This window comes from Erythranthe guttata, chromosome 8, assembly GCF_056151865.1.
Source record: "Erythranthe guttata isolate IM_541 chromosome 8, IM_541, whole genome shotgun sequence".
NCBI classification, from domain to species: domain Eukaryota; kingdom Viridiplantae; phylum Streptophyta; class Magnoliopsida; order Lamiales; family Phrymaceae; genus Erythranthe; species Erythranthe guttata.
This window is the reverse complement of record NC_142540.1, coordinates 19,799,542-20,300,000: the sequence shown is the minus strand read 5'-3', so window position 1 is coordinate 20,300,000 and position 500,459 is coordinate 19,799,542. Positions and strand designations below refer to the sequence as shown.

General features: G+C 34.2%; 61 protein-coding genes, 6 long non-coding RNA genes and 5 other non-coding genes across 102 annotated transcripts in view; 43 read left to right on the top strand and 29 right to left on the bottom strand.

Annotated features, from left to right (window-relative positions):
- Nucleotides 1–32,097, top strand: part of UBC36 (ubiquitin-conjugating enzyme 36) — a 67,945-nt gene extending 35,848 nt beyond the window's left edge. Inside the window, exons 1-9 of one of the 2 annotated variants that reach the window (XM_088822332.1) lie at nt 27,104–27,120; nt 28,815–28,935; nt 29,113–29,140; nt 29,596–29,682; nt 30,149–30,207; nt 31,352–31,393; nt 31,483–31,556; nt 31,644–31,741; nt 31,865–32,097. In XM_088822332.1, the coding sequence (XP_088678458.1) occupies nt 28,900–28,935; nt 29,113–29,140; nt 29,596–29,682; nt 30,149–30,207; nt 31,352–31,393; nt 31,483–31,556; nt 31,644–31,741; nt 31,865–31,902 (462 nt within the window). In that variant the 5' untranslated portion in view covers nt 27,104–27,120; nt 28,815–28,899 and the 3' untranslated portion in view covers nt 31,903–32,097. Of the gene's footprint in view, nt 1–27,103; nt 27,121–28,814; nt 28,936–29,112; nt 29,141–29,595; nt 29,683–30,148; nt 30,208–31,351; nt 31,394–31,482; nt 31,557–31,643; nt 31,742–31,864 lie in introns of those variants that run through there. The other variant, XM_088822331.1, reaches the window with a different exon arrangement.
- Nucleotides 11,137–17,414, top strand: LOC105970377 (phosphoenolpyruvate carboxylase). Of its 2 annotated transcripts, none has more exons than XM_012995185.2 (11): nt 11,137–11,510; nt 11,692–11,890; nt 12,522–12,912; nt 13,034–13,118; nt 13,700–13,922; nt 14,056–14,159; nt 14,273–14,360; nt 14,483–14,637; nt 14,772–15,770; nt 15,850–16,236; nt 16,831–17,414. In XM_012995185.2, the coding sequence occupies exons 3-11, from the start codon at nt 12,653–12,655 to the stop codon at nt 17,122–17,124; spliced, it is 2,595 nt and encodes an 864-aa protein (XP_012850639.2). In that variant the 5' UTR covers nt 11,137–11,510; nt 11,692–11,890; nt 12,522–12,652; the 3' UTR covers nt 17,125–17,414. The 2 variants fall into 2 exon arrangements, with proteins under 2 accessions (XP_012850639.2, XP_088678447.1); XM_088822321.1 differs by having other exon boundaries at nt 11,314–11,510; nt 15,850–16,311; nt 16,670–17,414.
- Nucleotides 20,342–24,354, top strand: EBS3 (Alg9-like mannosyltransferase family). Its single transcript, XM_012995256.2, has 10 exons — nt 20,342–20,763; nt 21,172–21,259; nt 21,362–21,521; nt 21,752–21,969; nt 22,090–22,385; nt 22,735–22,849; nt 22,968–23,106; nt 23,447–23,643; nt 23,760–23,849; nt 23,920–24,354. Exons 1-10 carry the CDS (start codon nt 20,366–20,368, stop codon nt 24,052–24,054), a joined length of 1,836 nt encoding a protein of 611 aa, XP_012850710.2. The 5' UTR covers nt 20,342–20,365; the 3' UTR covers nt 24,055–24,354.
- Nucleotides 26,302–27,174, top strand: LOC105970316 (anther-specific protein LAT52). The gene is made up of 2 exons (XM_012995125.2): nt 26,302–26,551; nt 26,642–27,174. The coding sequence occupies exons 1-2, from the start codon at nt 26,401–26,403 to the stop codon at nt 26,965–26,967; spliced, it is 477 nt and encodes a 158-aa protein (XP_012850579.2). The 5' UTR covers nt 26,302–26,400; the 3' UTR covers nt 26,968–27,174.
- A 1,333-nt stretch (nt 32,098–33,430) lies between the features above and the next one.
- Nucleotides 33,431–33,873, top strand: LOC105970300 (uncharacterized). Its single transcript, XM_012995109.2, has one exon. It carries the CDS (start codon nt 33,453–33,455, stop codon nt 33,861–33,863), a length of 411 nt encoding a protein of 136 aa, XP_012850563.1. The 5' UTR covers nt 33,431–33,452; the 3' UTR covers nt 33,864–33,873.
- A 3,731-nt stretch (nt 33,874–37,604) lies between these two features.
- Nucleotides 37,605–43,247, bottom strand: LOC105970414 (TPR repeat-containing thioredoxin TTL1). Its single transcript, XM_012995234.2, has 7 exons — nt 41,620–43,247; nt 40,859–41,054; nt 40,561–40,751; nt 39,573–39,906; nt 38,947–39,151; nt 38,735–38,841; nt 37,605–38,316 (listed from the first exon to the last, which is right to left on the bottom strand). Exons 1-7 carry the CDS (start codon nt 42,549–42,551, stop codon nt 38,164–38,166), a joined length of 2,118 nt encoding a protein of 705 aa, XP_012850688.2. The 5' UTR covers nt 42,552–43,247; the 3' UTR covers nt 37,605–38,163.
- Nucleotides 43,248–50,763: 7,516 nt separating this feature from the next.
- LOC105970450 (putative beta-1,3-galactosyltransferase 14) lies at nt 50,764–54,522 on the bottom strand. Its single transcript, XM_012995273.2, has 7 exons — nt 53,781–54,522; nt 52,881–53,033; nt 52,703–52,785; nt 52,497–52,596; nt 52,121–52,234; nt 51,261–51,403; nt 50,764–51,135 (listed from the first exon to the last, which is right to left on the bottom strand). The coding sequence occupies exons 1-7, from the start codon at nt 54,155–54,157 to the stop codon at nt 51,044–51,046; spliced, it is 1,062 nt and encodes a 353-aa protein (XP_012850727.2). The 5' UTR covers nt 54,158–54,522; the 3' UTR covers nt 50,764–51,043.
- A 769-nt stretch (nt 54,523–55,291) lies between these two features.
- Nucleotides 55,292–63,436, bottom strand: ROS4 (Acyl-CoA N-acyltransferase with RING/FYVE/PHD-type zinc finger protein). Of its 2 annotated transcripts, none has more exons than XR_016033256.1 (9): nt 63,004–63,367; nt 59,576–61,859; nt 58,266–58,389; nt 57,825–57,907; nt 57,472–57,716; nt 57,174–57,260; nt 56,229–56,328; nt 55,888–56,122; nt 55,292–55,768 (listed from the first exon to the last, which is right to left on the bottom strand). XR_016033256.1 is itself a non-coding variant. In XM_012995197.2 (9 exons), exons 2-9 carry the CDS (start codon nt 61,811–61,813, stop codon nt 55,365–55,367), a joined length of 3,486 nt encoding a protein of 1,161 aa, XP_012850651.2. In that variant the 5' UTR covers nt 61,814–61,859; nt 63,004–63,436; the 3' UTR covers nt 55,292–55,364. The 2 variants fall into 2 exon arrangements, 1 of the variants encoding a protein (XP_012850651.2); XM_012995197.2 differs by having other exon boundaries at nt 55,888–56,092; nt 63,004–63,436.
- Nucleotides 63,437–64,411: 975 nt separating this feature from the next.
- On the top strand, nt 64,412–69,138 carry DJ1B (Class I glutamine amidotransferase-like superfamily protein). The gene is made up of 8 exons (XM_012995248.2): nt 64,412–64,624; nt 64,735–64,935; nt 65,509–65,658; nt 65,781–65,963; nt 67,377–67,457; nt 67,810–68,010; nt 68,106–68,246; nt 68,708–69,138. The coding sequence occupies exons 1-8, from the start codon at nt 64,478–64,480 to the stop codon at nt 68,909–68,911; spliced, it is 1,308 nt and encodes a 435-aa protein (XP_012850702.2). The 5' UTR covers nt 64,412–64,477; the 3' UTR covers nt 68,912–69,138.
- A 2,413-nt stretch (nt 69,139–71,551) lies between these two features.
- Nucleotides 71,552–72,069, top strand: LOC148768770 (uncharacterized). The gene is made up of 2 exons (XM_088821340.1): nt 71,552–71,983; nt 72,034–72,069. The coding sequence occupies exons 1-2, from the start codon at nt 71,552–71,554 to the stop codon at nt 72,067–72,069; spliced, it is 468 nt and encodes a 155-aa protein (XP_088677466.1).
- A 2,022-nt stretch (nt 72,070–74,091) lies between these two features.
- LOC105970320 (cold-responsive protein kinase 1-like) lies at nt 74,092–78,393 on the top strand. 2 transcript variants are annotated; one of them, XM_088822318.1, is made up of 7 exons: nt 74,092–74,202; nt 75,252–75,388; nt 75,506–75,621; nt 75,714–75,924; nt 76,018–76,252; nt 76,810–76,960; nt 77,689–78,393. In XM_088822318.1, the coding sequence occupies exons 2-7, from the start codon at nt 75,316–75,318 to the stop codon at nt 78,028–78,030; spliced, it is 1,128 nt and encodes a 375-aa protein (XP_088678444.1). In that variant the 5' UTR covers nt 74,092–74,202; nt 75,252–75,315; the 3' UTR covers nt 78,031–78,393. The 2 variants fall into 2 exon arrangements, with proteins under 2 accessions (XP_088678444.1, XP_088678445.1); XM_088822319.1 differs by lacking the exon at nt 74,092–74,202 and adding an exon at nt 74,274–74,291.
- Nucleotides 78,394–79,498: 1,105 nt separating this feature from the next.
- LOC105970312 (uncharacterized) lies at nt 79,499–81,060 on the top strand. Its single transcript, XM_012995120.2, has 2 exons — nt 79,499–79,732; nt 80,084–81,060. The coding sequence occupies exon 2, from the start codon at nt 80,084–80,086 to the stop codon at nt 80,858–80,860; it is 777 nt and encodes a 258-aa protein (XP_012850574.2). The 5' UTR covers nt 79,499–79,732; the 3' UTR covers nt 80,861–81,060.
- Nucleotides 81,061–103,622: 22,562 nt separating this feature from the next.
- Nucleotides 103,623–107,284, top strand: LOC105970472 (signal recognition particle subunit SRP54 2). Its single transcript, XM_012995299.2, has 8 exons — nt 103,623–103,935; nt 104,354–104,453; nt 105,013–105,166; nt 105,307–105,457; nt 105,578–105,827; nt 106,311–106,471; nt 106,692–106,809; nt 106,908–107,284. The coding sequence occupies exons 1-8, from the start codon at nt 103,705–103,707 to the stop codon at nt 107,228–107,230; spliced, it is 1,488 nt and encodes a 495-aa protein (XP_012850753.2). The 5' UTR covers nt 103,623–103,704; the 3' UTR covers nt 107,231–107,284.
- Nucleotides 107,285–114,163: 6,879 nt separating this feature from the next.
- LOC105970375 (uncharacterized) lies at nt 114,164–116,708 on the top strand. The gene is made up of 4 exons (XM_012995182.2): nt 114,164–114,685; nt 115,175–115,272; nt 115,363–115,428; nt 115,788–116,708. Exons 1-4 carry the CDS (start codon nt 114,282–114,284, stop codon nt 116,501–116,503), a joined length of 1,284 nt encoding a protein of 427 aa, XP_012850636.2. The 5' UTR covers nt 114,164–114,281; the 3' UTR covers nt 116,504–116,708.
- Nucleotides 116,709–117,148: 440 nt separating this feature from the next.
- LOC105970376 (histone-lysine N-methyltransferase, H3 lysine-79 specific-like protein) lies at nt 117,149–120,147 on the bottom strand. Of its 2 annotated transcripts, none has more exons than XM_088822317.1 (6): nt 119,912–120,147; nt 118,988–119,605; nt 118,825–118,877; nt 118,535–118,572; nt 117,933–118,365; nt 117,149–117,522 (listed from the first exon to the last, which is right to left on the bottom strand). In XM_088822317.1, the coding sequence occupies exons 2-6, from the start codon at nt 119,226–119,228 to the stop codon at nt 117,358–117,360; spliced, it is 930 nt and encodes a 309-aa protein (XP_088678443.1). In that variant the 5' UTR covers nt 119,229–119,605; nt 119,912–120,147; the 3' UTR covers nt 117,149–117,357. The 2 variants fall into 2 exon arrangements, with proteins under 2 accessions (XP_088678443.1, XP_088678442.1); XM_088822316.1 differs by having other exon boundaries at nt 118,988–119,430; nt 119,969–120,126.
- A 1,915-nt stretch (nt 120,148–122,062) lies between these two features.
- Nucleotides 122,063–127,213, top strand: LOC105970426 (UBP1-associated protein 2C). 2 transcript variants are annotated; one of them, XM_012995249.2, is made up of 2 exons: nt 122,063–123,612; nt 125,783–126,109. In XM_012995249.2, the coding sequence occupies exon 1, from the start codon at nt 122,175–122,177 to the stop codon at nt 123,609–123,611; it is 1,437 nt and encodes a 478-aa protein (XP_012850703.2). In that variant the 5' UTR covers nt 122,063–122,174; the 3' UTR covers nt 123,612; nt 125,783–126,109. The 2 variants fall into 2 exon arrangements, with proteins under 2 accessions (XP_012850703.2, XP_088678440.1); XM_088822314.1 differs by lacking the exon at nt 125,783–126,109 and adding an exon at nt 127,092–127,213 and having other exon boundaries at nt 122,083–123,612.
- Nucleotides 127,214–127,729: 516 nt separating this feature from the next.
- Nucleotides 127,730–130,610, bottom strand: LOC105970303 (malate dehydrogenase, mitochondrial). The gene is made up of 7 exons (XM_088822315.1): nt 130,164–130,610; nt 129,370–129,543; nt 129,080–129,248; nt 128,920–128,981; nt 128,687–128,808; nt 128,268–128,385; nt 127,730–128,142 (listed from the first exon to the last, which is right to left on the bottom strand). The coding sequence occupies exons 1-7, from the start codon at nt 130,434–130,436 to the stop codon at nt 128,002–128,004; spliced, it is 1,059 nt and encodes a 352-aa protein (XP_088678441.1). The 5' UTR covers nt 130,437–130,610; the 3' UTR covers nt 127,730–128,001.
- Nucleotides 130,611–133,148: 2,538 nt separating this feature from the next.
- Nucleotides 133,149–136,576, top strand: LOC148768769 (malate dehydrogenase, mitochondrial-like). Its single transcript, XM_088822313.1, has 7 exons — nt 133,149–133,611; nt 134,229–134,402; nt 134,538–134,706; nt 134,960–135,021; nt 135,111–135,232; nt 135,841–135,958; nt 136,160–136,576. Exons 1-7 carry the CDS (start codon nt 133,339–133,341, stop codon nt 136,298–136,300), a joined length of 1,059 nt encoding a protein of 352 aa, XP_088678439.1. The 5' UTR covers nt 133,149–133,338; the 3' UTR covers nt 136,301–136,576.
- A 55-nt stretch (nt 136,577–136,631) lies between these two features.
- LOC148768768 (transcription factor GTE4-like) lies at nt 136,632–141,310 on the bottom strand. 3 transcript variants are annotated; one of them, XR_016033255.1, is made up of 6 exons: nt 138,546–141,208; nt 138,394–138,439; nt 138,209–138,310; nt 137,945–138,020; nt 136,743–136,915; nt 136,632–136,677 (listed from the first exon to the last, which is right to left on the bottom strand). XR_016033255.1 is itself a non-coding variant. In XM_088822311.1 (5 exons), exons 1-4 carry the CDS (start codon nt 140,655–140,657, stop codon nt 137,959–137,961), a joined length of 2,322 nt encoding a protein of 773 aa, XP_088678437.1. In that variant the 5' UTR covers nt 140,658–141,310; the 3' UTR covers nt 136,663–136,915; nt 137,945–137,958. The 3 variants fall into 3 exon arrangements, 2 of the variants coding, with proteins under 2 accessions (XP_088678437.1, XP_088678438.1); XM_088822311.1 differs by having other exon boundaries at nt 136,663–136,915; nt 138,546–141,310; XM_088822312.1 differs by lacking the exons at nt 136,632–136,677; nt 136,743–136,915 and adding an exon at nt 137,314–137,774.
- A 25,456-nt stretch (nt 141,311–166,766) lies between these two features.
- Nucleotides 166,767–169,366, top strand: TCP3 (TEOSINTE BRANCHED 1, cycloidea and PCF transcription factor 3). Its single transcript, XM_012995225.2, has 2 exons — nt 166,767–169,019; nt 169,109–169,366. The coding sequence occupies exon 1, from the start codon at nt 167,695–167,697 to the stop codon at nt 168,976–168,978; it is 1,284 nt and encodes a 427-aa protein (XP_012850679.2). The 5' UTR covers nt 166,767–167,694; the 3' UTR covers nt 168,979–169,019; nt 169,109–169,366.
- Nucleotides 169,367–171,122: 1,756 nt separating this feature from the next.
- On the bottom strand, nt 171,123–173,146 carry LOC105970328 (protein IQ-DOMAIN 10). 3 transcript variants are annotated; one of them, XM_088822308.1, is made up of 5 exons: nt 173,021–173,146; nt 172,767–172,877; nt 172,490–172,597; nt 171,803–172,147; nt 171,123–171,459 (listed from the first exon to the last, which is right to left on the bottom strand). In XM_088822308.1, the coding sequence occupies exons 2-5, from the start codon at nt 172,839–172,841 to the stop codon at nt 171,304–171,306; spliced, it is 684 nt and encodes a 227-aa protein (XP_088678434.1). In that variant the 5' UTR covers nt 172,842–172,877; nt 173,021–173,146; the 3' UTR covers nt 171,123–171,303. The 3 variants fall into 3 exon arrangements, with proteins under 3 accessions (XP_088678434.1, XP_088678435.1, XP_088678436.1); XM_088822309.1 differs by having other exon boundaries at nt 172,767–172,871; nt 173,021–173,144; XM_088822310.1 differs by having other exon boundaries at nt 172,767–172,892; nt 173,021–173,085.
- A 1,485-nt stretch (nt 173,147–174,631) lies between these two features.
- On the top strand, nt 174,632–174,705 carry TRNAI-UAU (transfer RNA isoleucine (anticodon UAU)). The gene has a single exon. It is a non-coding gene; the product is annotated as a tRNA-Ile (tRNA).
- An 83-nt stretch (nt 174,706–174,788) lies between these two features.
- On the bottom strand, nt 174,789–174,862 carry TRNAI-UAU (transfer RNA isoleucine (anticodon UAU)). Its single transcript has one exon. It is a non-coding gene; the product is annotated as a tRNA-Ile (tRNA).
- A 4,154-nt stretch (nt 174,863–179,016) lies between these two features.
- Nucleotides 179,017–181,359, top strand: LOC105970352 (uncharacterized). Its single transcript, XM_088822307.1, has 5 exons — nt 179,017–180,137; nt 180,246–180,353; nt 180,475–180,647; nt 180,743–180,896; nt 180,975–181,359. Exons 1-5 carry the CDS (start codon nt 179,514–179,516, stop codon nt 181,107–181,109), a joined length of 1,194 nt encoding a protein of 397 aa, XP_088678433.1. The 5' UTR covers nt 179,017–179,513; the 3' UTR covers nt 181,110–181,359.
- A 7,628-nt stretch (nt 181,360–188,987) lies between these two features.
- On the top strand, nt 188,988–189,869 carry LOC148768765 (uncharacterized). The gene is made up of 2 exons (XR_016032906.1): nt 188,988–189,094; nt 189,594–189,869. It is a non-coding gene; the product is annotated as an uncharacterized LOC148768765 (long non-coding RNA).
- A 7,643-nt stretch (nt 189,870–197,512) lies between these two features.
- On the bottom strand, nt 197,513–204,379 carry LOC105970304 (sodium/calcium exchanger family protein / calcium-binding EF hand family protein). The gene is made up of 9 exons (XM_012995112.2): nt 203,860–204,379; nt 201,652–201,858; nt 201,384–201,568; nt 201,057–201,202; nt 200,193–200,457; nt 199,332–199,477; nt 198,966–199,227; nt 198,134–198,421; nt 197,513–198,041 (listed from the first exon to the last, which is right to left on the bottom strand). Exons 1-9 carry the CDS (start codon nt 204,257–204,259, stop codon nt 197,781–197,783), a joined length of 2,160 nt encoding a protein of 719 aa, XP_012850566.2. The 5' UTR covers nt 204,260–204,379; the 3' UTR covers nt 197,513–197,780.
- Nucleotides 204,380–206,324: 1,945 nt separating this feature from the next.
- TRNAL-UAG (transfer RNA leucine (anticodon UAG)) lies at nt 206,325–206,404 on the top strand. Its single transcript has one exon. It is a non-coding gene; the product is annotated as a tRNA-Leu (tRNA).
- Nucleotides 206,405–206,771: 367 nt separating this feature from the next.
- On the bottom strand, nt 206,772–213,358 carry LOC105970427 (apoptosis inhibitor 5-like protein API5). The gene is made up of 16 exons (XM_012995250.2): nt 213,076–213,358; nt 212,793–212,954; nt 212,169–212,268; nt 212,013–212,078; nt 209,932–210,044; nt 209,770–209,844; nt 209,453–209,602; nt 209,008–209,073; nt 208,866–208,931; nt 208,548–208,658; nt 208,267–208,353; nt 208,083–208,189; nt 207,809–207,923; nt 207,579–207,644; nt 207,201–207,313; nt 206,772–207,097 (listed from the first exon to the last, which is right to left on the bottom strand). The coding sequence occupies exons 1-16, from the start codon at nt 213,160–213,162 to the stop codon at nt 206,914–206,916; spliced, it is 1,668 nt and encodes a 555-aa protein (XP_012850704.2). The 5' UTR covers nt 213,163–213,358; the 3' UTR covers nt 206,772–206,913.
- Nucleotides 213,359–213,891: 533 nt separating this feature from the next.
- Nucleotides 213,892–219,602, top strand: LOC105970447 (TAF RNA polymerase I subunit A). The gene is made up of 9 exons (XM_088822304.1): nt 213,892–214,419; nt 215,107–215,223; nt 215,562–215,644; nt 215,843–216,282; nt 216,542–216,717; nt 217,499–217,590; nt 217,686–217,819; nt 218,255–218,554; nt 219,384–219,602. Exons 1-9 carry the CDS (start codon nt 214,045–214,047, stop codon nt 219,566–219,568), a joined length of 1,902 nt encoding a protein of 633 aa, XP_088678430.1. The 5' UTR covers nt 213,892–214,044; the 3' UTR covers nt 219,569–219,602.
- A 1,829-nt stretch (nt 219,603–221,431) lies between these two features.
- Nucleotides 221,432–223,382, top strand: LOC105970429 (ras-related protein Rab11B-like). The gene is made up of 2 exons (XM_088822305.1): nt 221,432–221,912; nt 222,542–223,382. The coding sequence occupies exons 1-2, from the start codon at nt 221,689–221,691 to the stop codon at nt 222,960–222,962; spliced, it is 645 nt and encodes a 214-aa protein (XP_088678431.1). The 5' UTR covers nt 221,432–221,688; the 3' UTR covers nt 222,963–223,382.
- Nucleotides 223,383–225,863: 2,481 nt separating this feature from the next.
- Nucleotides 225,864–227,009, top strand: LOC148768763 (uncharacterized). Its single transcript, XR_016032905.1, has 2 exons — nt 225,864–226,126; nt 226,806–227,009. It is a non-coding gene; the product is annotated as an uncharacterized LOC148768763 (long non-coding RNA).
- Nucleotides 227,010–227,398: 389 nt separating this feature from the next.
- Nucleotides 227,399–230,957, bottom strand: LOC105970437 (hypothetical protein). 4 transcript variants are annotated; one of them, XM_088822303.1, is made up of 7 exons: nt 230,898–230,957; nt 230,400–230,463; nt 229,062–229,628; nt 228,648–228,958; nt 228,461–228,559; nt 228,191–228,358; nt 227,399–227,934 (listed from the first exon to the last, which is right to left on the bottom strand). In XM_088822303.1, the coding sequence occupies exons 3-7, from the start codon at nt 229,612–229,614 to the stop codon at nt 227,788–227,790; spliced, it is 1,278 nt and encodes a 425-aa protein (XP_088678429.1). In that variant the 5' UTR covers nt 229,615–229,628; nt 230,400–230,463; nt 230,898–230,957; the 3' UTR covers nt 227,399–227,787. The 4 variants fall into 4 exon arrangements, with proteins under 4 accessions (XP_088678429.1, XP_012850712.2, XP_012850713.2 ...); XM_012995258.2 differs by having other exon boundaries at nt 230,400–230,500; nt 230,775–230,948; XM_012995259.2 differs by having other exon boundaries at nt 230,400–230,500; nt 230,898–230,944.
- A 2,865-nt stretch (nt 230,958–233,822) lies between these two features.
- Nucleotides 233,823–235,673, top strand: LOC148768762 (transcription elongation factor-like protein). 2 transcript variants are annotated; one of them, XM_088822300.1, is made up of 4 exons: nt 233,823–233,969; nt 234,660–234,797; nt 235,188–235,280; nt 235,372–235,673. In XM_088822300.1, exons 2-4 carry the CDS (start codon nt 234,685–234,687, stop codon nt 235,427–235,429), a joined length of 264 nt encoding a protein of 87 aa, XP_088678426.1. In that variant the 5' UTR covers nt 233,823–233,969; nt 234,660–234,684; the 3' UTR covers nt 235,430–235,673. The 2 variants fall into 2 exon arrangements, with proteins under 2 accessions (XP_088678426.1, XP_088678427.1); XM_088822301.1 differs by having other exon boundaries at nt 233,833–233,964.
- A 219-nt stretch (nt 235,674–235,892) lies between these two features.
- Nucleotides 235,893–237,483, bottom strand: LOC148768761 (uncharacterized). Its single transcript, XM_088821339.1, has 2 exons — nt 237,172–237,483; nt 235,893–236,758 (listed from the first exon to the last, which is right to left on the bottom strand). Exons 1-2 carry the CDS (start codon nt 237,433–237,435, stop codon nt 236,069–236,071), a joined length of 954 nt encoding a protein of 317 aa, XP_088677465.1. The 5' UTR covers nt 237,436–237,483; the 3' UTR covers nt 235,893–236,068.
- A 2,015-nt stretch (nt 237,484–239,498) lies between these two features.
- On the top strand, nt 239,499–241,356 carry LOC105970318 (uncharacterized). The gene has a single exon (XM_012995126.2). It carries the CDS (start codon nt 239,590–239,592, stop codon nt 241,135–241,137), a length of 1,548 nt encoding a protein of 515 aa, XP_012850580.2. The 5' UTR covers nt 239,499–239,589; the 3' UTR covers nt 241,138–241,356.
- A 1,764-nt stretch (nt 241,357–243,120) lies between these two features.
- Nucleotides 243,121–245,263, top strand: LOC105963098 (uncharacterized). The gene is made up of 5 exons (XR_001173257.2): nt 243,121–243,370; nt 243,520–243,748; nt 244,358–244,426; nt 244,835–244,967; nt 245,058–245,263. It is a non-coding gene; the product is annotated as an uncharacterized LOC105963098 (long non-coding RNA).
- Nucleotides 245,264–249,323: 4,060 nt separating this feature from the next.
- On the bottom strand, nt 249,324–251,306 carry LOC105970461 (hypothetical protein). The gene is made up of 4 exons (XM_012995287.2): nt 250,844–251,306; nt 250,124–250,312; nt 249,917–249,942; nt 249,324–249,771 (listed from the first exon to the last, which is right to left on the bottom strand). Exons 1-4 carry the CDS (start codon nt 251,228–251,230, stop codon nt 249,546–249,548), a joined length of 828 nt encoding a protein of 275 aa, XP_012850741.2. The 5' UTR covers nt 251,231–251,306; the 3' UTR covers nt 249,324–249,545.
- A 2,023-nt stretch (nt 251,307–253,329) lies between these two features.
- LOC105970454 (hypothetical protein) lies at nt 253,330–254,648 on the bottom strand. Its single transcript, XM_012995277.2, has 2 exons — nt 253,949–254,648; nt 253,330–253,856 (listed from the first exon to the last, which is right to left on the bottom strand). Exons 1-2 carry the CDS (start codon nt 254,456–254,458, stop codon nt 253,446–253,448), a joined length of 921 nt encoding a protein of 306 aa, XP_012850731.2. The 5' UTR covers nt 254,459–254,648; the 3' UTR covers nt 253,330–253,445.
- A 4,859-nt stretch (nt 254,649–259,507) lies between these two features.
- Nucleotides 259,508–267,070, bottom strand: LOC105970380 (P-loop containing nucleoside triphosphate hydrolases superfamily protein). The gene is made up of 6 exons (XM_012995188.2): nt 265,311–267,070; nt 264,261–264,401; nt 262,316–264,053; nt 261,673–261,971; nt 260,712–261,526; nt 259,508–260,634 (listed from the first exon to the last, which is right to left on the bottom strand). Exons 1-6 carry the CDS (start codon nt 266,619–266,621, stop codon nt 259,710–259,712), a joined length of 5,229 nt encoding a protein of 1,742 aa, XP_012850642.2. The 5' UTR covers nt 266,622–267,070; the 3' UTR covers nt 259,508–259,709.
- Nucleotides 267,071–271,569: 4,499 nt separating this feature from the next.
- LOC105970465 (D-amino-acid transaminase, chloroplastic) lies at nt 271,570–273,775 on the bottom strand. The gene is made up of 5 exons (XM_012995292.2): nt 273,630–273,775; nt 273,435–273,499; nt 272,969–273,141; nt 271,858–272,531; nt 271,570–271,741 (listed from the first exon to the last, which is right to left on the bottom strand). Exons 1-5 carry the CDS (start codon nt 273,646–273,648, stop codon nt 271,644–271,646), a joined length of 1,029 nt encoding a protein of 342 aa, XP_012850746.2. The 5' UTR covers nt 273,649–273,775; the 3' UTR covers nt 271,570–271,643.
- Nucleotides 273,776–278,178: 4,403 nt separating this feature from the next.
- LOC148768760 (signal recognition particle RNA) lies at nt 278,179–278,484 on the top strand. Its single transcript, XR_016033334.1, has one exon.
- Nucleotides 278,485–282,972: 4,488 nt separating this feature from the next.
- CUC1 (NAC (No Apical Meristem) domain transcriptional regulator superfamily protein) lies at nt 282,973–285,231 on the top strand. Its single transcript, XM_088821145.1, has 3 exons — nt 282,973–283,356; nt 283,546–283,829; nt 284,645–285,231. Exons 1-3 carry the CDS (start codon nt 283,194–283,196, stop codon nt 285,185–285,187), a joined length of 990 nt encoding a protein of 329 aa, XP_088677271.1. The 5' UTR covers nt 282,973–283,193; the 3' UTR covers nt 285,188–285,231.
- A 10,810-nt stretch (nt 285,232–296,041) lies between these two features.
- On the top strand, nt 296,042–301,659 carry LOC105970305 (ARM repeat superfamily protein). The gene is made up of 17 exons (XM_088822299.1): nt 296,042–296,216; nt 296,316–296,379; nt 297,314–297,422; nt 297,902–297,964; nt 298,092–298,189; nt 298,595–298,661; nt 298,762–298,833; nt 299,071–299,232; nt 299,349–299,422; nt 299,492–299,589; nt 299,974–300,081; nt 300,177–300,274; nt 300,396–300,533; nt 300,658–300,705; nt 300,887–301,001; nt 301,102–301,202; nt 301,321–301,659. Exons 1-17 carry the CDS (start codon nt 296,147–296,149, stop codon nt 301,405–301,407), a joined length of 1,572 nt encoding a protein of 523 aa, XP_088678425.1. The 5' UTR covers nt 296,042–296,146; the 3' UTR covers nt 301,408–301,659.
- Nucleotides 301,660–302,874: 1,215 nt separating this feature from the next.
- PRPS20 (chloroplast 30S ribosomal protein S20) lies at nt 302,875–304,849 on the top strand. The gene is made up of 3 exons (XM_012995242.2): nt 302,875–303,125; nt 303,239–303,408; nt 304,418–304,849. The coding sequence occupies exons 1-3, from the start codon at nt 302,978–302,980 to the stop codon at nt 304,655–304,657; spliced, it is 558 nt and encodes a 185-aa protein (XP_012850696.2). The 5' UTR covers nt 302,875–302,977; the 3' UTR covers nt 304,658–304,849.
- A 218-nt stretch (nt 304,850–305,067) lies between these two features.
- Nucleotides 305,068–306,346, bottom strand: LOC105970420 (uncharacterized). Its single transcript, XM_088821338.1, has 3 exons — nt 306,139–306,346; nt 305,374–305,937; nt 305,068–305,283 (listed from the first exon to the last, which is right to left on the bottom strand). The coding sequence occupies exons 1-3, from the start codon at nt 306,301–306,303 to the stop codon at nt 305,068–305,070; spliced, it is 945 nt and encodes a 314-aa protein (XP_088677464.1). The 5' UTR covers nt 306,304–306,346.
- A 142-nt stretch (nt 306,347–306,488) lies between these two features.
- LOC105970306 (chaperone protein ClpB1-like) lies at nt 306,489–309,492 on the bottom strand. Its single transcript, XM_088821337.1, has 5 exons — nt 309,374–309,492; nt 308,809–309,242; nt 307,647–308,255; nt 307,358–307,552; nt 306,489–307,001 (listed from the first exon to the last, which is right to left on the bottom strand). Exons 2-5 carry the CDS (start codon nt 309,064–309,066, stop codon nt 306,489–306,491), a joined length of 1,575 nt encoding a protein of 524 aa, XP_088677463.1. The 5' UTR covers nt 309,067–309,242; nt 309,374–309,492.
- Nucleotides 309,493–317,270: 7,778 nt separating this feature from the next.
- LOC148768759 (chaperone protein ClpB1-like) lies at nt 317,271–338,898 on the top strand. Its single transcript, XM_088822298.1, has 9 exons — nt 317,271–317,776; nt 318,061–318,509; nt 318,630–318,973; nt 319,053–319,395; nt 319,481–319,675; nt 319,805–320,194; nt 320,298–320,828; nt 320,939–321,249; nt 338,847–338,898. The coding sequence occupies exons 1-8, from the start codon at nt 317,641–317,643 to the stop codon at nt 321,146–321,148; spliced, it is 2,598 nt and encodes an 865-aa protein (XP_088678424.1). The 5' UTR covers nt 317,271–317,640; the 3' UTR covers nt 321,149–321,249; nt 338,847–338,898.
- A 964-nt stretch (nt 338,899–339,862) lies between these two features.
- Nucleotides 339,863–343,700, top strand: LOC105970433 (chaperone protein ClpB1). The gene is made up of 8 exons (XM_012995255.2): nt 339,863–340,175; nt 340,441–340,889; nt 341,009–341,352; nt 341,454–341,796; nt 341,880–342,074; nt 342,205–342,594; nt 342,708–343,238; nt 343,351–343,700. The coding sequence occupies exons 1-8, from the start codon at nt 340,040–340,042 to the stop codon at nt 343,558–343,560; spliced, it is 2,598 nt and encodes an 865-aa protein (XP_012850709.2). The 5' UTR covers nt 339,863–340,039; the 3' UTR covers nt 343,561–343,700.
- Nucleotides 343,701–346,481: 2,781 nt separating this feature from the next.
- LOC148768758 (uncharacterized) lies at nt 346,482–348,172 on the top strand. The gene is made up of 2 exons (XR_016032903.1): nt 346,482–346,851; nt 347,850–348,172. It is a non-coding gene; the product is annotated as an uncharacterized LOC148768758 (long non-coding RNA).
- A 1,246-nt stretch (nt 348,173–349,418) lies between these two features.
- Nucleotides 349,419–359,087, bottom strand: LOC105970392 (Protein kinase superfamily protein). Of its 4 annotated transcripts, none has more exons than XM_088822294.1 (21): nt 358,772–359,087; nt 358,287–358,483; nt 357,301–357,357; nt 356,125–356,152; nt 355,921–356,043; nt 355,490–355,601; nt 355,230–355,267; nt 355,063–355,116; nt 354,639–354,707; nt 354,423–354,539; nt 354,258–354,326; nt 353,618–353,697; nt 353,236–353,355; nt 352,864–353,128; nt 352,039–352,125; nt 351,771–351,935; nt 350,946–351,073; nt 350,724–350,862; nt 350,209–350,333; nt 349,923–350,099; nt 349,419–349,657 (listed from the first exon to the last, which is right to left on the bottom strand). In XM_088822294.1, the coding sequence occupies exons 2-21, from the start codon at nt 358,379–358,381 to the stop codon at nt 349,621–349,623; spliced, it is 2,085 nt and encodes a 694-aa protein (XP_088678420.1). In that variant the 5' UTR covers nt 358,382–358,483; nt 358,772–359,087; the 3' UTR covers nt 349,419–349,620. The 4 variants fall into 4 exon arrangements, with proteins under 4 accessions (XP_088678420.1, XP_088678421.1, XP_088678422.1 ...); XM_088822295.1 differs by having other exon boundaries at nt 352,864–353,125; XM_088822296.1 differs by lacking the exons at nt 357,301–357,357; nt 358,287–358,483; nt 358,772–359,087 and adding an exon at nt 356,512–356,684.
- A 7,956-nt stretch (nt 359,088–367,043) lies between these two features.
- Nucleotides 367,044–367,425, bottom strand: LOC148768757 (uncharacterized). Its single transcript, XR_016032902.1, has 2 exons — nt 367,337–367,425; nt 367,044–367,231 (listed from the first exon to the last, which is right to left on the bottom strand). It is a non-coding gene; the product is annotated as an uncharacterized LOC148768757 (long non-coding RNA).
- Nucleotides 367,426–376,298: 8,873 nt separating this feature from the next.
- LOC105970435 (protein RICE SALT SENSITIVE 3) lies at nt 376,299–380,853 on the top strand. The gene is made up of 7 exons (XM_012995257.2): nt 376,299–376,997; nt 377,155–377,205; nt 377,444–377,590; nt 377,852–377,957; nt 379,295–379,336; nt 379,473–379,529; nt 379,945–380,853. Exons 1-7 carry the CDS (start codon nt 376,867–376,869, stop codon nt 380,710–380,712), a joined length of 1,302 nt encoding a protein of 433 aa, XP_012850711.2. The 5' UTR covers nt 376,299–376,866; the 3' UTR covers nt 380,713–380,853.
- A 940-nt stretch (nt 380,854–381,793) lies between these two features.
- Nucleotides 381,794–384,834, top strand: LOC105970324 (wall-associated receptor kinase galacturonan-binding protein). Its single transcript, XM_012995131.2, has 4 exons — nt 381,794–382,342; nt 382,879–383,198; nt 383,634–383,672; nt 384,569–384,834. The coding sequence occupies exons 1-4, from the start codon at nt 381,852–381,854 to the stop codon at nt 384,691–384,693; spliced, it is 975 nt and encodes a 324-aa protein (XP_012850585.2). The 5' UTR covers nt 381,794–381,851; the 3' UTR covers nt 384,694–384,834.
- Nucleotides 384,835–386,522: 1,688 nt separating this feature from the next.
- PSKR2 (phytosylfokine-alpha receptor 2) lies at nt 386,523–390,920 on the bottom strand. 8 transcript variants are annotated; one of them, XM_088822288.1, is made up of 3 exons: nt 390,496–390,920; nt 390,320–390,409; nt 386,523–390,227 (listed from the first exon to the last, which is right to left on the bottom strand). In XM_088822288.1, the coding sequence occupies exon 3, from the start codon at nt 389,835–389,837 to the stop codon at nt 386,697–386,699; it is 3,141 nt and encodes a 1,046-aa protein (XP_088678414.1). In that variant the 5' UTR covers nt 389,838–390,227; nt 390,320–390,409; nt 390,496–390,920; the 3' UTR covers nt 386,523–386,696. The 8 variants fall into 8 exon arrangements, with proteins under 8 accessions (XP_088678414.1, XP_088678415.1, XP_088678418.1 ...); XM_088822289.1 differs by having other exon boundaries at nt 390,678–390,912; XM_088822292.1 differs by having other exon boundaries at nt 386,523–390,037; nt 390,678–390,870.
- Nucleotides 390,921–395,301: 4,381 nt separating this feature from the next.
- Nucleotides 395,302–395,455, bottom strand: LOC148768756 (U4 spliceosomal RNA). The gene has a single exon (XR_016033335.1). It is a non-coding gene; the product is annotated as a U4 spliceosomal RNA (small nuclear RNA).
- Nucleotides 395,456–397,842: 2,387 nt separating this feature from the next.
- LOC105970381 (protein DETOXIFICATION 18) lies at nt 397,843–400,897 on the top strand. The gene is made up of 7 exons (XM_012995189.2): nt 397,843–398,188; nt 399,069–399,613; nt 399,712–399,798; nt 399,891–399,947; nt 400,046–400,284; nt 400,385–400,503; nt 400,585–400,897. Exons 1-7 carry the CDS (start codon nt 397,925–397,927, stop codon nt 400,723–400,725), a joined length of 1,452 nt encoding a protein of 483 aa, XP_012850643.2. The 5' UTR covers nt 397,843–397,924; the 3' UTR covers nt 400,726–400,897.
- Nucleotides 400,898–408,104: 7,207 nt separating this feature from the next.
- LOC105970307 (protein DETOXIFICATION 18) lies at nt 408,105–411,025 on the top strand. The gene is made up of 7 exons (XM_088822286.1): nt 408,105–408,436; nt 408,891–409,435; nt 409,607–409,693; nt 409,807–409,863; nt 409,963–410,201; nt 410,287–410,405; nt 410,701–411,025. The coding sequence occupies exons 1-7, from the start codon at nt 408,350–408,352 to the stop codon at nt 410,839–410,841; spliced, it is 1,275 nt and encodes a 424-aa protein (XP_088678412.1). The 5' UTR covers nt 408,105–408,349; the 3' UTR covers nt 410,842–411,025.
- Nucleotides 411,026–411,775: 750 nt separating this feature from the next.
- On the top strand, nt 411,776–412,870 carry LOC105970319 (early nodulin-like protein 14). Its single transcript, XM_012995127.2, has 2 exons — nt 411,776–412,161; nt 412,266–412,870. Exons 1-2 carry the CDS (start codon nt 411,978–411,980, stop codon nt 412,757–412,759), a joined length of 678 nt encoding a protein of 225 aa, XP_012850581.2. The 5' UTR covers nt 411,776–411,977; the 3' UTR covers nt 412,760–412,870.
- Nucleotides 412,871–414,830: 1,960 nt separating this feature from the next.
- LOC148768755 (protein RALF-like 19) lies at nt 414,831–415,473 on the top strand. Its single transcript, XM_088821144.1, has one exon. It carries the CDS (start codon nt 415,062–415,064, stop codon nt 415,437–415,439), a length of 378 nt encoding a protein of 125 aa, XP_088677270.1. The 5' UTR covers nt 414,831–415,061; the 3' UTR covers nt 415,440–415,473.
- Nucleotides 415,474–416,330: 857 nt separating this feature from the next.
- EMB2737 (embryo defective 2737) lies at nt 416,331–420,652 on the bottom strand. The gene is made up of 12 exons (XM_012995251.2): nt 420,316–420,652; nt 419,824–419,888; nt 419,546–419,644; nt 419,111–419,243; nt 418,758–418,817; nt 418,414–418,473; nt 418,050–418,172; nt 417,811–417,882; nt 417,587–417,724; nt 417,346–417,501; nt 417,134–417,241; nt 416,331–416,576 (listed from the first exon to the last, which is right to left on the bottom strand). Exons 1-12 carry the CDS (start codon nt 420,538–420,540, stop codon nt 416,541–416,543), a joined length of 1,275 nt encoding a protein of 424 aa, XP_012850705.1. The 5' UTR covers nt 420,541–420,652; the 3' UTR covers nt 416,331–416,540.
- A 601-nt stretch (nt 420,653–421,253) lies between these two features.
- On the bottom strand, nt 421,254–424,598 carry LOC105970460 (RNA-binding S4 domain-containing protein). The gene is made up of 10 exons (XM_012995285.2): nt 424,371–424,598; nt 423,377–423,489; nt 423,127–423,258; nt 422,945–423,018; nt 422,745–422,853; nt 422,400–422,468; nt 422,056–422,120; nt 421,873–421,971; nt 421,672–421,771; nt 421,254–421,501 (listed from the first exon to the last, which is right to left on the bottom strand). Exons 1-10 carry the CDS (start codon nt 424,531–424,533, stop codon nt 421,439–421,441), a joined length of 987 nt encoding a protein of 328 aa, XP_012850739.1. The 5' UTR covers nt 424,534–424,598; the 3' UTR covers nt 421,254–421,438.
- A 983-nt stretch (nt 424,599–425,581) lies between these two features.
- Nucleotides 425,582–428,555, bottom strand: LOC105970407 (proton pump-interactor 1). Its single transcript, XM_088822285.1, is given in 7 exon segments — nt 425,582–426,129; nt 426,132–426,716; nt 426,806–426,904; nt 427,014–427,208; nt 427,295–427,474; nt 427,566–427,754; nt 428,189–428,555. Coding segments are annotated over 7 exon segments (1,923 nt in total). The 5' UTR covers nt 428,546–428,555; the 3' UTR covers nt 425,582–425,811.
- Nucleotides 428,556–439,433: 10,878 nt separating this feature from the next.
- LOC105970442 (beta-glucuronosyltransferase GlcAT14A) lies at nt 439,434–442,279 on the top strand. The gene is made up of 5 exons (XM_012995263.2): nt 439,434–439,691; nt 440,380–441,102; nt 441,203–441,278; nt 441,367–441,482; nt 441,580–442,279. Exons 2-5 carry the CDS (start codon nt 440,523–440,525, stop codon nt 442,077–442,079), a joined length of 1,272 nt encoding a protein of 423 aa, XP_012850717.1. The 5' UTR covers nt 439,434–439,691; nt 440,380–440,522; the 3' UTR covers nt 442,080–442,279.
- A 1,475-nt stretch (nt 442,280–443,754) lies between these two features.
- On the bottom strand, nt 443,755–449,625 carry SPA4 (SPA1-related 4). The gene is made up of 7 exons (XM_012995193.2): nt 447,798–449,625; nt 447,553–447,710; nt 446,454–447,336; nt 445,720–445,866; nt 445,282–445,593; nt 444,668–444,727; nt 443,755–444,257 (listed from the first exon to the last, which is right to left on the bottom strand). The coding sequence occupies exons 1-7, from the start codon at nt 448,599–448,601 to the stop codon at nt 444,069–444,071; spliced, it is 2,553 nt and encodes an 850-aa protein (XP_012850647.2). The 5' UTR covers nt 448,602–449,625; the 3' UTR covers nt 443,755–444,068.
- A 1,272-nt stretch (nt 449,626–450,897) lies between these two features.
- On the bottom strand, nt 450,898–457,761 carry LOC105970382 (Protein kinase superfamily protein). Of its 2 annotated transcripts, none has more exons than XM_088822284.1 (9): nt 457,689–457,761; nt 456,613–457,375; nt 454,318–454,602; nt 453,927–454,244; nt 453,225–453,452; nt 452,772–452,872; nt 452,526–452,643; nt 451,525–452,004; nt 450,898–451,407 (listed from the first exon to the last, which is right to left on the bottom strand). In XM_088822284.1, exons 2-9 carry the CDS (start codon nt 457,030–457,032, stop codon nt 451,201–451,203), a joined length of 2,157 nt encoding a protein of 718 aa, XP_088678410.1. In that variant the 5' UTR covers nt 457,033–457,375; nt 457,689–457,761; the 3' UTR covers nt 450,898–451,200. The 2 variants fall into 2 exon arrangements, with proteins under 2 accessions (XP_088678410.1, XP_088678409.1); XM_088822283.1 differs by having other exon boundaries at nt 457,503–457,702.
- Nucleotides 457,762–464,479: 6,718 nt separating this feature from the next.
- Nucleotides 464,480–469,570, top strand: LOC105970423 (tRNA (met) cytidine acetyltransferase, putative (DUF616)). Of its 3 annotated transcripts, none has more exons than XM_012995245.2 (10): nt 464,480–464,705; nt 465,359–465,768; nt 466,385–466,663; nt 466,762–466,975; nt 467,069–467,178; nt 467,269–467,468; nt 468,276–468,379; nt 468,473–468,660; nt 468,746–468,945; nt 469,099–469,570. In XM_012995245.2, the coding sequence occupies exons 2-10, from the start codon at nt 465,513–465,515 to the stop codon at nt 469,294–469,296; spliced, it is 1,749 nt and encodes a 582-aa protein (XP_012850699.2). In that variant the 5' UTR covers nt 464,480–464,705; nt 465,359–465,512; the 3' UTR covers nt 469,297–469,570. The 3 variants fall into 3 exon arrangements, with proteins under 3 accessions (XP_012850699.2, XP_088678402.1, XP_012850700.2); XM_012995246.2 differs by lacking the exon at nt 464,480–464,705 and adding an exon at nt 464,766–464,965; XM_088822276.1 differs by lacking the exon at nt 469,099–469,570 and having other exon boundaries at nt 464,559–464,705; nt 468,746–468,954.
- A 1,843-nt stretch (nt 469,571–471,413) lies between these two features.
- LOC105970374 (uncharacterized) lies at nt 471,414–477,918 on the top strand. 4 transcript variants are annotated; one of them, XM_088822279.1, is made up of 3 exons: nt 474,237–474,319; nt 475,341–475,566; nt 477,806–477,918. In XM_088822279.1, exon 2 carries the CDS (start codon nt 475,356–475,358, stop codon nt 475,563–475,565), a length of 210 nt encoding a protein of 69 aa, XP_088678405.1. In that variant the 5' UTR covers nt 474,237–474,319; nt 475,341–475,355; the 3' UTR covers nt 475,566; nt 477,806–477,918. The 4 variants fall into 4 exon arrangements, with proteins under 4 accessions (XP_088678404.1, XP_088678405.1, XP_088678406.1 ...); XM_088822280.1 differs by lacking the exon at nt 477,806–477,918 and adding an exon at nt 477,788–477,805; XM_088822278.1 differs by lacking the exons at nt 474,237–474,319; nt 477,806–477,918 and adding an exon at nt 471,414–471,526 and having other exon boundaries at nt 475,341–475,744.
- LOC105970459 (hypothetical protein) lies at nt 472,246–472,942 on the top strand. The gene has a single exon (XM_012995284.2). The coding sequence runs from the start codon at nt 472,331–472,333 to the stop codon at nt 472,763–472,765; it is 435 nt and encodes a 144-aa protein (XP_012850738.1). The 5' UTR covers nt 472,246–472,330; the 3' UTR covers nt 472,766–472,942.
- LOC148768754 (metallothionein-like protein type 3) lies at nt 475,831–477,874 on the bottom strand. Its single transcript, XM_088822282.1, has 3 exons — nt 477,641–477,874; nt 476,201–476,242; nt 475,831–476,092 (listed from the first exon to the last, which is right to left on the bottom strand). The coding sequence occupies exons 1-3, from the start codon at nt 477,688–477,690 to the stop codon at nt 475,996–475,998; spliced, it is 189 nt and encodes a 62-aa protein (XP_088678408.1). The 5' UTR covers nt 477,691–477,874; the 3' UTR covers nt 475,831–475,995.
- A 1,670-nt stretch (nt 477,919–479,588) lies between the features above and the next one.
- Nucleotides 479,589–489,360, bottom strand: NSF (AAA-type ATPase family protein). The gene is made up of 21 exons (XM_012995180.2): nt 488,884–489,360; nt 487,990–488,085; nt 487,819–487,900; nt 487,535–487,585; nt 486,583–486,753; nt 486,299–486,453; nt 486,031–486,139; nt 485,053–485,152; nt 484,775–484,830; nt 484,098–484,163; nt 483,906–483,988; nt 483,600–483,733; nt 482,744–482,954; nt 481,975–482,106; nt 481,832–481,892; nt 481,668–481,727; nt 481,441–481,499; nt 481,267–481,354; nt 480,568–480,690; nt 480,163–480,228; nt 479,589–480,026 (listed from the first exon to the last, which is right to left on the bottom strand). Exons 1-21 carry the CDS (start codon nt 489,045–489,047, stop codon nt 479,883–479,885), a joined length of 2,211 nt encoding a protein of 736 aa, XP_012850634.1. The 5' UTR covers nt 489,048–489,360; the 3' UTR covers nt 479,589–479,882.
- Nucleotides 489,361–490,669: 1,309 nt separating this feature from the next.
- Nucleotides 490,670–494,827, top strand: LOC105970473 (vesicle-fusing ATPase). Its single transcript, XM_012995300.2, has 13 exons — nt 490,670–491,052; nt 491,132–491,216; nt 491,297–491,347; nt 491,668–491,838; nt 492,540–492,613; nt 492,750–492,881; nt 493,385–493,445; nt 493,560–493,619; nt 493,775–493,833; nt 493,911–493,998; nt 494,099–494,221; nt 494,330–494,395; nt 494,557–494,827. The coding sequence occupies exons 4-13, from the start codon at nt 491,671–491,673 to the stop codon at nt 494,671–494,673; spliced, it is 948 nt and encodes a 315-aa protein (XP_012850754.2). The 5' UTR covers nt 490,670–491,052; nt 491,132–491,216; nt 491,297–491,347; nt 491,668–491,670; the 3' UTR covers nt 494,674–494,827.
- A 2,119-nt stretch (nt 494,828–496,946) lies between these two features.
- LOC105970347 (uncharacterized) lies at nt 496,947–498,231 on the top strand. The gene is made up of 3 exons (XR_016032900.1): nt 496,947–497,825; nt 497,925–498,006; nt 498,118–498,231. It is a non-coding gene; the product is annotated as an uncharacterized LOC105970347 (long non-coding RNA).
- Nucleotides 498,232–500,459: the final 2,228 nt, after the last annotated feature.

Below are 500,459 nucleotides of genomic sequence, written 5' to 3'. Positions count from 1 at the left end.
AAAGAGACACTCCATTCCAAGTCCCAAGTTCTTAGGAAATGTAAAAGTCTTAACAAATTACAAGAAACTTTCTTGGACTTCTACAAGTCAAGTATTCATCTTTGAATGGTGTTCCAACTTCTTTATTGAAAATATGAATTACTATTTTCAACACCCCCTCTTAATTCATAATTTTCAGCTTCTTCTTGAACTTTTCAAACTTCTCGATTGTCACGGCTTTGGTAAGAAAATCAGCAGCTTGGTCATTGGTGTTAACAAATTTCATTGAGATTTCTTCTTCTTCAAAAAGATCACGTATGAAGTGATGTCGAAGCTCGATATGCTTGGACCTTGCATGAAAGACTGGATTTTTAGGCATTGCAATTGTAGACATGTTATCACAAAAGATAGTCGTAGCATGCACTTGCTTTTCTTGCAAATCCGAAAGAATTCTCCTAAGCCAAACGGCTTCACAAGCGGCATCCGCCGCGGCAATATACTCGGCTTCGCTTGAAGATAAAGCAACCGTCTTTTGCTTCTTAGAACTCCATGCAATCACCTTCGAACCAAGAGAGAAAACATAACCCGAAGTGTTTTTTCGATCATCCAAACAACCTGCCCAATCACTATCCGTGAAACCGATCAAGGCATTATTTTCTTCTTTTTCGTACTTCAGCCCTTGCTTCTTTGTTCCTTGAAGGTATCGAAGGATCCTCTTTGCCGCTGCAAAATGAAGCTTGCTTGGCTCACTCATATACCGCGAAACATAGCTAACGGAGTGCACTATGTCGGGTCTTGTGTTTGTGAGATAGATACGCGAACCAACAAGACTTCGATATATTTTTGAATCAATTTTTTCAGCGCCGTCGTCTTGTCGCAACTTTTCATTCACCGCCAAAGGTGTTGCCACGGGTTTGCAATTTTCCAACTTGAATTTTTTTAACAAATCATCAACGTATTTTTCTTGAGAGATAAAAATCTCTCCCTCGGATTGTTTTACTTGAATTCCAAGAAAATATTTCATGAGTCCCAAATCGGACATCTCAAATTCTTGCATCATATTTTTCTTGAATTCCTTCACCATTTTCACGTTAGTACCAAGATAAATAAGATCATCAACGTAAAGACAAATGATCAAAAAATCTTGATTACCTTCGTTTTTTACATAGAGTGAGGGCTCACTTGGACTTTTTTGAAATCCATTCTTGCAAAAATAGCCATCGATTTTGGTATTCCAAGCTCGTGGTGCTTGTTTTAATCCGTAGAGAGCTTTCTTCAAACGATAGACTTTTTCCTCCTTTTCGGCAACTTCAAAGCCTTGAGGTTGATGAACATAGACTTCTTCTTTAAGCTCTTCATTAAGGAATGCGGATTTGACATCCAATTGATAGACATTCAGCCCCAATTGAGCTCCGATTGCAAGAACACACCGAATTATCTCCATTCGTGCTACCGGTGCAAAAGTCTCATTGAAGTCTATCCCGGGCTGTTGCGAATAGCCTTTTGCAACTAATCTTGCCTTGTGTTTTTGGATATAACCATCTTCATTGAGTTTGGTTTTGAACACCCACTTTAAGCCGATTACATCTTTGCCTTGTGGCAAATCCACAAGCTCCCAAGTTTTATTTTTTTTAATTGTTTCAATATCGGCTTCCATGGCTTTTCTCCAAACTTCTTCTTTTGATGCTTCTTCAAAATTCTGAGGTTCAGAACCAAAGAAAGCAATATCGCAATGCTCATAAATATCTTTCAATGATCGTACCTTTCTTGGAGGAGATTCGGAATCCGAACTCGAAGAACTTGAGGAACTTCTTTGAGGTGTTCTTTGAGGTGTTCCTTGAGGACTCGTTAATGGAGTTTCATTTCCATTTTGCTGCTGCCCTTCCGGTACAAAAAGTGACTCCAAGGAATCATTTGACACCAAGTTTGGTGAAGAATTGTCCTCTTTATTCCATTTGGCCATTTCGTCAAAAATCACATCTCTTGACACGATGAGTTTTTTAGTTTCGGGGTTATAAAGACGATAACCCTTTGACTCATTGTTGTAGCCAACAAGAATTAATTTTTCACCTTTTTCATCGTATTTATCTCGGTTTGGAGTTGAGATATGAGAGTAGGCAATGCAGCCAAAAACTCTCAAGTGATCCACCGTTGGCTTCTTTTCATGCCAAGCTTCGTACGGTGTTTTATCTAGAACCGCCTTTGTCGGGGACCGGTTGAGTATGTAGATAGCCGTGTGAACAGCTTCAGCCCAAAATTGTTTTTGCAAGCTTTTTCCTTGAAGCATACTCCTCGCCATCTCGACAATGGTTCTATTCTTCCTTTCGGCTACACCGTTTTGTTGTGGACTTCTACGAACGGTGAGTTGTCTTTGAATCCCATTTTTCTCTCAATACTCCATGAATGGTGTGTAGAGAAACTCACCACCACGATCCGTCCGTAAACACTTGATTTTTAATCCACTTTGATTTTCAACAAGAGCTTTGAATTGTAGAAAAATGGAAAAAGCTTCCGATTTTTCACTCAAAAAATATATCCACATCATTCTTGAAAAATCATCGACAAAAAGAATGAAGTACCTTTTGTTACCGAGAGATGGAGTCCTCGTAGGACCACAAATGTCCGAATGTACCAGCTCGAGTGGAGATTTGGCTCTCCAAGAAGTTTTAGGAAAAGGTAGCCTATGCATTTTGCCGAAAATGCACCCTTCACAAACTTGCTCCTTTCTTTCAATTGATGGAAGGCCAACAACCTTACTCTTTTGCTTCAATAATTGCAGCCCCTTGTTGTGCAAATGACCATATCTCAAATGCCACAAATGGGATTTATCAACACTTTCAGCTTTGAAGGCCATTTCCCTTTCCAACGACATAACAAAGGGAAAAACTTTGTTTGATGTCATTTGGATTGTCATCACATGAGTTTTCGTTTTCTTATCAAATATGTTGCACTCGTTATCGTCAAAAAGTAACCGATAACCTTTTTGCATGAGTTGGCCGACGCTCAATAAATTTTGAGTGATGCTCGGAACGAAAAGAATATCTTTAATGAGCTTTTGATTGCCTCCATTTTTGTTAACATCAATTGCGCCTTTTCCTTTTGCTTCAAGAATGCTTCCGTCTCCAAGTTTTATTTTAGAGTAGTGATTAGTATCTATCTCCACAAAGATACTACGATCACCACACATGTGGTTGCTACATGCGCTATCGACATACCACACGTTCTCGAACTCTTTTTGCCCATTTATGCAAGAAAAGAGTTGGTCTTCTTCATGCTTGGAGAAGTTTGCTTCGTCTTTGTCGTCTTTATTTTTTCTTGGACATTTAGAATACGAGTGGTCCATATCCTTACAGCTCTTGCATCTGAAGAAACAATTTTTTGTTTCATGGTTCGATTTTTTACAAATACGACAACCCGAAAAAGAATTTTCAGATTGTTGTTCTTTTCCTCCTTTAAAGAATTTTCCTTGTCTTTTTCCTTTGTTGTTGAAGCCGCCTCTTCCACCTTGCCATCTTGAACTTTTCTTGTCCGAAATATGAAGTTTTGACTGAAAAGCTTGATCCACGGGCTGATTTGATGACCTATTCAACCTTTCCTCATGAACTTGAAGAGAACTCATCAATTCATTAAAGGTATAGGTCGAAAGATTTTTAGATTCTTCTATGGCCGCAACAACATGATCGAACTTCGCCGGAAGACTTCTTAGAATTTTTTGAACAATTTTACGTTCTTCAATAACGTCACCAAGGCTTCGAATTTGGTTGATGATTTCAGCAACTTTGGAAAGAAATGATTGCATTCCATCGCCTTCTTTCATTGCCATGTTATCGAAATCTCTCCAAAGAGATTGGAGTTTTAAAGAAGTGACTTTCTCATCTCCTTTAAAACTTTGTTGTAGAATATCCCAAGCTTCTTTTGACTTTTTTGCTCCAAATATTCTTGAAAAAATGGTTTTACTCATGCCTTGGTGAAGATATCTCAAGGCACTTGCATCTCTCCGAATATTCTCTTTGTAAAGTTTTTGTTGTGCTTCACTCCATGATTCACTCGTAGCTTATTTTAGTGGCTCGGCGTATGTATTTTCCACGATATCCCAAAGATCCAAAGAGATATACAAAGTTTGCATTTGACTAGTACTCCAATAGTCGTAGTGTTCGCCGTCGAAGATGGGTACTTGGTTGGGGGTAAGTGCAAACATGGTGAAAAATATATTTTGGAAATTGAAAGAGGTTTGGATCGTCGGATAAAGGGTGGAGAGACCAACCAAGAATGCTGGCTCTGATGCCAATTTTGTTGGGGTTTTTAATATGCGGAAGTGTGGTGTTAAGAAAGAACACCAAGAATTGGTGTAGAGATTTTTACTAAGTGAAGAAAAATAGATTTACTTAAGAACAAGAGAGGTTTTTAGTGCTGGAAATTTTTTGTTTTTAGTTGTTATTACTGCTTTCTTGCTTGCTTACAAATCTCATCTTGGGTACAATTTATAGGCTAGGAATGGATACAAAGAGACACTCCATTCCAAGTCCCAAGTTCTTAGGAAATGTAAAAGTCTTAACAAATTACAGGAAACCTTCTTGACTTCTACAAGTCAAGTCTTCATCTTTTAATGGTGTTCCAACTTCTTTATTGAAAATATGAATTACTATTTTCAATATGAGCCTGGCTGGCAGGTCATACCCAAAATCTCAATTGGTAAAAAAATTAGGTTATTTACAAGTGTCCTTAAGTGCAGGACAGAAATGGCGTTGTTCCGCCGCTCGATTTATCCCGCCGCAGCCAGATGTTGTTGTAATTGGCCGGTAAGCCCTGAAGCAGTTGTTGTCCGACGGCTTGAACAAAGACATGGTGTACAACTTTTACAGCCTGACGGACAAGCAAGTAACAAGTGTGGACAAAAAGAGAGGGAAACACGGTATGGTGGTGGGATCTTCGCACGGGTGGCTAGCACTGATGAAGTGGCGGCACGATTACTACAAGTGGCGGCGCGTGAAGGAGCAGTATTCGTTCGATATGTTCCTCTACAACCCACTCTCTCATCGCCTCATAAACCTGCCGCCACTCGAAACCCTACCTATCCCCAGAGATAAATTCATCTGAGGTTGGGGTTTACCGTCAAAGGTCATCCTCACATGCTCCCCCGATCCCGACAACCAACGAGAAGGCGACACCTATCGTGCGATCTTGTGCTTTGGCAAACAGTATAGGCTGGCCCACTGCTCCCCCGGACAAAGTAAGGAGTGGACCCCATGGGCCTTCACTACCCTGAGAATGAGCCGATCAATCATTACCTGATACGGAAAGGGTGGTCCTTGGCGCCTTCGGAGATTGGGTGTCGAGCCGATCAACCATTACCTGATACGGAAAGGGTGGTCCTTACCTTATCAAACAGTAGTGTTCATTGGATTCAGTCGGCCTACTTCAGAACGTGGAATATCGTACGAAGCTGTAAACGAAAAATACTATCAACAAGATAATATATATATAATAATAGCAAAAAATTCCTAAAATCAACACATAATCAGCAAATACGCACAATAATACACACATAAAGATACCTACATACCGATACATGAATACAAGAAGATACCTAAAAACCGATACATGAATACAAGAAGATATACACACACGTCACATAAAGATCGAGAGGTACGAAGATATACCTAATACCTAAATTGATACATGCATCGGCTCACACATTAACATCGGCTCAACGAAGATACCTAATACCTAAATTGATATACACACACACACATTAACGTCAACAACGTGTCACGGCACGATTTAGCCCAAATAGGGTTAGGCTCAAGTTGGCCCAAATGTATAGAGGAGTAGAGATTCTTGGAGGATTCTAGAAAATATTCTAGAACCCTCCCTTGTAGATATTTTGTAGGAATTCTTTGGAGTTTGTAGATATTTTGTAGGAATTCTTTGGAGTGTTCTAGTGAACCACTCCCAACCGTTAGATCAAATAGATCTCCACCGTCTATTAAAGAGGTGGTCTAGTATAAATAGACCATCCAACAAGAATCCAAGAAATCCAACAAGCACTTAAGCAATAAAAGTACTTTCCTACAAGCTCTCTTATCTTCTTACGTTCTTCTTTCGTTTTCCATCACTTAGCATTCGCAACACATTCGGGAGAGGCTGACTTAGCTATCGCGAGGGGCGAGAAGGAGCTAAGGCCGGACGGTTCGTTGTTAAGGGAACAAGTCCATGACAAACGGCTACCAAGATACGACACATGCATATCACATACACAAACAGAAACTGAACAATTACCAAAAATAATTATGAATTAACAATTTTAATTGCACATTCATTTCTTCCTTTATGTTTTTCCCGTATAATTATTTGAATAATGTGAAGAAAACAAAACTAATCAGAATTGAGTAAAATATGACTTACCTTCATCGTCGTCGTCGTCCAAAGTGAACCACGAGCGTTCATTGATGAATAAGGAAACCTTCACGTCCCAATCCCTCCGGGATATTGAATTCTTTGCCTGCACTGATTTGGGAGATTGGACCCTCTGCTCCTGGGGGAATCTCTGATGTACGTTGAATCTGTAGCTAAGGTTAAATTACGACAAAATCCCTCAAGTTTGGATAATTACTACTATCACCTCAACTATGAATCTTTTTACATATTCACCATTGTGGTGTCAAATTTAGTGGATTCGTCAAGATTACGTGGGATATTGTCTATTTTGTACCCATTTTACCCCATTCAAACTACACATTTTGTAACAAGATGGTCATAATTATAAGATATGTCTCTTGACTTATAAATACACCAGATTGTGATGCATCATAAACTGTATTTTTTGCACAAAACGAGTACATGAAACTCAATCCACATACTCCACTCCAAAGAAATCGTATCAACTTTGCAATCTAATCACATCAAGATATCAAAACAATTTACATTTAAACTTTAATAATGAACTTCAAATTACTTAAACAAACATATACCCTTATCAGTCCTACATCAATCGAGAGGTATCCTTAAATAGAACTATGTCCTCAAAATAGCGTCCTAGCAACTCATTTCTTTCATAATACTCTATTATAGAAAATCTGGCAGCCTTGATACTTCAACTTTAAAAATTCATATCTTTTAAACCGTACATACAACCCTTATGAAATTTTTACACAACGTTCACATATATTTGCTTTATATCATATTAAAATAGTGAAGTAAAATACCTACCCATGGGAGAGAAATAATTATTTTAGTATAGTACAACTAGCAGAATTTTTAGAACAGGGCATTCAACTTCGAAAATACAAAATAAATCATTCTTTCAGCCAAACACTATGAAATTTAGCTGATTATCAGTTTTATAAGTTTATAATCATATGCAATTAGGATCGCATGAATCGGAATAAGATAAAATCTAATTTAACACATAATTCATAGATGACTCAGAAATTATGCAGTTTCAGAAAAAGGTTCATAACTTGATCAATATAATTTCGATTTACGCATATTGCATATCAAAACGAAGCTAACAGAAATATCTACATGCACAATTAATTTCATAATTTTAGGAAAATAAACCATCAATGAAACATGCACTGGAATCTGAGGCTACGAATTTGGAAATTGAACTAGGTTTCATTGAAATCTATATTTCTTGACCTAAATCCCCAAATTCGATTCATAAGTATATTAATCAATTAAAACACATAAAAATCATCTTATTATTTGGGGAAAATTACAATCACCCCCTTATGGTATGGTCAAATTACAAAAAAAAAAACCCTCTTGTTTGGATAATTACAACCACCCCCTCAAGTATCAATCTTTTTACACGTCCACCCTTGCGGTTTCAAATTTAAAGGAATTTTCGAGATTATATGGATTATTATCACTTTTGTACCCGTTTTATCCTATTCGAACTCCACATTTTGAAGCAATATGTTCATAATATGTGTTTTTAAGCTTGTATATATCAGATTGTGGTGCATCAGAAACTGTATTTTTACGCAAAACAAATACAAACTAGAGCACATTTCACGAAATCTAGATGATTATGTTTAAATTCTCTATTTTAAGGAACTGTCGTAGGAAAATTGGGAAGGAAAAAGAGGAGAAATCTTCCTAGCTTAAACTAGGAAATTAGGAGGAAATTTACCTAAGGGCTATAATGTAACATTTAAAACAATATATGGTCCTAATAGCAATTAAAGAACACTTGGGGGAGTAAGTCATCCACATACACACAATGCCACACCAACTCACGTAGCATACATATACACACAACATTCATACATGTATCTACTTACAATTAAAGATACATTGCATTGATTAATTATCATATCATAATTTTCATAAGGCCATATAAATTATAATATAATTAAGCGTGTACATGAGAGACAAATCAATATAATCTAAATTTAATATCAATATCAGCATTGATTAATTATTTCATTGAAAGCACATAATTCATTTAATCACATAAATAGAATTACTTAATCATTCAATCAAATCAAGTTGATCGCATATTTAATCACATATTATGAATCACATAAATTGTTAGGATGCAATAAACATTTACTAGTTGATTCATGAAACGGAAATTATCAATTTACTCAATATAATTTTATATAATATGTTTATGAAATTGCGGGGCGTTACAAAATTTGTTCCCTGCCAGGGCAGATCGGCGAAACAAGTCGATGAATCGATTGAGCATATGGAAATTGTGGAGGTGATGGGGAAACGCGATATTGTTTTTTAACTTTTATAAAATTATTTAGGCGTTTGAACTTTTATTTAATTAGTATTTTATTGATTGTATTTATATATCAATTAACTTCAACATTTGAATGATGTATGTATGTGTATATGCATGCATGTGTGTATATATATGCTTGCTTAATAAACTAGAGTTCAAATTCGACTTTTGTTCCATATTTAAAAGTTAAAATCAGATTCAATTTTTTATATAATTATTTTAGTAAACTACTATAAATAACTAACCCTGTTCAATAATTTCCTTAGGCCTCGTTTGGTCAAAATAAAATTAATCAAGATAAAATTAAATAATTTAATGAAGCTAATTATAGTATTGGACTTTCGATAATCCAATAAAAAAACATGTCAGAAAGGCAAGATAAGACAGCATAAATATTTGCGGGTTGACCCAACAAGTTATTGGATATCCCAAAAATCAAACAAAGTCCTATTATTTAGTTAATCATGGCTAATCTCTCCAAACAAACGAGGCCTTAAAATATTATACTTTACGGGATACTTCTGAAGTGTACTATATTGCTCAATAACCACTGATTTTTTTTTTTAAATATGATAAATAATTTTATGTTAATATTTAATATAATTTCAACGCTTTTAATTATTTTATCCAATTTGACAATATATTTAAACATAATGTTGACAAGATGGATCATACTTTGCTACCCACTCATCCACTACAAACTCATAAGTACAAAAACAATGGCACTATCATGTCTAATTTATATATTGATGTAGTCGCTAATGATTCAGCAAGAATTTTTTATATTTAATTTAATAAGAATATTTCTCTTAAAACAAAAGATTATGAGAATCATTATTTATGATGCCACACATCATGTGCTTTACAAATTTTATTTATATTTTTTTGTGTGAACTACGAATCTTGAAAAAAGTATGCAATTTTTTAATAAGAGTAAATTACAACCACCTCCCTGATGTAAGGTCTATGTATGAAAAAACCCCTCATGTTTTAATAATTATATCTACTCCCCTATATTTCTTACATTAACACCCTTTTGTAGGGGTTAATGTATAAAAATTACAAACATCAGGGGCTATATGTATTTCTCAAACACAAGGGTTTTTTGTAATTGCACGTGACCTCAAGGAGGTTGTTTTAATTTACTTAACATATCTGATTTTTTTTTTTTTTAACAATCATATAACTATGTAGATTGCATTGTATTAATCAAAAACCCCACATAAATTACTATACTTTATGAATAGCTATAATCTTATCTTATCTTATATATAAAAGAAAGAAACGTATGGGCAATCCTAGAAAATCCTAATGGTATTTCTGTAATTATTTATATTTTAATATTTTTTTATGTACTAATTTCTAACTATAATTTATGACAATTATCAAAATTGAAACTAAACCGTGAAAAATCCTACCCTAGTGGTACTTTGATCAAATTTTCCTTCAAAATCATTCAATCGATTAGTCACATCATTTAGTTTATTTTTAATCTATTTATTTTTATAAATTAAATGTCAACTCATTCAACCAGCTATTGCATTAACTGTTATAGCAGGCCATATGACCAAAATTCTCAATTTTTTTTAACTTACAAGACTAAAATTATAATTTTGAAATATGGTGGACTAAGACTCTCAACTAATAAACTTATTGGACTAAAAACTCAATTTGGCAGATATGTATGTGTATTGAATGAGATGAAGGTGTGTTTGGGTACGTAGAAGTTTGTATTTGTAAAGAATTAGTCAAATTAGATTGGATTATTATTACTATTTATCTTGCCCCCGTTTGGTTGTCAAAACAAGATTAATCAAAATAAAATAAAATAATCTAATGAAACTCAATTGTGTTATTGGACATTGGAAGATTCAATAAAACAAGAAGTCGTTTCGTTTCTTTTTTATTTTTTAGCGCGACGTCTAATGATGTAAGTTCAATTCTTCTTGCCAGTAGTTTCTAGGTCGTGCTCGTTGTACATTCCTTGTTGAATCACATTTAAATCTCTTGTTTGATTTACGAGCTATCACATGAGATTGCTATTTGCCTTATGTTTGTAAAGAAATGAATATTTATTGTGAAATAAGTATTAGCAATGTACATATGAATCCTATGCATACATTGAAATGTATGTATAACTCCTTTATCTTTTTGTATGATGTTATAGAGCACGCTTGTATTATAACAATTCCAAAATTGAACTATTTAATAAAGTTTGTAATAGAGACATGACCAAAAACATGAACAATAATAGTAGAGCATCTTTATAGAATATTCTCTTGTTGGTTATTTGTGAAAGTGTGTACTCTGATTTTGTAGTGACATAATTCAAACAAAATAAACAGTAGAACATCGCTTAAATAAAAATTTATTACGGTACTAGTTCAATAAAAAATGTATTAAATTGTTAATTCGATAAATTAATAGTTTGCTAAAGTAATATAATTTTGTTAGTGTCCGTATTAATTTATAGAGGGCTGACTGTAATGGGAGACGACATTAGGTGTACAATTGTTCGATTATGGACCACAACATTAATTAATTATATTTTATGTCCCTTTAAGAAAACAAATTTGATTTTAGTATTTGTTTTTGTAACCGAAAAAAAATAGAAAACGATTTTCTCTCTTCTTTCTTTGTCTATATATAACTAATTCCGGGGAGTGTCTTCTGGATCACAACTCTCTCTCTCTCTCTCCGCTCTTTCTCTCACACACAGTAACACACACACACTTTCTCTCTCTTCAATTTCTGATCCCCTTCTCTGAGAACCCCACTTGTCCAGATTCAGGTAATACTATCATGATTAATGATCACTCGCACATAGTCGTTTTCGAAACGCAATCCATTTTTGCATGTGAATTTTAATTTTTGATTTTTTGATTTTTATTAATGGTTTGCATGAATTTAGTAAGCTGCAACTCCATGATCGTCGGATCGTGATTAAAAGTTTGCTTGTGATTTTTGTGCAGGATTGGGGGTTAGGGGAAAACCGACGGCTCGATGGCGACGAGGAATTTGGAGAAGATGGCATCAATTGATGCGCAGTTGAGGCTATTGGTACCTGGGAAAGTGTCCGAGGACGACAAGCTTATCGAGTACGATGCTTTGCTTTTGGATCGATTTCTCGATATTCTTCAGGATTTGCACGGAGAGGATCTCAGGGAAACGGTATGCATTCTCGATTTTTTTTTTTTGAATTTGGGGATTTTTTATATGTTTCTGGCTTCCTTTGAATCGAGTGTTTGATTTGATTGTGATGTTAAAAAAGTTTGATCGCGACATTTGAACGAACGATTTCGTTAGTTTTTTTTTTATTTTATCGAGATCATGCTGTGGCAAACCTTCCTGAATGGGACTGTTGTTGAAAAGATTGGATATTTGTGTTAGTTCTATAGAGGAAGTAGCGATTAGCCTTATAAACTTTTGGCTCCATCTCTTGTTCTGATTTGTAAATGTAGTGTTTCGACTTTCGAGATGGCTACGGTTAAAGAAAAGTAGAAGATCGGTACATTGTGTTGTTACATGTTGGTTGGTAGTAGCAGTCGTCACTGATTTAACTCCACCCTTTTTGGCTCGATTTCACTAACGTCGTGACTGGATCAATGATTTCGAAACGAGGAAAAAATGAAAATGCAGAGCAAAACGAGACTTATTCCCCAGTAAAACTGTTGTCTCGTAAAAAATTTGTGAACTGATTTACCTACCATTTTCGCTTTCTTACTCCATGTTTTCTTGATCCAATCACAGCCTAATCGATTTCGGCTGGAATTGATTCTTTTTTTCTGTACTAATGTTGTAGGTGCAAGAATGCTATGAGCTTTCTGCAGAGTACGAAAGCAAGCGCGATGCTAAAAAGTTGGAAGAGCTTGGAAATGTCCTGACAAGTTTGGACCCCGGGATTCGATTGTTGTTGCAAAAGCTTTCTCTCACATGCTTAACTTGGCCAACTTGGCCGAGGAGGTTCAGATTGCTACTCGCCGCCGAAACAAGAAGAAGAAAGGAGATATTACCGACGAGAGCAATGCGACTACTGAATCCGACATAGAAGAGACACTCAAGAGACTTGTGGTTGACTTGAAGAAGTCTCCTCAAGAAGTTTTTGATGCACTGAGGAATCAGACCGTAGATCTGGTTTTTACGGCTCATCCGACACAGTCTGTAAGAAGATCGTTGCTACAGAAGCATGGAAGGTTAGTTTTTGTATTGGATCGCATTTGGTTCATGTTTTATATCTGCAAGAAAATTTTAGCATGTTCTATCGGATTAGTCTTTAATTCTTTCGTCTTATCGCCCCGAATGTTTGTTTTTCAGGATTCGGAATAACTTGGCACAGTTATATGCTAAAGACATTACACCTGATGATAAACAGGAGCTTGACGAGGCTTTGCAGAGGGAGGTAAATTCTTGGTGCTTATTAGTTCATAACTTCATATGCATCAAGTAATTAGTTTCATATGTATTTTAAAACGGTGTTTCTTAAGTTTTGAGTAGCGCTAGAGTAATTTGTGAAATGATTCTATCTGGAGTTTAAATTTAATTCTTAAATATCTTGCATTTACCATACTAAAATACCTACGTTTCCTCTATAATTAAATTATATGATAAGTAAGAGAAATGAAACAAAGAAGGATAAATTAGTGGACTGCATTACTAAGCTCGATTTGATCATGTCAGACTATCCAATTTCTGTCCCGAATTTTTTAATCTGATATAATGGAGGATTTGCTGCATCCTCTAGTACCATCATGGCGAACTCATAACTCTTCTTCAGAGCTTTTAATATATGAGACGATTTTATCGTCTCTAAAAAAACTTTTATCTGTAATTTGGATTTTTGAGTTCTGATTTGTGTATGTGCATCACTGAACATTTTCTTTGCAAATAAATGTAGCGTTACAATGGTCTTTTTTGTCGATCTCAAGTTTGATATTCTGTATCTGTAAGTTTTTCTAAGATGAGATTTTTTTTTTCCTGTAGATTCAAGCTGCTTTTCGAACTGACGAAATCCGAAGGACTCAACCTGCACCCCAAGATGAAATGAGGGCAGGGATGAGTTACTTCCATGAAACAATCTGGAAAGGTGTGCCCAAGTTTCTTCGCCGTGTTGACACTGCACTCAAGAATATTGGGATTAATGAACGTATGCCGTATAATGCCCCTCTCATTCAATTCTCTTCTTGGATGGGTGGAGACCGTGACGGTATATTTCTTACTCTTTAAAACAAAAAGAAGAATACATTTCGGTTTATATAGTTTTTCTATATCCTATTTGATATAAATACGGATATCTCTATCAAGATAGATTAACATATTTATAACTTGAATGAATACAGGCAATCCAAGGGTAACTCCTGAGGTCACTAGGGATGTTTGCTTATTGGCCAGAATGATGGCTGCTAACTTGTACTATTCCCAAATTGAGGATCTCATGTTTGAGGTTATTCCCTAATTAGTTCAACAAATTCGCATTGTTAACTTTTTTACTCGTTTTTCGTTGAGCATTGCAATCAAATGGTTTTTTTTTCCTTTCTAATGGTTGACTTTGTCTAGTTGTCCATGTGGCGTTGCACCGATGAGTTTCGTGTTCGGTCTGATGAACTTCATAGGTCTTCAAGGAGGGATGCAAAGCATTTCATTGGTAACCTCCAAATCTCTGTCTCTCTCACACGCACACACAAACACACTCCCTCTCTCTCACACACCCATTCCATAGTTCTCTCTCTCTGTTGTCTGTCTCAATGATCCTTCCTTGTGATGCAGAATTTTGGAAAACAATTCCACCAAGTGAGCCTTACCGAGTAATTCTCGGCGATGTCAGAGACAAGCTGTACCAGACACGTGAGCGTGCTCGCCATCTGCTAGCTCAAGGAGTTTCCGACATCCCACAAGAAGCCACTTACACAAGCGTTGAACAGGTTCCCCTTTTTTTCGTTTCATTGCACTTCAATATATATATATATATATATATATATATATATATATATATATATATATATATATATATATATATATATATATGGTGCTGAACTATTTCAATTTCTTACAACAGTTCCTCGAACCACTCGAGCTCTGTTACCGCTCCCTCTGTGCTTGCGGCGATGGCCCGATCGCTGACGGCAGCCTCCTGGACTTCCTCCGGCAAGTCTCCACCTTCGGCCTCTCCCTCGTCCGCCTCGACATCCGCCAAGAATCCGACCGCCACACCGACGTACTCGACGCCATCACCAACCACCTTGACATCGGCTCCTACCGCGAATGGTCCGAAGAAAAGAGGCAAGAATGGCTCCTCTCCGAGCTCGGAGGCAAGCGCCCCCTCTTCGGCCCCGACCTCCCCAAAACCGAAGAAATCTCCGACGTCCTCGACACCTTCCATGTCATCGCCGAGCTCCCCTCCGACTGCTTCGGCGCTTACATCATCTCCATGGCCACCTCCCCCTCCGACGTCCTAGCTGTCGAGCTCCTCCAGCGCGAGTGCCACGTCAGCACACCTCTAAGGGTGGTCCCGCTCTTCGAGAAACTTGCCGATCTCGAGGCGGCCCCCGCTGCCGTCGCCCGCCTCTTCTCCATCGATTGGTACAAAAATCGAATCAACGGGAAACAAGAGGTCATGATCGGCTACTCCGACTCTGGCAAGGATGCCGGCCGTTTATCGGCGGCATGGCAGCTGTACAAGTCTCAAGAAGAGCTCATCCAGGTGGCGAAGGAGTATGGTGTGAAGCTTACGATGTTCCACGGTAGAGGTGGGACCGTGGGGCGAGGTGGTGGGCCGACCCATTTGGCTATTTTGTCTCAACCCCCCGACACTATACACGGGTCACTTAGAGTGACGGTTCAAGGGGAAGTCATTGAGCAGTCGTTTGGTGAGGAACACCTTTGCTTTAGGACACTCCAGCGTTTTACCGCTGCTACGCTGGAGCACGGTATGCACCCGCCCGTTTCACCAAAGCCTGAGTGGCGGGCCCTACTCGACGAGATTGCTGTTGTTGCTACCGAGGAGTACCGTTCAATTGTCTTCCAGGAGCCTCGTTTTGTCGAGTATTTCCGCCTCGTAAGTACCTATGATGTTTTTTTGTAGTGTCTCGTTCATTTTATTCGAATAAAATATAATTTTTGGGAAATTTTTGTAGGCCACGCCGGAGTTAGAGTACGGTAGAATGAATATTGGGAGTCGTCCATCGAAAAGGAAACCGAGTGGTGGGATTGAATCGCTGAGAGCGATCCCGTGGATCTTTGCATGGACACAGACGAGGTTCCATCTACCCGTTTGGCTAGGGTTTGGGGCGGCGTTCAAATACGCCATATCGAAGGATATTAGGAACCTTAAAATGCTGCAAGAGATGTACAACAAATGGCCATTCTTCAGAGTGACTATTGACTTGATTGAGATGGTGTTTGCCAAGGGAGATCCTGGTATTGCTGCTCTGTATGACAAGCTCCTCGTTTCTCAGGACTTGTGGCCGTTCGGTGAAAAGTTGAGGTCCAACTATGAAGAAACCAAATCTCTTCTGCTCCAGGTAATTTCTCATCGAAAATTAATGTTTGGTTACTTTTTACAAATTCCTTTTCCCCCTTGGCAATTGACAAATTGTGTTTTTCTAACGACATTTCGAAACCGTTTCGTTTTTACTTTCCAAAACTAAACTGAAACCTCATTCCAATTTAAGACATGATTTATGATTGATTGCCTCAAATTAATTTTGTCTTTAAAATCTTTCCTCAAACACCCTTCTGCCAGAAACAAGATGGAAAACATTCTATCATGGATAAGTTCAACAAAAGTATTATGGGTTTATTGCATTTAGCACCCCCTGTGTTTACTCCAATTGTCAAAAACTCCCCGTGTTATAAATATTAGCAAAATCCCCCTACGATTCAATTTTAGCAACAAAGCACCCCCTAAAATTGCAATACTTAGGGGGGTTGTGTGCCAAAAAATGAATTCTTGAGTTTTTTTTGCGATTATTTATAACCCGAGGAGTTTTGTCTTTTAGCATTTCGGTATAACACAACGGTACTAAATGCAATAAACTCAAAGTATTATATGCTCCCAATGAATGTTGTAGACTTGAGTTGAGACGAAATTAATCAATTACCGTTTTGAATAATAGATTGCAGGGCACGAGGATCTTCTAGAAGGCGACCCCTACTTGAAGCAACGTCTGAGACTTCGTGACTCGTACATTACAACATTGAACGTATGCCAGGCTTACACTCTGAAACATGCCCGTGACCCTAACTACAACGTAAAACTGAGGCCTCGTATTTCAAAGGAGTACATCGAATCGAAACCAGCTGCTGAGCTCGTTAAGTTGAACCCTACAAGCGAGTACGCCCCTGGATTGGAGGACACACTTATATTGACCATGAAGGGTATCGCCGCTGGAATGCAGAACACCGGTTAAATTACATCTTCTTTCCCGTTTCGGTTTTTTGTTTTTTATTTCCTTTTTTATCCCTTTTAAGTGAGTGAGAAACGACTTCTCCCCGTAGATTTGTTGTATTTAGGGGGGACAAAACGAAAGAAATTCGGGCTGCCCATAAATGTGTTTCGACTTTGCTCAACACATGCGCTTTTTTCTTGTAATCGAATGTTAATGGACTAGTGACATCTTGAACTCATGAAAACAATGGTTCAATGGTGAAATTGGTCCTTTTTTATGGTTCTTTCATGAAATAATACATCGTTTCTTTATTTCTGTTGATTTTTTTAATTTTTTTTTTAATTTCTTTACGACCACACGTGAGGTATGCTAAAATTACAAAAAAAATATGATGTTTGGGTAATTATAACCACCCATTTACTATGTATTGTCTTACACGTTTACCCTTACGGTGTCAAATTTACCTTCTGAGGGGTTTTTTCGTAAGATCATAAATAATTGAGTGGTGGTTGTAATTATCTTTAAAAAAAGGGTTTTTTTGTAATTTGGTTTACTTCAGGGGTGGCGTCTAAACCATAAAATGGTTTTTTCTGTGAAGAATATCAAGTTCTTAATAGTAGGAATTTGATATATGAGAATACCAAATGAAACTAGCATTGGCGTTCCAAAGTGAATTATTAGAACTATAGAGGATTAACTAATAAATAGTGAAACAATTAAACTTATACAAGAATTAAAAAGATTATAAAAACTATCAGTCAAATTTGACTTATTTATAGAAAATAGTAAAATTTGCAAATTATTAAAATCAATGCACTTTTGTTTATGTATGGCTTAATTTCACTTTGCATTCTTGAAATGTAGTATTTTGGAATTTTGCACCATCGAAAACAATTAATAGCACTTTTACACCCTCAAAATTAGGGCCGTGCGTTGGTTGGTTTGGTTAAAAACCAGCCATAAAACCAACCCAACCCATCCAACCAACTTTGGTAAATATTGGAAACCGTTATCGACCCAATTTACATGGGTTGGGTGATGGTTGAAAACCAATTTAATGGGTTGGTTGGTGGTTTGGTTGATGGGTCATCCATCTAAATATTTTTTAATTTTTTTTTGATATTTTATTACTTGTTACAACGCTATATCTTTTATAAATTAAATGCGACTAGTTCAATAATATTCAAATAAAAGATTCAAAAGATTACGGGCATATATATTGCAATTAAACATAAATAGTTCAACAAATAATAATCGTCCAAATATTTAGACTATATGTCTTAAAATTAAAATAGTTCAAATTAGATAATTAGGTTAGATTTATTGCTTTTAAGATTTTGGTCAATATTAAACGATTTAATAAATGTGATATAAAATAGAAATTTGAAATTAAAAATATTAAATATTTTAATTAAAATTAATAAATAATAAATTAATGAATAAAGTTGGTTGGCCGATATTAACCGACTAACCAACTTTTTAGCATATTAGAAACCATTATCGACCCAACTATACATGGGTTGGTTGACATTATCGACCCAACTTAAATGAGTCGGTTGATGGTTGATTAACCATCACAAATTGTGGGTTGAAAATGGGTTGGTTGGTGGTTAAAACCGATCCATGCACAGCCCTACTCAAAATACAATAAATCATTCACAATGCACTATGAATTGAACTTTTTTAAACTTAATGAGGGAATTTTTTTTAATTTGCTTTTTTTAGGGGTGCAAAATAAAATTTTAAATTTTTATTTTATACTACCCTCTAACCTATTTTCAAGAGTAAATTTTCTCACTAGATTATTCGATTAGTGGATCTTTTATTGTAATTGGTTAGAATATTTGAAAGAATATATAGCTTTCAATAATACATGAACTTTTTTTTATGTAAAATATATTTGTGATAAAAAAATATAATTTTTAAATATCTCGATGGGATGTATTATTATTCATTGCAAATTTTAGTTTTGAAAGCATTAACGAATATAAAAAAAATCATTTAATATTTTGACATCCTACAAAATACCACTACAAATATTAAATTACCTTCATTAGCTTAAAAAATATCCGATGTGGGGTGTATTGTGCATGATTTATTACGTTTTGAGGATGTAAAATGCTATTTTTTTTAAGGTGCAAAGTGCCAACAAATTATATTTGAAGCGTGGAAAGTGAAATTAAGCCTTTATGTATTAACTACTAGTGGTATCGGACTGGTCAGATCCAAAATATTTTTTCTTAAAAATGTTTTTTTTTTCTCGAAGTGGAAGAGTAACTCTAAATCTACTTCGAAAATTTCGAAAAACAAATCGCAAAATTGGAATGAAAAAGTTATTACAAAATCGAAAATCTTCAAACTAGGACTCGAAATTCAGAAATTCATTTTTTAGTCACCTATAATATAAACTATAAAATTATATTGATATTTAAAGCATTTTTTTAGAATTTTTTTTTTTAATTTCATTCAAATCCGATCATAATTCAAAATTTACTCCAATTTCATTCGGCAAAACAATCGGAAATCAGAACTTCCAAATTTTGAAATGAATAGTTGTTTCAAAATCGGAAATATTCAAATAAAAATTGACGGAACGCATAAATTTCGTTCCAATTTCCATCTTATTTAGGTGATTTTAGTAAAATAAATACAATCCTAATTGTACATATGATCTTTAATTTGTGGGGGTTTTTAATTTTGGTCCTCTATGACTCTATGTTGGTCTATTTAGGGGGGTAAATTTTGGTCCTCTGTGTTGGTCTATTTAGAAATTTAGTATCTAAGTTATCCTGTTTCAATTTCACATGCAATAATTTTGCAAATGTAGCATTTTTGGTCTTCTCTTAACCGCTTGAATTCAACCGTATGGCAAACGAATTTTACGGATTTTGCTTATACAAACTTTTAAAAATTATAATCTCGTCAGTAACTTATTTTTTTATAGAATTTTTATGGTGAGATGACACGTATATAAACCAAGCCAGAGGCCTTTTTATAATCTATAAATATTCATATACCTAAATTACGATGAGGTTGTTATCCACATAATTTATCAAGGAGTAGAACTAAAATTTCAAGCAAAATTGGACCAAAAAGGCTAACTTTGTAAAGTTATTGCATGTAAAATTGAAATAGGACAATCTAGAAGACTAAATTTCTAAACCGGCCAACAATAGAGGACTAAAATTATAATTTTCCCTTAATTTGGCTACTATTATGTATTGATCAATTCACATTCGGGTTCCTGAAAGGCTTGAAGCCAATGCACAATCTCCATTTTAGCCCGACCGACCCGACCCGACCCGACCCGACCCGCAGTCAAGGCATCAACGCACTGAAATTCTCGAGAAGAAGAAAAGCAACTTCTAATTTTCAAAACAGTGAAGAAAAAAAGCAAATGTCTCTGACGACGAGGCAACGCCGCCCGGCGGCGACGGATCTCCACACGACGTCGTCGGACCGCTACTCCAAGCTGGACAAGCCGGAAAGCTCCTCCGGCGACCGCGGCCTCCGGTGGCTCCTGCCGCTGTTGTCGCTGGGAGTGGTGCGGTACATGAGCGCCTCCTCCAACATAATCCACGACTGCGACGAGGTCTTCAATTACTGGGAGCCTCTCCATTTCATCCTCTACAAATCCGGCTTCCAAACCTGGGAATACAGGTTTCCGTTTAATTGACAATTTTATTTATTTAATTTTTTTATATGCAGATTGTATTTATTTTTTGCCCTAATTTGTTTTCTAGTGTTTTTTGAACAAGATCAATCTGTTTCAGTAGTGCCTATATTTGAATTTGCAGCTCAACAGTTATGTATTTGGAACTATGTACTCGTATATTCGTTGTTCGAAATAACTTCGTAATTGTGTATTGTCGTAAAATTGCAACTAATGATGGCATTGCTAAATTAGCTGGTGAAAAAAAAAATTATTTTCTAATTTAATTCTTGTCCAAAATTACGACCAGCATATTCATGTGTGTGGATGATATTATCAAATCTTATAGTTGCTGAAAGGCATAATAATGTTGATGTTGAAATTCATACTCGATATCGTTTGTTTGCATTCTGCAGCTCCGAGTTTGCGCTGCGGTCGTATTTATATATACTTTTCCACAACATAGTTGCCTGGCCTGCTTCTTGGTGGTTTGGTGAAGAAAAAGTAAGATGTTTCTTCGTATTCCTTTTCTTTCGTACTCCACTCGATTCAATTGAATTCTCGTTTTGCATTTCTGAATCGTCTGTGCTTTTATAAAAACTTCAGGTGAGAGTCTTTTACGCTGTCAGGATGTTTCTCGGCCTTCTATCCGTCGTTAGTGACGCTGCCCTTGTTATAGCCCTTTCGAGGAAGTACGGAAAACGTCTTGCTTCGTATGCACTGGCAATGCTGTGCTTGGCCAGTGGTTGTTATTTCGCTAGCACTAGTACGTACGACTTTCTCGATTAAGTCTCTCTAGTTTTCACTCTTTATCCTGCACGTATATTGAGTTATATGGTAAAAGAATATGAAAGATGGGAACACTGGTTTTTAGTTTTACGTAAGTAGTTAATATTTGATTATTCGATCCAAAAAAAGATACATTAGGGACTAGGGGTTGTGCATCAATTGCATCATGTTCTTCGTTAATGAATCATAACTTCTGTTCGCATGCAGGTCTCCTGCCAAGTTCGTTCTCTATGTATGCGATGTCTTTATCATCCGCACTTTTTCTTTTCGACAAGCATGCAGCTGCAGTTGCAGTCGCTGCCATTGGAGTAATTCTTGGATGGCCATTCTCACTCTTGGCATTTCTTCCTGTTACAATTTTCTCCTTACATAGAAGGTTCAAACGTGCGTTTCTGTCTGGTGTCGTAACTTCTGTTGCTCTTTTGGTGAGTTGAATTTACCAACAACTCTTAACATTTGTTGAAATTTTTCAATGCTTCTGCAATTTCTTGACTACACACCATGCTTTAATATTGTACTGTACATTTTCTTGAAATTTTTTTCAGGCAACGTCAGTTATCGTTGACTACTTCTACTACGGAAAGTGGACTTCATCTGTTCTAAATTTATTGATATATAATGTATTAGGTGGTGGGCAGAGTCATTTGTATGGCACCGAGGGAGCATTGTTTTACCTGAAGAATGGCTTCAATAACTTCAACTTTTGTTTTATCCTTGCTCTGCTTTTCGTTGTGATACTTCCCATTGCAAAGAAGAAGTACGTCCCAGAGTTGTTGGTCATCATCTCACCGATGTATATCTGGCTAGCTTTTATGTCTTTGCAGCTGCACAAGGAAGAGAGGTAAAGTTCATGCTGAACCTACAACTTTTCATTTATTTTCTTCGTAACAATTTTATAATTTCTAATAGTGTTCGTTAATTAAATGTACTAATGACTCTGTCTCAAGCAAGCTACAAAACAAAATTCTTAATTCTGCATACTGGCTTTCATAAATGGATTAAAGTTTGTCAATACACATCTTAGAAGAAGGGGTTCAAGGATTGGGGAATGTAATCGAGAAAATCACAATTTGGTTTAAATCCTTCAGATCACTTGATTTACTTAATAGAAAAACGAAAAGTCTCTAACTTGATTTTGTGAAGAAATGAAACCGGTTGGTAATTCTTGATGTGATTCAATTATTTTGCAGATTCCTGTATCCCATATATCCACTTATCTGTGTAGCTGCAGCAGCTGTAATCGAGAGCTTTCCTGATTTATTTCGGGATAAGTACAATCCAAACCATAATTCTGTTCTCGTCGTGGTAAAACTTCTATATTCATAATCCATTCTCTTATTAGCTCGATTGGTGCTGCTTAAAATCAACTCTTTGTTTGCATGTACGGATATATATATAACTTACTCTTGCTTTGCCTGTACAGATTGCAAAAGCTCTACGACCTCTTGCTCTTGGACTCATTTTATGCGCCTCGCATTCTAGGACTTTTTCCTTGATCAATGGCTATTCAGCTCCTTTAGAGATTTACAAGCATTTCGAACACCATGACGATGCAGGAGAAGGTAAGAAAATGTTTGAATAAAAAATGACACTTCTCTCCTAATTAGATACATAAACATCAAATTACATATAAGTGCCTCGAAAGTTAACTATAGTCACAAAGTTATTTTGTCGGTTTAAATTTTTAAAATTGAATGATTTTTTTATAAGTAGAATATATATAGTTAGTTTGTAAGGTGGTTTCTGTTGCAACATATGTTCAATTTATGTCCACTACTTTTGTGTATACATCTCATATGTTCTTTGCTCTCTGTCTCATATGTTTGCTTAGATGTTTGATGGTGGTTTGCTTACGTGGATTTCTTGATTTTGTATGGATTTATATGTATAATGTATATATAGGTTCTGTTCTGTGTGTTGGAAGTGAATGGCATCGATTCCCATCATCGTTTTTTGTTCCTGATTATGTGGGAGAGGTTAGATGGATAGATGACGGATTCACTGGTCTTCTCCCTTTCCCATTCAACTCCACATTGGGCGGAACTTCTGCTGCTCCGTTTTATTTCAACGACAAGAACCAGGCATCTGACCAACAATACGTAATTTCTTTCTAACTCCTTTTTTTTTCCTGTTATAAAATTCGCGAGAACCACCTTTGTCTTAATTTCGCCTTTAGCAAAAACTTACTCTTCTTCCCCATTGTTTAACGTAACAGCTGCAAGATCTAGATAAATGCACTTTCCTCGTAGAATTACAGCTTCAAAGGCCTTACCTTCCTCGAGGGAGTGACTTGAAAACATGGGAGGTAAATCTCTCTCTCTCTCTCACACACACACATACATATTTTTGGTTAATCTTATGGAATATGATCACAGGTGGTGGCAGCATTACATTATCTCGATCGGGAATTGTCACCCCCCATGCACCGCTCGTTCTTCATTCCGTACCTTTGGCAGCAGAAGAACGTATTCGGCTTGTACAAACTTCTCAAGCGAGTACCAAAATTGTAACCAAAATGTACGACCACAGAATCCCTTATGTTGTTCCAACAAATATATAGTAGTTCTGAGATGCACCCATCAACTACCCCAACCTTTAATTTACTACGACTTTATCACTCGTTTCATCTGTACACGTAAACTCAGAGAAATTTGATCGCTTGCTTTCGATTCTGACTAGGGCTGAGAGGTTACCTTGACTTTCTGTCATTTTTTTGTAAAACCTAGGAATTGTGATTGCTTACTTTTCCGGAACTAACTGTGGCTGTATGATTGTCGATTGATGAAGATGAATTACTGCACTTTTTCTCATGCTTCTCTTGGTTAGAGAGACTCCTTATGGTAATTTATTTAAATCAGTAAGGCCTTGTTTGGTTGTCAATATAAGATTACCCAAAATAAGGTTAAATAATTTAATGAAACTCAATTGTGTATTATTTAACCTTGGAATGTTCAATTAAAAAAATATGCCTAGAAGATAAGATAAACCATAATAATATAATATTTACGTGTTGACCAAAGTTATGGAGGATACCAAACATCAAATAAAATTCAATTATTTAATTAATAATGGTTAATCTCACCAACTAAACAATGCCTTAGTCAATTAAGTTACAAATGAATGAGCATATACGTTATAATATGTAAAATACGTATGAATTTATACATGTATCGTAAGATATAATCTAGTGGAATCCATGGATGTAGCACAAAATAAACCGTCTATATTTTTTTTAAGGGCAAATGGCAAATAGGCCCATGACAAGGGCACTTAATTAAAAGAGAGACATCCAACTTTTTTGTCTTTTAAATAAATCCAGCCCATTCAAACTTATTTGTAAATAAGGAAAATCTCATTATATATACCAAAATTACCCTCAATTCATTGAAACCCATTTCAATTCCAATTTCATGATTTACATCCCAATTTAGCCCAATTTCATCAATTAACCAATTTTAACCCTAATTTCAATTTTGACCCCAATTTTGACCTGCCACCACCGGAGACCGCCGGTCGCCGCCGTTGACTTTTTTTTTTTTTCTTAAAAATAATATTGTAATTAATATTACTGTCTTGGCTGCTAAATTACTGTCTCCGGCAGTTATTTAACTATCTGAGACAGTAATTTAACTGTTAATTGATTTTTTTTTCCTTCAAAAATATTTTAATTAATATTACTGTATTCGTTGCTAAATTACTGTCTCCAGCAGTTATTTAACTGTCGGAGACAGTAATTTAACTGTTAATTAACTTTTTAATTCTTAAAAAAAATATTTTTAATTAATATTACTGTATTCGTTGCTAAATTACTGTCTCGAGCAGTTATTTAACTGTCGGAGACAGTAATTTAACTGTTAATTAACTTTTTGTTTTTGAAATTCTTTTTCTTAAAAAAAATTATTTTAATTAATATTACTGCCTTGGCTGCTAAATTACTGTCTCCAACAGTAATTTAACTGTCTTAGACAATAATATTAATAATATTACTGTTCGGGAAAATAATATTCATAATATTACTGTCCCAAACAATAATATTACTGTCTGAGACAGTAATTTAGTAGCTAAGACAGTAATATTAATTAAAATATTTTTTTCTAAGAAAAAGAAAAAAAAAAAAAAAGTCAACGCCGGAGACCGGTGGTTGACCGGCCGGAAAAAAAATTCAGGAAAAAAAATAATAAAAAAAAAAACAAAAGTCAACGCTGGAGACCGGCGGTCTCCGGCGGTCAACGCCGGAATCTGGCCGGAAAAAAAAAATTTCAGAAAAAAAATTATTTTCTGAAAAAAAAAATATTTTGGGGGTTAATGTGATATATTTGTTTAAATCCAGGATCAATGTGTAATATTAAGGAAGTTAGAGCATAATGGGTGGAATTGATAAGAATTATATTATGGAGGGTATTTTGGACTAAAGACATGGGGATGGGCTTAATTGAGAGACTGTTTTTTTTGTGGACCAAAATGCATTTATGTCCCATGTGATGGGCCATTTTATCATTCGCCCTTTTTTTAATCAATACATTAAAAAAGAATAATAAATAAAGAAATATTCTTTTCATAATGAAAAAAGAAAACAAATTACGTCCGTACAATATTATGATGCATGGGAATGTGTGTATCAGCATTCTCTCCTCTCCAAGTGTGTGGAATGCCGTAAAACCAGTGCAAAATAATCGTTCCTTCCACCACCATTTTTTAGCTTCTCTCTCATGCTTTCTCTCACTATAAATACTGCCATGCAAACCACCATTTTCAAATCGTACACACAACAAGCAGAAGAGTGAGAACAACAGTTTTCAAGCCCCCCAAAAATAAATAATAAATTAAAAAGGATCAGAAAATAAATAAAAATAAAAATGGCTAAAACTGTTGCTCTCATCTCCGCCCTCTGCTTCCTCGCCGCCGTCGTCCACGGCCACCAGACGGAGCATTTCAACGTCGAGGGCGACGTCTACTGCGACCCTTGCCGCGTCCAGTTCGAAACCGTCCTCGCCCAACGCCTCATCGGTAAATCAATCAATTAATTAATTAATCTCCGATTTCAAAACCCTAATTTAATTTAAATTTTTTTTTTCAATTTTTTTTGGGGGTTTTCAGGCGCGACGGTGCGATTGGAATGCAGAGACCTAATAAAGAAGGCGGTGACTTACTCAGTGGAGGGGGTGACCGGATTCAACGGGCATTACAGTCTGCCGGTGGTCGGAGACCACCAGAACGAGATCTGCGAGGTCGCCGTCGTGAAAAGCCCGAGGCCCGATTGCGTCGAGCCGATGGGAGATTTCGCTAAATCGAGAATCAGCTGCACCACCAACGACGGTACTCACGCCGCCGTCAGATTTGCTAACCCCATCGGATTCATGACCGGAGCCGCCGTTCCACAGTGCACCCCTGTCCTCTTCGATTTGGGTGTTCTCGTTAACTAAAAAACTTATATAAATAAATAAAAAAGAAAAAGTTTTATTTATTAATATTAATTAATTATTTAATTAAATAAGTTGGCTTCTCTTGTTGTTCTGTGTATTCAATTGTTATCAATTTGGCCAATAAATACTGGTAAATGAAAAAAAAAGAAAAAAAAAAAAAGAAAAGAAAAAAAAGGGGGAATTTCCTATTTATTTTTTTTCTTTATTTTTTTATTATTATTTTATTTATTGGCTGTATGGTAATGAGGAGTCTGTTAATTTCCTGTTTTTTTTTTCGGTGACATTATTGTAATGTTCATATCTGAATAAAATAAAAAAAATGTTCTAATGTTTATTGTTCTTTTTATTTTTTATTTTTTATCTGTTAAGGATTTAATAATGTAATAATATCCATGCAGTTGATGCATTGATAGAAGCTAGAAACATAACTAAGATAAAATAAATGTAAATGGGGTTAAATAAGAAAAGATCGCATAAGAATTACTAATTTGGATTCTCGTTTCGCTTACGTTTTAGTTATCTACGGTGAAACTGGAACGAAATTTTTGAATTTCGTCGATTTCAATTCAAAATTTTCAATTTTAGAACAAAAAACTTTCATTTATGCTTCATGTTTGATTTTTTTTTTTTTTTTTTAATCGGAATTTGAACGCGTATGAGATTTCGATATTAATTCCCGAAAATTACACTTCTAATATTAATTTTATTATGTAGTTTACATTAGGCTAATAAAAAATAGAAATTTTAATTTCCGCTCCAATCCCATAAAAGAAAATGGAACTAGTTGTTTTCATTCCGATTCCGAAATTATGATATTTCCGAATATTTTTTGAAATATAATTGAAATTAGTTATTCAATTCCATTAATTTATTTTTAATTTTTATGTGATTCATTTGATTTATTACCTCTACATATAGCAAATGGTACGAATTAAAGTAATTTCTGGTTTTAATATAATTTGCATTTTTTATAAAAGAAAGAAAAAGAATATAACCATTAAATTGCCATTCAAGAACGTAATCGTGCTTGCATAGACTTTTTTTTATTAATAAATTATATATATATATATATATATATATATATATATATATATATATATATATATGAAATAAAATACCGTTTATTACATGTTACACGATGAAATACAAATTTCTGATATATTTTCTTTGAAATCATACAAAAGACTAAATTAACTATAGTTTCTAAACGGTAAAAACACAGAGGATTACAATATAATCGCTGTTTAATAAGTTATAAATGTTATGTCAGTTTTCATAATATGGTTTCGACTTTAAATATGAGTTTGACGATTTTTGAGCCTGAACATGGGAAAACTCTAAACACAAAATTTGTAGTTCTTTGATTTAGCTCTCGAGTCCAACTTGAATTACCAATATATAATTATATATGAATGGATTCATTAACAATGCTCATAATTATGACGTTTGACTTATCAAAATTTCAAAACTTAATTCATTCATGCATAACTTTATCACACGACGTTCAATCTAGTTGATCCAAGAAAATTAATTCAAAAGATTACAATTTCAGCGTTTCTAATTTTTGCCAAAATCAGGCTAAAAATATTTCAAAAGCACGTTCAAATTTAAAACGGCACTAGTAATATTGAACAATATCTAACATTTCAATTGTTATACATATCCAAATTCAATAGTCACAATAAACAACCCCCAAATTGCAAAAACAAAAAGAAATACCGACGACCACTGATTTATTATTATTACTATTATTTTTAATTATTTAATTATTAATATGAATTTACAAAATAAAGATGAAAGTTTCTCTGAACGGTAATCATTCCCCATTTTCTAGAGAGAGAAAAAAGGAAAAAAGAAAAACCCTTTTATTAGCGTAAACTCTCCGACGAAGAACAACACAGGAAACGGAAAAAGCTTCGCAAAATCAATTCAATGGCTAACAGCAATTTACCGCGTCGGATTATTAAGGTACAATCCCGATCTTTGTATTCTACTCACGATCCCTCTTTTATGTCAACTCTAAACCCTAGATTTTGTGTTTTTTTTTTTGAATTTGAATTGAATTGGTTGGTTTTTTTGTTTAATTTCGCTCTGATATTTTGTTGATTGACCGATTTGTGAATTTTTTCGTGTTTTGTTATATAGGAAACGCAGCGTCTTCTGAGCGAACCAGGTAAGCCTTTCAATTAAGTTATGATTCCGACGAATTAAATCTAATGAAAATCTCAATTGTATTTCTAATATGCAGTTTTCGTTAATTGTTCTTTCTGTTGTTTCTGTGTTCTTTCCGAATTTTTTCACTCCATTGACTTGAAAATGAAGCTTGCCGGTTCAGAATTTTATGCGTTTTATTTGCGGAAATTGATCTCTAGTGCATCGTGATAAAATATCGAATTTGTGAATTTTGTTCCTATTGAAGTTTTCAGTTTTAACTATTACTCTGGTTTTAAATATCGAGAAAGGTGTTACTGGTTTCTGATCATGATCATTTGATTTGATCAACTAGTTACTCTGATCATTTTGCCCGTTTCTTCTGATCAGAGTGTGAATTTACAGTTGAGTTATTTTAGGTTTTGGTGAATCATTATTAGAGTTTGACTGTGTGTTTGTTTGGATGTGTGGATACAGCACCAGGAATAAGTGCATCTCCGTCAGAAGAAAATATGCGGTATTTCAATGTTATGATTCTTGGTCCAACACAGTCCCCTTATGAAGGTAAAAAGAACTAGCAAGTTTCAATGTAATATATTCAGTATGTGCCGTTTCTTCTTTCTGTGCTGAGAGTAGTAATGATATTTTATGGAATTTCTCATTGTGCATGTAGTTTTTCTCATTGTTTCATATGACTTTCGTAACATAAGTATTTGATTTATGCTGGTTCACTAGTTGATTGACTGCAAGCCTGCAACTTCTAGGCAAATCAATTTTCGGCATATGACATATGCTGGCATGTGTCACATCCTTTTCAAATGGGTCATTATATATTATAAATCATGTAAACGTTTGAAAAATAGCAACCTCCCTAGCCCTTTCCTTTTTCATGTTTCTCTATGTGATTTGATCAGTGATGGATGATGTGTATAATAGAAACATCCGTGCCTTCTTTTTATAAGACCTCGTATTATGGATGATGATTCTATCTAATTTTATGTTGTTTCTTGTTGTTTTATTGGCATTATAGGCGGTGTTTTTAAGCTGGAGTTGTTTTTACCTGAGGAATACCCAATGGCTGCTCCAAAGGTATTCCATATCAATGTTATTGGTTGCATATTGTAAATAGTCTGCATATGCTCGCACATAATCTAACACAGCTTACAAGAATAGGAAATTATAAATTTATTTTACTTGATTTATCTTACCCCAGTGCTTTTATACCATCCTTTGGTTTTTGGTACATTCCTTTGCCTATTTTGGTTATTCCTGTATCATTTGTTGATACTAGTGAAATAAATGGATCATTTTATGTAGGATATTAGTTTTGCGTAGTAGTTATAGATAGAGGAACAACGAGCTACTTCCTGTTAAGCTATTTTTTTCTAACTACTTCTAACTGCTTAGTAAATTCCTAGGGTTAAATCCCCGACCTGATTGAGCAATAGTGCTAATGGTCCATTTTCTAATCTCGATCCCTAAAATATCCTAAGGTGCAAGAACCACATATTTTGAAAGAAATTTATTTTGAGAGTGCCATTCGGTCGTATATCTCCTTGAGTTGAAGTACCTTTTAAGTGCAATTTTAATTGATTTATCTAAAGCCAAAACACCCTGGATGAACGAAATTCTTCGGTTACCTGTATCATGGAGAGTAGTGGAGATGGTTGTGGCTGGGTAGTGTGGTGTAGTGGCTGAATATGTTATAAGGGATAAGAAAGCAGGAAAAAGTAAATGCAAAGAAGAGAACGTTGAGAGTGTATAAGCTCTCATTTAATTGTGATAAAATAAGATTCTTTTAATAGAAGTTACTTAACTTGGGTTATTTTTTGTATTCTCTTATAAATAATCTTGCAGTATTCGTATTTGACCATTTCACGTAATTACAGAAATATCCGCTTGATAAGATAATGATGTCACGGTTCAATTATGGATTGCTGCAGGTTTATTTGTTTGTTGAGCCCAGTTTTATGACCTAGAATTATGATTAGATAAACTCGAGTAGGTTCTTCAGGCATAGCTACTATTAGAGAGTTATTTATTAACCAACTTGGAGTAATTACGGTGCTGTGAAAAAGAATTTTATTTCAGATTTTGTTCGAAAATAAAATTAGGGTTGCTCGAAAACAGGACTCTGTTATTGAGAGTTGTCAAATATTTTGTGTGAAATGAAATTGACTTTTATGTGGATCAGAAGACACATGCCTGACTGTTTTACGCTGTAAACCGACAGGTTCGCTTCCTCACTAAAATCTACCACCCGAACATCGACAAGGTTTGTTGTCCTAATTTCGATTTTCTCGCTCTCGATGTTTTTTTTGTCCACTATGCTTTGCATCTTTGCCTGATGATATTTTAGTGCAGCTTGGAAGAATATGCCTAGATATTCTCAAGGACAAATGGAGTCCTGCTCTTCAAATTAGAACCGTACTTTTGAGGTAATGAAAGTTTTATAGTAAACTTAATTACGTAACATATGTTTGTTTATCTCTAATTTAAAAATCACTCGTTTTGGTTGTTTTTAGCATTCAAGCACTTCTTAGTGCTCCAAATCCCGACGACCCACTTTCTGAAAACATCGCCAAACATTGGAAATCAAACGAGGCTGAAGCTGTTGAAACAGGTTTCCTTAAAATTATAATTCTTTAATGCGTATTGCAGTAGTTAAATATCTTGTGAAAACATTATGTTCCTTAGTTTGATTATTATTATTATTTGATCAAAGTTTTGTTTATCAATCCTGCAGCTAAAGAGTGGACGCGTTTATACGCAAGTGGTGCGTGAAATTACGTGGAAATTCGGGGTTTCGTTCGGTAACTAAAAAAATTGTATTTGCATCTCGTTTAAATGAAATATTCGGAAGAATGATGGTCAAGACCATTGGAATTTACTGTACTACTAAGCATTACTACTTGTTTTCGTGTTTTGAACTGTCTTTGGAAAATGTGCATTAATATAAAGGCACTTACTGGTATAAAACTGTCGATTATTGCTAGCTTCTTTTTTTTTTTTTTCGATAAATGGTTCTTACTAGTTTAAATCCATAATTTAATTGCATATTGTGAATATTTCAAGAAGTCATGGCAAAATAGTTGATTTGAAAATATTGATACGAATTATCGTTTAATTTTCTCTTAATATAGGAGAACAATCGAACTCGTTTGGGTAAATATCGATGTCGAAGAATTGTTCAAAGCAAATGATTATACTAAATAAGTAACTTAAAACCTGAAAAATAAATAAGAGTGAGTAAGAAAAAAGATGAATTGGTTGATTAATTGATTAGGGTAAATTATGAAAAACACCTCCACCTTTATGTAATTATCAAAATCCCCCGACGTTTGTTTCCGCCTTACACCGACCTCGTTATGGTGTAATTTTGCATGGAATCTTTTTAATTCTAGTTAATATTTCATGAAAAATGTCAATTCGACCCCTGCAAAAGGGACATTTATTCACACTTTTTAAAGAGAAAAATCACCCTCAAGTTGGTAATGGTGTACTAAAAAATTGTGAAGGTGTTATTTATAAAGAAGTAAAGATTCCGTGTAAAGCCCCCTAGAGGGAAATTTTTGACATTAAAAAATAGCATAAAGAAATGCCAGGTCTGTAGAGATAGAATCGTCATTTTCAAGAAATATTATTTGGACTAAAAAAATCCATTAAAAATCACGCTATAAGAGGGTTGCTGTAAGATGAAAACAAATATCAGGGGTTTATAATAATTACAGATCGGTGAGGATGTGTTTTGCAATTTAACTTATATATATTCATGGGGTTTTCGTAATTTGCCCAATTGATGATTGTGGCTTGGTTAGTCTTGGACTCACGAGTATTGGAGGTGAAAAAAAAATCAAGAGGGAAGAATCAAAATATAAACACAATACTGAAAAACTAGAACCAAATATAACCATTAGCGGAGTCGGAATTTTAAGTTCGAGGGGTCGAATGCATTATTAAATAATTTATGAGATGGGCCGTTAATGTGCTAATTCTATATACAAAAAAAAAATATTTTTAAATAAATTAATAGTGATTTGAGAAATGTTGGAGGGGTCATGACCCCCAACCCTATACTGACTCCGCCACTGCATATAAAAACACTATAACTGAAGATAAAAAAATCTAGACAACAAATAAGAATATTAACAAATAAAAACTCCCGATTAAACCAATGCTATTAATAAATCAAACTAACTTCGATTAATCCACCCAACTTTTAGCTTAAAAACAAAAAATTAATGTAAGTACGCACCCCATATAAAGAAAAACCATAACATGCATGTATACAAGACAACAAGTAACTAATCTTGTCACAAACCCGAAAAAAAAAAATGGCGGAAAACGAAGGAGGGATAGTGAAAAAGGGCCACGAAGAAGGGCTGAAAATGGCGGTATCGCTGCTGGAGGAGTTCGGGCTGCCGGGCGGACTTCTGCCGCTAGCAAACGTGATAGAAGTAGGGTTTGTTCGGGCCACGGGGTACATGTGGATAGTGCAACAAAAGAAAGTGGAGCACGATTTCAAGATGGCGAATAAAGTCGTGAGTTACGGTAGCGATATAAACGCGTACATAGAGACGAAGAGGATAAAGAAGCTGAGGGGGGTGAAGGCGAGGGAAATGATGATGTGGCCCCCGGTGACTGAAATAAGAGAGGATGATCCGCCCACCGGAAAAATCCACTTCAAGAGCCTCGCCGGAATTACCAAGACTTTTCCGGTCCAGGCCTTTGCTTTCGGACAGTGATTCTTTTTTTTTTTTTACATATATACTAGCAATTCTCCTCACTTGCGATGCACGGGGATGCATAAAGGAAGAAAAGTTAAATATATGATAATTAAATTGTATTAACAAATAAACCACATCGATTTCTGTATCCGAACGTATTAGGATTTTGTTAAAGGATTTGCAAATCTGATTCACTATGAAAATTATTAGAAAAAAAGCTGGAAAATATGAAACAAATAAAAAGAAAATTATTTATTTTTCTTACAAATTAAATATGTTATTAGGGTTTCTTAGGTTGCTCTAGCGTTACGTTTCTTACTTTTATATTTAAGATATAACAATATGAATTTCTTATGAAATTTATTATGCTTTAATTAGTTGTGATCTTTTTTGTTTATTTATTTTATTAAAATAAAAACTGAATTATTAGCATCGACGTCATATATATATATATATATATATATATATATATATATATATATATATATATATATATATATATATATATATATATATATATATATATATATATATATATATATATATATATATATATATATATATATATATATATATATATATATATATATATATATATATATATATATATATATATATATATATATATATATATATATTTATGTAGGTTGTATTTGCAGAAATATTTCAACAAATAGAATTTAGTGATTGTGAGTAAAGTTAAAATAATTATTGATTTTGCTTAAGACTTAAGGCGGCGAGATTTCGAAGAAGAGAATGGCGTGCAACAACGATGATCTTCCTAGAGTGAAATTGTCGGGCACTTGAGGGTTGTCGTACAATTCGCTTACTCAAAAGAGATTATTCGAGTTATAAAAACACCCATTTCATTTTCTTATCAGAAACAAAAATTATTTGCTAAGAAATTCGAGTTTATATTAAAATGAAACCGAGTTTCATTTGGAGTTCTAGTGGAAGCTAGAGGTCGTTCGGGAAACGGGAGGTTTAGCACTCCTTTGGATATAAAGATGTAATTGTGTTACAAAGTTTCTCCAAGAATCAAATCGATGTAGATATGATATATCAATGAAAAAAAAATTAAAATATTTCGAATTTAATTTCGACCTGATCCTTTCGATTTTCACCCTTAGGTACAGTTGTTGTACGCATGTTGTTGCCCTTGAGCTCAGTGGAACATGTGAATAAGCGTTGGCGTTACAAATACTATATGGGGCCGAATTTGAACATATTAATATTAGATTTATGAAATTATAATGAATTATATATATAGAAGCATATAATTCAATAATTGACCCGGCCCGTCGCCCCAGCCCTAAAACCGGGCCGGATTTTTTGACTCATGCATGGCCACCTAGTCTTCGTCGTCATCTGGGAACTGTGTCTGTAACGGCTATATTTCTCTGCTGCACTATTATTAACTATGTTTTTTTTTTACGTATATTGTGCCCATCCTATTACCTATATATATATATATATATATATATATATATGGATAGATAGATACAAACAAAACTATTGTAGATTAGGTTACTGTTCTTGCAGAACTATTTTTTTTTTCTCATTTATAAAATTTTCAGTTACTTTTCTACTGTTTTTCTTTATCTTTAGGGTAAATTATGGTCAACCCCTTCAGTTACGGTCAAATTACAAAATATCCCTCTCACGTTTGGGTAATTACAACTATTCCATTAACTATGTATTTTTCCTACGAAAAGACCCCTCTTTGCAGTTGGTATGAACGTGTAAAATAATACATAGTTGAAGGGTATTGTAATTATACATACAAAAGATTTTTTTTTTCGTAATTTGATCTTATTTTTTAGACAGGCTATAATTTAATTTTTTTTATCAGGTTTCTTTTGGTTATGTCACTTCCCAATTCTTTTGATTAGCTCGTTTCGACACTAAAATAAAAATATCTGGAATTGTATTTACATAGTGAAAATTGATAGGTCACAACCAAAAAAAAAATCTCTAGATGTTGATTTTCGACTTATACGATAACAAATTTGAGATAAATTTATACTTTCACGATTCTTGAATTATGTACATCTCGAATTAAAAATAAATAAATAAATTATGCTTTTCGTGTTGTTCAACACGGATCGGAACCCAGTTTTAAGTTTATCTCTTCTTCTTTTAATTATGTGTTGTTTAACACGGAATCCGGAATCGCAAATAGGTATTACGTGCTGACCAACGCGGAGTAACCAATTTGCTGGAGAAATATTATTGAGGTATTTTAAATTACGAGATTCATTCGATCAATATATTGTTTGTTATTTGAACATTACCTTGTGCCCGTTTGAGAAGAAATCATCCCGAAAAGGTTCGTTCAAAACTGTCAGAAGTTTTACTTGCTTGTATAAAAGGAGTAATTTAAGGAGAGTTAGATGATACACCTAGTTATTACCACCAGATTGATTTAAACCGTAGATTTAATAAAATAATTATCCACTAAGCACACATACACATAGGTGTGTGTGTGATTATATGTAGATCTACAGTTCAAATCAACTCAATGTAAATAACCATATGTCGCATATAATTTCCTGTAATTTAACCTTTTGGACCAAAATTTCAACTATAGGACAAATAATGATATAAACATCTTTTATATATATATATATATATATATATATATATATATATATATATATATATATATATTATAGAGATTAAATTAAGCGGCAAAAGTGTAAGTCCTTGTTTGGCAGAAAATGGTTATATTCCAGTCTGATTGGAAGCTACTGTATTTTGATATTATTGAATCCAATAATAGTGAGTGGTCCAAAACAAATCAAAAGTCTGAAGCTGGAGACTCTCAGTTTTATTATTGTGCCAGCTGTCACCCCCCACCCCACATCCAAACGTTGTCGTTTTTGCCATGGTGACTGTTTGGCTGTTTGCTAATTAATATTTACTTTTGAATTGGCCTCCAAATAGTATTATTTATTTATTTATTTTTCCTTCAAACAAACTTATTTATTCTTGGACTAAATCTCCTTCAAAATTGGTTGACCTACATTATTCTTTATTTCTTTATTTTAAGGTAATAATAATAATTGTTCCATGTATTTCATAAGTGTAGCATCAAATAAACCGCATGCTTCAATGTTGATTAAATTTTTTTTTGGTGATTTTCGTGATTTAGTCGACAAAATTGCTCACTGGGAAATGTCGAGTAAAAGAAAAATTAATGTAAATGCAACCGATTTGTTTGTATAAAAATATACAAAATTAATCGGATGATTATTAACTGTTAATCTGCACATAGATCACACACACACACTCATATTTATATGTGCTCAATGAGAAGTTATTAAAAAACGGCCGGTGTATTTTATTAGGTGTAACATCTTAACGACAGATCGAAGCAGAACGAAATTTAGTAAAATTACTTAATCACTAATCAACTCAAGTTACTAGAAAACAAAATTGTTGTCCTAATGAGACAATTATATAATCCCATGCATTGTTTTATTTGTATTGGCCAAAGTTATCAATATCTAATATTTAAAAATGAATTATTATATAAAATATCGATAATTTTTTTTTATAATTTTGTATAATAAATTTATAATTAAACACCAATAATAATACTATTATTTAATTTAAAACCTCCCAATCAATGAAAATTGACAAGAGATGGTGAACAGCTAATGGAATGCAATAATTGTAATATTCAATGTATTGAGACATAATATTTTTTTTAAATAATAAATACCAAGAAAAATTAAAATAATAATGACAGCTATATATGAACACAATTTATATTCCAATAATCCAATGTAAGAAAAAGACATGTCTTGTACAAATACATGGAGGAACAAATGTCAACATATATCTCCAAAGAATCATTACATTTATAAATAAAATAAAATAACATGAATTACAAAAATAAATAATAAATGAGAAAAAATAATAATTATTGATCATCTTCCTTCAATTGGCTTCCAATGCTGTGTGTATATATCATCATACAACAATACATGCATGTACAAGTGCACCCCCACCCCCACCCCCACCCCCACCCCAAACCCCAAACCCTAATAGGTTTAAAATCGATTTAAAGTCGACGAAGGAAAAAAAATACAATGAGAGATGTGTTCGAATTCCACCATATGAATGAACGAATGAATAAAACGAGCAAAAGGGAATTAATTAAGCTAATATTGTTTCTTGAAATTCCATCGGCATTTTGGGGTGTGGTGTGTGTGTGTGTTTTTTTTCCTAACGAGATTATTATCCAATAAGAGATCGCCGTACTAATAATAATCCCTTGTTCGAATTCCGTTTTGCATTTGCATGATTTTTGTTAAATACTGTAATGCCTCACCGTGGACTCAAGAACCTCGTGACTCGGGCAAACGATTTCTTTCACTCGGATGCCCTTTCTGTATATCTTGAATGTCGGCACTATTCTAACGTTCTCCGCTTGAGCAATTGCCGGACTTTCTTCAATATCAACCTGCGGTTTACGATTGGAAAAATAAATAAATCAGACATGAAAATGTCGAAATTGACAAAATTCGTGGATTCTTATTAGGGGTGTAATTGGCCCTTTCGGAAAAAAATCCAATCTTTTGAGTGGAGAACTAGTTCTAATTCTGTTCCAAACAAAAATCAAACAAATTTGGATCAGAATTGGCGGAATTCGAAAAATCCACTTTTTTGTCACCTGTAATATACAATACATTGCATTGCAACTTCAGGAAAGTAAAAGAATTTTTTTGGAAAAATTGCCGAAAATTAAAATTGGATCGGAAATCGAAATCTAATATGTATTCAATTCTGTTCCAAAAAAAACATTCGGAAAAATCGGAATCAAAATAAATTTTGTTCCAATTTCTACCCATAATTCTGGTAGTTGAGAAGGTTGGTTTTACCTTGAGAAAACTAATGGATGGATATCGGGTGCATAATGTATCAAAAAACGGAGATATTTGTTTGCATTGTACATTGGAACACGATTCGAAATGGACAACAGTTGCACCTGCATTTTCCAATTACAAATACAAGTTCAACTTTTTTGTAGACCGCCAAAAAATCGAGCTGCAAAAAAAATAAGCACGAATAAAATCTTTTAAAAAAAAATTACCAGACGAAGAAATTGCAGATTTGAACTGGTCGATTCGAGAAATAGACTCCACTTCGCCACCGAATTTCATATTAGATACATCTTCTCCACGCGATTTTTTCAGCGCAACTTGCGCATGGAACAGTGACTCAGCGACTTCATTATCATTCGGTAGTTCCCTTCTCAAAACCTCGTAATCTCTCACAGCTTCGCTCCATCGCTCGAGCTATGTATAACGAGTAATTAATTCAAATTAATTGCAATCTAAATGAATTTAATTTTTACTTGGACTAACAAATACTCCTTACGTTTCAAAATACAGTAGAACCTCGATAAACAAAAAATACTCGATAAATTATTAATCTCGCTTAAATAATAATTTCTTTCGGTCCCAACTCGGTAAGAACATAATAAATTCTAGGTTCGATAATTTACTATTTCGCTAAATTAATAGAATTTTGCTAGTCCCGACTGTATTAATTTATAGAGGTTTAACTGTAAGTGTCCTTTTTTAATTTAAAAGTCCCAAATTGCCCTTTACGAACCTTGGCGAAAGATAAATTAGTTGTACAATTTAATGAGCTTGAACCATCAATGATAGAGGGCAAAATTGGCAAAAATATGGTAATATTAAAATAAGTTATTACCTTGGTGTTTGAAGAAGCCCTTCTAAGAAGGGCTTTGATGTAATTAGGCTGAAAACGGAGGGCTTGATTGCAATCATCGACCGAGCGGGCCCACTGGCCGAGCTTGAACCAACAAGCTGCTCTATTGCAATAAAGAACTGAGTTCGAAGGATAAAGCCGTAGGCCTTCGCCGTAAGCTGAGCAAGCCTCGGTGAATCTTTCCGATTTGAACAAGTCATTTCCACGAGCACGTGCTCGACACACTAATTTCACATTGTTTATTAGATTTGATATTTCGATGTTGTGGGGGTCTATTTGTCCGGCTTTTTCCACAGCTGTTAGAGCACCCTCGAATCTGGAAAAAAACAACAATAGGGATGAAAATCGGACGGATCGAAAATAGCACTTTTGGAAAGAAAAAAATCCAATTTATTTTCGGAAGTGAAAAATTAATTGAAATTCTATTCTACAAACAATTGAAAAAATCGGAAATATTTGGATCGGATTCCGCGGAATTCGAAAAAAATAGTTAGTCAGCTATAAGATAAAATACATAATAATATTGATATTAAAAGTGTGAGTTTCTGAAAAAAAAAAATCGAAATTTTCGGAAATAAAAATCAGATCGAAAATCGGAATTTAATAAGTATTCCAATTCCGTCACAAAAACAAAATTGGAAAAATCGGAAATCGGAACTTTTGAGTTTCAGAATTTTCATGTTTTTATTTACCTAAAATGCAAATACATAATAATAATATTGATATTATAAATGTAATTATTGTGGGAAAAAAGTCGGAATTCTCGGAAATATTTTCGGAAATTGAAATCAGATCGAAAATCAGAATCTAATATTGTATTCCAATTCCATTCCCAAAAAAAAAACAGAAAATAAGAAAATCAGAACTTTCGGAATTCGGAGTGAAAACTAGCATTCCAAAATCGGAAATTTTTCTTTACAATTTCCAACCCTTTAAAATAAAGAAAAAAAAACCTCAACGCGTAACTCACCTTCCTCTAGACAACTCAACCTGAGTTCTAACGAAAAACAAATACGCTTCACACAACATCCCAAAAATCTTTGCCGGCGGATTAGTGGAGCTTACTATAGATGCCTCGGATTTCGATACACGTGACATAGCCAACAAAGCATCGTCTAGTTGGTGTAGATTCAAATGAGCTTCTGCTCTACATGCAAATAGCTGCAATATGCAATATGCAATATTCAAATTCAAATTCAATGTGAAATATTTTTCTTCGACTTTTTTTTTCCATTTATAGAGAAATAATTAGGAAGTGTTGTTTGGACCTGAGGCGAAGCATCGGCACAAGAAGCAATGGCGGAATCGACTTCCCTTAACGTGCTTTTCCAATCACCGATTTTTCGGGAATCGGTGCAATTGTTTAGATGCTTTTCCAACGAATGCAATTTTTCCATCTCTACGGGATCCGGTTGATGCCCCGATAGAAAAACGTGCTTCCTCGCATTTTCAACCTGCCCTAAACTGCGGATACCCTTTGAGGAATTAGATTCGTTTCAACTTGAGGAATATCAAATTCAAGAAATACGAGACGGAATCTAAATATAACTTCAAAAAATGAAAGAATTTTCATGTCAAGAGATTTGTATAACGCTCTCAATTCCGATTAGTTTTAGACCTAAATAGTGGTCTTATAAACCAAGGAAAATCACGAAATCGAAGAACCAAAACCAAACGAACATCGACATTCACAAGCACCAAGATTTGTCTTTTTACCAATTTTGTGCGCATTTTCTATTTTCCTCGATTTTCAACATCGAGAAACAGTTATTTCACATTCCGCACACTAAACAACAACAGTTACGAAATGGATTTACACGATTTTGATTTAGAAACACAATAAATGAGCTTCGAATCAACTAATTTGCGGGCATGTAAATAAGTTGATTCCGAGCGCATTTGCAAAATATCGACTACCCTAGGCCCTTTTCGGATTTTGGCTTTATCAATTTGAAATTATTATGTCGGCAAAATTAGAAAATAAATCCCTACGAACACAAAACACAAATCAAGATTCGAAGAAACTCACCTAAGAAACAAAGATCCCAATCGATGGTGCGCCCTCACATAACCCGGATCTAACCTAATAGCCTCCTCGCATTCTCGCACCGCTTCAAACAGCCGCCGCAGCCCCATTAGTGCCGCCGCTCGATTGAAATGGTAGGCGGCATTGCTCGGCGAAATCGCGATGGCCTTCTCGTAAAGGATCAAAGCCTCCGCGAAGTGGCCGTTCTTGTAATTATCGTTCCCCATTCTCTTCAACTCTTCCGGATCACTGCTGCTGCACATTTCCATCTTCTTCTTCGGTTCAATTCTGGAGTAGTTTGCGGGCCCACTGTCGGAATTGGATTTGGGTAGAAGACCACCACCGCCGCCGCCGCGCATTATGCTGCCGTGGCCGTAGTTGCCGGAGCCGGAACCGAGAATGTCGGGCTTGGTTGACCGGGGAGTGATGCCGGCTTTAAGAATCCGGCCGGAGGGGCAGATGTTTCCGGTGGGGACAACGTTGGATGCGGGAGAGGTGACGGATCCGGAAGAACCGGAGAAAATGAGCTGGTGTGACCCGCACGAGCGAGACCGGGTGTGACCCGGTTTGAAGTTGCGGGGCGTGGTGGGGGAGCTCTTGACGTAGAGCTCCCCCGAGTGGTTCGGGCTGCCCGAATCGGACTTCCTCGGGATGTTCGGGCTGGGCCCGCCCGACGTACGGCCCGTCGCGGATCCCGATGAACTGGAACTGCTACTGGTGGTGGCGGCGGAGGCAGAGGCGGAGGCGGAGAGTCCGCCGCTGGTTCGTGGACGGAGCGGCGAGACGGGGGAGCCCAGATCGAGCTCCCTGAAGTCCGGCTTGTCGACGTTAGCTCCGCCGCCGTGTTCTCCGACGTGGGTTAACGTGCTCCGCAGCCGATCCGACAGCTCTTCCGCCCTTGCTTCCGCCATGATTTTCCCAGTATGCAACGACATTATATTTTCAACACAGACCTCTGTTTCTCTCTCTAGTTTCTCTCTCTAGTATAAAATATAAATGTGTCTATGTATATAACCAGTAGTATGTAAGCATTACAGTATAATGTAAACAATGAGAAGAAAAAAAAAATTAGGGGATACAAATCGACGGAGAAGGGGTTTGGAGGAAGAAGAAGAAATGAAGAGATAGAGAAGGGGAGATGGGGATCTCGTGATTTGAAAAGAAAAGGGTCGAACCAAACCAAAGAATGAATGAATGTGAATTGTTAGAGAGAGAAAAAAACACAGAAGAGAGAGTTACTAGTTACTACTACGAACTGGTTTTCTCTCTTTTCTAGAGAGAGAAAGTAATAATATGGTTAATGGAGGAGACGATAGTAATAAAAAGAAAAGCTAGAGCTTTTCATTTGCCATCCCTCCAATCAATCCTCTCTCTCTCTCTCTCTCTCTCTACTTTCTCTCTCTTGTTTCTCTCTGTATGTTACTTTCTCTCACCTCAACAGCTGCTTCACGAGACACACAAAAACAGGTAGTAGTAGTATTTCTATTCTCCTCTCTCTCTCTATCAAATCCATTAATTATTGTTTTCAACTCCTCTTCTATTGTTTCTCTCTCTTGTTTCTCTCTCTAGTTTCTCTCTCTAGACATTATTGTTGTTATTATTGATTTCTATTAAACTCATGTTTCATTTGTGATTTTTTTTTTTTTTTTTGAGAAAATATATATTATTGGGATACTGCACCACAACCCATTCTCATTTATTGCCTTTACTTTTATTTTATTTTATAGTTGTACTTTTTTTTTTTTTTTTTTGGTTTTTTACCTCTACTACAAATTAAACCTTTCATATGTGCAATATTTGTTGCTTTAGAAAATTCATGGTTTGAAAAATTTCAATAATTTATTAATTAATTTAATTTACTTTTTAAATGATGTCGCGGTGTCGCCGATCTCGTTTGGTTGGGAAGTAACCATGATTAATTAAATAATTACACTGTACTTGATATTTCGTATCCCTGATAATTTGCGGGACGTCATGCAAATATTAAGAGTTTGATAAAAAAAATTGGATTTTTATAGATTATTTAATTTTATCTTGATTAATTTTATTGGAACAACCAAACGAGACTTTATTCTACCAATCGGATCACATCTTGCCCTGCATGACAATTATTATTATATCATAGTAATAACAATCTATTCACTTTTATTTTGTTATTATTATTATATCAACTTATTTTGCTTGGATTGAAAAAGTAATGGAAAATGTACTTACTAAACCAAAAGGTATAAATAGAAATAGAATAGACATTTATTGAGAAAGTAATCTTTATTTCTATTATTTTTTTCTTATGCTAGTAATACTAAATGCATGTCAAGATTTTGTAAACCAAGACTCGTTTTCACTATCCACTTTTTTTCACTAAATACAAAATTCTTGTTAAAAAGTCAATAAATTCATAATTGTAGCTTTTATTACCCAAACACCCTTTTGACCTATGTATATTGTTTCACATATTTTTAGTATTTGATATCTCAAATATAATATTTCTTTCTTCTATTTAATTTATCTCTTTAGTAAAACAAAATCTTCATATTGTTTATTATTATTATTATAAGATTGCAATATATAATAATTTGGTTACTTAATTTTACTCTTTATAATTATTATTTTTTCACTGAATGAATATGCAGCCAACTATATATGAGTAATTGGTAAATTTACAATCTCGTATAATAGTTTGCAAACCATATGACAGATATAAATCACACTAAGCTAACTATATGCGACGAAATCGACCTAACAAGCGTTAATAAAGGGATTCGAACATGTGTCAATTAACACAAATTCACTTACTCCAACTGTTAGGTCATCCTTTGCTGGACAAACACAAAAATGTTAATAATTTTTTTATTAATCGAATGCAGTTGACGTATAGGCGTATAGCATGTCATAATATCAATTTAAGGACATATGATGACATAATTATTCAATATTGTGATTTATTGGCCAATTTAATTATTTTTTAGGTATTATGTATTTATTTATATTCAATGAAGACGCACGAGAAGATTAAATATTTATTTTATCATAGTTATGAATTTCAAAACTAATATGTGAAATTTCTACTTTATTAATGTTTGTTTATATATATATAAATATAAATATAAATAAATTGATAGAAATGTCAAAACCACAAAGGCCGTCAAATAGACCACCCGTGGGACCATTATATGGTCCAACATTTATTTAGTTATTAATAATCTATTGCCCAATTTTATGTGTCACTATTAATTTTAGGCATAAAGAAATTGATTTATTTCATACATACAAAATAAACACATTGGTTAGTGTAAATAAATGATATTTTTTCTGGGCAAATTACGAGAATATCCTTGAGATAAGGACTAATTATGGAAATCCTCTCCATTTTGTGTAATTACGAAAACACTCCTCTGACTTGAATTTAACCGTGTATTCTAATATGATATATGTACATTAAATTAGTACTTTCAAGAATATTAAGGTCTCGTCGTATTAGATTAAATTGGATTAATTTTCTACTATAATCAATTTATTATTTAGATAGTACCTTATTTGGTTAATTGTATTTGATAAATTATTAAAACTGTTAAAATCTAGAATTATATGCAACTTTTTATAACATCTCTATTCAACAATAATCATACCCTAATTTATTATTATTTATGGACAAAATTGTCTTTTTAATATTTAGTCATTACCTAAAAATAAAACGCATGGATAGGGCAACTACTAATTTGTTGGATAATAGCAATTAATTCGTGCTTCAATTTTTATAACAAACTTCATTTAGTTTGAATCTTGTCAACCAAACATATTACTACGAAAATTTATTATTTAATCAAGAGGACTTAATTTGTGATAACTAAAAAACAAGGCCTAATTATATTCGTTCGAGTATAGTACAAGTTCAAATTTCAAAGGGTAAAGATGACATTAACCAAATTCTAAATTTTAATACACCCGTTTCATATTAATATTTGAAATTTTATCGAATTTCTAATATTATTTTTGATCTTTTTTTTATTAATATTTGAATTTATTATTAAATAAATAAAGATCAAATAAATGTTAAGTAGTCCTTATCAGTGTGCTAAATTCTGCATTAATCCGTACACTAAAAGTACTTATCTGCTTTCCCACATTACTGTTACAAGTAAAAATTAAAAAAGACATTATTTAAAGCTGACGGCTTCACAAGGAAACGTTACTTCTATGCTACACCAGGTGAAGGTTACATCGGATGATTTTTTACCGTTGATCTACACACACCAATGTGGGTGTGTGGGTGTTTGTGTGTTGTATATTTCATTAGTAATTAGTATTTTTCAATTTTCCATTAATCCAAAGTTATTTTATTTATTTATTTTAATAATATTTAAATTTATGGAAGAAAATGAGATGGGCCTTTTGTTCAACCCATTAAACAAATTAGGCCCAATTTCCGACATTGAAACAATTTTTTTATTATTCGATTTCAATGTTTTCTTTAAAAAAATGATTTCTCTGTTTTTATTTTTATTAAATTGGAAGTATATATGTAAAAAATAATTGGAAATTCTCTTTCCGATTCCGATTTAACTTTCGAAAATATTCTGAAATTTTCGTATTGTTTTTCAGTAATATAAGTGTAATATCAAACGCTTTCTACCTTCTTCATTAAAAAAAAAAGGCTACTATTATGTATTTCTATTTTGTATTTTAAATTATAATAGATGTAAATAAATATACATAAGTTAAGTGGAAAATATTAAAGTTGTGTGATAATCAGAATTCTTTATAATTTATATTATTAAAATCCTATTTTGACTGATAAATGATATCTTTTACACAAGAAAAAATATTCTGATATTCTTTTTTGTTTTGCCAAATACTTCCCAATTTTCGTAATAAAAAATATGGAAGTAGTACGATTTTTCAAAACTTCAAAATTCAAAATCAATTTTCAATTTTTGAAAATAGAATTTGTTTAATTTTTTACTTTTTGAAAAATTGGAAGTAAAATAAATATTTAATTTTTCGAAAAAAAATCAGAAGTTTTGGAATTATTTTTCGAAATCAAATCGGATTGGAATCATAAATTACATTTATATATATATATATATATATATATATATATATATATATATATATATATATATATATATATATATATATATAATTCTAATCCAAAAACATCGAAAAATTTCGAAAATTGGAATGAAAAAAGTTATTCCAAAATAAGAATTTTTATGATCAAAACCGGCATAAATTAGAATTTCCATTCCAACCTTCATCCCTAATATCAATAGTAAGAGTTGAGGCATGCAAAAAGCCACTTGAAAACTGATTTTGTGTTTTTTTTTTTCTTTCTTTTTTTTTTTTTTTTTGATAGGAATTGAAAATTGAAAATTGAATATGGACATTAATAAATATTGTGAATATTTACTCTTTCAAATTCCAACATGCTTCTTGTCCTAATCACCAATTTAAAAAAATTGTGAGTTGTATTATTTTTATTTATTTATTTATTTATTGATAAGAAATTGTGAGTTGTACTGACGAATCAAAAATAATACCTGAATGAATTGTGGAATATTCCTAATAATGGAATGGCCTAATGTTAGTGGCTCTCCACCTATGCTAATATTTTAATTCCAACCAATTAAATGGCACTATTAGGGTGGATTTATTAGTATTTTAATTCCAACAAAATAAAATTCAAATTAGTTCTTTTGTGTTGGGGTGGGGGTTGGGTTGGGTTGGGTTGGGTTTGTTGTTCCAATTATTTTCCAGAAAAAGTGGAAGTTAAATAAAATTTTATAATCAAAATGGAAAAATTATTGAAACTATACATGACGATTTCTAGTTAATATAGGATATATTTTAATTTTATTTTTTATCTCTATTATATCCATTTATTATAAATTAGGGTTCATAATTCATTAAGTTAAGTTTCAAAAATATCATCTAAATTGAAAATTGAAATTTAGATTTGTGTTCGTAAAGTTATATTTGGATGAATTTGTTGCATCAAGAAATAAAATTATCAGAAAAATTTATGTCGTTGCGTCTTGCTAAAATGCGATGTCATTAACTTTGGGTGTGCTTCATTTCATATGTGAATCAGTGAATGTTCTCCCGAAATAATGTCGTTGATGACGTATAAAAAAAGAGGTTTTGAAAAATTAAGATGAGACAGACATTAGATTTTAAATTTTTAAATAAAGTGTTTACGCTTACTAAAATTCGTCATGTGATATTCTTTCAAAATAATGTCTTTGAAAACTTCTAATATTTGCCAAAATAAGATGGGATATATATTAGCTTTTGACTTTTTAAGAAAAATACCAACATTTACTAAAACTCGTTGTGCATTTATTACTGCCCATTTGCGAACACAGAAATTTAAAAGTTGAAATTGGTGAAATCCGAAACTTCTTTTTAACATGATATAAAATATAGATTAATATGATAGGAATATGTATTAATATTATGAAATGTATTTTTTATTTTATTTTTGACAAAGAAATCCATTTTATTTGGAATTTGATTGATATCCGAATTTAATATATAATTCCAATTCTGAGAAAAAGGAATTAGAAAACATATTTTTGGAAAATCAAAATCAAAAGACTATTCCTGAAGTAATAAACAAATACCCAATTATTTTATCTAAAAAGTGTTCCTCAACTTATAAGATAAATAATGTTCCTCACTTAAAAGATAAAATATTATCAAAAACAATCACATTTTAATCATGTACCACAAATTACATACCTAGTTATTTGTAGAAATATTATTTATATTTTTACAATAAAGATAATAATAATAATAATAATAATAATAATAGTAATAATAATAATAATAATAATAATAATAATAGTAATAATAATAATAATAATAATAATAATAATAATAATAATAATAATAATAATAATAATAATAATAATAATAATAATAATAATAATAATAATAATAATAATAATAATAATAATAATAATAATAATAATAATAATAATAATAATAATAATAATAATAATAATAATAATAATAATAATAATAATAATAATAATAATAATAATAATAATAATAATAATAATAATAATAATAATAATAATAATAATAATAATAATAATAATAATAATAATAATAATAATAATAATAATAATAATAATAATAATAATAATAATAATAATAATAATAAAAAACATTCTTGAATAGCCTCATGAGTTCATGAACAAAAATGGGTTCGATCTTGTGAGCTCGAGCTTGAACTTTAGTAGAACCAGCCAGCTCATCTGGTTCACGAGTCGACTCAACTTATTTACAGTCCTAATCCATGTTGTGTTTTTGTAGGTTTTGCATGTGGTGAAATATATCGAGTAACTTTTCGCATTTAATTTAACCACGATCACACGTAATACAAGTAGATTTGTAAATGTGTAAAATATATATATACCTTCACACGTGTATGGTAGGATATAGTCCAGGAAAAATCTTACAAGCTTCTTCCAAAACACTGAATTCAACACACCAACTAAATGCAACAAAAAAAAAATTGAAATTTAAACAACCTCAATGACCCGGGTTTTTGTCGTTTTCGAGTTTTAACGTCGAACCGAACCGGCCAAGCCACCAGTTAGACCGGTTGAACCGGCCGGTCCGGTCCGGTTTTAAGAACATTGTTGATAACAGGCTATAGTAATAACTAATATATGTAGGGTGCAAGTTGGCGCCGGTTCCGATTCGAAAAGTTCGGATTTTGGAACAATTTTTTTCATTCCGACTTCCGAAATTCCGTTTTCCGAATTTTTCCGATTTTTTCGGATTAAAATTGGAACTATATAAAATAAATTTGGAATTTCCGATCCGATTCAATTCCGAAATTAATTCCGAAAAATTCCGATTATTTTCCGAAAAATACACCTATAAATAATATATATTATATAATACTTATTTTCCGAAAAATACACGTATAATTTTTGTTTTAGGATTTTGACAGAATGAATTGTTGTTAGAAGTTTTATTTGATATTATGTTGTGTTTATTTTTATTTATTTATTTGAAATGAAATTTAGTAGTTATTTGTTTTACTTTTATCGATGTGGATTAGGGGTGAGCAAGTCGGACCTATCAACCCGCTACACCCGTCAAATCCGTGAAAAACCGCCCCGTTGGACCTGACCGATAGATCCATCCATAGGATTGGGTCCTAAAATGGTGAAGAACCGTGGGTTTGTGTCTAAGACGGGTTCAATTTTTTTTAATACCCGTGAAACCCGTCCCGCCCCGCCATATAAAACGACGTCGTTTTGTTTACATTATATAGTTTAATAAATTAATAATATTAATGAATAAATAAAGTATCTCTAGTATATCAAATACATAAATAAACTAAACTATAATTGTGGAAGTAATTCCTATAATTATTATGAAAAAATCTCTAAAAAATTAGGAAAAAAAACATATATATACAACCATCAACACACGGCAGAAAAAAAAGAGAGGAAGAGAATGGTGTTGAATGGATCTGAATAGCGTTGGTTATGCTTGAAAATGCTATATTTATTTTATTTAAAGTAGTAATTTGCGCTGCACGGTTAGTTTATTTCCAAGAAATATTATTCAATAATATTGTATATTGAATTAGTACTATTTAATACATTTATTCTTCTACCGCAAATGTGACCAATTAAAGTGATGCGGCACACAAAAGTCTTGAATTCCAAAGATGCATATATAAGATATATCCATAATCAGATGTAAAAATAACAATCAAATAAAATATCATAAAACAAATTATATGATGGAATCCAAATTATAAGCGTCTCCATTATTCATATTCTTTACTAAAACCAGAAATACACACACACACACAAAGCTAAAAACACACACGCAGCATGCTACACACACTATCACACAACTAACACACATAACACTACTCTAATCGCACAAATAAACCATATATGTTACAAAAGAAGGGAATGGGATATAAAAAAATAAAAAAAGAGACAGAGAGGGAAAAGGGGCAACAAAAAAAAATATCGAAATTTCCGGACCTTTTAGAATTAGAATGAATTTTTAGATTCCAAAAATTTTGGAATTGGAATTGATTTTGTACTTCCGAATTTTTTTGAAAATTTTCCGAAAAGACTAATTCCGATCCGGTCCGATCCATCCGACTTTCACCCCTAAATATATGTAATAAAAAAGAATGGAAATCTGTTACAACTTACAAGAATTGATAAATCCCTCACCACCTTCTATATTACTAAAACCTCAACAATCCACACTGTCAAGAATCCTATTCTTCTAAAATTAAGATGCACAAAGAAAACATCATCTGTATGTCAGTCCATCATAGGACTTGGGGTCCGGGCAAGAATTGTCCTGAAAAACTTTCCCCCCACTTTTTTCTTTTTTTTTTTTTTTTTAATTTGCAGTTAAAGGAGAAACTAGTAATCTAGTCCTCTTCTTCAGTTGGAAGAGTCGAGCTTTTCGAACAAATGTCTTTTTCGTGAAGTTCCAACATCCTCTTCTCGGGATTGCACAGTCCTACAATTTCGCAAAATATATATATAAATAAGCAAATTGCTAAGAAGGCAATGGAGTGAATTTTATTTAAGGATCGACTTTTATTTGAAGTATATATATATATATATATATATATATATATATACCTGAACACTTGGGAATATCCCACACAGCAATAGACGAGGGGGAGCACTCTGCTTCGCATAGATGCTTACTGTCCTCGTGATTGACATTCATTGCAAGCATCCATGAACCGATTGTAACATCCTCGTTGCTAAACATTCGGAAACTGTATATCGTGTACAGAAGATAATCAAATATATATATATATATATATATATATATATATATATATATATATATATATATATATATATATATATATATACACATATCACTAATGTAAATTATGAAGCTTATAAAGATTGCTGTTGTGTACAAAGAAACCACAAAGTAAAATTGATAACAAAAACTTTCGAGAAAAAAATAAAATGGGAATCAGATACGAAAAGCTGCTAATGAATAATTGACTCTCGTGATTCAACCTAAACATGCACATGAAGCAACAAGATACAGTTTTACCATATTAGTAGCTTATAGTTTCACAAAGCTCTGGTTAGAACTAATCGAAAATTCGATATAGAGTTCAACAATATTAGTTAACAGACACTTCTTTGCAATACTCGTTCCCCTATCCTTTCGGTTAATGGAAGAGCTATGCATGTATTCCTAATTTCGATTATCATATTTCATCATTTAACTTCTCGTTAAATGAAAAGGGTAATGGTATCTCGTTTACTTCACAAACTCCTTATGTCCAACGTTCATTCCAAATATAACTAAAGAAATATAACTCGAGGTCAATATTTTATTATTATTTTTTAATTGTCATATGCACAATGTTCCTCTTAATTATGCGCCATATCTCTTACTCGAGAAAAATAAGCATAATAAAGTATCAACTATAAGAAAGAGGTGAAGTAAAGAAGAACATAAGAGAACTAGCCTGTTATTTCTTAACGCAACCAAGCTTGCAACAACATCTGCAGAAAGGGCATAAATTGGACCATAAGCGTGAAGAAAGTACTCCTTCCCAAGCAAATTCGACAGAGGTTCGTACCTATACAAATCAAAGTGATCCAATCACACAACGTAATAGTGGAATATTATTAGTTCTTTATCTTCCCATCGTTTAAAACGATGTGAAAGAGAAAAAAAATGACAAAGGGAAAGAAAGGAAGAAGCTTCTGCCGGAACAAAATCATTTAAAGACAATTACTAGTATGAAATATAAGTACTTATAGCTTTCAAGAAATTCGATATATTTAGGTCAAATGACAACAAAAACAGATTAATAAAGATTGCACATAAATGTGGCTAACCATTTTAACTTTGGATCAGTAAACACGGGACCCTTTTTCAAGCACCCAAGATATGTCTGCGAATGCGGACGCTCTTTAGCGAGGAGTAAGGAAAGGCGATCTGCTCATGAACAAATAACAGCTAATGTAAGAAACTTGCGTAGAGCAAAAGTCAAAGATCAAAAGGAAAAAACTGAAACATGTGTAAAAACATTAAGTCGATATACCTGGTCGTAAATATATGTCATCGTCTGCTTTGACATAGAAATCAGACTCGTAAAGAGCATAAGCAGCTTTGAAGAAAGCTAAGCTACAAGAGGATAATTAAAAAAAAAAAAAAAGAGTCAGAGCAAATTGAAGTACACATACATGCTAAGTATCGATTAATAATAAGTCAGAACTAACGTTTTGTATGGGAGCTTACTGTACTCCTCTTCGATATCTAGTAGTAAAAAATCATCATACTCGGCCACCTCCTTTTTTAGGGCTGACATTTTCGATGCATCGTTGGTTCTACCAATTACGAATCTGAAGACCAAACCCGTGCTTTCTTCTAACCTACCATTCAATCCCATGTGAGTAATAAATCAAAAATTGCACTTCATACATAAAACAAAGATCTATAGCACCAATTTATTCGAGTTAATTGGTGAATCGAGTAAGACTATACATTTACTCAAAATATCCCCCTTTTTTCCAAATTTGTAATCCTTCTAACAACTATGAATAGATTTGATGACATAATGTAAAAGAGAATCGACTAAAGTTCTGCTCAGATCCAATCTTCACCCATAACACCAATAGAGAAACACAGATTGCATATTCATCGAATGTGCCAAATTAAACACAGTAACATGTCATTAAAGATCACATAAAAAAACCAATAGAATTGGGAAAAAAGAAAAGAAAAAAAAGGTGATACCATTAGTAACAACAAATAAATTTAATTAGATACTTATCGAAGAATCAACACATTAAGATATCCCCTTCTCCAAATTTGCAATCCTTGTAACAGCTATGAATGGCTTCAATGACATAATGAAAAAGAGAATCGACTAAAATTTTGCTCGGGTCCAATCTTCATCCATAACACCATAAGAGAAACATATAGTGCACATTCATGGCAAAAGACAAATTAAATTAACCACAGTAACATTTCATTAAAGAACATAAAAAACCAACAAGATTGAAATAAAACAAAGGAATAGTTATTCTATTAGTAACAACAATAATTTTTCCAATAATCAAACACCTTAAATGCAAGCACAGAACAAAAAAAAAGGGGTATCGAGAATGGAAGTATACCGTTGGAGCCCCTGGTGATCGGAGGGAAACCAAGTCTGCCGCAAAGACTTGCGGCGGCCGGCGGATCCAAACCCGGTTTGAATACCCACAAATCCCATCACTTTGTGACGCTTTTGCCCCTCATTCGTAAAGCCGCCGCCACTCCTCCTACTAATACCACCACCAACGCCACCGCTAACAATAGAGGACTTATCCCAGGTAACAGAAACCGATAGGGGCTTACCGAATTTGCAATTGCTCCCCAAACCCGGCCGTGAAATCGCGATAAACCCGAATATGAAACCCGAAAACCCGATCAGCAAACAGAAGATCAGGACCGCCGATCTGCGGCTGTAGGAAGAGGGGCGCGCGTAGAATAACTTGGGAGACGACGGCATGTTCCACTATGAATTTTTCTCAAACACAAAATTTTGAGCGGAGAAAATTGAAATTCTTCAATTGAGGTTTTGAACTTTCTGATTTTTTTTATTTTTTTTTCCCCGATCTGTCGAAGCAGCTATTTCATGCTATGTTCGTACGATAAAGAAAAATTGCAGTTTCGAAATCGAATTGTAGTGTAGCATTGCGTAGAAGAAAAACGTAGATATATAAGTAATTGTTGTGTGTATATATATATATACAATTCTCAGAGATTTAGAGAGAGAAAGAAGAGAGAGAGAGAGAATGAGGGAAAACGCAGCTGAAATTGGATACTGATTTCTGCAACTGAATATAGTAAGTACCAACTACACTTAAAAGCGCTTTTACAGCAGTGCAGATCTTATTAGCGACTTATTATATTATTATTTTTTTTTCTTTTTGCGGAAATGACGAAAACCCCCTGAACTTAGACTAAATTACGAAAAATACCTCCACCTATCCGTAGTTACCAAAACATCTGACGTTACGTTTGTTTCCATCTTACGCTGACCTACTTACTGTGCGATTTTTTCACGGAATCTTTTCTATTTGCCATTTGGGTGTATTTTTGTGAAATTTGCTAATTTTACCCATGCATATGTTACATTTCTTTATACTATTTTTTTAAGACAAAAATTACCATTTAAGGGATGATAGTAATACTAAAAAAAGTTGTGAATGTGTTATTTGAGAAAAATAAAGATTCCATGTAAATGACTCCCTAAAGTTGTCTTTTAAAAAGTACCATAAGAAATGTTATGTATGCAAGGATACAATTGACATTTTTTCGGGAATAATCCCTAGACTCAAAAAATATTCGGTGAAAAATCACACCATAGGAGGGTTGGTGTAAGACGAAACAAACATGGGGAGGATTTGATAATTACGGATAGATGGGTTTTTTTATTTTTTTTATTTAGCCTACTCACAACTCACAAGAACTACCCCTCTATTTTTTTCTATATATATTTATTAATTTTTAAAAAATCAATAAAATGGGTCAATTTTAAATTATTTTTTTAATTAACCCAATAATTTAACTTACATTGCTCTTCACCTTGTGGCATTTCCATTTTGCACAGAACTAACTGCTTGAACCTAAACCAGGAACCTGGATGAAATTTCACTTTCCATTATGTTAAAACACATCATTTTTTTTTACAAAAAGACAACATCGCTCGTCTTTCAATGTGCATTCGAATCGCAAACGACATCAGACGAAACTTTCGAAATTGGATTACACAAATCATCAGGCTGTTTCGTTAATTCATCATCAAGAAAAACGACTCTAGATTGTGCACTCTCCGACTCTTCTAATCTTGTCTTCGACTCTTCGAATCTTGTCCCTTTCACATTACCTGCTTCTTCAACACACGAGTTAAAATCTGCTACTTCTCGATATTCCTCTTGATCAAGTTTCAACGGTTGATTTGGCAAAACAGGAGGACACTCTCTCTCCTTATCTAATCCCACATTTTCCAATCCGCCATTGATGTTTCTTGTCCCAATATTGTTTTTTTCTTCTACGGAATGAGAAAGTAGCCCTTGTACCGTGTTTGGACGATCAAAAGTCGAATTATCACACGATCCTGATTGATTCACGTGAAAGGGAGTTTTTTAATAGCATGAATTTCTTGAGAGATCAAACGAAGCCTGAGATTGGTTGTAAATTATAATGCTCACTAAAATCAACATAGAAAAAGCTTACCGTTTATTTCAATTGTGGTGCGGTTTTCGTTATATAACGGCTTTTGCAGCCATACTGCTCCAGGAAAAACCATCAGGTTAGTTTTACTGAGATTTTGCCTCTCGTCCTCTTCCAACGGTTGGAAGCCGAACCCACCTGTCCATGTCTCCACTAAAGTGGGAATCGCAGATACAACGAGCTTTTGGACCTTCAAAGATTTTAGCATCTAAATCCACAATTGACTAAAGTTAGTCGCCTAGAGGAATACAAATGCTATTGTCATCATACTCTGTATTACGGAAAAAAATAAAAAATAACACAGTAATTTACTAAGAATATAACGTGAAGTAGAAATAAGTTACCTCTTCGATAGAATTGATAAGGCGGCGGCACATTCCCTGGCGACGAAATTTGCTGCAAGTGGCAATTAAAGGCAACTCTGCAACTGCCACCCCATGGATTCTACATCAAGGTCAAAGCTTGTATTATAATTGAAATTGTGTTCATAGTTTCAGCGAAATCTACTAGTCGGGAAATGACTAGGCAGGAAACAAAGAAGACAACTTCTAAATAAATATTAGAATAAAAGTAACACTGGTACGATGTTTAAAAAAAAAAAAAAAAGCTTATGTAATAGCCTGACAGTTATACAAGCAATTTTTTACTGTTAGAACTGCAAAAAGCTGTGTGCGTATCGTATCAATTTGAGCAAAACCCCTGAATCAGAATTTCACCAAGAATTGCATTTTGAGACTCTAGCGTTGTTTTCTCTACTGAAAGCCCTCGTCGGAGATTCAGGAAATTTAGAAATTATTACTCTTTGAAGTATCAGGTGCTTGAAATCTTTGACTTCAACTTGGCACCGTACGGTCTAGTAAGATAAGAGTTCATGGTGAAAAGGCAGCAAAATGCTGTTAGTATGTGATCTTCGTGTATAATAGTTAGGCAATGACGTAAGATTATCCAACCGTAGAAGCTGGTTGGTGATTTACGAAGTCAACACTGTTCTAATGTCAGATGAGCTTAAAAAGGTTATGGATCCAGCAGAACGAAAAAGAGACAACTAAGCAAAAAAAAAGATCTTCTAGGCCACATGAAATAACCATTTGACACAAACTTGACATCCTTAAAAAGTAAATGAAGTAGAAAGAACAACGTGTGTGTCAGACATGAGAATACAATGGCTCCCAGCTAAATATCAAAAACCCTGAAAAAAGATCGATTCTTTGAGGTCCTCCCTTTGTTGAATTGAAAGGAACAGATGATGGAAAAACGCAACAACCGAAGTATCTGGAGAGAGGTTTTACCTGATAGATGCTACAGACAGGACAACATCATCTTTTTCCAAAACCACGGTGTAAAAGCCGTTATAGTTCAAACGTGCAAATTGTGATCTGAAAGAAGCAAGAGGAAATAGTTTTTTTTTCAGTTCAAAAGTCCAATACTTTCCAGAATGTACAAAAAATTAAGTCTGATTGCTGCCTCGTAGATCCATGTCCAAGAAATACGAGTAGCCTACGCAGGTGCACTTATAGTGGAGAAAAAGGCAAATTCAAGGAATGTGCAATCGCAAAAGCCATGTGAATGCCCATCGATAGTACTTACCTCCAGTTATACATTACTTGAGGTATCATGTCTATGCCTGTTTTCATATCGACCATTGGAAGAAAGCATTCCTCCATAATTGTAATCGCAACAGCCAACTTTGAGTTGCATTCTGCCATCAAAGCAACGACGCGCTGTAAAGATTGAACCTTTTGGTCACCAGGAATGCACCGCAGAAGAGTCCAAGAGAAGCCATCAGAGAGAAGATTTCTCAACCCAATGCAAGACTGAAGACCTGTGTAGATCTGCATTGTGTAATACAAAAAGAGACCCATTCTCATTGAGTAACACAGAAAGGCACCAAATAGAAGCAAAATAATCATTACAATTCTCTTGCGACAAGGTTTGTTTACCTTGTGACAGCTATCTCCACAAAGCCAGGTGTCTGAGTCGAATGCAACTTTCATATCCTTCTCTTGCATGCAGGTTTCATGATCTGTTTGTCAGATAAAGCTATTAGGCTGTCTGAATTTAATAAAAAAAAATTAGACAAAAATTCAGTTCTTTTTACTTATATCCACGTGCACGAAAGAGACAGACAACACCCAAAAAAAGTGCTAAGCAATATATAAATACAATTTGGTTGAGCAAAAAAACAAAAATCCAAAAATTTAGTAAGTTCAAACAAATTTCTGTGATTACATTCACTGTTGATCAAGCTTCCAACATTTTCTTTGCAATTAAAAAACAGTCAGATATCAAATGGATTAGAAGGAATAGTCAAAAGTCAAACAGATTAAACTGACATAAGCTTCTCTAACAAAAAAATCCACAAAATATTAGGAGGAAATTACATTTATGCTCGCACTGAGAGCATTTCAGAGCCCCACGCAATTGTGGAGTTTCCTTATCATTGACTGCATCCTCACAAATTTGGCAACGGCATTGTGGACAATACCAGTTTCCTTCAGGAAGCTCCTGAAGAAAAGCAAAATAATCAGTTTACTCGGGTTCGAATCAATTTTCAAACTGCATTAGCATAACAAACTCTGCAATAAAATACCTAAATATTAAACATAGAGGCCAGCAGAAATTTTCAAGAAATATGTGCTGTTATAATGTGACTAACATATTAAACAGCAATTTCACGCCACAACCAGTGGGAAACACGTAAATGGATGAATCTTACTGCAATTAATGTGCATTAACCAACTTCATATTAATTTTACTAACAAGAACGTCAACATTATCCACAAATATTTAGAGAATGGATTTCATGATGTGAACATTCTACCAACCTCAAAAGCAAAATGGGTTAACTGATCTATATTAGGGCTAATACTGATAAAACAGCCCAATACCTTTATTCTGTAAACTACATTGAGTGGGTACACACTTGGCCATCATCTTTATCAAGAATCTTCCGAATCGTAACACCTTTTGGTATATAGAATCTCAAAATAAAGCGCTTGAAATTAAAGGATTAACAACTTTCATAATTGCGAAGATAAATATAGCAGCACTAGTCATCATTAACTAATAAGTTTAATATTTAGTTTTTCATCCTTTTTTTCCTGCAGATAATGGCAGGTTTTGGGTGTCAAGGGATAGAGGATTCTGATACATATTACACTCCTCATTCCTTTTTTATAGGAATGGTAAGATATAGATATAATTAACAAGTATCTAGGGAACTGCCACACATAGAAATGTATGAAATGTTCGAAATAATGCATTACGGGATTTAAACTTCAAACATGTAAAATACAAAAGGAAAATCAATAAAATCTCATGTTTGAATAAACAAAAGCAAATCAAACTATTAAGGGAACTAAAAAGCATTCCAGCCAAGCCACTTAGGAAAGGAACTGGGAATTAACAGACAATCCAATTATATTTTCCTGCCTCGTATCACCAAGCAATGTAACTAGAGCCAAATTCCAATGTCATGATGCTTTCTATCGACTATTTAGCACAAAGATTTGAAGTATATCCATCTGGGTGCGATGAAAAAATAATGATGACTTAGTACTCTCACTTCTATAACGGGTATTTGAATTTTTTTAACTTGAAGTCCCAAAAGACTTCAACATATAGAAACACATATGAGAAGAAATCAAGAAATAAGTTCTATATGAAGTCAGTGGTAAAAGTAAAGACAAACCTGTTCAAACAAGCATGCCTGATGAAATGCAGATGGACAGTTATCACAACATATCAATTCACCAACATCACCACAGCGCCCGCAACTGTCATCATTTTGATCCAGCTCATCAACTTGATCGGTTTGAGGAGCTTCTTTTCTGGTCTTGTACTCAGTTGACCATGCCTCCAGCTGGCATAAGGTAAATGGCTTACCAGACTCCATGAAAATATTAGTGCAAGGACCATTTAACCTGAAACCAGCATGACTCTTGAACTCCGAGATAGAAAGCACATTCCCGCAACACTTGCATAATATTCCATCCTTGGTAACTACACCATCTTTTATCACAGCATCATCTTTTTGATTTCGGTACTGGATTACTTCATTTAGAGAAATAACACCAGAGTGGATTAACCATGATAACACCGTTCTTGATCCAACGGCCGACCAGTTCCCTTCCGTCATATTAGCGCCCTTCTTAACGTTCCTTGGGAGCAACCTGCAGCTGCCTTTAGGAGTCTTGCGTTTCCTCAGAGGTTTGGACTTGCGGGTGGACCATTTTTTTGTGGTTCTACATGTTTTCGTTTTCATAATGGCGGAAATTAAGAGATCATCATCGTTAAGGCCGCATACCTTTGATTTCTTAGATCCATATCTAGCTTTACTTATTTTACTCATACTGCAATCGCCTCTTGTACCAAAATGACTTCCACTCAGCTTCATCTCAGATATTTTTCGTGATTTCTTATAAGCCTTTGTATTATGCCCAAAATCACATTCCGCCTCAATTTTGGCTTGGTCAAAACTTGGGGAACTTGTGCTGCTATTTTGATGGTGGAAAACAGCCTCGGGTCCTCCAAGCAATTGAGTTGCTCCTGCACTAATTGGAACATCAAATAGACCAACACCAATCTGATTAGTGTCATTGCATTCCCACTCTTGCCGGGGCCTTGAGTTCGCGGGGATTCTTTCTGATCTGGAGATTTTCTGGTATTTGGCAGCACACTCAACATCTGATGGAACCACCGGACTTCTCTTTGATTTTACTGGAGTTCCTTTTTTCAGCAAGCGAATTGTCTTGTCAATGAAAATTACATTTGCAAAAGGATCCAGAAGGTACCACAAATTAGCCATAGCAGAAGTGTTTTCTAGAAAATTTAATTTATCTTCAATCTCTGTAACTGTTTCAGATAAGTCGTTCCACAATTCAGTCATATCAGCCCACTGCATACAGTCACTTGTCTGCATAAAAGAAATGGAATCGGTCAACAGACTCTCACCGCACATACACCAAGCCCTATGAAATTCACGAATTGGTCTTCCTCCCGGAGACTTATAAACATATTCTCCAATCCCATTATATTTACTGTTCCTTCTACGCCTACCAATCACCCATCCGGCTGCCCTAAGCAAGCGATTGACGTGATACCTAAGAAGAGGTCGAGGGTCATTTTTTATGTCCCTTGGCATGGCGAATTCCTCTTCATCCAGTTTCACAAAGCAAGCATCCTTCCATTTAGGCTTAGTTGGTCGATGTATTTCCAAATTCTTTGCAACAGAGACGGGTGGATCAATCACTTGGAGCCTGCTCGCATAGCTCTCTTGAGAAATAGGTGAAGTAACAGCTATATTTGTAGCTTCCTTCTGGTCATTTTGATCTAAGCTAAATACTCTATTGTTAGGACTACCTCTACCACTAGTTTGACATCTTTTGTCCCCATAAAGAAGTGGCTTCAGTTGATAGCTACTAGATGTAATACCATGGGTAGATGATTCAACTACACGATAAATTAAACTGTTAAAAGCAGAACCATAATTTTCTTGGGAGATACCGGACATAACTCCTGAGGAGGACGCAAACAAGGTATCCTTCAAATCAGGTTTCACATCTGGCAGATCTCCAAATGATAACTTCACCTCATGGTTACTGATTATTGACGATGTAAAGTCCCCACAAGGATATCCTAATGAATGTTTACCGGCAAAATCCTCTTTTGCATAATCAGCTTGACTTGTTAATGACGACTTTCCACTGTTTGAGCAAAGATACGCGTCTGTTTGCTTAGTATAATTATGATCTACATCAGTAGTTTCGGAAACAAAACATCCTCTTTTACTACTACCATCACTTCCAAAGAAAACCTCACCAAAAATTTTCTGATCATCCACAGATCCCTCAAAATTATCATCATGCAAATCCTCAAAAACTCTGCTGAATATCATGGTTGAGGATTCACCACTTCTCGTCTCTCTCATTTTCACCTTTAATGATAAATGATTGGAACAAAGAACTGCTGCTTCACTGCAAAAGATTAAGTAACCTGTGCATTAATTAAACGTCAAAGATAATTGCTGCGAAAATTAAAAAATGAATCCACATACGCACTCGAGGATCAGTCGAATCACATCATCCTCAGAAAAGGAAATTCTATAACTAATTATAACCAAAAAGATGACGTGCCGACATACGTAACTAGACCCAACAACTTTTGCCTAAAACTTTTAGAGAAGCGTAAAAAGGGTGATTTCATCGTAGCAACAAATGATATCTTAAGTGTCCGTAACTAGAAAATATACATGTGAAGCAAAATCAGCATAGAAAAGTCAGGATCCGGCAAGTCAAGTGACTACCACTGCATGGAAAGTGCGGTCACATAATTCGCTAAAGTACAAGAATCTCTTAAATGCATATAATGAGAAGAATGTCGGTTGGTTCCTATCCACGTGGATGTACGGAAAGTTATCAGTACAGATACAATTCAATGCTTCATCCTTATTTAACTGAAACTATTTACGACGAGCACCAGTATATTGGGCCCACCGAGAATAATCATCGCTAAACAATTGGGACCATTAGAATTTCAAATGAAATCATCCTAAACTACGGAAGACTTCCATCTGTATTAGTAGATGCAAGGAAAAAAAAACAAAAATTCATGTATGACAAATTTGACAGTTTCTACATCAGGTTGAGGATTTATTTAGTATCTTCAAATGGTTCACAAAAACAAGTGGTAGAATTTATTGCCTTGCATGTTCTTCAGATATCCATATAATTTAATTCCTTGCATGCATAAGCAGAAAATGCATTTAATTCCTAGGCTAAATACGCTAAAACATAAAACAAACAGGTAGAAAAACAAAGTAATAAACTCATGGAATTAATTAACCAAAACCAAATTGCTTTTTAATCGAAAAAGATCGAATAAATTCCAACAAATTTTGCTGTTAAACAGAAAACTTGACACAATTGGATCCTTCCCCATTAACAAAATTCCAAAATTTCAGCAAATCCCACCTCATAATCCCCCACATTTCAAATTAAGCCCCCAAAATAGAACAAAACTACAAACAAGGAATCCAGCTCCACGAACCAGAATTCAAGGAAGAAACACCAAGAAGAAAAGCTCAAACAATTATACGAAACGGAGAAAGAGAAAATTCACCTCTACATTTGACAATCCGCCGCAGCAAAAATAAATAAAAAAATATTTAGGGTTTCCACCGAATCTCGAATTGGACGCTGTGGAATGTCGAGAAAATGGGATAAATCCACAGCAGCTTTGTAGGTCCGCCACGCTCTTTGTCACGCGCACGCAAACACGCAGAATGTGTGTGAGAGAGAAACACTCGCGAGAAGAAGGAGAGAAAAAAAAATGGCTTCGGTATGGCCGAATGGTGCTCCAAATCACTACAGTTGTCAAGCATGATGAACCCAAACCCGAGCGAGCTGCCCCCTCCTGCCCTCACTCTCTCTCTCCTCTCTCTCTCTCTCTAACCTCTTTTGTCGTTTTCTGTTTTATTAATAGTAAGTTTTTCTTTTGTGCAAATTATTTGTTTTAAAACTCCCTCCATTACGTATTTCCTTAGAAATTATCCAAATATTTTTGGTAATAAAAGTCACAACAAATATTTTCCCTTTTTATTTATTTATTTATTAATTATTATTATTATTATTATTGTTGTTGTTGTTGTTGTTGTCGTTGTTATTATTATTATTATTATCATTATCTTCTCACCACCTTGGCGGTTTGTTATTTTATCGAATTTGGAACATATATGAGATTTCGATGCTGGTACTATTGTAATTTCAAAATCTTCTTTTTTTTTTCTTTTTTGCGAAAAATACACTTATAAGCTATAATAACAATATAATTATGTATTTTATAATTTAGGTGAATAAAAAAATTGGAATTCGCCGATCCTAATATGATAAATTTCAATTTTAGAACGAGTTTTTCATGCCAATTTCTAAAATTTTGATTTTCTATTTTTCTTTTTCTTTTCTTTGAACAAAATTCGAATTAATTTTTCACCTCCTAAAAAAATTGTAATTTTCCAGAAACACTAATTCTAATAAGTTAGATTTTTCACCACAATAGTTCTACATATACTATCGTATAATAGCTTGCAAAACGTATGCGAACCGTAAACCACAATAGTCTAACTATGTGTGATAAGTTCAACATAACGACCGTGGACAAATGAATTCGAATTTGAGTCAATTGACACGTGCGACTCATTTGCTCCAATCGCTAGATCATCTATTGCGTTACTACATTCGACAAATATACATGTGATGTGTGACGTGATATTCATACAGCAGAACCTCAATAAATTACCTCACTTAAATAATAGTTTTTTATGATCTTGATTCGATAAAAATCTATTAAATCATTAATTCAATAATTTAATGCTCGTTAAATTAATAGAATTATGTTAGTCATGTTAATTTACAGAGATTTTTTTTTTATAAGAATTTTATAGAGGTTTAATTGTATGTAAAAATAGAATTTGCAGTTATTATTTATTTATAGTTTATTTTTATCTTTTGTAAGATGTGCAATTGACAATACACTTTAGTTTATATTCGATATAGATGATTATCTACACAAACTCCAACTGTGCGAAAATTTTGACATGGCGGCACTACATTTACGCCCCATCGCCCCCTATTTATCTTCTCTTCCAAAACGACCCCTCAACTTCTCATATTCACACTCGATCTCCATTTCTCGCAGAAACAGTCGCTTCTCAGCTTCAATCATGGCTTCCGCTGCTAAAAAGGTACCCTAACTCTCCGCCATTGCTCGAAATCGATAAACGCTTCGCTGAAATTCCGATTAAGCTTATTAATTGTTCTCTCTGGAAAATTTTGTCGTGTTGCGAACGTGTAGGTTTTGGTGCCGGTGGCGAATGGCACGGAGCCACTGGAGGCGGTGATAACCATAGATGTGCTTCGGAGAGCCGGCGCCGACGTGACGGTGGCGTCGGTTGAGAAGGAGCTCACCGTCGACGCCTGTCACGGCGTCAAAATCGTTGCCGATGCTCTTATCTCCGACTGCGCCGATGTTGCTTTTGATCTTATCTCTCTTCCTGTAAGATATTCTACCTCTCTCTCTCTATTTTTTATATTAGCTTGGGTGAAGATTTTTTTTGATTTTCAGGTGCTATGTTTGTATTTTATTGGATTTTTTTTATTCTGATGGATTGATTTCCTCTAGTATGATCTGACATTGTTAAATTAGTACACAAGTCTAATTCATTTCCGTATTTGACGTAATTCCTAGATGTAACAGAGCTAAATGGCATCTTTTTTCAGTGTTATATGTATCTTATTTTCATGATCATGAATGAACACTGGGTTTAGATGATGTTATTGTTTTCTCATTTAAGTGATGATAGCCCACCTGGAAGTGATGATAGTCCACCTGGTATAGTAAATTAAACAATGATCAGTACTCGAAAAATGTATTATGGAATTCCTTTTATTCTCGATGACGAAGAAGAATTAAGATATACCTTTTTTTTGGTTAAAAACGGCCAAATTTAATTAACCATGTCCCAACGTTATGAGATCAGATATACCTTTCTTATTTATTTGTGGATTGTGCATTGTTATGCACTTCAAACTGAACTCGATTGTTTATTGATATTGTATATGTGGTAAGGGAGGAATGCCAGGAGCAACAACTCTTAAGGATTGCAAAACATTGGAAAACATGGTGAAAAAGCAGGCTGCGGATAACAAGCCATATGCTGCCATATGTGCAGCTCCTGCTGTTGCACTTGGGTCATGGGGCCTGCTAAAGGGTTTGAAAGTAAGAAAAATGTATTAGCTCTAGTTATTTATGTGCAAATTGTAATTTATAGTTTATCAGCAATTACTTTTGGATTAACGATGGAGTACTGTGGAATGACACTGTTTTGATCTTTTTGACAGGCAACTTGCTACCCATCATTTATGGAGCAGTTATCTTCATCTGCATCTGCTGTTGAATCCAGGGTTCAGCAGGATGGCAAAGTAGTGACTAGTCGAGGACCAGGAACAACAATGGAGTATGCTGTTGCTTTAGTCGAGCTTCTGTATGGAAAAGAAAAGGCTGATGAAGTTTCTGGACCCCTGGTATATCTATTGTCCCTTATATCTTGTGCTATGTCATGTGTAACGACATATAAGACAGATGACCCCTTTGATTAGACTTTCACTAGTGAAGTTGGTAGGTTTTGACAGTATTATTTGTCGTAAAAAATATTATAGGCTTGTCGAATTGGCGTACGAACATCATTAATTTAATATAAAGTTTAAAACTTAATAAACATGGTAATGATGTAGGCTGGTTGAATAATTGATTGAATGGAATCAACGTCAACCCTTCCCAACTCTAGGCTACTAGGACCGAACAATTTAGGGTGCTATTCTTACTTAGAGTTAGGAGCTAGTTAAAGTGCACATAAATCGAAATTGACTGTTGACTAATTGCAAACCAAAGGCTTTCATTCACGAAACATGAAATAAAATACTATTCTTTCACTTTTAAGGGGATTGGACTGCAAGATGGGATGCACAACTATTAACTATGCCGTGGCTGAGTTGGAGTAAAGGTCTCTTAAATTTTGAATATTTTCTGTACGGAACTTCTGGAAATTGCAATTAGTTACCTAGGGGGTGGTAAAATGTAGTTTGAGCGCTTGTAAAAAGCCAGAGGGTAAATTGGACAAGTTGAGACCAGTTGATATAAATTGATTATGTAGGATCTGGGAAATGCTGTGACCATGTGGAGATAAGAGTAGTTACTGGAAAGAGAGGTCTTTTAATGTGCTCATGACAACACCAAATTGTTTCATGAAGAACAGTGTTGCAAAGTACTTTGGTAGCTTTACTTGGTTAAACTATATGACTTCTGTAACATTGCGATCAGAGGGAGAGAAAGTGAAACACCTTGACTATATATTTTTGCCTTAAAATGTTCGAGTCCAAAATTTTGTATCGATAGTGATACTTCAGTTTGTGCTGCTACTTGGTTTTTGTTGATGTTTTGGATACAAAAAACGCCAAGTGGACATTAAGACTGCACCAATACACTACTGTGACGATTCAAAAATTCGTTAGTTATGTCATTAATATTCCTCTCGGCGTTTTGCAAGTTCAAAATGTTCCTTTTCAACTATTTGTAGCGGTTTGTTAAATTGCTGCTTTTTTTGAGTTACTTAATCCAAGAATGAGTTGTTGCAAAATTATCCATCTGGAATTGAATGAGTCTTTACCTACTGAGCTTATTTGCCACCTCTTTTTCCCCGAGTGTGTGAAGAACTGGGATCCGGACTTGTCTGTTCTGGTTGCCTGAGTACTGTAAAGTCTGTAAGTTCAAGTCCAGGAGTTGTAATTTATATGTTGATTGCAGAATTCTATAAGTATTCGAGTACCATGTGACCGGTAGTTTATTACCTATTTCTGCTTTACAACTATTACCCACTTTTTCCAAATTCATCAATTTTTGTTTTTCGACAATTTCTTACATCTAATCTTCTTATCCAGGTGATGCCATTGAATCACGGTGAGGAGTACACTTTCACAGAGCTGAATCCAGTCAAGTGGACGTCTGGTAGTTCTCCTCAGGTAAATGAGACTGTAATTTTATATTGTCTAATCATGGAAACATGTGTTGTTTTCTTGGTTTTGATGTTTCTTTTCTTGAATATTTACCGACTCATTACTCAAATCACAATAGACATGTGCCAACAAGAGCACCTTTTGTATTCGAAGTCCAGCTTACACATGTTCAATTCAATTCGTTGTAAGCTCTCATGTCATGTTGTTAGACATGACCCCATGGTTTTCTTTGGTAGTGACTAAATGACATTATAGGCATTCCTGCTCTCGTCTAAATTATTTGGTTGAGATGCATGAACTAAATCTGTCAGGTGAACTATTTCCTACCATAATTTTTCCAGCTCTCCCTTCTCACCAGATTCTTGTACCCATTGCTAATGGAACCGAAGAGATGGAAGCTGTTATCATCATTGATGTACTCCGACGTGCAAAAGCGCAAGTGGTAGTGGCATCTGTTGAAGATAAACTCGAAATTTTGGCGTCTAGGCAAGTTAAGCTAGTTGCCGATGTTCTCCTAGATGAAGCCATCACTAGTCCGTACGACCTTATTGTTTTACCGGTAAGATGGGCACTCACGGAAAGTTCTCTCTCTTCTTTTTATTTTAATTATGTCGTAGCTGAGGGATAAGCTGTTGTTATGTCATATATGAGCAGGGTGGACTAGGTGGTGCTCAAGCCTTTGCAAACTCGGAGAAGCTGGTAAATTTGCTGAAGCAGCAGAGAGAATCAAATAAACTTTACGGAGCGATATGTGCATCCCCAGCTTTAGTCCTTGAGCCCAACGGCTTGCTTAAGGTATTATATTACGTGTTTTTGCTTTAAAACTTCAATTTCAAGAAAATTGCAAAGCAAACACAGGGTTTTTGAATTGACCATAACAGATAGCAATATGTTGCAGTCAGTTGCACCACGAATTGCATGTCAAGATCTATTGAACATTTTTTACACTATCTTGACTCGGGTGACATTTTTCATTCGGAACATCTTTTTCTTCGCAACTTCGTTTTTATATATATTTCCCTCCAGGCATTTCTAAAATAGGTTCCTGTCGGGCCTTGTTTGGGAATGTTGACGAGATTCATAAGATTGATTAAATTGGTTAGAATACATTGTCCATAATAATGTATTACGTGATTGAGATTTATGATTATATAATTCGTTATCTTAAACCCCAAACATTTGACGAATCTTTGATTACATTGTTCATCAATAATTCCCCAAACGAGGCTTTTATTGACATAATCTTGATCTGACAGGGCAAGAAAGCTACTGCTTTTCCTGCAATGTGCAATAAACTGTCGGACCAAAGCGAAGCAGAGAATCGGGTGGTTGTGGATGGGAATCTCATCACGAGCAGAGGGCCAGGGACTACAATGGAGTTTTCTTTGGTAATTATCGAAAAGTTTTTAGGACGAGAAAAAGCCCTCGAGCTTGCCAAGACCATGCTTTTCGTGCATTAATAGAGGTAATATAATATATGTAATAATAAAATGGTGGTTTTGTTATGGTTGTACTTTATTACATCTTACCAGAGGCTGCTGTGTTTTATATTGCTAAAATAATTTTGTTAAGAGCAATTTTTATGATGCATCATAAAATTGTGGATGGATTATAATTCATAGGGTAAATTAAAACCACCTCTCAGTTATAAGGTGTAATTATATATAAATCCCTTCTTTTTTAGAAATTACATCCAACTCCCCTGCAATTTGTAATTTCTTACATCCACCCTATACAAAAGGGTGTTAGTGTAAGAAATCTACAAATTTCAGGGTTGATGTAATTATGAAATGTTATATCTTTTTTCTAGGGTAAATTACACATACACCCATGAAGTATGTTAAAATAACTTTAAGGTCCTTGTCGTATCGGTAATTACAATTACCACCTGAAACATTGTCAGAAATTCTAACGGGATGATGCATTGGATACATTATTCCGGTAGAGTTCTAATTGACTATTAGCTTCAGTAAGTCGTGGAGACAACATAAAGCTAGAGGGTGGGATCCCCAATATTTCTTAAATCGCCCTCTATGTTGTTTCCGCGACTTCCTGAAACTCACAGTCCGTTAAAATTCTATCGGAATAACATATCCAATGAATTATCCCGTTAGAGTTTCTAACAATGTTTCAGGGGGTAATTGTAATTGTTGATATGACAGGGACATTATTAACATACCTTAGGGGTGTGGGTGCAATTTTTTTATTAATTTGGACGGACTTGATGGTTCTGTAGATGCTACATTCGGAATACATCAAATGATTCTGCATCATTTATCTATGCATAATATACCGGGATCACCCGATTGACATTATTATGTACTTTTTTTTACACCAATTGGGTCGAGAGGTGGAATAATAATTCACCAAAAATATCAAATATTCAATGCGTGACTTATTGTTCATGAATTCCCATCTTACTCTTATTAAGCCACTTCATGAGCAGTTTCTAGCTGGATTTATATATCATTTACATCAAGAATAATCTATAAATAAATAATAGGGCCAAGCAATTAAATCATGGACCAAGTCTTTGTGAACTGTATTCATATTCTACGCGTAGGGTAGTTGTTACTAACACAGTGCAAATAAATGAATTTCATCAAGAGTATCTATTATTTACAAAAAAGAAAAAAAGAAAAGAGAGAGAAAAAAGCATCTATTTTATTAATATATATATAAAACAACTTAAGCTTGAGTCTTTTATGGTATTCGAGCTTGAACTTATTAAACGATGGGGTAAATTACAATCACTTCCTAAGGTAAAGTCAAATTATAAAAAAATCTCTCCTGTTTGAGTAATTACAATCATTTCCTCACTTATGAATCTTCGTACACATCCACCTTTGTGGTGTCAAATTTAGTGGAATCTTCTAAATTATACAGAATGTACTCAAGTTTGTACTCGTTTTGTGCAAAAATGCAGTTTGTGATGCACCACAATCTGATATATACAAACCAAAAAACACATCTTATGGTCATCTTGCTTCAAAATGTAGAGCTCGAATGGGATAACACGGGTACAAACTTGGGAATATTCCATATAATCTAGAAGATTGCACTAAATTTTACACTGCATGGGTGGACGTGTAAGAATATTCATAGTTGAGAAGGGTGATTGTAATTTCCCAAACATGAGGAGTTTTTCCGTAATTTGACTTTACCACGAGCTCTAGATTCTATTTCGGCGGCATTGCTGTACAGGTTGAATTTTTTTGTTTAGTAAATACTATAGGAAGTTAGTTTGAGCTAATGTTCACAACACGTGGATTTTATTTAATTATAAATTAAATTAAATAATACCTAAAAAGGCTTAGACAGTAATTAAATTTACGCGGAAAAAAAAAAAAAGGGAATTGCTTTTCGCGGTTGTAAAATTGCTATTTGCTGTTATTATTAAAATATTCTATTTCTCTAGAAAAAGAAGCTTTTGAAGAGAATTTGCTTAAAAATCATTCTTGTTGGTGTGATATACGAACAAAAATGAGCTCATCGGATGAAGATCGTGATAGCGGATGTAACGAGGTAAAAATCCCGTCTTCTCGATCGAAAAAACTCGAAAAATAGTCCAAACGCCCAACTTGGGCTGGGCGTCCAAATAAGCTGTACACGCCCAAGTTGGGCGTGCAGTTGGCAGCTCCACGCCCAATGCGGGCGCCCGACAGCCAACTGCACGCCCAACTTGGGCGTGTACAGCCTATTTGGGCGCCCGAGTTGGGCGTCCGGTTTAAATCATTTTTTTTTAAATAACCTTTTAATGTTTTTTTCAAGATAATACGTCTAGAGTTGAAGTTGATCATACTGATTATTTTACAACAACTGAATTGTTTGACTCGGGGGACGAGTTAGTGGCTTGGGCTAGGTCCGTTGCAAGAGCTCTTTTCGTGAGATTAATTAAAAAAAGTGCCCCCAAAATAAAGAAAGTGTGTCTGACTTGTGACCTGTTCGGAGGGCCTCGAGAAAGTAACGTAGAGGCGTCCTCGAAAAGGTCTGGTAGCAAAAAAATAAAATGTGGTTTTCAAATCGTCGGAGAGCGGCGGTTGGACGATAGATGGGGGCTCAGAATAGTATATGGGAAGCATAATCATATTCCGATATACATGTCTGGGCATGGGCTTAGTGCATTGAATGAAGCGGAGTCGAAGATTATCAATGATCTTTCACAAAGTCATGTGCCGCCCAAGAAGATTTTGGCTAACTTGAGACAAAATGGCTTGGGTCTCGATGCTTATTCGAAACAAATATACAATGAAAAGGCGAAATTGAGAAGATTAGCTAGGGGTGACCGTACAGTGATGCAACATTTGATTGGGTTGCTTGAGGAGCATAACTATTACAAGTGGTTCCGTACAGATGAAACGACACATGCAGTTATCGATTTGATGTGGGCTCACCCTCTATCTGTCGAATTGTTAATTAAGTTTCCGTACGTTATACTACTTGACAGTACTTACAAAACCAATCAGTACAAATTGCCTTTGTTAGAGATTGTTGGTGTTACTCCTGTCGGAAATTTTTTTACTGTTGGAGTGGTATTTATGCGCCATGAAAATGAAGAACATTATACATGGGTGTTGCAAAGGTTGAAGAGACTTTTCCCCCCACATACTCTACCTAGTGCACTCGTGACTGATCGCGAGTTAGGGCTCTTAAAGGCGATAGAGAATGTATTTCCGACTGTGCCTCATTTATTATGTCTTTGGCACATTAACATGAATGTGGGGCCCATGCCCAATTGTCGATACAAATAGGCCAATGTAGCCGAACCCCAGGAATAGTCGGAAATCATATCGATATGCTCTAAAAGTGGGAAAAAATCTGCTTTCACCTTCGATCCACTCTTATCGACAAACAATAGCTTTCCAAGCAAGTACGCAATATATGCTCGTACCCGAAACTCGGATGCAAATGAAGAATCGTAGCCATACATCCTATCCAAATCATCTAACCGGGATCCGCCGCCATACCACTTCGCCATATCTCGGGGCTCGACACCGAACGCTCTCGCACCTGCATAAATCGCATCTGCCTTATCAATCCAAACGTTAGGGCGCTTTCCACTAACTCGCAAATGCATGATATAGTGCATATCGTGGAGAGTAATTGTCATCTCTCCAAACGGCATATGAAAGTTGTTGGTGTCTGGCTGCCACCTCTCGATAAAAGCCTCTATCAACGGGTTATTGTGCTGAGGGAGCGAACAATAACGCAAGTGATACAACCCGGTACTCTCCAGTAGTGAAACACTATAATAGTCGTCGGGCCCCGGCCAAGTAGACTTCGCATGAGACCGCAACTTCAGCATATGTCGGCCCTATTGAAGATATATTGATATTTAAGAATAGAAAAATCAACTATAAACATTTTAAACAAAATTTATTAAAATTAATAAGTATTACCTTTCCCTCCCAGATGTCGTAGGCAATATGGGCTCCAAAACTCGGAATCAAATGAGGGTATTTTGGTCCACCGAGTGTCTCACTAATCAACTTCCACGGTCGAGTAGGAAGAGTTTTTTTCGGACCGGGCCGGGACCTCGGGTTTGGGCAGGAGTAGAACCACCGGAATTACCAGCCACTGTATAAGCCGGAGGCGGAGGCGGAGTCAAACCGTCCTCGTCATCATCATCGGATGGTAAATCAGGCACCGGGAACTGATACTTCTGCTGCTGAAAACGTAGTCCTGGATCGTACTCGTCCTCGTGGTGATCCATATATGTATCCATCTCCTGCTCGGGCTCTGCCTCTGTCTCCTCCTCATCCTCCTCAATTGCCATATGTGGTTGTACAAAAGCACCAGTCCGTTCCCCACGACGTTTAGAACTGGTCACATTACGGTTGTGCGTTCTGCCCTCCCGTTCCCCAGTACTCTTCTCCACCGGATTTGTAGGAGGACGAATCAGGGGACCCTTTCCTTTTCCCATTCCCAATTTTTTCATCCAGTTAGACATCCTACAAATATAAAACATATTATAAATTAATTATATTAATATAATTGAATTAACAAAAAAAAAAAAAAATTAATTCGAACGCCCGGTTTGGGCGTGAACCGGGCGAGTGAACGCCTGGACCGGGCGTTCACTCGCCCGGTTCACGCCCAAACCGGGCGTTTGCTGCTCCATCCAACGCCCAAGTTGGGCGGCCAAGGAGTGTTCAAACGCCCGAATCGGGCGTTCGAACACCCTTTGGCCGCCCAACTTGGGCGTGCAGTTTGTAATTTTCGAAAATAAAAAAGCCCCTACAATTCGATTTGTAGGGGCTTTAAACATGAAATTGGTTGCGTAAACGACATGGGCAATGCATATTTTACGGAAATTAGTCGAAATTACCTCAAAAAATCGAAGCCTAATGGTTCTTTTTGCTTGAATTCGAGATTTCGATTTTTTTTTTTTTTTTTTTTTTTGCTATTTGCGGTTTTTGGGTTTTTGTAGGTTTAGAGAAAGAGAGTTTTTTTTATGAACCGCGAATAGCAAAAACGAATAGCATTTTCTAAAAACAAAAAGCAAAAAACAAAAAGCCGTTGACTATTTCAACCCGCTTCCCATAACTTCCCGTACACACATAAAAAAAAAAAAAAAAAAAAAACACAGACTTTCCACGCTTCTTTCCGATTTTCTATATGTATATATATTTTCAAAATTAATTATTCTTCCAAATCACAAAAAAAAAAAAACAAAAAAAAAGGATGAATAGAATTTTCTGCTGCACTTCCCTCCTTTAATTCTAGTCCTTACAGTCAACACCCCAAGAAGGTGAGTTTTTTTTCTTCTTCTTCTTCTCTAATGGCGGATTAAATATATATTTGGTGAAATTCTTTTGTTCTTTGAGTTTCCGATTTTGGGTAGCATCTGTTCGCTGAGTTGAATAATTGTTAAGTTTTGATTCTTTTGAGTAATGGGTGTTCTTCAAATACTGATCTTGATTTCTTCAGATTACTTGGGTTGTTGTTTATGTTTATGATGATTGCGAGTGTTAGGGCACCTCCAATTTCTGCAAATTATCTCTATTTTGAAGCATTGTTTCTGTAATTATTATTTTTTAGGATAAATTACGGCGACCCCCCCTGAACTTAGGCTAAATTACGAATACATCCCCACCTATCCGTGATTATCAAAAACCCTCCGAAGTTTGTTTCCTTCTTACACCTGACCTCCTTACGGTGTGATTTTCGGAATCTTTTTCATTCCGATGAATATTTTGCGAAAATTTCTAATTCTACGCGACGTTTCTAGATGCTACCTTTTTTAAGACAAAAGTTAACCTCATAGGGTAATGGTAATACTAAAAATGTAGTGTAAAGAAATGTCACGTTTGCGGGGGTATAATCGGCATTTTTCGGGAATAATCCCTCGTCTCAAAAATGTTCCGTGAAAAATCACACAATTAGGCGGTCGATGTAAGACGGAGACAAACATCGGGGGGATTTTGGTAATTACGGATAGGTGGGGGCGTTTCTTTGTAATTTAGCATAAGTGCAGGGTTGTTTTTGTGACTTACCCTATTTTTTAAGTAAATAATAATAAAAGAAACTTTGATTTTTTGTTGTTTCTCTTATACATTTTGTTCTCTTACTATTCAATATGTCTCGTCGTATTTTACCATTTTAGGTACGTCTATTGTAGTTTTAAAGTGCCTATAATTCTTCCGCGATTTTGCCGTGTGATCTATAATGTGGAATTCAGTTGCACCGAGCCGAAGCTTTATAAACGATCTTTTGTTCTTTGATTGCTTTATCTATGATCATAAAAAAAGAAATTGTGAAATATATTAACGCGTATTTCGCAATGTCTTTTATTTACAGGGGCAGGAACATATTTATATATATGTAAAATTGGAGTTTTGATAGACGTGTAGAGATTGGTGTGATGAATTGTTTCACTGTTTGTTTTCGGCACGAAACTTCTTCCGCAACTAACCCCACAGTAGATATAAACGAAGGTGTATATATATATATATATATATATATATATATATATATATATATATATATATATATATATATTGCCGAAATTTTACACTAGACTAAATGTTTGTGATTCGAAACCTATAATGCAGAAATTTCGGGTATTCCAAATACGAAATTGTACAGTTACAAAGAATTACAAAACGCAACCGAAAACTTTAATCCCTCAAATAAGATTGGCGAAGGAGGCTTTGGTTCTGTTTACAAGGTAATTTTGTTGCTCCGTCTTCACTCTTCGATTCTTGCTCGATTTTTGTAGCCGAATTTAAAATTAACTCGAAAAAGAAAAACAAAATGTAGGGAAGGCTAAACGATGGCCAATTAGCAGCGATTAAGGTTCTCTCTGCTGAGTCAGAGCAAGGCGTACGGGAATTTTTAAACGAGATAGTTGCTATATCGGGAATGGAACACGAAAACCTCGTCAAATTGTACGGTTGTTGCACAGAAAGAGACAATCGGATATTGGTTTACGGCTATCTTGAGAATAATAGCCTTGCTCAAACTCTTCTAAGTAAGATTATACGGGACTAGTATGGTTTTCGATACCCGTTTATTTTCTTGAATTTATTATTTTTATTTTATTAGTATTTTTTTTCGAGTGTAGGGCGAAGTAGTAATGTTCGGTTTAGCTGGAAAATGCGGACGAAAATCTGCATAGGGGTGGCTCAAGGGCTTGCTTTCCTCCACGACGAAGTGCAGCCGCATATTGTTCATCGAGATATTAAAGCGAGCAATATTCTTCTCGATAAAGATTTCACGCCGAAAATCTCCGATTTCGGTCTCGCGAAGCTGTTTCCTGCCACTATGACTCATGTTAGCACACGTGTTGCCGGAACTTTGTGAGTTGTTTTTTCGTTTCTTTTTTATTTTTCCTTGGCTTTTTATAGTGAACTGATATTTTAAAGATGAATATTTGTAATAAACATGAAATCGCCGTTTACGTGCAACTGTTATTTGAGTTAATTAGTGCTGCATTTGGATACGGCTTATAAATTAGGGTAAATTACACATACACCCCTGAGGTACGTTAAAATGTTAGGAGAGCCGCCATTTTACCGCCTAGTTTTATGTTGTCTCCAGCACTGTCTGAAACTAATAGTCCGTAACAACCCTAAAGAAATAACTTATCCAATGGATTATTCCATTAGGATTCATAACAATGTTTCAAGGGGGTGATTGTAATTACCGATACTACAGGGACCTTAGAATTATTTTAGCTTACCTCAAGGGTGTATGTGTAATTTACCCTATAAATTATGATAGTTTTGACTTACGGTATTTTTCGACGAGTTTGGCTCTCCTCGATTTTCCCACGCGAATATATATATATATATATATATATATATATATATATATATATATAATAACTAATATTAGTCTATTATTTCTTTTGCAGTGGTTATTTGGCTCCCGAATATGCGATTAGGGGAAAGTTAACACGAAAAGCTGATATATATAGTTTCGGTGTTCTCCTCCTTGAAATTGTAAGTGGAAGATGCAACACAAACAAGAAATTACTACCTGCAGAACAAAATCTTCTTGAAAAGGTAACACAGTTCTTGATTTGTAGTTTTCTTATGGTTAGAGTCGTAAGTTTCGTTTACATAAACTGTTTTAAAAAATGAAAAGAAAACTGTACTCACGTCGATCAGATAATCCGAAGTTATCAGGAGTTGGATCATCAATATAACTACAGTTAAACCTCTATAAATTAATACAGTTCGGGACTAACAAAATTCTACTCCCCCCGTTCCTAAATAATAGTCGTTTTTCACATTTGCACAAATATTAAGAAACTTAATAAATATGTGTTGATTTTAGGAAATTAAATATTGTTAAACCAAAATACCCTTATTTTATTTATTAATTAATGCAGAGGGGGTGTTGAAAAGTTAATAAGAGAATGATTGAAAAATATGTAATTAATGTAGTGTTGGAATTCTAAAGTGACAGATAATATGGAACAACAAAAATTCTTAAAAGTGACAGATATTGTGGAACGGAGGGAGTATTGATTTAGTGTAATATTAAACTATCGAAGTAATAATTTAGTGAGTTTTCACCGAGTGGGGACTGGGAGAAATTACTATTTAAGCGAGGTTATTAATTTATCGAGGTTCTTGTGTATCTGGGATTTTTTACACTTGTAGTGACTGGAGAAAATGATTAATAATAGTTAATAAAAATGCGTATTCATCATAATTCAATATTTCAATTTAAGAAATCCTCCTTTCATATTGAGAAAGATCATTATTACTCAATCATCTTTTTCCAGGCATGGATAATGTACGAGAAAGATAAGCTGGTTCAGTTGGTGGATACGTCACTTGAAGAAGGGGACTCGTGTACCGAAGAGGCGTGCAAATATATAAAGATTGGACTTTTATGCACGCAAGATATGCCGAAAAATCGACCCACGATGTCTATTATCGTAAATATGCTCAAAGGCGAGATAAATGTGGACGAAGTGAAGATTTCAAAGCCGGGATTGCTTAAGGAGCTAATGAATATGAAGGGCTCGAGTGATGCACAGTCGTCCGTGTGGGGTACACAAGATAAGTCTTCATCCTCAATTGGAACTATGACTTTCACTTCGATATATGATCGAAGTAATTGAATCTCGAATCTTCTGACATTTGGAAAAAAAAGAAACAATTTTTTTTTTTGTGTGTGTGTGTGACTGGTCCTGAATTGTGAATTGACTCCATTGGTTAAGATTAGTAGAAGATTGTTGTTGTTTTATTATTTTGTTTTGTGTAACTCGTCGAAGTCGAGGGAAAATATAGTTAATTTCAGTTGAATATTTGAAATCATACGGAAACTAGTAAATATTCAAAGGTTTTTAATGTAAGGATGCTGTAGGTATAATGTGTAGTAACTGTTTCAGTTATTCCGGTTAGCGTTTTTTTTTGGACGAAACTCCGGTTATAGTATAATATTTTGGTTAGTTGTTATTATGAATATTTTTTGTTTATTTGTTCATTTACCGTCCCTCATTTATCGTGCTCGCTACGTGCAATTTACTTCATTCGTGCCATTTTATTTGTTCAAATATATTGGTTGTTGTTTTCGGGGTGAAATCAATATCTATTTATTTATTTATACCGATTTTACCCTTACCATTGTGAAGAGAGGATAATAGTCGTGCATTTGTCGCGCGTTTTTTAATTTAGTTCGTTTTCGTTTGTTAATAGACATGCACACTATAAAGACAAGAAACAACATTAAATAGGAGGTGGTAAGTTGGTGCAAGAAACAACATTAAATACAAACCTTTTTTTGTAAGGCTCCGGCTCTATTCGAGTTACATGAAGACGAATTAGAGATGAACTCAGATGCACTCCCAATTCAATCGGACGAAATTCGAATACTTTATGTAAAAATTCCCAACCGTTCGAGATTTGTCATATAATGCACACGCCCTCTTTGAAAGGCTGTGATTTTATTCTATATTTGAGTTTATAAGAATATGAATTAGAGGAAGTTGTCCAACTTCACTCGGTGAAACTCGGGAAATTAGATGCTAGATCTTGTTATTTACATTGGGTGGATTTGAACTGCAGATCTACACATAATCACACAATCCACATGTGTATATGTGCTTAGTGGATAGGTGCTTAGTGGATAGGTATTTAATCAAATATACGGTTCTGATTCAAACAATGATAATAACTAGGTGTAGCATCTAACTCCCCGTGAAACTCAAATGCTAGGTGACTCTTTTATTTTTCCAATTCGAATGCGTTATCTGATTATCAAAAAGAGAACGATAAATTACAGCCACCTCCCTGAAGTAAGATCAAATTAAGAAAAACATCTTTCATATTTGGGTAACGGCAATCACTCCCTCAACTATGTATTGTTTGACACGTCCACCCTTACAGTGTCAAATTATCTATTGAAGGAGGATTTTTTTTAAGACAATACATGGTTGATGAATGGCTGTATTTACCAAACATGAGAGATTTTTTCGTAATTTGATCTTATATGAGGGAGGTAAACGTAATTTCCCAAAAAAGAAAGAAAAAAAAACATATTAGAGCAATATTCTAAATATATATTAAAGTCAATGAAAGACGAAGTTCAACAGAAATGGTAGGTAAAAAAGAAGGGAGAAAGGGTACTAAGTTGGGCCGAGCCGGGCCGATGACACCCAATTTCAAGCCCGAATTTACTGTCAAGGCCCATTTACATCTACCCTAGACCCCCAAATCAGCCCGACTCCGATTTCAAGCTCTCCCTCTGCTAGGGTTTTCAGTTCTCCGATCCATTTCTCTGCATTCCTCAATTCAATTCGATTTTTTGCTGCTTTCCGCAAGGTAACAACTCTCTCTCTCTCTCTCTCTCTCTCTCTCTCTCTCTCTCTCTCTCTCTCTCTCTCTCTAGTAGTGTTCGCTTTGTAGTATGTGAGTAATTCATAAAACTGTAGGCTTTCAACTGTAGAGAAGTTGTTGTTGAATTGAATTTGTTCTCTTCAAATTGCGAATTTGTATTTGTTTCTGTAGTTTTGTATTTGTCGCATTTTATACTGATTTGGGGGAAATGAATTTTTGCTTTTGCTGCTGAGAATTTTTATTTTTATGAAGCTGATGAAGTTCAATAAATCAGATATTAAATCTCATTTAATTAAAACATTAATTTTTTTTGTTGTTTAAATTTTGAATTTTTAGATGGAAGATCCGAATAACGAAACGGATTTGGAAATAAACTACAATTCGGAAGCGAGCATGGGGGACAAACGAAAACGAGACACGAAGCTAAGATCGAAAGTATGGCAGCACTTCACGAAGATCACGAGGGAAGACGGCCGGTGCGAAAAGTGCCAGTGCAACCACTGCCAGAAGCTCTTCACCTGCTCCAGCCGGAGCGGCACCACCCACCTCCTCCGCCACATCACCGACGGAATCTGCCCCGTTTTCAAGAAAGACAGCAAAACGCTAGCCCTCTCGAATTACGTCAGAGGAGGCGGGCCCTACGTCGTCGGTCAATCGTCGGGGGGCCCCCACTGCGCGGACGTCGATGTCGAATTCGACCGAATCGAAGATGAGTACCAAACACCGCTAATGCACGCTGTCGGGAGGCTTCCGGAAGCTTCCGCGTCGAGATCACCGCACTCGAAAGGTGAGGCGTGGATGAACGAGTTTCGAGGGTGCGTGGCGAAGTTGGTTGAGCTGGCGAATGGGAAAATTCCGGTGGGGTCCATTCAATTGGCCGGGGTGGGGACGGGGGCGGTGGCCCCCGATTACTCGATATCGGCGGCTTTAAAGTGTTTGAACGAAATGGAGGATATTCCTCAGTCGAGCGAGATGTATTTGGATGCGTTTGAGATTTTGCAGGATATTGGAGAGAGGGAGTGCTTTATTTGTTTGCCGCCCGAACCGAGAAGAAGGTGGCTTCAACGGGTGATGCATCGACGGCATCCATTGCGGTATGGTTCTAACATCTAGAAAAAATCGAGTTTTGTAAGAAAAAAACCAAACTTGGAGAAAGAACATGTGTGTAATAGTAGTAGGTGTGAGAGATGCATATAGCTTTCTTTCTTTGTTACTCATTATAGCTTTAATTTGGAGAAGTGTTGATTTTATGCACTAAATATAATTAGAAATGTAAAATGAGTGAGCCCTTAAATTAAAAATTGAAGAATTAATTTCAGCCTACAAGTATAAATATGAGGGAGCTCAAATATATATATATATATATATTGAATTTATATGTTGTTTAACAAATTCACAAGTATTAGCAATCTAACTTAATATTAAAATTAGTCTAATAAAATATATTTGCACAATCTCATCATAATCTCCATTAAAATCCACAATAAGAAATACTTTCACATAAAGCCAAGAAATTACTTTTTATTTTGTTTAATTTCAATCTCTCAAATTCCTACGTATTTCATTTTGTACCTTATTTCTTTACGAACTCGAAATTTGTACGTTTACAATGTCAACTTCCATAAACATAAAGAAAACTACTTAGACGAAGACATGATATCCTTGGAAGAACCGATTTGCTTCATCTCCTTGGAAGAACCGATTTGCTTCATCAAGCTTTTCAAGCCACCCGCGCCACCGATCTGATTTAGTATTTCCGGGGGAAGTGCCTTGCACATTTGTTCCGCGTTCATATTTCCCGATCCTTTCTTCGAAATCTTCTTTGAAATATTAAGTCCCTTCCCCTTGCTCGCCTTGCTCCACATCTTCGCATTCGCTTGTACGCTTCCATCATCTCCTTCACATCTTCGACTGGAGAGCCGGATCCTTTAGCTATGCGCGCGATTCGAGATTCATTCATCAACTCCGCATTTGGACTATCCAACTCTGCATTACATTGCATTAATTAATAGTAGTTAATATGTATTTGAGTTATAATTTGTGCGTTATTCTATAAAAAAAAATAATAGTAGGAACAAATAAACTTGCCTTTCTTAGTCATTGAGTCCATCATTATCAAATATCCTTTCAACTTGTAAGTCTGGCTTCCCTTTTCACTACCTTTGGGCATCAACTCTTGGTTAAATCCCGGAAACATCGAGAATACCTACAAAAAGGAAAAAACCTACTCCGTCGGTAAACTTGAAACCCGAAAACCCGAAATTCTAAAACCCGAAGGCAGTGACTGACACAGGCTTGATTCCGTTAGTTTTAACGGAAAATTGACGGAAATGACAACAAGTGTCGATTTTTGTAAAACATGGGGACCAAATGTTTTCTTTCTGAACATGAGAGACCAAATGTGAAATTGGAGCAAACATGAGGGATGAAAACCCGTATTTTCCCCAACAAAGTATTATATACTAACCTCACTAATAGGACCCATTTTAAGAGTAGTTTGCATTTCCCAACAAAATATGATATACTTCTCAGAGTAAAGTTTCCTTCAGAAAGTTTCTGGAGACGCTCAGGCTGTTGATCCATCGGCACAACTTCTTGAATTTTGTCGACGAACTAGGACCAGTCGCCACCCATACCTATAATTAATAATCTATATCTATACTCTATACTATATTTTGGGTGCTAAATACCAACACGCAAGTGTACGTATCGCAAACAAGTAGTAAAGTAGACTCGTGAGAGTCGGATGTCGATCCCACAGGGAATACGCAAATTATTTAATCCTAAGTACCAAATCCTAACAATTATGATTTTTATCTAGCCTACGCAGGGTTGTCAAATTAATTAACTAAATAAATTAAACTAATTAAGAAAGCAATTAAACACGAGAAAATATCAATATAAAACAGATCTAGGATTTTATCTTCCTCCTATGCAATAATTCTTCACCCAATTAATCTCCTATCATTCAAGTTACGATTCCCGATTATTAACCCAAGACACGAAATTACTCATAACCAGCTGTCGCTGTGTTATAAGCCTATTATTCATAAAAGATTCACTATATGTCTATGCAAACCTAGTATAAATAAAACATTAAATAACAAGTCTCGTAAACGGCTACCTAAGGTATTATCTGTATGTCTACGACAATACATGCAATTAACACACTCATCCGGTGAAAACTACTCGAAGGCTCTTCTATCCCTGTTCTAATTATTAAAACGATCTGTCAATCAATTCTAACAATAACTAATAGCAACATAAATTAGCTACGTTCATGCGCTAAATAAGATCAAGATAGAAGAAATAATCGAAGAATTAAACTTGCATAAAAGTAGAAAAATAGATTCGAATTACCACATAGGGTTCCAATAAAATCCTAGAATAAAAACTTAGCTACTCATGTTCTCTACGGAAAGCATAATAAAAATACGAAAGTTCATGAAAATCGAAAAATAAAAATAAAGGGAGAACTAAGAAGAAGATTCGTCAAGTCTTCGTCTTCGTTGCTCCGTTCCTAAATTGCGTGTAGAAAGATGAAAGATGAAAACTAAAGATTAAAAGATTCCAAAAGATGGCTCCTAATTGTGTGCTTTTGGCCTTTAAATAGGGTGCAAAAATATAATAGGACGGGTTTCCTTGTGTAATTAAACTTCCTTCACTGCGCCACTTCGTTCATCCGGACGGCCGTGCGATAATAAGCTCTAAAATCCGGATGGCCGTCCGGTCTTCAATTCTTCAGAATTATGCTTTTTTCACTTTTGGCCCATTTTTTCTCCAAATTTGCAGTTTTCACCCCATAAGTTGCCAATTCTTCAATTTGCACCTAAAATACAAATAATAGCCATTTTAAGCACCAATTATCGTTAAAACACACCAAAAGTTTCAATCAAAAGGTACAATTAAGCGTATAAATATACACTTAACACTATACTTACTTATAAATGAATAGTTAGGTGATTTCTTCCATTTTTTGTAGGTACAAAATTACCCTACAAAATAATCTTTAGACATAAGATTTCAAGGGCAATTATGTCAATTTATTTATATATACACTAATAAAAGAAAAGAAACTTTTTGGAGTCATTGTATAATTTAAGAAGAAAGAAACTGACACTATCACGCCATGATTTGAAAGTTACATGAATAGAGGAAATGCAAATTGAAGTAAACTTTTAATTGACATTCAATCCATTGTATACTAATATAATATTTACATATGTATGGTAGAGGTCACCCCATTTCCTGTTCTCCCACTTCCATGTCCAACAATCACCTTCTCTTGAAAAAAAAGTTACATTGGATACATGTGGTGGAGCAAAAAACGGATAAATCCGGATACTTTTCGATAAAATTTTATCAACGTCATATCATGATACGAGATCTTTGCTTGTTCAGTCATTGCCATATGACTACTTTCATACAAGGACTGTTCACAGGTTTAACGAACAACCACTAGCAACTTAAGCAACTTAGTCTTTTACTAAAGATTAAAGGTGATTAAAGGTAATTAAAAGTTAGTATAAGTAATTTTTTATATAGCAATAGCCAATATTTGCACCTCTATTTTTTGTCTGATGGTATATATGGAACATGATTCGTGGTATGACAAGAAATGATTCGTTGTATTTTTAGTGTTTTGGGGAGTCGTTGTATAATTAATTAATTATATGTGCCTTCATATAACTAGGTCAAATTGTGAAACATAGTCGAACAAGAACTTCATATAGCTAGGTCAAATTGTGAAACATAGACGAAAAAATTATCTCATTGTTTTAAAATCCTATAATTATTTGTACTCTTATAGTTTTATTGTTTATGATTCTCTATAGTTATTATAAATAAAATCAGTTTTTGAAAAAAAAATGAGATAATTGGTACATATAGAATAATTGTAGAGAGGTTGAATTGTAAACTATCTACTGGTATCTAACTATAATTTTGTTATGAAAAGTACCATGAATTAAGATTAGTGCATAGTGATCACAAATTAAAAGGCAGTATTGAACTTTTAAATGAAAATTTTGTCATGAATAAAGATTAAATTAAGTATATATATATATATATATATATATATATATATATATATATATATATATATATATATATATATATATATATATATATATATATATATATATATATATATATATATATATATATATTAAAATCATCAATATATATCTATATGTGCATGCATGCACATGTTTGATAAAGGTAAAATATATAGTTTGTCAATGTTTTACCATAATTGTTAAAATCCTATTAGGATTGGGCAAATAGGGACATCCAACTTTTTTGTCTTTCAAATATTTTCAGTATGCATGCACATGTTTGATAAAGGTAAAATATATAGTTTGTCAATGTTTTACCATAATTGTTAAAATCCTATTAGGATTGGCAAATAGGGACATCCAACTTTTTTGTCTTTCAAATATTTTCAGTTCATTCAAACTTATTTGCAAATAAGGAAAACCCTTTTATATATACCACAATTACCTCCAATTCCATATCAATATCATGATTTACACTCCGATTTTGTCCAATTTCACCAACTAACCAATTTTGACCCGCCATCACCAGAGACCGCCGGTCTCCGGCGATAACCTTTTTTTTTTTTTTTTTCTGAATTTTTTTCCAGTAGGTCAACCGCCGTTGACTTTTTTTTTTTTAATTTTTTTTTAAATTTTGTTTTTCTTACAAAAATATTTTAATTAATATTACTATCTTGGCTGCTAAATTACTATCTTCAGCAGTTATTTAACTGTCGGAGACAGTAATTTAACTACTGTTAATTGACTTTTTTTTTTGAAAGTTTGTTTTTTCTTAGGAAAAAATATTTTAATTAATATTAATGTCTTGGCTGCTAAGTTACTGTCTCCAACAGCAATTTAACTGTCTGAGACATTAATATTACTGTATTAATTAATTTTATCGTCTTGGCCTGCATTTTTGCTGTCTTCGACTGTAATATTACTGTCTCCAACCGTAATATTGATATCTCATGCAATAATATTACTGTTTGGGACAGTTCAGGAAAATAATATTCATAATATAGTTGTCCCAAACAGTAATATTACTGTCTGATACAGTAATTTTGCAGCCAATGCAGTAATATTAATTAAAATATTTTTTCCATAAAAAAAAATTCAAAAAAAAAAAAAACCAAAAAAACTCAACGCCAGAGACCGGCTGTTTACCGGCCGGGAAAAAAAATTCAGAAAAAAAAAATGTTTTCGAAAAAAAAAGTCAATGCTAGAATCTAGCCGGAAAAAAAATTTCAGAAAAAAATTACTTCTGAAACTCGTTGGTAGGACCTTGTCAACAAATTGTAAAGATTTCTAAGAGCTCTCTAAAATCTCTCAATTATACCTACCTTCTAGAATGTAACTAGAATATGAAATGGTTTTATAAAATCACAAAATGTAACTAAAATATGAAATTCTCTATAAAATCATTGTCAACCGTATCAATTATAGAGAGGTGGAGTACTGTATATATAGGAGTAAAATTTCACTTGTGAATCAACCAAACAAACTTATAAACAAAGTAATGTCTTTAGATTAGGTACATCAAAACAAAAGTGTGATAACATAGGATCGTTCTGCTAAATATGCTTATGACCGACCTCTAGAATCTTAGGATCGGCCATGTACAAACGTAATTTATTATGTTATAATAACACAAAGGCATCACGACAATTATTTTCATCACTCTTAACTTAGAAACATTAATTATGTATCCATTTTAGTCACGATAACATCTCCAACCGCAACGCTTGAGCTTGATAAGAGGAAGTCAATGGAAACTTGCCCAAATTTAGTCACGATAACATCTCCAACCGCAACGCTTGAGATTGATAAGAGGAAGTCAATGGAAACTTGGCCAAAATTGTTGTCCATGCCAAATATAACAAGATCCGATTTCTAGAGATTTGTCTAAAAGTTTAAAATTTTTTACAAAATAATAAGCCATATCATATTCCAAAATTCTCATGTTAGAAGTATCTCAATATCCGAAACAAGCTTTGGAATCTAATATGCAACATGACAACCGAGAGTCTGATCATAATTGATTATGCTCCTAACAAATTATCTCCCATATGATGTAATTTTAGGTTATAACCTATCATAAGGGTTTTAGTTGTTTTGTCTCTAAGACAATCGTATACATGTCTCTCTACAAGTCCAATTTTATGGAATATTTTTTCCTTATGCCGGTGATGATACACAACTACTCCCGACTCAACCGCTTATCTTACAGATAATTTTCAGTCTCCAACTGTAACCCCTTAAATCCTTTTATCTCTCTCTATCACATGCGGTTAATAAATCACATAACGTTACTAGGATTAACTTGATATGTCACTAATGAATATAAATGCAAGCCTATATAAAACTATAAGCTCTCTAACTCAATCTTAGATATAAATAAGTCTGAATTAGATACCAATCATGCCTCATTACTTAAGGACATAAATTAGAAGAGAGATCATATATGCCTTGTGATATCCCTAATTGGCCCAACCCAATGGGCCTACAAATTATTTACCTACTGGGCCACGAGCCCAATATCGAAGATCAATATCACCCGAGGCCCAATCACCTTCAAGTAAGGTTTGGGCCCGACAATCCCAACTAAGCTATAAATAAAGATTTGAACTCATTCCTTAAGGTACGTCCTATTAACTGAGCAATACTACAATATGTATTCTCTGAACTATTTCTACTATCAGCACGTCTGACTTGAGCGTCGGAGGGGTTTCCGCCGGATCAACCCCCGGCCTAATTCACGTGTTCTATGATCGCAGGTACATCAGGATCATCAAGTTGTCAAGCTACTGATCCGCTTTGCTCTCCCAGTTCGTTTTCTACACTACCCCCGGTGAGCTATATTTTAGCATCATCATTTTGGCGCAGTATGTGGGAACGATGCAAACCATATCATGTAGCCAGCAAGATCCTCCTGAGGCGTCTGCTCGGAGAGAAAATGACACAGCTAACGACCTCCCACCTCGTGGACGCTCTGGCTTGCCACCTCCTCCACGTCCCATGGATCCGCCTCGCGAGGTTCAGGTGATCCCCCTCGGGACCCACCACTCGCCGATCCACCACTCCATGTTCCTCGAATGGTTCAAATAACCGAGGATGCGCTTCAACGCATGATAGCAGAAGCTTCAACTCGCGCTGCCACAGAGGCCGTGACCCAATATATCGCCACGATGGGAGCAAATGCCCCCAACGCGATACCAACACCTGCTCCACATGTGGAGCCACCTATGGCACCACCGCCATCGGCTCACTGGGGGCTTACATCTGCCCCCAAAATATCTCGTTCGCCAAGGGTTATCGACTCCCAAGGGGTATACAGTGCCCCTAAAACATTTCGCTTGCCAAGGGTTATCGACTCCCTGAGGGCTTACCTCTGCCCCCAAAATATCTCGCTCGCCAAGGATTATTGACTCCCTGGGGGTATACAGTACCCCCAAAACATTTCGCTCGCCAAGGGTTATCGACTCCCTGGGGGCTTACATCTGTCCCAAAATATTTCGTTCGCCAAGGGTTATCGACTCCCTGGGGGTTTATAGTGCCCCCAAAATATTTTGTTCGCCATGGGTCATCGACTCTCTGGGGGCCTACTTCCGCCCCCCCTCGAACGGTTCAGATAACCGAAGAGGACCTTCAGCGTATGATCGCCGAAACTTCAACAATATCAACTTCTACTTGCTCCTCTAACGGTTCAGATAACCGATGAGGACCTTCAGCATACGACCGCAAAAGCTTCAACTCGTGTTGTCACTGAAGCAACGACACAACCGTGTGCATTCACCTCAGACCAAAGGTCTCGAGCGCCTCATCCTACAGTGGGTGGTTAACCCATCCCAAGGTTGGGCATCACCCTTACCTTTCAACCCCAAGTGGGTTCACATCACATCGCAAGAGACGAGTATAATCTTCCTACTCAAAAAATAGAACATCCCAAGGGGTGAACATCAACCACAAAAAAAAAAAAAAAAGGGTAAAATCGCGCACGTGAGACCCCTGAAGAAGATGAAGAAAAAATTAAAGAAGAAAAAAGAAGAAAAAGAAAAAAGAAGAAAATGATAAAATAGAAGAAAAAAGAAGAAGAAAAAAGAAGAAGATGATAAAATAGAAGAAAAAAGAAGAAGATGAAAAAATAGATGAAAAAAAAGAAGAAGATGAAAATATAGATGAAAGAAAAGAAGAAGATGAAAAAATAGAAGAAAAAAGAAGAAGATGAAAAAAAGAAGAAGATAAAAAAACAGAAGAAGAAAGAATAACAAAAAAAGAAGAAGATGAAAAAATAGGAGAAGATGAAGAAAAAAGAAGATGAAAAAAATACAAGAACAAGAAGAAGAAAAAAGAGAGTAAAAGAAGAATAATTAGAAGAAGATAGAAAGAAGAAAGAAGAAGAAGAAGAAGAAGAAAAAGGAAAAAAAAAAAAAAAAAAACGGGGGGGGGGGGGGGGGGGGGGGGGGGGGGGGGGGGGCAGCCAAGCCGCGCGGCTCAAGCCAAAAAAAAAACAAAAAAAAAAAAAGAAGTGCACCCGAGCCAGGGCAAGCCGTGCGCGCGCGAGCCGAGCCGAGCAAAGCAGCGCACGCGACTCCATCAAAAAAAAAAAAAGAAGGGAAGATGGGCAGCCAAGCCGCGCCAGAGCCGAGTCGCGCGCCCAAGCCAAGCCGCGCGCGGCTCCATTAAAAAAAAAAAAACTCGGGCGCGATACACGAGGCGCGCGCGGGCACGGATCCCGAGGCGCGCATCCGACACGCTTCCCGAGGCAAAAAAAACTCGGGCAAGATTCCCGAGGCGCGCGCGAGCACGAATCACGAGGCGCGCATCCGACACGCTTCCCGAGGCAAAAAAAAACGGGCACGATTCCCGAGGCAAAAAAACTCGGGCACAATTCCCGAGGCGCGCGCGAGACACGCTTCCCGAGGTGTGCACGAGCACTATTCCCGAGGCGTGCACGAGCACTATTCCCGAGGCGTGCACGACACGCTTCCCTAGGCGCGCGCGGGCACGAATCTCGAGACGCGCGCAGGCACGAATCCCGAGGCGCGCATCCTGCATGCTTCCCGAGCCAAAAAACGGGCACAATTCCCGAGGCGCGCGGGCACGATTCCCGAGGCGCTCGTCCGACACCCTCTTCGAGGCAAAAAAAACAAGCACGATTCCCGAGTCAAAAAATAAATGGGCACGATTCCCGAGACGTGCACGGGCACGACTTACGAGGCGTGCGCGACACGCTTCTCGAGGCGCGCATTCGGCACGCTTCCCGAGGCGTGCATCCGGCACGCTTTCCGAGACAAAAAAAAAAAGAGAAGAAAAAGTGAATAAAGCAACATGCTGCGTCACTCTCGAGGAAGTCCCTATCAGCTCCTCCTAAAATTCTTAACAGCTCCACTCTCTCTCTCTTCGTGCACTACATGCGCGCGTGCCCCCCCCCCCCCCCCCCCCCTATGTGGGCTACTGTGCGCATGGACCCAAAGTGCGCGCAAACTCAGGCACATCAGCGTCCTACAATGCGTGCCGCCTCTCCTACCTCGTAGCGCGCGCATACCTGATGTCGCGCGCAACTCTCAAAATTTTACCTCAAATCACGTGAAGATTTTGACGCACTTTACTAAATCGCGCGAGAATTTATGTGCGCTCTACCAAATCGCTTGATAGTTTCACATCGCTTAACCAAATTGCGCGAGCTCTTCAACACGCCTACCAAGTCGCGTTCGCTATCAAACGGATAAATAAAAAATAAAAATATTATTTCTCCACGCCATGCCAACGATTAACGCAAGACTACAGCACCGATATACTCTCGACACGATCCGGTACCCTTTTCGACTTGGCTCCCACATCGTCTCGAGAGTGGGGGGCTTGAGAGACAACTCCCACGAGGAGCCAACTCGCTGAATACTACAACCCACAGCGAGACAACTCTCACGAGGAGACAACTCGCTCGGTCCTACAACCCGCAGCGAGACAACTCCCACGAGGAGACAACTCGCTCGGTCCTACAACCCGCAACGAGCCAACTCCCTCGAGGAGCCAACTCGCTCGGCACTACAAATCCGTTGCAACGCAACTCCCACGTGCAACCACCTAGCTCGATAAAAAGATTCGCTGCGAGACAACTCCCACGAGGAGACAACTCGCTCTGAGCGACATCAATCCGCACGCTCCTTAGTCGTGCGTCATCCGATGCTCCTACAACTCCGTTGCGAAGCAACTCTTACAAGGAGCCAACTCGCTCGATACTACAACCCGCAGCGAGACAATTCTCACAAGGAGCCAACTCGCTCGGTATTACAACCCGCAGCGAGACAACTCCCACGAGGAGCCAACTCGCTCGGTATTACAACCCGCAGCGAGACAACTCCCACGAGGAGCTAACTTGTTCGCTACTACAACTCGCTCAGAGCAACTTCAATCCACACACTCCTCAGTCGCGCGTTATCCGACGCTCCAACAACTTCGCTGCAAGACAACTCCCACGAGGAGGAGACAACTCGCGCGAAATTCACTATATAATCGCAAGCTCAAGTTAGCACGATTACAACCCTAGAAACACTTAGAGATATTATGAGAATCAATATAGCTTGGCCAGCTTGATTACTCAAAATTTATCTACTTGTTTTGATGGGTCCTTCATTAAAACGTGGCCACGGTCCAAACATACTTACGACCCACGAGGTCTAACAAGGGGCACGATTCCCATAAAAAAAACTCTTCAGAGCCTGATCCTCTCCTCAAGTACATCACGCACAAGGCTATATGTAAACTCATACAAGCAAACATTGACTAATGTCGATAAATAACAACTCCCACGAGGAGAATACTCGCTCCGTGTTACTACATGATGGCACCGTGGCATTACGCAAAATGTGGATATTTTTACTCCAAAATTTGAATTTTTTTTAAGTGAATTAGGTGACGGGTATAAACCATCAACCGACCCATTCCGGAACCAAATATTCGGTTTACAACCATCAACCGACCCACAAAGGTTGGGTCGGCAACAGTTTTCAAATTTGAGCAAAAATGGTTTGACGGATGGGTCGGTTTTTAGGCTGGTAATCGACCGAACCAACCCAGTCCCAGCCCTAATGTAAACACATACAAGCAATGCGTCAAAACATTGACAATGTCAATAAATAACAACTCCCACAAGGAGAATACTAGCTTTGTGCTACTACATTATCACGAGACAACTCCCACGAGGAGATAACTCGATCAACTCTAGTACCCCACGACGAGACAACTGCCACGAGGAGATTACTTGATCCGTGCTACCACGTTATCGCGAGACAACTCCCACGAGGAGATAACTCGATCAACTCTATTACCCCGCGGCGAGACAACTCCCACGAGGAGATAATTCGCTACTACATCGTCGCGGGACAACACCGACGACTCAAGTAACTTACATCGCGACAACTTAGTCGCGCTACGCGCCAACGCGCATTCACGCCTCTCCGACACACGCTCCAACGCGTTTTCGCACACCATCGACTACTATAATTTTTACTCTCGACACGATTTGTCACCCATTTCAATATGACCCCAAATCGACTCGAGAGTGGGGGGCTTAATGATATGCCTTATTGGGCAACCCAATGGGCCTACAAATTATTTACCTACTGGGCCACGAGCCCAATATCGAAGATCAATATCACCGAGGCCCAATCACCTTCAAGTAAGGTTTGGGCCCGACAATCCCAACCAATCACCGGGTGGCGGTTCACGGTTTACCATTTCGTAGAATCGGGCCCGTCCCGGGTAGGACGGGCCGGTTCACGAGTCCCGTGCCGGTTCACCGGTCAACGGATTGGGCCGACGGGCCGGTTCACGAGTCCCGTGCCGGTTCACCGGTCAACGGATTGGGCCGACGGGCCGGTTCACGAGTCCCGTGCCGGTTCATATGTTGATGAATCTAGTAAGTCTATTTATTCTATAATGCAAAATAATATTATTATATAATATGCTGCATAGTAGTTTATGTAAGTTATGCAATGTGTGCTGATCTTGTTGTTTTTGAGTATTAATATGTGTTTTTCTCTATTTTTTTTTATTTTTTTAATAGCCAATGATGAGAAGATTCCTCGAAAACAAAGAATATTTAAGACTATGTTTGACGATCTCGTGTCTGAATCCGAGACTATTGATGAGGTGTGTTTGTCAATTGACTTGTTTGTTTTAACAACATGTTTTTTGACCTTATGTTTTTCATTTTTTTTTTGTTTCTCTTGTAGAAATCTGACAGAGGTATAAAACTCAAAAAGTTTATATGATGTTACAATCCATGACCAAAAAAGGTAATTTTGCTTTTTCTAAGTATTTTGTACGTAGGTGCATGCTTGCCGTGTTTTAAAATCGATATCTTAATTAATATTTATTGTAATTGTTTCGCACGATTGGAAGACAGCACACTTCTGAATGCCCGTGAATCCAGAATCGGGCGCATTACTCGTGGAGCGGGTCGTCGTCGAGCTGATTTCGATGAGATGGTTGAGGAATTTTTACACGAATGCTCGGTCGGTAAATGGGAAAATTTAAAACGCACTTCTGAAAAATATTATTAATGGTTCTTAATATTTACTGTTTAGTTTACTTATTTTTACATATATATAGTGGCAATTAAGATTTTTTTTTTATTTATTTCACCGATAATATATATCAATCGGTAACTAAAATTTACTTCTTGGTGATTGTTGGGCAAAATACCTAATACGCAAGTGCACGTATCGCAAACAAGTAGTAAAAGTGGACTCCTGAGAGTCGGATGTCGATCCCACAGGGAATACCCAGATTATCTAATCTTAAGTACCAAATTTTAACAATTATGATTTTTATCCAGCCTACGCAAGGTTGTCAAATTTAATCAATTAAACAATTAAACTAATTAAGAAAGCAAATTATCAAGGGGGGAAGTTAAAAAAAAAAAAAAAAAGCAAATAACGGCCGGTTCACCCGGGCCGGTTCACTAGCCGTTATTTGCTTTCTTTTTGAATTTTTTTGAATTTTTGTTTTTTTAAATCCGGGTGGCGGTTCACGGTTTACCATTTCGTAGAACCGGGCCTGTCTCGGGTAGGACGGGCTGGTTCACGGGTCCCGTGCCGGTTCACCGGTCAACGGGTTGGGCCGACGGGCCGGTTCGGGCCGGTTCCGAGCCCAAAACGGCCCATGGCCATGTCTATATAGGATTATAGTCTATTGAGAATTCTAGGTCAACTATGGGTCAAATACAGTTAAATTTCAATAAATTAATATAGTCGGGACCAACCAAATTCTATTAATTGAGCGAAATATTAATTTAACGAAATATTTTTTAACACGTTGCCTTTGAGTCGGGACCGAATACATATAATTTAAACGAGGTTTCTAATTTATCGAGTATTAATTTATTGATGTTTTAATGTAGAAGTATGGCTAATTATGAACACACATAAGGAGGGTTGTAACAAAAATAAAATAAAATACTTAAGGGGTTTGTTTAGTAATTTCAGCTTAGTTGATGACTGGATTCTATAGACTAGTTTAAACTCACCCCTAAACCGCCAAAAAAACACCCCCAAATCGAAACTGAAATTGAAACAATGAATCGAGGCACGTAGCCCTAACCCCCAATCCAATCCCTTCTGTCGAATTGCAAGAAAATAAAATGGGTAACGAGCAAATTGTTGACGAAGATAAAATGGCTATCGCGCAGACTGTGGATAAAGTGCTGAAATAGATGTATTTGTATCGTTCTTCGGAGAATCAAAAGCTTCTGGGATACAGGAGGGGAAGATTGTGTGTGTTACGTGTTTTTGGCTGACGAAGAACCTGAAGTATTTTATCAGATGAAATTGTACCGAAAGAACACGCTTTGTATTATTTGCAGAAGTGTGTTCCGGGAGGATATAATCGTCGTGTTCTTCGAGAAATGCCGCCATCTTCTTCACTTCAGGTGTTTTTCGCAGTGGCGGGATTCTCAAGAAGAGTTGAATCTCCCGGTTATGTGCCCATTGGACAAAGAGGTTTTGAAGGAGTGGGGTAGACACGGCCACGGGCCGGTTCATACCGGTTCACGGTTCACAGAAAGCTGCTATGTTGTTAAATGCTCTTAAGTCTTATGTCTTAATTTGTTGAAATTAATGCTCAATTTTGGAATATTTAAGAAATATTAGTCTTGTAAAATAATATCTAGAATAATCTATAGGACTCAAGCTAGCTAGACATAGAAGAATATTCAAGAAAAACTAGGATTGTAAAGAGAATTCTAGAGAAGGACTACTCTAGCAATTCTCTAGAATCATCCATGAAGCCTATAAATAGACTATGAGGCATTGTAAACAAGCATCAACTAAAACCAAAAACTAATAAAACCCTTCTCCTTCAACTAAGTCCTATTGTCCATTCTCTCCAAATAAATCAAATTATTCCCAAATTACTATCCACCACCTCTCACAAACTAACATAATTGTATGAGTAAATTACGGTCAACCCTTGAGATATGATTAAATTACGAAAAAATCACTATTGTTTGAGTAATTACAATCACCCATCTCTACTATGAGTCTAGATTGCGTGGAATGTTCTCTAGTTTGTATACGTGTCGTGCAATAATGCAGTTTCTCATGCACCACAATCTGATAATTACAAGTCAAGAGACACATCTTATGAATGATCTTCTTGTTTCAAAACGTAGAGCTCGAATGAGGTAACACGAGTACAAACTGGAGAATATTCCACCTAAACTGGTGAAATTTTACTGCAATATCTCTTGTTTTAAAATCTTGATTAAAAAATTCATTTCTCTGTAGCAATGAAGCTGCAAATTCCAGATTTATGTCGAGGGCAAAGATCATAGTTGAAAAGTTTCTGTCCAGTGCATATGTTGATGAATCTAGTAAGTCTATTTATTCTATAATGCAAAATAATATTATTATATAATATGCTGCATAGTAGTTTATGTAAGTTATGCAATGTGTGCTGATCTTGTTGTTTTTGAGTATTAATATGTGTTTTTCTCTATTTTTTTTTATTTTTTTAATAGCCAATGATGAGAAGATTCCTCGAAAACAAAGAATATTTAAGACTATGTTTGACGATCTCGTGTCTGAATCCGAGACTATTGATGAGGTGTGTTTGTCAATTGACTTGTTTGTTTTAACAACATTTTTTGACCTTATGTTTTTCATTTTTTTTTTGTTTCTCTTGTAGAAATCTGACAGAGGTATAAACCTCAAAAAGTTTATATGATGTTACAATCCATGACCAAAAAAGGTAATTTTGTTTTTTCTAAGTATTTTGTACGTAGGTGCATGTTTGTCGTGTTTTAAAATCGATATCTTAATTAATATTTATTGTAATTGTTTCGCATGATTGGAAGACAGCACACTTCTGAATGCCCGTGAATCCAGAATCGGGCACATTACTCGTGGAGCGGGTCGTCGTCGAGCTGATTTCGATGAGATGGTTGAGGAATTTTTACACGAATGGTCGGTCGGTAAATGGGAAAATTTTAAACGCACTTCTGAAAAATATTATTAATGTTTCTTAATATTTACTGTTTAGTTTACTTATTTTTACATATATATAGTGGTAATTAAGATATTTTATTTTTTATTTATTTCACCGATAATATATATCAATCGGTAACTAAAATTTACTTCTTGGTGATTGTTGGGCTAAATACCTAACACGCAAGTGCACGTATCGCAAACAATTAGTAAAAGTGGACTCGTGAGAGTCGGATGTCGATCCCACAAGGAATACTCAGATTATCTAATCTTAAGTACCAAATTTTAACAATTATGATTTTTATCCAGCCTACGCAAGGTTGTCAAATTTAATCAATTAAACAATTAAACTAATTAAGAAAGCAAATTATCACGAGAAAATATCAATATAAAAACGGATCTAGGATTTTATCTTCCCCCTATGCGATAATTCAATACCCAATTAACCTCTATCATGCAAGTTACGATTCCTGGTTATTAACCCGAGACACGAAATTACTCATAACCTGCTGTCGCGTGTATTATGAGTCTATTATTTATAATTGATTCACTATATGTCTATGCAAACCAATTATGAATAAAGCATTAACTAACAAGTCTCGCAAACGGCTACCTAAGGTGATATCTGTATGTCTACGACACTGCATGCAATTGACACACTCATCCGGTGAAAACTACTCGAAGGCTCTTCTATCCTTGTTCTAATTATTAAAACGACCAGTCAATCAATTCTAACAATAACACATAGCAACATAAATTAGCTACGTTCATGTGCTAAATAAGATCAAATAGAAGAAATAATCATGGAATTTTAACTTGCATAATATTAGAAAAATAGGTTCGAATCACCACATAGGGTTCCAATAAAATCCTAGATTAAAAGCTTAGCTACTCATGTTCTCTACGAAAAACATCATAAAAATATTAAAAAGAAATAGATTAAGAAAATATAGATGAAAGAAGAATTGTGATGAACATTTGTCAATTATCCGTCTTCGATTCTCCGTTCTCTCGCTCCTCTTCCTCCAAAATTGTGTAAAAAAGTCCACTAATTCGTGTTTGGATTGCCTTTAAATAGATGTCCCAACTTGGCAGAAAATTTTAGGTTTTCTTGTGGGATTAAAAGTTCAAAATTGTCTCCAGCGTGTTTTCACACGGCCGTGCGAGAATCAGTGCAATTCTCACACGGCCGCGCGAGAATCGCCGAAACATTCTGCCCAAATTCTGCATTTGGCGCGGCCTCGCAAAAAATATGCTTAATTTGGCACAGCCGCGCCGGGCCAATTTCCAGCATCCGATTGTGATGATGCTAATTACTTAGATCACCTGGAGTAGTGTAGAAAATGAACTGGGAGAGCAAAGCGGATCAGTAGCTTGACAACTTGATGATCCTGAGGTACCTGCGATCATAGAACACGTGAACTAGGCCGGGGGTTGATCCGGCGGAAACCCCTCCGACGCTCAAGTCAGACGTGCTGATCATAGAAAATAGTCCAGAGAATACAGTTGTAGTATTGCTCAGTTAATAGGACGTACCTTATGGAATGAGTTCAAATGTGTATTTATAGCTTAAATGAGATTGTTGGGCCCAAACCTTGCTTGAAGGTGATTGGGCCTCGGTGATAGTGGTCTTCGATATTGGGCTCGTGGCCCAGTAGGTAAATAATTTGTAGGCCCATTGGGTTGGGCCAATTAGGCATATCAGATTGTTTTCTTCCGTTCTCGCCTGTTTTTGACCTTTTTTGGCTCGTTTCATCCTTGGAACTCTCAAATCGTCAAGGTGTACCTAAAATACAATAAACCACTCATTAAGCATCATTAAATCAATAAAAGTATACAAAAATCCTCGTAAGAAAGTATACATTGAGTGCAAAATTGAGGTATCAGTATCGATATCGGTTTAATATGGAAAATGTCAATAGTTTATAATGTGGAGTTTGTGCTATCCCTGTTGGGCCAAACAGAGATCCAAACAACTAAATGGATTTGGAAATAGACGACCACTCCGAATCTTAGCATGGAAGACAAACGAAAACAAGAAACCAAGCTAAGATCCGGAGTATGGCGGTACTTGCTCGAGCCGGAGCGGCACGACCCATCTCCTCCCCCACATCACCGATGGATTTGCCCTTGTTTTCAAGAAAGACAACAAACATTAGCTCTCTCGAATTACCTCAAAGGAGGAGGCGGGGCGGGCGAGGCCCTCATTGGCCAATCAATGGGCCCACATTGCATGAATGTCGAGGTCGAATTATTACACGATAGAATCGAAGACGAATATCAAACACCGTTACTACGTGGCAGGAGTCAATGAAGAGGAATCTGAAAAGAACTCAAAGTCAGCATGGACGACAAAACGGTACTCTTTTTGACATTTTGTTACCGGGAGAAAAAGGAGCTAATAGCACAGACCCCCCTGTGTTATTTCTAATTGGTGAAAAACACCTCGTGTTAAAAATTTTAGCAAAAAACCCTCTATATTGTATTTTCCAAAGCACACCAGCCCCTATTTCAAAATTGAATGTTGACTTATATGAAATGACTGAACTATCCTTACAAAAGAAATATTAAAATAAAAAACGTAACATCTTCTTCTCCAACGAGCTCCCTCTTCTCCAACACTGTGAAAAATTAATGTCCATGCCTCACATCTCGCCATTATCAACTCTAAAGTACAGGTGGTTGACGCGGAAGATATAAAGTACGAGACCACCTCTTCTACTCTCCGGCGAGCGGTCCAACACTACCGTCGAGATAGATGGGCGGGGAGGGAATTTCGAGAATTTGGTGGTGGAGGGTTCAGGGAGTCTGTGGCCACAAGAGTGGAGGAGGCGGGTGGGTGGAAGGAAGGGGTAGCGGCGGCGGCGTGAATGATTGCCGGAGGTGGTGGGGATTTCAATGGGGAAGAAGATTTTTTTTAGAGAAGACATGTTGTTTCTCTGTGTTTGGAGGCGGCAGCCGGTGGTGGTGGTGGTGGGAGTTTGCTCGTGGTCGGCAATTTCAACAGGAAAGAAATAATTTTGGGGGAGATTCATTTTCTCGATCTTCTTTTCTTTTTCATTTTTTTTCCATAAATAATGTGTTATTTTTCTTTAATTTAATAATTTTTAAAAATTGCAATTTGATCCAAAGCTTTGGATTATTTACATTTAAATCAAATTGGAATTTTTCTTTCTTTTACAAAAAAATCAGAGGGTACTTTCGATTTTTCCAGTAAAAACACACACTCCTACTCGCACAATTCGCGCGTGTATTGTACGATGAGCTGTTAGGGTTTTTTTTGACTTTGACTTATTTTCATAGGGGGGTTTTTGCTAATTTTTTTAACACGATGGGGTTTTTAGCAATTAGAGATTACACAGGGGTAGATTTTGCAAAAAACCCGGGAGAAAAAAGACCAGCAGGCGAATTTAGAGTGTGTGTGGTGAAGTTGGTTGAGCTGGCGAATGACAAGATTCCGTTGGAGTCCATTCAGTCGGCGGGAGCTTGGGCCCCGATTACTCGATATTTGCAGCTCTAAAGTGTGTTTGGACGAAATGGAACATATTCTGCAATCGAGCGAGACGTATTTTGATTCGTTCGAGACTCCAGTTACGTTATTTGTTTGCCGCCCGAGCCAAGACGAAGATGGCTCCAACGAGTGATGCATCGAAGGCATCCATTGTTGTATATATGGTTCTAAAAGAGTACATGTGTAATTCTTTTACCAAAATCATTACAAACCCTAATGATTTTGGTTATATGTACGTGTGTGTGTATACACATGCAACAATGATATAAATAAAATAAAAAAATGAAAAATATCAATCTGTAACACAACAAAATAATGAAATATACCAAAAAAAAGAAAAATATCTTAATCATTAAACTCAAAACATAAACTCAATTTTAATCGCCAATAAAATAAGAAAAATAAACTTAGAATAAAGATTATTAGACACAAAGCTAACTAATTCTTCAATGTTTTATTTTGATTTTCCTTGTCGGTTGTTTTGCTTTCTTCCTTCTTATGTGTTTTCATACTTATGTTTTGGGCATTTTCAGTTTGGCTCTTTTAACAAAAGAAAAATGGAAAAAAAAACAAGTAAATAACTTTTTCTTTAACAAGAAAAATAAATAAATGCATATAAGTGAAACACCAAAAAAAAACGCATATAAAACACATAATTTTATCGAATGGGTCGAGTTTTCATGTTTCGAATAGTTTTTTAGCTTGTTTGGTTGGTACGAGTTTTTATAAATCGTGCCATGATACCACCTTGTAGAACCCTATTCATTTAAGCCGATAAATCGAATCGGTTCATCAGAAATTCATTTCGCGAAAGCATTTTATTAAATAAATTGTTTGAGGTCACTTGTTAGCTTACAACTTGAAAGGTGAACCCGTCAAATAAAACTTTTTAGATATTTACTTCTATATCATTCTAGAAGTAGGTTTGATTCGATAATACACTTGAAGTACATTAAATTAATTGTTTTGCTAATAACTTTCGACAAATCGTATAAGAAAAATCATGGATTTCGAAGGGGTGATTTCGAGTGCTACATTTTGATTTGAGAAAATAATACCTATGTATAATTTATTTGTAAATAAGGAAAATCCTTTTATATATACCAAAATTACCTCCAATTCATTTAAATTCAATCCAACTCCAATTTCATGATTTACACCCCAATTTAGCTTAATTTCATCAATTAACCTATTTTGACCATAATTTCAATTTTGACCCGCCACCACCGGAGACCGCCGGTCTTCGGCATTAATTTTTATTTTTTCTGAATTTTTTTCCGGTAGGTCAACCGTCGTTGACCGCCGGGTCTTCGGCGTTGACTTTTTTTTGTTTTTTTTAATTTTTTTAAATTTTGTTTTTTCTTAAAAAAATATTTTTATTAATATTACTGTTTTGGCTGCTAAATTACTGTCTCCAGCAGTTATTTAACTGTCGGCGACAATAATTTAACTGTTAATTGACTTTTTTTTCTTAAAATAAATATTTTAATTAATATTACTGTCTTCGCTGCTAAATTATTGTCTCCAACATTTATTTAACTGTCGGAGATAGTAATTTAACTGTTAATTGATTTTTTTTTTGAAATTTTTTTTTTTTGAAATTTTGTTTTTTCTTAAAAAAATTAATTTAATTAATATTACTGTCTTGACTGCTAAATTACTGTCTCTAACAGTAATTTAACTGTCTGAGACAGTAATATTACTGTATAAATTAATTTTGTCGTCTAGGCTTGCATTTTTGCTTTCTTCGACTGTAATATTACTGTCTCCGACCATAATATTATTGTCTTATGCAATAATATTGCTGTTTGGATAGTAATATTACTGTTCGAAAAAATAATAGTCCTAATATTACTGTCCAAAACAGTAATATTATTGTCAGATGCAGTAATTTAGCAGCTAAAACAGTAATATTAATTAAAATATTTTTTTTCTAAAAAAAAAACAAAATTAAAAAAATAAATAAATCGAAAAAAAGACAACGCCGGAGACCGGCCGGAAAAAAATTCAGAAAAAAAAAAGTTAAAAAAAAAAAAGTCAATCCCAGAAAAAAAAATTCTGAAAAAAAAAAATTATTTTCTGAAAGAAAAAAATATTTTTTCAAAAAATTATTAAAATGGGAGTTAGTGTGATATATTAAGGAAGTTAGAGCATAATGGATGGAATTGACCAAAAAATATATTATGGAGTATTTTTTACTAAAGACATGGAGATAGGTTCATTTGAAAGACTGTTTTTTTTGTGGCCCAATGTGCATTTAAATCTCTTGTCATGTCCCTTTTTGCCATTTGCCCTTAAATAAAATAACAAAAAACGAAAGTTTAAATTTATTAAATTATATATAAAAAAGAATTAGAGTTTGCGGATGGGAGTTTATGGAAAGATTTGTGAAGCCATTATAATCAATCACACGATTGTAGGGATCTTAAATTTCCAAAGTTCCGAATTTTGTGTGTGTCTACCAGAAGGCTATTTTCGGGATTTATTAAAATAGTGGGTATTTTACTAATATATAAAATATGGCTGGATCCCCCTTATTAAAAAGGGCATATTACAAATAACTCCATAAATGGGTACTTATTCATAAAGTGATCCAAACAAAAATCTCATTTACCAATAAGTCCACACATGGTCCAGATTTTTGCAAAGGACTAAAATAACCCCTCATACTTTAATATGCTCCAATTTCATCATTACCTTAATTTAACTTCAATTTGACCCCAAACTTCACAAATTATTCAATTTTGACCCAATTTTTTTTTTTTCAAAACTTTTTTTTCCCGCCGGATTCCAGCGTTGACCGGTGGTCAACGCCGATCTCCGGCGTTGACTTTTCAACTTTTTTTTTTGTTTTCTTTCTTCCGGATTTTTTCGCCGGTCTCCGGTTTAAATTTGCACCCATAAAAAAATATATCAAACAGAGAATAATTTGAATAATTGTTTTTGAAAAAAAAAATATTTGTTTAGGGTCAAAATTGAATAATTTGTGAAATTTGGGGTCAAATTGAGATTAAATTAAGTTAAGGATGAAATCGTAGCATATTAAGTTATGGTCCAAAAAAAGTCAAAATTGAATTTTTGTGGTCAAAATTGGATTTTTGTGGACAAAATTGATAAATTGGGGTTACAATTAAGAATTGTGTATAAATGGTTGAGGGTAATATTGGGATATACATGAATTTTTCCTTTAGTTATAATAAATATTAAAGGAATGGGCTTATTGGTGAAAGAGATATAGCCTCTAAACCTAGAATGATAAACATGTTTGGTTGGGGACTTATGCATAAAATGACCTTAATTTAAAACTACTTCCCCAATTTAATATCAATCAATAATCATATCGTAATCTACAAATCTAATATGATTACAAAAGTTTCGAAAATTTTGGAATGTCGAAGTCAAATAAACTCTACAATTTTCGAAAAGATTCAAATTTCATGAATGAGCCAAGAAACTAAGATTTTGTTTTTTTGGTAAATAGGAAATAGTAAAGATATTTTTTATAGACTTTTGACTCTGCAACATTTATTAAATAAAAATAATAATTAAATTTTTAATTGTTTTTTTGTTAAGTAAAATATGTACATATTGTTTATAGGTTTATTTTTGAAAAAAACAGAATTTCAAGGAATTAAAATCAGATCGGTAAAAGAACGTCCGATTATACTATATATATATATATATATATATATATATATATATATATATATATATATATATATATATATATATATATATATATATATATATATATATATACTAGAGGGATTATGGCTAAATGTCCCTATACGTTAAGACAATTTTTACCTATTTTAAAAGTTAACCTATTTTACCAGTTCCTTTATAAACAGCGGGGAAGAAAAAGATTTTATAATAATCAGTTAGTATTCGTAAACCAAAAACCCTAATCAATCAATAAAGATGGTGCTCGCAGAACTAGGGGGAAGAATTTCGGGTGCTATTCGGCAGATGAGCAATGAGATAATTATAGACGAGAAAGTTTTGAATGATTGTCTGAACGAGATTACGCGCGCTCTTATCCAATCCGACGTTCAGTTCTCCATCGTTTGCGACATGCAGAAAAATATCAAGAAAATCGTCAAGTTAAACGATGTCGCCGCAGGCCACGACAAACGCAAAATTATCAAACAGGTAACCTAGGGTTTGTTTTTTTACTAAATTCTGACCGGATCAGCCGACGATATTTAATATTAATCGGATTCCACTAATTTTTTGACATGTGCCACTTTTAAGTCTTAACTCTTAATAAATACCCTAGGGTTAGAGGTTTTTTTTTTTTTTTTCCAATTATTAGAATCATAATTATATTTTTATTTAAACTATCCACGTAGTCAATCATCCTATGGCATCCGATTTTTCTTTTAAAACAGACCATCCAGTCTAAATTATCAAACATGTGCATGCATATATATATATATATATATATATATATATATATATATATATATATATATATATATATATATATATATATATATATATATATATATATATATATATATATATATTGATGATTTTAATTTCGCTTTTTTTTTTTTTTTTGTGTAAGGCTATTTTCGGCGAGCTATGCAGGATACTGAATCCGGGGAAGGCTTCATTCACTCCAAGAAAAGGGAAAACTAGTGTTGTTATGTTTGTTGGTTTGCAAGGTATATAAATATATATATATACTTAATAATGGACTAAAAAGTATTATTGTACATGCATAGTGGTGGAAATTGAAACTGAATTTCCGATTTCCACCGATTTTGAATTTTTCAATTTGGAACAATATTTTTCATTCCAAATTTTGAGAATCCGATTCCAAATTTTTTTTTTTATTCGGAATTGGAATATATATGACGATCTTATCCGGTTACAACATCCGGCAAAATTACTATTGTAATATCAATGTTATTATACATTTTATATTTTAAGTTACTAAAAAAAATGAAATTTTCCGATTCCCCCGACTCCGACGAAAAATTCCGATTTTGGAACATTTTTTTTCATTACGAAACTTAGATTTTTTTTATTTTTCCGATTTGTTTTGGAACGGTACTGGAATGGATTTTTCACTTCCGAAGCAAATCGATTTTTTTCCGAAAATAGTTATTCCGATCCGATCTGTCCGATTTCCACTCCTTAACATGCATCAAATTAAAGCATGCGCATACTTTTCTTGAATGGTTTTTTTTTACATATAATTGATACTATTAACGAATATAGGGTCCGGGAAAACGACAACTTGTACGAAATATGCACACTTCCACCAGAAGAAGGGATGGAGACCTGCATTGGTTTGTACAGATACATTCAGAGCTGGTGCTTTTGATCAGTTGAAGCAAAATGCAGCTAAAGCTAAAATTCCTTTCTATGGCAGGTATCATCTCTCTCTCTCTCTCTCTCTCTCTCTCTCTCTCTCTCTCTCTCTCTCTCTCTCTCTCTCTCTCTCTCTCTCTCTCTCTCTCTCTCTCTCTCTCTCTCTCTCTCATATATATATATATATATATGCTTTTACAGCTACACGGAGTCGGATCCTGTGAGAATTGGCGTAGAAGGAGTTGAAAGGTTTAAGAAGGAAAATTGCGATCTCATAATCGTTGATACAAGCGGACGTCACAAGCAGGAAGCATCTCTTTTTGAAGAGATGCGTCAACTTTCCGAAGCAACGGTATTTTTTGTGTGCTTCGCTCGTTTCGTTTTTTCTGTAATTTCGGCTTAATAATTAGCTAGCTAGTTTTAATAATATAACAACACTCACATTTTATTAATCATTTTTGTAAAATTCCAGAAACCGGATCTCGTTATATTTATAATGGACAGCAGTATCGGTCAAGCTGCCTTTGACCAAGCTCGAGCGTTCAACCAAAGCGTTGCGGTTGGAGCTGTTATTGTCACTAAGTTGGATGGTCATGCTAAGGGAGGTGGCGCTCTTAGTGCAGTTGCAGCGACAAAAAGTCCGGTCGTATTTGTGGGTACCGGTGAACATATGGACGAGTTTCAAGTATTTGATGTCGAACCGTTTGTTAAACGTCTTCTAGGTTAGTTCGCATTCCCTAATCATCCTAGTTTCCAGGAAGATCACATTTTTCGACCCTCAAATTTGCACCGATTTCACATTTGGTCCCCATATTTACAAAACAAACACATTTAGTCCCTCGTGTTTTAATGTCATTTCCGTCAATTTACCGTTAGTCCGTCAGTTAAGGTTAAGGCAGTAGTAATGGGCACATGCGTGATTCTGTAAAGTACTAACGTAAAATTGACGAAAAGGACCAATGATTTTGAATTTTTAAAGGGCACATGCGTGATTCAGTAAAGTACTAACGGAAAATTGACGAAAAGGACCAATGGTTTTGAATTTTTAAAATGTGAGGGATCCTAGAGGACCAATTATGAATCAATCGAGATAAACTAACTTAAGGAACGAAAAAAAAGAGTGTATTTTTCCCGTTTTTTCTATTTCTAGTATTGTTTGAGTAATTAATAGTTATGTATTTCTAATTTTTTTTAATTATATATAGGTATGGGTGGCGATTGGTCTGGTCTCGTCGACAAAATTCAAGAAGCTATGCCGATGGATCAACAACCTGAGCTTCTCCAGAAGCTTTCTGAAGGCAACTTTACTTTGAGAACTATGTATGAGCAAATTCAAACTATACTTAAAATGGGTCCTATGAGCGAGGTTAGTATATCATCCCTCATGTTTACACCAATTTCACATTTGGTCTCTCATGTTCAGAAAGAAAACATTTGGTCCTCATGTTTTAAATAATCAACATTTTTAATAATTTCCGTCAATTTTCCGTGAAAACTAACAGAACATGTGTCGGTCACTGCCTTCGGGTTTTCGAGTTTTCGAGTTTCAGGTTTACTGACGGAGTAGGTTTTTTTCCTTTTTGTAGGTATTCTCGATGCTTCCAGGATTTAACCAAGAGTTGATGCCCAAAGGTAGTGAAAAGGGAAGCCAGACTTACAAGTTGAAAAGATATTTGATAATGATGGACTCAATGACTAAGAAAGGCAAGTTTATTTGTTCCTACTATTATTTTTTTTTATAGAATAACACAAAAATTATAACTCAAATACATATTAACTACTATTAATGTAATGTAATGCAGAGTTGGATAGTCCAAACGCGGAGTTGATGAACGAATCTCGAATCGCGCGCATAGCTAAAGGATCCGGCTCTCCTGTCGAGGATGTGAAGGAGATGATGGAAGCGTACAAGCGAATGGCGAAGATGTGGAGCAAGGCGAGCAAGGGGAAGGGGCTTAATATTTCAAAGAAGATTTCGAAGAAAGGATCGGGAAATATGAACGCGGAACAAATGTGCAAGGCACTTCCCCCGGAAATACTAAATCAGATCGGTGGCGCAGGTGGCTTGAAAAGCTTGATGAAGCAAATGGGTTCTTCCAAGGATATCATGTCTTCGTTTAAGTAGTCCTTTTTTTCTTCTTCTTTATGTTTGGGTTACAGTCTCTATTTAAAATCCCCTTATTGTTCTCCTACATGGGGTTCGGAATTTTTTAAAAATATTTATTGAGAAAGCAACACAAAAAAAGTAAATATTTATAGACATTAATTAGAAAAAAATATAATACACTGCATATTTAAAAAAATTGAAATGCTAAATCCCACACTATTTTTACCAAATCATGCACATAACTAAAAATATTTATCTCTCCAAAATCTTATCTTCTCCTTTCCCACCCTTCTTTTTTTTCCCTATTTTTTTTCACAAAATCACACACTAAAAACATCCCTAGCATTCCAAGTTCGAATTTGACAAAAATCTTCACATGTTCAAAACTAAAATAAAGTTGGAATTTGAGGAAAATATTCGAATTGATATGAATTTGAATATTCAAATAGGCTTAATGAAATTGAATAAATATTAAATAAAACGGAACTCATTTTTTATGATTATTCACGTAAAATATTAATGAATTTTGAGTGAGTTGGATAAAATCATTTTAGAGAGAAGTTAGAGAGAATTTGAGTAGAGAGAGAATTTTTTTTTTTTATTTATGTGGGATTTAGTAAATTTTAGTGTGGAATTTAGCATGACCCTTAAAAAAATGTGATCATTAGGTTTCCTTAAAATAAGAGATTCATAAGTAACTAGTTCTTCACCCGTGCGTTGCACGGATGTCAGTTTTAAAATGAGAAAAATAATAATATGTAAACGGCTATCTCTTTATAACAATAGCAATTCAAGTAAACAAAATGGAAGAAAATAAAAAAAAAACCATAAACTTTATCTCTTATTTCAGAATTTTAACATATGAGATTAAATTAAATATTCTAAAGAAGAAAACGTGAAGCGCGCAAACACGATATGAAGATTAAGTGAAATCATTTAAAATATATGGTATAACTCTAGTTCGAGGAATGCAACCTACTACACAATGTCAATATTTTGCAAAATAACTAAATTAACAACAAACATGGTAGGAGAGAAGTAACAAAATAGATATTCAAATAACCTGTAAGTTTATAACTAATGACGTTTAATTAGTGATGCAAATTGCTCAAACAACAATACAACTTATAAATATTGCAAAAGAGATAAGATGTATACGTCCTTATTGATACCAATGCTGATATCAATACCGATACCAATATGGATACCAATACTGATACCAATATTGATATTAATATTGATACTAATACTTATACTAATTAATATCAATACTAATACTGATACTAATCAATATCGATACACATACTAATACTAATACTAATACTAATAATAATATTAATACCAATACCAATACTGATACCAATACCAATACTAATACTAATACTAATATTAATACTAATACTAATACTAATATTAATCCTAATACTATTGCTATAACACTAATACTAATACTAACACTAATACTAATACTTATACTAATACTAATACTAATACTAATACTAATACTAATACTAATACTAATACTAATACTAATATTAACACTAATACTAATACTAATACGAATATCAATACTAATGCGAATACTAATACTAATACTAATACTAATATTAATACTGATACTAATATTAATACTAATACTAATACTAATACAAATACTAATACCAATACCAATACCAATACCAATACCAATACTAATACTAATACTAATACTAATACTAATACTAATACTAATACTAATACTAATACTAATACTAATACTAATACTAATACTAATATCGATAGTAATATCGATACTAATACTCATACTAATACAAATATTAATACTAATACTGATACTAATAATAGTTATATTGATACTAATACTAATACTGTTACTAATACTAATACTAATACTAATACTAATACTAATACTAATACTAATACTAATACTAATACTAATACTAATACTAATACTGATACTAATACTAATACTAATACTAATACTAATACTAATACTAATACTGATACTAATACTGATACTGATACTGATACTGATACTGATACTGATACTGATACTGATACTGATACTAATACTAATACTAATACTAATACTAATACTAATACTAATACTAATACTAATACTAATACTAATACTAATACTAATACTAATACTAATACTAATACTAATACTAATACTAATACTAATACTAATACTAATACTAATACTAACTAATACTAATACTAATACTAATACTAATACTAATACTAATACTAATACTAATACTAATACTAATACTTATACTAATACTAATACTAATACTTACTGATATTGATTCAAATACTGATATTGATAGTGATACTGATACTGACATTGATACTGATATTGATACTGATACTGATACTGATGTTGATAGTCATATTGATACTCATAGTAATATTAATATTAATACGAATATTATTACTAATTATGATACTCATACTAATACTGATACTAATATTGTTACTCATACTGATATTGATGCCGATAAAAATAGTAATACTAATACTAATATTATACTAATAATACTGATACTAATACTAATATTGATACTGATACTGATATTGATACTGATACTAAAATTGATACTAATATTGATTCTCATACTGATATTGATACTGAAACTGATATCGATACTGATACATATACTGGTACTGATACTGGTACTGATATTGATACTAATACTGATACGGATACTTATCTTGATATTAATACTAATATTAGTAATAATACTTACTATTACTAATACTAATATAAATGCTAAAACTAATTTTATTGCTAATGATCTAATGCTAATGATACATATACATATATTGATACTGATATCGATACCGATACCGATACCGATACCGATACTGATACAGATACTGATACTAATACTGATACTGATACTGATATTGATATTGATATTGATACTGATACTGATACCGATACTAATAATGATACTGATACTGGTACTGATAGATATTGTGGTACTGATACTGATACTGATACTTATACTGATACCAATAATAATATTGATACAAATACTTATGTTACTACTAATATTTGTACTAATACTAATACTAATACTAATACTAATACTAATACTAATACTAATACTAATACTAATACTAATACTAATACCAATACTAATACTATTACTAATACTAATATTACAACTAATACTATTATTAATACTATTACTAATACTAATATGTTAATATTGTTAATGTTAATGCTAATAGTAATTTTGATGCTAATGTAATCTAGATATGCTAATTATTATGCTAATGCTAATTATGATTGTAATTCTAATATTATCCAAATCCTTATCGTATTCCTAATTCTATTCATAACACTGATCATAGTTCTAATCCTAATCCTAATCATAATCCTATTCCTAACACTAATCATAAGCCTAATAATTTTAATACTAATGTTAATGCTAATGCTAGTGTTAATTCTAATTCTAATCTTAATTATAATTCTAATCCCAAACTTAATGCTAATCATAATCCTAATACTAATACATGTCACTAATTATCGTACTAAGCATAATCATAATCTTAATTATAATTCTAATCCTAATATTATATTAATCATAATTACAATTTGAATCCTATTTCTAGTATTAATACTAATACTAATTCAAAGAATTATAATTATAATTATAATTATAATCAAAAATTCTAATTTTGCAACAATTGTTTTTGCAATGATCTATTATTTAGTATAAAAAAAATAATTCTATTCAATCTCGAACATTTATATCAAATTTCTTATGTGTGGTAGTTGAACCATAAAAAAACACATATTAAATATATTAGAAATTAATATTTAATTATATTATCAAATTGACATTAAAATTATATAAAATATTATAAGGGTATAAGCAAACATTAAGACGTAAAAGAACAATAATCATTGTTAATAAGATAAATTATGAAAATCCTCCTGAACTTAGACTAAATTACAGAAAACACCCCCACTTATCGGTGATTACTAAAATTCCCCTTATGTTTGTCTATGTTTTACACAACCCCCTTATGGTGTGATTTTTGTACGGAATCTTTTTTATTCTATATAATATCCCAAAAAATATGGAGTCTACCCTTGCAGACGGGACATTTCTTTTATCATATTTTTTAAACTTAAAAATTACCCTCAGGGGTGGTCATGGTAATAATAAAAAATTGTGAAAGTGTTATTTAAGAAGAATAAATATTTCGTGTAAAGTTCACATGAGGGTAATTTTTGTATTTAAAAAGTACCATAAAGAAATGTCGTGTGTGCAGGGTATAATAAGCATTATTGGAATATTTCACGTAATAAAAAAATTCCTTCAAAAATCATACCATAAGCGGTTGATGTAAGAGGGAAACAAACATTAGGTAAATTATTAATATAAACTATATACGGCAAGAGCACTTCGAGTGAGATTATTAAATGAGCTATCAAAACATTTAACCACCATTTTTATTCTCCAAAATAGTAATTTTTAATTCCATTAGATTTATGAAATGAGGTATTTTGATATTTCATCTTTCAAATGTAAAAATACATTATGCAATCATGGTGAATAAAATATCAAACATGAGTTATGAATTCAACCACCTCAGTGTCCATTTAGAAAATAACATGTGGCAATTAGATATATTTAATTAACAACGATTTAATACATATGGTTGGAGCAAATACATTTATATAAATATCAAAATAAAATATTAAATAGCACATAAATATTTGCAAACTCATTTTGATACTTTTGGGTTAGTGTTGATCTAGATATTTCCATAATTATATTTATTAGAGTCATAATGAAATCCTTATTAGTGGAATACAATATATAGTATATACGATCATTATACATTTTAAACAAAACAATTGATATTATTAATGTTAGCCATTAAATAAAAATGAATTTAATACCAAAGATTTAGAATTATTATATTTTGAAATATATAAAATCAATTCATTTTTTTATCAATTGATTAAACTTAGCTTAGGTCATTCAATTTATTAGTATAATCATGATAAAATTCGTATTTTAATTAGTATATAATTTAAAAAGTTAAATCAATCGTAAAATTTATTGTCACTGGATTCTTCAGTGAAGAAAAAAATAATTATTTAAATAATAACATGAAATTCATGTAGTATAATTTTCAATATGATAAATAAGTGGGAGTATATTACTCTACACATGGCATAACAAATGGTGTCAATTTTCGCAAGATAGTAAATTCAAACACATATCTATCTTTTTTTATAGATAATATTAATATATAATAGTAAATTAGTAAAAAAAAATACATATTCTCTAGTCATGTTCATGTAAAATGTATAATATCAAATAATTTATTCTACAATATTTGTTTTAATATAAATCCAAGTTTATGAATTAAAATTAAAAAAATTCGTAACACCACCAATCATCCAATTATAATAAGAGAAGATTTTAAATCGAATTTAACTAAATTAAAATTAAATTATTTATAAAATTAAATTCAAAAATAAATTTATTTAGGGTTTTCAAAAAAGTTGATATATTTAGAGCATTTTATATATGGTAGGATATAAATATATTAATAAAATAATTAAACATATTTAACTATCTTTAATTTTGGAAAATGATGACATGTTTTTTGATGATTTATTTCGACCAACCAATTCGCCACTTGGGATGAAATTGAAGACATGTCATCAATTGAAATTGCCAAATGTCAATCAATTAGCTATGCAATTCAACTTTTATATATTATATAGATGTAAGTGGATTAGTTGAATGAGTAAAATTGTCTTAGAAAAAAATAAAAATCTCGAAATACATATGTGAAGGAGATGATGGAAGCATACAAGCGAATGGCGAAGATGTGGAGCAAGGCGAGGGGCTTAATATTTCAAAGAAGATTTCGAAGAAAGGATCGCGAAATATGAATGAAGATGTGGATATCATGTCTTTGTTTAAGTAGTCTTTTTTCTCTTTTTTTTTTTTCTTCTTCTTCTTTATGTTTATGGAAGTTGACATTGTAAACGTACAAATTTCGAGTTCGATTTTGTAACTCAATCTCGAATCGAATATACCTATGTAAAATTTGGGCAGAAATGATGCTTTGATCTCCTCCAATTGTGATTTTGTACTTCAATATGGTTAATTTGAGAATTTTGTGTGTTTGGTCTTGAATCAAACGTGTATTATTTGTAAAATGTAACGAACTCCTTTGAAATACCGGGTGAAATTAATACTGAATTATTGTTTGATCCCGCGAATGTATACTTTCGGACTTCAATATCGTTAATTATAGGGTTTTACACCATAACCCAGAATCAGTCGCTAAAATTTATATTGATGAACTTAGAGAATTTTTTTAATATCCTTGTGTTCCTTTGTAATATGTTTGAAGCCTCTACAAAACGATTTATATTTATGCTTGTAGGTGGAGACTTTTCCATAATCATTTCATGAGGCCGGTGACACCATTTAATTGTCCCCTCGTGATTAGATTAAACTGAAATTTTTAACACAATTTGTGTTATGAAAATAATTATGAACTTTTTTCGGTTCGGAATCATTTTTGAAGTGTTTGCAATACTAATTTATTCTTCAAATTATTAGGCTTAACTCCACTTTATACGCTTGAAATATATAAATATTTTTGGTACATTGCACTCACAAATTTTTTTAGTAACAGTTTGCACTCACGAAACTTCGGATTTCGGAACTCATATCTTTAGTATGATATGCTCTTTCATTTTCAAAAATTTGAAGGAAAGTACTAAATCTAATATATAATATTAATCGTTATATTATATAGAAATCTAAATTAATATATGGTAAAAAAAAAATTGTTAAATAAGAAAGGGCAGAAAATAAGAAAATAAATAGAAAAAGGGGCAGAAAATAGAAAAAATAAATAAAGTCAAAACCAAAAATAAATAAATATTTGCAAATTAATAAAACAGAGAAATTATCTATCCCTATATACAAAAGGCACAGCCCCTCAAACCCCAAAAACCCTCACCACTTCCAATCAGCGCAGTTTCCATCTAGGGTTTATCTTCTCTCTGAAAATGGCTCGCTTTCTCAGCCGAGCAATCTTCTCCACCGGCCGGCAATCTGTGTTCTCCGTCCTATCTCGCTCCAACGCCACCGCCGCCGCCTCCTCCTCCTCCGCCGCCATCCCAAACGCGTCGTCGTTCCTCTTCCGCGTCCGCCCCCTCGTCGCCGTCGCCTCCATCTACGGCCGCGCTGCTCCGGCGCTGTCGTCCACCAGGGGTTTCGCCACTCGACAGACGTCTTCTTCCCTGAACGATCCGAACCCTAACTGGTCGAACCGCCCCCCGAAGGAGACCATTCTTCTCGACGGCTGCGATTTCGAGCACTGGCTCGTGGTTCTGGAGAAGCCGGAGGGCGAGCCGATGAGGGACGAAATTATCCAAACCTACATCAAGACTTTGGCCACTGTCGTTGGCAGGTTTGAGCCCTTTTTTTTGTGTTTTGATAAAAAAAAAAAAATCTGTTTTGTTGTTTTACCTGGAACAAATCAACGAATTTTAAGCTTTGCTCTCTGAAAGATGGAAACTTGAAATGGAATTTTAGGGTTACAGTTTTGTATTTTAGAGAAAATGTTGAATTTTATCGGAGTATTTTAAGATAGACAAGTGCTTGTGAATTGATTGTCAAGAAGTATCAGTTATGTGTTATTAGCTACTTAAATGTTTTGACTACCGTGGGTGATCAAGCATGACGTATGATCTTCGTTTAGAAGTTTATGATTGGGTGAAAGCACGAAGATTGATGCTTTTTTTTTCTTCCTCTCTTTATGTTTGGGTGATGATACCGTGTTTATGAATTCATTTGAATGTTCTGTGTGTGTCATGCACTCGTGCTTATAAGTGTGAAGTAGATTACAACTGAATCTTTTGTCTATCCTGTTTATTTTGAGAACTTTTGGATTCTGCAGTGAGGAAGAAGCAAGGATGAAGATATATTCCGTGTCTACGAAGCATTACTTTGCCTTTGGAGCCCTTGTTTCGGAAGAAGTTTCTAACAAGATAAAAGGTAATTGAGTTGCTTCTTTATTGCTCGCCTACTATTTGCTTTTTAATATATTTTCTGATTTCTAACTGGATTTAACCACTTATGCTGCAGATCTGCCAGGAGTTCGGTGGGTGCTTCCCGATTCGTACTTGGATGTTAAGAATAAAGACTACGGAGGTATGTTGTCTCGTGGTATATGTAGTTGCGGTGGTATAATGTGTAATTTCTACTGAAATTTTTACAGTGGGAGCTATTTTATGCTTGGTTTTCTGAAGTTGCTAATTTCTAGCAGCCTATATTATTTTGTGATACAAAAAATTAGCTGGTATCATTTTCGTAAAGTATCTTCACTAGTATTTTTGCAAGCATGATTGTGTTCCAAATTAGTGACTAAAAAATTGGCCTTTGTTTCTAGAGATTTATATCAATCAGGAGAGAAAAATATCAAATAAATTCCCTATATAATGAATCCTTATAGATTCTTCGATCGTTTATCATTGATGTCTAATTTGTAAACACTAAATTCTCTATTTCAGGAGAGCCATTCATCAACGGGCAGGCCGTGCCGTACGATCCTAAATACCACGAGGAATGGGTGAGGAACAACTCCCGTGCAAACGAGAGGAACAGGAGGAACGACAGGCCCCGCAACTTTGACAGGTCTAGAAATTTCGAGAGAAGGAGAGAGCCACAGATGGGGCCCGGACCAAATGCTGGGGGGCCAGGCGGCAACATGGCGGGCCCAGGGGGCAACATGGCTGGCCCCGGGGGCAATATGGGGGTCCCACCCCCAAACAGGATTCCTCCACCACCCAATGCCCCCAACATGGGTGGAGGGCAGCAGAACTACCCTCCAAACAACCCTGGAAACTACCCTCCGAACAACCCTGGAAACTACCCACCAAGAGGACCCCCTACCAATGCACCACCAAACTACCAGTTCAGTAACGGACCAAACAATGGTGGCTATGCTCCTCCCCAAGGTGCTGGGGGTGGTTACCCCCCCTACCAAAACCAGAATGCTCCTCCGGCTAGAGATATGCCTCCGCCCCCAAATCCTGGTCAGAACAATTTTGCCCCGAATAGAGGATTCAATCCAGGTCAAAATCCGAGCGGTTTTGCTCCTAATACTGGATATGGTAATCAGAACAGCTATGCACCAAATATGGGGCAGAATCAGAACGGCTATCCTCCCAATATGGGCGGCGGAGATGCTTCCCAGAACCAGAATATTCCAGGAAGAGATTACTGAGAGAGTGTAATATATATTGAGGACGACTTGTCTCTGTAATCGTAGGATTTTTCTACTATGGCTTTAATTTTCATAAGATAAAACCTATGAATGCTATCTTGGGTGGTTATTTAGTTTGCTTATAACTTGCTTATGCATAGGGTTTTGTTCTTCTTTCTGTTAACTAATGCATTGCATTTGTTGCCGTTTTTCTGCACTTATCTCATTTAAGTGTGTGTTTCGGGCTTTTGTGGAGTACTTGGTTCTTGATGTTGATGATTTTCTTGAGGTGACATATCAGAGAGCTCATTGATATATAGTCACAAGTTTGTAATGGCTAGTGACAAATGATGGCAAATGTTACCGTAACGGACTGTAACTTCGTTGAATCTACGAAAGTTCGTTATCTGAATTTTCAGTGCCAACTACTTTTGTGGCTGTTTAATTATGCCATATGGTGTTGATTGTTGTTCGAGAATATGGTGTTGATTGTTGTTCGAGAATACTTTTTGCGTGATATGTTTCAAATTCTCTCACTTATATCGAACTCTAATCACTGTCTTGAAACTTTTACGAAAGTTTTTGTAGATACCACTTTAAAAGTTGAACAATCCGCGTGTATGAAAGATGGCATAACTACAGGCAAATAGGAAAAGCCATGTCAAATAGTGCCCGGAAAAGAAACAACCATGATTTCGATTATCCGTTTCTAATATACTGACATCCCACAAGAACATGAGAATTAGACAAACCAGCACAAAATGTAAGGAACAATTGGTACAAAATGCTGTTGTGCTACTACCGTTCAGACATAATAAATGTTAGCTCTAATCAAAGTTTGTGTATTAAATTAAAATGATGTCTCGAAGATTGTCTTAAGTTGTCTGTTCTGCTCTTTTGTTCTTAGCGAAACGAATCTGATCCGCCAGTGGAATTTCCTTCTGCAATTGTTCCCCTTTTGCAATATCCAAGTCGAATCTCTCCCAGGGCCGATCACTTTGATTGCTTACTTGATTAATTGCAAATTTCTTTTTACGAATCTGTTTAGAAAAAAAAAATAAAATAAGATAACAATGGAAAACCGTCAGCAGAACAAATCGATATTACAGTAATAAGGATGTAAGATACAGTCGTGGCTCTACAGTAATAGCAATGGCAATATTGGAATTATGAAGTATACACAACATAAACCATAGTGTATCTCCTGCAGTCGACCCTTGAATTATATAATTTAGTTTATGAATCATGCGTAGACCTTCTTCGTATTGTGCAATAGTTTTCTTTCGACTTTCTGTTTTCTTTACATAATTTTTGTGCTCAGGTCTCATGAAATCTAAACACAAGGCAAATAGAGGTCGAAGAACTACCGACATTAATTTTACTTATGATATAAAATATTCAAATGTAATTAAGATATACCATAATTCAAATGATAGAACGACGACTTTACCTTCATTAGTCTCTCCTTGAGTTTTTCTTCCTGAAATTCAGCCAACTTCTCCTTTTCTTCTTTCGACTTTCTGTTTCTCCGTGTAATCGGTTCTCCTCCATTTTTCGCCTTTTGTTCGCGCTCTCTTCTTTTCTCTGCAAGAATCGCCGTCTTTTCTGCTCTTTCTTGTGCTGCTCTCTCTGCTTGGGCACGTGCCATCTCTTTCGCCTTCGCCTTCTCTGCAACTTGACGAATCTGTTGAAGGGCTATTTCTCGTTTAAGTTTGTCATAGCTATCCCAGTCGAGTTTTTGCTGATCAGTCCCTCCTATCTTTGCAGCTTTTGCAATGCTTTCTTTCCATGATTGCATGAATTTCTCGCTCGTTCTTTTCAATCGTAGGCGTTTTCCCCACACCCTCGTGAGAGATGCACGTATTTTCGCTATGGTCTGATTACTGCAACAAGAGGTAACCGTAATTAAGCTTAAAGTATCACTTTACAGGTTACTGTTGAAGTGTTGATTATGTTGGACTAACTACAGAGGGAAAATGAGAATATCCTCTTCATCGAGTGACATTGTTTTTTTTTTGATAAAAAAATTGAAGTGGGAAAGTAACGAATAACCTGAGAGTACGAGGAGCTTCAGACATCTTCTTTCTAATCTGCACATATTTATTTACACACAAAGGCATCAGGAGAAAGCAGAATAAAAACTCAGAGGAATATAACGTACGAAAAAATTGGGGTTCAGAAACGGATAATCGTTTTTGAACTACTCTTACAGTTTTAGGACAAAGAAAAACAACCCACTGTACACTATTCGTAGAAAGAAACATTACATGTTCTAAACAAATTTTTTTCACAAAAGGAAAGATACATTTGAACCACATTGACCGATTCTTACATGACTTCACCTTGGGATCTTTCAAGGCTTCTTTCGTTCTGCGACTGATTCTCTCACGAGTCTCTGCACAAGTCAGTACATACGATTAGGCCTTGCAAAAAAATTATTAAAAAACAAAATAAATAAATAAAAATAACTTTTCACAAGAATGAACCCGGAGAAAATAATCACACCTTCACTGTGTTTTCGCCCAATATTCCACGGGATTTTCCCTTTGTTTCCCACACCAATTTTTTTCCGTCTCTGGATTTCCTTAGTGTCAACACCTTCAAGTATATGCTGAGAACTATCTGCTTGCGTATTTTCGGTAAAATTTGGCTCTTCAGACACATCAGATTTCACAAAATCCCCTCGGCAAGAAGATTCAACAATACGAGGCACCGGTTTTTCCCTTGGATAGAAACACTTGTGCATCGCTCTAGATGAGTATGGTCCCGTAAAGGAACTGACTAGTCTAGGGTGGCCAAGTCCAATGAAAGGACATATCTTCGTCACAAGAGATGCACCACCACAAGTTGAATGTGTTGCGTGTTCAATCGCATAAACGAAACCAAATTTGGGCAGAACGGTTCTTCTAGGCACGGAATTGATCGGAAATCGAGAAGCAGACAATTTCCTGGTTTAAAAAAAAAGCAAAACATTATCGACCATCAAATATTTTTGCCATTTGGGATAAGAGCCATTCATCTGTTAGGTTATCTAGCTTCCTAATTAGTTAATCGGCACCTATTTGATACGGCAAATAGTAACTCAACTCGCAACCATGAAAATCTCACAACACTAAACAAAACCTATTATCGAGAAGTCGTAGAGATAGATCCCGATTCACACACTTTTCCCCCTATATAAAGGGCACAAATCCCACAAAAGGGCAATATCATATAAAACAGCATTCAAACAGCAGCCGAATGTAAGTGTCGAAAGCACAATACAGAACAAGAAATTTCAGCCCTTACTAAACAAAAAACAAAAACCAACAGGAAACATTTTCAACTGATGTGTAACTTGAAATTCAAAACAAGATTCGAAGCTCCAAACTCCTCGGCCGATTTTCCTCTTTGTTTTTTCTTTTTTCTCTGAGGAATTTTATCGAACACTTGTAGGGTATCAACTACAACATTTTTGAGCTTACAAGAAAGAACAAATATACTTACAGTGGGCAGGAGAGCATTGCAGATTGAGGGTGTGGTGGGGAGCGGTCATTGAAGGGTGGCGGAGAAGCTGCTTAAGCAATTCCACTGTGTGTGCTCACGCGCGCAACCAAACACCGATACTGGTGGCTCTCTTTATTACCATATCCTCTTGCTGCGGTGTTTGATTAATATAAGAGATTAATTATTACCCAATTTGATTTCACTTTATAATTTCGGAACTTATATTAAAAAATGGCAAATTGCACGTCGCCCCCTATGAATTTTTATTTTTTTGCACTTTACCCCTCAAAATTTAAAACAGCGAATGCCCCCCTACAGAATGTTATATTTGTTGCACATTGCGCTGATAGCAAAATTCTGATGGATTATTAACCGTAATTGAATGTTTATTTTTTTGCACGTTGTGCTTTAAAAATTTATTTTTCTACACGTCCTCTTTTAAAATGTAATTTTTGTTACACAATGCCCACAAAAAAAATGATTATTGGGGTAAAGTGCAACCAAAATAATATTTTGGAGTTATCTTTTTTCTGATTTTTTAGGGGGGAAAATGCTAAATGAAAAATTAATAGGGGGCGATGTCCCTTTTGTCCTACTAAAAATAATTATAAATATAATTTAACTTGGGAGTTATAAGGGCAGATATGAGAAAAGCAAAAGTAACTAATGCAACATTGTAATTATTATAGAGTTGCAATAATTATTATTAACATAATTTTAAGAAAAAATAAAAATTTCCGAATCGGATCATATATTTATGTATATTTTAACTTCAGTCCAAATAAAATTGAAAATTTTGGGAAATACATTTTTTTGAAATACGAAATGAAAAATATTGTTCCATAAAATCTGCGAAAATTAGAAAATTCGATATGATTTCCACCCATACGCAAATAAAAAATATTCCGAATTTATTCAAATTCCATTTTATTTAGACAATTTAAATATTTTTCCACAACAGGGTAAAAATTAAAGGTTACTTGGTAGATACAAGTTACAAAAACTTAAAATTAGATACTAATGTTTGGTAACATTTCTATTTTGTTTTCATTGATTCCCCAAAACAAAATTATATTTATTACACTTCTCAAATAATTTTCCCAAAACAATCTCAAAAGTTTATCTCTCCTTCAGATATGATGTGACTGCTACAGTAAAATGATTTGACTGCTACAGTAAAAAATGTATTCACTAAAAAAGTAAATAAATATCACTTCATCTTTCAATTTTTTTCTTATAAAATACATTTTTCTAACACTTTTAAATATGATGTGACTGCTACAGTGTATCTTTGTCTCCTTCCAAAAAATAAACAAACATTACTTTCATTCTCAAATTCTTTTCCCAAAACACATTTCCTCAAAATGAAATCAAAATAAGTTCCAAAACGCTTCCAAACATTGCCGTTACATTCCTAATTTATAAAAACAAGCAATTATTTCAAAATTCACTTAGATGGTGTTTGCATAAGTATATTTAAAATTAGAAGTCAGTTATTATGAATTAAGTGTGCATTAAGTGATTATTTTTAAAAGTTGAAATATTTTTAAATATTATAGAAAATGACCTTAAATAGATAAAACAGATGTCTGGGTGTTTTAAAAAAAAAAATTAAAACAACTTATTTTAAAAGAAACAAAAGCAATAGTACAAACACTTAATAATAGATTATTTTTTTTGAGAGAACTTAATAACAGATTATGAGAAAGAAAAGAAAGCTCAAAATTTGTTTCTAAAAGTTTTTACACACACCGCCTATAGTTTGAACTTTTTGTATATGATCCCCTTGCACTTTCAATATAGCACATGACTCCCTTGTATTTTAATATGAACATTAACCCCCTCGTATTTTCAAGAAAAATCTCTTCATAATGAGCATGATTATTTATCAAGTGGATTATCATAGGGGTTGATATGCATCTATTAAAAGTACAAAGGAATCACGTGCACAAAGTTCAAACTACAAAAAGGGTTACGTGCTTATATTGAACATATAAGGGGTCATGCGCACAAAACTCAAAATACTGGGGTTTAAGTGTAATTTACTCTTTTGCTATTTTGTTTTGCTATATAATCCCAATTAGATTAGAGATTAATCAAATCCGTAGATTTTCTCCTCCTTCAAAATAACTGTACTAACTGTACTCTCCTGCAAATCCAGTTATCTCCTCCGATTTAGGGTTTTTAGGGTTCTCCGATCGCCCAAATGGACCCAATTAAGAAGCGTAAAATCGACGGCAACGGCGTCGTACAGGCGGCGGACCACGGCTCGTTCAATCCCCTCATGCTCTCCCCCGACGATGCCCGGAAGATTCTCGAGCCCTTAACCCACGAACATCTCCTGGAAATTGTCCAGAATGCCCTCCTGCGCCACCGCGATGTCCTGGAATCGGTCCGTTCCATTGCCGATCGCGACGCCGCGCAGCGGAAGCTCTTCGTTCGCGGCCTCGGCTGGGAAACCACCACGGAGAAGCTCCGCGGGCTTTTCTCGTCTTACGGTGAGCTGGACGAGGCTGTTGTTATACTCGATAAGGTCACCGGTAAGTCGAAAGGCTACGGCTTTGTCACTTTCAAACACATTGATGGTGCGATCGTGGCCTTGAAGGAACCGAGCAAGAAGATTGATGGTAGGATGACTGTTACCCAGCTTGCCGCTGCTGGAATTTCCAGTGGTGGCGGCGGCGGCGGCAAACCTGGAGTGGGTGGTGGCGGTGGCGGTGGTTCTGGTGGGGTGAATAATCCGGTTGATGTCTCGACGAGGAAGATTTACGTGTCGAATGTGCCGTACGAAATGCCCGGCGAGAGACTTCTTCAGCATTTTTCGATGTACGGAGAGATTGAGGAGGGTCCGTTGGGATTTGATAAGGCAACGGGAAAGTCTAAAGGGTTTGCGTTGTTTGTTTATAAAACAGCTGACGCTGCAAGGGCATCTTTGGTTGATCCAGTAAAGAATCTAGATGGGCATCAATTGAACTGTAAGTTGGCAAGCGACGGGAAAAGAGGGAAGCCTTCTGGCGGTGGGCCCACGGGTGTCCATGGAGGTAATCAGGGTAATGCTGATGCGAATCATTCAATTGGTGCCACTCTGCCAGGCGGACAGTATGGTGGGTCTGGTGGGGTGGGTGGGGATTATAGTGGAAATTCCGGCAGCTTAGGTGGCGGTGTTAGACCTCGTGTAGGTGGGCCAGGATCAACGCCGATTGGGAGTCAAGCGGTGCTTAATGGTAGCTTTGGTTCTGGGAGTGGTGGGCCTTATGCAGGTGGTTCTCATTTTGGTGGGCCTATTAGGACTGGTTATGGCGGATTGACCGGTGGTGGTGGTGGATTGGGTTCAGGAGCAGGGTTGGATGGTAATAGTGGTGGTGCATATGCAGGATTTGGTGGTGGCAGTGGAAAAGGTGGGCCTTCTGGTGGTGGATTAGGCGGTGCTGGCAGTGGAATGGGTGCTGCAGGTCGTGGATCATCTTTGTACGGTTTGCCGCCTAGCTCGGCTGGGATGGGTTCTGGAGAGTATGCTCAAAACACAAATTACAGCTTATCATATGGTGGGTATCCAGGGCAGCATAATCAACCAGCAGGGGCATTCTCAGCATCTAGACTTCCACCAGGAGGAGCCTACCAAGGGATGCCCCCTTACTATTGAGGTAATGTCCTTTACCTATAATTTTTTCAACTTTCATTACTCAAATTTATATAATTGGTTCTGTCTGCACATAATGCTACCCTTTTTGTTTCCTCTTGCCAATATCATTTGTTCTCGTGTCATGACTTTGCGTGCTTGTTCTGGAAGCTTACTATGTGCTTGTTGAGATTCTTAGTTGACGCTTTGCATTGTTTAATTGTCTCATCAATTTGGTGAGACATACTTTTTACTGATTTTGATTTCTATAAATCTTGGTTTACCTGCTACCTTTTTTCTGCTGGACAGTCGCAATTTCTGCGTTCTCTGAGGAAGTTTTAGTTAGATCATAGTTGAATGTCTCTGATTGTGTTCTTTGGGCTTCTGAAAACAGCAGACTATTTGTTGGGCTTGATGCAAAGAGTGATTTTTGTGTCATTGTGATATCATTGGTTATGATCTATTGTTTAATTTGTATAATCACCATTATGTAGAATAAATTTTAATGGTAGTTTTCTTGCGCTTTACATTCTCTGCAGTGAATTTATTAGCTCTTTTACTTCCTTTGATATTAACAATGTACTTGCTGGACTTATGGATGAGAAAAGTTGTGAAAACCTACTAACAACTGCAAGTTGCCTGCATAATCGGAACGAATTTGCTATTCTCTGAGAAGAATTCACTGTCTCTTTCTCGCAATTTCTAGTAGAAGCTTTACTTACATGATAATTTTGCTTTCCCTTTTAAATTGGGATCCCGTGTGCATATTCTTTAATGTAAGATTCAAAATTGGTACCTGGGATTATGAGCAAATTCAGTATTTGTCTAGGCCCAGGCTCCCTCTATTTCTTTACTGGTCTACGGGACGGGTTCTTGATCACTTCTTGATCACAGCATCCTCCTTCAGAGAGGACATGGGGAGCATCTATGATCTTTTCAATAGGCCAATGCTGCTGTGACAACCTGATAAAACTTGAAAATTAAATGACTTTTTGTGACCATTTATTTTGCTGTGTTTATTTGGCATTGGACAATTTGTTACTATGGAATCTTGATCATTGAAGTGAACTGGCAGTATACGGGTCCATGACCTTCAGTCTTTATAGCATAGTTCTTTATGAATTGCTTCATTTGTCTTGGGCATTCACACATAGATATGTGCAGCGTTTTCTATTTAAGTTGTACAGTAATTCTTGCTACTGTTATATCTTTCTAGATGTTGCCTCATACATCTATCCTTCTTTTATGAGTATTATTTGAGCTCTACAAGTTTTGGATGTGCATCCTCGTTATTTTTTTGAACTGCATTATTGATGTATAGGTGGTCCTCCAACATGTTCCTCTTGATTCTAATGATGTCGTGCTGTAAAGGTTTAAGATTAATGTACAAGTTATGTTTTTGTTCTGCGTGTATTTCTCCTCATTTTCATGATACATACATGTGTTGGCCTGTTTTATAAAGTGCCTAGAAAAAAGTGCCTTGGGTTTATATGTTTGTGACTTGATTTTCTTGCTTGAGTGAGCGACATGTTCTTAAAATGTATTATTTGAGCTGGTGTCATGTTCTTTGGAATGTTGTATAATAGAAGATTTTTGTATTACTGTCTTTGTGAAGTCTTTTCTTTGTTTGAATTGCGGGATCAATACTTTCTGGCGTTTTGCCTAACTGTTATTACTTATTAGTAGAAGATATGTGGCATATGCATGTCGATTACGTACTGTCTTCTACCATGAAAGCTAGCAATCGTGTCCATGTTCTATACAGATACACATTCATGCTCAAGAGAGCATTCATGTATATATAGTAGTAGATAATAGCTTGAATTACTGCATTCATAAGGTCATTTATGCACACCTTTGTATCCCTTTGTCATATGAAACCGAATTTTGTTTCTTAGCTTACTCACCAGCCAATCAACTCATCGAACACAGTATAGTAGTAATGTTGCTCTATAAAATCCTGACTTTTGCATCATACGACATTTTCTCTTGAATGGAATACTCGTTTCTTTTGATGCATTTCCTGAACCTGAGAAATTATGCAATGTCCAATTTTGTCTTGTCTTGTGCTGTTACTTTGCAGTGATCATTTAGCTGCTTGTTTCTTGTTGTATGTGTTCTCCTAATGTGAAATCAGTTTTTAATCGGTTGGGTGCGGAATGATTTATTGAGTTGTGAATGAATGTTTGATTCAGGTTTATGACCAGCTTGTTGGTGCAGTAGCCTTAGTGGTTCTGGTGATTTTGCAAGCAATGTGCTCTGGCTTGATGATTTTGATTTGCTCTGTGTTTCGCCTCTTCTTCACTTCATCTTCATCTTATGATGTGATCTCTAATTGCTCGTAGTTAAACCGAGTTAGACAATTTTGCTGGAAATGCCAAAAAAAAGGGGTGGGTGGGTGGGTCGGTGGGTGAAGAAGAGGACTAGTAGAGTAGTTTGTACCTTTATGAATCCCATATTGTCTTCTCGTGTAATAATTTTACGTCTGCTTATTTTCCTATTAGAATGCTTTGTTTATTTTGTTCTGGTTGTTGGTGCTTGTTATGTTTCTTGTCTGTGATATTTTTTCCCCTCGTTGGTTTGGCTGAGAAATGCTTTGTGACTTGTTTTAATTAATATTTAAAACTAGCAGTAATGTGTGTGGATCGAAAGGCCCTTGATTTTGTGTCCCGTCAACATTGTTGTCATCAGGGTTTTGCTGCATTTTAAATACTCCGATTTCGAAATTTATAAAATGTCTCGTTGTGCATTATTCGGTCATTTAGTAAATCTAAGTTTTATATATGTTTGTATTTCATGTCCCCTTGCTGCATTGCTTCATTAAACAACTAATGTAGTAGAATGGTTTGCAGCCTTTTGTGTCTGTGTGGATCTGATTGCTTTCTCGATTCCATGTATTTTGGCAGTGTTTACAGTTCCTTGCTTGTATTTTCGGTTCGATTGTTTATTTTATTTTTCGTTTCTTCTCATGGGTTTGTTCTGTTTACTGCATTCCTAAACACAGTTCTTTATTAGCTTCCACTGTTTCACCTTACCTCAAGGGGGTGGCCGTAATTTAACCAAATAAATAAAACCACGTCTATCTTTCCTCGACTTCAAAATGGATGCAAACACGCTTCGTGAGTTTTGAGAAAAATGATACAAGCCAACCCTGATATGTCATGAAAAATACGAGCGTGGGGCCGTTTACAAACTAGTCTTAGTATAGGCTAGAAGATGCTTTCTTACAACTCTTAACTACTATTCTTGTGATTAAGTTTATCTGTCGTCTTGTTTTGTGCCAATCGAGAAAAACTTTTGTTGCTCCCTGAATTCTCATATGTCATTAGAAATCTGTTAGTTGTAAAACAATCTGTTAAATGTAGACTCTTCTTGGTGTGCATCGTCTACTTGCTTTCGGTGCTTCTATATGTACGAATATTTGTTACGTGAAGACGAACATTTGCTCCCTTTTGAATTGGCAATTAGCAGAGGTTTTTGCTTCGTCTTTACCCGTTGATTTAGCATAGGAATTTGAACCGTGGGAAGTAATTACATGCCAAAACAATCTTTTCTGAAAGCTAATCTATATTATGCTCGAGATTGGATGATTTTTGAGGTAGCTGCAGATTTATTTGAAGTATCGGAGAAACTATGCAAACCTTGCTGATTCTCTGTAGTGGTTTCTTACAGACACATTCTTTAGTTGTGATTTGTGTTCCTATTGTGGAACTAAAGAGTTTCTTGGTGTGTAAACTTGTTTTTTTTAATTGGTTACTGATTTTTCTGAGTGTCTTGAGGATGCTGATTGTACGGAGAATCGAATACGAGAACAAATTCGAGATAAATAGATGGCTTTAATGTTACGCCTTCGTCGCTTTTCCACTATTTGATTCTCCTTTTACATGTTCTTGCGGATAAAGTTTGCCTTTATGAAATTTTAATTTCTTCATTGTTGTGTGAGATTGATTTAACTATGTACGGTCAAAACATAGTTGGTAAATATTTCGAGAAAAAAAAAATAAGATTGCAAAGCATCAACTGTCATCAACAGTTAACACCAAGAAAACCGCCAACCGACAGATCGAAAAAACGTGCACCGTATGCTGTTTTAAAGTATAATTCATGCCCTTAATATAATTATCACGGCTGATGTAGGCAAATTCAACAATCGGAACGGAACGTCATTCATAATAATCAAAATACCCGATATCAAACTGAGCACATAGTTTGCAGGTAAAGAATTGTCGATTTTTGTATTATTTATTACATGCATGCAAATGAAAGCCTAGTGTACATCACAAGGCAAACATGCCACCTCTTCCATAGCAAGAACATTAATCGGAAATAGTAGTACAACCTAGTTTAAACGATGCAAAAATGTGACGTTCAAGACATGGTAATAAAAATTTCAGCACGATGGACGAATTCCAATTCAGTTGTCGTGAACGAATGCGATTCCCTTTTCGATCGAACTTTTCAACTCAGGTTTGAGAGCTTCCAAGCCTTGTTGCTCAAAATCGGATAGAGTACCCAATCCCAAGACTTCCTCCACACCATTCTTCCCAAGTCTCACCTGTTATTACCATACGAAAAGAACTACTGTTATAAACAATTTATTCCAACATTATGAACGAAACAGCAAAACTGGTCTATTATGTGTCTCTCTATTTTCTCGCACAAAAGGAATTTTTAACGCACCTTTGATGCAAAGAAAGGTAGATCGGTCACGGTAGATTGCACGAACGAGCATTCCACTACATCTGGGACTCCATTAAGTCCCTTCAAGCAAGCATCGGCAAATATGGCACCTGCATAGCTGCACGATTACGAGTGTAAGTTAGATCAACTGCAGATTACAGAGAGTGTAAGTTAGATCAACTGCAGATTAAAGAGTATACGCCAGTATTCAGAAATACAATCCGCTACAAACCAGAGGTGGCATCTTTATATCGTACCACCAAACTTTCGAGCATATTTAAATGATAAGAGGAATTTTATATCGTAATAGCTACTCGTGGATTAGATTAAGCTAATAGACCAAGTAACCATTTATTAACTGCCATTCTGAAAAGATATTAGTTGATCGATTTGAAAGGAAGTAGAAGTCCATCACTTACGCCATAGAAAGTGTAGCTGAACCTTTTCCAGCCTTAGCTTCAACGACTTCTGTCCCACCCTCTTGTGTTCTCTTTGTAAGAGCCTTAATTTCTTCGTCTGACAGGTTTCCACTCGGTGTGGCCTGAGTCAAAAGAGTCAACATAAGCGCCATCTACACCACTGATGCAATATTTAATGCCGGCAAATAAAGAATACGCAATGTGAAACCATAAAATTAATTAATTCGCAGTACTTGTGAAAACAAAGGTAGAATAGTGACTCCAGCATGACCACCAATCACAGGTACATTGACACCTGCTCAACAGAAAGTCGAACCAATTTAGGCAAACGCAAAAATCTCAGATCTAAAAATTGTATCCGTAAGTTAACAAACACAAATTCTACAAGCGTACCAGCCACATTGACTTTCGCCTTGCCGGCATAGAATGTTTTGGCCCTAACCACATCAAGAGTGGTCACACCAAACAGTTTCTTCTCATCGTATACCCCTCTGAGCTTGAAGACTTCGGCAGCAATTGGTACAGTTGAGTTTACAGGGTTGCTAATCATGTTGACAATAGCCTATATTTTTCGAAAGATCGAAAAACAAACGATTATAATCTTACTTAGACTTTGAGATGCAGCCGAAATAATCACATTTAGAAAAGGAAAAAAAAAATGAAAAGAAAGTTAGGTATGTTACATGGGGGCAATACTTGGCAATGGCCTCACAAAGAGATTTGACAATGCCGGCGTTAATCTTGAAAAGATCATCACGCGTCATCCCGGGCTTTCTGGGCACGCCAGCTGGAATTATGACTATATCTGAACCCTCCAAAGCCTGCCCTAACTGCTCGTCCGATGCATACCCTTTCACCTGTTCATACAAATATCATCAGGAAACTGCAATATACATACACATATATTTATTTATTTTTAAATAGAGATGCATGAATATCAAATACTGCAGCCAGACATTTGAAATGCAATTAAAGAATAATAGTTCATCGATCGAAGATGTAGAATTCGACCCATACAATATAATGTTCAATTTTTATTTTTTATCACTTAATCACAGTTTGAAAAGCAACGAAAACATAATACACGAAACAATAATTTTAAGTGTAATTTCAATTTAGTATTTACATTGCTTCCACATAAATCGTGATAGAAAACCAGAAATGGTCCAATCTGATCCAGCAATGTGAACGTATATATTTAGTTGAGCACAAATATGAAGATATACAACTATAGTTGAAGGAACCCAATCAAATTCAAGGCGCGTGGATATTTAGTTGAAGGAACCCAATCAAAATCAAGGCGCGTGGATATTTAGTTGAAGGAACCCAATCAAATTCAAGGCGCGTGGATAACAAAAAATATGAAGTTAGAGCATAGAAAATTCACAATTGAAGATACGAAACCAAAAGATGCGAGGGAGAAAGCAAAGTCCAGATTTTTCAGGCAAAGAGAGAGAGATGAAAAAGGCAGATAAACCTCAGATCTGGTGTTAATGTGGCTGACGTCAGCAGCAACGCCGGGGGTTCCGGCGATATCGTAGAGAGAGAGGCTGGAGACGAGAGGATTCAACTTCATCAGAAGTGATAGCGGCTGGCCGATCCCTCCGGCGGCGCCCAATATGGTTACCTTCCGCTCCGGCGCCGACTCAGACGCGAAGCCGCGGCTGGAGAAATACGAAGACGCTGACGTGGCGGAGGATGAGGTGGTGGTGCTCCTCCGGAATACAGATCTCAGCATGGCGGCCTTCATTTTCGTTTTCCGAGGGAGTGGTAGTGTAGACTGAAGAGAGGGAGGAATATTCCGGCGGATTTGAGTTGAAAATGAAATGAATAGTGAGTGATAAAGAAAGAGATTTTTTGGGGCGGGGGTTTTAAGGGCAACGGGCGGTCGTGAAATTCGAGGTTCGCATTATTTTATTTATTTATTTATTTATTATTATTATTATTATTATTATTATTATTATTATTTTTTTTTTTTTTTTATCATTTTAAGTTATGATAAATTCAATTCTAAGAAACTAAATTTTTACTTGTTGCAGGCATTGTTATCAAAATCGTACGATTTACGATTTGAATCGTACGATTCGATTCTATTTGAATCCTTCTGGATTCAAATCGTTGAATAAATCGTACGATTTACATTCGATTTGTACGATTTACGGTTCGATTTGTACGATTTTCAGCAAAAAAATATATTTTTAGAATAAAATTAAAAATTGTGCTAAAATATTAGATTTTAAGTACAAATACAATAATATATGATAATTCCTCGTAATACCAACACTTTTACATCATATAATAACTATTTTTTCTTCTTTTAATATTGTTCATCTGGAATTGTATTTTTTTTAAATTAATAATATTTTTATTGTACTTTACAATTCTAATAACATTTTAAAGTAACAGGTATATTCAAGAGATTTTTATTGTTATTTTTTTCATTGTTGTATTTGATTTACTCGAACACACTTCAATTGCCATGCATTGACAAATACTACAAATTAAATTAAATTCTTTTGATATTAAACTTTTTGTTTTTATTGTGTTAAATTTTTGTATAGTCCATTTACTATTAAATTTTAAATATTAGATATTAATCATATAACCTTGTAGTTTAATTGTAGATTTCTATGCAACAATGTATATATATATGGGTAAATTACACTCACACCCATGAGGTATGCTTAAATAACTGTAAGGTCCCTGTGGTATCGATAATTACACTCACCCCCCTGAAAGGTAGTTAAAAACTCTAACGGGATAATGCATTGGATACATTATTTCGATAGGGTTCTAATGGACTATTACTTTTAGCTAGTTTTGGAGATAACATAGAGTTATGGGAAGTTATGGGGTGACATGGCTCCCCCAATATTTTTTAAATCACCCATAACTATTTGTTGTCTTCACCACTTCCTGAAACCAATAGTCCGTTAGAACTCTATCGTAATAACGTATCCAATGCATTATACCATTGGAGTTTATAACTACGTCTCACGGGGGTGAGTGTAATTATCGATACCACAGGGACCTTAAAGTTATTTAAGTATACCTCAGGGGTGTGGGTGTAATTTACCCTATATATATATATATATATATATATATATATATATATATATATATATATATATATATATATATATATATATATATATATGTTGTTAATATTATACAATGTCTCATAAATATGTGTACATCATTTAATATATTAATATATTAGTATTTTAATGAAATTTAATAAATTTCATGATTTACTATTCGCAATTTCGACAAAACGATTTTCGATTCGATTTACGATTTGATAACCATGGTTGCAGGCATGGATTGAAATTTCCCTTTATTTTTTGTAGGGTCTATATAGGGGTAATAAATGTTGAATCAACTCTTGAGCTCAATGAACTGGCTCGAAAAACTCGAATTCGAGTTTTTCATAGTTTGTCAGCTTTCTTTATATTTATATTTTTTATTTTTATATATTATTTTTATTTAGATAACAAATAACAATATAAAATATAATAATAATAATAATAATAATAATATAAAAAGCATATAAAGATTTAAAAATATATAATTACAGTTCATTGTTTATTTGTGATTTTTTATTATGATATAAATAATTTTAATAATAATAAAAAAAATGAAAAAAAATGAAGGTTCTCCAAAAGGTCAATTTAAAAGAAATGATTATTTGTTAATGCTCATAGTTGAGACTTTTATTTGAGTTTGAACATTCAATTTAAAAGGAAATTATATGTAATAAAGAGAGAACAATAAAAGGTTGCAAGTAGGGTTGGAAATCGGAATGCAATAGAGATGTTGCATCCCATATTATTTAGTTTGAATATTTTCTTGCAAATTAAAAAAAAAAAAAAAAATAGGAACTTTTTTTTGAATTTTCTTTCATTTTTCTGCAACATTTCAAAAATGATAAAAAAAAATATTGTTAAAAAATCTCATTACATCTGAATTTTGAACAATAGATTATAAACTAATGTAGTTTCCGAAATTTCCAAAATTCCACCGATTCTGAGACATTTGAAAATCAGTATGAATTTTTGCATTCCGATTTTTTTGGAACCGAAATTTGAATCCATTTTTTTACTTCTGTACAAAATTGAAAATTTTCCAAAAAAATGATTTTCGACCCATTCCGTTCGATTTCTACCCGACGTGCAAGCAAGCCTTTCAAAAAAGGAAAAGAAGGTTGGGTTATATGAATTGATGCAAAAGAATAGTTCTTGCATTGAATATTCCTATCTCTCTTTCTTCCTTTTTTTTATCTTCGTTCTTCGTTTTTAGATCTTTTATTCACAATAAGATAAAAAAAAATCTTTATTTCTATTTAATTAAAGAAATAACTAAAACAATAACATAAATTGTTTTTATTTATTAAAATTGACATTTTAGTTTAAAAAAACATAAACATGACTATTTCAAACAAACTCAGATATCAAATACTTCCAATGGTTGTTAAATTACATTAATTTTTACCAAAAAACAAAAAGAAAGAAAGAAAAACAAATTAGAATAAAAAAATATAAATTATATATATAATTGCATAACCACTCTCACTGTTCATTTACATCTCTCTCTATTTCTCTCTCTTCTTTCTCTCTCACACAGAAACACACACTCAGATCAAACAGAAAAAAATGAAGTCGGCGATACTGAGATCCGTTCTCCTGAGGAGCACTGCATCATCCGCATCCGCGAGGACGACGGCGTCGTATCTATCGAGCCGCGGATTCTCCGCCGAGTCGGCGCCGGAACGGAAAGTAACCATCTTGGGGGCCGCCGGAGGAATCGGCCAGCCCCTGTCTCTTCTGATGAAACTGAATCCCCTCGTCTCCAGTCTCTCTCTCTACGATATCGCCGGCACCCCCGGCGTTGCTGCTGACGTCAGCCACATCAACACCAGATCTCAGGTCCTATTGCTTTTTCCCCCCTCTCAATTTTTTAGTCAGAAATTCTGAATTGTTCCTCCGTTGTGTAATTGTTCATTGCAATTGAGTTAATTTTTGGAATATTTTATCTGGCTCGTTTTTATGTTTGGATCCCTAATTGTGATTGATCCTCTGTTTTCTTGCTATATATGTTTCCCTTTATTATTAATTTCTCAGGTTTTTTCAATTATTTAATTGAAACAATTTTAATTATTATTATTGTTCTTTAGTTTTTCTGATTTTTTTTGATTTTTTTAATTGTATTGCGGATATTGTCGAGCCAAAGTATATATTGAGGAGGCTGGTATTTGTTTCTAGTTTTTATCTTTGCGAGTAAAAGTTAACTGATTGCACTGAAATTTGTGTATTAATGTGTCTGGAATTCGTGTGTACACGTTTCGTTTTAACTTGTGTGTTGAAATGATGGAAATTATCTTACATGTAGTTTCTGCTGATTGAAGTTTTCGAACTTGGATTGTACGGGCTATTATGCTCGAAACCCGTTCCATCTCGACATTCTTGCTTCTTTATTTGATACTATATCTGTTGCATTATTTTGATGATATATCTGAAATTATGTATTCGGCTTGTATGAACAGGTGAAGGGGTATGCATCAGAAGAGCAGCTAAAGGAGGCTTTGGAGGGTTCAGATCTAGTCATCATTCCAGCCGGTGTGCCTAGAAAGCCCGGCATGACCCGTGATGATCTTTTCAAGATTAATGCAGGCATCGTCAAATCTCTCTCTGAGGCCATTGCCAAGTATTGCCCCCATGTAATACACCTATCTTTTTTTTTTCTTTCTACATGGTTATGCTTTCTCGAATTCTTATTTTGGCGGTTTCTTTTCATTGCTTTCCGATGTCTGATAAGAGTGAAATCGTTTGTATTTGACATCGACAAAAAATAGGCTATTGTGAACATGATTAGCAACCCTGTAAACTCAACTGTACCAATAGCGGCTGAGATCTTCAAGAGCAAGGGAGTGTATGACCCAAGGAAACTGTTTGGTGTGACCACTCTTGATGTGGTTAGGGCCAGAACTTTCTATGCTGGCAAGGCCAATGTCAATGTAGCTGGTATGTTATATTAATATATATATATATATATATATATATATATATATATATATATATATATATATATATTAATATATATATATATATATATATATATATATATATATATATTAATATATATATATATATATATATATATATATATATATATATATATAAACTTCTGAATAGTGCTCGTTAGCCTAAGGTTATGATTTTACATGTCTATGATTTTTGCATTACCTAAACTTGTCCCCTCAATTCTCTTTGACAGATGTCAATGTACCTGTAATTGGAGGTCATGCTGGAGTTACTATTCTCCCTTTGTTTTCACAAGTACAGAAATCACTTTTCGCCGTTGTATTTAGGAATTAATTTTTGCAATAATGTTGTGAATGACACTTAACTTTGGTTCTTTGCTATAGGCTACACCAAAAGCAAATCTGTCGGATGAATATATCAAAGCTCTCACACAAAGAACACAAGATGGTGGGACAGAAGTTGTTGAAGCTAAGGCTGGAAAGGGTTCGGCTACACTTTCAATGGCGTAAGTGACGGTCTTCTGCTTGCTTTGTGTTGATTTTTTTTTTGCCACTTCTCCTTAAGAGTTTTAGCAGAGTCACTTTGATGGATGGTATTATTTTTGAACAGCAAGTATATTTGCTCATGTCTTCTACATTTACTACTCATCTATCAGCAACTAGAAATAGTCAGCACCAGCCTTAGAGTTTCTAAATTGCTTTCTAAGGTCATCCTTTTCTCAGCATAAAAGATGTCAATGCACGCTATTCACTGCTGGGTATTATATTGTAGAATATTACATATAGATACTATACATCAAAATCTCTTCTAGTAGTGATTTTTAGTGCAAATTTAGCCAATCTGTATCAGCTTTTCCTCACCCCTCCCTACTCAGCCCCAAAAATAACTGCAAGTGGTAATTGTTATCGAAACCCGTAATTGTTGGTTGATCGGTTTTAACAAAGAATCCAATTAATTGTTTGCATAAATTTCATCAATCATTTATATCCCCTAATAAATTTAATGGTGTGACATGAGATGCTGCCCCTGATTAGTGGTGAATGTACTTCTGATTACTCTGTATCTGCTTGTCATGATAGGAAAGTCGATCTGACAACATCTTAAACTGTGCAGCTACGCAGGCGCCATATTCGCGGATGCTTGCTTAAAAGGACTTAACGGGGTCCCAGACGTCGTGGAATGTACATTCGTGCAGTCTACTGTGACTGAGCTACCTTTCTTTGCATCCAAGGTATGTTATTATTAAAATAGAATATCAAAATAGACGTGTCTATATTTCGTCTCGGACTCATTTATGTTCCCACTTGGGTATTTTGCATGTTGGAAGCACCTAATTTTGCTGTTGCAATACGAGTAAAGAATATGCTTAGCTATTTGCCTTTGCTGTTGAAGTGATGCTATATAACACCACTTTTTATGATTGCATTAACAGGTGAGACTTGGTAAGAATGGTGTGGAGGAAGTTCTTGGTTTGGGTCCTCTGTCTGACTTTGAGCAACAAGGATTAGAAGCTCTGAAACCTGAGTTGAAAAGCTCGATCGAAAAGGGAATCGCTTTTGCCCATGGCAAATGAAGTGTGATTTAGTTGAACAACATGCCAATTACAAAAGACAACCACAATTTTGCATTTATTTGCCCCATATATCTATTATGGTATTATTACGGTAGAGATCCATCTTGCCTACGTCGTGGTGTTACTAGGTTCAATACAGATGAGATGTAATAAAACGTGTAGCCTGACTACACAATTGAGTTGCTTGCAGGCAAATAATGTGGTTGGAGTTTCGGAATACTTGGGATTTTTTCCTGGTCGCGATTAATTTGATACATTATTGTGTAGTTTTATTGACATGTTTTTGCAACTGTTGTTCGCCTATTTCTCGATTCTTGGCACATGAATTTAAAAAAAAATAATAATAATTTAAATATATGTACAACAATAAAGAGGCTCTAATGGCCTCAAAAGCCATTCGTTGCTAGACAAAATGGTGGCAAGAAAAGATCCTAGTAGAGGCTTTTTCTTATAACAAGAAATTGGTAGAAATTTACATCTAATACATGTCATTTTAATAACCATATCCTAGCGAATCAAAATTACATATTCTTTTAACAAAAGAAACCCCAAATGTTAAATATTCGCGAGCCCAGGTCGAAGAAAATGCACCCGTTTTTCACGTGGCTGTTCAACCTGAAAGAAGCCATTTGCAAGCAGAGATTATCAGAATGTTCATCAAACAGTCGGTTCATTCATCATACATGTTATTTCCATTCAACACATTAAGACCTTATTTGGTTGCCTGGATAAAATTACTCAACATAAGATTAAATAATCTAATGAAAACCCAATTATTTAATCTAACGTCCAACAAAAAAGCTTCCTGAAAGGCAAGATCAAGCCACGATAACAAAATATTTGCGGGTTGACCCGGGGCAATTTGGTGGGAATACCAAACAAAGTCCAATTAATCAGTTAATAATGGCTAATCTCCGCAACCAAACGAGGCCTAAGTGAATAAAAAAAAAAAGGTTCCAAAACCACTAAAATGATTGCTCTAACATTAAGTAAATAAATCAACAGAAGAATAATTCAGAAACTCCAAAAGATTTTATCATTGAATTCAAGTTGCAATACTTGACAATGAAGCCCTGAGGAAAACATTTCCCTACATATAAACTGAACTCTTCGCCCGTCGTATAAACCTTTAATTAGGAAAGTTTTGAAAAACTCTCTCAAAGAATTACAGGTCACATACGACAGGTCAATATGGCAGTCCAAGCCATAGGCAAAGCTTATATAAAATGGAAGCTTCCAATTCTTGCAATCAAAACATGTCTAACTAGACTGGCTGGTTTGAAATCGGATGCCAAATTCCAATATCGCATCCTTCAAACTACAAAACAACTTTCTTCATTGCCCTTTAAATAGTACAAGTGCAGCATCGGCTAATAATAGGTGAGCCGTCCTTCAAAATTCAAGCAAACTTCACTTGACATCAAGTACAAATATTAGAGATGCTCAGATTCCAAACTCACAGCCACTCTACAGACTGAAAAAAATAGCTTATAACATCCATAACCAGCTCTCCATATATATCAATGAAAATGAAATTAGTCATGGAACTTATATGCAAAATGGTTCCAAAAGTCGTGATGGCTCGGAAATATGTTTTACACAGAAAAAAGGGACCAGTACAAAGTGAAGACATCTCTCCTATACCTTAATCATATCCTTCATGTCTTCGGTGAGTGCCCAGCATCCGAGTCATCACCAGATGAACTGTCGCTATCCGAATCTGCAAGTTCAGGAAAAAAAAAGAGTTAAAAACAATAAAGAATCTCATACAAACGAAAAAAGGACAGTGAACATCATGAACCAAACACCTCATTACATCATATGCAGGCCCGAAATAAAGAGGATCATAAGTGGAATCGAGAAATGTCCAAACAGTGAGAACATAGAAGGAAAAGAACTATCAATTACCGCTTGAAGTCGATCCAGATTCGGAGGTGGAACCGCTTGAACTGCTGGACTTGCTTCCATCAATACCCTGTTTTTCGCCTTCAGCATTACTCTTCTGGAAAGCTTTAGAAGGAAAAAAAAAATCCAAACTTCAGAACAATGATTTCACAATACAATCGAAGTCCGCATTAAGAACAATACAGTACCTGCCCCACTCGCAATCTGACCGTTCGCATCTGCCTGAGTTTTGCTCTGCAATATGGTTTAGATCAGAATCTCAATGCATTTCAATAAGATCCAACGGGAGGCAAATTTAAATTTTTTTGCAATAAAAGGAAAAAAAATCTCCCACTCTTACCGTGAATGCACCATTCTTATTAGCTACCATTCTCGCTTGAAGAGCGAGCTCAGCTTTCCTTTTGTTCTTGCTCAAGCTCTTTTTGTAGTTAGTCACAAACCTATCGAGCTCCCACAGAGTTTCTGTATCCACAACGTCAATATCCACCTCAATCTCATCACCTTGCTGAGAAACTGCCGTATTCCTCTTCTTAATGATCTGAACAATAACATCAAGTTTCTCAGCGGGCAAGCCCTGAAGATTGGTGCTAAGTCTCTGTTTCTCATCATAAGTCATATCTCTTTTATCGGGATCCTTTGCTTTAGGTTTTCTTGGAACAGAAGTCCTTACAGCATGAGGTCGTTGGATTATTGACTCTGGCCTATCGGTAATCATCATCTGTGCAGCTGCAGGAGCATACAAAGGAATAGGAGCAAGGGCATATGCAGGGGCCTGCACTACAGAAGGTGGCGCAAAATAGGATTGAGGAGGGGCCTTTCCAGAAGTAGGAGTAGGCAATCCTCCATCCTGATACATCGGATATCTCCAATGAGGATTGTACTCCGTCTCTATAATCCCCCATCTCTCTTCGAAAATCTGCAACAGCTGCTCAGCCATAATGTGTACGTCGTGCCCCTTTGGATTATAAGTCATGGCATTACTGAAAACAAGCCGTACATCCTCTGCAAACTCCCATGGAGACTTGTACAAGTTCTGCGACAGCCTTGTCTTAATTGTACCCAAATCCATAGGATGCTTGATTATATCATGGTAATCAACCAACCCCAGGGTCTTGACATTCACCGGCTCGTTAAACACCCAACCATGCTTGTGCTTCATCAACCGCTGAAGTAAGCTGCTACAGTTCTTGAAAACCTGATTTTTCCTCTTATCGAACGCAAAACCGAAGCCAAAGCCACGTTCTTGCCCTCTACTATGTTTCCTCCCACTATTTGTCTTCAACCTCTTATTACTTTCAGGAGGCAGCCTGTCCTTCCCCAAAAGGAACTCCGAATTTCTGTAATACTGATTCGCCTTTGGTGTCCGTTTCTCCTTCTCGACAAACTCGCCACCCTTGTGATTATTTTCCATCACTGCAACACTGAGCTGTCTACTGTACGTCCTCGGTTCAAGATTCCGTGGGGCCCCCATATCAGAGTTCATTCTTGATAATATCATAGGCCTCGTTTCTTGGTGGCCCACCTCCGAGTTTACTCTTACCGACAATCTCCTGTCGACGACATTGATTCGAGGTTGCTGAGGCTGAGGTTGAGGATGAATGTAAGCACCAATATTGGCACCCCCATTACTGATATGATTACTGTTATTACTAATAATACTGCTGCTAATCTGAGTACTGTACGAAGCAAGCTGAAGCTCCTTGGCCTCAAACTGTTTAACTAACCTACTAACGTGATCGAGCTCACATTCTAGCTTCTTCCTAAGCTCTTTAATCTCGATCAACGGGGTTTCTTTATATAATTTAAACCTAATCCTATCGTCAATACTAGTTATCACGAGCGGCTTCACAACTCCATTGGCATTTCCATCATTTTGTGCCCCGTTCTCAGCGGGCAGCGCCAGCACATCAACTTCTCTGCCGTTTGAAAGGCCGTTTTCATCGGAAAAAGGTGACGACTCTCTCGTGTTCTCTGCCCTGACCTCAACTGTCTGCAATGGCTCATCTGCCCTACAAACAGAGGATAGGTTTTTCAAATTCTCCGCAGACAAGGGTATATCTTGTGGTTGTTCTTGCAGAGATTTGTTCGGCGACCCACGTGAGAGACTCTGTTCAGTTACTACATCTGCAGGATATTCCGGGATAAGACGGGCCCCGTCTGTCCTGTCGGGAGGGGTCGACAAGGTGGAAATATCGGGAGCAGCGGAATTGGTCGCAAGGGTGGTGCAGGAAACCTCAGGGGGTATGGGCGTGGGTATCCCGGAGGTGCTAGGGGCGGCAGAGCGGTGGCTCTCCGCACCGGAGGTTGTGGTGGCGAGGGTATCTTTATCATTGCAGGTTTTCGAGGCTTTCAATCGATGCCGCCGCGTATAGACTTTCCTATTTTCCGGCCAACGAGACCCTCCTCTCGAATTCAAATCATCATGTGAATCCCCTATTGTCGCCGAAGCCATACATGTAAATCACCACCAATTAGTGTGTGTATATATAAACCCTAATTTTTCCCCCAAAATCAGCCCTGAAAAATCCCGAGATAAGCCGGATTAAAAAACTCTAGGGTTTCGAAAATTATAAAATTAGTCAAACAAACATCGAAACCAGGGGGGAATCAACGACCAGAATCAAGGAAAAAGAAAGAGAAAAACCCTAGCTCATCCGAATCAAAAAGACTGTGTATATATACAGGTATATATATATAATATATACGCAGATCTGGTTTTTACAACCACCAGAAAGTATTCAAAAAGAAGAAAAAGAAAATCAATAGATCTGAAATCGGATATGGATAAAAGGATATAATCAAGGAAACAAAAGGAATTAAAAAAAAAAAAAAAAAAGCAGAAAATTAATTTAGGGTTTGAGGGTACGAGAGAAGAAGAAGAAGAGGCGTGCGCTCTGTTCTTCGATCCGAATTCCGCACTCGCTTTCTCTCTCTAAATTTTTTTTTTTTTTGGGTTTCTCTCTCTAAACGGATCTGTGGATCGCTACTGTCGGGCGGCGCAGTGGCTTTAATCGCACGCGCTTGATCCAAAGGCGGTGGGAGACTGCCACGTCATTGACGCGTGAAAGAGCGTGGATGGAATACGAAGGGATCTCTTTGATTCGCTCGTGTGCGTCACACGTCACGCCGTTCCTTATTTAGTGTTTGTTCTTTCTTTAGGGACTTATTTGCAATACAACTTTGATTTTGGCAGTACATGAGTACAAACTACAAAGTCTAATAATATATTTTAGGGTAAATTCCACTTTACCCCCTCGTACTCTGCCCAAGAACCACTTTACCCCCTCGTACTCTTAATTTCGTCGATTTACCCCCTTGTACTTGTACAATTTCCCAATACAACCCTCTTCGTAAACTTTCTTCGATTTTGACTCTGACGCCATTTGGTCAATAGTCAAAATATTGACGTAGATATTGAATTTTTTTGATTTTGACTCTCGAGATTAGAAAAGAGAAAGTTTCACACATTCATATATTTTTTTCTTTGCACTGGGTGGAATCGATCAATTTTTGGGTCTTGATTTTTATTAAGTCAGGGGTTCAATTTGGGGATATCTTGGAAGGGGAAGTGGTGGGAGAAGAAGAAATGACAATATTAACGGAGGAGAAACGACGCGTTATAGGCAGTGGCAATTTTGTAATTAACAGAGTTGACCAAACGGCGTCAGAGTCAAAATTGACAAAAGTTGAAGGAAAGGGTTGTATTGGGAAATTGTACAAGTACAAGGGGGTAAATCGATGAAATTGAGAGTACGAGGGGGTAAAGTGTTTCTCAGGCAGAGTACGAGGGGGTAAAGTGGAATTTACCCTATATTTTATGCATATTATATTTCCAATTATATATATATATATATATATATATATATATATGGGCATGGCCCATTTGATATAAATGGAAAATATATAGGGATATAAGTCCACCTCTAAATTCTTTATTTGAGATAACCCCCTTGAGAGGCAAAAGTACTATTTTGCCCTTATTTGTAATTTTCACCCTACTGCATTCAGTATTTTGCCAACTGCATTCAGCATAATAGCCAACTGCAATTAGCATTTTTGGACCTGCATATATCGTTTTTTCAGATTTTTCAATAAAAAATTATAAATTTTTATTTTATTATTATTTTTTACAAATTATTTTTAATTATTTTTTTAATTTTTTTTTGTTTTTTTAATTTTTTAATTTTTTTTAATTTTTAAAAAAATATTTTTTTAATAAGTTACCTGCACAGAAATTGACTACAAATGACCCATAGTATAGTACATGTTCTATAGTCATGTATAGTTATATATAATCATGTACCGTCTTTTTACTCTAAAGACCAACTATGTAGACCGCTGATTATATACTAAAAAAACTCCATCCACACCAACAACAAAAATCACAATTTAAATCTTGATATTATAACCAACTTGTACAAATGTAAATCAAAATACACAATCACATGTATATGTTCTTCAACAAAGAACAAATCATCATCATCAAGTAATAGCGAATAAAAAATTGAAAAAACACAATCACCAACATCACTATACATCAGAGAAAACACCTGTAATTTATATATTACTATATATTACTACATGTTACTACACGTGACTGTATATGGGTATATGTATATGATCACATGTGACTATATATAGCTATATGTATATGACCACATGTGACTACATATATATGACCACATATGATTTATATATGACTACATGTATATGACCATATATGACTATATGAGTATAGTCATATATAGTGTAGTTTGTAGTCTGTAGCTTCAAATCCCACTTTTCAATATGACGACAACTCTGATTTAACAGTTGCAAAAAAAACTATTTTGAATTGACGAACACCATGTCCTCTTGACAAAAACTTAGTGCATAGAAGTTGTTCAAACATCGAGACCTGTTACAAAAAATCAACTTCAGTTAAAAAAATTATCAACAAATACATATCGAAATGCACACTCACATAATTTATTAGATAAATTAGCTTCTCTACTTTTAGACCCGGAATAAAAATTAAAATATGTTTCTTCTTTACCGAAAAAATCCGACAATTTTCAGATCTCAAAACCGCAATAATCAAGCTGAGTGTTCATAGAAAACCAGTTGAAGACACGGGCTACAAAAGACTATAGTATGGTAGAAGTTATATAGTCATATATAGTTACATGTAGTCATGACTATAGTTACCTATAGTTATATATAGTCATATATAGTTATATATACGACTAAATGTGAATCAACTCCCATTTCTCCACACCACAACGACTCTGATCTATCAGTTGCAAAGAAGTTGTTTTGAAGGACGAACACCATTTAAAAATCGGTTTCAGGAAAACATAATGGAAAACGAAATATACAGAGTAATCCTTATATTTATTAGATCAAAGCACACAATTTTTAATCTCGATTATATGTTTTATCGAAATAATTATTTTATTGTGACAGAAGAAACAGCAAGTTTACGAACAAATCTGCGAAAGAACTCATAAGAAGCCAACACAAAATCGAAAGCACAAAAAAAAAAAAAAAAAAAAAAAAAAAAACAGAATCAGTAATGAAACATAAATCAAACTATATACACTCACATATATATATATATATATATATATATATATATATATATATATATATATATATATATATATATATATATATATGGATCATGAATTTGTTTATTCAAAGGTTTCACTAGCCAAAAATTAATAAATAAATCAAATCCAGTGCTCTGTAATTTTATGTAATAATAATAATAAAAAAAAACCTATCAAACCAAGTGGAAATTCACCTCCGCTGTCATTTGGCCATCAAACTCACGTACAAACAATTATCAAAATGTCAGCAATAATAACTTACAATTTTAGCAACATGTTTCATATGTGACGGCAAGGTTAAGAAAAGTGACGAGCGACGCAGCTTCGTTGGCAGAGGCGGAGTCGCATCATAATATATTCACGGCGCCGGAATAGAGGTGAAATAGAAACTAGGTGCCAATGCTTCTCTCGAAACATCTTCCCTTCTTGTGGTCTCAGATCTCACGACGGCGGCGGAGGCAGAGACTCGCTAACAGCTCCTACCTATTATCTCCAAACTCCGACGATTTGATGGCGGTGATGGCTTCGGTGAGAGCGGCGGGGGAAGAGAGGGAAATAGAGCGGCGGTTTGCCTAGGCAGAGATCGGCCACTAATAATCGCGGCGGAATGGGAAATATCGCGGCGGAGGCAGAAGAGAGAAGGCATCGAGAGAGGAGAGACTGAGAGAGGGCTAGGGTTTGTGGAAGTGGAGAGAAAACGTTGAATGAATATGAATCGGGTACCAACGTGGCGTTCTAAAAATTGATCCTATAAGGGCAAAATAGGTACTTCAAGTGTGCTCAGGCGGGTCTATCAAATTAAGATCATAATTTGGATTTTTGACTAGAAGAGAAAAATCAATTGAACCTCCTCATATATATTTTTAAAACTAGGGGATTATCACTCATTTATCCATATATATATTATATATATTATATTTGCATACACCAAATATTTCTATAGTATAATAAAATTGAAATTGGATCACAATTTTATGTTGAATTTAAATACTATTTGCATAAAATTAAGGGGAATTAGGGAAAATCCCTAAGGCCACTAATTCTTGACAATAAGAATGCACAAATTATATGAACGGTTGTCAATTGAGCCAAGTTCAAACTTCCTTGCTAACGGTCGCTAGGTTAGTCTAATGTGTACATTGATCTTTTGTATAGTTTACAAACTATTATACGAGAGTATAGATTTACTCAGTGCACCTATGCAGTTGACTGCAGATTCCTTCATTACCTCCAAAAAAAGGCATGCACGAATTTTGATTTACATTATATTTCCAACAATACTTTTCGTAACTTTATTTGTTTAATTCAATCCACTTTCTTCAACTGTCGCCAAAGCCTTTATATTCACTAAAAAAATGCTAAAATTTTCCCCTTTTTTCATATAATCTCCAAATTTTCATCGAAAAATCCCATTTTTTCGTGATCATTTGCTTCAAATATGGCAAACTTAAATCAGTCCATCTTTAGTAGGTTTTCGTTGGTCTCTACCATAAAAAACATATGAAGCCTACAAAGAGATTTTGAATTTAGCCAATTCAATATACTCTAATCTTTTTGGAAAACTTTTCGTCCATGTAATTCGTTTATGTCAAAGTTTCGGTTTACTAGTTCATGGAGGTACGGTCTTCGATTTTTGTGCAAATATCGAAACATCTGATTGTTCTATCTTTGGAAACTATCAAAAAGAGCATGTTTCACCGTACGTGGACAACCCAGAAATATTACATTAACGACATTTTTGTAGCAAGCCTCAGTCTATTTCTACGGCCGTGTCATATTTCCAAAGTAACTTACGTCATAGTTGAATAGTTATTTTGCTTCGATTCCGTTTTTTAGATTTTATTTTTTGAAAGATTTAATTTCTATTTTGGCAAACAAATAAGTATTATGCTTTCCATTATTTTTTTGTTTATTAATTTCACTAAATGTGTGTTAAACTAATTGTTGAATTTTGGTTTATCATATGCAAAATATCAATTGAATTGTAACAATCTTGTATAAAAATCGCAATAGCTCGTAAAAAAGTCTACATTAAGTAATTCAAATCAAAATTTCCTTAAGATTCAAATCGGAAAACTGATAAAACCTCGAAACGAATCGATGAATCGAATCGTAAAACGTGAAAAGAAAATACAAAAAAGCAGACAACTGGAATTCTCAGCAATAAAAGAAAATTTTGAAATCATATATATATATATATATATATATATATATATATATATATTATATATATATATATATATATATATATATATATATATTCATGGCAACGTTGGTGATTTTGAGTGGTGTTGAGGATCCGGCCCGCCGGGCGCCGCCCTCATTATTGTTCCGGCAGCCTTAGGCATAAGGGCCCTCCTCCGATAGTATTCCAACTTATATTCATCGAACCCAAATTTACGCAGCACCGTCAAACGAGCCGCCCCATTTGCCGCCACTAATCCACCACGAAAACTCGCCGCTGAGCTGGTGGTACATATTATAGATGAAATGATTATACCAAGTAACAGAAACCTCGTACCCCAACAAGACATACTAAAAATTTGTAGCTTAGATGAAAATGGGAGATGTATGTATATATAAGTATATATGTATATCAATGCATGTAGGGTTAGAGAGAGAAGATCATGGCCCCCTTATATATATATATATAATTACAGAAATAAAGTAATTAAGTGTATATTGGAAAATGACCTTAGCAATAGTGTTGGCGCCGTATTCTTTTTGAGTGACCAACCGTCGGTAAGGCTACCGGTTTGTTAGTTAATTATCTAGTCACCGGGTTTTTTTCGATCAACCCAGTGACGAGTTCAGGAATGTGATACATGGTGGGCTTAAATTTTCTGGGTATGGGGTCAACCCCACCGAAAAAAAATTATAATTTTTTTTTTATAAAATCAGAAAATAGGAAAAAAAAAAACAAAGGGGTGGGCCGTGGGGGAGAGGGGGATTTTGCATTAATTAAAATTTTGGGTGGGCTAATTAATAATAGTTGGGGCTTTTTTTTTACATTAATTTGAATTTGGGTGGCTAATTAATAAAATTTGGGTGGACTTAATAAATATATAGGTATAATATATGGAAAATTTTGTATTTTTTTAAGGGTGGACTTGAGTCCACTCTAGCCCCTGGATCAACCACATACTATAATCTATATAGCACGGACATGGAAATGGTGATACAGTGATACGTGGAAACGACATATTCTGAAATGGGGATACGGGAGCTTGCGAGAAACGTGTTATAAGTTTTTTTTATTTATATATAAATTATTATTTATATATTTTCATACAAACATATTCAAAGTAAATTTTACTACTATCAACTATCAATTTCATTAAATGTGTAAATAATTAGGAATGCAACAAATAAATTTGAAAATTTATTATTCAAAGATGTTCCTAACTTTTTAGAAATTACAAAATGTCCCATAAGTTGTCGGGCAGGTATCCTCGAGTGTCCTACACGTAACGTATTAATAACGTTGAAACGATAAAAAGTTGAAGTTTTTGGTGCTACACTTTGAATTAATTGATAAAGCTCGTGAATGAAATAAAAAATTACAATTTGAACGATTGGCCTTGAACAATTTGAAATTAAATTTTGCAAATTTGTTATAATAATAAAAAAAAAAAAGAAGAAAACATTATTGAATATATAATAAGATTGACCACATAAAAGACAATGCATCTTTATAAGATTGCACTATATCCTTAATCATATTGACCTTTGGAAAAGCATATAACTTTTTTTTTTTTTTCATTACACTATTTTAATAAACGATGATGATGTGGATTATGATCTAAATTTCCCTTTTGGATCAAAGACAAGAAAGAATTGTAGATTATGCATCACAATTTTTGTCTCTTTCACATAGTTGGGAGTTGGGCGCCCCTTTATTCACCTTCAATAATACATACACCATCGGTTTTATCGATCTTCGGAGAAGTATTTTCAACTAACTATTGAGGAGAGATTATATTCTTGATGATATCTCTGGTTTTTATTTAAAATTTGAAATACTCTCGCCGCCGGTCCAATTGAAGTATCTAATTTGCCCATCCGAAATCAGTTTTAAAACAACACGTTGTTTGCTTGTCTTTCACGATCGCAATAATTCAGCTTTAGTAATGTAACACGCACGTTTTATCAGAAGAAATATTGGTGATCAATCTGAAATAAATTGCTATCTATATCGTCATCGCTTTAGTTTTTTACTTTATATTGATCTTTTACATGTCAAGTTTGGACGTCAAGCGACCTCTCTCGGGCGATCTACCATATGTCGGAAATAAAAGTATGTAAGTGGTTGCAAGGAGTTAGAAAGAAAGTTGATTCCAAAATGTCAGCATGGCAGAAAAACAGCGCTTTGGGAACCCCCAAAGAATGATTTGGTGAAAATAAATTTCAATGCAACAATTACTTGTGGATGGAGTTTGTGGAATAGGAGCCATAGGTAGATCGAGTTCGGGTGTATGTTTAAGATGGTTAACTCAATGCTACATCGGCGGAAACAAAATCGGCTCATTTGGACGTTTAATTATATTGACTCGCGAAAGGAATTGGTCGAAGATTATTATAGAAGACGATTTTTATGTGGTTACCTCAGCCATCAAGAGAAGTTCTGATTCTCGAGCGGAATGTGGAAATATCATAATTGATGATACTAAACGCATTGGCGAGGATTTTGAAGAATTTAGAGAATGAAAGTTTGAGTTTTATTTTTCAATATATATATATATATATATATATATATATATATATATATATATATATATATATATATATATATATATATATATATATATATATATATATATATATATATATATAAGTGACTATTTATTTGATAAAATTGCTTATTAAAGTTAAATATCGGAAGCCCAATAACTATATTTGAGTGGCCTTTATATATTTGGGCTTCGAAACATATGCTTTAAATTATGTTTTTTATTTATCTTTGTAGTCATTCATATTTTATATTACCAAGAGAGTCTCTTTAAGTGATGAGATTAAAATATAAAATAGTAATCATGGGCAAATTTCTAATTTATAATGAAATAAATCATTTTAATAATTACTTAATAAAAATGTAAAACTAAGCGAATCAAATCAAGTCGACCGTATGATTGTTTAAGATTAAGATTATATGTTTTTCTATCGAAACTTATAGTTATGTTTGAACTTAATTAGTTTATAATCAAGCTTTAATATTATCGAACACCGAAGACAAATTGAATTTTAGTTGTTTGATATTTATGTATAATTTTTTATTTTATTCCAATCGAGCTAATATTCAAATCTTACGTTAAATAAAAATACATGTTCAATATTTGTTAGGCTAACAACGCTAATATGGCTCGACAATCGGCAAAATATTGTTCTTGAAGGAGATTCGAGCGTTGCCATCACTGCAGTCGGAGATACAACGGGAAGGCAACAACAGTATTACCTAATAAAATTCATTCTATTATTTCTGCCGAATTGACTTTGTAAATGTAAACAACGCAAACTCAATCAGACTTTTAGCAATCGATTTTAAATCGAGCATCGAGTAATTCGAGTAAATTTTCAATACCAACCAAAATATAGTTTGAAAGCATTTTCTACTTTATATAGAAACCTAAAATATCTCAACCCTTTTTATCTTGATTCTTGACATGACTTGTGAGTCAATACTTCTAATATCTTATTGGTCAAGCACAAGATCTTTTATACTAATTGGAACAAAATTCAGTCATTGAATCTATTGTATAGCTTTTTTTTTTTTTTTTTTTTTTTTTTTTCTTTTTTTTTTTATATGTCATTATCGAATATTTCAATTACAAAAAGAAAAATCAAGTGATTGACGTAAAATATAAGGTTTGTTTGGGTAAGAACTGACCTCCTTAAATTTATTTATTTATTTTCCGCCGAGATATTTTCGATTCGCCTCTCATTTTGGCTTGATTCCACTTTGCACCCTTGAAACGTAGTTTCTTGGCACTTTGTACCCTCGAAAAGAGTTTATAGCACTTTACACCCTCGAACCACAATAAATCATTCTTAATACATCCTTAATGATTTTTTTAAAATTAATGAATGTAATTTAATATTTTCAGTGGTATTTTTAGATGCCAAATGTCAAATCATTTTTTAATCATATACTTTTGAAATTATAAAGTGTAAAAAAAAATATATGTATCTCGTCAACATATTAAATTAATTTTTTTTCTCAAAAAGAATATTTTACAACAAAACATAAATAACAAAAATATATACTTCAACTATTTAGGTATCAAGTTATTTGAAAATTATATTTTCTTTCAAAAAAAAATTACCAAGTATTTTCACTAGTTACAATAAAAATCCATAAATCGAATAATTTAGTGAGAAATTTTTAACTTTTTTGGTGATTAAACATAGTTTTTTCACTAATTCGTTGTTATTTTTTTTTTCCCCCGCTTTTTGTACGCTTGAAATTATGTTGGTGGTGTAAGAATTTAACAATTTAATTTATTATATACCCTGAAAATAAAAAATCAATAAAAAGAAATGAAATTACCCTCATTAAGTTTTAAGTATTCAATTCATGGTGCATTGAGAATAATTTATTGAGTTTCGATGGTACTAATTGTATTAATTTATTTTAAGAGTGCAAAATGCAAAAATATCTCATTTTATCATTTCCAAAGAATATGATTTATATTCCAATAATCGTGCAAGTTGAATGTTTATTGTTTACCAGCAGAAAATTAATAATAAATTTAATATAAAAACAAGTTGCACAATTTGTTTTTTCCTGTAATTATCAAACAAAGTTGAATAATTCATTCCTTTTAATATGTTTCTTTATTTTAATCAACATATAGTCAATTTGGTTTGTGCCATATTTCACAAACTAATTAATATCAATGGTGGGGTTGGATTTTAATTTTGTGTGTCCCTTAAATTTGGCATTCTCGATTCTGACATTTTATAACAAATAATTGATTTATAATATTTTATATATGTTAGGATTAGAGGGGCCCAACTTAAATTAAAACTTCAATTAATTTGGATTAGATATGATTCAAGGGTACTGGTAGACGCAGAAGAGCTTTTGATATGTTGCAGAGTAATTTTCAACGAAATTCGAAAAACTCTTGCAGTTTAACAAATTCTTATTTTTCAATCTCGTGAATTGTTACGTTTTATCGGATTTTAACAACTATGAAGCAACATTAAACAAAATGGGCGACGATTATCCCGATTTCCAGGTAATTTTTTTTCATTTTTTTCAAAAAAATATGAATTGGTTATTATGTGTTGGTCGACTACGTAAAATATCGTAAAAATGGTTATAACATGTTGGTCAATACTTAGTAACTACCTAAAAAATTAATCGGATGCAATAGAGAAATTACCAACTTTATTGCATAGTAGCATTTAAAAGTGTCAATCGAATATGATATAAACTCATATTATTTAGTTAATAGTACGAAAGTCGAACGGAGTCTTAATCAAATAATAGAGATTTGTATGCTAGTCGCCTCTTATCGGAATTGCAAAACGTTAACCGAAAAAACTAACGTACGAAGAGATGCACCCCTAATTTTAGGGCATACACATGTATAATCTCATAATATACTGTAAATTTTACACACATTCAGATGTAGTTGTGTGTAATTATATGTAGATCCATAGTATAGAACTATATAGAAGATCTTACCAACTTAATTAAATTAATCACTTTCTTCACGATGTCACAACTCACAACCAATCGGCATCTCTATCTCTCAAAATCGCACTATGGGGTAGTCAATTTTTGAATTTGTAAACGCATTTGAGATGTGATTATTTAGTGTTGTATTTTCAAAATCGAACATAGACATGAGCATGGATCACGAACCGACAATCAGGGGCGGACCTAAGATGATTTCACACGATTACGCGAGGGAACGAAAGTATGAAACACTATACTAAGGTTTACATGGGACCGTAGCGCCCTAGAAGTTTGTTTTAAAGGCAATTTTAAATAATAATAATAATAAAAAAAAATCAATCATATGACCATATGAAACTTCTTAAATTTAGTCTTAACTATGCTATTTTATATTGAAATGATGAATATGAATATTCGGATGAGTCCCAGGATTCGTATGAGATTCGGATTTAGTTGATATATTTTTAATTTTAATTAGCATGCTTCGATTAGTCTTACCAGTTTAACTTATTTGAGTATGTCGGATATAACATCCATTCGCTCAGAGTTTTTGACATAAACAAAATTCATAAGCTACTCAAGGGTTATTATCTCATATTTCGGAGATGGTAATTACTTTCGATAATTAATTTCCACTTATTATTTATTTCCGCGGGAGCTCATTTGACTCAATATAATAATCTCTATCATTATGAATCAAGTAGCGTTCACCAATCAAAATAGGTCCAATTTGAATTTTGATCGAATGGATCCAGTGTAAATCGGATCCAGATCCGGATCGAGTTCGATCGGCACCCCTAATTAGACGGGAATTAAAATTAAGAGAAACAAAGACATGGCATGTGGAGCAAAAGGGTAAAATGGAGTTTTACCCTATGGGGAATTATATATCATGCTTACCTTATTATGTATGAATGGGCAAATCAATGTCATTATCCCCACACACACACACACACACAGCGCACACATGACAACGACGAAGGGATTTAAGGGGCCAAACAAATTGTCATGAATGAGATGAGAGGAGAGGCTTCTCTCTCTCTCTCTCTCTCTCTCTCTCTCTCTCTCTCTCTCTCTCTCTCTCTCTCTCTCTCTCTCTCTCTCTCTCTCTCTCTCTCTCTCTCTCTCACACACACACACACACACAACGCATGCCCTTTAAAAACAAGCACTCATTAAAATTGAATAAAGCTAAAACTATTGCATGCGTGCTTTTAGACAACTTCTCTCACTTCCCACACATCACATTCACATTTTCAACCCTTCCTCTTAAACTTATACTTACTCTTTTGAGGGTTTTTAGTGGCTCTTACCTATGTATATATGTCGATCAAGGTCGTTTCCAAAGGGGAGTCGTCCGAATCGACTGTCGATTTTTTTATTAGGACATCTGAATTATTCTTTATACCCCTTACACGCCGATATAAATTTATAATATGTTGTTAATACGGGATCATATTTCTTAAATAACGTATCAATTTGTGTCAACTTAATATTATGAGAGTTAGTACATAACGTTTAATTTACTGAATATTAGGTACATAGCATTTCTTGAAGCTGTATATTATGATTTCTGGTGCATTAGTTGCTTATAGAATTGTCCAATCGAAACGTTCTCAATCAAACTAATGCATCGGAAATTATAAATAAATAAATGTAGTTAATTCAATCAAAATTATCTAATCAATTTTGAATTATTCAATCAAAATAGAACCTAAATAAATAAATAAATAAAAGGAGGGGAAAGCTTATTAAATGTGATGACATCAGCAAAAAAATGGAATAGGAAAATGGAATATGTGCTTATAACTTATGTGTATATTGAAATCCCATCACACAATTGTCGTTCTCTCAATCATAGAATACAAGTAGTACTTTCATAAATAAATAAATAAATAAAAATACAAGCAGTACAAGACAATAATTGAATTCACACTAAGGGATATTATATATTGATATGCCTAATTGGGCCAACCCAATGGGCCTACAAGTTATTTACCTACTGGGCCACGAGCCCAATATCGAAGACCAATATCACCGAGGCCCAAACACCTTCAAGTAAGGCTTGGGCCCAACAAAGCAAACCCAACCCAATAAACGACATATAAATAGAGGTTTTACTCATTTTATTAAGGTACGTCCTATTAACTGAGCAATACTACAATGTAGATTCTCTGGACTATTTCTATGATCAGCACGTCTGACTTGAGCGTCGGAGGGGTTTCCGCCGGATCAACCCCCGGCTTAGTTCATGTGTTCTATGATCGCAGGTACCTCAGGATCATCAAGTTGTCAAGCTACTGATCCGCTTTGCTCTCCCAGTTCATTTTCTACACCACCCTAGGTGAGCTATTAATTAGCATCATCATTTTGGGTTTCCGCCGGATCAACCCCCGGCTTAGTTCATGTGTTCTATGATCGCAGGTACCTCAGGATCATCAAGTTGTCAAGCTACTGATCCGCTTTGCTCTCCCAGTTCATTTTCTACACCACCCTAGGTGAGCTATTAATTAGCATCATCATTTTGGCGCCGTCTGTGGGAACGATGCAAACCAGATCACGTAGCCAACAAGATCCTCCTGAGGCGTCTGCTCGGAGAGAAAAGGACACAGCAAATGACCTCCCACCTCGTGGAGGCTCTGGCTTGCCACCTCCTCCACATCCCATGGATCCGCCTCGCGAGGTTCAGGTGATCCCGCTTGGGGACCAACCACTCGCCGATCCACCGCTCCCTGCTCCTCGAATGGTTCAAATAACCGAGGATGCGCTTCAACGCATGATAGCAGAAACTTCAACTCGCGCTGCCATAGAGGCCGTGACCCAATATATCGCCACGAGGGGAGCAAATGCTCCCAACGCGATACCAGCACATGCTCCACATGTGGAGCCACCTATGGCACCACCGCCATCGACTCCCTGGGGGCTTACATATGCCCCCAAAATATTTCACTCGCCAAGGGTTATCGACTCCCTAGGGGCTTACATCTGCCCCCAAAATATTTCGCTCGCCAAGGGTTATCGACTCCCTGGGGGCTTACATCGCCCCCAAAATATTTCGTTCGCCAAGGGTTATCGACTCCCTGGGGGCTTACATCTGCTCCCAAAATATTTCGTTCGCCAAGGGTTATCGACTCCCTGGGGGTCACATCGCCCCCAAAACATTTCATTCGTCATAACAGGAGCCAACGCTCCTCCTCGTGAGGCCCCACTGGGTCCTCAACATGATCAATTTCTACTTACTTCTCGAACGGTTCAGATAACCAAAGAAGACCTTCAGCGTATGATCACGGAAGATTCAACTCGTGCTGCCACTGAATCAGTGGCACCATATATCGCCAAGGTGGGGCATCTCACCCCAGTGGTTCGTGATCGCCTCATCCTAAATGGGGGGCTATCCCATCCTAAAGTTGGGCATCACATCTCAAGGGTGGTACATCCACTTACCTTTCAACCCCAAGGGGTTTCACATCCCATCAAGCGTTTCACGTCCCTACTTCAAAAACAGAAAAAATGGTATGACGCGCACGCGCGAACCAATGGCACAACCATGCGCATCCACCTCAGACCATAGGTCTCGAACGCCTCATCCTACAGTGGGCAGTTATCCCCATCCCAAGGTTGAGCATCACCCTTACCTTTCAACCCCAAGTGGGTTCACATCACATCTCAAGGAACGAGGATATCTCCCTACTCAAAAAATAGAACATCCCCAAGGGGGTACACATCCCATCTCAAGGAACGAGGATAATCTCCCTACTCAAAAAATAGAACATCCCCAAGGGGGTGCACATCCCATCTCAAGGAACGAGGACAATCTCCCTACTCAAAAAATAGAACATCCCCAAGGGGGTGCACATCCCATCTCAAGGAACGAGAATAATCTCCCTACTCAAAAAATAGAACATCCCCAAGGGGGTGAACATCAACCACGTAAAAAAAAAAAAAAGGGTAAAATCGCGCACGCGAGACCCCAGAAGAAGATGAAAAAAGAGAAGAAAAAAGAAGAAGATGAAAAAGAAGAAGAAGAAAAAAGAAGATGAAAAAATACAAGAACAAGAAAAAAAGAGAGTAAAAGAAGAAGAATTAGAAGAAGAAAGAAAGAAGAAAGAAGAAGAATTAGAAGAAAAAAGGAAAAACAACCAAAAAAAGAGAGGAAAGGAGGCGCGCGTGCGCGTCAGCAAAAGCGCAAAAGAGAAAAAAAAAAAAAAAAAAAAAAAAAAAAAAAAAAAAAAAAAAAAAAAAACCCGGTCGCGCGCCCCAACCTCCCGCAAGCGCGCGCCCCGCGCCCCAACCGCCAGCGGGCACGCGCCCCGCTCCCCTACAGCCATCGCGCGCGCTCCCCGCTCCCCAACAGCCCGCGAGCGCGCGCCCCGCGCCCTAGCACCCCGCAACCCGACCGCCCGGCCGCGCGCGCCCCAGCAGCCCCGCGCGCGCGCCGCGCCCCTGCTCCCCGACACATGCGCGCGCGCGCGCCCCTCTCCCCGACACATGCGCGCGCGCGCCCCTGCTCCCCGACACGCGCGCGCGCCCCGCTCCCCAACACGCGCGCCCGCGCCCCCCTTGCCGCGCACGCCCCGCCCTCCCACGCGCGCGCACGCCCGCGCCCCCGCTCCATGACACGCGCGCGCGCGCCCTACTCCCCGACACGCGCGCGCGCCCTACTCTCCAACACGCGCGCGCGCGACCCCCTTGCCGCGCGCGCCACGCCCTCCGACACGCGCACACGCTCGCGCCCCGCTCTCCCACGCGCGCCCCCCCTACGCTCTTGCCGGGTGCGCCCTCGCGCCCCGCTCCGCCCCTAGCGCCCCGCGCCCCGGTTGTCCAGCAAGCCTGTGCCCCGTTCCCCGCGCGCTCAGCTAGCCTGCGCCCCGCGCCCCATCATGCGCGCACTTTGAGCCGCAAAAAAAAAAAAAAAAAAAAAAAAAAAAAAAAAAAAAAAAAAAAGGCGCGATTCCCGAGGCAAAAAATACTTGGGCACGATTCCTTAGGCGCGCACGGGCATGAATCCCGAGACGCGCATTCGGCACACTTTCCGATGCAAAAAAACGGGCACGATTACCGAGGCAGAAAATACTCGGACACGGTTCCCGTGGCACGCGCGGGCACGAATCCCGAGGCGCGCATCCGACACGCTTCCCGAGGCAAAAAAACGATCGCGATTGAGGCGCGTGCGACTCGCTTCCCGAGGCGCGCATTCGGCACGCTTCCCGATGCGCGCATCCGGCACGCTTCTCGAGACAAAAAAAAAAACAAAAAAAAAAAAGAGAAGAAAAAATGAGTAAAGCAACATGTTGCGTCACTCTCGAGGAAGTCTCTATCAGCTCCTCATAAAATTCTTAACAGCTCCACACTCTCTCTCTCCGTGCACTACATGCGCGCGTGCACCCCCCCCCATGTGGGCTACTGCGAGCATGGACCCCAAGTGCACGCAAACTCAAGCACATCAGCGTCGTACAATGCGTGCCGCCTCTCCTACCTCGTAGCGCGCGCATACATGAGGTCGCGCGCAATTCTCAAAATTCTACATCAAATCACGTGAAGATTTTGACGCACTTTACTAAATCGCGCGAGAATTTTTGTGCGCTCCACCAAATCACTTGATAGTTTCACCTCGCTTAACCAAATTGCGCGAGCTATTCAACGCGCCTACCAAGTCGCGCTCGCTATCAAACGGAAAAAAAAAATATATTTCTCCACGCCATGCCAACGATTAACGCAAGACTACAGCACCGATCTACTCTCGACACGATCCGGTACCCTTTTCGACTTGGCTCCCACATCGTCTCGAGAGTGGGGGGCTTGCGAGACAACTCCCACGAGGAGACCACTCGCTCCGTCCTACAACCCGCAGCGAGACAACTCCCACGAGGAGTCAACTCCTTCGGGTCTACGGAACCACAACAAGATAACTCCCACGAGGAGACAATTCGCTGAGAGCGACCTCAATCCGCGCGCTCCTCAGTCGCGCGCCATCCGATGCTCCTACAACTCCGTTGCGAGGCAAACTCCCACGAGGAGACAACTCGCTCGATCCTACAAACCCGTTGCGAGACAACTCCCATGAGGAGCCAACTCCATCGGCATTACGAATCCGCAGCGAGAAAACTCCCACGAGGAGCCAACTCGCTCGGAACTACAACTCGTAGCGAGACAACTCCCACGAGGAGAGAACTCGCACGGTCATATAACCCGTTGCGAGGCAACTCCCACGAGGAGCCAACTCCCTCGGGTCTATGAAACCATAGCGAGATAACTCCCACGAGGAGACCACTCGCTCCTTCCTACAACCCGCAGCGAGACAACTCCCACGAGGAGCCAACTCCCTCGGGTATACGAAACCATAGCGAGATAACTCCCACGAGGAGATAACTCGCTCAGTCATATAACCCGTTGCGAGGCAACTCCCACGAGGAGTCAACTCCCTCGGGTCTACGAACCCACAGCGAGATAACTCCTACGAGGAGACCACTCGCTCCATCCTACGACCCGCAGCGAGGAAACTCCCACGATGAGCCAACTCGCTCGATACTACAAATCCGTTGCAAGGCAACTCCCACGTGCAACCACCTCGCTCGATAATAAGACTCGCTGCGAAACAACTCCCACGAGAAGACAACTCGCTCAGAGCAACCTCAATCCACACGCGCCTAAATCGCGCATCATCCAATGCTCCTACAACTTCGCTCAAGACAACTCTCTCGAAGAGCCAACTCGCTCGATACTACAACCCGCAGCGAGACAACTCCCACGAGGAGCCAACTCGCTCGACACTACAAATCCGTTGCAAGACAACTCTCACGTGCAACCACCTCGCTCGATAATATTACTCACCGCGAGACAACTCCCATGAGGAGACAACTCGCCCGAAATTCACCATATAATCGCAAGCTCAAGTTAGCACGATTACAACCCTAGAAGCACTTAGAGATATTACGAGAATCTATATAGCCTGGCCAGCTTGATTACTCAAAATTTATCTACTTGTTTTCGATGGGTCCTTCTTTAAAACGTGGCCACGGTCCAAACATACTTACGACCCACGAGGTCTAACAAGGGGCACGATCCCCATAAAAAAAAAAAAAAAAAAAAAAAAAAAAAAAAAAAAAAACTCTTGAGAGCCTGATCCCCTCCTCAAGTACATCACGCACAAAGCTATATGTAAACACATACAAGCAACGCGTCAAAACATTGACAATGTCGATAAATAACAACTCCCACGAGGAGAATACTAGCTCCGTGCTACTACATTATCACGAGACAACTCCCACGAGGAGATAACTCGATCAACTCTATTACCCCATGACGAGACAACTCCCACGAGGAGATTACTTGATCCGTGCTACCACATTATCGCGAAACAACTCCCACGAGGAGATAACTCGATCAACTATATTACCCCGCGACGAAACAACTCCCACGAGGAGACAATTCACTACTACATCGTCGCGGAACAACACCGACGACTCAAATAACTTACATAGTGACAACTTAGTCGCGCTACGCGCCAACGCGCATTCACGCCCCTCCGACACACGCTCCAATGCATTTTCGCACACCATCAGGCCATATGCCAAAGAACGAACACTACAATTTTCACTCTCGACACGATTGAGAACCATTTCGACATGGCCCCCACATCGACTCGAGAGTGGGGGGCTTAATGATATGCCTAATTGGGCCAACCCAATGGGCCTACAAGTTATTTACCTACTGGGCCACGAGCCCAATATCGAAGACCAATATCACCGAGGCCCAAACACCTTCAAGTAAGGCTTGGGCCCAACAAAGCAAACCCAACCCAATAAACGACATATAAATAGAGGTTTTACTCATTTTATTAAGGTACGTCCTATTAACTGAGCAATACTACAATGTAGATTCTCTGGACTATTTCTATGATCAGCACGTCTGACTTGAGCGTCGGAGGGGTTTCCGCCGGATCAACCCCCGGCTTAGTTCATGTGTTCTATGATCGCAGGTACCTCAGGATCATCAAGTTGTCAAGCTACTGATCCGCTTTGCTCTCCCAGTTCATTTTCTACACCACCCTAGGTGAGCTATTAATTAGCATCATCATATATATATATATATATATATATATATATATATATATATATATATATATATATATATATATATATATATATATATATATATATATATATATATATATATATATATATGAACTATCATAGTCCCCATTAGTACTAGATTTCAACTATGATAATTAGGGGTGGATTCGGTACGGTTCCAAACATTTAGCTCAATACCGTGTACCTATCGTACATTGCGGTATTGAAAAATTTCCATACCGTTACCGTACCAAAAAGTTCGGTATACCAATGTCCGGTATACCGTTATTTTCGGTACGGTACAATCGGTACATGGTATTTTCTACCGTACTTGGCGATGCATCAAAAATTAAAGAACAAATGACTTAAATCTATATTTCTATATATATATATATATATATATATATATATATATATATATATATATATATATATATATATATATATATATATATATATATATATATTTCTAGTTACTCTTGTATGAGTTATATCTTATTTTCTAAGAAGGTCTGGTGTATAATCAGAATAATTAACATAATTTTCTTCATTGAAACAAGAACATATACCATGATAATGTAAATGTTGTTTAATGGAACAACTAGGTATTTGTTAGGAACTTGATTGTACTTAATAATTATTACATACAATAAATACTTTACTAATGCTATACATACATGTAGGTAAAAGAATAAAATATTCATACATCATATATAACAAAAAATAGTTGGCTATAAGAAACATAAAAGACAATTTAGTAGAACATATATGTTGAATTACAAAATTCAACTTTGTAGAAAAAGAAAAAAAAAACAAATACACTACACTACCACTAACTTAAGGAAAACATAATTGATGACATTTATAAGCTTCAAAGTAAACAAAATAGAATTACAAAAAATAATATCGAAAAAAATATATTAATCGGATTAAAATATAAATTGCGGTACGGTACGGTATTACCGTGGTATTAGAAATACAATACCAATACCGTACCATATTGTAATGGTACGGTACTAGTACCGTACCGTAGACAATGGTAACCGTTGTTTCGGTAATTTTTCGGTAATCCTTGGTTGGTATACCATGGTATATGGTAATCGGTATTTTTTTTCCAGCCCTAATGATAATAGCTTTGCAATAATTGCAATTCTGTAATTGTTTGATAGCAAGGCCACGCACACTAAATTATTCTGGATGTCTCTTGTTGGGGGCTTGCAGGAAAAAAAAATAGTATAATTAGTGAATTATATATAAATTTTTTTTTTATAATAAATTGAATTGTATATATAATAGGTTAACTTTGTTTTATATTGGATAAAACAATTAGTTATTGTCACTAAGGGCAAACTCAACTTACTAAGCAAAAGTGCTTCTCGAAAGTTTATTTTATGTGTTAATTTAGAAATCATTTCATATTATAACTTAGATTATAGATTAGTTTTGTACGTTAAATTTCCAGTAATTATTTTACATTTGCATTATTTTATTTTTTTAATATATGCCCCCCACCTAGGAAAAAGAAATTGAAAATATTTTATTTTAATTTCTTATTTTCAACAACTAGAATAAATATTCAACCATAGAAATACAAAATTAATTTTCTTAATTTTATTTTTTATTAATTTACAGTGTGACAACTTTATAAAATATCGATACTCGTTTAGTTACAAGGACTCCATTAGAGATGTCCTAATGAGACAAACTTAAGTACAAAATTTGAGAAATTAAAATTTTGTATTAGTTATAACTTAATCATCATTATTATATTGTTAAAATTGAATTAGTAATGAATGTAAAGTTTGATAGTTACAGCAGCCGCCAAATTGTGGAAGTATTAAAAAAATATTAAGGCTTAAGCACATACTACATAGATCCATCGACAGTAATTAAAATTAAAAGTTTAAAAGTTGACAATAATTAATATAAAGTAGTATTATTTTAATTGTTCTAAGTACATACTTATACCATCATAATTGACTCATTTTTCGCGGGTTAACGACTTCCAATAATGCATTAATCTATATATCCACGTTTTTATAAGTTTTTGATCTCGTGTAGTAGCTTGCAAATTACAGGAGAACTGTCGATTACGTTAGCTGTGAATCATGTATGACAAATTACTCACAAATTGTTAGTAAGAGATTCAAATTGTTGGTAAGAGATTCGACGTCAAATTATAAACACCCTCTTGCTCGACCAATATTTCTAACTATTTATTGTTTTGAAGCATATTTGATAGGATATTTATTACTTTTATATATATAAAAAGAAATACAATACTTATTATTTTTATATATGAAATGCTATTTGCGGTCACAAAATTGCTATTTGCGGTTTATAACAAAACCCTCCAAAACTTTTAAAAATATCCAAAATCCCCCCAAAACTGCAAATAGCAAAAAAAAAAAGAAATTCGAAAATTCGAAATCAAGCTTGAAGAAGGGTTGGGCTTCGATTTTTTGATGTAATTTCGACTCTTTTATGTGTAATATGCATTAGGTAGGTCGATTACGGAACCAATTTCATGTTAAAAAGCCCTACAAATCGATTTGTAGAGCTTTTTTTTTTCGCAAAAAAATGTTCGAACGCCCAAGATGGGCGCCCAAGGCGTGTACGAACGCCCTCGTACACGCCTTGGGCGCCCATCTTGGGCGTTCAATTAATTATTTATTTATTTATTTTTTTTTATTTTTTTTGCACTGGACGCCCAACTCGGGCGCCAAAATGCAGCTTGCACGCCCAACTTGGGCGTGCACTGCATGTATGGGCGCTCAAGTTGGGCTTTTACGCGTTTTGGGGGCGTTTGGGGGGGGGGGGGGGGGGGGGGGGGGGGGGGGGGGGGATTTGGATTTTTTTGGGAAATTTTGGGGTTTTAGAGAGATAAAGTGTTTTGTTGAGGGGTTTTGTTATAAACCGCAAATAGCAATTTTCAAAATTACAATGAGGTCACTATTGATAGGGTTTGAGACATGGGCGACTCTTCCCATAAAGTGGATTTAAGTTAATATACAGTCGGGTCAGGGAAATTCTATAAATTTCGCGAGTTATTAAATTATTGAGTTAATAATTTAACACGTTTTCACCAAGTCGAGATCGGAAAAAATACTATTTAATCGATGTTATTAATATATCGAATATTAATTTATCGAGGTTCTACTGTATCTAAGTCATCTTATCCATCTTGTTTATATGACTCAGCCTATTGTATAATTAATTTTTATTGAAGCTCGCAAAAATAGTTCCTACAAAAATAAATTTAATACTGATATGGTACGATTCCACGTCATATCTTGCAATTCAATTTGATCCCGATGAAAATCTTCCAACACTCAAAGTCAACTCTATCCTTCAATTATTGAGGTTTTCAGGTGTTTATTTGGAAAAATATATTTTCATGAGCATGAAACTCTTACTCGGGGTTAACTGGGCCTTACTGTTTAGATTATGGTCAACTTTCACTTATATTACTAATCTGAGTAGACTTGAGTTTAATTTGTGTCCGTCAATGGATTTGTCGATATTGATCTTTGGGCTTGGGCCCATCAAATACACAATACACCAAAAAAAATTATTTAAGTTATTAATGTATTTAGTAATAATAATCTGAGTAGTCTTGCACTTGGTTTATGTCTCTCGATGGACTTAGCCCACATTGTAATAAAATTATAATTCCGTAAATACTACCTCATACTATTTCGTCAATAAAATTTAATAGTCGAAGACAAAATAAACAAGGAGAAACTCAACATTCCGATTATATAATTGATATCTCATACTATCTTGTCAATAAAATTTGATAGATTGGGAAGACAAAATAAATAAGGAGAAACTCAACATTCTTGATTATAATTTATTACTTGCTATAAGTAATATGACAATTTTCCAAGATTAGAAAGTGAACATAATTTGATCAAAGAAATAGACATTCCTAAGTTTAAAGACTACGACTAGTGTGCAAGACTGTTACCAATATCGTGGCATTGTCTTGCCTATAAATGCACACTATTCTTTTATTTTAGGGTAAATTACAACCACTCCTGATGTATGGTTAATTTACGAAAAAACCCCTCTTGTTTGGATAAATACATCTACTTCCTCAACTATGATTTTTTCTTACACCTCCACCCTTATGGTGTCAGATTCAACATAATCATCTAGATTTCGTGGAATGTGCTCTAATTTGGGTAAAAATACAGTTTCTGATGCACCACAATTTGATATATATGTACAAGCTAATAAACACATATTATGATCATCTTGCTTCAAAATGTGGAGTTTGAATGAGATAAAGCGGGTACAAAAGTGATAATATTCTATATAATCTCGAAGATTACACTAGATTTGAAACCGCAAGGGTGGACATGTAAGAAGATTTATAGTTGAGGGGGCTGATTGTAATTATCCAAACATGAGGGAATTTTTCGTAATTTAACCATACCTCTGGGGTGGTTGTAATTTACCCTTTATTTTATTTTTTCTTCATAAATTTTAATTTTCATTCTCGAGCAGTAGTTTACAAACCACACGAAAAAATAACGACATTAAACATAAATTATCAGTACTCCCTCCATTCCTGAATATATGTCGTTTTTCACATTGACGGAAGTTTTAAGAATCTCAATAAATATGTCTTGATTTTAGGAAAATAGATATTGATAGACCAAAATAACCTTATTTACTAATTAATGCATAAATATTGTTGGAGAATTAATAAATGTATAATTGAGAAAATTATGTAATTAATATAACATTGAAATTGTAAAATGACAAATAATATGGAACAAAAGAAATTATCAAGAAAGACATATATTGAGCAAACAGATGGAGTAACAAACTCGATCTAATAAATATTGACAATATAATTTGAATTCAAATCATTTGATTTCGTAATTTGTTATTCTATAAATTAACACGATTTCGTAGGGCTAGATTAGATTGTCTCTTCGGTTGAGATGCTATATCGGGTTATATATATATCAGGTGGTTTTTATCGAATAACCACCACTAAGCACATATAACCACATAAGTTTGTATAATTACGTGCAGATCAATAATTAATGACCTCCCTTTCATTTCATCGAGTGTAATATCAAATAAACATTGTCTCCTATTTTATGGACAAAAGGATAATAAATATTTTTTTATTAGAGAATGTTATGGATCCAACTTTAGTCCGAGTGCAAAGCTCAAAACATTAAACTCCTCAAAAATTTGAGATTCGATGACTGAAATTGTACGGAAAAACAATATTTAGGTGTCTTAATTTAATTTAATTTAATTTTTCTTGGTAACAATTTGTATTTCTCACATTCTCCAAACTTTTGACCACTCCTACGATGCTTTGACACGAGGTTGAGTCCAAGTGTGTGTGTGTATGTATACATATACATATATATTCTCCATCTTTTTATTTATAGTTTTAAATTTAAGCATATAAAAAAAATCATTAAATAGTTTTTAATTTGATAAATATATTAAAAATTACACCCCAATACAATATACAAATATTCTCAGCAATAATTAACATGATAACCTCTTTTTAATTTCAAACTTATTCATTTATCTTACGATTAATAGTAAAAGGTAAAATTGATAAAAAAAAATATATAATTAAGCATGAATTAGAATTCTACGATAACAAATAATATTAGAAAAAAAAAAGTCAATTTTTTTTTGGTGAAAAAAAAAACAGTGTCTATGTTTTTTAATTATGTATTGTACATCAGATTATCATAATTAATTTTCACAATTAAGATGTAGTTACATTATTAGGATTTGTAATAGGAGGTTAAATGCTTAATATTCTTTTTGCTGTCTCAAACGTTCAAACTAATTGGCCATATCATCTTGTTTATTTTTTAATATATTATTTTTATGAATATTAATGTTAATTCATTAAACTAATCATTGAATTATCTGTTATAGCATGTTATAATACCAAAATTCTCAATTTTTGTAATACACGGGGGATTGGATTTCTGATTTTAAAATGTGGTGGACTAAAATTCTCGATTAGTAAATTTACAGGACTAAAAAACTCATTTTGGGTGACGAGAATATAAATTAGAGAAAACAAAGATAAAAGTAGATTAATAAGAAATGGGTAAAATAATAAAAATAAAAAAAAGAAATAAAAATGTAAAGGTGGGTGAAAAGAAGTAGAATTAAATGAGACAAAATAAAGAGGGATGCTATTTACAGGAATCCAATTCACCAGAAAAAAAGGTAGCTTAGGAGAGAGAAAATTGAGGTAAAGGATTATGTTGTTCCTTTTAAGTGAAGTAAGAGAGAGATTGAGAGAGAGATTGAGAGAGATTCAGAGAGAGAGAGAGAGAGAGAGAGAGAGAAACCAGAAAAGCTGTAAGGGTCACTTTCAAGAATGGTGGTGGTGCCATTTTAGAGGATCTATCCTTCCACAGTCCACACACACACACACACACTAACACTACACCTCTGGCTACAAATTAGGGTTCTAAGCTATTATTATTATTATTCAATTTACCAAAATGAAAATAAAAATTGAATGGCACCTAATTGGACACAATTCGGAATTTAATTGGAACATAATTTTGGATTCTGTCAATTTCGGAACAATATTTTGTAGTCTGAACTTTGTTAACGAAATTGGAATACATGTTATGTTTAGTGGTGTAGCAAACGAGCCGAACTTGGCTGTTTGAATTTTAGTTAAAAAATAAATTAAAAAAACAAGGCTCGCGTGAAGAATGAGCTCGAGCTCAACTCGCCAGAATGCTCCACCTAGAAAAATTCGAGTTCAATTTCGAGCTTTTGTCGAGTCAGCTCACCGAGTTCACGAGCCGACTCAACTCATCTATACACCCTAATTATGTTGTAATTCCCAATCCTATTTTCGTTTAAAAAAATATTTTTTTATGTTATGATTTCGTAATTTATATTACAGATGACCGAAAAATGTAAATTTTGAATTCCACAGATTCCAATTCGGAAAAAAAAATGTAAAATTTCAATCTGATCCGTCCAAATATACGATAAAATCACACAAATTGATTCCAATTCGAAAAAAAACATGTAAAATTTCGATCTGATCCGTCCAAATTTACTATAAAATCACACAAATGGGAATGGAGAGAAATAAGTAGCCAAGTTAGTGATTAATGAATTGAATTAAAAAAAAAAGAAGTAAAATAAAAAAAAGAATAAAAAAATGTTGGAATAGTAGAGGGGGTGTACAAAAAACAGGAGCAGGGGTGGGGGTGGGGGTGAGGGGGGCAGGCAGTGTTGATATCACACAGATCTTTTAATCTCTTTTCTGACCCAAACACTGCCACCCCTCTTCACTGCCATCCACCCCCTCTTTTAGTACTACTCTCTTTCTCTTTCTCTTTCTAGAGAGAGATTATTAGTGATATAGAGAGAGAGAGAGAAAGAGAAACATTTTCTTGATTTTTTTTTTATTTTTCCAAATTAATATCCCAAATAAATAAAATTAATAAACAAATTCTCTCTCTCTCTTTTAATTTTTGTTGGAATAGATTGTAGTGTGGAAGATGGGTTAGGCTGAAGATGGGATTTTTTAATTTTAATTATTTAATTTGGTTTAATAAGGTAAATGGAATACAGAAAAGTTGAATGGGAGAAGCAAAAAGCAGAAGCAGAAGCAGAAGCAGATTATCAGATTTTTTTGGCAGCAAAGAGAGATGTACTGAAGAAACTACCCACAGATAAGTGAAAAATTTAAAAACAAAAAAAAAAAAGTACTTTTTTTTTTCTTTTTTTTTGTGTTTGTGAAAATCAAAAGCTGGAACAAGTCTGGATCCTCAGAGGAATCTTCATCTGTATCAAAATCAAAATCCAAATCAGATTACATCAACCTCAAATCATGTAGCGGAGGAGGGAGGCGGAGGCGGCGGCGGCGGAGGAGGAGATGAGGATGAACAAGATAACCACCGCCGCCACCACCACCAGGAGCCGCCGCCGGCGTCCCATTTGTCTTTTCAAGAACTTTTCCATCAGAATGAGCTTCTTTACGGTAGAAGATTAGAACCCCACCACCACCAGCCGCCGCCGCCGGAGCCGCCGAAGAAACGCTCCTACCTCCCTCACCCGTCCTCGTCGCTAGACCCCACCTCCGACGAGCATGCAAAGTTGCGAGAAAAGATGGGCGGCGGCGGCGACGGCAGCAGCAGCCACCACCAACACCACCACCAGCCAACGCCGTCGAGATTAGGTCTGAAGAGCGGCGGCGCCGCCGCCGTAGGCGAGATTGTGGAGGTGCAGGGCGGCCACATTGTGAGGTCCATCGGCAGAAAAGACCGCCACAGCAAAGTCTGCACCGCCAAAGGACCACGTGACCGGCGCGTGCGCCTCGCCGCCCACACCGCCATCCAATTCTACGACGTTCAAGACCGCCTCGGCTACGACCGCCCCAGCAAAGCCGTCGATTGGCTCATCAAGAAAGCCAAATCCGCCATTGATGAACTCGCCCAGCTCCCCGCCTGGCATCCCACCGCCACCTGTCCCCCGCCACCGCCGAACCCATCTTTCCGACCAGACGACGCCGCCCATCACAAGAACGAACACGAAGAGGAGGAAGAAGAAGATGAAAACCACCGCCAATCCGATTCCGGCAAAAGGGCAATGGTAATGCTGGAAGAGGAGGAGGAGGAAGAAGAACGAGACCGCCGCCGCCAACAAGCCCTCCACCACCCCAACAATTCCAACTCAAGCTTCCTTCCGCCGTCAATGGACTCTGACGTCATCGCCGACACCATCAAGTCGTTCTTCCCGATGGGCGCCTCCGGCGAATCGAACTCCTCCGGTATGCAGTTCCATCAGCCCGACAACAACCAAGATTTACGCCTCTCCCTCCAATCCTTCCAAGATCCAATCATGCTCCGCCACCACCACCAAACCCTCACCCACCACCACCACAACGAACAATCGCCGCCACGCGGCGGCCAAGTCCTCCTCAGCGGCATTCCTCTCGGCTTCGACGGAACCCCACCCTGGCCCGACCACCACCAGTTCCAGCGGCTCCCACCCTGGAACTCCGGGGCCGATGCCACCGCAGGAGGCGGCGGCGCCGTTGCCGCCTCCTCCGGCGGCTACATGTTCAATTCGCCGCCAGTGCCGCAGCAGCCGCTGCTGCAGCAGCTATTAGGGCACAACCACAACCAGTTCTTCCAACAAAGGGGACCCCTTCAGTCCAGTAACACACCTTCGATTCGTGCTTGGATCGACCCGTCTACAATGTCGGATCACAATTCGGGTTTTATCCCAATCTATCCGTCTTCCCTCTCCGGGATCGGATTCTCCGGTGGATTCCCCGGCGGATTCCCCGGCGGCGGGTTCCACATCCCGGCACGAATTCAAGGTGACGAAGAGGAGCACGATGGCTACTCCGACAAGCCTTCCTCTGCTTCCTCCGATTCTCGCCACTGATCTCCGACTCGCTCTATAAAAAGCCGATTCCCCATTAACAGGTGATTTCCCGATAATCCCACCATGTTTTAATTTCATTAACTCGATTAAAATAAACTTTTAACCGCTAAATTGAACTCACATTTTGCAGTATATCAAGAACTATAGCGCCCGGCTTGAGTGAGTTCTAACTCGGTGGCAGCTTATCGGGAGGCGGAGAATCTCTGGTTTTAGTATCAGGTTTTTTTCCCGATTCCGATTTGCTTAGCAATCTATTATCATTATGTTAGTCGATTTAATGTTTTCTAATCAAGAATTAGCCAATTTAATTTCGCTTTTTCGGTTTTTTTCGGTTGTTGTTAAAGACTCGTTATGTTTGTACTATTTTGCTTGCTTGTGTGTTTGTTCACTTTGTCTCTTCTAATCAAGAATTAGCCATTCTTGACATGAATATTTGTTACATACATCTCAATCTCAGGTGGGGTTTTTGTGAGAGTGATCATTTTTCGATTATTAGTGCCCGTTTGGCTAAGCTTATTTTAAACATACGATAAGCTCTTACATCTAGTAAGTTATTTTAAGAGCTGATAAGTCGTTACGTCTTATTCTTAGAATTAATTTTTAATGTGTTAGGATAATGAAAGATCTTAAATAAAAATCTTATTTGCTTTCCAACAACTCGTTTTTTGAATTTTTAAGATATTTTTATAATTTTTACCAAAGACTTTGAAAGAACTTATAAGCTCATTTTAACAGCTTATAAGCTAGGCCATACACCCTCTAAACAGTTGATATTTGAAATGCCGATTTCGAATCTATAATAATAAATCTCGCGAGTTTGTTTAGGTAATTAAATGATGCTACAAAATTGAATTCATCCTAATGTTATGTAATATTACTATTTAAAACCAAACTTTCTTGGCTATTAGTTCATATGGTGTATAAGTTTCAATTATTCTATGCATATTATTGCATAGCTTTTGAATTGTCACACTCTAAGAGAAATGCATTTTGCCCAAAAAGTTTATAGGAGAGGCTTAATCAAGAACCTACATTATGTAAATTTGAATTAAATGTCATAATAATAAATAAGAATAATAATAATAATTAATAAATTAAGACCCTCTAATTTATAGAAAAAGAAACAACCCTTTGAATAAAACCAAATTTGAGGGTACTTGGCCATTATCATCATAATCAATTCTTGGTCCCCTACACTGCAAAATGTCTGTGCTTCTTTAAAAATCTCTACATATCTAGCTGGAAATAAGTCTTCTTTTAAAAAAAGAATAAATAAATAAATTAGATTTAAATTAATTAATTAAAAATAAAAATAAAACATTTGGCTTATATTGAGATGGTGACAATTGCTTGACGGTTGTTGGTGCTTCTTTATTGTTGATTAGTACTGTTTTTAAAAGAAACAAAAAAAGCAGAATAGATAAATAGCTGGGATTTTTGGAAAAATCTGGAAGTGTAAGATTATATTTTCAAATATAGTATTGTTTGTATTAACTATTAAATAATCGGGAAAATTACTGCAACCCCATGAGGTAAGGTCTAATTATGAAAATCCTCTTGTTTGGGTAATTATAATCTTTCCCTCAACTATGAATTTTCTTACACGTCCATCCTCCTTGTGGTGTCAAATTCAACAGAATCTTCTAAATTCCGTGGAAATGTTCTCTAGTTGTACTTGTTTTGTGGAAAAATGCAGTTTCTGATGCACTGCAATGACGTTATCTGATATTTACAAGCCTAAAGACACATCTATGGTCATCTTGTTTCAAAATGTGAAGCTTGAAAGGGGTAAAACAGGTATAAACTGGAAAATATTCTACGTAATTTACACAATTCTACTAAATTTGACACCGAAATGGTGGATGTTTAAAAAGATTCATAGTTGAGGGGTGGTTGTAATTACCCAAACATGAGGGGTTTGTTCGTAATATGACATTATTTTAGGGGTTGACTGTAAATTATCCTAAATAATATATTGAAATTTAGGACAAATTTTCTTTTTTTTTTTTTGGTAGACACCAGATTGAGGAGGGAATGTCAGAATCTTTGTTTGTTAGATGTTGTATGGTAGGAAAATAAATAAATAAATTAAAAAATAAATGCATGAACAGTTTGGCAGGCAGAAATTAAATAAAACCAACAAATGACAGAAAGCAAAACAATCATCTTTAAAATAAAAAAAACATTAGGGACACAAATATAGTAACAAATGTAATAATCCAAACAACTTATTGCAAAAAGAAGCTTCCATCACCATCACAAGTTTAACAAACCACACTAAATATTTTATTTCGGCAAAAAAAAAAAAAAAAAACCCGGTTTTCGTTAAATTCGATTTTTCTTGAAATGGGAATGCCTCGTTTGGCACCGATTCTCCCACGGGCGAACGGCAACCCATCTTTCTTTCCAGCTCCATCCCCAGTTCTCTTTGCTCAAATCGTAGTAACATTGTCCAAAAGACTGACTCGAATTCGCTTTCCACTGAAAAAAAAAAAAATCGGAAAATATTTTATTCAAGAAAAAAATCGAAAAATTTGGTTAATTGGATGAGATATATTATAGGGCAAATTACGGACACCCCCTGAGTTATGGTCAAATTACAAAAACCCCCTCCTGTCTGGGTAATTACAACCACCCCTTGTCTGGGTAATTACAACCACCCCTTCAACTATATATTATCTTACGAAAATACCTCCAGAGGTTAATTTAGGGATGTTAAATCAGTGAAACCGAACCAAAATTTCGATATGCCAAAATAAAAGGGTGTTTTCGTAATTTGGCTATACCTCAAGGGTGGCCGTAATTTGCCCTCTAGTATATATACCTGGTGGGAGAAAGCGTAAGCCATCGTTCTTTCTCGTTTAGCGGCTGCTGTTTCTCTGCATTGTATTTTGTTAAGAATTTCCTCCATGTTTCCGGAGCCACCGTTCCATTCTACCTCTAGTTGATGGAGCTTAGCGTCAAGTTTGAACTGGTTATCGAGTTTTTTCTGAGTCGATCGGGATTCGATAACCATGGCTAGCCATCGAGCCCTAATCTCGGCTTGTATCTTACTCCACAAATGGATATGATTTAGAGCTGAGATTGTCTGTTTTTCGACACAATGACTATAATGCCCCTCTTCTCGAAATCTCACTATTCCCTTTAGACGCCTTAAAGCCTTTCTTGCCTGCATGCACAAACTCAAATCATTAATATTAGGGCAATTTTACAGCCACCCCTCAACTATGTATTATCTTATGAAAAGACCCTTCTAGAGGTAAATTTAGGGATGTTAATTCGGTAAAATCGAGCTGAAATTTCGGTTCACCAACATTTAATACCGTTTACTGAATTGAATGTACGATGTGGTTCAGTAAATAACCGAATTACATAAATTTTATGTAAAAATATTTAAAAGGAGGGGATGACTGTAATTATCCAAACAAGAGGGGTTTTTTCGTAATTTGGCCATGCCTCAGGGGTGGCTGTAATTTGCCCTAATAATAATAATAATAATTGTTGTTGTTACCTTGTATGCCCTATAAGCAGACTGGATTTTTGTAGCAGCAAAGTCTTGAGTTAATTTGGAATTCTTTAAGTACTTACACTTTGATCCATTTGACTTTTTCCCAGAATTCTGTATCAACAGTTCAACAGTTCAACATGAGAGAGAGAGAGAGAGAGAGAGAGAGAGAGAGAGAGAGAGAGAGAGAGAGAGAGAGAGAGAGAGAGAGAGAGAGAGAGAGAGAGAGAGAGAGAGAGAGAGAGAGAGAGAGAGAGAGAGAGAGAGAGAGAGAGAGAGAGACCTGAATTTGGTTATGTTTATTTCCCTTAAATAAGTTTAGGCATGCTATAGAGTTGAACCAAAACCCTGAACCCATATATATATCTGAGTTTCTGATGCTGAGTTACTGCACCTGCATACAAAATCACTACCATATAATTAACTAACTGGCTAAATATCTTGTAAATAATATGCAAAAAAGTTATAATATATAAGGCGCAAACACACACTGACACACACACATATATAGGAATACAAGTACTTAAAATTACTTACTTTAACTTATAATGAGGTTAATTATGAGCATAAGTGTGTGTGTGTGTGAAAAGGGGGGAAGGAAGAGAGAGATATATTAGTAGTATATATATATATATATACATAAATAAATAAAATAATTAAATTATGAGAGCAAAAATAGAATTTGCTGGTTTATAATTGACAAAGAAGCAGAAAAGAAGGTGGTGTGTGTTGGGATTTTGATATTTCATCTTCTTCTGAAAGCTCAACACCAATTTTACAGAAGATCTCTCTCTCTCTCTCTCTCTCTCTCTCTCTCTCTCTCTCTCTCTCTCTCTCTCTCTCTCTCTCTCTCTCTCTCTCTCTCTCTCTCTCTCTCTCTCTCTCTCTCTCTCTCTCTCTCTCTCTCTCTCTCTCTCTCTCTCTCTCTCTCTCTCTCTCTCTGCAACATAACTTTAGAGTGAAGAATTAATATTCAAAACAGTATTTTCACTAGAAAAACGCATTTTTATTTAAGAGCATCTTCAACCATTAATAAAAAAAATTCACAAAATTCTACACGGAACATGATTTGGTTTGATCTCCCACGGCATTTCACCAAATTATCATAAAATTATAAATTTAATGTTAATCATAATTTTAGTCTATTTTATTTCTAAGATATTGATAATAGATCTGATTTTAAGTAATAATTTTATTGACTATATAGTTTAAAATTTATGACAAATTTTAGAAAAAACTATTAATGAAGAGAAGAAAAGTTGTTGAGTAGTGCTACGTTTGTGTCTTGACTCGTGTTGAGTCGGATTTTCTTGAAAGTGTTTACTGTAGCCTCTGCCCATTCCGGAGAGACCTTAGCAATCGGTTTCGATGAAATTTGTGTCGGGATTTCCAAAAGTGAATAGTGACGCATCTATCTTCATTATCGTTGTCCGTTTCTCAAAGTATGAGATTTTCATTGCTGCACAAATGGCTTGTCCGACAAAAAGTGGCTGGAGTTATTCTTGAAGAATGTTTTGAACTATTTGGTATTTCGTAGGACATTATCAGTGATCGGGATATTCGGTGTACGGATCGTTTCTAGACAACATTGTTTAATATGTTGGGGACTGAGTTGAAATTGTCAACGACCAATCATCCCGATCAAACGGATGAATGACGAGTTAGAAGCTTATCTTCGGCATTATGTCAGCGCTATCCAGAAGGATTGGTTCGATTTACTTGATGCAACCCAAGTCTGCTACAGTCTTCATGAATCATGAGCTACGACTATGTCGCCGTTTGAGTTGGTGTATGGGAAAAAACTTCTCATGTTATTTTAACACAAATTAACCCCATTTTGATTTTTGTCCTTAACCACCGAATGAAAGAGAATGTTACGTTGTATATAAAAATAGCACGACGGCTTTCTTAGCAATTGAATAAACACAAGGTTCATATATATAGCTGGTTTTGAGGGTATTTGTAATGTATTCATATTAAGGCAATCCCTAAAGGAAAATTACTCATACACAAATAAAATTTCAAATTGTCTTGAATTATAAATTTTCTGATGGCTATAATGTAATACTTGTAACTTGTAAGAAATGTGTAGGAAAATATTCGTTTTATATAGGTTATATAGAAACATCCACAAATTAAAAATGTGCAAGTCCCGTAGCTCAGTTGGTTAGAGCGTTGGTCTTATGAGCCGAAGGTCGCGGGTTCGAGCCCCGCCGGGACTATTTCGTGTATTTATATATTTTTGACGTCACTTTTTAATTTTTTTACGCCAAAAAATTAGTTAAATTCAATATTAAAACGAGAATAGTCCCGGCGGGGCTCGAACCCGCGACCTTCGGCTCATAAGACCAACGCTCTAACCAACTGAGCTACGGGACTTTTTGTTATATTGATGCTGAAGACATTATTTGTATTAATACAATGGCCTTTTTGTTATATTAATGCAGAAGACGTTATGTGTATTTAATACAATGGCCAATAAATTTGTGTTACAACACTGTGATGGTGTCTTGTACTGTTACTCTTTTGTATGATTAGTAATTAACTTGGATTGAATTGTAAACACAATAATAAACAATTAATTTTAATAATATCAAATCATTATTTGGCTGTATCTCCCACCTCCTTTTAAAAATGACATGTTTTCTAACCTCAATGCAGATTTACGAGTGTTGGGTGTGTGCGATTATTTCCTAAAACTATTAATATTTGCATTTTTCGTTCCAATTTTATAAATTCCAAAAAAATACAAAGGCCCCTTTAGATTTTATTTTCCAGTCCATAATATTTTTTTTGTTAAATTACGGCCACCCTTGAGGTAAGGTGAAACTACGAAAATGCCATCTCATGTTTGGGTAATTACAATCACTTCCATCCTTATGGTGTCAAATTTTCTTACACGTCCATCCTTACAGTGTCAAATTACGAAAAAACCCTTCAACCATGAATCTTCTGACACATCCACCCTTATAGTGTCAAATTCAACATAATCTTCTACTTTTTGTTGAATTTTCTCTAGTTTGTATTTGTTTTATGCAAAAATTCAGTTTCTGATGCACTACAATTGATTTTTACAAGCCATCATACACACATTTTATAATCATCTTGTTTCAAAATGTGAAGCTCGAATGAGATAAAACAGGTACAAATTATAGAATAGTCCACATAATTTACAAAATTCCACTAAATTTGACACTGCAAGAGCGGACGTTTAAGAAGATTCACAATCGAAGGGTGATTACAATTACCCAAATAATATGATTTTTTTTTCGTAATTTAACTCTATCTGAGGGGGTGACCGTAATTTACCATATTCTTTTTACGGTCCACTATAAATTAATTACCCTACATTTATATGCTTCCAAATATCTTGTGAATAAATAAATGCGTATGTGGAATATGTGTGTGTGTTTTTTCCTCATATCCAACAAAATCTTTACAATTCAATCTCAAAAAAGAAAAAAAAAAAGAAAAACAAGAAAACTGGTGGCGTGTCACGGTGGCTCCACCGTCCTTGTGGTGGAGATGTGGTGGTTGCCGGTTGCCCCCTCTAAAAGACAAAAAAAAAACAAAGTTTTGTTTTTGCTAAGGCCAAAGTGGACCCAATCTTGAAAGCCAAATCCATTGGCATAACATTTGAAAGATTTGATTTTTAATTTTAATTGATCCCCACTTTCAATTCTTGGCTTGCCTTTCGGTTATGGTCTACGGTTTGTTTTGCATCAAGTCCTTCCTTTTTTGGCTTGTAAACGTTTTTAGTAACAAAATATTGATAGTAAATTTTTTGTGGTCCATGCAAATAATTCTAAAGATTGGGGAATTTAATTAATATTGTTGCAAGTGGACCCTTTTGCTAGCTAAGCTTAAACAATATTTGAACTTATGATAATATAATATTTAATTAATTAAATTACATTTTTGGTAGTTTAAATTACGAAAAAACCACCTTCTGTTTGGATAATTACAACCACCCCCTCAACTATTTATCGTCTTATGAAAAAAACCCTCATTCAGTAGGTAAATTTGAAACCGTAAGGGTGGACGTGCAAGACAATGCATAGTTGAAGGGGTGGTTGTAATTTGTCAGAACATGAAGGATTTTTTTGTAATTTGAGCATACTTCAGGGGGACACTGTAATTTGCCCTTCATTTTTTTTCTTCATTATTATAGATGTTACACATCGTGAAATATATCGGAACTCTCCCGTTTTGGCCTCGATTTTCATAAAAATATTTTTTGTAGTTTTGAGTCTTAGACTATCAATTTAGGAGATCTTTATAATATAAATGATCTTTGGTAATTAGTGAATGACCGTTGAAGATTTAAATAAGAGGTCTTTTGTTTGAAAATAAAATCCCAATCTTATAGGCAACAAGATCTTATTTTGATAGTAGTAAATGAAATAAGACAAAAAGATTATAATGAGTATGCAATAAACCATAATTGTTAGAAGAATATGTACATCATTGAGAAATTAATACTACATAATTGATAATATGAGATATAATTTATGGGATTAATTTTGTTTTGATGAAAACATCTAATTGGATTTCGCTGACATTCGATAAGAGGGTGTTTGGCTAAGCTTATAAGCTGTTAAAAAGAGTTTATAAGATGTTTAAGAGTTTATAAGCTCTTTCAAAGTGTTTGCTAATTTAAAAAAAAATTAAGATCTTAAATTTTTTAAAAATTAAGCTGCTAGAAAGTTTCTTAAAAGTACATCTACTCCACATTTTTATTTATGGTCTTATAATGAATAAAAATAACTTATAAGCTTATTTTTCAAACACTTTAAAAATTAATTTAAAATAAGATATAATAACTTATCAACTCTTAAAATAACTTATCGAGCGTAAAAACTAATCAAATATTTAGAATAAGTTTTGCCAAACGGGGCTCTAAATCTTCATACACTCACACTCATAAGTCATATCTATGGTACTATGAAATCGATGTCATGATATATATATAAAAGATTGAGTTAAATTGCAAGCAATTTTAATGGACCATCTAAAGATATATTTTTGTATATCCAACCAATAAAGTGAGCTACAAAGAAACATAAAAGTAAATTTCACATACTCAAAATAAGCTAATTCCTACTTTGTGGACCACTATAAGCTGGCACCTAAATTAATTGACTTTCTTTTTATCAATACTGATTTAATTTATTTTATAAGGTTTGATTTAATTACAAACAAAAGTATATTTTTTTGAGAATTTACAATTAAATCCCTCAAACTAATGATCCATAAAGGATCCCAAAGAAATTAGCAAAATGTATAAACCAACCACCCCTAAATTAAAAGGAGAGTAAAATACAATAATAATGTTACACCCCTTGAAAATAAATTAATAGCACTCTATACCCTAGAAACACAATAAATCATTCACAGTGCACCCTAAATATAAACATTTAAAGCCTAATAAGGGTAATTTAAGTTTTTATTGTTTTTTTATTCATTTTGGGTGAATTATTCATGATTTATAACGTTTCGAGGGTGCAAAGTGCTATTAATTCTTTTTGAGGGTGCAAAGTAGTACAAATCTTATTTCAAGGGTGTAAAGTGTAATTATGGAATTCTCAAATAATGGTTCCTAGAATTTCAAAGATTCTTCTGTCACTACTACTAAGTACCAACACATGAGAAAAATCTGTACAATGACTATGATGTAATTTCCCAAAATAAAAGGATCTTTTTGAAATTATATCAAACTTTAGGGTGGTAATTCTAATATTTTAAAATTAAGAAAACCCTGAAGAGGAAAGAGAGAGTGTGTGCATGCATGAAATTTAGGGACCCATGCATAAAACTTCCAAAAGTAAATGTCCTAAAATGCTACAAACATGCACAATCCAACCTTGCCTTACTCCACACACATTTTTCTCCTTTTAGAAATCCCATCTTGCATAAATCAAATTGCCTAATTATAGTAAATAATAATAATTATTATAATAATTATTATTATTATAAAAAGGACAAAATTCACTTTACCCCCTACAAATTTTTAATTTTTGCACTTTCGCCCCTAAAAATTCAAAAACTGGATGATCCCCCTTCAAAATATTATTTTGGTTGCACTTTGCCCCAGATGCCAATTTTTGGTGGGCATTGTGCAAAAAAAGGAACATATTAAAGGGGCAATGTGCAAAAAAATAATATTTTCTTAAGGTGTAACGTGCAACAAAAATAACATATAAAGGGGCAACGTGCAACAAAAATATTCAATTCCGATGAATAATCCATCGAAATTCTGCTATCCGGACAATGTGCAAAAAGAATTACATTTTGAAGGGGGACATACACTTTTTAAAATTTTGAGGGGGTAAAGTGCAAACACTAGAAATTTTTAGGGAGTGATGTGCAATTTTCCCTAAAAAAAAGAGAGGGAGAAAGAGGCGGTCTAAAGGATGGTGAAAAAGAAGAGTGGAGCGAGGATTTTGGCGATAAATTAGATTGGAAGAGAGTGGCAAAGCATTCATATAGCATGCATTAGATTTGCATTATATTGTTTTTTTTTTTAATTTCACAAATAAAAATAAATAAATAAAAAAGAAAAAATAAAAAACAAGAAAGAGTAATTTTCTCATCTCCTTTTTGTTTCCATATATAACTGAATCTGATCTCTCTCCTAAGACAACTCTTGACAACTGTGTTTTTTTTTTTCAAAGATCTCAGATTCTTTCTCTCTCTACCTTCTCTCGAGTGTGTGTAGTGTGTGTGTTTTTATGGGGGTTTGTTCTTGTTTCTATATATAATTTTTATTTTTTTGAAAAAAATTTAAAGAAAAAAGGGCAATCTTGACCCATGATCGTCAAGATTTTGCTCAATCTACAAAATGGAGATCTGGGTTGTTTAAATTCTTTCAGATTTTCCCATTTCGTTCAGATTTCGTGTTTTTTTTCTTTTTCCTCCTTTAATTTCATCGGATTTCGGAAATCTCGAAAAAATATGGACCATTCAAGATTCATCACTCCTATAAATCCCAAGATTTTTTCTTGATTTTGATGGGAGGAGGAGAAGAAGAATGCCTCGAGAAGAACACATTTTAGGGTCTAGTAGCTACAGCGGCGCCGGCGGTGGCGGCGCCGCCGCCGCCGGCGGTGGCGGAAGTGGTTGCAGTAGTAATAGTAGGTCGAAAAAGATCAAGCAGAAGAAAGTCCCACAGAGAGGATTGGGGGTTGCTCAGCTTGAGAAAATTAGGTTAGAGGAACAACAAAAGAAGCAGTCTGTACAAGCAGTTCAAGCAGCTAATATTTTAGCCAAAAATGCAATTTGTTCATCAACCAATAGTAACAATAATAATATTAATAACAATAATAATAATAATTCCCCTCCATTTTTAGCTGCTCAATGCTCAAATTTTAGGCCCCCATTTCACAATTCCGCCCCCCTCCCACCCCCACCCCCACCCCCACCTCAACCCCCATCATCACCACCAAGAACTAATCTCCCCTCGCCGAAAGCATTCTACAGTCGGCACGAGAATTCGGTTCGGATTTCGAAGAACGAAAAACAAGGGTTCGTTGATAGTCGCCGATTTTCGTTTGAGCCGCAAGTGAATTTACCGTACGACCCCTCTGTTTTGCCCCTTCCGATTAATAGCCGATCGCACCAAATTCACCGGTCTTGTTCCTCTTCTTCCTCAATGGTTAGTTTTTATATTAGTTTAGTTAGTTCTTTGTGTTTTTTTTTTTTTTTTTAATTATTATTATTATATTTTTTTTTCGATTCGTTGACGAATTAAATTAATTCGCAGGTGAATATGAATTCCTCTTCGGTCGAACTAAATTCTCCGATGGAGCCCCCTTCAAACCAAAGTTTCCGCAGTAACAATTACGTACCTTCGTGGACAGATGATGATAAGGTTTATACATTCTTGATTTTTTTTGTGTCGTAATTTTTTTTTACTCACATAGTTTCTTGATTTAATTATGGAATTATATATTATTATTATCTGATTTGATTTTTAATTAATGTTGTAATAGATAATCGGCATGAAGAGGTCGTACCCCTTCTCATTAGAAAGTCCGCCGTTGTCGCAATGCAATTTTCATCCGAAGAATTATTCTTCCGTATCTAAATCGGACGAATTATTAGCTTCGTCTAGCGATAATAGATATACAGCTAATATCGAGCCGAGAACCAAATGCATGATCAGGTTCAATAACTGTTTCTTGATTTGTTAATAAAATTATCGTTTTTCGTTATTCTTGAAAATCGACGGAATAACTTTTTTCTTCACAAAATTTGCAGAGAAGGCCCTTTGAACTCAAACTCACTGCCCGATCGTAACGTAAAAGACGTAAACCGAAAAAATGAGAGGCTAGATGGAGATTTTCTTACATTGGCTCCTCCGAATTTGAACTCGAAGCACGGATTATTCGAATATGAAAGTACTCCAATCGAGGTATTATTATATTCCGTTGAAAATTGCTCTCTTAACTAAACTCGAGTTAAAATTCTAATGCGTGTGTATGTATATTAGGAATATTCCAAAAGCTCGGACTCGTTTAGCTTCTTTCCAATTAAATTGCCGAACGATGAAACGACGAGACATTTGAGCATCGGGAGTAATAATGGCGAAAAGGGAGAGACGATTGATCTGAATTTAAAGCTGTAAAAAAGCTTTTGATATCAAAAGTGATTTTTTTTTACTGTGTTGTAAATCCCTTTTTTTTATAATTTATTTTTATATTAAAAACTTTGAGAGAGATGCTTTTGATGTTAATGGTGTGTAATTTTCTGCCTCTGTTGTTTGTCGAGTTAACTCAGTGAGTTCAATTCTTGAATTTTTAATTTGAGTTTGATGAATTGGATACTATGATATTGTCCTAACAAATATAGATATGCTTATGTTGGATTTCTTAAAACGACCAAATCTTGAATCTTGATCATGTGATTATATATTATATATATATATATATATATATATATATATATATATATATATATATTGGTGGTTGAAGCCACCAAACGTTTGGTAGTTTTGGAGGTTGTTTGCTTGGATTAAGGTTGTTGTTTGTCTATGTCTGGTTGACATAAGTATATATGCAGGTGTCTAGTGTTTTTCTATTTTTCTTTTCGTATTGCTCGGTATAACTCACGCGGTCGTGTACAAACCGGTTGAGAAGATGATCCAGAATTGGGCCAATCGCGTTTTACGTATTATCGTAACACCTATTGATGTACCTCGTGGTTGGGTTGTACCTTCCTTGGGTATCAAATGTGATCACTAGAAGAAAATGCAAAATAGGCAACGATTTCTTTATCGACAAAATTAATTTCGTTGCCAATAGTTATATTTTAAAAACAAAATATAGTATTTGTGGCTAATGATTAACGTTTTTGTAACAAGATATTTTTGTTGCCGTTGAATCGTAATTTTGATTAAATAACTATGTGTATATGTGTATGATTATGTGTGGTGAAGTTTTAGCAATCGTACTGAAATCTTGTTCCTTGATTCCCATATTTAATTCAAGTGACAGATAATACATTCCATATATAATTAATTAGCAGATTTTTATTTAATTATATATAACAACAAATTGTAATGAAATTTTAGCAATACATAATGAGTATATGTTTATTGGCATCTAATTTTTTAGGACCCAAACTCACCATATTAAATTCATTCTACTACTATTTGGTTAAAAAAAAATATACAATGGCTTCTTGCAATAACACTCGTTTTATTTTCTTCTGTATCACTCTTGTTGCCCTCTTCATTTCTAGTGAATGTAAGTTTCGATTTGATTTTTTTCTATTCTATATATTATTTCATTTTTAACGTAGGGCCGTTTTGGTTCATTTTAAAGTTCACGAAAGTTATTTTATACGTTGGGTACAGTTCACGTAGATTGATATCCAGTAAATAATCTTAATTTTATTTTAGCCATCGATTACATAATCAAATTAGATGTAAACACAATTTAGCCATCGAACAAATATTTCAATGGCTTGTTATAGTATTGCTCGTTTTATTTTCTTCTCTATGGTCATTGTCGCCCTCTTCATTCCTCATGAATGTAAGTTCCACTTTATAATAAATTCTAAGAGACGGACTTTTTTAATTATTAGCTTAACTTGTTTCATCTTGTGATACATCATGAAAAATCTTATTTCACACATTTCGTGTATCGGTATTTTGCACACACCCGTCGATTTTTTCTATGATGTGTTGCATATATATATATATATATATATATATATATATATATATATATATATATATATATATATATATTGAATATTTTTTTTTCAATTTAAATTCTACAGGTATTGATAATAGTAGCAGAAAAACGTTAGCAAAAGTTGCCGGACGAAAACGACAGTCATTTGAGTGTGCTCTTGGCTATTGTCCACCTGGCTCAACTCCTGGTGAATGTTGGTGTTGTTCGTTTACCACACGATGTTATACAAATTATCGGGAATGTGATGAAGATTGCTACTCGAAGAAACATTTCCGAAAAATTGTGTCTTGATTTCAATAACTAATTGTATCGCTCGAATTAAAATAAATAATGAAATAAGTGCAAATTTTTTTTGATACGAATTATTCGTTGGATAATCACTTTTCTACCATATCTCTCTCTCTCTCCAACCTCTACAATGCGCTGTACAAAATGATCTTTCTCTAGTCCCACAAGTGAGTTTGTGTCAATTGAATCGGGTTCAAATTTCTTTGTCAACGCTTAAGGTCATGCTTGCCACACATTATTACTTTATTAGCCTAGTGTGGTTTACGTCTCTCGTATGATCTGCAAGCTATAACTCTTATTTATATATTCATATTATCTATAAAATTCGAATTTCAAATATAACTTTATCCGTTCTCATATAAATCCATGAGGTATTCAAAGCGATACCACCCCATTTCTAAGGTTAATAAAATCTATATGTTAGGAGGTTCGAATTAAACATATCGAGCAAATAATTCGTAATTAAATTTTCGTAGTTGTAATGAAATCTTAATGGCTTAATTCCACTTTGCACCCTTGAAATATATTATTTTGGCTCTGTGCACCCTCGAAAAAAATTAATAGCACTTTGCACCCTCGAAATACAATAAATCATGCACCCCAAATGAATTTTTAAAGCTAATAAATCTAATTTAATATTTTTGTGGCATTGTTTAGGATGACTAATGTCAAATATTTTTTTTTAATTCATCAATTATTTTGAAACTATAAACCAAATTAATAAAAATACATCTCATCAACATATTTAAAAATTATACTTTTTATCCCAAAAAAATATTTTACGAAAAAAAATCCTTCGGCTATTTCGTTATCAAGTTATCTGAAAATCATATTTTCTTCCATATATTTTTACCTAATATTTCCACTAGTTACAATACAAAAAATACATCAATTGAATAATTAAGTGATAAAAGTTTATTTTATTTTATTTTGTAAGATAATCCGGTGTTTTTTTTTCTCACTATGTGCGCTCGAAATTAGGTTGGAGGTTGAAGAAAATAATATTTATTTATTTATTTTGCATCCCCGATAAAGAAAAACACCAATAAAAAATAAAATTGCCTTCGTTATTCAATTCATGGCGTATTGTGGATGATTTATTGTGTTTTGATGGTGCAAAGTGTTATTATTGTTTTTCAAGGGTGCAAAATGCCAAAAGGCTCCATTTCAAGGGTGCAAAGTGGAATTAAGCCAAATCTTAATCATGAAATCTTATTCCTTACTAACATGTAAGACTCCTTTTTAACCATGAATCATATCAGGCTTAACCTCTAGTACAAAATAATTCTCTCTAAGGGCAAATTACGACCAACCGTGAGCTATGGTTAATTTTTCCAATTTTACAATTCCTTGAAACATTGTGGTACTAAAAAAACCTAATACAAAACGAGATTTCGATATTTTTTATAAAATTCTTAGAGAAAGGCGAAAAACTTGTTATTTGTTGAGTTTATTTTAGGGTAAATCACAAAAAGGCCCATGACAAGGGCACTTAATTAAAAGAGGGACATCCAACTTTTTTATTTTTAAAATAAATCCAGCTCATTTAAACTTATTTGAAAATAAGGAAAATCATTTTATATATACCAAAATTACCCCCAATTCATTGAAACCCAATTCAACTCCAATTTCAGGATTTACACCCCAATTTAGCCCAATTTCTTCAATTAACCAATTTTAACCGTAATTTCAATTTTGACCCGCCAACATCGGAGACCGCCGGTCGCCGCCGTTGACCACCGTTGACCGCCGTTCTCTGGTGTTGACTATTTTTTTTTTAATAATTTTGTTTGTTCTTAAAAAAAAAAAAAATCAATATTACTGTCTTGGCTGCTAAATTACTGTCTCCGAAAGTTATTTAACTGTCGGAGACAGTAATTTAACTGTTAATTGACTTTTTTTTTCTTCAAAAATATTTTAATTAATATTACTGTATTTGTTGCTACATTACTGTCTCCATCAGTTATTTAACTGTCGGAGACAGTAATTTAACTCTTAATTGACTTTTTTATTCTTAAAAAAATATGTTTAATTAATATTACTGTATTTGTTGCTAAATTACTGTCTTCAGCAGTTATTTAACTGTCGGAGACAGTAATTTAACTACTTTTTTATTCTTAAAAAAATACTTTTAATTAATATTACTGTATTTGTTGCTAAATTACTGTCTCCAGCAGTTATTTAACTGTCGGAGATAGTAATTTAACTGTTAATTGACTTTCATTTTTATTTTTTATTTTTTTTTCTTAATAAAATTTATTTTTATTAATATTACTGCATTGGCTGCTAAGTTACTGTCTTCAACAGTAATTTAACTGTCTTAGACAATAATATTAATAATATTGTTGTTCGGGAAAATAATATTCATAATATTACTGTCACAAACAATAATATTAATTAAAATATTTGTTTTCTAAGAAAAAAAATTCAAATAAAAAAAAGTCAACACCGGTCTCCGACGGTCAACGCCGAAATCTGGCCGGAAAAAACAAATTCAGAAAAAAAATCATTTTCTGAAAAAAAAATTGGGGGTTAATGTGATATATTTGTTTAAATCCGAGTTCAATGTGTAATATTAAAGAAGTTAGAGCATAATGGATGGAATTGATAAGAATGATATTATGGAGGGTATTTTAGACTAAAGACATGGGAATGCGTTTAATTGAGAGACTGTTTTTTTTGTGGACCAAAATGCATTTAAGTCCCATGTGATGGGCCTTTTTGCCATTCGCCCTTTATTTTATGCTACTTCAGGCAAGGTCTTATCCAATGTTTTGAAAACCGGACCGGACCGGCCGGTCGGACCGGTTCAACCGCGAACCGCCGCCATGTCCGGTCCGGTTAAATGTGAAAAACCAAAAATCCCAAAAACCCGGGTCAAATGCCAAAATCCCGGTTCGACCGGTAAGAACCGGTTAACCCGGAACCCGGTCCAAAAACCGGTTTTTAGCTCAAAAAAAAAAATCATGGCCAGATCTAAGTCAATGGTGGTCGTGGGTGGTAAAATCTTGTCGAAAAAGGTTGTTGGTGAACGCATCTGCGTAGTATTGACCGAATACAAGTGGTGGCAGCCATAGATTTTCACCGAAGAAAAGAAAACGAAGGAGAAATTGAAAATGAAGGAAAAAATGAAACAATAAGTTGAGCAAATAGAGTATAAGTCTGGGTGGAAATTGGGATAATTAAAAATAAACAGAGATAGAAGAGAATAAAAGAAGAGAAGGGGATGGGCTTGTGGCTGTGAAAACGAGAGGAAGAAGAAAGGAGAGAGAGAGGGGAGGACGAAATCAGAGGAGAGAGGGGGGAGAGGAGAGGAGAGAGAGAGAGAGAGGAGTGAGGAGTGAGGAGGGGAGAAAATTAATAATTTTAAATTATATTTTTGTAAAAAAGGTGGAGTGAGTTGGGTAATAAAGTGATGAAAGTGAAAGGCAAATATAAAAATATAAAATTTATTATATTTGAGGTATTAAATTAATAAAAAATTATATATATATATAAAAAAGTAAAAAACCCGGTTGGACCTCGGTTGAACCGGTCCAACCGTGACCCAGTAGCTTGGCCGGGTCGATGTCCGGTCCGGTTTTCAAAACATTGGTCTTATCTTATGAATAATGCATTTATGCGGGGACTGTATTTATGAACAACGTGTATTAATTGTACTTCTCTCGCTAATCTATTTTCGCGGATTATCGTGGAGTTTTTCGACTGAGGTGACAATGGTTCTTGTTGTATCTGCGATTATGGGATTTCTTGCAAGCTATAGTACCGTGTTGCCCGTTTGGACGGCTTTCTTGGCTTATTTGTTGTATCCATTGTCGTTGGTTTTGGTCTACGTTCTTGGTGAAAATGACTGGCTATCGTTTAACCTTAGTTAGGTCATACTACACATTCAATTAAATTTGTAAAAAAAAAAAAAAAAAAAAAAAAAAAAAAACAAAAAGAATCGGAAGAAGATTCTTTTGGTTTTGAGTAAGATATGTGTATAGGTTTGCATATTCTTTGTCCGTTGGTTATTCTTTGAGCAATCGATACTTGCTGTTCGAATTAAGCTTATCGGTATAACTCACGTGTTCGTGGTGTACAAACCGGTCCAGAATTGGGCCAGACTGTGTCTTCCACCCGGTATTCTATGTTACATTTGATTATTTATAATGTGTGTATTTTTTTTTATTTTTTTTTTTGGTAATGAAGGAACCCGCAACCAACCGTATACTTAGACACGACCAAAGGCCGGGTCTGATCGGGACCCAACGGGGAAATCCGACGGCCCGGCCCGAGGACCTGTCGGGTCAACCCGGAGTTCCGGTTATTTTCGTCCAAAAATGATGTTACATCTGATTATTTATAATGGGTGTATTTAAAAAAAAAAAAATTTGTAATGAAGGAACTCGCAACCAACTGTACACTTAGACACGACCATAGGCCGGGTCTAACCGGGACCCAACGAGGGAACCTGAGGGCCCGGCCCGAGGACCCATCGGGTCAACCCGGATTTCCGGTTATTTTCGTCCAAAAATCGCGCCTGGGGGATTCGAATTCGGGTAATTGGCAGAATATGGCAACTCTAACCACTTGGACAACGAACATAGTTGTTAAAATATAGACAATAAATATATATAATATAAAACGCTAGTGTAAAATGATAAATATGTTAAATAAATTATTAACTTTCATATTAATTATTATTAAATAATTTTAATTAAATTATTAACAAATGCAATATAAAAAACTTTTAAAAAATATATAGAATCACGGTTCAATACTTCAAAACATCTATTATTAATTACTATATCAATATAATCTCCACTATTGAAAAGTATAAAGTATTGAATCAATTCAATATATAAACAAACGCGTTGACTTAATACAAACTCACTTATGTTATTGAAATCGATAGTGTGAAAAATTCGAATGAAAAATAAAATAAGATGTTTATTTAAAAAAATTGATTATAACTCATTTCAATATATTTAAATCGATTAACCTCAATTGTTGACAAGAACTTATTAAAATTATTGATTATTTTATTATAAGATAATTATTTAAAAATATAGATGATGTTTATTTTAACAAAAATAGATTATATCTCATTCTAATTAAATTCTTACTTTAAAAATAAAACTATATATGACGAGTATAATCAAAATATTATGATGTGATTTTCCTTTTAATAATTGGTTTAATTTGTAAAAATCGTAAGAATTAAATTCGTAGATCATTTGATTTATATTTTTTTTATATATATATTTTATTCAAATATTAGAATCGAACCGTAAGATTTAAATGAATTAAGCTCAAGTCCTTTCAATTTAGTTTATTATATTATATTTGTTAATAATTTAATTAAAATTTATTTAATAATAATGAAAATGATAATTAATAATCTATTTAACATTATTTATTATAATCATTTTACACCTTTTGTTTATATATATTCCTTGTTATAATAATCCTAACTATAAATATATAAATATAAATAACACTATAAAATAATTATAACAATTGTATAACTAATGTTTTATAAATTATTAATTGTCATTTGTACTATTATTAATATCAAAAATCTCGACTAATAAAAAATGCATATATATATATATCTAATTTTGAAAAATATAAAAAAAATACGATTTAATTTTGAATTTTGATTTTTTTTAAATTTTGAGATTTTGAAAATTTTCTCAATTATTATTTTCACTTATAATCAGGTGTAACATCTAGAATGATTACACAAAATCATATTCCTTACTTTCCATTCCATATATCTAATTAATGTGATAGATAGATAACACATCGGAAAACAATTATAGTGAAGTTTTAGCAATCGTACTGAAATCTTGTTCCTTAATTCCCATAATTAATATTCAAGTGACAGATAATACATTCCATATATAATTAATTAGCAGATTTTTATTTAATTATATATAGCAACTAATTGTAATGAAGATTTTCGCAATACGTAATGAATACATGTTTATTGGCAACTATAAATTAGGACCCAAACTCACCATATCAAATTCACTCTACAACTATTTGGTATAAGAAATAAATACAATGGCTTCTTGCAATAACGCTCGTTTTATTTTCTTATGCATGGCTCTTGTTGCCCTCTTCATCTCTAGTGAATGTAAGTTTCGATTTGATTTTTTTCGATTATATATATTGTTTCATTTTTAACGTAGGGGCCGTTTTGGTTCATTTTGAAGTTCAGGGAAGTTATTTTATATGTTTGGTATAGTTCAGTTAGATTAATATCCACCAAATAATCTTAATGAAATTTTAGCTATAGATTACATAATCAAATTAGTTGTAAATACAATTTAGCCATCGAACAAATATTTTAATGGCTTGTTACAATATTGCTCGTTTTATTTTCTTCTCTAAGGTCATTGTCGCCCTCTTCATTCCCCATGAATGTAAGTTCCATTTATATAAATTCTAAGAGACAATTTTTTTTATTATTAGCTTAACACGTTTCATCATACGATACATGATGAAAAAATCTTATTTCACACATTCCATGTATCGGTAACCATCCATATTTGCACACACCTGTCGATTTTTTTTTTCATGTGTAGCATATATGTAACCATTGAATTTTTTTTTTTTCAATTTAAATTCTACAGGTGCTGATAATAGCGGCAGCAGAAGAACGTTAGCGAACGTTGCCGGACGAAAACAAAAACCACCTGATTGTTATATTGGCGCATGTCCACCCGGTGCAACTGGTGAGTGTTGGTGTTGTCCGTATGACCAACGCTGTTTTTCCTCTTTTGGGGAATGTAATATAGTTTGCTACGGGTAGAAACATTCCCGAAAAATCGTGTCTTTATTTCAATAACTAATTGTATCGTTCGAATTCAAATAATTAATGAAATAAGTGCAAATTTTTTTGATACAAATTATTCATTTGATAATTTATTTTCTATATTTATTTTTCTCTCTCTCTACAAAACACTGTTCCAAATGATATTTTTCTAGTCCCGCAAATGAGTTTGTGTGAATTGACATGGGTTCAAATCTCCTTGTCAACGGTCGCTAGGTTGAGCTTGTCACACATGGGTAACTTAGTATAGTTTACGTCTCTCGTATGATCTGCAGGCTATAACTCTTATTTATAAATTCATATTATCTATAAAATTCAAATTTCAAATATAGCTTTATCCCTTCTCATATAAATCCATGAGGTAGTCAAAGCGATACCACCCCATTTCTAAGGTTAGTAAATTCTATATGTTAGCACGTTCGAATTAATCATATCGAGCAAATAATTCGTAATTAAATTTTCGCAGTCGTAATGAAATCTTATACCTTATTAACATATGTTAATCCGACATCTATAAATTGGTTAGAAACTCACGATATGAAATTCACTCTACGATTTATTTGGCAAATATCTCAATGGCTTTTTCCAATATCGCACCTTTTATTTTCTTCTAGATCACCATGTTGCCCTCTTCATTCCTTATGATCGTAAGTTCTAATTTGATTTTTTTTTCTATTACGTATATTGTTTCGCATTTCCCTCCCACGAATCGATCAAAGTAAAACGTAAAGCTCCTTTTTAATCATGAATTATATCATCAGGCTTAACCTCTAGTACAAAATAATTCTCTCTAATTATTTTTAATTTTTCCAATTTTACAATTCCTTGAAACATTGTAGTACTAGAAAAACCAAATACGAAACGATATTTCGATATTTTTTTATAAAATTCTAAGAGAAAGGCGAAAAATTTGGTATTTGTCGAGTTTATTTTATGCTACTTCAGGTAAGGTCTTATCTTACTCATGTATTGGTGACTATCCATTTCGCACACTCATATATATTGTAGTTTCTTACCAATTTATAGATGTCGGGCTAACATATGCTAGTAAGGAATAAGATTTCATGAATAAGAATTCATTACGATTGCTAAAATTTAATTACGAATTATTCACCGGATTAATTACAAATTATTCACTGGATTAATTACAAATTATTCACTGGAGACGATTAATTAATGGAGGTTAATTTAACCACCACCAACATTGGCTCTTCTCGAATACCTTTCCCGATCTGGATCACCGAAAATTTACTCCGTTCACCTAAAATCTCGGAGCTTGAGCTCCAGGGAGACCCTCCGACACTCAAGTTATATGGGGAAATAGTTTAAGAAAGAGTAAAATGATAAGAAAAACGAAATAGAGAAAATGTGAGATCTGTGATTTGATTATGTGATTTAGTGTGTGTAGGAGTGTGTACTGTGTGTAAATAAATCGTATATTTTACTGGTGGAAAATATGAGATATTTATTAATTATATTTATTCTTGAGGTTTGACCTAATTCAGAGTCTATTAAACACAATATTGTTGGAACACGAGCCAACAATGCACTCCAAGCCCAAATGTACATACGGGCCCAATAATTTGCCAAATTAAGCCTCATCAATTGAGTTTCTTACCAATTTATAGATGTCCGACTAATACATGTTAGTAACTAGTAAGGAATAAAATTTCATGAATAAGATTTCATTACGACTCCTAAAATTTAATTACGAATTATACACTGGAGACGATTAATTCAAATATGCTAACATATAGATTTATTTAGAAATGGGGTGGTATCTTTGGCAAAGGAATTCGAACCTGGGTCAACTGACACAGGCTCATTTCCTCTAACCACTAGGTCATCCGTTGCGTGACTAGAGAAAGATCATTTGGAACAGTGCTTTATAGAGAGAGAAAAATAGAAACGAGATTATTAAATAAATAATTCGTATAAAACACACTTGCACTTAGCTTATTGATTATTTGAATTCGAACGGTACAATTAGTTATTGAAATCAAGATACAATTTTTCGGGAATGTTTCTTCGAGTAGTAAGCTTCATCACATTCCTTAGCAGAGGAATAAACGCGTTGGTCAAAAGAACAACACCAACAATCACCAACTGGAGGACATGGGCAATAATAACACTCAAATGGTTGGTGTTCGGCCACTTTCGCTAACGTTTTTCTGCTACTGTTATTATCAACACCTGCAAAATTTGATTTTTTTTTTAAATTCAATAGTTATGCATATGCTACACATGATGAAACACATCACATAGTTTAACGCCGTATAAATTGAAATCACAGGTAAAAGTCGACATGTGTGTGCAAAATGGATGGTTACAACTACACGAAATGTGTGAAATAAGATTTTTCGTGATGTCGTAAGATAAGGATGTTAAGCTAATAATAAATTTTTCGTCTCTTAGAATTTATTATAAAATGGAACTTACATTCATGAGGAATGAAGAGGGCGACAATGATCAGAGAGAAGAAAATAAAACGAGCAATATTGTAAGAAGCCATTGAAATATTTGCTCGATGGGTAATTTGTGTTAACAGCTAATTTGATTATGTAATCGATAGCTAAAATTTCATTAAGATTATTTGCTGGATATCAATCTACCTGAATTGTACACAACGTATAAAATAACTTTCGTGAATTTTAAAATGAACCAAAACGGTCCCTACGTTAAAAATTAAATAATATATATAATAGAAAAAAAATCAAATCGAAACTTACATTCACTAGAAATGAAGAGGGCTACAAGAGCGATACAGAAGAAAATAAAACAAGCGTTATTGCAAGAAGCCATTGTATTTTTTTATTTTGTTTTACCAAATAGTTGTAGAATGAATTTAATATGGTGGGTTTGGGTCCTAATTTATAGATGCCAATTTATGGGGTGTAATTCAACTCTAATTTTATGATTTACACCCCAATTTAGTTCAATTTCACCAAATAACAAACTTTGACCCTTATTCCAATTTTGATCCCACATCGCCGGAGACTGTCGGTCAGCCGTTGTTGACTTTTTTTCTCTGGCAGGTTAACCGCCGGCCTCCGGCGTTGACTTTTTTTTCTTAAAAATTTTTTTTATTAATATTACTATCTCCAACAGTAATTTAACTGTCTCAGACAATAATTTTATTGTATTAATTAATTTTATTGTCTGAGCCTGCAATTTTGCTGTCTGCGACCGTAATATTACTGTTTATGATCGTAATATTCCTGTCTCTGATCGTAATATTACTGTCTTCGACAATAATATTACTGTTTGGGACAGTATTATTAGTAATATTACTGTTCGAGACAGTAGTATTAATAATATTACTGTTCGAAACAGTAATATTATTCTTTGGAACAGTAATATTACTGTTTGTGACAACAATATTGTTGTTTGGGGGATTAATATTAGTAATATTACTGTTTGGTATTCAATATTACTATCTCAGACAATAATTTTGTTGTTAACGCGGTAATTTAGAGAGGAAAAAAGAGTAAAAAAAAAATTAACGTCGAAAACTGGCGGTGGACCGGCCGAAAAAAAAATCAGGAAAAAAAAAATCAACGCGAGAATCTGGCGGGAGAAAAAAATTCATAGAAAAAATTGTTTTTTTATTTTTTTTTTGAAAATGGGGGTTAATGTGATATATTTGTTCAAATCTGGGTTAATGTGTAATATTGAGGAATTTTGAGTACAGTGAATGATATTGAGAAAATTATATTATGGAGAGTATTTTAGACAAAAGACATGAGTATTGAATATTTGCAAAGACTGTATTTTGTCTGGACATATGTGCATATAAGTCCCTTGTCATGATCGGGCCTATTTGCCGTTCGCCTTAAAAAATATGGGTTGTTTTAGTTCATTTTAAAGTTCAGGGGATGTATTATAAATGTGGGGCATAATAATAGGTAAAATGAACTTCACCCTCAATTTAATTCTGTTAATTGATGGATGCATTATTTTACTTGCATTGATTTGATGTTGTTAATACTTGAATGATTATGAAAAGCAATGAATAAGATTTTGTTAACAAATTTTGGTAGGTTAGGGCATTATTAGTATTGTTGATTTCCACATGAATTTATATATGAAAAGGAATAAGATTTCATTGAGTTTTTTGATGTAAAAATTTGTATTATATTTGCAAATCGGATTATATAGATTTATGAATACATAAATTGAAATTTTAAACGTCGTTTCGATTTTACTTATATCATTTCGATTTCGAATGTAATTAAACATTTTATAGTCTGATTTTTGCAAAACTCAATGAACTGAAGTTGTAGGACTTTGAATTAACTTTTCGATCCAACTTGAATTAGTTGGATTGGATGTTATGTGACAAAGTTATGAATGAAATGAGTTACATTTTAAATTCTAGACTGCTCAAAATATCAAAGTTGTAGGCAGTGTTTAATAATTCATGTATATATTTTTCACCCGACATGCAATCCTGATAATCTAGTTGGGTAAGAAAGCTAACCCTAGGAACTACAAATTTCTTGTAATTTGTAAATAATTAATTTACATGACTTGCTCAAATTATATTTTTTGGTTGCCATGTTCTATATATTTACGGTTTCTCAAATGTTGCTACACCTAGTGAAATTTACATCCCTTAATTTTATACTTTTGATTTACATATAATCGCAAACATAAACATGCGAAAAATTGTGTAAAATATATATAGATCTATACATGTATATCGTGTAAACAACCGACGAAGTTCACTCGAAGCCTTTTCTCCATCACTTTATCGTGTAAATAACCGACGAAGTTCACTCGAAGCCTTTTCTCCATCACTTCAATTGGCAGAGACTTTGGACCACATCTCCTGCTTAGCGACATTTTTCTCTCAAGGGGAAAACTATAGTTTTCACCCCTCAAGTTTGCACCGATTTCACATTTGGTCCCCCATGTTCACAAAAAAAAAAACATTTGATCCCTCAAATTTCAATAGTTTAATACTTTTGGTCATTTCTGTCAATTTATTGTTAGTCCGCCAGTGAAGCAATTTTTGGTACGTGCTTGATTCCGTATTACTAACGGAAAATTGACGGAAATGATGAACATTGTTGAATTCTTAAAACATGAGGGACCAAATGTGTCTTTTGTGAACATGGGGGACCAAATGTGAAATCGGCGCAAACATGAGGAATGAAATTTGTATTTTTCCCAATAGTTAAGTTACCAATTTCTGGATTTTTTTAATAAAATTATTGTTTTAACTGCTTTTCTTTTTTTTTTTTTTCTACACAAAATTTCAGAGAAGGCCCTTTGAGCTCAAAATCACTGCCCGGTCGTAACGTGAAAGAAGTAAACCGGAAAAACGAGAGGTTAAGTGGATATTTTCGTACATTGGCTCCTCCGAATACGAACTCGAAGAACGAATTATTTGACTATGAAAGTATTCCAGTTGAGGTATTATATTCCATTGAAAATTCTAATGTGTATGTATGTATGTATAATAGGAATATTCCAAAAGCTCGGACTCATTTAGCTTCTTTCCGATTAAATTGCCAAACGATGAGACGAGAAAAATTGGAACAGTGCTTTGTAGAGAGAAAAAAATATGGAAAAGAGATTATCGAATGAATAATTTGTATCAAAAAAAAATTTGCACTTATTTCATTAATTATTTGAATTCGAACGATAGAATTAGTTATTGGAATCAAGACACAGTTTTTCGGGAACGTTTCAATTCCCGTAGCAAACTCGATTACATTCCACATCAGAGGCATAACAACGTTGGTCAAACGAACAACACCAACAGTCACCACTTGCGCCAGGTGGACACGAGCCAAGATAACACTCAAATGGTTGTTCTTTTCGTCCGGCAACGTTCGCTAATGTTTTTCTGCTGCCGCTATTATCAACACCTGTTGAATTTAAATTGAAAATAAAATAAAATACAAAATCATTAATTATATATATGCTACACATGATAGAAAAAATCGACGAATGTGTGCAAATATGGATGGTTACGAATACACGAAATGTATGAAAGATTTTTTCATGATGTATCGTAAGATAAAACATGTTGAGTTAATACTAAAAAAAATCGTCTCTTAGAATTTATTATAAAATGGAACTTACATTCGTGAGGAATGAAGAGGAAAATAAAACGAGGAATATTGTAAGAAGCCATTGAAATATTTGCTCGATGATTGTAGAATGAATTCCATTTTACGAGCCTCTATCCCAATTTATAGTTATAATCAAGATGGGTAAATTGTGTTTACAACTAATTTGACTATGTTATCAATTGCTAAAATTTTATTAAGATTATTTACTGGATATTAATCTACCTGAACTATAACCAACGTAAAAATAATTTCCTTGAACTTCAAAATGAACCAAAGCGACCCCTACGTTAAAAATGAAACAATATATATAATCGAAAAAAAATTAAATCGAAATTTACATTCACTAGAAATGAAGAGGGCGACAAGAGCCATGCAGAAGAAAATAAAACGAGCATTATTGCAAGAAGCCATTGTATTTTTATTTTGTACTAAATAGTTGTAGAATGAATTTCATATGGTGAGTTTAGGTCCTAATTTATAGCCAATAAACATACATTCATTACGTATTGCTAAAATTTCATTACAATTAGTTGCAACTTGCAATATATAATTAAATTAAAAATCTGGTAATATATGGAATGTATTATCTTTCACTTGAATTAAATATGGAAATTAAGGAATAAGATTGCTAAAACTTCACTATAATGGTTTGCTATAGATAATTAGGGTAAATTACTCTTGCACCCTGAGGTATGCTATAATGACTTTAAGATCCCTGTGTATCGGTAATTATAATCACCCCTGAAACATTGTTAGAAACTCTAACGGGACAATGCATTGGATACGTTATTCTGATAGTATTCTAACGGACTATTAGTTTCAGAAAGTGGTGGAGACGATATAGAGCTTGGGGGTGACTATTACCGATACTACATGGACCTGAAAGTTATTTTGGCATACCTCAGGAGTGTAGGTGTAATTTACCTTATAATTAATTCGAAACTGCTGATATATGGATGTATTATCTATCACATGAATTAGATATATGGAAAGTTAAGGAATATGATTTTGTGTACTCATTCTAGATGCATACACGGCTTTTGAGATCCTACACCGGGTGAAATACACCGGGTAAATCTTTACCATTCATATACACACAAACACACACACACCCACATTGGTGTGTGTAGATCAACGGTTAAAAATCACCCGGTGTAACCTTCACCGGGTGAAGGATAGAAATAACCATGCATACACTTGATTAATGTGTATGCGTGCTTAGTGAGTAGTTATTTAATTAAATTTACGATTCAAATACACTCATTGTAAATAATCAGTGTAAATAACCAGATGTAGCATCTAACACCCGTTGGAAGGCACAGTCACTTTTCTTTTTTCTTTTTATTAGAAATATATATATTTTGCCAGAGTGGGCTAGCAGTCGGCCTATATTTCCGAACGCACGCATAAAGGCATGATTAGTTCTACAAATCTCACTACAGTGACAATAGTAAACTCCTTCTCGTTGTAACGCAATAGAGGTCTGATTTAAACGACCAGGTACCGCATCACATTTGACTCCTAAGGAAGCTACAACCCAACTACGAGGTACATATACTACGTATACGCGATTGGACCAATTCTGGATCATCTTCTCGACCGGTTTGTACACGAACGCGTGAGTTACACCGAGCAATACGGAAAAAAAAAATGTATAATAAAAGAAAAACATCCTTACGAAACAATTACAAAATTACACTTGGCTACATACTAATGATGTGAACCGGACATCGACAAAGAATAAATAAGCTTAATATGAACAGCAAGTATCGATTGCTGAAAGAATAACCAACGGACAAAGAATATGCAAACCTATACACATATCTCCCGCAAAACCAACATAATCTTCTTCCGATCCTTTTTTTTTTTTCTTTTTACAAATTTAATTGAATATGTAGTATGACCTAACTAAGGTTAAACGATAGCCAGTCATTTTCACCAAGAACGTAGACCAAAACCAACGACAATGGATACAGCAAATAAGCCAAGAAAGCTGTCCAAATGGGCAACACGGTACTGTAGCTTGCAAGAAATCCCATAATCGCAGATACAACAAGAACCATTGTCACCTCAGTCGAAAAACTCCACGATAATCCGCGAAAATAGATCAGTGAGAGAAGTACGATTAATCCCAACACGTTGTTCATAAATACAGTCCCGTATATCTGCATTGTTCAAATTAATAAGTTAATCTCAAGAAAGACAAAAAAAAAATAGCAATATTTTTTGTTTTTTTAAGGGACATAAGGGCACAAACCTCGGACAATGTAAGAGAATTGGTATGTAGTTTCTTCTTGCGGGCTTCACTTATAGCAGAGACTGCTAATCGAGCAGTTGTTGCCAAAGGGACAAAAACAAAGGCAACGTAGAACGAAGGCAAGTTTGCAGATTTAGAAAAATCACGAACACTTCGTATAAGAGGCTCGGCTAGAATACCGAGCATAACAATCCCGAGTATTAATAGGGCTAAAGCTTTCACCCATGCTAATGGAGATTTGTCGATGAACTTGTCCTCTATTAGCTTGTCCGTTTGTTCCCATGTTTTCTGCAATAAAAAATAAAAAATAAAATATATTAAATACATAATTAATTTTTTTAGTTTGAAAAAAATGACCACCCCTGAGGTATGGTCAAATTACGAAAAAATCCCTCTTGTTTGGATAATTATATCATCTACCCCTCAACTATGAATCTGCTTACACCTACACCATTATGGTGTCAAATTCAACATAATCATCTAGATTCCGTGGAATGTGCTCTAGTGTGTACTCGTTTTGTGTAAAAATACAGTTTTGATGCACCACAATCTGATATATACAAGCCAAAAAACACATTTTATGATCATCTTGCTTCAAAATGTGGAGCTCGAATGGGATAAAACGGGTGCAAAAGTGATAATATTCTATATAATCAAGAAGATTCCACTAAATTTGAAACCGCAAGGGTGGACGTGTAAGAAAATTTATAGTTGAGGGGTTTTGTTATAATTACCCAAACAGGAGGGGGGGGTTTCGTAATTTTACCATACATCAGGGGTGGTTGTAATTTACCCAATAAAATATAATAATCTTGACTAGAAGAAATCTTACTTGATAACTATCATCTTCTTCTTCATTCTCTTCCGAGTTATGATGGAGATTATAAATTGTGTTGAGCCATTTGGTCAAACCCGTAACAAACTCCTCCTCGCTAATCAAGTGGTCCCCACTTATATCGAGTTCTTCCATTATTTTGGATGCTACTGTATCTGCGTCGTATGGAATTATGCCGAACTTGATATTGTTTATGAGCTCCTTCAATTCAAAGTACGATAGGCAGTTGTCGTCGTCGAGATCAATTTTTTTGAATAACCTGCAGATTCATTTAAAAAATTCAGAAATGTAGTTGATTAACGAATACCTTCAGGTAATAATAAATCATATCGAAAAAGAAAAAATATATATACATATATATACCTTTTTATAGCAGGGATATCTGGAGTTTCGTCTTCCGTCAAAAGGCTCCCGTACATAGAGGTTTGGATATGTTCCAAAACATCGGGAATAAGATGTTTCATCATTTCGCGTTCTTCCTTTTTCTTTTGAATCCACGGTTTCAGAACCTGAAACAGATAACACGAAACGGGTTTTACGGGATGAATTTCGAACAATATTTTTCATTCCGAGTTCCGAGTTTTTCGGTTTTTTTTCTTTGAAAAAGAATTGGAATTCAATAAAATTCAATTTTTTTTCTGATTTTTTTTTTGGATCCCGCTGAGTCCGTAAATTTTTCGATTCCGGAACAAGTTTTTTCATCCAATTTCCGAAATTCCGATTTTCGATTATCGGAATATTTTTGGAACCAAATTGGAATTAGTTTTTCAATTGAAAAAAAAGGGTTTTTTTTTCCCGAAAGTACTAAGAGGGTGTTTGGCTAAGTTTATAAGATGTTAAAAAGAGCTTATAAGATGTTTTAGAACTTATAAGCTCTTCCAAAGTGTTTGGTAAACCTTTAAAAAATATCTTAATTGTTTTTAGAATAAGCTGATGGAGAGCAAATAAGATCTTTTAAAAAAAGTACATCTACCCCACCTTTTTATTTAAGATATTATAAGGAGTAAAAATAGGAAATAAGTTTGTCATCCAAAGATGTAACAGCTTATCAGCTATAAAAACATCTTATCAGACGTAAAAGCTTGTCAGCTGTTTAAAATAAGTTTAGCCAAACACCCTCTTAGTACTTCGAGGAAAAAAAACCCTTTTTTTTTCAAAAAGTTGAATTCTGATCCGATACGTCCGATTGAAGTGAAATAAAAAAGTTGAATTCACAAATATAACCTGGTACATGTCCTTGAGCGATTTAACCGAATGATATTTTTTACTCATTGCATCTTTCGTATCGTCGAGCCATTTCGTCATTCCATTGACAAATTCATCCATAGTTATTTTTGCGTCATTGTCCAAATCGAAATCTTTCATCATCTCTGCAGCCGTGTCATCGTCGCCCGACTGGATTTTCCTAAATTTAATTTCTTGTAGGAATTCTTTCAGCTCGTGGAAAGAGATAACCTTGTCCATGTCTTGATCTTTCTCTTCAAACAGTCTGCACAAAACTTAGCGCACGAATTAAGATAGTTATACTAAGTGGCAATAAGGTTTTTATTGTACATCGATTGAAATCCGTGCCTCACAAATTCATCAATTTAAAGACACTGAGAGAAATATTTAGGGGTGGAAACTGGAACGGAATTTCCGAATTCCGCCGATTTCGATCCAAATATTTTCCATTATCGAATGAACTTTTTTATTCCGAATTCCAGTTTTTCCGATTTTTTTTTTTGGATTAAGAAATGGAATACATATTAGATTCTGATTTCTGATCCAATTTTAATTTCCGAAAATATTTCCAAAAAATCCTTTTTTTTTTGGCCGAAAATTACACTTATAATATTAATATTATTATATTTTTTTTATACTATATGTGACTAAAAATTTGAATATTCCTAATTCCAGTCCGAAAATTACCGATTTTAGAGCAAGTTTTCCCATTACAATTTCTAGAGTTCTGATTTCCGATTTTTCCAATTTTTTGGGAGTCGAATGTGGAATTAGTTTTTCACTTCAGAAAGAAACCGAATTTTTCCGAAAGTGCTAATTCCGATTTCCGATCCGTTCGATTTACACCCTTAGAAATACACGTACCTTCTAATTGTCGAGACATTTGGCGCACCATTTTCACCGATGAGTTTTCCCTTTGTCTGATTTTGCACATGCTTTAGAATGTCTACGACTAAATGCTCGTGCTTTAAATACATTAACCGTCTCCTCTGAATCCACGGCTCAAAGAACTGCTCCCAAAAAAAAAAAAACAATTACAATTACAAATATATAATTAAACAAAAAAGTCGAAGATGGCACAAATATCCATACGCTCATACGATCTACACGAACGGCAATTTCTTTATAAATCGAAAAAAAAAAAAATCCCCAAAAACAACCCTAAAAATAATCGAGCTTTAAAATGCTAACCTGATAGAAGAAGTAAGAAAGCAGCAACACAATCGAAACCACGAGAATAATCGAGACGAAAACCCGTTCTCCAGCAGGGGAAAACCCGAAAACCTTGGGTACTTGCATCAATGCCAAAGGTACAACCGAGAGAAGCATGATCCTCGCTGTGTAATTGGTTTCCGTATCCGTCAATACACCATAACCTGCATAAAAAAATCAACAATTGAAATTGAAATCGGAATTGGCGGGAAAATTGGGATCGACGAATTGGCGGGAAAATCCGAACCTGGCCAGAGAGAGAAGAGGATTTTTTCGAGAGGGTTTTGATTTTTGGGATGATCGGAAGAAGTGTGGTGGGGGAAACGTTGGCCGCCGAGGATAACGCAGGTGCCCCAGAGTAAGGTGAGGATTAGGATTGTAGATCCGGCGAGTAATCCGACTCCGGTGACGACGAATTCTTCTGCACTTTCTTCGTTGCTCAGTAGCCCAGATGCTGTGTTGGGTTATAACAAGAAATTAGTTGGATTTTTTTTTTGAAATTGGGTATTATTTATAGGGCAAATTGCACATCACCCCCTTGTAAATTTCTAATTTTCGTACTTTACCCTCCTCAATTTTTTTAAAAAAGTGAATGTTCTCCTTTCAAATTGTTATTCTTGTTGCACATTGTTCCGATAGAAAAACTCTGATGGATTATTTATTGGAATTGAGTGTATTTGTTGCACGTTGCCCATTTCAATGTTATTTTTATTGCACCAAAAATTGGCTTCTGGGACAAAGTGCAACCAAAATTGTATTTCGAAGGGAGAATTTCCATTTTTTTGAATTTTTAGGTGGGAAAGTGCAAAAATAAAAAATTTATAGGGTTGAAGTGCATTTTATCCTTATTTATATCAATATTTTCGTTCTAAATAATTCAAAAACCTCAATTATTGAAAATTGAATTTACAAAAATAATAATAATAAAATAAACTTATTCTAAAATTGAATTTTCAGATCGAAATCGGAGGAATTAAAATCAATTTTTTTCTTTTCACGAAGATACATAATAAAATTTCATGAAATTAAAATTGGATTGAAAATTGAAAATATCATATCAATTTCAATTATAATTAAAAAGAAATCGGTAAAATCGAAAATACGAATTAAAAATATTGATGAGGTCGAAAATGAATTACATTCATTCCTAAGAAAATTTGGTTAGTGGGATAGGCTAATTAATTGGAGAGATTATTTGTACTTAATAATTTATAGTACAATAGATTTTAATTCTATTGTGAACTTATTATGGTTAAACCTTTATAAATCAATACAGTCGTATTAGTGACTATAAAATTCTATTAATTTATGAAATATTAAATTATTAAATTAATAATTTTATACATTTTTACCGAGTCTGGAACGGATGAAATTATTAACTAAGCAAAACTAATAATTTATCGAAATTTTGTTGTATTAGAGTAGACAACAACTTATTCCAAGAAATTGGACCCATTGAATATAATTAAAAATATTAAAAAAATATATATATATATATAATTAGCAGATGGCTGCTATTGACATTTCAATTCAAGTGTTCAAGTCAAAGTCAAAACCAAACCTACAAAAATAGTAGTACGTAACATGGATGGCTTTTTCTTATTTTTTAATAATATAAATTATATTCCTGCCTAACTTTTTAATTATCACTTTGGATAAATTGATATATTTTTTAATTTTATATCATATGTCACTTTAGAATCTTAACTAGAAGTTATTAATTAATTTCTCTTTTTTAATTGTATCTTTATAAATCATAAAATATCTCTCTCTTTTTTAAAACTCATAAAATATCACAAAAATTAATTCTTACAAACAAATGATGGACCACCTACTACTTGAAGCTTTTTAATTTAATATATAGTTAGAGCCAGAATTTAAATATTTAAATATATTAAATAAATAATTATTGTTTTACAATTTAGGAAGATAAGGGAAAACCGGAGGCGGCTGCTCCTGCCAGCTCAACAAATGCTGCAACTTGCAAGAAGCATAGGACTTTTATTATATTATATGATATATAATTGTTTTTTATTTAATTTATATTATATGATAAATTGATAATTACTTCGATATTATAATATTCATTAATAATTAATTACAATATATGGATGTACTATTTAGTATTTAGGCAAGTCCTTACGTTAACAACTTTCATTTTGCATGGACTTAATTTTATATTATAATAATAATAAATGAATTTTCAATGTCCCATAATAAAAATTTAACTACCTATGCATTTTTTATTTTTTATTATTTGTCGGAACAATATAAGCTTAGGGGAAATTTTTAAGTATAAATACATATATTAATTGAAATTATAAAGAAATTATAAAAAATACCGATATAATTATTCATAAAATAATAAATTTTATGCAAAAAAAATTAATTTTGCTTTTGAAAAAATTAAGTATATTAATTGATTAATTAAAAAAAAAAAAAAAAAACTACTTACCAAGAAGAATTAATGCCTCCGGCAAAGATCCGATAACTTGAAAAGCACTGGCGCCAAAAACACCCGGCCCGAGAATTTTGAAAATCCTTTCGCCGCCGGAAGCAACGTACGATTCTCCGCGAAACAGCAGAAATTCGTACACAACGATCAAGAAAAGATGCCCCGTCATACTTTTCGAACACGGTAAAAATCCGTACATTTGCTCGCAAATCATCAATTCCTCTTCTTCCCCATCAATCCCTTTAAACCTCAACATAGACGAAAAAGAAGAAGAAGAAGAATTATCGCCACTTCCCGGCGATCCATCGGAGAAGCTGTTTTGTAGCGGCCGGGCGGCGGCGCAGGCGGCGGCGGCTAGTACTAGAAGAATGAATATTAATGGAAGAAAGTGGATTTTCATTATGAATGAATGAATGAATGAATTGTTTTTTAGTAAATTAGTGGGAGTTGTTTGGTATTTATAATGAGATTGGGATTTTTTTTTCTGCAATTAATTGTTTATTTATTTGATTAATTAATTAATTAATTCGAAAGAAGACAGGATTTTTTATTATAGCAGCCATGGAAAATGGAAGTTTCGTTCGAGTATTATTATATTAAAGGGTAAATTACAAACACCCCTGAGGTATGGTCAATTTACAAAGAAATCTCTCTTGTTTGGATAATTACATTTACCCCATCAACTATGATTTTTTCTTACACATCCACCCTTATGGTGTCAAATTCAACATAATTATCTAAATTTCGTGAAATGTGCTCTAGTTTGTACTTGTTTTGTGTAAAAATACAGTTTCTGATGCACCACAATCTGACATATACAAGTCAAAAAATACATATTATGATCATCTTGCTTCAAAATGTAGAGTTCGAATGGGATAAAACGGGTACAAAATTGATAATATTATATATAATCTTGAAGATTCCACAATTTAAGGAGTTGAGGGGGTGGTTGTAATTATCCAAACAAGAGGGGAGTTTTCGTAATTTGCCTATACTTCAAGGGTGGTTGTAACTTACCCTATATTAAAATATGGTCGTTTGTTGTTGATTGACCAGTTTTAATTTCTGAAAGTCATATGAAAAAGAAAAAAAAAGCATTAAAATTTATTTCAACGTGTCTTTTTAGTTTTTACTGGTATAAAAAAAAATTCATAATAATAATAATTTTGACAAGTTTAACGTTGTACATAATTGATCAACTGTTGACAAGGGTTGCGTGCAAGTTTTTACCCTTTTTGCAAGCGAGAAATTGGAGGCCATACGCGAGCGTTAAGAATTTATAAAAACGGCTTCATATTTGTATTGTATAATGTACACATTAATTTATTTTAACGAGCACGACTGAAATAATAATTTATTATTTGTATTTTAGAATTTTGGTGAAAATATAACTAAATATATGTCAAATTTAAGCTAAATCAAAAGTTTACCGGGCTTGGGCAGAGCCGTTAAGTTTTTAGAAAATAGTCATAGAAATATTATTGAACAAGTAAATATATGGAACATACTAACATTTTTTTTTTAAATATAATAAAATAAAATATAGTATATTTCAACTTGCCGAAACTCTTTGTTGGAGATATGCATGTAGATTATTGCTGGAAAAAAAAAAGTTTAAAATCTTGAAATAACAAATACTTAAACTATGTAAAATAATATATATATATATATATATATATATATATATATATATATATATATATATATATATATATATGATAATTCATATTACACATGTATATAATTATTTAAAGATGATTATATTATAATGCTGGCTTCTTAGCAGCCATGTGACACATTAGGCCAGCTAGTATTATACCTTGAAATGAGGTGATGATTGTTGATAATAGCTTGTCTACTGCCATTGTAGACCATAAACCAAAGGATTCAAAATCCAAATATATATATATATAACATAATAAATCAATTTTCGTACGTTACTGGAGAGAGAGAGAGACTGCTAAATAGTAAATACAGTAAAATTAATTATGTCCACCTAATACACTTACGTATCATCTAAATTATTTTCAATCCCAACTTGAACTATTTCTATATGGATAACGTATATAATAAATATAATAATATATATTATATATATTGGACCAGATCTTAGTTGACGTGATGAAAGTTGTTAAAATTGGTTGCTCTACATAGTTTTTAGTTTATGACAACAACATGAAACATATATATATACACATTTTTGTTTAATTGGATGTAGAAAATGTACAATTATGTATTTTGCTTACAGTGCTGAAATAATTCCAGCAGCCTTTCTTGAAGTCCACGTGGTACAACTTTTGTTGGCCAGATTATTATTATTTTTTATATTTTCTTTGTTTTTTTTTTTCTTTTTTTTTTTTTCTTTTCTGCCCGAAAACTAAATTTATTGTATATATAGAAAAGTGGGGATTTGTTTATTTTATTAAGTTTGATGAATATAATATTTAACTTTTTAATAAATATCAGACAGTTTGGCCGAGTGGTCTAAGGCGCCAGATTTAGGCTCTGGTCCGAAAGGGCGTGGGTTCAAATCCCACAGCTGTCATTAATTGTTTTTACATTTTTAATATAAACCCTTTTTTAGTTTTTACCGTCTAAATTCAATTTTTATTTATTTTTTCAATAAAATGGTCACAACCTAACATTTTCTTAGTTTTATTACCATTTTTTTTTCTTTTGCATTTTAATTTTTAACCCTTTTTTCATATGAATTGCATTTCAATAATTTCTTGGCTCTTCAGCAACTTTGACATTTTGATCTGAGGTTATAAAAACCAAAAAATAAAATAAAAATAAAAATTTGATTAAATCAAATGTGACATACTAATTGTATTTCACCCGATTTAGCAAAGCATGAACCTAAATTCATCCACATATATAAGTAAATATCTATTGGAGATAAAGGGAGATCATTAGAAACAAATCGAACAAATCACGTTTATCATTAAAACTAAAATCAGCGAAAAATTAGTCACTACAATCGTCTACAAATTAGATAAAATATGTGTCTATGGTGTACAACAAAGTGAAAATAAAAAAGAGATTGTTTTTTTTTCAGAAACGACCTCGACCCCTTCCTCTACCTCGACCCCTCCAACCTCCTCTACCTCTCCTTCCAGTCGTCGCGCCACTTAAGCCTTCGAATGCTCTGTTAACAAGTTGGTTTTGTACTCCACCTCGACCCTTCTTTGTTGCATTTGCGCCAGATCCATTTGCCGGATTAGCAGCTCGTTTTTTACTTCAATATTTCAAAAAACAAAAAAGACAATTAAACCGAAAAAGTTGAAGCATAGAGGAAATAATGGTAAAAAAGAAAAGGATCTCTTTTTTTACTGCCATACCCAGTAGTAGCAGCAGTAGCAGAAGCAGATGGTACTGCAACTTTAGTTACTTCTTTCCAGGATAAGCTAATTTTCTGGTCTCCGATAAATGAAGGCGCTTTTGAATGCAAAGGCTGCATCGAAGACCATAGTTTACACAATAAACCAATTAAAAAGGAGTACTTGTCAAAATAAATAGAAAATAAAATTGGAGAGTAGGATAGAGAAATGTGGAAAGTTGTTCTTTCTTATCCACTACTATCGTTTCATGCAGGTGGATACTCAATAATTTTTTCAGCGAATTCGGAAATGAGATTTTTTTCATACTGCGATTATTGTTTGTTGCATTAAGTGTATATATAATCATTTAAAGGTGTTTGGGGGAAGCTATTCATTCACCTGGGCCATTGCAAGTATATTGTTGCAGGTTCGTTGGCCAGCTGTAGCATTCTGCTTCTGCTTCTTCTGCAGGAAATGACAAAAGAAAAATTGAAATTAATCCAACTAATGAACCCAAGATAATGCGCATGCAGGCTGCAGCATAGTCGTCAAAATAAATAAATAATAATAAATAAAGATTTAAAAATTAGTAATAATACGAGCAAAATGCACGCTAAGGGAAAACTCACAATTGCTTCTTTTTCCTCTTCGGTCTTTGCAGCTGTCATTGCTTTGTTGTGCTCCGCCATCCCCTGAGTCAATTTCTTATTCATCGCCTTAGCTAAATCCTCGATGATGCTCAATCTATTTCATAAATAAAAAACAAGTCAATAATCTTTGCATTTATCTCTCTCTAAGTACAAGCGTATTATAATTTTAAAGATAAAAGTATCACAGCACATATACGTAATTCGTTTCATCACAGTGAAACATTAAAGGAACATTTTTCAGTTTTTCAATTACCTCTCTGTAAAATCTTTATATTGTTCCGAAAAATCTTCCCCAAGCCTGTCTGATGGTTGCCCAGTGACAATCTTGTAGCCACAAAGGCTATTTGTGACATTCGGAGTCTACAATATTTAAGCATGTGAGGTATCCAATTTTGTAATTAAAATATGTAACTCAACATAGTCGCGATAATTCTTACCTTACTAGCTAAATGGTGAAGTGCATACAACAAGCACTCGATACAAGTGAAATTTATCTCTTCGATCTTTCTCCGAACCATGTATATCTGTGAGATGGAGAGGGAACAAAAAAGAAGGAATAATGAGAAACAGTTTGTTATTTCAGTGACATGGAAAGAGAACAGAAAGAAGTAATATTTAAAAAAGATTTACAGTAATGAACATGAGCAAAAGATGGGAGTAGAAAGTGCAAAACACACGACACACGAAACAGAAAATATGCACGCTTTTTATAAGTTACCTTTAAAAGTTGAACAACTGATGGAAGAAGCAGCCTTGAATCTTGTGGTTTAGCATATAATGAACATTCAGCAAGGTTTTTGAGCAAATCTAATTTTCGTTCTTCAGGAATCTGATGGAGAAAAGATAAAATTATATAAGATAAACCCAAAATAATTTCGTAACACTGCTGAGACTCTTTAGCTGATAACTATCAGTTGTCAAACAGAAGTTGTGTATACCCAAGAAAGTAACAAGCGAACAACTGATTAAGGGTTGCTGGCTAAAAACTTTATACAATCATCGGGACAACCATCCAGTTATTCAATTTGAGCATTACCTTGTCAAAAACAGGGATAATTTGCTTTGCCAAATAGCTGACGAACTTATTGCTCGAAGCACCTCTCTGAAATCACATGTATACATGAGGTCAACATATGCTGAGAGAATTTATAATTTTAAAAATGTAGAGTTCTGTATACCTTGAAAAAAGGGAGGGCCATCTCTAGACAGGATATGAATCGAAGAATGTGATCAACGTCTGAAACCTGTACACACAAAAAGATTAAATTAAAATGAATCCCAAAATAATTCTTATCCATAAATCTAACCAGCATTTGCATGGAAGAAGATATAATATATGATAGCTATGAAGGACAACAACAGTAGCAACTATCTCCTGTAAAGAATGCAGTAAGTAGCCTTTCGACTGACTTACAGATCCAATAATAGGATAATGCAACATAAAAGGAGACCGCGTTTGTTACGGAGATGAGAGAAAACATTACTCTAAAAAAAGACAAATGATTAGGGAATGTTTATTGTCATTAATAATGTATGCTGTAAATAGAAGACTTTAACAAAGTCAGAAACAAACAGTCAACTAATGGAAAGCAGATATATAGCCGTGTTGACAACAGAACATACATCAAATTGAGCATCCAAATCAGTCTGGCCCTCAATAATCTCAACAAGTTCTTGAACACGCTCCACAGGAGCATTCTGCCCAAATAAGCTCAAGCTTTTCAAGAAGTCCATGAACAATATAAATTCAGCTCCCGTCACGTCGTGCAAATTCTGGAACAGCAACATAGTCAGAGAAATGTTCAAATCGAGTAATTAAGGCTTCCAAAGAATGGCATTTCAGATACCGTGACTAATGAAGTCAAAACAAAGAAACGGGCCGAAACAGAATATGTAGATATTAAAGGACAAATTCAGTTAAAATTTCCAATGCTACACACCTGCTTCACCAAATTGGTTATATGCCTCTCCATTTCATCCTTCGGCTTCAACAGCTCTTCTTTAAGGGGAAACACCTGATAATAGACTCCTTTAGAACTTTGGGACTTCCAAAATTATTAGAAATCAAAATTCATTCTCCAAATCAGTGAACGCCGCCTTACCTTATCTCTAATAAAGTAGAGAACCTTATCACGAATGCTCTCCCAAGCAGAACCATCCTCTGAATTTCGATCCTCAGTGCTTCCTAGGTGCTTAAATAAAGCTGTTAATGAAGCTGCAACAAACAAAAAACAACTTCAAACAACGCACTTCTGTACACACACGGTATAGGTTCATTATATATTAGTCTAGACCACAGGTGTATAGCCAAAGGGCTGATGCAAATGATTATAGTTTTACTATTTATGAAAGGCACGACAGAGATAAAAAAAAAAAGAAGTAGATCAGGCATTACGGGGAGAACTCTTACAGAGTCTTAATATGACTTGGTAACAGTCAATTTATATTTGAATTAAAATTCACAGAATACAGTAGAGCATCAAACAGAATAAGATGGCTAACAGATTTTCTCCTTCCCACACAAAAAACACTTTATAGCTATGCATTCACATTCATTAGCAAATCCATTGTGACAACATATTCAAAGTTTGAAGGACTTCAAGAAAGCTTTCTAAGTTAAAAATCGCGGCCTACCACGGTAGAGGGGCATTATTATGTAAGCATATCTTCAAACTGTAGGTCCATAAAAGACATGTTCAGAAACATTCAGATCGCGAGTATAAACCAAGAACTGATCTGAAACTCCTCTTCGTTGACATTTGAATTTAAGGTCCTATGTATAATCCCAAGTGACCTAATGCATTTTGTGCAGATGAATCACATTATCAGCAAAGTAAAAAACAAAAGGGAATTCATTTCTCAACATCTAACAGTCCATGATCCACCCAGCAGCCACTCCGGAAGATCCTCCTACCCTAGCCACCCTGTAGCTAGTACGTCGCATGGAGTCCAGCTCAACTTCCTCTAATGCTTGTCAATTGAAAAGCACCATGTGAACAACAAACTAGATTAGATACCTGACTTTAACATGACAGCTCACAGTTCGATAGCAATGAACCCCTGCCGCAGCATTAGTCACCATTTCCGGCAAACTCAGATAACCATAGTGCAAAAGTAAGGCTCACTACGTGTAAACTAACCACAAAGTCCTCTATAACACTTCAGAAGTTCTGCTCCAACTCAGTTACTGCTAAACTGAAGACATATAAAAGCCAAAAGATGGGAAAATGTTTTAAATAAACTTTCTTGGAAAGGGAACAATAACGTCTTTAGAACCGTAATGCTTCTTGATGAAAATCTCCCTTCAGATTTCAAGAACTTATCCAACAGACCGTACGTTTAAGAGCAAAAGAACGATAGTTTGAAATGAACCAACTGTAACTGCTCCATGATACTCCTTAAGAATAATCCACGAGTTATAATTCTAGATCCCACCTAATGGAGAACCTAGTTTGCCAGAATTATATGCACGTCAGAACTTCTTTCTGACAGCACTACCCGCAAAAAAAGCATTAGCGCTTCTTCATCAAAATTTATCTCCGTCATGTTTCAACTAATTCCAAACTCTACTTGACGTTCTATAGACCATTAAGGCGAGATGCTGAATTCTCATGTATTGCCTATCAATGCCTTTACAGTTTACATTAACCTAAACTATAATATGTCCAAGACAATTATATTCGATCCAAAGGTAACAAACGCAAAATAATCAGTGTTCCAATGAATATTTCTAAGCAGTTCAAAGTTTTAAGAGATCATGGCTATTATAAGGCTCACAGATGGTATCAGCGAAAAATGAAAGGAATAAACGAGAAAAAATATATCATGTGATGTCATAATTCTTCCATGATGATTTATTTTAATCATCTTTCAACTACTTCCGAACATTACACCGAACATCCTAAAGACATTATCCACCAGTATAGCAATATGCCCAATTACCTGTCTATGCCTTCATATAAACCAAAACTCTAACATGTCAAATAATATTATATCCGGCCCAACAGTTGCAAACACAAAAATCATCAGCTTCCTAAAGAATACTTCTAAACAAACTATACTTGTGATATCTCAATGCTTGCTTGGTCAACGAAAAAGAAAGGAAGAACAAAGAAGAAAAAAACAAATCGATAATGCTTTTTGTAATAAACAATAAAAGTAAATTCTTAGATTTAGGACTTACTCTTGACATCCTGCCGCAACAGAGACATAAGGGCTTTATGGACAGCATCACGCTCTTTATTTTCTCCTAATCATAACCACCAAAGATACTCAAGGAATCTAAACAGTTGAAATAATCAATTTAAAATCTTACTACATGCATCGAAGACTAAATTACCAGCAATGAGGAGTTGAGCAAGTACGTCAACAATTTTTTCAAGATGTTCAGGTGTATCCTTGCAGAAAAGAGGAAGCCCGCGAATCGTTTGCACTCGCACCTTCATCAATAAACAAAAACAACCACCAAAAATCATTCAGATATATACGATGCCTTCAGGACAAGAAACTACCATCTGTTTAATTCTATTCAAAAAATATAATCTCCTTCCCTCCCCACGAGCTAAAGGGCAACAATTTAGCAACACTGGACTCAAATAACCCGATGTTTTACACATCCCTCTGAATGAAACACACAGAAGGTATAGAAGTTTTGGTATGGGATTGAGATTCTTCAAACATGGCAGAGGCAAGACACATCAATAAAATTAATGGCTTAATTACTTCCTCTTTCCCTTCCCATCAAACCCAATTTACCGAATGGATAGGCAAATTCTCGAATGGAGAAGGAAAAAAAATTAAAAAAAAATCCTGAGCAACTAAATCCAAGAAACTCCGACACATTTTCAATTGAGTTAGTGTCACAGGTTACTAAACTACAGTAACAATTTTCCTCCTTTCTAATATACAAATACCTAGCGAAAAAAAAAGGGGGGCTCCAAAATCCAAATAGTAAATCACTTACAGCAATATCCTCATCCACGCACAAATCCATTTGTCGGTCCAGAGCTCGATCGGAAAGCTCGGGGAAAAATTTGAAAAACTTTGGTATCATTTGTGCCGCCAGCTGCTTTGCCTTAACGCTGCCATTTGCAGCAGCAATTATCCCCTCGTAATCACTCTTATTCTGCTCCCAATTACCAAACACAAGACACAAAATGTAACATCTTATTTCAACTTTAAACAAATGCAATTAAAACATGAACATTTCAGGCAGAAAAAAGAAAACTGGAAAGAGGTAAACTAACCTGCGACTTGTCTTTGGCTTCATTGAGTCTCTCTCCGAACTCGTAGAGCTTCTCGATGTCACTAGAATCTTCCGCCGCTCCCGCCATTACTTGTTTAGATTACTGCTGAAGGTCTGTCTGGTGTGTGTGTGTGTGTGTGTGTGATTTTGGGGAAAGGGGTTAGGGTTTTGGGGAAGTGGATTGAATGAGGTTCAGAGAGAGAGAGAGAGGGAGAACCTTTATTTTGAAGGGGTTGGGAAAAGAAAAAAACCCGTTTGCAAGATTTGTAAAATTTCTCGGTTTTTTTTTTCTAATTTAATAATTAAAAATTAATAAGTAATAACAATAAATATTGTTTTTTTTTTTTAATTTGGCAAATTGCGGCCACCCCAGAGGTAAGGTTAAATTACGAAAACACCCATCTTATTTCATGCCACCCCTCAACTATGTATTATTTTACTTGTGCACCCTTATAGTGTCAAATTTACCTAAGGGATTTCATCCGGTTTATAAACCAAACAAACATGTCGATTACTGAACCGGTAATTCGGTGCGATTTTCTGTTTTCTATTCTTTTATATATATTATTATATATGTAATAGTAGTATTTAAACAAAAAGAAATTAACAAAATAAAAAAAAAATTAAAAAAAAAATTAAATATTGTTAATAAATTTTTGGTAATTCGGTTATTTACCGAACCGAATGTTAAACGGTACCGAAATTTTGGTACAATTTTTACCGAATGAACACCCTTAATTTTACCAACTAGAGGGGGTTAAAATAAAAACAATGAACTTGAAGAGGAGCGAATTGATATTTACGTATTTTGAAATCTGGGAGAGTATATATAATGAACCGCAACCTGAAACTCGGCGGCTAAATCTCAGGGTTCCCACGGCCAGAAGCGGCAGCTCCTCCCACCCCCCTTTATCTCCGTTCACCGCTTCCGCCGCTAGCTAAAAACCCTAAAAATCCGAAGCTATTTCACATGGACGAACAGGCTTTAACGGAGTCCAACCGCGAGATTGTACACGCCGTAACGCCCAAAAAAATCAACCGAATACCACTCAGGAAACTCAGCGAGTTCGAAGAGCGCGGCGGCGGAAAATTCTCGCCGGAGGCAAAAAAAATCAGACGAGCACTGCAGTCTGTGAACGCCCCTAGCTATTGCCTGAAGGAAGGCGTCGGGAGCTTGAAATGCGTGGACGAAACCCTTAGGCATCAGCACCGGAACAGGCTGACGTGGCTGCTCGACGAGCTTATCCGGCAGCATAACTGGGCGGAGGCATGTGGCGTGTTGAGTGTGTTGCTCCAAGGTACTGCGAGAGACAAGTCTTTGACGAGAAACCGCGCCAAGTATTCGGTATCGATTTATAAACCACAGAGCTTTTATTTAGTTAGGTTAATAATTTTGTTTTTGTGTTTTGTGCAATTTGTAGGCATACATTTTATGACTTAATTTTGTTGTTTGGATTAGAATTTGATGGTCTAATATGATGAAGCTTATTTATCATTTGATTTCGTGAAGTATTGAAAAACGCTAGAAATTGTTTACGATTTCTGAGTGATAATAGCATATGCTTGAATGCAGAACCATAGACTTGTTATCTAGCAAAAAAAAAAAAAAGAATGTGATTATTACGATTGAAGGCAACAGCGATAAAGTGATTTTTAAATAATCAAACTGATTTTTTATTTTAGTTTCCAACTGATTTTACATCTTACTTGCTCTGTAGACGATTGGATATAATAGATTTTATTTCATATTTAACAATTTTCCTGCTGAATTCATCCATGCCATGTAGTAGAAGCTTGAAAATTTAGTTATTTTTACGATCTTTCTTATTTATGCTCTAGCTTCACACGTTCCTCCCTCTGATTTTTTTGTTGGATTCCCAAACACTCGTAATTCTTTAATGTACTTTATCGTTATGTCATATTAGTCTACCCTTTTATATTTATAAGTCAACAAGTTATGTTATAAGTTGTTCCGAGTTACTTTCGTTGCGGTAAACAACTTTGTTAAATGTTCATATTCAAATTTCTGAAGGTTGCATTGGAGCTACTCAATAATATAAAAGGTGAAACTATGAGCCCAAAAGACATTCAGGATGTTTATGACCTGTGGATTGCAAAATTCGGATCTTTGAGGAATTGGTCAACAAAGGTATAATGCAGAAATATACATGATCGTCTGACAGAGATTTGCTACAATGATTTCCATCTTCAATCATGAAAAAAAGAGATACCGAACTGTATACCCTATTGAATTCTTCAATGTTTCCAAGTTGTTTTTATAGAAATAATAAACAAGTTTTTGTACCTTGATAAACTCGGCAATATCAATGTGCAAAACCCCTGGTAAATTTTGCACAGCTAGGAGAAGCTAGTCTCGACTTTCTTGATGTATTTATGCACATTCTAAAAACAAAATTGATGCATCTTTCATAAGTTCTTAAAATTCTGTAATTACTCTGATATACTACATTATAATTCTGATGACAGGATAGGTTTGCGGTGCGGTTGGAGATTATTCTTACTTTTCTACAAAACGGGATTTTGGACGAAGCAAGAAAAGCTGCTCATACGTAAGTAAGGTTTATTTGTTTTCATGTGCAACAGTTTGTACTAAATTCAAAACAATGGTGTACTTCTCATACGAATCTATAATCTGTGTAAATATACCTAGTCTCGTATAAGAAATAGCCGATCTCAAAATGCTCTCCGCCATCGTAAAGTTCCATTATTCTCTCTAGATATAAAACTATTGACACACTGTTGATCAGTCTCAAGCAGGTGCGCGATGTTGATAGTGATCCTGTTGCAAATTTGGTTTTCGGGTTGGGATTTTGTCAGCAGTGGTATTCCGGTCTTCGAGAAGAGTTTCGCTTGACAGAGCTGGACTTATCCGGCACCAATATGCCGTCAGTAGTTCCTGCGGATGGCATTCACCAGCCAGTTGATTATTCTAACGAAAACGATGCTAATTCCACCGTACGGTGTGACTCGAGCACCTCTGTAGCCAATGATAAAGTATTCGAAGATGATAGTAACCGGCAGATTGCATTAATGGAAATTGATAGCATTACGAAAAACGAAACTTCTCCTACCAGTTCTCGGCCGCCAGAAGTTGAAATGGAGTTAGCTGAGCCCGGTAGGAATAGCAATTGTTACTCCCCTGCTTATTGTGGCGACCTTCCTCGTCTCTCTATTTTCTACGCCCAAGGTAGATGTGAAACCCTCTTGTCTCTTCCTTTTATTTCCCACACTAGCAATTATCCCCGTGCGATAATAAATTGTATTAAATAAAAAGAGAAAAAATGCTGGAAATAGGAGATGAAAAAATACTAATAATTAATATTAAAAAAATTACAAATATGCCATTAGGGTTTCTTAGGTTGCCCTAGCGTTTCTTACTTTTATAAATAAGATATGTCCATGAAGATTTCTATGAACTAACTTCTTTGTATTTTGGTCAAACATAGGACTGCCCACATGGCTATTTCCTATGAAATTGCCCGCTTCTCATGAAAGATTGGAGGATGAAATGAAGGAGCACAGAAGGTTGCTTAACGATGACCATAAGAATGCGTTGCAGCATTTACGTGTTGCTATTAACTCAATACCGCCAGTAGTTGAGGCCATCCACCCTTTAATACAGGTATTAAGTGATAAATATTTGGTATGTGTCATTTCATTACAGCAATGAAAATAAGACCTTTTATCTCTCACATGGAAAAGTCATAATTTTAGATTTCAACCACCATTCCTGAATCCCGACAGTTTTGTGTTTATATTTGTCCTCTCTCGTTATCTGCGCTAGTAAAAAAGGCTATATATATTGAATTGTGTGGTGCTGGGTAATTATGGCAATACTAAATATGTAAGAGTAGCTCCCCGTTTAGCTGCTGTGATTTTCTTCTATATCGATGTCCATATTACTTGGGTTTGGAGAAGCTATATTTTTTTTTTGTTATTCTTAACTCAATTTTCTGATAGTAGGTGTAATATTGAGGAACACGAGCTTTGATAGTTTCCCTTCTTGATTTTCTTCTTCTGGTCAATTACTAACACCTCAGGTTGAGTTGATGATGCAAAAAAAAAAAAAAAAAAGCAAATCTGCGGATATTTATTCTATTTTTCGTCCTTTTTTATTCCATATAGTATTCTCTCTTAAGTCGTATCATCGTCTGTAGTTTTATTTGCTGCAGCAATATCATGTTGTTGCACTATCCTTCTTGTATGTTTTCCGCGGCATATTTGTTGTCAATTTCTCGTTACTGTATTTGAAGTACTTACGAAAAAAAATCTGATAAGGATAAAAGAAGAGATGTAAAAACGGAAAAGTGACTGCAAGTTATCATCAGTACCATACTTGCATGTATTTTCGAATTGGGCTTCTATATTTTCCCTATAATAAAGCATTTTTCCTTTGTTACTAGATGCTACTTCTTGGAGATCATGTCCACGAGGCCTTTGATGAAGTCGAAGCTTTACTTGATACTGATATCCCGGATAGGCTACTCACACTAAGGTAACGTTTCTTTCATCTCGGTTGCACAAAGTCTTCCCTGTAAAAGTTTATGTATGCATATGTGTGTTTACAAATAGTACGACTATCCATTGCAGACTGAAAGCAGGTCTCTTGGAGCATTTTGATAGTGGCAATTATATCAAGCTCTGTTTATGCTATGAAGAGATTCTGAAGAAGGATCCGACATGCAGCGACGCCTTGGCAAAACTTGTACTCATGCATCAGCTTGGTATGCTATCACTTTCAACTTATATTAAAAAATTTCGACTCTTTTTTTCCGTAGTAATATATTTCTTTTACTTGAACGGGGATAGTCAGCAAGTCCAGTAGAAACATATTCTTCAGTGTCAAGGTTTTCTGACGTATTATCAAAAAAAAATTAAAAAATTACTAGTGTTCGAATTTGTCGCAAAATTCAACGAGTATGTATGCATGATGCCACTTGGAGATATCTAACTATGTGAAAAATCTGCAAGTGCTTCAGAATTATTACATGTTATGTGCATATTATTTGAGGAATCGATAGTGGAAAAAAAAAAGGCCCTTTTATCTATATAGTTTCTTCGAAAACTTTAATGTGATCGCTTATAGGTAGACGAAAATTCAACTAGGGTTCTTTTTCAATTTGTTGAACGAGATTTTTTTGTTTTTACTGAAACGCCAGGAGAATATGACACTCAGGATATGGTGGAAATGGTAGCCTTACACTTGGACGCTTCGTATGCAACGTGCGACACCTGGCAGGAGTTAGCATCTTGCTTTTTGAAACTCTCTCAATGCGAAGGAGATAGAGAGTCCAATTGTGGTGACGCTGATCAATACAGCCAAGGGTATTTAGATCACGCAAACAAGATTCCAGAATTACTCGTCAATGGCGAATCTGGAAAAGCGTGGAAATTGCGTTCCAGGTGGTGGCTCAACCGCCACTTTCATAAAAGTATTCTAATGGCTGATGCTGCATCAGGTAATCAAATTTTCCGTTTTTTCCTTCCTTTTTTGTTCTTGTGTTTTTTTTTTTGTTTAGATTAGCTTCCATAAAAAGGCTTATTATCTAGATGGTTATATTTAGGGGTGGAACTGAAAAGGAGTTTTCGATTTCTGCCGAATTGGTCCAAATTTTCTGATTCTGGAACAATATTTTTTTATTCAGAATTCCGAATATTCCGATTCCAACTTTTTCCTAAATTTTTTGGATCGGGATTGGAATATATATATGAGGTTCCGATTTTCGATCCGATTTTAATTTCCGAAAACAAATTTGCTATTTTCCAGAAATTACACTTATAATATCAATATCACTATGCTTTTTATATTTTATGTTAAATAAAATGAGAAATTTCCAAATTCCATCAAATCCAATCCAAAAAATTTCCGATTTTGGAACAATTATTTTTTCATTCTAATTCCGAAATTCCGATTTCCGATTTTTTTTTTCTTTGAACGGAAATTAGTTTTTCACTTTCCGGAAAAAAAATCAGAATTTTTCCGAAAGTGCTAATTCCGATCCGATCCCTCCAATTTCCAGCCCTAGTTATATTACATTTACTGCTCTGTATTAGTAGGAGGTCTACAATATAAATTGAAAGATCATTCACATATAACCAAAATGCGAAAGGGTATTACACTACTTGGTATTGTTAATAAGTAGATTCAGCAGAGAACCTTACAATACACAGTTACGAGTTTTAGGATGTTTCTAGAATATATAATTTATCTGTGCTTTTGGTTCGATTTTATCTTAAATTTTTGCATGCACAGTTTCGAGTTTTAAATTCCCCCGATTGAATACACAGGTGATTTGAAGCTTTTAACGTACAAAGCAGCAGCAGCTTCACATATATACGGACGGCATTTTGATTACGTGGTGAAGGCCACCGAATGTATAGAGCAGAAAAACGATATGGAACTTTATTCTTTATTACAGACTCACATTCTCAATTCTGTTGGATTTTGTTCTGTAAAGAGGAATATTTGTTGATATACATATATATACATGGTGCAGTTTGTCTGAACTCTAACTGTAGATTTAAAAGGGCTAAAATGTGAAATACTAAAATTTGTGTGGTTCAAATGACAAAAGTTGAAAGAAGTTGGGTGGTATGAGAAATGAGTTGGTTCATATAAAATTGTTTGTATCATTAGATTTGATCATGATATACTCTCTTTGAATTAGGGTTGGGATACTATTAATTAATATTTTTCTAGATTAATGAACTTTTGTTAGTTCAAAGTGTATGAATATTAGTGAGGCATAAGGCTTCAATGCGTTAGCACTTCGAATGTCAAGTCAGTAGAAATGGTGAAAAAATAATGTACGCGAAGGAATATAGTTAGTACTCACTCCTTCCCTTATTAGTTGTCATATTTGTTAGTTGTGCACATATTAAGAAACTCAACAAATATGCGTGATAGTAACAAAAAGTGTAGAAAATCACTAAAATGTCATTGTCATCCATTGATTTTTAAGTAATTATCTTTTAATTAATTATGAGAGGTAAAGGACAAATGTAAACCAAAAATTGTAATATAATGATTCATTGGAATAGTATAAGGACAAATAAATTCAAACATAAAGAAATGGACAAGTGACAATTAATAAGGGAATGAGGGAGTAAGAATGAGTGTGTATTAGGACTTTTATACTTGCCGTAAGAATGGGGTTGTTTGTCCTTATACTCATCTGCGAGGCAGGTTTGGGCGTTAAGTGGAGTGGCATGGTCGATCCATTGGCCGAATAATTACTCACTTATGGATTGGTTCACGCAAATGAAGAAGAAGCTTGATAAAACTGAATTTGAATAGTGTTGTGGTCTGTTGGACTATTTGGCTTGCTAAAAACAAAAAAATATTTTGAGGAGGCCAGAAATTAGGCTCTTGGCATTATCTTGCTCGCAAAGAATTTTCTTATGGAGGTACGATGATCTGCTTCTGAAGTGCTTTATTCAAAACTTCCATTACATATGCAAAAACCGAGTATCAAGTGGGAGGTTCCATTAAGAGACGAGATGAAAATTAATGTCGATGCTTCTCTTGTTTCGGTGGAACATGGTTGCGGGCTAGGGGGTTTGGCACGCACATTCGATGGAAATTGCTTAACTTGATTTTCTACATATTGTCCTATTTTGATTGATCCTACTTCAGCCGAGGTTATGACGGCTCTCGAAGCTTTGGAATTTGCTCAAGAACCAGTGGAGTAGAGTAGTTCTGGAATGTGATTCTAGCACTGTAGTTGCTGCTATTGTTGGAGAGTTCGGTAGTCGCACAATCTATGTGAATGTAATTGACGACATTAAACGCTTAGCCAGTACATTTAAAGTGTTCAAGATTCGTCACGTTAAGAGAAAAGCAAAATGTGCAGCCCACAAAATTGCTAGGCTTTCATCCAGAGGCTTTTTTATGTTGAACGGGGTTGTGCGTCTCCCATTTTATCGTTAGACCACACGTGGGAGTGATATGATCACTGACGACCGTGATTGTCTGCTGAAGGCGAGCTCTCTCGTAATCGACAGTAATATGATTTAAGAAAATGATTTCAATCCTATGCTACACCAGATGAATGTGTTATATTGGGTGGATTTTTTCCGTTGATCTACACACACAAATGTTTGTGTATGTGTTTGTGTGTATATCAATGGTAAAGATCTACCTAGTGTATTTCACCCGGTGTAGCATAGTATAAACCTCAAACATATGTGGATTTAAAATCCTCGATAATTACTTTAAACCGCCAATCCGAATTAGTAGCTAAATATTTGAAAATTTACTATACAATAAATTCATTATTCAAGTAAATCAAAAGGCCATTTATTATTATTATTAATTTATTATTTTAATTAATTATCCCATATTCATCGCACAAACTTATATCCATTAGCAACTACTATTTAGCAGTAGAGCCAGTAGCAGCTGGCAAGCGTTACCACCAACAAAAACCCAACCCGATTTATTCCTTCCCCCTTTTGCTTTTTAGTAATCACTCTCTCTCTCTTCCACCGCCACCGCCGCCGCCACATCTATCGCCGCCGCCGCCGAATTTCCTCACAATGATGCAAAATCCATAAGGATCTCACTCCAGATCAGTATTTTCATTGAGCGGAAATGGCGGGAGGGTACAGGACGGACGACGACTACGATTACCTGTTCAAGGTGGTGGTGATCGGAGACTCCGGCGTGGGGAAATCAAATCTGCTGTCGAGATTCACTCGGAACGAGTTCAGCTTGGAGTCGAAGTCCACAATCGGCGTCGAGTTCGCAACTCGGAGTATTCAAGTCGACGATAAAATCATCAAGGCTCAGATTTGGGATACAGCTGGCCAGGAACGGTGATGATTACTTCTCTCTCCTCCTCCTCCCTTTTTTAATTAATTAAAAATTATTATCGCACAATTATTTCCTTTCATTTTCCGATTCGAACAAATTTGATTTTTTTAATTTTTTATTTTTATTTTTAAAAGTTGTCGATTGTGCATTACGCGCCTAGATTGTGTAAAAAATTGTTGTGTTACTGTGGCAATTATTCCTACATGTAAATTGATGTAGTGTAGCTATTGATTTACCGGTAAGTTGTTTGGCATTCTGTTCTTAAGTAGCTCAATTTGCAAATCTGCTTTTATATATACATACACAATCAAAGGGGTTTAATTTAGACTGTAACAACTGTTCTAATTGTAGTGTTAAATAACTGCATCTACAAAGTCGAACACCGTTTTCCTCGAAAATCGGCAAAAAATAAAAAATAAAAATAAAAACAAGCAGACTTTGTTATTTAAAACCCTTCGCGTGTGTGTTTTTTTTCGCAATCTTTTGTGATTCTATTTGGATACCGTATGATGTACATTCGTCTAGAATTCTACTGTTTGTCGAGCACCATCTTTCTTGAAAAAGACAGAAACACAAAGCAAAATTTATATTTTGAAGAAACTCAATTGATATTTCGATCCCTTCTTTCTAGGTACCGTGCAATCACAAGCGCCTACTATCGAGGTGCCGTTGGAGCGTTGCTCGTTTACGATGTCACTCGCCACGTCACGTTCGAGAACGCCGAGAGGTGGTTGAAAGAGCTTCGAGACCACACCGACCAGAATATAGTGATCATGCTCGTGGGCAACAAGGCCGATTTACGTCACTTACGAGCTGTGTCGACCGAGGGCGGAACGGCCTTTTCCGAGAGGGAGAAGACCTATTTCATCGAGACATCTGCACTCGAGTCTTTGAATGTGGAGAAAGCCTTTACGGAGGTGCTCAATGAGATATACCGTGTCGTTAGTCGGAAAGCGCTTGAGGTTGGAGAGAGTCCCGCGGAGTTGCCGAAAGGGGAGAATGTGAATGTCGGTTCGAAGGATGTGAAGAAGGGTGGTTGTTGCTCCGTGTGATCGTGCGCGTAATTCAGTGTAAGTTATTTGTGGGTTTATTGCATTCGACACCCTGTATTTTCTCTGGTTGTTAGAAAACTCCCCGGGTTATATTATTAGCACAAAAACCCCATGATTCGAAATTTAGTCTCTTTTTTGGGGATTGTGTGCTAAAAGAAACGCATTATAAGGGTTGTTTTTTTTGCTAATATTTGTAACATGGGGAGTTTTTTTTGCAATTTGATACAATACAGGGGTACTAAATGCAATAAACTCGAGTTCTTTAACTAGTGATATAGTTGGCTTTTCGCCACGTCGTGTTATTTTACTAAAATGACTCTTTTGCGGGTTTTTGTGCCGTGTTATGCTTAACGAAGATGGATATTACTATGCGTTATATATATAGATGGATATGTGGTGTGATTCTTGAAGTTAACCAAATTGATGTTTCTGTGTGGATATCTAGTTTTCGATTGTTAATATCTCGTAATGTTAAATTAAGAGTCAAGATTTTTGGAGTTTGATGAATTAGATTTTCGTTTATATTTAAATAAGTTTAATTCGATTCACGACTAAAGTTTCCGTTTGCACTGCGAGTACCTAAAAACACACTGAAAGACTAATCGATGGTAGCCCGAATGCATAACTTTTTTTGTTTTTCGGATGCATAGAATAGATATGGAATACTGTTGAGTACATCAATGATTGACGGAGAAGTTTTTGTAAGTTGAAGTTGATTAAATCGTATCTCCGACGACCATGAACCAAGAAGATTACATGAATTGTCTATGTTATCATCTACCGAAAAGAATGTAACAAAAATATTTTGATTTGACTAATTTGATTAGTAATTTTACTAATCAGAAGTAGGATCAAGATTGTAGTATTGAGTTGAGTTCGGCAATTTGTGAAGCCCTAATTATATTAAGGGTAAATTACACCCACACCCCTGAGGTATGCTTAAATAATTTTAAGGTCCATATGGTATTGATAATTACGCTCACCCCCTTGAAACGTAGTTAGAAACTATAACGGGATAATGCGTTGGATACATTATTCCGATAGGATTCTAATGGACTATTACTTTTAGCTAGTGGTGGAGATAACATAGAGTTATAGGGAGTGACATGTCTCCCCCAATATGTCTTAAATCACCCATAACTCTTTGTTGTCTCCACCACTTCCTGAAACCAATAGACCGTTAGAACTCTATCGTAATAACGTATCCAATGCATTATCCGATTAGAGTTTATAACCACGTTTCAAGGGGTGAGTGTAATTATCGATACCACAGGGACCTTAAAGTTATTTAAGCATACCTCATGGGTGTGGGTGTAATTTACCCTTATATTAATTATGGGTCTTCGGATATAGGTCGCTCGTGACAAAACGTAGTAGAACTAGATGACAAACTTTATTTTTTTTTTTTTTATTATGACAAACCTAACTAAAACTTTGATTCACATTTTTATTAAATTTATTTTAAAGTTGTCATCCGCACATCTTTTATTTATTATTTTTTATTCACCATTTAATATATTCAATTTTGCATTAATTTTTTTTTTAAGTAGAACACCTTTCTCTCTCTCTCTCTATTTTTTTTTCATTTTAGCATTTCTTTTACTATTACAAACACTTTTTTTTTTCTTTTTTTTTTCCCGCATAATACTGAAGATTATGAAAAGAACATGTTTTTGTTTTTTAAATCCAACCGTAGTCATGTGAAGACACTTGTAGGAAACCGTAGTAATCTATAGTCATTCGTAACCACTTCTATACCCATTGCAGCCATATCGCCACCCATTACCGCCGCCATAGCCGTCATAACTCATAACTACCCAACCATAACTGACGAGAGAGAGAGAGAGAGAGAGAGAGAGAGAGAGAGAGAGAGAGAGAGAGAGAGAGAGAGAGATTATATATAATTAGTTTGGACCAAATTTCGTATTAGAACTAGCCCGCAAGATCAAGGCGATAATAATCAATTAGTAGATTGAAGGTTTGTATCCTCTCAAAAAAGAAAAATTAAAGGTTTGTAGAGACTTCAAAAAAGTTGCATTATATTAGGAAATATTCGTAGAATATCATACATAATCACTTCTAAATTCTGATCGTATGATCAAATCGATCATCACCAATCATGAGAAGCTGGAAGTAATACAAATAGGTGATCTGCATAAGAAATATTTGAGATAATTATGTAGATCTAAATTGAATAATTCCGATTTATAGCACTCTCTAAATGTAGAAATGCTAAAATAGCTAGATTTTGAATATGCCAATAAATCCACCCTACAATAAACACCCAAGGAAAAAAACAAGTTATTACAATCAAAAAATAAATTCTATCGGATGGATCCTACATACAAAATTCTTAAAATTTAGAAATGCTTTCATAGGTCGATTTTGTTCCACTATTCACTAGTACAAAAGATATGGGTACACCATGCTACTATAGTGCCCCGGTCGGTCGGAGTAGCAGCAGTGACGACAGCAGACCCTTCAACAATGTCGGTATCATCCACGACGACACAAGTGAAAATGAAACTGCTGGACTTGGAGTGGTTGATAGTGGCGGCAGCGGTCGATGCAGATACTTATAGCATACTCTAAATTTAGAAATACTCTAATAGATAGATTTTGTTCCTCTTTAAAATAGTTGACTAAATATTAGTAAATTGTAACAAATACAAAATTAAAATCTTAAAAAATCAATGTAAAAAATTAACATTTTCTTATTTTGGCAAAAGAAGTTGTTTATTCCAATTAAAAAATGTATCGCCTCGTGCATTTCTCAAACATTACTTATTTCACTTAAGTAATTTATTTTAATTATACTTTAAGTAAATTTTCGGGACTAAATTAATATTTTAAGAAAATCTTGGGTATTAAGAAGTAAACAACAAAATAGGACAGATTTAATGAATTTGATCTAGCAGAAATTTACTCGATAGAAATTGAGAAATTGACACTGTATCAATTCATGCCGAAACATTTTTTTTTTTTTTGCTAGACACGTCACCTGTTTTCCTTCTCATCTATAAAAGAAATCTTCATAGTTGTATTTTTCTTCACCCTACTTCACGCACTAAGTTTACGGGAAAACGAAGATGGAGCTCAAGAACTAAAGAGGGAGAACGAATTTCTTAATCAGATCCAAATCTCACAAGCTCCACAAACACAAGGTGGGAAACTATGGTTTTGACCAATTTCTCGCTGAGCACAACATCTCCAAAATTATTTCTTGGGCTGGTTCAATTTCTTGAGTTTATTAAGCTTTTGAATTTCTTAATTACTCAGAGCTCATCTCCTTTTGATTTGTCCCCATAATTTAACTTATTGCAGCCATTTTTGTTGATATAATTATGGGATTCTATCATATTGATTGAAATTGATTTTAGAAAGAAATTTTGTTTAATCTTGAACTTTGTTCATGTCCCCACCCTTGAGGACGCTCTTGGGGGAGTTTGGGCCCGGGTCTTCCAGCAAGACGGTTGGGCAACATCGGGTTGTTGGTGTCTAGTCTACCAAACGAACCCAACTTGATTGTTTGGACTTTTGACGATTTGGAGGTAAATGTCTTGAAACCAAACCGGCACATTCCGGTTGTGCCTAATGCATGTTTCCACTCGAGCGGCCACTCGAGTCGGAATGGAGGGATAAGGGTTAGCATGATGTTTGGGTGATACAAGGTTGGAGATCCCGCCAAAAAAAATTGATCCTTTATACCTTTCTTTCTTTCACATTATGTCGATTAAATTTCCTATTTCATTTCTTAAAAACTACATACTTTCTCACTAAGTCGTTTGGATTTATTTGTTTCCTTTGGACTTATTTGTTTCCTTTCTTGGATATTATGCGCAGGTTAAGTATCAAGTGATCATATTATTTTGCTTAAGCTATATAACAATTTGAGTTGATTTCCGTGTAAGTCACTCAATTGGGCGTCTTTGTAATAGAACAAAGAGTCATCTATTTTAGACTTTATATTTCGTATGAGTTTCAAATTGTAATGCAATATTAATCCTTTTTCCATATCATAAATAAAAGTTTTGAAATTTTAAGTTTCGAATTTATTTTATAGAATTATAGAATTTTTGCCGATGAATTATTCGAGTAGTTGTCTCCAAATCGGGGCGCTGCAAAAAATATGTATTAAATACAATATTTTTAAAACTAATATTTTGCATAAGTAATTTTAGTTATATTTTTTATGCGAAGGAGACACAAAGAGCATCTAATACCTCTTGATCCTGAAATTAAGCAACCATTTACGCAAGTTAGTTGCCAACCATTACCCAACCCAATAAAATCGGTCAGAGAACCGGTTCTAAAGTTTGGTCAAAGTATATAACCATTCAACACATCTTTTTTCATAAAATTCTCAAGTATACAAATCTTGAAATAATCACACCAAAAACATAAAAAAATTAATAATAACCTATAAAAAGCACAAATTGTAGCAAAAAATTGCCCAATTTTCACTTCCTCCACAAAACAACACCAAATTCTAAACTTGGTTTTGTTTTTCTTCTTCTACAATTATACATAATATCACATCCAATATTTAACTATGTTCTTTATCTCTCTACAATCTATTACACCATTTGTTCATAACAGAACAAACAAATTAAACAAAGTCTGTACAGTTTCATAGACACAAGCAGAGAGAGATTGAGAGAGAGAGAGAAGGGCCAAACAAATGTCATATCTCTCTGCCGATATATATACACATATATATATAAATATAATACACCGAGAAAAAAAAAACCAGTCTTTTCTTTTCTTGTGGATTATAAAAATAAATTTTGATACGACGAGCAATAATTTGCTCCGATTTGTATCTCTACAAATTCACGGCCTTATTGCTTAAGGCAGTGGATTTGCAAACGGGGCAACTGTTCTTCACAATCAGCCACTTCTTTATGCACTCCTTGTGGTATTCGTGCCCGCAATCGATAGTTCCAATCTCCTCTTTTTCTTTATAATCCGTCTACATTAAAAATCTCGTCGTTAGTAATTATATCAAATCGAGTATTTATTCATAATATATCTAAACGGTCAATAAACAATGATTTCAACGAGGCTCGTATTTCAAATTCTTTCATCCTAGTCATCATCAATTTTTAAGAACACGAGAAAATCTCAAAACCGTTTTTTGTGTGTGTGTGTGTGTGTGTGTGTGTGTGTGTGTGCGTGTGTGTGTGTGTGTGTGTGTGTGTGTAAAATATGAATTGAAATAATAGTACCTGGCATACGACACATAAGTTGATTTGGTGATCCTCGCAAATTTCCTTTTCTAGATTGACGGAAGATGCTGACGAGGCAAAAGATCTTATTTTCAAATTCCGACGAATAAATTCATCGGACAATCCCGTTCGAACACTGCCGATCTGTTCTCCCAGTGCAAGAAGCTCCTGTCATATAAATTATAAAAAAATCAACTTTTTTATTACATCATATATATAACAACGGCATATAAAAACGGGGGGAAAAAATCGAACCGCCCAATTAATTACCTCATAAGACATGTGATCAATATCCAAACGCATATCTCTGTGCTGATCAATAGAACCTCCTGCTTCACGATATCCCGGAATCTCGAGTATCGCAACTTCCTACAATAAACAAATAAAAAAATAATGAAATTTAATAAAAGCAAGAAGGGTATTAATGGAATTTAAAAAAGAAGTAAACGAATATTACATCTTCTGGCAAAATTCTCAAGTGAGGAAGAGTGTGGTGCCTTATATTCGAACCGAGTACAATTTCCCTTTGCTGAGGTGGCTGATACAATCGAAAGCCCATAGATGGAATAGGGGCTACGAATGTCGGCCTAGTATCTACCATTTCTTGAAAAGGACTAATTGCCGGGGTTCGATTTCTGGATGACGTGGCGACTTGTGATTGAATGTTGGCGTTGTACCCTCCTCTCGCCCCCTGCATAGGTGGCGTCATCCAATGATGTGGATTGTGTTGTCCTTGTGGATGAGGACCATTCGGAAAACCGTCGACAACTACAAAAAAATAATTAAAAAGAAATGAGCGTACGTCCCGAAACGCGTCCAAACATTGCCGTCAATATAATTAATATTTAATAGGCCTACAAAAATTTTTTACCTTGCACATAGGGCAAAGGAGGGTGGGCCCACGCAAAATTACCGACATCGCCATTGCTCGAGGCGAAATGCATGTCCAACCAAGGATTATTATTACCGGGCAATTGATGAGGTGGGGCGACAAAACATCCTTGTACCATCATACGACTATTGTCCATCAAAGCAACATCGGACTCAACAGACGAACTGGGGCCCACCACCGAGGCATTGTTGTAATATGGGTAGATCCAAGGGTGTGCCGCCACGTCAGCATTTTTCCTCTTGAACGGAACACCAACCATACTGGAGGCCCCGTGATTGAGATGGACGGGCGGCGGTAGATACGGGTTGCTGAAATGGCTGGATGGGGCTGCGTTCATCTGCGGCAAGGCGTACAGTAACGGGTTGTCTTGATGGTGATCTGGCATGTGGTGGTGGAAATTGAAATTCGATTGGTTTATTGGAGCGGGGACCACCGAGTGGATATTGGGCTGAGGAAAGTTCGATGAAGTCCCGTAAAAGTTGTTGTGGCCTTGTTGCTGTTGATCAGTGAACTGAGTATTCCGATGCCCCATCTTGAACGAGATGCCTAATTCGAAAGCATAGTTACGCAAATCAGAAAAAGGATAAAAAAAAAAATCGAAGCTGTAAAATCAAGAATTGATACAAATAATAGAATAATCAAAAAATTTCACGTTTTCCAATAATAAATGAATGATCTTGAATGTTTGTCGGTAGCACTTATACAACAAACAAAAGCTAGCTCACATTTGGTTCACTAAACCAGTCACAAAATCGACTTCGGAAAAATGACAGTTGTTAATATATATATTAATAGTACCAATAAATGCCGCTTATTAATATCTCTACTCTCGTTTTTTTGCCCTTTTTAGCGAACCGCATGGGGGGTAGTAAAGACGTTTATGTTAATATAATGAAGAAACTAACTTGTCAAATACCCCTCGAATCGTTAGCCGACAAGATATTAATGAAGAAACTACATCTAACAACATTCTACATGTACGAAAACCGAAGATCGAGACGAATGTACTAAAATTTCAAACACAAAGAACCCATCAATTAAATGTCTCGAGATTAACGAAAAAAGATCTAACTACATTTCTATGCAGTTGGAAACATTTCAACAAGTCCAAACATACATAAAAACAACTACTTCGAACATCCCATAAATAGTTAATTCTTTTCGACTCAAGAACACCGGAATTCATATTCTTACACAGATAATATTTTATTTTATTCCACATTAAGATTAACAAAAAACCCATGTGCCCAAACCGATCAAATAGTTGAATCATAAAGCCCCAAACAAACAATTATTCAAAAAAAAAAAAGTTATTACCTTTTTAACATGAAAATCAAAAAAAAGAATTCTGAAATTCCGCAAGTTTCCACCTTTGGCTAATCTGCAGCAGTAAAATCCCAATAAATTACTTGCAGCTCCTGCAAAAATTTAAAAAAAAAAAATCAAGAAAACAAGACAAAAACCCTAATCTTGAGAAACAATAGAAAAGTGATCAATGATCATCAAAGCTACAATCCAACCAAGAACCCACCAAGATTGTGTCATTAAAACACAAATGTATGCATTGCATGTTTGAAATTTGTGCATAAAAAAGTCAAGCCCAAGAAACCATCAAAAATTCAGAAAAAAAAAATTAAATAAATAAATAAACAAATTAGAAATTAAAGAAATTAGATCATCTGAAAAACTAACCGAAAATTAAAGGTGAAGAGATCTGGGAAAGAATATAGAAGAGATGAATTTGGTCGCCTTTGAAATGTTTTAGAAATTTTTTAGAGAGAGAAAGACGGTTTTTTTAATAATAGGGAAAATCACCTGTTAATTGTTTTTTCTCCGGAGTCTGTCTATTCTTTGACCCTTGTAGTTGTACTAGTACTGCATTTTTCTTTTTATTTATTTTTTTTTAATTTTTTTTTATTTTTTTTTTATTACAGTAACTGCTACGTGGTCATTAATTATTTTCCTTTTCTTTTATTTTTTTTCCCTACACTATTATGTCTTGAATTTCCATAAAAGACCTTCGTTTTCTTACAGTGTAAAACTTTGATAAATTAATAACTTCGATTATATAATAGTTTCTTTCGGTTCTGACTCGGTGAAAATGTGTTAAAATTATTAAATCGATAATTTAATAATTCGCTAAATTAATAGAATTTCTCTGGTCCCCACTGTAAATTGCAAGGGTGTTTTAGTAATTGTTGAAATCGGACGAATCAATTTGTAATGGCACTTTGGAATATTTTTTTAGAAAAAATCGGAAGTGAAAAACTAATTCCAATTTTATTATTTAAAAAAAAATTGAAATTGGAATGAAAAGAATTTTGTTCTGAAATCAAAAAGTTTCGATTCGAGATGTTGGAATTCAATTTTTCTATTTTTTATAGTCGCTTGTAATTCAAAATACACAATAATATTGATATTTGAAGTGTGATTTTTAAGGGAAAAATCTAAAATTTTGAAATTGTTTTTGGAAAATTAAAATTGAATCGAAGATTGGAATATTTATGTATTTATATTCCATTCCAAAGAAAATCTAAAAAATGAAAATCGGATTTTATGGAATTCGAAATGAGAGATATTATTCCAAAATCAATCTATTCGAATCGGAATCGACAGAATTTAAATATTCTTTTTCCAATTTCACCCCTAAACAAGCTATGGTGATCAAAGTGTACTACTACTAATTTAATAAGGATATCAAAACTTGAATTACTATTTATTTGTTAATCTTCTTCTTATTTTTCTTTCATAAGTATTAGCTGTAAATGTGCAAGCTTAGGCTCTATTATTATTGTCACATGTTAAGATGCATAACAAGCCAAATATTAAATACTAATTATTTTTTTATTAAAATAATTAATTATTTGGTAGCGAAAACTAATTAATGAAGCTAATATAGGAGTAACTGTCGTCTAGACGAGTAGGTTAAATTGGTGAAATGAGAATAGGGTGACATTTAACGAGCTCGTCTACAAATTTAACGAATGGAGTTTACGCAGTTAATATTGGGCCGGCATCTAAAGGTTCAAAGCAGAAATCTGCTTATGGAGTGTTCGGAGTAGGGGTTGTAAATCGAATATGAATCAGCTCGATTTCATTTGGGAGTGAAAAATTAGTTGCAGAAGAAATTGGAAATAACAAGAATTGGAATTTCAGAAACTGAAAGGAAAAAACTTGTTCGAAAAAATCGGATAATTTCGGATCAGAATCGACAGAATTCGAAAGTTTAGTCCGGATATTCATCCCTAATTTGGAGATTAGGTTAATACATGTTTTGGTTGTCTTACTTTATTTGTTTATTGTTGAAAAAAAAACTATTTATTTAATAACCGCCAAAAGGGTTAAGGTGGGCCCCATTTTTTGTGGCTGACGGCTGCCCTTTCCCTTTAGCTCAGCCTTTTCTCTAAAAGAATATTCCTTTGCTGAACCACTAAATAAAAATTGCTTTATCCATTTAAAAAAAATTAATTTTTTTTGCCCAAATTTCTATTTTTGCATGATCCGCATATACCGAAGCAAAATTCTACTTTTAATTTGGTTTATTTTATTTAATTTTTCGAATAATACGATTCAGAATTTCAACCATCGTCCTTTGACTCTTGATCGGACTCTGTCCGACCGTCAATCGATATTAACTGGCAGTGGCAGAGTGTTGAAGTGCAACGACCGAGCGTCAAACAGTCATTTTTTTAATATACCTTCTTAATTTTACTACTGTTTTAATTTTACGGTTGGTTATTTTATTGTCGAGTTGTTACTGAATGCATTATATATTTTTTTATATTATTTAAAATTTATTAATAGAAGAAAAGAAAAGAAAAACGTGTGGTGACTTATACGAATTATTAGTGTTATCTGATTGGGTCAGGTCCTTTTACATTTGTAAAGGGCTAAAACCACAAGAATTGGGCCTCTGAAGAAAAACATTGTATTATAATTTATTAGGTATTTATAAATAGGTCCTTTCATTTTTATGTTTTTCTTCGGCATCCGAACTAAACTCTTTATTGACTTGTCACAAGTAGGCAAGTTTGCCTATTTTCGCAGGCTCGAGCTCGAGCTCGCATGAGTTTCAGTAAGCTCGACTCGAGCTTTGAATAGAAAAATAATAATATATTTATTGTAAAATAATAATAATAATAAGAGTAAGAAGTGAGCGAGCGAGCTGTCGAACAACCATAATTGGGCTCGAGCTTGTCCGAAGTTCGAGCTCGAAAAAACTGAACTCGAGTTCGAGCTTTTGTCTAGTTAGCTCATCGAGCGCAACTCAACTCATTTACCACCCCTAATCATAATTATTTAGTAAATACAAAAAGATTAAAAATATATAAACAATATAACCATTTATGTATAGAAATTTAGATGCATAAATAAATTGATTTTATGTTTTCTTAGAAAAAGAAGAAATTTATTTTCTTTTCTTCATATTTTTCGTTCTCTTTATATAAATTAATTTTTATACGAGGGTACATTATGTCTTTTGTAAAACGGGACCCAATCAAAAGGGTCGAAATCGACACAAACTCGGACTATAGAGAAATTAACTGCTTAAAAGTAATTTCAAAAACATTTGCAAATCACTCCATTTTTTTTATAAATAATTAATTATACTAAATTTTACTACAATCATCAACTCATATTATTTACTTATATTTTTTGAATTTATAATTACATTATTTCAAAGGTTTTTAAAAACATCACCTAATTAAAAAAGAAAAAAATCTGGCTCCTAAAAATTCAGAAAATAAGAAAGCTGCGCATTGGTACGCGCGTACACTTCACGCTCTAAATGCTCTATAAATACAGTCCCTCCATCATCGCTCGGGAGAATTATTGTGAGTTCGTAGCAAGAATCTATCCGAAGAGAGAACAAAGCAAAATTGTAAGGTAAGCTTCGTATTTATCCTATTGCATGTATTTATTTATTTATTTATTTTTTTCTTTTTTCAATTACGTTTTCCCAAAATTGCATATAGGGTTTCGGTTTTCGTTTTCTGTTTGACGATTGTTGATGGGTTAGTCTCCACGGCACAGATCGAGCAGCCGCTGTTCTAATTTCATTTTTTTTCTAGGGTTTATTCGATTTTGAAATCTGTAATTTAGGTTTTCTTTTTTTTTTTTTTTTAATGTTCGCACAGGATCATCAGTTAGTTTAATTGCGTTTTTTTCCCCCAAAAATCAAATCTTGAATTCGTTGAATTTTCCGTCTAGAATTTTTAATTTTTAATATTTGTTGCTAAATTACTGCTAATGAATCATAAAACAGTAGAAATAAGGATTGATTATCTGTTGAAGTTTTACTCGGTTAAATTCGCACCAAATCGTTGTTCGTTTTTACCCAAAAAGCAAATCTTGAAATATATAAAGCAGAGTTTGAATTTCGTTTCTTGGAAGATTCGTTCGACGAATGACCGTTAACGAATCACGTGTGATATGTATGTAAATATAATACACGTGTTTGTGTTTTTGTTGTCACGTTGCATCTATACTTGTTATGGTTTGTTCGAATTAAAATCTCGCGCGTACTTATACCGGTATACTATTTTTGCTCGATTAACGTTTCCGTCGTATTAACAGTTACAGTAATCCCTACTTGAACTAAATGGGTAAGAGAAAGTCGAGGGCGAAGCCGCCACCAAAGAAGCGTATGGACAAACTCGACACTGTTTTCAGCTGCCCCTTCTGTAACCATGGCACCAGCGTTGAATGCCGAATGTAAGTCCCTCCTCCCCGTTTTTTTTTTCATATTATATTATAGAAAAATATAATTTATGGGATTTTACGTAACAGTAGAACCTTGATAAGTTAATACTCGAAAAATTAATAACCTCGATTAAATAATAGTTTCTCCCGGTCCCGACTCGGTGAAAACACGTTAAATTATCAACTCGATAATTTAATAATTCTAACTCGATAATTTAATAAGACGCTAAGTTAATTTACAGAGGTTTAACTGTATTTGGCTTTTACGTCTTCAATTCATTGGTCTCATTAGTTCCGATTTTGTCCTTTTTCGTTTGTTTCGTTCTTCTTTATGTGTGTGTGTGTGTGTGTGGGTGTGGGTGTGTGTGTGTGTTGTTAAGTATTTTTTATTTGCTTTTACAGTGATATGAAGAACTTGATCGGTGAGGCATCTTGCCGTATTTGCCAAGAGAGCTTTAGCACCAACGTGACAGCTTTGACCGAGGCTATAGATATGTAAGTAGTAAATATATTATTTTTTCAAGAAATTCGTCGAATAGTAATCTTTCTTTGTTCGTTTACGCTAAACGATTATTTACGTACGCAGATATAGCGAATGGATTGACGAGTGTGAACTTGCCAATAACGGAGAAGAGGAGGAGTAGAGAGGCGAATCTCTGAAAGACGTATTCGAACAATGCTGAATTTTATTTTCGATGTTGGATTACAAATTTTGTGAATATGTGTTTGAAGAAGACGAAGAACCGCTATTAACTAGGTGTAGAATCTATATGAAATAACTGTGGTTGGTGTTTTAATTAAAACTATGTATGTTTACTATATGTGGATTGCGATAATAGCGATGCAAATTTTACGTATAAAATTGTTATCGATTGCGTTTGTCCCAAATTCGTTTAATAATGTTGATGAGAAGTGAATTGCAAATTATAACTCTGTTTATTTTTTGCTCTGTATTCAATGGTGGAGGCATGTATAGAGCAAGGGGGGCATGGCCCCCATTTTTATACATATAGCTTGATTTTAGGAAAAATACTTAAAAATACTAAAATAATCTTATCGTTTAAGGGCTCGTTCAGTTACTTATATCGGATGAGTTTAGATTAGATGAAACTGTATTATATTAATCTCTACTGACTAATTAATTGTTTAGTTAGTAAGACGTTCGGTTCGATCTTGTATTACATCGCTGAAATTCTGGTATTATATGTGAAGGATATATTTAATAAACTTAACAGGTAGTTTGAAAGATAAAATAGTCTTTATTGGGGATATGATCTCTTTATTCATGCACTTTCTTGCCTCGCAACCGAATTTCTAAATCTTCTAGAACGCCAAATTCCCGCGAGTCGAACCGTGCTCCCGACACCTAGTGTCCCCACCACACCACTCCACAGAGCCACTCCGATCCACAGAACAATGCTCGTAGATTTCCAGTGCCTTTCCGGAGTCACCACACCGATCGACATCCCATAAGTCACCGCAATCGACGTCACCGTCGACCACATAATCACCATGAGAACCCACATGAAAAGCTTCCGCTTGAAAGGAAGCCCACTGACGAGAAGCAAGATAATGCATAGCGATGAATCGAATGCTATTGTGTTGGCCCACACGAAGCTCTTGTATGCTCTAGGGTGACGGTATGCCATTACAGATTCCCCTGCTATGCGCGGGGGGGAGGAATCTTGCGTTGAATCTTCTTGCCAGACGCCGCTCGGGGGGCTCAGGCCGGCTTGAAAGACCATTGTTGCTATCAGGATTGCTACCACCATTGCGCTGTCTCGTTTCTCGGTAATCCATTTGCTAAAAGGTTGATTGTCGGTTGAGATGTGAATCCTTGGTCTAATGATTTCGATGATTGCCGAATTTGTGTCGTCTTGCGGGTTTTGCTCTAGAATGGACATTGGTGTTTGTCCGTTGGAGTTGCTTGCGTTCATATCTATGCTTGTATTTTCAACCAAATATTCGATAATCTGCAAAAAAAAAACCGTATTAGTGGCGAGTTCGGTACGGTTACCAAATATTGGATATTAAAATTTTGGCGTGGAATGAATCAAACTACGGTCACTAGACTGGATTCGGTACGGTTATCAAAATTTAAATAGACCGTCTATCCACCGTAATTTATGGTATTGTATGATTGTGAGGCAGTTGAGGCGCACTCTGAGCTGGTCTGAGGCGGTCAAACTTAAGTGGCAAAAATCAGTTTTTTTTTTTTTTTTTTTTTTTTTTTTGCTGCGGCAATACTGTGGTATTAAAAGTATTCGATCGTCCAACAACCGGAGAGTATTTGTACGGTACTAATACCGTACCGAACATCGTGGTTACCACTATTATATTCCAAGTTGGAACTGAAAAATATGCGAATAATTAGTGGCCGGCATACCTCTATTTCGACGTAGGCTCTAGCCGAGGCTATGTGCAGAGGCGACGATTGTTGGGAGTCTAATTCTTCGGCGAGATGAGGGTTCAGCTTCAAGATTTCTCGGACAAATGGCAGGTGGCCATTGGCTGTTGCCACGTGTAAGGGAGTCTTGCTTTGACACGTGTACGAAACTGTGTCGACGAGGAATTCATCTGTTTGGTGGAGTTCTTGCAAAGCTTTTTCGTCTCCCTTTGCTGATGCATAGTAAAGCCTATTTTCATCCATCTCTCTCTCTCTCTCTCTCTCTCTCTCTCTCTCTCTCTCTCTCTCTCTCTCTCTCTCTCTCTCTCTCTTGTGATTACTCTCTTTTATTTATTTTATTTACTTTATTTTAAGACACAAAAACAATGTTTATGTATTTTCAATATTTAGGTATCATTATCAAGCAAACTTACTTGGAAACCAACCACCTTAATTAGGTTTAGTCAAGTGAAATAACTTGGAAATAACACGAAAAGATTGTACGGTACATGTATTTTTGGATCATTCTTTTGCTTTTGAGTAACTAGAAATTGATTACGCGCGTTGAATGTGTTTAGTTAAGTTGTCATTTTGAGTCAATCAATGGCGAAACCAAAATTTAAGACTTTTGTTTTACAAAATAAAAAAATAGGAAAAGGGCAAATTACAACCACCAAGAGGTGTAATCAAATTAAAAAAACTCTCCTCTTGTTTGGATAATTACAACCACCTTCTCAACTATAATTTTTTTTACACGTCCACTTTTGCGGTTTGAAATTTAGTGGAATCTTCGAGATTATATGAATTGTCACTTTTGTGCCCGTTTTATATTACCATTCGAACTCCATATTTTGAAGCAAGATGATCATAAAAATGTGTTTTTTGGCTTGTATATATCAGATTGTGGTGCATCAGAAACTGTATTTTTACACAAAACGAGTACATTCCACGAAATCTAGATGATTATGTTGAATTTGATATCATAAAGGTGAAGATGTAAGAAAAAATCACAATTAAGAGGAGTAAATGTAATTATCCAAACAAGATGACTCTTTTTATATATTGACCGTACATCGAGGTGGTTGTAATTTACCCATAGGCAAAAGAAAAACGAGAGGAAAGAAAAAAAAAATTAAGACTTTTTTTCCCATTAGTTTCTTTCTTACCTTCATGTTTCTTTGACTCATTCACGAAATTTGAAACTTTACGAAAAAAATTAGAATTTATTTGACTCTCTATATCACAAATTTTCTGAAACTTTTGTGAACATAATAGATTTCTAGATTATGATATAATTGATATTAAATTGGGAAGTAGTTTTAATTTTTTTTTTAAAGGTACTGGAATTTTTTTAAAAAATTAATTTCGATCCGTTTCATCCGACTTTCGATAATAAATAAGAATAATATAAAAAAATAAAAATAAAAAAAATAAAATAAAAAAGAGTGAGGCAAGTCAATCAATAATGATGATCATTTTGTTTCATGAATGGTGGTACTACCTGGCGCTTGTCACGTGCATTCTTCTATTCTTTATGTTTCCATGTCATTTTCTTTTTTTTTCCCCCAACAATACCCCTACTTCTCCTACACTATTTCAGAAATGCCCCCTACATATAATTCATTACTTATTTTTTCAAATAATTATGGTCAATTCAAGATTCAGTTTATATAAAACTATTTCATAATTCTTCGTCAAAATCTTTAATACATACATATTTGATAAATAAATACAGTAAATTACAAAATTCCTCTGAATTTAGGTCAAATTACGAAAAACTCCCGCACCTATCTGTAATTACTAAAATTCCCCAATGTTTCTTTCCGTATTACATTGTGCCCTTTACAGTGTGGTTTTTCACAAAATCTCCAAGGAATATTTCCCGAAAAATGTCAATTATACCTCTACAAGGGTGAAATTTTCTTTTATGCTACTTTTTAAAGATAAAAATTACTCGCAACAAGATACCAGTAATACTAAAAAGTTGTGAATTAATTCATTACTCGCCCTCAGTGGGTAATTTTATATCTCAAAAGTAGAATAAAGAAATGTCACGGCTGCAAGGATATAATCGACATTTTTCAGGGAACATTCCCTGTAACAGAAAAGATTTCATGAAAATCAGATCGTAAGGGGATAGGGGGGATTTTTTCAATTACGAATTTTGAGGGTATTTTACGTAATTTAGCCTAAGTTTAGGGGCATTTTCGTAATTGAACAATAGCTTGATGTGGCCAACCGGTTAGCCACATTCTAGTGTTTTTTACTTTTACTGCAGAAAATGAAAAAAAAAAAAAATATCAATCAGATCAATCAAACGAACACAGATCGAACAAGCAAACTACAGCAGTGAAAAACAACAATTTGCATGATTCAAATAATAAAATAAATTTAATTTAATTGAAAATAAAAATAAAAATGGATTTAAATAACAGACCCCATTATTTCCGCAGAACAATCACTGATAAGCTGCAGCGCAACCACCGCTGCCACCACCACCACCACCACCACCACAGCTCACTTCATTCATCCATGAAACTCACTAAAGCAATCCTCAGACCACTCCGCGCCGCCGTCAGGGGCGGCGGCGTCTCTATCTCCTTGTTCAGCCGCCGCCCCCGCCTCACCGACGGCGGCCAAGGGACGTCGTCCTCCGGCGTTTTCGCCGCCGCCGGTGGGAAAAAGAGAGGCGGCGGGCGTTTCGAAAACCCAGAGCCGTCGTCGCCGAAAGTGACCTGCATTGGTCAAGTGAGGGTGAAGTCGAAGAGGAGAGCGAAGCAGTCTCTCCGGAGCCTCTCCGGCGGAAGGCCGATCGGAGAGGCGAGTTTCAGAAAGCCAGAGCAGATTATTACATCCCACGCCGATCGCCACAGATGGGTTCATCTGCCGATCTGCGTCTGCGACGCTCTGCGCGCCGCGGCGGAGTTCAGCTGCTGCTGCAGTAGTGGAAGAAGAAAATGCTGTCTCTCGAGCGGTGGAAATTGTGGGTGCTGGGCTGTTCTTGGGAGGTGGCTGGTGTCTGTGTTTTTTTGCGGCGGAGGAAGGAAGCGGAAGGAGATTATTGAGGTGGTGGTTGGCGGCGGAGATTCCGAGGTTATTCTTAAGGAAGATCAAAATCAAAATCAAGATCAAGAAGAAGAAGAAGAAGCCATTAATACAACAAACGAGAAAAATGAAGTTTTGCTGATGAGATGCAGATCTGATGAAATTAATGAAGAAGAAGATCAAAACGACGACGTACGAAATGCAGATTTCGATGGAGTACGAGGTTTCGGAGAAGTTAAGGAAAACGAAGAAGAAGAAGAAGATTCAGATGAGTCTAACATGTCTTCATTTGAAGCTCTTCTGGACCAAGAAAACACAGATCAATTACCACGTGATAAAATTGCTGATGATGACGTCATTTCAGACAAGGACACGTCATCACCATTTGTTGTTGAAGAAGTAGTAGAAGCTGCTGCCATGGTGGTATTGCCGGAATGTTTGCTCTTGATGATGTGCGAGCCCAAGCTCTCGATGGAGGTTTCCAAGGAGACGTGGGTCTGCAGCACGGACTTCGTCCGCCGGCCGGAGCAAAAGCAGAAGGCGGCGAACGCCGCCGCCAACGGCGGCGGGTGCTGCCACCACGGTGCCGCCGTCAAGAGGAGGCATTTGGTCGTTGAGTCCAAGCCGCCTACTACTGCTAAGCCGAATGTCCCGGCGCCGCCGTCTAAGAAGAACGACGGTCTCCAGCCGGCGCGGTCGTCGTGCTCTCTACCGGCGGCGGCGCCATCGATGGCGGCGGTGATTGAGCAGAAGCTGGGGGCGGCAGCGGGGTACGAGCCGTTTGCTCTGACGAGGTGCAAGTCGGAGCCGATGAGGACTGCGGCGGCTAAAGTCATGCCGGAGTCGTGTTTGTGGAAGAATGGTGTTGTGGAGCCGGAGCCGCTCGGCGCCGGTGCCGGCGCGGCTGGGGTCGGGTTCTGAGCTGAGCTGTCAAAAAAATAATGACAAATTGACATGTCATTTTGTACAGTACTTTTTTTTACCCTGAAAGTCATTTCTTTTTTCTTTTAACTTTTTCTGTAGTTTAAAATGTTACTCTTCTCTACTTGCTCTCTCTCTCTCTCTTTTTTTTCTTTTTTTTTTTTTTGTGGTAAATAAAATGAGCGTCTGAGATGAAATCTCAATAAGATCATATTTATATTTTTCTTTATCCTAGTTAGAAAGTAATTAAGATATATTTTCTTTATTCCTCAATAACTGTCTCTTTTTTTAAATATTTTTGTTTCATATTATTTGTCACTTTAGATTTCCAATATTGCATTAAATGTATTTTTTCCTGTTTTAACCTTATTAATTCAACTATAAATATTAATTCTCTCTTATCACATCATTAAATAATCAAGGTTATTTTAGTCTTTCTAATATATTTTATCTAAAATCAAGACACATTTATTGAGCTTCTTAATCCTTGTGCAAAGCCAAAAACGACACTTAATAGAGAACGGATGAAGTATTTAAGTTCTCAATATAAAAATAAAGATTAAGGTGTCACATTAAAGAGAACAACTTATTTATTTGCTCATAAAAAAATGTCCAGCTTCAAATTTTGAGTTTTGATCTTTAAATTTAATTCGAATTATGGGTAAATTACAACCACCCATGAGGTATGGTTAAATTACAAAAAATCTCCACTTGTTTGGATAATTACAACCACTCCTCAACTATAAATTTTCTTACATGTTAACCCTTGTGGTTTCAAATTTAGTGGAATCTTCGATATAATATGGAATATTTTCACTTTTGTATCTGTTTTATCTCATTCGAACTCCACATTTTGAAGCAAGATGATTAAATATGTATTTTTTGGCTTGTATATATCAGACTGTGGTGCATCAGAAACTGTATTTTTACACAAAACGAGTACAAACTAGAGCACATTCCACGAAATCTAGATGATTATGTTGAATTTGACACCATAAGGGTGCAGATGTAAGAAAAAAATCATAGTTGAAGAGTAGATATAATTATTCAAACAAGATGAGTTTTTTTGTATATTGCCCATACATCAGGGGTTGGTTGTAATTTACCCTTCAAATTATTGATGGTACAAGCTCAACAAAATTCAAACTAAAAGGATATTGGACCAATTCACTACAAGAAAAACTAGTTTCAGTGACCAAATTCTCAGCGACCATAGCTAAATGGTCACTGAATATTCACATTTAGTAACCAAAAGTAATTTGGTAGCAAAAGTCGGAAGGGTCAAATCCTTTTGCGACCGGCGAACATTTGGTAGCTATAAGTGGTCACTAATAGTTATACACCTTGTAGCAACTAAAGTTAAAGTTTGTAGCGACAATTTTTATGGTCACTATAACTTATTGTCAATAGTGACCAATTTAACATCAATTTTTTTTACGGTTGCTACAAGCCTTTAATTTAACTATTAACAACCATCTAATTGAGTTGTTAGTAACCACTTTAATTTGGTTAGTACGAAACTACTTATGGAAATCTAATCGATTTGATTAGTAATTGAATTTTTAAACAACTCAAGGAATGAAAAGAAAAGAAAGAAAGATGGAGGGCGAAAATGCAAATAATGGAAAAACATAACCAATTCTCATTGTTTCGTTACACGCATTTCTTTCATTCCAAATTATTTCTCTCTTTCAAAAAAATATAATTTATGTCAAAATACTACGGTAGAATACTATTCAAATTGTCATTAAAACAGTAATCTTAATTTTTGAACAATTCTTTATACCTTGAGATATAAAAATAGGGGGTGAAATTGTAAGCTATGAAATTATATGTTTACTTTAAGAGAAATAAAAAGCCATAAGTACTAGATTGCAAATTTTGGAAACTTAAAAAACCTTTGACTCAGATTTAGGTATCCATCAAACCACGACTAGGCCCCTCACCGTCTTCTTTTTTCCGTTTTTCTTCTTTTTTTTAATCAGATTTTTCTCTCCGAGTCACGGTGTGAAATCGATTTGGTTAGGGATTCCGGAACGGAGGGCACCGTTCCCGTTCCGTTCCGGCGAACCCTGGGACCCACCGTTGGAATAATTGTGAGTTTAGATGTACACCGGTGTTGGTGATTTCCGGCAGAGGTCGCCGATGGTGGCCGTAATCTGAAGTTCAGCTTTTGGCTCTTCAAAGAATTAAATGAACGGAGGTCTTAGCGGTGGATTATTGATGATAGAAGGTACCGTTACAAACCTCGAGAAATATGAAGACCTAAATATCATCATCTAATTGTTTTTCTTCCTGGTGTTATTTTTCAAATGTTAAGATTATTAATGGTAATAAGTAACAGAACTCGATTTTTTTCTTCTCCTTTTCCACCATAAAAAGAAAAATTAAGCAACGGAAAGATTCGAGTTGCAGAGTGATAAGCGGTTGTAAAGTTATAATTACAATGGCTTGACTCAATTTCGAGACGGAAATTCAGCCTGCTCGCCAGAACCCTAAGGGAAATAAAATCTGCTACCGCACCTGTTTTGGAGCCAAAATCGAAGGGTTTGGAGTGTGAATTTGGGAATAATTCCTTCTCAAAACTCGTAGAGGACCTCGAAAACTAAATGTAAGTGGTTAATTTTTTCCAATTCGAGCACGTGGTATAGCCTTTTAGGGGTCGGAATCAGACGACAGTGAATCTGTCAAAAAACAGGGCAGTTTTGCCTAATCATCTTACGGAGCTGTTTTTGTTATGTTGGAGTAATAATTTAGGCTATGTGTCTTCTGAAGTTTTGTATATTGAGTTGTCAGGTTTGATTTTGTATATTTTGTGGTCGATTTGGATAACTCTACAAATTGTTATGATTTTTCAAATAAGCTGTGACAGCAAACGACTTTGTCCAAAACAATTCTGGCAGTTTTTTCTGTATTCATCTCTTCGGGCTGTTATTGCTGTGTTATCTTAGTGATTTGGGTTGGTATCTTCGCGAAAATTGTAGATAAAGTTGTGACCTTTTATTTGGTATATTATTTTTCCAATTTGGATAAGCGTACGGCCTGCTACAATTTTGGGAAGAAAATGTGACAACAAATAACGTTGGATTTTAGTTTAATGTTCGTAGTCAGCATCAATCTGAGTCATCAGTTATTTGAAATTTGTCTTATGCACATTGAGCAACAATAAAGTAATGTGATCGAAAGTGAAGCTTAAGAAACTAATGGATTCTTATTTCAGGTGTGTTATTCGTTGTTGTTTACCTAAGAAAATTTTGGTCTATGGTGCTGCTGTTGGTGCTAACTCGAGGTGAGAAAACTTTGTTAGTTATTTCTTCAAGTTATTTACTTAATTCGTGTGGCACGTCTTATTTTGATCAAGTAATGCTATTGGAGAAAATTGATTTCAATGGGAAGAAACTTCTACACAAAAAGGTCGGTCCAATGTATTGAATTTTGTTCTTTGGTACCATATATTTAGGTTCAAGAGTGTTATTTATTTATTTTTATTTTTTTCTATGTAATATATTTATTGGTGTTTAATAGGAAAAAATATTATTTGCTATGATGTGCAGGAATTATACATAACATCATATGGGTATGTTAAGTAAATTCTTGGTTGGACGATATTGAGTCAGTATTTGGTAATGTATTGATCTCATCGTTACGATTTTTGCTAAATATTCTTAATTTTTGTTCTCTCTTTTATGAATGCAAGGACCATGTTTTTTTGACATGTATAAATTTGAACGAAACAACACTCTTACTTCATATGGAGCTGACATAGAAAGTAGTATTAGCTTACCGGGTGTTGCTCATGATTATACGAGATTTATTTGTCGTGGATCCAGGTATACCGTACGTTATATAAAAATGAACCATAAAGTTTGTCAAAATTCTACTTCTTATTTTCTAATTGATTTTTTTTTTCCATTTTTCAGATGAAGTGAAAGAACGTTATCATGGAAGTCATATTTGTTGTCGCTTAACAATTTATGAAGTGGAATTTATTATGAAATAATTATAGGAATCTTTCTTATTACTTGGAATGATTGATTTATTATTGTATTGAGTATGATAGATTGAAATTATAATATTCACATTTGATTGATAATATGTAAATTTAAAATCTTTAGTTTTATTTTAATTATTTTTTTACACCCACTGTTGCAAATAAACATTAATGATTAATGTAATCAATTAATTATTGGTCTGAATTGGTCAGTAAATTTAATAAATGTCGAAACCATGTAAAAACTACTGCAACCAATAATATGGTCACTATATGTATATATTTTAGCAACCAATAAATATATTATTTATCAACCAACATATATCGTCACTAGTCACTATATGTATATTGTCTAGCAACCAAAAAATGTGGTGGCCAAATATATATCCTATAGCAACAATAAAATATGGTCACTATAAGTATATATCATTTAGCGACCAAAATTATATGGCCACTATATATGTTGCTATAGCAACCATGTTAATATTATTGCCACCATAAAATTTACATTAGCGAGTCAAAAATTGGTCGTTAATAATTATATTGTTAGTGACCATCATTAGTTCGCCGCTAAATCTCATCTTTTAGCGTCCAATTAATTTTCTTGTCGCTGAGTACTTTTAGTAACTACCCTGTTGTGACCACCGGTGACCAAGCTTAATTTGGTCGCTAGAAGTTTTAGCTACCATTTTCTAACTTTTAGCGACCATACATAATCGTCACTAAAACCAATATTTCTTGTAGTGATTAAACTGAGTTCATATTATCTTGACACTTTAGAATTTTGGGGAAATTTCACTTTCTCTCTTGTACTTTGACTCGATATTGCTTGACCCCCTTCTACTCTCGATTGCATCGATTTGTTCGTCTGTACTTGAAAAATTGTCTCAATGTGGCCATCGCCGTTAATTTTCAGACATTTGACCTTAACACCGTTTGATCTAAGTCTGAAAATTACGAAAAAACCACCCCTCCCAGTTTAAATAATTATTAAAAAAAATGTGGCTGACGTCGTGGACTAAGTTTTCTCGTTGTCTTGAATTTTTATTTTTTTTTAATTTATTTTTATTATTTTTTAATAATTATTTAAACGGAAGAGTTGGTGTTTTTGTAATTTCAAATCTTAGATCAAGCGGTGCTAGGGTCAAATGTCTACAACTAGCAGGGAGGACCACATTGAGACAATTTTTCAAGTACATAGGGGGTAAATCGATGGAATCGGGAGTATAAGGAGGTAAAGTGATACCGAGCTAAAGTACAAGGGGAGAAAGTGGAATTTACCCTATAATTTTTATACTGTATTAATTACATAATTTTCAATTTTGTATTTATTAACTCTCCAATACTCTCTCTGCATGAATTAGTAAACAAGCTTATTTTTGTCTAATAATACGCATTCTCCTAAAATCGAGATGTATTTATTGAGTTTTTTAAGATTTGTGAAAAGATGAAAACGACACATATTTTAGGAACAAATAGAGTATTTAATACTCCTTCACTCCTAATTAACTGTAGTATTTAGGAACATATGTAGCATTAATACTCCTTCGTTCCTAATCAACTGTCATTTTGAAGTTTTGCACAGTTATAAGAATATTAATAATTGTATCTTGAGTTTAGAAAAAAAACTTATTAAAATGCCAAAAAAACAACATTAATCATTTAATGATGTGATAGGAGAGAGTTTATACTTAAAGTTGAAATAATAAAGTTAAAACATGAAAAATTACATTTAGTGCAGTATTGAAAATCTAAAATGACAAATAATATAGAATAAAAATATTTTTTTAAAAAGACAATTATTATTGAACAAATGAAGTATTTACTGAAGACTCAAAGAACTTTTAAGCTTTTAAGAACCAACTTTCAGCTTCCAACTCGATTATTTCTCGAGTTACATGTTTCGAGTTCCACTTGAAATTTTAATGTAAATACAACTCCATCATATTATTTATTTATTAATTATTATCATTTTATTATTATTATTATTATTATTATTATTATTATTATTATTATTATTATTATTATTATTATTATTATTATTATTATTATTATTATTATTATTATTATTATTATTTAGCAATAATTGGATATTGGATTCTCTTTGTAAGTAAAGACAGGCTTTATATATATATCTAGGTTTCAGAAAAAGAAGATTCAATAGAATATAAAAGTCATTTATTTGGGTGCACGTGAAATTAAAATTTCCCCACGAGATGGTGAACACAGTAGACAGCCTGTTTCTTTATTATGTCCATGTGTACCATATATTATATTATTTTATTTTATATATTGTCCATCTAAGTTATGGTTGTAATAACATGTGAATTTTTATTCCTTTATTTTCCTAAAATTAAATTAAATTAAATTAAATAAAACATTATATTGCACCCACACTTAGGGCTGTGCGTTGGTTGGTTTGGTTAAAACCAGGCATAAAACCAACTCAACCCATCCAACCAACTTTAGTAAATATTGGAAACCGTTATCGACCCAACTTATATGGGTTGGGTGATGGTTGAAAACCAATTTAATGGGTTGGTTGGTGATTTGGTTGATGGGTCATCCATCTAAATATTTTTTAATTTTTTTTAATATTTTATTACTTGTTACAATGCTATATCTTTTATAAATTAAATGCGACTAGTTCAATAATATTCAAATAAAAGATTCAAAACATTACGAGCATATATATTGCAATTAAACATAAATAGTTCAACAAATAATAATCGTCCAAATATTTAAACTGTATGTCTTAAAATTAAAATAGTTCAAATTAGATAATTAGGTTAGATTTATTGCTTTTAGGATTTTGGTCAATATTAAACAATTTAATAAATGTGATATAAAATAGAAATTTGATATTAAAAATAGGGTAAAATTCATTTTGCACCCCTGTACTATGATAAATATATCGTTTACCCCCCTGAAGTATTGAAAACATCAAATACCCCCCTGCCGTTAGTTTTTTTCTTCTAATTTCGTTAGTCAAACCCTTTGACCGACTATTGCAAAGAAATGTTGGCTTTTTTGTAACGAAAATACCCCAAAAAATTTCTATATATAGATTTCAGGGCTTTTAGTTTTCATTTTTTGTGGGTTTTGTGCCGTTAGTTTTCCTATATATAGAATTTTTTTGGGGTATTTTCATTAAAAAAAAGCCAACATTTCTTTGCAATAGTCGGTCAAAGTGTTTGACTAACGGAATTAGAAGAAAAAAACTAACGGCAGGGGGGTGTTTGATGTTTTCAATACTTCAGGGGGGTAAACGATACATTTATCATAGTACAGGGGTGCAAAATGAATTTTACCCTTAAAAATATTAAATATTTTAATTAAAATTAATAAATAATAAATTAATGAATAAAGTTGGTTGGCCGATATTAACCGACTAACCAACTTTTTAGCATATTAGAAACCATTATCGACCCAACTATACATGGGTTGGTTGACATTATCGACCCAACTTAAATGGGTCGGTTGATGTTGATTAACCATCACAAATTGTGGGTCGAAAATGGGTTGGTTGATGGTTAAAACCGATCCATGCACAACCCTACCCACACTAGTTGAGGTAATTTCCACTTCAAATGAGAATACAATAATTTTAATATATGTTTTATTTTTAATAGGTTAATAGTATTTTATAAGTTTCGATTGTATTAATTTATAATGGTTGAACTGTAGTTTATCGAAGAAGAAAAAATCTACCTTAACCCTAGTCACGTGATCTGCACATAATTTTCTTATTAACATTTTATTTTAATAAGAGAACGTAGTATATATGAATATTTGACGGTTTTACCACAATCAAGATCACGCGCTGGTTAATCACGTACCGAAGGACAAAATAGAACTCAAATATTTTAGATTACGGTGTCATAATCTTGAGTCGATTTAAGCTACAAATAACATTGATACTACAAGTGAAATTTTAGAGAAAAAAAATTGGAATTTTCAAAAATTAAAATCGGATCGAAAATAAGAATCACATCAAAATTCCAAATTGCGATCCACAAGAAAGGAAAAAAAATTCGAAATTTTGAAATTAAGAATTTGAATATTGTTTCGAAATTAGAAGCTTCCGAATCGTAATCAACGAAATTTGAAAACTATTATATATTGCTTAATCAATTGTGAACTTGTATTGTTAATTCTAGTTTAGCCTCATAATTAATTATTTAACCTTTAGTAATTACTTAACTATTTACTTATATTTCTAGTAATTATAGATTCTTTCAAGTCTAGTACATGCTGGTAAACACATAAATTTACATAGTGTTGTGATGTAGATTATATAATACAAGTTTTACTATATAGTAGTATTTAAGGAAGAAAAAAAAAATCGAAACTTTTCGACTATACAATATATTCAAGAAGAGAAAACCTACTCGATTTCGATTTTGATTTTTTTTCTTCATTTTTGTGTTTTATCTGAACTTTGTTCCTCATCGGCACTGGTTGTTCCGGAACTATCCGGATCACTCGATTTTGGATAAGACGAGTTTAACGGGGCATCACCTTCGCTTCTAGAAACTTCCGAAAATGAGTTAAGCGCTAGCTGCCCCGAATAAAGGAACAAACCTAGAGAGTTGAATCCAAACACAAACGTGGCAAGGTAACACATTCCGTTTATGATCGTCCTGCGTATATATATATATATATATATATATATATATATATATATATATATATATATATATATGAAATTAAATCGCTTCATATATAAGTTTAATATATGAAAACACGGAATTAAATAGTAGCCGATAATTAAATTACCCAAATTACCTTATCGTTATAGTTATTTGGCGAACCTGAAAAAAACGATGAAACGATATATATCATTGTGGTGTACGTATAGTAAGTATATACATTTTACGAGATATTTAGATTACATTTAATAAGACAACTTCTATATATCGAAAAATTCACACGATTCGGAATTAATGCATGTAATAATTTAATAAAAGCAACTAAATCGAAGAGGAAACGGACCGAGTAATTATTGGAAAGCGTTTGGTGATTGAGAGAGTATTCGATGGTGGTCGTGAATTTATAAAGAAGTATTCCACATGCAGCAGCTATTACAGCTCCAAGAAACGCCTGATCGGGTGAAGTTCGCGACTTTCCTTTTTTACGGAGTGAATTATTAGATGCCGTTTTCGTCCCCGACGACCTTAATCTCTGGTCCCACATATATAAATTACCAATGTTGAGATAATCTACATTTCAATTCTACAACATTAGATAAAATATCAAATTATTGAACTAATAATTTACTATGTTCATACCCAATTGGGACCAGAATAGACTATTATTTAAACGAGATTATTAATTTATCAAGGTTCTATATACACATTGTATATGTATATGTATAGACACATACATGCACAACAAGAGTCGAAACAACAATGTACAAACTTAGGGGTGGAAATCGAACGGATCATATTGGAATTAGCACCTTTGGAAAAAAACCGATTTTTTTTTTTTTTTTATCGGAAATCGGAATTTCGGAAATTGGAAAAGAAAAAAACTTGTTTCGAAATCGAAAAACGTTCGGATCGGAATCGCGGGCATAATTCGGAATTTCCATTTTTCTTAGTCCAACTATTATATAAAAATCGGAATTTTTTTCGAAAAATGAGTGTGTAACAAAATTCTGCCAAGTGTGTAGCAATCAACTTGTTAATCATCTTAATTAGTGAGAAAACGCACCGATTGTTTGGCGAGCTTGGCGCGGCGGCGGAGGGAGCGGAAGAGGAAGAGAGCGAAGGCGCCGGTGAGGAGGACGCTGGCGGCGGTTTGTAGAGATGAAGAGCCGTAAGCGGCTGAGATAATTGAGGGAATTGACGGAGAGAGTTCAATTGGTCCCTCATTCGGCGGTGGCGAGGAGGCGGAGCTTGCGGCGGCGGCGGCGGCAGCGGTGGCGAGTTCTTCTGATAATTGGGCAATCCATGCTTTGTGGGCAGAGCAGAGAGAATAGTGATTTGTGGGTCTAAAGGGAAATTTGAGATAGTGGGAAAATGGGACCGGAGAGGCTGGAGGGAGGAGGAAGTTGGCGGCGGAGAGACGGCGGCGGAGCACTGGTTGAGTGTGCATCATTTTGTGGACAGTAGTAAAATGTCTGATGCTCAGGCAGAGAATAATCTCAGGAGGTATTTCTAATTTTATTTTATTTTATTTAATTTTTTAAGGTAGATATTTCTTTGTTTTTTTATTGATTAAACTCTCAATTTAATTATATATCCCACACAAATACTTTTATTTATAGGTGAAAATATATTCCAATAAATTATTTCACTCGATGGAGAAAAATTAACCTCGATAAATTAATAATCTCGCTTAAATAATATTTTTTTCGGTCCCGACTCGGTGACAATGTAATATTTTGCCTTCCATAGCCGCAACCCTAATCTTCTTGAATCACCCGGTGGCTTTTAGGTTGGCTTCGAAACCGAGGATATGGAGGCGACGAGTGAGAATGAAGAGATGGTATGCGATTTGGGGTTTTGAAAGAAATCGTTTGTTTGTTGTTTATTGGGCAAGAAATCGTACGTGTGCATTGTTCCATTAACTTTTCGCTAGTAAAATTGTAGACTATCTTTGTAAACGAACGAACAACGAACTTGAATCGAAACCGAAAAATACGGTGCAGGTCCTTATTGCTAATGAGGTTATGTATACTAATACAACAACCAAGGTTGGAAATTTCAATAATAAACTTATGGCTCGCAGTGCTCATTGCACTATTCACATGAAGCGTACGCATTGTTTTCGGTAACTTTTTGCTAATATGTTTTTGTAAGTGAGCGAGCAAGGAAATTTGATGAGAATCGAAAAACTATGGTGTATGATATGGGCTTGATTGCCAAACAAAAGAAGCCCAAATGCGGTTTAGGCCCACTTTTTCCCGTCAACTACACTCGGCAAAGAATGATTGGTCGTTTCTGGTTACACCACAAGTCATGAGCTTCTTCTCAGTCCATGCTTTCCGCCTTTTGTCCTTTAACAGTTGGCCGAATGTAGTCACATCCATCGTCTATGAGTACTCTACGTGGACCATTTAACTAACCAGACTGCGAGTTACGAAAAAGTTCACCCTCAAGAGACAAGAACTGCTCGCAGTAGTCACATCACTCTCACGTGTAACCTGACCAGTAAAGTGATAAAGGTCCCACAACCCCATCCATGTGGCATGTATAAATGTAACTTTGAGGCACAAGGGAAAGGTGATATTTGTTATTACACCCATTGTATTATTTTCACTCCCAAATACATATATCATTTTACGTTATTATATACCCGATTGACTTTGTCGTCGCAGTACTAACACCGAAAAACCTTCTACAACACTTATTTTTGCAGGTCTCTCGGAACTTGTGGGCTTCCTTTGCATATGACTCATTTTTTTCCCTCTATTTGTGATAGGGCCATTTAGGCTTCATCAGTGTCCTATGGCTAATGAAGTTTTACGTATGGAGAACTTCTAGAAAATTCCTATTTTAAATTAGATAATTTCTGCCAAAGCATAAACAATTAAAATTAGAGCTCAAGGACTCAAAATTAAATCGTGGAGTATTTGGTAGAGTCACTTAGACAAGTTCAATTAATTTACAATTGTAAATTTGAAACTATTAGCTTTAAAAGTCAATACTCATGAAAATTGAGTCTTCTTCGTACAAAATTGTTAGGGCAAATTACGACCACTCCCTGAGGTATGATCAAACTAAAAAAAAAAACTCTCTTGTTGTCGTAATTATAGTCACCCCTCATTTTAAATATTTTTACATAAAATTAATGTAATTCAGTTATTTATATAACCAAATCGTATATTTAGTTCGGTAAACAGTATGAAATGTTGGCGTACCAAAATTTCGGTTCGGTTTTACCGAATTGACATCCCTAAAGTTACCTCTGGAGGCATTTTTTCGTAAGATAATACATAGTTGAGGGGGTGACTGTAATTACCCAAACAAGAGAGAAGTTTTCGTAATTCGATCGTAATTCTGGAGTGACCGTAATTTACCCTAGAAGTAATTGGGACATTTTTTATGATACAAATTGAAATTCCCCTAGAGAATCAATTCACAACCAATAGCTAGCTATAATTTTGAAATTCATTTCATATATATATATATATATATATATATATATATATATATATATATATAGATAGCATTGCATGTAGTGTTAGAGAGAACTTTTCTTGCAAAGGATATTCATTTTCCAACAATGGCGAATCTCAATTCACCAACTGTAACAAATCACGTTTTATTTCTGCAAAATAAATATTTAAAAAAAAAAAATGTCAAACTTTTCAGCACTCCTGGCGCACGTTAGACGCCACCGCCCTGGCCCAAAACTTAATCTGCGCCTTCATATCCTCGTTCGATCTCTTCGCCTTGGCGCCGCCGCCGCCGCCCCACTTGGGAAACGGCGGAGCGGAGCTCTGCTTCGGCGCCGCCGCCCACGCCTCCGATAGATACGGCCGCATCGCCCTACTGTGTTTCACAACTTCATCTTCTTCTTCATCGACCCTCTTCCTTTCCTGCAAACCTGGTGCGATGCTGATCGGATTAGGGCTCGAATCTCTTCCGCCGGAATCTAATCTCAAATCGTTAAACCCTCGTAATAATTCCTCCGATTCCAGATCGAATTTAATACCCTCGACCTCCGATTTCTTTCTCGTCGATCTGTACCTCGATACACTCGAGCTTGGTGTAAGCGCCTGCAAAAAAAATAAAATAAAAATTCAATCTTGAAATTAAAAAACAAAAAAACCCGAAAATTTATAATTTTCTTGGAATTAGAGCAGGGTACCTTGGCGGCGTGTTTCCTCGGCGGTAGCGTGTCGGAGTAGTTCATCGAAGCTTGTCGGATCAATTTCCCCATGGAGAACTCGTTCTCTTCTTCGTCAGTCTCCTGCAAACTGGTCGGCAGAGACGGCGCCCTGTTCAAGGCGTTCGCCGGTGCACGCCTCCTGTTCGACGATTTGCCTCTGAGAGAATCACTCCCCTTTTTCGCCGGTTTCTGATCCTTCCTCACCGAACTCGACGGATCCGACGGCGCCCTGATCAGACTCCGCCGCGGCGGCTCGTCTCCGGCCGACAGCTTCTTGATTGACTCGTAGGTTTCCTCGTATGATTTCTCCGGCGAAGCCTCTTCTTGGCCGCCGTACACTTTTGATGAAGAAGAAGAAGAAGAAGTGCAGGGATCAGATAAACTTCTCAGCATTCTTGATTTTCTCTGTAGTAAATTACCAAAAAACCAGATGTCTTCAAGTAATTCTCCAGGCTCAACCTTCTCAATATCTTCATTATTAACATCCATTTTAATAAATTAATTAAAGTTCTTGAATTTAACTTTTTTTCTTTTTTGGGATCACTTTTTGTTTTTTGTCACAAGAAAATGGAGTTTGGGAGAGTTCTTGAATTTATCTGATGATTATATATATGTGGTGGTTATCTTGATAAGATATGTGAATTTTGCCAAAAATAAATAAATTAATTAATTAATAAATAAATAAAAATAAAAGGTTTTATGGTTAAATATTGGAAAGCTGTCAAAAAAAATTGGATGATTGGAGAGGCCATGTGGGACTGGGGATGACATGTGCTCAAAGATTGATACAAACTTATTACATGGTGGACATAGGACTTTGTAAATTATAATGTTTTTTTTTATATTTATTTATTTATTTAATGTCATTATTATTATTATTATTATTTTATTTAACTTGTGGATGTGAGTATATGATGAGGTGTTTTTAATCATTATTACTTGAATGGCTATGGGAGAAAATTGAGAGAGAGACAAATAACGTGATACATGTACATGACTTGAAATTCATCAAATTAAATTATAAAATACATGTTATAAATTAATTTATTTATTTTTTATTGACCAAAGAAAAAAAATAGTCACTCGAATTTGTAATTGCGCTTTTGTTCAGTATTCCATCCGTCCCATTTTATATGTCGTTCTTTTGTTATTGTGTACATATTAAAAAAAATCAATAAGCATAGATTATAGAAAAAAATATAGGAAATCACTAAAATATTCATTTGATTAATTGGTTTTTAATTAATAAATTAAGAATGATAAAAGTTAAAAATGAAAATAGTGCAATTAATGTTTTACAATTTCAACCATAAAGAATTTTGAACAAAAATAACTCTTCAAATAGACAAATAATATGGAACATGCAAAATAGTTTGTGCCTTAGACTAATGATACGTTATGAACTCAATTTAAAAAAATTGATAAAAGGAACTCAAATTGTACATCAAATGATTATTAAATTACAGCGAAGGTGAAGAAGTGTAACCAAATAGTAATATGTATATATATATTTATATGGTATGTGATTATGTGTATGTGCATATCTGCAACTGTATGACAGAGTTTCGACGATATATAATAAATTGCCTCTAAAAAATATTGACAAAGGAACTCAAATTGTGCAACAAATAAATTTTTTTTTTTTTTTTTTGGTAATGCAGGAACCCGCATCCAACCATATATGTGCACTGGGTAAAGCTACACTCTCGTATTAATCAATGTATGATTGTGTGTATAAATAAAATATAAGTATCCAATTTGATGTAGCATATCAAGACTATGTATAGATTGTGCTGTCAGGAGGTGCTATAAGGCAATATTTTAAGAAGGCAGGCTACTAACCAATCATTTCACTCCACGTAGTCCTAAAAAAATGTAACTCTAATTATTCTTAATTGCAACTGGTAAAAATAAAATATTTGTTTATTACTCACTTGTATGTTACTACATTACAACTAAACTTACAACTTTGTCTTACAAAATTGGACTAAGTTACGGTCAATCCGTTACGGTCAAATTAGAAAAAAAAATCATTTTGTTTGAATAATTACATTTACCTTCTCAATTATATATTATCTTACAAAAAATACCCCTCCAGGGGTAAATTTAGAAATGTTAAATCGGTAAAACTGAACCGAAATTTTGGTGCGCCAACATTTCATACCGTTAACGAACTGAGCATACGATTTGGTTCGGTAAATAACCGACTTACATAAATTTTATGTAAAAATATTTAAAAGGAGGAGAGTGACTGTAATTACTCAAATAAGAGAGGTTTTTTTCGTAATTTGATCATACTTTGGAGGGCGTAATGTGCCCTAAAAAATTCCACTTGTTTAAAAATTAGGATAATGATTGGTTCTTCAACTCTTACATAGATGACTTAGAACTTGTGATTGCAAATTCAAGATGTTTACCGACAAAGTTATGTTATCTTGTCCTAATGAAATTTTGAGATCTTGGTTTTAAGTTTCTATTTGCAAGTAGTATTATATAAACATATTTAATAGATTTTGAAATATAAATTTAATTTTCTATGCATCAAATAAATACATTTGATATACTTTAAACATTCACCCACCGAGTTAAAGTTAAATTATAAAAAAACCCTTCTTATTTGAGTAATTACAGCCATCTCCCTCAACCATGAATCTTTTTACATACGTCCACCCTTGCGGTGTCAAATTTAGTGGAATATTCTCTATTTTGTACCCATTTTATCACATTCGAGCTCCACATTTCGAAACAAGATGATCGTAAGATGTGTTTATTGGCTTGTAATTATCAGCTTCCGATGCATCAAAAACTGCACTTTTGCACAAAACAAGTAGAAACCAGAGAGTATTCCACGGAATCTAGAAGACTGTGTTAAATACGACACCATAAAGTTGGACGCGTAAGAAGATTCATAGTCGAAGGGGTTGTTGTAATTACCCGAACAAGAGGGGTTTTTTCGTAATTTAACATTACCTCAGAGGATGTTCATAGTCCAATTCAAAGTATGGGATCGACTAGTATGGGATGGAGTAGAAGTCTCTCTTGTATCTTTCATTACATCAAACATTTATTACACACAAACTCACAAACTTATGTCAATAATGTAATAGAAAATATAATAAAATTTTATTTTTGTAAATATATTATATTATACATATATAAGTCTATATATATATATATATTGAGGGAGGAGATGGGGGAGTGCATTTAATTGGACAACTAAGGAAGAATCAAAATATGGGAAGAATTAAAACAGCTTTGAAATAAAATTTCATGCCAGCACTGCCATGTGCTTTTCCTTTATTTTTTATTTATTTATTTTAAAAACAGATTTCTGACTATTTTTTATGTTAGTAAATAATTTATTTATTTATTTGTTCCCATTATATAATGTGACAGCTACAAGATACGATGATGTTAATTTATTTGCTGTGAATTGTGATGGTCAACTAAACTGCCAATATCATGTTGTTTGAAGTAATCAAACTCTTTTTTTTTTTTTTTTTTTTTTTTTTTTTCCTAGTTTGAAAGATATAAAAAAAAATGAGAGGGATCTTTGCTTGTTCAGGTGGATTACTTCTTAATTAAGTTGTGCAGATTTTACAGGAAATTGCAGTAAACTTGGCTTTATCTCTGGATAAGAGACTATTCTATTTTAATTAATCTAATTATTTCTTGATGTGTATTGTGTTTTGTCTCTCACATCATTGATATATAGGACCGGCAATTGAGCCCGGTTTAATCGAAGTCCGATAGTTCGGTACGATTATATTTGAGGAGCCGAGCCTAATTTAAAGTGAGAATGGTTGAGTCTGGGTCATTTAATTAAACCCTATGTAGTACGGACACCGGAACACGCACACCGGGAAACAAGGAACCTTACACGGGAAAACTGGGAAATGGACATGGGGAAACTCCGTTTTTCAAAAAGTTGGCTACGGAAATGTGGCAGAAACGCACAAATAATAAAAATATAGGGAAGCATTCATACTAAAAAATATTATAATGTTTAATATCATTCCATCAATTACATTGGGACTTGCTTTTTACGGTTTGAAAATTGTTATTTACCGTTCAAGACAGCTGAATTGAACGCTTAAGGCAGGCGCCCACGGCGTACGAACGCCAAATTGATTTGTAGGGCTTTTCAACATGAAATTGGTTCCGTAATCGACCTACCCAATGCATATTACACATAAAGGGGTCGAAATTATCTCAAAAAATCGAAGCCCAACCCTTCTTCAAGCTTGATTTCGAATTTTCGATTTTTTATTTTTGTTGGTATTTGCAATTTGGGGGGTTTTGGGTTTTTTTTGGGAGATTTTGGGGTTTTAGAGAGATAAATGGTTTTTTGTTATGAACGGTAAATAGTAATTTTCAAACCGTAAAAAGCATTTCACGTTACATTTAGAGCATATAAATTTATAACATCTACGAAAATATTAAAACACCAAGAAGTGAAAAGGAGACATAATATTTAAGATATTTTTTGAGCGTATACAATTTGAAGTTTTTATTTAAAATAAAATTTGGATTTATTTTGTGTGGAAACGACGCGTTTTTTATTTTTCATTATTAAACGTCCCTGAAACTTTTAAATATTAATGGAAACGGCCTCGAAACATTTCAGACAGGTGTCATGGAGTTTCAGTTTTCAAAACGTTGAAACGCGTGTGGGTTGAAGTTTCCGTTCATCATAGATTAAATTCCATTAATTTATAAGGTGAGTTTGAGTTTCTCATAGTTCAATCTGAATTAAGTTAGATATAATATAAAACGTTTCATATATACAAGTTACATAATCTTCTTTTACTTCGCTCATTCCTATTTCCAGGTTTTTCTCGTGTCTTGTAGAAACTCATTTAGGGTTTCTTTAGATGGATTTCAATTGTCTAGATTATTTGATATAATTGAGTTGTTCGTCGAAATTCTTCATTTCTTTGCTGCAAATTTATCAAGTTTGTAATTTATATATTGCTCGATATTTTATCCGAAAAGAAATAAATGAATCGAGCTTAAGCCTATAACCCTGAATCTCAGTGGTATTTGAATATGATGATCCTATAGTTCCGAAGTTCGATGGTATTTGAGTTTGAGCGAACTCAGACTCAGCGCACATAGCCCGATTACCGGCATTATATATATTGTATGTTGGCAAATGATTTCTACTCTTCTACTACCTCAATCACGTGGCAGTAATAATCGAATATTCTATACTTACCTAACTCATTTCTTGAGCAGCATTATTTATATATTAAAGGTGATGATTTTTTTTTGTATTATATGAAATAATAAAATAATATTTAAAAGAAATATGTGACAAAATGCCAAAGAAGCCTACAAAATTCAAAACGGCGTCACATGTGAGTTTGTTTGGGGATTGATGTAACTCATAATAAGAGGTAGTACATCCTATTCCAATTTTTGTCTAGTTATCATATATTCTCACATGGCCCCTTATCTTTTTACTATTTCCTTTTGTGCCTCAATTATTTGCATATTCACATGAATTTTACACATATACCCCTGAAAAAACACTACTTTCTCAACGTAGGAAAACAAATAAAATAAATTTCAACTATACAGAATCACAGTTCACATCCCTTGAAACAAAATTTCAAAATGTTTTTACAATAGTGAATAAGTTCCATAAAATCTATATATATTCCCCCGCAAGTGCAACAAAATTTGCGGAATCGACGAACGTCGAAGCTATATATGATATCACAACATTTTCTTTTAATCAAAAGTCGGCCCCTTTTTTCCCGTCGCGCAGCCACTCTATAAGAAAACAAAGGCATAATTTCTTGAATTTACAATGATAATCGACACCGTCGATATCTGTATCTATAGTAGCCAGAACACCGTCCTTGAAATAAAACCTAGATTCTTCCTTTCTACTCATATTCTTGCCCGTTGCGTGACAATCACATTCCGTCGTTAGCCATTTGTCCGAATTTTCACATTCGCCAATTTTTACATTCTTGCCACGAGAATTTTCACCTGGGGGCAATTTGGGCAATTTACTTAGTGACAAGTGAAGATTGGCAGATAAAGAAGCGACAAAATCGTGAACATCCTCGACGGTAGAACACTCGCTTCCTTTAAGCTCCCATCGAGTATTTATAATTTTCAGAAGCAGCTTATTGAGATTCGCAAAGCACTCCAAACAACACTGGTAAAAGCACATAGTAGCTACAGTAGAAGCACCGGTAACACTGCTGCTAGGCTTTGACTCAGAGTTGACTTTATCGTTTTCGAACGAGTTTTCATCGGTGGATTTTGGCAAAATAGTATTATCAATCAACGATGACAGACCATCTGCTTGAAAACTGGAACTACTCTCTGTGAAACCGTTGCAAAGTTTGACCGATGAATGTTCCAATTCTGCGTTAGAGGACAAGTTATCTTCCTTCGATGCTATGGTCTGTTTAATATCGTCTGAGACAATCGTACGGGAAGGAGGCTCTTCTACTGTAACTCCATTTGCAATATCGGTTGGATTAGACTGTTCAGGATCAGCAGTAGTAACTACTTTCGGACTTTCTTCAAACACTTGCGATCCATGCAAGTCTACATTCGAAAAATTGTCCTTTAAGACATGATTGTCAGCCGTTTCCACACACGTATTGGCATTCGCCTCAGACAAACGAGTATCCATCTCTAAGCTGAAAAGAATTCTTGGTATTAGTGAAAAGCTGAAAAGAAATTTTCGACATATGTCAAAAAAAAAAGGAGCAAATACCTTTGCAATGTGTGGGCCCAATTGCTAAACATGTCTTCAAGATAAGCCACTTGTGAAAGAACTCGAATGAACTGGCTTCTGTCTTTCCCAGCTCGAATTTTCTCATCAATTCGTCCGACTAGAGTTTCCAGAACTTTCCGAACCTCGGAGCAAATCTCCCTCGTCGAAGAATATTCACCTCTATATGCTGATAAACCAACAGCAACTAGTCCTCTAACTAAACCAGATTTTTTGCTTTTGCTATTACCCGAAACAGAATCAGCAGCAGCAACTTCTTCCATTGAATCAATCGGACGAACAATACAAGAATTGAAAGGCCAACCTCTCCAGGGCCCATGGGAGTTGGCACAAGGACCTTCTTTCAACTTGGAAGTAACCCAACAAAGTTCGGCAAAATGAGGATAACAAAGAATCTGATAGCCAACGGTTGATATTGCCAACATTAAGCTCGATTTCCCCTTCAGACTTTTATTTGTAAGAACAACTGGACTGGGCTCGCTGACGTGGCATGGTTTACTACGCAAAACTTGATCGGCATCACCTTCAACTGTATCATGAGCTTTCTCCTCGAACGATATCTCGTGACCGTGACTTCCACTATGGAGTGACTGAACAAAGTGTTGCGCCAAATCGTTTGTCAACTTGGCGGCAAAAGAATTAATCATCTTATCATGATCGAATTTCCCGTCAAGCTGCACGGAGAATTGTGGCACCTTGTGATCCATTGGCTTCGAGAGGTTGCAACCCACTATCTCGTTCCCGAAAAATTGCCTTATTCTATCGGGAAGCAATGAAAACGCTAATTCTGATGTGGCCTGTTAAAAGAAGATTAAAAAAAATTAAGAGATACTCAGATAAAGGATGTCGTCCTAAAAAATAGGTTACACTACCAGACACTCCGATGTTCAATTTTGTTGATTGCATGATGATTATTAAATATTAAAAGAAGGAAGCACCATACCAGAATCATCAAGGATGTATTTACGCGCATAGACTCCACCTGCTGAATGAAAGTGGTCCATAGATACGATGCCTTCCTCGCAGCAGTTTCAGACTGTGTCGCCCCTACATCGGCACTCGGACCGATCCCATGTTCCATGTCAACTTCACAGTCTCCATCAGAAGACATCTTTTCAGAGGGTTCGGCTTCCATTGAAGATGATTCACACTCATGTTCAGAAGCTTTATCATATGTCTCAATAGCCCACAAATCAATTGCTGGCATATATAGCATGCAGACATTTGCAGTAGTGCATCTCACTGTCACAAAAGATATAGCAGCTATAAATATAGTAGAAGGTGACGACGCAGATAATAACACCGAGAACAATTAATTCGTCACACCCCACACCCTTGTTTAAGCAGAAGGATACCAATAGGACAAAATAACAGGACAATATACTCTCGGTTTTGATGAATTGAACTACCTCAATTCTCACAAGCTAAACTAGGTGTTCCAAACAATTTTGCATAAAATATGTTTTAAACTTTGCAGCCTATCAAAGCAAGCATGAATATAAAATTAGCACAAATCATACATTTGATGCTATCCTGATGAAATAGAAAGATTCGTTTCAATAAATCGAAATGGAACTGAGACATACTCAGTATACGTGCTAGGCCATGAACCATGTCTCCGTGTCCTTCGTGAGAGATACTAGCCAAATCCACTTTCCATACATCAATATCGCCAACAAAATTGTGGAGAAGACACGAGGCAAGATGCCTCTGGCCTGATCTTGGATCTCCACAAATCAACATTTGAAATCCCGACATATTCTGCAGCAACCCGGGGCGAGCACCCGTACATTGAGAGTTGGGAGGCATGATTTTTGAACCCTCGTCGGTGTTCTCCTCTATCACATTAAAACCACACTGATTAGTCTTTCCAGCCAGAATGTTAGCGAGAGTAAGATTCTGTTCGATCTCATTTGCTACATCTGCTTCTTGAAGTAACCCATCCACGTGCAACCACCAATTATCACTCTTCACTCTCCTTCTATCTAAAGCAGAAACAATGACATTTTTCACCGATGAGGAAGCCTTACTAAGATACGGTGGCAACCAGACACGCTCATCCACATACAAGCGAACCAGCAGTTTCGTCAGTGGCTGCAAAAGACAAGGAACGAGATGAACTTTAAGAGGTGAAGAAACAACATCATTTAATGCAATTCCACTCTCTCTTCGAGAACAAGGAGGTGGTGCACACGAGAGCGCCTTCAACCAATCTTTCTCCTCCACCGTGAAAGTGGGAATAGCAGGGCGTTTACTATCACTAGCTCTAGTTTCTGCTGCAGTGAGAACTTGTTGCAAGGGAAAACTCCTCCTCAGAGCAATTATAGCAGCTTGGGTACAAAGAGCCTGCAAATCAGCACCAGCATACCCCACAGTTTCTTTGGCTACCCAATCCAATAAGGACCCAGTTACAGGCTTCGGCCACTTCTGAGTGTGCAATGTGAGGATAGCTTCTCTGTCCGTAACAGAAGGCAGTGGGAAATAAATCTCCCTATCGAATCTCCCAGGCCTTCGTAGAGCTGGGTCAACTGCATCGGGGCGATTAGTTGCTCCAATTACAATGACTGAACCTCGAGATTTTAGGCCATCCATCAATGCAAGCAGAGTCGAGACAACTGAATTATGTGTTTGATCTTGCTGCTTAGTGCGGCAAGGGGCCAGACCATCTATCTCATCGAAGAAAATTATAGAAGGTTGAGATTTCTCGGCGACTTGGAACAGAAGCCTAAGTTGGCGCTCAGCATCACCGACGTATTTTCCAAGACAATCTGCACCTTTCCGTGCAAAATATGCTATCCTCCTATCTCCACGTGCACAAGAACCAACTAGTGCACGCACAACCAATGTCTTGCCAGTTCCAGGATATCCATGCAACAGAACTCCCCTTGGAGGTGTAAGTCCTAGATTACCGAAAAAGTCGGGGTACAAAAGTGGCAAAATAACAACCTCTTTCATGCATCGAATGACATCTTGCAGCCCAGCAACCGATTCCCAGCCCTGGTATTGTTTCTCGGGCTCGGAATTTGGACCTCCAATGTATGTGGGTGCTATTCTTAACAAATCCCGATGCAGCCTCTTGCTTTCACGTTTCAAAAATTCTTCATCCTCCCCACAATTCTCTAACCATTTTTCTTCCACTTCGATATCCTTACGGCATGCTTCATTAGCCACCTTTCGCAGTTCCAACTTCAACCTTTTCGCCTTGAGTTTCTTCAACCATTGGTCATTCTGTATTCCATGCGGTCGGAACAGATGTCGGTGATCGTTGCAAGCTATAAGAAATTTACGATGATCAAAGATGCAACTTCTGGATCGCGCACACGGCTACAAAAATAAACAAATTACAAAGTTAAAAACTAGAATTAACCTAGGGGATGTGAAAATTTGTGGAACACAGCATGCAGTAAAGAGAAATAAAACCAAAGCAAGAAAATGGAGATGAGCAGACAAAATGGAATAATTCAACAAAGCAGTGAAGTCTTAAAAGGGTGAAAAAGTCGCTAAGAAACAACATAAAGACAAACCACTCACCAGGTGGTAAGTTTTTGGACATCGATCAACACGACACCCTATGGTTGCTCCAGGTTTTCTACAGCGGCTGCATTTAAGCACCCTTCCCCGATAAAGTGCAGCCCGAACATTTTTCAAGCATCCCAATCCAGCAAAATAAACCTGGAAACAATTATTAGAATAGTTAAGAATATAGCACCAGCAAACAAGAATAGTAAAATACTGAAATTGGATACTTCAAACTGAAAAGAAAAAAATACGAGAAAATAGGCAGTCGTGATTGTTGCATATGCTGCATTAAAAATTTCTATAGTTAACCGACGATTGAGAAAGTACAGTGATGAGAATTGAGATGTGATAATTTTTTAAACAAACAATATCACAAAGAATACTGAAGATGAACCAACTCCAAGTGATACTAGTACTAGCTTACACGCAAAACCATAACACACAAATACAAATGAACAACAGAATTACAGCTGTAAACGATATAAGTCGACCAATATCCTTCACAGGGATAACAGTGTGCATTGAAACTTGAAAAGTAAGATCTGAAATACCAACCAATATGAAGCATGTTTTGCGATGAAAAAATAATTGACATCTAGAAAAACAGGTTCACTAAAAAGCCCTCAATCAAACGCCACAAACCAGAAAATATGTGATTCACAACAATTAACAGACTCGAAAATAAAATTAACAAAATCCTTTCCACGAGACTGAGAATCCTGACTATGATAACTGAACACCCAAAAAATATAACAAAAGAATAACAGGCCAATTAAAGAAAGGAAAAAAAATCCCATCCATTTATGGAACTTCCAAACTTTTCCCTCCCCATCTACCCATCCTAGTACAAAGAAGTAATTGTTTTTAAAGCCCAAATCAACTTTCTTAATTTTCGGGTTTGCCAAGTGTGAGAAAGAACGAAAGAAATCTATGGTTGACGTAAAACTAAAACAATAAAAACACATTTTACCTTCAGAGTAACTCTGTATACGTCCAAGAAGTCTATCTATAACGACACTACTGAAGTGTTATAAATAATACATTTAAGGATATAATACACACCTCAGGGCTCCATACAGCACATTGCTGATGAACCCAAATTCCTGCTATGCCGAAACGATCATTAATCGGACCCAAAAGCCGACCAAGCCATCCAGATTGATCACCAAAACCATCCCATACATCATAGTTCGGTTCTTCAGAAGCAGATGATCCACTATATGCCTCGTTATCGCTGCCCGCACCTTCCAGTAAAAGTACTTTCGGAGGCTTTCCATCAGTACCGCCACCACATAAACCACAGCGTCTTCCCAGTTTTACTCTCGGCTTTCTGTCTGCAGTAACGGCAGCACTATATCTAACTTTTGATTTTTTTAAGGTCTCGTCTTCAAGATCCTTGTCAGGATGCCCTTCGTCTTTAGTTTGGTCAGATGTAGCACAATCAACCTTATCAACATTTCCATCGACCGGTAGAAGATCACATGCTGATTTTTCCAGGTCACTGCACTCTTCCCTTATTTCGATATTGCCATTGATGTGGCATTCTTCTATTTCTGACTCCCGTTGAACAGCAATCTCCGCTTTGTCGGCAGTTTCCTCTTTCTCAACCAATTGTGAGGCCACAGGTTGATCTTCTACTCCAATTTCGCTTTTATATTCCAATTTTGTCTCCAAATTTAATTCATCTGCCTCATCCATCACTTCGATGATCTGATCCATGTTTTCTTCGTTACCATCTCCCACCCCATCCCCCACCCCACCTACCAGACTACTCTCTTGATTCTCATCGGCCGAAACATTGGAAGCCTTGATTCTTCCCGGCCTTTTCGATTTAACAACTGTTGACTTATCATTGACCGAACCCTCCTTTTTGTTGCCACGCTGAGGCTCCACGTCATCCCTATACCCATCAACGTCGTCGAAGAGCTTTCTTTTACCCTTCATGGAAGATTCCCCTTTCACCTTCCCAGAACGACCCGTACTTCTTCCGTTAGATCTTAACCTAGATTTCCAACCACCGTTCTCTTTCGAATCCCTCGAACTAGAGCACGGCGTTCCGCTATCCTCCACCGCGTCTTCTCTCTTGACTCTCTCAACACTCCCACCAATCTTCTGCCGCTTTTTCGGTGGCATAGGCGATGAATCGAGCAATACGGGAGCTTTACGAGCCCTATTGCTCCTGCGAAGCTCCAATTCATCATCCCCATTAATCAACCCACTCGGTTCGACATCTTCAACCTCTCTTTGGCTACTAGTATAAGATTTTTCACAAATTGAGTCTAACCTCTTGTGCTTTTTCTTACCCTTATGCTTATTCCTCAATTTCTTATCCTTCTTTCTCTCAGCAACAGATTCAGACCGCGATAATCGCATGTCAGAAAACCCTCCAAACGAAAAAAATATGAAAAGAGATACTAACTCTTACCTATAATATCCTTTCTCCTTCTTCTCCTCCACGCGTTAATTCACAAATCAATTCGATTTTTCGTTCAATAGGGATTTCAGCGTATCTGAAGATAAATCAAATTGGGGAAAATGAGGCTGATGGAACACTGACCTTGTTGTATGGATCATGCAGAAGAAATCACTCAACCGAAAATTGGTAACCCTACAAAATTTATCAGAAATTCAACCTGGAATTTTCAGAAAAAATCCCAAATATTTAGGGATTGAGAATCGGATTCTTCGATCATACAAAGAAATTATCAATTTTCGTTTTGCTAATTTTTTTTTTATTTTTTTTTTCACAGTCAAGTGTATTAGGGCTTTTCTCTGTTGAGGGGCGGAGGTACTGAGAGATGGGTTTTTCTGAATTCACACTCAAAAATTATATATTTGGTATTTTGAGGGTTTCCATCACTCGCGTTTTAGCGCGTGCAACGAACGACTCAATTAAATAGCGGGATGATGGGGCCCACCGTTCTAAATTTGTGAATTGAATTGGGATGATTATTTGCACGCGCCAATTGCTGCGATTTGGGTTGTGTGTGTTAATGTGATTTTTCTTAATTTTTGTTGATTTTTCCCACCAAACATTACCGCCAAAATTGGAGGATTTTAGTCACATTTGATATTTTCAATGTGTTATTGGTGTTTGGTGGTTCCTAGATGGATACATTTGGTAAATATATTATGCTATTTATACTTCGTAGAAGTTTACGCTTGTAACTAACGATCTTTTTTTCTAGTGATTAATTGATTTTCCAAGTTATTACATTCAATTCGTGTAGTAAGAAGCATGTTAACGTTTGAGATCGACGACATAAGTATATCATACATACCGACAAAGCATGCGCTTATGATGATGATGAATACAAGTGTCTAAATTCGAATGACATACCAATCAGTTTTCGCGCCAAAAATCGTATATATGTATCGACTTCTAAAAGGCGAACATGTTGCTTTTAGTGATTGAGCCATTGAATCTTATTTAATTGGATGTGTTACTTAACCCTCGAGTGACGTAACAATTACATCGCCATTCGAGAGAACATAAATATATCAATTCTTCTCAAATATGACGTGATTGATCCGATGAATCTTATTTGATTCGATATCACAGGCTTTTTCTTCTTTTGTCAAAAGGTAAATAAATGTATTTTTGTATTACAAGGAGCAAACATTGATCTTACAGAAAATACGGCAAAATTCCTGGACAAAATCTAATTCAAAAAAGTATGACACACATCTCTAAATTTAAATTGCCTACAAATCACTTTAACATTCGAGATTAAAAAGAATAGATATATCGGACCCTTTAAAACATGTGAATATCATGCATATTGATTGGTCGGCTAAATCTAGTCATTTGATTGGATACACGTGTATAATTTGAGCTGCATACCAATCACATTCACTTTTAAAATTGAGGGCAATACAGGTATTAACGTATTGGACCCACTATAAGGTGAGTATATATTACTTGTAGCGGTGTTCATTATATCTTATTTGAACGGATATGTTTGTCTAAATACGAGTGATATACCAATCACATCTAAGTTATATCATGTAAAAAGTGATCTAATTATCTATAGTGATCGATAAACGAAAATTTATTTGATCGAAAACATTTTACACATGTCTACACTTGAGTTATCTATCAATCACATTAACGTTCGAGATTGAGAAAGTAAATGTATTCAACCCCTATTAAAACACGCGTATGTTGTGTACAATGATTGATCCACTAAATCTAATCATTTGATTGGATACACGTGTCTAAATTTGAGCGGCACACTAATCACATTCACTTTCAAAATCGAGAATGTATGAGTAAATACGAGAATACTAAATCTTGTTTGATTGAAAATGTTGTCTAATGCCTTTTAATTTGAAATCCTTGGTGGTATTTTTGTAGGAGGCCAAATGTCAAATCGTTTTTTTTCTAATTATGTCAAATTGGGTCAAAATCTTGTAGTTATTTAAATTGGGGTCAATATGTACTATTGAGTAAATTATGTTCATGGATAAAATTGATGTACATTACATTCAAATGAATATTTTTGGCAAAGGGAAAAATTGTAGTTTTGGTCCTCTATGTTAACTTGTTTAAGAATTTAGTCCTCTAACTTGTCATGTTTCAGTTTTACATGCAATAGCTTTGCAAATATAGTATATTTAGTCATTTTTTCCATGATTTATAATTTTATGACACAACAAATAAACTTGACGCATTTTACTTATATGGACGCTTGGAAATCGATAAATTCGACATCTAATTTACCAGTGGTAGAACTTTAATTATGTGAGACGACACATCTACAAACCAAATTAGAGGAGCATTTATTATTTTTAAGTGTCCATATAAATAAATTTCTACGAGTTTATTAGGTACATCGTTAAACGACGGTTAAAATTCAAAGCTCGAGTGAAATATGACTAAAAATACTAATTTTGCATAATTATTGCATGTAAAATTGAAATAAGACAACTTATATGACTAAATCCTTAAAGATACCAACATATATGACCAAAATTACAATTTTACCTTTTGGCAAAAGACACGTGGGTGCATTTTTTTTTTCAATTTTGAATTGGTTTTAGTCTGTACATATATGCAATTAAATCAAGACTTATGGGCGTAGATGCAATTCACCCAATATATATTTAGGCTCAAAATTAAATAAGAAATTTATGATTGCTTATTTTCTTGTGTATATTTATTATTCGGGAATGCTATTTGCGGTCACAAAATTGCTATTCGGTTTATAACAAAACCCCCCAAAACTTTTAAAAATATCAAAAAAACCCCCAAAACTGCAAATAGCAAAAAAAAGAAAAAAAATCGAAAATTCAAAATCAAGCTTGAAGAAGGGTTGGGCTTCGATTTTTTGATGTAATTTCGACTCTTTCATGTGTAACATGCATTGGGTAGGTCGATTACGGAACCAATTTCATGTTAAAAAGCCCTACAAATCAATTTGTAGGGCTTTTTTTTTCGCAAAAAAATGTTCAACGCCTAAGATGGGCGCCCAAGGCGTGCACTGCATGAATGGGCGCCCAAGTTGGGCGTTTACACGTTTTGGGGAATGTTTTTGGATTTTTTTGGAACGTTTTGGGGTTTTAGTGAAATAAAGTGTTTTTTGGGGGGGTTTGTTAGAAACCGCAAATAGCAATTTTCAAACCGCAAAAAGCAATTCCCTTATTATTTAATAGTTAGGTGGTGTTTGCAAATGCTTTTTGAAAGTGATTATGCGGTTTTTTTTGCTCATAATCTGTTTTTAGGTGTTTGCAAAATCAACTTTTGCTTTTGCTTCTCTAAAAATAATCTGCTTTAAGCTATTTTTTTAAAAGCACCCCTAACCCTGCTTTTTCAATTTTAGTTCATTTTCCGAAATATTTGTAAACACCCCAAACTTTTAGAAATAAGCACTTAAAACTAACTTAAATCACAATCACTAACTTCTGCTTTTAAATAATCATTTGCAAACACCACCTTAATACTAGAAATCGATTAAGATAGTATCGATGCGGCAATGGAAACACAACTGCAAACTGCTTCTTCACTTTAATCATTTTACTGATAAATTCCTTTTATTAATCCTTAACCCAATTATTAGGGGTTTTTACAAGAATCACCCATGTGTAATATCTAATTACTAACAAAACCGTCGTATTAAAAATATTAGCAAAAACCCCTCTATAAATTTAGTCAAAGCCAATAAGACCCCTTACAAGCTGAATGTGTGTTGCACGTGCGGATTTCGCGACTTGGGGTATGTTTTATAACATGAAAAGACCAAAATACCCTTTAAAACATAATTTTAGAAAATTATAAATTCACCCCATCATTTTTGTAAGACCCAAAAATAAAAGTTTCCTGAATTTCTTTTATATTTAATATAATTAAAAAGAATCATTTTGTTTATTTAAATTGAAATATTTTTTAGAAATTATTAGGAGTGGCAAAAATCAATTATTAATATAATGAGTTGTGTGCTTTGTAAAATGTAACATATGGATTATGGGGGTTATTGCTAATAGTTTATTTTTAGGGAAACTTTCACTTTCTCCTTGTATTTTGGCTCGGTATCACTTTATTCCCTCCTACTCTCGATTGCATCGATTTGCCTCCTACACTTGAAAAATTATCTCAATGTGGCTCTCGCTGTTAGTTGTCAGACATTTGACCTTAACACCGTGTGATCTTAGCAATGAAAATTACCAAAACGCCGCCTCTTTCAATTTAAATAATTATTAAAAACCAAAATAAAATAAAAATAAAAATAATAAAATAAGAAAAAAATCAAGACAACGAGAAAACATAGTCAACGGCACCAACCACAATTTTTTTTATTTTTTATTTAATTTTTGATAATTATTTAAATTGTGAGGGGTGATTTTTTTGTAATTTTCAAACTTAGATCAAATGGTGTTAAGGTCAAAAGTTTGAAAACTAACGACGATGGCCTTATTGAGACAATTTTTTAAGTACAAGGGGCAAATCGATGCAAACGAGAGTAAAAATGGATAAAGTAATATCAAAACAAAGTACAAAGGGCAAATCGATGCAAACGAGAGTAAAAATGGATAAAGTAATATTAAGACAAAGTACTAGAGATTCCACGTGGGCTCTGTGCTGATAACTCACAATTATTAAGGAGAAATTCTATGCTACACCTGGTGAATATAACCAGGCACCCTAATTAATAAGATTCCCACTACGGGTTCAGTTATGGCCCAATGAATTTTTAGAAATATAATTATAAAATAAATAAAAAAGGACACGTGGCAAGAAAAGAGCCACCCGGTGAAAATCACCAGGTGTAGCATCGTATTCCCCATTATTAAGCAAATAAAGTGAAAATAAAGAACAAACCACACACACACATCAAGTTTTCTTCTAGAACAATCTTAGAACAAACTTCTTATTAAAACATCATAGAATAGAAGTTCCTAAACATAAGGAACAAGAAGCCTCTTTGTCTCCGGTCCAGCGACCATATCTTGCCACAGCAAATCCGACAATGCCATTGTCAATTCTCCCACCTCACCTAAATAATTAAAATTTAAAAAAAGAAAAAAAAAAGTTACCTATTGTTTCAAGAATGTGCTTCTTGCAAGTATATATATATATATATAGATCAAGAAAGAAAAAAGAAAAGGTTACCATCTCCGATAGGCACGCCATCCCACTCGACGATCGGCAATAAAGGAAGCGTGCTTCCGACGAACATCATTTCCTTCGCCTTCTTGGCTTCCTCCACGCTTATATTCGCGACTCTGACGCCCTTTAACGGGCCCTGCTCGACCAACTCCTCCGCCACCTCAAGAAGCCTCATCGCGGTGCAACCGCTCAAAATCTTGTCGAAAAGCGGCAGCACGAGCTCGTTGTCGCTCGTAACGAACGCCACGTTCACGTTCGGGCCCTCGGCCACAAAACCCTCGTCGTCGATCCAGATGGAGGCGTCGGCCCCCACATCCTCCGCCTCCATCTTCGTGAGTACATTCGGGAGGTAGTTCACGTTCTTCATAGTGGCGAAGAGCGGAGATTTCATCGGAATCGTGGAGGTGATCACTTTGACCCCTTCTTTGCATTGGGAGATGCTTTCGTCTATGACCACTGCGTAGAAGGCGGACGAGGAGCACCCGATGGGGGAGAGGAGGAAGTCTCCGGGGCCCGCGCTTAACCAGTATCGGAGTGTGCCTTGCTTGCAGTTTGAGACGGATGTGAGTTGAATGAGGATTGCTTTGAGGGTGGATTTGGGAAACGGAGAGTCGATTCTTGCTTTCGATGCCGATTTGAGGAAGCGGGTGAGGTGTGCGTCCAGCTCGTAGAGGTGTCTGTCGTGTAGCAACCGAAGAAATTAATATTTTGAAAATAGTTTTATCGAACGAAAATATTTTGTTCAAATTTTTTTTACTATGTTAATAAATCGAGCTCGAGTCGGGTATGAACACCCATTTTTAGAGTCTCAATTGAGGATGACTATACGAGAATAGAACAGGGGATTACTCGAGTTTCCGATTTCGTAATCGCATGTCTTTTAGAGGCCTATACCATGTGATTTGACTAAGTGTTCCTCTCGGCCCCAACTCGTTAAAAACATGTTAAATAATTAACTCGATAATTTAATATTCGCTAAATTAATAGATTTTCCCTAGTCCCGACTGTATTATTTCATAGAGGTTTAACTGTATCCCTATGCACAATATCTCAAACCAAAGTAAAAATCACAAATTACGAAGAAAAAAAGGCGATAGCGAATTTAGTAATTTACCCGCCGAGAATGATGGCGGTGTCGAAAACACCGTGGCCTCGATGAACCATGTGATCGTCCATCGGGATAACCATCATTGCTTGATCCAAAATAATCCCACCGAACACACTCGAGTACATCGCCGGGTACGTTTTCGGCTTCCCCTTCCACTTCTCTTGAAGCTTCGAAAGCAACTAAATAAATTCAAATAAAAATGTCATATAGAAATTAAAGTAATTATTTGCAAATATCATAGGAATTTTCATTTTATTATGCAACAATCAAATCCAAAGATTCCTAAACCTTCAGATCATCACACAATTCAATGATCAAGAAAATATTGATTTTTAAGAAGATCAAGAAAATATTGATTTTTAAGAAGATCAAGAAAATAGTTCATAAAAGCAAGAAATTTGCAGAATCTATTTATTTCAAATAATTTCAATTTAAAAAAATAAAAAAAATAAAGGGGCCTTAATTGATTCACCTCTTCTGATGATGAGAACACATCAACTTTAAATTCTTCACCATTTTCCACCTCAGATGCCATCACTGCATATCAGAAACAAAATAATGATAAATAAATTAATTAATTAATTAAAAAAAGGGTTAATTTTAATTCCATTTTAAGTACAGTATTTTCAAGAAAATTGGACTGTGAAAAAAATAAATAAAGATTTACCAGATTTTTCATTTGCCATTACACCGAAAGAAGATGAACACAAATTCAGCAGATAAAAAAAAGATGAGTGTGTAAAGATTCTCTGAGGAAAACACAAAGAAAAAACACACTGCACACTTTTTTTTATAGATGAAATAAAATAAATAAATAAAGGCGGCGACTATATGCAATCGCAAAATTACTTAGGGGAAGACCAAATCTAATTCTTCACCAAATGAATTACTAAAAGACTATTATACCCTTACTAAAATACAAAATCCACAATTACAAAATTCCACAACTTCCTTTGTGCAAGACCACACAAGCAAAACCCATTTCATCTTCCTCACAAACCCATTTCAAACAAATTCTTCACAAAAAAAGATTATTCATCTTCTCCAAAAATCCTCAATACTCAAAACCGACAAATCTTACTAAAACATACAAATGATAACGTTATGGAGTCACGAAACATCAATATGGAGAATTCTATAGAAAAAATAGAAAACAATCTATGAATTAATGTATTTTTATAGTTAGGTGATCGATTTTTAAGTTTTCAAAACGAGAATTCGCACAGTCAAAATTCGACATTGACATGACGAATTTTGTCACAAAATTCGACATTTAAATGTCGATTTTTTGGCAAAAAATCGACATCAACTCTAGATGTTGATTTTTTGGCAAAAATTCGACATCTACATGTCGATTTTTCGCCAAAAAATCAACATCTAGTAGATGTTGATTTTTTGGCAAAAATTCGACATCTAAATGTCGATTTTTCACCAAAAAATCGACATGTACAGGTCGAATTTTCTTCTTCTTCTTCTTCTTCTTCTTCTTCTTCTTCTTCTTCTTCTTCTTCTTCTTCTTCTTCTTCTTCTTCTTCTTCTTCTTCTTCTTCTTCTTCTTCTTCTTCTTCTTCTTCTTCTTCTGCTTCTTCTTCTTCTTCTTCTTCTTCTTCTTCTTCTTCTTCTGCTTCTTCTTCTGCTTCTTCTTCTTCTTCTTCTTCTTCTTCTTCTTCTTCTTCTTCTGCTTCTTCTTCTTCTTCTTCTTCTTCTTCTTCTTCTTCTTCTTCTTCTTCTTCTTCTTCTTCTTCTTCTTCTTCTTCTTCTTCTTCTTCTTCTTCTTCTTCTTCTTCTTCTTCTTCTTCTTCTTCTTCTTCTTCTTCTTCTTCTTCTTCTTCTTCTTCTTCTTCTTCTTCTTCTTCTTCTTCTTCTTCTTCTTCTTCTTCTTCTTCTTCTTCTTCTTCTTCTTCTTCTTCTTCTTCTTCTTCTTCTTCTTCTTCTTCTTCTTCTTCTTCTTCTTCTTCTTCTTCTTCTTCTTCTTCTTCTTCTTCTTCTTCTTCTTCTTCTTCTTCTTCTTCTTCTTCTTCTTCTTCTTCTTCTTCTTCTTCTTCTTCTTCTTCTTCTTCTTCTTCTTCTTCTTCTTCTTCTTCTTCTTCTTCTTCTTCTTCTTCTTCTTCTTCTTCTTCTTCTTCTTCTTCTTCTTCTTCTTCTTCTTCTTCTTCTTCTTCTTCTTCTTCTTCTTCTTCTTCTTCTTCTTCTTCTTCTTCTTCTTCTTCTTCTTCTTCTTCTTCTTCTTCTTCTTCTTCTTCTTCTTCTTCTTCTTCTTCTTCTTCTTCTTCTTCTTCTTCTTCTTCTTCTTCTTCTTCTTCTTCTTCTTCTTCTTCTTCTTCTTCTTCTTCTTCTTCTTCTTCTTCTTCTTCTTCTTCTTCTTCTTCTTCTTCTTCTTCTTCTTCTTCTTCTTCTTCTTCTTCTTCTTCTTCTTCTTCTTCTTCTTCTTCTTCTTCTTCTTCTTCTTCTTCTTCTTCTTCTTCTTCTTCTTCTTCTTCTTCTTCTTCTTCTTCTTCTTCTTCTTCTTCTTCTTCTTCTTCTTCTTCTTCTTCTTCTTCTTCTTCTTCTTCTTCTTCTTCTTCTTCTTCTTCTTCTTCTTCTTCTTCTTCTTCTTCTTCTTCTTCTTCTTCTTCTTCTTCTTCTTCTTCTTCTTCTTCTTCTTCTTCTTCTTCTTCTTCTTCTTCTTCTTCTTCTTCTTCTTCTTCTTCTTCTTCTTCTTCTTCTTCTTCTTCTCCTTCTTCTCCTCCTCCTCCTCCTCCTCCTCCTCCTCCTTCTCCTTCTTCTGCTTCTTCTTCTTCTCCTTCTTCTTCTCCTTCTTCTTCTTCTTCTTCTTCTTCTTCTTCTCCTCCTTCCTATTTTCTCCTTCCTCCATATTCTTCTTCTCTTCCTTTTCAAGCACCCGCGGTTTGGGCGGCGGCAATTCTTCGGCGGCGGATGGGCGGCGAAAATTATTCAGCAGCGGATGGGCGGCGTCAATTCTTCTCATCTTGTGTTCTTCTCTTCTTTCCCTACAACATCCCTCTCTCTCGTTTTTCAATTTCTCCTTTATTTTTATTTTTATTTTATTTTCTTTTTGGTCTTGCAATAGTAATTATGTCTAATTGAATGAATAGTATCAAAATCAATATTGGGGCTATATTTGTAATTTTCAGTCTTGCTCTTAGTAAATTTATTTATATTTTAGTCTTGCATCAAGTAAGGTCTTGCACTTAGTAATTTTAGTCTTGCATATATTCGTTCCCATAAATAAATGATCACATAATAAATAAATTGTTTTGTAATAACAGGCCTTCAGTTTTAGGTGACTAGGTATTTTTTGTCTTTGTATTTTTCTGGTCAGCAGTTTCTAAAAGACTAAATTGCAAAAAGACTAAATTGCAAAAAAGTACCCATATTAAATATCTAAATAGCAAAAAACCCCTATGTGAAAAATAAACTAGCAAAAACCTATATGAAATTATTTATATAGCACACTGGGTCCATTATATTCATTTGAGTGTTGACTTGATATAAAAAGACACAAATACCTCCGAGGTTTTGCAATTAATAAATTCTTATATTCTAATAAATATTTTTGTTATATCTTAAATAATAAAGTACAATGGGGTCTTTTACTTTTATTTTTATTTTTATTATCAGATAATTTCTATATATATTTTAAATTATCCCGACATCAAAAGAAAACTTAAATTCAATTATTATGTATTTATGTATTCTGTTTTAAAAAAAATTATACTTAATTTAATTACCAAATTTTTTAATAATTTTTCAATTTAATTGTTTACTGTTTTTTTAATAATATTTTAATTCCTAAACAATCAAATCAAAAAGAAAATTTATAAAATATAAATACATTTTGAGGGACAATTTCGTCGTAAAATCAGCTACCAGCCACACATCCAGCGAGGGAGTCATACGAAAGTCAACCAGGGGGTTTCTGCCTTTGACTAAAGTTCACAGGGTGGTTTTCCTAATTTAGTTATCACATGTGGGGTTTTGCTATTTAGAGATTATACAGGGGTACTTTTGCAGTTTATTCTACTATAAAATATATTTTTTGTAGTGCATATATGAACAAATTACCCCATATATAAATTTATAAAAATTATAAAAAAATAAATTAAAAAATAAATAAAATAGAAAGGGTTGCTAGTAGAATATAACGAACACGACAAAGCCAAACGGCGAGTTGGAAGTTTCTTGCTGAAGATGAACATCTTTTTGAACAGATCAGATTAAACAAATTAAGTTTATTTTAGTAAATATAGTGAAAGTTTGCTTCTTTAGACGTTTTCTTCAAGAAATAAAAATAAAAATAAAAGAAATGGTCTACAATTATAATTAAATAGTCTTTTAATTAAGTACAATAATATAAATAACAAGGAAAAAATGACAATAATTTTTTTTTACCATAAATGCGATTAATCAATTTTTAAAAGGAAAAAATATACCCAAAAAAAAAATATGAGAGACGTCTCTCTATTTTTTAGGTTGATTAATTTTGTGACAGCGGAACGAACATTTTCAGCCATGAATTTGAATAATTGAAAAACGTTGGGATTAACGTTATATAAGCGATAGATATATCTTACGAAGTCGAACATTATATTCACTCGGTTTGCTCGTACACTTCTTCTCGAGTACTTATTTGACGAGATTCGAGACCGATCAATATATATCTAACACGCATCGATCTCAATAAAAGCTTAAATATCGAAAGTAGAAATTAAATCTCCGTTGATTCGAGAAAATATTTACTAGTCTCGATGGATGGAAATATTATTGGGAAAAATACAATTTTCATCCCTCAAGTTTGCACCGATTTCACATTTGGTCCCCATGTTCACAAAAAATACATTTGGTCACTCATGTTTAAAATATTAAACATTTTTATTATATCTGTCAATTTTCCGTTAAGACTAACGGAATCAAATGTGTGCCTATCACTGCCGTAACTGACGGACTCACGGTGAATTGAAGGAAAAGTACCGAATGTATTTTTTATGAACACGGAGGACCAAATGTGAAATCATTGCAAACTTGCGTGATAAAAACCGTAAATCTCCCAAATATTATTCACTATAACTATCATCAATAGATTCAAACACACAATATAACTGTTTTATTCAATTCTAATGTCTATATATATAAATAACTTTTGTTTTTTTATCCCACATTGGAAGAAAACCAATAATGTAACACATATATAAATTTCTACTCAACACTGTTCGTACGCCGAGCCAATTAACGTCGGCTTGTAACCCAAGTGGGGGCATCAAAGTGGTTGGACATTGTTCTAGCTCAGCCAGCTGAGCCGAAGGTGGCTACTTACTGGCTTGCCCGTTCCAAGTGTGGAGCTGAGCCATGTGTCTTGAGCGAAGGCTCGAGTCATGTGGCTCCTAAATTGGAGGGCATTGCGTAAGGCTCTCTTCACAGAGCAACGAAAACCTTAAACTCCATACAGTGGAAGGATAACGAGCCGGTTGCCACCTTGGCCCACTAAAGCTTGATGGGCTAGCTCTAATTGAACATCCACTTTTTTTTTTTCGTTTGCAATTTGTTTTGAATTTATTCGAGTTTTTTTTTTATTACGAGCAAATTTATTGAATTATTAGATGGATTTAAACGTCCTTGCGGTGGAAGGATAACGAGCCAGTTGCTACCTTGTCCCACCGGGCTAGATCTAATTGAACATCCAATTTTTTTTTCATTTGCAATTGTTTTAAATTTATTCGAGTTTTTTTTTTTAATTACGAGCAAATTTATCGAATTATTAGATGCATCTACACGTTATTTCCACAATGAATTCGTTGATATTAGTGTACCCATAACTGAAGCACATGAGTTGATTATGCGCATGCAAAAATATTGTGCACTTCGCAAGATTTTTTTTTTTTTTTTAAATTGCTGCTTAAATTAGTAAAATATATATTTTTTGTTTTTTCGAGATTGAAGTTAAGAAATGTAATTCACTACAAGAAAAACTAGTTTTATGGACGATTTGTTATGGTCGCTAAAAGCAAGAAAACGGTACGAAATTGCTGCTTAATTTTTTTTTTGTTTTTTCGAGATTGAAGTTAAGAAATGTAATTCACTACAAAAAAAAACTAGTTTTAGGGACGATTTGTTATGGTCGCTAAAAGCAAGAAAACGGTACGAAATTGCTGCTTAAATTAGTAAAGTATATATTTTTTTTGTTTTTTCGAGATTGAAGTTAAGAATTGTAATTCACTACAAGAAAAACTGGTTTGAAGGACAATTTGTTATGGTCGCTAAAAGCAAGAAAACGATACGAAATTGCTGCTTAAATTAGTAATTTTTTTTTTTTTTTTGTTTTTCCGAGATTGAAGTTAAGAATTGTAATTCACTACAAGAAAAACTGGTTTCAGGCACAATTTGTTATCGTCGTTAAAAGCAAGAAAATGGCCGCTAGAACCTATAGCGACCAAATTAAGCTTAACTAGCTCGTGATCACAACCGGGTGGCTACTAAAAGTACTATTAGTGACGAGTAAATCAGTTGGACATATTCTACACACATTATATATATATATATATATATATATATAAATTTGATGCTTCTGAACCATAACTAATGTGGTGAATAATCATCAGATATTACATAGATCCTTTGGGTCTGAAAATAATAGATTGAAGAATTTGTGGGCAGCTTGTACAATTCATAAAGTCAGTCCAACCTTTTTAGTGTAAACTACTGAATTCATATATTTTGCAGTCAATATAATTATTCACACTGCATAGCAGTTATGGCACTCATAGTTTATTATCAACCTGCAACTTAAACATAAAATCTATTTCATATATATATATATATATATATATATATATATATATATATATATATATATATATATATATATATATATATATATATATATATCGGCAAATTACGGTTATCCCTGAATTATGGTCAAATTACAAAACCCCCATTTTGTTTGGGTAATTACAGTTATCCTCTCGACTATTTATTATCTTACGAAAAAACCCCTCCAGAGGTAAATTCAGGGATGTTAAATCGGTATAATGAACCAAAATTTCAGTACGCCCACATTTCATACCGTTTACCGAACTGAATATACGATTTGGTTCGGCCAATATATATTTGTTTTATGATTTTTCTAATAAAATATGTGCAATTAAAAAAAAACAAATCCAGCCCGGCCAATACACCCATTTTTGTTATATTTCTCTAAATACATTTATATTCTTTCTCGACGATTCCGACTCACTTGATCATCGGAATGCTAACGCCGCAAAATCGTTCCACGTCACTCCTTTTTGCAATTCTCTCGGAGCGCGTGGGCTTCTTCTTATTTGGGCTTTTCTCACTTCAATCCCAATTCAACATTAATTTTCAATTCGCTATCGAGTCATTTATGCTACAACAATTCATTTTTATAACTAAGAAAAGACAAACATATTATATAGGTCTAACTTTGCTGCTCAAATTTATTGTGTAAAAATGATCATAAAACAACAAAAAATGTACGTATAAATAGTGTTTCTAAAAAGGGTATTTTCGTAATTTAGATATATATCAGTAGGGTTTATGTGTAATGTGTTGAGTGTAGATTTTACACTCAAATTATATTTTCTTACGTGATGCTTTTGTTAGGTTTTATCGATTTTTGGTGCCTAAAGACTTGGTTTATGCGTTTTATGTGCAAATTGAAATATTGGACGTTAGAAGGGCAAAATGGTCAAAAATGGATACACAACGGGCAAGAACGAAAATATCGGCCAAAATACATCAAGAAAGTCTCCGATGGCCGTCCGAGGAAGTTTACATGGAAACCAAACGGCCGTCCGGAGGAGGAAAATTTGAACATAAAGTTACGCCGTTTGAGACGGCCGTTCGAGAATTTGCACCGCAATTCGGAATATTTTTTTGAATGGGAAAAACAAGAAAACAAAAATAATTTTTTTTTTTTAACCTTTGTCTCAATTCACACAATTTTCATTAAATTAATGTTGTACTGTACTGACAGATGAGATATGAAGCAGCTTTATCGATTGAAATTGATTATTTTTTCTTATTCCAAAGGGGCCCCTCTTTTCTTTTATTGTTCATTTTTATTCACTGTATAATGAATTAGTCACTACTGAATTGAATCGAATCGAAATTTCAATAAGATGAAATAACGAATCGGGATTTAGTTCAATATTCGGTAAAGAATTTTTCAAATTTCGGTATTTGCATATGGTATACTATTTGATGTCCGGTATATTGTACCGTACCGGTTACTAACTACAGGAATATTTAATATTTTTTCTCTTTATTTATTTTAAATTGTTCAAGGTTAATTATAACAAATTAGGGTAAATTACAACCACCCCTTGAGGTATGGTTAATTTATAAAAAACCTCCTATTGTTTGGATAATTACATCTACCCCTCAACGGACCCGGAAATGACGATATGGGTAAACAGCATGCTCCGGAAATGGAGATACGGGAAGTTGTGAGAAACGTGTAAATATTAAAAGTATATGTGTATATTTATAAATATACCATATATAAAAATAAATATATATAATTTTATCGTTATATATATATATATATATATATATATATATATATATATATATATATATATATATATATATATATATATATAAATCTATATTTTCATACAAACATATTCATAATAAATTTTACTGTACTGCCAATTTGCAATTGGTCACTAAATCATGAAAATAATTAGGAAAACAACAAAAATATCTGAAAATTATTATTCAAACATGTTTCTAACTTTTTAGAAATTGCAAAATGACTAATAAGGTTTTCCGGCAGGTGTCTTTGAGTTTCCGACACGAACGTGTCCGAAATGCGGAAACGTAAATAATTTAAGTTGAAGTTTTCGTGCTACGTACATAGGATAATCTCGAGCCATTTAGATTACATTAGTCAAAAAACAATGTCACTAGGATAATTTTTGTACGAATATGAGTTCATCGAACGAGTATTATTCGGAATCCACTCCAAGAGAATAAAACTCTCGACGTTTTCATCCGATTATTTTTCGAATGTGTACATACTCCAAGTTGGGAGCATGACTAAGTGGCGTAATATTCATTTTTTTTAAAATATTGTATATATTCTTATTATTTCAATCCAAAAAAGTTTTAAAAATATAGGGCAAATTACGGTCACTCTTGAGGTAAGGTTAAATTACGAAAAACACTCTATTGTTTGCGTAATTACAGCCACTCCTCTACTATATATTTTCTTACACGTTCACCCTTATATTATCAAATTTACATAGGGATGTTCATCCGGTCAATAAATCGAAAGAACCGAACCTAACGAAAATTTGGTGCATGCCGATTACCGAACCGACAATTCGGTTTGATATTCAGTTTTTTATTTTTATATATACATATTTTTTATATGACATATTATGTATTTAAACTAAAATTAATTAAAAATAAAAAAACAAAATTTTAATATTTTTAATAAAATTTCAATAATTCGGTTATTTACCAAACCATATGATAAACAGTATGAAAATTTGGCATAACGAAATTTCGGTACGATTTTACCGAATGAACACCTCTAAATTTACCAACTTAAAATGTTTTTTCATAATACAATACAGTTGAGGGGGTGACTGTAATTATGCAAACAAAATGATTTTTTTGTAATTCGACATTACCTCAGTTGATGACCGTAATTTGCGCAAAATTATAGTTAAAAATTGGAATTTGAAATAAAAAAAAATTATTAATTCAAAATTGAAAACTATCGAATCAGAATCGGTGGAATTCGATAATAACAGTTGCAATTTCCATTCGGAAATGTAACACAATTATTATATATTCACCAAATACCCCAAACAACATGATATATCATATTTCATTACAATCCAATTTGAATCCCCACACTCACACACACACACACACACACACACACACACACATATATATATATATATATATATATATATATATATATATATATATATATATATATATATATATATAGTAGTAGCATCATTATTACTAGGGTTGCCCCTATAGTTCTACTCCTCCATTGGATGATCAATTATCTTCTCTAGGCATGTTAACGTACGGAGGTAAATCTCAGACCTGATCACACAAAACGACACCGTACCATACCCCCCATTTTCTCTCTCTTCTTTCTCTCTCTACAGATAATAAAAGATCATATATCATCACTACTACTGATTGATCTTCAAATAATTTCTTCCTTCCATATATCTCTGCAACAATGGCGGCGGCTGCAAACAATTTGCCACCAGGCTTCAGATTCCACCCCACCGACGAAGAGCTCATAAAATACTACCTACTCAACAAACTTCTCCACTTCAACTTCTCTTGCTCCGCCATTGTTGAAGCTGATCTCAACAAATCCGAACCCTGGCATCTTCCCGGTAATACATACACATATACATGCACACATATATATATACATTTGAAGTTTTCGCGTATTTTTATTGTTTTTAATGTGCATACTATTAAAAAAAATCGGGGGCGCTGCCACCAAACCAATGTAAATTTACAGTCCGCCGTTTTTATTAAATAATTTTTTACTGTATATATATGTGTCAATGTGTGTGCAGGTAAGGCGAAGATGGGGGAGAAAGAGTGGTACTTTTACAGCCAGCGTGACCGGAAATACCCGACTGGAATAAGAACGAACCGGGCGACTGAATCGGGTTATTGGAAAGCAACCGGAAAAGACCGGGAAATAATATGCAGCTCGACAAAGAGTACGGTGGGGATGAAGAAAACCCTAGTTTTCTATATGGGTAGGGCGCCGAAGGGAGAGAAGAGTAACTGGGTTATGCATGAGTACCGCCTCGACGGCAAGCTTTCTTACCACTATTTATCCACTAACTCACAGGTTATACAGTAAAATCTCGATAAGTTAATAACTTTGTTTAAATAATAAAATTTTCTGGTCCCGATTTCATGAAACTAAAAATGTATTAAATTATTAGTTTGATAATTTAATATTTCGCTAAATCAATTGAATTTTACTAGTTTCAATTGTATTAATTTATAGAAATTTAACTGTATATACACGTATATACACTAATATATATATATATATATATATATATATATATATATATATATATATATATATATATATATATATATATATATATATATATATATATATTAGTGTGTGCAGATTATATTACTAGCTGGTAATGTGTTTTAGAGGGTGATGATATAGGAGTTTACATTGATTTGATTGCACACGATTGTGGTGAGGAGGTGATTGAATGATTGATGTTACATTCAAATATTGAGGATAAATTACGAAAAATCTCCTGATCTTAGGCTTAATAATGATAAACACCTTTATTTATCCGTAATAATCAAAATTATCATCTGATTAATTGTTGATCGAGTTTTTAATAGAAAATGTGTACAATATGTTATTATACCTTATGTTGAATAGCTGGGAAATAAAAGAACATATCTGGAATTGTATAAAGTCTATACCCTGTAATAAAAAAAAAAGTTCGTGCAAAATCAAAGTGTAAGGGGTTGATGTAAGACGGAAACAAATTTTATGGGGTTTTTGGTAATTACAAATGATGGAGGTGTTTTTGTAATTTAATCTAAGTTTAGGGGTTTTATAATTTACCCAAATATTAATTAGTAATTAATATTTTATTTTTTATGGCTTTTAATTTGCTCCGTTAGGATGAGTGGGTGATCTCCCGAGTGTTTCAAAAGAATATTACTGGATCTGCTGGCTGCTCCGGCGCCGCCGGCGGCGGCGGCAAGAAGAGGCCGTCCTCTTGCATGAACAACACCGCCGTGCAAGATCAAGTCGGCTCACGGGTTCCAGATTCCTTGCCGCGGCTCCTGGAGCCGCCGTCCGCCGCCAGGAAAGAGCACGTGCCCTGTTTCTCCACAGCTACAGCAGCGGCGCCACCCAGCTTCGACCATGGCGGCGGCGGCGGCGGCTCTCTCTTCGATCTCCCGCCGCCGCCGTACTCATCTTTGATGAGCGCGTTGATTAACGAACCGCCACCATTAATCCCGGCGAATCACCCACGTTTTCCGAGCCTGAGGTCGCTCCAGGAAAACCTGCATGTGCCTTTGTTTGATTTCTCGGCGGATGCTCCGCCGCCGTCGGCGGTGCACGGCGGCGATGATGAGATGTTCAGTTACAGCTGTCTGATGAGCCAGCTGGAAACTCAGAATGTATGCCCCACTGATCTCGATTGCATGTGGAGATGATATATGATTGTTAATAATTAATTAAGTTTAGGATTTATTTATTATTATTATTATTATTAATTAAGTAGGATTTATTTAATTCAGTAGTACTAAATACTGTTTCACTTTCAATCAATGAAACGGTTTCTATTTCTTTCAATCACCTCGAATCCGGCGTTAAGTACACATGATATACGGATTGATATGAAAAATTACCAAAAGGGCCTCATATATACAATTATTCACAACAATAATAATTATAAGGGCAAATTACGGTCATTCCCATGAGGTATGGTTAAATTACGACCACTCTCCTTTTAAATGTTTTTACATAAAATTTATGTAATTCGGTTATTTACCGAACCAAATCGTATATTCAGTTAGGTAACAGTATGAAATGTTGGCGTACCAAAATTTCGGTTCGGTTTTACCGATCTAACATCTCTTTTTACCTTTGGAGGGATTTTTTCGTAAGATAATACATAGTTGAGGTGGGTGACTGCCCAAACAAGAGGAGTTGACCATAATTTGCCTTAATCATAAATATGAAGAATTCCTCACTAAAAAAATTGCTACCCCTAGTTTTGGGGCGGAGCGAAGCATTTTGGCGGAGATGCTCGGCTTCCTAGCCGACCAATAAACACTCGACTTTGAAGATTTTTGCTTCCTTAACCGCTTCATTGATTTGGTTAGATAGCAAGACCGAAAGAGATAAAACCTCTTCGATCGTTGTTTGCTTCTGGGGTTGTAGCTTATGATGAATTGTATGCATTGTTATTGATTGGTTATAGTAGTTGATGAAGTTTTTGCCGCCATTATTATTTGGAAGAAATATATGCATGTTCTCAATTATATGGAAGAATACTCATAAATAAAATTCGCACCACTGTACTTTTCAAAGTAAACTATTTCCCCCCGACTAGTTGCAAAACTACGACTACAATTATGTAGTACGATTATATCGATTTAGTGCAAATTTCCCAATAATTTTGAAGAACGTAACGGAGACATGGTTTCCCCTCCTTGGACCTTGATAGAAAGTTTCAAAAAAACGAAATCGACTAAATAATGGTAAGGGTGATTTTGTCATTCCATAAGCTATCAATCCGAATCATGCAAACCAAACATCGCACTGCAATTGTCCTCCGTAGGTAAATCCTACAAACCAAACCTGGTTTTCTGGCTACTATATAATTATGAACAATGCTAAAAATTGACCAATACACTTGTACAGTAAGACCCTGTTTGGTTGCCTAGATAAACCATGATTAACTAAATAGTTGGACTTAATTTGATGTTTAGTATCCTCAATAAATTGTCGGGTCGACCCGCCAAAATTATATAATTATGGTTTATCCTGTCTTATAATGAGTTTTTTTTTTTGTTGGACGTTTCAATCTCCAATAAAATAGTTGGGTTTTATTAAATTATTTAATCTTATCTTGCCAACCAAATAGGGCCTAAAACTTTAGGCCGATAAAAATTATCATAAAATAAATTAATAAACCATATAGTAAAAGACAAAAGGGATATATGTAAACAAGTTAAAATGGGGAGTGATATAAGCATTGCACGCTGAGTACCAAAAAGGGTAATTTATGGTAATTTATGAAATTTTGTAATGATGAAAAATGAAGCAATAATCTTTGTACATGGGTAAAAATTGATTTTGCCTTTTCTACACAAAGAAACAAAAAGATAAAGAACACAGTACCAAAAGCTGGTATTTGGAAGTTGCATTCGAATAATTCTTGAAATATATAAATAATTACATTTATAAGATTAATATGTTGATTCTTGAAAATAATTTGATTTTAAAATGTAACCGGTGTTGGTCGAAAACCTACACGCAAGTGCACGTATCGTACAAGTAATATAGTGGACTAAAAGTCCGGATATCGAACCCACAGGGAATATTTAATTATCTAATCCTAGACGCTAAATTCTACCAATTGTTATCAAGCCCACCCTACACAGTCGAAAGATGATTAACTAAATTAAACTAAATTAAAAACAAGCAAAAACAAGAAAGCAAATTAAAACGATGATTTAATCAAGAGTAAACGAGCCTAGGATTATATTCTTCCCCCTATGTGATTATTACTCCCCTAATTCCTTCAATTATGCAAGTAATTAACCCGGATTATTAACCTGAGATGCTAAAATAATCATAACCCGCTTCCGCGTGTATTACGATTCTAATACTCTAGATTCAATTACTATATTCCTATGCAATTAATTCTAGAACACAGCATTAAGCACAAATCTCAATAATGGCTACCTAAGAGATTAACTATATTCCTATGTTAATACCACAAAGGCTCTTCTACCACAGTTCTAATTATTAACCCGATCTTCCGATTCATGCAATTAACAATAACATAAAAGCACATAAGTTGATCAAGTTCATGCACTTAATAAAACAAGTAGAAGAAATAATCCGGAATTAAAACTTGCATAAAATCATAGAATTGGGTTCATAAATCCCACATAGGGTTCCAAATAAAATCCTAGAAATAAGAAAATTAGCTACTCATGATTAAAGGAAAAACGCAAATAAAATAAATCATAGACGATAAATCTATGCTTGGAGTCTTCGAATTCTTCGTCTTCGTTATTGCTTTGTTGCTCTTGAAATTGCGTAAAAAGAAGTCTAATTGTGTGCTTGGCTTGGTCTTATATAGGGTGAAGAACTTGGGGAAGAAGGCAGTTTCCTTGTGCAATTAAAATCCCTTTACTGCGCTGTTTCGGGGTCTCGGACGGCCGTCCCATAATTTGAACTAAAACTCGGACGGCCGTCCGAGCTTTAAATCTCCAGATTTTGGTTTTTTCACTTTTGGCCCATATTTTCTCCAAAATTGCAGTTTTGACCCCATACTTTTCCAATTCTTCAATTTGTACCTAAAATACAATAAATCAACTTTTTAAGCACCAATTATCATTAAAACACACCAAAAGCTCAAATAAAAAGATACGATAAAGTGTAAAAATATACACTTAACACACCCCCAAACTTGAACTTTTGCTTGTCCTCAAGCAAAATCTACCAATAAGCAAATAACTCAACTATTACATCTCATCACATAGATCAATGATCAACTTCACGTTTTCAGAACTTGTAATTATAATGATAATTCTTAGGCATTCGCAAGCTCAAAATTCAACAACACTTAGTCACTCACCATTACCAAAAACCACAAATCATACAATTGCTTCAAGTATCCAATATTTGCAAGTTAAAAATAGAGAAAATTTATACTTACATGCATATGCTTGACTCCAAATACTCACCAAATTATTCTACTCTACTAATATCGAACATTAAGCTATTGGGATCATTGGGGCTTTGTGGTTTTCAATTGTTAGGCTCTTTGGTTCGAGGTAGGAAATATGGGTATGTGTGGCTATTCTTCTTGAATTTAGGTGATTACGCCAAAATTTGAAAGATAGGCGTTTGAAACAATGAATTCACCTCTACGGACTTTAATAAACTCGATTCTCAAAAGTTCAAAAGTCTCCACTTTTGCTTTTGAGACAATGGATCGAGTTTTCAAAAATAATTCAACAACTAGTCCTTATTTCTCCCTTCTAGTCTCTTCTTCTTCTCTTTTTCTTTCTTTTTTCTTTTTTCTATTTTTTTTTTCTACATATATATAGAAGCATATATATTTGTCTTCTTTTCGTCAATTTTTTTTTTTTTTCGAAGAAGAAGGACCTTATAAAAAAAAATTTCGATCGAACTCTAAGGGGTAATTTTCAAGAATCTCCACCTATTCTACCTTATACACATGGCTAAAAGAAAGAACACCTTTTCTCCGAGGCTCAAATCAAGGTTCTAAGGAATTTCGATAAAAATGTCGGCTTGAAAGGCTCAAACGGTTCAAAGAAGGCCCAAATCATATCCCAAATCACTTACTACTCAATACTTCGTATCATAAATTTCCTAAGGTGAGTCTTAAAACCGAACATAGCATGATCTAGCACAAATTAATTCCAAATTTAAAATACAAAACAGTCAACAAAAGCAATGCACAAAATGTGATTCCTAGCAATAATTCGCTTCTAAGTCCCGTTGAATCGAAAGCTAAACAAACATCAAATCCTTATCACATAAAACAAGCAATTTCATCATCAAACATTGATCATCTCTCATCATCATAAATCATAGATGCATTCGACTCAAGCAAAATTTTTTTTTTTTTTTTTTTTTTTTTTTTTTTATATTCCGGAAAAACGAGAAAAACAATAGAAACGAATAAAACCTAATGCATGCAAACTAAAACAAAAAATTAAAACACAAATAAAGCGCACATAAAAGAACACAAGTAGTTAACCACCCCCAAACTTAAAATTCACATTGCCCTCAATGTGATTCGCCCAAAGTTTAAGGATAGAAAACACCTGTTTAAGCGTCGGTTTTCTTGCCCTTCCCCTTGCCTTTAGAAGTGCTTTCGCCGTGTGAGGTGCCCTACCCGTCACGTCCTCGTTTCCCCATAATTTGAGAATGCTTGTGGAGGAGATTTGGAGTGAATTGGTGTGCAAAATTTCCCTCGAACTTGACTTGGGCAATTCGTCGAACACCTTGTGGGCGTGCTTGGTGGAATGGATTTTTGGAGAAATTTGTACCTTTCTTGAATCCTCCCTGCACAAATCAACAAGAATCCACCAAGATTAAATAGTATGTGTGTGTAGTTGGTGAATTTTCGGTGAAATTGGTCCAAGAAAATCGAAAATTTTGAAATGAGGGGGTTAGGGTTCGAAGTGGGAGAGAAAGAGGATTTTGAAATTATGGAAATTGTTTTTTTTTTTTTTTTTTTTCCGCACGGCCGTGCGAATTTTAGGTGAAAAATCCGCACGGCCGTGCCCTTTCTCAAAATTGGGCAGTAGCCCTTCTTAATTTCGGACGGCCGTGCAAAATTATGGCCTAAAATCCGCACGGCCGTGCCATTTGGTGAATTTGGGCAGTAGCTTCCCCGAAATCTCACACGGCCGTGTGAGATTTCTGCCTCTTTCTTGCACGGCCGTGTGAATAATTGCAATTGGGTCCCTGAAAAAATAAAAACTTCTAATTAGTGCCCAGAAACTTTTTTTTTTTTTTTTAAAAGCTGAGATAAAATAAGAACGAACACTAACAAGCTAAATAAATAAAAATAAAAAAAAATAAAAAAAATAAAATAAAAGAAAGAAAAACGAAAGCTCGGGTTGCCTCCCGAGAAGCGCTAAGTTTACAGTCTTCAGCCGGACTTTGTCTGCTTCTTTGTTCAAGCTACGTGACCGAAGTCACTTGGCAATTAAATTCCTCTCCCCGATGATGCTCGTTTGATTTTTTAGGTGGCCACATCCTCCTTGCACGTTCATCACCGTTAGCGCCCCAACTCTTTTGACTATCTCTCGGAGGAGTTGAACTTGAGTCCGCACAAAAAATGTGTTCCTTCCGATTCCCTTTTCCGCCGTCATCTCCTGCACTCAACGATGCTTTCCCATTGTCCAAGTTCAAAACATCAAATTTTTCATGAGTTGTAAAATCCATAAGTTCAATAGCAAAACAATCATTATTATCACATGGATTTTTATTAGCACTAAAAACATTGAATTTGATTGTTTGATCATGCACAGTCATTGTAAGATCACCACTAGCACAATCAATAAGTGTTTTCGACGTGGCTAAAAAAGGTCTCCCTACGATAAGAGGTATCTCCTTATCCTCATCTATATCAAGTATAACGAAATCGACAGGGAAGATAAATTTATTGACTTTCACTAGCACATTCTCTAAAATACCTTTTGGGTAAACTAAAGATCTATCGGCTAATTGAAGAGTTATAGCCGTCGGTTCAATTTCTCCTAACCCAAGATTTTTAAAAGTAGAGTACGGCATAAGATTAATGCTAGCGCCTAAATCAATGAGCGATCTAAAATTTTTACCTCCTATAGTACAAGGAATAGTAAACTTACCTGGATCGCCGAGTTTTTGTGGAAGAGGCCGAGTAAGAATTGCACTAATTTGCTCCGTGAGTTGGATCATCTCGTTCCCTTGCAATTTCTTACTTTTCTTCACGAGGTCCTTGAGGAACTTCACCCACTTTGGCATCTTTTGAAGTGCTTCAATGAAAGGAATATTTATGCGAATTTCCTTCAACTTGTCCAAAAATCGTTGATATTCGGCGTCGAGCTTCTTCTTTATAAATTTTTGAGGATAAGGAATTGGAGGGACTTGTGAAGGCACCGTTGATGGTGGCTCTTCATGATTTGATTCTTTTTCCTCATTCATTTTCGGCTTCTCGATTACCGTGTTTCTCTTCTCTTTTTGTGGGGCTTCCTTCAATTTCTTGCCGTTCTTCAAGGTGACTGCTTGATACGTCTCGACCTCGATCTTTTTCGTTAGCAATCTTTGTGGATATGGGATTGGTTCGACCCATTCGGCTACAGTGACTTGCGGCTTGACTTGAATTTCTTCCTTTTTCTCGATCTTGAAATCGATAGCTTGGCACGTCTCGAACTTTTGATTTCGAGGATCTTCCGTATTCGATGGCAATGCTCCCGGCGGGCGTTTCTCTTGATTCACAACGAATTGAGCGAATTGATTCTCCAAATTCCGCAGCGAGGCTTGGGTAGCGGTCATGAATTGGGCCAAAATCTCCTCCGTGCTTGATTTTAGGGCCGGTTGGTTGTTGCCTTGATAGTTTTGTTGAGGAGGGGCTTGATTTTGAAATTGACCTTGAGGTCTTTGATACCCTTGGCCTTGTTGATTTCCTCCATATTGCCCTTGTGATCTCCACCCTTGATTTTGGAATTGGCGAGGCGCATTGTTGACGTAGTTGAGCGACTCCACATCTTGTTGGCATTGGAGCGTGTAGTGATTTCCACCGCAAATTTCACAACATGGAGAATCAACTACTTGAACTTGTTGTGGTGGACTTGCTTTGATGTGCTGTAGAAGGAGTTGATTTTGTTGAGCAATTTGGGTCACTTGAGCTTGAAGGGCCGTAATTGCATCTAACTCCAACACTCCGGGAACTTTCTTGGATCCACTAACCGTCCTCTCGCTTGACTTGGCAAACCGATTTTGAGCAATTTGATCCAACATGATGAAAGCATCCGGTATCGATTGAATCATAAAATTTCCTCCGGTTGAGGCATCTAAAACGGTTCGTGCATTCTCGTTGATCCCTTGGTAGAAAATGTGGATTTGCCGCCATTGTTCGACTCCATGTGTTGGACACTGCCGCAAAAGAGTTTTAAATCTCTCCCATGCCTCGTATAATTGCTCGCCTTGCTCTTGGAAAAAGTTATGAATTTCTCGTCGAATTCTCTCGTCCTTCTCGGGTGAGCTGTAAACTTTCATGAAAAGGTTGAGGAGTTGAGACCACGACGAGATATAGTGGGGGGCTTGGGACATCAACCACTGGCGAGCTCTTCCTTGTAAGGAGTGCTTGAAGAGAATTAATTGAAGTGCCTCTTGGGAAACGCCGTTTTGACGGTGGGAATTACAAGTATCTAGAAAATTGACGATGTGAAGATGGGGATCTTCACCCGCCAATCCACTAAATAGCCCGTTATTTTGGAGCATCGTCAATAGGCCTTGCTTGATCTCAAAATTGTGCGCCTCAATAGGTGGATATTGGATGCTAGGGCGGAATCCGTCATGAGTCGGGATTATGTAATCTTGAAGCGCCCGTGGCCTAACTGCTGGTTGTACTGGAAGTTGAGGGGGTGGGTCTTGGACTTGGTTTCCGTTGGCCCCGAGTAAATTACCCGCTGCCCTGCGTTCTTCGTCCTCCATTATATTGTTCGCGCGTTGAAGTCTCCTAGCGGCTCGAAAAGTGCGTTCGATTTCGGGATCAAACGGTTCTCTAGCAAGATCGAGTCTCCTAGGCATACACCGTACCTAAAACAAAAATAAAATAAAACAAAAATTAAATGGGTGAATCGTGAAAATTGTTCAAATCTAGAGCTAGAATAAAATAAATAATTAAAATATTCCCCGGCAACGGCGCCAAAAACTTGTTGGTCGAAAACCTACACGCAAGTGCACGTATCGTACAAGTAATATAGTGGACTAAAAGTCCGGATATCGAATCCACAGGGAATATTTAATTATCTAATCCTAGACGCTAAATTCTACCAATTGTTATCAAGCCCACCCTACACAGTCGAAAGATGATTAACTAAATTAAACTAAATTAAAAACAAGCAAAAACAAGAAAGCAAATTAAAACGAAGATTTAATCAAGAGTAAACGAGCGTAGGATTATATTCTTCCCCCTATGTGATTATTACTCCCCTAATTCCTTCAATTATGCAAGTAATTAACCCGGATTATTAACCTGAGATGCTAAAATAATCATAACCCGCTTCCGCGTGTATTACGATTCTAATACTCTAGATTCAATTACTATATTCCTATGCAATTAATTCTAGAACACAGCATTAAGCACAAATCTCAATAATGGCTACCTAAGAGATTAACTATATTCCTATGTTAATACCACAAAGGCTCTTCTACCACAGTTCTAATTATTAACCCGATCTTCCGATTCATGCAATTAACAATAACATAAAAGCACATAAGTTGATCAAGTTCATGCACTTAATAAAACAAGTAGAAGAAATAATCCGGAATTAAAACTTGCATAAAATCATAGAATTGGGTTCATAAATCCCACATAGGGTTCCAAATAAAATCCTAGAAATAAGAAAATTAGCTACTCATGATTAAAGGAAAAACGCAAATAAAATAAATCATAGACGATAAATCTATGCTTGGAGTCTTTGAATTCTTCGTCTTCGTTATTGCTTTGTTGCTCTTGAAATTGCGTAAAAAGAAGTCTAATTGTGTGCTTGGCTTGGTCTTATATAGGGTGAAGAACTTGGGGAAGAAGGCAGTTTCCTTGTGCAATTAAAATCCCTTTACTGCGCTGTTTCGGGGTCTCGGACGGCCGTCCCATAATTTGAACTAAAACTCGGACGGCCGTCCGAGCTTTAAATCTCCAGATTTTGGTTTTTTCACTTTTGGCCCATATTTTCTCCAAAATTGCAGTTTTGACCCCATACTTTTCCAATTCTTCAATTTGTACCTAAAATACAATAAATCAACTTTTTAAGCACCAATTATCATTAAAACACACCAAAAGCTCAAATAAAAAGATACGATAAAGTGTAAAAATATACACTTAACAACCGGCACTAAAAAAAACAACTAAGAATGAGCTTGGACTCGACTGATCAGAAAGCTCGAGCTCAAAAAAATCGAGTTTGAGTTCAAGCTTTTATCGAACCGGTTCACTGGTTCATGAGCCGGCTCAGCTCATTTACACTCCTATATTGAACCCGTTTTTAGATTTAATTTCAAATTAAACTTAATTGTGTACTGATTCTCAAATTAAGAGTTAGGAGATGAATATTAAATGGTAATTGGAAACCTCAGTCTAATCGTTAATTAGTTTCCAATTAATTTACTTCATTTTTAGTTTTCTTGAAGAAGTTACGGAAAGCATACTAAAAAAAATTAAAAAAATTTAAACCAATCGATTTCATCATTTTTTCTTTGATTGGGTCAATTTGACATTCTATTGGGCTCGTATAACTATTATTGAATCTTATTGGTGGATCATGACCCATTTTTATCATACTTAATGGGCTCAAAATTGAATCAAAATATCAACTATATGTATGACTTAAACACAATACAAACATATTCTCCACCATAGGATGTACGCTTTATTTACACACAAAACACGCTCATCCACACACTAAAACACACGTTCTAACATCCAACATCAGATTGTCTTTCACAATTCAGTTTCTTAATTTTATACTCTTTCTTGAACTACTTTCCCAACTAACTTGAGCGTTGAAGTTTCACCCCAGGGCTCAAACCCCGAGATTTCAGTTGAACGGATCAGAATAGTTTTTCGGCGATCGAGATTCTAAAAAGTGTTCGAAAAGAGCCAGTTTTGATGGAGTTTAAATCGACCTCCATCATTCTTCATCTTATTTCACTAAACTTAACTCTTGCTAGTAGTATTTCAAAATACTACTAGACAAAGTCATGTAGTATTTCTTCGAGTGATGAGCCTATCAATATTATTGGTTCATTTGTGTTACCGATGAGGATCAAATATCAATGCTACCGCGGTTCGTTCGTGAGACATACCTTCGAGATCATGTTGTGATGTATGATTTGACAAGATAAGTAAACTGTAAAACACAACTTCGATAACTTATTTTTCGTTTTGAGATTAATATAATCATGATCATCCTAATAAGAGTTACGATTCCAGCTACGAGGAGAAAATAAATTTCTTTGCATATATGGTTGCTTAAATTTTCCTCGATAAAGTGCTCTAAGACGTTCATGAATTAGAATTTGGGAAGATCGATAAATGCCGAAACTTTATCGAATTGATTGCATATATACGAGAGAAATTTCAATTACAAAGGTGAGCCTGGAAATTGAAGGCGAAGCTTGTAGCCATCAAATTATTTGTTTTAAACTTTAAATTCATTACATGTATGATGTGTCGAAACTAATTTATTTTATCAAGATCCACCTTAAATAGAGTTTATTTTATTTAAATAATATAAAATAATTATTTAATAAGATATTTTGGAAAAACCTGAAATTATTGAAATTATTTTCGAATATCAAAATTGGATCCGCAATCGGAATTTCCAAAAGAATTATTAATAATTCCATTTTCAATCGAAAAAAAATCAAAAAATCAGAATTAGTTGAAAAATTTCGAATTGAAATCAACGGAATTTGAAATTCCATTCCGACTTGCATCCCTAATTTTGTAGTTCAATTTTAACTATTGACCTAGGGCCCAATTGCTGATATGCATATATATTGAAGGACTGAGCTGCAAATATATTTCTTAACGATTCACATACACCCGAGTTGTCAACACAGTACACACCGCTTGGCAATTTCAATTTCTACTTCAATTTGCTCTGTGTAAACTTCAGCAGCAAGCCATGGACGAAGAATTCTCCGTCGATCCCTCTCAGCTACTCGAAGCTGCTTCAGAGTTCTCCGATCAATCTGGTCTCTCTCTCTCTCTCTCTCTCTCTCTCTCTCTCGATTTATATATGTGTTATTTGTATGTATTTTCAATGAATTAACAGCCCGACGCCATGAATTCAGGTGCTCTCTCCGACACTTCAGCTCAGGAATTCCTCAGCCGCTTCCCCCTCCCTGCTATTATTAGGTATATATCGAAACCCTCATCAGTTTATACGTACACGCAATTTGTATGTATATATTCATGAACACGATTTAATCAACCCCTATTTTGGGATTATTTATTTATTTAACTGTTATGGTGGTGTTTGCAAAAAAAATAAAAAAAACAAAAAAAAAAAAGGAAAAGTTTTATTTTTGGTAAAGCTGGTATTTGTTAGAACAATGTAACAAGGGCACAATGCCTAACACAACCTTTCAATTATTACAAAAGTTTCATTAGATCAAAAAAGCTGCTATGTAGGTGTTTTTGAGATTATAATGTTAAAAAAACTTATTATAAGAGAAAACATAGAAATTACCTTCGCAAACATTTAAAAACACGAGCGAAAAGAGCTCATAAGCTATTTCCAAAAGATTTTGCAAACACCACCTATATATATATATATATCATTATTAGATGAGGTTATGATGTTTTTATATATTGAAATGCTAAATCCTACACTAATTTTACCAAATCCGGCACACAACTAAAAATATTTATCTCTCTAACTAAAATCTTATCTTCTCCACCCTCCTTTTTTCATAATTTTTTTTTTCACAAAATCACACACTAAAAACGTCCCTAGCATTTCAAGTTTGAATTTGAGAAAAATCTTCACATGTTCAAACTAAAATAATGTTGGAATTTGAGGAAAAAAATCGAATTGATATGAATTTGAATATTTAAGAAAACTTAATGAAATTGAATAAATATTAAATAAAACTAAACTCATTTTTTTATGTTATTCACGTCAAAAATTAATGAATATTGAGTGATTCGGATAAAATCATCATAGAGAGAAGTTAGAGAAAATATGAGTAGAGAAATATTTTTTTTTAATTTATGCGTGGGATTTAGTAAATTTTAGTGTGGGATTTAGCACGCCCCTTTTATATATTGACTTTGAAATTTCGAGAAGTGCTTTGCAAACGAATGCGGATTACCCCGGTCTGGAAAATGCTCTGGTCGATTGTTTGGAAAGGATATTCAGGACTAAATATGGAGCATCACTTATCCCACATTATATGGTATGTTTGTAATTTTCCGCGGTTGGATTATTTCGGCTGTTTTTTTTTTTTCGTATTTAGATTGGGCAGGTTGCGTGTATAACATTGAGCTGATTGGTCGAATTAATATTTTAGTACTATGCTTGATCTTGCATCTGAGTCACAACTCTTTAAAATTAAAAAAAATATATTTAATTTTGATGTAGCATGAAACCTCGTAAGTTACTCGATGTACTATTCGGTAAAATACTTCTGGTACTGATATTCTTGCTCCAGATTTAGTTTTCTAATTTTGTGTTCCATAAGAAAGACGAGCCTCTTTTCTTTCCGTTTCTACACATTGGTATTCATTTATTGAAAATTTGATAAATCTTGACAATGGTTTCTATGTACATTTCCGTGCTCGACTAGTGTTTCTTATTTAATTATCACTGCCGTGTGTTTTATCGGTATCTGTATACCCTTGGTAGCTTGAGTACTTTGTTTATTTTATGTATCAGCCTTTCGTTTTAGTTGGTCTCGTGGCAGATTCTCAAAAAGTGAGGCGCCTAGCCTGTATTGCTGTAAGTATTCGATCTGTTTTTTCTCAAGTTTATATATAAAAGCAATTCAGTTTTGAAGATACACGGTATGAATGATTGTATTGAAATATGATTTCAAAATCTAACATGATAATCGCCTTTTTTTCAGATATCAGGTATATTGGAGAATACAGATAAGACGATTGCTGTGCAGTTAGTTCTTCAGCACGGTGTTTACCCCCTTCTGCTTAGTTGCTGCATCGATGGGTAAACTCTCGAGCTTTCAGTATTTACTACATTAGAATTCAATCTCATGTCGTGCTAGTTGCTTCTCGATAAATTCTTCCGTCATTTACTAATTCAATTTCTAGATATAAAAACATTTTACGTATTACAAGACTCGAAACTACAAACCCTTATTTGCGAAAATAACTTCAACCTCGTTCATATAGCCTGCCACAGTTTAGGGTTTGCGTTCACCTATTTGTTCAAATGATGGACTGACTTCGGAGAAGTCGATAATCATGTTTACTGGTTCTGATAGTTTGTGGAAATTATTTATACTTACTTTTTCTGGACATCGATTCTGCTAAATTTACTTAGCCATATGTGTTCTTTGTTTTATGTGCGAATTATATTTGTGCTTAACTAGAAACTGTCTTTATTCTTTAGTGACGAACAAGTGGCTGCTGCATCGTCGGAGGCAATAAGAAATTTGGCTGGATATGAGGAAGGCCTGGTATGTACCTGATTGCTGCCTCTGGTCAATTATTGTCTCTAATTTCGCACTGAATAATTTGACGTTAGTCAACTGTTGACTATTCTGTAACTTTGTCCAGGGGATTGTCTTACCAGCAAGCACTTCTGAAGCTACTCACTTGGGAAACATAGCAGAAAAATGCTCATCACTGGTATATTTTTGATACACGTACCTTGAATTTCTGTCATACAGGCGAAATTATCCACGCAAAATACGGAGCATAAGTAGATATTCATCATAAAATTATTATTATTTTTTGTAATAATTTAACCTAGCTGTATGTTTTATTTTCCACTTTACTTCGATATTTTCCTGTAACATTTTCCCGTGTTCGAATCCTGATTTTCAAGATTCGCCTTTCCTGTTTTTTGTTTGTAAATTTTGAAAGGGAAGAGTGCGAGTTCTAGCCTTGATAGTGAGGCTCTTCTCCACTTCGAGATCGGTGGCATCAGAAGTCTCGAGATCAGGTCTTCTGAGTCTATTGGAGGCAGAAGTCAGAAATACAAATGATACTCTAGTTACTTTGAGCGTTTTGGAACTTATATACGAGGTGTTGGCTCGATCCGTGTATAATGCAGTATCCGTTTTTATGTCTAAACTTTGAATGTCTGTTGAAGTTCGAGAATCTTATATTTATTTGTTTCCAATCGTTACTTTATAATGAAGTTGGCGGAAGTCGAACACAGTGCGGAGTTTGTGTCGAAAACCAGCCTTCTTCAGCTGCTTAGTTCCGTAATCAGGTCAGTATTAGATATTATCTTATCTGCATTACTGTAGTTTATCAAATCCTTAATGTTTTTTCTCTTTAGCAACGACGCTGCAGATTCCATTTTAAGATCGAGGGCAATGATGATAGCCGGAAGGTTTCTCTCCAAGGAAAATGCATTTGCATTCATTGATGAATCGAGTAAGCTAATGTCTTAAGCAAACAGTATTTCTTCCGCAAATATGCAATGCTTGGCGTTTTATGAAATTATTGCAGTTAAGCGAATTCAGTCATCCAAAATGAAATTCGATTACATCAGTAACCTAGAACTGTAATATCAATTTTGAGTGATAGAAAACAATTTAATTTATTAATAATTTAATCCCTTTTCCAATATGATTTGACTTTCTGATTCAGTGTTTGTTTGAGGGTTTCTTAGCTTTATTCACAGATTAGACGGTGCATAATTTGGCTGAAATTCCTTAAGTTATTTTTGATTTGCCTTTGAACAGTTGCATTGAACTTCACAGATATCGATGCGAGAGTTATTAATTTCTTTGCTAATTGCCCTTTTCTTCACTTTAGGTTTTAGAAGTGTTCTTTCAGCTATTGATAGGAGGTTTGACTTCCTGGAAAGTCAAGAGGCAGATGAGTGCGAATGTGCACTCGAAGCGTTGGGTCAAATTGGATCATGTAAGTAATGTAGTGACGAGTTCTACCTTGATCCTCGATTCTTTTAAGTTTTTCGCGTAACTGATGTTATCGCATTCCACTTAACCATGTTTCAGCATTCCAAGGAGCAACGATAGTTCTGACAACTGCACCTCCTACCGCTAGACATGTCGTCAAAGCCGCTTTTGACCGACAACAGCATGGCAAACAGCTGGTGAGCACACCTCGCATTATTCCTTGTGTTTTTCAACTTACAAATGCTTCCAGTCGTTCGTTATTTGTGTATTATAAATTTATCGATATTTATCTAAATTTATCAATATAAATTTATTCAGGCTGCCTTGCATTCTCTTGGAAACATAGCTGGTGAAAATCGAACCGGAAATACCGTGCTGCTAAATAGTACCGCAGAAGATACCCTCAGAAGCCTAATTTACGACGAAGCATCCAAAACATCGAAGCTGACCCCATCAGTAAGTCGTTTTTTTCCGTCTTTTCTTTACTTTATTCTTGAGTTAGTACGTAAAAATTCATATAGGTTCGTTTGCGGGTATAAAAGCATCCTTTTACTTATTAAAAAGCCGATAATTTATACAGGGTCTCCTCCTATCGGTTCTTCAGCAGGACTCCGAAATTCGTATTGCGGTGAGAAATATATTCTAAAACTATTAGCCTCTCTTTCGAAAACTCTTTAACGTTCCGTTTTTTGACTCTGAATCATTTCGTCGTCTGTTGTGCTTTACGTGCATTTCGTCACGGGTTGAATAAATGTTTCAACGGGCTGAATCTCGATAATTTGTTTGTATGATATATAAATATAATGCAGGGATATAGAGTGATTAGTGGATTAGTGGCTCGACCATGGTGTCTGACGGAGATAATCTCGAAACCCGAGATAATCGCTCTAGTGACCAACACACACAGAGAAACCCATAAGATAGGTTCGTCTCTATTTCATTACATATCTATAATTCAGCGATTATCGTATCACACTAAATTGTTCTCGGCATATATAAATAAATAAATATAATGACTTGGCAGGAATGGAAAATAGACACAGGTGCTGCGAAGCAATCTACAAGGTCTTCGCATCGTCTAGTAAACTTATGGGAGATCCCGCCTTTGCTGACATGGCTTCAAAGGTAATGATCCTCGATTTCTGCCTATAATAATTTTCATTATTTTTAATCGGGACTCGATAAAATTGGAAGTTGACTATGTAATTAATTATTATTAATTTTTTTTCCCCGTTTTTTGCAGCTAGAGGAAGCAATTAGAAGGGGGCCTTACGGTGCGAGAAAGCACGCGGAAGCTCAGCCTATGGTTGTTACGGCTGACAGGTTTTGATGGAGGAGTAAGTCATGTTTGGGACTATTTAACCGAGTTCGTAATGTACCGGAAAAATACTCGAATTTTGAGTCTTGAATAGGTGAAGACTGTAAATACCTCTTAACTTATGGAGAGTATAAGCATTTTCGTGTGAAATGCTTTATGCAAGTGGCTTGATTTCGTACTTTTTGGTCGAATCGCATAACTGACGAGTGGGTGCACGAACTTTCTTATTATATATAACATAAAATTTCGTGAAAAAAAAATAAATATATAATTATTTTTTCTTCTAATTATTAAATTTGGTAATTCTTTTATTATAGGTCATGAGTTTTGTGGTATTTGAGAATTGATAAAAATATATATATTTTAGTGGTATTTATTTATGTGACATTGATTTTATTTTTTTGCTTTTGAACAAATAATTTTGTTATTTATTAGGTTTATAAAATAAAAAAAAATATATTTTTTAGGAGCTTATAAGCTTAGCGAAACAGGGTCTAGGTCTCTTTTGGGATTGATTCTTTCAAATACATGGCGGCTCAAATTTGTTGATTTTTTATCGAATTTTGAAGCTCCATTTGAGCTTAATTTGATAATTGAATAGAGTTCGAACGAGCTTTAGTTAAGCCGAACTCAAATTGAGCTCTAGTAGTTTAGTTTCTTGTTCCTATTTTTTTTTCATTCTTATCGAGCTCGTTTTGGAGCCAAACTTCATAGCTCATAGAACCAACATATATAAATTCAAATTTGATTCGTTGTTAAATAGATAGACAAACCATTAACAAACGATTCTGAATCGAGAATTGAGTAGATTGATTTTCAACTCTATTTGCAACGGGAGATATTAAACCTTATTAAATAATTTTTTAAGGGTAAATTACAACCACCCCGAGGTAAGTTAAATTACGAAAACCCCCGCTCATCTTTGAGTAATTCCAATCACCATCCTCAACTATGAATCTTCTTACACACGTCCATCATTATGGTGTCAAATTCAACATAATCTTTTACATTTCGTGGAATGTTCTCTAGTTTGTACTCGTTTTGTGCAAAAATGCAGTTTCTTATGCACCACAATCTGATATTTACAAGCCAAAAAACACATCTTATTACGAAAAAAAACATCTTGCTTCACAATGTGGAGCTCGAATGGGATAAAACATGTACAAAATTGATAATATTCCATATAATCTAGAAGATTCCACTAAATTTGACACCGCAAGAATTGACGTATAAGAAGATTCATAGTTGATGGATGGTTGTAATTACCCAAATATAAGAAAGTTTTTCGTAATTTGACCTTACCCCACGGGTGACCATAATTTAGCCAATTTTTAATTACTCTAATTTGAACTAATTTTCATGTTATATTAGCTTGATTCCGTTTCTTCCCTCACACCGTAAAAGCGTGCCGTGAAGTACAACGTTTTTTCCACCAATCCTCATTTTAATTAATTAATTAATTTATTATTATTATTTTTAGAAATTATATAATAAAATACAGAAATCCCAAGCTACCCCTTCAGATAAGGTTTTCTAAAGCAAAAGCCTTTCTCTCTCTCTAACAGAGCTCAACTGATAAGAAATGGCAGCATCAATGGCGCAGTGCGTCTCCAGTTTGTACCTTCCGGCGAAGCTGAAAAACCTCTCTCTCACCGGCACCGCTAATTCCGCCTCCTTCAAGCCTCTCAGTTTCTCCTCCAACGCTTCCTCCGCCAATCTTTTTTCTACAGGTGAGCAAATGAAACCTAATATTCAAATTCCTTCTTTTCCAATACTGATTTTTTTTGTTTTTAATTTTAATTTTAATTTTAATTTTAATTTGTATTTTCTCTTGAAATCCTAGGATTGGCTTCGGTGCGCCCCGTCCAATCGAACCCTAACCGGCGCTCGATTGTGTGCGAGGCGGTGACGACGAAGAAGCCGGATTCGGCTGCGAAGAGAGCTCGCCAATCGGAGAAGAGGCGCGTGTACAACAAGGCCAAAAAATCCGAAGTCCGGACCCGGATGAAAAAGGTTAGAGTTATATTTCATCTATCTTTTTTTTTTTAGTGTTCATTTTGGAGCAGTGTTTTTACTCTTACGAAATTACAGCTATAAAAAAAATTGAATTTTACGCCGCCTGTGATTCTACTTTAGAACAATCAAAGGCAATTGAATTGATCGAAACCGAGGGAATGGATTTGGTGTAAGTATATATATGTCTGAAAGAATCTAAGCCAGTTCGGTACTTTAAATGCGTATCATTGGATAAACCGATAAATTGAATAGTAGAATTAAAAGGGGCGATAATTCGAAGGGTTTTGATTGGTTGGAGTTATAAAATTCGGATTCTTGAATTGGTTTTGATGTGAATATTGTAGCGAAGGAAAACCATTGCAACTTAGGTTTATATGAACTGCATTAGTTCTTCTCGAATGTTTTTTTTTTACGGGGCTTTGTATGAATTAGATCGTTGGGATTGGTATTGGTATTGATTGGCTGGAGATATCTAATTGGATTCTTGAATTGGTTATCATGTGAATATTGTAGTAAAGGAATATTATTACAATTTAGGTGATATGAACTGCAGTAGTTCTTCTCGGTTGAATTTTCTATGGGGCTTTGTCTCGATATGAATTAGATTCTTGAAATGATTATCATGTGAATAATGTAGGAAAGGAAAAACCGTTGCAACTTAGGTTTATATGAACTGCAATAGTTCTTCTCGATTGAATTCTCTACGGGGCTTTGTCTTGATGGAGATATATAATTGGATTCTTGAATCGATTGAATTTTCTGCAGGGCTTTGTCTTCATATGAATCTTGATTATTGATGATATGTATAAAGAAAGCTTCTCGATTTTTTAAAGATTTTTAGACCTATTAAAAAAACGGTTTTGCTGATTTCGGTTTGATGGGGACTTACGAAATATCATTTCGTTCTGCATTCGTTGCTTTAGTTTAACTTATTGAGAGACGATTGAAGATTCTTTGATTCTTTACTATTATTACAAATACATAAACTCTTTTATCTCTTTTCTAGGTTCTGGAAGCCTTGGAAGTGCTAGTAAAGAAGTCCGACGCACAGCCCGAAGAAGTTTTACCGGTCGAGAAAATGATTGCGGAAGCATATTCGGTCATCGACAAGGCAATCAAAGTCGGAACACTTCACAGAAATACGGGGGCTAGGAGAAAATCGAGACTCGCTAGAAGAAAGAAGGCCGTTGAAATCCACCATGGCTGGTACACACCTTCACCTACAGATACAGCTCCAACGGTATAATAATAGCCGATACCTTGTTAAATGTTTTGTTGTATATTTCAATTGTCGAACAGTCTAGTAATTTTCTCTTTTTTCGTTTATTTATTTGCCATTGATTCGTAATATGGTTATCCCTATGTTGACTACGTGACAAAACATTTTTCTTGATCTATCACTTCGACGAAAAAAAAGGATGATGTTTTTGTTACTGAATCAGCATTACATTGGGCAAGTGCAGATAGTATTGAACATTTTCTTGAATTTTTGGCATTATCGACCGGCCTCGAGTTTCTTGAATTTGGGCATTATATCCTGAGCCATTTAGTCGATCTATGTCTTGCAACCTCAATCAAATTTAATAGAAGAATAGAAGCAAAATCTTTACGAGAAAAATTCCAACTACCAAATCTTTTAAGGAAAATAAACGGAAATTACCGGGGGGGGGGGGGGGGGGGGGGGGTTGTGTCTAGGTTTTTGCTTCGTACAATCGAAAAACAATCGAAGATAGCAAACGGGATCTCTTCATGTCTGCCACCTCGTACACACAAAAAGTGAATGTCTCCTTCCTCCGGTTCAAAAGGATCGAAAAATATCATTCCATCCAACCGATATAACAACTCGGTCCTAAATCTTTTCGTTTCCACATTCTGCCAATATATATAAATTGGCAACTAATTAGACAATATAATATAAAGTATACAATATGTATACACAAATAAAAGGTTTAAACTAATTACCTGATTCATGGGCTTGATAGAAACATCGTTTTTCCGATCTTTAAAAAACATAGAAGCAATTCTACGTTTATTGCCCAGCTCCGATGTGAGGATTATAATACTTCTCCAAAATTCCACACCGAGACCCTCGCAATCGTCTAAAATACCCTTATCGGAAATATCCAACAAACACTTGTAAAAAATATCGTCAGCAAATTCGATTCCATCGATCAACACAACCATGCATGGATTCTTCTTCACTTTACCGATGAGTGATTCCTTCTCTTTCTTACCACCTTTGTAGTTCTCGTCTAGTTTGATATACGTGAAGAACGAGTCACCCAGCGAGTCGCCCAGGCATCCAATCAGTTTCGTTTTAGCCTCGTGGTTCAAACCTTCAAACATGTAATTTCTCGGGGGCAGATTAGGCAATTCTAATGAACTATCGCTCATCTCGACTAGAGCATCTACTATAACCTTAACCGCTTTAGCAATACCAATTTTATTACTTTTTTGCAGTGATTTGCTAACGAATTTGAACTTCTCTTGCTCTTCGGCTGTAGGAAAATGACCGTTCGATGCTATCTATATGAATGCGTAACATAAAACCGGAAAAAAATTGAATCATTTCTCAAGGTGATAAGGGGAAAAAAAAGTAACAAAATATGAGCAGTAGAATAAATTCATAGGGAGATTTTTGGCACAAAATTACATAGAGTAGATTTTTTAGCAACTCGATATATACAGAGGGGTACTAATTGCAATAAAATCAAAATAAATTATTACCTCTTTGTCTACCTCTCTCGTTGGAGATATGTTGTAACGCACCGCTATCTCACTGCACGCTTTCGACACTAACTTTCTCTGTTCGGATTCCGGTAAGTCCGAGAATTGACACCGTAATTGCATTACCTTGTTCTTCGTTTCTATTAACATCATTATATTGGCCATAAATTCATCAATTGTGAAGTCGATAAGAAAAAAAAAAAGAGTAACAAAATACAGGGAAAATACAATTTTCGTCCCTCAAGTTTACACCAATTTCACATTTGGTTCCACATATTTCAAAAAATCAACAGTTGTAGTCATTTCCGTCAGTAATAACGGAATCAAGCATGTGCCCATCACTGCCTTAACTAACGAACTAACGATAAATTGACAGAAATGACCAAAAATATTAAATTATTGAAACATGGGGGACCAAATGTGAAATCGATGGAAAGTTGAGGAATGAAAACTGTAATTTTCTCAATAAATATATTACCTAGCTCTTTATATGCATGAAGAGATATTGCATGCACTAGTAGCCCATCGCATGCTTCTAAAAACAACCTATTCAACGGAGATAAATTTTGTCCGGATTCAGACAAGTCCGAGAATCGACGCCGTAAGTGAAATATCTTGGCCAATGCTTCCATAGTCGTTTTTATATCGGTGATAAATTCATCGAACGTTCCGTCTTTGAAGTTGAAATATTGACAGGCCACACTCTTCGGGTCGTGTGGCTCAACTCTAAACGATAATTTCGATGATCCAACGCATGTGTCGACACATACAAAAGTGTTATCGAGATCTTTTGCGATTAATGATAACGGAGAAATAATGTGCTTAATTAGTGCCTTTTTGATAGCATTTCCATCTTCTCCAATCTAGCAAAAGAAACATTATATTTATTAAGTTTGGAAAATTACACTTTTCACCCCTCAAGTTTACCTCGATTTCCAAATTTGGTCCCATTGTTCATAAAATAACAGATTTAGTCCCTCATAGTCATATTTAAACAACTGAACACTTTTGGTTCTTTCCGTCAATTTTCCGTTAGTATAACGGAATCTGCGTTCCCATCACTATTTTAACTGATCGACTAACGGTAAATTAACGAAAATGACTAAAAATGTTAAATTGTTGAACTTTGAGGAACTGAATCTGTTTTTTATGAACACGGGGACCGAATGTGATAGACTGAAAAGGACCAAAGCTTCAACATATATAATTAACTACTTACACATTCTTTTTGTGCCATGAGAAATACCACATCGAGTGCAGCATTAGACGCATGAACGACCGATATTTCTCCGTAAGCCTCGCTAACAATTTCCCTAAGCAACAATCTTGCAACAGCCTTCCGATCGTGCGAACACTCCACCGCGAGAACTTTATCGAGACAAAACAACAAATCACCACCGTTTATTTCCGTCCCCTACAAATTCCCATAAAAAACAAAAAAACAAATTCCCATCAACAAAAAAATGAAAAAAAATATTAACAATATGGAAACAAACTAAACTCGTTACCTCGACTTTCGTATCCTTTAAAGTGCAATCACGGGTCTTATCGAATTCTAGTGGATTACTACTCGAAGTCATGAAAATAATAGACTTAGAGAAGTCAACACTTTCATCATTCGAAATACGAAGGAGAACCTTCGTTAGAGTATCGAAGCATTCCTTGTCTACATTGTGTAGAAGAATAACCGAATAAGGCCGTTTCGCGACTACTTCGGAAAGTCGATTCCAAAGATTTTGCTGCTGTTTATAACTAATCTTCCTCTTCGACCCTATAAAGGGGAGGCAAAAGTTATTACAGCAGTACGAGAGATAATCATCCGCGTACTCGGACATATCTATCTCCACGAGCCTGCTTGCATCGCAATACCAATGAAGCGCGACGGACTTTGCGATCTCCCTTTTACCAACTCCAGTGGGGCCCACAAGGAGGAACGTCCCCCGAGGGCGATTCGTAATTATCGGCTTCTCCGAGGCTAAAATTTTGAAAATCTTTTTAACCACGTGCTTTTGATTCACCACCCTCTTGTTCGTCATTTTAATGGCTTTTTTCTTGTGGCTGTTGATATTGGATCGGATAATCTGCGTAAACGGGACATCGGTCAGCCTGCTTATTACCTGCACACATAACATAACAACATGCGATTAATTAAGAGACGACAAAATATAATCGAGAAAATTGTACTTTTGGTCGTGTAACTTGTCATGTTTCAGTTTTACATGCAGTAACTCTGCAAATATTGTATTTTTGGTCCTATTTTGCATGATTTTTGTTTTTTAAATTTTATGAGGGGGCAAATAAACTTGACGGATTTTATTTATATCGGACGCTCGAAACTTATAAATTCGACATCTAACTTTGCATTGATAGAACATTGATTATGTGAGAGAGGACGAAAGACTAAGTTAGAGGAGTATCAGTAATTTTTAAGCATCTACATAAATAAATTCCGGCGAGTTTGTTAGCTACACCATATTATGCTACGCCTAAAATTCAAAGTTCGAGTGAAATAGGATAAAAAATGCTAATTTTTTCATAGTTAAAATTGAAATAAAACAAGGACTAAATCCCTAATCAGACCAACATTACATGACCAAAATTAAGAATTTCCCGAATGTAATCACACGCACAAATCGACCAATTAATTAAGAGATAAAAAATAAATTATACCTCCGCCACATGACAATCCCGGACGGTCAAATTTCCCGGGAAATGACTGAATATGCTTCGTTGTATATCGACAAGAAACTGGTCGAAAATTGGGGTAAAGTTCGGGTCAAAATCAGAAGATGCAATAATACGATCCCTCAAAGATTGGATCTTTTCGGCATCTTCACAGAAAATAAAATCTTTTTCGAATCCCCATCTTACGAAGAAGCCATTGACGTGGAACGCTGCAGAATCGCGTTCCGATTTCAATCGGTCCATCCAAAATTGGGTTTCTTCGGAGCTGTTGTTATCCCTGTATAGTTCGGTTAGTTCGACTAGGGTTCGGCCCAGCTCGCGTGCCTTGTCGTTGAATTGATCGATTTCGTCGCCGCAACTTGCGAAATTTTCTTGCACTAGTTTGCATGCCTCGTCCAAGATTCTTCCCACACATTTTTCTGGGGTACGGTTGTGTGTAGTTGAACAATTAGTAGTATTAGCCCAAATAATTAGGTTTTTACGTGTGCATGCATGCATGCACGCACGCACTACTTTTTTAACGAAAAAAATAAATAAAAATTAAACTAACCCGGAAAAAGTTCGGGGCGAGATCGAAAGCGGCGTCGGAAATGCAAACGCTGTGTCTCTTCTCCAGCTCCGATTTCTCTTCCTTCAGCATTTTTCTCCCAATTTTTTTTATCGATGATTCTTCTCTCTTTGTGTGTGTGTGTATGTATATATGTATGTGTGTGTGTGTAAGTGAGGTTTTGTTTTGTCAGTTGCGTGTAGAGTGGGAAGGGCTATTTTACAGTAGTCATGATTCAGATTTCAGGGTTGATTGACTTGTTCTATACCCTACAAAAAGATCACTTAAATAAATAATTAACTAGTAATTGTACCCGTGCGATGCACGGGACAACAAATTGCATTGTTTTGTTGTTGTAAGAATATAAACAAACGTTTGATGTATCGTATGATCAAAATTCTATTATACTGGAACATCATTAAGTATACTACACACAAAAAAAAAAGAAATAACTTTACTGTTGAATAATTTTCCAAATGAATTGAATCAGCTAATACCAGTAGATTGAAAATTTGAACCAGGAATAAAATCATCAACTATGTCTTTCATGTTGAGCTTAAAAGTAATTAGATTTAATAACTTAGTTAACATAATCAAAACTAAACTATCGACAACATAAAAGGTCATCTATACATCTTGCATCGGAACTAACCCCTTCTCCACTGCCTCATTTTCAGGCTGTTTTTGCCACTGGAATTAACAATTGGAAAATTAAGAAACAAAAATAAATATAAACAATAAATTAAATATCGCATACAAACAATAAGTCTTGAAGGTCAACTTCCAATAGCTTGTGGCTCCGCCCATTTTTGGTTAATTCTCTCAAATCATCCATTTCAATAACATGTCCAATAACATATAAAATGAAATAATTGCTATACATAAAATTTGAAAACTTTGGTATAAATTAATGAAACACATAATTTAACAAAATGAAATTACCTATAAGCCATGATGGAAAAAGATGTAAACTAATTGCCACACAGTCAATAGGATGAAGAAGATAAAAAACAAAATCTAAAGTCGGGTTACCAAAAGAAGAAGCCTTAGGTAGGGAAGAAATAAAATTCAAATGTTGCAGACATTATGTAAAACGATGTCACAAAATTCGCTAGGGATGAAAATCAGATTTATTTACCCTTTTCTGTAAAAATCGAAAATCAGATTATTATTAGGAGATAAAAATTTGATAAAAAAATCAAAAAATAATATTTAGGAGATAAAAATCTGATAAAATTCGAAAATAAAATTTAAAATAATAGTTAGAAGATAAAAATTGGATAAAAATCGAAAATAATATTTCAAATAATGTTAATGAGATAAAAGTTGATAAAATACGAAAATAATAATTAGAATAATATTTAGGAGATAAAATATGATTAAAATCAAAATTATTATTTAAAATAATATTTAAGAGATAAAAATTTGATAAAAATCGAAAATAATGTTTGGGAGACAATAATCTGATAAAAAACAAAATTAATATTTAGGAGATAAAAAACTAATAAAAACATGATAAAACTCGAAAAAAATATTTAAAAAGATTATTTAGGAGATATAACTTTGATAAAATTCGAAAATAATATTTATGAGATAAAAATCTGCTAAAATTTGAAAATTATATTTAAAATTATAATATTTAGGGGATACAAATATGATAAAATTCGAAAATAATATTTAAAATAATATTAAGGAGATAAAAATTTGATAAAAATTGAAAAACAATTACAAATATGACATTAGGGTTTCTTAGGGTTGCCCTAGCGTTTCTTTCTTTTATATATAAGATTAATATAATTATTAAACTTTTTAAACTTTTTTTTACCAGTTATCTTATGATAATATAAGAGACGTGCTATTTCCACCATCAAAATATCTTATTTCAGCACCAAATTAAATATTTTTCCAATTTTACCCATTTCTTCTTATTTCACCTATATTTTTCAATATTTATAAACCATCTACCACTAAACTAATTAAAATATTTATAAATCAAATCCCACCCTTTTCACGGGAAATCTCACCCTATCCACCGTAAGTGAATAATACTTTTACGAGAGAAAAACATTTTCGAAGGTCAAAAATAGCAGGAATTCACTTTTTTTGAGAAATAAATTAAGATTGATTGCATAGAATCATGAACTTCTTCAAGAATTAGCCAATTTGGCTTAATATAATTTTATTTCCTAAAAAAAAATTACATAATCTGTTTGTCATCTGATATGAAAGTTTAAATATCTTGTAATAAATATTTCATTGTAAAAAATCGAAAACATAATAAAAAAAATTTAAATTAAAAAAATTAAAAAATTAATAAAATAAAAATAAGTTAGAACACATGAGAATTAAGTTAATATAAGGAAGGATGGTGAATTATAAATTTTAGGGGGTATTTATGACATTTTACAATCTTTGGTGGTGAACTGATATAATTTGGTGGTGGAAATAGCACGACTCTAATATAATTTCATTTCAATTAGAGTAGGCAAAAATTCATTTTTCCCCATCTGCAAAGATTTAGATGAAAATTAAATTACTTCATTTTTTTTATTATAATAATTATTTATTTATTTATTTATTTATTTATTTATTTATTATTATTATTATTATTATTATTATTATTATTATTATTATTATTATTATTATTATTATTATTATTATTATTATTATTATTATTATTATTATTATTATTATTATTATTATTATTATTATTATTATTATTATTATTATTATTATTATTATTTCTTCTAAGTTTTGCAATTTCTTTGTAAATCTCTCTTACACACTCGATGTGGATTTTTTTTATATATTTTAATTTTTTTCTTTGCCTTATTTAACTTTTTCTTATATTAAGATAATTTAAATTTCATAACTAATTATTTTAATATTGTGTAATTTATTTTTCTTAACACAATTTAATCATCATGTGTTTAAAATTTTCTTCCTTTTTGCAATGCTATCCGATGCATCGCACCGAAAGAATCGTTAGTTTTGACCGTTGAATTAAATGCAGGAAAAGAAAAAAAGAAAAAAAGAAAAAGAAAACCCTAGTTTCTCCTATGAGATGGCAGAGTCATTCGACTCAAAGCATGAAATATATATAAATACTTAAAACACACACACACACACCAAATTGCAGATCCATCCAGCAAACTACAGATTAAGCTGAGCAATTGATCTTACTCTCTGTGTGATTTGATTAAGAACAAACGACGAAAAAGAAAAATCGGAAAAGAAAAAAGAAATACGAAATCTAATATTCTCGAAACACTCGATACTTCATTCACTTCCACTTTCAGTTTCAGTTTCGGTTTCGGTTTCAGTACTTGCACTATCGTTGGATGTTTCCAAGTCGTATTGATTCTCCGGCAAGGCCGCCTCCTCGAGCTCCTTTGCCGCCTCCTCCTCGTCTTCCGGCGGAATGTAGAAAAACAACATTGCATGGTTGTACTCTCTCCGACACACGGGACAATTAAACTTGTCGGCCTCCACAGCATACTTGACTGTTTTATCGTGGCATATGGAATGCAACAGATGGTCGCAGTCACGGAAATGCGCGATTAGATAATCTCTCGTGAACTTGAATTCGATGCGGCAGACGGCACAAGTAGGGTTCATCCTGCATTTCTCGTACGGAGTACGCGGATTGTCGTTGTTCGCCATTTCGTTCTAACTTTTTTCGAGAGGGCTGTTAAGTAATTAATTAATTATATGGGGTTTGAAGTTTGAATTGTGTTTTGAGAGGGTTTAGTGGGGGGTTTTATAGGCAGGTCATGTAAAAACTAGTACACAAGAAAATTATATATCTCCACATTAATTAATTAATTAATTAAATAAAATCTTTTTTTGAAGTACTTTTGATTCTACTTTTTTCTATGAAATTCAACATTCATGTGTAACAAACTCCTGCAGCAATAAGTACTATTTGTTGGTATGTTGATTTAATTTTTGTCACTTTTTCAACGGATCAATTATTATAAGTACTTTCATATTCATGGAATGTGATAAATGTCGTTTCAATTTTAATAATAATCGACTTTAAACACGATTTTGACCATTTTCAAGTGTGAAATTGGCAAAAAGTTCAAAATGAGAAAATTGTAGTTCTTTGAGTTAGTTTTTTTAATCAAACTCATCAAGATTTAATGTCGGGTGATAAATATGAATGCATGTTTTGAGTAATTTAAAATTCAAAATGTTATTCACTCATGCATATATAATTTTGTCACCCGATATCCAATCTAGCTAATTCAAGTTGGATTAGAAAACTAACTCAATGATTACGTACAGTTTTTCGTATTTTGAATTTTGCCAAAATCAGACTGGTCAAAATCACATTTGAAATCAACACGGTATTAATAAAATCGAAACGATATTTAACATTTGAGTTCCTTAAACGACAATTATCCTCATTGTCGTAGAAACTTCTCTCATTATAAATCTCTATGTAATTTTATAATACGTTTGTGGAATACATATTAATCCCGATCGATTTTCAGTCAAATTTTAATTTCCAAACATTCTTTATATATATTTTTTAATGGGTGTCTAAATTTCTTGCTTCATACACTCGAAAAAGAATCGAAAACAGCAATCGGGATTTTTTCACGTCGCCACCACGTATACGCAAAAGGCGAATGTCTCATTCGTCCGGTTCAAAAGGATCGAAAAATATTATTCCATCCAACCGATATAACAATTCAGTCCTAAATAATCTTTTTCCTTCCACATCCTGCATATATACATATATATAAAAATATATAAATTGGCAACTGATTATGATATATAATAATAAAATCGACCAACATACATGACCAAAATGAAGAATTTCCCGAATACAATCACACAGATCGACTAATTAATTAAGAGATAAAAATTAAATTATACGTACCTCCGCCACATGACAAGCCCGGACGGTATAATTTCCCGGGAAACGGTCAATTATGCTACGTTGTATATCGACAAGAAACTGGTCGGTAATTAGGGTATTGTTCGGGTGAAGGTCGTCAGAAGATGCAATAATATGATCCCTCAAAGATCGGATCTTTTCGGCATCTTTTTCACCGAAAATAAATTCTTTTTGGAAGCCCCATCTTATGAAGAAATCGTTCATGTGGAATGATGCGGAATCGCGTTCCGATTTCAATCGATCCACCCAAAATTGGGTTTCTTCAGAGCTGTTATTATCCCTGTTCGACTAGGGTTCTTTTTTGATCTTGCACTATTTTGCATGCCTCGTCCAAGATTTTTCCCACACATTTTTCTGGGTGTGTGCGTTTGAACAATTAGAATTAGCCCAAATAATTAATTTTTACGTGTGCATGCGCATGCATGCATGCACTACGTACTTTTTTTAATGAAAATAAAAAAAATTAACTAACCAGTTAAAAATTCGGATTTATCATTAATTAATTCTTGTGTGTGTGTGTTTAGACTTTTAGTCACCTTGGTTTATTGACTTATTCTACCCTGCAAAAGCGCTTGTTTCATCATCTGCGACCAATGGCGGAGTCAGTATATAGAACCAATGGCGGAGCCGCCAGTATATAGCTGCGGCTATGACCCCCTCAACATTTCGCAAATCTCTATACAATTAAATGTACAAATATATAAAAGAAAAAATGTGTATAATAGGAATAATGGTTCCTCTTAGAATGTTTTTGATGTATTCGATCCCTCAAAACTTAAAATTCTGGCTCCCCTAATATTCAGAGTAAATAATTTTATATTTAACAATTATGAGTATCCAAACGCATATTTACATTTACAATTTTGTGGAAATGTTCCGTCAAAAAAAGAACTCAATGATTTAACCAAATATATGGTACAAAATATTACTTAAATAATTAAATAATTATTAAACCATCTAACGTTGATAATCATAATACATATTTTTGTCAAGATTCGCCTGAAAATACACCATAGGTGGTTAACTAAGTTAAATTAATAATGGGTTCGGATGTGATAGTACATTTGTTTTTCGTTAATTAAAGTGACAAAATACTAATAACCCTATTATATATAAGGTAAATAGTACTTCACCCCCTTAAAAAAATTATGTTTGGTACTAAACCCCCTATTTTGTGTTTTTGTGATGGTGGCTCGCCCATTTTTGATGTTTGTAATTTTTCGTTCTATTGAAGTTTCTCATTTTATCGATTAAAAAAAAAAAAAAAACAAAAACCCTATAAATATAAAAAAGAGAACAACCCCTCGAAAATGTAAACGTAGTTGCACCTTACCCCAATAACCAACTTTTGATAGAAATTATGTGTTTAGTAAGAGCAATTTTGTCATTTAAGATATAATTGTTAATTTTCATACTATATGCCATTTAAAGTGTTATTCTTATTACATATTCTCGGAAGAATTACAATTTGTGTCCCTAAACTTTACCACTAAAATGATTTATATTTTCAAACATTTTCATCCAAGAATTAATATGTCCTCAAACTTGTCACTTTTTAACGATTTATGTTATGCCGTCAACTTGACGGAAACATCACGTGCGGCGCACATGATGTGGATATGGGTATTAAAGGTGATGTGGAGTGACATATGGCAGTCAAACGTTGGCTTGACACACAAATCAGCCGACATTCAATCTCTAACTCACTCCGCCAATTCTCAATTCTCACTTTCCCTTTCATCCCATAAACCCTAGACATCCAATTACAAAATCTCTTTTAATTGCGTGAACACACTCCAAAAACTCCAACTCAATATGCATTCCTGGTCCAAACCATACCAAATTCGAAATCATAAATCCATTAAAAAAATTCAAAGTCTCACATTGCAAGAGTTGTTCAATCGAAGGTGTCGTGCTGCTTTGGGCGATTTCACGAGAAGAAAATGTTGAGAAGGAGTGACTCTTGATATTGTTGTTTCACGAGAAGAAAATGTCGAAAAGGAGTGACTCTTGATATTGTTATTGCACCTCAATTCAATGTTTCGTACGAGAAAATTGGGGTAGGGTTTCTGCATTGGTTCAATGAAATAAGGGGAATGAGAAATTGGAAATTTTAAATTTGAAATAGAGAAAGAGAACCCCATGTCACTCTACATCATTTTTTTCGGCCGCATCATCTCGGGATGTCACCCATATCGGCATTTAACAGCCATATTGACATCACGTGCGCTACATGTGACATTTCCATAAAGTTGATTGACAGAATTGACTAGGGCTGAAAGTCGGATGGATCGGATCGGAATTAGCCTTTTCAGAAAATTTCCAAAAAAAATCGGAAGTACAAAATCAATTCCAATTCCAATTCCAAAATTTTCGGAATCTAAAAATTCATTCCAATTCCAAAAGGCCCGGAAATTTCGGAATTTCGGAAAAAAATCGGAAATCACATAAGCTTTAAAATTTCAAAACTTAACCGAAATTTTCTAAAATGTTCATAATTTTTCGAAAATAAGAGCATCCACGTCGATAAAAGTAAAACTAATAACTACTAAATTTCAGTTCAAAAAATAAAATAAAAATAAACACAGCATAATGTCCAATAAAATTTCTAACAACAATTCATTATGTCAAAATCCTAAAACAAAACTTATAGATGTATTTTTCGGAAAATAAGTATTATATAATATATACTATTTATAGGTGTATTTTTCGGAAAAAAATCGGAATTTTTCGGAATTAATTTCGGAATTAAATCGGATCGGAAATCGGAAATTCCAAATTTATTTTATATAATTCCAATTTCAATCCAAAAAAATCGGAAAATTTCGGAAATCAGAATTTCGGAAGTCGGAATGAAAAAAGTTGTTCCAAAATCGGAACTTTTCGGATCGGAACCGGCGGAAATTGGAAAATCCATTCCAACTTGGACCCCTAGAATTGACAACAGAACATAAATTGTTGAAAAGTGACATCTTTGAAAACATATTATGTAGATGAAAAAGTTTAAGAACATAAATTATTTTAATGGTAAAGTTTAGGAGCATAAAACTAAAAAACTGTAATTTTCCACATATTGCCCGTATAGCAACAATTATCCGACCCGACCCAACCCAACCCAACGCATGTACAAATGACTTACTGTACACGAGAGCACACAATTTTCTAATGGTCCAAAACTATAGAATAACATTTTCATGATTCTCGGTCAAAGTCAAAGATTCTTTAATAAGTAGACAAAGAGAAACACAATCTTCGTGGATTCTTCTTCGAATAATAAGATCAAATTAGAGACTGTGAATTATTTGCCCAAATCACATGCGCTCGTGTACAAGGCGGAGTTAGGGTTCCGGCGGGACGACCGATGGAGGAGAATGCGGCGGTGATTCTGAACGGAGCGAAACCGGAGCTGCAGAAGAAGTACGGCGTTATTATTTCCGCCGCCGCTGTTGATCTCGCCGTTCGCGGCCTTAAACCCTTCGCTTCCGAACTATACCCCGGTTAGTTAATTATTTTCGCAAGTGCAAATCGTTTAGGGATTTTTATTTATTCAAACGCAATTACACAAATCGTTTAGGGATTTCTATCAAATCGATGATGATATAAAATTATTAAATTAAAAAAAAAATTAAAAAAATTAAATCTGCGCATTCAATTTTGCCGTTTATGAACTGAAGAAGCTATTTGTTGTGTAATTAATGTGATAATTCAATTTTGCCGTTTATGAACTGAAGAAGCTATTTGTTGTGTAATTAATGTGATAATTCAATATTTCTCCTCACAGAGGATGGACCACCACAAAAATGTGTCCGAATCTTGGAGGACGCATGCAAGTTGGTGCAAACGAAATTCGGAAATTTCGGTGATGAGATTGAGTTCAATGAGAAAGTATATGAGCTGGGGCGAAGCGTTGTCGAACTAATTGAATTATACAGGGATAACAGCTTCGATAGCCGATTTTGGGTGGATCGGTTGAGGTCGGAACGTGATTCCGCTTCGATTCACATGAATGACTTTATAACCAGATGGGACTTCATCAGAAGTCCTCTCTTCGGTGATACAAGTACTGAAAATTTTCGATCTTTAAGGGACCATGCCGCTTCTTTTAACTGGACAGAAACAAATCTTAACGAAGTGGTTGGAGCGGTCGATCAGTTTCTTGTCGATACACGACGAAGCCAAGTTCTTCGTTTCAAGTCTCTTTTGACAGTCGAGGCTTGTCATGTTGCCGTGGTTCTAATTTTTTATCCCTTAAAATTTGTTTTTTTTACCTTAGCTTGTGTGATTTGTCGTATCTCGTGTTTTTCATTCAAAATTACAGCTTCTATTATCCTGTGTTGTTGTTATGTGCAGGTAATAAACAGGCTCACTGATGTCCCGCTTACGCAGATTATCCCATCTAATATTAACAATCACAAGAAAAAAGCCATTGAAATGACGAACAAGAGGGTTGTGAATCAAGAACGCGTGGTTAATGAAATTTTTGAAATTTTAGCCTCGAAGAAGCCGATAGTTACGAAGCGCCCTAGGGGTTCGTTTCTCCTTGTGGGCCCCACTGGAGTTGGTAAAAGGGAGATTGCAAAGGCTATTGCACTTCATTGGTATTGTGATGCAACCAGTCTTGTAGAGATAGATATGTCGGAATACGCAGAGCCTCCAACGAAATCATCAGCAGCTTATGATTTATCTGAGTCGGGGTATATTCCATAGAATATTCCTTGAAGACTTTTGATCCCTATTATTTGATCCCTTTTGTATCTCTTTTCAACTTGATAGGTCAAAGAGCAAACATCAGCATCTGAGGAATCGTCTTAACGAAGTTGTGGCAAAGCGTCCTTATTCAGTTATTCTTCTAGACAAACTCGATAAGGCTTCCTTCGATACTGTAATGAGGGTTCTCCTTCCTATTTTGAGTGATGGTAGTGCAGAAAGTGTTGACTTCTCTAAGTGTATTATTTTCATGACTTCAAGTGTGGGATCCGATCAACTTGTATCATCTTGTGCATGCTATAATCGGGATGAAGTTCTTTGGAAACGATTTTGTAGTAATCCCCTAGAATTCTATAAGAACCATGATTGTACCTTCAAGGACAGCGATCGTGCAAGAGTTCTCATCGAGGTACAAGTTTCTCCATTTGTTAAGAATTTTGATGATTATTTTTTTTTTCTGCCTTAACAATTTTGTTTTGTAATGGAATTTGTAGGCGACAAAAATCATCGGTGCTGATTTGCTACTTTCACTTGATAAAATTCTTGTCGTGGGGATGTTCCACAATAAGAAGGCTGTTGCAAGGCTGTTGCTCCGGGAAATTATTAGAGAGAATTATGGAGAAAGTTTGGTCGTACATGCCTCTAATACTGCACTCGATTTGTTATTTCTCAGGGCACGGAAACAGCGTGTAAGTTGATAGAGTATATGAATTGAATCCATTAAAGTATAGGTTTCTTGATTCTGTTGTATCGTTATGTTTAGATCTCATTTCTTGTCTTTGAAGTTGTGTTTTTTTTCTTCTCATGTTTCTTGCCAGCTTGGAGTAGGTGGAAAGGCGATCAAACAAGCACTGATTAAGTACGTTATTTCACCGTTATCAGCCGCAAACCTTCTTAGTAATGTTTTTGTATGCGTCGACACATTTGTCGGGACATCGAAACTATCATTTAGAGCTCAACCACATGGACGCAGCGCGGCTGATTTGTACTTCAAGTTCAAAGCTGGAACATTTGACATATTTATTGCCGATTTAAAGATGAAGATGGAAGCAGTGAACAAGATATTTCACTTGCGGAGTGAATTCTTTGACTTATCAGAATCTGGTCAAAGTTTATCTCCGCTGAAGGAGTTAACATTAGAAACATGCGATCGGCTATTAAGTTGCTTCATGTCTCCTACGCCACAGCTAGTATGTGTAGATAAAGAGGTAATATTTATTTTTATTGCTCATATTTTGTTACTCGTTTTTTTTCTTTCCCTTGTCACCTTGAGAATTGAATATTTATCTTTTTATGTGTGTATGTGTATAGGTAGCGCCATACGATCTTCCTTCAGTTGAAGAGAAGCTCAAATTCAAATCTATTTACAGATCATTAAAAAGAAAAAAAACTAGTATTGCCAAAGCCACCAGTACTATAGTAGATGTTCTTGTGGAGATGAGTGACAGTTCATTTGATTTTTCGAATTCGCCACGTCGAAATTATATGTTTGAAGGTCTGAACCAAAAGGCTAAAACAAAGCTGATTGGATGCCTAAGCGAATCACTGGGCGACTCGTTTTTCACGTATATCAAATTAGACGAGAACTACCAAGGTGGTAAGGAAGGGAAGAAGTCTCTTATTGGTAAAGTGAAGGATAATCCATGCATGGTTGTGTTGATCGATGGAGTCGAATTTGCTGATGTCAGTTTTTATAAGGGTTTGCTGAAGATCTTCGATAAGGGTATTTTGGACAATGTTGATTTCCGGAGAAGTATTATCATACTCACATCGGAGATGGGCAATAAACGTAGAATTGCTGCTGCATTTTTTAAAGATAGAAGTATTTCTATTGTGAATCAGGTATTATTAATTAGTATTACTTTTTCTTTTTCGTGTATTTTGTTTCATATTATGTATTATTATTAGTATATTTCATAATCGTTTGTGAACTTGTATACATATATTGACAGGGTGTGAAAATAACAAGATTTAGGACTGAGTTGTTATACCGGTTGGATGGAATAATGTTTTTCGATCCGATTAAACCTGAAAACGGAGGCATTCATTGCGTGCACGGCAACAGTTACATGAAAAATTCTCATTTGCCGTTTTCTTCGTTTCTTTGTCGGTTGTTTGAAGCACGATTTTCCCGTAGCCCTTTACTTCCCTTTTATATTTAGAAAATTGGTATATTTATATGTATATTTTCTTTTAGATGCTACACTCGGTTATATTCATAGGGTATCTCCCCTACTGACATGTGACTTTTATTTAATTTGTAGTTCTAGTTTGGTTTTCTATCTTAATTAATGATTTGCTAAACTAGCATTAATTTAGACTTGATGCCTAGTCTAATTTATTTTATAATTATTTTATATTTAAACTAGCATTAATTTAGACTTGATGCCTGGGACTCTTAGTTATGCATGAATATATTTTCTCTGAGTTATACAATTCTGTAATTAGTTTCATACTTGGGAAGTTCAGTTCATGCCAGAATAGAATATGTTGATTACTGGTGTTATTCCTTATTGCTTAATATTTAGAAATTTATTAATTTCGATTGTGTGTTTGTTATTGCATTTATATATTGATGAATGGAAAGCATAGCATGATGAGTGCAACAATAGGTTAATCAAATAAAAACTAAATAAATAATTTATTAATCTACCATATAATAACAGACAATCTATAATATAATAGCAGACAAATATAGACAAATATATGAAATAAGAAGAAAAAAAAAAAACAAACAAACAAACAAACACACTTAATAGACAAATATACGAAATAAGAAAAAAAAAACATTCTTCATCATCTCTTCACTCCGAGTCCGAGTCTACCAAATATTCCCGTGCAACCTCCGCATTTTCAGCGTCATCACCGTCTATAAACACAGCATCAAACAAATCTATCAATTCCTCAGGAACCTCTCTCCTCAAATCTTGCACTAATGCGGCCACTTCTCTATTTCCTTCATTCTCGTCGTACTCTTCCTCATCCTCGGGTGCAATCTCTTCTTCCTCCTCCGGTGCATTCTCTTCCTCGTCTGGTGCATTCTTTTCCTCTCTCGGTGCATTCTCTTCCTCTCCCGGTGCATTCTCTTCCTCGTCTGGTGCATTCTCTTCCTCTCTCGGTGCATTCTCTTCATGTCCAGTAATGTACATAAAAGAACTCATGTAGTCAAGGGTCACTCTACAACTTGGACATGGATATTCTTCCAAGTCCATATTTTCAAGCATGCCATAGTAACATTTCTCATGGAGGAGATGGATGCATCTCTGAAAATGGGTAACACGAGACCGGCCCGTGAAATCCTCGTGGCAAATGCCGCAACAAGTGCACCGCTTGCATTTATCTTCCTCAATAGACATGCTGTCTTTAGTTGAATGGGATTTGGGATTTGGTTTGGTGGGTTTTAGGGTTTTGGAGGCCTGGTTTTATAGATTGTGAAGTTAGTTTCTAGATAATTACACAAATAATATAGAAACACCATTGTTTCCATTAGATAACTATGCATATATGCACACACACTATTGCTTCCATTAGTTATGTCTAGATAATTACAAACATTATACATATAAACTATCTAAAATGTTATATACTATGATTATATATATATATATATATATATATATATATATATATATATATATATATATATATATATATATATATATATATATATATATATATATATATATATATATATATATATATATATATATATATATATATATATATGTATAAAAACTATCTACAACGTTATAAAATGTTTTATGTTAATCTCGAATCTATTGTAAATCATTTTTGAAATGAATTAGAGATTGAGTTTGATAGCTTTTGAGAAAGTTCTCTACTTAATTTATTATCGAAATCATTTTAAACTTCAATTTTCATAATATCAAAAATCATTCATGGACCAATAATACAAATTCAAAATATTATTTTTTCCACAAATAAAAAAAATTTGATTAATACTTTATTGTCTTTTTACATGTGATATATATATATATATATATATATATATATATATATATATATATATATATATATATATATATATATATATATATAGAGAGAGAGAGAGAGAGAGAGAGAGAGAGAGAGAGAGAGAGAGAGAGAGAGAATCCACTATACTAGATTACCCAAGTTTCGTATTCGTCCAAAATAAGATCGAAACCCTAGTAACACCTTCCTGCACGTAGTTTTCATAAGGGTATGAAAAATGTTTATTCGGTTTTCAGGGATTAAACTGCAAACTCGGATTCCACTTCAAGAGGATTATATTTCTATAAATGTATGTCAATTTCAATAGACACCATATACAATTTAAGTTAAAGTACTTTATGTTTACCTAAAATATATCCAAATCCATAAGTATATAGAGAGAAATTAATATGATATATATTATTTCCAGTAATTGTTTATTTGTAAGATTTTTCAATCTATCATCTTAAAATATTTGGTCTAATTATACAATTCAAACAATTTGAGAGGAGGAGGAGGAGGAGGAGGAGGAGGAGAGGACGAAGATGAGAAGAAAGAAGACGAGGAGAGGACGAAGATGAGGAAGAAGAAGAAGAAGAAGAAGAAGAAGAAGAAGAGGAAGAAGAAGAAGAAGAGGAAGAAGAAGAAGAAGAGGAAGAGGAATGAGAATAAGAAGAGGAAGGAGAAGGGAGAAGAGGAAGGCGAAGGAGAAGAGGAAGAGGAAGGAGAAGAGGAAGAGGAAGGAGAAGAGGAAGAGGAGGACGAAGAGGAAGAGGAGGAGAAAGAAGAAGGAGGAGGAGAAGAAGAAGAAGGAGGAGGAGGAGAAGGAGGAGGAGGAGAAGAAGAAGAAGAAGAAGGAGGAGGAGGAGGAGGAGGAGAAGAAGAAGAAGAAGAAGAAGAAGAAGAAGAAGAAGAAGAAGAAGAAGAAGAAGAAGAAGAAGAAGAAGAAGAAGAAGAAGAAGAAGAAGAAGAAGAAGAAGAAGAAGAAGAGGAAGAAGAAGAAGAAGAAGAAGAGGAAGAAGAAGAAGAGGAAGAAGAGGAGGAAGAAGAAGAAGAAGAAGATGAGGAAGAAGAGGAGGAAGAAGAAGAAGAAGAAGAGAGGAGGAAGAAGAAGAAGAAGAAGAGGAGGAAGAGTAAGAAGAAGAAGAAGAGGAATAAGAAGAGGAAGAAGAAGAGGAATAAGAAGAGGAAGAGTAAGAAGAAGAAGAGGAAGAGTAAGAAGAAGAAGAGGAAGAGTAAGAAGAGGAAGAAGAGGAGGAAGATGAAGAAGAAGAAGAGGAAGAAGAGGAAGAGGAGGAGGAGGAGGAGGAGGAGGAGGCCGGGGACGAAGAGGAGGAGGAGGAGGAGGAGGAGGAGGAGGAGGAGGAGGAGGATGAGGAGGAGGAGGAAGAGGAGGAGGAGGAGGAGGAGGAGGAGGAGGAAACATGAATGAGAGGGAGGGTTTGTGAAAAAGAAAGAGAGAGGTGTGAGGGGTTTGTGTGTGTGGTATTAAATAAAGAAAAATGAGATTTTTTATGTTTGTGTGATATATATTTTCTTAAAGGTATAAATGTCATTACATATTTATTATTTAGGTGGCATTGACGGCATTGAAATGAGAAAAAAAATAGTATTTGAAATTGTCGTCCCCTTTGTTAAATTTGTATTATTTATTATGTAATATATATTTTGTACATTAACACTCGGTGTGTGTGTGTGTGCGTGCGCGTGTGTGTGCACTGATTGTATGATGAAAAATATATGCTACAATAATATAAACTAATGGTAGTGTAATTTGAATTTCACAGATATAATGTGGGATACCCTCATAGTTTTGAAAACATATAGGGATAGGTCCTATGGTTTTTCTTTCCTAGTCAAAAACCCAAATTCTAATATTAATTTGACAGACCCCCTGGACAAATTGAAATACCTATTTTGCCCTTTTAGTTACAATTTAAAACCCTAACCATCTTTATCTCTCAATTGTCGTTCTCTTCTCTCTCCCTCCTCCCACCGCCGTTTTCTCTTATTTCTCTCAATCTCGTTTTCTCTTATTTCTCTTAAAACTCTCGTTCTCTTCTCTCTCCCTCCTTCCATAGTCGTTTTCTCTTCTCTTTCTCAAAACCCTCGTTATCTTCTCTCTCTCACCTCCACCGCCGCTGCTCCGCCACCGCATTCGCCGCTACTCCGCCACCGCGCTACTCCGCTGCTCATATTTCGCGATTATTTGTTGGATTTGATGACCTTAAGTCGGATTTCGGATCTCTCGCTTCCCCTGATGTAAGTTAACACGTTTTTCTACTCTTTTTTTTTTAATAATTATTATTATAATCATTGGGATTTAGAAAACTGATTTTTTTTTACTTGCAAAATTATGATGTTTGAAGTAAACAATCGCATGTTTTTAGTTCATTTTTCGTAACAATTAGTGACGTGAGTTTGAATTTTGGTGGTTTTGTTTTGATTTTGGGGGAATGATTGGGAGGTCTGTGGCTTTTTTAAGAAATGATTGGGAGATCTATGACTACAATTTACACGGAATAAAAATGATTTTTAGAAAATACTAAATTTTAAATGTTTCCTATTTCCAATTTATAAAGGATTAGCAATATGAAATTTCTATTAAACTTAGATTTACTACGAATTTAACTATATAAAATTATATATGACTACAGATGACAACAGTCATATATAGTCACATTTAGTAACATATGGACATGTAGTACACTGTAGCCATTTGTACTCGACTTTAATTTCACTTTGATTCTTGGACTCAACTAATAATTTGTTTCAATTGGCTAGATTTTTTAATCAATTTCTTGTTTGATCGAGTTCTTTGATTGTTTGTGTATGTGTGCATTTTTTAGTTTATTACATCACATTCTAATTTAGAATTTTTTTCTCCCATTTGAATGACATGCATATCGTAATTAAATGAAATTTTGTATGCTTGGTGAATCTTTTAGGTCCATTTTTTTTATTTACCCCTTGAAAGTTATGATTTATGATTTTTACAATATAGTAACATGTAGTCATGGATGAGTTATGTGGGGAGTATATGCTGGTAATGTATATGTATATCAGTATGTGATAGTATGTGTGTGTGTGTGTGTGTGTGTGTGTGTGTGTGTGTGTGTGTGTGTGTGTGTGTGTGTGTGTGTGTGTGTGTGTGTGTGTGTGTGTGTGTTTGCAGAGTCAAATTTGAAGCAAAATTCGTTGTTTGTTGTTCAACTATTTTTCTTTTTCGTAGGTCTTGGTGTTTGAACTACTATGTAGTAAGTTTTTGTGGAGTGGACTTTGTGTTCGTCATTCAAAACAAGCCGTTCTCGTCTTGGAGCTGTAAACTACAAACTACATTATATATGACTATACTCGTATAGTCACATGTGGTCATATACATGTAGTCATATATAGTCACGTGTAGTAACATGTAGTCACATATATATAGTTATATATATAAAAGTCATGTGGTTTTTTTGATGCGTAGTCATGTTGATGACGATTGTGTTTTTCCAATTTTTTGTTCGGTACTGATTGATGATGATGATTTGTTCTTTGTTGATGAATATATGCATGTGATTGTGTATTTTGATCTATATTTGTTCAAGTTGATTTATAATATCAAGAATTAAATTTCATAGTCGGTCGACTATATATAATTATATAATTTTGGGGAGAAAAAAAAGGTACATGACTATATATAACTTTGCAGTAAAAAAAAGGTACATCTATACTATAGTCATCTGTAGTCAATTTATGTATAGGAAACTTTATAGAAAAAATATTTTTTTAAAATTAAAAAAGATTAAAAAAAATTAATCAATTAAAAAATTAAAAAATTAAAAAAATTAAAAACTTAAAATAATTAATATAAAAAAATAAAAAAAATAAAAAAATAAAAAATAAAAAAAAAACAAAAAATAAAAAATAAAAATATAAAATAAAAAATAATAATAAAATAAAAAATTATAATGTTTTATTAAAAAATCTGACAAAATGATAAATGCAGGTCCAAAAATGCTAAATGCAGTTGGCTATTATGCTGAAAATAGTTGGCAAAATGCTGAATGCAGTTGGCGAAAATTAAAAATAATGGCACAATAGTACTTTTGCCTCTTCAAGGGGTATCTCAAAGGTAATAATTTTAGGGATGGACCTATCCCTATATAATTTCCATTCTAGGAGTGTATATCAAATGGACCTTAAATATTATTTGATAGATTTTTTATTACAACTAGTACCTCACCCGTGCGATGCACGGGGATCAATTCTATGATCAAAATAATTCAAATCAACGAACTAAAGCATATCGATGATGTAAATCGAATACCTCTATAAATTTCTATATGAATTAAAAAGGATGTTAATGTTAACTGAAATGCTAAATCCCACACTATTTTTACCAAATCTTGCACATAACTAAAAGTATTTCTCTCTAAGATTTTATTTTCTCCTCTCCCACGTTTTTTCTTTTCCCCTAACTTTTTCACAAAATTACACACTAAAAACATCCCTACCATTCCAAGTTCGAATTTAACAAAAATCTTCACACGTTCAAACTAAAATAATGATGAAATTTGAGAAAAAAAATCGAATTTATATGAATTTGAATAAGTAAAAAGGTTTAATGAAATTGAATAAATATTAAATAAAACGGAACTCATTTTTTATGATTATTCATGTAAAAAATTAATGAATTTTGAGTGACTTGGATAAAATCATTTTAGAGAGAAGTTATAGAGAATTTGAGTAGAGAATTTTTTTTTATAATTTATGTGTGGGATTTAGTAAATTTTAGTGTGGAATTTAGGACGACCCTAATTTAATGTTAATGCTAATGCAAATACTAATATGCATATGCTAATGCTAAATATAATATTAAAGCTAATATTGATACTAATATGTTAATGATAATCCTAATACTGATGCTATTAATGATACTAATACTAATGTTAATTAATATTAATGTTAATATGCTTATACTAATACTAATACAATAATACTAATAATATTAATACTAATACTAATATTAATACTAATAATAATACTAATAATATTAATACCAAGACTAATACTAATACTAATAATATTACTAATACTAATACAAAGACTAATACTAATTCTAATACTAAGGGCTCGTTCGGTTACCTATATTGGATTAGATTGAATTAGATGAGATTGGATTAACTCCCTACTGACTAATTAATTATTTAGTTAGTAGCATGTTCGGTTTCTTGGATTAGATTTTCTATTAAATTTGTTAAAATCAGTTATTATATATGAATTGTCTATAAAACCACTGAGTTTACAATAATAAAATATAAATTTAAGGATAAAATTGTATTTTTTCTTTTTTGTCACCCCCTATTAAATTAATCTCAGGGGGAGGGGTGCTACTAATTTAATGAAATAGTAGCATTTAATAGCGGGTTTTGAATTTAGTGGCGGATTTGAAAAAGTGCGAATCCTACCAATCGGACATGTTATTAGTCTCTACTATTTAGTCAGTAGCACCTTATAGCGGTAACCAAACGAACCCTAATACTAATACTAATACTAATATCTTTATATATATAAGAAAGAAACGTTATGGCCGGCAACTTAAGAAATCAAAATGACATTTTTACAATTATTAATTTTTAATATTTTTCTTTAACTTTCGAACTATATTTTTCAATCATCATCAAAATTGAAACATAATTGGGTAGAATCCCTCCCACATCAATCTCCTATTTTTCATCCATGTATATATTGTAAATTTTAAGGGATAAATATACTACATTGCATTTATTTTTGGTACATCTCAACTTATTTGTTTGGAAAATAAATTTTACTACATAATACTACAAAAAGAACAAAAACAAATAGCTTTATAAAATATGAGTATTACATGAGTACATTTATTTGGAAGATGAAAGACTTATTTGTTATATTTGTTTGAAACTTAAAATATGAATATATGAAACAAAAATTATATATGAATATCGGTAATTATGTTTTGTTTTTATTAATTTTTGCTTTATTAATTGTTCATTTATATAACTACTAATTTCATATTATGACAATTATGTTCATATATTTTTTTGAGTGGTTTTCCATTATCAAATTTGTATAAATATTGATGTTTTCCTAAATTTTATGTATTAGTATAATATATTTCTTTATTTAATTGTTAATATCGTGTAATAAATAAATCATTTTTTTCACTTTTGAAATGCTATCCCGTGCATCGCAAGAGGGAAATGCTAGTTAATACGAATACTAATACTAATATTAATACTCGTGTTAATATATACTAATACTAATATATATACTAATACAAATACTATAATATACTTATAATACTAATGGTGATACTAATATACTAATTATAATCTTAATCATAATACTAATACTAATATTACTTGCATACCATATGATTGCCCTACATAATTCACATACGTAATTATTTAGTATCTAAAATCATGATTATAATACAATAACTAATTTAGTCGTAACATGCACATAGTTAATTTAGTTGTAATCGTGATGATAATACAACATATGATGTAATAATTGACAAATACCATAAAATAATATATTTTAATATCTAAATATATTCGAATTTATTACCATATTGTGTATTGACTATTTAGTATCCTTTTTGACAGTGTATCCAAAAAATAATAAGAAAATAATACACAAAATAACATTAATTAGTTTAATATAAAATAATTGTAATATGTGTAACCATCTATTTGTATCATATATGATTGTATTGATCAATTTTTTTGTAATGCTACTAAATATTACATGTCAAATACAAAGTGTACGTTTTATTTGATTCATAGTACAAATTTGAAAACATGCTTGGAACTCTTTGGAGACCATGTAATCCATCATAAGCATACAAAGTAGAATCAATTTTACATATGAGATACATATTTGTAATGGAGCACGATCATCATAGTCAAACTAACCTTCAATATCTATTGTATTGCCGATAAATGTCATACTCCTAATTCATAGATTGTTTTTCCTGAATGGAAATGGATATACTCCCTTCAGGATATATTGACATTTCCCTATTTTTTATAATTTTCTTTTCACTGACAATGTATTCAACATCGGTATAAATAAATTAAAATTAAATATACTTCAAAAAATAATATACTGAAATGAGAAGATATAAATCATATTATAGTTGTATGTCGTTACACATAAAAATGTATGATATCATATGTCTAATGCTATATATTAATAGCGATTACAACGAATATTAAATTACGCTAATATTTAAAGAAAATATTTACTCCACTTAATATGATTAAAATTTAATGTTGTAAATACTTATTTTTCGAAAATCTTTTCCAACGCTTTTATCAGGTAAGACAACAGTAGGCACTGGAACACAAATATAATATTAAATATATAAAAAATAGTATAACAAAAAATAACAATAATTAATATATAATAAAATATATATGAGATACCGACAACCAATGTCCATCAATTTATTGATCACGTCCTAGTTTATATATATATATATATATATATATATATATATATATATATATATATATATATATATATATATATATATATATATATATATATATATATATATATATATATATATATATATTCTCAAATATTATTGCATATGAAATAAAATTATTATTACCAAAATAAATAATGTGATATGCAAATACAATATATCATCCACTCCGAAGTAAGGAAGTTTTTCCTCTAGTGATCCATATAAAGATACATAATCCACATAGGATTCTTCTTTCTTGAAATGTAGTAAAATAATTATAGAAAAAACACTTCATATGAAACATGTGAATAAAAATAAATAAATTAAAATATTAAAATATCAGAAATCTTCGTGTAAAAAATATGTTAATGTAAAATATTAATACACAAATAATATATTCAAATTAATATTATATTTAAATATATTGAAGTTATAATTAAATTACGATTTTAAGTTGAAAAATATTTACAATGCATAATATATTCAAATTAATGATAGTATATTTAAGTAATTATTACATTACAATTTTATTTAATTTTTTTTCCATTTATACATTTATAGTGCGCTGAAAAATATTTTTATATTGAAGTGTTAAAATTAAAGATTTAATAAAAAATATAATGAATTATAGAAAATTTTAAATGTAAAATAAATTATTCAATAAAAAGAAAGTTGTATTTCATATCACGTAATTGTATTTAGTTAAAACTTTTAGTCGTTTGAAAATCAATGTCATATAGGAAACTCAAATTAGATCAAATGGAACAAAATTGAACAACGCATTTATTCATTTGAATTATCATATAATTTATTTTCAAATTACAAAATGTACATAACCGGAAAATTAATATATTGTTTACGATTATTCAAATAAAAAAAATAAACTAAATTTACATAATAAATTACACAATCAAAAAACAAACACGTTTATAGCAACATTTTGTATGTCACATTATTAATTTAAAACAATAGATTGGTAGGATATAGCGTTCACCATCTTGTCCAGTTCTTGAAAAATCTTTTTGCATATTATACAAATAATATTGGTGAGGTTCTGCAAAAAAAATAAAGAAAAAAAGAAAAAGAAAATATGAAACAAAATAAGAACAACAAAGATTAAAAGCAAGATTAACATTTAAAAATAATGAAATAAATAGTACATGAAGAACAAAAAAGAAAAACATAAAATAAAATAATAGTTAGTTATTATCAATGCAAATAGAAATGGATATTAAAAATTAAAAAACGACAATACATTAAAAAAAATTAGTACGACATAATGAAAAATAAAAGAAACCAAAAAATAAATGTATAAAACGTAAAAAATAATATGAACGAAGAAATAAAATGAAGAAAAACATAATAAAAACGAAATTCGATGTGTAAGAAATTATGAAGAACAACTAAAGATTCAACCGAAATAAGGAACGACGGAATAAGAAACGAAAACAATGTAATATGGAAAGGGTTGTGAAAAATGAATGAAAACAATGGAGTATTTATAGGGTTTAAGATGAGAAGATTTTTTTATAATTTGTTAAAATAGGAAATTATTTTATAAATTCCTTAATAAAGTCAAACAAATCAACATTTATTAAAAATGAAATCATGAAATTTAAATTTAATATATATATATATATATATATATATATATATATATATATTAGTTTATATATATATATTAAATTATAGATTCAAATGAAAAATTATGAAATATATTTTAATTTATTAATATTTTCATTTTATACAGATATCCCAATTTTTTTTATTGAATGGATATTCGAATATTCCAAACTATTGAAAATTAAAAAAAAAAAAAAAACCGTATTCCTTTATTTTAATATTAAAAAAAATGTTTTTTTCTGAAAATTATTTGAATATTCGTAAAAAAATTGAGTTTCATGATTTTTTTTCAATAAATATATTTTGAAATACTGAAAATATAAATAATTTTTTTTTTATTTCGAATTTATAAAATATTAACTTTGGAAATAATATATATACATGTGGTAATTATTTAATGATTGTGTAAATGTAAAATAGGAAAAAACTTAAAAACATGCATAAATAAAAATGCCACCTAATCAATTGAAGAATCCAGCTCATCAATTGAACTCCAACTAAGCAATTTTGACAAATGACATCATCATTTGCCACATGTCAATCATTGAGGGCATAGATCCTCTTTTTATATTATATATAGATTTGTACTATCTTCAAACAATTAATTTTTTTTCTTTCTTTTGTTGAATGCGAACCCGTGCAACGCAGCGTGCATGATAACTAGTTAAGGATTAAAGTCAACAAAGTAAACCCAACCATATATTTAGACCATATATTACCAATCAAAATTAAGTATATAATTTTATACTCTCACTAAAACAACATAAATTAAAAGATAACCAATCCTCCAATATTATTTGTGCATGAGAAATAGTTATACATTATAATTCAAGTTAAGAGTCCAAGCCCAAGTTCTAGAGGTATTTAACTATTTATATTTGAAAAATATATTTAATATTTTTGAAATTCTAAATCTAAATTCTAGAAATCTAAATTTATATTTGAAAAATATATTTAAAATTGTTAGAATAAAATATGTAGATACTTTAATTAATTAGTTCTAGTAAATGAACAATATTCATTCGATTAATAGCTACAATCAATTTTCTTTTAACTAAAAAAGAAAAGAAAAGAAAAAAACACTTACTCTAAAATCCTAGTATAATTAGGCAGCAAATTGAATAATTGTAAAACAAGTCAAGTGTAATACTTTTATAACTACATATATGGATTTTTGTATTTTTGTGTTCCATTAAGGGTGAAATAGTACTTTCACCCAAATTCATACAAGTGAACGTTAATTATTTTTTTCCAAATGAATTATTCCTTTCACTCTTCATAATAGTGGCTTTTGGCAAAAAAAAAGAAATTTGAATTAAATAAATAAGTAAAAGTAACATTTTATAATAACTATGGGTGAAAGTCGGATGGATCGGATCGGAATTAGCCTTTTCGGAAAATTTTCAAAAAGTTTCGGAAGTACAAAATCGATTCCAATTCCAATTCCAAAATTTTCGGAATCTAAAAATTCGTTCCAATTCCAAAAGGCCCGGAAATTTCGGAATTTCGGAAAAAAATCGGAAATCACATAAGTTTAAAAATTTCAAAACTTAGCGAAAATTTTCTAAAATATTCATAATTTTCCAAAAATAAGAACATCCACGTCGATAAAAGTAAAACTAATAACTACTAAATTTCAGTTCAAAAAATAAATAAAAATAAATACAACATAATATCTAATAAAACTTCTAACAACAATTCATTATGTCAAAATCCTAAAAAAAATTATAGGTATATTTTTCAGAAAAATAAATATTATATAATATTTATTATTTATAGGTGTATTTTCAGAAGAAAAAAAAATCGGAAATTTTCGTAACTAATTTCGGAAATCAAATCGGATCGGAAATCGGAAATTCCAAATTTATTTTATATAATTCCAATTCCAATCCAAAAAAATCGGAAAAAATCGGAAATCGGAATTTCGGAAGTCGGAATGAAAAAAGTTGTTCCAAAATCGGAACTTTTCGGATCGGAACCGGCGGAAATTGGAATTTCCGTTCCAACTTGCACCCCTAATAATAACTATATAAAAGTAGCTAAATGATGGAAGCTACAAATAACAGTTTCCTTAAATGTTATGTACATTCACTCACTCATTTAACTCAAGAAAAAAGGACAATATCACCCCAAAAAAGAATAACATAATTATGACGTCATTTTTCAAGAATTTAGATCCCTGGAAGCATGACCTTGCCATCTGCATTAATAGATAGATCACTGGTGAAAAAACTAAATAAACTAAATGACAACTTCAACTAAACATTTGCTTCCATTGTCGGAACATAGAAGGGGCTAGGGGGTTGTTGACCCCCCAAGATTAAAATAATTTTTTTAGGTATTATGGCACTGTATTTTTTGAATATTACTTTTAACCCCCCTAAAATTTTTGTAATTTTTTGTTTCTTCTCCATATATATATATATATATATATATATATATATATATATATATATATATATATATATATATATATATATATATATATATATATATATATATATATATATATACACGTATCATATTTTATATAAAAATATAAAATAAAATGGTGAAAACTTGTATAATTTGAAATAAAATTTATGAATATTTACATATTTTTGAATTTTTTTATCAATAAATCTAAAAATTAATATGAGACGATGCCATGAATCCCCAAAATATTAAGTACGATACATTATTAAAATAGTTTGAATTAAATTTTTTTTTCATGCTTAAAATACGATAAAATTATTATATATATGACATTTTAATTAAAACATATCAATACAAACTTATGTTTGCAATGTATTTTCAGGGCTATGCCATGAACCCCGAAATTTTAGCTAGCCCCCCTACATTTTCATCTTGGTTCTGCCCATGTTTGCTTCACATCCTTTATTAAATTCATTTCAAAAATGCTATTCCACTCATCTTTAATTTTTTTGTTTTTTACTTTATCATTTTTTACATTATTATAAACAACTTATGGTTTTCCTTATTTTTGATTTGAAAATTACGAAAAAAAATATTTTTCGTTTTTATTAAAAATATAGCAGATTTTAGAAACTACTATGGTGCACTATGGTATACTATGGTACTGTTGTATTATAGATTAAGTTATTATTAAATAAATCTTTTTTTCTACATAATATTGAAAATTACAAAAACAACGCGTTTTTCATTTTTTTTTAATTCAACCTACATTTTTTTTTAATTTAATTTATTTTTTTAAAAATATTGTAGTAGACTATGGTATACAACGGTATACTATGATTGTACTACAAAACCCTAGCAACCAACAACACCAATCTCGTCAATACCCTAGCCGTCAACGCGGCAGCTGTCAAACCCTAGCCGCCTACATTCGCAGCCGTCGCAACCGTAGTCAACTACGAACGTTGAGAAAACCTAAATTTACCATTTTTAACCAAATCAAACAAAATCTCTTAAAGATCAAGAAAATCAGATGCAATTAGTAAAAAATATACTTTCAATTAAATATCCACCATAACCACATCCCTCGCGCTGCCTCGACCTCTATAGCCTCGCCGCCGCCACGACCACCATAGCAGGACAACCCCCATCACCGCCTCAACCACCGTAGCGGGCAGGGGCGGTACTACATAGGGGGGGGGGGGGGGGGGGGGGCAGTTGACCCCCCAAGAAAAAAAAAATTTTTTTTGCTGTTTTGGCATAATATTTTTTTAATATTACTTTTGGCCCCCCCAAAGGTTTTGTAAATATGCATTTTAACCCTTAATTTTTTTGTTTATTCTCCACAATTTTATATAAATTATAGATATATATTATATTTAATATAAAAATATAAAATAAAATGGTTAAAACTTGTACTATTTTAAATAAAATTTATGAATATTTACTTATCGATCTTTAATTTTTTATATCAATGTCTCTAAAAAATAATACGAGACGTGCCATAAATCTCATTAAGTGCAATATATTATTAGAATAATTTAGATTTTTTTGTCATACTTGAAATATGATAAAATTATATATATATATATATATATATATATATATATATATATATATATATATATATATATATCATTTTAATTAAAAATTCGCAGTATAAACCTATTTTTTCATAATGTCTTGTGAACCTACTCGAAATTTTAGTCCGCCCCCCCTACTTTCTAATCCTAGTTCCGCCCCTGGTAGCGGGATAGCCCCCCAGCTCGTATCGACCATCACAACCCCTGTCGCCAGGGGCAGACCCAGGGGTTATTGTGTGGGGGGGGCTAAAAAAAAATTTTTGGACTAAAATGAAACTAAATTTGAAGTTTGGGGGGGCTAAATGATATAAATCAATAGATAAATAACATAAAATATTAAAAATTTAATAAAAAAAATAGGTAAAAAAAAATTTCCTGCAGGGGTGGAGGCCCCCCCAAGGTATACCTTGGGTCCGCCCCTGCCTGTCGCCACCTCCACCACCACAGCCCCCCGCTGCCGCCTTGTGCACTGTAGCCCCTTGCTTCGTGCTACTACTGAATTAAGAAGAAAGCAAGAGAGATATAGAGATGGAGAGGTGAGAGAGAAAAAAAAACGAGAGAGAATAGGGTAAAGTGTGAATGATATCAGAATTAAATCAATTAAATTGTCAAGACAATAGAGATAAATAATTTACTAACAAATGATATTTAACAAAAGGGTTGTCATAAAAACGAGGATTCAAGCAGAGGAGCAAAAGGGGTGGTCGAAAAGACGGAGAAAAAACAAGCTGTTAAATTTGTTAGTTATCAGTTGTTTGAAGCACGATTTTACCGTAGCCCTTTTACTTCCGTTTTATATTTAAAAATTGGTGTATTTATATGTATATTTTCTTTCGATGCTACACTTGGTAATATTCACCGGGTGTCTCCCCTAATTCTGAAATTAGTTACATACTTAGAATATGGGATTAATCTCAAAAAAGCCCATGACAAGAGCACTTAATTAAAAAAAAAAAAAATCCAATGTTTTTGTCATTCAAATATTTTCAGCTCATTCAAATGTATTTGCAAAGAAGGAATACCCTTTTATATATAACAAAATTACCATCAATTCATTGAATCTCAATTCAACTCCAATTTCATGATTTATACCTAATTTCATCAATTAACCAATTTTGACACTAATTTCAATTTTGACCTGCCACCACCGGAGACCGCCGGTCTCCTACGTTCACTTTTTTTTTTTTTCTTTTTAAAACTTTTTTTTATGAATTTTTTTTTCCGGTAGGTCAATCGCTGTTGACCGCCGGATCTCTGCCGTTGAACTTTTTTTTTTTTTTAATTTTGTTTTTCCTTACAAAAAATATTTTAATTAATATTATTGTCTTGGCTGCTAAATTATTGTCTCCAGCAGTTATTTAACTGTCGGAGACAGTAATTTAACTCTTAATTGACCATTTTTTTTCTTAAAAAAAATATTTTAATTAATACTACTGTTTTGGCTACTAAATTACTAGCTTCAGCAGTTATTTAACTGTCGGAGACAATAATTTAACAGTTAGTTGACTTTTTTTTTCTTAAAAAAATATTTTAATTAATATTACAGTCTTTGCTGCTAAATTACTGTCTCAGCGGTTATTTAACTGTCGGAGACAATAGTTTAACTGTTAATTGACTTTTTTTTTTTTAATTTTGTTTTTTCTTAAAAAAAGTTATTTTAATTAATATTATTGTCTTGGCTGCTGATCTCCAACAGTAATTTAACTGAGACAGTAATATTACTGTATTAATTAATTTTATCGTTTTGGCTCGCATTTTTATTGTCTCCGACTGTAATATTACCGTCTCATGCAATAATATTACTGTTTGGGATAGTAATATTAGTAATATTACTGTTCAGGAAAATAATATTCATAATATTATTGTCTGAGACAGTAATTTATCAGCCAAGACAAAAATATTAATTAAAATATTTTTTTTATTTGAATTTAAAAAAAAAATCCAAAAAAAAGAAGGTTAACGTCGGAGATCGGCCGGAAAATAATTTCAGAAAAAAAAAAGTCAATGTTGGAGAACCGCCCGGTCAACGCCGAAATTTGGCCGAAAAAATAAATTCAGAAAAAAAAATCAAAAAAATTATTAAAATGAGTGTTAATGTGATATATTCGTCTAAATCCGGTGTCAATGTGTAATATTATGGAAGTTAGAGTATAATGGATGGAATTGATAAAAAATATATTATGGAGGGTATTTTAGACTAAACATGAGATGGGTTTATTTGAAAGATTGTTTTTTTTTTTACCAATGTGTATTTAAGTCCCTTGTCATGTCTTTTTTTGGCATTTGCCCTATAATATGTTATTGATTACTGGTGTTATTCTAAATATTAATTAGAGTAAATTACAAACATCCCTTGAGGTATGGCCAATTTACGAAAAAAAACCCTATTGTTTGGATAATTACGTCTAGCCTCTTAACTATGATTTTTTCTTGCATCTCCACTCTTATGGTGTCAAATTCAACCTAACCATTTAGATTTCGTGGAATGTGCTTTAGTTTGTACTTGTTTTGTGTAAAAATACAGCTTCTGATGCAGTATAATCTGATATATACAAGCCAAAAAACACATATTATGATCATTATGCTTCAAAATTTGGAGTTCGAATGAGATAAAACGGATAGAAAATTGATAATATTCCATATCATCTCAAAGATTCCACTAAATTTGAAATCACAAGGGTGGACGTGTAAGAAGATTTATAGTTGAGAGGGTGGTTGTAATTATCCAAACAAGAGAGGGTTTTTGTAATTTAACCATACCTCTAGAGTAGTTGTAATTTACCCTATTAATTAATATTAATTAGAAATTGAGCTTATGCCTAATAAACCATTTCTTATTACCATCTCAATAATATTGTATTCTAGTAATAATATTTTGTTTACATTAAGAAGTTGATTCAGTTATTAATGATAACTCCTTAATTTATATCCTCGATGATTTCGACTGTGTGTGTTTATTATTGTGGCGAAAAAAATAATTACATAGTAATTACTAATTGAATTAGTTATAAAATAACCGAATAATTAGCATTTGTTTTCACTTATAATCCCTATATATATACATACAGATATATATACATACAGAGATGCATGAGATATTAATTAACTCGGTCGGATATTTAAGAATAATAAACAACAATCATTTTCCAATTACAGTTCAGGATTAGAAAAATTCTATTAATTTAGTAAATTATTAAATTATCGAATTTATAATTTAACACGTTTTTACTGAGTCGAGACCAAGAGAAGTTATTATGTAGTCTGAGGTTATTAATTATGAGTATTAATATATTGATGTTCTATTGTAGTTTTTCTACAGTATATTATTAACTTAAAATATGAAAATACCATAATGAACCCGAATAAAATATATTCCATTCACTTAAAATAAGTTGTGCAAGGACTTGTTCCAAACTTTTCTTAAATACAAGTTCGATTTTTTTAAGATAAATGTAAAAAAAAAGTATAAAACTTAATTTCAAAAATTACATTCTTCATTCCTTAAGTTTGCATCGATTTATATTTATTCTCCATTTTTACAAAAAAAATATAGTTGGTCTCTATTTTTTCAATAACTTAATAATTTTAGTCATTTTCAATTAAGATGGTGATAGCCACATGATTGATTCCGTTAGTACGAACGGAAAATTTACGAAAATGATTCACAATGGTGAGTTTTTGAAACATAAGGGATCAAATATATTTTTTTATAAACATAAATGACCAAATATGTAATTAGTGTAAATTTGAGGGGTGAAAAATAATTTTCCCAAACTGAACTGTAGAATAACATTTTCATGATTCTCGGTCAAAGTCAAAGATTCTTTCTAAGTAGAGAAGAAAAACACAATCTTCATGGATTCTTCGAATAATAAGATCAAATTAGAGACTGTGAATTATTTGCCCAAATCACATGTGCTCGTGTACAAGGCGGAGTTAGGGTTCCGGCGGGACGACCGATGGAGGAGAATGCGGCGGTGATTCTGAACGGAGCGAAACCGGAGCTGCAGAAGAAGTACGGCGTTATTATTTCCGCCGCCGCTGTTGATCTCGCCGTTCGCGGCCTTAAACCCTTCTTTTCCGAACTATACCCCGGTTAGTTAATTATTTTCACAAGCATTTGGTATTGTAACTGCAAATCGTTTGGGGATTTCTAATTATTCAAACACAATTACACAATCGATGATGATGATGATGATGATGATGATGATGATGATGATGATGATGATGATGATGATGATGATGATGATGAAACAAAAAAAATAAAAAAAAAAATCTGCGAATTCAATTTTGCCGTTTATGAACAGAAGAAGCTATTTGGTGTGTAATTAATGTGATAATATACTCTTTATTCTCACAGAGGATGGACCACCACAAAAATGTGTCCGAATCTTGGAGGACGCATGCAAGTTGGTGCAAACGAAATTCGGAAATTTCGGTGATGAGATTGAGTTCAATGAGAAAGTATATGAGCTGGGGCGAAGCGTTGTCGAACTAATTGAATTATACAGGGATAACAGCTTCGATAGCCGATTTTGGGTGGATCGGTTGAGGTCGGAACGTGATTCCGCTTCGATTCACATGAATGACTTTATAACCAGATGGGACTTCATCAGAAGTCCTCTCTTCGGTGATACAAGTACTGAAAATTTTCGATCTTTAAGGGACCATGCCGCTTCTTTTAACTGGACAGAAACAAATCTTAACGAAGTGGTTGGAGCGGTCGATCAGTTTCTTGTCGATACACGACGAAGCCAAGTTCTTCGTTTCAAGTCTCTTTTGACAGTCGAGGCTTGTCATGTTGCCGTGGTTCTAATTTTTTATCCCTTAAAATTTGTTTTTTTTACCTTAGCTTGTGTGATTTGTCGTATCTCGTGTTTTTCATTCAAAATGCAGCTTCTATTATCCTGTGTTGTTGTTATGTGCAGGTAATAAGCAGGCTCACTGACGTCCCGCTTACGCAGATTATCCCATCCAATATTAACAATCACAAGAAAAAAGCCATTGAAATGACGAACAAGAGGGTTGTCAATCAAGAACGCGTGGTTAATGAAATTTTTGAAATTTTAGCCTCGAAGAAGCCGATTGTTACGAAGCGCCCTAGGGGTTCGTTTCTCCTTGTGGGCCCCACTGGAGCTGGTAAAAGGGAGATTGCAAAGGCTGTTGCACTTCATTGGTATTGTGATGCAACTAGGCTTGTAGAGATAGATATGTCGGAATACGCAGAGCCTCCAATGAAATCTTCACCAACTGATGATTTATCTGAGTCGGGGTATATTCCATAGAATATTCCTTAAAGACTTTTGATCCCTATTGTTTGATCCTTTTTGTATCTCTCATGCTTGTTGCAACTCTGTTTTTTCAACTTGATAGGTCAAAGAGCAAACATCAGCATCTGAGGAATCGTCTTAACGAAGTTGTGGCAAATCGTCCTTATTCAGTTATTCTTCTAGACAAAATCGATAAGGTTTCCTTCGATACTGTAACAAGGGTTCTCCTTCCTATTTTGAGTGATGGTAGTGCAGAAAGTGTTGACTTCTCTAAGTGTATTATTTTCATGACTTCAAGTGTGGGATCCGATCAACTTGTATCATCTTGTACATGCTATAATCGGGACGAAGTTCTTTGGAAACGATTTGGTAGTAATCCCCTAGAATTCTATAAGAACCATGATTGTACCTTCAAGGACAGCGATCGTGCAAGAGTTCTCATCGAGGTACAAGTTTCTCCATTTGTTAAGAATTTTGATGATTATGTTTTTTCTGCCTTAACAATTTTGTTTTCTAATGAAATTTGTAGGCGACAAAAATCATCGGTGCTGATTTGCTACTTTCACTTGATAAAATTCTTGTCGTGGGGATGTTCCACAATAAGAAGGCTGTTGCAAGGCTGTTGCTCCGGGAAATTATTAGAGAGATTTATGGAGAAAGTTTGGTCGTACATGCCTCTAATACTGCACTCGATTTGTTATTTCTCAGGTCACGGAAACAGCGTGTAAGTTGATAGAGTATATGAATTGAATCCATTAAAGTATAGGTTTCTTGATTCTGTTGTATTGATATTTTTAGATCTCATTTCTTGTCTTTGAAGTTGTGTTTTTTTTTCTTCTCATGTTTCTTGCCAGCTTGGAGTAGGTGGAAAGGGTATCAAAGCAGCACTGATTAAGTACATTATTTCACCGTTATCAGCCGCAAAACTTCTTAGTACTGTTTTTGTATGCCTCGACACATTTGTCGGGACATCGAAACTATCATTGAGAGATCAACCACATGGACGCAGCGCGGCTGATTTGTACTTCAAGTTCAAAGTTGGAACATTTGACATATTTATTGCCGATTTAAAGATGAAGATGGAAGCAGTGAACAAGATATTTCACTTGCGGAGTGAATTCTTTGACTTATCAGAATCTGGTCAAAGTTTATCTCCGCTGAAGGAGTTAACGTTAGAAACATGCGATCGGCTATTAAGTTGCTTCATGTCTCCTACGCCACAGCTAGTATGTGTAGATAAAGAGGTAATATTTATTTTTATTGCTCATATTTTGTTACTCGTTTTTCTTTTATTTCCCTCATCACCTTGAGAATTGAATATTTATCTTTGAATGTATGTATGTATGTATGTATATAGGTAGCGCCATGCGATCTTCCTTCAGTTGAAGAGAAGGTCAAATTCAAATCGATTTACAGAGCATTAAAAAGAAAAAAAACTAGTATTGCTAAAGCCACCAGTACTATAGTAGATGTTCTTGTGGAGATGAGTGACAGTTCATTTGATTTTTCGAATTCGCCACGTAGAAACTATATGTTTGAAGGTCTGAACCAAAAGGCTAAAACAAAGCTGATTGGATGCCTAAGCGAATCACTGGGCGACTCGTTTTTCACGTATATCAAATTAGACGAGAACTACCAAGGTGGTAAGGAAGGGAAGAAGTCTCTTATCGGTAAAGTGAAGGATAATCCATGCATGGTTGTGTTGATCGATGGAGTCGAATTTGCTGATGTCATTTTTTATAAGGGTTTGCTGAAGATCTTCGATAAGGGTATTTTGGACAGTGTTGATTTCCGGAGAAGTATCATCGTACTCACATCGGAGATGGGCAATAAACGTAGAATTGCTGCTGCATTTTTTAAAGATAGAAGTATTTCTATTGTGAATCAGGTATTATTAATTACTATTACTTTTTCTTTTTCGTGTATTTTCTTCATATTATGTATTATTAATATTATTATATTTCATAATCGGTTGTGAACTTTTATACATATATTGGCAGGGTGTGAAAAGAACAAGATTTAGGACTGAGTTGTTGTACCGGTTGGATGGAATAATGTTCTTCGATCCGGTTAAACCTGAAAACGGAGTCATTCATTGCGTGCACGCCAATAGCTACATGAAAAATTCCCATTTGCCGTTATCTACGTTTCTTTGTCAGTTGTTTGAACCACGATTTTCCCGTAGCCCTTTACTTCCCTTTTATATTTAGAAATTGGTATATTTATATGTATATTTTTTTTCGAAGCTACACTCGGTTATATTCACCGGGTGTCTCCCCACCCGTCATGTGACTTTTATTTAATTTGTAATTCTAGTTTGATTTTCTATCCAAATTAATGATTTACTAAACTTAGGGATGCTTAGTCTAATTTATTTTATAATTATTTTATATTTAAACTAGCATTAATTTAGACTTGATGCCTGGGACTCTTAGTTATGCATGAATATATTATGTCTGAGTTATAGAATTCTGTAATTAGTTTCATACTTGGGAAGTTCAGTTCATGTCAGAATATGTTGATTACTGGTGTTATTCCTTATTATTTAATATTTAGAAATTTATTAATTTCGATTGTGTGTTTGTTATTGCATTTATATATTGATGAATGGAAAGCATAGCATGATGAGTGCAACAATAGGTTAATCAAATAAAAACTAAATAAATAATTTATTAATCTACCATATAATAACAGATAATATATTATATAATAGCAGACAAATATATGAAATAAGAAGAAAAAAAAACAAACAAACAAACACACTTAATAGACAAATATACGAAATAAGAAAAAAAAAACATTCTTCATCATCTCTTCACTCCGAGTCCGAGTCTACCAAATATTCCCGTGCAACCTCCGCATTTTCAGCGTCATCACCGTCTATAAACACAGCATCAAACAAATCTATCAATTCCTCAGGAACCTCTCTCCTCAAATCTTGCACTAATGCGGCCACTTCTCTATTTCCTTCATTCTCGTCGTACTCTTCCTCATCCTCGGGTGCATTCTCTTCTTCCTCCTCCGGTGCATTCTCTTCCTCGTCTGGTGCATTCTCTTCCTCTCTCGGTGCATTCTCTTCCTCTCCCGGTGCATTCTCTTCCTCGTCTGGTGCATTCTCTTCCTCTCTCGGTGCATTCTCTTCATGTCCAGTAATGTACATAAAAGAACTCATGTAGTCAAGGGTAACTCTACAACTTGGACAGGGATATTCTTCCAAGTCCATATTTTCAAGCATGCCATCGTAACATTTCTCATGGAGCAGATGGATGCATCTCCGAAAATGGGTAACACGAGACTCGCCCGTGAAATCCTCGTGGCAAATGCCGCAACAAGTGCACCGCTTGCATTTATCTTCCTCAATAGACATGCTGTCTTCAGTTGAATGGGATTTAGGATTTGGTTTGGTGGGTTTTAGGGTTTTGGAGGCTTGGTTTTATAGATTGTGATATTAGTTTCTAGATAATTACACAAATAATATAGAAACACCATTGTTTCCATTAGATAACTATGCATATACACACACACACACACTATTCCATTAGTTATGTCTAGATAATTACACAAACATTATACTTATAAACTATCTAAAATGTTATAAACTATGATTATATATGTATAAAAACTATCTACAATGTTATAAAATGTTTTATTTTAATCTCGATCTATGACTAATGTCTAGATAATTACACAAACATTATATATATATAAACTATCTACAATGTTATAAAATGTTTTATTTTAATCTCGAATCTATTGAAGATAATGTTTGAATGAATTAGAGATTGAGTTCGATAGCGTTTGAGAGAGTTCTCTACTTAGTTTATTATCTAAGTCATTTTAAACTTCAATTTTCTTAATTTAAAAAATCATTCATGGACTAATTATCATACAAATTGAAAATATTCTTTTTTCCACAAATAAACAAAATTCGATTAATACTTCATTGTCTTTTTACATGTCATATATATATATATATGTGAGTGCTATACTAGATTACCCAAGTTTCTTATTCGGCCAAAATAAGATCGAAACCCTAGTAACACCTTCCTGCACATAGTTTTCACAAGGGTATGAAAAATGTTTATTCGTTTTTCAGGGATTAAAATGCAAACTCGGATTCCACTTCAAGAGGATTATATTTCTATAAATGTATGTCAATTTCAATAGAGAGAAATATATAGAGAGAAATTAATATGATATCCAACTCCATAAGTACTTTATGTCAATTACAATTTAAGTTAAAGTACTTTATGTTTAACTAAAATATATCCAACTCCATAAGTATATAGAGAGAAATTAATATGATATATATTATTTCCAGTAATGTTTATTTGTAAGATTTTTCAATCTATCATCTTAAAATATTTGGTCTAATTATACAAGTCAAACTATTTGAGGAGAGGAGGAGGAGATGATGACGAAGAGGAGAAGGATGAAGAGGAAAAAGAAGACGAGGATGACGAAGATGAGGAAGAAAAAGAGGAGGAAGAGAAAGATGGTGAAGAGGAAGATGGAGAAGAAGAAGATGAGGAAGAAGAAGCAGGAAAAAAACATGAAGAGGAAGAAGAAGCAGGAAAAAAACATGAAGAAGAAGAAGAAGAAGAAGAAGGAAACATGAGTGGGAGGGAGGGTTTGTGAAGAAAAAAGTGAGGGGTGTGGTATTAAATAAAGAAAAATGAGATTTTTTATGTTTGTGTGATATTGATTTTCGTTAAAGGTATAAATATCATTACATATTTATTATTTAGGCGCGCATTGAAATGAGAAACAATTGGTATTTGAAATTGTCGTCCCCTTTGTTAAATTGGTATTATTTATCATGTAATATATATTTTATACATTAACACTCGGTGTGTGTGTGTGTGTGTGTGTGTGTGTGTGTGTGGGGGGGGGGGGGGGGGGGGGGGTGGGTGTGTGTATGCATACCACCGATTGTAGGATGAAAAATATATGCTACAATAATATAAAGTAATGGTAGTGTAATTTGAATTTCACAGTATAATTAAATATTAGGGGAAATGTGGGATACTCCTAGTTTTGAAAATATAAAGGTGTCCTATGGATTTTTCTTTCCTAGTCAAAAACTCAAATTATAATCTTAATTTGACAGACCCCTGGACAAATTGAAATACTTATTTTGCCATTTTAGTTACAATTTAAAACCCTAACCCTCTTTATCTCTCAATTGTCGTTCTCTTCTCTCTCTCCCTCCTCCCACCGCCGTTTTCTCTTCTTTCTCTCAATCTCGTTTTCTCTTCTTTCTCTTAAAACTCTCGTTCTCTTTTCTCTCCCTCCTCCCACCGTCGTTTTCTCTTCTCTCTCTCAAAACCCTCGTTATCTTCTATCTCTCACCTCCATCGCTGCTGCTTCGCTACTCCGCCACCGCGCTGCTCCACCACCGTCTTGGTCCACCACCGCGCTGCTCCGCTACTCATATTTCACGATTATTTGTTGGATTTGATGGCCTTGAGTCGGATTTCAGATCTCTCGCGTCCCTTGGTGTAAGTTAACACGTTTTTCTACTTTTTTTTTAATTATTATTATAATCATTGGGATTTAAAAAACTGAAAAAAAATTTACTTGCAAAATTATGATGTTTGAAGTAAACAATCGCATGTTTTTAGTTCGTTTTCGTAACAATTAGTGACAGTGAGTTTGAATTTTGGTGGTTTTGATTTGATTTTGGGGGAATGATTGGGAGATCTGTGGCTTTTTTGGGGGAATGATTGGGAAATCTATGACTACAATTATTTACAGGGGATAAAAAGGGTTTTTGAAAAATACTAAATTGGAAATGTTTTATATTTCCAATTTAGAAAGGATTAGCAATATGAAAATTTCTGTTAAAACTTAGTTTTGCTATGAATTTTACTATATAAAATTATATATGACTACAGATGACTGCAGTCATATGTAGTCATGTTTAGTAACATATGGACTTGTAGTACACTGTAGTCATTTGTACTCGACTTTAATTTCACTATGATTCTTCGACTCAATTGATAATTTGTTACAATCGGCTAGATTTTTTAATCAGTTTTATTTTTGATCGAATTTTTTGGTTGTTTGTGTATGTGTGCATTTTTTAGTTTATTACATCATATTCTAATTTAGAAAAAAATTCTGCCATTTGAATGACATGCATGTCGTAATTAAATGAAATTTTATATGCTTGGTGAATCTTTTAGGTCCATTTTTTTTATTTACCCCTTGAAAGTTATGATTTATGATTTTTACTATATAGTAACAAGTAGTCATGTATGAGTTATGTGGGGAGTATATGCTGGTGATGTATATGTATATCAGTAGGTGATAGTGTGTGTGTGTGTGTGTGTGTGTGTGTGTGTGTGTGTGTGTGTGTGTGTGTGTGTGTGTGTGTGTGTGTGTGTGTGTGTGTGTGTGTGTGTGTGTGTGTGTGTGTGTGTGTGTGTGTGTGTGTGTGCAGATTAAATTTGAAGCAAAATTCGTTGTTTGTTCAACTCTTTTTTTTTTTTTGCAGGTCTTGGTGTTTGAACTAGTATGTAGTAAGTTTTTGTGGAGTGAACTTTGTGTTAAGTCGTTCAAAACAAGCCGTTCTCGTCTTGGAGCTATAAACTACAAACTACATTATATATGACTATACTCGTATAGTCACATGTGATCATATACATGTTGTCATATATAGTCACGTGTAGTAACATGTAGTCATATATAGTCATGTTGATGATTGTGTTTTTTCAATTTTTTGTTCGGTATTAATTGATGATGATGATTTGTTCTTATTTCGATCTATATTTGTAAAAGTTGATTTATAATATCAATAATTAAATTGTGATTTTTGTAGTTGGTGCCGATGAAGTTCTTTTTTGTATATAATCAGTGGTCTACATAGTCGGTCGACTATATATAGCAATATAATTTTGGGGTAAAAAAAAGGTACATAACTATATATAACTTTGGAGTAAAAAGAAGGTACATGACTATATATACTATAGTCATCTGTAGTCAAATTCATGTACAGGAAACTTTATAGAAATTTTATTTTTTAAAAACTAAAAAAAAATTAAATAAGTTAAATAAATTAAAAAAAAAATTAAAAAAATAAAAAAAGTAAAAAATAAAAAAATAAAAAAAATAAAAAAAAATAAAAAATAAAAAATAAAAAATGAAAAATAATAATAAAATAAAAAATTATAATTTTTTATTAAAAAATCCGAAAAAATGATAAATGCAGGTCCAAAAAATGCTAAATGCAGTTGGGCGAAAATTACAAATAAGGGCACAATAGTACTTTTGCCTCTTCAAGGGTATCTCAAAGAAAGAATTTTAGGGGTGAACCTATCCCTATATATTTTCTATTCTAAGAATGTATATCAAATGGACCCTAAATATTATTTGATAGAATTTTTATTACAATTTGTATTATCTTCAAACAATTACTTTTTTTCCTTTTATTGAATGTGAACTCATGCAACGCACGTGCATGATGACTAGTTAAGGATTAAAGGCAACAAAGTAAACCAACCATATTTAGACCAATATATAACCAATCAAAATTAAGTATATAGTTTTATACTCTCACTAAAACAACATAAATTAAAAGATAACCTATTGGACTCAAGTTCTAGAGGTATTTATATTTGAAAAATATTTTTAATATTTTTCAAATTCTAAATCTAAATTCTAGAAATCTAAATTTATATTTGAAAATATTTTTAATATTGTTAGAATAAAATATGCAGATACTGTAATTAATTAGTTCTAGTAAATGAACAATATTCATTTGATTAATAGCTACAATCAATTTTCTTTTAACTAATAAAGAAAAGATTTTAAAAAAGAAAAAAAAAACACTTACTCTAAAATCCTAGTATAATTAGGCAGCAAATTGAATAATTGTAAAACACGTCAATTGTAATACTTTTATAACTACATATATGGATTTTTGTATCTTTGTGTTCCATTAAGGGTAAAATAGTACTTTCACCCAAATTCATACAAGTGAGCGTTAATTATTTTTTTCCAAATGAATTATTCCTTTCACTCTTTACAATACAAGTCACACTAGTAGAGACTTCATAATAGTGGCTTTTGGCAACCAAAAAAAAGAAATTTGAATTAAATAAATAAGTAAAAGTAACATTTTATAATAACTATATAAAAGTAGCTAAATGATGGAGGCTACAAATAACAGTTTCCTTAAATGTTATGTACATTCACTCACTCATTTAACTCAAGAAAAAAGGACAATATCACCCCAAAAAAGAATAACATAATTATGACGTCATTTTTCAAGAATTTAGATCCCTGGAAGCATGACCTTGCCATCTGCATTAATAGATAGATACAATGACATTAATAGATAGATACAGTTAAACAGAGTGTCATTAGTTAGAGCAATTAATTATGGTCAATTAGGCAAAATGTGAATGATAATCAGGATTAAGTCAATTAAATTGTTAAGACAATAGAGATTAATAATTTACTAAAATGATATTTAACAAAAGGGTCGTCGTGAAAACGAGGATTCAAGCAGAGGAGAAAAAAGGGTGGGAGAAAAGACGGGGAAAAAAAAATGAGCTTTTTGACTGACCTCGAGAGCAAGAACCTTGCAAGTGGGCTCATATTGGAATTCGAATGAACCTCCTTATTTGGTGGCTTCTTTCTGCTATCATCGGCTTCTGTATTTATAACTGTTGTCTCTATTTTGCCCTTGACGAACATTTGAGTTGCTAGCTCCTGCAGGTCTTTCAGAGAATCTTCCTTCGAACTACACATTTTTTTCACTCTAGTTGAGAAAAACATAACTACGAAGAACATGTCGCTTTTTTTTTTTTTTTGTTTTTTAACGTAAAATATGAAATGCAAGTAAAAAAAACCTTGATAGTTGCTGTAGTAACTTGGTGATAAATAGTTCGGAAGAGCCAGGCTTAACACGCTCCATATCCATTAAAGAGTTGGCCACTGTCTGAAAGACCGATCGGCCTGAATCCTCACCAATTGCCTGCATTGCAATACATCATAATACAGTTCTCAATTAAACTATCCCGACATCTTGCTTAAGAATAGTCAACCTCAAAGAAAAAACAAGTTTTCATGGTTTCCGAAACCCGAAACCCGAAAACCTCTAAAACCAAGAATATTAACAGACGACCATGGTGCACAAGTTTACTCCATATAGGGCTATCATGTCGATAATCGAAATTAAAAGATGCCATGCAAAAGACATTTCTACATAAAAACTATTTGCAGCTTACGAGACTATAAATTCTTAGGATATTATCGGACAGACAAAAATCTACTTCAAATGGCTCTCCTTCACAGAGATAATAATGCAGAGCTCGAACTAATATTAGTGAAAGATGGTTTTAAAAGGGAGAACATATATACTTACGTCTTTAAGTGAAGGGATTAGAAGTACAGACAAAGGGACAGACAAAGCTGCTGCAGAACTCCTTGCATTGTCCTCGTCATCACCCGTATGGTGTGATCTTGAAAATGCTTTTTGTGCGTCAAAATAGTCACGAGAATGTCTGGATTTGATGTTTCATGTTTTAAGACGGAATTAATAACATCGAACAATTTTAAGGTCAAATGCAATTTTAAGGTCAAATACCTTGCTGGGTCAGAACTTTTTGTTGGTTGCTCGGTTTTTTTGATCTCTTGCACGTCTCGATTGACCTTCCTCAGTTCCGACTTTTCCCTAATGTTGCCTTTTCTTCCTCCTTGAATTGCTGCTCTGGCCTGAATAAAATCGCAAAAATATGCTTCAAAAAATAAACCATATGACGAACGAAACAAACTCCTTCTAATCCTAGTTAATGCCAAGTTGACCCATGTAATAAATGTAGCATAGAATAAAAATGGGATGTGATAAATGTCGTTTTAGTTTTAACAATACCGTTTTGACTTCGAAGGTGATTTTGAACATTTTCGAAGCTGAATTTGGCAAAACTCAAAACATGGAATTTATAGTTCTTTGAGTTAGATTTCTAATCCAACTTGAATCACCAAGATTGGATGTCGGGTGAGAAAGATATACATGAATCAATGAACACTTCCCACAATTTTGAAATTTTGAGTTATCTAAAATTCAAAATGTAACTCATTGATGCATAATTTTGTTACCCGACATCGGATCTAGTTGATTCAAGTTGGGTTAGAAAGCTATCTCAAAGGACTACATATTCCGTGTTCTAAATTTTGCCAAAATCAGACTACAAAGGGGTCAACTTTTGAAGTCAAAAAGGTATTAGTAAAATCGAAATGACATTTAACATTTCAGAATAAAAATCCCTCATTAATCTGTCATAAAAAAAAAAAAGACCCAATATGGCTCGTGTTAGAAGTAAACGAAAACATGCAAGAAAAATCTCGAGCGAGAATCAGACATATAAACATGAAGATAGCAAAAAATCAGCTAAAGTACGAACAAACGAACCTCTGCGAGGTTTAATTCACTGTCTTCAAGAGCACTAAAGGCTTTCTCTTGAAGGCCAAGCCTCGACTTTGGAGTTTTAGGAGAATCAGAATCTTCGTGATGCCCTCTATAAACAACAGTGCCACTGTTGGAAGCATCTTCAGCAGAGGCATATGTGCTGCTTGACTGGAACATCGATAACAGAAGCCTTTTATTATTTATTTATTGTAACACAGCGAAAAAAATAAATGTTTTTTTTTATAAACCTCGATCGGATAATGTTTCGTACCATTGAACTTTGGCTGCTGAACTGAGAGGATGGCTTAGGTCCTCTTGGAGATCGTATAACGACGGTTCCTGTGCCACTCTCATGTTCCTGCAAGGTGAGAATATATATATATATGAGAAGATTCAAAAATTATGTGGCAATCAATTTTCAAATTCTCTTGATTTCAATATTTTAAAATATGGCACAAGCTTTATTTCATCCATCTCTTAACAAGATGAAACACTATCCACATCACAATGCGTGGAAAATTCGCAAGGGACTACGGGGCAAATAAATTGGCAAATACTGAATTTGATAAACTACTAAATTATATCCACTCGAATCAAAGTGCGTAAAACCAGCTAGGAAATAATATAAACTGCATCCAGATGATGTAAGTAAGGTCAACAGCTAGTTAACAATATCAGATGGTTTTGAAGGACCGATCAGAAAATGCCATTGTGAATATTAAAAAGCATGATGGAGAAATATTTGTTTTCCGGTATAGTGGTAAATATGAAGATTGATGCAAATGATAACAGTCTCACTGAAATCGAAGTGAAGGAAGCCAAACTGGATACAATTACCAAAAGCTTCACCCTAATAACAAAATAAAGTTCAATAGCCAAGTGTAAAGACTAAAGATTGGAGCGACTTTTGCAATTCCATATTTTGCTCGAATTTTATATTTAAAATAATTACCTACTCCAATACATTTAGATTTGGGTAAGTATCCAACCCTTCAATTCTTTAGTTATAACCAACACAAACAGAGTTCCCAAAATATGAAATAAACACATACACACACACAAAAAAAAAAAGTAGTAAGAGATAAGAATGACATACGTCTTCATAATTTTCTTGCTTTGATGAATGGTTAGCATCTTTCCCCGTTGATAGCTCTGATGAAGTGTGACGCATTGTTCCAGAAGCAGAAGACCGTTGATTACCAGAATCTAACATTTTCCTAGACGAAGATTGACTTAATGGGACCTCAGGTTTTCTTTCTCTCGCCTGAGGCGGTCTTACTAAACTACGAACAGTTCCGGTGCTATTTGGTCCACCAATACTGAAGTCCCATCCAGCATTTTTCACACCAGTCGCCTGGCTACTGTGTAATAACAAAATTAAAAATAATTAAAAATAAAATAAAATCAGAGTTAAAACTTAAATCTGAGAGCGTAAAATGGGACCTAGAAGCATTAACAGATGACTGACCTTGCTCGGACTGTGTCGTCAACTCCGACATCTCTAGCCACCTTTACAGTTCCGGAAGCTTCCGCATATGGTGTTGGACCATTTTCAGTCTCTTCGTCCATTTGAAACTTAGGGCGCTCTCTACAAAGTCAAATGATTGCAGACTATTACACGTTTCTACAAAACAACATGGTGAAAAGTTTTGGAGAGAAAAGAAAAGATCTTGAATCTGTCTCTAGTTTCCATGTACTGATAACACCTTACTTCTTGAGCACTTGGGATTAAATAGTTACATTAATCACCAATTTTGTATTTCAATTAACAAACAAAATGTTCAATTAAACAAGTATCTGACATAGTTTTTCATTGTAACGGAGTAGGATGAAGAGAAATGATTGCGTACCTGATTCGCTCTAAAAGCCTTGGACTCTTTCTAGCATTTCTGATAAAACGGTGCTTAAGAAGTTCCTTGGCACTTAGCCTCTACAATTCAAATATCAAAAGACGTAAAGCATAAGAGGCGGGAATAAACACAAAAGAGAGCGGAAGAAGAACAGGCAAGTATAGTAACATAAAAAATGAAAAGCAAGAAACTTATTTTATTATATTTCAATACATATTTTTTTATGCTAAGAAACCACAGAATGTCAATTATGCATAATAAAATATACAACACAAGAGAGGTCACATGATAATGAAAGCAATTGGATACCAAATATAGGCACCGAGTAGTTTATTGGATACTAAGAATCAGCAAAAGGTAGCATAAAAAAAGCAAGCTTTGATTGATACAAATTTCCATATGACATCTTACTCAAGTTGATTGGAATCTACCGTAGTATGCGTAAACAAAATGGAGCAAAAACCTTAGTTGAAACATGGTAGTAATAGTTTTATCATCAATGAGACAAATTTATTGTTTTTTTATCAGCTTATATCTATGTGGATTAGAAAGGAACGTGGTAATAACAGTTTCCAGCTTTGCGCCAACACTAACAACACACATATACACATGGAGATGAAAAGAAGTTGAAGGAATCTACCTCTGCTGGATTCTTCTTCAAACACAGAGCAACAAATTCTTTCAAAGGACGAGAGAAATGTTCGTCTAGCTGAATGGCAAAAAATTAACATAAATTTCACAAATTAAGAAAGACTAAGTATTGGGATAAGCTAAGAATTTACAATCATGTGAAAGATAGGTAAACCTGTGGCGGATTTTCTCGGGGAATGATGAAAAGCACTCTCATAGGATGGAGATCAGCAAGTGGAGGTTCTCCCTTTGCCATTTCAATTGCAGTTATTCCTAGAGACCATATATCTGCCTATTCAAACCAAAAACCTCAAAATTAAAAGGGGCAAGAGAATTACAAACTTACAATAAATCAAATAAACGAGAGGGGGATAGTTGACATAAGAAATACCTTTTCATTGTATCCTTCAGCATTTTGAATTACTTCTGGAGCCATCCAGAAAGGTGTTCCTACAAAAGTCTGTTAACTTTTAATTGCATTAGCTTGAGATTTCATGACTCCTTGGATAACTGCATCTCAGACTTAATAAGAGCAAGAACGAGATTGTAATGCAATACAACCTGTTTGTTTGTAGATAGAAAATAATACAAAAACAACTGTAGACATGACTAATAAATAGTGGTAAGTCGATAAAAATAGGTGGAAATGCAATCGGGGTAGCGATGATGTGATTGTAACAAGAAGCACAGTAGAGACCGTACACACATTTCAAAGAGGCACGTGAAAAAAAATCAAGACAAAAGAAAAGTAAAGGGAGAGAATCTTCAGATTGTCAAATGTGCATTTTCGAGCAAGGATAAAAAATTAAGGGTACCTTTCTTCTTGAAATTGTCCGGGTTAATTGAGCGGAAACACCAAAATCTGCTACCTGTATCAGATGAAAATAATTAAATTGAAGCTAGCAACACAATTTCATCCTGTTCAAATAATAAAAAAATAAAAAAAGAACTCCAAGAAAGTGTAACCAAAATAATTATATACCTTAACATCTCCATTCTCAGTCAACAAAATGTTTGCCGCTGCCAAAACATTGCACCAAAAATTATTTTTGACAAATTAAGTGGGCAAAACCATGACTAGAAGTTATATGCAATCACTAGATGAAAAAGGTTGTATTCTGCCTTCACATGAAGATTGAAGATTAAACTTCAGGGTTTCACAAAAAGGCATCATTAATTTCATTGTGTTTCAGAAATTAAAACATGTTCAAAAGGTAGAACGAATATTGTTTAATAATCTACCTTTGATATCTCGATGAATTTTTCCCTCATTGTGGAGATAATCAACCGCATGGAGCAGATCACGTAAAATGCAAGCTATGGAACCTTCATCCAGTGGCTGATTTGGCTGGATCTGCATAGGAATAAAACAGTACTTTTCTGTTAGTTCGCTAACTTTCATGGTCCTTTTTTTTGCTTCTATAAATTGAATTAAAAAAATTATTATTACAGAAAAAAAAGAGAGAGAGAGTTCACAAAAAATGTCATGCTTACCCGTAAGAAGAAAAGAAAAATAAGATCTCTAATTGAATACATGGACAACAAGGTGGCGACATTTGATTTCATCAATAAATGTCGCATTGAAGAAGAATAACAAATCTAGAGAGAATTTTTTTGAAGTAGTTTGAAATAAATAAAGATACAAATTGGATAAGGATCTATAAGCGACTTACTAGATCAGCAACAGAACCACCAGCCATGAATTCCATGATTATCCACAGCTTGGTTTGATTTAAATAAGAACAATAATATTCTGTGATGTATGGGGATCGACATTCTGAAAGAACGGCAATTTCCTGTCAACAAAGAAATTGAATAAAAAAAATGCGACTTTTTAATTCCAAAGGACAAAGAGTAACCATAAATATCAAATCTACCTTCTGGATGTCCTCTATTTCATCCTCCCTGTAAGAAAATTAAGCAAGTATAAGACGAAAGGGAGAAAAGGCTTAACTATGATATCAGAATAAGAGTTTATTTCTTAATACATCTTAGAGGCCTCAAATTAATTCATAACGATTTTGGTCTCATAAGAAACCATCATTTTAAAGTGTTTGGAATGACAATCAATGCTGATATGAAAAAAAAAATGCTATAACCGATGCAGCCGACCCCCAGTTTCTTCCGTATATGGGTATCACTGCAATTATTTCACAGCTATCTTGAACATTTTAGTCCCTTGAAAGATTTACATAACCCCAAATCACCCCTCACACTTTACAAATCATATCCTTTTGGGTTTTCCACTCTCCAAATTTAACTACCCAATTTTCACCCCAAAACGATTCTAAACATCCTCCAAATCCAGCGCCCCAAATCATGTTACAACACAATTATTAAAAACATTAAGCATATTTCCACCGTTATTCCCGAGAAATTTCTTTTTCATGTTCCAACGAGGAGAATTTCTAATTTGCCTTCTTCATGCTCCTACAATGACTACGGTTGGATAAAAGGTTCACCATTTTAAGGAAATATGAGTTGTTGCGAGGGTGTAAAGGCGAATATTCACAGCTCACAACAAAGAAAAAGACAATTAATTCACGTCAATCAGGCTTTTCACTAATAGTAATTTGGTTAGTTTAGAAAAAAGCTGACGTGGGAGATGCTTTTACGGCAAACATTTTCACTCAGTCCCATGCATGAGACTAATGTTATTTTACACGATGCTGACTAATGTTCCACGAAATTCAAACTTCCCTCGATGTTGAAAAGCACTATGACCTCTACTTGTCAAATAGCCAACATATTCAGATCGATCCTATTGAATTGGTTCCTTAGAACTACATATCGGCTTTGCTCCTATTTCTTTAACAAGAAACTCCGAATATTCCCAAAATTTTGTCATCCCTTCGCGGTAATTGAGGCACAAATAATAACTACACCAAACAATATCTTTCCTTTCTTATAATATGTAACTCTAAAATTATACGTAAGGAAATCTGGAAAAAAATATTTGTTTCCTATATATGAAAGCTTTTTTTTTCGGACCCACATATGAAATGTCGTTTAAAATAAGTTAATAACAGATATAACCAAGTTTATACACTCACGATTCTTCTAAATCAATGACCTTGATAGCAACATCCTTTTTTAATTCATTATCGTACCTGCGGAAACAAAAAATAGCAAAATAATAAAATTAATCGAGGAAAAAAAAGTTTACTTTACATAAAAAATACTATAATAATACAACTGGAAATATACTACTACTTTTGTCTTTTCACAAATCTTTAGATATTTAGCATAGAATCAATCTAGAATACAACGCGTAATAAAGACAAACCAAGCTGCTGACATGGCACAGAGGTACCAGAAAACTCTCTAAGGTTCATATACCGTGTAAGTTGTAAGTTGTAACGTTTTTAAGCTCTCTAAGACATCCGAAAGACTACTCAAACAGAACATATCATCCGTTACTTCCATTTTTCATACTAGAGATAAAAACATGAAATACTATTTTCCGCTTCCATTTGCCATACTACCACGCACATGTACTAGTGATTAAGCAACTACTTTATTGCAAGTGTGCCAGTTAAACTAACCGTGGTCTGAGTATAGTAACAGATTTTACAACCTAATTTAAAGGTCTTCTCATTACCGCCACATTTGACATTTGTCACAAAGTAATATGTAAGGAAATCAAGCAACAAAACATCTATCAGAACAGAACAATCCCATAAAATGTTGACCGAAGAAGTTGTGCATCGAAATTTACTCAGACCAAAAGCAAAAATAGTTAAGTACAAAACTGATATTCTAATATGCTTTTCCGGCTCAGTCATTACTTGACAACTAACGACAGATTTGCAAGCAACTATATATAACTATCAAAATACGTAGTCATCAACAAATATACGAGCAAATAGTGTGAATAATGCAATTTTTTCCCTTTCTCTAGTAGTTCTTGTAAAAGTCAAAATCGGTTGGACGCAAATGCTTCATAAGTTTAAACACCCATTAATGGCTTTACGTATATCTACATTTCAACGAAACCGAAAATAAACGAAATACGCATAAAGCGTGGACTAAAACTTACGCTTTATAAACATCCCCAAACGAACCTCTTCCAATGAGCTCCAAATCGCTAAATCTGGAGCCCGAAGCCTCTAATAGAGCTACAGCGTCCGCCATTATACATACACTTCACGAAAACGCACTCCCTCCTTCATAATAATCTCACCGAATAAAAACAAATGCTCCACCCAATAACCATAACCTCCCAAATACTCAATTCTGCAACAAAAAATTCAATAAGACTGAATCAAATCAACACACAAGATCCAACGAATTTTCGAAATCCAAAATCCAAACTGCAACACGATAACGCAATCGCACTCGTATATATGATTGAAAAAAAAATTCCCAGTTAGGTGAAGTGGGGATTGCTAAAGTGACTGCCCAACAAAATTTCGGATTCAATTTCTTCCGTATTTCTTCCGGATTGCCAAACAAATACTCCACAGTGACTTCATTCCGACGTAATCTGAATTCTAAAAAGAAAAAAAAATTGGATTAACTAACCTTGAACAATGCGGAATTTGGGAAATGGGGTTCGAGATTTACGGCTTTTTTTCCCTTCCAAAATTCACAATTTAGCGAATTGAATCAAGTGAAAAAGACGATAGATCTTCGTCTGGGTTTCTGAATATATAGATACAATATAGATATAAAAGCAGGAAAATCCCCCTTTTGATTTCTTCTGATGTTTTCGTCTCTGGTTTTTTGCAGAGTGAAAAAGGGATCGATAAGAAGAAAAAAATTACTGTGTTTGTAGCTTTGTTTTGAATGTTAATGAAAAAACAAAAATACAGATGGAAATGTTTATTTATTAAAATTTATCATGATTTAATTTATTATACATAAATAAGTATTAATTAAAGTAAAATATGATTGGTTGACCTGGTATCTGCAAGTGGACCGGGTTGAGATGTTAACCGGGTCAGGCACAAGTTCAATTTTTTAACGGCTTAATTCCACTTTGCACCCTTGAAATATACCATTTTGGCACTTTGCACCCTCAAAATAAATTAATAGCACTTTGCACCCTCGAAATACAATAAATCATGCATAATGCACCCCAAATGATTTTTTAAAGCTAAAAAATATAAATTTAATATTTGTAGTGATATTTTTTTAGGATGCCAAATGTCAAATATTTTTTTATTCATCAATCATTTTGAAACTATAAAGTTCAACAATAAAAAATAAAAATACATTCCATCAACATATTTAAAAATTATATTGTTTTATCAAAATAAAATATTTTACGAAAAAAAACCATTCAGCTATTACGTTATCAAGTTATCTGAAAATTATTTTTTCTTCCAAATATTTTCACCTAATATTTTACAAACAGTGACATAAAAGATCCACAATCGAATAATTTAGTGATAAAAGATTATTTTTTTTTTCTTTTGTAAGATAATGTAGTTTTTTTTTAAATAATCCGGTGTAATTTTTATTTTTTCGCACATTGTCCGCTCGAAATTAGGTTTGAGGTTCAAGAAAAAAACAATTTTTTTTATTTTGTACCCCAAAAAGAAAAACACAAATGAAAAATAAAATTGCCTTTATTATTCAATTGAGGGTGCATTGTGAATGATTTATTGTGTTTTGAGGGTGCAAAGTGCTATTATTATTTTTCGAGGGTGCAAAGTGCCAAAATGGTATATTTCAAGGGTGCAAAGTGGAATTAAGCCATTTTTTAACTATGGAAAAAAATTGTTTTTATTACGTAACATATGGTGGATGTCTATAGGAGTTACAAAACCATTAGTGTATGTAATTAGAGGTGATAATGGTGGGTGTTAAGGCCATTCATTCCCTTGTAACTCATGACATTTTGAATGGTCCTCTTGTAATATAAAAGGAACACCATTGTATGGAGTTGAGACACACTTGAATAAGAATACAATACATACATACACACACTTGCTCTCTTGTCTTTTTCTTGTTTTACAATACGTTATCAGCACGCAGGCTCTAATCTTTTCGAAGAACCATGGATAATTATAAGTCTCATGTGAGCAACTTGGATGGTGGAGATATTTGCTTGGTTGACAGTGGAACAACACACACTATTCTTCGAGATCAAAAATATTTCTCGACTTTAAAGTTGGCAAAAGCAAATGTTAGTACAATTTCCGGTACTACAAAAATAGTTGATGGCTTTGGAATAGCCAATATAATATTGCCCGGTGGCACAAATATTTTTATAAAAGAGGCTTTGTACTCTTACCAATCAAACAGAAACTTATTGAGTTTCAAAGATATACGTCTCAATGGATTTCATATCGAGACTATGGATGAGGGGAATATAGAATATCTTTGTATTACATCCAAGGTTTCATGCGAAAAGCATGTGAAAGAAAAACTCCTTGTTTTCTCATCGGGATTATATTATGCGACCATAAGCGCAATAGAATCAAACCTTGTGATGACCAAAAAATTCAATGATCCCAAGCTTTTTATGCTTTGGCATGATCGACTAGGCCACCCAGGGTCAATTATGATGCGTCGAATAATAAAAAATTCATATGGGCATCCTCTAAAGAATCAGAAGATTCTTTTACCTCAACAATGTGTGTGTGATGCTTGCTCACAAGGAAAATTGATAATAAAACCATCACCAATAAAAATTGGTAATGAATCTCCATCATTCTTACAAAGAATTCAAGGGGATATTTGTGGACCTATTGATCCACCATGTGGACCGTTACGTTATTTCATGGTCCTAATAGATGCATCATCTAGATGGTCACATGTAAGTCTACTGTCAACACGTACTATTGCTTTTGCTAAACTTCTTGCTCAAATTATAAGATTAAGAGCTCAATTTCCCGATTATCATATTAAGATTATTCGTCTTGATAATGCCGGTGAATTTACATCTCAAGCATTTAATGATTATTGCATGTCAATTGGTATAGATGTTGAACATTCAATTGCACATGTGCACACTCAAAATGGACTTGCTGAGTCCTTTATTTAAAGGTTGCAACTAATTGCTAGATCATTACTCCTAAGGTCTAATTTACCAACTTCAGTTTGGGGACATGCAATATTACATGCAGCTTCATTGGTCCGAATTCGACCAAGTTCATTTGAACAATATTCACCGTTGCAACTGATTTCTGGACAGCAACCAGACATCTCTCATTTAAAAATATTTGGTTGTGCTGTTTATGTTCATATTTCTCCACCTCAAAGAAAAAAAATGGGTCCACAAAGACGTTTGGGAATTTATATTGGTTTTGATTCCCCGTCTATAATTCGATATATTGAGCCCATGACGGGTGATTTGTTTAAGGCAAGGTTTGCTGATTGCCATTTCAATGAGACAGTTTTCCCGCCGTTAGGGGGAGATAAATCACCGATTCATATTGAACGGCGTGAAATTTCATGGGATGTACCATCTTTGTCTCATTTTGACCCACGCACAAATCAATGTGAGCAAGAAGTGAAAAAGATAATTCATTTGCAAAATATTGCAAATCAATTGCCGGATGCTTTCACTGATATAAAGAAAGTAACAAAATCTCATATACCGGCAGTAAACACACTTGTGCGAATTGATGACCTTTTGAATGGTCCTCTTGGACTATAACAGGAACACCATTGTATGGAGTTGAGACACACTTGAATAAGAATACAATACATACATACACACACTTGCTCTCTTGTCTTTTCCTTGTTTTACAATAGTTTTATAATAATAATAATAATAATAATAATAATAGGCTCTATGATATAACTCATCAATACTTATTTTAATATAGAGAAGCCCAAACTATTTTGAATCATAAGAAAAGCCCCTTCCTAATTTCAGCAACGATTTATCTTAATGCCCTTGGCACCTCATAACACTATCACCAACTACACACGGCCCCGGGTCGGGTCCGACCCGCGGGGAGGCGGGTCTGGGTCGGGGTTGGGCCGGGTCCGAACCGGATTTTGAATTTTTTTTCCAAAACATGCTTGGAATGGAATTCGAACTCTAGTTCCCTTCACATGTATATGCCAATCCAAACCAATGAGACAAGACAATTGTTTGTGAAATTACTTGCAAGAAATATAAATAACAATAACAGATAGTGTAAAATGATTATAAAAATAATGTGTAATGGATTATTAATTATCATATTCGTAATTATTTAAGAATTTTAATTAAAATTATTAACAAATATAATCTAATAAAAAAAATTATAAAAAATTGAAAGAACTAGAGCTTAATCCATTTAAATCTTACGATTCAATTCTAATATTTGAATAAAATGTATATGTAAAAAAAGGATTAAATCATATGATCTACAATTTAATTCTTACGATTTTTACAAATTAAACCAATTATTAAAAGAGAAATTACATTATAATATTTTGAATATAGTAGTCATATATAATATTATTTTTAAAGTAAGAAAATTAATTGAATTGAGATATAATCTATTTTGTTAAAATAAACATCATTTATATTTTTAAATAATTATCTTATGATAAAATACTCAATAATATTAATAAGTTCTTGTCAACAATTGAAGTTAATCGATTTAAATTCATTGAAATGAGTTATAATCTATTTTTTTTAAATAAACATATTATTTAATTTTTCATTCGATTTTTTCACACTATCGATTTTAATAACAAAAGTGAGTTTGTATTAAGTATTACTCATTTGATTAAATATTGAATTGATTCAATCCTATATATTTTTCAATAGTGGAGATTATATTGATATAGTAATTAATAATGGATGTTTTGAAGTATTGAACCGTGCTTTTTATATATATATATATATATATATATATATATATATATATATATATATATATATATATATATATATATATATATTTATATATATATATATATAAAGTTTGCATTTGTTAATAATTTAATTAAACTTATTTACTAATAATTAATATGAAAATTAATAATTTATTTAACATATTTGCATGAAAATCATTTTACCGGAGTTTTATATAATATATATTTATTGCCTAAATATTATCAAACGTTGTGTCTTTCCCAGTGGAAAGATATGCCCGATCTTTCCAATTTGCCCCGAGTTTGAATCCCCTCTGACCCATTTTTGAATAATAAAGTTGTATTAACACTCGGTTCCCGGGTCGGGCCCTTGGGTCGGGTCCCACGGGTGGACCCGTCGGGTCTCGGGTCTTGAAACTGGGGACCCGAAACCGACCCGTGTATGGGCGGGTCCGGGTCCGGGTTGACGGTCAGCGGGGGCGGGGCAGTCCAAGGGTCGGGTCCGTGTCAAACTCCTATTTTTTTCATTTTTAACTTTTTTTTTCTCTATCAGGTATATTAATCGACTGTACGACATAAGCATAGTCGATTAAAAAACTAAATACTATAAAATAAAATTAAAAAGACACAACTATTTTAACATAACAAATAATATACATAAATTGCAATTGATTTATACAAATAGGAATTCAAAAATGAATTAAAATATGAAATCAAGTAACCTTAATCGACTACCAAAACAGATGATTAACACTTTAATCGACTAGCAGAACATAGTCGATTGACTTAATCGAAACACATAGTCAATTAAAGATCCAGCATGCGCGAATTTCTCTACTCGCGCCGTCATCCGCCTAATCTATCAAAAATCCCTAGATATGCTCCTTGTCGTCACCACACCGCCACCACAGCACACGATCACCACCACACAATATTCTGACAGTTTTTAATAACAAATAAAGTAAATTACAACTCGCACCACCAGCCCAAACAAAACCACCACCATCAAACAAAGCTATCCGAACCCAATTTTCTTCATGATCACCGCCATATCCAAAAAGAGACAGCAAAATCAAATTAAAAACCATAACCAGCAGCGACGAAGAAGAAATTTCCGCAAAATCGAGAAATTGTGGGTAACCGTAGCCGTCAACTCATTACACATCTCAGCCTTCGATTTAATCTTTTAGAGAAGGAGAAAGAGGAGAAAGAAGAAGATAAGAGTGAGAAAGAAGCAGATCGAGAGAAAAAAATAGATAGAACGACGGAGGAAAAGCAGATAGCAGAGTCAATGCAGATCGAGAGAAGGAAAAGAAAGAAATAACGATAAAAAAGAAGAGGCCAAAATTTAGGGTTAGAAGTAAGGATATGATTGGTAGTTTACCTTAATTAATTATCCAAGCTAACAACAAAAGAAGTTTTCTCTAATTATTTTTTAGAGGCGAATTTTCCTTAACTATATATTTCCTAGATGGGGTGGGTCTTGCTAATTTTCCCTAATAATAATAATTCTTGTTACAAAATGATAAATAAAGATTTAACATAAAACACTACTTAGAAAAATTTAAAGGCAATGATTGGTTCAGTTTTCATTTCACTTTTATTCTTTTCCGAAAATGAATTTGTGTTTGTTTAGATTTACAAAAAATCTCAAAATAACATCTAAATCTTCTCTCTCCTTCAAACATGAATTGCTGCTACAATATAATGATTTGACTGCTACAGTAAAAAAATGTATTCATTAAAAAACAAAGGTTAAATTACAACCACCCCCTGAGGTATGGTCAAATTACGAAAAACCCCCTCTTGTTTGGATAATTACAACCACCCCCTCAACTCATCAAATTTAGTGGAATCTTCGAGATTATATGGCATATTATCACTTTTGTACCAGTTTTATCTTATTCGAACTCTACATTTTGAAGCAAGATGATTATAAATTGTATTTTTACACAAAACGAGTACAAACTAGAGCACATTTCACAAAATCTAGATGATTATGTTGAATTTGACACCATAGGGGTGGAGGTGTAAGAAAAAATCATAGTTGAGAGGGGTAGATGTAATTATCCAAACAAGAGGGTTTTTTCGTAAATTGACCATACCTCAGGGGGATATTTGTCATTTACCCAAAAAAATCAATTTATTTTCTTTTAATTAAATACATTTTTCTAAATACTTTAAACATGACTTGATTGTTATAGTGTATTGTCTAATCTCAAATCATAAACAAATATTATTTTCAGGCTTAATAACTTATGGCAAAGTGTATTGTCTAATCTCAAATCATAAACAAATATTATTTTCCAGGCAAAGTGTATTGTCTAATCTCAAATCGAAATATACCATTGTAGCACTTTGCACCCTGGAAAATAACTTATGGCACTTTGCACCCTCAAAACATGATTACTTATTCAAAGTGCACCCTGGTCTATTTTCTTTATATAATTTTTTGTCGTTTATTTATTTTTTATTATCAACATGGTCATTGTGTCTATACGATTAATTTTTTCTTCAGGGTGCAAATTACTAGTATATTTTCGAGCAAAAATAACTATGTTGACTATCACAAATAAAGTCAACGACAGAAATTCTGACCGAAAAATAAACTAGAAATGCAATTTGAACAATTAAACATGTTTTAAGTGTGCAAAGTGCTATAAATTATTTTCGAAGATGTAAAGTGGCAAAATGGTACATTTATAAGGCCCAAAGTGAAATTAAATAATAATAGAAATCATCACTGACAATTAATATTCAATAATTGAACGTTGAAAGTCCAAGATTAATAAGAAGAATCGGAGAATACATACAACATTGACTTTTTAAATTTAGAAAAGAAAAATAAATAATCTCGTATTTTATTGGGGCTATTTGATAAAACCCCCTCATTGGATTTTGACTTTTTAATAAATCCAATTTTTATATTGATATTAGCCATAAATCCAATCAATATAAAATACGTTATATACCCTAACTAATTATTCCAATAAATTAATAAATACAAATCCCCTAATTAATAGCACCAAATCAGGCTCCAAATTCCCTAATTAATTACTTGCACCAAAAGGCGAAATCCCTCGCCCCCAGGGCCCCCATCCCTTGGCCCGACAAGGATTGATGGAGGAATGTAAATCATGGTAACTCAACGGCCCGTTAAGGTAGCGGACCCGGACCTGGTGCCCACAAGGAACCAACTCATTGGAGTTGAAATTCCCACACTGCGGCTGCCAGGATTCGATCCTAGGACCTTGCACCAACTTACCACCTCCGGAACCAGTTGAGCTACACCCATGCGGGCCCCTAATTAATTACTCCAGATATGGGGAGTAATTCTCGTAATATTTGGGAACTAATGTTCCCATCAAATTGGCTTTTTTTTTTATTATTATTATAATAGTAAGTAATTTACATGATTTATTATATTTGGGAAGTAATTTATTCTGCATTATTTCATGAAGGAAAAAATCGAAGACACATGAAAACCGCTCTGTATAAATATGAAAACCAATTTGTATATGCATCTATATAAATATGAAAATCACTTTGTACAAACAACTATATAAACACGAAAACCACTATCTATATAAACATAAAAACCACTTTGTATATACAGTTATATAAAAACATGTACAAAAATTATTGAAAACCACTATAAAATTGTTGAAAACCACTCCGTATAAACAACTATATAAACATGAAAACCACTATGTATAAAACAGCTATATAAACATGAAAACCACTTTATATACACAACTATATAAACATCAAAAATCACTATGGATTCTAACAAGAAAACATCAAAAATTCTACGAAAAAGAAGCTATAAAACCACTATAAATATTTATACAGATTTTTATAGTGGTTTATGTAAAGGTATTGAAAACCACTATAAAAATCTGCGAGGGTGTGGATGTGGTGGTCCGGTGGGGCTGCAAGGGTGTGAGTGTGGATATGGGAGTAGGTTGTGAAGAAAAGAGGGAGAGAAAGGAGAAAAGAAAGAGACGTTACAGAAATAAACAAGAATGAATCTCTCTCTACAGAATTTTGCAGGTGAAACTTTGCGTTTCAAAAGAAGCCCCAAGATCGAACAACTTACGTGTAAATCCAATTCAGCCAAAAAATTCATCACGATATGTATCTATCTTTCTGCTTTTGAAGAAGCTTTGCTGAAGATTTCGCATCCAGATATAGGGAATTCACTTCTTCAATATCTGCCTGTATAAAGGTACAACAAGTTTAATTTAAAAAAAAAAATATTATTTTATTTTTCTCCTAAAAAGAATCACCGAAGAAATTACATCAAACGATCAATTTAATCACCTTGCAAATATTACCACGACCGCTCATTTTAGCAATTATGCTTGCAGGAGATAACAGCTGAACCGCATGCCTGAGAGAAAAAAAAAAATTTAACGAAAAACAAAAAGATAAAAAAAATAAAAATAGGAGAAAAGGAAGAAACGGGTTAAGGAGGATTTAATTAGGTAAAAAATTTAGAAAAAGGGTAAAATAGGTTATTAATAATATAATCTATTAAATAAAATGCAATTGGATTTATCTCAAAAAGAAAGGAAAAAAAAAAAGGATCTAGTTTAATGAGACAGTGCATATGAGGGTGTTTTCCCTAATAATCCCTATTTTATAAGCATATGTAAGAACAACTCCAATGAAATTATCAAATGGACTATTCAAACTTTTAACTACAATTTACATACTAAAACGTAGATTTTTTATGACAAGGAACGTCAAATTGGATTTGAATTGCATAATAACTATTTAATTCGAAAAACAGTTATTAATGGGCATTGATGGAGATATCGAAAGAAATTATGGAAAAATAAGAGCAATGTTTGGAATCGTCTCTATTTTGTTTTCATTGATTCCCCAAAACAAAATGGAATTTATTAAACTTTTCAAATCATTTTCTCAAAACAATTTCAAAAGTTTATCTCTCCTTCAGATATGATGTGACATCCTACAGTAAAATGATTTGACTGCTACAGTAAAATATGTTTTCACTAAAAAACAAATAAACATCACTTCATCTTTCAATTTTTTTCTTCTAAAATATTTTTTTCTCACACCTTTTAAACATGATTTGACTTTTACACTGTATTTTGTCCCCTTCCGATATTTTGTCTCTTTCCAAAATAAAAACAAACATTACTTTCATTCTCAAAATTTTCCCCCAAAACATATTTCCTCAAAATGAAATCAAAATAAGTTCCAAACATTGCCAAGGGTTTTCGACGAACTCAAATTGTATTTGAGTACGAAACGCACTCTATCTCAAGTGAAACGGCGCAAGGAACAAAACTCATGAGCTAGGCTCATGATTCACGTCAAATTTCAGCAATTCATCGTCGTTTAGACTCCTAAAAATTCGTTTTTGCTATTTTAGGCAAGTTTTAGAAAACTAATATCAAAGCATAGAAAAATCGGATTAGGATTCTGTAAATTGGGTTTTTTCCCAAAATTACGAGATCTAATAAAATCAGACTCTAACTCGTTTTTGCCTTTTTGGTAATTTTTAGTATTTTCTTAGTTTAATTAGGGTTTTCAGTTTTATTAGTATAAATAGCTGCCTTAGGACTTTATTTTGAGAAGAATTTCGAATTTTAATAAAATCTTTAGAGTTTTCTCTATTTTCTGGTGGATTCCGGAGTTTTCGGTGGATTCCGAATGTTATTTTGTTCTATAGGATTAATTTGTAGAAATTAATTTTTACCGTGCTTCCGTTATGCGTCATTTTAACTCTAATTGAGTTATCAAATAAGGTTTGTATTTTGATAATTCACATATATTGAGATGTAAAAATACTTGCTGGAAATTTAGTTATAAAAACTGTAGCCACCTAAACATCCAATTACAAGTTGACATGTGGCAATTACAAATAAAACCACCCATAAACTTTCAATTGATAATTAATGTGATAATCATCATTGGAGTAGATGACTTTTAAATGAATATTAAAATATTATCTCAAATATCATATGAATATTTAATTACTCAAATTTTATATATACCATTGAAGTCAATGTTGCCTAATAAATATATTTTATAATTTGATGCTAAATGGGCCACAGTTACCAAAGAGGCCCATTAGACCCCAAATAGAGTAAAAAAGCCCAATAAATAAATCTCTACCATTTTTTTTTGATGGAGAAATCTCTACCATTTCATATGGATGAAATCTCACATCGAATGACAACTTTTAAAACTTACTAGAAAATGTATTTACTCAATATCCATTCTTTCATACTTGCGAGTCTTTTTTTGAAATAAATATATATATATATATATATATATATATATATATATATATATATATATATATATATATATATATATATATATATATATATATATTTCAAAAATTAACAAGAGCATTTGCAAACGGTGTGAAGAGCTTCTCACTTACGATTAATCTATCTGTGTTATACATTATATGTGAACTATTAAACGAAAAGTCGAAAACGGAGTGTACCTAGTACACTTCGAGTTACTGCGGTTTCTTGGATCAATAAAAAAGAAATTCTAATAATTACTATTTTCTTTTTTACATAAGACTGACAATTTTCCTACTTAATGTCAAAAAAAAAAAAAAACATTCTTACAAATTACTTACATTAACAATGAATCATTAACGAACACTTATAATCAACATCAGAATTGATTAAATACATGGAAAGTAAGGGACTTTTAGTCGATTACCTATAAATATGTAATAAAACTTTACTTGTAAGCATGTATCCGATGAATTGTATGGTGAATCAGTTAAACAGTTCGGATCTTCTTGCCAATATAATTTTCATCGATTTTATGTCACACATAACTTATCCATAGTGTGATTAACATTTTTTGCGCGACTTACACTTTATTAAATGATAGTGAAATTTTCTCTGATCCACCAATATAATTCGCTGTAGATTTCTTCTTTATTTATTTGAAAATGGTGTAAATAAATTAGTTAAAAATTCATCAAGGATATCAAAGATAATATAGGACAATGTCATAATCTTGTGAGGATCTTCATAAATCCAATTCACCTACTTGTATTGAAAAAAAATTAAATAAATAAATCATGTGATACCATTTCCTATTAATTAATACTCTATTACTAATCAATTCAAAAATATATTTTGTAGGTAAGAATTATTGGGAGAGAGAGAGAGAGAGAGAGAGAGAGAGAGAGAGAGAGAGAGAGAGAGAGAGAGAGAGAGAGAGAGAGAGAGAGAGAGATAATTGGTTGGTTAAGAAATTTATGTTAGTATTAAATATTAATAATGAGTTATTAGGTGAGAATAAGATTTAAGGTTGGAATTATATGAAGAGAAGTGGGACCCACGAAGATACGGTGCGCGTGGGTGGCAAATTCCGAGCCCCGGGGCGGTCAATGCGGAGGAGCTCAACAAAGACTGAGCTTAGATTCACGTACCTGGGGCCCACCCACACCTACTCAACTCCTCTTTTTAACTACCACGCGCCATTATAAATGGTTTGATTTGCACGACATTTAATTTTTTTTTTTTTTTTTGGGAAAATCTCATAATGGTCCTTACTCCTTCATCTTAACATTTGGTCTCATTTGTAACCCTAAAAAAAACTATTTTTTATGAAATATTCATTTATATTAATATAAAAAGAATCATTCTTTTTGTGTGGATATGACTTGAATTTAGAAACGTATTTAAATAATTATATTATGTCATTTACATATATTATATATTGAAATTTTAATTATATTTTTTATAATCGTATGTGTTCATATTTAAAGAACTAATTCAATTATATATGTTTTAATAATATTTACTAATTTATTTACAGTTTATTATAAATAATTATAAGAATATAATATTATATCCAATAAATAAAAGATCCCGTTAAAGTTAACTATATTGAGATAATTTGTAGAGTTCAAGGATGACACTAAGACAATAGAGACATGAAAGGACTAAAGTAAGACTAAATACTAAAATGAGAGATTATTAGTGAGAGTTGACCTTTTATTTTTGGGTAATGGTAAATAGGTCCATGACAAGGGCACTTAATTAAAATAGCGACATCCAACTTTTTTGTCTTTCAAATGAATCCAGCCTATTCAAACTTATTTGCAAATAAGGAAAATCCTTTTATCTATACCCAAATTACCCTCAATTCATTGAAACCCAATTTAACTCCAATTTCATGATTTACACTCCAATTTAGCCCAATTTCATCAATTAACCAATTTTAACCCTAATTTCAATTTTGACCCCAATTTTGACCGCCGGTCTCCGGCGTTGACTTTTTTTTTTTTTTTGAAATTTTTTTTCCTTAAATTTTTTTCCGGCCGGTCAACTGCCGTTGACCGCCGGGTCTCCGGCGTTAACTTTTGTTTTTTTTTTTTTTTATAATTTTGTTTTTTCTTAAAAAAAATATTTTAATTAATATTACTGTCTTGGCTGCTAAATTACTGTCTCCGGCAGTTATTTAACTGTCGGAGACAGTAATTTAACTGTTAATTGACTCTTTTGTTTTTTTTTTCTTCAAAAATATTTTAATTAATATTACTGTATTCGTTGCGAAATTACTGTCTCAAACAGTTATTTAACTGTCGGAGACAGTAATTTAACTGTTAATTGACTTTTTTATTCTTAAAAAAAATATTTTTAATTAATATTACTATATTCGTTGCTAAATTACTGTCTCCGGCAGTTATTTAACTGTCGGAGACAGTAATTTAACTGTTAATTGACTTTTTTTTTTTCCTTAAAAAAATTATTTTAATTAATATTACTGCCTTGGATGTTAAATTACTGTCTCCAACAGTAATTTAACTGTCTTAGACAATAATATTAATAATATTACTGTCGGAAAAATTATATTCATAATATTACTGTCCCAAACAGTAATATTACTGTCTGAGACAGTAATTTAGTAGCCAAGACAGTAATATTAATTAAAATATTTTTTTTTCAAAGAAAAACAATTAAAAAAAGAAAAAAAGAAAAAAAAAATCAACGCCGGAGACCGGCGGTCAACGGTGGTTGACTGGCCGGAAAAAAATTTCAGGAAAAGAAAGTTTCAAAAAAAAAAAAAAAAAAAGTCAACGCCGGAATCTGGCCGGAAAAAAAACATTTCAGAAAAAAAATTATTTTCTGAAAAAAAAAAGTTTTGGTGGTTAATGTGATATATTTGTTTAAATTCGGGGTCAATGTGTAATATTAAGGAAGTTAGAGTATAATGGGTGGAATTGATAAGAATTATATTATTGAGGGTATTTTAGACTAAAGACATGGGGATGAGTTTAATTGAGAGACTGTTTTTTTTGTGGATCAAAATGCATTTAAGTCCCATGTGATGGGCCTTCTTGCCATTTGTCCTTTATTTTTTTAATAACGTAATCAAGCCTATGTCTCAATCTCATACAATATAATATTAATGTCGAAGGAGGATGAGCGGATCTGAACTAATGTCGGCGTCGGCGGGGGCTGAACATGCACGGAAGAAGATGGTTTGACGGAAAGAAGAAACTCAATTCAATTTTAATTTTTTTTTTGTTCTTTTTCTTTTTCAATAGTCGCAAAATAAAGAAATACAATATTAAATACATAACCCTTAAAACATACATAGCAAAAATAAAATAATAATTACACCTATATTCTTTTCTAACTCAAAACAATATTAAATTTCATTTTTGCCCTGAAATAGTTTTTTCGGTTAGTTGCTGATTCCCATTTGATGGAATGGACTAAAAGTGTATAAAATAGAAACTTAGAGGTAAACTTTGTTCACTTTGAAACAAGAAGGGCCGAAAATAGAATAAGACCAAACATGAGGGACTAAAAGTATAATTCTCCGGTTATGCAACGTGCATTTATGGGGGAAAAAGTTAAAAAGAGTTTGGACAATGAACGCGTCTCGAAGCGCGTGGGAATTGGGAGCGAAAAGCGGAGATGCCCGAGAGAGAAAGATAACAGTGGCCCGCAATTCGTGCGGTTCTTCTCTTTCTTTATGAGAAACGATGCACCGACTCACTGCTCTGTCACGTGCTCACGTGACTCCTTAATCACATATTCTCTTCATTGTTTTCTTTTAATTATATTAATAAAACAAGTAGCTTTTGTTTTATATTCTTTTTCTCTGCAATGTCTATTAGTTTAAGTGGTAATTTATTTTTTTAATTCAAACCCCTCTTCCTTCTCGAGTGCAAGTATCTACTATAATTAAGTCTATTGGGAAGATTAATCATTATTTAAAGGGTAAATTACAAACACCCCCTGAGGTATGGTCAAATTACAAAAACACCCCACTTGTTTGGATAATTACAACCACCCCTCAACTCCTCAAATTTAGTGGAATCTTCGAGATTATATGGAATATTATCACTTTTGTACCCGTTTTATCCAATTCGAACTCTACATTATGAAGCAAGATGATCATAATATGTGTTTTTTAGCTTATATATATCAGTTTGTGGTGCATCGGAAACTGTATTTTTACACAAAATGAGTACAAACTAGAGCAAATTCCACAGAATCTAGATGATTATGTTGAATTTGGCACCATAAGGGTGGAGGTGTAAGAAAAAATCATAGCTGATGGGGTAGATGTAATTATCCAAATTAGAGGGGGATTTTTGTAATTTGACCATACCTCAGGGGGGTGTTTGTAATTTACCCAAAGATTTATAATTAATAGTGAATGTAGAATTATTGAATTTTTGGTAATTTGACCTACCTAGAGGGTGTGACGTAATTTAACCTTTTAAATAATTAAGGCCGTACAAAAAAATTAATAATTATCATTAGTCCCAAAGTCTTTCCAACTGACATTTTTATGTGATGCTAATTAATTTTATATTTTTTAATTAAAATTATTTTTATTTTATAATGAGGTCAGGTTGTCTGCTACTTGCTTTTTTGACTGGTAAAGATTCTGTTTCCCCGGTCAAATCCCTCAGTAATATTTATATTTATATTCTCTTTGTCCTTAGATAAGTTAAATCCTTATTTGCCAAATTATTAAATAAAATCAGACAAGAGTAAAGCCAACCAGTTTGTACATATTTAAATTAGTGAATGTCAGGAGATAAGCAATTTTCAGAACTAATATTAATTAATTATATAATTTGAAGCAATTTTGTATTCAGTTAGATAATAGTAATTTCAGTCCGCATGGATATAACTCAACTGATTTTGAAGGGTAATAAGTTGGTGTAAATTCTTAGGATCTGCTGTGTGAAAATTTTAAGTTCAAAGAAAGTTTTTTTCTTGAGGGCACCAGACCCGGATCGAATGCGCTAAGGGGACGTTGAAGAATCATTATAATTTATATTTGCTCAATCAAATAATTGATGAGTCAGGGAATGGGGGCCTAAGGACGAAAGATTTCACCTTTTGATGCAAGATTATACTAATTTCATTGATATCAATGAATTGTCCAAATTACATTTTTTTTATTAAACATATACAAATTATTGGTAAATGACGGGTAAACCCCTGAGCTTAGACAAAATATTATGTTTACCCCCTCTGCGAGTATATTACATTAACCACCCTAGGCGTTAGATTTGAAATTTCAGAACCAGTATTACGTGAAATCTTTAAGATTGCGTTACTCAAAACTCCGTAAGAGTCTATCTGTAAGATGAGAAAATAACTCAAGGGTGCATTTGTAATTACCATAACCACAAGGACTTGTAAGTTATTTACTTTTACTTCAAAGGGTGTCAGTAATTTACCCTAAAATTTTTAACCGGTGAACGTTCATCAAACTAAATATATGTGTCTCTTGTTTGCTAATTGTTTTTTATAACTAAATTTGTTAGTTAATTTCCCAAATTATTTATCATGTCAAACAAAATTAGTAAAAGGTGAACCTAATTCATACTACTACCAATAATTTTAGTATTAAATATCACTTAATAGTTAATACATCTTCAATTATATTATTTTATCTCGTACTACTAAAAGGATGACAAGTCATTCATATATACACATTTAATTACGAAAATGTTAGGCTAAAAAGCATCTCACCACAATGTATAATAATTTACATTAAGTGGTTTTGTATGCAAATTAATTAACCTTGTGGCCCAAGATCAAAAGTAGCATAAAAATAAACAACAAAAGATGCTAATTATTTGTTAAAACTTTCCTAAAGTGTTATTATTGATCAAAGTGGTAGCTTTCTTTGATGTATGGTATGATTATTATGTGAAAAGAGGATATACTTATAATTGTTTTTTGGGATTTTTTTTTTTTTTTCCGCATAAAGTAACACATAAACGAGTGAATACAACAACATAAATCAAACTCTAGGGACGAGTTCGATCGTTGGTAGTAAATTTCCGTCGAAGCAACAAAAGTAGTAACGCTGAGAGTACGAAGCATGGGAAAGAAAAGAAAAGGACACTTGAGCAACGAAATATACAATTGTTAATTTAGACTATCGATTGTGTGGGCTAATTAATAGTAAAAATTGGGTGGACTACATAAAAAAAATATGATATTATTCAGTACAAATTGAAACATACAATATATTTAGTTAAGTTATATAATTAGGTTAAATTACAACCACCATCTGAAATGATGTTAAAATTATAAAATTACCCCTCATGTTTGGATAATTACAACCACCTCACTCAACTTACAACTATGAATTTTCTTACACGTTCATTCTTGCGGTGTCAAATGTAGTAGAATTTTCTAGATTATATGCAATATTCTTTCGTTTCTACCCACTTTATCTCATTCGAACTCTACATTTTGAAACAAGATGACCATAAAATGTGTCTCTTGACTTAGAAATATCAGATTGTGGTGCATCAAAAATTGCATTTTTGTTTTAGAGAACATTTCACGGAACCTAGAAGATTCTGTTAAATTTGACACCATATGGGTGGACGGACGTGTAAGAAAATTTATAATTGATTGGGTGATTGTAATTACCCAAACATGAAGATTTTTTTCGTAATTTACCTTACCTGAGGAGATGATTAATCCTCTAACATTCTCATACATATGCATATGAACGAATATATGTAAAAACGAGGTTTTGTAGAACATACACCTTATGAAATACATTATGTAGTTTTACGCTATTGATCTACACATAATGACACACACACACCTATGTGTACGTATGCTTTATGGGGTTATTTATATAAATCTACTGTTTAAAATCCTATGATTTATTTCACTAGGTGTAGAAGATCTCATAAGCCATAAAAACGATATTAGATTATATGTACGCATGTAGAGTCGAATACACCCCGAATTTTCATAAGCATAAAAACGGACAAAACAAAACGTACACAAGAAGGGCAAAAAGGTAATTTGGAATTGGGGCCACGCCATCCTCTTTTTCCTTCCTAACCTTTCTCCCGCTGTCTGCTGGTGCTTTGATAAGAAGGATTGAAAAAAGCTATAAAGAAACACACACACACACACACACACACTACACACACATCAATGAAATAAAACAAAACACAAACCCTCAACAATTCACACACACACACACTGACACACACTCATACGCACGCACTTTCTCACTCCCCCTCTGTACTATTCCTTCCCCCAAGTAATTGGTAATTAAAATCACCCCCACACATAGTGCTTCAAAGTGTGTGTGTGTGTGTGAGAGAGAGAGAGAGAGAGAGAGAGTTTGAAGAAAGAGATGAAGCTAGAAAAAGAAATCACCCCTCTTCACTCCCCATCTCTGTGGTTGATATTTTGACAATTATCTTTAAAAAAAAACACAAAGTTTTAATCTTTTTACTATTATATAGCTTGCTTCTCAGTTATTAGCCGTGGGATTAACTCTTTTGTAAAGCAAGAGAGAGAAAGAAGAGAGAGAAAGAGAGAATGGTGGGCTCAGGAGGAACAGACAGAAGCAAAGAAGCAGTTGGGATGATGGCCCTTCACGAGGCCCTTAGAACCGTTTGTCTCAATTCCGACTGGACTTACTCTGTTTTCTGGACCATTCGTCCTCGTCCGTATGTCTCTCTCTCTCTCTCTCTCTCTACTTTCTCTCTCTACTTCCAGTTTTTTGTTTTCTTGATTTCAAAGGTGGAATCTTGATCTGGGTTTTCGTTTTCTTGATCTTTTGATGATGACTCTAAAAGGACTTTTTTTTTTTTTTTTTTTTTGCAGGAGGGTTAGAGGTGGCAATGGTTGCAAAGTTGGAGACGACAATGGCAGCTTGTGAGTAATTAATTTAAATTTAAATTGCAAAAAAAAAAACATTTCTTGAAATGAGACAAAGAAAAAGAATCTCTTTTTTTTTGGTTCTTGTGATATATATTGATTTAAGGATAGTGAGTGACAGGTTGTGGTGATTCAGAGGTTTTATTTTCTTTTTGTCTTTTCTAATTTATTATTATTATTATTATTTAAAAATAATAATAAAAAATAAATTAATTTTGGGTGTTATGTGGTGCAGAATGTTGATGTGGGAAGATGGGTTCTGCAGAGGGAGATCAGTAGCAGATTGTTTAGATCATCATCATCATCAAGAGATGGACGGTGAGGATCTTGTCAGGAAATCCTTCAGCAAAATGTCTATTCAGCTGTATAACTATGGAGAAGGGTGGGTACTGGGTAGGTCCTTTTTTTCAATTCGGGTCTAAATTAATCGAGTCGAGTCGAATCCAAAAAAAAAAAAAAAAAAAAACCCGATATTTTTATCGAATTTTCAAATTTGTGTGTTTAAATCTTGAAAGATAAGCAACTTAATCGACTCTGAACATGAATCGAACTCGAACAGTCAGAAATCGAGTATTGAATAATTTGATTTGATTTGATTTTTGGTAATTAGTTATTATTAATTAATTTAATTAATGGGATGCAGATTGATGGGGAAGGTTGCTTCAGATAAATGCCATAAATGGGTGTTCAAGGAGCCAACTGAGTGTGAGCCAAACATTTCCAACTACTGGCAGAGTTCATTTGATGCTGTATGTTCAATTTTTATTTTCTTTATTATTTATTTTTACCTTAATTGATTGTGATTAACCACCACATTTAAAAATTGATTTTTGACCTAATTAATTACTTTTTTAAAAAAATAAAATAAAGTGAAATAGACAATAAGTGTTTGTACTAATTCTTGGTAGGGCTTACGGGTGTAAATCAGCCGAGTCAGCTCCACATAAGTTCGAGCATGCCCTTAGTTGTTCATAAGGTCATGGATCGGCTTGTGAGCTTTTTATATATAGGGAAATTACAGTTTTCATTACTCAAATTTGCACCGATTTCACATTTGGTCCCCAATGTTCACAAAAAAACACATTTGGTCCCTCATGTTCCAATAATTTAATAATTTTGATCATTTCCGTCAATTTACTGTTAGTCCGTTAGTTAAGGCAGTGATGGGCACACGCTTCATTCTGTTAGTTTTAACGGGAAATTGACGGTAATTACTAAAAGTGTTGAATCTTTGCAACATAAGGGACCAAATGTGGTTTTTTGTGAACATGGGGACTAAATGTGAAATCGGTGCAAACTTGAGGGACAGCTATATTTTTCCCTAGGAAAAAGTACAGTTTTAGTCCCTCACATTAGCACCGATTTCATATTTGGTCCCTCATGTTTATAAAAAACACATTTGGTCCATCATGTTGCAAAGATTCAACATTTTTAGTCATTCCCGTCAATTTTCCGTTATAAATAACGGAATCAAGCCTATGCCCATCAATGACTTAACTGACAGACTAACGGTAAATTTACGGAAATGACAAAAACGTTAAATTGTTGAAACATGAGGGATTAAATGTATTTTTTGTGAACATATGGGACCAAATATGAAATCGGTGCAAACTTAAGGGATGAAAACTGTAATTTGCCATACTTTTTTAATATAAATATAACTATTATATAATAATAAATACATACAAAAAAATATAAAATAAATATTAGTGTAACTTTTTTAGTATCTTATAAGTAATTAAATAACATTAAGATTATGTAATAAAATGAAATGAACCCGAACTCGACAAGCTCGACCCAACTCAAGATCGAGCTCGAATTCGAGCTCCTAAATTGGAAACTCAATGAGCTTGAGCTACAGTTCGAATTCGCTAAATATGACTGCTCGAAAAATCTGGCGAGCTCGACTCGTTTACATAGAGTAGAGGGTGGGAAATTATAGTGGACTTTATGTCTCAATAATTGTTCTCATGAATAAAAACTAACTATTGGATTGAAATGATTGAATGAATGATTGATTGGTGTAAGTAAAAAAAGACCAATTCTTTGATTTTTTTATTTTTTTTATTTTTTGCATTAATTGCAGCTACCTCAAGAGTGGACTGAGCAGTTTGAGTCAGGCATTCAGGTCTGTATCACTACCACTTCTTACAACTGTTTGTTCCTTTTGTTTTTATTTTGATTTTATTTTATTGTATTTAAAAAAATACATTTATTAACATTAATTGCTTTATTTATTTATTCATTTATTTATTATTGACCAGACTATAGCTGTTATTCAAGCTGGACATGGCCTTCTGCAGCTTGGTTCTTGCAAGATTGTGAGTTCCCCTTTCCTATATAATTCCAATTTTATTTTGACAAAATTATTTAAAAATTTATACCAATTTGAATTACTAGATTGAAATTCTAATTCCTACATCCCAAATTATTTATCATTTGGGGTTTTTTTTTTTTTTTTTTTTTTTTTTTCTTCCAAATTACTTATCTATTTAGAATTTCAATGATACATTAATTGCATTTTTTTTACAATTTTACCCTTTATCATCTCTTCATTAATTGAAACACAATTAGTTGAGAATCAGTCAATGACAAGGGTATTTTAGTAATTCTTATATTTTGTTTACTATAAATCCATGCATACTTATCTCTGCGCGATATGCCAAAACGACATATTATACACAAATTTTTGTTCGCCGACGAATAATCTTGATTTTTTTTTTTGTAATAAAACAGATACCAGAAGATCTGCATTTTGTGCTGAGAATGAGACACACGTTCGAGTCATTAGGCTATCAATCCGGATTCTACCTATCCCAACTATTCTCCTCCACCCGAACGAACGCCTCGTCTCCCTCCGCACTCCCCCTAAAGCAACCGCCCCCGTCGCTCCCCCTCCGGGGGCAGCCGCCCCCGCCCCTCTTCAACTGGGGGCCGAGGCAAGCGTCCCCCTCGGCGGGGCCCACGATGCTCTCGTCGCCGAATTTCCAACAACACTCCTCGTCATCAAGACTCATCGGAAAAGACCACGAAGCCGCCGCGGCCGCCGCCGCCGCACACATGTTCCTCATGCCCCACCACTCCACCGAAGACCACCACCACCACCACCACCACAACCACAACAACAACAATAATTACGAAAACGACATCAAGTGGCCCAACGGGCTGTCTTTCTTCAGCGCACTAACGGGCCGGGCCGACGAGGCGAAGCTACTGTTCAACCCGGACGGGAAAACGGATACGGGCCAGGATATGCATGGCGGCGGGTCGGCGGATCCGAATCACGAGTTCTTGAGCTTGGATGGGAAGATGCATCAGGAGGGGAAGTACAAGAGGAGCTTCACTTTGCCCGCGAGAATGGCGACTTCTTCTTCTTCGTCTTCGCTCAACCATCAGGGGCATAATAGTAATAACAATAACAATAACAATAATAATAATAATCAGGGGGAGTACAGGAATGATTCGGGGATGTACAACGATGTTATGGAGAATTTCTTGGAGTGAATTTTTTAATTTGGTGAGTTTTAGAGGGTCTTCTTTTAATTTTATTTAAGTGTTTTTTTCTGTAATTTTGTTGTTGTTTCTTTGATATCTAAAACACTCTCTGCAATATTATTATTAGTTATAGACTTCAGGTTTCTTTGATATGCTCTCTTTTTTTTAATCAATGTTATTAATTTTTATAATTATATATTATTTTATTTTAAATAAAAAATAAAAAGAGATATTATATATATTACTTATATCTAAAATAGAAGTAAAAAGAAAAGTCGTAAGTCGTGTTTCATGAGCTCATAAAAAACTAGAAATGAGCTTAAGCTCGACTCGACCTATCGAAAGAAAATAGATTCGAAAATTACGGCAACTAGCTAGACATTCCTTCTAAAGGGCTATCAAATATTTGCTATTTTTGGTTGTTTATTGCGGTTTATTCTATGCTTCACCGTTTTTTGGTTGTTTATTGCCGTCATGCTTCACCGGGTAAAATAAATGTTTATTGCAGACTTGCAGTTACTGCTAATTTTTCCTTTCTTCCTGCAAAAAAAAGTTAAAATAAACTAATAATAATAAAATAAAATCTTTTCGAAGATTGAGGAAAAAATTGGTCAAAGTGCAGCCTCTAATAATATATATTTTTCTTCTAATAATATAGATTATGAGAAGAAAAAAAAAATTCATAATCTATTTATAAAAACTTTTGCAAACAGTACCTTATTATTTCGAGGGAGAAATATGTAACTTACCCTACTATCTAAAAAAAATATTATGAAATAAAATGCCACGCCCGACTATACTCGACGGACCGGGCCGAGTATAATACCTACGGGCTTTTGTAAAAGGCTGAATTAAATATCGCACTCTCGTACTCTACCAAATATTGAAAAACAAATCAAATAACATATGATATGTTCATGAACTAACTCAACAGCCCCCCCACCACCACCGGCAAACAGAATAAAGATTTAAAGCAGACACAATTCTGAGGAGGGAAAGAAAAGAAAAGAAAAGCAAAAGGACCAAAAAGCAAAAATCAGATTCTTCACTTTAGTTAATCAAATGCTTAACTTGAGCTCAAATCAACCTTAATTCACAAAAATCATCCAAAATTAAAAAAATTAAATTAAATAAATAAAATCATATCAATGGCTAATAACATTTCCTTTTACTCAATCCTCATCATATACATTTCACTACTCTTCACATCAACAGATTCCAAATGCAGAACCTCATGCGGCGAAATCCCGATCAACTACCCGTTCGGGATAGACGACGGCTGCGGCAGCCCTTACTACAGGCACATCCTCGTATGCTCCGAAACGGGCGGGTCGCCCCCCCGTCTCGAAATCCGGACGCCGTCGGGCCGGTACCCTATCCGTAATGTGAGCTATTCGGATCCCCATCTTCTCGTCTCGGATCCATCCATGTGGACTTGTCGAGACGGTGATGATTTTCGGCCCGTGTCGAGGCCTTTCAGCCTCGACACGAGCACTCATTTTAGGCTATCGCCGCAGAACGACTACTTGTTCTTTAATTGTAGCCGAGATGATGTCATCATGGAGGCCAGGCCTGTTTTCTGCGATCGATTTCCCGAGCAGTGCGACTCCACGTGCGACACCTCGAGTTTTCTCTGCAGGTTTGTGGTTGTTCAAGTTTGTTTGAATTTTTTTTTTCGGTTGTATCAAGTTTTGCAAATTACGCTTCAATTTAGTTTCGGTCATGAGCCGATTCGGGGTTTCGAGTTCGATTAGAAAGTCAACTTAGCGCTTTGAGTTTTGCCAAACTCGAACTGAAAAATGGTCAAAATCCCATTTAAAATTAGGACAATACCAGTAAAATTAAAACGACATTTAACGCCTTTTTTTTTTAATACATATTCTTATCATTTTAGTTCTAATCGAATCGAGTTCGACGCAAGCTTAATATATTCCCGAACAATTTTCCTTATCAACTATTTCAAATTGAGTATCGAGTACAGTAGAACCTCGATAAAGTAATAACCTCGCTTAAATAATAGTTTCTTCCGGTCCCGATTCAGTAAAAACCTACTAAATTACTACTTCGATAATTTAAAATTTCGCTAAACTAATAGAATTTTGCTAGTCCCGACAGTATTAATTTATAGAGGTTTAACTGTAGTTTGATTTGATTTTCAACTCTATATACGTGCAGGCACTTGCCGGAGTGCGACTCGTCGGTGTTGAGCGGGAGGTCGTGTTGCTCGTACTATCCGAAACGGAGCGAGTCGTTGAGGTTGATGTTGAAGCATTGTGCCACATACACCAGTGTTTATTGGAGAAATCTCGGTATAACGCCGGCGTTTAATCAAATACCGGAATACGGAATTAGGGTAGATTTCGATATTCCGGTGACGACACGGTGCCTTTGGTGCGAAGATGGCCGGAAGGGAGGAGGGACTTGTGGCTTTGATACACAAACACAAGATTTTTTGTGCTTGTGTGGTAAGGCAAATTCCACTACTAATTGCAAAGGTGTGAAATTTTAAATTTTTGAAATTTTATTTATTTTAGTTTGGTTATATGTATTAAGCCAAATTACGGCCACCCCTGAGTTATCGTCAAATTACGAAAATCCCCTCATTTTTTAGTAATTACAGTCACTCCCCTAAATTATGTATTATATTACGAAAATACCACTCCAAATATAAATTTAAGGATGTTAAATCGGTAAAACCAAACCGAAATTTCGTTAAGCCAACATTTCATACCGTTTACCGAACTGAATATACGATTTGGTTCGGTAAATAACCGAATTACATAAATTTAATGTAAAAGTAGTTAAAAAAAGAGAATGAGTGTAATTATTCAAATAAGATGTGTTTTTTCGTAATTTGACCATTCCTCTTGATGGCCATAATTTAACCTATCTATTATTAGCTCTAATTAAGTTCTTTGTAATGTCCATAGACCACAATGGTGACCACAGCAGACCTACAGTGGTGGCAGGTGAGTTAATTGGCTTCTTTTTTTCTTTTATAATTGTTTCATTAATATATAGAATTAAAGGCGGAAATATAACAGATTGGATTGTAAATTAATATTCTTGGAAAAAAATATATTTTTTAAGTGAAAAATTAATTCCAATTTCGTTCCTAAAAAAAATAAGAAAAGTCGGAAATCTGTAGGTTTAGAAATTAAGAATGAAAAAAAATGTATGTAATTAAAGTTTTGTTTAATACATAGAATTAGTGACGGAAATCGGCCATATTGGATCAGACAAAAACAAAAAAAAAAAGGGTAAATTACACCCACACCCCTGTGGTATGCTTAAATAATTTTAAGGTCCCTATGGTATTGATAATTACACTCACCCCCCTGAAACGTAGTTAAAAACTCTAACGGGATAATGTATTGGATACATTATTCCGATAGGGTTCTAATGGACTATTATTTATAGCTAGTGGTGGAGATAACATAGAGTTATGGGGAGTTATGGGGTGACATGACTCCCCCTATATTTCTTAAATCACCCATAAACTCTTTGTTGTCTCCACCACTTCCTGAAACCAATAGTCCCTTAGAACTCTATCGTAATAACGTATCCAATGCATTATCCCATTAGAGTTTATAACCACGTTTCAAGGGGGTGAGTGTAATTATCGATACCACAGAGACCTTAAAGTTATTTAAGCATACCTCAGGGGTGTGGGTATAATTTACCCTATTAAAACAATTCTATGTCTTCGGAAGTGGAAAAATATAATTCCAATTTCTTTCCAAAATAATCGGGAAATCGTAATTTAAAATATTGAGAATGCAAATAGTGTTAGAAAAATTACATTAAATGAAAATATAATTAATTAATAATATATATTGTTTGTTTGTGAATATTTGCTAAAAAGGGGCGGTGAGTGCGGTGACCGTGACGGGAGCATTTGTGGGGGCAGGTGTTTGGTACGTGCGAAAGCTTAGATCAAAAGCACCAGTTACTCATGGTGTTCAATCCAATGACAACAGACTTTTTTGATCACCCTAAATTATGTTTTTTTTTTTCAATTTTTTTTTTAATTTTTTTTTAATTTTTTTTTCAATTTCTATTTTTGTTGATTGATTATTACTATATAAAGAAAACAATGTTTGTTCATTTGTTGTTAATTATTTATTTATAGGGGATAATTATTTCAAATACTAACTTTTGCTTACTTGAATATCAAAAAAATAAAAAATAAATAATTAATTGTAAATTACTTTAATGCCCTTAATGAAAATTAAAACCAAAAAAATATTACAAATACTATTTTTCTTTCTTAAATACCAAATAATCAAAAACCTAAAAAAAACATTTCCCCTCCTCACTCACAAACCCCTCACCTCCTCCACCTCCTTCTTCTCCCTCCCAAAAAACCCTCCTAAAAAACCTCAAAACAAGAGAAATCAAAACCTTACACAACTTGCAAAATGACGTCAAATGACAATAGAATGGTAGTTTACAAGCAATGAGAACCCATTCAAGTATGTATTCATGTATTTTTTGAGCTAAAACATCGATTTTGATTTTTTTTTTTTTTTAAAAACTCGCCATGTATTTTCGACACATACAGGTCGAAAATACCCTTATTTTTCGACATGTATGTGTCGAAAACATAACAATTCATATTTTATTAAGTTTCGACACCTAAGTGTCGAATTTTGATACAATTTTCGACACCTAAGTGTCGAAAATATAAAAAAAAAAAAAAAAAAAAAAAAAATTACACAGATCTAATTTGACAGGTAGCTGTCGAAAATTGGTTGAATATTCGACAGCTAGCTGTCGAAAACTCATCCAAATTTTGACAGCTATCTGTCGAATTATCAAAAATCCCATTTCAAGCTTTCACATTTTTCGACAACTATATGTCGATTTTTGATGAATTTTCGACATCAAGCTGTCGAAAATTCATCAAAAATCGACATATACAGGTCGAAAATTGTGAACGAAGAACCAACCCACGAATCTCAAATCAATGCTCAAATCGACTGAAATTAGATGCACCCATTACTAATTAACGATCATTTCTACCTAAAACAATCAAATCCTAATTACCCATATCAAACAATCAAATCCTAAGTAAATATTAAAGAAAAAAAATTCGAAAAAAATTATTACTTGGATGAATGAAACCGGAACGAAGAAGCGGCGGCGGGTTGATAACAATGGACGAAGAAGCGGCGGCGGCGTTCAGCGGCGGCGACGGCGGCGAGGGTTGGAGAGGGTTGGAGGTTTTTTTTTTACAACAAAGGGATTTTTTTCTTTTTTTTTTATTTGGTTTTTGATTAGGTAATTTCTAATAAAATTTGATATAATTGATTTTTTGTATAAAAGGGTGTTTTTGTAATTTTCTTTTTATTTTGGTATTAAAGTAAGAAAAAACTGATAAATATGTACTCAATTTTGGTTTTAAACTTGGTAGTATTCAAGTAAGCAAAAGTTAGTATTTGAAATAGTTGCCCCCTTATTTATATATTCGAATTTGGCACGAAAATGAACAAATCTTCTGATTGAACTACAGGTGGAAATCGGACAGAAAGATAAACAAGAAAATCGATTTTTTTTTGTGTAACCATTGCCAATAAATGAAAATAAATAAGAATCAGAAAAATTGTAAACCGGAATTACAAAAAACTTGTTCCTAAAAATCAGAAAACTGATTCCATTCATTTATAAATGAAAATTTTGGTTTCTTGGAATTTTCCGAATTATTATCGGAAATTAAAATCGCATCGAAAATTGAAACCTCGTATCTAATTCCAACACCGATCGACCACAAGGTGGAATAATAAATATTGTTCGAAAAAAAAAAAAGAACAATCAAATAAGAATCGGCTTACCCGAAAAATTCCGTTCCGATTTCCACTAATATTTTTCATTATCTCATACATATATAATCACATTATAAACAATAGATCCATAACCAAAGCTTTCTTTTTTCTCCAAATATCATTCATATATTTCACTTGAAAATCGAAAAAAAAAAACAAAAAAAAAAATCAAGCTTTTTCCATCTCGATTGTTTCAAGAAACGAAACAACTTCATCAATCGAAGGCCTTCGTCTAGGATCTCGCTCTATACACCTACACGCAATCTCAAGCATCTCCATAGCTTGTTTCTCACACTCTTTATCTCGTACAACCGACGAATCGAATATCTCCATTTCCCTCTTCTCCGATTTCTTCAAATAAACCCACCCCACCAAATCCCTACAATTCTTCCCTTTACAAACCTCGACGGGCCTCCGCCCCGTTATAAGCTCCAAAAGCACAATCCCGAAGCTATAAACATCTCCCCTAAAAGTCGCGGCCAAACTCTGGCTATACTCCGGCGGAATATACCCCAAAGTCCCCACCAAATCGGTAGTCACATGCGTGTCGTAAGGGTGCAACAATCTCGAAAGCCCAAAATCCGCTAAATGTGCGTCGAATTTCTCGTTCAATAAAATATTGCTCGTTTTAATATCCCTATGAACAATATTCGGCTCGTTGTGTAAATAAGCCAATCCACAAGCTGCCCCACGAGCAATTTTCAATCTTTTCTCCCAATCAAGAAACGAACCGTCTTCGATTTGCTCGTGCAGCCAATAATCCAAGCTCCCATTTTCCATGTACGAGTAAATTAGAAGCCTATCATTTCTATATATGCAGTACCCTTGTAGTGAAACGAGGTTTTTATGCTGTGCACGAGATAGAGCTTCCACTTCGGCTCGAAATTCCCGTTCCATTTGCCCACAATCGCCCGAAAGTCTCTTCACCGCAGCTTTTGCCCCGTTCGGAAAATCGGCTCTGTAAACTAATCCAAATCCACCACACCCCACGATGTTCGATTGGCTGAAATTATTCGTCGATTTTAATAAATCCGAGACCGTTAGATCCTTAAAATCCGCATTCTTGAAAATCACCATCTTAGGTTGTCCGGTAGTTCTACTGTCTTCCTCCTCCTCCAAATCTTCGACCGGAGCTCGATTATCTTTTCTCGAAACCCTAATCAAAAGAACAGCCAATAGCACCGCGATTCCCACTCCAATACTAATAGTCACTCCGAGTATACTACTCCGTCCGAATTTACTATTTTCTCCCCGAGATGGAGTAGGGGGCCGTAGCCCCCCCATGCTATTTATAGCGCACGGAGAAATTAGATTCCCGCAAAGTCCGAGATTACCCTCGTAACTCGAAGTGGGAAAGCTCAAGAATTGGCCCCCCGTTGGAATGGCCCCCTCGAGATGGTTATTAGCTACGCTGAACTTTGAGAGGAAAGTGAGCTGATTGAAAGACGACGGAATTGAACCATGCAGATCGTTGTATGACAAATCCAACGTCTCGAGATTCACCATATTCGAAATTGAACTCGGTATGGTCCCACTTATATTGTTCCTGCTCAAATCCAATACATGGAGCTGTTTTAGCCGTCCGATTTCAGGCCAAATTGTGCCGTTTATTCGGTTATTGCTCAAAAGAATCGAAGGAGGGAAACTCGAGGCTTGATTGTACTGTAAACCAGTTGCGCTCTGATTTCTCTTCACGAAAAGTGGGATACCTGTTGAACTGTTCAGGCTCGAGGCGTAACTCTTTGCAGAAATTAGGCTTCTTAGTTCGGTTATACCCTTTGGAATTTCGCCCGAAAGCGAATTATTCGAAAAATCGAGATAGAACAAACCTTCCATACGGCCAATCCATGGAGGAATACTGCCTTCTAGATGGTTCCAAGACAAGTCGAGCACTTGCAATTTCCGACTATTTAGTAACCAATTTGGGATTTGACCGTAAAGACCACAATTCCCGAGGGCGAAAATTAATAAACTCTTGAATCCAGTGACATTTTCTGGGATTTTTTCACCGCGGAAATTTTTAGCGAGTATGAGAGTGGTTAGATTCTTGCAGTTTTTCAAGACTGATAAAGACTCGGATAGATTAACAAGGCTGTTGTTCGATATCGAAAGAGATATAAGGGACGAAAGATTAGCGTACTGAAAAGGAATTTTGCCGGAGAAATTGTTCTTGGCAAGGCTCAAGATTTTCAGTTCTTGGCAATTGGATAGTGATTCTGGTAAAGGACCAGATAAATGATTGCTAGCAAGATCGAGAGTGCACAGATTTGACAATCGAGAAAAATCAAGATTAATTGGGCCCGAAAAAGAGTTGTTTCGAAGATCAAGAACTCGAAGATGAGAGCATGTTGATAGACTCGAAGGCAGTGGACCGGAGAATGAATTCGAATGTGCGGTGAGTTGTTCTAGTTCGGTTAAATTACCGAAAACATTAGGCAAATACCCGGAAAACTGATTCCCACATAGGACTAGGGTTTTGAGATTGGGGAGTTTACTGATTTTGAGGTTTATCTGTCCAGAGAAATTATTCGAAGACAACGAAAGCTGCTCTAATAAAGATAACGAGTATAGAGATTCGGGTAGGTCACCCGAGAGAGAATTGTAATCAAGGTGGAGCTGCCGGAGATTTGTGCTGCAATTTTCCAGGCTTGGAAGTTGACCGGTCAATTGATTTGATGATAAATCAAGAACCTGAATGTTCTTCGAGAAACTGCAGAATTCGAAGCTGATTTGACCGTCGAACGAATTGTCACTTATGTTGAAAGCCACGAGATTGGGAAATGCTCGAAATTCGGAGAGGTTCCCATTGAAGGAATTGCAAGAGAGGTTGAGTGATCGAATTGATTTCAATCCAGCAATCGAAACTAATGCGGGCCCCACCAAAGTGTTGTGGCTGAAATCAAGAATTTCGAGCATCTTCAGGTTGGAGAGTTCGAAGGGCAGTTCGCCTTCGAGGGAATTGTGTGAAAGATCGAGCGACTTCAGTCGATCCAATTTGGTCAAAGACTTCGAAACTTTACCCTTTAAGCCCTTCTCGGACAACCTCAACATGGTCACTCTTTTAGATGCTGATTTATTTCCAATATCATCTTCGCACACAACACCTTCCCATTTGCAGCAATCGGTTCCATTCGACCAAGAAAGTTTTACAGAACCGTTGATCAGTTGGTCTGCAAATTCCTTCAATGCCGAAAAATCGTTCGGATTGCAATTTAATGTAGGAACCGCAAGACCGAACGATAAACAGAAAAACCAAGCCAAGAATGCCAAATTCAAGAAAGTCATACGGAGAAATTCCCGGACCACCATTAATGGACTCGTGAGAAGATTAGCAGCTCAAAATCGAGGGCGATAAAAACACCATAAACTACTTATCGGAGGAATTTCAGAAAGATGAATCCCTTTGCAAAAGCTCCTCAAAAATCGAATAATATGCAGATGTTGCATCTCACATCAACCACCCAATAAACATATGATATCCCTTGTCTCCCCACATGATTTCCCAATCCCTAGACAACAAAATCAGGGATTCAATCCTTGAACTGAGAGCAAATTTGGTTGTCTGATCCAGGACTATATGGTATAAACAAGAGAGAGAGAGAGAGAGAGAGAGAGAGAGAGAGAGAGAGAGAGAGAGAGAGAGAGAGATGATTCAGCTATCAACTTGCAACAGAAGCAATGATCACTGCAGAAATCCCACTACAATTAAAAAAAATCCCCAAAATTAAAAAAATTGATTCAGAAACAACCACTTCACAGCTAGGTTAAAAAAAATAGAGAGATTCTCTCACCTCCAATTCCAACAGAAGGATAAACCCCAGACAACAACTTGTAATCGAAGCTACGCCCCCATGGATTTCAGATCCCTAAGCTGCAAATTTCTGAACAAAAAAAAAACCCCCCTTTCTTTATTCGAAACCCACAAACCAAAGCAAAGCAAAGCAAATTTCAATTCCTTATCACTTACAATTGAAGCAAAGCAACTGTTGGTAAAGAAAAGGGGAATCAAAAATCAAACTTCCCCCAAATAATAAAGTATCGCCCTTTTTTTCTCTCTCTCTCTCTACAAAACGGTGTCGTCACTGATTGATTACAGGCACTAGAAACCAGAGAAGCACGCAATAAAGAAAAAGAGTAAAGTACACTTACTCCAATTTCAAATCAGTGAAACGAAGAGCTGACTTTCTTTTTCTCCCTCTGCGAAAAATCAAAAATTAAAAAAATGTTTAATTAGGGCAAATCACAAGGGATCTGACTCAATTGTCAATACCCAAATTTGTCAATATCTGTGAATAGAAAAATGTGATTTTTTTTCTTTTTTTTTTTTCTCAGTGGGGAATTTGATTTTTTTAGGGTTTTTGAGGACTGTTTTTAATTTGGGTGCGGTCTAACGAGGACTGATGACTCTCTGTAGTTGTTTGTTTATTGCGCACTTTTCACTCGTTTGTGGTGCGCGTGAAGTACACGCGCAGCTCAATAGCTTCTACATGTTTATCTGTATACTTGTAGCACGAAAACTTCAATTTCTTAACGTTTTTGCACTCGAGGACACCTGTCGGACACCTAAGTCCTAACGGACCATTTTGCAATTTTTGAAAAGTTATAAATATGTTTGAATAGTAAATATTTTTAGATGGTTTTGTTACTTTCCTAATTAATTACATGACTTATTTATCAATTACAAAATAAATAGTTGATAATAATAGTAGTTTTGAATATATTTGTTTGAAAATATAAACAAAATTATATCTAAAAAAAACTTATATGTGTAGCATGTTTATAAATATATACGTTTTCCTCAAGTTCCCGTATTCTCATTGTTTTTTTAGGACGTGCCCTTTTTTTGTGTCCGTTTCCCCATTTTCACGTATCGCCGTTTCCTTGTCCGTGCTGCATAGGTGTACTCTTGCGACTGTGCTTGATTCTAATTTTATTCCAAAAAATTGACGGAAAAAGAAAACAAATTGGAATGAAAACAACTTGTTTCAAATTCGGAACTTTTTAGACGAAAACTTTTATACCATTTTATTCACTTATAATACAAGATGCATCATAATATTGATGCTATAAAGTGTAATTTTGGGATACATTGATTTTTTGGAATTATTTTTGAATACTAAAATCGGATTGAAAATTGTAATCTTATATATCTTTTAGTTCCAAACCAAAAAAAATAGAAAATAATGGATTTTTTTTTTTTCGGGAATTCAATATTAGAAAAGTATTCAAATGGATTTGGTTAGTTAATTTAAAACCCAAAATTGTCAAAAAATTAAATAACATTAACAAACAATTGAAGTCCAAGTATCGTGCACGTTATGGGACTGCGCGTGGGTATGTCTTCATCGCTCTACAAATCGGTCAAAGAAATGACATCTGGCCACCGGGGCACCCTCGCGAGTGCGACACGGCGGCGCGTGAGGCGGAAGACACGGAAAATAGCGGCAAAATCCAATGGAAATTGCGGTCAACCACTTCTCAAACAAGCTTACATGTGAACCCACCAAACACATGGCCCCACCACAATAGTCAATATATATATATATATATATATATATATATATATATATATATATATATATATATAATTCACATACGTACTACTTTTCTCCCATCCACTACTTTACTTAACTAGCCCTTGATTTATTGTTTATTTATTTATTGTTATTAACTAATTAGTAATTACCCCATGATTAACTCAAATAATAATTAATAAATAAATAAACAATTTTCTTGGCAAGTAACCTAATTTGTATCCTCAATTAGGAGACCTGAATTTTGAAAAAGAAATAAAGTTAGGTTTTAGTTGGCTCGTAAAAAAGAATGTTGCAAAATTGTTAAAACGAAGTCACGAAGTCGGTAATACTCTCAATAAATTAATTGAAAATTATCTTTTCTTATAATTGTAAACATGAGTATTCTTTCACCATTTCAATAGGTGTGTGAGTTGTTACTTGGATAAAGTTTATAAAGAATTGCAGTTATGTATCGACGACTTTTGAGCTATTCGGTTTTTTTTTCCTCGAAAAATATAAGTTATGTTATAAATTAGGGAAATAAAAAGGGGCAGTATTCAAACTCTAGACCTACACTATAATAGTAGTGGCTATCAATATTAGAATTTTGAGTCAAATATGAAATTCATTTCATATATATATATATATATATATATATATATATATATATATATATATATATATATATATATATATATATATATATATATATATATATATCTTCATTGTCAAGTTTTGGAAAGTAAGTGGATAGGAAAATCATATGGTATATGTGGGATGGACACAATGATTTTTTGGCCTTTGGGAGGTTGACAAATTGTCCAATACAAACTTATGATACCTTTATATTTACCCCACTCAAATAATTACTTTTATTAGCTAAATAATTTAAAAAGAGTTAGTTAAAAATAGCATAGCAATCATATTGTGCACTAGTAACATAAACTACTTGGAAAAGAAAAAACACTAGAGAATGGTCTTCATTGTTTCCTTGACTTTATTTTTGTAGTTTCTAAGTATAAAAGGGACTCTCTCTTGCACTTATAAATGTTTCGGAAAAAGTTCGAAATAAGATTATTTCACGAAGTGAAAACTAATTCTTATTTCGTTATATCAAAAAAAAAGTCAAATTTCAGAGATCGTAATGAAAATTTTGTTTCAAAATTGAAAAATTTCGGACCTGTACTGTCAAAGTTGATTTTTTTTTTTTTATTCATCTAGAATATAGATGCATACTAGTAATTGTATTACAAATGTAATTCTCGAGTTCTTTTAAATTATTTTCGAAAAATGGAAATTAGATCGAAATCGAATATCGTATATATTTCAATTCCGTTCAAACAAAATGTATATTTTTGGATTCAAAATGAAAAATATTTCGCCCTAAAAAGTACGAATCGAAATCGACGAAACTCGAAAATTTCGGTTCCGTTTTCGTTTATGAAAATGGGCTTGAGAACATCGAAGCCCAAGAAATAGGCAGAATTGTGGCACTAACCCAAGCCTAAAAATGATGGGATGTGATAACGGCCCATTTTGTTATGCTTACGCATTTTCTTTTTTAAGAAATGAGACAAAGATTATAAGGGTGATTATATAAATACATATAAATAATAAAATACACTGTATATAAACAAATAAAATTATACTTTTCGTTTCAGTACTTGCCACCTAAAACAATTTTAGTCCTCAAACTTTTCACCTTCTAAGACTTTTGATTCGGTCGTCAAGACATCCATGCGGCAGTCAAAATCAAGCTGGAACACAACCCATTACACCTCATTGATCTATCCCTTGTTCTCTCACTCAGATCCCCGATTTTTCTTTCTCCTCTCCTTTCCCACTTCTTTTCTCTAACCCCTAGCAAACTCGAATTCTTCTTTGAGTCAAAATTGGCCACTAGATTTCTCTCCAAACCCTAGTTCGTAACCGAATCTGTTGAAATCCGGATCCTTATATAGCTCGATTTTAGGGGAGGGGTGTGTGTGTGTGTGTGTGGGGAGAATGAATAATACACATTTGAAATTTACTTAGTTTTGTAAAAATGGAATACTTTATGTTGATTGTTTGTTTTTCCGGTTTCCTTTTATGTCCTTTTCCGTCGCTTTCTGAAACCCTAACTTCGGAGAAACTTACCAAATCGAGTAGCGCGATTTAGGGGTGTGCGCGGGCCATAAACCCGCGGGTTCTATCAAAACTCGCCCTCGTCCCGTCAAACAACGGTTCTTGATTTTGAAGAACCAAACTTGTGGGTTTTTAACGCGTTTACGATAGGCGGGTCCATGGCGGGTTTGTAGTAGGACCCAACCTTTACGGGTCGAAACCCGTTATCGTCTAAACTATTTTTTTTTTATATATATAATTTATAAGTTTTACGGGAGAATAATTAGAAACTAAAATGAATAGCCTAAAATTTTAAATTGAAATCAAACATAAATAATGTAAATGTCAAGAGTAAATAAAAATTAATATAAAACTAAAAATAACTAATTCATAACTTAAAAAGACAAAATTTAAATAAAATAAATATAGTTTTTTCAAGCCTAACCAACGCTATTCAGCTCCATTCAACACCATTTTCTTCCTTTTTTTTTTCTGCCGTGTGTTGACCGTTGTATATATATGTTTTTTTTCCGACATTTTCTTAGAGATTTTCATAATCTTTATAGCTATTACTTCCACAATTATAGTTTAGTTGATTTGTGTATTTGATACACTAGAGATACTTTATTTATTCATTAATATTATTAATTTATTATACTATATAATGTAAACAAAACGACGTCGTTTTGTATGGCGGGGCGGGACGGGTTTCACGGGTATTAAAAAAAATTGAACCCGTCTAAGACCCGAACCCACGGTTCTTCACCATTTTAGGACCCAATCCTATGGATGGATCTATCCGTCCGGTCCCAACGGGGCGATTTTTCACGGGTTTGACGGGTGTAGCGGGTTGATGGGTCCGACTTGCTCACCCCTAGCGCGATTTTGACGTTCCGAAACGTTCTAAACCATCTGAAATTAGGATATTAGGATTTTGGCTTTGCCTTATTTCATCTCAAATTAGAGGGGGGCCGAACAAAACATGTCAAGAAGGGGAAATTTTGAGAATTAAATTTAAATCATTTTAGGTGGCAACTATAAGGATAAAAGTTATATAAAGTATAATCACATACACAAAATTAAAATATAAAAAAATTTAAAAACTAAATACACAAAATTTAAATATAATAGAATTTAAAAACTAGGAATTGTAGGGCTATTAACCTTTCGGTATAGCCCTTCCAGAAATTCTCGAAGGCCCGGGTGAAACCCGGGCCTAAGAGGGGGTTTGGAAATAGTTTTCAACCAGCAATAGACGCGCCTCGGTTAGAACCTCATTAGCTGCGTCATTGCCCCAAGCGCAAAGATAATTTTAATAGCAACACAGCCCACTTATTTAAACTGCTAATCATTCGCCTCGGTTTTCATTTTCTTTCGATGTGGGACAATATTAATGCATATCACCACCATTTGATTTAATTAGGCTTTCATATCTTTTCATGGGACTTCAAATATATTAACCCTCGTTCTAATCATTTGTTCCAAGCTAATAAGTTAATATTTTTATGATAATTTAGTGCCATTATAATAATTGCACGGGGAAACGACATGTCCTTAAATTGAGAATACGGAAATTTGGGGAAAATATGTAAATATTAAAAGTATAGAGGTATATTTATAAATGGGATAAATTACAACGACCCCTTGAGGTATGGTAAAATTACGAAATCCCCCCTCCTGCTTGGGTAATTAATTACAACAACTCCCTCAACTATAAATTTTCTAATACGTTCACCCTTGCGGTTTCAAATTTAGTGGAATCTTCTTAATTATATAGAATACTATCACTTTTGTACTCGTTTTATTCCATTCGAGCTCCACATTTTGAAGCAAGATGATCATAAGATGTGTTTTTTAGCTCGTATTTATCAGATTGTGGTGCATCAAAAACTGTATGTTTGCACAAAATGAGTACAAACTAAAGCACATTCCACGGAATCTAGAGGATTATGTTCAATTTGACACCATAAGGGTAGATGTGTAAGAAGATTCATAGTTGAGGGAGTGTATGTAATTATCCAAACAAAAGAAGTTTTTTTTTTGTAATTTGACCATACCTCAGGGGTGGTTGTAATTTACCCTTATAAATATGCTATATAGACATATATAAGATTTTATCCATACAAATATATTCAAAATAAATATTATTATCAACTATCAGTTTGAAATTGATCATTAAATCATATAAATAATTATTGAAGTAACATAAATATTTAGAAATTTATTATTTAAACATGTTTCTAACTTTTCAAAAATTGCCAGAAATTGCAAAATGGTAACTAGAATTTCCGGCAGGTGTTCTCGAGTGTCGGACACGAAATGTGTTTGAAACGCTCTGGAGTCAGAACTTTAACAAAAAATCTCCAAAAAGTAATGTGATTTCTAAAATTCCGATTTTTTTTAGAAATATTATTATCTAAGTCATTTCTAATACTCGTTTTCACTTATAAAACTAAAAAAATGGAAATTTCTAAAATTGTATAGAACTCTAGGTCTATTATTACAGTGATTATTTTAATATCATTATATATTTTTTCAAGAAAAAAAAAAACTAGAGTTTTTTTGAACTATTTTTGCTATGAAAAAATTGGATCGAAAAAGTAGAATTTCCGATCGAAATAATTTTTATTTCGATGAGTTTTTTTAGAAAAGAAAATTTAATATTTTTTTATAAAATAATTGAGTTTTCAAAACTTTAAAACGTGGCCTAAGATTTTCTGCGTCGTGTTAATTAATTATTTTGCATATGGATGTGATACCAAAAATCATGCAAAAATCATAACCTACCACACGTGTGTTCACATTGGAAGCTGACAAAAACTTTTGTAGAGGGGTAGGTGGTGGAGATTGACTGCCTTTTAACTAACATATTATGTAATAATATTTACATTATTTGTAAACATTACATATTTATTTTCGAAAAAAAAAGAGAGAGAAAATAGAGTAATTGAAAAAGAAAATCAAGTCAAAATAGAAAAATAAATCATGTTACAATTCTAGCATGTGATAAACTTGCACTCCCATATAATATAGCTTGCGAACTATACAAGAGACGTAAACCACACTATACTAAATATGTGTGACAACTGACAAGCGACTGTTGTTAAGGGAATTCTTATTTATTTTATTCTTAAAAAACCAAACATATGACCAATTCTTAGAATACTATCCATTTTCTTATCATTTCTATGCATTAAGAATGAACAAATACATACATACATATATACGTAGCACGTACACGAAAATAGCATTATGGGGACATGGGAAACGGCCACGGATGGGGATGCATGAACTTGGAAAAACGTATAATTATTAAAAGTATAGGGATATATTTATAAATATGATATATAAACATATATTAGTTTTTATTTATATATATATGTTTTTTTAATATTTACATACAAATATATTCAAAATATATATTATTATCAACTATTAATTCGCAATTGATCACTAAATCATTTAATTAATTAGGAAAAAAAAATTAAACTATTATTATTCAAAAAATGTGTCTAATTTTTAAAAATTACACAATGGCCCCTAAGATTTAGTAATCTGTAGTTGGTAATTTCAATTATAGTTTTTCGTTTGAAATATTAGAGCACCATAATTTATTATTTTCTTTTAAGTTGGTTTTTCAATTCAACCAATGATATGGAAATTGTCGTCTAGTGACAGAGCACCGTGTATAATATATATATATATATATATATGATACATCTACCCCATATCCATCCTTGAGGTTGAGAAAAGTTGGTGGAGAGTGAGTAGGTGGAGATGGCTTCAGACGGCGGCGCAGCGGCGGTGACGAGTCCGCTCCTGGACAGAAAGGCGGCGGCGGACGGGTGGCTGAACAAGGTTATCGACGTGGAGGAGGCAAAGGACCAAATTGTGTTCGCTTTGCCGATGATTGTGACCAATGTTTCGTACTACTTCATTCCTCTCGTCTCCGTCATGTTCGCCGGCCACATCGGAGAACTCGAACTCGCCGGCTCGAATCTCGCTAATTCCTGGGCCGCCGTCTCCGGCTTCGCTCTCATGGTAATTAATTAACAATCTCTGTACTTTCTACAGTTTGATTTATGTGTTCATTTGATCACTCTGCAGTTTGATTTTGTGTTGTGCGCCACAAAATGAATTGGATTTTTTGCCCAATTGGAAGTAAATTAATAGAACTGGAATTTTTGTTTACTGTTGGGGGCACATCAGCCAAACAAGACCTAACTGATTTTTAGCATTTCTATTTTGTGTTCCCAAATTGTTAAACAGGCAAACAAGTCATCATGTTGAATTCAATAGTGAGTTTGATATCTCTGGATTTTGAATTTGTGTGTGTAATTTTTAGTAAATACAGCATATACATCATTGTTCAGTTGTTCCATTAATTTCATTTGTTTGCGAAGAAATTCTTGAAACTCGACCTTTTTTCCATTGATTTCATACATTATTGAATGTCTTTTGCTTGTTATGTCATAGCTAGGGGTGAAAATCGGACGGATCGTATCGGAATTAGCACTTTTGGAAAATTTTCAATTTTTTCCGGAAGTGAAAAACTAATTCCAATTCGGTTCAGAAAAAGATTTTGGCAAAAATTGGAAATTGAATGAAAAAAAAATTTTAGTCACCTTAAACACAAAATTCATAATAATATTGATAATATGAGTGTAATTTTCGAAAAATAATCGGAATTATCGGAAATATTTTCGGATCAGAAATCGGGAACTAATATGTACTCCAATTCCGATCTAATTTTTTTTCGGAAACACCGGAATTCTGAATGAATAATATTGTTCCAAAATTGGAAAATTTCTGATCGGACTCGTTTGAATTCAAATGTTTCGTTCCAATTTCCACCCTTAGTCGTAGCGAGCTTCTCTTTTCTAAACAAGAAGCTGATTTAAGTTTTCGCCTATTCGTCTAGGTTGGCTTGAGCGGTGCACTCGAGACATTATGTGGGCAAGGATTCGGTGCGAAGATGTACGGGAAGTTAGGGGTGTACCTTCAGGCATCATGCATAATAACCGTCATCTTCACGATTGCTGTATCTATTCTGTGGTGGTTCTCCGATTATGTCCTAACTTTATTACACCAAGACCCTCAAATAGCCGAATTAGCTGGTCTCTATCTCAAGTACCTCATTCCCGGATTATTTGCTTACGGCTTCTTGCAAAACATCTTGAGGTTTCTTCAGACACAGTGTGTGGTGTTGCCACTTGTCGTATGCTCATTGGTCCCTCTTGTTCTCCACGTAGGCATTGCCTATAGTTTGGTTCATTGGACCCCACTTGGGTACAGGGGAGCTCCATTAGCAGCTTCGATTTCGCTGTGGATTTCGGTTCTTATATTGGGATTGTATGTCGTTAAGGCGAAGAAGTTTGAGGAAACGTGGGAGGGTTTTACTTCCGAGTCGTTTGGTCATATCTTTACAAATTTGAAGCTCGCTTTGCCTTCTGCAGCCATGGTTTGGTAATTAATTAGTTATTTTGTACTATAAATTAGATTCGTATTTCGTTAGTACCTTTTTTTTCTTCTTCTCGTAATTGACAATTTTGTGGTTTGACCAGTTTGGAGTATTGGGCTTTCGAGATTCTTGTTTTGTTAGCGGGATTGATGCCGAACTCGGAAATCACTACTTCACTTATAGCAATGTGGTAAGTATTGCGCATAAATGTTAGCTCAATTTGTTCATTAGTCGAAAAACGGAAAAATTCTAATCATCTCTAATAAACTCGTCTATTTTCAGTGTGAACACAGAAGCCATCTCTTACATGATTGCTTACGGTCTAAGTGCTGCAGCTAGGTAATAACACCAACAACAACAACAAACAAACAAAAAAAATCATAATCTTTACGAATTTACCGAATTTCTTTAATTTTTATTTTGATTTTCTACTGCAGCACAAGGGTGTCGAACGAGTTAGGAGCAGGAAATCCGGATCGAGCAAAGCATGCGATGTGGGTTACTCTCAAGCTAACCGTTCTTCTTGCGCTATTAGTTGTTTCGGGGCTGTCGTTCGGACATAACCTATGGGCTGGTTCGTTTAGTGACAGCCCTGTTATAATCGAGGCTTTCTCCTCAATGACACCCTTTCTCGTGGCATCCATATCTTGCGATTTCGTCCAAGGAATCTTATCAGGTTGGTTCTCTTATAACAATATCCATATCAACCTTAATTATAAAAATCTTAAAAAACACGACTCGTTGAGAAAGAAAATAAACGATGGTTTTCGTTACAGGGGTAGCAAGAGGATGTGGCTGGCAGCATCTGGCGGTGTTCATAAACTTGGGAACGTACTACTTAATCGGGATGCCGATTGCTGTTCTCCTCGGATTCAAATTTCAATTGCATGCTAAGGTAAATTTAGATACGTTTCTGCTGAATTTAGATACGAATTTTGTAACGCATTACTATTATTGACAAAATCACTTTCGACAGGGATTATGGATCGGCTTAATCTGCGGATTGACGGTCCAGATGATCGGACTTTTCGTGCTTTCGAAGTTCACGAAATGGACGAGGATAGATATGTCTTCGGATCAAGATCCTTCGGTCAAGATTGTCGAAGGAGATGTATGAGTTTTCGTTGCTCACTTTTTTTTTCTTTTCTTTTCTTTTTTTAATTACTTTTCTGTTAAATGTTAATCAAGTGTGATTAAATTGATCGAACTCTTCAGTTAAAGATTTTGAATGGTGTATAATAAACAATGTAATGTTGTATTTTCATGTAGAGGCAGGCAATTAGAGAAAATCCGGTGTGACCATTTTTTAATGGGTTTATTGCATTTAGCACCCTTGTAAATTACTCTAATTGTTGAGAAAAGTTCTCATGTTATTGGTTTTTTAATATTATAAATAAAATTTAATTATATGATAAATTACATCTACACCCTTGAGATACGCAAAAATAAATTTAAAATTCATGTAGTATCGATAAACCTTAACAGAATAATGCATCAGATAAGTTATTTTGTTAGGGTTTTAACGGATGATTATTTAAAGATAGTGGTGGAGATAACGTAGAGATATAGGTGACACGGCTCTTCCAACATTTATTAAATCTCTTTTATATTATATGATAAACAGCCCCGTCGAAAAAGTAATATAGTGCATATCGGTTCTCAGGACATGAAAATTTTGACTTTGATAATTGTTTTAGGGATCTGATTGTAATTATCAATACCGTAGAAATCCTAAAATTATTTTAGTATATGTCAGGGTGAAAGCGTAATTACCCTTAATTATATAAGGTAAATTACGAACACCCCTTGAGTTATGGTTAAATTACGAACACCCCCTCCTTTTTGGCTAATTACAGTCATCCCTCAATTATGAATTATCTTACGAAAAAATCATTCCGGAGGTAAATTTAGGGATGTTAAATCGGTAAAAACAGACCGAAATTTCGGTATGCCAACATTTCATACCGTTTACCGAACTAAATATATGTTTTAGTTCAGTAAATAACCGAATTACATAAATTTTATGTAAAAAATTTAAAAAGAGAGCAGTTCTAATTTCTCGAATAAGAGGGATTTTTTCGTAATTTGGTCATTCTTCGAGGGTGGCCGGAATTCGTATACATGGCCACGAGCCGGGTTGGCCCCTGACCCAACCCGGATTTGGACCCCCCCCCGCCCTGGAACCGACTCGCACCCCTTGGACCCGGACCCGGACCCGACTTTACATGGATCGGTTTCGAGTCTTGATTTATTGGACCCGAGACCCAACGGGTCTACCCGACGTGGGGACCCGAGGATCCGTCGGTCCACCCGAATAAAAGAAAATGTAATTTTTTTTAAATTTTGAAATTGCAACGGCTATAAATCGGACCGGATCCGAACCGGTACGTAAAATCAGTCTTTTTTTTTCCAACGTCTAGAAACCTTGGTCCACCCGGAACCGATCTGTACCCTGTCTGATTGAATTCAAAATTTTCTTTTTCCAACACTGAAGATTAAAAAAAAAATTCAAAAGACCGATTTTGGACCGGACCCACCTCCACATGGATTGGTTTCGGATTCCCAAAAAGTAGGACAAAGACCCGGTACTTCCGACCCATTTAAAGTATCTACCATTCATCAATCTGACACGACACAAATTCCAATCAAGAAATTTAAACGTGCAAATAGATAAGATATTTTTTCTTTTTTCCTTTTTAGTACAAATGGATAAGATATAAAATATAGATTGTATCGCAATCAGTAATAGACAAGTCTAAAATAAAATGGGGAAAATAGATTAGCGTTGAAGGGTTTTTTTTTTTTTTTTTTTGCCATATTCTTTTATGTTTCGTCTCAATTTAATTCTTTCGTCAACACAAATTCGTATTTGTGAAACACCTAATAATCGTAAAAACAAATGAATAGGAGGAATTAGGGGTGGGCATTCGGGTCGGGTCGGGTTCGGATTTTGCTATTTTCCTTTCTTTTTTTTTTTTTTTTTTGAAAAATAAATAGTAACTAAATTTACTTAAGATATACATATATATACAGACATATATATATAGAAATATACATATACATATACTGATATACATATATATATATATATATATATATATATATGTATATACACAGACATATACATATATATACATACAAACATAGACATATATATACACAGTCTGTATTACAGACATATATATATATATATATATATATATATATATATATATATATCTTTATATATATAAAAAAAAAAACATTTTTTTTTTTTTAAACCGGGTACCCGATCGGGTACCCGGGTAGAATTTCTATTACCCGGACCCGACCCGGTTTGGGATCACCGGGTACCCGAACCTGGGAAAAACCCGGTTACGTAAAAAATTACCCGATCCGGTCGGGTAATACCCGACCGGGTCGGGTTATACCCGAATAACCCGACCCGAATGCCCACCCCTAGGAGGAATCGTCTCTCCACAAATAAATTTAAGGGTAAATTGCATTTAACCCCCCTGTGGTTTCACGGTTTGGCAATTTACCCCCCTCTGATATCGATTTGGGCACTTAACCCCCTTGGGGTTGTCAAATTGTAGCGGCCGTCTAAAAATCCGTTAAAGTTAACCGTGAGTGCATCTCACTCGCCCAAAATTGAAGTGGTTGAAGATTTTCCAAGGTTATTTTTTAAAAATACCCATGTTATCCTTTTGTCTTGCCTTTAATAAAAATTGTTACACCAATCTTTCATTTTTTTCTTATTAAAATTATGTTTTACATTTATATGACATATTTTTTTATTCTAAATTAATTATTTTTCAAAATTACATATCTGACTTTATAATTATTTTATATTTTTCTTCAATAATCATATGTTTATTAAGCCTTTTATTTTTAAATAAAAAATATACCTGTATATAAATTATAAAACATAAATAAAAAATTACAGAAGAAAATTAAAACAAGGACTTGTTGAGGGCTGAAGGCTTTATCCACCCAAATCTAATAATAATAATAAAAAAAGAAAAAAAAAGACGACAAAAATCGAAAAAAAAACCAGGGCAAAGAAATGTGGATGTAGAAGATGATTGTTTTGGATATTGAAACATCCACCCGCTGCCGACCACCACCAATAGCCCACCATCAAACCGCTGCCGACCACCACCAATAGCCCACCATCAAACCGCCGCCGACCACCACCAATAGCCCACCATGAAAACACCACCGACCACCACCACTAGCCCACCATTAAAACGCCGCCGTTTCAATTTTCACTATCAAAATACTATTCAACCACTTCACAACGACATCAAAAATTCGCAGAAACGACAAGGGGATGAACCACCACGAAGAAAAACCGAAAGTTGCAGAGATATAGCTGAAGAAGAAAAAAATTGCGAGCAATGGGTTTTGAGGTGAAAATCCGAGCTGCTTTCTTTATTTTTGATCGGGTTTTCTGATTGTTTTAGGGAAGTGTTTATGAATATTTTGGAGGATTTTTTGATTTTTTTTTCCCCTATTCTTCTTTTCTTGAAGATGCTGTAATGACCGATTTGATGGTGAGGGAAAGAAGATATTAGGGAAAGAAGTTATGAAAATTGTAGTTTACTCCTATAAATTTGTGTTATTTATAATTAAATCTTTTTGAATTATATTTATTTAGTAAAAAAAAAATACAAGAGTTTTAGTCATGGTTTGAACCAACAAATAGTATATAAAAAAGGGCATTTCAGACATTTAGTGTTTTCCGTTAGTTTATTAAACGGCCGCTACAATTTGACAACCCCAGGGGGGTTAAGTGCCCAAATCGATATCAGAGGGGGGTAAATTGCCAAACGGTGTAACCACAGGGGGGTTAAATGCAATTTACCCTAAATTTAAAGAAGCTCAAATACACTTTGCTAGGGGTATAAAGAATTTGTACAGGAAAACGGGGCAAGGTTTCGTAAGCAAATTGTTGAGGACGTACAAACTGTAAAACCAAAAGAAAATTCAAAAAAAAGGAAAAACAATTTGTATAAAATCAGAAACATTATTGGATGAAACATTAAAAAACTTTGAGGCCAAAACCTACAACACCTCATTTCGCCACCACCAATGTAATAAAAAAAAATAAGAAGATGATACTAAAGCAAAAGGAAGCTCATAAGAAAGAGAGGACATACTGTACAAAGTACGAAAAATTATTAGAAAAAACATTGATGATGCTAAAGTTAGAATCACCTTAGAGAGTTGAATTATGATGAGCTGGAAGAGCATAGTGGATCACTGGCTCACGAGCTTGATGACCTTGAGATACCTACGATCATAGAACACGTAAGCTAAGCCGGGGGTTGATCCGGCGGAAACCCCTCCGACGCTCAAGTCAGACGTGCTGATCATAGATAGTCCAGAGAAGTACCCGAAAGAATGAGTTCAAACCTTTATTTATAGCTTAGTTGAGATTGTCGGGCCCAAACCTTACTTGAAGGTGATTGGGCCTCGGTGATAGTGGTCTTCGATATTGGGCTCATGGCCCAGTAGGTGAATAATTTGTAGGCCCATTGGGTTGGACCAATTAGGCTTAGTTGAGATTGTCGGGCCCAAACCTTACTTGAAGGTGATTGGGCCTCGGTGATAGTGGTCTTCGATATTGGGCTCATGGCCCAGTAGGTAAATAATTTGTAGGCCCATTGGGTTGGACCAATTAGGCATATCATTAAGCCCCCCACTCTCGAGTCGATGTCGGGGCCATGTTGAAATGGGTGTCAGATCGTATCGAGAGTAAAAAATGTAGAAGTCGATCGTTGGCGTATGGCCTAATAGTGTGCGAAAACTCGTTGGAGTGTGTGTCTGAGGGGCGTGAAGGCGCGTCGGCGCGTAGCGCGACCAAGCTGTCGCGATATAAGTTATTTGAGTCGTCGGTGTCGTCCCGCGGCGATGTAGTAGCTCGGATCAAGTTATCTCCTCGTGGGAGTTGTCTCTTTGAGGGGTAATCGAGTTGATCGAGTTTGCTCCTCGTGGGAGTCGTCTCGCGATAATGTAGTAGCACGGAGCGAGTATTCTCCTCGTGGGAGTTGTTATTTATCGACATTGTCAATGTTTTGACGCGTTGCTTGTATGTGTTTACATATAGCCTGAAACGTGATGTACTTGAAGAGGGGATCAGGCTCTCAAGATTTTTTTTTATGGGGATCGTGCCCCTTGTTAGACCTCGTGGGTCGTAAGTATTTTTGGACCGTGGCCACGTTTTAATGGAGGACCCATCGAAAACAAGTAGATAAATTTTGAGTAATCAAGCTGGCCAAACTATCTAGATTCCCATAATATCTCTAAGTGTTTCTAGGGTTGTAATCGTGCTAACTTGAGCTTGCGATTATATAGTGAATTTCAGGCGAGTTGTCTCCTCATGGGAGTTGTCTCACAGCGAAGTTATAGGAGCATTGGACGCGCGACTGGGGAGCATGCGGATTCATGTCGCTCTGAGCGAGTAGTCTCTTTGTTGGAGTTGTCTCGCATCGAGTCTTATTACCGAGCGAGGTAGCTCCTCGTGGGAGTTGCCTTGCAACGGGTTCGTAGTGCCGAGTGATTTGGCTCCTCGTGGGAGTTGTCTCGCTGTGTGTTGTAGGACAGAGCGAGTTGTCTCCTCGTGGGAGTTCGTTGTCTCGTTGTGTGTTGTAGGACAGAGCGAGTTGTCTCATCGTGGGAGTTATCTCGCTGTGGGTTGTAGGACCGAGCGAGTTGTCTCCTCGTGGGAGTTGTCTCGATGTGTGTTGTACGACATAGCGAGTGGTCTCCTCGTGGGAGTTGTCCCGTTGTGGGTAGTAGTTCTGAGATAACTAAAGTTAAAATGATGATGATGCTAAAGTTAGATCACCTTAGAGAGTTGAATTATGATGAGCTGGAAGAGCATAGTGGATCACTGACTCACGAGCTTGATGACCTTGAGATACCTACGATCATAGAACACGTAAGCTAAGCCAGGGGTTGATCCGGCGGAAACCCCTCCGACGCTCAAGTCAGACGTGCTGATCATAGAAATAGTCCAGAGAATATAGTTAATAGTATTGCTCAGTTAATAGGACGTACCCGAAAGAATGAGTTCAAACCTTTATTTATAGCTTAGTTGAGATTGTCGGGCCCAAACCTTACTTGAAGGTGATTGGGCCTCGGTGATAGTGGTATTCGATATTGGGCTCATGGCCCAGTAGGTGAATAATTTGTAGGCCCACTGGGTTGGACCAATTAAGCTTAGTTGAGATTGTCGGGCCCAAACCTTACTTGAAGGTGATTGGGCCTCGGTGATAGTGGTCTTCGATATTGGGCTCATGGCCCAGTAGGTAAATAATTTGTAGGCCCATTGGGTTGGACCAATTAGGCATATCAAACACGAAAAACTCTCAAATATAAACAAAGGACAGTGGTAATGGAGAACGAGTCTGGGAAGAAATTAAATTAATACAAAGAACAGTGGAAGCGTTCCAACCGAGAATTGTGGTTGGTTGAGCAAGCGTTGGTTGTAAAATAAAATCGATCGAATCAATACCAATACATAGAAATTGGGAGAACTAGAGAAGAAGAAGAGGATGAGAAAGAAGAAGTGGTAAAAAAAAAAAGTGAAAATAAATAGGGGGGCGAGATTTGGGGCCATAGAGATATATATATACTCAATATATATATATATATATATATATATATATATATATATATATATATATATATATATATATATATATATATATATAATATATATCAAAATAACTTGTAAAATTTCTCTCTCTTTCAAACACGATTTAGTCGTTACTGTAAAAATTATCTTCACTAATGAAATTGACAAATAACAATTTATTTTTCAAATTCTTCTTTCACAATGCATTTTATTAACATGTTTAAAAATAATTTGACTATTACGGAGTATTTCGTTCATTTCAAAACAATTAATTTAATCACACAGGTTCAAATCAGTTTTTTTAATTATGCAATTCCCACCTAATTGAGTTTTTTCGTATCAATAAACCCTTAATCTATGAACTTGATATAATTGTGTGTGTGTGTATATATATATATATATATATATATATATATATATATATATATATATAGTTATTTATATAAAAGAAAGAATAATGATGATAGTTATTATATTGTATATACATAACATTTATTTCCATTGAAGACCCAACTAGATTTGTCAGTCTTACTGCAACAGGGTATTTTTCCGAAATTTTAATTAATAAAAAATATTATTAATAATAGAGTTGAAAATTTGAATGTTAATGAATAAAGTTGAAAATAATTATCTGCAACGTTTTTAAATAAAAAAAGCTACATCAAACATACTTTTGAAAATTATATCGTAGAATCTTAATAATTCATTATGAGCACAAAAAAACAAAAGAAAATTTCCAAAATTTATAAAAGGATCATTCTAATAAGGGAAATGATATATATATATATATATATATATATATATATATATATATATATATATATCGAGAGAGACACACACATATAAACATGTTATATATGTAACATCACATTGTCTCTTACATATCTAGCTACTTCAAACTATCCATTTTTGTAAGTTGAGAAGGGTATATATGGCTTCATTATGAGGTGGCGGCACAGAGGCGGCGAGGATTCCGCTGCTGAAGAGGAAGGCGGCGGAGGGGAGGCGATGGCTGAGCAAGGTTATCGACGTGGAGGAGGCTAAGGAACAAATAGTGTTTGCGGTGCCGGTGATTGCGACCAATGTTTCATATTGCTTCATTCCTTTGGTCTCCGTTATGTTCGCCGGCCACCTCGGAGAACTCGAACTCGCCGGTTCGAACCTCGCTAATTCTTGGGCTTTTGTCACTGGCTTTGATCTCATGGTAATATATATATATATATATATATATATATATATATATATATATATATATATATATATGCTATTGAAAAAATTATAAAATAAATGGACACTTTTTTAATATGTATTTATTATTGTATTATTATATTTTATCTATACTAAAAACTAATAAAATAAAAATTAAGCTAAAAAGCTCGTGAGATCATTAAAAAAAAAAAAGAGCTCGAGCGCACGCTTTTGTCGAACCAGCTCAACTTATTTACACCGCTATGTACTTCACTATGATTAGTACTTATGCCTCATAAAAAAATGATTACAATCTTGCCAAATATAGATATATACTTTGTACATCAATTAATAACAAATCTTTCATAGATTTAGAGTCATGTTGCTTCAATAACAAATCTTTTGTTATTGTCCCAATTTTTTGCTTGTCCGAAATTTCTCTCTCGCTAACAAGTGACCTTCTCGTCTAGGTTGGCTTGAGCGGTGCACTCGAGACGCTATGTGGGCAAGGATTCGGTGCGAAGATGTACAGGATGCTAGGGGTGCACCTTCAAGCCTCATGCATCACAACCGTCGCTTTCTCCATCTTCGTATCCGTTCTTTGGTGGTATTCCGAATTCGTTCTAATTTTACTACATCAAGACCCTCAAATAGCCAAACTAGCTGGTATCTATCTCAAGTTTCTAATTCCCGGATTGTTTGCTTACGGGTTCTTGCAAAACATCTTGAGGTTTCTTCAGACACAATGTGTCGTGTTGCCACTTGTCGTATGCTCATTGGTCCCTCTAGTCCTCCACGTAGGCATTGCCTATGGTTTGGTTCGTTGGACCGGGCTTGGGTATAGGGGAGCTCCTTTAGCTGCTTCGATTTCGTTGTGGATTTCGGTTCTCTTATTAGGGTTGTATGTGCTCAAATCGAAAAAGTTTGAGAAAACTTGGAATGGTTTCACTTCGGAATCGTTTGGTCATGTCGGTGCAAACTTGAAGCTAGCTTTGCCTTCTGCAACTATGGTTTGGTAAGTAGTTATTTTTTGGGAATCACTACACTTAATTATCTGATTCAGTGACGGAGCCAGTATAGTACAACAAACATAGTATTGTTTGATGTAAAATAAAATAAAAAAAACTATTAATTTTCGAGTACCTTTTTTATTACCTCATAATTGACGATTTTGCATTTTGATCAGTTTGGAGTATTGGGCTTTCGAGATTCTTGTTTTGTTAGCGGGATCGATGCCGAACTCGGAAATCACTACTTCACTTATAGCAATGTGGTAAGTATTTTACATTGTGCATAAATCTTAGCTCAATAATTTGTTCATAAGTCCAAAAAAAAAATTAAATTAAATAAATATATTCTAATCATCTCCAAAATATCTATATCCAGTGTGAACACAGAATCCATCGCTTACATGATTGCTTATGGTCTAAGTGCTGCAGCTAGGTAATAAATAATTCACAACAACCTCCAAAAAACAAAATATCATATCTTTTTCACCCTCTAATTTTTTTTTTTTTTTTTTCATTTAATTTCCCATTGAAGCACAAGGGTGTCGAACGAGTTAGGAGCAGGAAATATCGAACGAGCGAAGCATGCAACGGGGGTCACTCTTAAGCTAACCGTTCTCCTAGCACTCTTTGTTGTTTCGTCGTTATTCTTCGGACATAATCTATGGTCCAGATCCTTTAGTGACAGCCCCGTTATAATCGATGCTTTCGCGTCAATGACACCCTTACTCGTGGCATCTATATCTTTCGATTTTTTCCAAGGAATATTCTCAGGTTTATTCTGTTATATAATTAAGAATATTTAATACGAAATTAAATTATATAAATAAACTAATGTTTTCTTGAATTTTAATTACAGGAGTAGCAAGAGGATGTGGTTGGCAGCATTTGGCCTTGTTCATCAACTTAGGAACATTCTACTTTATTGGCATGCCTATTTCTACTCTTCTTGGTTTCAAATTTAAACTATATGCCAAGGTGAACATATATATATATATATATATATATATATATATATATATATATATATATATATATATATATATATATATATATATATATATATATATATTTTTTCTGCTTTAATTTCTCACAAACGTTATACAGTAGAACCTCGATAAATTAATATATATTCTTGCATATGATTCAATTTTTGCTAGTATTTATAATACGATGGTTTGTTTGTTTCTTAGCAATTCGGTATAGTACAAGAGTACTAAATGCAATAAACTCGTATATATAGAGATAGTATTGACAAAATCTCTTGGAACAGGGATTATGGATTGGTTTGATATGCGGATTAGCGGTCCAGATGATAGGGCTTTTTGTGCTTTCGAAGTTCACAAAATGGACAAGAATAGATATGTCTTCCGATCAAGATTCTTCGTCGGACAATGTTCAAGGACATGTTTGATTTGTGAAAATAATGCCAGTTTTTTTTTTTTTTTTTTTTGTAGTGTTTATGGTTTTTATGTTATTTTTATGATTTTAGATTGCAAAGTGACAAACGAACATTATTTAAAGGTGCTAAGTGTCATTTACTAAATTGATGGGGTTTAATTTCCAGTTTCCACCCTTCAAATATAGCATTTCGCCACTTTGTACTTTTGAAGAAAATCTAATAGTATTTCACACCCTCCGAATAGAATAAATCATTCACAATACACCTAAAATTAAAATTTTAAAAGTTAACGAGGCCACGTTATCTTTTTAGTTTGAAGGTATAAAGTGTACTCATAGAAACAAAGTTCATTAAATTACTTGAACACTAAAAAAAAAATCCGTCGCATAAAAAATAAATTCTCTCATAATTTTCTCTGACAAAATTATTCAATTGGTATATATATTTTATAGTAATTTGTGAAAATATTCGATTGGTAGATCTTTTCAACGGTAGAATTAAAATACACAATTTTATGTATAAAGTATTGAAGTGTAACGATGGAGATAAAACTTTTTATCTCAAATTTTGTTTTAAAAAAAGTTGGAATAGATAAATGACACTCTTAATAAACAATTTCGAAATCGACATTATTTCCATAAATTTCAAAATTTTCGAAATCAGAATGAATTTTCAATTTTCAAAATTAGAAACATTGTCGATTTTCACTAAAAAAAAACATACAAACTTTTTTGATTGAAAAAAAAATCCCTTTTTCATTTTTTTTTAAATTATATATTTTTCAATCCATTCCGTTCGATTTTATAACCGCTATAAATATCCAAAATTCCGAACCTTCAAAAATCGAAATCCAAAATAAAACAGCACAAGCCAGGTCATCTCCAGTTCAATACTTTTTTTTTCCTAACCGTTAAGTCCATAACTAATTGCCAAGTGTACACCACCTTTTTTTTTTTTTTTTTTTTTTTATTACAAAAAAAAAAAAAAAATTATACATACGAATTTATTATTTTCAACGGTAACTTCTCTACAGCAAGTAAAACCCCCCCTATAAATATCACACTTCCCTCACCTTCACTTTTCCATTCTGTAATAGTTTCTCTAGAAGCTTCCTCATAAATCTTCATCTGAAACCCTAGATTTCCGCCATGGCTGAACACAGTCGGAGCTTTCAATTTCTTCTCTCTCTTGTGTTGTTTTCTTTTTTTGCATGCTCCTCTTCGTTTGCTTATCAGTTCGTCGCCGGAGGTAGAGATGGTTGGGTGGTGAAACCGTCGGAGAATTACAGCCAGTGGGCTCAGAGGATGAGGTTTCAAGTCAACGACACCATCTGTGAGTTTTTTTTTTCTCTTTGGCATTTTGTCGAACAGTTGGTGGGGCTGAAAATTTGGTTTTGATCTGATTTTTTTTGTTTTTTTTGATTTTTTTTTGGGTAGTGTTTAAGTACAGTAACGCGTCGGATTTTGTGGCGGTGGTGAATAAAGACGATTACGACAACTGCAACGCCGGAAATCCGTTGCTGAAACTCGCCGGCGGGAATTCAGTCTTCAAGTTTGATCGTTCCGGCCCGTTCTATTTCATCTCCGGCGACAAGGCCAGCTGCGATCAGGGTCAGAAGTTGACTGTTGTTGTTTTAGCTGTCCGTAACCGCCTCACGCCGCCGGCCGATTCTCCTTCACCCGCCGCGGCTCCGCCGACGGGATCGCCGTCGCTTTACCCGCCGTCTCCATCTCCTTCCGGTGGAGCTCCTGCACCGGCGGCAAGCAACGGCTCAGGGGCGCCGTCTCCGGGGGGTGTTTCTTCGACGCCGGCGGAGAACAGTGCTCCCGGTACTGGTAGCCCTCCGCGGCGTAATTTAGCAGCACCGTCGTGTGCGCCGTCGATTGTCCTGGTGGCGGCGGTGTCGCTTGTTTTTCAAAGTATTTTTTGAATTATTTTTGGGTAGGAAATTATTTTAGTTGGTGTTATACTGTTGTCTTATTATTTCATTTGTGATTCATTTGGAATTTTATGAGTAGGTGAATATATTTCTATTTTTCAATAGTTACTTTTGAATTTCAAGAACAAATATTCCTGCCAATTTATTGTTCACTCCTCCATTTTCTCATTTTTACAAGATAGACACACACCTGAAATATATATATATATACACACACACACACACACACACACACGTATCATGTATGTATATCGACTGTGAGCCTGTGTATGCACGGACACGGGAACATGGACACGGTGAAATCCCATTTTCTAAAGATATGGATACGAAAATGTGTAAATATAAAAAATACAAGGGTACATTTGTAAATTTTAGAAATTGCTGTTAACTAATATACTTATCACCATTTACATATTTGTATCTACAAATCATATATAATATAATTTACATGTTTCGGTTGGTATTATCATTCCACAAATTTCATATGAGACATATAATTTTATGTTAGAATGGAATTAGCATCTAAAAAAATATTAAAACACCACTAGAAGTGAAAAAAAATACGTAAGATTTTAGATTTTTCAAGCGAAGGTAAATCGAGTCTTTAATTTATTTAAAATGAATTTAGTTTTTTTTTTTTTTTGGTGGAAACGCGTTACTATTTTTTCAATATTACCAGAAACGTCCGCAAAACTTTTAAATATTTATGAAAATGGCCCCAAAACATTTTCGACAAGTGTCATGAAGCTTCGATTTCGCAAACGTTTTCAAAACGTGAAAACGCGTATGCACCGAAGTTTCCGTGCATCATAGACTGTGAGCCCATCAAATGGTTCGATATTTTGTACTCGTTTAATGTCGGCAAGAAGATCTTTATCGAGTTGATTTTGATTTTAAATAAATGATAGATATGCATTCACTCGTTTTCAAAAAAAGATTAATGATTACCAAAAAGAAAATATCTTTGATGATTGAGTGACGAGGCTTATAGCATTTAAGCTCTCTTATAATTCATGTATATAGTGTCCCTTTCAAAGACTTATTAAATGAAGATTACTAGTTCCAACCTCCAACCTTACTCACTAATTGTCTTCTTATATTTGTGGTCGACTTAGGCTGTTGTGTTTGATACGATTAAACACTGAATGTTGAATGTTGAATATATGGTTGAATAACTAATAATGGTTTATGAATATTGAATGAATGTTGAACTATTAAGCTCATTTGATAGTTTAAGATCAGCAACGAATAATATTAATTTGTTGTTATAACCTTGGTCAAATGCTAAAATATTTGCTAATTGAATCATTAACACCATATATGCATATATGTAATTTTTTTAGCATGATTAACGTAATTAACAAAGTACGAAAATATTCCACGTAAATTGTTTCACGTTTCACAAATTAAGTTTCAGGAAAAATATGAAAATATTTGGGTTTGAAATCCTCTGTAAGGACTTTTTCGGAAAAAAAATTATTGTTTAAGATAAATGAAAGAGCAAATTATATAATTTACCCATGAATTTTGTTAAAATAGATGGAAGAATTTGTTAGGATACACAAAAAAAAAAATGATATATTACTTATAAACTGAAAAGAATACCATAGATTTTGATACTAGGAGAAAGGTTATATTCACAATTTTTGGAAAATATAATTCTATGTTTCTATTTATATTGAATAATAGTATAAAATTATTAAACTACTCCTTAAAATCCTTGAAATAATGAAGTCATAAACAAATAATTGCCTTGAAAGTAAAGTTGCCTTGCATATGTGATATATGTGTTTTGCCTAAACATAAGTTTTTTTCCACGTAATTATATCATTAATTCATACGAAAAATAAAGTTTATTCAGTGCACTTCGAGAGGCCGCGAATTCATTAGTAATTAAAAAGACAATCGTCGTCTTTCCTATAAATACCAAAACCTATAAAAATATACTCCATAGAATTTTCTAAGGTAGCCCCACATATACATTTTTTAATCCATCAAGTTTTTTTTTTATCTAATTTAAGTTATTGAATTATTAAATTTAAAAGAAGAAAAAAGAAAAAACAAGGAGAATAAAACACGGGCCCTAAAATTTTGCACAACCACCCCTTCACTTATCGTAAATTGCGTTCCACCACCAATTTTTAACTTTCTTTTCTTCCCTTCTCCGCCTAAACAAGAAAATAATACAAAAAGGAATAACCAGAAAAAAACATCTCTCTCTCTCTCTCTACATTTAACTATCAAATCTTTTAATCCCAAACCCTAATTTTTTTTCTTGGCCGTACTATACGTCATGGGTTTCCGATTGGGACAGCTTTTCCTGGTGGTGGCGGCGGCGCTGGCCGCCATGGCCGTGGTGGCGCATTCATCGGACCACCACCACCACCACCACAACAACGTATTCATCAGGCTGGCCGGGGGGTCTCCGGCCGACGGCGGGCTGGTGGCGAACGCCCTTGATGGGGCGGACGAGTTCATGATGGAGTCCGACACCGCGCGCCGCCAGCTCGGCGGCGGCAGGGGATACATAAGCTACGGCGCGATGAGGCGGAACAACGTGCCGTGCAACCGGAGAGGGCAGTCGTACTACAACTGCAACAGCCACCAGAAGGCCAACCCTTACCGCCGCGGCTGCACCAGAGCCACCCACTGCGCGCGAAATAACCGCTAATTTCAAAAAAAATATATATATATATATATATTTAAAAAAAGTTCAATCTTTATTTTATATTTTTTAAATAATGAATTAAACCAAAAAGGTAAATAAATAATATGTATTTATTTAATTCTTTTAATTGTATATCGAGTTGATAAGTCAAAATTTAGGCTCATCATAATATATATATATATATATATATATATATATATATATATATATATATATATATATATTAGTATATTAATATTAATTATTTAATTTTAATAATTTCCTTTATATCTATTTTTTTTAGAACTGGAAGTTAAACGTGTAAGAAAAATCTTGTGTTATTGATGTTGGACAATTTTTTTATCCGGCTGTTAGTAAACACAATCTTGATTTCGAGCTTATCTTATATATAAAAGTAATAAACGTTAGTGAACTTAGGAAACCTAAGGGCATTTTGGTAATATTTTATGTCATAGTTGATTAATTTTTTTTTTTAAAAATTATCTCCAATTTTTGGACCATTATCTACTCTTTTTCAGCATTTTCTCTAATTAATTATTCAAACGCCAGGGCAACCTTAGGACACACACTAATGGTGATTTTGTAATATTATTTGAATTTCTTTTTATCGTTTTTTTATATTCAAACCCCATCTTATCTATTTATTTTATTTATCCTCGTCTTTGTAATTGTATTTTTTTAATGTTTTTTTAATTAATTCTCTAATTTTTACTCTTAAAATGTTATCACGTTAATTATCTTTTGAAAAATACTAGTTTTATTAATAGGATTTGTTAATATCATTAAAAAAATGCAAATTTCAAAAAATCCTCGCTGCTAAATTTAATTTTCTCATCAATTTGGGGAAAAAATGAAATTATATAAAATAATAAATAAATAAATAAAACACCATAGTGTCAATGATTATGATCATTTTTTTTCCAGGGGATAATTAAACACAACATACAAACTTTTAGGATATATATTTGGCACAGCAGTAGCAAAAATATATAGCCAACCACATCTTAAATTGTACTCCAAAGAAATTCAAAATCTGCTACTAATATATCTAAATATTCCGCGACGCGACGGGGAAAATTGTATACGGGTTGCAGACGGTAACCCTCAAAACAGCCACCATCGTCGCCTGCCCTGATTTTTCTGCAGACAAATAAGACAACGATCAATGAAGATTGTGTGTGTGTGTGTGTGTGCGCGCGCGACTTTGTTCCTTCCCTATACTCAATTAAGAGTGGAAATATGAACGAAATTTCCGATTCTATTCAGAAACTTTCTGATTTTGGAACATTTTTTTGTGATTAAAAATTCCAAAATCCCAATTTGTAGTTTTTTTTCCTGATATTTTAGGATCGGTATCATAATAATGTATGAATTTCGACTTACGATTTGATTTTTATTTCCGAAATTTCAATTTTATATTAAATTTACGATATAGATAATATATATATATATATATATATATATATATATATATATATATATATATATATATATATATATATATATATATATATATATATATATATATATATATATATATATATATATATATATTATCGATTAGGGAGTGGAATTCTTTAATTCCGTATTCCGTCGATTTCAATTCCAAAAATTTCGACTTTGGAATAACTATTTTCCAAAAATGCTAATTCCAATCAAATTGATAGCTGCAAAACAAGAAAGGAAGGCCAACAAACCTTTTGGTCTTGATTCCTCTGAGATGGCAACACTATTGGCTGAGGAAGGACGCTGTTGTCAACGTTCTTCAAGTACGGCTCTACTTTCTCTTTCAGCATCTCGTTCATCTGAAAAATCGAGTTACGAGCACAATCATCACCCTTTAAATGAACTTTTCAAGAAACCATCAAAATCGATAAAATAAAATAAATAAATAAATAAATTCACAAACCTTCTCTTCACGCCACCTTGTTTCCCACTGTGCATCCAATATTTGATCAGCAATTTCTCTTTGTGCATTAAGAAGAATCGTCATCTCGTACAGCTTCTTTGGATCTTTAAGGTCTTCTTCGGTCCAAGAAGATGCATTTAGTGGAAGGTCCAAATCCTGCAAAATTTCTTACATTAATCCGTATGTGTATCATTTCTTTCTTTATTTTTTTTTTTCGTGTATCGTAGAAAAATAAACATACCCCCCAATTTTGAGGGCGTGGGGGAGGATTAAGCTTCAATACTTCCGACTCTAGAGCTTTCTTGGCCTTGAAGAACGGAACATTTTTCACAATCACAGGATCCTCCTTAGCACGATTGGGATCGATAGAGATTAAAGCCTGTCAAAGTCGAATACTTTTAGCAGTGAATAAAAGCGGGAAAAAAATTCAAAAGCTTTTTTTTTTTCGTTTTAAATTTATACTACCTCTTGCAAATACTCCCAGCCAGGTTTTCGTTTGGCAACTTCATCACGGAGCTGGTCGTACCGTCTAGATTCCTAAACAACGATAACATAAATTTGCAAATCAGAAAGAAAAAAACATATAAAATCACCAAAAGAAGCAATGCGGATGGTTCGTCGATGGATGTGTTCAATTGCTTGCTTCATTTGACAGGTCAACCATTTTTTGTCCAATAACAAAATTAAAAAATGGGAAAGTGGACCTTGTATTCCCACCAAATTTTCTGCTTGATTTCATCATCAAAGTCAACACCTCCAACAATCTGAGGCAATGTTATCAGCCAAAATGCAGCAATGCTCGGGTCTTTCATGCTGTGAATTACATGCTGCATAAATAGACTCATATAAGTACCACTGCCGTTGATACTGATCCAAGCAAACTTATGTATTCAATATGGTTATATTATCAATCTTAGCACGAGATCAAGATAGGAAACGTCAGTTTGCGTGAGCATTTGAAAGCATCTTTACCGCACGGACTAATTTCAAATTTCTTACATAACAAGTTTCTATTTTATGATCTGTACTTATTTAGTATGGAAGTGACAGAATTAAAATAGCACTAACCTCGTAAGGATAGTCCATCTTACGTAAGATATTATATGCTTTCCACGGAGGTTCCATTATCTGAGGAAATCGGAAATATTAATAAAAATAGGATGCACGACAAATAACCGAATAAGCTTAAGCATCCAACTAGATTATCACAATGCAACTGTGATCGTACTTCAATAAACACAAGCATGGTGATGCTAGACACTATCCATCGAATATTTCTTAAGCACGTAATTCTTCACAAACTTCTATACAATCTTTACATTCAAAAATTTCTGAATAATAATATCTAAAAAGCACCACAAAACTCAAAATAATAAATCATTAAATGAGAATATAAAAGCACGGGATCTTACGTCATCTGCAGATATCCTAATCGGTAACTTGCCTTTGCATTCTGGACATTTCATCACTCCCTGCAAATGCAAGATAAGTGGTTCACAAATGATCAAAGCTCGAAAATAAATGTGTTATAACTTTTGAAAGTTACATAGTAGCAAAAGTAGTTAAAGAACCTAAAGTAGCAAAAACAAGAATTCGTCAGCAAAATCTAAACTTGAGAAGTAATTATCCCAGTGCCTCAAAATCCGACAAATGATACTAATAAAAAAAGTCATGTTTAGGATTATAGAGATTTGTCAACAATCTCAACAGCTACAGCAAAAAGATTCTAAGGTTTTCAATATATATAATGTCATGCAATGCTTACTGATCCTTCACAGCTCGGACATTCTTTACACGGCAACGGTAAATGAAGGTCGACACTTGAAGGAAGATGAACCAACTCAGCTCGGTTTTCGGAAATCGCATCTGCAATATTTGCAGCTGTTGCCTTCTCTCCACTACAAAAGTATCAATAACACACATAAATAAACTATCGTGCTAATACATTTGGGCCTCGTTTGGTTGCCAAGATAAGATTAAATAACCTAATAAAACCCAATCGTATTATTGGACCTTGGAAGATCCAATAAAAAACAGGCGTAAAAGGTAAGATAAGCCATGATAACATAATATTTGCGGGTCGACCAACAAATTATTGAGGATACCAAACATCAGACAAAATCTAACTATTAGTTAATAATGGCTAATCCCCCCAACCAAACGAGGCCTTATGTATAAGAATGCATATGTGTCGGCCTACCTTCTCAAGGCATAATTTTTCACTTGGTATTGCACCTTTCCCGAGCCTCTGCACATTGTACACTGCATGGCCTGCCACCCACTGCAGGTCCGACAATTCCTGCTTGCAAATAACGAGGCATTCAGTTTAATCATCTTATTTAATTAGCTGTTACGGCAATATGGAGACGAGAGTTGCAGATGCATAGTTAAATAATTGTAATTGTTTTCCATCAAAATCTTTGAAAAACGAAACTCCATTCAGTACTCTCAACATATAAAAAGATGTCGTAACATCACCTCTGACACAGGACCTTCTTTCCCATTTCGAACGCGATATCGTAGGTCCCAAGAGTAGCAATGGCCTGAATTCAAATATGGATTAATGAATCAAAAGGAAATACGAACAACTTCTTTTTATCCCAAGACAAGAACGTAGAATCGAGCAAGAAATCGCATAAACATCTTAACGCAACCGAATTCTGAGTATCAAACGAGCGAATTCTTTATCAGACGATAAGCCGTATTGCATGATAAACCCTTCCCACAAAAACAGTAGTACCCTGGCATTTTTCGGTTGTACCTTACCATTCTAAGTACCCCTACTTCACTAATCAGTCCATTTTTTCTTCAATTTTTTTTCCCCCAAATTAAGTACATAGGGTTTCCGTACAGAATAATTGCACCGAATTCTCCAAATTATCGTCAATAACTGAAGCATTGAGAAAAACCAAAACCTAAACATTCAAAAAAAAATCCAACTAGAAAAAATCACAGTCAATTGCAACATACGAAAATGGCGGAGTAAGAGAGCTTGGAGACGAATTCCGGCACGCCGAAGCCACGTGGCGCGGAGCCGGCGATGTCGAAGGGGAGTGTGAAGGGGGTAAGGACAACTTTGACGGGGAAATCGAGGATGTCCATGAATTGCTGACCATAGCGGCGAGAGAGGAACTTGTACTGAAGGTCAACGAATTTCTTGATGCTCGCCACCAGCTTCGCCGTTCCTCGAGACATTTTCCAGTTGCCGCCGACGGCGGAATGGTGGAGGGAATTTGGTTTTCTGCCGTGGAAGTAAAAGTTGAAGAAGATGATGATTTTCTGGATAATATTGGCAATGGGCTTAATAATTTTATGGATTTGGGCTTTGAAGAATTTTTTATTTTTATTTTTGGAATAAAATAAAATATTTATCTGAATTCGATATAAATTCGATTTTCGATCCGATTTTAATTTTAGAAAAAAATTGATTTTTTTTTTTTTTTTTTTTTTTTGTAAAATTACAATTTTATATCAAATATTAATAAGCATTTAATAATATAAAAATAGAATTGAAAATAAGTTAATACAAAAAATGTTCTTGATTTTGGTTCATTGTTTAACTTCAAGAAAACAAACTATACAACAATTAATACTTGATACTTGATAGTAATATTTATTTTATTTTTTTGGATAAATTAAATCAACAATTTATATACATACACTTATACTTTTAATGTGGTTTGTAAGATAAGTAATATTTTCTAATGCACATATATAATTGATGGTTACTTTGTCCCAAAAAAAAAAGAACATGTGGAATTTTTCTTTATGTGATCGTAAGCACGGGATACAGTAGAACCTCAATAAGTTAATAACCTTGCTTAAATAATATTTTTTTTGTCCCGACTCTGATAAAAATATATTATATTATTAGTTCGATAATTTAATATTTCACTAAATTAATAGAATTTTATTAGTCACGCGATTGGTATTAATTTATATAGGTTTAACTGTATATAACAAAAGTGTATAATTTACCGGTGCTGCAATAAACCGGCTATCCATCATCCAATACATCAAAATAAAAATTAAAAGAAATGAATAAATAAATACAACATAATAATAAAATAAAATAAAAAAGGTATCTCTTACATCACAAAAACTTTATTAGCTCCACTGCAAACTTTCCTTTCCTTGTTGAGTTTATTTCTCCAATCTGAACAGACAGCAGAATCTTCTTACAACAAGACAAAAATATAAAATGCATATTTTATTTATTTATATGATATAAATTTAAATCATTAGATTAGAAGATAATCAAGAAATTAAATCGGCATATATTATATATATACTGTAGCATTTAAAAGATTAGATTAAATGACTGACCTTCAATCTTCCTTTACCACTAACAGAGATGATGTCTCCTGTTCTTACCGTTGTATTGCTTTTCGTCACCGAGGCCCAGTTTACACGCACATCTCCGTCGCTATATACCAAAATAATACGTACAGCACAGTTCAATTACTCGATAAAATTCGCAAAATTAAAAAAGGGAAGGGAAGGGTAGAATGGGCATACATAACATACCTGATCAGATTAGCCATTTTGGATCGTGAAATTTTGAAACCGGCACTACCTACGGAATCGAGTCTTAGTGATGCTTCGACAGCTTTGAAAGACTTGGTCCTATGAGGATAAGTGAAAACGACGTCTCTGTTAATGATGCAAGAAAAAAAAAATTAAATAAAATATCAAATATGTAGTAATAACCTCGGGGGCTGGTATTCGAGAGCAAGCAATGGTATTTTTTGACAGGTGACAGAAACATTCCTAACCTGCAAAATTGTCGAGAAACGGAAAAGAGAAAATCATTTTTCTTATTTATTGAGACCGGTTCCTTGAATTTTTGCATCGGGTTTAAGTATTATTTCGAATTAAAATGCATATGTTGTGGGACATGTTGAAGCTAATTTCATGATCATCATCTAAAAATGTAATAACTTTTGGATTCTAAAAAAAAAACAAAAAAAAAAAAACGATATAAATATTTAATTAGTATTAAGCGTGTCCCGGATGGTTTGCAAATGCGTAGTTTTGTATATAAGACTGCCTACCTTGTCCAATGATGATGCAAGGAAGTCGACAAGTTCTGGAACAACAAGAATATGAGCTCCCTTTTCTCCCTACATAACCGAAATAAAGACAAATGTTCGGAGTAATTCATCTAACGGTTAATGTTTGAACTTTAAAACAGTCGGGTATTTCGAAATGATAGCATGATAAGAAACAAAGTCGTATATATAAGAGGCAACACCAATTTGTAAAAACGAAACTTATTCCGAGTCTTACCTATGCATTAACCTGTTTGGTAAAATAAGAGGTTTCGTTTACCAGGTTAAAATATTAGTGGTGGAAACGAAACCGAATTTGCGATACTGATAGCGGGTTCAAATTTATACCTCCAATATAATAATGTCTCCGAGCTTATCCCTAACAATCCCAGTTCCGAGAATTGCCCCAAGAAAGTCGCCATGCGAATAAGGTTCAAACCCGAAATTCCCCGAAATACTGCCGAATGAAACAGCTTCAAAATCGGAAATAAAATTCATGCATATTTTTGCCGAAAAACACATAGGCGTATGAACTGAGTCTAACTCACCTTAATGCTGCAACAATGTCCGGATCAGATGTCAGTACTTCCGGATGTCCAACGGAGAGCCGACAACGTTCAGCCTTGAATTATTTATACGTAAATGCAATAAATTTTTAAGATAATTTATAATGTCACAGAATCTCAAAAAACAAAAGGAAAACGAACAAAAAAAAAGTTGAATCTTTAACCTCCGGATATCCTCCCTGAGAAACAACTTTGATGTCGGAAAACTTCTCTAATGCTAGCATCGATTCTTTTAACACGGGCGGAGTGAGAAAATCAGTGTGTAGAACTTCTCGCCTCAATGATGCCCGATTCGCCTAATAATATACGCACAACAGAAAAATAGTTTCACAACAATCTAACGATTAGAAAAGACGAAAGGAAATTATCTTTGACTAGGCAAGAGTAATGTATGTATGTATGTATGATGTATACCATTTCAAGAACTCGCTTGACATCTTCGACTGTGTCCTTGTCTCTCGCACCTTTGAGAACAATGTCGGTTTCGCCCTTCACAGCCTGCGTGGGAGAATGGCATACCCCCGAAGCTGTGTTGCAAGAGCATCAATAACTGTACCAAGTTATCAACCGTAAATTGTAATAAAATTAAGCACCAAATCAACATGGTTAAACTGAAACCTGTTCGTAATGGCTCTTCTAACTTAGTATCGGATATCAATAATTTTTTGATTTCTTTATTATATGATTACCAATATAAGGCCACCTTTATCATATGGCTGCAATTTCATTAGCTCAACATACATTCCGTACTCGATTAACGTCTATCCTTCGAGTAACTACATTGTAACCACGATAAACGAAAACGCACTATCCGTAAATTGCATAATCGCGAAACCCAATAAAAATGATTATTTCAAAATTCAGTCTCTTCAAAAATTTGCTCATTTCTTCAGTCAAACTATAAATAAATAATTAAAAAAAATCAAAATTCAAGATGGTTAAACGAAACCTGTTCATAATAGCTCTTCTAACTTAGTATCAAATATCAACAATATCTTTCAAATTTTTAATTATATGGTTACCAATATAAGGCCACCTTTAACATATGGCTGCAATTTCATTAGCTCAACATACATTCCGTTCTCGATTAAGGTCGATCCTTCGAGTAACTACCGCAATATACGAAATCGAAACATAGCACTTGCCGCAACTACAATCACTACAAATCCGTAAATCGCATAATCGTGAAACCCTAGTAAAAATGATTATCTCAAAATTCAGTCTCTTCAAAAATTCCCAGAAATTTGATCATTTCTTCCGTCAAACTATAATTAAAAAAAAAAAAAAAATCCGAACAACAAAAATGTCGAAATTGTTCTTATTAAGCGCAATATATTGCCATCCACAAAGGGAAAAAAAAAACATACAAACACACAGACACACACAGTAGAAGAAATTACAAACGGACCTGAGGAGGTGAACGGAGCGGCGAGGGGGAAGATTCTGAAATTACTAGGGTTTGTTCTGAGATGAATTGAACGAAGCGATTCAAATTGAAGAACGGACCTTCTCGCAAAAGCTTGCGAGCAGAAACCAGTGGCAGCCATGGCCGATATGCGGAGTATCCACATCCTCTCTCGCCCTACCCCAATTGAATCCGGGTCGGTTATTCAAGTTGGGTTCGAGTAATCTTTAATCGAGCCAATAAATTGATTTTATTTAATTTTACATAGTATTTAGTTTTACAAGTTTCACACTTTCACTTGCTTCATTTTTACATTATTTTATCATTCATTTATAATCGAGCTTCATAGTTTATCGAACGAAAATATCCAAGTTTGGTTCATTATTTTCAAAAAAAAAAAAACGAGCTGAAACAATCTTTTAATAAAAAAATTCTTGAATTGGATATCGAGTCGTTTGATTTAATTATTGACCTGATCTAATAGATTGGCCTACCATATTCAAATGTCTTATTTGGTTCTTGGCTAAGTTTATAATTTGTTAAAAACAACACATGAGATTCTGAGACGTTTACGAGCTTATAAATTCTTTTAAAATGTTTGATAAAAAAATTTTAAAAGATGTCAAAAATTTTAAAAATAAGTTGTTGTCTAGTAATTAAAAAAATAATGCATATGCCCCCATTTTCATTTAAGATCTTAAAATAAAGTAAATAACTTATAAATTCATTATTCAAATACTTAAAAAAATAATTTAAAAATAAGATCAGAATTTATCAACTCTTCCACAACTTATCATTTGTTTATAATAAATTTGGTCAAACAGGCTCTAAATAGTATAATTCAGTAACTTTTTATTTATTTATTTATTTTTTTTGTTGAAAGATTCAATTTTCAAACTATATGAAATCAGCCATAAATTACTATGATTTCGGATGTATAAACCTACAAAATGTTGTTACAATTTGAAAATTATGATACAATTTTATTTTGAAAATACAAGTAAAACAATAAATATTCAGTTAATTTCAAAAGACACCTATATACTTCAATTAATTCCTTACAAAAGATTAAAACCAAAGCAGACTATGTCAATATTTATAACTTTTTAGCAATTCATATAACACAGTGGTGCCGAATACAATTATAAATATAAATAAATACACATAAACTCGACTTCGACATCATTCAAACATCGAATACATAGAGTCGAGGGTGCAGAAAATATTCAGAGTCAAAATTGAAAATATATCAAGCCAAAGTATTCTACCAACAGTTTCGATGCTTTAACTCGAGCAGTTGCTCGAAGCAGAAAACAGAGGAGGCAAAAAAAAAAACAATTAAATTAAAAAAAAAAAAATGGTTCTTGCTAATATAAAAAAGTTTCTCATCATCATCAAAAAGAGTTTTAGTTCTTCGATTCAACACAAAGCGGATTTGCCTCGACTAAGATAAATAGCTATAGCCAACAACAACAAGCACGAAAATGGCAAAGGCAGAAGACCCAGCCCACAACCAGTAGTTCGTTGCCTTCTTTCGTTTAAGTATAGCTTTAGGGAGTGAATCCAAACCTCTAGATCGTACTCTTTGCTTCACCGTTTGTTCTTTACGATCCTTATTCTTTTGTGGGACCGGAGTTTCGATTTTTTCCTCCACATTTTCCAGCTCAGCAACTTCTGTAACACTCTCAGTTGGTTCTTCAGATTCCGCAGCTGCTCCACTCTTCTTCCTAGCTTTCTTCTCACGCTCCTGTATAAATCGAGAGCCAAGACAACTTTCACTTTAAACATAATCGAGAATACAAAAAAATATGAGTAAATAAATAAATAAATAATTTCCTTGATCTTCTTTTCAGCTTCTTTCTGAGCTTTAATTGCTGCTTTAGCAGCTGCTTTCTCAGCCATTTTCTTCTTCCTCTCCTCTGCTTGATTACGCTTAGCTATCTCTTCTTGTCTCTTCAGCTCTTTCAACTTCTTCTCATCAACTTCATCTTTCTTTACCTTTGGCAGTTTCTCGACAAAAAAAGCCTCCTCGTCAACTTTCTCCAAGTTATCTGTTTTGCCGTTTCCTTCGTTTTTAACACTCTTTGGTTTCGCAGCTTTCTGGTCGGAAGAAACACCACCTTCAGCGGTGGGAATGGAATCTTCCTTGGGGGTTTGTTTTGGGATCGGTTTAACCACCGCAGTTGCGGATGGAACAGATTTCTCAACTTGCAACAATGGCTTCTCGTCTATATTCCTCATTCGACCATCTTTACTCAACTGCCTCATGTCAAGTGATTGCAAGATTCTACTCACGTAGTCATCCCTAACGGCCTTATTACTATTCCAGAGCGACATGAATTTCTCGACCTAGCACAGGGAGAAAAAAAAAGTTTGATAAACCGTCTTGAATAATCACAGTAACTTAATCTTAAAATATAGCAAATTATCCACCAAACCTCTGAAGCTGCAAGCTCCTTTACAGCTTCCACATCTTTTTTTGCGGCAAGTACTTTCGCTTGTGTCAAGACTGTACGGTTTTGGTAGAAGGGCGCATTCTGAAAGTCACCATGAAAGTGCAAAGATTGCAATAAATGATAGAATGGAGCAAGTGAAACAACCCAAATTTACTAAATATTGTTGTAATTATAGACAGAATCATCATACCCCTTCCTCTCGTTGTTTCCTCATTCCATTGATATTATCGAATATCTTGTCCCTCTTTTCGGTGATTGCTGTCAATTCTTCTTCTAGAGCATCTATATCTTTCTCTATTGCCACTTTTGCTTCATCTAGTTGCTTAATCTTGGCAAAGATCACTTGTTTCTCCTTTCGAGCACCATCAAGATCAACTCCTATCGACTGAGATCGCACAGTTATAAATATTAAATACAACGTCACATGGCAACACCAGAAAGAGGAAGTTTTTTTCATGACTAGCTTCTTACCTTGACCTGGTCTTGAATCGAACTCTTTTCACCCAAGGAATCTTGAAGCCGAGCCACCTCAGCAGCATTTGCGATAACCTTATCCCTAGTCGCTTCGAGTTGTTTGATTTCCCTGAGGATCTGTTTTTCTTCACTAAGGGGAATGCTTTCATGCTGAATGCGGTATTCGTAACTTTTGATCTAATTAATTTCGGTTACCAAAAACACAAGTATTAGCTTCTGAAATTACAATGTGGTAACTCAAACGGAATGTATTTCGACTGAAACTTACGAGGCGGTTGAGTTCAGCCTCAGATGAACATAACTGAACCGAACCCTTCTCTCCAGAAGGACCTCTCATCTTGCCAAGAGCCTGCTGCAGAGGTTCCATTTCTTTTCTCTTTTCGTCCATAGCTGTCCTAAACTGTTTATTCTCGACGCTTAAAGAATGTATTTCAGTTCTTATCTGAGCCCGTTCAGCCTGCAAAACATGACCACATTAATATTATCCAGTTTTCCATGATCCAAATTGTATGGTAGACAATTAAATTACAACAAGAACGTGACTGGACCAAAATCAGCTGTTTTGACAGCTTACGTGGGAACCTACATAAATGCAAAAAACTTGGATTGTGTTCTAGAAACTGCAGTTTGAAAATTCTTTTACATGAATTTCACATTATACTTTATAAACGAGACCTTACTCAAACTTATACTCAAACAATTCTATCGCGGTCAAATTTCTAGAGGATATTGTTTTTTATGCCCATTCCCATTTAACCAATCTTAGATCAACCTAAGATAAAAAAAAAGTCCCGAAATGCATTCATGTCATTCAGCACCATGCATTGGTAGTTGCATGAGCTAGGAGTGCATACTAGACATTGCCTAAAAAAGAAAGTAACCATAGTTTACCCTTTTAATCTTCAATTTTTCGAAAATCTGAAAACGGGCCTGATTCTTTTTCTGCAGATCATTCTCTGCCATGTCAAGTTTAGCCCTCAGATTCTGGTCTTCCAATGCTCGGTATTTCACAATGTAAAAAGAGTGTATTTGAGAGGGCGCGGGCCACTCATCAACTGCATCCTTTGGGAGATTTGGCTCGGGCCAGTCATCAACCACATCCTTTGGGACATCAGGCTCGGTCTGCTTATTCAGTTCGCCTTCAACCGGTGCTTCTCCGCTATGAGAGCCAAATGAAATGTTCACCTTTTCAGTTTCTGCTGACATGTTGGCTTCTTTAACCGCTTCCACAGCTTTGTTGTTGTCCATAATCTCCACACCTGTTAAATAAAAAAAAAAAAAAAAAAGAAAACAGCAACAAGTGGCAAGTTTATCACGAATGTTGAAACACCGAAACAATCCGATTACAATAATAAATAAGCACTTATAACATAGATCAGCAGATTTCCCAAATTAATTGCAATGTTACTGGAAATTGCTTGCAGTAATCATTCATCAAGAAATTTTTAACAGATAAAACTAATTTTTTTTCTCAGTTATCAATCTTCAATAAAATCATGAGATCAAAGCTTAAACCTTTAACAGCAAAATCATCACAACCAACGCGCACAAAATTACTAAAATTAATAAATCCGTTACAGAATCAAAACAACACACATGCAGGGGGCTATACATCGCGCACGCATAATTGAATTTGAGCGAGAGAAAACAATTGGCAAAATCAATTGAACGCAGATTAAGCAAATTACAACACAAAAAAACAAAATCTCTATTTAAAAAAAAAAAAACCAAACTCAATCTCCGTCGATCAAAATCCAATTGTACCTAAAGAGGATCGAGATACGTAGATCTGGCAATAGTATATTCAGAGAAATGAGAAAACTGGAGAAAGGAGATGGTGAATTGAGGGAGGGTTTAAATGAAGAGAAGCAAAAATGGCGGAAAATTACCTGCAATGGCAAATAACACTTAGCGGAGAATTTGATGGGACTGTTATGAGAGAGAAAAGGACCCCCAGATCTCTTATGCCTTTTTAGTGTGTGTGTGTGTGAGAGAGAGAAGAGAGAGAAGGAGAGTTAGAGAGAGTTAGAGAGAGAAGATAGAGAGAGAGAGAGAGAGAGAATTGATTATCAAAATTTTGGAGAGATTAAATTTAAATATAGACAAAAGTAATTTATTTACTAGGAGAGGGGTAAGTACAAAAAAAGTCAAAGAAATTGGTCTTTCTAATGAATCTTTAAATTAATCTTATTTCCATATTTTAATTTTTAACTAGATACTGGTAATAAGTAATATTTAATATTTTTACTCATATAATTGATTTATCTTTTAATAAAATTTCTTCCACTTATAGTTGTAGTAAAAATTTGAAAGTAGCTTATAATTTCCCATTTTTATCTTTCATATCATCAATGTAAATGAATCACGTGAGCCGAAACGCGTAAATGTTAAAACTTATTTGAATTTTATCGGAATTTTAAGGTTTTGGTTGAACTTAATTGAATCAGGTCAAACGAGCTTTAATCGAATCGGAAATAAATTGAGCTCGAGTAGTTTGACTTTTTATACATACTATTATTTATTTTTATTTTTATTTTTTTGTAATCGAGCTCGAGATCCGTTATGGAACGAAAATATACGTTCCTATAACAAATGGAGCTTAGATAATTTTTTAATGAACAACCTCGAATAGAAAATAACTAAAAAAAGAATACCAAGCCTAATTATGGATTAATAATTACATTATTATATAAATAAAAAAATAAAAAAAGGCCAAAAAGTAATATAATAATAATAAAATATATAAAAGAAAATATAAATAGTGGTCCTGATTCAGAATATGAATGTTGGTTTTGTTGGTAAGCGCTGAAATATTGAACACGTTTTTGTCCTAACTTTTGACTTCATTACCACCACTCATGCTCGATGATTACGAGGACAATTTTCCATCAATTGATTTTTCACCAAAAATTTAAAAATTAAAATTTTGGAAATCGATACAAAAGAAATTGTATCGAAAAAGTTAAATATGGATCGTAATCGGCCGAATTCAGAAATTGTATTATGTACTTTGCTATAATATAAAATACATAATGATAGTATATTGAGATATTACAAAGGTAGCTTTTGTTAAACAAAAATCATAAATTGCAGGAATATTTTCAGTAATTAAAATTAGATCGATAATCAGAGTCTCATATATAATTTAGAAAATCAAAAATTAAAATTCCAGAAATTTAAATATAAAAAATATTATTCTAAAATAAAATAAATCGAATCGAAAAATGGTCATTATAATCATTATATATATATATATATATATATATATATATATATATATATATATATATATATATATATAACATTCAAAAAAGAGGGAAAACATAATAATTTTGCTATACTTTCTGTTTTCAAGAAAACACACACACACACACACTTCTAAGCAATAAAAAAATAGAAGCAAATGTAACGCAATTCTTTCGATACTCAAATCTTATAGAAAAAATTATTTAGTATTTAACATGATTTTAAATTATATTGGACAATTCCTAATCTTTGGACATTGAATATGGGCTGAGATTAAATGTACACATAATGAGCTAACTCTAGAATCTGGTCATATATTATATGGCCCAACAAATATAGAGAAAAAAAACAATAATAATAATAGTAATAATTTAATCACGCCAAAATATTAATTTATTTTTTTAAATAAAAAATGAATGATAATGTGATAGTAAGATAAAGATGGTGACATCAAATCAAATAATAGCAAACTAAAATTGGTTGTTAACTGGGTCCTAATTAAAGTTCTTAATATAATTGGAATTTTATAAATTGTTCAAAATTAAGTAATACATTCTTTATTTTTTTTTTAGTCCGCGTGTCCGTCATGGTGTGAATGATCTAGCGATTGAAGCACTTGACTCAATTGATTCAGCTTCGAATCGACTTGCCAGCGCTCGTTATCTCGAGTTTGTTACGCATGGTTAGTCTAACGTAGTTTACGTCTCTCGTATGGTTAGCTTAGTATGACTTACGACTCTCGTCTATTGTAAAATTTGCAAACTATTATACGAAAGTATAGGTTTATTCAATGCGGAAAAAAAATTTGAATTCCAGATTCTCAAATGAGTTGATCCAAAATTTGGTAAACTACCACTCATCTAATATGGATGTCTTTTTTATATGAAATAAATAATAAAAATAGCAATCTTTTCAAAAAATAATAAAATAACAATGACAATAATATTTCAGTAGAATTAGAAATATGGGGTCTTTACAAATAAGCCCATCAATGGGTACTTATTTATAAAGAGATCAAGACAAAAAACTCATTTACCAATAAGTACACACATGGTCCAGATTTTTGTAAAGGACTAAAATAACCCCTCATACTTTAATATGCTCCAATTTCATCCTTAACTTTATTTAACTTCAATTTGACCCCAAATTTCACAAATTATTCAATTTTGACCCAAAACATTTATTTTTTCAAAAAAAATTATTTTTTCAAAAACTTTTTTTTTCCCGCCGGATTCCGGCGTTGACTTTTCATTTTTTTTTTCTTCTTCCGGATTTTTTCGCCTGTTTCCGGCGCTGATTTTTTCGATTTTTTTTTTTTGGTTTATTTTTTTCTCTTCTTTTCTTTCTTTCTATAGTTTTTTTTTTCGTTTACACAACAATATTGCTGTGATTGACAGCAATATTAACTATCTTACTGTTAAACACAGTAAAATTAACTAAACTACAGTTTAACACAGTAATATTGCGATATTAATCTCTAGCACAGTAATATTAACACAACAAAACTCATTATTATTGTGTAATAGAGTAATATTCCTATGTTGACCGTTCAACAAATGTAAACATGATAAAAAGTCAAAAGAATTAATATTACTGTGAGTGACAGTAATATTACTATAACAACAGTAATATTACCGTCAACCACAGTAATATTATTACGTTACTCTGTGAATAACTCAAACAAACAAAAAAATACAAACAAAATAATAATATTGATGTGGTTGACATCAATATTACTATAACAACAGTAATATTACCGTCAACCACAGTAATATTATTGTGTTTACAGTAATATTACAATAATAGACAGTAATATTATTACGTTACTCCGTGAATAATTCAAACAAAGCAAAAACCCCAAAAAATTAATAATATTGATGTTGTTGACAGTAATATTATTGTGTTTACAGTTATTTTACTGTCAAAGACAGTAATATAATTACGTTGACTTGTCAACAAATCAAAAAAAAAAAATTAACAAAAAAAATAAATAATAATATTACGTTAATTTATTGTCAACGGCGGAACAATTACATAAATGTATTGTCAACGGCAGTATAATTACGTTAATTAACTATCATTGACAGTATAATTACGTTAATTTACTGTCAGTGATAGCACAATTACGGTCAATGTTTAGCGACGGACGTTAAAAAAAAAAACAAACAAACAAATAAACAAACAAAAAAAAACTTAAAATACTCTAAAAAAAGTCAACGCTGGAGACCGCCGGTCAACGCCGGAAACCGGCGAAAAAATCCGGAAGAAAAGAGAAGAAAAAATAAAAGAGAAAAAAAACGAAAAAGTCAACGCCGGAAACCGGCGAAAAATCCAAAAGAAAAAAAAATTGAAAAGTCAACGCCGGAATCCGGTCGGGAAAAAAAAATTGGAAAAAAAAAATTGGGGTCAAAATTGAATAATTTGTGAAATTTGGGGTCAAATTGAGGTTAAATAAAGTTAATGATGAAATTGGAGCATATTAAAAATTGGGTATAAATGGTTGAGGGTAATATTGGGATATATATGAATGTTTCCTTTATTTATAATAAATATTAAAGGGATGGGCTTATTGGTGAAAGAGATATAGCCCCTAAACCTAGAATAATAGATATAGCCCCTAGAAATAATCAAATAATATACCGTGTGAAATAAACCCACCAGGCACCAACAATTTGTTTCGTTTACAACATTCTTCTCATCTATAACTTGTTAATACGTACAAGAATTAAATATCTTGATTCTTTGAATTATAAATTGTCAACTTTAATTTTTTTATATAATCAAGTACACTATCTTTTTTGTATTCTTACTATGGCCCAAAATTTTATTTTATCATACTCTATGCCTAACTCCCGGTAATTATTATTAAGAGTTAATTGCACATAAGCCCCTGTGTGATCTTGAATTGTTGAAAAACCCCTTGTGTTAAAATTTTTTTGCAAGAACTCCCTACGTTGTATTTTACAAAGCACACTGCCCCTTTTTTCGTTTTTTCCTGTTGACTTAGATGAAATGTCAAAATTACCCTAAATTCAAAATAAAACAAAAAAATAATATTCAGCCCAAAAATTAAAAAAATGAATCCCTCGAAAACAAAATACCAAAATAAAAAAGAGAGGATAATGTACAATTGCTTCATCTTCCCTGTTAAACCGATACACCACCCACTCCCTCCCTTCACCCCTACCCCAAACCCGAACCCAACAAATTTCTATCAAATTCCTCAAATGGTGGATCCACCGCCGCACACGTCGGAGAGCTACCGTGGAGGTGATTATGGGGGCGAACATGGTGAAGGGGGGTACGATGGTGACCGTGGATCTCTTCCTTTGATGTTTTCCGGTGAGGAAGATACCGGAGATGGTGTGAAGATGGTTGCCGGTTGGAGTGACGTTTGTGGTTTGATTTGGGAAGACGGCCTTTTTGGAAATGGGAAGGATTGAATTGCAAATTTTGAAAACTTCGTTTTGGGGCATATAGAATTTTGAGGTGAATTTTTAATTTTGAAAATTTATAATTTAAAGGAATTTTCGTCTTTTGGGGTCAAAAGTACACTATCAGTCGCACAACCCGCGCGTACAGCACTCAATAAGCTGTTAGGGACCTTTTTGCCTTTGATTAATTTTTATAGGGGGGTTCTTGCCAATTTTTTCAACACAGATATTTTTTCAGCAATTCAAAATTACACATGGGTGGTTTTTGCAAAAAACTCTTATTATTAACATATGGATAGATAAAATTAAAGTTGCAATCAAATCAATTAATAAGATATGTAATATTAAATATTGGTGAACAACACGTAGCCGTATAGCATTAATAGTTTTGGCCTACCTCAACGTGACAACATTTAATACATATTTAATATTTAATATTCTATTTCTAATTGGCCTACATATCTACCTCGTTGTCACGATTTTCTCACTCTATTATATCTTGCATGTGTACGATTTTATTATATTTTAAAAATAAAACAAAAAACATTTTTTTTTTCCTCTCAGAAAAAGAAGAAAAAGAAAATATATAAAATAATAATATTACTCCATAAGTTTAATTTTGTTTGAGGTTTCAACGGAACATATTAAAATATTAATTAATATGTATCGACATTAGGAAAATAGAATATATTGATTAAAAAAATATTTATCATGACTTTTCTCCCCATTAGTATTTCTTTTATTTTAGGCAACGTCTGAAATAATTTATGAGTAATAAGTGCATAATTGAAAAAAATGAATTAATGAATTATTAAAATTTTAAAGTGATAGATAATATCATAATATAGACTAAATTTTATTTTTACAAATCGTTGTTATATTAGTCACTATTAGCCTAACACGACGAAGTCCTTAATTACATTTTTTAATTTACGAAGACTCGAAAACTAAATGGAAAAAAGTAGAAGAAAAAAATTTGATCAATGTTCAAAACTCTCGAGCATCATATAAAATAGAAGATGAAATATATTTGTGAAAAAGAAAAATAGAAATTATAAATTATTAAATAATGGAAAAATTACAGTTTTCATCCTTATAGTTTGCACTGATTTCACATTTTGTCCCCCATGTTTACAAAAAAATGCATTCGGTCCTTCATGTTTCAATAATTTACCATTTTGAGTCATTTTTGTCAATTTACCGTACGTCCGTAAGTTACGGCAGTGATGTACAGACGCTTGATTCCATTAGTACTAACGGAAAATTAACGAAAATGACTAAAAATACTGAATTTTTGAAACATAAGGGACCAAATGTATTTTTTATAAACATGGGAGATCGAATATGAAATAGGACAAACTTGATGAAAATTGTATTTTTCACAATAAATAATCGGGTAAATTACAACCACCTCTGAGGTATGGTTAAATTACAAAAAAACTCCTCTTGTTTGGGTAATTACAACCACCCTTAACTATAAATCTTCTTACACGTCCAACATTGCGTTCAAATTTAGTGGAATCTTCGAGATTATATGGAATATTATCACTTTTGTACCCGTTTTATCCCATTCGAACTCCATATTTTGAAGCAACATGATTATAATATGTGTTTTTTGGCTTGTATATATCAGATTATGGTGCATCAGAAACTGTATTTTTACACAAAACGGGTACAAAATAGAGCACATTCCACGAAATCTAGATGATTATGTTGAATTTGACACCATAAGGGTAGAGATGTAAGAAAAAATCACAGTTGCGCGGGGAGGGGTAGATGTAATTATCCAAACAAGATGAGTTTTTTCGTAAATTGACTATACCCAAAGGGTATTTGTAATTTACCCTAAATAATATAGTAAAAGGACAACAAATAAAAAAGGATTTATTTATTCAAATGAGTAAAAAATGATTGGGTAATTGCGTCACCACCACCGCTACCTGATGATGATGTCATGGAATCTTCCGATTTACGCACCGTCACATGATTCGAGAATGTCGAATTTAATTAAATTAAAATATTATTAAATAGTAAGTGAAAGTCAAACACACCCGGTTGTACACTATATGAATTTTAATCTAGTCAAAGATGCCGTGCTTCGCGGGCTTGTACGTTTACTAAGACAAATGATTTTTGTGAAGACTTGGTTAAGTCCTCCCTCTTAGAAATATTGAATATATACTCGTACAATTTTTAAGATGTTTGGCTATGCTTATAAACTGTTAAAAAAGAGTTTATCAAATATTTACAATCTTATAATTTATTTTAAAATGTTTGATATTATTTTTAAAAAAATATCATGAAAATTCAAAAAATAAGTTGATATATGTTTTTAAGATTTTTTTTAAGTACTTATACCTTATATATTTATTTAATATCTTGTAATGAGTAAAATAGTTTATAAGTTCATTATTCAAGTAATTTAAAGATTAATTCTGAAAATAAGACGTAACAGTTTATCAATACTTACAACAACTTATCAAACTGTAAGAATTTTATCAACTATTTAAAATAAGTTTAGCCAAACGGGCTCTTAGTATTATGTCAACATGGGTTGAGTTCTTCTTTTTTGGGTTCGTGGTATAATAATATTATGATATCAAACAATATTTTTTATTCTAGCATTCGGTTTGTGATTTTTTTTTAATTGGAGTTAGAATATATATACCCGAAATTCTAATTTTTGACAATCACATTACTTTGTTTCTCCCTAAAATTACATTTGTAATAACAATATTGTTATGTGATATGCCTAATATGGCTAGCCCAATAAGCCTACAATTTCTCTATCTACTAGGTTACGAGTCTAATTTAGAAGAACACTATTACAAAGACCCAATCACCTTCAAATAAGGTTTGAGCCCAACAAATTAATCGCAGCCCAATTGACAAGGTATAAATAACGATATAATTCTTTTATTAAATACGCCCTATTATCTGAAGAATAATACAATTCATATTCTCTCAATTATTTCTACAATCCGCACGTCTGACTTGAGCGTCGGAGGCGTTTAGGCCGGATTAATTCCCGGCATAGTTCACGTGTTCTCTATTCGCAGGTATCTCAGGACTATTTAGCACGTGAGCACTGAGCAGTGATACACTCTGCTCTCCCAACTCCGTCTATATTAATTCTCAACTATATAAGGTGATCTAATTTTTAGCATCATCATTATGTATTTTATATCACATGTGAATAAGAAAACCAAATTTATGAATTCTCCCGATTTCGGTCTAAATATGTCAGATTCCAGTCTATTTTTTTCCATCCCTATTTCCAATTTCCATTTTTAATTTTTTTGGGAACAAATTGAATATATATATATATATATATATATATATATATATATATATATATATATATATATATATATATATATATATATATATATATATATATAAAACAAAATGAAGACTTAAAACATTGGTTCAAGACGACGTATGAGTTGACCTCGTTATACATACACCGACAGAATTTTGTTTTTAGTGAAATCGTCTCAATTGCAAAAGTGTGCAGTTCTGTACAATTAGTAGCTTGACATCACAAAATCAACAATTTCCGAACTAACAATGCAATAAAATAATAGTTTTAAAATTCGACCGAATATACAGAATGTGTCACAATTTGACCAAATCAACCTATTTTTAGTTATTAACAAAAGAAATAAACATATGATTTCAAATATTTGTTTATCAATCACTATCCAAACACTAGATATACACTTTGTTCATCAATTATTATATTCACTTAATATAATGCCTCAAATTTTCTTACGTGTTGAATCAGTATTTCACCCCTGCAATGCACACGGACAATTTAAAAAATAAAAATATGTTTAATATAAAATAATCAAATAAAACCTTAGAATAGTTGACCTATAATACGATTAAATTCAAACCATACAATAAAATATACATTCCATCTGATTTAAGTAACGAATAAAATAATATAAATGATAAAATGAAATATAAAATAAGAAAATTATGATATAAAATATGTCCACATTTTATCTCATATGAAAGAACTATTCTTTTTCTAGTAGTTAAAAAATAAATGTGAGAAGATGAAAATTTGACACCTAATAAGTAATAAATTGTCAAAAAATCAGCATATACATAACATAATAATGCCAAGGTATTAAGTTAATAATTGAAGTTTTAATTCTAAATTTGTCACCTTTTAGAGAGAGAGAGAGAGAGAGAGAGAGAGAGAGAGAGAGAGAGAGAGAGAGAGAGAGAGAGAGATTTTATTGGAATTCCCACCAAGAATTTAGTCAATCCATAGAAATTCATACCAAAAATTGACACTTGGAGGGTGCTTCCTTTTTATATATTATATATAAATTGTTGAAATAAAAAATAAATAGATTTATAAACTACAAAAATCCCAAAAGTAATTACTCAATTGTTTTTAAATTATAACTAAACTTTATGTTTATAAATTACCTTATATTTTCATCAACTATACCACATTACCACTCTTATAGAGTAATTAATTACTAATTAGTTAAAATTAGTAATTTGTTGATATCCAATTAGTTAAGTACAATTCATAGTAATTGTGTGATTAATTTGAAAGTTAAGTACTCCAACTCTCTACTTACTAATTACTACAGACATTGATTGGTAGAATCTCACCGAACCTCATTAATTTGAATTAATTGAACACGGCCAAACAAAATTTGATTTTCTTTTTTTATTAAATTACTAGCAGTTCTCTCTGTTCGATGCCCGAGGTAGCATTATAAATATTTCATGTATAATAATTAAATTGTATTGAAAGATAAATTACACAATATTAAAATAATTAGTTGTGAAATTTAAATTAGGTGTCGCAAAACAATTAAGAAATCCATTTTTGTATGTGTGTGAGCTAGAGATATTTTGATTTTCTCTTCCGATCAATTAAAAAAAAATCCATATCGGTGTGTGCAAAAAACAGACATATTTATAAAGAAATTGCAAAACTTATATTAAAAGAATAAAATTCCAAGTAAATTAAGATTTTGCTAGATGATTTTCCAAATCTAATTTGTTATGAAAATCGAAAAAAGACAAGAAAATAGGAAATGACAAAACAATAACAATCATAATTGATTTTAAAAATTTATAAATATACCATTAGGGTTTCTTATGTTGCCCCATCGTTTCTTACTTTTATACATAAAGAATTTTTCAAGTCGAGCTCGTCAAACAATTTATTCAGCATAAATTACACATCTCGTATGATTTGCAGGCTATTTTACCTTTTAGTAAAGAAAAAATAAAATAAAAATCAATAAATGACAAAAAGAAGTAGTGATTAGTGCAATCGATTAACTCCATAATTAATTAGACGATAATTACAATTAGAGAAAAAACAATTAGTCTCTCTCTCTCTCTCTCCATATATATATATATATATATATATATATATATATATATATATATATATATATATATAACAAAAAAGAAGCAGAATTACACGCACAACACACACTGAAATCTGTGATTACAATAATCTTTTGTAAAGCTAAAACTAACCCACCAATATTTGACGCATGTAATTATGCTCTCTCACTCCTCTACACAAATACATACATATATATTTCTCTCTCTACAATCCATCCTTATATTTATATATATCTCTCTCTCTCTCCTCTCTCTCTTTCTCTCTCATAACGGGTTTGCCGTCGTCGCGGGCGCAATCTCCGTCATCGTAATATAATTTACAGGTTCGCCCGTCTCTGCTTTTTTTTTTTTTTTTCTCGGTTCTTCCTTTTTTTGTATACAGACGAATAAATTATCGATGTGTGTGTTTTTGCGTGTGTGTGTGTGTGAATATATTGTGAAATTCATGTACGATTGTACTTGGAGTAGCTCTGATTTGAAATTGAAAATGTATGTTAGGTTTCATTTGTATGAATTCGATCAAGTATTTGAGCTCCATGCAATTAAATTGTTCGCGCAATTGCTGTTTAATTCTTCGCCATAATTGCTGCCATAATTTTGGTTAATTTAGTGATCCAGTGCTTCATTCTCTGTTTTTCTTTCTTTCTTTTTTTTTTTAAATTCCTAATTTTGCTTGTGTTCTTATGCTTTGTTGTTTTAGTTGTAATTGGAAATAATTTTTTATTTTCCATTGATGAAGAATTTAATACTTTTTTGGGGTTTGAATTGTTGGATTAATTGATTTTGGTGATTTCTGTAATTAACTCCGATTTCGATTTCGGGTTCTTATGACTGAATTAAACAGTTGAGTTATTTGTTTACTTTATTGGTACTTCTTGTTATTGTTTAGTTCATCAACAAGTTGTTTACCAAGTTTTATCTTAACTTATATGAGTAGCACTATTAGATTAATCAACCGGCTAACCCTAGTTAAATATTCTATTCGTTTAACCGACCTTGTCAATGTAACAGCCTTTTTGTCTGGAGATCAAAGAAGTTGCTGCCACAATAGGGATCGGCGTTTTTCTCGTCCTGTCTATTAGATTAATTCCACCTCTCGATTTGTGATGAGAATTTCTCGGTGGAATTAAATTAATGATCGTAGTTTTTCCGCAATGGGGTACTTGAACATGAACATGGAGAAGAAATGGGTGTTCCCCCTCGTAATAAGTTCGTTAGTGTTTGTTTTTCTTCTTGCCACCTCGTTCAATATGGGGCTCGTTTCCTCGTTGAACACAATCAATTCCATTTTCCCGATTTTCCGGTCTCGTGCTGTAGCAAACGAATCGGACCCTAATTTTGCCGAGGCGAAAATGAATCAAGTTCCGCCACCTCCCTCTCCGCCTCCACTTCCGAAATTTGCTTATTTGATTTCTGGTTCAAGGGGTGATTTGGAGAAGCTGTGGAGGACACTGCATGCAATGTACCATCCTTGGAATTATTATGTAGTTCATCTCGATCTTGAATCTCCATTAGAGGAGAGATTGGAGCTCGCTTCGAGGGTGGATAATCACTCTGTTTTTGCCAAAGTTGGGAATGTTTACGTGAACAACAAATCGAATATGGTTACTTATAGAGGGCCCACCATGGTTGCTAACACTCTCCACTCGTGTGCGATTCTCTTGAAGAGGCATAAAGATTGGGATTGGTTTATCAATCTTAGTGCTTCCGATTATCCTTTGGTCACTCAAGATGGTTAGTTTTTTTTTTTTTTTGTTCTTTTTCTACATATTCGTGTTTGTAAAAAAAATTCCGTTTATAAGTTTCGTTCGACCTGATTAGCTTATTCTTGCAGATCTTCTGTACACATTCTCCGATTTGAAAAGAGATTTCAATTTCATCGAACACACTAGCGACTTAGGCTGGAAAGCGTAAGTTCGTTTTGCCTTTACATGGGCTTATTTGAGATTATACATAGATATATGTGTAATGATGTATTTTTTTTTGTTATTATTACAGTACTCAAAGGGGAATGCCGTTGATAATAGATCCCGGACTCTACCAGACAACAAAGTCCGACATATTCTGGGTCAGACCTAATAGAAATTTACCAACAGCATTCAAATTGTTTACCGGTTCGTCAGTTCGTTCGTTCATGCATTTGATCCCATCACGTAGAAACATTTTCTTGATTTTTTTAAAAACTTATTAAACCCGTGACGTATTGTGCAGGTTCAGCTTGGATGATCTTATCGAGAGCATTTGTCGAGTACTGCATATGGGGTTGGGATAATCTCCCAAGAACCCTACTAATGTACTACTCGAATTTCCTATCCTCACCCGAAGGTTACTTTCAGACGGTTATATGCAACGCTCAAGAATTTGTTCCGACAGTTGTCAACCATGACATGCACTACATCTCGTGGGACAATCCACCGAAGCAACACCCGCACATACTGTCGCTCAACGACACTGATAAAATGATCGAGAGTGGGGCCGCCTTCGCTCGTAAGTTCAGACAAGACACTCCCATTTTGGATCAAATCGACAAAGATTTGCTCGGTAGGAAAAACGGGAGCTTCACACCTGGCGGTTGGTGTTCTGGCAAACCGCGTTGTACGAAGGTGAAAAACCCTACACAGCTTAGACCGGGGCCCGGTGCCGAGAGGCTTCGGAATCTTATAGGTAAGTTAGTTTCGTCGCCCGATTTCAGTCAAAGTCAATGTAGCTAGTTTTAAATTTTTATAATTCTTGATTGACTAGAGGGAAAAGAAAGGGAGAGGGGGGGTGGAAAAAAGGGGCAGAAAATTAAATAAGGCACTTGTGTTGTTGCATGTAAACATTATGCTCTAATGATTGGCCCTGTTCTATAGCTTTTTGTTTTTTTGGATATACATATATAATGGTTATAAAAGTTGAGTTTACATTTTTATTCTCTCTTGATTTGAAAAATGTGTTTGAAAACATCAAATTGCATTTTATGCCCTTCTGTTCTGCAGCAATCTTGTTGTGTCCATTTGATGCCGATTCTCCAAAAATCGAATTTGCGAAAAATACATTGGGCTTCGAGCTTGCCGTTTCTTGATACGTTGAGTCCACTCCCCGGTAGGGGGTCATCAACAACTAGTGAAAATCGGTTTACAATCGAGGATAAAATTAGGGTGAAATACTTCAAAACACATACAAGCAATATCTCGTTTAGTTTTTAAGATAATATTATATATGAGACGTCCAATAAATAACCGCAAATTACGATCACTCTCCTGATGTAAGGTCAAATTATGAAGGAAAAAAAAAACAAAAACTCTCTTTTTGGATAATTAAAACCACGCTACTTAAATATGTATTGTCTTACGGAAATCCCCTCATTCAAAAGGTAAATATACAGTAATGATGGACAAATAAGGCATTATATAAACCTCCCATGTGATAAATAAACTAGCAAAAACTCCTATGTGAAATTTAGTCAAAGGCAGAATCCCCTAGTTGACTTTCGTGTGGCTCACTCGCTGGATTTACGGCTGGTAGCTGATTTTTGGACGTGAACTGACGAAATTGTCCCTCAAAATGTGTGTATATATATATTTTTTTCTTTTTAATTTGATTGTTTAGAAATTAAAACATTATTAAAAAATATTAATTAAATTAAAAAATTACTAAAAAAAATAGTAATCAAATTAAGTATAGGTTTTTTTAAATACAAAATAAAGAAACCCATAATAATGGAATTTAAGTTTTTTTTTATATTGGGATAATTTAAAATATATACAAAAATTATCTGATAATAAAAATAGAAATAAAAGACCTCTCATTCTACTTTTTTCTGATTGAGTTATAACAAAAATAAAATAATTAAAATATTTATAAAATATAAGAATATATTAATTGCAAAACCTCGGGGAGTAGTTGTGTCGTTTAATATAAAGTCAACACTCAAATGAATAATGGGCCGAGTGTGCTATATAAATATATTCATAAGGGGGGTTTCTGCTAGTTTATTTATCATATGAGGTTTTTTGCTATTTAGAGATTACACATGAGTATTTTTTACATTTTACTCTATATAATTGAGAGATGGTTGTAATTATCCAAACTAGAGAGGGTCTTTTTGTATTTTGACCTTAGCTCATAAGACTAGCCTTAATTTGCCCAATAAATAATCCCTCAATGAACAAAAATTAGAGCCATTTTTTCTACTATTATGGGGTTGACCAACAAAAATTCAATAACATTCAATTATTTAATTAGTCATGCCTTATCTTACCAACCAAACGAGTTCAATTATTTAATTAATCGCTAAAGTGAAGAATAAAATATAATCTAACTCGGATAAATACACCATTTCCGATCGAAGATTACAAAAGTCGGGGCAAAACGGACATCTAAAAACCACAAAAACGCAGAATATACAAACGGGGAAAAAAGAAATTCAATAATAACACAACCCCTTCTTCCACAACTTCTCCTCCACCCGAATCCACCTTTATATATATATTTATCTACAATACACATTGTCGAAGGACGAATCGTCTTTGATTTTTACGCGTATCTATTACAAACTAAAGGCAAAAATTTCGTTTCACCGAGAAACCAAATAGTTTTCTACTTAAAATTTAACCCGCCAAAAGCGGTTATAAGCTTCCACGTGATCCATTTACCAAGTGAATCGTGAATATCTCCGAATATTTATATATATATATATATTTTTTTTATGAAATTAATTAAGCCATTTCCAAGAGCTTAATATTTCCCATAGAATTTGCAGCTACTAAGGTGGAAGTTTGACCGCGCCAACAAACGGACGAGATGAACTGCGCACTGTCGTCCATTTCGTCGCCGGAAAATGGATCCGTGCTATTGAACTTAAACGAAAGTGCCGGCATCGGAAAAGCTTTGTGGTAGACAAATACCTGCATTCACAAAATATCTCAAAAAATAAATCCGAGGAAACTAAAATCGTAATATCTTTTCCCGAAAAAAAAAAAATCATTTTTGGAAGGAAAACATTACGATGTGGACGCACGCAATTGCACGTAGTAGGGCCATTTTGGTAATTAATGGTTTCCGATAGAACCAATTAAATAAAAAGGCTTAACTGATGGTATTTAAATATGACTATTCTTTTTTTATTTTTTTAATTGCGTCGTATATTCTTATGAGTGTTTAAGGACTTCTATTTTCAATAAATATTTAATATGGAACTTTTAACCAAAATCGACAGCTTAGAGACAACCGAAAAGTACCGATTACGATTATTAAAATTAAATAATATTATGCTAAAGAAACCACAATAGAATAAAGCATGGTGTTCGTGAAATACCTCGTTCGTTTCTGATCCCGTTGCAATATAACCTTCAGATACAGACAAGCCCACAAAATTCTAAAAAAAAAAAAAAAAAAAAAAAACCCGAGACAAATAAGATCGGAGAGCAATTAATAAACAAATTATTATTATTATTTGGGTAAATTACAACCACCCCTGAAGGGTCAATTTACGAAAAAACCCCTCTTGTTTGGATAATTACATCTACCCCTCAACTATGATTTTTTCTTACACATCCACCCTTATGGTGTCAAATTCAACATAATCATCTAGATTTCGTGGAATGTGCTCTAGTTTGTACTCGTTTTGTGTAAAAAAATACAGTTTTTGATGCACCACAATCTGATATATACAAGCCAAAAAACACATATTATGATCATTTTGTTTCAAAATGTGGAGTTCGAATGGGATAAAACGGGTACAAAAGTGATAATATTCCATATAATCTCGAAGATTCCACTAAATTTGAAATCGTAAGGGTGGACGTGTAAGAAGTTTTATAGTTGAGGGGGTGGTTGTAAATACCAAAACAAGAGGGGGATTTTCGTAATTTGACAGTGGTTGTAATTTACCCTTATTATTTTATTAATTTTTTTTCTTCTTAAAATTACCTTGACATTCAAATGGCCAGTAAACGACTGCAAAGGAGAATCAAGAACCCTCGAAGTGCACATCGACAAATCCCAAAGCTTTATCGTATTATCGGTTGAAGCCGAAACGAGAGTCATCGAGTCAATAAACTTCACATAACTCACCGTTTTACTATGGCCCACAAGAGTACAAAGTGGCATTTTCGAGTTTCTCAAATCATAGTAATAAATCCTATGATCCGCCGAACCAAACGCAAGTGTTCGTCCAGAATCTGTCGGAAACTGGACGCAGCACACATTGGCCTTTGTCTTAATCGTGCCGACGCTTATCCCCTGCAGCAGCACCCCACCGTAAGAAAAAAAAAATGAACCGAGAAATTTAAAACCTGATTTGAATAATTAGATGCTTATTTTTTTGAAGTACGTTTTTTTTTAAGTTTTTTTCGAATATAGAATTGCCTGATTGATATTCCAGAGCTTGACTGAGCCATCGTCGCTGCCGCTAGCAAGCATTGTTGGATCGGCGACAGAGAAATCGACGGACCACACTCGTCGCTCGTGTTCTTTCATTTCTAAGAATGTTTGACTTCTTGTCACATCCCATATCTGGATAATATATCAAGAAAAAATTATAAATTATTAATATGAGAGTCAAATCATGTTTTTTGGCCGGAGATTTGAAAATATTGGATTCTATTAAAAAAAAAAAAACGAGTCGCTTGTAGGGGTGGAAATCGAGCGAATTGGAATAAGAACTTTCGGAAAATTTTGAATTTTTTTTCGGAAGTGAAAAACTAATTTCAGTTCCGTTCCAAAAAATTATGAAAATCATAATTCGGAAATTAGAATGAAAAAATGTGTTCCAAAATCGAAAACATTTGGATCAAAATCGGCGGAATTCGGAAAATTCTAATTTTTAGTGACCGAAGATATTTAATACATAATAATTTTGATATTATAAGTGCAAAAAAATTCAAAAAATCGAATAGGAAATTGAAATCTCAAATATATTTCAATTCAAATCCAAAAAAAATCGAAAAAATCGATTTTTTTCAAAATTCGAAATGAAAAAAATTGTTCCAAAATCGGAAAATTTTGAATTGCAATCGCCAGAAAATCGGAAATTCCATTCCAATTTCCAACCCTACTCACTTCCCATAAGAGAGCAAAAAAAAGGGAATTAAAAGCTTTACCTGCACTACACCTTCGAAATTACTCGACGCAATCTGGCTTTTAATGTATCCGTTCCAACATATACTACTAAGCTTCGATTTACTCGCCATTTCAACAACCGGATAATGAATATCCCTATCTTTATTCAAAATCGAATTATACTCGAAAACTTTAATTTTCTTATTCACACCGGCCGTCGCAAAAAACTCCCCATCACGATCGAAACTAAGGGAGCAAACCAAATTCGACGAGTTCAAAAGATCCCCTTGCTTCAAATCCGCCTTCACTCTCATCTTACTAAACGACAAATACTTACACAACCCTTCCAAAAACGTATTAATCCACCCCCCTCCGTTGTTTTGCTGCTGCCTGTGCTCCCTAGACGAAAGATTACTGACGGAACTTCTTTCAGTAGCTAAATTACTGACGGAACTCCTCTCCCTCGGTTTCGCAATGGATCTTCGTCTCGTCGAGAAATAAGCCGACTCGAGCTTCCGGAAGTTCTTCATCAGACGGGAGCTCTTCGAGAGGGCGGCCCCGCCGCCGCCTGGCGAATCTGATTTCCGATCGGGTCCGTCCCGACCGTCGATGCAAACGCCCTGTCGGATTCTTTTTCTTGAAACGGAGTTTTCGGAGTCGTCTTCGTCGGTTGCAATGTTTGTTGAGCGCGGGCCCGATTTTTTTACGGACGTGTGGCGTTTTGTGACTTCTTCGATATCAGAAGATATGAAAGAAACTATTTCGTTTAATGTGTCGGCGGCTTCTTGTTTTTTCTGCTGCAGTGTTAGGAGAAATTCGAGGAGCAAATCCTGCTCGTCGATCTTTTCTCGAAGCTCTATGGCTGCGTCTCGTTCGTCTATTTTGTTTCTTGGTTCGTTCAGAAACTCACTTTGCAGCAAATCACTATTAAAAACAAAATCGAAACGAGTATTAAAAAAAAATTGTTACGGGAATTCAACAAGTTCTACAAATGCCGACCAAATGAAACGCGCATTCAATGGCTTCAAAGATCCGAAATCAAGAAACGTAGCACTATTTAGCAGTTCAATCTATACAAGAAATAGAATTTCTCCAAAAAAAAATTCATTTTAAATCAAACACCTAACGACAAACGACTACCTCATTTTAGGGCGTCCGCTTGGATCGGGATGCAATAGCCACAAGCAAAACGAAGCTTCTTTCGGCCACTTAAGAAGCAATTGAGGAGGTAGTACACGGTGTCTCAAGCTCGCCATTGTCGTACCTTTCTCTTCGATCGAACCGAACGTGCAAAAAAGCTGCCCACAATTAAAGAAAAAAATTCACATCACTACAAATATCCGAAGCTAAATCAATTTGAACAAAACAAACTCGTAAACACGGACCTCAAAGAGCAAGACCCCGAGTTGATAAATATCCGAAGCGCAGCAAGTGGGGCCCCCGGAAACCTCTTCGGGGCTCCTGTACCAGTTCGATTCCATGAGCAGTATCTGCTTCATCGGAAATGAGTGCTTCTTATCTTTCTCGTTTCCGACTGTTGCTTCGGAAGCCCGAACGGGTCGACCAGAACGCGAATTCAAACAATCCAATTCGCTCAACCGGTTGCCGGATTGGTGCGAGTTCGACCCGTATTCTTGAGAATCCGAACCCGAAGAATCGGAGCAAGACGCGGATTCGATAAACGAGACCCGATTGAGGGACGACATGACGAAACACGACGGGCGGATATTTTGGACTACAATACCCTGCGAATGCGCTAAGTTCACTACATCGACAATTTGCGAAAATATGTGGAGGCATTCGAGAGCATCGACCGTTCTATCCGGATTATCCAACCACTGTCTCAAACTGACGTCGTTGCATTCGACGGGGCGGTCGCCGCCCTCCACTTGAGTTCGGTGGTGGTTGCCGCCGGCGGCAGCGTGGGGGGTCGGCCGGAGGAGGGTTCTCTCCCGCCCCTTCCGAACGGAATCGTGGGAGGTGCTGTCGTTGTTGCCGGAGAATCGGGCGGTGAGAAGTCTCGGGTTCCTGTCGGAATACGGAGAATTCAAATTCAAATTCAAATTCGAATTCGAGTTCAAACCCCTTGAACTATTCTCCGACCGCCGCCGCCAATTAGACTCAGATGAACCCTCCATGGGTATCAAACTCTTGTTATTACATGAATCCCAACAAACACAGACAAGCATACGCAATTGTGTGCTGCAGCACCACTAGTAATAATTAATGAATTAATTAAAAGATTTTCAAGAATTTGTTTCTTCACCACCGCCATTCTTATGAATCAATACAACATCGTAACAAAACAAGACAAACCCTTTTCGCCCCCTTCGCCCCCCAAACACACACACACATACACACACACACTTCTATAAAGAACAGCCGCCTCTTGATTCCTGATCAAACGAACTCAGTCGAGTTAACCTTAAACTAAAGCAGAACTCACCACTCAAAAACTTGACCCAGTTAAAAAGACTCGGATCACCCAAATTAATCAAATAAAAAAAAACCCACCACAGATCATATAATTTTGAAAGAATATCTAGAGAGAGAAAGAAAGAGAAGAGCAAGCGGCACCAAATGCTAGAGAGAGAAAGTAGAGAGAGAGAGAGAGGGGACAAAAGCACAAGAACCACACAAACAGATACTGAAAACTTTTCCCTCACATCCCAACAGAAAAACAAAACACAAAACAGTGTGCTCTTCTTTTTTTTTTTTCCCCCTTAATGAAAGCACCGTAGCCTCACAAAATCCCCCCCATCCCCACAGAAATTACACCATGTAAAATACAATGGGTTTAATTTTTTTGGTTTTAATATAAGTTTTCTTTGAGAAACCCTAAAGGGATCTTCGTCTGAAAAACGGCGACGTGGCTCATCCTCCTCCTCAAGCTCGAAAAAAGCTCTGCCCTTTTTGAAAACCACAAGTGAATCAAAATCATTTCTTTTATATGGGTTTCTTTTTTTAATTAATAAAAAAAAAATTAAAAAAAAAAAATATATCCAAGATTTTATTTTTATTTTTTTCTAGTACAAATGCGGTGGCCTTGTAACGATCTTTCGATTACCGATGACTCGGTCCCGGAGAAAACCCCAAAAAGGTCAAAAAGATTTCTAATTACAGAATAATGGCCCTTTTTCACAAGCAGACAACACTCTTATTATAATATTGCTAATTGATCCCTTAAGAGTGGAATATTTATTTATTTTTTGTATATATATTTTTTAATTTGATATGAATTCGAATTTTTTGGAAATTATTTGAGTTCATCACACGTAATTAGCTTGATGTGGTTTACGTTTTTTCATATTGTTTGCCAATATTTACACAAAAACAAGCGTCAATTCATTTTTAGTAGCTATGTGTCGATTTTGGGGCGGGTTTGTCTAAACTCGAGATTCGAGCAGCGAAAAATATATAAAATGCGGATCCGTCACAACCCGTTTTAGCTTAGACTTAGACCCGTCTCAACCATACACAAATTAAACAATTCTGATTCGCCAATTACACTAAACCCGTTAAATTAAAAATTTAAAAAATTAAAAAATAATAAATAAATATAAGATTTTTAACTTTCATAATATATTGTTAGTATATTTTAACAAAGGAATCTCAAAAAAATATATAGTGATTTTTTTTTTTGATTTAAAAAAAAAATAAGTGATATAAAGTGAATAATGAAATTATGTAATTAATTATATTTAACTTTTACAATAAATAAAATTCAAACAACAAGAAGGCCAGTGGTAGTCAACAAGTGATATATACTACTTACCAGAAATGAGATTCTGAAAAATAAAACGTAGAAAAATGGACGAATAAGAATAGACATGATGAAAATTGAATCATAACATTGAATATAATATATTCATATCGTCGGATTCAATAAGATCCCGTAACCCGACCCAGAACCATCTGATTCTAAAAACTTAAACCTATTACCCGACCTAAAAATCTTTCAACTTACTCAGACCCACCCAAGAGATTCTAGGTCTAAGACCGAGCAAACCCGTACACTATGCAATCCCTAACCGCAGGCGCCAGCGACGTTGTCAATAAAAAAAATATATATTGTGAATTGATTAGTGAAAGCATTCATTTTTACAATAGTTTATTATCTAATCCGAAGTTGCAAAGAGATAAGTATAATAATGATTGGTCAAGAAGTAGTTTCTTTATTGTTGACACGTCACTAAACTAATCGGTTTAATTAGGTGTGATGTCATCTCAAATTCACATTACATTATTTTAAGAAAAAAATTAGCTAAAACTCCCTAAAATAAAAATACAAACACAAACACGTTTTTTTTTTTTTTCTTGTTCCGTAAGGGATGGCCTAACGATTGAAGCAAGTAAGCATTTGTCAATTGACCCTCGTAAGTTGAAGTCGCGGTCCGTTCGTTCGTTTTTTTATAATTTGATAAGCTTGACTGTATTGCACTATATAATCGGGATTTTTAAGTTGAAAATGTAAAAACAGTAATATAAGGCAAGAATACGACGATAGTTGATTATAGTCAATTATAGTCATATGATGCCATTGTATTCACTTATAAAACAATCAAACTTTTCAAACTAATGATAAAGAAAGACTACAAGAATCACATTTGCTGAAAATAGAATAAAATTACAGAATTACATAATGCAAGTGAGAAAAAAAGGAGAGTTTCTGTAGAACTTTTTACTACCTGCCCAAACAAACCCTACTTTCTGCAGCCCCACCTATACATAAATTCTCCTCCCTCGCATATCGGAAAAAAATAAAATATCAAAGAATTGCGAATAATTTCATCGACCTGAAACAAACAATGAATTCGTCGATATTTTATTACCCTCGCTCTGCAGTTTCCGCATTCTCTCCTTGTCCATGCGGGCCCGCCTAACAGCTTCTTGAATCTGCCGATCGTGGTCCTTCAAAATCTGGTCAACTTTGCCCGATGGAACCAACAGTGGTCCGGAGTAGTGAATCTTTTTCCCTCTCGACCCTTTTCCCAGCTGTATTTTATTATAATAGTAAATAAATAAATAAATAAAAATTCATGTTAATAATGATTATGGATTTATTTATTTGAAATTTAAAGATAGATTTATATTACGGTCGGATCCACTTACATTAGCGGGATTATTATTGTGGCTTGCTCTTTCGTCTTCGTACTGCACGTTGTTCTTCTGGTCTTGACCAGTCGATGAATTCGACGAAGCCTCTTTGAACGAACCTGGAAATCTGGATATAAGCTTCGGAACTTCGTGGTGAGAGTAGGATTTCTCTCTCCGCTCTTCGGACAGCATGCTTCTCCTAGCAGCTACTAAACCAGACATGGCGGATAAATCGGAAATAGCAAGATTATTATGATTATTGTTAGGACCATCTTCCATGTTCTTTCCGGACTTTGACCAGGCGGCACGGTTGACCAAGGGCCCGGAGTGTGAGGCCCTCTTGTGGGTGTTATTACCGTGAGGATCGTTATTTGCTTCTTCTTCGACTGATTGGGATGGTCTAGGTGGATCGATTGGAAAACCCGAAGCAGATTCTTCTGGATGAGAACTGAACATCTCACTCCTGCTCTTGGAGCTTGGCTGGCCATGCCTTTTCTGTAACCGAACCATAAAAATAATTTATAACAAAATAAGCAATAAAGAAGAGTAAATTACAAAAAGAAAAACTGAACTCAACCAAACAAAAACCCCCACAAATATCCATAATTACTAAAGAAACTCTGACTAACAGTTGACCAAATTTATTATCAGAAAATGTGTGATATCTACAATGCTCTCAAGTTAAATAAATATAAAAAAATTAATAGATATTACCAAAACCCACTAGATATGATTGAATTACCAAAAAAAAAACCTCGGGTATCCATAAATAACAAACTTCAGGGGGTTTTGGTAATTATAGATACGTGAGGGTTTTTTGTTTAAATTGACCTTAGTTGAGGGAGTTTCTTGTAATTTACCCAAAAAAAAAGAGGTGCACCAAGAATTAGGAATTGATACAGTTTAGAAGATCAATTAAGTTTTTATTTGATATTATAATGGCTTAAATAAGGGCTTCGGTTGACATAGGAATAAGAGCACTACCATATGTAAACATGGTACAAAAAATTGGTTACCTGCATTGACGAGACCAATTCAGCATTGGCATCAGGTGCTGGAACTGCACGAGATTCTCTGGATCCTCTCTTATCAGGGTTGTTATACCTTTGACCTTTGCTTCCAACTGCCGCTTGTCTGAAAATTTTCACCAAAGTCGGAAAAGGCCGAACAATTAAAAGCAACACTAAAAGCTCGAAAGTTAAACGGGATTTGGTAATGATAAGCCGAAAAGTTGTATGTGTTTATTAACTTAAGAAATTTACCTCCTTGCTTCTTCGTCCCGTACTTTAGCATCAAATTCTTTGCTGGGAGGGTACTTTGGCAAGCTTGAAGGATCACAAGGGTGTGGAGTTGTGTTGAAGAACTGTGAGAAGAGCAGAAACATTATAAAGATTCCTCTTTTTTCATGTTGTACGAAGGCAGCAATCTCAGCAGATAATAATTTTACCAATAAACGAGCGTCACTTTTTTGTTCACATCCGATAACAGTTTTTATTTTGGATTTTAAAAGGCTTGTATCATTCATTTTTTTCTAAAGGCAACAGCTGTGTTATCCAGATAATTTATTTCACCAGATTATGTGAATGAACAAGCACATTGAACCATCAGGAGGCAGAGCAATATATACATAAACTATAACATACGAATCGATGAGCATGAAAAGTCTCGTTCTAAAATAATATTATAGTAAATGATACTGTTGATAATATTTATACCTCACTAGTCAAAGCCGAGGCAGCAGATCCACGATCAATGGGGTCTATGGCAAGCAAGATCTCTATGAGTGCCAAAGCTGGTGCGGGAAACTCTTTAAATGTTTCGGCCACGCGGCGTTTGTAAGGCTGTTGGGGTTTGAATATTGTTGCATGAGGCAACTTCGATTTTCTCCAATACTCCTCCGAAGGTGATCCACATAGTTTGAAAATTTTATGCAACTGCTCAACCTACAAAAAATTGATCCCGTTGCACTTTGGAATTCAGAAAGAAATATAGAACTAAATATGTTGGAAACAAAAGTGACTAATAATTCATTTCGGCCTTGTTTGGTTGGTACGATTAGCCATGATTAATTAAATAGTTGAACCTTATTGGATGGTAGGTTAATTTCAACAACTTTCCGGGCCGGCCCACAATTGTGGAAAAAATGGCTCTAATCTTATTTAATGTAATCCCAATTGTATTTTTGTCTTGACTCTGGGGTAATCTTACCAACCAAACTGAGGCATTAGTATTATACAATTAAAAAGTCCTTTTCTTCATAGATGATGTATGTCTCTCCTAGTAAGATCTTGAAAAATACCTAGGATTCTCTCATAGATACGTCATTCGTTGAAATTCCCCATAAGGAAAAACCATCTTCGATTAAGAAAAAATTGACAGAAAAAAAAAAAAAAAAAAAAAAACTAATAATAGAATACCTCTGTTCTTCCAGGCATAATAGGCTTGCCAGCATATAGTTCAGCAAGTATACAACCCGTGCTCCATAAATCCACAGCAGTACTATAATACGTTGCACCAAGTAGAAGCTCAGGCGGGCGGTACCAAAGGGTCACAACACGGCTAGTCAAAGGTTGACTCTGATGAGGGTCATACGCACTAGCCAGACCAAAGTCTGCAATCTTCAAGATTCCATTATTATCAATTAAAAGGTTTGAACCTTTTATGTCACGATGAAGGACCCCACAACTATGACAGTGATCAAGTCCTTGTAGAAGCTGTTTCATGTAACACTTAACCTGCCAAAAAAATACATAAATAAATAAAATAATTTATATCCTCTTCAATAGTTAAAAGAACTAATGTAGCTACCTGAGGTTCAGTAAACTTGAGACCAGGATGAGATGCAAGTCCTGCCAAATCGTGCTCCATATACTCGAAAACGAGGTACAAGCTGCATGACATTCTTGATGTAACGAGACCTTCCAATTTGATTACATTTGGATGGCTAAGCCTGCGCAGAATATGAATTTCCCTTGCCATAAAACGAACACTTTCAGGTTCCAGGTTATCAAACCTTACTTTCTTCAAAGCAACAATTTTTCCTTCATCAAGATCTCGGGCTCGATAAACATTACTGTAAGTACCCTGACCAATCTAAAGAAATAGAAGCCACGGGAAAAAGGGTTAGAACTAATAAAACTGCCAGAAATATACCAAAATATTACTTTTCTCTAATCATAAATTTTGCTTCATGCAATAAATATTTACATATTATTTCTTGAACTCGTCATAAATAGAAGATATCCTAATAAGAGAGCAGTTTGAGAACTAAATGTGAAAAGGCAAACATATTACTACAGATCTAAGGTAACCCAACTAAATTATAAATCAACCTATATTTTCATTATTTACAAATACGAGCAATATGATATTTTCGATAAAGTGAGAAAGTGCACGAAACGGGATCATAGCCCATGGAAGTAGCTGTTTCAAAGGGGTTGGACTAAATTATTTTCAAGTTCAGTCCAACAAACTTTTACCCCTTACGATATGCAAAATGTTTTACTCAACTGGTTTCATTCAGCTCATTTACTTGAACTGGTAATGCACGTAATTGCCACAAAATATCCTGCATACATGTCCATTTAGAACATCTACACGATCACTTTTACACTGTAAGTTGGATATTTGTCAGAGGAAGGACTTAGTTGTGTGAAAAAAACATTTAAGAGAAATATTAGTTCTATGCCTCCGAGTCTGCCTAAAAAAATTATATACAACAGTGTGTCTCTTCTTCTTAATTAACACAAATATGGTGCAGAAAAAAGGATAGTTTCTATAGTACTGCCTAAAGAATATTAAGGTAGAAAATATATAAATAGGTAAAAAAATAGAAGTTAATAGCAACTAACAGTAGCTGAGAGGGCCAGGGGTGAAGCTACTAAATTTTTATCTCCAATGTGAATTACTTCAAGGCGGAGAAAACCTCGGTTAACTGCACACCGACTCCTGCCCCAGAATGCTTTATCTTTTAGCTTGAGCATCTGGAGGTTTTCCAGCAATCCAAGGATAGACATACCAGCACAATCGAGGGAATCACCAGACAACGTTCGACTCCTCAACTTCTTAGGAAACTTGTAAGATGGAGGAAGGTCACCCAATTCGCCTGGATTAGTAAATGTGTCGTTCATCAGCTTCGACTTTTCAAGACTACCCAATCTCCTTGAACAATCAAAAGATCCACTTTTGGCATCCATAAGCAGCGCTAGTTTCCCAAGAATGCCCAATTTGACCAAATTGTGTGCCATGACAATAAGTGCGTCTGTGCAACTTTCAGTAGATATTGTACTTAGTGTTTGAAGCATTTCACCTTCCTTACTAGCTTTACCTGGCTTGACGAAAGTAGCGATATCTCCTAAGAGTTGGCTTGATGAAAGTAGTGATATCTCTCAAAAGATGCACAAATTCACTTGTTGTCAGGGCGAACATTTGAAGAAATTGGGAATTCGTGAGAAACTAACGCTGATTATGGATGCCAAAAGTGGATCTGTCAATACTATAAGGAAATTGGGTAGTTTTGAAAAAGTTGAAACTGATAAATGACACGTTTCCTAATCCAAGCGAATTGGGTGACCTTCCTCCATCTTATAAGTTTCCTAAGAAGTCGAGGAGTTTAACATTGTTTGGTGTTTCCCTCGATTGGACTGGTATGTCTATCCTAGGATCGTTGCTCAAGCTAAAAGATAAAGCAGGGCGGGAGTTGGGATGCAGTTAACCGAGGTTTTCTACGTCTTGAAGTAATTCACATTGGAGACACAAATTTAGAAGCCTCAGGCCGTCACTTCCCTAGTCTTACATACTTAGCTACAAAACAGTGAGAATCTAGAAGGCATTCCAATCGTGTTGGCTGATATACCTAGCTTCCAAAAAGTTGACTTGTTCCGAACTGTAAAGGCAACCAATATCGAAGCGAAAATGTCCATACTCTTAAATAAAGGAGTATCATAATCATCTAACAATGAACTATTAATGTCCTAAAAGAGGAGCACGGAGTTGGAAAAGAAACACGCGACCACTCAAAAGCAGCATAAAAAAAACTGGAACCATACAATAAAAACTCAATGTTTTCCTTCACAAGACAATTGATAAATAAAAGAAATATACCTTATCCAATTTTTCAAAAGAATCCGCCCGCCTCGGCAGCCACCCTTTAATAGCTTCGCCAGCCACCGCCGCCAGCCAAGGCGGCCATCCAGCCGCCACCTGTTCACCCTCACTTGCTCGCGGAACCATCCCTGCCCTAGGGTGGTGGTGCACCACAGAAGTATACTCACCCTTCTCTCTCTTCCTATCGAAATTCTCTCCATGCAATCTAACCGAACCATTAACTTGCTTATCCATCAATATCATCCTCCCATCATAGCTACCGTTATCCGACCGATCCTTCGCCTGATAAATCTCCTCCCTCCTGGAGGAAACAGGCCGCGGGGCCCGCAAATCCGACACTGCTCTACTCGGCAGCCTCTCCACTGGACTGTCCTTACTATCATCAATGGCGTAGGGTTTACCACAAGCACAACCCATTATATTACACTCCCCCAAAAAACAAACACAATTTCGCAGCAACCACAATTTTTAATTTTTTTTCCTTTTTTTTTTTATTTCAGTTCAGCAGGAACTCCTCTTCTTCCGTTGCTTCACCACAATTTACACAATTCACCCGAGAAACAAAATTCGAAACAAGGCTAAACTCAACTGAAGTGAAAATGCAAAATTCCAACTCGCGCATCTTTGCAATTAAATTTATCCCCGGAGAATTCAAGCGCCCATTCAAAAATCACCTCTAAAAACTGCTTCTATTATTTTTTTTTTACCGAAAAATGCGAAAATTCAGAAGAAAAATTGTAGAGATTACGCTAAACTGTACCTGAAAATAGATGCGTTGAGAGTGTGAGTAGTTTATTGTTTGATTCGAGTGGATCTAGGGCATGTACAAACTGTGCGCAGAGAGAGAAAGTGAGAGAGAGAGAGAGAGAGAGAGAAGAGGGGGTTACTGTTTTTCTTGCATTTTTCAATTAATTTTCAGAAATGAATGTCGAGTATAGATATAGATAGTGTGTGTATGTATGTATATATAGAGATAGATATATGTATATATATATATTTCCGACGGAGAGCAGGTTTTTTTATTGAGTTAGAGAGAGAGAGAGAGAGAGAGAGAGAGAGAGAGAGAGAGTAACTGAAGAAGCCAGCCAGAGGTGGAGAGTTCCGTTGGACATTCTTCTTAACAGGTTTGCTTCAAAACCACGCGCTACTGCAGGAGCGTTTCCCCCACTTGCTATATTAAATAAACTTTATTGCTATATTATACTTATGAAATTCAAGTTTTCTCAAAAAAAAAAAAAAAAAAGAAAATTCAAGTTTCACATATGAATATATATGGTTAAAGAGAAGATAAGAATTGAGATTGTTTATGCAATATTACATTAAATCTAATTGCATTGTATACATATATTGTCATATTAACGACGTTATGCACATACACGTATATATTTTCGTAATTATATGTTATAGTGAATAAAATCACTTAATGTATCTGGACAAGTATAGGATCTACGTCGTATTGAGATAATGTAAAATTGTGGGTTTATTATCATCGGATTATATTAACCATACATATTTTACCATATTTATATTTCAGCGATTACAATCGGATCATGCGATCTTTACATAGGGTTTCATATATCCTTTGTTTATGGTTAGTTAACATAGATAATTATAAGCAATAATAAGATATTATTTATCTCTTACATTGATTTTTTTTTACATAGATTAATATTTTTCAATATGCATTTTGTTGAAAATTAAATAGCTTTAATTAATATATTTATCATTTACCAATACCAATTTATAAAATTTGTATAGCTCGAACTTTAATTTTTGCTTCAATAAAGTTGCAATTTTTCGAAAAAATGTAAGCACCGTGTTACATTGTATTAGATATAAGTACATCGGTGTAAAATGAGTAAAACTAATTCAATAAAAACTCGAGCTGGAGCTTTTCTATTTAAAATAGGGCTTGAATTCACTTTTAATTGTTCGAAAACTTGCTAGCTAATTACTATCAAAATATATAATAAAGTTAAATATTATAATACTAAGATTTTTAATTATAGTATTGAAATTTCCAACATTACACATAGGTTTTAAATATTAATTAGCATATATTTCTCTTTATTACAAAACTAAATAGTAATTTGTAATATATATATATATATATATATATATATATATATATATATATATATATATATATATATATATAATGTAATATAAATTTAATGATATAGAACAAACAATTTATTTATTAGCATTTAACAAGTGTGCAACACTTCGTCTCCATCACCATTAATTAAAATTAATTAGGTATTTATCACCAATAATCAAACGGCCACCTTCACTCCACGTAGACTGGGGGTGCGTGAACTTGGAGTTTATTTTTTCAATTTAATTTATTTCTTTTATTTCAGAAAAATAGAGCTACTTTAACCCAAGTACTCAACCATGGTTAATTAGTTTAGTTTTCACAGTACTTCCATAAATATGGTTAGGTGAGATCTTTACCAACGCCTTTCCAAAGCTCATAATTTTGAGAGGGGGGGCCCCTCCCAAAAATTTTGCAACTTCTTTTATATGAAAAAAAATGTAATAAATGAAATTAAATAAATTTAATTATTTTAACAAATTACCCCTTTTAAACATGATATTTAGTTATTTATGCACTAGCAAAAATATTTAAAAATATAAAATTGCAACATTTAATCATTCAACTATCGTAAACTGATAGGCCCACGCCCAAAAGGACCATATCGACAAGTTCATAGAGGCACACAAACCAAGTCTAAATCGACTTAAGATAATAATATAAGCTTAAGTTAGTTAAAACCCGAACTGGTCATTATCTAAACAGTTAGGCCCAAATTAAGTGGCTTCGGTCCATGAAAATATGTCTGCATATAAATACTCGGAAACTCTACAATCAAATGTACGCAATTCATAACTCCCGAGCATCATCTTGAATTATCTTAATTCTTTTATCAATCAAAGTTGACTTGAGCGCCGGAGGGCTTTCGCCGGCACAAATCCAGGCGCCCTAACGGCTTTTTGTGATGCATGTAGTGCACACAAGAGGGATCAAGAAGTGCGAGGGAGGAATTGCAAAATGTGACGTGGATTCGTACCACATCACAAACAAAAATATGTGTTCAAGCTAAGTTTTGTTCGTTACCATTGAAAATATTTTCCAATATTAATAATTTTATTATTTTAAAATACAAAAGAATAAAAGTATTTTCCAATATTATATTCTTATGTTATCTAAAAAAATATTAGTAAAAAATAAAAGTACTATTTAATGAGTTGAAATTCAGTTCGCAATTAGACTATAACTTTAAGGGATGTTTCTCCAATGTTTTAAAATACCAGGGATCTACATGTAATAATATTAATCAGTTGATGTTCTATTAATTTATATAAAAATATAAAAAAAATGTACAATAGCCATTAACACTCCCCTCGAAATTTTTTTAACGCATTCGATCTTCTCGAACTTAAAATTCTGGCTCCATCAATCGTCACTTATACTAATCATAGAGGAACTTAAAATGTATTTTTTTCTTCTATCAAGGATCAAATATTAAATGTGAATTATCCAAAAAAATTATATGAAAAAGAAAATAAATTCATCCCCCACCACACAACAAATTAAAGCCATTAAATGCTGTCACGTGTCAATTACTACTAATGAACAGTTTATAGTAATAATTATTAATTATGCATGCATGAAAGTGTTTTATATCTCTATAATCTGGACAAAAGAAAATTGAATCAATGGGTCCCACTAACTCAGGTTTAGTTGTGTTCATGTCTGGTCCCACTTCACATTATTACATTAATTTGTCCTAAAATATATCCCAAATTAAAATATAGGGTTAGATACAGTTTTCACCCCTAATGTATATTATATATAACACTTATCCCTCAAACTTAATTCAATTTGTATTTTAAAATCTTATACCATAAAATTTTTATGTTTTAATTAAAATAATAACTAAAAGAATAATTAAATTATACAACAATATAGGTTGAAAAATGCAATATTTTAGAACTTAAAAATATTATCTTGTACTATTGGGTACATATTTAACAAAAAAATAGTTAATTGTTATTGGAACAATTAATCCAATATATTCATATTGATGAATTTTAAGAAATCAATATATAAATAATAGTAATCTTAAGTATTTAAATTTATTTTACTTCATTAATTTCTTAAAATATATATTCGTTCATTATTATTATGCAATATATATTACTTTTTATTTTTTTTCTAATAATTTAATTTTAGTTACTTTTCAACTTTTTTTATCCAATAATTATTAGGTTGTTATGTTTATTATGTTTTAATTTAAAAATATAAAATATTTGATGTTGAGTGGGGTAAATGTTACAAATGATATTTAAAGGGTAAGTGGTGGTACGCAGGCTTCAGGGGTTAAAAGTATATGAGCCCTAATATATATACAAAAAGAAAAAAAAAATTACCAAAAAGTCCCAAAACATTATCTGAAAAGTCCCAAACTATAAATATCAATGGTAAATTCCAATTTTCCCCCTATACTTTGGCTTGATATCACTTTGCCCCCTACTACTCACGATTGCATCGATTTGCTCCTGTCCTTGAAAAATTGTCTCAGTGTGACCCTCGTCGTCAGTTTTCAGACCTTTGACATTAACACCGTTTGATCTAAGTTTGAAAATTACAAAAAAAAAAACACCCCTCCTAGTTTAAATAATTATTAAAAAAGTTTTAAAAATTAAAAATAATTGTGGCTGGCGTCGTGGACAATGTTTTCTCTTGAATTTTTATTATTTTATTTTTCCTTTATTTTTTAATAATTATTTAAACTAGAAGATGAGGCGTTTTTGTAATTTCAAAGCTTAGATCAAACAACGTAAAGTTCAAATGTCTGAGAACTAACAACGAGGGTAACATTAACATAATTTTTTAAAGACAATGAGAAGATCACACACACATGATTCCAACTATAAAATATTAAATACTAGTATAGTGATTAATGTCACTTAAAAGAGGGACATGGCCCTAACTATACTATAGTTTGATTTTATCGCAACATCTATTGTGGTATTGGCCCAAACTCCAATTAATTGTACCATACATATATAATATAATAGGGTAAATTACACTTACACCCTTGTGGTGTGCTAAAATAATTTTAAGATCTACGTAGTATCGATAAATTATTCTTCTAGAGTTCTAACGGACTATTCTTCTAGACTTCTAACGGACTATTAATTCATGCAGTGATGGTGGAGACAACATAGAGAAAATGGGCGACATGACTCTTTCCTAATGTTTCTTAAATTCTTATTATTTTTTATAAGATTTATAAATTTTCTTCTATGGCAGCATTAAAGGCCCCACACGAAAGAAATCAGTCCCCAAGTCATGAATTTGCTCCGGTAATTGTTTTAGGGGTGTGGTTGTAAGTATCAATACCACAGGGACCTTAAAGTTATTTAAACATACCTTAGGGATAATAGGTGTAATTTACCATATATATATATAATTTAGGTGGGCTTTTTTATTTGAGGACGATGTGGAGAGAGTAGAATATTAGGCCCGTTGGGCCTAAAGTTTTAATCTCATTTCCCATCAATTCTCACCCATGCTTCCTAAGATTCCTATATATATTGAGGAAAATAATAATAATAATAATAATAATAATAATAATAATAATAATAATAATAATAATAATAATAATAATAATAATAATAATAATAATAATAATAATAATAAGGGTAAATTACAAACACCCCCCTGAGGTATGGTTAAACTACAAAAACACTCCTCTTGTTTGGATAATTACAACCACCCCCTCAACTCCTCAAATTTAGTGGAATCTTCGAGATTATATGGAATATTATCACTTTTGTACCCGTTTTATCCCATTCAAACTCTACATTATGAAGCAAGATGATCATAATATGTGATTTTTAACTTGTATATATCAATTTGTGGTGCATCGGAAACTGTATTTTTACACAAAACGAATACAAACTAGAGCACATTTCACGGAATCTAGATGATTATGTTGAATTTGGCACCATAAGGGTGGAGGTGTAAGAAAAAATCATAGTTGAGGGGGTAGATGTAATTATCCAAACAAGAGGGTTTTTTTTGTAATTTGACCATACCTCAGGGGGTTGTTTGTAATTTACCCTAATAATAATAATAATAATAATAATAATAATAATAATAATAATTATTATTATTATTATTATTATTATTATTATTATTATTATTATTATTATTATTATTATTATTATTATTATTATTTTTTTTTTTTATATATAAAAGATAGCAACGCTGGGACAAACCAAGAAACCCTAATGACATATTTGTAAAAAATAAATTAATATATGTACATGTATATATATATTATATTTTCTATTTTACAGTCACTTTTTTTCTATATTTTTTTTAATTGTTATTATTATCTCATATTTTCAGCATATTTTCTCTAATTTTCTTTAATTTATTCACTTAATGATTAATTTAATATTAACAATTAAGTTTTCATTATAATTATTGTTGTCATGTATTAAACTAATCATTGTTTTTTATTTTTGAAATGTCATCCCGTGCATTGCACGGGGAAAAATGCTAGTAATAATAATAATAATAATAGAACGATTTGATACGTAATGTCAATAATCTTATATATAAAAGAAAGAAACGCTGTGCAACCCTAAAAACCCTAATGGTATTTATGTAATTATTTATTTTTAATATTTTTTTTATAATTTTTAATAATTGTCAATCTCCGATTTTTCATCAATATATCTCAAATCTTAAGAGATAAAGATAGAAATACGATTTTTTAAATCTTAATCTATATATTTGGATTATAAATCTTAATATGCCAGATTTAAAAAAATCAATGTTATATAAAATATGAATAATACTACATCAATAAATTTTACTATGTTAAATTTAGTGTATGATATTTTCTTATTATGTATTAAATTAATTATTTTCCACATTATAAATAATATCCCGTGCATCGCACGGGGAAAAAATGCTAGTAAATAATAAAAGAAAGAAAGCATATCCTTATCAAAATTCTCGGCCTAGTATTTATTTTTCCCGAAAGTAATATTAAATATTATGTTCAAATAAATATCATAAATTTAGTTGGTTTGGTTGTTGCTGCTTGACATATTCATTCAAATAAATAATATTTTCAAATAATAAAAAAATAAAAAACACACACTCTAGAATATTAAAATTGCATTAATTATTTTTCCCTTTCCATATTTGCCCTTATTACTTCTAAAATATATTAAACATTATTTATCACAAGTAGGAAGACAAATCTAGTCTTATTACTTACTCCCTCAACTTGGAATAATCTACATTTTTTTTGAACTTTTTATATACTTTTATTTAATCATACAATACAAACTCGATAAATTAATAACCTCGTTTAAATATTAATATCTCCCAATCACGATTCGACGAGAACGTATTAAATTATTAACTCGATAATTTATTATTTCGTTAAATTAATAGAATTTCAATAGTCACAAGTGCATTAATTTATAAAAGTATTATGTATCGTTTTACAATTCCAAAGATCCAGTAATTTAATTATTATTTTTTCAGTTTTACTCTTATTATAGTTAATCATTCGAACGAGCTTTTTCAAGTCATGTTATATGTTTTTCATTAAAAAATCACGCATATTTATTAATTTTCTTCACATACAGGAAAAATTTGAAATATAAAAAAATAATATTTTCTAATTTAAATATATATTTAATTATTAATTTTATTAATACATATGACAAAAATAAGAAAACATACCAAAATTCTTTGTGCCCACTAATTATTAGAGAATATTTCTCGAATTCTGCAAGAAATTAAATCACACACCAAAATGGCGGGCGTGTTTGGCTACACGATAAAATCTAAATTACAATTAGAATAATTAAAAAAGAAATTAAAAAAATAAAATAAAAAAATTAACCCCCAAATCAATGCGAGATGTCACTGCAAAGAAGAAGCAGCCCCACGAACGAAGAAACTGAAGAGAGAAGAAGAACACAGTTTTTTCAAATCGTTAATCTGTAGAGCCGAAGAATAAATTAGTTATTAAAAATCCAAATCCAAGGTAAGCAAGCTGCTAAAAACCCAAATCGCAATAAATATCTTTTTTAATTCATTTTTATTTGTAATAATTTTTTTGCGTCGTGGGCATTTATGTACGTGGGTCCAGATTTAAATTCCCAACTCTCGGATTTCTGTATTGGATGATTTTATAATTGTAACCAACTGCTTGAGTTCTTGCATCTGATTTCTGGGTTTTTTTTTTTAATTGCGATTTTCTGTTATTGGGGGTGTGTGAATCACTGAATTGGGGATTGGATAAAAGTGAGTACGACGTCGTTTTGGTTTTTTTGTTTCGTGATTTTCGTTCTTGTTGATTAATTGATTGTTCGTCTTCTTTTATTTTATGGATAATGCGTGGGAACTGATTGTTTTTTCCAGTGAGAAGTAAGAGCGGTTGACTTTGTTTTATTGTATTTGTCTGTGTGTGTGTGTGTGTGTGTGTGATAGATTTACCGAATTCGGAATGTTTTGATGTTGATCTGTGGTGGGATCCAGAGTTGTTCGTGGTAGTGGAATCTCAATCAGCTTTTTCTTGTGAATTATTTAATTTAATTTAATTAAATCGACGAAACATCAATCTGGTTATTGTTGCTCGAAATGTGGATTTACGGAATTCGAAATGCTGATTTCATGTTCTTTTTTTTTGTAATCTAGCGGGGTTCTGCTCTCGGTTATTGATCATCTGGGACTGTCGTTCTTGATTTACCGTACCGATTAACACGCACGAAAAATTCTTCGATGGATGAAGGATTAATTTGAGAGAGAGAAAAGAAGAGATGAAATTGACTTTTGAGGGTTTGGAGGTACAATGACTGAGCGGTCATTGGGTTTAAGACTTTCGGGTAGTTTCGGATCTTTGCAGCAACTGGCACAGAATGGAGGAGGGTCTTCGAATCCTTATTTACCTCGTAGGTCCTCGAAGACTTCCCTTATTGTTTCTAGAGAGAAGGAAAGATTTTTCTCCTCCACTTTTAGATACTTGAGCAGAAAGAAAGTCGGAATGCTGATTTTGGCTGTGTTTGCTCTCTTGGCTTTCCTCACGGGCTTCTTCACAGTCAACAAAGGTTCGACCTTTTGGTCTTCTTTCTCGTTTTCTTTCTGTCTTGAATAACTTTCCAATGCTATGATGAATCGAACTATTTGTTAATCGTTAATAATTGAATTTAATTGATGTTATAACTTATACATGGTGGGTTTATGTCTAATTTAGTTATATTTCCTTGAGTAGTGGAGTTTATCATCTCTGTAATATATATATATATACACATATATGTTGTGGATTTTTTTTCCTCTCTCGTTTTCTTGTTTTAAATAACTTTCCAATGCTACAATGATCGGAATCATCGTTGTAGATTTTTGCTAGTATCAGATTAAACTTATTTCTGTTAGACTTAGATGTTAATATATATGGTGCACTTATGTCTGATTCAGTTATTTTTATCCGAGTTCTTTGATTTGTTTATCTTGTCTTGAATATCTTTCCAATGCTATGATGATCGAGTATTATTCACAAATCAACTAATGTTAATAATTGAAAAAAAGGGAGCGGAAAGTTGTTCTTTGCATTGCATTAGCCAGTATATGGCGCGTTTATGTCTAATTCAGTTTTCTGTAGGTTGATATGTTTATATATATATGTTTATATATATATATTATTAGTAATGGAGTTCTTTTTTTCAGAGGATTATTTGGATAGTGCTGGTTTGCCGTTTGATTCGAGATACCTGAACAAGTCATACATTATACCTTCTCTGGCTGAAAAAGAGGCATTACAATCTAATAATAATTCCAAGATCGACAAACTTCTAGTATGTAATGACATTACCGGTTATGGTGATTTGTCGAACGCCTCTTCTATGGGTGACTCTGTTAGCGCAGTCACTGTGTTGACCAATCCATGCAAAGATTTTGCTTTTCCGCCCCCTCCTCCAGGTGATATGAGGCGAATTGGCCCCCGACGTAAGTTCTTTTTTCCTCATTGTATAATTTCTTCGCATATTACTTTGTTAAGAAAATTTAATCTAACTTAATTTTTATTTTTTGGTTGCTTTTCTCAGCATGTCCAGTTTGCTATGTTCCGGTTGAGGAGGCAGTTGCTAGTATGCCTAAATTTCCCTCACACTCTCCTATTCTTAAACGTCTAACTTATTTCTCCGAGGAAAATCCGATGAAAACCGATCCAATCGGAGGATCTGATTTTGGTGGTTATCCTAATCTGAAACTGAGGAATGATTCGTTTGATATTCAAGAGTCAATGACTGTTCACTGTGGGTATGTTAATAACTTTTTTTTTTTCTCTCAGCATTATATTTCTTTTTTTGCTTGAGTTTAAAGATTTATTTAAGATGTACCCTTTTTTGTCAGATTTGTCAAAGGATGTAGGCCCGGTTATCGAACTGGATTCGACATTGATGTGGCTGATCTTGAGGTGTTGAAGCAGTTTCACGAGGTCATTGTTGCCTCTGCTATTTTTGGTAAATACAAACATAAACTATATTTGAATTTCAATAATTAATTTTTGGGCATTTGAGCGTAAATATAATATGAGTAAAATATCGATGCAGGAAATTATGATTTAATTCAGCAGCCGGAAAATGTTGGTGAAACGTCTAGAAGGAAAGTTCCGTTTTTCATGTTTGTCGATGAAGAGACTGAAAATTATATGAAGAATATGAGTCTTTTGGGCAGTGATAAGCAGGTTGGATTATGGAGGATTATAGTGGTGCACAACGTTCCTTACACCGATTCAAGAAGAAATGGAAAGGTCTGTTTTGCTTCTTTGTGGTTATTTTTGTTTTCCCTTACGTTTGCGCCATAGTTCGGAAAACAATGTTATAATCAAGATTTTAAGTAAAATCGAAAAGGGGGCTGTAAAATCGTAATCTGTAAAATCGGAGGATTTTACGTGTGTTGTAGAATTGAATAGCATGCCACATGTTATATCTTCAAACATAAAAGAAGTGTGTTGCAAGGTGCAAACATGAATAAAACATGACCTAACTAAAAAAAATGAATAAAACATATCTCAATAAAAATAAAAAATTCCATTTAAAAACCTAATAAATTAGATTTAAGTCGTCAGGTTGACCTTTGGATACAACCTATCATTACTCGTATACTCTCATTATCACCGCTCTTGTCATCTTGTTTGTTATTTTGTCGCTAGTGTTTAGTCTTCTTCCTTAAATTTCACAACTGGTATTGTTAGTTGAACGGTAGAAAATGTCGGTGAAACAAAAATGTGTCCACTGGAGTGATGAAAAAAAATTGGTTTGGCCCAATTAGTAAAATCCGATCGTAAAAAATAGTAAAATTATTACAATTCTAGTAAAATAGTTTTTAAGAATTTTACTCTTAATCTTGAAGGATTTTTGTTTGGAATAGGATTCATTAGGAAATCGTAAAATCCTAGTACGTTTATATTCAATCCCACACAATGTTAAGCTGTTCGCTGGCGTCTTATCCACGAGCCCCTAATTTTTTAAATATGGTCTAATAATACAATTCCAATTCCAGTTTGTAGTATTTTTTATTTTCAGTTACAATTTTCTTTAATACTTTGTTATGGCAGGTGCCGAAGCTATTGTTGCATAGGCTATTCCCAAACACCCGATACTCTATTTGGATTGATGGAAAGCTTCAGCTCGTTGTGGACCCTTACCAAATTCTCGAGAGGTATCATTTTTTTTTATCTTCTTTTTTTTAATGTTATTAAGTCTTTCTCAATGTGAAAAATTTATTTTGGTCGCTGCTCATATTTAATATCAGGTTCTTGTGGCGCCAAAATGCTACCCTAGCAATATCGAGACATTATAGACGTTTTGACGTATTCGAAGAAGCCGAGGCGAATAAAGCTGGAGGGAAATACGATAATATTTCTATCGACTATCAGATTGAATTTTATAAAGAGGAGGGTTTAACACCGTACACTTCTGCTAAGCTACCTATAACTAGTGGTACGTCGATAATTATTTGCATTTATCTGCAGTTTCTTTTTCTTTTTTTCTCAAATTTGGTCTGAAAGAATTGATGTTTGTGCAGATGTTCCAGAAGGGTGTGTAATAATAAGAGAGCATATTCCGATTACGAATCTTTTTAGCTGTTTATGGTTCAACGAAGTCGATAGATTTACTTCGAGGGATCAATTGAGTTTCTCGACTGTGAGGGATAAAGTGTTGGCACAAGTTGATTGGAGCGTTAATATGTTTCTTGATTGCGAAAGGCGCAATTTCGTAATACAGGTAAAATAATGAAAAATAATTTTTTTATTTATGGGAAAATCGGGTTTATCGTATTGTATCGCTTGAGGTAATTATGATTTTGTTCGATTGTTTGTGCAATTTTTATGTTATTTATTTATTTGAGAATCGGAATATATTGTTTTTATTTAACAGGCATATCATAGAGATTTGTTGGAGCAAAGAGCACACTTGGAACATGTAAGAAGAGCACAAGCTCCGCCAGCTGTTATTGCATATCACGAAAAAATTCCTCCGAAAAAGATTATTGTTCGGCGTGGGAAAGACAAGAGACCCAGTTCGAGGAGGCGTCGAAGAGTTAATCCCAAGAATCGGGAAAATTCGTTTATTTGATGATTTTTTGGCACTTTATTTTTGTGGGGGAAAAAGGAAAATGAATTGTATAGTGTTCTTTGTGTTATTCTGCAGAAATAGGACAATTGTTTTTTATTTTATTTTCTTTAATTTTTTTTTAATTATAGAGTTATTGAGGTTTCTCATTAATACTTATTATTAGCACGGCGATAAGAGAAGAATTTGGTTGAGTTATTTTGTCCCACATTGTAAAACTTGTGAATTCTTGATAATGTTGTAAGTCCCAATAATTTAGATTCACATTTTAATTTTATTTATGCTAAAGTTCATTTTCATTTCTAACTTGTTCGGTTACCTATGTCGAATTAAATTGTATTAGATTGGATCGAGTTAATTGCTTACTAGGTACTTGAGTGTTCGATTACTTGTATTAGATGTAACAATAAAAAATGTGCAAAAAATCGGTATTAAATGTGATTTCTTAGTATGTCCTAACTTTTTGCATTCATAGGTGGTGTTTGTAAAAACTTATTTAAAAACAGAAGTTAGTAATTGTGAGTTAAGAGGTATTAAGTATTTATTTGTAAAAGCTAGGACTGTTTGCAAATATGCTGTAAAATAAATTTAAATAGAAAAAACAGATTAAGGGGGGCGCTTTAAAAAATAGCTTAAAATATTTTATTTTTAGAGAAACAAAAGTAAAAAATGATGTTGCAAACACCTTAAAATGATTATGAGCAAAACAAAATATCAAAAGTTGTTTCTAAATGCTTTTGCAAACACCACCGCAGTATACAAATTTTTAGTATTATACGGAAAAAATCATCATTTTCCTTTTTAAGTGCGGGTTTCATATTTTATAGGTGAAATTTGTAGTATGTGGGTATTTTTATAAAAATGGCGGCGAATGACTTTTAGTTAATTCGAAAAGAATTGTGTTCTTATCGCTAATGGAACTCAAATGTTAAACTTGTTTCGATTTTAATAATACAGTTTTGACTTTTAGCGAGTTTTTGACCATTTTTTACTCTGATTTTGGTGAAATTCAAAACACGAAAATTGTAATCCTTTAAATTAGCTTTCTAACCAATATATTGAGTTCAAATGATATATTTATGTATGAATGAATTACATTTGAAATTTCAGATATCTTTTAATTAATTGATCGATAAAAAGAATAGTAATACAAAATATGAATGAATTATATTTTAAATTTCAGATATCGGGTAACTAATTGATGGAGAAAAAAAATGGTAATATAAAATATGATGATTTAGACATGTCATGATTTAAATAAGACCACTAGTGGTGTGCAACATGTGAGAGAAGCAGTCATACACATCCAAAATAGTGATTCATAAATATTAACAAATATGATGCATTATTGTGCACCCATTATTAATTTTTTTTAAATGAAATATCTCAAGATCCACATCCATATATAAGATATTTCTCCATGTATAATATATAATTTTATATATAGGATTTGAAACTAAAAATCCAATTACTCAATTCAAGATTGTTACGTAAAAACTCGTTTGAGTTTTACTTTCTAAATACGAATCAAACTCGAACACATATTTTCATTTCGAGAATTTTACAAATTGCTCGAGTTCGACGTCAGTTAGAAATAAATGCTTGTTTGGAAGCGTTTCTTGGTTTATTTTCATTTCATTTTCGTGAAGTATGTTCCAAGAGAAGAATTTGAGAATGAAAGTAATTTTTGTTACTAAAAAAGAAGCCAAATACATTGTACGACTCAAATCATTTTTTCTACGAGTCCAGAAAATGTATTTTTGAAAAATAAAGCGAAGTTTATTTATTTTTCAGTCAAGTAATTTATTAATATAACAATTAAAACTTTTTACAGTAGCAGTCAAATTAAACCATTCGTAAACACAACTTTAAAAGTAATAAAACATTTACAAAAGTAAAAAATAAATAAATAACCATACATTCGACTCGACTCGATCTTCTAATTTACACCGATATTTATATACATACAATAATACAAATACAAGAAAAGAGCTGGCCCCACTAACAATAATATGTCAACATGATAGTTTCTTGAATTGTATATATATATATATATATTAATTAAACATTAAAATCCAATTAATTTAGGATCTTTGTCTTCTATTTGGGTACACAAATTATCTGTTCAATAAGAATAGTAAGCTCATTAGCTGTAAAAACAGCCATTCCCACCACCAGCTCATTACCAGCAAAATCACCACAAGTTCTTACACAAACTTCTTGATTTCTTAAGGTAATTAATTAATTATTTTCCATTTTCACCCCCAATAGGCATCAGGGTTTTTGAACCTCCCACCAACTTTTCTTGGATCCATTTTCTTTGTTCTCTCTCTCTCTCTAGAAAGTAAAACCCTTAAACTGAAATCTTCCGTTCAATAGTGATTCTCTTGGTTTTGAATTTTGATAAGTTTGGTTCAATTATTGAGTGGGGAATCTTTTTTTTTCTTCTTTTTTTGGCAAGTAGCAACAATAATGGGTTTCCTCTGTTTCTTCTGAGCAAAGGCATGGTGGAATAAGATATGGTGGTGTTAGAAATTAGAATTACACACCGATCAAGAAACCCATCTGGGTTTTTTGCCAGCAGTCCTAGGGTTTTATCAGGGTTGTGTTTTCTTGTCATAAAAATCGAATCTTGATTTGATTTTTCAAGACAAGTACCTCAAAAAGAAGAAAAACTCATCTTGGTTTTTGGCCAATAGCCCTAGGGTTTATGAGGGTTGTGCTATTTCGGTCATAAAAATCGAATCTTGATTTGAGTTTTTAAGATAAGTACCTCGAAAAGAAAAAAAGAAGAGAAGAACTCATCTGGGTTCTTGGCCAATTGCCCTAGGTTTTATGAGGGTTGTGCTATTTCAGTCATAAAAATCGAATCTTGATTTGAGTTTTTAAGACAAGTATCTCGAAAAGAAAAAAAGAAGAAGAAGAACTCATCTGGGTTTTTGGCCAATAGCCCTAAGGGTTGTGCTATTTCAGTTGTAAAAATCGAATCTTGATTTGAGTCGTAAGACGAGGTAAAAAGCTATATATCGGAATATCAATGGCTTCTCCGGGTTTTTTCGTTATGTGTGTGCTCCATTCTTCGGTTGCGCTAACTTGTGGAGCACTAATGATGTTCTATAGAGATGAGATGTTTGTGTTTAGCCATGGTAGGGACCACGCTAGTAAGCTATCCGGCTCCACGCCCCACGACCAGCTCTTGATCCGAACATCCGATTCGTTTTCGGGTTTGCTTTTGTTCGCGGTTGGGTTTCTTTTGTTGATGGTTGCATTTGTGAAGGATAGGGAGTTCCACAACTTCTTTGCTAGAGGGTGTGTGCTTCTCCACGTTGCAATGGCAATTTGGAGAATTTACTTCGAGAGGAAGATCGAAGTTCTTGGCCATGATTGGGTGAGATTGGTTTTGGGTGACATTGTCTTGGGGCTTTCGTGGGTTTTCTTTCTCGTGTATTCTTGGAGGGAGAAGTACGATTAAATTCGTTTACGGACATCGATTGTTTCTTTGTTTTCAAGATTATGTGAAATGGGGTTTTGACAAGAATCTAAATACAGCTATAATTTGATGAAATCTTGCGTGTCTTTGTTGTACAATGTTCTCTCCTTGTAAATTTCATGTAAATTACCTTTGCTATAAAATTTCTTGGAAGAGCAACGATTTTGTGCGTTTATGTTTCACTTTTTCATTCTCGTTATTTTTGCTTATGATTTCACTTTCGTGTGGTGATATAAGAGTAGTCTTGAAGATAAAATATCATTTTGGAATACACGTTTCAATCGTGGATGCGGGTTTTTGAGATGGACTTGTGTCGTTAACTTTTTTTTACATTCCACCTCGAAAAGTTATGGCTCGTATATATATTGGAGCTTCTTGATCTAACTTATGCTTTTCTGGTCAAATTTATCTTCTATTTTTTTACGTTTTGTATGGGTTCTTGATGACATGTTGGAGTTGCTGTATAGCTATTTGCCGTTCTTTATTTTCCCTTTCCCTGTCCGTGTAATGCCGTATCATTCGATTCGGCTATTGAATTGTTAGTCGTTTTTTAAAATTTATTTTCCTTCTCTCTCTAGTCAAAATTTACCCCTTTTGCTTAGTTGCAAAAGTTTAGCTTATTTAGTACAATAGTTTTAGATGAGGACTTGGGTGAATGCAGTAAGATTCTTGAACTGTGAGTTTTGCGACTATTAGAGTTTATTCTATGTTACACTTGACGAAGTACATCGGGTGATATGTAAGTGTATGTGTGTGTGTATAATTTTATTGCACGTTTCGCACACAAAAAAGATTAATGTCTAGAATTCCATTTGAAATAGGTTTGAAAAACATCTTAAAGCATTTGAAACTTTCTTGGTTACTCCTGAGGTAAGGTCAAATTACAAAAATACCATTATGTTTAGGTAATTACAAATATCCCTAAACTATGTATTTTCTTACGAAAAACCCCCTCATTTAGTAGATAAATTTGACACCGTAAGGGTGGACGTGCAAACATGACGGAAATACATAGTTAAGGGGTGGTTGTAATTACTCAAACACGAGGGAGGTTTTCGTAATTTTACCTTACTTTAGGGTGTTTGCCGTAATTTGTCCAAAAAATAAAGATTATTGCATTGATTTGTTTCGGGCCGGGCCATAAACTGATGCAGAGAATTCGTTCTTGAACCACCACGATATATTTCTACCCACTCCCAATGTTTAGATATAAACACTTCAATATGTGTGATTTTTGTTTTTGGGTTAAGTGCACTTTGCACCCTATACTTGTATCATTTTTGCGCTTTGCCCCCCAAACAAAAAAAATATATCGCACAATCATTTTTTTGTTGCACCAATGTCGAATTTGTCCACTTTTGCCCAAAAGTGTCCTGAATTCACACCACGTGACATTCACGTGAGTAAAGCTGGGGGTATTTGCGTCATTTTAAATATTTAATAGAGATGTAAACCCCTTCTTCTAAAACCCTCTTCGATCAGTCAGAAACATTTCTCCGCTCCTTTTTCTGTCAAAAATTTAAGAAGAAAAACACGGTAAGATTCTATGCTCGCGATTTAGGGTTTTTTTAATTAATTTTTTTATGGAATTTAATTTGCACTTGTTCTGAATTCGAACAGTTCTACTGCTAATTGATTGAAAATCCGGTGATTCGTTTTCTGTATTAGTTCGATTCATGATTTTTTTTTTTTTTTTTAAATCTGTCTCTATATTTAGAATCTGATTAGTAATATTATGAAAAGTTGCGTTACAATATATAATCAAATTTTATTAGTTTTGAATTTGGATTAATTATTTTTTTTAGGTCAAAAGGATCGTAACCCCAATTTTAACTAGATCGGAATTGCAAGATCACAATTTTGTTATGGCAATAAGAAACATCCAAGAGCTTCGTATCGGGCTTTAGTTTGTAGATTTGTTTTTTCCGTTGATTTATTGTAGATTATTTTACTATGGATGTTTGTGCCATTTTTATGGGAGTTAATTCATATTTGATCTGATTGAAAGTTCCGTAATTTGATGATCATTTTGGATGTTTTGATGCTATAGAGAGAAGGGTGTAAAAGGCTCGATTTTTCCCAAGAGTTTGTTATGATTAGTATTTGTTATGAAATTATTCTACCCATTTTCGGGTTTCAGGTTTCAGGTTTTTGGGTTTCAGGTTTTCGGGTTTCGGTTGGTTTTAAATATTCGAAAAACCTAAAGATTGAACCTTTAGAGATGACATAAAACTTAAAAATCTACTAAAAAAGAATACCACCGTGTCGTATATCAGTTCCTCGTGCAACAGAGAACTATTCAAACTATTCTCGTTCGATTTATGTTCGACAGCAGTTCTGTACAATTGGTTCAGTTTTGCTTTGTTCCACCTTTAGGAATTCCAAAGTGGCAGTGTTAATTTCGAAATAGCTCCCTTCACTTAAATAGTTAAATTGTCCTGCATCCCGTTGATTACTAATTACTTCACGTCACTTAATCTTCGTTTTTCTTTCGTTAGATAAATTTCATGAGATTTTTTTTAATTTTTTTTTAATTCTTTATTAAATCCTCTTTTAGAGGGGTTGATTGGCGATGGGTGGAATATTCTCTCAACAAGCACACGACACCACTCCTTCAGCTTCTGTGGAGCCCGATTCAAAACCGAAGAAGAAGATATGCTGTGCTTGCCCCGAGACTAAAAAGGCGAGAGACGAATGCATTGTGGAGAACGGTGAAGCTGCTTGTGAGAAATTGATCGAGGCTCACAAGATATGCCTTCGTGCAGAAGGCTTCAACGTCTGAGGTAGTCGAATTTATCTCGATTTTTTTTTTCTTTTTTTCTTTTTTCGAATTTATAAAGTTATGGAAACAACATAAATATTACCCTGTTAGGATTTTTTTTAAGGTTAGTATCTTGTGATTGATGATGGTGGATTAATTCATCTGAATTTTCTGAAATATGAATATATTTTTTTCTTTTATTTCTTTTTGGTTCGTTTTTCGATTTAATAACTCGATTTTTCGTTTTCAAAATAAAAGAGGCAAGTAAGATAGCGAAAAAGACGAGTAGAGGAGAGTAGATATCGATTCATTAAAATAGGGTACAAAAGGGACACTCAAACTTGACAAAGGACCATTGATTGTTTAGTACAAACACAACCACACAGATACAAACTTATTTATAATTTAAGTGTCCCTTTTATTTTTATTAGTGAATAATTATTTATCGAGTTTAGTGGGAGCAGGTGCAGTCGGTGCAAGAGCAGCTCGAGCCGCACTTGCACTTGCCGTCATGCTCCGCCACCGGAGCATCCATCACCACCGTGTAACTGCATTTTAAACACACCAAATTAAAATTTCATTCCATAGATCAACATATATATACATGTCAATATATATATATATATATATATATATATATATATATATATATATACCTCTTGTCGGTCTCGATGATGTCAGCTGCGTATCCCTTCTTCCTGGAAAGCACACATCACAGACATATATTTTGCAAATGAGATATATATGAACAAATTTATATATATATATATATATATATATATACAGAGAGAGAGAGAGAGAGAGAGAGAGAGAGAGAGAGAGAGAGAGAGAGAGAGAGAGAGAGAGAGAGAGAGAGAGAGAGAGAGAGAGAGAGAGAGAGAGAGAGAGAGAGAGAGAGAGAGAGAGAGAGAGAGAGAGAGAGAGAGAGAGAGAGAGAGAGAGAGAGAGAGAGAGAGAGAGAGAGAGAGAGAGAGAGAGAGAGAGAGAGAGAGAGAGAGAGAGAGAGAGAGAGAGAGAGAGAGAGAGAGAGAGAGAGAGAGAGAGAGAGAGAGAGAGAGAGAGAGAGAGAGAGAGAGAGAGAGAGAGAGAGAGAGAGAGAGAGAGAGAGAGAGAGAGAGAGAGAGAGAGAGAGAGAGAGAGAGAGAGAGAGAGAGAGAGAGAGAGAGAGAGAGAGAGAGAGAGAGAGAGAGAGAGAGAGAGAGAGAGAGAGAGAGAGAGAGAGAGAGAGAGAGAGAGAGAGAGAGAGAGAGAGAGAGAGAGAGAGAGAGAGAGAGAGAGAGAGAGAGAGAGAGAGAGAGAGAGAGAGAGAGAGAGAGAGAGAGAGAGAGAGAGAGAGAGAGAGAGAGAGAGAGAGAGAGAGAGAGAGAGAGAGAGAGAGAGAGAGAGAGAGAGAGAGAGAGAGAGAGAGAGAGAGAGAGAGAGAGAGAGAGAGAGAGAGAGAGAGAGAGAGAGAGAGAGAGAGAGAGAGAGAGAGAGAGAGAGAGAGAGAGAGAGAGAGAGAGAGAGAGAGAGAGAGAGAGAGAGAGAGAGAGAGAGAGAGAGAGAGAGAGAGAGAGAGAGAGAGAGAGAGAGAGAGAGAGAGAGAGAGAGAGAGAGAGAGAGAGAGAGAGAGAGAGAGAGAGAGAGAGAGAGAGAGAGAGAGAGAGAGAGAGAGAGAGAGAGAGAGAGAGAGAGAGAGAGAGAGAGAGAGAGAGAGAGAGAGAGAGAGAGAGAGAGAGAGAGAGAGAGAGAGAGAGAGAGAGAGAGAGAGAGAGAGAGAGAGAGAGAGAGAGAGAGAGAGAGAGAGAGAGAGAGAGAGAGAGAGAGAGAGAGAGAGAGAGAGAGAGAGAGAGAGAGAGAGAGAGAGAGAGAGAGAGAGAGAGAGAGAGAGAGAGAGAGAGAGAGAGAGAGAGAGAGAGAGAGAGAGAGAGAGAGAGAGAGAGAGAGAGAGAGAGAGAGAGAGAGAGAGAGAGAGAGAGAGAGAGAGAGAGAGAGAGAGAGAGAGAGAGAGAGAGAGAGAGAGAGAGAGAGAGAGAGAGAGAGAGAGAGAGAGAGAGAGAGAGAGAGAGAGAGAGAGAGAGAGAGAGAGAGAGAGAGAGAGAGAGAGAGAGACTTACACACACTGAGTCTGGTCAGAACAGTCACAGCTGCTACACTTGCTCGACATGTTAAATTGATGAGTGATTTAAAATCTGAAAATATATATAACAAAAGAAGTTTCTTAATATTTAATTGCTGACTATATATCTTTCACCTCTATGGAGAGGGGCTGCTATTTATAGGTGGTGGAGCGAGTTACAAGCACGCGCTCATACATGGGGAAATAGAAGGAAGAAAGATGAATCAATCTCAACGAATCTTGAACCTTTTCCCACCTTTTTATTTCCCCTTTGAGGCAATTGACTAAAATTCCGGTTCGTATTTAATCCGAATTAATTCGATTCATATAATCAAACGAGAATAAAATGTTAACCGAACATCCGCATTGAACGTGCCGCCCAAGAACACATCGATTTTGTAGAACCTATACCTGTTGAAATACACACCGTGTAGTTTTACACTACTGATCTACACATAATAACACGTACATCCATGTGTATGTGTGCTTAGTGGGTAATTATTTATGTAAATCTACGGCTTGAAATCACATGATGTATTTCATCGGGTGTAGGATCTCACAAGACGAACACATCCAACCCAAATTTCATTTTCAGTTTCCACAATTATTAGATGCTTCATCTTTTGGACTCATTTCATCAAAACCAAAAAGCCCTTAACTTTTACATATTCACTATTTCGTTAAAGTTGGCAAGCAAATAAGTTGGTCATATTCTTTTTTTATCAAATTAAAAAAAAAAGAAAGAAAAAAAGAAAGCAAGTAAAATTGGTCATTTGCTTGTGAACTTGTAAATAGAGGAACAAATTTGGGAATTAGCAAAACCATATATGTGAATCGCATAAATTCTATTTTCGTGCAGTAATTCACAAATCGCACGAGATGTACTATGTAGTGGGCAATCCACGATGAATTAAGATGATTTCCGAAATGTGCCAAATTCTTTTGTTTGTTATTGTTTGTCGCTCGGGTCAAAAATAAAAAATTAGATGAGGCCAATGGCACAAAACGCAACTCATCTGTAAATAATTAAGTTAATTGGTCGATTTCATTAATTTAATAGTACAAGTCAATTAGAGTCCTTAATTCCACTTAGAGTTGGTCTCTAACGAGGTTCTACTAACCAAGAAATCCCTCTTAACTCATTTTTACAAGTTACGCGTTATTATTCTCCGAGTTCTCTCAAATTCTTGGGAGTTACTCATTTGTTTGCCGATGCATCTGACTTGAGCATTTGAGGGGTTTCAGTCCAATAAACCGGCACTTGGTTTACGTACGTTTACCTTTGCATGTTCATTTCACAGCTCTCTACGTGGCAACAATTCTACCTATATGATCTACTCGCGTGAAGTAGCAATCATTGCATTCCTGTTTAATCTACCCATTTAAGTGACACTACATCAATTTCAATTAATTTATCTATAGGAAATCAAATTCAAATACTTATAAGTGAATTCACTATCAAATAAAGCATAGTCCTTATATTTATTCTTCTATCTTTTTTATCTTCAAGAATACAACCAACTAGTGGCTGTCCTCTTCAACTTCTTCACCACCAATGCTTTTCCTATTCAGACATTTACGTGTTTTACGGAAAATTCGATTCTTTCGGAGTAACTCGTTTCAATACGGAACCCATATTTGCAATTCAAGAGAATGATTAAAAAACTAGCATGCATTCTTATAGACTGTTAACATGATGTTTGGTTGTCCTGATTAAGACATCTTACAAAAGACCACGAGTTTATACAAATGTTATAAAGTCTTTCGACATAAATCGTATTCTATGATCGTGTTTTCATAGAATTAATTGACCTGTATATAGTACCGATCAACGCTAATCCTTCATTGGGTAGGATGCTAGAGGCTCGTGATTTATTATCGATCAATTATGTGTGCGGAAAAAAATAAAAATTAAAATCAATCCGTAACATAGACATCTCATCAAATTTTGTTCACGCGATCCAAAAAAATAGTTGCTATTAATTTTCAGTACAAGTGTGCGAACCGTAACGATGATCATACAAATAATACAGCAATGAAAAACCAACTTACTACCAAAAACGAACTTTAAATAGTTTTAGTTTTTCAACGAATGCTAAAACCTAGCCCCAAATGCCTCTCTCTAACGATCAGAACAGAAAACAATACATAAATGTCGGGACAGAAAACAGTGAAGAAAGAAACCCGAAAGAGAAGTGTAAAAAGAACCTGCAACGAAGCAAGATGCGAATGTTCGTGCACTAATAACGCACCATATCCTGAAGGCAATCATAAAAGTGCGCAACGTTGATCTTTTCTTTACCAGAGTAAATGGCTTCGGCACTTCCACCGTTTTCACCTTGAGCAGCCATTTCAACCACCATGTAGAGCTTCTTGATGGGCATCTGGAGTAATTTAAAAATATTAAAAAAATGGTAATCAGATTATCTTATATCATACTCGGAGCTATTTATTAGGTTATATTGTCACCCCCATTTTCGACCTTCTATTTGATTTTGAAGTGTGGTGATTTAGACTTACATCATTTAATGCCTCAGCAGCGGCGTCGACATCATCATTCGAGAAAACATTGAGCTTTTGTAACACCTGTGAGGAAGGAAATATCAATATATGGTAGGTGGCAGTTGCTTAGATTATTATTGCTTATTTAGATTGTCGAAAGTACTTAGCAGCTACATATATATGTATATATAATATATACATATATCATGCCTAAAATGATCCAAATTGGTTCACAATTTCCGTGTTCATCTAGGATGTTTGTTAGCAAATGCAAGTAAAAAAACATCATTGCCATGTAAACGAATGAATATATATATATATATATATATATATATATATATATATATATATATATATATATATATATATATATATATATATATATATATATATATAGTTTGCATCATCAAATGCTGACATTACCTTTTTGGCATCTTCGGTCTTTAGTGTCGGAACATGGTAGGTAAGTGCGAAAGCATCTCGAATGCCAACTGACTCCAGGAAGTTTACTTCACTTGTTGTCCCAATAACAAGAATTTTTTTCCCCTGAGAAATTAGATATAATAAGATCATCTCTAAATTCATTTTTTTTTCCACATTTATTTGGGTATACGACATTAAAACATTTCACGCTATGTTAAAATATTTCACGGTCTGTTCTCTAATTATAATACTAAAAGGTGACGCATGAAATCTTGTTAAAGAGTGCAGCCTAATACAAAAAACAAACCAGGGATTTATTGCTGTCATCTAAAAACACAGTTATTTAATACATAGTAGTCATTGCTCTTTAACGATGTAACTGAAAACGGGCAACATATTGATTTGTTTCTTGAACTACAGTCGACAGAAGTTCCATCTTTGCTGACAACGGTCAAGTTTTCTCATCATTGTAATTTGATCGTTTATTGCGCGAAGTCACGACACTTGAGCACCATAATTTTTCCCTAAATATTATATACACTATGACAGGCATCGTGCAAAGCATTGTTTCAATTTTCAATTTCTCCATTTAATACAAGGTAACTCAGATCCAATCTTCATCAGAACAATATTAGCATCATTACATCTACCCCTTCAGGTAAATCCTAATTAATGTCTTGCACGAATCAAGAAAAATACCTTGGGAGGAAGTCGTTTCAGGAGCACCAATAATGTCTGAGAAATTAAATTTGAAAAGCGAGGCCCAATTGCAACATACTCCAATAACCTGCAAAAGGCGATACAGATGAGATGGCTGTATGAAGACCGCCAAATGATAAAATATGCATCGTTCATCTAGCATCAAAACGTTACCTTTCAATATCATCAAGGATAATTACGCTTAGTGGTGATTTGTATGCATCTTCAAATACCTACCAACGAAAACATAATATGTAATGCTCCTCAATCTTAAGTATGCATACACATACTATGTATGTAGATGGATATTATGATATATTTGAAGCAAGAAACAACTGCTCCTCAAAGACCACAAAAAGGGTCCAAGGAAATGAGCACAATAAAAGGTCAATGTATATAACCTTAACAATCTGGGCACATTTTGTGGGTTCACTGAGTCCAATCATTGTTTCAGCGGATATCTAATGATTTGACAAAGAGGGAAACAGTTAAAATCGAACAGAAGGGTCAAAAACTAAATGTTCACAAATCAAGACATTGCCAAGAAGAAAGTTAAATTACTTACTATCTTGACGTAGGGGAAATCACTTTCAATACCAATTGTTGCTGCCATCGCAGTCTTACCACTGTCCAAGAAAACATAATTTTGATAAAGCAACAATATACACACCAAATTTATATATCAAAAAAAACACACATCATAATTACCTGCCACTCGGGCCTTCCAGAAGGAAACTAACAAGTGGACTTCCTTGACTAACTTTAACTTGTTCTGCTAACAGCATACTTCTTTGGTATATGTGATCATGCCGGGTACCACATTCCATGATTCCGTTCAGTCTGCAAGAAGCATTAGTTTATAAGTTTTCTGCTCGAGAAATTTTTGCAACTATATATATCTTATTATTCATAAATGTAAACCAAGTAAATAAACACCTGATACGTGGATCACAAACTGTTAGCACCACAAAGAAAAAGCACACACATGCCCATAAAAAGGGTATATAAGGGCAAAATGTAACATAGAAGGGAATGATTTACAAGTCAAATTAGTTTCTTGTCTCTCTAGTACATCACACACAACTAACTACAATTCCTTCATTTCATCTTAATAATGTTAGAATAAACTTTTTACTTAAGCCATACCTAGCACATTAAGAAAGCTGAACACACACAGAGAAAGTACGATGGATAAACGGAAAGATGATAAATTAAGGGGGAAAAGGAAAAATAAGAATGATTTACTCGATATACAACATTTTGAATTGCTCTTGATGGAGAAAATATGAATAGAAATTATCGATCTAATATTTTCTTTATTATGATATCCTATACCACCTAGAAGTTTTATATGGTAAAATATCCCCCCACACCCCTTGAATTTCGAGTGCTTCTTTTTCTTTTCCAGGAAGTAGACATGTCTTCTAATCTCAAATTCCTACGTCAAACTTAGCCTTAATCAGCTAACTATTCATACCTGCAGCGTTCAAGGTCATCTGTTGAAGCTCCAAATGCTGGAATAACTTCATGAAGGGCATTCAAAAAATCATCCATAACAACTTTTATATTCTCCTCATCCACTTGTTTGGTAAGATCTTCCATATTTAGTTGCCTATTCAGTGCATATGATACTGCACTTTTCACGACACCTTCAAGTTCTGCTCCACTAAAATTTTTCGTCCGAGCAGCTGCATCCAGAAAGAGGTGTAATGATTATCTTCATGAATTATGTTAATAATTTAGTGTAGTCAGATAACAGAATGCACACGACGAATATACATGTAAAACCAAACACAACTTGCAAATGTAACAGATCATACATTTTCGCACCACAGGAAAAAAAAACTTGTTTCTATGATAACAAAAAAATAAAATAAATTGGGAATTAATAAATGCTCATAGAAAATACATGGCAAGAAAAACAGAAAAACAAAAGAAAAACCAAGATAAGTCTATGCACCGTATGTGTTCTGACTACCCAAGAAAAAGTAAGATGTAATTTTCCAACAGCATATATTTTCATCAACAGAAGGACTCAGCAGTTGTTTTGACTGTCCAAGAAAAAGTAAAATGTAACTTCCCAACAGTATATATTTTTACCTACAGATGTAGAAGTCTTACTCTCTTAGCAAGAATAATTACTTGACCTACTAAAATAGCATAGTAGCCTATCGAATATCCAAATGTGAGCAAAAAAATACTTCCAAGAAATATAGTAGATGCATAACCTTTCGGTTTGACAAAAAATTTAGGAACACGTTGTTGTCTAGTGTTAAAAGAAGTTAAAACTAGCAAAGACATATTAACAGATGGGCAGCATGCCAATCACATACCTAGCGCTTCCAAGTTCACATCTGGAGCAAGAAAAGAACTTTCTTTCATCTTATTTGTATGAATCTGAAGAATTTGCAAACGACCATTTTCATCAGGAAGGCTGATCTCGACTTGAACTTCCAGACGTCCAGGCCTAAAATCCAAAAATTAGGAACCGCCTTTAAAATATAGCAATAACTTTCTTAGACTTGGAAATGTTAATAACTGCACTGCATCACTTTGTTAGAGATTTCTGGGCTTTTTATACACAGAAGATTCATACAATTAACAACTGTTATAGCAGAAAAAAGAATCAATATTAGCACCTCAAAAGAGCTTCATCCAGCAAATCTTTCCTGTTCGTCATTCCAATGAGCAAAACATTATTCAGAGATTCCACACCATCTATCTAAAGTATGCAATTCAGAGTTAGTCAATCGCATATACCAGCAACAAGTAACAATGGAATGTAGTGAATTCTTTTATCACCCCACAACCTCAACTAAAACAATACATACCTTGGTGAGGAGTTGGTTTACAATACTATCATGTACTCCAGTCCCGTCTCTAGTTGAACCTCTCGACTGAGAATTTTATACCAAAGGAGTTAAAAGCATAATAATAATAAAAATAAGCATAATAATAATAAATAATAATAAATACTAATAATAATAACAACAATAATAACAACAACTGCAACAATACTAACATTTTTTAACAATACAATAATCTATTAACCGTGCGTCGCTTGATCTTATAAGTACAATGTTAAATCCTGATATGAAGTATTTAATACCAAACTCATGGAAAATATAAGCATACATGATCTGGAAGAAAATCAATGTAATCTGCACAAGAACAACGTAGCTATAGGCATCTTGCTTTCAGAACAGAGTCAGTGATGAGAAAAAAAACTGGACCTTGTCAAAACGAGAATGCAAAATTTGACTTAACAACGTCCTTGAAATTGCAGTCTTTTCAAATATTAAAATTTCAAACTTAATTCAATCATCAAATTGATTACCAATCTTGACCCAAAAAGCATCACAGTTAACTATCCTAAGGCAATATAAGCAAGTATATGGAGCAGCATGAAAGAGGTGGAAGCAATTCTCAAGGACCACAAAGAGAATGACATTATGCATAAAAGGGTGAATAACGAGATATTTCAATATGAGTTCTCTTGAATCCCTACCTTGCAAATTGCATCAATTTCATCAAAAATTATGATATGCAACTCGCTTTGATCACCTGAAAGATGACGAGAAACAAAAAAGCCATTAACACATGTCAAACATGACTTTTTTGCCATTAAAAGAAGACTATACTTTTTTTTTTCTTTCTAAAATTCAAATCCTGTAAACAGAAGAAGTAAATGAAGGGCGGGATTCGAACCCTATTGCTTGATTCTAGTAACCATGGTGAGAGTTGGAGGTACCAACTCTGCTAATGAGGGTTGGTTAAGAAACTTACCGTTTGCTCTTTGGTCATTCTCAGCATCAGCAAATAGATCCCGCACATTCTTCTCCGTTTCTCCAACAAATTTGCTCAACACTTCAGGTCCATTTACAATCTAAAATTCCAGGTCATAGATCGCATTCAGAAATGCGTAAGAGGACAGCTAATGCAGTAACAAAACATAACACTAATATCTACCCTAATCATAGTAATTCAACTATGTTCAGTCAACTGAAGAAACACAGTGCAGAATGAGGCAGAAAGCCTCCCAAAAGCAAATAGATTTCAGATAGATAGCTGTGATTTTTTAGGGAACGCAAAACCGTCAAGGTGAATATAAAGTAAAAGAATACAGGAACACCCAAAAACAGTTGGATTCATCATTAGTCGATAAGAAAGTTAAACAACTCAGATTGGCTGAAGGAGCAAACTTTTGACTATTTTACATATCCCCAGATCGACAGATGCATATGCCAGGCAAAAGTGCAAGTTCTAATGTCAAGTTTACAGAAAACCCATCTATTCTTCAATTAATTTGAGATATCTATATTAGATATCCACACTAAAGTCTCAATCGCCTGACATAGGTGCATTCAAATGAGTTAATTAATGTACAAAGCTACCAGTTTGACATGAGACAAGAAAAAAACTTAAGATTTAGGGAAAGCGATATATGTCTACAACTCCAGATTGGAAGACCCCAACACAAAAGTAAGGATCTCGTTTGAAGCTTAGCGGCTGTCAAGGTCTACAGTTAATAAATTCACATGCTTTTCCTTTCTTCTGGTCATTTAACCACTCATTATGATTTACTGCGTTATTTGTTTCCAAGAACAGTTGTATTTAAATGCATAGAAATACATCTTTTATTTCCAAGCACTTCCAATGAAATCAGAATAAAGAAAATAAAAGAACATTTTCATGAAAATTACAAACAATTAGCAAGAATCAACAATTAGCAGAACTTATCCCGGAACACTTTGGTGCACATACCTTTGGTTCCTTTCCGTTCAACATTGTTCCGATTTGCCGAGCCATTAAAGTCTTCCCAGTACCAGGAGGTCCATAAAGCAGCATTCCTTTAACATGCTTGATGCCAAGTCTAAAATGAAGGGTTCATTAAAAATCATAAAGCCACATAAGAAAGTAAAAGAAACCACAAGTTGGAAAATTTCCCATCCCAGTCGAGATTAACTTCCAAATAAAACAAACAAAAGAGATGAAGGTCAAAATCTACAAGGATGTCGAATATGAGCATTACTTAGAGGTCACATGTGCAGGGAAAACCCTCGATGCAAAAGCTCTTCGAAATATATCAGCAAACTCTGCACTCAAACCACCTATACCGAATGATTGAAGATTGAATTCTTTGTTCTTGAAGATATTGCTGCTCGTAGCTTCCCGCTGGTTGACAATCTGCATTAACTCGGTAAAAACATGAATCACTCATATGAACTTGATAAGAGACAATTACATACAGCAGCACAAAAGTATACCAGACCAATATACCACCACATATTTCTAAAAATGTCAAGAAAGAAAAACCTTTATTCCACTTGACTTTGATGCTTCATAAACAATGTATGTGTCAGCTGATATCATCCCTCTCTCGATACCCTTACTTTTTTCTTGACCCTCTATAGTAGCTTGAGTTACAGTGAAGATATATCCATTGCCATGATATTCAAATGTTACCCTCTGCCCAGTTGTCATAATCTGCATATACAAGAACAAGTCTCAGAATAATCTAACAAGTATTGACATTTGACAACCATAGAGAAGCATGGATACCTCGAAATATACACTTGCTCTCTCTTCAATAATATATTGACTTCAATTTTTTCATATGCTAGTGTAAGTGCGTAGGCGAGATTTAGAGTGGTAACAGCTAATAGAAAGATGATCCACACAAACGAATTCTTTTTACAAGTTATGCTATTACTACTATCTGAGGTGTCAAATGATTTTAGACAAAATCTGGACCTGTTTAACAAAATTAATAAAAATGAAAATAAAAGATTCTATACAGTTTTTTCATCAAAATTCATTTATAATAAGGTTCTGTAATCAGAATCAAACAACACATTATATGGTCAATAGCAAAAGTAATGTCCTAAACCATTTTTTGCATTATAAGCAATGTTTGCCTACATGACTTCAGGTTCCAAGGGAAGAAATCGAAGAGTTAAAGACTGTAGATCAATCTGAGACGATATACAAAACCAGACTGGGAGCTAAAGTACTAGCCTGTTGGTAAAGAAACACAAGAACAGAGTTCCACTCAAAAGGGAGAAAAAATGAACAAAATAAAATCCTGACAGAAGACTGAATCTTGTAGCTTTGTCAATGAATGAACAGACTCCATAGGCATAAAAACTACCCAAGCCATAGCGGAACCTCAAGCACAGACTGAATCTTGTAGCTTTGAAGTATGGAAAGACTATTCATAGCATAGCAGCTATAAACATACAACTAGACTCAATGATGTATTTCTTACCTGGTTGATAAATCTCTTGCGAATCTGCTGGGATAGAAGGGCGGCGTCTACCTGCATTGCAACACAGATTTGTAAAACTAGATAGGGCAAAAAAACATAGGAGTTGATTAGACAAGAAAAGTACTTCACTATAAGCAAGAGCCAACCCCATATGAAAAAAAAAAGGAAAAAAAAAAAAAAGCAAATAGCGCAACTGAAAAACAATCTTATAGTAGTAACCTGGAGCTATAGGGAAGACCAGAAATTTTAAGATAGTAAAGAATAGCTTGAAAGAAGAAACATACATTTTCATCTTTTGCGCCTTTCTTCACAAACTCCAATTCCAACGTTAGCAAAGCAAGGTTGAAATCTTCAGGAGGAATAAATCTAAAAATTTCAGAATAAATTGTCAAAAATAAATAAAAAATACATATTGAAGACAAAATAATAATCCATAGAAAATACACCCATCATACTTGCTAACCGATACTGCGTCCCCAGTGGAAACTTTCGCATGGCGACGTTGAATGGCATTAAGACCAACATGGCCATTTGGAATGGCATCATGCCCAGTATATTGAAGTTAAGGTCAAAATCAGCAGAAAAAAAGCAGTAGTAGCAAATATTAATACAGAGAACAAACAACTTTGAAACCTCCACAACTAATGCCCCAAACAGAAAGTGTATCAAACTTTTACAGCCGAATATTGTGCGACAGGATTAATATTGACAACAGACATTTATAGGTGAGCTTCGACAAATATTTAATACGTGCACTACCTCAGTTAAAACCAAGTAACAAGGCTCGAGTCTAAATTCAGTTTTACTAAGTCGCCAAGGAAAAAAAGAACAGCCTTATCAATGAAACAGCAAACTTAGGAAATAAAAATCAACACATATCTAGTCAACCAAAACCAACTGTAAAAAAAAATCATCCCTATGAAAAAAATGTAAATAACCGAAAAGTTCATATCAAAATTAAGATTTCTAGAAGCTGATAAGAGGACCAAAATATGGAGGCATATACCATGCAGTGGGTTTAATCAGCTGATAAGTCAAGATTAATTACCCAACCATAAAATCATTAACAATCCATCCAATTCACTTCATCCAATCCAGAAACCCCCACCAGCCACATAACATCAGTTTAATCAGAAAGAAAAATCACATTTTCTTTTATAAATTCCAATCCTAAACCCGAATCACATTTCCATTTATTAAAAAAACAATAATAAACTAACAATTGCACCCAAAAAAACATACAATGACACTAAATCATCATCAGCAATTCAGCATAGAGGGGAAAGCAAAAAAAAAAAACACAAGTGGCGCGTGAGTGAAATTAGAAGGTCTTTGTAAAAAAAGGATATGAAATACACAGAACGAACACATCGCCAATCAAAGCGAAGGCGAGCCTGGATCCAGGTACGAGGAAATTTCGGAGATCGGAGGGTGAACAGTACGCGAAATTCGTGTACGCGAGATCCTTCGCCGGAGTGTTGGTCACGATCATCGTCGGCGACCGCCCTGCCATGATTTCTGATGCTTATTTCGCCGAGAGTGGGATCAGAATTCACTAATTTAGTTACTAATTTTTGAAAATTAAAATGAAATATGCAAAATCAATTTTTCTTCCCTCTTCTGATTTATATTCCTCTTTTGCCTTAGCTCAGAAGGCATACTAATCTTTCTTAATTGGGATGTTTACAGAAGAATCATATTGAAATCGCTTAATCGCTAAGTAGCGACTTTAGACAGAGCTCGTGTTGGGGGGTAAATCAAACTTCGAGGGCCGTTTGTATAATAATGTTTCAAATTTAGGGGTCAATGTATAATTTGACCTAACACCTGGGATAAATGTATAATTTATCCAAAATAAAGTATAAGTTGGTATATTCTTCAAACTGAAATGCTATTCATAGAACATATTTTACCGCCTTGCAGTGCGACTTTATTTCGTTTGTAATTTTCAAAGAAAAAAACCACAATTCTCTCAAACCCTTTCCTAATTATATTTCGTGCATGAACATTTCGTATTCCCTAACACGGAATGGATGAAGGCATTTCGTGCAAAGAAGTATGAAATAGTGTTTTTTTACGATAAACGAAACCATAGATTTATGTTTTTTTATGCATTTCGTGTAGTATTGCACGAAATGAAACACTGCATTTCATGCAATATAGCACGAAATGCCTTTTTTCAATAAATTTGTTTTATTTTGTGTAAATTTTCACGAAAAACAAGCTTGTATTTCTTGTAAATTTACACTAAAAAAACAAATTTATGAAAAAAAGGCATTTCGTGTTATATTACACGAAATGCAGTGTTTCATTTCGTGTAATACTACATGAAATGGATAAAAATGTCAAAGTCCGATAAAAAAAAAAAACGTTCTTTATCTCAAAATTGAAGTAGGTTTCTTCCGTATGGATAATTATTGTGTTCTAATTGATTTTATCGAAAAACTTTGACGATTTGGAAAGTTTAAAAATTCAGAGGTTGAGAGAATTTGGAAAAAAATTAAAGGATTTCTTGACAAATGAATTATTTGACGCTGTAACTAGAAAAAATTCCACTATGAATAGTAAAACCCATATTCAAATGGCACGTTACACCACGACTTTGAATAAAAAAAAAAAGAGGGAAAAGAATAGAATAATTTCTCAGACCGGAGAAGCTGAAACGGCGGCGACGGCGACGGCTGCGGTGGCGGCGACTTCCATTATTTTCAATAAAATAATCCAGAGAGACAATGTCTTCTTCGAGAGTAATATAAGAGAGAAGATGGAAGAAAATTGCTTTCCAAAAGAAAAACACTCTGAATTATATCTCTATATACAGCAGAAACATGGCGACGCTGATTTTGACCAACACTCCGACGAAAGCACACAATTATGCGAATGTTGCTTACTGTAGCTTCAACGATAGCCCTAATTTCCTCGTCTCTGGATCCTACGTTTTGATAGGCGACGCGTTCGTTTTCACTCTTGCATATCCTTTTTTTTTTTTTTAATTTATCCTCCTCAATATTCTCTCACGCGCCACTTGTGTGTGTGATTTTCACTGTTTCTACGTGTATCCTTATCTGTATGTGAGAGGATTTTAATGGTGAAGGGCTTCAAAAAAAAAAAAAAAAATCCCCCAATTTTGTGTGTGGTTGTTAATTCATCACACAATAGTTTTGTTTATGAGTTGTTAGATTATGCGGAGTTAGATGCTACACCAGGTTAATTTACACCAGGTGGATTTGAACTGTAGATTTGATTAAATAACTCTACCCACTAAGCTCACATACACACGAGTGTGTTTTTGTGTGATTATGCGTAGATCTACGGTTCAAATCCTACAGTTTCAAATCCATCCAGTGTAAATAACCAGGTGTAGCCTCTAATTTTTCGTCTCCCATAATGTGAATAATATTGATTTACCTTAACTTCAATAGTACGGTAAATGAGATTCCTAGAGGCCACATTGGTCTAAACGACGTTCAACGTCGCAATGCTAAGGCCTTCAACGGCGACTCTGTGTCTGTTAGTAGGTATATACGATGGCGTGTAGTTCAACGTATGTAAACTTTTTTTTTTTTTACAGTTATTTGTTCTGAAATTTATTATTAGGTTTCTTCCTCCTCCCGAAAACTTCAACCTTGCGTTGCTATCCGTGGAATTGGAGTTGGCAAACAAAGACGGAAAAGATGAACTTGTATGTTTCTTGCTATATGTTATTTTTCTTTTTTTTTTTCGCTTTCATGGAGTGAGTAATTTTGTTTTTGTTCTATTCAGGTAGACGCCATCCTTTTTTCCAAGCATATTCGCGAGTACTTTCTCAGCCATGTAAGAAGTCTTTGTAGGCAAACGCTGCTTAGTTAACGAGAAAAATTGACGGACAATACTTCCGTTCATTACTCACCGTATAGTAATGTGTTCTTTGATTCCGACGATAGCAGAACCTGTTTGTTATGGACAATTTGTTTAGAAGCTCTCTTTTTCATTATCTATTTATTTTGTTAAACAGGTTCGGATTTCGTCTTTAATCGTTTGAAAAAATTTATTGAAGAGATAGCGTGTGTATATTTCTAGATATTCCATGCTTTTGTACGATTATTATCAAGACTCGTTTAGATTGTTCTGAGAATTGGTTCTTGTGCGTGCAGGTTATGACAACCGGGCAGAGGGTATTATTAAAATACAATGAAATTGGATATATCTTCACTGTAAATCAAGTTGCTGTTCAGGGTAAAGAAAAAACCAATCGTATCGAGAGAGGGATGATATCAGCCGACACACACATCATTTACGAAGCACCGTTGTCAAGTGGGATACAGGTTTTTTTTTTCTTTTTCTTGAAAGTTTGAGAAATACCGAATACTTTCATGTTATCAAGTTACATTTGAGTGATTTAGAGGTGAGCAAAAAAACCGAGAAACCGAAAAACCAAATTGAAAACCGAAAAAACCAAGCCGATATGCACCGTCCTGACTTAAAACCACATATACGGGTAATTTTTTTTTTAAATCAAAAATATCGGTTTGTGTATGGGGAATAAAAAAATTACCGAACCGATTACCCGAACCGAACCGAACCGATTTATACAAAACGACGTCATTTTGATATATAGTACAAATACTTTCCCTAGAGCGCCTCTATCCTTCGAACGCCTCCATGTGACGTTTTTTATTAGTTAATTTTGGGTTGTGACGTGTTTTTTATTAGTTAATTTTGAGTTGTTATTTGTTAATTTTTTCAAACAAATGTAATGAAAGTCCAAATTCACTGTTAATCAAATATAGGTTTTATGCCGAACCGATAGACGAAACCGAAACCGAAAATAAACCGAACCGATACCGAAACCGTTAACCGAAAACCGGAAAACCGGTTAACACCGAACCGAAAAAACCGACATGTTCCGTTTCAAAATATGAAAATCCGATATTATCCGTACGTGTTTGGTTTATTGCAAAAACCAAGCCGTACCGACCCGTGAACGGGAGTGATTCATTCATGTTTTTTTACCGATTTAATGCAGATTTTCAACCAGCGGGAACCTACCAACATCTCCAAGGACAAAGAATCCGGTCTAGTTGACCTTGAACGCTGCAGGTATAAACAGTTAGCTGAACAAGGCTAAGTTGGTTAATTTTTGCCCTTATATAACCTTTTTTTCATCGTAGTTCCAACATTTTGTGTTGTTTACTCGGTCACGTGTATGAAAAATTAAGATAGCTACTATTTACAGACTGAATGGATTCATAAACTGTGGTTCCCGACATGATCACACTTATAGAAGAATTCGGCTGTTAACGGAAAAGGTTAAAGTTAGTGAAGGAAGCCCCCTTGTTACTTGCCTTCTCGAAGGCCCACGTGGCAGGTAATTTTTTTTTGGTATATATACATATATATATATAGATGTGATAAATGTCGTTCGAACTTTAATAATACTATTTCGACTTCAAACGTGATTTGGATCATTTTTAATTCCAAATTTTGCAAAACCCGAAAAATAGAATTTGTAGTATTCTGAGTTAGTTTTCTAATCCAACTTGAATCACCAAAATTGGATGTCGGACAAGAAAAATATACATGAATGAATGGATACTGCCCACAATTTTGTTGTATTGAGGTATCTAAAATTCAAAATGTGACTCATTCATGCATAACTTTGTCAAACGGCATCCAATCTAGCGGATTCAAGTTGGATTAGAAAGCTAACCCAAAGGACTACATTTTTCGTGTTTCGAATTTTGCCAAAATCAAAATTGAAATATGTCAAAATCAGGTTCGAAGTCAAAACGGTATTAGTAAAATTGAAACGACATTTAACATTCAGATATATAAATAAATATATATAAACTGTTACGTTTTGTTGGACAGTGGTAAAACTGCGATGGCAGCAACAATTGGTATTGAAAGTGATTTCCCCTACGTCAAGATAGTAAGTTATTTTATTTTACTTTCTTCTTTGTAATGTCTATTTTTTTTTATGAACAATTTAGTTTCTGACCTCTATTAAATTTTTAACCGTCTCCCGTTCTGACAAAATCATTAGATATCCGATGAAACAATGATTGAACTCAGTGAACCCGCGAAATGTGCCCAGATTGTTAAGGTTCTATATACATTGACCTTTGTCTCGACATATACTTGCAAAAAAAATCTATTTCATTTTGCTTCAAATCTATACGAAAATGTGTATTATATTATATATATATATATATATAATTAATATCGAGGAGCATTGCATGATATGTTTTTTCTTGATAGATATTTGAAGATGCTTACAAATCGCCACTAAGCATAATTATCCTCGACGATGTCGAAAGGTAACAACATTTTTGATATATTTGATCATTTGGCGGTCCTCGTACGCATCCATACAATCTGTGTTCGTCTTTTGCAGGCTATTGGAGTACGTTGTAACTGGGCCTCGTTTTTCGGATTTAATTTATCGCACATTTTTGGTGCTCCTGAAACGGCTTCCTCCAAAGGTATTTTTCTTGATTCATGCAAATAATGTTGCTAATATATAGCCAAATGAATTATAAAAATTGAATCTGAGAGATGATCTAATTCTGCCTATTTTCTTAGGGGAAAAAACTTCTCGTTATCGGGACTACAAGTGGAGTAAAATTCCTGGACTCAGTCGGCATTCGAGATGCATTCGCACTTACCTACAATGTTCCGACACTAAAGAAAGAAGACGCCAAAAAGGTGGAATAAATACACACACACACACACACACACACACACATATACACGTGTGTGTGTGTTTGTGTGTCTACAATTGTTCTATATATGTTGATGTTTCCTTCCTCACAGGTGTTACAGCGGCTTAACGTTTTCTCAAGTCAGGATCTTGATTCTGCTGCCGAGGCGTTAAATGACGTAAGTCTCGTATTCGGCACAGTTAAATATGAAATAGAAGGTCGAAAATGTGTGTTGTGTTATTATTGCTCATCCGCATTATAGCTAATAAATCGCTCGAGTATGATAACAACATAAACTGCCACCTCACCCTCTTTTTTTTTTAATATAAATTACTCCAGATGCCCCTCAAGAAGCTGTACCTGGCGATCGAAATGGCTGCTGACGGTGAAAAGGGTGAAGAAAAGATCAATATTTTGCACTTTCGTGATATCCTTCGGGATATGGTGCAAAACTAGTGAAACAACATTTTCGTATGCTATATATAACATTTTCGTGTCTCTTCTTTTATTCGATTTCTGCATATAACATTGTCGTCTGCTTAACAACGAGCGAATTCATGTCTTGTATCGCTTCCTCTATTCGATTTCATGCTTTAATGATTTTTTGTTCTTATCATTGATTCATTACATATCTACTCAACCAAAACCTAGTGTATTCATCTCTACAATGAAAAATGTACATACTTAGCTGAAATTTTCAAATAAAAAAATAAGATTTCCGGAAGCTGATAAGAGGAGCGAAATTTGTTGGCGATGATTGAAGATCAACTATCTTAACCATAAAATCAGATGCTACACCTGGTGGTTTTGAATTGTAGATCGATATAAATAACCACCCACTAACACACACATACACATGGGTATGTGTGTTATTATGTATAGATCGGTGGTTCAAGTCTTCAAGATCATCCGGTGTAGCATCTACTAATAACTTACTATGCATGCGCTTAGGTTTCTTTAAATGTAACTTCATCCGGTGTTGCACAAAAGATACATTTCCAATTATTAATTACTAATTAATAATGTGTTTATTTGAAAAATAATTAAATATTTTAATATTGTGTAATTGATTTTTTTAATACAATTTAATTATCATGTATTTAAAATTTTCTTCCTTTTTGCAATGCTACCCCGTGCATCGCACGTGAAAAAAAATGCTAGTTTAAAATAATAATAATAATTTCTTTTCCAAGTAAATATGAACCACAAGTAGGGTTGGAACTCAGATGGATCGAATCGGAATTAGCCTTTTCGGAAAATTTTCTAAAAAAAATCGAAAGTAGAAAATCAGTTCCAGTTCCAATTCTAAAAATTTTGGAATCTAAAATTCATTCCAATTCTAAAAATTTTGGAATCTAAAAATTCATTCCAATTACAAAAGGCGCGGAAATTTCGGGATTTCGGAAATCAAATAAGTTTTAAAATTTCAAAACTTGGATGAAATTTTCTGAAAAATTCATAATTTTCCAAAAATAAGAATATCCACGTCGATAAAAGTAAAACTAATAACTACTAAATTTCAGTTCAAATAGAAAATAAAAAATAAACCACATCATAATATCCAACATAACTTCAAACAACAGTTCAATACGTTAAAATCGTAAAACAAACTTAAATCAAATTACTGTTTCAAAAAACAAAACATAAAACTTAAAACAAGTATTATATAATATATATTATTTATAGGTGTATTTCTCGGAAGAAAATCGGAATTAATTTTGGAAACTAAATCGGATCGGAAATTCCAATATTTTTTATATAATTCCAATTTCAATCCAAAAAAATAATCAAAAAATTGCAATTTCAGAAAATCAGAATGAAAATTTTTGTTCCAGAATCGAAATTTTTCGGATTGGAACTTTCGTTCCAACTTGCACCCCTAACCACAAGTGATTGGTTGTTTAGATGAATCAAACTTCAGGGGTTGTTTGTATAAATTTTTCAAATGTGGGGGTTCTATCTGTAATTTAACCTAACATCAAGGACATCAAGTATAATACTTTTCCAATTACCCCAAAGTAAATTACAGTAATTTAATTTCTCAGATCACCACTCCGGCGGAAGTTGAAAAATGGCGACGACGATTTCGGTGTGTTCATCCATTGGGTCCCGATTGCAGGTGAGTATTATTATAAGAGAAGATGGAAGAAAAAATTAATTTCATTATTTCAATTTCGAAAACAGTGACCTTTTATTTGAATTTCATCTCTCTCTCTCTCTCTCTCTCTCTCTCTCCCTCTCTCTATCTCTCTCTCTATCTCTCTCTCTTTCTCTCTCTAGGAGAAATATGGCAGGGCGTTCGTGGACGATGATCGTGGTCGACCATTCGGAGAAACACTCCGATTTTTACAATGTAGCCTACTGTAGCCAGAGCTATTTGACAAATTTCCTTGTACCTGGATCGAACCACGCCTACGTTTTGATAGGCCACGCGCGTCACGCGCTCGTTCTTTCTATTACATATCCTTTTTGCCGACTTCAAAATTCTCTCACGCGCGTGGTATAGGGTGGGTTTAAATTTTCTTTTCTAGGATTTTTTTGTGATAAAATCAGAAAATAGGAAAAGAAGAAACCGAAAAAAAAAAAAAAAAAATTTAGATTTTTTTTTTGCATTTATTTGGATTTTGGGTGGACTAATTAATAAAATTAGGGAGGGTAAATAGGTATATAGTGTAATTATAGGGGGGATTTGTAAATTGAGGGTGGGCTTGAGTTCACCCTTGCCTAAGGGTGGACTCGCCCCTGGTTATATAGCTTAGATAGTAATTTTAGTTATACGATTTAGCAAACGAGAGCTCAGATATAGAAATTGTGTGTGTTTCGATGTGTGTACGTGTGTGTGTGGTCGTGTTTGTATTAACTAAGCTCACCGGTCAACTAAGCTTCCCGCCTTTTTGTCGAGGGGCTTTTAGCTAACATAAAAGAATAAGGTGTACTTATATGAGTGGATTTTAATGGCGAAGGACTTTTTTAGAAAATTCTCGTAAAAAAATAAGGTGTACTTGTGTCATTATATCATGTATGTATGTCTTTTGCGTGTGGTTGTTATGTTATTAGTGTTTTTTTTTCTGAATGGCAATGTGATTGAATTCTCTCGGTTTATTTAGTATTGGGAAAAAAGAAACCGTTGCAATTAAACATGTTTGCTTTCTAATTGTGTTTCATTGTTATGCTATGTGATGAAAAACGGGTGGTGGGGGTTTCCTTGTTATGCTTCCAAAGTCCGTTTTGCTTATCGGGATATATAATACAGTTGGTTGACTAGATAATGTGTCGATGTTGATTCGTCAAAAAGACTGTTCTTAACTGAGATGGTGCACATATACGAACGGTATTTGTGGAAGCTCGATATTTATCGTGTTGCACAATATCCAGGAGTAAAACTACTATTACAAAGTTGAATTTTGGTCCCTTTTATTAATATTTGCTACTACTGCTTCGACTATCGTTATTATTACACAATCGTTTCGTTTATGATATGTTTGACCTTGACTCGAATATACATATACTGGCACTGGCCATCCCGCTGTCGATGGCCAGATTGCTCTTAACCCCATTCAATGTCGCGATGCTAAAGCCTTCATCGGGGAATCGATATCTGTTAGCAAGTATGATTTGTGTAGTTTCTATGTTGATGATTGTTATATCGTCAACGTGTAAACGTTTTTTTGTTTTTATTTTTGACGATTTTATTATGAAATTTTTAGATTTATTCCTCCTGAAAACTTCGACCTTGCATTGCTAATCGTGGAATTGGAGTTGGCGAAGAAAGACGATAGAGATCAACGTGTACGTTTCTTCTTTCAAGTCTATTCTTTACCAATTCCGAAGTACTATAAGATTCTTTTGCGAATGTGCTTTTCTCGTCTCACCCAATTCCTATGTTTTTGTCCGATCCAGTTAGACGCCGTCCTTTTATCCAAGTATATCCTCGATACCTTTGTCAAGCAGGTAAGAAGTACATTATTGCCTCACCTTGTATATTTATAGCTGCTATGAATAGTCTTTCCGTAATCATTTATTATAGGGTAAATTACGGCCACCATCTGAGGTAAGGTCAAATTACGAAAAAAACCCCTCTTGTTTGGGTAATTACAATCACCCCTTCAACTATGAATCTTCTTACACGTCCATCTTTATGGTAAGAGGGTGTTTGGCTAAGCTTATTTTAAACAGCTGATAAGCTCCTACGTCTGATAAGATGTTTTAAGAGCTGATAAGCTGTTACGTCTTATTTTTTGGATTAATTTTTAGAGTGTTTGGATAATTAGCTTATTTCCTATTTTTACTCATAATAAGATCTTAAATAAAAAGGTGGGGTAGAGGTACTTATTTAAAAAGATCTTATTTGCTCTCCAACAGCTTATTTTTAAAAAAAATAAGATTTTTTTAAAAAAATTACCAAACACTTTGGAAGAGCTTATAAGCTCTAAAACATCTTATAAGCTCATTTTAACATCTTATAAGCTTAGCCAAACACCCTCTAAAAATTAATCCAAAAAATAAGACGTCACAGCTTATCAGCTCTTAAAACATCTTATCAGACGTAGGAGCTTATCAGCTGTTTAAAATAAGCTTAGCCAAACACCCTCTTAAAGTCAGATGGATCAGATCGTAATTAGCCTTTTCGGAAAATTTCCAAAAAAATTTGGAAGTAGAAAATCAGTTCCAATTCCAATTCCAAAATTTTTGGAATCTAAAAATTCATTCCAATTTCATAATTTTCCAAAAATAAGAATATCCACGTCTATAAAAGTAAAACTAATAATTATTAAATTTCAGTTCAAATAGAAAATAAAAAATAAACCACATTATAATATGCAACAAAAGTTCAAACAGCAGTTCAATATGTAAAAATCATAAAACAAACTTAAATCAAATGACTGTTTCAAAAGACAAAACAGAAAACTTAAAATAAGTATTATATAATATATATATTATTTATAGGTGTATTTTTCGGAAGAAAATCGAAATTAATTTTTGAAACTAAATTGGATCGAAATTTCCAAATTTTTTTTATATAATTTCAATTTCAATAAAAAAAATCAAAAATTGGAATTTCGAAAGTCTTAATGAAAAATTTTGTTTCAGAATCGATTTTTTTCCGATTGGAACTGGCGGAAATTGAAACTTTCGTCCCACGCAAGTGATTGGTTGTTTATATGAATCAAACTTCAGGGGTTGTTTGTATAATTTTTCAAATGTAGGGGTTCTATCTGTAATTGGATAATTACAACCATCCCCTCAAATATAAATTTTTTTACACGTCCAACCTTGCGGTTTCAAATTACAACCACCCCCTCAAATATAATTTTTTCTACACGTCCAACCTTGCGGTTTCAAATTTAGTGGAATTTTCGAGATTATGTAGATTATTATCAGGATATGGTGCGACGTTTGTGCAACAACGTTGTCGCCTGCTTCACAACGTGTGGTTAACGAAGGTTCTCTTTTCATTTCTTTTTCGGTTTAATTGCGTGGTGATTGTTGTTCCTCTCGTCGTTGCATTTATTATTGTTGATGAACATACGGTTCCTTATGTAATAATATTTTTTTTTAAATAGTTGTTTTCTTTATGCCATCATTGATTTATTTAAATTAGTGATCATTAGGATTAAGTTTTGGTGGTAATCAATCTTTATTCTTTAATCATTAATGGAAGTTTGGGTGATTTTCTCAATGTAAATGGGTTTGAATGTAATGATACTCAACTTAGAAGGAGATATGTGTAATTATTAAAAATAAATAGTTTGATGAGGATAAAAACATTATTTATTTAGTTTTCTTTGGAATTTTCAACTTTAATAGTTTATGGAAAATTTTTGTTATTTGTCAAATGTGATGGGTCTATCGGTTATTAGACAACCTCGATGGGGTAAAGTGTAATTTATAAAAAGATTGAAATCCTATGGTAAATAGGAGAATGATATAACTTGAGTTTTAATAAATTTTTTAACAATTAATATATAAAAAAATGTTAATTTATAGAATTTGGACTGAGTCATTAGATAGTGATGGAATTACTTGGGAAAACGAACCAAATCAAGCCGAAAACAACTTGTTTGAATTTTATCGAGTTTTTAAATTTGTGTTTGAGCTTAATCTGCTTAGCAATAGACTCAAAATCAAATGGATTTTAATCAAGCCGAACACAAATCAAAGTCTCGAGTAGATTAACTTTTTATACTTATCGACTGTTATACTTTCAATAAATCGAGCTCAAACGTTTAACGAGCAAGTAG

Coding starts and splice junctions, on each gene's coding strand:
- LOC105970377 (XM_012995185.2), top strand. CDS start 12,653: ATGCTTAACTTGGCCAACTTGGCCGAGGAGGTTCAGATTGCTACTCGC. Junction 12,913..13,033: donor TTGCTACAGAAGCATGGAAG/GTTAGTTTTTGT, acceptor TTTGTTTTTCAG/GATTCGGAATAACTTGGCAC. Junction 16,237..16,830: donor CCAAATCTCTTCTGCTCCAG/GTAATTTCTCAT, acceptor TTTGAATAATAG/ATTGCAGGGCACGAGGATCT.
- EBS3 (XM_012995256.2), top strand. CDS start 20,366: ATGCACAATCTCCATTTTAGCCCGACCGACCCGACCCGACCCGACCCG. Junction 20,764..21,171: donor TTCCAAACCTGGGAATACAG/GTTTCCGTTTAA, acceptor TGCATTCTGCAG/CTCCGAGTTTGCGCTGCGGT. Junction 23,644..23,759: donor AGGCATCTGACCAACAATAC/GTAATTTCTTTC, acceptor TTAACGTAACAG/CTGCAAGATCTAGATAAATG.
- LOC105970316 (XM_012995125.2), top strand. CDS start 26,401: ATGGCTAAAACTGTTGCTCTCATCTCCGCCCTCTGCTTCCTCGCCGCC. Junction 26,552..26,641: donor CCTCGCCCAACGCCTCATCG/GTAAATCAATCA, acceptor GGGGGTTTTCAG/GCGCGACGGTGCGATTGGAA.
- LOC105970300 (XM_012995109.2), top strand. CDS start 33,453: ATGGCGGAAAACGAAGGAGGGATAGTGAAAAAGGGCCACGAAGAAGGG.
- LOC105970414 (XM_012995234.2), bottom strand. CDS start 42,551: ATGTCGTTGCATACTGGGAAAATCATGGCGGAAGCAAGGGCGGAAGAG. Junction 39,907..40,560: donor GTTGAGTTGTCTAGAGGAAG/GTGAGTTACGCG, acceptor GTTTTTTTCCAG/ATTCGAGGGTGCTCTAACAG. Junction 39,152..39,572: donor GGGCTTCTTCAAACACCAAG/GTAATAACTTAT, acceptor CGTTATACATAG/CTCGAGCGATGGAGCGAAGC.
- LOC105970450 (XM_012995273.2), bottom strand. CDS start 54,157: ATGCCGTCGTCTCCCAAGTTATTCTACGCGCGCCCCTCTTCCTACAGC. Junction 52,235..52,496: donor ACTGATCCAAAGTTAAAATG/GTTAGCCACATT, acceptor TGATTTGTATAG/GTACGAACCTCTGTCGAATT. Junction 51,136..51,260: donor GGATATTCCCAAGTGTTCAG/GTATATATATAT, acceptor GCGAAATTGTAG/GACTGTGCAATCCCGAGAAG.
- ROS4 (XM_012995197.2), bottom strand. CDS start 61,813: ATGAGAGAGACGAGAAGTGGTGAATCCTCAACCATGATATTCAGCAGA. Junction 57,908..58,265: donor CTCTCAGTGCGAGCATAAAT/GTAATTTCCTCC, acceptor TCTGACAAACAG/ATCATGAAACCTGCATGCAA. Junction 57,717..57,824: donor GTGGAGATAGCTGTCACAAG/GTAAACAAACCT, acceptor TACACAATGCAG/ATCTACACAGGTCTTCAGTC.
- DJ1B (XM_012995248.2), top strand. CDS start 64,478: ATGGCGGCACTACATTTACGCCCCATCGCCCCCTATTTATCTTCTCTT. Junction 64,625..64,734: donor TGGCTTCCGCTGCTAAAAAG/GTACCCTAACTC, acceptor GCGAACGTGTAG/GTTTTGGTGCCGGTGGCGAA. Junction 68,247..68,707: donor AGCCCAACGGCTTGCTTAAG/GTATTATATTAC, acceptor TTGATCTGACAG/GGCAAGAAAGCTACTGCTTT.
- LOC148768770 (XM_088821340.1), top strand. CDS start 71,552: ATGTCTGGGCATGGGCTTAGTGCATTGAATGAAGCGGAGTCGAAGATT. Junction 71,984..72,033: donor ATTTTTTTACTGTTGGAGTG/GTATTTATGCGC, acceptor GGTGTTGCAAAG/GTTGAAGAGACTTTTCCCCC.
- LOC105970320 (XM_088822318.1), top strand. CDS start 75,316: ATGAATTGTTTCACTGTTTGTTTTCGGCACGAAACTTCTTCCGCAACT. Junction 75,389..75,505: donor CACAGTAGATATAAACGAAG/GTGTATATATAT, acceptor CCTATAATGCAG/AAATTTCGGGTATTCCAAAT. Junction 75,925..76,017: donor CCTTGCTCAAACTCTTCTAA/GTAAGATTATAC, acceptor TTTCGAGTGTAG/GGCGAAGTAGTAATGTTCGG.
- LOC105970312 (XM_012995120.2), top strand. CDS start 80,084: ATGGAAGATCCGAATAACGAAACGGATTTGGAAATAAACTACAATTCG.
- LOC105970472 (XM_012995299.2), top strand. CDS start 103,705: ATGGTGCTCGCAGAACTAGGGGGAAGAATTTCGGGTGCTATTCGGCAG. Junction 103,936..104,353: donor AACGCAAAATTATCAAACAG/GTAACCTAGGGT, acceptor TTTTTGTGTAAG/GCTATTTTCGGCGAGCTATG. Junction 106,810..106,907: donor GGACTCAATGACTAAGAAAG/GCAAGTTTATTT, acceptor AATGTAATGCAG/AGTTGGATAGTCCAAACGCG.
- LOC105970375 (XM_012995182.2), top strand. CDS start 114,282: ATGGCTCGCTTTCTCAGCCGAGCAATCTTCTCCACCGGCCGGCAATCT. Junction 114,686..115,174: donor TTGGCCACTGTCGTTGGCAG/GTTTGAGCCCTT, acceptor TGGATTCTGCAG/TGAGGAAGAAGCAAGGATGA. Junction 115,429..115,787: donor TAAGAATAAAGACTACGGAG/GTATGTTGTCTC, acceptor TCTCTATTTCAG/GAGAGCCATTCATCAACGGG.
- LOC105970376 (XM_088822316.1), bottom strand. Junction 118,878..118,987: donor TGGGCGAAAACACAGTGAAG/GTGTGATTATTT, acceptor TGACTTGTGCAG/AGACTCGTGAGAGAATCAGT. Junction 118,573..118,824: donor AAGCCTTGAAAGATCCCAAG/GTGAAGTCATGT, acceptor AAATATGTGCAG/ATTAGAAAGAAGATGTCTGA.
- LOC105970426 (XM_088822314.1), top strand. CDS start 122,175: ATGGACCCAATTAAGAAGCGTAAAATCGACGGCAACGGCGTCGTACAG.
- LOC105970303 (XM_088822315.1), bottom strand. CDS start 130,436: ATGAAGGCCGCCATGCTGAGATCTGTATTCCGGAGGAGCACCACCACC. Junction 128,982..129,079: donor GGCGAAAGTCAATGTGGCTG/GTACGCTTGTAG, acceptor TCTGTTGAGCAG/GTGTCAATGTACCTGTGATT. Junction 128,143..128,267: donor TACCTTTCTTTGCATCAAAG/GTGCGTTAAAAA, acceptor TGGTAATAACAG/GTGAGACTTGGGAAGAATGG.
- LOC148768769 (XM_088822313.1), top strand. CDS start 133,339: ATGAAGTCGGCGATACTGAGATCCGTTCTCCTGAGGAGCACTGCATCA. Junction 134,403..134,537: donor TTGCCAAGTATTGCCCCCAT/GTAATACACCTA, acceptor GACAAAAAATAG/GCTATTGTGAACATGATTAG. Junction 135,233..135,840: donor TCGGCTACACTTTCAATGGC/GTAAGTGACGGT, acceptor TAAACTGTGCAG/CTACGCAGGCGCCATATTCG.
- LOC148768768 (XM_088822311.1), bottom strand. CDS start 140,657: ATGGCTTCGGCGACAATAGGGGATTCACATGATGATTTGAATTCGAGA. Junction 138,440..138,545: donor ATAAGAATGGTGCATTCACG/GTAAGAGTGGGA, acceptor ACCATATTGCAG/AGCAAAACTCAGGCAGATGC. Junction 138,311..138,393: donor TCAGATTGCGAGTGGGGCAG/GTACTGTATTGT, acceptor TTCCTTCTAAAG/CTTTCCAGAAGAGTAATGCT.
- TCP3 (XM_012995225.2), top strand. CDS start 167,695: ATGGGCGGCGGCGGCGACGGCAGCAGCAGCCACCACCAACACCACCAC.
- LOC105970328 (XM_088822308.1), bottom strand. CDS start 172,841: ATGGGTTCAGGGTTTTGGTTCAACTCTATAGCATGCCTAAACTTATTT. Junction 172,598..172,766: donor ATAAACATAACCAAATTCAG/GTCTCTCTCTCT, acceptor CTGTTGATACAG/AATTCTGGGAAAAAGTCAAA. Junction 172,148..172,489: donor CTGCTTATAGGGCATACAAG/GTAACAACAACA, acceptor TTGTGCATGCAG/GCAAGAAAGGCTTTAAGGCG.
- LOC105970352 (XM_088822307.1), top strand. CDS start 179,514: ATGCCTCGAGAAGAACACATTTTAGGGTCTAGTAGCTACAGCGGCGCC. Junction 180,354..180,474: donor CGTGGACAGATGATGATAAG/GTTTATACATTC, acceptor ATGTTGTAATAG/ATAATCGGCATGAAGAGGTC. Junction 180,897..180,974: donor ATGAAAGTACTCCAATCGAG/GTATTATTATAT, acceptor TATGTATATTAG/GAATATTCCAAAAGCTCGGA.
- LOC105970304 (XM_012995112.2), bottom strand. CDS start 204,259: ATGAAAATCCACTTTCTTCCATTAATATTCATTCTTCTAGTACTAGCC. Junction 201,859..203,859: donor GGAGGCATTAATTCTTCTTG/GTAAGTAGTTTT, acceptor AACCCAACACAG/CATCTGGGCTACTGAGCAAC. Junction 200,458..201,056: donor AATGTCTCGACAATTAGAAG/GTACGTGTATTT, acceptor AGTTTTGTGCAG/ACTGTTTGAAGAGAAAGATC.
- LOC105970427 (XM_012995250.2), bottom strand. CDS start 213,162: ATGGCGGGAGCGGCGGAAGATTCTAGTGACATCGAGAAGCTCTACGAG. Junction 212,955..213,075: donor AAGCCAAAGACAAGTCGCAG/GTTAGTTTACCT, acceptor AATTGGGAGCAG/AATAAGAGTGATTACGAGGG. Junction 212,269..212,792: donor GCGTGGATGAGGATATTGCT/GTAAGTGATTTA, acceptor TTATTGATGAAG/GTGCGAGTGCAAACGATTCG.
- LOC105970447 (XM_088822304.1), top strand. CDS start 214,045: ATGGACGAACAGGCTTTAACGGAGTCCAACCGCGAGATTGTACACGCC. Junction 215,224..215,561: donor TGAGGAATTGGTCAACAAAG/GTATAATGCAGA, acceptor TTCTGATGACAG/GATAGGTTTGCGGTGCGGTT. Junction 218,555..219,383: donor AATGGCTGATGCTGCATCAG/GTAATCAAATTT, acceptor TTGAATACACAG/GTGATTTGAAGCTTTTAACG.
- LOC105970429 (XM_088822305.1), top strand. CDS start 221,689: ATGGCGGGAGGGTACAGGACGGACGACGACTACGATTACCTGTTCAAG. Junction 221,913..222,541: donor GATACAGCTGGCCAGGAACG/GTGATGATTACT, acceptor CCTTCTTTCTAG/GTACCGTGCAATCACAAGCG.
- LOC105970437 (XM_088822303.1), bottom strand. CDS start 229,614: ATGGGGCATCGGAATACTCAGTTCACTGATCAACAGCAACAAGGCCAC. Junction 228,959..229,061: donor TCCTTTGCCCTATGTGCAAG/GTAAAAAATTTT, acceptor ATTTTTTTGTAG/TTGTCGACGGTTTTCCGAAT. Junction 227,935..228,190: donor ACTTATGTGTCGTATGCCAG/GTACTATTATTT, acceptor TTTTTAATGTAG/ACGGATTATAAAGAAAAAGA.
- LOC148768762 (XM_088822300.1), top strand. CDS start 234,685: ATGGGTAAGAGAAAGTCGAGGGCGAAGCCGCCACCAAAGAAGCGTATG. Junction 234,798..235,187: donor ACCAGCGTTGAATGCCGAAT/GTAAGTCCCTCC, acceptor TTGCTTTTACAG/TGATATGAAGAACTTGATCG. Junction 235,281..235,371: donor TTGACCGAGGCTATAGATAT/GTAAGTAGTAAA, acceptor TTACGTACGCAG/ATATAGCGAATGGATTGACG.
- LOC148768761 (XM_088821339.1), bottom strand. CDS start 237,435: ATGGATGAAAATAGGCTTTACTATGCATCAGCAAAGGGAGACGAAAAA. Junction 236,759..237,171: donor GAGCCTACGTCGAAATAGAG/GTATGCCGGCCA, acceptor TTTTTTTTGCAG/ATTATCGAATATTTGGTTGA.
- LOC105970318 (XM_012995126.2), top strand. CDS start 239,590: ATGGATTTAAATAACAGACCCCATTATTTCCGCAGAACAATCACTGAT.
- LOC105970461 (XM_012995287.2), bottom strand. CDS start 251,230: ATGATGCACACTCAACCAGTGCTCCGCCGCCGTCTCTCCGCCGCCAAC. Junction 250,313..250,843: donor CCAAGCTCGCCAAACAATCG/GTGCGTTTTCTC, acceptor ATGTGGGACCAG/AGATTAAGGTCGTCGGGGAC. Junction 249,772..249,916: donor CAAATAACTATAACGATAAG/GTAATTTGGGTA, acceptor ATATATACGCAG/GACGATCATAAACGGAATGT.
- LOC105970454 (XM_012995277.2), bottom strand. CDS start 254,458: ATGGATGTTAATAATGAAGATATTGAGAAGGTTGAGCCTGGAGAATTA. Junction 253,857..253,948: donor CGAGGAAACACGCCGCCAAG/GTACCCTGCTCT, acceptor TTTTTTTTGCAG/GCGCTTACACCAAGCTCGAG.
- LOC105970380 (XM_012995188.2), bottom strand. CDS start 266,621: ATGCGATTATCGCGGTCTGAATCTGTTGCTGAGAGAAAGAAGGATAAG. Junction 264,402..265,310: donor GTGCTGTATGGAGCCCTGAG/GTGTGTATTATA, acceptor AATTGTTTCCAG/GTTTATTTTGCTGGATTGGG. Junction 264,054..264,260: donor GTCCAAAAACTTACCACCTG/GTGAGTGGTTTG, acceptor TTATTTTTGTAG/CCGTGTGCGCGATCCAGAAG.
- LOC105970465 (XM_012995292.2), bottom strand. Junction 273,142..273,434: donor TGTTCTCATCATCAGAAGAG/GTGAATCAATTA, acceptor GAATTTATTTAG/TTGCTTTCGAAGCTTCAAGA. Junction 272,532..272,968: donor ACCGCCATCATTCTCGGCGG/GTAAATTACTAA, acceptor GCTACACGACAG/ACACCTCTACGAGCTGGACG.
- CUC1 (XM_088821145.1), top strand. CDS start 283,194: ATGGCGGCGGCTGCAAACAATTTGCCACCAGGCTTCAGATTCCACCCC. Junction 283,357..283,545: donor CGAACCCTGGCATCTTCCCG/GTAATACATACA, acceptor ATGTGTGTGCAG/GTAAGGCGAAGATGGGGGAG. Junction 283,830..284,644: donor ATTTATCCACTAACTCACAG/GTTATACAGTAA, acceptor TTGCTCCGTTAG/GATGAGTGGGTGATCTCCCG.
- LOC105970305 (XM_088822299.1), top strand. CDS start 296,147: ATGGACGAAGAATTCTCCGTCGATCCCTCTCAGCTACTCGAAGCTGCT. Junction 297,965..298,091: donor GGCGCCTAGCCTGTATTGCT/GTAAGTATTCGA, acceptor CCTTTTTTTCAG/ATATCAGGTATATTGGAGAA. Junction 300,706..300,886: donor ACTCCGAAATTCGTATTGCG/GTGAGAAATATA, acceptor AATATAATGCAG/GGATATAGAGTGATTAGTGG.
- PRPS20 (XM_012995242.2), top strand. CDS start 302,978: ATGGCAGCATCAATGGCGCAGTGCGTCTCCAGTTTGTACCTTCCGGCG. Junction 303,126..303,238: donor CGCCAATCTTTTTTCTACAG/GTGAGCAAATGA, acceptor TTGAAATCCTAG/GATTGGCTTCGGTGCGCCCC. Junction 303,409..304,417: donor TCCGGACCCGGATGAAAAAG/GTTAGAGTTATA, acceptor TCTCTTTTCTAG/GTTCTGGAAGCCTTGGAAGT.
- LOC105970420 (XM_088821338.1), bottom strand. CDS start 306,303: ATGGCCAATATAATGATGTTAATAGAAACGAAGAACAAGGTAATGCAA. Junction 305,938..306,138: donor CGAGAGAGGTAGACAAAGAG/GTAATAATTTAT, acceptor GCATTCATATAG/ATAGCATCGAACGGTCATTT. Junction 305,284..305,373: donor CTATCAAGCCCATGAATCAG/GTAATTAGTTTA, acceptor ATATATTGGCAG/AATGTGGAAACGAAAAGATT.
- LOC105970306 (XM_088821337.1), bottom strand. CDS start 309,066: ATGGACCGATTGAAATCGGAACGCGATTCTGCAGCGTTCCACGTCAAT. Junction 308,256..308,808: donor GGGATTGTCATGTGGCGGAG/GTATAATTTATT, acceptor TTATGTGTGCAG/GTAATAAGCAGGCTGACCGA. Junction 307,002..307,357: donor TCATGGCACAAAAAGAATGT/GTAAGTAGTTAA, acceptor TTCTTTTGCTAG/ATTGGAGAAGATGGAAATGC.
- LOC148768759 (XM_088822298.1), top strand. CDS start 317,641: ATGGAGGAGAATGCGGCGGTGATTCTGAACGGAGCGAAACCGGAGCTG. Junction 317,777..318,060: donor CGCTTCCGAACTATACCCCG/GTTAGTTAATTA, acceptor TTCTCCTCACAG/AGGATGGACCACCACAAAAA. Junction 318,974..319,052: donor TATGATTTATCTGAGTCGGG/GTATATTCCATA, acceptor TCAACTTGATAG/GTCAAAGAGCAAACATCAGC.
- LOC105970433 (XM_012995255.2), top strand. CDS start 340,040: ATGGAGGAGAATGCGGCGGTGATTCTGAACGGAGCGAAACCGGAGCTG. Junction 340,176..340,440: donor CTTTTCCGAACTATACCCCG/GTTAGTTAATTA, acceptor TTATTCTCACAG/AGGATGGACCACCACAAAAA. Junction 341,353..341,453: donor GATGATTTATCTGAGTCGGG/GTATATTCCATA, acceptor TCAACTTGATAG/GTCAAAGAGCAAACATCAGC.
- LOC105970392 (XM_088822294.1), bottom strand. CDS start 358,381: ATGGCGGACGCTGTAGCTCTATTAGAGGCTTCGGGCTCCAGATTTAGC. Junction 354,540..354,638: donor CTGAAGGATACAATGAAAAG/GTATTTCTTATG, acceptor TGGTTTGAATAG/GCAGATATATGGTCTCTAGG. Junction 349,658..349,922: donor GCAAGGTTCTTGCTCTCGAG/GTCAGTCAAAAA, acceptor CTATTAATGCAG/ATGGCAAGGTCATGCTTCCA.
- LOC105970435 (XM_012995257.2), top strand. CDS start 376,867: ATGGTGGGCTCAGGAGGAACAGACAGAAGCAAAGAAGCAGTTGGGATG. Junction 376,998..377,154: donor TGGACCATTCGTCCTCGTCC/GTATGTCTCTCT, acceptor TTTTTTTTGCAG/GAGGGTTAGAGGTGGCAATG. Junction 377,958..379,294: donor GGCAGAGTTCATTTGATGCT/GTATGTTCAATT, acceptor CATTAATTGCAG/CTACCTCAAGAGTGGACTGA.
- LOC105970324 (XM_012995131.2), top strand. CDS start 381,852: ATGGCTAATAACATTTCCTTTTACTCAATCCTCATCATATACATTTCA. Junction 383,199..383,633: donor TTCCACTACTAATTGCAAAG/GTGTGAAATTTT, acceptor TAATGTCCATAG/ACCACAATGGTGACCACAGC. Junction 383,673..384,568: donor CAGACCTACAGTGGTGGCAG/GTGAGTTAATTG, acceptor TTTGCTAAAAAG/GGGCGGTGAGTGCGGTGACC.
- PSKR2 (XM_088822288.1), bottom strand. CDS start 389,837: ATGGTGGTCCGGGAATTTCTCCGTATGACTTTCTTGAATTTGGCATTC.
- LOC105970381 (XM_012995189.2), top strand. CDS start 397,925: ATGGCTTCAGACGGCGGCGCAGCGGCGGTGACGAGTCCGCTCCTGGAC. Junction 399,799..399,890: donor ACTTCACTTATAGCAATGTG/GTAAGTATTGCG, acceptor GTCTATTTTCAG/TGTGAACACAGAAGCCATCT. Junction 400,285..400,384: donor CGTCCAAGGAATCTTATCAG/GTTGGTTCTCTT, acceptor TTTTCGTTACAG/GGGTAGCAAGAGGATGTGGC.
- LOC105970307 (XM_088822286.1), top strand. CDS start 408,350: ATGTTCGCCGGCCACCTCGGAGAACTCGAACTCGCCGGTTCGAACCTC. Junction 408,437..408,890: donor TCACTGGCTTTGATCTCATG/GTAATATATATA, acceptor CTTCTCGTCTAG/GTTGGCTTGAGCGGTGCACT. Junction 410,202..410,286: donor TTTCCAAGGAATATTCTCAG/GTTTATTCTGTT, acceptor TTTTAATTACAG/GAGTAGCAAGAGGATGTGGT.
- LOC105970319 (XM_012995127.2), top strand. CDS start 411,978: ATGGCTGAACACAGTCGGAGCTTTCAATTTCTTCTCTCTCTTGTGTTG. Junction 412,162..412,265: donor TCAAGTCAACGACACCATCT/GTGAGTTTTTTT, acceptor TTTTTTGGGTAG/TGTTTAAGTACAGTAACGCG.
- LOC148768755 (XM_088821144.1), top strand. CDS start 415,062: ATGGGTTTCCGATTGGGACAGCTTTTCCTGGTGGTGGCGGCGGCGCTG.
- EMB2737 (XM_012995251.2), bottom strand. CDS start 420,540: ATGTCTCGAGGAACGGCGAAGCTGGTGGCGAGCATCAAGAAATTCGTT. Junction 417,502..417,586: donor CACGCCCTCAAAATTGGGGG/GTATGTTTATTT, acceptor GAAATTTTGCAG/GATTTGGACCTTCCACTAAA. Junction 416,577..417,133: donor AGAGGAATCAAGACCAAAAG/GTTTGTTGGCCT, acceptor ATTTGTCTGCAG/AAAAATCAGGGCAGGCGACG.
- LOC105970460 (XM_012995285.2), bottom strand. CDS start 424,533: ATGTGGATACTCCGCATATCGGCCATGGCTGCCACTGGTTTCTGCTCG. Junction 423,490..424,370: donor CGCTCCGTTCACCTCCTCAG/GTCCGTTTGTAA, acceptor CTTGCAACACAG/CTTCGGGGGTATGCCATTCT. Junction 422,469..422,744: donor GAGACATTATTATATTGGAG/GTATAAATTTGA, acceptor TCGGTTATGTAG/GGAGAAAAGGGAGCTCATAT.
- LOC105970442 (XM_012995263.2), top strand. CDS start 440,523: ATGGGGTACTTGAACATGAACATGGAGAAGAAATGGGTGTTCCCCCTC. Junction 441,279..441,366: donor AGCGACTTAGGCTGGAAAGC/GTAAGTTCGTTT, acceptor TTATTATTACAG/TACTCAAAGGGGAATGCCGT. Junction 441,483..441,579: donor AGCATTCAAATTGTTTACCG/GTTCGTCAGTTC, acceptor CGTATTGTGCAG/GTTCAGCTTGGATGATCTTA.
- SPA4 (XM_012995193.2), bottom strand. CDS start 448,601: ATGCTTGTCTGTGTTTGTTGGGATTCATGTAATAACAAGAGTTTGATA. Junction 447,711..447,797: donor TCGGGGTCTTGCTCTTTGAG/GTCCGTGTTTAC, acceptor AATTGTGGGCAG/CTTTTTTGCACGTTCGGTTC. Junction 444,258..444,667: donor CGGGATCAGAAACGAACGAG/GTATTTCACGAA, acceptor TTGTGAATGCAG/GTATTTGTCTACCACAAAGC.
- LOC105970382 (XM_088822284.1), bottom strand. CDS start 457,032: ATGGGTTGTGCTTGTGGTAAACCCTACGCCATTGATGATAGTAAGGAC. Junction 452,005..452,525: donor AATTGGTCTCGTCAATGCAG/GTAACCAATTTT, acceptor GTTCGGTTACAG/AAAAGGCATGGCCAGCCAAG. Junction 451,408..451,524: donor ACAATAATAATCCCGCTAAT/GTAAGTGGATCC, acceptor AATAAAATACAG/CTGGGAAAAGGGTCGAGAGG.
- LOC105970423 (XM_012995245.2), top strand. CDS start 465,513: ATGACTGAGCGGTCATTGGGTTTAAGACTTTCGGGTAGTTTCGGATCT. Junction 468,380..468,472: donor CCTTACCAAATTCTCGAGAG/GTATCATTTTTT, acceptor ATTTAATATCAG/GTTCTTGTGGCGCCAAAATG. Junction 468,946..469,098: donor GGCGCAATTTCGTAATACAG/GTAAAATAATGA, acceptor TTTATTTAACAG/GCATATCATAGAGATTTGTT.
- LOC105970459 (XM_012995284.2), top strand. CDS start 472,331: ATGGCTTCTCCGGGTTTTTTCGTTATGTGTGTGCTCCATTCTTCGGTT.
- LOC105970374 (XM_088822279.1), top strand. CDS start 475,356: ATGGGTGGAATATTCTCTCAACAAGCACACGACACCACTCCTTCAGCT.
- LOC148768754 (XM_088822282.1), bottom strand. CDS start 477,690: ATGTCGAGCAAGTGTAGCAGCTGTGACTGTTCTGACCAGACTCAGTGT. Junction 476,243..477,640: donor TCTGACCAGACTCAGTGTGT/GTAAGTCTCTCT, acceptor TGTGCTTTCCAG/GAAGAAGGGATACGCAGCTG. Junction 476,093..476,200: donor ATCATCGAGACCGACAAGAG/GTATATATATAT, acceptor TTTAAAATGCAG/TTACACGGTGGTGATGGATG.
- NSF (XM_012995180.2), bottom strand. CDS start 489,047: ATGGCAGGGCGGTCGCCGACGATGATCGTGACCAACACTCCGGCGAAG. Junction 486,454..486,582: donor CAAAGTCAAGTGGAATAAAG/GTTTTTCTTTCT, acceptor GAGTTAATGCAG/ATTGTCAACCAGCGGGAAGC. Junction 481,893..481,974: donor CTGGAAGGCCCGAGTGGCAG/GTAATTATGATG, acceptor TTTCTTGGACAG/TGGTAAGACTGCGATGGCAG.
- LOC105970473 (XM_012995300.2), top strand. CDS start 491,671: ATGACAACCGGGCAGAGGGTATTATTAAAATACAATGAAATTGGATAT. Junction 492,882..493,384: donor CTCGAAGGCCCACGTGGCAG/GTAATTTTTTTT, acceptor TTTGTTGGACAG/TGGTAAAACTGCGATGGCAG. Junction 493,620..493,774: donor AATGTGCCCAGATTGTTAAG/GTTCTATATACA, acceptor TTTTCTTGATAG/ATATTTGAAGATGCTTACAA.